Genomic DNA, 526,263 nt, shown 5'->3' on the forward strand with positions numbered 1-526,263 from the left:
CTACCTGTCCCAGAATGCCGGCTGAAACTGGAACGCTCCGGCTCCCAAAGCTAAATTCACAGAAAGCAGCTGGGGGGTTTTTCTAATAAGAAGCAGAAACGCGCACCTGCCACTTAATGTGTGAATGATCTTTAAAATACCAGCTTGTTTCCACCAGTTCAAAGCAACAATGGCTTTAGAATACAGTCATTTAAACCCATTTGCATCCTCTTCCCCGTTGTCCATCGCAGCCGTAGAGAGGCACTTTTAGGAATGATGCATTCCCGGCACTATGTTCACGTTTCAGTTTAAAGCTGCCGGCGGTAGCTCATTTCCATTCTTTTGACTGTACAAGATCATCTCTGATGCACTGTTCGTTTGGCACATTAATAATAGCGGAGACCCAGACGTGCTACAGCACTTGTACCCGCACTGTGGTACTCCAGCGACTCCCTGTCAGGTGTGAGTTTGTTTTTCCAATACTTACGCAGCGACAGAAGTGCTATCGCCTTTACGGAGGTGGGGAACCGAAGCACATGGATGCGCAAACACCCCCGCATCCACTTAATAAGTAACTTCGAAATCAGCACGTCACGGAATCACATGGGGTTGGAAGGGACCTCTGGAGATCATCTAGTCCAAACCCCCTGCCAGAGCAGGTCCACCCAGAGCAGGTTGCACAGGAACGTGTCCAGGGGGGTTTGGAATATCTCCAGAGATGGAGACTCCACCACCTCTCTGGGCAGCCTGTTCCCCTCGCAGGAGTCAAGCGAAGCATTCGGATGAGTATTTATTTGAAGAAATCAGAGTAGAACGGCTACACTTTCAGCCCAGAAGCATAAAACTGCTTTGAGCAGATGGGAAGGGGATCTCCAGAGCCACATGCCGGCACTTGTAAAGCTCTGTAGGCGAACGGAAGAATATCTCACTTTAGAATAATGCTTCAAGGGAGATGGGACAAGAGGAGACACAGCCACAGCTAGGGAATCGTCAACTGGGCCATTTGAAATCTTTAAAAACACAGTTAGTGATTTGGTTGGAAAATGCTTTGCAATGACTTCATCTGCTCTCAAAATGAGACTGTTTATTGATCCTGGTGTATGGGTTGGTTTTTGGGAAGGGTGGGTAAAGTAGGGATCTTGTTGGCACGTTTAAGATGAATAAGACACTTTTTTACTTTAGTTTTTTTTCCCTTTAGAAGTCTTAAAGCACATGACTGGTGGTCGTGCTCTGCTGGTGTCACAACCTTAGCAGAGGTAGGTGTTATTGTGCTTTCTCTTAAAGCCTTTGACTTTATTCTGCTGTTGCTGCTCTTATGCCTGGGGAAAACTTCCCCCTTGAGCCTCAGCCATCGCTGGCCGTCAGAAATGTTGGGTCACCAGCCTTCATGTTGTTCCCAAGTTGTGATTTGTATAAGGGAGCTGCAGAGGCTGAGCAGGCTCTCACTTTGGGTCAGATTGCCTGATTTTGCTCGGTTCTGGCCTGGCGATGGGTGGCCGTCTCAGCCCTGCCCCAGAGCGACGCCGTTTCCACCGTTCAAGTTTCACGGTGCAATGAAGCAACTGATATCCGTATACAGCCGCTCTCGCCGAGGATGTGAAAGTGGAGAACCTTAATTATTTAATGTCATAAAGCGTTCCAGGGATGTAACGTGGCGGAACAAGGCCTTTTCTCGCGTGTGTTCAAATGGATGGAATATACAGGAGAGCGTAAGGGCTCTCCTAATTATCGACACCTCCGGATAATTCAGTTTGTGGGCAAATATACTATTTCCATACGCCACCCAGGCACCCGATATCAACGGCAATATCGTTCCAAATAGGATGTCGGCTTCAAAGAGCGGCTTGTTTCTATTTAGCAGCTGTCACGGGTAGAGTGGAGCAGCTGTATTAGCTGTCACCCGTCGGACGGGCAGCAAATTTGTTTTCTAAGAAGCACAGAGGTTTTGTCATGCTCTGTCAGGGAATCGTTCTGAACGTGAAATGTGGCATCTTGCATTTCACATTCGTGCTCAAGCAGCTTTCGGAAGAGAAGGCTCCCACGGCTGCCTGCTTGGCTCGTGGCAGCCTGGGAAGGAAGGAATTTTAGTCATGGGGGAGGATAGACTTTATAAAGGTTGTATGTATATGATATTTTTATAGAATCACAGAATGGTTAGAGTTGGAAGGGACCTTCAAGATCATCCAGTTCCAACCCCCCTGCCATGGGCAGGGACACCTCCCACCAGACCAGGTTGCTCAAAGCCCCATCCAGCCTGGCCTTAAACACTTCCAGGGATGGGGCAGCCACAACTTCCCTGGGCAACCTGTTCCAGTGCTTCACCACCCTCACAGGAAAGAATTTCTTCCTAATATCTAATCTAAATCTCCCCTCTTCCAATTTAAAACCATTACCCCTTGTCCTGTCACTACACTTCCTGACAAAGAGTCCCTCTCCGGCTCTCCTGTAGCTCCCTTCAGATATTGGAAGGCTGCTATGAGGTCTCGCCGGAGCCTTCTCTTCTCCAGGCTGAACAACCCCAGCTGTCACAGCCTGTCTTCATAGGGGAGGTGCTCCATCCCTCTGATCATCTTCGTGGCCCTCCGCTGGACCCGTTCCAACAGGTCCATGTCCTTCCTGTGTTGAGGACTCCAAAGCTGGACACAGGATTCCAGGTGGGGTCTCACGAGCGCAGAGTAGAGGGGCAGAATCACTTCCCACGACCTGCTGGCCACACTTCTCTTGATGCAGCCCAGGATGCGGTTGGCTTTCTGGGCTGCCAGTGGGCACTGCCGGCTCATGTTGAGCTTCTCATCCACATATAATGTATATAAAGTATATAATATATATATGGCACTTAATAACTGCAGGTTGCTGTCATGTACAGAAAATAGACAGTTGAAACAGTGAAAAGGCTGTAGCCTAATTTAAAATTCTAACATTAAGACAGAAGCGGTAACTACAGTGAGCGCTGTCACGACCACAGATAATATATAATGATGCACTCGTACACGGGCTTTGGCTCTTGTCAGACCCTGAGGAAATCCAATCTGTTACAGCCGTTCCAGAGACTTCTGTGCCAGTGCACAGAAATTCGCTTTATCTTTAGCGCTGATGGTTGATATTTAGCGCTCTTGGGGCACGACGAATATCACAGGTGCGGCAAATATTTTACATATTTTCTTATTGAGCTAATGCAGCCCAACCTCTGTGTTCTGCCGTGACCCAGCAGCACGGGCGGTACAGTCAAGGATAGTGCGTCGCTCCTTATTTTCTGGGTTACCATAAAATGATCTATTCTGCCCTGCAATCTACCGCCAGACAATCTGGGACAACGAGGCACATCACATCATTTTGATATTTTGAGAAACGGGGACAAAAGAATTAGAACATTCTTGTGGGCTGCCTTAAAAATTTCTTCATGACAGCGAGTAAAAATTTTTGCAGTAGGGAAAGATTCCTGACCTTTTCAACTGCAATTCTTTTTTTTTTTTTTTTTTTTCCAAAGAAAAAAAGGCACTTTATTGAAATCTTTCACAGTAAATGCAGCTGTTTACAAAATAAATTGAAAAAAGGTATTCTGAGCCTTCTGGCAATAAAGCCCTATGATTGCATTGCCCTCACCAGTATAATTGACTGCCAAGGCAATGTCAATGAAATTTAGATAAGATTTTAAATCGTATATAGTGATAACAGGAATTTAGTGTCTGTTTTAATTGTAAGACACATCCCAGCTTTCTAACGCAAATTTAACAATAAAACTTGAAATTGCTGTTGGTGGATCTAACACATTTGTAAAACTTTATGAACAGGTACAATTTGGCTTGAGTTGATAAATGACGTGATGTGCATCAAATTCTGAATTAAAGAACCAAACAATACCCTTTGGGAATTATTTTTTCCTGCTGCTTTTGGATTTAATCTGCTTTTCTGTTATTAACTTTTACCAAATGTACAACTTTAAGCTGCATGAAAAAAATTACTCAATGCAGACCTAAGTTGTCTTTAAAGTACCATTTAAAAATAAGCTATTGCTTAAAAATATCCAGAAAACTGGATTCCAAGAAGTGAAAACACATGAAGACAACAATTGTACTGTAATGACTTCAGGAGAGTAGATCGAGCATCCCCTGCCTGGGAAAGATCATGGAACAGTGTCCCTAAATTCAGGCTTATACTGGGGTGCGGGTTCAAATGGTGTTTACCCTGTTGACACGCAGAATCACAGAATGGTTCAGGTTGGAAGGGACCTTAAATATCATTGAGTTCCACCCCCCTGCTCTGGGCAGGGACACCTCCCACTAAACCATGTTGCTCAAAGCCCCATCCAGCCTGGTCTTGAACCCCTCCAGGGATGTAAATGATTGTTTCGTGCTGTCTAGTTGATGAAGACGAGTCCCACATGGAAATCAAAACCCTCCTTTGTTTGTTCCTAGACTGTAGTATGAGTTTGTTGGTCAATTTATTATATAAACCTCAGTAAGTGGACGCTGCCTACTGTGAAATGTGGAGAATTCTGTGTTGATGATGAAGGAAAATGCTGAGACAGAGATTATAAGTAAGATGAGGCTTTATTATAACTGGAAGTTAAGTAACCTCCGTGATGGAGGAGGAATGTGTGTCCTGTTTTTACCAGGCGAGTAACACTGACTCTAGAAACCACAGCTGGTGTGAACCAGACTCTTCCAGACCCTTAAAGGACCTGTCACCTGTACAAAATGTGTGCCATGGCAAATAAAAATTCAATTATACTGCATTTTCCTTTTTTACCATGAACAATTGCACCCTTCTTCCCCGGGATTGTGTGCAAAGACTCCACAGAAAAGCTTAACTCATCTGCCTTTCACTGTGGGGTTAAGATAATAACGAGCTACTTTACTGCTGCCTTATTATTTGAGACCCAGCACGAACCATCCCCATAAATTCTCTCAATTAAAGCTGTATCTTCCACTTGGGATCAAATAGGTTTTTAAGACATTACCAACATAATTTATAAAAATTATGTATAACTAAGGAAAATTTTCAAGAAAGCAAGATTAAAGTGGCTAAAATGAGCCGTGGAATGTTCTTAATTGTCTGAACATTGTCATATTTTCCTTGTGCAAGTACAGCAGAGAATAAACTGAAAATTATTCTGAAAATCCAAAATGAGTATTTCTGTATCTCTTCAGATATACCAGTAGCATGATTTAATGTCAACTGCAAGTTGTCTTTAAAATCTGATTTTAGACAGACCCTTAAAGGAGCGCAAGCAAGAAACTTCACTGGCTTTAACGGAGCAATATGTGGTTGATTTAGCTCCCTGCTGATGCAGAGAGATTTGCTTGGATGCAAATTCAAGCAGGGAAATGGTATGGAAGTTGAATAGCGAGAAGGCAATGAGTGCAGCATGGCATTAAATACCCTGAGAGTGTGTCACAGTGGGCTCAGCAGAGTTTCTTCACGGTGTAAGAGACTCTTGGATTTTGCAAATGGAGCCAGACTTAACAGTATGTACGTGCTCAGCGGTACCTTGTTCTCTGCTCCGCAGGCGTGCATCACACTTCACAGAACATTGGAGAAGACAACAATCTTAAAATAGCAGAGAAAAGCAAAGATGCGAGTGGTGAGAAGGAACTCCACTTTGTTCTCGTGCTCCTTGGAAAGTTCTGGGCCCACACGGGTGAACACCATGTGCCATCTGGGTGAACTGGGTGCCTCTTCTTGACTAATATTTGTGAGTAAAGTTGGCTACAGATTTCCATTCTTCACCACCTCCATTGCAGATTTCAACTGGACATTTCAAGGGTAAGTCAATCACTTAAAATCCTTAGGCAATGATGAATATATATATATATATTTTTTTTTTAATGGCTAAATTAGTTTTATCTTCTAGATCCCTGGAATAAGTTAAAACACATTTTCAAGCTGTTCACAACTATCTGCAATGGGTAACAACACAAAAAAAAGGATAAAGAAAAGAGTGAAAAAACACAATCAAACCAAAAATAGAATGTTTCTAGTCTGAAACTCAGAAAATTAAAGTAGATACTTATTTTCTTAGGTTAGCTAAGCAATCGAGCAAAACCACGCACTTTCAAAGAATATAATTTCTCCCTGGTGAATTTTCTTGCTCTTTCAATTTGCAGAACTGCTTTGAAGTAGATGCTCTCCTTTTTTTCAAGATGAAGATTATTCGTGTCATGACTAGCCATGAATATTCAAAATTTGAGCTATTATTTGAATGCATTTGGCCAGATACATTGTATGTAATTCCTGCTTCTTTATTGGAGAAAAACAGAGAAATTCTTTGTTCAAATATTTGCGTCGACACATTTTCCATTTGTTTTTAAACAATATTCACACATTTGAATTTTAAATGATTTTTTTTTAAGAACATGGGTTTATGAAAAGTTGATTGCTCAGATTTTTCTACAAAACACACTCAATGACGTGCCTGTGGCCAGCCTGCCTTCATTTGAAAACAAGTAAGAATACTCGTGACAGATTTTTCTATACTTTATGCCTAACTTTTCTGCGATGTATTGTTTTATGCACACACAGCTGTGAACCATTCGACTGTAAAAGCTGCTCAGCAAAATGGTTGTGCTGGTGTCTCGGTCCCGTTGCTTCTCAAGGCAGCTCATTACAGTCCTTACTGGTAATGGCATGACTGTTATTATTAAATATTCAGGAAATTGTTACTGAATCACTGCTTTTCAACTGTGATCATGACAGAGTTTGACACCCAGTTAGAAATAATATTCCCTTGAAGGATTATTGTGTGTTGAACTTAGAGAGCAGGTTTGTAAATCACACAAATATGGTTCATCAGTTTGCAGTATCTCCTTTGCCTTTTAAGCCCATAATTCATAGAATCATTTAGGTTGGAAAAGACCTTTAAGATCATCAAGTCCAACCGTTAACCTAACACTAAACCATGTCCCTCAGCGTCACGTTTACACGTCTTTTAAATACCTCCAGGGATGATGACTCAGCCACTTCCCTGGGCAGCCTGTTCCAGTGCTCGACAGCCCTGTTGGTGAAGAAATTCATAGCACCATGCAAGAAGGCAGCTGATGCACGCCTAGGAGAAAGGCAAAAAAAGAAGTTAAGAAGGTCAGTGCTCCTCGGACAATCTGGCAGAGAATTTCTGTCCACTTTAGGACTTGCAAGGTAAGGAAAACCCTAAAAAATGAAGCTCAGGCTCCATGTGTCCATGTATGTGTGTCTAGTGGTGGCTTTGCAGAGGTGGAGGCTGCTCTTCAGTCATATATTATAGACATGTGGTGAGAAGAAGCGGCTGTAAGTCGCTGTAAGGCCTTTCTGCTATTCCCTAAAATCCCTGTGATTTTGATAAGTTGACTTCTCTCTGCATTTCCTGACATTGGCAGAAAAGAATCATAGAATGGTTTGGGTTGGAAGGGACCTTAAAGATCATTGAGTTCCAACCCCCCTGCCACGGATGGGGACACCTCCCACCAGACCAGGTTGCTCAAAGCCCCATCCAACCCTGGCCTTGAACCCCTCCAGGGAAGGTTCATCCACAGCTTCTCTGGGCAACCTGGGCTAGTGTCTCACCACCCTCAGAGTAAAGAATTTCCTCCTGATATCTAATCCAAATCTTCTATCTTTCTGTTTAAAACCGTCCCTCCTCATCCTGTGGCTCCCCTCCCTCATCAAGAGTCCCTCCCCAGCTTTCCTGGAGCCCCTTTAGGGACTGGAAGGGGCTCGAAGGTCTCCCCGGAGCCTTCTCTTCTCCAGGCTGAACCCCCCCAACTCTCTCAGCCTGTCCTCACAGCAGAGGGGCTCCAGCCCTTGCAGCATCATTGTGGCCTCCTCTGGACTTGTTCCAACAGGTCCATGTCCTTCCCGTGCTGAGAAACTTGTAGATCAGCATAATTTGCTGGTGACGGCGCATATGTCTGCTTCCTGCATTCGTACCAACGAGTGCTGGGAAAATCAAGTCCCATTTTCCTTGTCCCATCAGCAAATAATAAGGCACCCCAGTATTATGCAGACAGAATCACCTCAGAGCACCAGAAATTTAGATGAAGAGTTCACAGCAGAGGGCAATTTATAAAATGGACACGGTTTTTGGTACTGTAGGTTGCTCTGTGTTGTGCTGATCCACCCGTGTCTCCTGGATCCCTGGAGAGCGGGGTCAGGGTGGTGTCCAGCTGCTGTGGCTGGGGTTTGTCCAGTCCTGTGCTCACCACACACCAGGGAGAGCCAGACATGGGGCTCGTGGTCTTCTGTGCGCTCAGTGAAGTGGTCTCTACAGCTCTCCCTTTGGCTCTCTTGCTACAACAGGTCTAGCAGGGGGCTGAGGCACCCCAAAATTTAATTGAACCATTGGAGTTGCAGAGGAAAAAAATACAGAATATGACTATAAGTAGCACATGATCACTGGTGACTGAAGGGCAGAGAGGACAGGAAAGTCGTTAAAAGCTGAATAAGACCAAGCACACTGACACGGCTTGGGCAATTTCCTACAAGTTAAGTAAAAGACATTGATTTCAAGCAGCTCAATGTAAAATGATCCCATGACCAAGTCAGGACCGTTTTCTTCCTTAGCTGGGTTTTCTTAGTGCATTCCCAAAGGGAAGGAACCCAGTCTGCTGATCCATTGTCAGTTCTACTCTAGCAAATACGTATAACGGAATGATTTTTTTTCGGAGAGCGATAAAAACTGCATGAGATTGCAAGGAGTTTATGTATGTTTTATAGCAAGAGCAACCATTAGAGTAAAACTACATTGTTTTCCTCTTTCCTGCTCCCTTTCTGCTTTCAGACCACATTCCCTGTGAAGTCAAGCAGGAGGTTCTTTAGTTTTGGCAAATGTCTCAGTGAAAAAAAATTAGCAGTACAACTGTGTGCAGTACAACTATGTATTTATGCAGGGGCATCAAGCAGATCGTAAATGTTAGAAATCAAACAGTATTGCCAAGCAGGAGGTTATGTATGTTAATGTCATATCCCCTAATCAAGCAGGAAAGTCAGGGTACGATATTTTGGATGTAATTCACAAAAGTCAAAGGCTGGAGTTTCCCAGGTCTAACTCCACAGGCTGTGTTCCACCTCTGGTTCACTCCATCTTATTTCCAGGAGAATGGGATTTTCAGCAATGTAGAATTATGTTCTGAAAATGCTCCGTGACAAGCCCGTAGGTGGTATAAAATGCTGTGCATGAAGTTATGCTCCGTTACATGTCACTGCCATTGTGTGTGAGTGGTAGGAAAGCAAAAAGTTTCATTCCCTGTGAATGTGTTGGTTGTGTTTGTGTGTGTATGGTTTTGTTTTTTATTAGAAACATTGCTAGGGAGAATGGACATGGTTTTTTTAAAGGAATAGTAAAATGATTTTGTACTGGGCACTGGTGAGGCCCCACCTCGAGTGCTGTGCCCAGTTTTGGGCCCCTCACCACAAAAAAGACATTGAGGGGCTGGAGCGTGTCCAGAGAAGGGCAATGAAGCTGGTGAAGGGTCTGGAGCACAAGTCTTGTGAGGAGAGGCTGAGGGAGCTGGGGGTGTTCAGCCTGGAGAAAAGGAGGCTGAGGGGAGACCTTCTCGCTCTCTACAACTCCCTGAAAGGAGGGTGTAGCCAGGGGGGGTCGGTCTCTTCTCCCAAGGAACAGGCGATGGGACAAGAGGAAATGGCCTCAAGTTGCTCCAGGGGAGGTTCAGATTGGGTATTAGGAAAAATTTCTTCACTGAAAGGGTTCTGAAGCCTTGGAATGGGCTGCCCAGGGAAGTGGTTGAGGCACCATCCCTGGAGGTATTGAAAAGACGTCTTGACATAGTGCTTAGAGACATGGTTTAGTGATGGTTTTATTATCAGAGTTAGGTTGATGGTTGGACTAGATGATCTTAAAGGTCCCTTCCAACCTAGACAATTCTATCATTCTCTGATTTGCCAGATGTTGGGGCCTGACTGTCCTCTGTGCATGTTTTTTCTCTAAGTAGATGTTGGACTGAAATGGATCTCTCCGATTACAAAACTGAGTATGTTGCTACTAAGGGTGGACACATTTTGAGAGCAGGTAATTTTCCAGTTCCTAGTACTTCTGGAAGGCTTCTGGTGCCTAGAAATCTTCTTGCCACTGACAACGTTCTGTTTCCTGAAGCACAGATTGACTCCTGTCCTCCCTGAAGTTAGGGTCAACTTACTGGCTTTGAAATTAATAGGAAAAGCTAACAGGTTTGAATTTGGGAAGAGCTGGAAGTGGAGGAACGTGCAATTGTGTAAAAGATGTACTAGTTAAGAACAAGCTGCCTTCTGACTCTGAAAAAAGAAAAAAAATTGGGATTTTTGGTAAGACAGACAAACAAAAACCCGCAAAGAATTGGCTGCACCATCGACTCAAAGGATTTATGTTATGTAAATCAATTCCCATGGGAGGCTATAAATGTGACGGTGCTCTAAATTAGCTGAGGATGGTGACGTCCTCTAAATTAGGTGAGGATCAGTTTGTCCTCAGACAGCCTTCTGGCTGCAGGAATGTATTTCCTATGGTTGCAGTAATCTGGTCCGGAAAATTAAAAACTAAACGAAACTTGAGGCCTTTCCTTGTCCCTGAAACAATCATTTACCTTGTCTTTAACATTCTAGTAGTTACAATTCAGTTTAAATACTAATTAGCATTTAAGTACTAATTAATATTAGCGTTTTCCATCAAAGATTTAAAATGAAAAATCTAAAAATATCACAATGGAAAAATGTTTTTATGAAGGGAAGGGTAATTTTGTGTGAAATGAAGAATACAACTTCCACTACTTTTAAGTAAGGAAAAGTGATCTTTTTCCGCTCAGAAATCCCGTTTTCACCACAGTCTAGTTAGAAAAATGCACACTGAAAAAAAGTCTTAATGTGCTTATTATAATTTTACTTCTGAAAATACTTTAAAAGCAAGATCCCAGTCCAGTTGGTTATTTTTGGCACAGCTTAGATTTCTTCTCTGTTGAGTAAAGCATTTAAAGACGTGTTTATCTTCAAGAATTTGTTTAAATGCAGTGGTTATTAGGTATATGCAGAAATGCTTTGCTGAATAGGGGTAGATTGCTGCAGCAGGCTCTACACCAACAAAGCAGCAAGCGGATAAAGGGATGCTTTGGGTAAACTGTGCTACATTTTTGAAAAGCTGAGATCCCCACCGCAGTGAGCACCATGCATCCATCTTAATCATGGGAGCTAAAATTATAATCCCCATTTTTCTTATCTGGAAATTATAGTGCAGGTGGAGGCAGTGATTTGCTCGTGGTTTATATGGTAAGTGGGATGTGATTTTTTTTTTTTTTTTTTTTCAGACCACAGCCAAATGCAGAAAAGCAGAGCTTTTCAGTAACAACATCAATTCCATTCTCACAAGGGGAATATTTTCTTTTTGATTTGAGATTTCCATCGGACATGAATGAGCGCTGTGTATGGGTCTTGAGGAAAGAGCACGAACCAAGACAGCCTGGTTCTGCAAAGTGGCTACTCCGTAACGAAACTTCCTCTATGTCTGAGTTGATGGGCAAAACCATTAGTCAGCCCTCCCACTGACTTCAGGGATGAACCCGGCCCGTTATTCCGAAGTGTTACCAACCGGACATGTTCATACTTGACTGTTCTACGGCTGAAATGGGCCGGGGAGCACGATTATACGGAATGTGTGCACAGAGGCCCATGACAGAGACCAGCGTGGCTGATGATGACCGACTGAGGGTGAAAATGAAAGTGTCTTGCTGTGTAATGGGCTGTTCTAACCGAGATCTTGTCCAAAATACATGTCAAAAAGGACAAATTCTTCAAATTAGCTTTCCAAAGCCATGTTTTGTTTTGATTTTTGTTGTTGTTGTTAAACTTCAGCTGAGATGTAGAATGAATAATTTTCTATAATCAATGAGTAATCCTGAGAAGGCAGGGAAATTCTGTAGGAACGTGTTCCAAAAACATTTCTGGCTTTCACATTTCTGTAATATTAAACTGAAGAGTTGCAAAGGGAAAGTCCTAAAACATAAGGTTTTTCTGCAAGTCAGTGCTGAATGCTACAAAAAAACTCCGACTTTGCAGTTTGCAGTGGCTGATCGTGATCATCATCTTCTGTGACAAATCTGAGGAAAAAAAAGAAATCCATAAAATAACAGCATGCCCATTTTTCTTAGAGTAATTCAAGGAGCTGGATGATACTTGGAATATGTGTAGTACTGAATTTGTGTTCTGATGTTTTGGTAATTTCAGGTTCATCTTACATTGGCCAATTCATAGATGGAAAATACTTTTTTTTTCTCTTTCTTTTTTCCCGTCAATAACTTACCACTCTTCAAAACATTCTCTCCTTTTATGGGCATTTTCTGGTAGCTCTAATAGAGTCCAGGACTCCAAGAACTGCCCATAATTCATTCTTATCAAGCAATAACGAAGTGGATACAGGAAACGTGGTCACTGACAGCCTGCCTTGTTATCTTCTATCTGTTCCAAGGAACAGACCCTCTTCAAGGCACACCATCTACTAAAATGGGTTGTGAGCCATGATTGCAAAGTTCTTTGCATTTTTCTGTTATTTATTATGTAAGCTTTATGACCATCGGCAAGATTGTTACAACATCCTGGATTATGCTGGAAGAGTACATACCCAAGAAACATCCAAGTATATCCAAATATCCAAATGTCATTGAAAAAGTTTTGAGAAAGTTAGGACTAAACAGCTGTTTATTGAGGTGGGTTTTTTTTTTTGGATAAAGTTATGATAGTAGTAAATCCCTCTTTGGAACTGTAAAGTAAACATTCAGAGGTGAGTTGATTTATAGAGCTGCATTAATTCACTATATTATGGACTAAAAGCTATAGCAGTCCCCATCGTAACCTTAGTTTTAGCATCGTCTGTCCTTCCAGCCTCCTCTAAGACTCTTTTTTCCCCTGAAAGCAAGTACTTAATGGCAGCATTTTGCATACCATAATTTATCTTAGTAAAATTTCATTTTCATTTATAACTGTATGAGTTTATAACTTGGGGTTAGATTTTAATTTTTGAAGAGATGAACAATAATATCATTTTACTGGAATCTGGCAAAACTTTCATGGCCTTCGCAGAAACCAATATACTATCAAATGCCTGTGTGTATGGAAATATAAGACTGCCTGAACTGATCTCCTGCTGGGCTGTGTTTCAGAGAACAGCTCTGACTTGGAAATATGGAGAGGGGAAGAGAAAAGAGCTGTAGGAGCTGAGAAATCTAGCAGAAAATAATCCGTTCCCTGTTTTGGAAATGTTACTGTTAACAAGTCCTACGGAAACTATGACTTCTTTCAGGCTTCTGCCTTCTTTTCACCAAAAATCCAGCTCTTTCTGTACGCAGTGAATGGATTTAAGACCTAGTGTTGCATTCAAAACTGTTCCAGTGAATCATTATACTCAAAAACACTAGAACTTTGTGCTTGCTCCAAGGATTCATTCACATATAACATACTGCAGAACAAATGGCAGCCAAAGGTGTCCTAGAAAGAGCCTTGAGAGGACGCCTCAGTAAATCATAGAAACATTCAGGTTGGAAAAGACCCTTGGGATCATTGAGTCCAACCATCAACCCTACTCTACAAAGTTCTCCCCTACACCGTGTCCCCCAACACCACATCTAAGCGACTCTTAAACTCATCCAAGGATGGTGACTCAACCACCTCCCTGGGCAGCCTGTTCCAGTGTCTGACCACTCTCACTGTGAAGAATTGTTTCCTAATGTCCAGTCTAAACCTACCCTTTTGCAGCTTGAAGCCATTCCTTCTTGTTCTAAATATTGTAATAAGTTTGTAAAATGTATTTGGTTATTGCTTTACAGTACATGGACTTTTACCTTGAGGTGAAAAAGAGAAATATTCTATATAAAAAACTAAACAAACCCATTTGGTCCATGAAGGAGTCACTGAATTTGAATCACAGAATCACAGAACGATATGGGGTTGGAAGAGACCCCTGGACATCATCTAGGCGGGTTTTGAATGTCTCCAGAGATGGAGACTCCACCACCTCTCTGGTCAGCCTCTTCCAGGGCTCTGCCACCCTCAAAGTAACGAAGTTCCTCCTCATGTTTAGGTGGAACTTCTTATGTTCAAGTTTGTGCCCATTTCCTCTTGTCCTGTCCCTGGGCACCACTGAAAAAAGACTGGCCCCATCCTCCTGACACCCACCCTTTCAGTATTTATAGGCGTTGATCAGATCCCCCCTCAGTCTTCTCTTCTCCAGACTATAAAGACCCAAGTCCCTCAGCCTTTCCTCATCAGAGAGATGCTCCAGGCCCCTCATCATCTTTGTAGCCCTCTGCTGTACCCTCTCCAGCAGTTCCCTGTCCTTCTTGAACTGCGGAGCCCGGAACCGGTCCCAGTGCTCCAGATGGGGCCTCACCAGGGCAGAGCAGAGGGGGAGGATGACCTCCCTCCACCTGCTGGTCACACTCTTCCTGATGCACCCCAGATACTTTGTGAATTTGATACAAATCCGCTCTACAGCCGGTTGCAGCATCAAACTTTTGCCTGCTATGACCGACACCTTCAGCTTCTGTTAAACTTCGCACATTCACGGACAGATGCTGGAGCCGGTGATGTCTGGGTTTCTGTTTTGTGGCTCTGAAACCCATCTGATATCACCAGAAGGAGCAGGAGCAACACACAGTACAGGGCCTGAAAATCTGTATTTGAACTTTGCTTGTTCCAGGCAGAACTCGCTTGTAAATAATAAATAAAATAATTCATTCCACTTCGGTATTTCTACTGTGGAATCTATAGAAATCATTGACAAAGTCGGTCCTACAAGTATTTCAGAAGATTTCTCATTTAAACCATTTGGGATGGTCCTAGGAGCCTAAGCGTTACAGAAAAAAAAAAGTTATTAGCAGTTTCTTGGTTTGACTTCTTGAACTCCTAAATCTTTCAGTTTCTCACTGTCTACGATTGAGGCTTTGTTTTTCTACCGCGTTGTCTCAGGTGTTTTCCTGGAAACGGGAATCAAGTTGAAATTGCGTGGCCGTTGCACACACTCCTGGAGTTTTGCAATGTAGACCTTCTGACACCTCCGTATTATCTGCCAGCATTTATACACCTGTTTGTTACGTACCAGTAACTGTATTTGCAGGAAATAGGTAAAATGCCAGTGAAATAGTAATATTTTTTTTTCAGTTGGTTTATACGCAGAGATTTATTTCAACACCAAGTGATTTTTCTCTTTCTTTTCACATTACCTTGGGAAACAAGTTATTGTGTGTTCAGTGTCTTAAACCGTTGCTGGAGTCAAGAGCTGGAAGAGGTTGTCAGGGTGTCTCCAGGAGATGGTTAGTGACATTTTGAAGCTGGCACATGTGGGAGCTCAATTTCAGAGGGCAGTGAGCTCTCTGAACAGCTGCAACTTTGCTCTTCTTAACTGCCTTTTATTTGCTTGAATAACTGTACTTTCTATGAAACTAAGTAAAGCAGTGGTGAAGGAAATTAGATGTAATGACTATAAAAATAAGTGAAGGAGAAAGAGGACATACATGACTTTAGCGTAACTTATCTTTGACACGCTGATCTGTTATTTTTCACTGATGTAAAGGTTAAATCCATTAACTGGTGGTCTTCCAGTGAGGACAGAGAGCTGACAAGGCATTAAGGGCTCGGGCCAGCAAAACCACAAAGTACTTGATCTTTGAATGTATGACTTTTATTGTCAGCAGCAAAAATGACTTGACTTTCATATGTTCCCTCTATGTGTGAGGAAATGAACATAAATTAATAGCTACAGTAATTTCCTCTGGGTAAATCTATCTAAATGATCTTAAATATTAGCATGCTGAAAGGCTAATGGCTTGACTATCTGACATGATGAACATCTACAGCTGTTTGTGAAGCTAAAGGGAGGTCTTGGTGCTCACTGTCTTTGAAAATCAGGTCACAACACCAACGATGTCTTTATACAGAGAATCCCCTTGATTTCGGTAAAATTTACATAACCTTGCAGCAGTGTAACAGCCGGAGGTACCAATACTATACCTGAGTTTCTAAAAATTACAAGGCTTGGAAATCATTGCCTTGTTTGCCTTCCAAGAGATGTTAGACTACAGGTGGAGTGGTTTTAGCCCCAACTGTTGAATGCATCAGTGTCTTGCATTTATTCTGAAGGGTGAAACAGTCTGTAGACCTGAAGAGTAAATTTTAGGAAATGAACAGCCCATTTGGGTTTTGCAATTCATGTGTCTGAACTCCCCTTGCTGGAATTATCGCTCAGTGATAACCAAACTAAAATGTTCATTTCAAAGTGATTATGATTTTTCTGTGTCACAAGGTATTTGTAAATCTGTTACACAGGATGGCTATATTTTTATTTTGTATTCATTGTATTTTTTGTCTGAGAGGAAAATGATTTCTTGTCAATATTATCTTGTTATTGGATAGTCTTACCAGAATATGCATTTAAGGGAAATAATTTTTTAAAGACTGGATTTGCCTACAGTGTGTTTGTCCATTAGGACTCGGTGCTCGTGTGTTGTAATGGTCCAGACCTGACTCAAAATACAGCTCTCGCCTATTTTCACAGCGTCTCGTACGTTAACTGTACCAATGAGTCATTCGAGATACAGTCAGATAATCAAAGTGACCAAGTTAGCAAATTTTAGGATGCTGCTGCCCAGTAATGGTTATGTACATGCATCCAGTCTTTCCGAACAAGAAATAAAATAGATTAGCCAAAAAGATCCAACTAACTTACTTTAATACACGACTATTTAAATTTGAGTTTACCTGCCCTCTCAGCTGAGATGTGTAGCCACGTGCAAATTCCTCCACCTTTGCAATGAGAAGTAAAACGGCTTCATTTGAATTGCTAACTCTTGTACTCGGCAGACAGCACCTCTTGCTCAGCAACTTGCGACCATCTACTGTGGTCTGTGATGTCGATTCAAAGGAAGGAGTGATTGTGCCAAGCCAGCAAAGCAACAACAGAAAAAAAAAAAAAAAAAAAGAGGAAAAAAAATATGTGCGTTTTCTCTCCTTTCTGTTTGCCCTGGGTCTCTGTAATATGGCCACCACCAGGCAGTATTCATATATATTTCAGTTTTAAAAACTGCTTTACAGTTTGCAAGAGACCGAGAAGCAATAAAATCTAAGCTTACCTAACACCTGGTAGCATTAACTACAGTTCGGAAACTTCAGACTAATGTAAGAGGGAACATAATTTGGATTTAGCAAGAAGCAGGATTCATGAATTCTCCATCCACTGTGACTAACTTGGGAAAAGTTCCTTCATCTCTATTTTTACCTTAACGGACCCAAATGGAAAATGAATTTTCACGGGAACGCATTGAAGGTATTTATGAACTTCAAAAATTCTATGTAAATAAAAACAAGTAGTCGGCGATTGGTAGACATTTAAATGTTAACTGTAAAGAAAATAATTTATCCACTTTTCTTTATAAAAGCTGGCTTAGTTCTCCTGGAGATGCTGGATAGTGGATTCTGAATAGAACCTACATAATAAAAGACTGCTTTCCCAGCGAGCATCCTTTCCCCTTCCTGAGCAACCACCTCATTTGCTTGAGACAATCTGAACAGAGTGTACTTTTAGCTTGACGGCAGAAAGCCTTCCTGGTTTCGATGAACTCTGTCTTTTAACATACACTCCCATTTTTAAAGACATGGGGTCTATGTAGTCCCTGGTTTGAAGGATTAAACTCTGTAAAAAATCTGGTTGTGTAACTCTCAAGCATGCACCAGCCTCAGTAAATGGATATTTTTGGCTCTAAATAGTTAAATGTGGCCTATTCCTGCTCCTGAGGAATAAGTTTTGAGACAGAAAATCGTAACGTGAAAAATGTTAGTAAATACTCCTATTGGCATGAAAAGGAGAACATCTGCTAAAGTCACGAGTGGTTTGTTGCCTGCGGTAGCAGCAGGACAGCCTACAGCTGATTAGCTATGGCTTGATAAGAGAATGGGCGTGCAGTGGATAGAAATGTTTGTCATTTGAAGTTGCTTGAAATCACTCTAAGAGCATTATAAAAAATGACACTTCACCTTTCTTTTAAATTCTTTCCTTGGTATCTTCAGAAACTGCTGTAATGACTGCTTAGCTATTAGTACAGCTCCAAACTGGAATATATGAAACATTCCGATTTGATCTTGCCTTCACTGAACTATTTAAGTAAGAATTTCTCCATTCCTACCCAGAAATGCACATAAGCACATGCAAAACACCGAGCGCATCTTCCAGAATCAAGTTTAAATGTGTATTTACGGTTACAGGTCTGGTCTTGAGCTGTGATGCCAGTCTGAACTTTGGACCACAAGCTCCAAACAGTTCTTGCCTGTTTTTTTCCTAAACTCACTCAGTGCATGGATATCTCTGATTTAAAACAGATCTGGCAATTCGTACACCTTTGAATCTCAAATATCGTACAGTCAGGTTCGGTGTAAGAGTGAGGTAATTATGGATGCCATCACAAGTAACATTGGATGTCTGTTATGTTAATTCTTAAAGATAGACGTGCTAATGCGTGGAAATAGGAATAACCTCCAGTATGTGTTTTGCTGTTTTTCTGGGTTCCCTGCAGTCTAATCTGGAGGAGCAGTTTTGCCTGCGAGAGCTACTGTGATAAATTGACCATTGACTTAAGGAAGAAATTTTTTACGCTGAGGGTGGTGAAACGCTGGCCCAGGTTGCCCAGGGAGGTGGTAGATGCCCCATCCCTGGAAACATTCAAGGTCAGGTTGGATGGGGCTCTGAGCAACCTCATCTAGTTGAAGATGTCCCTGCTTATTGCAGAGGGGTTGGACTAGGTGACCTCCAAAGGTTCCTTCCAACTCAAACCATTCTATGATTCTGTGACTTCAATTGTTGTTCCTGTGAGGTCGGTATGAAAGATTTCTCTCCTCTCTGAAAAGAAACCAAGTTTGGGCAATCATAATGTCTCTATATATATGTTTAGTAAATACTCATAGAGCAGTTTAAGCATTTGGCTGCTGATACAGCATATTGTTTTAAGGTGACATATGTTATGGTCCCAAATGGGTCGTTCCCTTTCACCGCCTGTCTGAACATTTCTCGATGGGGAAAGGAGAGGACCTTCTGTTGCTACGGGGTGACGTGACGAGCGTCACATCATGCGGGCTGGGATGATGACTCAAACCACAGCTGGAGGACCTTTCCTGGCTTTGCTGAAATCGCGTGGGGAGAGGATCTACCTGGATCTATCTAGCTGGAGGACGGGAGCTTTCCCAGCCTGAAGCCACTTTCCCTCTGCCTCAGGATGCCTTAACAGGCCATGAAGATTCAATTGTCTGATAGTCTACAAATGAGCCTATCAAAGGTAACTTTATACTGTCTAAATAGTAAGAAGAAAGTTTGTTATCCCTACCTCATGCAGTTTTGCAGGTGAATAAGGGCAGACTTTTTTATTTTGATGCTGTAATTTATATTTTGTGTAAGATGCTTCCTTTGGGCATAGTTCTTGAGAGAGTTGAACGCTAAATGCTTCTGAGAGGAACACTTTAATTTTTTAAAATTATACTTTTTTTTTAGAGAGAGAGAAAAATCTATGTGAATAGCAGTTGAACAAGGTAATTAACACTTGCATTTCCATAGTATTTGTGGGTAACACACAGCTCTGAATCTTCTGAGGTTGTCTGCACTTACCAAAAATTGTGGTAAATTGCCTACTTTTCTGATTATTTCTGAAAGTGTATGGATGCCTTCTGATTTTCAGTTTTATCGCTACCTAAATTAGATAAAGAACAACAGTAAGTCTTACCTTATCTGTACTACATTTGATAGTGGATAATGGATCTGTTGTCCAAAAAGCCAAACAGGACTGGAAGACAGATGCGGGACGGGACACTGATCCATCCAGTCTGTAAGAAAAGGGCCGTTACTACCGAGTAATGTGCTCTGGGCAATCCTGCTTTAGCAGGGGGGTTGGACTAGATGATCTCTAGAGGTCCCTTCCAACTCTGACAATTCCGTGATTCCGTGTTACCGTACAACATACTGGACAAAATAGTGTGTCTTCGTTTCTTTATTCTACACTAAGATCTGGTGGCTCCAACTTAAAATAATGTAAAAGTAGCCAGAATCCAGAAATAGATGGCAATTACAGAAAGCATGGAGAGACTTCATGCAAGAAAAAAAAGTTGAGAGACTTGAATGACATAGTTTGAAAAATAGATGTGTGTACAAAATAACAAATTCTATAAAGCAGCATAGTTGGTCACGAGAGTTGGGGAACGTTCAGCGAAAGCCAGAGGTACCGTATTTAAATTCCAGTTTTTCTTTGTTGTGTTCTATATTATTATTTCCATTTATTTCAATCCATTCAGACAGCAAATCTGATTGATTAAAGGCTTTCAGTGAACGAGGGCTCAATAGGAAGCAGAGGCGCACACATACAATGTCTGCTCAAACCCAACAATAAAAATGGGGAGGTTCTTTATATAAAAATGACATTTGAGGCTGGAAGAAGCTGTGGGGATGTGGAGGGACGGCTGTGCGGTGGTGCAGCCGCCCTGGACTAAATCACAGCCTTCTTTCAGGGCTTCAGAGCAAATTAAGCAAGATGTCTTGATGCTCTCATATTAGGAACTGAAATCTGTAAAATTCTTGGGCCGGTTTACGCCCATCGTGAAGCTAAATCTATTTGTGCTGCTTGTTGTCTCTGGTAAATGTATGCCAGCGGAGCAATATAACCAACCAACGTGATAACCGTAGAGGTACCGGTGGAAGACGGGATCTGGAAGGTCATGATTATGTATAATACTCATGACAGGCCGAGTACAGCCAAGTTCTTAAAATAAACTATTGTGTAACTGTGTCATTATGCATGTAACCTAAGGAGGAAATGAATTAACCATTGAAATCAGAACATGTATATTACAAATCACCAATATATCGGAAGAAAAAAGAAAGACACTCCAACTTGCAAAACAGGAAAATTAGACAATGTATTGTTTAATGTTATAATAATTTTTGCTTGTATACTACTTTATAGAAGAATTATTTTCTCCAGCATGAACAAGGTAAGGAGAGGGAAGTTAGGGAAGAATTTTTTTCTCTTTTTTTTTAATACCAAGAAACTTGCAACAGATAACTCCATGGTAATTTACCTATAATGGAAAAGGAACAGATTTATTTCCTTATCAGTCATTAATTAAAAAAGTATTTTATCTTGGAGTGCAAGGAACCTAATAAAAATTGACACAAAGCATTTATATTTAAATGGCCTATTATTTTAAAGGGCACAATAATCTTACATCAGGAGATATTTATGTATTTTACACCTCTTCCAGATCTGTGTCTAACTGGTGCTTTTAATGACTTTTATTATTCTTGAAGAAGGTGAAGAACTGTTGGAGAAATCTATTCACAGTCACAAGAAAAAAAAATCTGCATTAATTTAACTTTATATTGGGTAAGCTTAGAGAAACCACTTCTGAACAGAAGGAGAAAAATAGTTACAGAAGAAGTATGGAAGCAAAGTAGAAAAATGAGATAAAGATGTTAAAACATCACAACCAAAAGGAGCTCAGGAAGTCTAACTCTAAGAGTACTGAACAGAGCATGGAAAAGGACTGGGAATTCGGTGGTGAAGATCTTATGGGCAGGACCATTTAAGAGACAGAGGGGTTTGAGATCTTATCTGTAAGCAAATAAATTCTTCAAAATGATTTAAAAGATTTAAGTTGGCCGTAAAAGTGTTTTTTATCGGTTTAGTGAATGTGCAAACAAAATCTAATTTATATGACTTGATCTTTTTGGAAACTTATAAAAATGCTAAGGAATTTGTAGGGTTTTTTTAACAAAATACTTCACTTTTTACCTCTTGTACCAGAAATCCGAGTTTGGAGTCTGCCACATCATTGCTTGAGTCCAATGTTGATTTCTGTAATTCAACTACATACAGGTTCTGTTTGTATTAGTAATTAGTATTAGTAATGAAAGTATTAGTTCTCCAGTCTAATATAATTCCCTATGGTTCAATAGTGAATGGAAAAAGCTGAGCAGCTGCAGGTGACCTGTCTCGGACAGTGCCTGGGATCAGAAGAACCCCTTCTGTAATGGTCAGGAGTCACCTTTTGCTGGCTCAAGGAACAGAAGCGCAGTGGCCCAAAGTGCTGCTGCAGCTTTATGGGCTTCCAGAATTTTTATGGACAACCATAAAAGGTTATAGACTGAGTTAGGAAATTAATAACCAAACACACTCATGAAAGACAGTTCCTCGAAGCTGCAAAGTTGTGTAATTTCATAGAGATTTGCTCTCCCTGTACATCCTTTCATAACAGGAACAGACAAGATTTCCTAATTTCACATCCCAACTTACCAGGTTTTTCAGGCAACTGGTTAGAGTTGGGAGTAGCTTCTTCGTCCCAGTTTTCTTAGCTCTTACTCAGCTGAAGCTCCTGAAGGTCGTTGTAATTTTTTCATAAAGGAAGAAACTTAAAGATGTAGAAAGTGAAAATATATTTAATTATAGATAAAGCTTTGGCAGGACTTAACTCATCAAGGTAAAGTTTTAGACATCACAGTTAAAAAATTGGGGGATACAAATTTGTGCTTTCCCGTGTTCTCCAACAGTATTTGTAAAATCCTTGAAGGATGCCAAATTTCTCTTGCACCTTAGGCTTGACAGAGAAATAGATACGATTCAGTTTGATCGTACTTCGAGGCTTTTCATTTGAAATTTGATGAAGATAGTATGTGTTAATTAGATGCCAGTAAAAATATGGATGCGGAATGATGCACTTCATGCAGAGCAACTGTCAGCCATTGCCACTGACATAACTCATTTTCATCTGCACTTTTTGTACGCTGGCCATTGGATTCAATATTGAGCTTTGAATTAAAGCGTAAAAAGGAATGAAATAGTTTTCACCGGGTTGTTTTTTTTTTTCCTGTTGTTGTTCACTGTTTGCAAGTTTTTAATTGTAAAAGATGCTGTAGATGGAGTTTTTCTTCTTAGCACTGCTGTCCTATTTTCTCCATGATATCCCCCGGGGATCTAACATGAGTTTAAGTAAGTCCATTTTTTCTCGACTGACAGAACAAATGTTCAGATGCTTTAAAATTTAAAGAGCAAAATGTAGGGGTGGGTAAATCAGTTTAGAAGAGGTAGGAAATTCCACATTCAAATCAAATAGGCTTCTTTTTGTTTGTTTGCTTGCTTGCTTCTGGGTTGTTTTTGTTTGCTTTTAATTTCCTATAACGATGTTACATATTGAAAGCTCGGCATTTCCAACATCCTTCACTATATCTAAAAGGAAAGACCTCCAGGACTTGGAACCAGTAGGGAGAATTATGTGTGAACTTCGCCAGTGAATGCACCTACGTGCATAAGACCTTTTGCATGAAAATTATTTTCATGGCACGCAGTTTAATGTGCATGAATATTTATGAGGGAACATAGTTGCTCCGTGTATATTAAAGAATATTCTCCTTTTCAAGGACATTTCTTGTTTAAAAAGAGCCATTTGAGAGCTACCATGGTAAAAAGTTTTGTAAGTATACAAAGCAGTTCAGAAAGTCCAAAAGTGAGTCGCTAAAGATATTTACATGTATATTCTGTTCTATTTACTTTGAAATGGCTTACATAGAAAAAATAGAGCAAGAGTTGTTGTTTAGTTAAAGTTCAGCGTGGCATTATGCCTTAAGGGTTGATTCCTTCAAGTGGTTTAAAATCCATATTCTTGCATGGACTAACTTGAAATTTGCACTAAGCAGCATTACAGATTCAAAATTGGTGGTGCTTGGGTTTGGGGACAAAAAGAGCCAAAGATACAGCCTTTTTAGAAAGATATTTTACCAAGTACTGGTCCCAGTTTTGGTGAACCCATTAAGGACTCAAACGATGGTTCTCAGGTCTCCAACTCCGTTCAGTGGCTTGGCAGTGACCCTACTTGGAAATGAGTGTTTACCAAAGTGAGCTTAAACAAACAAAGCTGGAGATTGAGCCCGTGCCATGACAAACTGCGGTGCATTTGGGGTTACTTGTCGAGCCGTACCTGTGCCTCGGATGCGGGTGTGTGATGTCTGGGAAGATGTGGAGAGACAGCAGCAGCACATGCACATTTGGAGTGTGTGAGATCAGCAAGTCCCACGCATTTCCCTGTATCTCCATCCAGGATTTCCCCTCGGCTTGAGATTTGCGGTACCTGGGCCCATGCCAAGCTTGAATCTCATAGAATCTTAGAACATTCTGGGTTGGAAGGGACCTTGGAGATCATCGGGTTCCAAGCCCCCTGCCCTGGGCAGGGACACCTCCCACTAGACCAGGTTGCTCAAAAGCCCCATCCAGCCTGGCCTTGAACCCCTCCAGGAATGGGGCAGCCACAGCTTCTCTGGGCAACCTGGGCCAGGGTCTCAGCACCCTCACAGCAAAGAATTTCTTTCAGAGATCTCATCTAAATCTCGCCTCTTTCAGTTTAAAACCGTTCCTCTCATCCTCTGGCTCCACTCCCTGATCAAGAGTGTGTCCACCTCCTCCCCCCCACCCCCCCCCCAGCTTTCCTGGAGCCCCTTTAGGGACTGGAAGGGGCTCTAAGGTCTCTTAGAGCCTTCTCTTCTCCAGGATGAACATCCCAACTCTCTCAGGCTGTCCTCACAGCAGAGGAAGCAGCATCTCCGTGGCCTCCTCTGGCCCATCTCCAACAGGTCCGTGTCCTTCTGATGTTGGTGGTCCCAGAGTGGAGAAGGGCAGAATCCCCTCCCTCGCCCTCCTGGGGACGCAGCCCAGGATGCAGGTGGCTTTCTGTGCTGCCAGCATACGTTGCCGGCTCACGTTGAGCTTCTCCTCAACCAACACCCCCCCAAGTCCTTCTCATGGGTCGAGCCTGACACCTTCCGTTCCTCCAGGAAATCAATGTGTCAATAGAAGTTTCTTAACTTCTCGCCTGGGCTGCGATATTCCCCCCCCCCTCCAGCCGCAGAGTTGGCGGCGGTGCGGGGCCTCTCGGCGGCCGCCCGTCCCTCTCCCCCGCGGCTCCGAGGAGGACGCTCTGCTGGATGCACCGACCGCGCTGACAGGACCCGTCCCCGCATCCCCCCGGGCTCAGCCGCGGAGGAGAGGGCGGGAGGGAGATTAAAAAATAAAGAGGAAAAACTCAAGAAAATTCGAGCGTGCGGGGACGGGCGCTGGCTGAGGCGGCTGAGCTGCCGGACAGCCCTCCGGGCCGGCGGGACTGACCCAGCCAACCGCCGGGAATCCAGGTATCCCGTAGCGGCCGCCGCCGCGCAGGTTACGCGCCCGGCAGCGGAGAGGCGGGCAGGGGGCAGCGCCGGGGCGGCGGCCCCTCGTCCAGGGCAGCCGGTAAGCGAGGCGGCGGCGGACACCGACGGCGGAGCGGGGAGGGGGGGGAGCCGGCCCGGGCAGCGAGGCGGGCACTGCCTGTCTGAGGGCGGGGGGCGGCTCCTCGGCCCGGCCCCCCCACCTCCCCTCCGCCCCGGGAAACGCGGCCCCGCCGAGCCCGGGCGGCGGCGGAGGCAGCCAGGCGTGAGGGGAGCGCGGCCCCCGCCGCCCCCTCACAGCTTCCCGCCTCGTTCCCCTCACGGCTTCCCGCCCCGTCCCGCGACAGGTAGGCACGGCCCGGGGATGGCGTGGGGGTGTGTGTGTGTGTGTGTGTGTGTGTGTGTGGGGGGGGGTGTTCGCTGAGGCGGGTCTCGCCCCGCGGGGGTATCGCCCCGCCGGTCCGAGGGACCGTCTCTGCCCCGTCTGGGGGGGGGTGTCGGTGGCGGCCCCCCCCCCCCCCCCCGCCTTGCACTGAGGGGGGCTTCAGTAAGGGAAAGCGGTGAAGCGGAGCTGCCCGCAGGCGGGGTCTCCATCAGCCCCCTCGGCTTTGGCGGCGGAGTTCGGCTCGCCCGGCGTAGTCCGACGGGCGGGGATGGCGGCGGGCACGGGCGGGAGGTGCCCTCGCTGCCGGCTGGGGAGGGGAGCGGTGAAGCGGGACGTTCTGGGGGGCTGTGGAAGGTGGGGGTGAGAGGGGTGCGTGGCTGTGAGGAGGGGGCGAAGGGGAGGGTGCGGCGACGGGCCGGTCCCCGGGTGGACCCGGCTCTCAGGCAGTGGGGGGGCTGGGAGGCGGTGGCGGGTACCAGCGCATCCTGACTTCACCCACGGAGTCATTGTCTGCTTTGGGTTGGAAGGGACATTAAAGGGACGTTAAAGCTCACCTAGTTCCAACCCCCTGCCATGGGCAGGGACACCTCCCACTAGACCAGGTTGCTCCTAGCCCCATCCAGCCTGGCCTTGAACACCTCCAGGGATGGGGCAGGAGAAGGAGAGCAGGAAGGGCAGAATTAACCAAATGAGTAGGGAACGGTAAATCCTGGCTGGAGGCAGAGTGACCTTCCCTCGCGTTGTTCGCGTGACTGTGAGTGACAGGATGAGGTGGGAAAGGGGAAAGGGGTCGGAGTATGAACAGCGGGAAAGCGATTCCTGAGGGTTTCACGGAGAAGTAAAAACAGTGGGAAATTCAGTTAGCTGCTTAGTCTGAAACACCTGTGTCAGTTCTCCTCTTTAAAACAGGAGAAGTCACAAAACCTCCCCACAAGTAGCTGAACACACCACTGAATTTACTATTCACCTGAAAGTTTCTACATCCTTTCCTTTACAGATCTTCCTTTTCTGCTTTCCTGCAATCTTGGCTCTGTTTAACTCCTCTTAGAATAACCTGCCTTGTTGAAGGGAGCCTCTGTCAGGGGAAAAAAAAAAAAGGTCCTCAAAAACAAATGCTATCTTTGTTTAAAGCTATTTGTGGATCAAGGTTGTGACTTAACTGTGAAATAGCATGGCTCTTCTTTGCTTATATTAAAAACACAATAACACATTAAAATAATCAAAGTCTTGGGAGGTAACTAGGCTGAAATGCAATTCAGCAGTGTGAGACTTTAATGTAGGTTTTACAGTACCTCATCTCTCCTGTGAATAAATATATAATTAGTTGTAGGGCTTTTTTCAGCTTTTACTTCTGTATTTCATTTGAAGAAGTACTTCAGGGTAGAGATTATAATTGATAACACTTCTAATTTTTCCCACTTTCTTCCTGAGGTCTGCAGCTATGTCGTTAGGTGTTTATGTTTGTTATGGTATGCTGTGTTGTTTTATTGGTACATAATGTTATTTTAAAACCTGTTGGGTGATGGTGAGTGGATTAAATTTCCCGTGGACCTGTCTGAATTAGACTTATGATTGCCTTAATTGCCCATGATTGTGAAGAATGAGGATCAATAAACAACGCCATCCTTCTAGTCTCATGTTCCTCTTATAATACATTTATATCACCTAGCACAGCGTGGCCTTAATCTGCTTGTCATTGTGGAACAAATAATAGAGAATAACACACAGCACTGTCATACCCGAGGGAGTACATGGACGAAGCAGCGGTGGCTGTTGCCTGGTCCGCCTGGAGCAGGGTCTTTGGGCTCAGTAAATCCCTGATGGACACCCCACCTCCCATCTGCAGAGGGAAACTGAGAGCACTTCCACATCCACCAGCTTAGATGCAATAGGAGACAGCAAGAAAATGGGTTAAAGTATGGATCCACCCTTTCCAGGTTTCTTTTCTCTTTAAAAGTTGCAGCTACAGTTAGTGAGCTGGAGTACCTGCTATTGAATTTTTGGATCTGTTGCTGGGTTCCACCATGAGAGTTTTCAGGCTTGGGTATGGACATGAGTGGAAGCTATCAGGTTCTCGGCACCTCTGAAATGCAGTGAGGATTTAAACAGACACCTATATGCATTTCACTGAAGTCCCAGCTGACCTCCTGCCTATCGTAGGACATTAACTTTGCCCATATCTTCTATATTAAAAATCCGAGGACTCTAGTTAGGCCAAATATGTCAATCCCCCAGAAATCAAATGACAGCACAAACCGCAAACAGAGTGTAAGGAAGCAGAGATGCCCTCAGTGCTCAGTTCCTTGCAGGTTAGCTGGATCCCAGCTGGGAGAAGCATTCCCAGTCTTCTAGGAGGGGACAAAACAGCCTCAAGAGGCCCTTGCTGAATAGAGGCAACACTTTTCAAAGTCCCAAATTTGATGGCCTGTATGATCTTACATATATTAGGTATCAGCACCACCCAAGCATTTGCAATGATTTCCTGCAGCACTCCCAAACAGCTTTGGCATTTCTTCTCTTAGCACAGTTGGCCTGGTGGTTTAGAAGAATTAAGTTGAAAAAAGTAGCAACTGAATTTAGGTAGCCAGGCTTGAAGGCTGGCTGAATGCAGCATTATTCCTGTACACCTTTTCCAGGTGTTTTGCCGTAAACTAGGATTAAAAGCCCACAAAGATACGTCTGAGAGTCAGGGTCATCTAACAAATTCTTTGCATTGATTCTGACTAGCTCTTTTGATAGCCCCTGTTTTATCCCACAGCACTCATGCTTTCTGCTGCTGTTAGGTCCAGAAAAAATAATTTTTAATTTCTTCAGGTTGATTTTCCCTTGCCTCTATCCCAGCTTTTCCCACGCTTGTGCTTCCCTGTCTTTCAGCTGAGGTTATTCAAGCTTTCTGTTTTCCTTTAGCTTACAAATTTCTCACACGCTATAACCCCTGGGTTACTCCTTAGCTCCCCCCGCGCAGAAATAGCCCTGGCTCTTTCTCACTGCGGGCTGCTCACAGCTGGCAGCCACAGCCGTTTCCGAAAGGTTTGCCTCTCGGAAATAGGACTTCTCCGCCTTGTACTGTGTTCCTTTGAGTGCGTGGCAGCCCTTTAGGCTTTAGCCCTTTAGGATGTGCCACAGGTAAGGTGTTTGTAAGGTATCTGGGATGTGAGGAAGGTGGAGAGGCTGGGAGCTGCGGTGTTCCTTCTCCAGATCAGCCAAGAGTGGTCCAAAGAAGAGAAAGTGAATTATGCAAGAGACTCCAATACCTTGGATTAAATTTCTTTCTTAAGTTTCATTGGCAGACTTCAGTTTCGCTGCTCCTGAGGTCAGACTATTATGTTGGGGAGTTTGACGAGCGCTCGCCGTGTAACAGAACTGCGAGTTTCTAGAGAAGCCCCTCAGAGCCCCAGTGTGACGTAGGTCTTCCCATCAAACTAGTTTTTCCATTAATTAAAAAAGCGCGCACCCTAGATAGTGTGAACTCTCTGATAAGGATAGTAAAGTTATTTATCTTCAGCCGTTTAATACTTTTTTTTTTTTTGACCTTTGCTTATTTCTTCCGTGTTAGTTACTCACGTCTCTTGCATATCTGAAATGTCTTTGCTGAAACCTACAGGAGGATCATTGCTCTATTTTCTAACTTCTCAATCTTGTCCTAATCAAAAATGTAAATACATGCATAATGATTTGCATGCCATTAACTTCAGAAAAACACTGTCATGCTAAAATCAATGTTTTTTGGAATCTAATTTTCCTGCCTGCCTGAGAAGTAGCACCTGGAATTCACAAACCAAGAATTCTGAAAATGAAAACTGCTTTCAGCACTGCTGTTTACTTTCTGCGTTTTTCAGTTCAGCCAGGGAAGAACAATAATTTAAAAATGTGATGATTGTGATTTTTCTAACCAGTTTATCTCTTCAGTCTTCATACTTCAATAAAAAGCTTCACTGCTTTTTTGTTTAAAAATGAACAAACTGAGTATGGTATATACTTAAACTCAGCTTGCCAGCACTGATGTCGTTGCGATCATTTATGAGCACAGCATCTAACACATTCCGGAAATTTCAGGGAAAGTACCTATACCTGTGGACAGGAACTTTCAGATTTTGAGGAATACAGGGAAACCAGGAGAAAATAATGTCATTGGAGCTGGGGTAGCAGCGTGGCTGACCCTGGATTTCAGTTTCCTGAGCACAGAGCTCTGTGTATGAACTGAAAGATGAGGCTGTGAGTCTCTGTATGGAGCAATCAGTAGACAAGGATGCGACACAGGCTCTTTGCCAGCCGTTTACACAAGTGCTTTTGCTTGATGTCAGAGATGCTGAGAATAAAAATTCTTGGGTTCTTGCTCGGTTGTGGAGATGATTGTCACTGACATCTCGGAGATGCTGAGTACGTATATTAGACACACTTGTTCTATCTTTAAGAATAAGCAGATGAGATTTAATTCATGTTAAAAACCTAGGGTCTGAAATGAGCCCTTGATATGCATCGTTTGCCCAGAATTCAGGTCTTGTTTTAATAGGCTGCCTTCAAGTCAGTGAGCCTGTAAGCCAGCACAGGGTTACTCTGGATCAGATGCCATAGCATATAAGGGCTATCCCTATCTGAATGCACTCATGGTCGTTGAAAATGGGATTATCAGCACTACTGCAAATACTGTGTGCTGCTGGAGCACATCATGCTGTAGGTTAGAAATGCACATTCTGGACCCCTTAGGAGCAAACAGAAAGTGCCACTGTTATTGATGATTCAATATAGCAACCTTAACATGTCTTTTCTTTCAGGAAGAAGGGGAAAACAGTGTACAACATTTCTGTTGATACAAATAAAGACCTACTTCTACATGGTGAGATAAAACGTAAGGCAAACTGTGGATCAGGTTTAAGTTCAAATTATATTTGAAAAAGCATTTTGATTTTCTTTGCTATGACACATTCAGCATATGGCTCTGTCTGATGTCAGAGATATGGTAGCTGTATTTCAAGCTCAACAACATTGTTTGTACATTTCTAGTACATTTCTGTCTTAGGAGTAACCAGTATATGATATCTCACTTTAAAAAACCTCAAACAACCCCTTTCTTCTCTTTTTTTTTTTTTTTTTTAGAAACCAACTAGGCTACTGTGTCTTTTTGATGGAAAGCAGCAGAGGAGAGCAGTGCCGTAATGTTCATTCTTGAGCAGTTGTTTTTCCTGGGAGTAGGGGTCTGTTGTAGCATATGGGGAAATGTGCATTGTGCTCAGCAATGCCAGGATCTTGATAGCTATGCATGGTTGAGCAATAGGATGCTTAATGAGGGGATGCCGAACGAGGCAATAAGTGTTGTGCCAACACCTTCTTAGAGGCACCAGAGACCATGCCTTTACAATTAAATAAAATAGGCCAGTGGCTGTTCTCCATCCCAGAGGCTAAATGGCACGGCACAGCTCTCTCCCACACACCTGAGCTTGCTTCCTTTCCAAAACGGAGTGGCAGGGACCAGGGGATGGATCCTGGGGTTTCTCAGTGCCTGGGTTGTGCCCGGGTTGTGCCTGTGCACTCACTCTCTGGGATCCCAGGATGAGCAGGCAAAAACCATGCTAACCAGAGCGCAGGCAATTAAGCAGCATAAACAACCTCTGGCCTGTTTTGTTTAGTAAAGCCGTAGCTGTAATGTTCAGGACCTATGGCATCATTCTTCTGAAATTGTTATTGCACGTTCATGTAGAAGAGGTTGTCGGATATAATTGATTTAAACCACTTCATTCATACGTTTGGATTCTAAATGCTTCTGATTTTGGTTTTGGTAACACCGTTATACTTAGCCATGTACGCCAGTTCATCATTGCCATTTCAGATTCATAGTGCATGCATGCTTTTTGTTTAATTAAACTTTACTGACAAAATATCAGCAGAGTGAGTACTTGACAAAATTTGAGAATTGTAATGAGGATGCAGTAGTTATGGAAATACAGTACTGGGAATAACACCCTTTCAATTACAAACAGAGGATATTTACTCTGTCTGAGTAAATTTTGAAAGTGAACCTTAGAAAACAGTTAGTTAAATGGTATTTTTGCATTGAAGACTCAGACTGTGAAGCTATGAAACCAACGGTTTAAGCTTTAAATCTAAAGTTTAATCACCAGAGTATAACAGAGAATAAGTTCAACACTCCTTATTCTGATTATCAAGGTACTCCTCCTTTAATTTGTGTTAACACTGCAGTATAAATATTTTAAATCATCCAACCATTCCAGCGTTATGACTGGGGATGTGAGAAGGGGCTGTGTATCTTGAATAGTTGGTGACTTTTGCAGATCATCCTTTCACATTGCCAACTCTCAGGTAACTCTCTGTTTCTGGGTCATTTACGATAACCGATGGTCACTGATGGACCAGCAGGAACGAAACCCAACTAGGGAAAAAAGGGTAGGTGAGAAGAAGGAACAAAGACGACAGATATTAAAGAAGGAGAGAAGTAGAGATGGGAGAGAAATGACCAAGAGTGAAGCCTGTCACAGTTAAGGTGTTGTATTATGTTAGTCATAACCAGGGAGAAAGTGTTTGCTGACCTTAATGTGGGATGTATGAGTTAAAATAATCTGTGGAAAAGGCAACAAGAGAAGTGTTAGGACAAGTCCTTAAAATGCCACATATTTAATCCAGCTGGTAAAAGAACCTCTGTTGCTGGTGAAAACTAATGTCTCTGTTTCTGACCCTATAAAAAAATGTAAAATTCTTCCCCAAATTTAGCTTTACTTCTTACACACCCTTTGGCTTTCTGCATTTCTAATTGAACTGGTGTTCAGTTTCTTCATTAGCTGTAAAAGTTGCCGTCAGTCAATTTTGCAGCTGAAGGTCCATGATGTTGACTTAGGTGTAAAAGACTCAGTTACTCGCCTCTTCTTGGGATACATTCTGAGTGTCTCCTCTCAGTATATTTTTAATAAGAAATCTGAACCAGTCATCTTGGTGTCACTTAAGGTGTCACTGACAGTGACACATACACTGGCTCCAATCTAATTTTTACCAAAATGTAGGCTATAATTTAACCGGGCATATAATTAAAGAATTCGAGATGAGACTTTTCTGGGTACAAAAAGATGCTTTTGTAATCAGAAGAGCCTGTGCTCAGATTCCCATCAAGCTATTTTGAAAGGAGGGCTGGTGGCAGAAACTGTGATGTGCAGTGAGCTGTTAGGGAATTACGTTGACGTTCCTCGTGTGTATATTTTGAAAGCAGCTTTTCCAGTTGAAAGAGTGGTGGGAATAGGGTGTGTCACTGGAAACCAGTTGCATTTTGGTTAAAATTGTTATGTATTAGCGTTTTCTCTTTTCCCCGCTATTTTCAAATGTTTCCCTGACCGCTGTAACGGATGGAGATTTTTTTTCAGTTAATCATAAAGAGTGCAGTGAGTTCCCTCACCATATAATGCCCCTTAAGAAGTTATGGAACTGGAGGGATTCCCACCTGAGTCCTGCCCCACTGCCCTGCAGCAGACCGGGGGGAGGAATCGGATGCCAGCTGCTACTGTTTGCCTCCCTTCCAGAGAAGGACTTTCAAAAGACCTGATCTGATGAAAAATGGCGTAATAAAACTTGTGCCACTTGCCAGCCTTTGGGTTACTCCCAGGACATATCCTTACAGCTATGATGTTAGCAGGAAGAGTAGATTTGAAACTGGCAGGTAACTGACCTGTGGAAATCTTCCAGTAGCTCTTTTAGACCAGCTGCTTTCCTGTTAGGTTCCCCTTAGAGCATGCCATCACTGGAGCAAGCTCAGTAATTTGGCCCATTAATTTAGCCTAGCGTGTATATGTATCTGTAGCCATTATTTCTGAAAATAGGTTTTTAAGTAGACTATAAATGATTGTAGTGATATGAAACGTTATATCTCTCTTACATGATATCTATCCAACTAGACAGTATTCTCGTAGGACGTGACTTTGGTGTAGTATATTGTTATTAGTTTTGTTATTATACCTTACTTTAATAAGACTGCAGAATGATCCTACCATCAGTGCAGTGGACTGTACAATTTCTGTCTTCTCCAGGAAATATTAAGATAGACTTTTCTGAAGCATATTATAGCCTTAAAAACATAAGCAAGAAGATTATAACCTTTCCTACTACTGATAGTCACATATCCTTTGTTACCCATTGTGTCTTCCTAGGAATAATAAAAAGACATGTGACTGCTGGCCAGGGTTTTTTTTTTTTTTAACTTTATCCTTGGTTGTTTTATGTATTTTGCAGTAACAATGTCTTGTATTAACTCCCAGAAGCTGAAAATGTGGGAGCAACAAAAGCTGATATATACCTAAAGACCTTAATTCAGCTCAGTCATTACCCCTCTCCTATCATGTACTGATTAGACCTGAAAAAGTTTGAGGAGTTTAGAATTAAATGGCGATGTTTTTTGGTAGTCAAGGCTTGTCTAGCTGTCTACTGCAGGCAATTACAGTTTATAAGCATGTAATTCATATTAGGATCAGCAAGATGTGTCAGCTGTGGGTTGCTGAGAGGAAGGATCTAGATGAGGACTCAAGCAAAAAGACTCAAGCAAAGAAGCAGGGCAAGGCAAGAAGCAGGAACCAAGGTAAAATTGTGGCCTGCACTGAATGGCTTAAAGGGCTTTACTGCTTTAAAAAATATTTAATTGTTTGGTTTCACATAACTTTAGTGGCTTCAGTGGTGAATAGAGAATGGTCCTTCCGGAGAACCCTTCTTTCTGTGTGGCACAGTGATCTCTGCCAGGGCAAGTTTCTCTCTCCTGCCTGAGCTTGCAGGGCTGGCAAACCTGGCTCCTGTATCCCATAAAAGTCTGCATTTGTGCCACTGGGACTCTGTGGCTTGAGAGGGGAGGATCTGAGGAGCTTCCAGGTGGAAGGCTGGCTGCTCCGCTTGCTATCGTCTTCTCTCTAGAATGGACCTGAAACCTTCTTGGGAAGTCAAGAGCCCCCAGAAATTTAATGCTTTTCCCATTTCTCACTTTCAGCCCTGTTATATCCACTTTGATCTGTCCGCTCCCCGTCGGAAAGCACAATCCCAGCAGGACGGAGAAGTGGTCTGCACGCTCGCCCTTGTGGGCACCAGCCGCTGGACGAACGAGTCCGCTCTCGGACACGAGGTAAGGTCATACAGGGGGAAGAGGTTTCTCATGTGAGGGCAGAGCAATCCCAAGGTCAGCACTAAATATCCCTCCCGGCCTTGCACCCCACAGAAGTTGTTCTGCACTTGTGGATGCTGTTTTTTCTCTGTTTCCTTTCCCTTGGCTGTAAGTCTGAGATTCTGCCTGTGCTGTCCTCTGTGTGGTTACAGCCATGTGAGGGATGAGAGCTGGTGACAGAGAGGCAGCCGTCCCTCTGTCCCTCTCCTCCCACAATCTGACCTTAATTTCAAGGTTTCCCACGACTCCCACTGCTGCTGGTAGTCACTGCATACCATCTTTACAGTTGGTGCTCTGATGTCTGCCAGCTTACCAGCCTGGAGCTGAGGTGTTATCTGTGCTTTGTAAATACTGCCAGCACCACCTGCAAAACTGAACTGAACTTACCATTTTTTTCCATCTGATGAAAAAGCATTACAGAAGAAAGGCTTTTTTTTTTTTTTTTTTTTTTAAAAATGCTCCTGCTGCTTGAACCAGAAAAGTGTGAGTTGCCTCGCCATCAGCATAGTGTTTACCCAATAGCGAAGATTACCCCTAAACAAATATTTGAAAATGTTATCATGGAAGAACTGAGCTTTTGACAAATTCTGCTTTTTACTCTGCCCTTTGCACTTTTACAGTCAGGTTTGAAAAGTAACATTTTTTTATCGCTATGAACACTGCCTAGCTTTTCAGTCATCTGCAAAATGAATGTGCAGAATAAAGCAATGTGAAATTTTTAGATTTGAAAACCCATGAGAAACATTTAAGGAACAAAAGTGTTTATTTTACATCCTTTGAGATGCTCAGCTGGTGTCAGCATCTCTGCTGAAGTCAGTTATTTATGCCGCCCCAGAGCCGACTTCAAAATCGCAAGCGTTAATGCAAAGAGCGGGCACTGTGAAACAGCCTTTAAATGCCACATGGAAGAAAATATATCAAGGTCTCTAAAAGAGTCATACTAAAAAAACCAAAGGTCCAATGCAGTATTTTGCTTTTTTACGCTTCTCCTTTCTCCTGTTCCCCTACTGATATTCCAGTAATACCATATTCTTCATTTTTTGCTCCCGGGAAGAGTGATACCTCCCACACAGCTGGTGTCAGTGCAATGGGTAATATCCCATGGAGTTGGATCATAGCGTGTCACTGTTTTTATGGTTTCCAGTGGATTATATTTGGAACCCCAAATGTCTATAAACACCAGTGTTCTTGTGTCTGATGGCTTTTCTGCCTTCCCTTCTATTGAGGACATGATCTTAATTTTTAATGAGTTCCTGAAATAAAAACCTTCTGTGTGTTTTGAAGGCAGAAGAAATAAAGAAGAGCCCTTTTTGAAGTTCAACTGGAAACTTAAACATTTCCTTGGTATTTTGTCTCCTGTGGGAATCCACCTATTTGGTACGACTTTCTTTTCTGTCAACAAAGCTGGACTAAAACTTTGAGGATTACTGTGAAGCCTTTCTCACACGAGACTTCAGATGGACAAAGAAGGTGTAAAACTCCATGAAATTAAACTCGTCAAACTACTTTTTGCTTCCCTTTTTGCAAAGCTCCCTTACTTGTCAAACCAGATGGGACAAAAATACAATGATAGTGACGTTGAATGTAGCAGTTTAACAATGTTCCCCGTTCTCGATAATACACTTTTAGCAGAGAATGCACCCCGACATTTTTTGTACTGTTTTATTCACGCTCACTGTTTTTATTCAGTGATAGGTTATTGCGTAGTGAAAAATGACACATGTAGTAGTTTATTCAATATATTCGTATTTATTGATTCATAAGATTCTATACTTTTTAACCTAAACTGAAAATAATATTATGCTGAGATCCTCAGGTGCCAACATGTCCTTACTACAAGTGTAAAATGGTCCTATGAAATATAGTCTAATTAATGGCCTTTCATAATTTATGTTGCATATCAGTGTTATCATTAACCTAAGCCTTGCTCCAAAATGTTGTTGCAAAATATTTTGTTCTTATCTTTTTCCCCTCTTAGCCCTCTCACCACTTGGCTACAGCTGTTCTTTTTAAAAAATGAAATTACTGTTCAGTATTTCAGCTTCTCTCCAGTTCTGTCAACTCTCGCTTTGAAAACTACTTTTTAATCTCTCTTTTAATTTCTTCTTTAATTTTTTTTAACTGCTTGAACTAGATGGTAGCTTTATCTTTCCAGTTTGGAAATTTGTGATTTTTTTTCTTTCTTTATTTTTTTTTTAAACAGTTTATTCTATTGTAATCTCTCAGTAATTAACTGTGATTTTGAAAAGTTTGTAGAGTGAGAAGCATCACTCACACAAACTTTTAAACATGTCATCTCTGAAAGGCATCTATTCAGCTGGTGACCAGAAGAGTGAACAAGGTAACTTGGTTTCTAGACCTTTCTTTATATGCCAGTTGGTTAAGAGATAAGGACTTCAGAGTTCCATGTAAGTGTTACACCTTTCCTGATAATAAAGAAATTCTGCGATTGTAGAATTGGATTCAGGGATGCAAAACAACAAGAAAATAAAGCTCAGTATTGAAAATGAACAAAAATGAATTTAATTCCTGCTTTAGACTAGCTTTCCACTGGGTTTGTGGAATCACATCAGTGGGAGAACTTGAGTCCCCTTGGGCACTTCTGGCTGATGTGCAAGTTCCTGATCTCCTAGACTTCTTACATTTCAGTGTGCTCAGTGCCTGTGCTTCACCCATGCATTAATTTTAGCAGTTTCTCACAAACTGTATACAAATGTTGTATTGATAGTTGCAAATATATACAAAAATGTTTGTGCTCCAGTAGCACCTAGAGGTGTTAAACAGGTGGCATTTTGTCTGGCTGCATACCATAGAGAACATTGGTTATGCCTTGAAAACTGTCTGGATTAATGTAATGTAAAAAAAAGCAAACCCAAACCCCAACAATATTGCTGGAGAAAGTAATCAGTCCATGCAATCCCGCTGTTAAAAAATTTGGGCATAATTTTATCAGTTCAAACTGTGCTAATGTTTCAAAATGAATTAATAAATTCATATGAAATACGTGAATACTGTCATGCATTTAGAAAAAGTCATGTAACCATTGAAGTGAGTTTATTAGGTAACCATAAATATTGGCTGCAATTGGCTACAGGAAATTTTTGCTTCATGGTTATCTATCTTGTATACTTGATATTCCTGCGCTGTGAAAGTCTGAGAGGCCAGTACAGTGGATGTCCCACCTTGTACTCTATCCGTGTCTGTAGGGGTGGTTTGGTTAATGCTTATTTTAGTTTCAAACTTCTTAGGGAGCTTGTGAAGTCTCTGTCACTGAACACTTGTAAGAACAAATAAGAGATACCTGCTGGAATATACCTACGTCTGTTTTATCTTTCTTGGGGGCAGAGAACACACTTAACACCTCGATGCCTGCTTGGCCCTAATTTGTCTGGTATTTGATCTGCCTGGCGTGGTCAACTAAAAGCTTGCTGGAAAATGGTTTATGAAGCTGAAGAAGTGTAATTGAATTTATTTTTCCTGAAGAAATTTATTCAGTGAATATGTTACACAGTTTTTTCTGCTGATGATAATCAGTTAATTGTTTCTCAAAAATTTCTTCATTAATTCACCTGTGTGTTTGAGGAAGACCAAAATCAGTTGTTCATTAGGGTAAAGCATTTTAATAAAAGAACATGTAGCCCTGGCATCCTTTCCGGAGTCAGGATGTGTACCCAGTATGGACTGGTTACAAAGGGAGAAATGGTGGTCTGGAACAGAGGGGTGTAAATTCCTGCTCTAGTTTCTGGATGTGGATGATTTAATTAATGGACTGGCTAATAGTGGGGACATGCCTTTAATTCAGGCTTTCTTAAAAAGGACAGAATGTGGCAAATTCCTGGCAGCCTTGCTGAATTATAATGCTTTCAGAAGATTCACTACACTAGTTAAGAAATACTCTAGGTGCACCGGTCAGTTGTTTGGTGGGATGAATGCCACCAGGATGTCTGCATTCCCTGGCTGGAGCTGCTTGGAGGTAAATGGAGATACTGTTGGTATTGTCAGTTCTGGCAATATATAAAACTAGCTGGAATGCTTGAAATTACATTTCCATGTACTTCCACTACAAAGGTTGTCGTGATTTTTCAGGTCATGGTGAACCATGTTGCCCTGAGGACCGTTCAGTGAGTTCTCCCAAATAATGTCATTAATGTGGTTTGTGTTTTGTAAAATGCTCTGGTTTCTGTAAGGAGAAAGGAGTGTGGTGCCCTAAGAACAATTGTTTTTAACGTCTTGAAAAGACTGAGAATAAATGTGTTTCAAAACCAGTGAAAGTAAAATCATGTGTAAGCAGCTGACATTTATGTGCATTGGGAACCTTTTTATTTTTAACTATAGCATCCCAAGCTGCAGTAATGACAATGATCCCCAAATCAGGCATAAGTAAGGTACAGGGTTTTTGTGTAGTACATTTAAACTCGAGATCAGAAAAGTATGCAGAAGAAGAGCTTCTGCTGACTTTTAGTTCTACTAAAGTAAATGTTATTTTAGTTCTACTGGCATACTCCTGAAAAGAAGCTGCAAAGAAAGTTAAGTTGCTTCAATAGGATTTTATTATGGCAAAAGAAATGTGTAAGTTAGATTTTAGTTTATCATACCCGAGCATTCACATCCACTTCATCCCTTGCCAGGAAAAAACCTTTACCCGCTCTGTGTTTTGTTTTATTATTTGCTGGATTGCATTCCAGAGTTGCTGAGGAGATTGCTGCTGTAAATGTCATTGCTGGCCATGCGATAAAGGAAGCGTAACCTACCAAAGTCTTTGGTAAAAGTCTTCTCCCTATTTCAACAGAAATTTAACAGGCTGTTCAAAGTAGAAGCTGTAAAAACCTTCAGGCCAGGCGAGTGTGGGAAAGCGAAAGACAGGGCAGCTATCGCTCGGGGCTGGGTGTGGGTGGAAGGAGCAGGACTGGTTCCCTTGCGGAACAGTCCTAGAGCTAGAGGAGCCAAAGAGCAGTGAAGCTGAAAGTCAAACATTATCATCCTTTCAACTTTCTGGGCTTATTCTGACTTAACACCGTGCAAGGAAAAAGGGTAGTGTGTAGCTATAGGATACTTGCATTAGACCCAGTTATAGGGGTGGTCGCAAACGCTTGCTGTCCTTTAATAAACAACAGTTCAAATATGTTGTAGCTGCATTCTTTGTTTTAAGGTTGAACGTAAGTGATCAGTGTTGTAATAGGGGATTAGGTTATATAGGTTTGAGATGATACGGAAAATAATATACTCAAGGTTTGACAGAAGTATAGACAAAACCTTGAAAGTCTCATCTGAATCATGGAATTACAACATTCACATACAATTGTGTGGTCCTTCACCAGCAAAAGGCCTCACAGGGTTGTCTATAACGTTGTTTAAAGCAGTTTATATAGTGAGGTCAATATGAGTAAAAGTAATTTTTTTAAAAAAAGTCTATTGGATGAGTATCTGATGCTTAGGGAAAGACTTTAAGAATAGGGCAAATACACTGCAGCATCTCATTCTGGCCTCTGAGCATTTGTTTCAGGGGGTTTATTTAAAGGTCAGTCTTGTAGTTACTCGGTGAACGCAAGCTGGTAGGTGATTTGTTTTCTCAGGGTCTCAGATGTCTGCATGTCACCTGTGCCATGGAGGGATGGATTGCATACTGATACCTGCTGTATGATGATATACAAGTTCTAATTTTAAAGAATGCTTTTTTTAATGTTCAGTTGTCTATATTGTGTTAGGCATGAACACCGAAGTCCTGAGAAGAGGACCGAGGGCATCATTTTTCTGCTATGTAAGAACTTAGTGTGACATAATTCTTTAATACTATCTATCTCTGCATCTCATAAAGGATGTAGCAGAGTTGGATGAGATACAAAGGGAGAATAAAGAATCTGTGACTTCAGTTTGGAGAGGAGAAGGCTGAGTCAGAAAGAGCTGAGGTTTTCAAAATCACGAAAGTGGTGGATTAAGTGTGTGTGGAACAGTTCGTTGAATTCTGCAACGAGAGCTAAAAATGGAGATTCCTAGTTGAAATTGTTAGATTGGTTTAAACCAGATAAAGTACATTTTTGCACAGTGGATATTGTCCTGTGTAGGCTTTGTAGCATGTGACTACCGAGACGAAGCTTCTAATAAGGATCTAAAAAGACCTCAGCCTTGCAGTTGTCTGGTGTGGTGAGGAAACCCGGTCAATGCTGGCAACAAAGCATTGCCGGCATGGTTGTTGTTGGAAGACACTTTATCTGGGGAGAAGAGAATCTGATTATTTTTTTTCCTTCTCTCTCTATGACACAATATTTCGATGGATACAGGTTTTCAAAGCATTAAGGAGCTCCACAAGTAGACCTTAGAGTGTGATGCGGAAACTCAGTAACCTCTTATTTGAAAATGTTACGTCTCAGGTGGGACTTTTACTGATAATGTGTTTTAATGTTGTGTGTTGTATTCAAAATATCGTTTGCAAATTGAACGATAGATAATAAACATAAATATCCAATTTGCTAATTATGATGCTAATAGGTCATTAACAACTGATTCTGTTGGCACTTAGTGATGATACTTAATTCGGGTTCCTTACTATTGTGTTTGCATTTATTGGTACTAACGAGGCATGTGAGATACTCATGTGATTTGTCCTCTGAAGATTTATCTGAAAAGTACTGCCTTAAACATAGTCCTTATTGTTGGTACGGCCAATTGGGCAGCTGGGCTTGTTAATGTGGTACCAAACCAGATTTTGACTAGATAACATCGGATAGGTTGGATTCATGGTTTTGCCATAATGCTCATGGTATCTTTCCCAGCTGAAGCTACGGCCCATTAATCTCACCAAGGCAGTGATGCGGTATCTTGTGAGCCCTCGATGAGTTTTACTCCAGGAATGTGTTCAGTTGAGCTTTGAACAAATGCTGAGCTTTGGTGACTGATGGCATCCTGTGGCAGTGAGTTCCTCAGCTTCACAGTGTGTTTTGACCTTGTGAGATTCACTTGCTGTTTGTTACTCCTTTTATTAGAGGAGGCACTAAGTACTCTGCTTTCTCCAGGCACTCATAGTGGTACATATCTTTCAGTAAACTTTCCCCAGGCTTAAAAAGTTGTAATAAATTTTTTTTCTTATGTGAATGCTAGCTGTTTTATGTATTTATTTTCTTGGCCAACTTTCTGTATCTTTTCTAGTTCTACCCTAGCCCTTTCAAGCTTGGGAGGAAGCAGAGGAAGACAGGGAAAGCATTGAATATGTGAAATGCAGGGCCAGGATGTGAATTTCACGTATTCATAATGTCATTTAAGTTCTTTTGTTTTGTTCTTTATTTCTTTCCTAATATTCTAGTTAATTTTGTGAATGCAGGACGTAAACCCAGCATTTGCAAAACACTGTCTTGAGTGGCAGTAATTAGCTCGATTTCCATTGCTGAATGTGTAGAGCTGTTTTTGCCCATGTCACTTCATATTTATCAACTTCATATTCGATCTGCCATTTTCGTACCCGGTCATCACTTTCTCCTGCTGCTCCCTGCAGCCAGCTTCTTTCCTCCCTTCAGGGTTCTCCTAGACCTTGTTGAACGTTAACCTGGAAACACCCAGAGAGTGACTTAAGTTTTGCTATTTGATGTAGCTCCGTGGGCAGCTAGTGATTCCTTCCCTGGAGGAAACAGGACCCAGAGCTGTTCTTTGGAGGAAGAGCTCTCTTGGGAATCCCGCAGGACAGGTCAGAGAGGTCAAGCTGCTCAGATCTTACACTGTGAATTCTTGCCAATAGTGGCTTTTACAGCTATTTTGTGCTCCCTGCTTTTATTTATTTCTTCCTTCCAGTGGAAAGAATATACATCTTTCAGCAAATGAGTATTTTCGCCCTTCACACACACAAGAAGGGCACAAATGTGCTCTTCAGAGGTCCTGGTAATTTTTTTCTTTCTTTTTAAGTCTGTGGTGCGCCTTGGAATTGTAGCTGAGGTCAGGGTGACACCGTGCAGCGTTAGCTTTGTGTAATTCCTGACAGATGTACACCTTTTATTTTCAGGGGGAGGAAAGGAAGGGTTTTTATGTCTGAGATGGCATTTGCATCAAAATGCTCTGTTTCTCAGAGTAAAGATCACTCAAACAGAGCTTAAAAGTACCCTGTGTATATGAATATTTGAATTCACTTAACAGGCTGCATGGCCTTATACTGCTTTGGGGCATATTAACATTTATTTTTTCTGCATGGAGGGTCAGTTCTCCATATAGCAAGCTATATATTTGTAGAGCTGGCTTAGGGATCTGTAGTAGCTGAGTGTCTTTTTATAGATATATATGACTTTTCCAATACCTTATATTTTGGGGATAAATTTTCTTAGTATTATATTATTTCATAGCATTTATAGGGTAAACAAACAAATTTGTGGATAACAAAACTAGGTCACATGGACAAGATTAATTAACCTGTATATAGGCAGATAAAACCAGTGAAGGGAACAAGCTGTGAACAGAAGAAACATATCACAAATAGCAGCATGACCCAGATTTGAAAGTTAGGGAAAAATCTATGTGCTTTCTTTAATTGTGTTTAAGCTTTCTATATTTTAGATGAATCCAAGTTTGTAAAAATTGAAGACCCTAAATTGCAGTCATACTGTGAGTAGGGATACAGTTCGGAATAAATCCCCTGTGGAAATAATAGCTGATGTTCTGTGCAGTAGATCTTTACTGGAAAATCCAAACAAGTAAACAAATTGATGCCTGGTGTAACTCCGTTTACTGCAATATGTTACATGAGCAAGGATTTTATTTCCGTGGCTCAGATGCATTGTTGGTATTAATGAATGAAGTTACACTAATGTGCTAAATATCTCTGTGATGATTCAAAGAATCACGGAATGGTCGGGGCTTGAAGGGACCTTTAGAAATCATCTAGTCCAACCCCCCTACCAAAGCAGGGGCACCCAGAGCAGGCTGGACAGGAATGCATCCAGGTGGGTTTGGAATATCTCCAGAGGAGACTCCACCACCTCTCTGGGCAGCCTATTCCAGTGCTCTGGCACCCTCAAAGTAAAGAAGTTCCTCCTCATGTTTAGGTGGAACTTCTTATGTTCTAGTTTGTGCCTGTTGCCCCTTGTCCTGTCACCAGGCACCAGTGAGAAGAATCTGGCCTCATCCTCTTGACACCCACCCTTTAGATATTGATAAGAATCAAGGAGATCCCCTCTCAGTCTTCTCTTCTCCAGGCTGAACAGGTTTCTCAGCCTTTCCTCAGGAACAATATTTTTTACTTATCCACAGCACCCAAGTCAGCAGACCTTAAATTCAATACTTTGATAATAAATGGGCCAAGTCATCATACGTGGTATACACCGCCCAGGCACGTAACCAGGAAAAAGTCAGGGAATGTTCGTGGGGATATGGATGGCACTAATGGCATGGAGGAGGTGCAGCTGGGCAGCGGGGAGATGCAACTGGGCTGGTGCAACAGCCTTGCTGCAGAGATTAAAACCAGTCCATCACTGATACACCAGTCCAGAGCTCAGGTCTTGGCATTGGTAATGGTATGCAAACAGGTAACACCATCCCTGAGATGTTAATGAGGAGGAGTTGGCATGACGCAGCTGTGTCTCACGTGTGCTCGACGGGAGGCAGCGAGTCAAGTGTCCTTTTTATAAAACATCAGAAGCTGCCTTCTTAGGGGTCTGTTTTCCTGGTGTAATTCTTTTGTTGTGAAAAATTCAGTGTATTTTCAGCAAAAGTAAATAAGCGTTGCATAATTTGCTTGATTGGCATGGGTTTTATTTGTCTAACTTGAGATCTCCACTGAGATTTGTGTACATCTGTCAATTTTATTCTTCTGTCTCCCATCCCTTTATCAGAGAAGATGTCTTTGCCTGGGAACAGTGACTTCCCTGAGGACGCTGGGTTGTTAATGAGACTCAAACTTGATACCTGTTTGTTTTGAACTGAGATTGTGATCTTTATGCGTGGCTTGTGTGTGGCTATCCAAAATGGGCAAAGACTTAGGAATTGGCAAGTTGTGGAAAGCTTTTGTATTCTTCCATTTGTTGTGCTTCCAGTTTCATTGAACCTTGTGTGTTTGCTGCCTGTATTCATCGGGGAAGGAAGAGAATCCTATCCTGGAGTAAAACTATTCATTTAAAAGGCAATGTTATTGTCGGTACAGGTGCCTAAGATCTGCTTCTGCTCTAAATACCTGCTGTGTTAAAGCAAATAAGCACGTGTTGTAATAGAAATGAGTCTAATCTTGGTGAATATTCTCCGACGCATATGGAGATAATCCCATTTAGGCAGCTGAAAAAATTCATGGGAATGTTTTGTCACTCGCCATATCTACTTATGCTGGCAAGTCCCATTCATGGTAAGCTGTGCTCGTAGCATGTTATGAGGCTCGTGTTTTCTTGTGTTTTTATTTCCTCATCTGGTTGCCTTCCAGCTCACCACATTTCACAAGTAAATCCAAGGCTGGATTAGGAAGATCCATCCCAGATCCTGTTGAATCAAGTTACTGCATTTGGGGAAGCGAAGTCTCTCCGGAGCCTGCCCGAAATCTGCCACAAGGAAAGGCTCCCATGCTGCTTATCTAAAGGGCATCTTTCCCTCTATGACGTTAATGGAACCAAAAAATGTGTCCCTGGAGAAGTGGGTTAAGCTGAGCACCTTGTATTTTCTCTGATTTTCAGTTTTTCTTGTTTATTTGGTTTATAATTTTCTCAACGAAGAGGCCGTGCACCATTAGATTAATTAGGTCTGATGAATTTTCTTGAGATCATGCGGCAGGAACTCTTAACCTTTGTAGCTTGTTATACACACGGTGATTTACCTGCTAAACCTGAACAAAATTTTAAATTAGCGCAAATGTTTTCTTTATTATTGACATGGTTGTCATAGTATTTATAGTAAGAACAGTTTAATCTTCCATGACAGGTTGATCAAATTATTTGAAATATATTGCTGCATTTTATCTTGTATTTCTATTTCCTTTAAATACTGCTGGCGTGATTGAAGCGAGTTTATTTCTTCTGATGATGGCAAATGTTCTTCTTAACCAAATTTTTAATGCAACATCCTCCAAATACTAACAATCCTGTCCTCTTACACCACCCTAAATGTGTTGCCAGTAAACTGAACCGAATGGGAATGGGTTGACCTGTGTGTTCACACCACTGGGGTTGCAGGCATGACCTGGCAATCGAATAATTTACTTCTGAGGAGGTTGGCTCTCCCTGCACAGCTCAGCCACAACTCCGGTTTCTCCACCTTTCATTACTCCATCTTTCATCTCTCTATACTTACCATAGCTTAGCCAGGAAGGTTAATAAATTCCTATCTTTCACTAAATTTCTTGTCTTTAAAAGAACGATAAAGAAACAGAGGCTGCAGCTGCCCTCAGTGATCTGTGATTTATAACTGGGGTGAATAATCTCCCTCCTGTTGTCAAAACAGTAAATAGTGTTTCCACAACGCAGCAATGATTGTTTAGATGGTACATGTAAATAAAATGGAGCCATCTGGACTGCTGAAAGCATGGCAAATATAGTACTCTGCTCGTTTGAGTAGATTAAGGCTATTTCTTCCTTTTAGGTAATCACAATCTGTGGATTTCATTCACTTCTTGAAAATATATTCTTTTTTCTTTTTGGTCAACAGCTGGTAACATTTACAAGCCTTTGAATGTGCTGAAGTCTAAACACCAAGCAGCCTGTTTTTATTTGGTAGATACGATGGATAGGCTTAGACTCCAAATCCAGTTACAGGTATAGGTAGAAAATGGGTAAGAGTCTTTCTGTGAATCCAAGTTTCAAAGTTGCCCACCTTCTCATAGAACAAAAGAGTAGAAATTTTGCAGTGCAAAATTTAGGATTGACTTCATTGAGTTGGACAGATCTGATGAGTTACATGAAAAATTACATCCAAGGTGAGCACCTTCTGGCTCTTCAAAAAGCTTTTATTATTTATTAGTTATCATGGATTTTGCAGTATTCGGGAAATGAAATAATTATGAGCCATGAACTGAGGATGACACATTTTTCTTTCATCACTGATTGCTTATAATTTGCAGTAATACTTATTACTTTAATTATATTGCCATTTTATGTTTAGGTAAGCATAGAAAGGAGGTATTTTTCTTTCTGTAACTGCACATTTTTTTTTTAACCTACTATGAACAGGCAACAAAAATGCAGGATCTGATTCTAGTCTTTGTTTTTTTATCATAAACTCAGAATTTAAGCTCTTTGGAATTATATTATTCTTTATACATTGTGGCTTTCCCAGTAACATGAGTTTCCATAAGCTTATGCTTTGGAATGAAAATGTTTCATTTTAGAAATACTGAACATAGGCATTGAACAGGTTTCACATAGACTATTAGCAAGATGTCCAGCTATTTTGGGGGGATGGAAAAGGATTGCTGGCAGTCTACATTTTATTCTTGAGCTTGACTTTAATGCTCAGTCTGAGTATTGTGTATCCTGCAGTCGTTTTAGTGGCTACGGACTGTCCTTTAATGAAGTGCCCAGTGAAAAAAAATCCTTCTTGTGGTCTCTTCCTGTTTGCATTTTCCTTACGTGATGATGCGCTCAGAGATTTCAAGAAACCTTTTGGCTCCTTTTGGCTTCCAAATGCAAGCGGTCGTAATCTTCTGGCCAGTGGTGCTCCGCTTGTGTGGCCACAGAGCAAAGACAAAGTGTGTCACTAAGTTTCAGCAAGGGATTTGCATATACTCTTAACTTCACCCCCGCGCTGTTCCTTCTGCATTTTGCATGGCCAAGGTGTTAAGAGATCTGCAGTTTGCACACAGGTCAAAACTACTAAGTGAGGTCTAACAACTATTTAATTTGCTAAGCATTTTGGAAACGGGTTTAATAAGGGCCGGTGAAGTCAAGTCAGCTGTAACACAGGTCCAAGTGCGGTCATGAATGTTGCGCAAAACTCCAGGAAAAGTGAAAATAGCCCTTGTTTAGTCCTCTGCTGTTGCACGGTCCAGGCAGAGTCTGTCGTGGAAATGGTCTGGGTCTGCTGAACTAGGCAGTGAGATGACCCTGAGCACAGCTCAGATGGGTGGGACAACGTCCTGCTCCTGACTTTGCACCTTGTCTTCCCTCCTCCTCCACGTCCAGGGAATTGGAAAAAGCTGACTAGTGCCTGAGTAGGAAGGGGTGGCTGAGGGGGTCTCTTCTGTACCTCTGCTTTGCACTTATGTGGAACATCTCTGGTTTTGTGCTAACGTCTCATTTTAGCATATTCTGTTGCCCAAATTCTTGATGCTGCCTTTTTCCTGTGTCTGTTAAGTGTCTTTGAAGAGGCAACATGGGGCACTGTGGAGGTTCTCTGTTCTTTAGTGTATGTGAAATTAGCAGTATATATTTATACTGTCTGTATTTGGACAGGAATTAAATTTTATTTTTTGCTGTTAGCATGAACTTGCTGCCATAAGTACTGAATAATCTGAAGCTGCAAAGCATCTGGCGTTTCGGAAGACCATTCTCTGCTACCACATAATATACAAGCATTTAAGCCATTATGTTTAGGCTGCTGAGGAAAAAAGATTAGAGTAGTCGAGCATAGCAAAAAACCAAGAGAGTCACAAATATGCGAATTCATTTCAGTAAGGGTTCAAGCAGCTGTAGACTTCATATTTAGTTCTAAAAAGGTCCATATGGAGTTCTTTCTCTTCTGAATTTTAAATATATGCCCAAATATGGTCTCTCCTGATGAATACAATGACTATTCTTCCACTTCCTCTAACTGTTTTCCTGATTCTGTTCACATTTCAACCTTGTGAACAGACTTTCTTTGTTTGCTCTGGCTTTATGGAATGGCAGAATGAGATGATAGCAGTCTCTCAAAATCACAGCTAGCTCTTCCCATGCTAAACTCATTTTTTGGCTTGTTGCTGAGATGGAATCAAATCAGGTTTGCTTATTAAGTCTCTCTAAAGCAGCATTCGGATCCATCGTGTACGTATGGACCAGAGACACGAGCCTTGGTCCTAGTTCTTACCTCCGTATTTGAGCTCTCAATTTAACGTGGGGAAAAAAATGCAGAATTCAGTGTGCGTGTTTGGGGTCTATTAGTATTAAAGACATCTGGGAGTCTCTGAGTATTCCTAAACAAATGGACTGCCTGGAGCCTTACAGTGCAAAGTGCCTTCAGCTCGCTATAAATTATATGAGTGTACTGTTAAAGCAGCAGTTAGTACTTTCATGTAGCGTAACTGAACTGTTTTAGCAATTTTTTTACTAATCTGGGTCGTGTATTCTATAGGCATGTGAACCCTTCTGGTATTCATGTTCTGTAGACATCACATAGAAATTATCTTTGATTTCAGAAGCTGCTAATAATGTGAGCTTATGTGCAAATAATAGGGTCTTCAAGGTTGATGACGTGTTTTTGTGTATATGAAAATATAGGAAACACTTAGGATGCTGTGATAACATTAAGATTTCAACGGCTGTTTGTGTTCAGAAAAGTTAGGCATAAATTAATTAAATGTGTTGTTTTAAATTGTATTAATTAAAACATGCTAATCCTTTAGTTCCATAGTCCCAAATGCTTAATTTTTGAGTGTTTCAGTATATCCATTCTCTGTGCCATCCTCATAAATTTCCAGAGATGGGTATTTCTCTGTGGCTGCGCAGACATCTGTGCAGATAAGCTGGCTGCTCAACTGGGAGCCAGTTCAGAACAGAAACTGGGGTCACGCTGGCGTTGAAATAGCGTAAAGAAGTTACGCAGAAATATTCACTCGAGTTTGCCAATATGGTTGTATGATTTTTTGTTGGCTTGTGTCTGGGTGAGGTAGAATAAATGCATGTTTGTCTGCCGAGGAGCTTATAGACATGCTTTATCTATGCAGTTTAATTTACTTGAGCTTTGCTCTTATTAGTTAATAACTTTAACTTTCCTAGGTGTGCACCTAAGCATAGAGAAATGCCCACCTTCGTGTGTGGAAGGTTCATTAAAGGTACATATTACCATGAAAAACCAGGAATGAGAAAATTTCGACATTTTCATTCCACTCGTTACAACTCGTAAAATTATCGGAACGTTTCTAATTTTGAAACTTGCCGAATCCAGGGGAAGATTCGACCCGTGTCCCTTTTGGGAACGTTGATTGTGCGGCCGGCCGGTTTGGCGAAGGCTTTCCTGCAGCGGTGGCAGCAGCTGCAGCGCCCCGTGTCCCGGCGAATGCGCCGGGGGGAAAGGAGCAGCGCCGAGGAGAGAGGACTATAAATACTGCATGGCCGTGGCTCCACCGCTCCCTGAACCCACTTACTATTGCTACATTGCACACTGCAAAAATGTCACATCTCTTCACTGTACAGCACTGAATCACGTGGAAATAACTAACTGTACTGTTCGTCTCTGTTTTGGCTTAGAGTCACGGTTTGGCGTTTTTTAGGTTGATTTGATAAAGAAAATAGCTTTATTTTCTAGTCAATTTTCTCCCCTCCTTATCCCTCTCCTCCTACTTTCCAATGGTTTTTAAATTGATTGCTCAACTTCAGCTAAAATTTTTAAAGGAACCAAAATCTCTGAAGGTTTTATGTCATAGAATCATAGAATTGTCTAGGTTGGAAGGGACCTTTAAGATCATCTAGTCCAACCATCAACCTAACTCTGACAAAAACAAGAAACCACATCTCTAGACCGTGCCACTAAACCATGTCCTTACAAACGTGTTAAAAATTGTAATTAGGTATAGGACAGACCCATGCTCGAGCTCCCACGGAGGGAAAGGCACGTTATCCTGTTTGGTGTGTCACCTGAAGGATGAGACATGCACGTCCATGCTCCCTTGCCCAGCCACACATGAAAGCAACGTCAGGAAGGGAAACCTGTTGCGGTAGGAAGTACTAGGGATGTGCAAATACCTTGGGATTTCACGGCACAGAGATTTATTTAGGGATTCATCGGAGGCTCTGAAGTGAAGAGGAGCTTCTGCTCTACTGATCCTGTGCTTGAAGAGAGGAAAAAAAAAAAGGGATCGGGGGGGGACTTAGTAATTTTTGTCTGCATGTGGGTGTTAAGAGAATCCTTTTGCAGGAACAGAAGAGAGTCCAGTTGCTCACTTTTCCAATGATGGTGTCTTTTCTCCACTGTGTTACGTCACCCAGCCTCATTAAGTCAGTATTAGCACCATTTAATTTGTTTTCTATGAATTAGCGATATACAAATACTCTCATTTAAAGAGCTTTTTCTAGCTCTTGGCAAACCACTGGTTTTCACGTTGATTTTCTTATCCTTAGGGTTAGCTCTGGAGAGTATGGTGAAAAATAAGTTAACATCCAAAATACAGAATGGAGTCCTACCGCTGGGTAATTTTTGGGGATAAAAGAATTTGGCCTCCAAATAACAAACTGCTGGCATTCTCCTCTTCCACAATGCAGTGCAAAAATTCCCTGCAATGAATTTCTGTAGCCTTTGTTTTTGTGGGGTATTTAGTAGCTGAATGCTTAACATTCGTGTTGCTTTTGTTAGTTGTGTTGTTTACCAACAAAGTTCCCAAATATTTGCTTAAGGTTCAGGCGATTGCTGCTGATAGACCTTTAGTAAATCTTAGCAGTATCTATCCAAAACTGAACAAGTTATAAATCTTTCCTGAAACCAACAAAGCTTGGTTTTGGAATATGTTGAGCAGATGTGTCAGTATCTGAGAGCAATTTTGGAAAGTTTCACCTCTGATGGGTATTTCCAGTCCCAGGTAATTCTTCCTCTGCTGTCTCTGGATCCGTTTAGGAACCGAAAGCTGGTGGATGTAAAAGAGGTGGTTCAAAAGTGGAAGTGGTTTATCCTGTCTCTCAGAGATTAAGAAACCTGTTAGGTTAGTAGTTGATTTTGTTTTGCTTTTAATCTGCTGACTTCTTTCCTTGTGTGGATTCTGGATTTTGCCTTGTGGGAAACAGCTGATGATCTTTCCTTACCTACAGGGACACTCAGTGGAGCGATAGGACAAGGGGTAACGGTTTTAAAGTGAAAGAGGGGAGATTTAGATTAGATCTCAGGAAGAAGTTCTTTCCTGTGAGGGTGGTGAGACCCTGGCCCAGGTTGCCCAGAGAAGCTGTGGCTGCCCCATCCCTGGAGGTGTTCAAGGCCAGGCTGGATGGGGCTTTGAGCAACCTGGTCTGGTGGGAGGTGTCCCTGCCCAGGGCAGGGGGTTGGAACTGGATGATCTTTCAGGTTCCTTCCAACCCAAACCATTCTATGTTTCTACCTTTCCTATGACATTCACAACTGTGGAGATCACGTTTATATCTCCTGCTCTAAAAATGCAAAACCTATTAGGTTTGATTTCAAATGCAGCTTACTCCTATGTGGTACAAAATACAGTAGTTCACTGTGGGAAATGTCCTTAAATAGCTTTTTGTTGATGTTGTTGTTGTAAGATAGTTGAGCAGAATTATGTAGGTGCTGGAGACAGGTTTATGAGTATTGTCTTCCTACTCAAAACTTTTTGGATAGGTTTATTTTTAGTAAAATATGTCAAACTATTTAAAATAAAGAATGAGTTTATATACGTTGAAAACATATTAAAATATTTGAGTATATGTGTACATATAAGCATTAACTATTACTCGAATGTGCACAGCAGGAAGGGTCTAATAAAGCATAGAATAAAGAGGGGTGAATTTGAGGTGAATTCAGTTTTTATTTATATTGGAGTAAATGGTGCGGTGCCAATGATGTTCACAGAATTATCCTTGAGTAATTCCAGTTTTACTTATGGTCATGTTCTGTATCTTTTCCGGAGCTGCATGACTGGTTTACACTTCTCTTGTGTCTAATAAAGAGTGCCTGTTTAGACTTTTTAATGTGGTTAGAAGTAACAGATGTAACATAATCTAGTATTACTTTTTGATGGAGCACTGTACACCAGAAAGTAAACAAAGTTTGTCAAACTTGCTTTCTCAATGGAAATCTCTGGGTTTTCCCTTCCATTTATACCTGTAAAAGGAAGAAATACATGATAGGCAAAACTTTCTCCAACATGAGCTTCAACCTGTCCACGAAGGCAATAAAATTTGAGCCTACTCATACAAGCTTCCGAGTTTATCAGTGAGCTACAGGCCAGCCCTTACTGTGCGAGAGCTGGACTGTGATGCTCAGCACACGTCTGCCGATTTGGGGAATCTCTTTGGAGCGTTGGAAACAGCAGACCCTAATTTCCGCATCTCAGGTGGACTTGGGGAAAAAACCAAGCATCTTGCTGCTGAGACGGGGGTTGTTCAGCAAATGCACATGCCCAGGATGCTCGTTGCTTCGACAAGGCTAAAATCGAGGAAGATGTTTGTGGGAAACAATAGAGCAGCATCTTTCACCTTCTGTCAGATCTGGCCTGAAATTATGTCTTCCTTGATAACCAAAAGAGCCTGTTTTATTTCCTCAGTACTGACTTCATGCTGCCAGAAGCACTCTGAAGTGAGTTAAGTTACATCAGGTTCTGCCCTCGCAAAGCTATGCACAATATTTATGTTACAGCATGAGGAATATGTTGGAAATTTGTAATGTGATAAAATTCCTCTCTTTCTTAGCAGCTAACATATCAAAATCCCCTTCATGCCATGAACATTTCTGCTTTATAGATTTTAAATAGGGTGGCCATTAGGTCACTGAATTTCTTTCTCCACATGTCAGTCTTCAGTCTGTAAAATGTAAATTTACATTTACGTAAATGTAAATACATTTACGACTTTATGTATTTTTTACAGGAATCTGAGATGAGAGGGCGCTAGATTTTGATGATTATCTTGACACCGTTGCTCTCACCTGTGTCTTGACAGGTAAGCGTGCCAAACTAATTTTGTAGAGAAATCATTTAAATTACTCGTGGGCAACCTACAGTTACAGCCCAGGACTTCTACTGTGTGTCTTGCTGGATTCTGCTGAGGTGTATTTCAATAAGCAGGTGGTCAAAAATTCTTGAAAAACCTGCTTGATCCCCAAAAAGGAAAATATTCCTCATCCTGCTTTACCGTGTTGGGTGGATTACAAAGAATGATCTCAGAGGAGAGGAATTTCCAGCTTAACTGTAGCTTGTAGCGAAGACTGTTGGCTGATCTTGTTAACTTTTATCCTCATGCGTAACAGCTCGCTTCCTCCTCCTGCCCAATATACTTTAAATATGAACTAGCAGATAGACTAATGTTACAATATTTCTTGTATTAGACATGTTAAAAACCCTATTTTTTTTCTCTGGGACCAGTTCATTGATGAGTTCACTGTAAACCTGCAACTGATGTCAGATTTGGATAAAGAATTCTTGGAATTTTTTGTTCTGTAATGCCCTTGTCCTACAATGAGGTGAGAACTGCTGCACCAGTGAGTCAGTGTAGAGCCTCTTGTGATACAGAACGAACATGTTCCTTGTATCTTTTTTTATTTTTACTGTATCTGAGTGCTGCATTTTCAGTGTTTTTTATTCAAAAGGGCTTCTAATATCTACATTTTTTTATTTTGTTTTATTTTTAATCATACCTTTCCTATATTTTTTTAAAAACACAATTTAAAAAGTTTTGGTAGTACTCTGGAGATGACTTAAAACTTCTTATGCAACACAATTTCTTAAACTAGAATTATTTTAATGGCTTTCAATGCAATCATTACAAAAGAAGTTGAAACTTTAAATTCAAAAATCAGAAAGCTAGAACAAAAAGAACAGTGATTTCAAATTTGTTTTCCTTTGGTAAAGCATGATACTTCTGTATGATCTGAAAACTAAAAAACTCATTTTCTCTGTGATAAGAGAAACTGAAGGTGCCTTTTTTTGTCTTGGCTGCTGCAGGTGTCTATGTTAATGCACATCATTAACACAGATCAAAGATAAGATGCTGAATCCTAATGGTATCTTTGGATGAGCACTGGAAGGAGAGTGAAAATAGAAAAACTATGTACAGTCTGTGAAAGGGATTGCTGTAAAGTGTGTGGTGACACGAAGTAGTATAATTTGGAGCAGTAGTCTTAGAAATTGAAATAGGAGACAAAGATTTAAAAAAGATGTGTACCTGAAAGGCCATTACAACAACAAATTTCTAGCTTATCAGGCATTTACCAATTGACTGTTTCCCTCTGTGGCAGTGTCACTGTTAAAGATAAATACTGATGCCAATCAGAAGAGAAAGGCAATGGTACAGAAACAGATGTGCAAATTTGGATTTTAAGTATTGTATTTGACACTGCATTGAGTTGATGTGGATAATTATGTTTTGTTCGCTGAAATGTGTGAGTGAGTTTGCAGTTGGGGTTAGGAGCTTTTTAAGAGTCAAGCTGGCCTTTAGCCTACGGCATGGCCAAAGTCATCCATCAGAGCCCACGTTGTCACTCCTGATATGGATATATGTATTTGAGTTGGATACAGAAGTGAGAAAGTGTGAAAGGAAGTATGTGAAATAATTCTAAGAACAGGAAAATAAACTTAAATTGCTCAATTTTTACATTATTTGCTCAGCGCTACCGAACCGTTTGCGGGAAACAGAAAGACCTCATCAGTGTACGGCTGAACTACCTCTCAAATAAGTCTGAAGCATAAGGGACAACAGTTACTCAGAGCTAGCTTTGATGATGTATAAACATTGAAATATAGTTTGAAATATCAATGTGGTTGTATAAGGCCTTTGCTTACCTTTTCAGTCTTGGTAGTTGTTTTGTTGGTTTTTTTTTAATGTCGTTCTTTCTCATTTACATTCCTAGCGGTCCCAGTCACTGCAGATGTGAAGATCAGACATTCATGACTGAGCACGCTGTGCTGTTTCATAGCGAGCGCCAGCAGTGACAGTGATGTTTGATACAGGCTGTAAACACTCCTCTGCGCTTTACGTGTTTGGAGTAGTTAGTGAAATGGAACTTTCAGCCCCATTCTGTGGTTTTCTTAAAAATATTATTATAGGTCTTTAAAAATATTATTATAGGTCTTCATTGCACATATGGTTTTGAGTCTTTGGGTTAGGGTTTTTTTAATTTTGTTTTGCTTTTTCATACCTAAATATATCCAACAGCCTTTATTACAATACAGAAAATACTATAGTTATGTATATATATGTTTTTCTTTTTAATATAGCAAAACATTATTTTATATGTAGCCTTTCTGTCTTGCTATGATCTAATGAGCCTTCCTCAGACTAGAAGATGGGGGATCCAGCCCTGCACCCTGGGTGCCTGCCTGGAGCTGGGCAACCCAGTCAGCAGCCTGGGTGCTGCTGGAAGAGGAAATGGTCCATGGACCATCCCACCTTGCCCAGTCCTCCTGCCAAGGCTGTGGTGGTGCAGCTGAGGTGCCCAGTGTGCCTCGTGTTCTTGCATGGCAAGAAAAGGCAAGCCAGAATGGTAGGAAATGGAGCTCTCAGGGATATTGGTAGCTGCAGGTTTGTGGTGGGAGAGAGCAGCCCCCGGTGACTTATCTGTTGGGTGGAAGGTTAGGAGACAACCCGAAATCTTGTACAAAAACCTGGGGAGCAGCGGGTGTCTCTCTGTCACCTGAGGAAGAGACAGAAGTTGTCAAAATTATGAAGTAAAAATGAAGGCTTATAAGAAGATTAAACTCTGAAATGCTTCAAGTACTGTGAAAGGGGCAGAAATGGTCACTCAGCTTTTGAGGTGAGGCAGCTAGTGATGGCAAGTGTGGAAAAAAGACCAAAAAAGCCCCCCAAAAAACAACAATAAAAAAAAATGCAAAAAGCCCAGAAAACAACAAAAAAAAACCCCTAAGAACCAACTGTGAGGCAGACTAAATAAAAGCTGTGGGAGAACGTGAAGCAGACTTAAAACCTAATGGCAAATCTCTTTTTAATGCTTCTTTTCTTTAAAAGTGTGAATTGAACAAAATCTATTGCTAGTTTTATATGGAAGCTGAAAAGGAGGGCTTTTCTTGCTCTGTCTCTGCCTCCTTCGTTCCTGCAAACAGCAAAGCTGAGAGTTGGGTTCAGTAAATCTCATTAATGGGTATGTCCTGAAAGATTTGGTTCACATGATGGGCTTAATTATTTCCTTCCCTGCACAGTGGCAGTACAGGGTAAGCAGAGCTGCTGAGATGTTGCTCCTCTCTTATAATGAGGTGCAGGGATAGCTAGCTCCGACAGCATCCACAACAGCGTTCGGAAATGAGCTTTGCATAGAAATTGTTCAGGTTAGTAATACACGTGGAAGTATTTGAGCAGCGAAATAGAAAGAAGTTAAGCAAGGCGAAGGGTGCATCTCGTAGGGTCACTCCACCCCCCAGTTTTATAGAAAACTAGGAGTCCTTTCAAGCATGGTGTCGCTGCTCGTCATTTCTAGAGGAGCACAGTCCCATGTGGGTGGCCACCACAGAGGTTTCTGACTCAAATCCTCTATCAGGAGCTGCTCGATACCTCTGGAGAATTTAGTAAGAACTTTTACTAAATACTTTCTAATGGCAGAAACTGATAGTCGTATGTCTGGAGTTCAAGAGATGCAGTTTTTTATTAGGAATATTTTATATCATGATTCAATCAAGATTTTCTTTTTTTAAAGTGCTTTTATATTCAGTTTGCGTATCCTGATTAGACTGTGATAATTTCCATGGCTGGAATCTCCAAAGTATGCTGTCATAAAATTATAAATGGTAATGAATTCACTTAATCAGGCCTTGCAGGAGTACAATCAACATGAAATCTAGTCAATTAGAAATAAATCCGTTTAAAGTGTTTCTGGGTCTCCAACAACCTCATTCTTGGTCTTATATTACCTGTTACTGAATTAGAGATCTACATCAACAGGTAGAAATTACATTTTGTGAAGAAATCACTGTAAATGATATAAACAAATCCAGAACTTTTGGTGATGCTGAACTTCACCTGAATCTCTGTTGCAAACTATAGATTGGACTGTTCATAAACCTATTAAGTTTAGTCAATGATAATTTAAACTGTGATGTCCCCTTGAAAAGCACAAGAAAAGACTATGTTATTGATGGTAGGTTTAACAGCCTGCATTCATTTCTGTGGCTGAAAAAACTTTATACGTGCGAGTATATTTAGCGGTGTGTAAATACGTGAGATCACATTGATTGCAAAACGGTTGTTTCCTTATATGCTAACTTTTCAAGAAGTTTTGGGGTTACAGAACTAAGCTATAGTTATAGGTTAATCTTTTGAGTTTATCTTAACCCTTACAGTTCTATTTAAAGAGAAAAGACAGATACGAGTGGTGCATTTTTCTGTTGGCCTGGGTAAGCCCAAGCTGACCCTACACCCAGCGTGTGTGCCAGTTCTGTCTGAACTTAGGCCTGGCCTTGCCTTTATTCGTAGGGTCAAGTGTTTGTAAGTGACTTGGTCATGGCTTTGTTACATGCATCAGTACGAGGGCAAAATGACCTTTTCTCTGTCTCTGACCTGGAGGAGGCAATGGAGCGTGCTTTCTTCAATTTGTGGGTGGCACCAAACTGGGGGCACAGGGCTACCATCCCTTGGGACCAAGGCAGGCTGGAGAAATGGGCTGACGGGAGCTGTATGAAGTTCAGCAAGGACAAATACCAAGTCCTGGGGCTGAGAAGGCCTGGTGGGGAAGCTCCTCGGAGGAGAGGGACTGAGGTGTTCAGGCAGGCAGGGAGCTGGGCATGGGCCAGCAGCGTGCCTGGCAGCACCTACGGCAACCTGGGCTGTCCTGCAAGCTGCACAGCCACCGGCTCGAGGAAAGTGATTATGCCACTTGACTTGGCACTTGGTAGACTAAATCTTGAGTACCATGTCCAGTTTTGGACCCCTCCAATACAGGAAAGACATTGACACACTGAAGCAGGTTCTATGGAGGGACACCAAGAAGGTGGAGGATGGAGAACATGTCCTGCAAGGAGAGGCTGAGGGACAGAAGCTTGTTCAGCCTGGAGAAGAGATGGCATCAGGGAGCATCAGCTATCCTGGACCTGCAAGAGGATACTGAGACGACAGAGCCAAACTCTGTGCAGCCTGTTTCAAGAGGAAATGGACACAAACTTGAACATAAGAAGTTCCATCTAAACGTGAGGAGGAACTTCTTCACTTTGAGGGTGACAGAGCCCTGGAACAGACTGCCCAGAGAGGTGGTGGAGTCTCCATCTCTGGAGACATTCCAAACCCACCTGGACATGTTCCTGTGCAACCTGCTCTGGGTGGACCTGCTTTGGCAGGGGGGTTGGATTAGATGATCTCCAGAGGTCCCTTCCAACCCCATATCATTCTGTGATTCTGTGCATGGCAGAAGGATGACAGGTAACAGTCATAAGTTCAAACAAGAGAAGCTCAGACTGGGTACGAGGAAAATCTTTTTCCCCATGAGGACAGTTGGGCAGAGGTTGCTCAGAGAGGTTGTGTAGCCTCTGCCCTTGGAGGTTTTCAAGACAGATCTGGATAAAGGCATGAGCAGCCCAAGCAGATCTCATCGCTGGAGCTTCTCGGAGCAGGAGGTTGAATTGAAGACCTCCAGAGACTCTTCTGATTCAAATGGCTTGAGAATTCTCTGACTCTGAGGCACAACAAAGAATCCACATTGTTGTGTTCACGGAAGCTAATATTTATCTTGATTCTGGATTGAGAGAAGGATCCTTCAGAAAAACAGTAAACCAGTGCTGTTGGTGCTCTGAACGCTGTCTCTAAAATAAAAGTACTGTAAGCAGTTATCCCAGGGTGATTTAGCATGCTATTTATTTTTAATATTAAATTCCAAACGACAGCTGGCATTTAAGTAATGAAAGCTTGAAGAATTTGTTGTGAATCTTTCTGTATTTTTAAACATTAGTATTCTTTATATTTTTTGTTTCCCTGCTTCTGTGTAATAGTCATAAACATGTATCTCATTCTGTTTTCTTCTTGCCTAAGAAGTGATCTTTTATTTCTCGAGCTGTTTACTTAAGGTTATAATTAAGTGTTAGTAGTCAGTGAGGAAAACTGGTTCTTTTCATCAGTTTTATTCTGTCTTGATTGCCTGAATTTTGGCTAGATATAATTTGGTAAAAATGAGTTTCTTATCTTTACAATGAGTTGAATCAAAACCTCAAAGGTCAAGAGAATAATTTATTTCTCAGTTCTTCTCCAGAATCACTGTGCTGCCTGGGTCATCTTGGCAGATCACTTAACCTTTTTGAGCCTGCAGATATTTTTCCCCGGTCTGCCCTCACCATCATTGTTCACGTACACAATCCTAACGAACATCCTTAATTGTGCCATGAGCACAGCCTTGCTTCCAGAGGCTGGAGTGTAAGTTAAAGCCCAAGATAGGCTTTCTTCGGGTTGGAAAATAATCAGGCAAGATGCAGATAAGATCAGCAGAGTTTCTTTTTCAAAATTCCCTCTGGAAAAAAATCAGGTAAGTTTTTCTGCAATTGGGATGAGAGAAGCCCAGAGACCATCTGTCGCTGGGAAAGAGGGATATTTGCTGCAGACAGACACAGATGGGTGTAGAGATAGCGAGGACACAGCACGTGGCTTTGCTTACACTGGAGTTTGGCTAAACCAAGGGCTAGTCACCTGCCCTAGTTCTTCTATAATGTGTGCATCCTTTCTGGGTCACCATTTGGTTGTTGCTTCCCTCCTGATTAAGAAAAGAAATTAAGTCTATAAAGGCCAGGTGGTTCCTTCTGCCTTTCTTCCCTCCTCTCTACACAAGTTGGTTTGGTGGTCTTCTCCCAGGGCTTCTTCCTGCTCAGTAATTAAGTTAGCAACGGAACTAGATGTTTGTTTGTCTTATATATTGGCTTGTGTATTGCCAATATAGTTACCGATGCTGGTGAAAAATAATGGTCAAAAATAATGGTCAAAATAATGGTTGTGTTTGTACAACTGCTTCTGATCTGAGATTTCTGGACCCTTATATTAGTAATTCAAGTGAAACCTGACTATAAATGAAGCTGAGCAATGATCCTGGTCTCTGCATGTGACAGCTTGCAAACTGCTCTAGTTAAGCAGATCTTTATAGAGAAAAAAAAATTCTATTTCGTGGAGAATTTCGGTATTTCAAAACTTGATTTCTTTGGGCTTTGGAACAGAACTCCCATATTTCGGTGTCCTCCCTAGAGCACTGCGCAGGAGTGGTGCATCCTGGAAATCTCCAACTGCAGAACATTATGGTGTGGGACTGCCCCAAATGTGCAGACCTGGAGAGTCTGAGATCTGTGTCCCCAAATCCCACCTTGCAGGGTGCTGGAGGCATTGGGTACCCAGTTCCTCCACAGACTTCAAGGGTGTTTCCTGCTGAGTTAAAATAAAACTGAATTTTTGAAACTAAACATGAAAAAAACCCCAACGCACACCGAGAAAGGGTAATTGAATTTCTTTCAACCAGCTCTCCGACAAAGATAACTCATGGTTTTATAAGAAAAATAGAGCATATATTCGAAGGTTTGCTTTTTTAACTGATATATTATTTATTTGATTAGAGTAATGCAAAGAATAAGGCTATTTTTGGCAACACAGCAAATAAGTTAGAATAAATAACATAGCTCCCATCAGGATTGCATCTGAAGAAACTTCAGGTTGAATTTTATAGCACACTCTAAATGCTAACCCATATGTAAGGAGGAGAGGGAATCTGCTTCATCTACCGCCAGGACCTGATCTGATCTATGTAACAGGACAACAACAGTGCTTATTTGTTAACATTTAATTATATTTGTATTTGAATTATCACAAAAATGTTTTCCTTATGGATAAAGAAGAAAAAGGTTGATAAGCATAAAATGCAAGTTAACAAGCAACTAAGCTCTTTGTCCACCAGGGAGATGAACCCGAGGTAAATATGTTCCAACAAGCTTTGAATTTTTTTTCAAATACCTTCTGTAAATCTTTTTAAATTCTCTTATGTCCTTTCCCTTCCAGCGTATTATAATCTTTTTGATATTTACGTAGTCGAGTGCAAGCAGAGGCTGGAAACAGAAAGGCTAGAAGATAAGATTGCTTGCTCTACACACTTCTGGTTTGTAAGGAAAATTTCTAGGGAAACATAAATGAGCATTATCCTTCTTTTATAAAGAGATAATGACTTTTTAAAGTTGAAGTGGTGTGATACTTCCACATGACTCAGAAAACAATTCATAGCTACTTACTCACATTTTATTGTTCTCATTTTGGATAATTGAAGGGGATTTTTATGTTTTAATTCTTTTTTTTCATTGCTGAAGTTTGCAACTTTGAAATTGGCAGCTCCTATATGCAGGTATGCTTCATGACAGTAAATATTTATAAGTTGTACTTTGCGCTGGGGACAGAGTCAGTGTAACAGCTGAATCCATAGGATGTTTTCCTGCTTTGATAACTATAGCTGTCATATTACGAAGGAATGCCTTATTGGATCCAGAACTGGGCAAACTTGTCAATGTTTCATGTTGCTTTTCGTAACTTACCCTGGCTGTTGTTTTGCTCATGAATATAACTTGCAGGGGTCAAGTCTTGTTGGGGCTATTCCTAAAGTAATTCTGTTACTCAGAATCACAGAATCACGTGGGGTTTGAAGGGACCTCTGGAGATCATCTAGTCCAACTCCCCTGCCAGAGCAGGGTCACCCAGAGCAGGTTGCACAGGAACGTGTCCAGGTGGGTTTGGAATGTCTCCAGAAACTCCACCACCTCTCTGGGCAACCTGTTCCAGGGCTCTGTCACCCTCAAAGTGAAGAAGTTCCTCCTCATGTTTAGATGGAACTTCTTATGTTCAAGTTTGTGCCCATTCCCTCTTGTCCTGTTGACTGCAGTGAGATTACATACAAGATTGATTCCCTGTGCAAGATATGAAATTGCTTTAAAAGGATCTCAGAAGGTTGCTCTATATATTTTTGCTCCTAGCAGGATCACCAATATAAAGATTATATGACAGATCAACCCTACTTGCTTGGAAAGGGGTATTTACTTGAATTTATGAGCCTAAGGAGACACATCTCAGATTTGGGATGCTGGTGAACTTTGGTATCTGGGATAATAACGCTTGGTGCATTTTCTTTAAAAGTTTTGTTGTTTTTCATCATATTTGAATTAGTTACTGAGTTGCTACTTATTTAGCTTCTTCTGCTTAGTATCTTTTTAAAGTGTTTGAGAATTTGAGATTAATATATCCTGAACAGATGATTTTTCAAACGGAAAGTTGTTTTTACAAGGAAGTGCATGCGACTGCTGGGGGATCCAGTCTCTTATTTAATACTTCAAAGCGCATTATGATTTTGTCCCAGGTAAACCGTAGGATCCATTGCAGGCAATATTTAAAGAATGACTTATGAGTACTGTTGTTTATTAATATACTGGAAAGTGGAGGTTCTACTAAATGTACAAAATTAGAGGCCATATTAAAAGCAACTATAGAGGCAAACAGAGCCTAAAAGGTACCTGCCTGGGGCTGGCGGGACTGGCCGTAATTCCTTGTCTGGAAGAATGACCTTTAAATAAAGATCAGAGAGAATTGCACTGGAAACCTCGCAGGTGCATAAAAGAAGGCATTTAAGATATTATATTGCCAGTGGGAGTTGGCCTTTACTGTAAACTTCACTGTGGTTAACATTTATAAATATTTGCCATGTTTCCCCTAGTAATATGTTTGAAATTTTATTTTTTTTAATTTTTTTTTAAGATTTGTAACCATTTTAACCAACCTGACTGTGCCGCTCTGTTCTACACCTTTACACCTTGTTCCTCTTCTAGCATGTTGTTTTCTCATGTCAAACTCCTACTTCAAATGCTTTTCTGTTTTCTCATGTTGAGCTTGCGCTTCAAAATGTTTTAAAGCTTTTTCTGCATCTGCTTCTCTGCCTGTCTTCTGGCCTTGCTTGTTCAGTACAATGAATTGCTTGTCTCCTGTCTTCTTTGTATCTATCCTTCCCCAAAATCTCTCTTCGCATCCATCTGATTGAACTTCGTCCTTTCTGCAAAGATACTGTGACCGGCTGAATAGTTTGCAAGGAAAAGAAATACTGAGTAGAACAGACAGAGGACAAAGGAGAATTTTAGCATCCAAAGCTGCTTGGAAACCGAAGAAGAAACTTTCAGAAAACCACCCTGCATTTGCAGGAATAGGTGGCATGTGTAGATTTTGTATGTGCACGGGAGTGCTAATGGTGAAGTACATCTGTTTTAAAAAAAAAAAAATAAAAAAAAAATTACATTCTTACCGTCTGATCTTAAGACCCACTTTAATCATATGATGTTGGTATTTAAGACTCTAAATACCAGAAGTTAATGGGGCTTAGCCTCTTCTTGGCAAGTCTGTGCTGTGCAAATATATATGAACAAGGGATAAAAAGCTGCCTCAGAAATAAGGAGCACGTTTAACAATTACTTCACTCAATATTCTTCATTTTTTTCCCTTAAAAAAAAATATGGGGAAAACAGTATCACTCATGCATTTTTGCAAAACAGTTTGTCACCTGTGCAGATCAGCCAGCAAAGAAATCAAGGACAGCATAAATCTGCCCTTAAACTGGGCAGTAAGAGGAATCTGCTGGTGGTGCCAGGGAGAACAAATGGATATGACCATTGATTTTTCAATACTGATTTCAAATCAGTGTTTAAGATTTGAAGTAAGAGATGCCACGCTGAGAAACAACAGCTACAGAGAAAAGTGAAGGAGGAATTTACTCGGCATTCTGGTACGTTAGTACTTATGCCTCAGCACACATCCTCTAAAATATTTATTTGGGCGTTTCAGTTATTTAACAGAGAGATCAAAAATGCATTACCAGACAGTGTCACCAAAGTGAATGTAAGTGAAGGACTGGTGTGTGGGGAATAAAACCATAATTATGGAGGTTGTGAACAGCAAAATATTGTATGATTAAATTTGTTTAGGTAATTACCATGGAGGGGGATTTTTTAGGATAATGTGCAAGTGATTTGATTTTCTAGCATTTTCTTCCACAGAATGCAAGTGCTTTAGAGAAGACTCAAGAATCAGTTGCTCCATTTTACAGAGGGAGATCAAGGGAACTGCAGGAGAACAGATTAACTTTCTTAGAGTCTACATACATGTCAATGTTCTTTACTTTTCAGTCTCCAAACCTATATCTATACTTCTAAATAAAATCGGGCCAGGAGGTGTTCCCTGGCCCTGAAGTGGCATGAAATGGACTTTGCTGACCCTTGGATATCTTCTGAGCCTCAAGAAAGTAATTTTTTGTGACTTAGCCTTTCTAAGTCGGTGTCTGCAATAGCTCGTGGGCTGCGTTGCAGGGAGTCATTTCAGCAGGATGAAAGCCTGCAGAGATGGGAGAGCACCGAGCCTGGTAGCACCTCATCATGGGCATTTTCTGGCACTGACCAAGGGACCACGCTTGGGGACATTCCAAGGGAACAGTGCTTCCTTTTGTTGCCTGACCACTCTTTTTCCTAGCAGAATGAAAATAGCATTGGAGTCTGTGCTGGCCCTTTTGCAGAAGTCCCCCAGGACTGGAGCCCGACTGGTGCATCTTCATGTGGTGTCCCATCAAGGCCAAAGCTGCCTCCTCGTCTGATGGGTCTGGGAGAATGGGGAGCTCCAAGTGCCTCGTCTCCCCTGAGATTTTGTTATGGGCTGGGTTAGCACATCCTTGTGCACATTCTGTTGTAATTCTTGTAGATGTATTCTTTTAGGTTTTGCATTTACCTGGATGAATTTTGTATCAGTGCGTTTCAGTAAGATGTCCTGTTCGGAGTTACAGTATTTGGTTCCTAATAATCAAGGGATTTTTAACGGAGTTAATCAGATGCCCGTATTTATGTAGATTTCTTTCCTGTCACTTAGGCAGTGATGTCTCAGATCCACTTTGCGCTGGCAAGCATTAATGCTGCCTTTGGAAAAAAAAGTGGTTCTGCCCTTTTCATGCCCTGGCTGTTTGCTTCTGGCCCTCTGCCATCTTCCTCCTGCTGCTTATGCAAATGTTTGCATAGTGATCCAGTTCAGAGACGTGATGGATGCTGAAACTAACCTCCCAAACCAAAAAAAGTTGCTTTTTAACCTGGATCAATGCTTTGTTCTGCTTCACTGTTGGTGCTAGTGCAGAGATTAAAGCGGTCTGGGGGGCAAGAGTGGAGTGGGCTGGGGGGCGAGGGAGGGCGGCATCTCTTTTTCAGGTTATTGCCAGCTTTAAAGTAAGAGTGCGTCGTGGAAATTGAACCCATCAAATTGCACGTTGCCCATCGGAGTTGGTCTTCAATTCAGATTTTCTTCTGCGCAACCTTTTCTGCAGAACGCTGGATGGGTGTGAAACACATGGCGCCTTGGGATTGTACCCCCCATCTTCAGTCCTGTCTGAAATGCATTTTTGTTTTCATATTATTATAATTAGAAAAGGCAATGCTTGATCTTCTCCAGCATTTTAATTTCATAACTTGGCGAGCTGGTTCTTGAGCTGATATATATAATCCTGAATAAAGCCGCAGAATCCAAGTGTTAGGAGCTCTAGCAGTTTTCACACAGATGGAAATCCCTTTCCTGAATAGTTTTTTTTTTTCCGAGTTAATTATTAAATACCTCTTTCTAGCAGTTGCTGTTATTCTAACAGGAAACTTTTCTCACAGTCTGGCTAATGGCATTACTCAACCCGTAACAATGCCGCCTCTGTAGCTGGGATATTCCCACAGGTACATTTTTAATTCGTCTGACAATAGCAGTCTAGAGGGCTTCTCCCTGCAGGCAACAGGGCTGTTATTGTGCAAATGAATGTTTATATAAAAATAGATTGTTCTTATCATGATTAGGAGCCAGCGACCCTTGAATTTGAAACCTTGCTCTGAGATCTGGCTGCCTTGGCCTTGGCCAAGGCATTTGATGTGTCTTCTCCAGCTGTATTTTAGAGAGAGGAGAATTAATTAACTGTCGTGATTAGTCTGAAGCGGCCACTCGTGTGACACACGGTAACAAGATCAGAAATGTAGTGACTGTTGGGTTTGCTCCAGGCAAACTGGACAAACACACCTGCGCTCCCCGTATTTGCTGGTGCCTGTGCAGGATACAAGAGGGAGAGGACTCTATATGGAACAGATCTTTTAAAACAGGTTTTTGTGTGTGTAGGGTGGAGGTATCATTATGTTCTGTATTTACCAATATGAAAGTAGATAGGAGGGTTTGTTACGTTGCAGAATCAACAAAATTGATCATGGTAATAATTTCGTTGAAGATTTTAAAACATGATTTTTATAGCAGGCAAGTGCATTGTGTATCTCATAATACATCTATACTTCATGAAGATACATTGGCCAATGTCTGTCCATATCAATGATATTTTAAACCCTTTAGTAAATATCAAGTTTATAATATTTAAGATAGTTAAAAATAAATTTAAACTTATATATTTAATAAATTCTTTTTGTATGATGCTTAACCACCATAAGGCTCCAAAACCTGGATCGGTCTGTTGTTGCTCTCGCTGTTTTCCCCTGCTGTGCCAGTTCGCACTCACTGGAGCACACCATTCAGAGAGCAAGCTCTGGGAGCTGAATGGGAGTGAATGGGAGTTGAATTTCTTGCCTTTTGATAATCGGTGCATTGTGATAATTCTGGGCTTTTTAATGTGCTTTTAGTCTTTTCTTCTTTCCTTTTTTTTTTTTTTTTTTTTTTTTTAGCAAAGAAAAAGGCAGTTAGATGGTCACGCTACTTGCTATTTATTCATAGGCTGTTTTCAACTCCCCTTGATGGTGGGGTGGTAACAAATAGCAGGATAAGAAGTTCCTGCAGATTTTGTGAAAGTTGCTGGCTGGATAGAGAAAAAATAATATCTAAAAATAGCACCTGTAAGGGGAAGGCAGCAAACTGAGCTGCATTTATTTCATCTGGCATGTTGGCCTGAGAAGCGTAACCCAGTAATAGCCATAGGGGCAGAGTAAACAGCCCGGTGCTTCCGCAGAGCTAGAGGGCGAGGTGCTGAGGGAAAAGTACAATAATAAGGGTAAGCATATAGCCATCCTTCTATTCTTTCATATTCCAGCTGTCCTATCGTCTTCCTGGGTCAGAAATGGTGTTTTAGAAGCTGGTGCTGGCTTTGTTCAGCCAGTGGTAAGGGGATGGGCAGGGGCCAGGGAAGGAGAGCGCTCAGGGCTGGAACACACAGGGACTTCAGGCTACGGGAGTTGAAAATGCAGAGAGAGGACACGAGGTGGAGCAAAGACTGTCTGGTGGTAGTTTCGATTGTGAGTTTACTTCCAATATTTGGCCCCTTGCCACAAAAAAGACATTGAGGGGCTGGAGGGGGTCCAGAGAAGGGCAACGGAGCTGGTGAGGGGTCTGGAGAATAAGTCTGATGAGGAGAGGCTGAGGGAGCTGGGGGTGTTCAGCCTGGAGAAAAGGAGGCTGAGGGGAGACCTTCTTGCTCTCTACAACTCCCTGAAAGGATGTTGGACGACAGGACAAGAGGAAATGGCCTCAAGTTGTGCCAGGGGAGGTTCAGATTGGATATTAGGAAAAATTTTTACACTGGGAGGGTTATTAAGCCTTGGAATGGGCTGCCCAGGGAAGTGGTTGAGGCACCATCCCTGGAGGGATTCAAAAGACGGGTTGAAATAGAGCTTAGAGACATGGTTTAGTGATGGTTTTTATCAGAGTTAGGTTGGTGGTTGGACTGGATAATCTTAAAGGTCCCTTCCAACCTAGACAATTCTATGATTCCAAGGTCTTTGGAAATCTGTTTTCATTTGTTTGTTTCACTTTTATACCAAAAGCAGCCACTGGTGTATGACATTGCTCTAAAATATAATCAGCTTAACAATAGGAAGCCAAGACCTGTTGTGTTTTTAAGAAAATGAAAGAAGGCATCCCAGACAATCATATCGGCAAAACTGAATCTATATTTTAGGTATACAACATCCTTTTGAACCAATGAATTGCCGACCGGGAATTAGGGACCTGGAATACTATGTTTTCTTCTGCTGTACAAGCCTAGGTAAGCCAGGCAACCTGCCTTACTTTTCCTGAGATAATAGTTTTGGTTTTGGAAAAGTCTTTGGAATATCACTGGGACAAAACTGAACCAGTTCCTAAAAGATAATAACTTCCTTGCAGGAGCTATGTTAGTGAGCATCTCTGGTTGCCCAGAGAAGCTGTGGCTGCCCCATCCCTGGAGATGTTCAAGGTCAGGCTGGATGGGGCTTTTGAGCAACATGGTCTGGTGGGAGGTGTCCCTGCCCACGGCAGGGGGGTTGGAACTCGATGATCTTTAAGGTCCCTTCCAACCCAAACCATTCTGTGATTCTATGGTTAACAAATGGTGGTATCTTCCATTTCCACACAACTTGAGCGCCAAACAACGAAATGGCTCAATGGTGTCTGTAGCTTTAGGGAGACACGTGTGACCTCTGCTCCCTGGCAGGATCTGCCCTACACTGGGACCTCTACTGATCTAGTTTCCCAATGGTTGGAATGTAATGTTTAAAAAAGGCATTTAAATGTTCTGCTTCTCTGTAGCGCTGGTGGGGCATCGGTTCCTTTCTTTGTGCCAGTGTAGATAGTCTTTCATTATCCTTTCCATGGTTACTTGTGCATCTTTATTTTAATTCTGTATTCCACAAAATTAGGTGACTTGTGCCTTGTTGATGCGTCTCCAAGGGGTTCTATGTCCCACTATTTATTAAATTTAAGTGCTTGATACATGGGAGTTGGTTCTTCAGCTAGTAATTTCCCTTTGCTATTCCGTAATGAGATATTTCTGGGTAATTTTTGCATGAAAATCCACTTGCCAAAACTGCGGGAAGTGGTTTTTTTTTCGTAATTCAACTCTTTATTTGTATGTTGTATAATTGCAGTTTACTGCTCTCTGACAGAGGAGTTGAATCCATCCCCCTGGAATATATTGCGCTCTCAAATGGCTTTAGGGAGACACAAACCATGTGATGAGCTTAATGTCCTTTTCCTAGCCCTTACTGGCCTACAACTCTTAACGCTTTTAAATACTGTGTATCGACCTACTGTATTTTGGCTTGGTGTGATTTAGCATTGGTAGATAAATAAGGAAGCCATTGAAATGTTTATGCTTTTTATTGACTTTAAGGTGCTTTGGAGAGCAGCATTAATCTACAGTTCAGTGAAGCAGTAAGAAAATGAAATACTCCCTCAAGAGTTTCCTTTTGTAAATAGAGCCGTGCATTAAGCTGCTGTGAACTGGCATGCTTTCAGGGTTTTGAATGCACTGTTTTTGTCTTCATTAGTAATTATAGCTGAGGGTAATAGCACTGGAATTGTCCTTCATCAGAAATAACAATAAGACTTGATGATGTTGGGTGTGTGAAGTGCTTTGGAAACGCTCGCCCTTGACCTCAAGCTTTAGGCCTGTCCCACCACTGCCCGTCCTCTGGTGCAAGTGCTGCCTCCGACATATGGTCACCTTAAAATGCTAAATTAGAGCGGTAGCCTTGTATGGCTCCTTTGTAATCATTGCGGTATAAATGACTGGACGCCGAAGAGGAATGACTAATCTGGCTGTGATATTTAGTTGGCTCAAACAAAATCATGAAACACAGTGGTAAAAAATGTTCTCTTAGTCCCTGCTGTTGATTGACTGTATTTACTTTGGGGGATCTGACTGTGAGACCATTATAAAACCCATATGTTTGGATATATCCGTACAGTCACCTGGTATATGAGTGGCCTTGGAAAAGTGAGTTCATCCTTCTGTGTTTTACTTTTACTTTATTGTCTTTTTTTAATATTGGCTGATGGTGGATTTGGTTGTTTTGTTTTGTTTTTTTTCCTTTTAACCGAGATTTTTTTTTTTTAATCAAAAAGCAGAGATGTTGTCTTGGGAGGTTTCTTATGGAAAATAAGAAAAATAACATTTAAGTTTTTCTGGCCTCTGAATACTGAAGAAGTATATGGTTACCAAGCACTGCAAAGTTTATGGTGGTATTTTCAATTTTTTCATGTACATGTATTTCCTCATTTTTCAATAGAATAATAATTATCATTTCCTGGAGAAACTTTTAGTTTATGGGACAAAAAAAAGCCTTTTGCTGCTGTAGTTGGAAAACCCCAGAAGGAAAATGTTCTGCTGTTCTTACTGTGAAACCTCTGAATGCAAATATCCTTAATTTGGAATAAGCATTACTCTTGTTTTAGCCAAATCTATACCACAGACGAAAAATGTTTCTAAAATCTGTATTTGAGTATGTATAACAGACAGATTTTGATAGTGTTGATATTAAAGGATGCTGTGTGAGCCACAAACCACAAAGCAGCATCTGCATCTGTCTGGCTCCCTGAAGTATTTCGTTTTTTTTGTTGATTCCACTCTTTGAAAACACTGTTTTTTATTTAAGCGTTACGTGTACAGTTTCTCGATGTGCAGGATGATATTACTTCAGCATTCATTTTTCCTGAAATATCTTTTTGTGCTGGGGGAAGTAGCCTTCAAAGCTAGATCTAGTTCCAAGTAAAGTTTACAGGAGGGCAATTTAGCAGTGAACCTGGTAATTATGCTGGGTTTTTCCGGATCCTTTGGGAGGCTGGGTGTGCCGGGAGAGAAAGGTCATCTTCCCTTTTATTACTCTTCCTTCTCCTGTCCTTCTTCTTCTCCTGTAGTAAATTGGTAGCCAGATTTATTTCCATTACGCTCTGCCTACCCACATAAATTACAGGAGGAAATAAAAGCAGGATAAAACATATAACTTCGTTGTTAAGTGCATGTTACTTCCAAGACAACAAAACTTGTAGCTGATTCATTTTTAAGACTTTAACTATAACTTACATTTTTCTCTTTCTGCTTTATTTTGGCAGGATAAAAATCTTGAACATGCCTCGTAGCCCAACATCAAGCGAAGATGAAATGGCACAAAGCTTCTCCGACTATTCGGTTGAATCTGAATCAGACAGCTCCAAAGAAGAAACTATTTATGACACAATTAGAGCAACTGCCGAAAAGCCAAGCAGCAGAATGGAAGACAGTCAGAGCAACACATTAGTGATTCGAATTATAATACCTGATTTGCAGCAAACGGTAAGGGATATTGCATTACAATTAAAACCCACAAAATTAAATTATTAGCTTTGCTGGCTTCAATCTGCAGCACATCTATTTTATTACAATTTTTAAACAAATTACAGGCAAAATTTATGTCCTGTTTTCTTTCAATGTCTAAATTTTTTCCCCAGTGGTATGTCTGACTGATTGCCTTAACTAAAGGCACTGTCCTATCTGAGAGAGCGGATTTGAGGAATATTGAGGAAAGCTGTGATCATAAAGCAAAATACTTGTCTGATTTGCATTCAGAGGTGTTTCAGCAGAAAAAAGAGAATTGGGCATCTAAAATTTCATCAGAAGATGAGGGTTGAGCCCCAAAATCATGTTATCTTTATGAAAGACACATAGATATATAACGTCATTGTCCTCTTTTTTTAGTTTCTCTCTTCATGAGATAGTTCGTGATTGATGCTAGACTGGAGTCTAGCAGGAGGTCATAAAATTCTCTCTCTCTTTACCATCTTAGTTGCCTTTCTCTGTCATCCTCCCACAAAGAGATACCCTTGTTAGATAACTGGTGGCTTTTAGAGCATAAAGATGAGGAAAGAGAAGCACAAATAAATCTTTCTTTCCTCCGTTGCTGCTATGCCTTTACTCTACACGTGGTGTTTCTCTGACTTCCACCCAGAGAAATCAACACTCTTGGTTTGGAGGAAGAATAAAGCATGGCATCCACAGTTTTTACAGTAACATGAAATTCCTATTTTATTCTTTCCCACCTCCTCACCGCTTGTACTGGAAACATCTCACAGAGAATAAAACAAACCCTTCCTGAGTTTCCTGGAGGAGTCATTTGCAGACTGACTTGTGGCCCTATGGCTATATCTCACATCAAAAGTCTATAGGATGAAATTAGAGACTTTTCAACAAAAGGTTTAATCTCTCACATCTTACAGAAAGAATTGAACAGAGTTCATTTGTTAAAAAATATCTGATTAATTGAGTAAATGTGGAAAAAATGTTTTTTAATAAAAAAAAAACCCTATCTTGGCTATTCTTTAAAGTATTTGAAATCTACAGTCCAAATTCCTCACTCTTTCTCACAAGGAACTACTAAGTTGTGTTTCTTTTATGGTTGAATGTGTAACATTAAGTATCTGGAACGTTTCGAGCATAAAGTTGGAAAAGTTTGTTGTTGTAACTTCGTAAGTAAAAGAATCATTTTCCTCCACAAGTGCTGCGATAGGAATAACAATCTCATCCCCAAGAAGGTCTTGGGAGTTACTTACTGATTCTCTCTAGAACCATAACCTGTCCAAGTTTGTGATTAGTTATCTAAATTACCCTGGGCCTCCTTGAATGCTGTGGTCGGGTTTTTCAATTGATGGTAGACATCAGACTTTTTTCATTTCAAAGATGGTTATAAAAACACATTCTTTTTATGGATGTGTGCTACATACATCACTCTGTGCTGACATTTAAGATCTACATCATAGTGTGCTGCCATTGAAGATCTATCTCAGATGAAATTATTCCTTTCTTTTTAATTAAGTTCATTTTTAGAATGATAGAGATGGCCTGTCCACAGGCTGACAGGGAAGAGCTGTTTTGACAGTGTGGCCTCAGGTGTGGTTGGAGAGCTCTTTTTTTAAAGTCCAATCTACACAGTGCTCAGAGAAGTCTGTGTTGGAGTTGGGAGCATTATCTCTTAAATTCTTGCACTTAAAAAAATCTTTTAGACGAGGATTTCTGCAGAAATGACAGTACCGTTAGTTTATAGGGTGTGAGATATACCTGTGTGAAGAGGAAGTGGTGTGGGACCCGAACTGGAGAGGAAGGGGCAGAGCAGGACTGAGGATGCTGTGAGCCACACGTGGGATTTTTATTAAATCCTGGCTGAAGCAGTCATCACCTTGGGTCTTTAATTTCAGTATTGATTGAAATACTGAAATGAGCTGTTGTACGTCTAAAATTTTAAAGGATTTTGCCTGTAGCGAAGTCCCCTGTCAAGACAAGCTCTGACTGGCCACAGTTAGGATTTTATTGATGATCCTACCAGTTTGCTATATCCTTGACTGTGTTCAGTGCTCAATGAATAGATCCAGTAAAGTGGAAAGACTACCTTTGCTTGCTAGGTTTACTCTGCTGTTAAAAACGGAGAGATATTAGCCTCCTGAAGCCCTTTTATTTCATTACTCTATATTTTAGACCAATAATAAGATATTTATTGACACTATTGAAACAATTGTGGGTTTTTTATATTCATTTTGTGCAGGAAATGAAATAAACCAAAAAGTATTTTTGGTTTTGTGTTTCATTTGTTCATTTTTATTGCTTTGCCTTTTGCATTTTTTTTCCCTTTCCAATAAACTCGTAATGAAAAGTAGCTCAATTGTTTTAACCAGTTCTATAGCAGATGATCTATTTCTGATTTAATTTATCAGCCCACAAGCTCTAGTACAGGAAAGTGAAATCTGGATGCAGGTTTGCAAACAGGAGGACTGGTAGCTTAAATGTAGTGTAGCAAAGGTTGGAGAAGATCACATTTCATGAGCTGTGTTACAGCTACAAGCCAAATCCAACATACGCCCCATTTGCTCTATAATTAGAATTAATTAAACATAAGAGGTGTTTAAAATTAGTCTGTTTAATCAAAGGAGCATGAAATGACATCATTTAGTTATATGTTTTTAATCTTTATTGCTTTTTAGAAAGTCTGATCAAGCATATATTTGTTTAAAAGAAGGCAAGTTTAGGGTTTTAGATAAAACTCAGCCCACCAGGAAGCTTTAAACTCCTTGCTAAAACTCACTAGGAATAAAACTTTGCTCACCTGCAGTGACTGTGGTGTAAATGGCCTTTATTTCATTGCACGTATGACATAAGCATCAGTCATCTTAAGTAGGATGTACTGCTGTAGAAAACTTTATTACCTGTTGCAGGAAATCTGTCTTGTTGCCCTTTTATTCTCATTTGAGGATGTAAAGATAATGTAAACCTTAACGAGTTCATAGAAGCTCTTATGAAGACTTACTTTTCAGTTCTTACAGAAATTCTTTTTTTCTCTCCTTTTCAGTTCAGATGATAATCATAGAATGGTTTGAGTTGGAAGGGACCTGAAAGCTCATCCAGTCCCACCCCCTACCATGCGAAGGGACACCTCCCACCAGACCAGGTTGCTCAAAGCCTCGTCCAGCCTGGCCTTGAACCCCTCCAGGGATGGGGCATCCACAGCTTCTCTGGGCAACCTGGGCCAGGCTCTCACCACCCTCACAGCAAAGAAGTTCTTTCTGAGATCTCATCTCAATCTCGCCTCTTCCAGTTTAAAACCGTTCCTCTCATCCTATGGCTCCCCTCTGTGATCAAGGGTCCATCCCCATCTCTCCTGTAACCCCTTTAGGGACTGAAAGGGGCTCTAAGGTCTCCCTGGAGCCTTCTCTTCTCCAGGCTGAACACCCCCAACTCTCTCAGCCTGTCCTCACAGCAGAGGGGCTCCAGCCCTCCCAGCATCTCCGTGGCCTCCTCTGGCCCCAATGTATTTAAACAATACTTTGTAGAAATAGTAATTTCTTATTGCTTTTGTGCATCATCTGTATTCAAGCAAGTGTCATCCTTAGCACAGGAGGGTGGACAATATTTAAATGAGTGACTGAAAGATTTAAATAAGCTCAGTAAAATTACTGAAGGAATGGAGAGCAGAGAAAACCCTCTGTATTCACAAACATGTCTGCATAGGAGAGTGGGTAGAAAAGCTGTATTATCCGGCATTTAATTTCCTGATTTAATGAGCCAGGATGCTCAGCTTTAATAGATCCTTTATGGAGGCAGGACACAGGTGGGATCTCTTTTGACCAGATGCTTATTTGCAGTGCATCCAGCCCAGAGGGCTCTGGCTCCACGACGACCTCTATTACTTGCTGTTGAGATGGAAGTGGCAGTAACTGACTGGTGCCTCCTCTCTTTGCAATGGTGGTGTGGGGTTTCTTGGTAGTTTAGGCAATATTCAATCGTGTTTGCCCTGAACGTGAGGGTGCTTCATCCCCAGGGCAGCAAAGGTCAGTGTCACGTTGTCAGTGGCACTGGTTGGTGACAGATCTGCAGCTTTCCTCCTTGGTAAGTGAAGTTGGCAGCCAACAGCCCCCAGCAGTTTGATGCCCAAGGTGACTCCCTACCTTGCGCCTAAAGGCACCCGTGTCTGTACATGGTGTTGAGTGTCTTTTGGACATGGAAGACTGGGTGATGCCTGGCATATCTGACCTCTCCCTGGACCTTTTTGATTTGAAAGTCTTCTTGTATCCGTTTCCTTTATCAGCCCATGGAGGAACATGTCACAAGCGATTCTGCCGATGACTGGAAGGAGTCTGGTTCTTCTCCAGTAGCTGTTGTCAAGAAAATCTCCTTTATGTGATATTTTGACAGTGATGTCCAATGTTTTGTGCTTAGAATTGCTCTTTTTCCCAGACTTCAAGAACAGATCTGTCAGCCAGATTTAAGGAGTGTTTAAGGAATTCCTTGTTTTAAGGAATGTTTTCATTATTTTATTATCAACGCATGGTGGTTGTTCCGTTCTTTTATTTTATTGTATACTTATGCACTCCTTCTGGGTTATGTTTAAAATCAAAATGCTCAGATTCATATGATTTTACTAAATTCTGATGCTGGGATGGGGTTGGGTCTGCTGAAAACTTCTTTGAATTGCTTTCTGCCCATCTGTTTTGCTGCTCTGCTTCAGTAATGAGCATTTGCTGACTCCCTGCTCCGCTGGTTTTTTCAATGTATTGGACTTTGCATGCAAAATGTTGTTTAGTAAGTGGCAGTTTGGTAAAACAACAGCTGAAGTTGTAGCTACTGTCCCAGCCCGTGGCAGGGGGGTTGGAACAAGACGATCTTTCAGCTCGCTTCCAACCCAAACCATTCTATGATTCTACTTTCTGTTTTCCGCTTTTGTATTGCTTTTTATACTTTTCTATCCTTTTTTTTTTACTTTTTCTAGTATTCATGGGCCTTTAGGGTTCAGAATCTTTTCTTTTAGTGCTTTTCTTTCTTAGATAAAACACTTGTTTGTGCAAATTTTATCTTACAAAGGCAGGAACCCAGTTGTCACAACTGCAGCTCGAGTCACATTTTTTGCTTAAGTTGCCTCCATTTTTACTTCTTTTCAGTCTATACCACCATCCGCTGCCTCAGATTTATTCCAGGTTTTCCTTTGCAACTTCTCACAAATATTCTTCTGTATCCCATTTTGTGACTGATTGTTCGTTGCTGCTTTCTGTTTATAGTTGGTCTTCCTTCTTTCTGTCTTCGGTTTGACAATGGAAACATTGTGGGTACTGCTGTTCTTATGCCCTTGATCTGGGCAGGGGATCTCACTTGCCAACTGATGACGGTGTGGCCAGACTGGTTTTTTTTGACCTTTCATCTCATGAATTCTGTGTTTTGTGAATGCACTTTGATGAAAGAAAGTGGTGCCTCCCAAGAATTAAGGTGAACACCGAGCACAAATCGGAATGAGCTTGCAACTTGCTCCATTTTTTTCATGGTACCCGACTCTCATTTGCATTTTCTGCTTTATGGTTGTCACGTCTTTAATATCGACGTCTCCAATTGAAAGGAATAACTTGTATTTTGATATTCTGACAGTCACATTTTGGAGGCAGCCGTACAAACCGTTTGTCATGGTTCCTCTGTCGCAGCACAGTTCTGTGTGATTGACAACTTTGTGAGTCTGATGAAAAAGAGGTGTTGGTTGATAGACTTTGAGCAGATAAATGTTATTCCTCAGAGGTTCTGTATCATGAACATTATCCCATTGAATTAATCTCCCCTTTAGCTGGAACGGGTGAGCTATATTTTCCCCTTGCTTCCAGTTAGTGATTTGCTCTCACCAGTGTGCAGGAGCACACAAGATTACAATTGACCATATCTCTCATGATCCAAATAGCTTTAATATCAAAATCACGGGTCTCACATTTCAGCAACCAATGTTGACGTGCTATCTTGCTGCTAAACGTGGATTTTGAGTGGCCTAGTGTGGTTTTGACAGTGTTTTTGAGCCACTCGGGCTTTCTATTTTGGTTCTGGTGCAATTTTTATAGCTGGCCTTCAAGACAAACTATGACATTTTATCTGGTCTTGGGATGCAACAAAAAGGGTGGAAAGAATAGATCCCACATTGGTCAATGCAAAATATCTTTATGTTTCTGTATTTCTTGCTACTAAACTATCCACGGGGGTTTTTTGGTGGTGTGGGGTTTTTTTGTTTTTTTTTTTTTTTAATAAGTCATTGAAGATTAGAAAAAGTTGTCCAGCTTTTTTAACTCAACTACTGTCTCATTTCCTCGTGGTCACCACACTGTGTATGTCTAATGAATTCTTACTTCTTTGCTAACTAAAGCAATCTGTGTGTAGATTCTCCTGTGATTCATCTGACATTTTCTCAGGGTAGAAAGCATAGGTGACAACACATCTACACGACAGAGATGATGACTGTGGTGGTCTCTGTCCTGGGAGGGCTGTCAGAGGGACAGAGAAGTGGCCCAGGGGCCAGCTGATCTCAAATACACCCTGTGCAGCATTTGAGTGGTCCTTCTTATCCTCTTGTTCAGCAGCCGCCTCTGAGAGCGCGGTAACAGCCCCCATCTCTATCCTGCCTGGCTCCATGGGAAGCATAAATAATCACTTTTCTCACTACTTTCACTTATCTGAGTCTAAGAAATTTTGGTAGGAAACAGTTGTTCGATTATTGGCTTGCTTTTTACATCATTGATCTTAATTCATTATAAATTACTAATGGGATCAACATTTATTAAAATAAGTGCATTTTTGTCTCTTGTGAATCACTAGAAAAGCTAGGGCTGTGAATAAATTAGGTTTTGAAATTACTAGTTGCAAAGTGTTTCTCTATTTATTCTGCCATTGAGGACTCTGTAAAATGTTGTAGCTGATGTGGTAGAAATATAAGGGTACAGTTATTGGATAACTCATTTGAAAACAAGCCTTTGAGCTACTGCACAAAAGGAATTCCTCACTGCCATTTCAGCCCAGTGAAGGTGATTCAACCGTTACGTCCTGTCCTCATGCATTATATGAATGTACCAATGGCAGACCTGTGGAAAGCAAACTATTTCAGAAGATAAATAGTGTGCGTTACTGATGCAATGTGTATAAACATGGTAGAAAGATTTATTTTCCATTGAAATACATTCTGAAGAAATTTGAAATTATTTATAATTTTGCCAATTTAGCAAACCTTTGAGAATTAAAGTACACAGTGTTATCTGTAATATTTGCATGCAATCAAGAACAGACAGAACAGAAGAATAGATTGAACAAAACTGAACATTTTGAATTCTCGAGGTGCATTAAAAAAAAACAGATTTAGTTAAACTGTGATCAGAAATTAGTGCTTTGTATTGTAAAAATCAAAGCAGTGTCATATAAGTCCAAAAATAATTTATTTATCCTAACATTTTCACGTAAGAAAGACTTTGCTGGAAAAAAATACATGTAATTTCAAAATTATCATTGCTTCTTCGCATTTTAGTAGCATTTCTTATAAGCTTTCAGGGTGTGTGGATAATGACAAGTCACAGCAGAGCGATACAGCATGAAGTTCAGCTCATAACATACATTGTAGCTGACAATTTTTAGAGTTGCTGAAAACAGCTGATGTTTGAATCTGAACTTTGTACTGAAGTTTGAATCCGTGTAGGAGTCACGGGGCAAGTGAGGTTCAGAGCTGAAGGAACACAGGGATTTAAAACAGGTTGCCCTTGCTGCTAAGTCAGTACCTTAACTACCGGGAATGAAAATACTGTTTATAATATTCTTTCTGTCTCCTCTTCTCCTTCCCTTCACCATTTAAAAACCCCCAACTTTTCACAAAGCACCTTGAAATATAAAATATGTAAGGGGAACAAAACCCACTTCCTAGCCAACTCCTTCTGAGAAAATCTAATATCTCGTTTGATTACATTTTTATATTTAAGGCTGCAAAGGATTGAAGCTATCTTTTATTTCCGAGGCCAAAGCATCACCTGAGCATGTTGCAATGAAAATTTTATCCCTCTTCCCTTACATACCCTGAAATGTCTTAACATCAGGACTTGAGCCATAGCTGAAAAAGTGGAGATTAAGCAGGAACCGATGAAAGACAAATCAAGTGGTAATTTTTTAATAATTCATGCCCAGGCACGGTGGAGCTGGACAAAGCCCAATGTTCACGAGCCTGCCTTGCTTCCTTGGGCAAACCCCCGTGAGATGCTATCACGACAACTTCAGTGGCACTGCTAGTCAGCAACGATGACTAGAGAACGTCTTAGTATCAGTGTCTATTGATAGTCCTCATATCTGGGGATTAATTCACAGAAACAGAGACAAAATCCTCAACTTCAGTGTGTTGTGATAGTCAAAACCAACTTCTCATCTCTGCTCTGATAAAGTGAATATATACAGAGGACTGGTTGACTGTAGCATGTGCTCAGTTGAAAACAGTTGGAAATTGAAAGTCCTTCATGTCCTGGTTGTACTTTTTATTGTTGAAAATATTTACCACGTAATATTGGAATAGTCAAGAAGACACTTTGAACATAGAAAATATTGTGACTTTCAATAGGATAAGAGGTAATGGTTTTAAACTGGAAGAGGGGAAATTAAGATTAGATATTAAGAAGAAATTCTTTCCTGTGAGGGTGGAGAGGCACTGGAACAGGTTGCCCAGAGAAGCTGTGGATGCCACATCCCTGGAGGTGTTCAAGGCCAGGCTGGATGGGGCTTGGAGGAACCTGGTCTAGCAGGAGGTGTCCCTGCCCAGGGCCGGGGGTTGGGACTGGGTGATCTGTAAGGTCCCTTCCAACCCAAACCATTCTATGATTCTGCCTTTGAATTTGCTCTTCAAAATTCAGAATTAAAATATTCATATGAATTTGTTATTTGATTTGTGTATATGGGATCAGAGATTACTTTCAGATGTACGCAGAGCTTCCCTGGATAAATATGTTTAGTTCTAAAAGACAAACTCCAGCCATTTTCTTATGGATGGCCTCAGGACTTTAAAAAGATGCCAACAGGTACTGCAGAGGTGAGCGCTGCAAAAGCAGCTGTGGGTAAAGTTAAAGGAAACACTTCACTCTTATAAGATATATATATATATAAGACATCAGTCTTATTTTTATTTGCTCTTCTGTTCTCTTATCTCTTTGTACAATTAGAATATGAAGGCTAACAGAGGTCTGCAGAAAAGGCCTGAACATTATTACTGACATTATTACTGTAGCTAGAATTACAGCTACATTCATGGAAACGCACTGATAAAAACCATATCCATTAACAATTGTTTTGGCCTGTGTGCAATCCCTGCATCCTGTTTCGAATCATGAGGGGATGGGGACATCTTCTGAGTGGGCAACGGAGGGACCTCTGTGCTGTAGCTCTGCCGTGGCACCTTGGTACGAGCCCTTCAGATGGCCCAGTGTGGGGTGAATCAGCAGCACCGAAAATTCATAATGAGCATCGGAGGCAACAAATTGGTTTCTGGGTATTGCCATTCTGCTGGTAGTTTGTAACCAATGACTGCAATGTAAGCTGCAGTTGCAAAATTCCTAAATTTCTAAATTCCTAAATTTCTTAAATTTCTAAATTCCAGCATGGTAGGAAGCAGAAAACTGGAAAGGATTTTCGAAGTTTTCAAGTCTTCTCCTGTTTCACGTCGTCTAGTTCCTCCCATAAACTTATCCTAAGATAAATGTAGCTTAAAATGTAGTAGAATTCTTGCCTGAATACTGTTTTTTTTTTTTGTGAAATTTTTGCGGTTCAGGCTGATTGTCAGAACAGCCGAGAGTCAAGGGGATGGTCGAACATCTTGTAACATCCCTTTCACTTGGCTTTTCAAACAGGTTTGCCATGAAGGTGTCCTCTCTCTGAAGAAGTATATCATCTCTCATGTTTGTGGAAGGACTTGAGATGTCCTGGTTTTTCGCAGCACTTGTGCATTAGTTATTACAAAGGAACACGTTGTCTGAAATGTAATTCTGCTGATGTATGTTTTGTCATGGAATTTGTTGGTTTATTGTGTATGCGTGTATATGTTTAGAACATTTGTAAATTTTAGAGTGCAAGATACTATTTAAATGTTTCTTTTCATTAATTATATTTTTAAACAATTTCTCTCTGCAGAAATGCATTAGATTTAACCCAGAAGCTTCAGTGTGGGTTGCAAAGCAACGGATTTTGTGCACTTTGAATCAGAGTTTGAAAGATGTCCTGAATTACGGACTGTTCCAGCCTGCAAGCAATGGTAGAGATGGGAAGTTTCTGGACGAGGAACGACTTCTTAAGGAATACCCACAGCCAGTGAATAAAGGAGTTCCTTCACTTGAGGTATTTTTAGATCTAATATCTGAAATATTTGTATCCTGATAGAACTTACACAGAAAGCTGTATTTGAGGTTTCTACGTGCACTTGAATTGCATTTGGGAAATGGTCGTCAGCAAGTTGGAACTTGAACACTTGCTCCCAGAAGAGCTGGCATTCCCTTGCTTGGTGGAGCTGTTCTATGTGTTATCCCTGAAAGAATCATTCTCTCTGGGAAATTTGATTTTGGAGTTTTCCTCTGCTGAGGCCACAGGAGATGTATCTTATTCTGTGATTTATTAAAGAAATCTAAGGTTCTAGATTAAGCTGTTGGATCTCTAATTAGTTTTGCAGTAGTAGGGTAGCACTTGCTGAATAACCAGCCTCCCAGAGAGGGTCGGTCTTTCTCAGTGAAGCCATTTGTTTTTATTTTGCCCCATCTAGTTCTCTCTGTGCCCTCCTTCAGGGTACACAGATTTCCCCTGCTGTCTCCTGGGAAAGGAGTAAGGGAAGAGAGGGTGTGTATGTGTGAAGCAGTCACGCGTAGAGACTGGAATTTCCCCCCTCTCCATTGCTCATGCAGAGGCTGATAAACTGGGCAGAGCTATTATGGCACTGGGCGAACATGGACCAGAGCCAGATCACACTGAAACACAGTATAGCAAGAAACTGGGGCATGAAACTAGTTTTTAATTAATTTTGATATTGCTTCTATGGTGGCAAATCAGCCATTAATAATCTACAGTTAATAGACGTACTCCTCTATACCACAAAGCCAAGAAAGAAGAACCAGGGTCCAGAGAAGGTTTCAAGTCCTAACTTTTCTAGCAGTTTATTTCAGAGATTCAATCACTGATCTCCATATTATAGCCATAGGCGAAATAAATAACCACTTTATTTTTTTTTTTTCTGTCATGTTGTTTCATGAGTTTTCACTGTTTGCAAAATTCTTCTCACTGTGGCTAAAGGATTGCAATTCGGGGGTTAAAAGGGAGCTTGTGAAAAGCCGGTATTAAAGCCTCGTTCAATACAGTCTCCTTGTCCAACAGACATGCTGCATTCTTTGAATTCTGCGTAGTACAATTAGATAATAGTAAGTTATAACTATGTAAACCTCGTGATTTTTGCCATAGTTCTTGCTACTCTGGCCATAGGGTAAAATCTGAGTGAGTTTCAGCCAAAAAAAGAGGCGATCCTCTGAACCTCATTCACAGGACCAGTCCTGCTAAACATCAGGAGAACTATTCCCACGTGTAAGTTTTGCCTATCTTGATTAAGGGATTTATCAGGAATCCTTTTTTTTTTAAGAAAAAAAAAAAAAACCCCACCACATTCAGAAATGCTAAGCTGATATTTTGAAATATGTATTTTTTTTATTTCATGTGCCTTCCCAGGTCGTCTTTCTGCCTGAGACTATAAATGAAAGTGCAGAGATATCCTTAGGGAAAAGCTCTTTTCACTGTAATTCTTGCTTGTTTCAGATTCCAGGGGCCGATCTCACTTCCCATACACCTCTCCTGATTTCACTATACTTATACGAGATATGACTTTTGCTTACATGAACTGTAAAAATATGTTAAGCTAAGTGCTGGTTATTGGTGAATATTCAAAATGAAACATTAATCTTTTTTTTTTTTTATATAATTTTGCCTAAATCTACATCTTTGTCGATGATACTTTCTGGTAAGGTCAGGAAATGACATTACAAGCTTTTAAGCAAAATAGGACATTAAAAATTTATTCTTTCTTTCTTCCCACAGTTTCGATACAAGAAAAGAGTGTACAAACAGTTCAGTCTTGATGAAAAGCAGCTGGCCAAGCTTCACACAAAGGTAGGCCCAATTTACTGGACAAGTCAACAGTTGCTGACACAGCAAAATAATGTGTCTGAGAACCTGGAAATAAGTAGGAATCCATCACCACCTGGGCCCAGTGCTGAACAACAAACAGTGTGTGCTTCCAGCACCAACACAGATGTGGGAATTGTGAGCTGGGAATTTCGCTCATAGAAAAATTCCCATTTTTGACTCTTCCATATGTATCCAAGTAATTTTTAACAAACCTTACTTTGTAAATGTGATGTGCTTCCAGCGTGCTGCAAAAATGGCGAGTCTTTGGACTCATTTGCCGGTCAGAGTAATAACAACAATCACCATACACCATCCTAATTTCTTATTGAATGAAGCTTTCACTCATTTTTTCCTTAAAATTTTAAAAACCAGAATCTTCTTACTGCGTTTGACTTTTGAACATTATAAGCTGTAGGGTTTATGCTCTCAGTATAAAGTCAAGTTCTCCAGGAATGTGAATTAGCTACTGTTCAGTGATGTCAATGGTTATTGACATCAATTGACAGAATATTTCACTTTTAGTCAAAATTTTCCTTTTAAAATTAGAGGATGATTCATTTGTCACTCTTTGTTTCAGGCTAATTTGAGAAAATTTATGGATCACGTCCACCATCTCTCAGTGGAAAAAATCACAAAGATGTTGGACCGAGGACTGGACCCAAACTATCATGACCTAGAAACTGGAGGTCAGAACAATAAAACTGGCAGCATAAAGTAGTACCTTGGGTTTGTTCAACATAAATTGATTAACGGGTTGAATCTCACACATTCATTCTGTTGCCTTCCTAATTCCAGGCTAATGGAATCTGTATGGCTTTGCTGTCCAAATGAGAAAATTGATAATTTTCTTTGAGCAGTATTTTTGACTTAACATTTTTAAAGCGAATGTTCTTTATTTTATGAATTTGCTCGTCTTTTTTCAAGTTCATGCTCTTCTCTTCTTTAGAAACACCCCTAACTTTGGCAGTTCAGCTTGACAATACAGTAGAAGTGATAAAAGCTCTGAAAAATGGAGGAGCACATTTAGACTTCAGAGCCAAAGATGGGATGACAGCTCTGCACAAAGCAGCCAGAGCCAAGAACCAAGTAACCCTCAAGGTAAATGCTTTCAGTAGCAAATTATACATTATTTTATTAAAAAAATATGTATAAAGGAGAATGTTTTCAGTTAATTAGTGTTTTGTCCTCAGTGGATCCCTAAGTATGTGCTTGTTCTAGTGCTTTCTTGTGGCTTTCAGATCTTAGGATTTGCTTTCAAGAAAGGGCCTTTTAATTTCTGATTTTTTTGGTAGGAAGAAAAAGTGGTGAAATGTAACCTTATTCATTGATATATTGGGAGAGAGCTGTCTGAGGAAATAGGAATAGCGTTATTGTTGCTTATCTCTTTGAAAGCAAATGCCAGTGACAAGGATCACGCATTGTATCTTAACACAGTCTCTTCTGTTTTCTTTTGTATTTTAACAGGTATTCTTAATTCACCTCGGTGTCCTAGATTAAATCTCATGTTTATGGCTTCTCCTTATTCCCTTTTGACAGATATTCAAATTGCATGACATTTTTGATAAAGCCTCGTGTAACTGAAGAGGTGAATGTGTTGCAAAGGCGACGCGGCATTTTCAGAACTGAGATTTCTGAACTTAATGAGAGGATGGAAATTGGACATTGCCACTCATCCTTTCCTTGCCATCCCCACAGATTCCTTCAGATCCTAATTCTTCCAAGGTCATTCCTTGCTTAACTTACTCTGCTGCAGCCTATTCTATCCCCTTAGTGAGCAAAAAATATGTTATGGCAAATGTCAACCTTGTGAATACTTTTTCGGCTAGAAAAGTCCCTTTATAGTTTGAATTCCCTCCAAAATATATTTTTTCACAGTTTGTGATTGCTTTCAGACCCTTTTAGAGCTCGGAGCATCTCCTAACTACAAAGACAGCTGTGGCCTGACACCGCTGTACCACACGGCTATTGTGGGAGGGGATCCTTACTGCTGTGAGCTGTTGCTGCACGAACACGCTACGGTCAGTTGCAAGGATGAAAATGGATGGCAAGAAATTCATCAGGTAGGAGAGTTTGCTTTTTGTGTGGGGTTGAAGCTGCGTGAGGAAATGTGCCGTGTGCGTTCTATGGTTAAACGCCGTTTGGATACGTTTGGTCCCTGCGCATACAAGTATGGAATTACTTCCTTTTTCTATTTGCTTATTGCTTTGCATCCTGCTGTGGTGAATTAGAAGTGGAAACCGTTCCTGTGGAGTTCTGTAACTTTGAAATCCTGTGGTTGCTGTGGATCTTGCTGCAGAAATCGCACTAGTCGTATTTATGTAATGGACTCTTGGAAGTTTAGCATCCTATTAGTGGTGCTTCAGTAAAAAAACGTAACTCTATTTTTGTTAGATGCCAATTTTAGTATCCCTGGTAATGCTTCTTGTGTGTTTGTCAGAGGTACTTTCTCCTTTCTATCTGGTGAACTTTACAGGAAGATTTGGATGCAGGATCCCGGTGCTGGAATCCTTCAGTATGTTGCACTAAAGGATGTTAAACTCTTACAAACTCACAGTTTGAGTCAGTTTTCATTCCCTGCCTGTGTGGAAACTGGAATGCTAATGATTTTTCTTTTGCTGTTTGTTGTTTCTTTTGCTGGGGTTTCCTTTCCTCTCTTCCATACTCAGGGTGTGGATAAAGGGTGGTAGATTTCTCTATAAAGAAAAATTATTTTTAAAACCCAATCTTACGAGGTTCATGGTGCTGGCACACCTTGGTCAGCTTCACCATAGCTGTTGGAAAAGGAGACCTCCTTCCTCACCAAAGACCTAAATCTTATCTCTTAAAAAGACCTATGATGTTTGATAAGGCATTTTCTGAAAAAAACCCTCACATTTCTTTGAACTCTTTTGTCTTGTCTTCTCCAGAAACATCTGAATGTTGTGTAAGTTGTGTAAGAATGCTTTATTCATTTCTCTTTGCGTAGTGATAAACTCAGTAATTTACAGTTTAAAGATTCCAGCAGTCCTAATGTCATTACAGCTATTTTATGCCTTTCCTCTGTATGGATGAGTTTGAGTAATGATAAAAAATGGAACTGATGTAGTATGATCAGATGAATAATCAACCTTACAGGCCTGCAGAGGTAATCTAGGCTCACTTTCTTTTCTGTGCACTAATCTTTTTAGTACGCAACTTCCTTTCTTCTTTTCTGTGAAAGAGATGGGAGATTGCTTTGGTACCCAGATTTGGGCAGAGATCTGAGCTTTTTGCCTGTGTAAGTGTGTTCAGATCGAGGTTATTTGGATCCATCCCTAGTAGGGGAAAAAAAAAAAGGATTTATTTACTACCATAATTTCTGAGGATGTGGAGGAAATGGATTGTATAGATCAAAGTATTACCCCATCTGGACTCCCTGAAAATATAGAGAAAAATTCCCTATTTTGAAAACCCAGCCTCATACACATAAGGCTCTTATTTCTCATAATGAAACAGAGCTTCCCAAACCCATTGTAATGCTTGTAATCCTAAATAAATCAATGTTTACATCTGGATTACGGGCAGTCTGTTTTCAGTAATCAATAATATGAGCATTCCTCAGTGAATTAAGAAAGATGATGATATAATACAATTCCATCTGCTGTCATCTGTGTGAAGAAGGCGAAGTTAACTTGCATGGCAAGGAAATAATAGGTGGCAAGTGTATTTTTCCCTTTACTGACGCAGTCTTTAGCTGTAGAAGTTAAGGCTCTGGGTTGCCCCTATAGAAAGGAGAAGAGGGAAGGTGGCGGTTCATGCTGTGCTAAGATATTAATAAAAAGGATATCACCTGAAGATACATGTCTTTCTCCATTGACTGTACTGGGGAGGCTTGATGAGTGTTTTGGAGAGCTCAGCTACCACACACACCCCTCTAAGGAGGTGAAATCCCCTGCGTCGGTTGTTTTCCAGTGTCTCCCCGTAAGCTGAGTAAGCGTTATGGTCAGACTGGCAAAGAGGAGACAAATCCTGCTCTAGCAAATGGAAGCGAAGTGGAGAAAAGGCCTGATTTTAGTCCAGTTTATTGTAGTAAGAACAGAAAGTTGGAATTACTTCTTGTATTTTGGGAGTTACTGTAATAATTACATCTGCATATTTGTACCTAGATGTTGAGTGGCTTTTAGAGACTAGACAGAATTGGGAATTTATAGCTAATTTTGTATTTGCTCTAATCTCCCCCACAGTCAGAAACACAGTTACAGTTTGGTACTGATTTTCCCTTTGCTTGTTGTTGGATGCTTGCTTTCTGCTGCCTGCTGTTAAAATCTTCCTGTTCCACTAACAGCTAGAACATTGTCCCGGTTATTTTGGGAAATAATTTGTAAATGAATAAACTATTTAATAAACACTGTTTTTTCCCTTTCTGTGCGTTGAAGATGGAAAACAGAGGAAGAAAAGATGTACTGGTTTGGATACTAAGCTGGAATTTGGGATGTGTCACAGATATAATTTATGTATTGAGTAAAACACTTAATTTTTCTAATCCAAATTGCAACATGTGTAGTTTTGTAAGTCCCAGGGAAGTCAGTAGTAATTAGGTACCTAAGATAGAGTGAATGGCTCTGTATCCCTGTATCTCTCAGCTTAAATTCCATATTATTATGCAGGAATGATACTGATCTGAGATGATAGGAAGGTAAAAACATTACAAATTGGGAGATGCTAAACTGGTGCGCTATAGAGAAGGCAGCAGTCAAGTAAATGAGACTGATGAATGGAAATACTGTGATTTATCTCAAACTTATTTGCTAATCAGGAAAGTTTCAAATTTCACTGGAGTCTCATTCGGAGAGGCTCATTTCCAAGTATTCAGGGTCTAAAATTACATTTGTGTGACTGATAACACAACTCTTGAAGATTTTTCCCTCTTTTGGATCAGTACCCTTTGCATTCTGTGCGTCTACTTGACATCACAGAATCCAGAAGATTATTACTTGAATTGTGGTAAGATTTCCCCAGACTGTTTTCACACCCTTAAAAGCAAGCTTTAGACATCTGATCATCTTCAGTGCCATCTAGTGGGCAACTTCGCGAAGATTAGCAGGACAAAAAAACCCCTGTCTTCTGTTTAGTCGGCTTGTCACGTTTGACACTCAGGAATATTAGGTGGATAAAATGTGCCAAACTTTGTATTTTCTCGATCCCTTAAACTTTCATTCCTCAAATAAGCAGATGCTTAACTTACGCACAGAGTTGCCGCACCTGAAGCGCACACATTGGCGCCGGGTGCACATCTGGGTGTTAGTCCTCCCATTCAGTCCAGGGGTGGCTCTAAAAATAAGGCCCTAAGTAAAATAGCATCTTCTCTGCTAAAAATCTTTACCTGGAATGCTTACCTAGATTGTATAATAACCAAAATACAAATTCATCTCTTTACAGGCTTGCCGGTATGGGCACGTCCAACATCTGGAGCATCTTCTCTTCTACGGGGCCGATATGTGCGCACAGAACGCCTCGGGGAACACAGCGCTGCACATCTGCGCCCTGTACAACCAGGTGAGGTGACACGCTCTGCCTCTGCTGGCAGCATCACACCCTCCTCCTGCAGTGACAGCAAGGTCCTGGGCAGGAGCTGGGGAGTGCCTGGGGTCCCCTCCGCGTGAGGAAGTGGGAGAGATGTCTTGCTTTGGGGGACGATGGGTCCAGGGAGTCCAGTCCCCTGGGGACTGGAAACCAGTGCTGTAAGAGAATGCCTTGTAACCAGGAAAAAAAGGCAGAATTGAGGTACAAATGCTAAATTTTTCATGTCCATCCACAGAAACAGAGGTTTGTTGAGTTTTCTGTTGAAGAAGTTTACTGGTTTGCTGTTAGGTTTTCCTGAGATGCAGTTTTCTCACTTTTAATAAATGCATTTTGGGATAAATTTCCCATTATTATTGATCCATACAGGCAAGTTACACTGAAGAAGAACACAGCTCATTATTTTTCATTTGTTTTATGCAATGAAGTGTTACAGCTTTTAAACAGTGGCCTTAGAAACTAGAAAGAACATAATTAAAAACTGTATTGTTAGTATTTAATTCACTGATTACAAATAGGGCTGCTCATTGTAGGTAGCAAGAGTATACATATTAATTAGAAAATAAAACACCATGTTCTACCAGCTTATTTTTTTTGTATCATATCTAAATATTTGTTTCTTATTCAGAATTTATTGCTGTTTTGCTAGTATTTAAATTAGAATTAAATAAGAAATACTTGGAAAACACTGTGGAAATGTATCTTTAGATTATACAGAAGATACTGGATTCTCTGCTGTTTATGACTCGTGTAGTCATTTACAAATAACAGAACCATTTGCTTGATAGCATTTTATCCTCTCTCTGCATGGATGGGATGGGGAGCAAATGAGTTTTACAACTATGTTAAAACACAGCACGCGTGATGTTACGTTGAATTAGGAAAACACAAGTCATGAGATGTGACTGTAACTAGTGAAACATCTGTTAAAGCATCTGCTTCTTAATTAATTACCATCTTAGCGTTTTTCAAAAGTCTTGTCAAGACAGATTTCTCAATTAGGTCTAAAATACCTTCAACCTCTCAACAAACACAATTTTGGGAATAATTTGACATTTTTCAAGACTTTGGACTTGATTTGCGTGTCATAATTGATAGAAATTCATCTAGAGTCTAGCCATACAAATCTTCCCCGTTAATGCTGATTATTTGAAGTACACAGCGTCTCAGTGGGAGAGGTACCTCTATGGACTGCTGCTTTCCTACCATCTACTGATCGTCTTCAACGGGCTCTCAAGTACCTACAACAACTAGTTTAGGGTTAGTTCCTCTGCTCAGCTCGGGTCACTTCTGTGACTATAGGCACACGAAGCTTTTGCAAGCTGGCACATGTTAAAATTCCTAGAAAATTTTGCAGAGAAATGAAATTCACCTTCATCGCAACAAAAATTTTGCATCTAGGCTTAATGTGTAACTTCTAATAAGCACTTCTGTGGGAAAAAATATTTAAGAATATTCACTTTAACCTCATTTACTTCACTTTTCCCGAGTGAGAATTTTGAAGCCCGGACCGTAACACACATATAACATTAAAAATGCAAACTCATCTCTGATTTATAGTAACCATTTTATTGCAGTGTTTTCATGACTATAGTTGTTTACAAGAATATATACCTTTAGCAAAGGTTATGCCATATGATGCTGAAATTAGAATAATCCTCTAGAACGACCGTATTTTTCGTGTCGAAATGTGGTTTTTCTCCTGACCTCAGTGGAAAAAATTATTCTGAAGAGACTTAGAGACTCTAATTGAAATTGCATCTACAAACTCGCACATATTTTCATGGTCATTGATCTTGGCTTTGTGAACGGAAGTTTAACACCTTGCGACTACGCTCTCATGCTTCTGTTTTCCTTCATCAGGTATATTTGAAAATAAAAAGTTTTTCTCATGGTGCTGTGAAGAGAAACCTGCTGTTAAAAACCACTATGCTGACTTTTTACAGTGTCCTTTTTATTGAAAGTTGTTGTTAGGGAATGTGGAAGAAAGGGTGTTGGCCTTTTGTGGATGGAGAGGATGGGAAGGACAGCAGCATCCTTTTTACCTCTTGATTCCTGTAGATGGAGTCATTACCCGTTGGATTTTTCCCTTCCAGCCTTCCCTAAGGGATTTTCTTGGGATGCTTTCTTGAAGTTGGTAATTCTGTTTTCCTGAGTGTCAGCTAAATGCTGATCTGAATAAATTCTTCTTTTTAAAAGATATTTTTTGGCCTTCCAGTAAATTAATAAAATCTGGACAGATCTTATCCTTCTGTATTTTGCAAATAGTAATGCTGGGATGAAGTTTGCTTTCTTTCAGTCAGTGGATTGGATTCTACATGAAAACTGTTTAGTGTTAAATCAAGTAATTAACTCTCAGACAGAAAATTGTATTTAATCTGCTGACAAGCCCACACTTCTCTGTGAAATGGTTTTTAATCTTACGAAGTCTATAAAGCTGCTGCATATTCAGTTTACGTATGATATAATGAATGAGCAATACTAAGATCTCGATATCAGGAGTTACTAGCTTGTCAGGGCGAAAATACGTGCAGACAGGAGTTAGCGCATTCATAAGCAGCACCTTCACAGTGGAATTTCCACTAAAATGTGGAATTTCCATTGAATCAAGAGAGGAAAAGTAATCAAAGTAATTTCTGGTGGTAATTTTTTTGCTTATTCTCCCTAGTTTATTACCCTTATTACTGGAAGAATGGGGAGGAGACAAAAGGGAGAGAAGATGAAGCTAAGACTGCTTCTTATTTGGTTTAAAAGAATAAAAATACCCAAATGTAGTACTTCATCCAGAACAAGTTTCCTTGAAAATTCTCATGTTGAAGTACTCTGGCCTCTTTTGTCAAAACTTTCCGTATCAAAACCATTTAAAAAATAAATCACTTTAATCGTAAACAAAGCACTGCATGTTTTTTGTTACACTGTAGACTTAGTTAAATTTGCAAATCATGTCGAGTTTGAAAATGTATAATTCTTTTGCTTTTGAAGTGTTGAATTATTACTCAGATATATTTAGGACAACCTTGTGATGGAGGAGGCTTATTGGGATCAAGAATCTGGTGGGAGAAATTAGAAACCACAATGACAAAAATTACTTTCAGTCATAATTTCTGCGCATTCACTTATGACTCAGAATCTAGTAAATAAGCTTCATTTCTGCCACTCAAATAGCTAAATTATATGATTGTTTTCTCTGGCTGAAAATTTACTGTTAAAAGTGAAAGGTAGCACATTGAAATACCTCATTAGGTAGAACTCCGTAACGCAACATGACAAGAAATCCGGAAAGCACAACAAAATTAATAGAAATATTTATGAATAGGAAACGTAAAACCATTTAGAAACGTGAACTGGTTTGCGTAAGGTCCAAAGATGAACATTAAAGATGACAGGTAGGAAATACAGCCTATAAATGGATCATCAAAAAGTCTAGTATTCTGAGAACCGTGCCAGAACCCCAGAGGATTTCTAGCAGGTTACGATCAGTCGTATTTTACAGCGGCGCAGAGTGGCAACTTCAGCAATACACTGTATTGGTCAAAAAAAAATTGTTTTTAAAGGATTTCGCTTGCAGATTTCCTCAGTTCAGAGGACCTGAAGCCATGCTTTTCTCTTGTTGGAAGGTCTGTATTGGGCTTGTGCTGTAACTGTCAGTATTTTTAGGGGAAAAAAGATAAGGTGAGACTGGTCAGTGCAGTGTGTAGAGCCAGACTAAATAATTTCACATATATTAAAAAACCCCGCCATACATTAAATGTTAAAAATTGAAGATAGGTTGAAAAAAGCCAAAATAAGTGCATGCAAGTGGTAAAACTGCTTTATTTATTTTTTAGCAGTAGAGGAGGATATCCTTCATCCCAGGTGCTGTTTACTGTGCTGTGAACAGTTCCATTTTCCCTACAAAACAGGCAAAAACTGTATGAAAGTCAAATTTCATTTTGAACCAACACATTTTCTGTGCATATTTTCATGTGTGAAATTTCCACTTTTAAAAAAAAAATAAATAGAGTGTTTATCTCTCACATTCCCCTACATCTTTTTACACTTCCATATTGTTTCCACGCACTGCAAAAGCACCTAAAGCTTTGCCGTAGTTAAAGCGCTATTTTAATAGCTTAATTTCTCAGACTATTTATTTACTTTGTTTGCTTCTTATCTAAGGAAAGTTATACCAAGCAGCAACACATCTCATAGCCGCAATTTAGTAACTAAAGACCCTTATTAACAAGTTTACTCTCGTACTGTTTTCAGGAGAGCTGTGCGAGGGTGCTGCTGTTCCGGGGAGCCAACAAGGAGATCAAGAATTACAACAGCCAGTCTCCGTTTCAGGTAAAAAAAGAAATACCCCTTCCCCAAGCCCTCCAGAAATATATTTTTAAGAAAATCTCACATGAACTTGGTTTTGTGGAGAAGTTAGAAGAACTATAATTTTGGAAATTATAATTTGTGGCTTTTGTGCAATGCAATAATCATGGAACCATAGAGTGGTTTGGGTTGGAAGGGACCTTAACGATCATCGAGTTCCAACTCCCTGCCATGGGCAAGGACACCTCCCACTAGACCAGGTTGCTAAAAGCCCCATCCAGCCTGGCCTTGAACACCTCCAATAAGTGAGGATGTCCTGGAACAATTAGAGATGAGAGAAAAACACACTCACTCTTAGCTGTTCTGGTGATGCTGTCGATGAATTTGAGAATTCTGTGAGCTGTTGATGACACAACATGAAATGATTGGTGTCCTGTGGTTGGATGTGCCTTGCTCTGTGATGGTCTCCAGTCCCATGTAAGAGAGATCCAAGGAGTGACTGGGCAGGTAAGCTTCATTTGGCCCCTGTTGACTTGACCAGAAAGAAATTCTTCCTCTCCTGGGTGTGAGGCTGAAGAGCTGGGCCAAGTTTCAGGGCTGGGGTTGATTTAATGTCAGAGGTAAAAGTTGAAGCGGTCATCTCTGTATCCAAAAGAAGATGAAGTCTTTCTTTGGATTAGTCAAAACTGACTAGATGGGGTTTTTTCACCATTTTCTTATATTAAAGTACTTTCAGAAAGCTTAATTAAAAATCCAAATGGAAGGAAATTGTTTGTCTGAAGGGTTGTCAGGTATGCCTGACAACCTTAAGCCCTTCTTTCTGAAGAAGTCTTAATTAGCTGAGATTTCAGAGAAACATTCATAATGCAAACTGACATGTGAGAAATAGGGATGAAAGCTGTAATGTTTTAAGAAAAAGGAGCAGAAAGAATTTTTTTAAGCTACAGAAAATGATGCTTCTGGAAAAATGATGGCACAGTACCGTTAAAGGGGACTGTGCGGTTGTGAAATGGTAGGGGGCTCTTTCCCGAAACCAAGTAGTCTTTCAGCCACAAGAAATCCTGATTTACCTTTGCTTGTTGTATCTTTCCCATCACATCCTTGACCCACTTTGGATAATGCTGGTGTAGAACTCAAGGAAGACTGCCTTTTCTCTCATGTTTTGAAATAGTTGGAATATTAACTATGTTGTCTCATGTTGGCTCCCCAAAGTTTACGTGTAGACAACGCCTCTGAGTTTCAGGTTGTTTAAAAAAGTACTCTGCCAAATATCTCTATATCAGTTTAATCATCTCCATATTTTGAAGGTTTTCTGGATGTAAGTTTTGTATCTCAAGAGCTTAAGTGTTCTGCCTGCAAATCCCAGCAAGATCATTGTTTACATTTGGGACCATTTTCCCAAAATTGGGGAAATGGTGCATTAATAATTTAATTTTAGGTGATATTTTTGGGCTCTTAATTTAAATTTATGCTAAGCACAAATTCACGAAGTAATAGGTAATACTTATTTTGTACCTTAGAATTATGGAGTGATTAAAAAATGGGATATGAGAAAACCCTAAATATTGGAGGAATCGGTTTCAGTGTCATCTCTTTACTTTGAGAGATGAGATTATATTGTTCCTTTATGTCTTTGAGATTCACTTTTCTTTTTGTTTTAAGATTTTATGTGGGGTGGGTAAATGGCAAGCAGAAGAGTTTCCATTTGTCTTCCTCTTGGTGCTGAGTGCTGCAACATTCCTGTTCTTCCTCTTAGAACAGAAAAAGGCAGGGGGAAAAGCCAGAAAATAAAATCTTTGTAAGAGCTGATGCTGGTAGCTGTAAGGCTTCAAGAAGTGAAGGATGAGTAGCCAAAATTATATAAAATGAAGTGAGCACAGGAGACAGAAGAAATAATTTCACAAGAAGAATATAGCTCTGGAAGTGCACTTACTGACCCAGGAACTGTCCCTGGTTTTATGGAATAAAATCCTATTTTTTATTGTTTATTATATGTTAATCACAGAATCACAGGATGATATGGGGTCGGAAGGGACCTCTGGAGATCATCAGTCCAACCCCCTGCCAAAGCAGGTCCACCCGGAGGAGGCTGCACAGGAACGTGTCCAGGCGGGTTTTGAATGTCTCCAGAGAAGGAGACTCCACCACCTCCCTGGGCAGCCTCTTCCAGGGCTCTGCTACCCTCAAAGTAACGAAGTTCCTCCTCATGTTTAGGTGGAACTTCTTATGTTCCAGTTTGTGCCCATTTCCTCTTGTCCTGTCCCTGGGCACCACTGAAAAAAGACTGGCCCCATCCTCCTGACACCCACCCTTTAAGTATTTATAGGCGTTGATCAGATCCCCCCTCAGTCTTCTCTTCTCCAGACTAAAAAGACCCAAGTCCCTCAGCCTCTCCTCGTAAGAGAGATGTTCTAGTCCCCTCATCATCTTTGTAGCCTTCTGCTGTACCCTCTCCAGCAGTTCCCTTTCCTTGAACTGGGGAGCCCAGAACTGGTCCCAGTGCTCCAGCCGTGGTCTCACCAGGGCAGAGTAGAGGGGGAGGATGACCTCCCTTGACCTGCTGGTCACAGTCTTCCTGATGTACCCTGGGATGCTTGGGCTTTTGACTGGTCACTCTCCCTCCAGTATGGACAGAAGGACTGGCAATAATGTTGACTTTATTTTGTCCTTTCTAGAGCTACATATTCAAAAAAAGGAAACGACTTTCCGTCTTTTTACGCTATGGGGTGTTGCTTTTAAGTGTAGGGAATGTAGGAAAAGTTCTAGTTTTTCTGAATGCAGCAAGCAGAGAAAACCCTGACGCCAGCACTGCAATAAAGCAGTATTAGAATTAATTCTTTGCCATCTGTCTGTTGCTGACCCAGTCGATCAGACACCACAAGTGGAGCTGTTATAAAATTATGCAGAATCCCCTTGAGTTAATAGGATTTTGCATACTAAAAATGTTTACTCATGTAATCAGTAGCAAGGAACATCGAAGCATCTCATATGTACATAATGAGAACGGTTGTAGCTGCAGCATCTATTCCTTTGAGTAACCTCCATTATGTTCTTTTCTCAGAAATCTAAAAGGATGATTCTTTTGAATTGCTGCTTAGAAAAATTAATGATATGAAAACTGCGCTATTCTGTAAAACAGAAGTTTCCAGACATGGAGAAATTGGTGTGCTGCTTTCAAGGCCTGCCAAAGCTTTATTTATTTTGATGAAAATGAGCAGCAGAGTTTGTATCTAGCATTAGTGTCCCATGAATGCAGTGTAATTTTACAACCAAAAAAACCCAGATGTGCACGTGTTCTCTTCTTACCAAATCACGGTGCTTATTAAAACAAGCCTGGGTTAACCGGATCATATGGAAGGAAAACGAATCTGGGCTGAGCTCTGTGCCACTTAATTCAGGTATCCCACACCGTGTACACATCTCTGCCTGGGATCTGGCTGTCCTTATGGCCTTTTCAGTGGAGTTAGCGTTGGAATGGCGTGGTCAGGTGTCGAGGCCATGAAAAAGCTTGTCTGTATTTCCCAATTAAGCACCTAAGCTTTTATTAGCTACCTTTTGAAGAGACGTGTTTCATCCTGACTGATTACTGGGGTCCATTAAGTCAGTAATCACTGCTGAGAACAGCTGATGTCACCCACAGCCGAAAGTCTGTCTGTGACCGTCAGCCTTGATAGATGGTGCTGCTGATGGGGTGCACTCTGTAGTAACAGAATAGGGGTCAGCGGACATTTCTCTGTGTGTTTTTTGTGGGGTCCTTTCTTCCTGCTAATAAGTATTAACACTTGTATGGATGTGGGGTGAATCTTCTCTCTCTGTCCTCCTTTCGTGTATGTTCCAAGACAATCGGGGCAATTCGTGCATCACCGTCCTCGATATAAGTGTGGGAATTCTGTGTCCTGTGCGTTTCGGTTAAAGGCTGATGGACAATTAGAGTTAAGATGAAACCTGTGCCACATCATTGTATTATATTGCCACTTCTATTTATTAATCACTTATCCATCCTGTCTTGGCTGGGTAATCCAAGTATCTTACACGCTAATTATTCTGTGCTAACAGATGGAAAAAAAAACCACATTGGAGTTACAGAGCTGGAAGTGCCACCTAATAATACACCGTTATATACGTTGTACTTGGCCATTTTTCTTTTGCAATAACTATAATCGAAGCAGGTCCGTGCTTTCATTCGTAGCACTGAACTTGGATGTGCCCTCAACCATGTCAGCTGTAAGTACTGCTGATGCCTCCACAGCCCATCGCACCTTATGACAGAGACTGCTGAAACGTGACGTGTGACACCAACATACAGTACGTGGATTTACAGCTCTCATAAACTGGCTTATGAAATGCTGAACTGTAACTTCTGTTCCAGCTATAGGTTAAAGTTTCCGGTGGCTTTATGGGTTTCTTTGACATTACCATTTTTATTTCATTAGTAAAACCTCCCAAAATACCCTTTCAGAAAAGCCATGGTGTCCTATCAACGTCCATAGCTACTTAGTTTTCCATACATTTTATGTGCTCCTAGATCAATGTAAAATAATTTCTTACCTATCTGGAAAATATTAATCCAGTAACTCAGAAATATCAGAGTTTTGCAGTGTTCACAAGTGTAAGAATCTGAAGCCTACTACTGTTGAAATTCTCTTGTGTTAAGTTAAAATGAACATACACCTCATTTATCATGTTTTTCCTTTTTCTTTTAGTGAGCAGAAGCTCTATATGAATAATTCATATGTTTTCATATGGGCTACAAAGCACTTTCAGGCTTAAAGCTAATAGAGCGAATAATTAGTCAGTGTTTTTGAAGCGTGTGTGTTCTAATGTACAGAAGTATTCTGAGGTGGCATTTAGTGACATCTTTTAATGGCAGAGTTGTACCTGAGAATGATTTCTCTTGGATGTACCTTATTATTGACCATTGCTGTCCCAAATCAGCACGGGTTATGAATGTGCTTATGTGACGTAGATGGCGGGAGGAGCAGCAACCTCCACTGCAGGTAGAATTGTTCCTTTCAATGTGTTGGCTGTACATCCATTTGCAATTGCTCATACTTTTGCCAGATTTGAATCATTCGAAATGAAATTTTCCGTGCCTGGTATCTCAGGCGGCATTGTTCGGAAAAACAAAATGATTCAGCTGTTTCGGAGTACGGGTGAGGGAAAACATGTGTTGTTTTGCTCATACTGAAAAACTATGTTGACCCACCTCTCCTTGTCCCATCTCCCCTGTTGTGTTGTGTTATGCTGCTTTGTTTTGTTTTGTTTTCTTTAATTGCCGTACAGGCTGTCGGTGATCCCCGTGTTAATAACGTGGCAGTGTAAACCAGTTTGCAGTCTGGCTCAAATACAGGGGCTCCGAAACCAGGCTGCGTGTTTGGAAGCTAAACTGGCTGGGGGAAATAGAGACAGGCGCAGTTGGGGATGGGTAAGTAAATGTGGAGCCTGGAGATGGGTGAGAAAATACAAAACTGGCCGAGACTCGAAAGAGTAGAGTGAATGGAGCAAGACCAAGATTGATAAGGGTGTTGGGGAAAAGAGAAATTCAGTTTAAAGGGAAATTTGAACTGACTGTATAAAGAGGGAGTCTTGCTTGGGCAGTGATGCTGAAGCCTCAGACTGGAATGAGCTGGGAGACCAGGGAGGAGGGGGCTGTCACAAGGTGGAAGGGCCTGCAATGTGCCCAGCCCCACTAATAGTCTGTAAAAAATTAATCTCTTTTATTATCCAGCATATCACTGTAATGGCTTTGCAAACCCCAATTTTGCTTTAGTTTATTATAATTTTGAATTTCGTATTTTTGATGAGATCTACATGCAAAGAACAAGAAGTTTTTCTCAGGTATTTTTTTGTCTCTGCCGTTGTTGAAAGGGTGAAACTCTGAGCGAGCTAATTTTAAAACAGAAAATCTCTGTCCGGTGCCTCAAAAAGGCATCTTTACAAATGTAAAGTACTGTTTTCTCTCTTGACATTGAAATATGTAACTGTTGTGTTAATGGAGGGTATGAATTACACAAGGACTTTGTCTTTGCCAGGTATTTATTTTCATCCCAATTCCTTTCCTGAAGCACCTGTGTGAAGAATGCCTCATTGAATATTGCGTATTACTCTTTGTGTGTGTAGCTCTTTTCTCATTACGCATTCTGCCTTTAGTCAGACTTTCAGCTTTTCCCAGCTTTTGTCCTGATTTGAGTCAAATAATGGAATTTATTCATACTTGCTTTGGTTGTTTTATATGTTTTTTATGTTAGATCAGTGCTTGTGTTGATCAGTTCCTTTGTGTTTTGCAGTACAGAAATAATAGGTAAAGGACAATCTGTCACCGAAGAGCGTACAGTCTAATTTGCACTTACTCATTATTTGTGATATTTAGCTATTGATAGGAAAAGATTTAAGGTTTTAATCGTGTAAAAACCACCAAAGTACTAGAATAAGTATAATAAAAAATTCTATGGAATGGCTTTTTAAGACTGAGACATAGAGGTATTAGTAAGAGTTGCATTTAGCATTTTTAAATCTACACAAGTGAACAAACCACAACAAAGTATGGATTTTTCCTTTAAAAATAAAAAAGTGTGTTAGTATGTATATATGTAGACATACTCGATGATATTTCTTAAAAAGACATAATTAAAATTAAAAAAAGAGAAAAAGGAGAGGTCTCATGGTGATATATCCAAATGTAAACAATGATTAGTTATGAGATGTTTTCTCATCACTTACCTTGAAGTGCTATTTATGCAGAGGAACACACGTTCTCATTTGAGAAAAAGGCTTTTTGGGAATTTTACACATTGCCTTGGGCATATTTATGCCTTTGTGGTGCTGATACGTTACCTGTTAGGGTATTGGGGGAAATGTTGCCAAATGAAAACATTCCTGAGAACAGTAGAGATATGAGATGTTCCAATAATCCTTCCAACAGGAAAGTGCTTGGTGGCAGGTTAGAGGTGACCTCAAGTGTCAGCACATTTCCTCCTACTGTCAGTTTTGAAGTATTGACAAACTGTTGGGGCAGATGCTTCTCCTCACGGGCACGTGAAGCACAATTACCAAAGGTCAATATTTGGTTCGTTATACAGCTGATGACAAGCAGATAACAAAGCAGCATGTAATACTCTTGCTGAAGACATGAGACAGCAAAGATGCTTCTGCATCAACTACTTCTGAAGATATTGCAGCAACTTTTGAAAATTCAGACCTCAGCCTAAGGAGTTTGCACCAATACTCTTACCTGGCATGATAAAGGCTGGATATAGTAAGAGATACAGGAGCAGAAAAATACGTATGGATACCTCATGAAGTTCAACCAAACTAAGTGCAAGGTCCTGCACCTGGGTCACGGCAATCCCAGGCACAAATACAGTTTGCACGGAGAATGGATGAAGAGCAGCCCTGAGGAGAAGGGCTTGGGGATGTTGGTGGATGAGAAGCTTAACATGAGCCGGCGTTGCCCACTGGCAGCCCAGAAAGCCAACCGCATCCTAAGCTGCATCAAAAGAAGTGTGGCCAGCAGAGCAAGGGAGGTGATTCTGCCCCTCTACTCTGCTCTCACGAGACCCTACCTGGAGTACTGCATTGAGCTTTGGAGTCCTCAGCACAGAAAGGACATGGACCTGTTGGAACGAGTCCAGCGGAGGGCCATGAAGATGATCAGAGGGATGGAGCACCTCTCCTATGAAGACAGGCTGAGAGAGCTGGGGTTGTTCATCCTGGAGAAGAGAAGGCTCCGGGGAGACCTCATAGCAGCCTTCTAGTACCTGAAGGGGCCTGCAGGAGAGATGGGGAGGGACTCTTGATCAAGGAGTGTAGCAATAGGATCAGGGGTAATGGTTTTAAAGTGAAAGAGGGGAGATTGAGATGAGATATTCGGAAGAAATTCTTTCCTGTGAGGGTGGTGAGACCCTGGCCCAGGTTGCCCAGAGAAGCTGTGGCTGCCCCATCCCTGGAGGGGTTCCAGGCCATGCTGGATGGGGCTTTGAGCAACCTGGTCTGGTGGGAGGTGTCCCTGCCCAGGGCAGGGGGGTTGGAACTCAATGATCTTGAAGGTCCCTTCCAACCCAGACCATTCTGTGATGATTCTATGATACAGAAGGGGATTAAAATCCATTTATCTTCACCCAGAGATGGTTTGCATAGTGCTGGCTGATCACTCCTAACCTTTGTCTTAACCTCTGTCACTTCTCAGAAAAGCAGATCATTGGAAGTAATATATTAAAATATAAAGAAATTAAATGATATTACCTTTTATTGAGAAAAGCAAAATATTGCCGCACTTGGAGATGCTAAAAATACTGCACAATTTGTCTTTTTTTAAAAAAAAACACCAAAAAGCTGTTGTTGCTGCACAGTTGTTACGTGACTATAAACTTCTGGGGCAGTGTCCATTGGATCATCCTTTGGATCACTCTCTGTGTAAATGATCCGAGACCCCTTTTTCTTCCCCTTTGTGCTGTCTCTCCCCGCTCAGGCAGAGGTGCCCAGCTGAAATGCCTCAGGTGTTCTCACAGGCAGCAGGATTTCCCTGGGAAAAACAGTCTCTGAGGTCGCAAGGAGCCAATCTGTTTGTTTTTCCACCAAATGGGTAAACTTCCAAAAGCTCAGAAGGGACTGAAATAGGGTTATAAAAGGGAACAAATTAAGCAAACTAAATTGTAAGGGTCACTTCCAGTTCTTGCCTCAAAGTAAGAAAGGCTCGTGTGTGATTCAGACGCGGTTAGTTGTCATGGATGAAGTTGCAAGAAGCAATGGAGATTTGCATAATCTTAATTTAATTATAATATTTTGATAGCAAGATTGAATATTGCTCTGGTGATTGTATTTATACTGTTATCCTAGAAGAGAAGGCAGCAAGGGTAAGTTCTTTAATAGCCTGATCATAAGTGAGCAGTCACACGTAGCGTGTCTTGTCCTTGGAAAAAGGTCAGCTCTGACAACTGTGTGTGTTTTTTACTGTAGCTATAAAGAGCACTGTAAATCTTGTCATTGCAAAGGCTTTATTTCATTCTTGTGTCTATCAGAAGAAGTTTTTGTATTTTTATTGGTTTAGGACAAATTTGGGGTGAATAAATGTTTTATCTCTAAGACATCAAAAACCCGCATTAGTCTTATGACTGGAGCTATAGGAACAAGATTAATATAAAATGTCCATTTAATTGTATTGTTGCCGAGGTTTTACATGTATTGAAATGGAAATGATAGGCACCATATAAACATCTAGAGAGTGACAGATAGCCAGTATTTTTTTTTTTTCCATGTTCTTGCAGAAAAGTGTAATTTATCAGACTCTGCTCCAGATTTAACTGTGGGAGAGATGAGAGATGTTGTTCTTTTAGGAATTCTTGATTCCTGTACCTGTATGTGTGGTATAAGAATGTTAAACCTTATGAGAAATGTGTTTCACAAACCATAGATAAGCATGCTTGTGGTTATCTCCTACATTTAGATTTTTCTTATTGTTAAACCGTGCTATTTTGAGATACTAGTGCCATTCAGTTTCTCTATAAAATGTAATACCTCATTACATTTTGTCTCCTGCTATTGTGTGTATGTAATCGCGTTAGTGATGCTGATTGAATCAGTCAATACTAATGAACCAGAAATACCAGAGAAACTGAAAACCACCTTTTGTGCTGAGGCTACTTCTGCCATGATGACCAGGATGCCCAAAGGTGTCCTTTTGTCCCATGTTCTTCTGTCTGTTTATGTCCAAACAGCTTGTCACAACTTCAGACTAGATGGAAGGAAGACTTCAGACTAGAAGGAAGACAGTTTTTTTTATGCTGAGGGTGGTGAGACACTGGCCCAGGTTGCCCAGAGAGGTGGTAGATGCCCCAACCCTGGAAACATTCAAGGTCAGGTTGGACAGGGCTCTGAGCAACCTGGTCTAGCTGAAGATGTCTGTGCTTATGGCAGGGGGGTTGGACTAGATGGCCTTTAAAGGTCCCTTCCGACCCAAACCATTGTATGATTCTATGAACTTACACTTGTGTTTCTGGGCAATGACGGTATTTTGTATCCATGCCGTGCTGAGCACAGCCCATCAGTGGGACTCGTGGGCACTTCAGGCCTGAAAGTACAGATTAATTGTCATAGTGAGGATGGACAGCGATGGGGTGGCTTCAGCTCTTGCTTTTGCCTGACTATACAGGTTATTCAGTGTTAATTTCTGGCAATATCTGAGTGAGTTCTTGTTGCTTATAAAAATGGAGGTTCTGTGCCTCTAGGACAGACTTAGCATCTTCTTGCATTGCTATTTGGAGAGAACATTCGTGACAAGCAGTTGGCATACGCTGCCGTCCCGTGTCCGTCTTCATCAGAGTCTGTTATTGGCACTGACTTTTACTAGACTGCCGTTTCCAAAGGTTTTATTATAGTTAACCCCCAGAATTTGGAACGAATCCACCAAATGTATTAGGTGAAATAATCATAGTATTTTATGAACCCGATGCATTTTATCCTGAGGGCTTTCCAAAAGCATTTTCAGCCATTTGGGTTAGCAGTTGAAGCAACACTGTATTATTAAGTGTTTGCAGAACTGAATCCCACGAACAGTTTTTACTGTGAAATAGTGGGTAGTATTTGCTGCCTGCTGTGAGTAGGAAGACATTTTTCTGAAAGTGTTTGGGGAAGAAGCTGCTAATATAGCACATTTTGGCTTTTCCATGAGGTAGGACTGCCTTCAGAGGTGAAGGTTTTTACCCTACAGCAGCACAGACCTATACACGCTTTGGCTGAATTTTCTGTGTAACCTGACGTTGAGCGCAATTCCAGGGAAAGCAAAATCTAGCAAACAGCACACTTTCTCAGGCTCTTTTTTTCTAAAAGAGTTCTGCTGAAGAAGATTGCATTTCATGGCTTTTTGATTTAGCATATTATTGGGGGGGGGGGAAGAAAATGAAGTCAATTTTATTACTGGCTGTGTCTTATCTGATTCATCTGATGCTGCAACCTGGCTTTATCTGCTTTTGGTAAATACTCCTTTGCAATCGCTGCTCGCCCATGTGGCAGTAACGAGGATTATGCAATAACTGGCTTTTGATGGCTCTTTCCAGCTTGAGCTGGATTTTCCCCTGGAATGAGTCTGTAATTGTAAATGTGCGTATATCGCACTGTTTGCTTTTTCTTTTCCATATTAATTATTAAAACCCAAGCGTAGAAAATCCGTGTCTTCCTTGAGAATGACCTGCTGGGTGGCATTTTAGCAGAGGAGCAGAAAGATGCAATTTCTTTTCTCTACTTTTAAAATGGAAATAAACGTTACATTTCCCAATACATGCAGTGACCATGGAGGAGGCTTAATACAAAGTAGGGTAACCTAAATATCTTAGTTATTTCTCATCTAAAGGAACAGGAGGAGATAAAAGAATGCTGTGAAGCAGGGAAGTTGTGCCTGGGATGAATTTGCCTGCGTGTTCCTTTTTTTGCTTCCTGACATGTTTCGTGGTAACTTTAATCGACTTCCCCGCGTATTGAGTTCAACACTTCCTGGCAAGCTGGCTCTTGCATAACGAGGGATCCTTTTGTCATAGGAGTTCAGTTTGCATTTCAAAGCCAAGAGAGTGAGATGATTTAGAAGTGATTTGCTCGCGTGTCGCGAGGAAAGGACTTACTTTTTTTTTTTTTTTTTTTTTTATCTTGGTGTCCATGCAGGCTTAGTTTTAATCTGAAGGTATTCAGTCGTGGCTTACTCATGAGTAAGAGTAGTTAAGTTTTAAGGACGCAGTTGTGTATGTTCATGTGAAATAAAATACAGGTTCTGCTTTTTAAATCACAGTAAGGTTACTGGAAAACGAAGAAGGCTGCCTACGGGCCGTTGAGGTGTTGGTCCAGTATGGAGTCCCGCTAAGACAGCGCTGCAGGACACAAAGAAAACAAAAGGAGGTCATTCGGTGCGATAGCCTTCTCTTCATTTTGGCTCGAATTCACCAGGCTAGTCAGCTCTGGCCCCGTTCCATGGCTACTGACTGTATTTCAGAAGACCCACAGGGACTGTAAAATCTCTTTGCAAGCAAAACCAGCATTTTAGCGATGAAAACGTGCCAGCACCGTTATGCTTGCACTGTACATTTTTGACTGTACTCAGCTAAATACATGTCGTGTATTTGGATGCATGTCGTTGTATATTTGCTTGTTTTTAAAATATTAGTTGCTCAAAAATATTTAGGGTAAAATCCTAGCTCCTAGGTAAAATTCTGTTTGATTTCACCGGGGGGTGGAAGTGTGTTCCTTGCACTTCACTTAAGGTTGTTTCACAGCCATCCTACCAAATCTTTCTATATAATATAGTCTACTGAATATGGTTATTTTTAATTAACATTTCCTGATTTTTAGTACTGTGCTATTCTTTTAAGTTATACAAAATTGCAAACTACGTTCCAACAAATAACTTTCATTATGCAAAGTCTTTAGCTACTAATAGACAATTTGCTGTAGCTGGAAACAAGATGCTCTTTCTTCTGAGTGACAACTTTGTAAGAGTTTCAGGAGGCAAAAACGGTGCTTGGGAGGCTACGGTTGTAATGTTTTTTCCGTTCTCTGAGCAGAATATGGTTCATGGTTGCATTCCCTACAGTAGCCACTGCTGCAGGAGTCTCGTTGTTGTTGACCCCTTGGGACATTGACCTTGTCCCACCAATCGTAGTGCACGTTCCATCAGGTTTATACTCCAAAGGTGTGAAAAAAATGCTTAGATCTTAGTGCTGTATCTGGCAATACTTGAAGTTTAAAAACCTTGTCTTTAGTTAAGCATTAAAAAATAGCCAGAGCACCAGTGTGAGGTGGTCCTCACCAGGGAAGCCATCGAGATGCTTGGAGGGTTTTCATAAGGGACGGCAGAGCCGAGCTGCCTACGGCTGCGCTCGGGAAAGCACGAATACTTTGACCTTAATACTAAGGTGAAGCGATCGTGGCAAGCCTTTGTTGGAACAGTGCTAAAATGATCAAGGGAATGATGAAGAGCCTCAAAGAAATATTGGCCCTTTCCCATAATTTATATTTTCAGATGCTAAAACTAGTTGTTGAGCAAATGTAAGGTATCTATTTTAAGATGCTGCATGTCAATATCTGACTACAGATGGCTCCATGAATCATAGTTGGGAGAAGGAAAATGTTAGACACTAAGATATTGTTGCTAAGAGATTTTTGTACACAGTATGCTAACATGTGCTGGCAAATTTGGGAACAGTAGCAGCAGCATGCTTTTGGAGAAAAAAATTTCAGTGGTGAAGAAACTGTCTTCAAAGGACTATTTAAAGGATAGTAACATTATTGTCCTTTGTTGTATCAAGAACCGACGAAGATGAAATTGTCTTTCAAGCAGATAACACACAGAAAACATCCGAAAGGTAAAGCTAATCCTGGTATCCGATGAAATAGAAAGCGGAGATTAGAAAGAAGAAGAAAAAAAATATATATACCTTGGGGTTTAAATTAAGCAAGTTTCAAGAAGATTAAAGGTGATGGTTGCTGATATTTTGCCATCTACTGGACATCAGATATATTAATATAAAAAGTTAGTTCATTTCAAAATGCATAATATTAAGCTTGTATTACATTTTATAATTAAAGTTGTTAAGAACTATTTTTTTGTCCAGCAAAGAAGCATGTGTGAAAATGCTGACTACGATTTTTTACTTATATTCTTTCATAATGTTACTATAGAGCAATTCAGTAAAATTGCCAGCATTTTATTGTCCTGGTAAAGAACAGGGATTATTTCTGCACTTAATATAAATTTTTACTGACTATCATTTAAAGAAAAAAAAAAGAAATTTTACTGCTTTTCTTTATGTATATCTTATTAATCTTATTTCAGTGATTTTGCTGAAACATGAAAATATTATACCTGAAACGAAGCTTCAAATTGATAAAATTAATTTTATAAATTAATTAATTAATTTTATAAATTAATTTTATCAAACAAAACCTTTCAGTTCTGATAGATTTTCAACAAAAGCATTATTATCTTATTATATATGTACAAAATATTACACAATTATAAACTTCTCAAAATAGCAATTTGCTTCTGACATTTCTAATTGGATATATTACATCTCAACTTCAAAACTGATTACTTTTTACAAAACTGATTACTTTTTAATAAAGTTTTGGAGTGTAAATGTAAATGCGTGTCTCCATAATGTAAACATATGTATCTTCTTGAGACATGTCATCCATATTATATGTATTCAGGAGTGCTGTTAGAGTGAATTAGTGATATTAATAGTAGATTAATCAAGCATTTGGTTTTATTTTATAATTAGGTGAACTAAGAAGCTTCCGCTAGTTTTATTTTAGAATGTTGTAGCCTAAAAGTGAAAAATCAACTGTAATCAATACAGCTACAAAATGTGGGATGATACTTTGCCCTTTGATTTTGGCAAGTAAAATACAGAATTCATGATTATTCAGCATTTCTATTTTTAGTTATTTAGTTATTGTAACTGTATAGAATTTTCCAACTGGTTCAGAAGAGCACCCATTTTGTTGTATTTATTGAATTCTTAGTGTCTTCTCTAATTGAAAATCTCTTCAGTTTATGTTATGATTTAAGATCAGAACAATACTTGTCAAATTGTCACCTTCTGCTAAGGTATTAGAAAAGAATGTGTTTCCAAAGGAAATTGAGTTCTAGACAGGTTCTTGTATTTATTGAATAAATAAACATACCCTCATGTAGAAGCTCTCTAAAATTGTGTGAGAAACCAATAGTGTTTGATCAGTACATTTTTCTCCCACACCTATCGAAAAGAAATTTGGAACACAGATTGCTTCTTGCTTTTCCAAACCGAACTCCATCTGCACCACTGAAGAGAGCTCTAAATTCTACATGCTGCTCATATATGAGAGCAGTGAATACGTATCGATTTTTTTTTTTTTTTAATTTTTTTTTTTTTTGAGTCTGCAGAGTGTGCTGCGTGCTTTGGTGTCGCTATTTATCAGGGATGGAACTCCATGGTGCTGTGTCCTGCGCGGACATGCACAAGCGTATGTGAGAGCAGGGTCTTTGCAATTAACAACCTGATTTTAACTTTCTAATCTCGTGGTGGGTGACTGCTGCGTACTTGATGGTACACAGTGACAGACTTCAGGGTGACTTTAGACTCCAGATAGCTTTTACCTCTTGGTTTTATTAGGGAGAGCTTTTCTTTCGAGAGGACATGAGAGAAATACTTTGAACTACGTTGCCTTTTCATTGCCCCACATTAAGCTCCATTGGATTTTCATATCAAAAGAAAACCTTCTGTCTCCAAAGGTTCTGATTATAATGGAATGGTTTAGAGATTGCCTTGCTGGTGGATTCTCACCTCTTTCTTGATACTGCAGTTATTGGGTGAATTGTTGGTATGATTTTTCTCTGGAAACTTTTTAAAAAGGATTACATTTATTATATTTTTAATATTAAGAAAACACATCCTAATTATGACACGTGGAAGAGCTTTTCAGGCGGTGTGTTCATTAAGGAAGTGATCCCAACCATTCTTCCTAAACCCACTGGTGTTAATTTCTCACGAGTCTCTGCTGATCGTGAACCCTATTGAGTCGCGGCTGTGACTGCTTGAGTGGTGTTTCTTCATTGTTATAATAATATGGTCCTTAGTGGTACAATAAATAATCTAGGATTTTATGAGTCTGTGACTTAAGTGGAAGGAAATTTCTGGAGAGTCTTACGGTTCCAGTCTCATTCGTGGGGTTGTATCACCTCTTCCTTCCAGTTCCACCTGGAGATGGGAGGACGTAGGGTAGATGTGTCGGAGCATCCTCTGTGTCCATCTGTGTTTCCGCTGCTTGGCTGAGACCGAGCAAAGTCGAGACTGAACTCTCTCTCACTTCGTCCTGGGATATCTGTCTCCTTTAATGTATAGTGCCATACCTGGACTCTTTGCCATTTCAAGCCTGCTTGAAAGACCCTCATTTAGCGAGTGCTGCTGGGTAGCAGAGGCGATGGAAGGGTGAAACGACAGCCCTGGAGGAAAGGATAATGAAAGGCACTTTCATCAGGAAAGTGAAATTGTCTGGAAGAGAAGAGGGAGAAAAAGCAGGCGGGGGGTGCTGGCTGTTTTACCATGAACTGGTTATTGTGAATTGCAGCTACAGCTGGGCAGCCCAAACAGCTTCCTCCGCTCTCCATTTTTAGGGAGAACATTTTAAAGCTTTATGTCTCGCCTGGTCTAAAATTTAAGCAGAAGGGAGTGCAGCAGCCTTAACTGAGAGTGAAACGTAAATGAGCTGAGAGATGCTCTCCTCACTCCCAGGTAGAAAGTTTGTCTAAGTTCATTGGCTGGATTTCAGAGGGGACAACTTCAATTTCTGTCTTTTTTTATATTGTTTCTTACTGTGTGGAGCACTTTGTTCCGAAGAGCGATAATGTAATACTGGGTTTGGTGCTCGCCTTTCAGGGACTGACCTATAAAGCTCTAAAATGGTGTTTGCTAACAGGCTGGGAAGATCCTGCTCTAATTTGATAGAGACTCCACCTGTGATACATTTCAAGAGCAGAAAAAAAAATCAATTGTGGAAGGTTAGTGACAGGTAAAGTTTATATATAATTTCCGGTTTCCCGAAAGGAACAAAACACTGCATTAATCACAATTCAAAAAAAAAAAAAAAGAATTACTTTAATTTAAGTAACTGATATATTGACAACTGCATTTATGAGGCTGAAAAGAGACGTTAGTGAGTCAGTGCTGCTACTTATATCTGGTCCAGAGTCTGAAAACATTATGAAACTCTGTCGCACTGGAACCTGTAACTGGACATCTGTCGGGTTTCACTGTTTGCACAAACTAGTCTTATTTGCCGTTATTTAAAGTAAATTTCTTTGGGGAACAAGACTCAGGGAAGCAGAACTAACCAGATGCGTCAAATATTTAATTTCTGAATTGATTTCCAAAAGCCAACCTCAAATCTGCCTGTATCCGGAGGGAACGTTTCTGACTGTAAATATCAGAAAACCAGAGGATGAGAGTAACGCTGTGCCAGGAGAAAGAAATACCCTTCTAAAGGTGCCTCACCGGTGAGGAGGGCTTCATTCCTCGCCCGGTGCCCTGTGCTGGGCTCGTGGTCATGGGGTACCCCCCTCTCCTGCCTGTTCCCCCCCGCTCTCTGCATCACGGCTACTTCATTCATTCAAGTTTCTACTTCGCTGAGCGGTCCCTTAGTTACCAGCCATAGCAACCGGCCAAGTGTCAATTAACCTCCTTCGTTAAAGGGATGGCAGAGCAGCTGGCACGGCCTGGCCTGGCAGGGAGGAACCCGCTGTCACCAGCTGCATCCTTTGAAGGAAACATCTGTCTGTGAGAGAGTCCCTGAGACGCCGGGGTGACTCTTAACAAGCTTTTTCTACCACGGCGGAGCAAATACCCATATAAACACACAGCTTCTGGTCACCCTCTGCATGACGTACCCTGACAGTGACAACCAGCTCGTGTCACCGCTCCCCTGCCTTGCCCGGAGTCGCTGGCCCCGTGGCTCGGTGCTCCGCTGCCCTCTGCGTGTGTCTCAGCTCTCACCCCTTTCAGTGACTCCATTAACTTTTTGTTACGATGACATTATGAAGACAGAGTATCGTGGAAGTAGAGGTGATACCTCCAGTCTAGCGGCATGGTTTACCCTACTTTCTTTTTATTTTATATGAATTTACCTCCTACTGAGATATGTCATCCTCCTTAGCTTTACTTTCTGCTCCCTTCCCTGTTCTAAGCTTATGTACTTATTCAGGTCAGTAATGTATGTTATCAAATGTAATTTGAAAATAATTAATTTCCGTTGTTAACACCCTTAGTGGGGTCAGGTAAACTTGGAGGCATGGGAGCCTGTAAATGAGTCACTTTGGTTACTATCATTCTTGTAAAATTGCCTCTAATGAGGATTTAAAAAGCTCAGGAGAGTTTCTGTTCTCTGTAGATGCTATGGCAGCGATCCCAACCCAATGGCAGTGCCGCAGATAAAGCTCCTGGTTTGGGGCTGAAAACTCTACTTGAACTATTTAGTCATGCTTTTCAGCTGGACTTGGATTGACACCATGCTGTGACGCCGCAGGTGCAGTCTTTCTGATCCTGGAGCTGATGCAAAGTAAATAATCCCTTTAAAAATAGAGGAAAAAAAGCAGGTTTGTCGACGAGTGATTATTTTTTTTTTTTTTTAAATTTTTATATTTTTAGACAACGCATGAACAGGTTTTATCAGGTTTACAGAGTAACATGACTAAGGGCATATAGATTTTTGATGTAAGATAAGCATCTTGTCTATGGCAAAAGGACGCAATGAAAGGACATTTGCTTCAGGACTGAAAGAACCTGAATTATATAGTAAGACTGCTGAATTTGCAGTTTTTAAAAAAGCTGCAGGTTTTGAAGCTTCAGCACAACGGAGCCTGTAGATGGGCTCTGGTTGTAAAGTGCTACCTCCAGCCTTTCATGGTAATATTTCATGTCTGTCAACACGCATGTGATGCATTATGATGACTGGAATCCAGATCCTACTAGAACTGGAGAAAACCTTTCCCTGTGCTTCTGCTGGCTGTGCTGCTTTTTCCCTGCCAAGAAGAGATGGATGTCTTGTGATCCAAAAAAAATCCCCAGACACCCTTCCTTCCTGCCATAACCTCTCAATTGGAAATCTAGCACTTGACTGCAGAACATCCTGAAAAGCAAAATATGGCTATTTAAAAACATGTAAATGAAGAAGTGCATTTTCTGTGAAGATACTACATTAGTGTTTTGTTTTTTTTTTTTCTAAAGTACAAAGAAATTTAGTACAATTATAGAACTTCAGGAAGGTTCTGATTTAGTTTTCATCTTAATTGAGGAAAGATTTGACACCTCCTTAATTTGGCTCAAGCCCTGGGTCTTGTGAAGACCGTTCACGCTTATGGCTTCATTTGAACACACTGTAACTTCGGTTCAAGATAAATCTTGACGGAAAAGGGGCTGTGGTTGCTGTGCTTTGTAGTTTGCAACTGCAAAAATTGAATGAGTGTAATTCTGTATCTTTCAGATTTGTCTCTGACTTCACTCTCTCCCACACTCTTTACCCATCAAATTCAAGTGAAGTGCATTGATGTAATGCCAAGAAATATTTGTACTTTTAAACTTTTTCTTGCTTTCTTTAGCTCTTAACATCCTCCATTTTTGCTGTTAGGATTTTACATACCGTTTTTAGCGAACTGAAGCAAATTAAATTGAGGGAAATGATACCTTGAGCTCGCTGAGTTTCAGCGCTTGATTCAGAGGCAAGCACAGGAACAATTCTCTGTCAAGCTGTCTCTTAGCTATCTGGCAGTATCCTTTTTCAAGTAATAAAATGTGTTTATCACTTGAACAGCATGTTTATACTTGAGTTTTACAATCTCCTCTGTATCAAAAATTCTTTCATTTGAGTAACATGGCTGCTGTCTAGCAAGCTGCCTGTCACCGCTGAATTCCCCGGTTGAATTTTACATGCTAATTAGGGGAAATGTTGAAGAGAGATATTGTTTCTTGCTTATATTGTAGAGAAAACCCCCGATCTACACAGGAATGTTGCTTTCATGAACATGAACCAAGCCAGGCTGCAGAATGGGAAGGTAAAGAGGCAGCATTTGTACAATTCTGCTCATTTCACAGGGTCGTTTGCCAGGGAGAATCGTGAGCTGCACTTCAGAAGCCGTACAGACGAGGCTGGGGGCCAGATTCTGATACCTTACCCATGCTGAAAAGAAGTTTATTTCAGGAGTAGTTCCTGGAGTAAAGGTCTTCTTCCTAATGGTTCTAATAGTAATTTTCAGTGGGATGATTGCCTCTGTTGGCGGTGAGGTGGAGTGCACCAACCTACCTCTGTCTCTGGTCTGCCCGATCTTTGCAGATATTATGGCCTGCAGAAGTCTTATGACATATCTGAGAAGAAACACTCTTTATTTTTTCAACTGTGGTCTAAAAGCAGAAGTGGGATCAAGTTCAACCAGTGTTACTGATCCATAGTAATGCATTTTGCTCCCAAGAAATCCATCAGCATTTGATGTAACACAACTGAGAAGTGCCCAAAGCAAAGCGTTTCCTTACTGTTAATATTGTAATGAGAAAATAATTACATGATTATCACTAGTAAGTATCATAGAATCATAGAATCGTCTAGGTTGGAAGAGACCCTTGGGATCATCGAGTCCAACCATCTACCCTACACTACAAAGTTCTCCCCTACACCATATCCCCCAACACCACATCTAAACGTCTCTTAAACACATCCAGGGATGGTGACTCAACCACCTCCCTGGGCAGCCTGTTCCAATGCCCGACCACTCTTTCTGTGAAAAATTCTTTCCTGATGTTCAGTCTAAACCTACCCTGCTGGAGCTTGAAGCCATTCCCTCTTGTTCTGTCATTAGTTACCTGTGCGAAGAGACCAGCACCAACCTCTCTACAGTGTCCTTTCAAGTAGTTGTAGAGAGTGATGAGGTCTCCCCTCAGCCTCCTCTTCCTCATACTAAACAGTCCCAGCTCCTTCAACCGCCCTTCATATGATTTGTTTTCCAGGCCCTTCCCCAGCTTCGTTGCCCTCCTCTGCACTCGCTCCAGCACCTCCATATCTCTGGTATTGAGGTGCCCAAAACTGGACACAATACTCGAGATGTGGCCTCACCAGTGCTGAGTACAGGGGCACAATCACCTCCCGACTTCTGCTGGTCACGCTATTTCTAATACAAGCCACGATGCCGTTGGCTTTCTTGGCCACCTGGGCACACTGCCGGCTCATGTTCAGCCGCTTGTCAGTTAGAACCCCTATGGTCATATTATATATGAGTTAATTATTTAAGGGACAAAAATGATTATACCGTACGTGCCTTGCTCATGGCTGCCTACCGAGGATTATTTTAAAACACAAGTGTACACGTATTGAGTGTAACTGCCAGGTGTTATACAAACGTGGAATAGAATGTCTGCCATGACATAGATACAATTGAAATGAAAAGAAAACGTAATTACTGTATTTAGCCTTTATGTTGGTTAAAAAATATTAATGAAACAAGAAACAATTTGCTAAGGAAAAAAAAAGAAAGAACCTGAAAAGCATTAAAAAAAAAATAATGGGGGAAACCCTGCATTCAGGGAATTAACACGATAAATGGCGTGATCAGTTGTTTGTTTCAAACTTTGCTTGGTAAGCTAAAAAAGTTATTCTGATACGTATCATACTTAAAATATAGTAATTTCTTTAAAGTCTTGCTTTTACTTTACTAGCCAGTAGACTTTGCAACCTAAACTAAATCAGTCTGTCTCTCTTCAGACCAACTGTTGCTTGCTTTGAACAAAAAGATAAACCAGAGATCACTTCGCTGTATTTGAAATAACTTGTTTAAATCTGCGTCCTTCCCCGAGGGTTTCCAGGGCTGCCCGCAGAAGGGACTAATGAGTAATGGCTCAAAGCATAAGGACTGATACAATGGGAGTCTCAGGTGTAAAGAAAGGCCTTAAATGAAGTCACCAGGAGGGGAGAAGAGAGTGTGAGAATCTGAATTACAACAATCCCCTCTAGTTTTCTTCAGGAGTGTTGCAGTGAGTTCTTTTTTCTAAGGCAGCGCCTAACCCGTCCCTGCAGGAAATAGCCTTCCTAGTACTGCCTTTCAATGAGATGTCTCCCGGTGGTGCGGTGGGATCTGCGGTGTGTCCACTCTGAGCCCGACATGAGATGCACTAATGGCAGAAAATATCATGTAAATAATCGATGCGGAATGAAAAGTGCAGAAAATATGTGTAATTATTTTATTTTTAGGTGAAATGGATGTAATGGTCATGACTCGTGATTTAAGCCTGCTATGGGTCTACTATAAATAGCAAATTTGGAAACTTAAATATATATTAGTCAAGATTTTCTGCCTGTAGTTTGTTGCTTGTGTGTAAAGTCTTAGTTTTTGAGGATTTCCATATTAGTTTGTTTTGCTTGGTAGTAAATAAAATTGTCCATTCAATTTCCTGTGACGAGTGCAGAAATAAGGTGTTCTGCTTGTTACATGAAGAGATATTACTCACATTAACTGTACTTCACACACCTCCCTAAGGCCATTTCAGCACTTGAGTCTTCCTTTGCATTATTCTTCATCCCTGAGATCTGTGGAGTGCTACAAACCAGGAGAAAATATTTCTTGGTCATCAGCTCAGAAATTTCCCTGAGTTTTCAATCATTTCTCATGACTGCCAGTAGCCCAATATCCAGGGGAGCCCTTAAGTAAGATTTTTTAAAAAAATTTTTATTTTTTTTTGGCCTGCACTCTGTGTTATTCGGAAGCTTCTATGGGAAAGGTGAGCCCAGGTTATCCCTTTTACCTACACCAGGAAAGTCGCAGTGCCGTTAGGGGAACGGTATGTGTCATAATAAGCTGCCAAATGGAACCAGAAAAGGTAATTGTTGAATATTCAGGGGGAAAACAGTAGAAGAAGAAGAAGAAAAAGGCAGGAGACAGCAATGGCAGAACCAAATCACTTCCCTCATATCCTGTGGAGGTGTTTATCCTTTTAAGTGTGTTTAGATGAGAATTTGGAATAGATAGTTACATGTCTATGTTTGACAACCAGGAAATAAATGAAAAAGGAAATTATTATTTTAGAACTATTTTTATTAGAATGCTTTAAATTCTATACATATGCATAAGCTTTTCCAGTTCTTCTTTTTTTAGTCTTTTTTGGTGTCTCAGCAGTACCTGAATACTTGTAGTTCTTGGTATTTCTTCCTTGGTTATTCCACTTATGTTGCCTCGTAGCCCCTGTTTTCATTATTCAGGTAAGTCGCGAGGCAGGAGCAATTAAAGGGAAATAATATCTTCAGTGCGTCTCTCCGAGCCAGCTCCCGTGGCGTTCTCCACACACCAGTATAGCTCCCAGGGCCGTGGGGATGGTGTGTTTAATGTTCACTGCTGGTTTTGACTGCGGGAACATGAAAAGCCTCAGCTCTTCTAGGAGTCTCCCGAGACATCCACGATCCCAACGTTCCTGGGAAATGGGGAACTGGGGGCCAGGCGGAGCTGCTTACAACTAGATTGAGATATCATTTCTTAACATTCTTTCAGAAATGTATTGCAGAATAGAAGTAATAAACAGTTACTCCACTTTGTGAAATGGTAATATATCTGTGTGATGTTTGTCAGTAATGTAACATGCATATTTTCCTACTTAATAAGTGATGGCAATATACTAATTGTAACTTTTTTACAATCCCTTAGGTGGCCATAATAGCAGGAAATTTTGAGCTCGCTGAATATATCAAGAATCACAGGGAAGCTGATATTGGTAAGCAAAATATTTACAGACGCTGGAAATAAGTTATTAATGTTTAAACCAGGGCTTTGCAAAGACGTTAAATCTGATTCCATGTGAGGTGTGACTACAGGCTGATGACAGTATTGGTTTAGGAAGATTTTAAAAGGAACTTTTCTATAAAAAATGAAGATGGGGAAAAAGCTGAAATATTTTCAAAATAAGCTCTGAAAATGAAAATTCCATACGTACTGCAAAAGAGTGATGGATGCTTTCTAAGTATAAATTAGACAGTTTCTAGCAGGGTAAATACATATCCACATACCTGGAAGAGCCAAATTGGCTCTTGCAGGCTGTTTTGTCATCAGCGTAAAGCAGCTCTCAAGTAGGAATAATTGGTCAGAAGAAGAAGAAGATAAAGAAAGATGCTTCTCTGCAATTACATTAATATGTGACAGGAACTGTCTATCTATAAAACCATTTCATCTCACCGAGGCCGGGGTGCGGTGCTAACGACAGGCGTCAAGGGCCTTTGACAAAAAACCTTAAGGCTTTTCAAAGATCTTTTGACATAGAGAGTTTTGCCTTTAAAATAAAACCCAGTTTGATAAAAGTGATTTCTAATACAGTTTAATTAAAATGAATTTAAATGCTTTAATTCTAGTTAATTAAAGTTCCACAGGAGCATCCTAAAGCTGAACGCAAAAAGGCATTCCTTTTGAAGCAGGAGGGTCTGAGTCGCCTGCAGTGATTTAACTCAGTGATGCAAATCTGTGACTTGATAGGATTTCATTTCTGTGGGAAACTTGGCCAGCTCACGTGAAATTTAGGGCTGTGAAAGAGTTGCTCTGGATTAAGGATCCTTTCCATTTCCCTTCTTGGTTGCATGTGATCTGCGGGGATATAGTTAAAAATTCTGCGCGGTAATGTGAATTCTGGTAGCACTGTGATACTTTCAACTCTTTGCAATGCGCATCGAGAAAACTGAGAGCTTTTTTTTTTTTGCATAGAAGCCATAACTTCTACATAAAAGTTCATAGTGAGTTTGGAAGGTTTTTACTTGACATCATAGTGGGATAGCTCTTTCCCATCTAAGAAGTCTTCATCCTTCTGTATCTATAAACAATATGATGTATAAAATGCACTAAAAATGATCCAATTATTCCTAATAGGGTGAACATCTTATTGTTGTTTGTATTTTCGTATGGCTGATGGTTTTATACCTTCATGAAGATGTTGAAATGAAAAGAAATGGCTGTTTAGATTCATACGTTGCCTTTATTTCTTCCATGTTAGTTCTTGATATTTTGGCTTGTGTGTAGAGTCAGTGCAGAACAAGCATTGCACATAGACAATACACAGTATTACGTTTTATGTTTCTCTACATGGATTTTTTCCTCTTAAAAATAGTTACGTACGATAAAAGAAAATAAAACTAGTAAAGGAATGACTTGCTAGTATTAATTACGCATACACTTACAGTATGAGTAACTAAAATAAAAGTGACAGTACGCTTAAAACCAGTAGCCTCTACACTGGTTTGTATGAAACCACATTGATGTTAGTGCCGTCATTTTTTGGACTGACCAGTTCTGCACCACTTTTCCTTTCCCCCGACCAGTGGAGGTTCCGAGTTGTGTCAATGTGTGGGAGAAATTGGAATGTTGTTGTGAAGTAGATGGCTGAGACCCGGTCCAGGAAACAAGTGATAGCCACGTGGCTGAGATTTTAGGCAAAACTTATTATTACCGTGTAAAAACTTTCTGTAGGATTTGGTGATTTCTAGAAAAATACTTAGAAAATATCTTCTCTGGGAAGATTCTCAAAATTTTCCTGATGCCTTCCCTTTTACACTGAAAAAATAGAAATATTGATTGTTCCATGGTTCACCCGCATTTTTTTGCAAGATGGTTGCGGATTACGCATAGCTATTGCAATTAGTAATTTGTCTTACAGAATAAACATTACGTTATGTTGTTCCATCCCAGCTAATTTAATTTAGCCGGACATTTGTCCCTTAATATTTATTTCTTAAAAAAACAAAAATAACAAAAAACAAACCAACAAAAAAGTGAAGTCATCAAAACGTCTATTTCTGGATTGTCTCCCAGCTTAAAAAAATAATAAATAAATCAAAGGACAATATCCTGAGCAGAAAACCTGAGAGCTAGTGTGATGATGAATGTGCAGAATAATGTCAGCGCTTAAACTTCAACAAGTTGGCTTTTATTTATCTTACTTGTCTGGTTATCCGCTATATTCATGTAGTTTTGGATGTATTCCAACATACATCATTGGAGTAATGTACCTTCTCGAAGCCCAGAGGCAAGAGAGTGGGAAGGAATAGCAAAGAACGTGAGAAGTATCCTCATGAAGAGAAGGACAGATCATACTATGAAGTCTCTTGAGAAACATTTCATCTTTCATCCCTCAGAAAGTGCATTTTTGGTTAGATATTGAATTTTGATAGTGATTCAGTTCATTAAACCTTGTTGTTATTATTTTAGGTGCATTTAATAATTGTAATTTATATTTTGCAACTATTTTATACTAATTTAATAATTAATTCTTTGGAATATGTGCCGTTTCAGGTGGTCTCTTGCTCATCATCTACCAGCTTAGAGATATTTAATCATTTAATAGTAAGCTTTTCAATGATATTCGTGATTATTCGCAGTAGCATTCATTGGAAGGAGAGGCTGGTGGTGCATTGGGGGAAAACTCCGCATTGCTCTTGATTCTTGGAAAAAACTCCACGTTACTCTTGGAAGATTTCTGACCTTATCTTTTAACTTTTAGTGATCTTCATACGCAGTATCTTTAGCTATAGATACTTTCAAATGCAAGCCTAATATACTCCTAAGTAATAGAAGTGGCAATACTTAATTCTTGGGTGTTTGGTTGTTTTTTGTTTGTTTTTTTTTTTTCCCCAAAGAATCTATCTACTTTCCTGGGTATGTTGTCTTAAGGATGGGAAAATTTTAATTGGTGGCAGTGATTGGAGGCTGGACCTTACTTAGTGTTTCAAGAGCATTTTTTTTTTTTTATCTGGTGACAGAAACGAGTTTCTACATTATCCAAACTGAAGTATCTGAAATATAAAAAATAATATTTACTTGAATTCTCTAATCTTACATAGTGAGGAACTACACTATCCCTGTCCATCTGGTTTGACATGTGCTAATTAACATTATTCTTAGATAATTTTGTTGTCCCAAACTATTGCGGTAGGAAGTGGCTTGTACTTTCAATGCAGAAGGTATTATGTGGGTGTCTTCCAGTTTGTCAGTAGTCACAAAGCTGTTTCAAGGAGTGTTGCCAAAACTGCAATTATAAGGATGTAAGAGCAGTAATGTAATGCTTATGATTCATGGTCCTGTGCCGTGCCTTGTGCTGAATGAGCTGCCTGGGGAGTAAAGGGATGTGGCTGCAGCGGGTCGGCAGCACAAGCACTAGATCTGGTCCACAAGAGCTCCACATAAATAAATATATGTGCTTAAGTTCTGAATATATCACTTATTACCTATTACACCTTTGTCTACCATTTATATTTCATTGGCATTGAGAGCAGAAGACCATTTTAAGCCGTACAGGAATTCGGAGTTGTTCAGTTTAGAAGAGGCTGAACCGCATGCCTTAAAGGGAGTCCTTTTTTTTTTCCTTTTCTTTTGATTTTAATTTAATTTTATTTCCTTGGCCTGGGTCTGTGCCAGGTTGTAATGCTGAGACTGTCCCTCCTGTTGAAGATGATGGAGAAGCAGCCCAGGTGGAAAATCCTCTATCAGTAGAAAATCCTAATTTACAACAGAACTACTAAATCTTTGTTCTGCAGATCAAATCCCACCGAGATTGTTCTTCCTTTTTCTTTTTATTTAATTATAAAGCACTTCTATTAGACAAATGTGTTGAAATGCTGAAAAACTAGGCATATATAAAATAAGCTTCTTTGCAATAATCATAAGACTTCACACTGTTCTGTAAAAAGAAGAAAACATAAAAATCTCTGGTTTAGAGACAAAAAAAGTGAAAATAATGACCCGTGTTACTGGAGTAATGTGACATCAGGCGGTAAGAGAGGGATGTTTGTTGAACGTGTGTAGTGTCTGGTTCTCTCACTCAGATCTTGCCAGATAAAAGCATCTACTTAGGGCCAATGTGAGCATACACGTTTAGTCAGAGAGATGAAATCTGTCTGCTTCCCTTTTATAGAAGCAAAATGACTTGACGTTTGTATCCATAACACAAGATGTAGGTGCCGTTGGCAACCTGCTTAATCAGAGGAGGCTCTACCTGGTCATCTGAAAAAAATAGTGAGGAGATTTTGCTTGCAAGGTGTCACAACTACGTAAAGTTGTGCTGTAGAGGTCATTCATTTGGCTAAGGTGAGCATGGTTGAAGATGGATAAGGTCGTTTCGGGTTTTAAAACTCTCAGGAGGGGTCAGAGCTGGTAGATGGATCCTGAGATAGCTCTGAGCAGCAGCACTTTGGTTGAAGAGCATGTACCACAATGGTCCTACCACCTACCTCCACATTGTTTCTTCAGTCTGGAGAAAGCCAGATTTCTCTCATGTCCTCATTCTGGATGGGTGCAGCTCACTGTGTCTTGGGTAATTTCGCAGAGGAGGCTCATGATGAAACAAGGGGTGATCTGTGGAAGGGGGAGACCTGGAATCCAAACCCGCTGACTCTTCCCATGAGCCTGATCTACAGCACGTAAACGTTCAGGCAAAGTTGCACTTCAGGCAGTTCTGTTCCTTTTTGGCTGTAAGCCCTTGTGTCTCCCAGCAAACTGGAGTTTCCTAGAACCCGCTTCCGCCTAGCCACGATATCAGCATAAAAATCTGTTAGTTATTCCGTCCTGTTAAAAAATCTGACCTTTTCCTCTGAATGTTCAAAACTGTGTGGGTTCTCTCACACATGCTCTCCCTTCTTCTGTCGGCAAGTGGCTTCTTCCTTACCTTGGGGCATTTCCCACCATCGATTGCCGATTAATCTTTCCATCTCAGGTGGTACATTAGGTGACCGGTTTGTTGAAACCGTGGCATGAAAAGTATTTAGCACGGATAATGATTTTTTTTTGACCCGGTGCTGCCATTTTCGGAAATAAACTGAGAAAAAAAAAAACACCTTTCAAATAATTCCTGTGGCTTAGTACAGTAAAAGACACCTTGCTGTCACCGACGGAGAAATTTCACATTAGTCTTATTTCAGCCAGGGATGATGCAGTTTTGTAAGACCAAATCAAACATAAGAGATAAAGGATTCAGAGGAGAGGAAAAAAGGGATATCAGTAAAGGATTAAAAAAAAGATCCAGATTTCATTGTATTTATTTCTTTTATGAGATTCTAAACGTCAGGGAATCCCTTTTGTTTCCTTGACAGATGTTTGAAAGGTGAATGAATATCATCATTTTAAAAGTAATCCTATTTGAAACAAATTAAAATAATATTTTTCATAAAGCAAGAAAATCTATTACCATAAGGTACTTAGGAACTTGTTTTACAAGCAGTATGAAATACTTAGTGTAGCTTCTCGGCTTATTTCAATTCGCCATGCCCCCAAATTAGTGGTTTTTTGAGGAATAATAACAACATCAAAGCGGCTTATTTTAATTATCACTTATTTTGAAAGTCTTTGGAACCCAGAAGTAACTTGCAGCTCAGTGACTATGGTTCATCTTCTTTTCTGCTTTGAGGAAGACATTACACCTACTCCTGCTACAGCACAGCACTTACGCATCGTTGAAAAAAAATAATAATAACATCCCTTTTTAAACTTACTTCCTTTTTTTTTAAACTAGCTATAACACATTTATAATTTGTTTAACTTTATGCATTTATTTATTGCAAACTAAGAGAAAGTAATGGATTAAAAGATGTGATGAATAGAAAAGTTAATCCCTGATTGTTTTCATCCAGCCTGCAGCTGTCTGGGAGTAAATGAGCACAGCAGATTTAGGCAGCATTTGCTATAGAGAATTTACTATGGCTTCTATAGGATAGAGATACAAAGCCCAATCATATATGTAAGAATATTGAAGCTTTCATTAGATATAGATATGCAGATATTAAGCATGTTGCAAGCTGATAATCCTTTGACTTGGATAACCTATTTTTAAATCTCTCTTTTTGCCTTGGCTCTTTGTGATGAGATGAATTTTCAGATGGATTAAATGACATGGGTTGTTCTTCTTCAAGTGAACAAGGTTTGTTTTATATTGTACATCTTGTCCTTCAGCAGCTCTGAAGCTAGAAGCGATAGGATTCTTTTGTTTTATTTTTGTTTGCTTTTTCCTTTTGAAAAAAGAAACACATTGAGCTGGTGTGCGAGTTTTTGGTAGTTGATTAGCAGACTAACTAATACTTGGATACTGTTGCTAGGCTTCAAGTCAGAGTTCCTGTATTCCTCTATAATTATGCAGAGATATGTGTATGTGATGGTTTGTCTGTGCTTTCACACGGATTTTTTTATTTTTTTTTTAAATATTGCAAGTCTGCTAATATGTGGGCTTATCCTTTAAGATATACGTATTCCACACCGGGCAATTGCTTTTAAATAAAACATTTTTCAAGTATGAGTAAAAGTATTGATTTTTATTGAAATTGGGACTGTAAACATCTTAGGAAACATGCATTTTATTGTAGAATAAGCAGAACGGGTCTTTTAAAAGGAAAGGATATTAGTTGGTTTGTGGTAAAATTGCTTTTCTAACCCGTTTTCTTTAATTAGATCAGAGTGATTGAGGTCAGCGTTCTTGGTTTTTCAGCTGCAAGTGTTTGTATGAAGTGCTAGCCAGCCCAATGAATATTCTGTTTGTTTACTTATTTATTTTGATTTTTGGGAGCCATTTGGTAATTTTGATTTTTTTCAGAAATCAAATGCCTGCAGAATACTTCTCAAGTTGGGAGAAAAATCAGATTTAGAGAGATAAATGCAGAAACAAGAAAAGGCAGTAAATCAAAAGACTTTAAAATCTACAAAACTGTCAGCAGCATGCGATGACTTGTTCTATTTTTATCGCGTGTTACTTAATAGAAGCAAAAGGGACACAAGCCTGTGTTATAGCCCTGTGTGTTTGTCGTTTGAATCTGAAGAACATGAACCTGTTTCATATGCCAGCAGGCGTCTTAACGTGGAAAAGGATGATACTAGTGTGATCGGGATGGCAAAGACACCGAGATCTTCATTGCCCACGTTTTAAAAGCATATTGTTTGGTAGATTGTCATAATCCTATGTTCCCTTCTGTGGTTTCTTTCAAATATCTCTGCTAAATTAATAATTATTTCTCATGTCTGTAGAAAAAAACCCTTTACATTAATGACATGGGTTACAACCAAATGAATATTGATTGACATGAGGTGAATTTGTTGCTGTTATTTATCTGGTTTCCTCCGAAGGGTTGCAAGGAATAGAATGTCATATGCTCAGCCTTGCTATGTGGTGGCAAATGAATTGGAAAACTGGGAATTGTGATCTGCTAATGTAATTACATACCCAAACGTAGGACAGAGCGTGAAAAACTTACAGGAGGTTTTTCTTTTTCCCTTTGATCACAAGTAATTTTTTTTCTGTGCGTGTGTTAGTGCAAAATTGTTCAGTAGCTACTTTTCTTTCAGAGTTCAAACTTGATTTTCAGAAGTTGGTTATTCCTGTTGGCCTTTGAACTTCGGTCTATTCTGTGCGTATAACGTGCAACTGCCTGCAAAGCAGCGCAAATTGTGTAGCGCGTGGTCGCTGCCTGGGATTTCTTAGGCTTGCTCTAGATTTTGAGCAGGAAAGTAAGGAGAGAACCGATGACATACGTAACTGCTGGTACAAGTACAGGAGATTTCCGAATGATTTGGCCTGGTTTTGTAAACCAGTCTGTAGCGTGTCCTTGCCACCTGCCAGGTAGGCAACGATTGCCACAGCTACTCCTGTTAGAGTTTATTTTACAGACTGAACAAGGAGAACCTTGTAATTGAGCCAAAAATAAGCTACTGGAGGAATCCTAGGGCATCCTCAGTGCCCTTGAGCTAGTTTTGGTCTTGGGCAAGAACTCTGTGGTCTGAGCAGTGGGTGCAGGTCATGCAGGACTTGCTGGCTTAGCCCCTAGAGATGTTTGGGAGAGTCACAGCGGCTGGGTGGAAAGGAAGGGGGAGAATTGGTAGGTGTTTGTGTCTTGTCTTCATGTTCAGACCCAACCGGTTGGAAGTGTTTCCAGGGCCCCCAGCTCCCTCTTCCCCCAAGTCCGGCTTCTGGCCAGTCCACTAGCTTCTCATCAGGAGAAAAGCTTCTTGCCTTCTCTGCTCTGTCCAGGCTGGGACCATTATATCCAGCAACTGGGAATTGTGCCTTTTTTTTGGGTAATGTTCCTATCATCAATGTGCTGTTTCATCAAGGAATAGTGTCAAGTTACCTTTCCCAGGTCCTTATAGCATATGCACGCCATAAGGCATGGTGCTTTCACAGATACTGGCTTTTCTTGCTTTCGCTTTTTTAATAGCTTTCACTGGCTTGACACCACTGAGGTGGTGTACAGGGGAGTAAAATCCTGTACGGAATTAGTGCAAGTCACTGAATTAAAAAAAGCAATAAAGCTGTAAAGCATAATCAGTAGGAAAAATGAGCATACCAGGGATAGTTGCCGTGACTGGGGACAAAAATGGAGTGTATTTTTCTATATCAAACAGGTTATAAAATGAAGATTAATTTCTTGCTGTGCAAAAAATAAACTAGTTAAGTGGATTGTACTATCCTCAAAACTTCTGGTGAAATACGTAAAAGGATAACGCCATCGAGCTAAAGAGGCAGATCAAGGGTCCTGTTATGAGCAGACAGCAATGCCAGTACCCCAGAACTCTCAACTGCTGAAATGTTGAACTAATATTTCAGCCAAACTGGAACTTGTGATAATGATTTTCAGTTACTCCCTGTGCATGAAATTTGCAGTGTTGTTCCAACTGGTGGTCGGATCCTTCTAACACCCATAGCTGCCCTTGGAGCCACTGGAAATGGTCAGCAGATGATCCATCCCTCGAGACTCTGCTTCCTGATTGAGTCTTCCAGACGCGGTGCCTGATCCTGCACCAGGGTGTCTTTAGGGGGGGGCAAGGGCAGGTACTGGAATAAGATATGGGTTGAATATTGTCCTGTTGGACAACAGGATGACCATGAGCCAGCAATGTGCCCTTGTGGCCAAGAAGCCAATGGCATCCTGGGGGGCACCAGGAAGAGCATGGCCAGCAGGTGGAGGGAGGTCATCCTCCCCCTCTGCTCTGCCCTGGTGAGGCCACAGCTGGAGCACTGGGACCAGTTCTGGGCTCCCCAGTTCAAGAAGGACAGGGAACTGCTGGAGAGGGTACAGCAGAGGGCTACAAAGACGATCAGGTGACTAGAACATCTCTCTGATGAGGAGAGGCTGAGGGACTTGGGTCTTTTTAGTCTGGAGAAGAGAAGGCTGAGGGGGGATCTGATCAACACCTATAAATACTTAAAAGGTGGGTGTCAGGAGGATGGGGGCAGTCTTCTTTCAGTGGTGCCCAGGGACAGGACAAGGGGCACCAGGCACAAACTGGACCATAAGAAGTTCCACCTAAACATGAGGAGGGACTTCTTTACTGTGAGGGTGGCTCAGCCCTGGAAGAGGCTGCCCAGGGAGGTGGTGGAGTCTCCGTCTCTGGAGACATTCAAACCCTGCCTGGACACGTTCCTGTGGGACCTGCTCTGGGTGGACCTGCTTTGGCAGGGGGTTGGACTAGATGATCTCCAGAGGTCCCTTCCGACCCCATAGCATTCTGTGATTCTGTGAATTAGGCTGGGAGGATGTAAAAAGAAAGTAGTACTTTTCTGTTTACTTGTGCCTTGAAATTTGTTCTGTGATCTCCGATACAATTTTATAGATCATAGATCAGGAAGCTGGTAGAGGTTTATGTGATCATGTGTCTGACCCTCTCCATAGTCCAGATTGCAGAATTTATATTAACTAGTTCCTGCTTGAACTGGATTATAACTAGAAAAAGCATTTTGTCTTGTTAAAGACCTGCAATAATGTAAATGGGATTTCAAAAATTGTATCCTAGTCTTGTGATCTGATGGTTTTGGATCCACTCATTAGTTGCTCTGGAGTTGATTACCACTTTGTTAACGGATATGTCTCGTTTTGAGTGTCAGCTTGTCTGGTTGCAGCAACTGGACCCCGAGCGGAGCTGAGTCTTCTCAGCTGTCCTCCATCTGTGCCCCCATTGCTCTTCTAAAGCCGCTCCTTCCGTAGAGACAAAGAGCTGATCTCAGCTATTAGAGGAAGAACACTGAGGAGGAGATGTAAAACTTGAATGGAGGTCAAAATTGAATATAAGAAACTACCATGGACTTTGTGGGTTTTATTTCTATTTCTGTTTGATGAGTACTCTCTTAAGCGCCTTTCAGCTAACTTTTTTCAGGGTCCACTGAAATCTGTATCCCTAGACTTTCTATAATTGTCTTTTTCTTTTAAGAGGGAAGTATGTGATCAGTGCATTTCAATCATGAGATATATATATATATAGGTCTCTCTGTAACAAACCAGGAGGGTTTGGATGGCGATATTAGGATATTAGAGGGCCCACTCTTAGTATCAGGCAGGGAGCCTTCAGTGCAGGTGTAAGATATGAGGCAGCCCAACAAGGGATAGCACAGAGGAAAAATTGTTAGAAGTGTCTCCCAGAGAGTTCTAGTATTTCTGAAAAGTTAATGTGTTTTCTTTAACTCATTTTTCAACATAAGCCTCAAGAGCTCTCTAAGATTGTGTCAAACGCTGTGCGGGATTTCAAACAGCGGAACAGTGAAGCCGGGTCAAAAATAGAGGTAGGACAAATGGAGAAACAGATGTGTGCAGAATCCCACGGCTTTCTATTCCTCCCATTTACAATGGTGAGAACAGAGGAAAAAGAGATGAAAGAACATGAAATAAATGCTGGAGTTAAAAAATAAAATAAAATATGGCAACATAGAGGTTGATAAGAATAGTCAGGAATGCTTCCTGAAGAAAATTCCTCTGCTTCCTAAAGTAAATACAGAAATGGACTGAAAAAAAAAAAAAAAGAGGGGAAGAGGGAAAAAATAGAAAAAAAAGAAACTTTGAGTGTAATGTAGGTCCTTATGTTCAGCACTTCATCACAAGCCTTTTTATGCACCCAATAATTTCCTTTATATAATTAGGCTACAGATAGACTAAAACGTTTAGACTAATGGCACAAGGGTGGCTTTGTAGCTTCTGAGAATGTGGATCTTTATGTGCTGGTGTGTATCTTAATTGTTGTGATACTGAAAATAATTAGGTGCAGTACAACTCCCCTTTGGGGAAAAGAACATCTTCCATGGACTAATTGAATTTGGATGAGGATAGACTTCCTAATAGAGAAGCAACTTGGTTACATTGCCAATCATATGAAACAAGTATTTGTATAAATAAAGAACTTTTCTATGAATATAAACTAAGTATTTGTGTGAGCTTAGTGATTGCAAGGGTAATATTTTTCTTTTAGATCTGTTCAAGTAACCTTTTTAAGTTGGGCTTTTCAGTAATAGCTAATACCCTCCATTTTGAACGGATTTATTACACATCAGTGACTCCCTTACTTGGAACTCCTCTTTCTATTATGCTAAATTTATATTTACATGCTTTTTAACAGCTAAATGTACTGGTTTTCTTCCAAACTAGATTATTTATCAAAATGAAGTTGATGTTATGTTTTCCATTCAATATACAATGGTTTGGCAATTTACTTTAAGAACTGAGGCTTCACTGTAGAAATTTGTTTTGAATATCTTGTGAACAATCTGATTTTCCTAACAAGGTATTAATGTCAGAATTTTAGTGAAAATTGATCTTGTAATGTGCAGTCTCTTTCAAAGGAAATAGTATCCTCGTAGAAGATCATTTGTTGTCAAATTATAGATGAGGCTTGATAAAGGGATAGGCTTTGAAGCTGCTGCTTTGTAACGAGTGTAATATTTCACACTGTATTTCACACTGTTCACAATATTTCACGCTGTTGCTGTTACTCCATTTATATCTCAATCTCCCGGGCTGTGTCGGAGTTGACAGTCTTTGCCTTGGAGTTCAGGGTCAGCCGGATCTTTTGGCAGTCAAGGTTTTGTCACGCTGTGGAAGATGTCTTCAGAGTAAATACTTTCCGAGTATTTAAACCAGACCTCCTTAGGATCTTGGACAGAGTCCCCAGGAGGTCCAAGGCCGTTGAAACTTGGACCTTTTCTGTCATTCCCTCTTTATTTTAATGAGCTGGTGTTTGGAGATGTTTATTTTTTATTTTTTGTTTTCCTCTCTCATTTCATTGCCAGATGTCCAGTTCATTGACAAAAATTGTTTTAGACGATTTTTCTGTATTTTGCAGTTCTAAGGGCAGCTGAATCAGAAGGATGCCTTGTTTACTGGTTTGCATGCTTCTCTCCAGTCACAAGTGGCAGTTCTTAGGGGTCAATATGTTGTTTGTTAGAGAAACTGGTTTTTAAGCGTAGCAGAGAAAGAATTACTTTGGAGTTACCTGGCTTTGTGTGTTTTCAGGAATAGCTGAAAGTGTAAATTACTTCTAAACATAGTAATGTCAGACAGAATTTATGGATGGCACGTGTTCTTAAGGGGTGACAATTTTAATTCCTTCAATTACAAGTTAACTAATTAGACAAAGTTTTATTTACTAGCCTATCTAAACCTATTTTTTGTATTTGGCTGTAACTATAGCCGTAAATACAAATAAATCAGGAGGCTGTGGAATGAGGTCACTGTTTTGCGCCTCCTTCTCTGGAGCATCTCTCTCTGCTCATTCCCGGGCACAGGAACCAGCCTGGGCCGTGCACTCTGGTCTCCTCCAGTCTGCCCAGTGCAGTGGAGTTCCCGTGCCCTGCGTAGCCTGGGAATCCTACTGGAGCGCAACAAGGTCGTTTGCTCAGTGAATCTCCATTCTGTTTTGATTTTTTATTTATTTTTTTTTTCTTATCCTTTCCATGTGTGTCTTGATAATCTCGTATGCAGGTTTTGAAGTCAAAAGACTATTTTCTACTCCATTTTCTATGTAATGTTGCTGAAATAATTGTCTGGGATTTTTCATAAAAGGCAGAATTATGATGCCATCTTGATTCAGACGGGGTTGCAGAGTAAATATTATCCAGCAGAGTGGCTGTAGCAGGGTGAAATCCGTGCTGAATGAAAACAACAAAAGATTTATTGAATTGAAGAGGCAGGAAGATTTACAGCATTAAGATTGTATTATTTGTAGATGTGTAGGAGTACCTCTGGTTTTCTGTTAATTATATGTTTCTACTAACTCCACTAGACTAGGACCTCAGTACCCTAATAAAGATTCCATCTTAAAACTATCATTCTAGCTATTTGGCTTTCAGAAATAAGGACATTCTGAAAATAAAATGCTCAGATTTTATTCCTCCTCCTAAAGTATTCTCTTATGAAAAAACCCCACACATTACTTGATAAATTTCCATTCTCTATTTATATCTTTTGTATTATAGCTTTTTCTACTTGGGAAACTGCCTCTTACATCTCGTTGGAACATCTGAGATACCGAAATGTAACACAAATTCTGTGGTGTGTTTTCAGTTTTAAATGTGCCTTGTCAAATCTATAATTTAACATAAATCATTTATCCTGAAGAAATTAGTTGTTGCTCCTGAAAAAAGCCTTCCAAGTGCCGGCTGTCAGCTTACTGCTTTGTCCTTTGAGTCTCTCTTTCCTTTTTTTTTTTTTTGGATCTAACACCCAGCCACTAGTACTTGTAGCATCACTGGGACTGCAGGCACCAAGGTGCGCGTGTATCTTGACCCCAGGGATGTTAGCAGACTAAAATTAACGTTTTTCTGTGCGTTACTTGTCCTTTTCCTGCATGTCCCACCTGTGTGAGGGGTCGAGCAGAGCTGAGAGTCCCCGCAGCCCCCTCCCGCAGAGACGTGGTGGATCTCCTGCTGTAGAACCTGATCCTGTCTCTCTGCCTTTGCCTTCAAAAGGAAACCCCGTCCCTCCCGCCTGTCCACGTAGCACTTCTCCAGGTGTCTGGGGTCACACCTCGCAAGAAATCAAAAGGGGCCGTGAGTCCACGGGAATTTTTGTGTTAGTTCAAATTTATCTTTACCCTTCTTTTGAGGGCTAAGCTTTTATTTTTGGGTCAAAGCATGGCTTATCTTGCCGGCTTCATTAACACTCTTGAGAATGCCAGGTGCTAAAGAGCTCTATTTTTGCTGTGCAGATCAAGTGTGTCTGGTTTCTTGTGGCCTATTTTTACATATTTCTTCATTCTATGACTAGGAAAAGCTGTGAAGGGAACAAAGAGGTTGCGAATAGCCAGAGAAAACTGCTATGATGTTATTACAGGAAAATAAAGGGGAGGATATATCCGTGAGATTCCATTTATGAGAGGGCATCGAATTAAAATTGTAGGCAGGAAATGATGCATGTAAAAACAAATAAAATAGAAAGTGGAATGCTTCATTTTGTTAGCTATATTTCATGAATCAATGGACTATTTCCAGATAATTTTATGAAAAATGCTTTTAGGTTTTTGAATAAAGGATTCTCAAGTATGAGTGGCTTAGAAGTTTTCTCCTTTATTCACAGGTATTCCAGTTTATTCTTATTTATCATTCAGTACTAAGCAGTTATCTGCAGAAAGCGAGGGGATGCTGAGGTACGTGGTGACTCTTTCTCCGCAGAGGAGGAGGCATACGATCTACAGGGATGTGTGCTTAAATCCAGTGGTCCCCTGTCTTAAAGGCAGACAACTGGTGGGGCTGTAGGGAGCTTGGAGGGAGGAAAGGAGATGCTCTGTTCCTGTGTGGGGAAGCCACCAGCCAACACAGGGACTATGGACCTGACCCAGCCGCAAAGGGTAAGGACTGGGATCTTACTCTGCGGTAGTTGATGTACGGTTGAGATTCATGGGATGGAAACCCAGCAAAATAGCAGAGAACCACATACAGTGACTTGCAGCGTAGCAGAAAAGCAAGAAAACGTTCTTAAGACTAAGCTAACCAAACCGATTCAGTCCTCCCCTTAGATCCTTTGGGCTTTTGGACACTCTTCTTGTCCCCTGAACTCTCTCTGGTTGATCCATATGCAGTGCTGTGGTTGAGTACCAGGAACCCAGTGCCTAAGACGGAGCGCTCTGTGCATCTTAGGGTTGTGTTTGCTTTTTTCAACTGCACCGTGACTCCAGGTGTATCTTAGTCTTTTGAAGGCACTCCCAGAAGTTTCTGCACATGCTCAGAGGCAGCAACAGGAGACCAGAAACTGAAAGGCAAAGAGTTGAGCTTTGGGTTGAACCATGTTTAACATCAGAAAGTCTCCAAGCAAGGAGGTTGTTCATGTAGCTTCGTGCTGTACTAACGTACTGATACAGCATCAGTCTGGCGTGAGGAATGGCTGGAATGAGCTCGTTTGTTTGCCCCAGCACTACCCAAGCCCCTCACTAAGTCTGGGGTGTTGATAGTGGTCCCTGCACGGGGTGATGCTCTGGTTGCTATGGTGACAGCGCTTTCTTTTGAACACTGTGGCAGAGCATCCTGCGGGCTGGGAATGACCACCGCGCCTGCTGTAGGTACCCAGGAATTACTGTGCCTCTGTACTTCCCTCTTTAGTTGGTGTTTCTGTTTTCCACCCATGGCTACATCTAAATAACCAGTTGCAGTTTATTTTGTGCCAGCTGATGAGGGAAATAGTTCAATGGATGGGGGAAGTTTTTCTGGTGTCTAAACTCTGTTATGCAAGTGACAAATCGTTTTCTGCATTAAAGAAGTGTAAATCTGGGTAAAATCCACATAAATTATTACAGATTTAGGCTAGTGCCTTATCCTAGGGTGTGTTCGGGTTTCCTCTTGGAGAAGAAAAAAAGACAAAATCTATTAAGTCTATTTCTGGCAGCTGGTGGACTGTGTCCTATGCAATCTGAAGAATATCTATGCAGATTAAAAAAATCTGCTTCTTCTAAGTGGAAAAAATGGAGTAAGTTGGGAGTAAAGAGTTGTTTAAAACCATAGATTCCCCATTTAGTTATATTTAGTATTTGGTAACAGCATGTTCTTGACATACGAAGATGAAACTGTAATGTACTGCTGATATCCAAATGTTTGTACTGATCCAGTGCTATATGCAAATTTAAATCTAAAATTATTTGATTAATATTGAGTCCGTGTACCATAGCAGTTATGCTGGTTTCTGAACCAGTAAGTTACAATGACATAAGCTTTGTATTGAACTTTTATAGATTACACCAGCATATGGTTTAGATGCTTTGCTACCACCCCTAACACAACAGGCTCTAATTTTAGAATGTCCTTTACTGGTTACAGCTAAATTTTTTTTGTCATATACTACTACTTTTTTTTTTTTTTTTTTTTTTTTTTGAGAAAAGTAAAGGGTTTTTTTGTTTGCAGTGTTTGAATAACCGTGCTCAAGTCCATTAAGCTTTGTGGAAACTAAAAAGAAATAGGATAACAATGAGTCATTAAAATACACGTTGTGGAGGATTAAATTCTCTGTTCTGGTTGAATGGCTTCCAGGCAGTAAGGAAAAGTCAGCCAAGTATCATATCATGTTAAAGAAGTCTCACAATTTTGGCAAGTTTTTTCTGTTGTTGTGGTTTTGGTTTTTTTTTTTTTTTTCTTGGTAAATACTCCTAAAATATTACTTTGGGAAAACCAAAGTCATCTCTGCTACATGAGAGATGCCTGTAAGGGACTGGGTAAGCAGGGCATGGTGATACTGGGTGGCGCTGGTGTAGTATCATCATTTGACTGTCAGTGAACATCGGTGGTGAGATAAGGTGTGTTTCTTAGCTCATATGTGAGTCCTTGTCTGTCAGGGTCAGCATTTTACTAAGCTGTTACAGTGAGCAGAGCTGTTTAAGGAGGCAGAATATTCAAGTCCAGAATTCGTTTGATGGGCTGTCAGGCTAGAACACAGAGAGACTCATTAGAGATCGTTATCATATAAATAGCAGCCTATGACTTAACTTCCTAACACAAGAAATGGGTTTTAGTCATGACAACTCACATGTATACTCTGAACATTTTTGTTTCATTATATTAATGTTTTGTTTCATTATATTAATGTTTTGTTTCATTTATATTAATCTCATAAAAGCTACAGGGTGTCCATTTCAAATAGCTTTCAGATTTCTGTGTTAAAACACATTTTATTGGTTGCTTATTTCTGATGTGGCAAGATGTGAATAGATGTGTTTAAAACATTAAAATCCAGATCAGTAGTTAAACTTTTTTTATCATTAGATAAAGAATATTATTTTAAAGGCTGAATTTTAATTGCATAAAACTGAACACGCGCGCGTGCACACACACAGAGAGACATGTATAAAATAAAGCCATTTGGACCTACCTTTTATTTTTTTTCCCTGCAGACGTAGAGAAATCAGTGCAATTAGCATTGACTCAAAAGAATCTTGAAATCAAAATCATATCTCTGTGTTTAGTGATACTTAAGATTCCATCTTTTAACACATACAGATTTGGGATAAGGCCAGTATAGTTTATATGTGAAGAGAGATGCCAATTCTGAAGTATTTGGCAAAATATTTGGGTACATATTTTGTCTCCTTTTTCTAGAGTGCTACTGCTTTGTGTCTCGGAGCAACAATAGAAGCATAGGAGATCTCAATTATTCTACCTAAAAGAATAATCTGTTTAATTAAGGATCTTGAGTATGTGTGTATAATGTGCTAGCGATATAAAATAACTTACTGTAAAGGATTTTTTTTAAATTTAAGGGTTATTTTAGGCAAAGAAATGCCTCCAAACAGTCTGTGGAAAATTTAATATAGCTTTATAGTGAAAGAATTGTGTTTGAAGTACCGAGGATCCTGAGAATTGGAGGTTAATGTTATTTGGGGATGCTTTTGGTCTTGGTCTTCCGAGGGAAAAGTATAGTGCACTCTGTGGAAATCTTCAAGGAGGCACCGTGAAAGTAGAGTTTTGGTCAGGATTTATACAAACGTTAAAGAAATCTTCATAATTTCCATAAAGTGAGAGCCGAACCCTGATCTCTCTGACTCGGGGTCCTGTTTCCCTTGGCCGAGTGGTGTGTTTTCACTCCACAGTCGCTGCAGTGCAGTCCAGTTGTCTCACTCAGATGTTTCTCCAGCAGATCTAAAAGAGTAAACTTAACTGAAAATCCGTGAAGGGAAATACAATTGAACTAGAGGAAAATGAGCCGCTAGTGTACTGTTCCCAACCATTTAAAAAATGTGTTAATATCCTAAGTTACTAGCCAAATTCTTACTGAAACAATATTTCATCTTGAATTCTAGGTGGGGGTGGTTATTAGTCTGATTTTTCTCATTGTACCTGGAATATCTGACATTTAGGATTTTTTGTTTTATTTGTCTCAGGCTTTCTGACAGTCAAATATATATCTGAAAGGACTGCAAAAATATATGACCTTAATGGAATTTGTTTGCCACCTAGAGTGAGGCATATTTGATTTTCTTATTCATTATTTTACGCTTTCTAATTTTACGGTTATGACAAGAATGTTTTCTGTTGTAATTTGTCATTCTGTAATTTCATGAGATTGGGGCTAGGGTTGCCAACAGAATTTTTGAGTTCAACCAATTGTTGAAATAAATAACTAGTTAATTAAATCGAACTTTTTTTTTTTCCTTGAAAATGTCTTGTCTGAAAAATAAACATCAATTTCTATTGAATTGAAAATTATTTTGCTGTGTACAGTCTGGGGGAGGAAAACTGTGCTGCTTAAATACAAACAGTATCGTGAGTGTCCTTAAAACCAGAAGGGTTAAAGCTATTAAATTCTGATAAAGAATGTTAATGCATGGAGTTTACACCCGCCTGAGTAGGCATCGATGATAATAAATTCAGACATATGGAAATACTTCATCAGATAAGGTTTATGCAGATTTCACGGAATATTTGTCCGAGATAATTTGTATAAACTTGCAAAAATTATACATTCCTCTGCTCTTCCCATTAGCTTGCAAATAGTGGTGTGTAAATTCTTAACGGCTAACTGGGCTTTTAGTTTCTTGCTGTGATTTAAAAATTAATTTATTGTTTCTGATCTTAATTTTTACTGTTACATACTCCTAAAGGTAATAAAATAATTGTTATAAATCATGGTGTAAGGTAATTCCCATTGAATTTTGCTATTGAAGTGAAGATGGTGACGGCAATAACTTCTTCCCTCATCGGAAAAAATTTTTACATAACTTTAAGTTTGTTTTTCTACTTGACTGTTGTGTGTCTGAAGTTTCATAGTCAGATAGAGAATGGATATAATTGAGAATTAATACAATTGTAGTCAGTGCTACAGTAAACACAGGCTTTGAATAACAAGTGCCCGCAGCCGCCGGGATCGGGGCCGGAATGATCTGGGAGGCTCTTACCGGAGCCTCCAGCCTTGCGGTGTGGAGGAGCGTCGGGAGTTCAGAGCAGGTTGTGAATGAGCCTCCTTCTTAACTGCTTTCCCTTGATTTGCATTTGATTCTGAGCTGCTTAACCACTGGTAGATTATTTCAATTTTCCTGGTGAATAATGCATGAGGGTATATAAGTGGATGTTCCTTGGCTGAGTGGGCCGCAGATGAGAAGTGTCAGCTCCTTTGCAGCATTAATGTGCATTTTTTTTCTCAGGTTAAAGCTGTAGAGAACCTAGAGATGCTTTTTTTGGATAACTCCTACAAATGCCAAAATATTGGCAATGTTTGCTTGTTCTCTTCTTTCCCGTTTGAATACCTGTTATTACAATGAAAAAGTCAGTTGCCAGTTTTCCATTATGAGTTTCTTTTCCTTGGGACTCCCCTTCAGGATGTCGATGTTACATTGTTGTACCTGCTGCTGAAGCTTCCTGAAAACTGTCAGAAACAGGGATTTTTTTTTAATTTTTTTTTTTGTTTCCCTGCCACTAAGGTTAATTTGTTTTACCAAATGAGAACACTAACTCCTTCTTGCACCTCCTTCTTACTCTTTGGTAGATAATTGGAGTATCCTTTCCTGCCCGAGGCAGATACATGCAATCCTGGTGTATAATATCTGCAGCGTTTCATATTGGTGGTTCTAAACACTTTGAATTCTGTAATAATTGAAGCAACACTTAAACCCGCTCATGATCCACTGAGTTGGAAAACCTCTTCAAATTTTCCCCTTATTAATGTAGAGGGACATTTGAATGCCTTGATGTACACTTGTTTCAGTCCCCGGGGTAGGCAGATCTTTCCTCCTTTTTCAGCTTATTAGAAAAATATCCTTTTAGATTCCAGAATGCTAGAAAATTAAAGCACAACCGTTGCTCTTGTTCGCTTGTGGTTTGGCTTATAATTACATTAATATCAAAACTCTGAAACTTGTTTTCTAAACAAAAATATTCAATTAAAATGGTCAAATGTGAAAACTTCCAGGGATGTATCTGACATATCAAATGCTTTGGAAAATTATGTTTGATATAAGAGTCCTGTGGGGGTGTGGTTAGAAAGAACTTCCTAAAATATGGAATCATGCTGCTGAAAAAAACAGTCTTATAAAAATACAGCTCTTCCAAACTCCCCAAGTGTAACAATATCCCTTGAATTTACAGACATCCGGCTGTGAACTGTAGATAAGGATATTGTCAAATAAGCACATTGTAAAATAATGCTTTTAAACTAAACTTAGCCTGACATTTCATGAGATAAAAGATTGAAATTGTGTGAAATTAGAGAACTATAGTAAATAAGACACAAATTTGTTCAAATGTTTAAAAAGCAGATAGAGGTTAATAGCTATGGTAACAGAATTCCATAAATATTCAAAAACCATCCTGTGAATATTTTGTGGACTTTTTATAGTATTTGATCCAGAGATAACGAAAATTGTGGAGAAAATATTTGGCACGTTCTTAGAAGGGTTAGTTTTTTACTACAAATAGCTTGTACAATATGAATTCTCAAAATATAACCAAAAAAATAATAGAGAGGAAAAAGAGAAAAAATATTTTGAGAAGACAGTATTTCAGTTTGAAATAATTACAAAGTATTATGAAAGCTATTTTCCAGAAAGCTAAGTCATCTTTTTGTGACGGTGATTCTGCAATTCCAACGCAACCGGGGCAGGGAGGGGGTTGTTGTTGGTGTCTTGTCCAACGCTACAGCAAGTGGTGCCTGACGTCCCCATGTGTCATTCCAAACGCTGCCGATAAAGCGGTCTGTCTCGTTGTTCCAGGTGTATCGCTAAGACATTCCCCTCTTCCAAACCCTCTGTCACCTTCCTCTGCCATCCTTAATCACGCTCAACATTCCTCATCGCCTTCCATTACCTTCCATTACCTCATTTCCATTTCCTCCTTTCATGTGCAAAGCGGCAGGAACAGCAGAGTAGGAGAAAGTGAGAGAAAGTAGAGTTTGCTTCCTCATCTCCTCTAAATGTTTATTTTGCTCGCTTTTCCATTTTCAAATCATGCCATCAGCAGAGCTTCGTTTACGTAACCACCTGCTTTCAAATTTTCCCCTTAAAATCAAATTCTGACACCTAACTTCTTTTTGATGTTGCCTTCGTTCCTTGCCCTTCTTAAAGGATCCTGCTTCCCATATCCAAGTAGAAGCCCCTGGAATGTGTTGCTGGCAGGTAAGGGTTAAACCACGGTCATCTTTCTTTTTTGGGGGAAATAGTAGAAAGGTCTGATTTTGGTTCTCTTATTCCTGGTTAAGGAAAAGCAATGAAACACAGAGGTATTTTAGGAATATTTCCATAAGGAAAGGCTTCACAGACCCATATTCTGTTGTCTTGAGCCCGTTTAAGTTGGTGACAGATAAAGAGGGTCTCAATTAGTGACTTTGGGCTCCAAATGATTCTGAACTCCACACGTGGGCCTCAGAACATTGAAAAGATGGATGGAATAGAGAAAGGGTTTTTAGTGTAAGATGCTATTCACTGTGACTAATAGTCTCTCCTTAATATGTTTCGTATATGAAATCATACATCTAAATTAGCGATTAAGTCCTGTATTATCCCAGTCAAACAGAATGCTAGGGATCTCTATCTTCTTGGGATGTTTGAGAGTAACACTCTCATTGTAAGAGTGGTATTAGTGTAAGGAGTACTGGGTATTTCTATAGTCAAGGAAAAATAATGCAGTCCTGCACCTCATGACGTTTCAGCAAGGATTGTAGATACAGCGAGTCTGTTCTACGTGGTCCCACCTGCTTTTTCCTGGGAAAGCCACTAAATATGCAGCAGAAAAAGATACCTTTGGTTAGAAAACTTCTGCACAAAAAAAAATAAATAAATGTTTTATGGTATGGACCAAATTAGCAACTTAAAAATGTAAGCTGTCAGAACAACAGATCGAAGGAGAGACTAAGATGCATTAAGATTTTAATTTTTTAACCGTATAGCTACAGATTAAGATGTTCATTGCAGTAAATGGGGTAGTCCCCCATGAATAGTTCTCAGTGTACTTGTCTTCCATCCACTAGAAAGTGTCATCCAGTTCATTTTGATGCCCAGTTTTTTGTGAAAACCTTAAAACACATTGATTTTAATATTTTTCATGCATAATAAATAGGATACTAATTATGTATAAATAATTCTATGAATACAGATAGTAGGTTTTTTACAGGTTCTTTTAAGAGAATGATTATTGCTTAATGTATACTGATCCGTTACTTTGTGTTAGTATATTGGTATTTTAGTGTGGTTTACAATTCAGTTATTAATAGGAAGACTCCAAATTTCATCGAACAATATAGGTTGGAAATTTTTTAAGTATTAAGAAATTAGCTGCTTAGTTTTTATTCAAAGCCAACAGAATTTGGGCATAGAGGTCCTTTCAAAAATCCTAACTTTGGAGTTTAATTGAGACAGTGGCCTGGATGCTGCCCTGAGATTTTAAAGGCGTCTACATGAGCCATGCGGAATTCCAGGGACTCTGCAAAGCAGGAGAATGGTTGTAGAATATACCAGCTCAGATTTACCATACTTCTTCCTGTAAAATGTGATGTGTACAGACGCCTGGGTACACACATATCCGTTTTTTACGGTGCAGTGAATGACAGAAACCATTTTAGAGTAATTAAGTTCTCTCAAAACTTGAAATAAAATGCTTCAAATACTTTAACAAAAGAACAACAAATCTTAGATTTTTCAGTGTCCTTTATTGTTATTTTAGGTGTATTTGCTTGTACTCTTCCATCGCTTTAACTGCTCTTTATCTCTTTTGTGGATCTGAGTTTCAGAAAGGAGTGTGACTAATGGTTTGATGCTGGATCAAAGGAAGTATTTTCAGAACTTAAATACATGTTGGAGCAACAAAAGCCACATTCACAGTTTGCTAAAAACCAAATAAACTTCTTTTCAAATCAGTAGGGATGAATTAACCAATACTTTTTCCATCATGAGCCTAAGATGTAATTCAGATGGCTTGTTTTCTTAAATGCTTGCACAGTAATTTTGGGAGGAATAAATCGCAGGGGATGGCCTTTGTGTTATAGTAGAATTTGCCTCTCTTATTGCGGAGAAAGTTGGAAGATGTCAGTTAAACTCCTGGTGAGAGACATTCAGTTGGAATAAATTGTTGTTAGTGTTATGTCTCAAAGGCAAAAAAAAAACAAAAACCACAAAGCACCTCACTGTGTAGTTACGCATTGCTATAAGAAATGGTTGGGCTGTGGATTCTGTTAGATTGGCATTTACAGAGACGGAGAGTGCTTGGTAACTCCAATATTGACAGGGTGGCAGCTTTTAAGTTTGCCTACATAGCATTGACCCTTCCAATAACACCTTTTTGGTTTTGGAGGAGAGTTCAATTATCAGTGAAGTCAACATTTTTAGGAAAATGTTTTGGTTTAGTGAACCTCTGAAATATTGCGCAGTGGCTGCTCTACTCTTTGTCCAATGTAGGATGTTGTTACCTGTGCCCGGAGACTTGATGGTGACTCCCCGGTCTCCTCCCCTCAGAGTTCCCCTTTTTTCTTTCTTCTCCATCCGGGTGTCTTCTCAAGTGCATTTGATATTAATTCAGCCCAAGTGGTGGTGTTCTGTGCTCTAGTAGGAATGTTTTAAGCCTTTCCTCCAAGCCCTAGCTAAAATACAGGAAGTTTTCAATGCAGCTCCATTAGGTTTTGGTTTTCTTGGTTTAAAGCTATAACATAGTGGCTTTGGAGATTTTTTTTAAATTTTTATTCAAACTGTATTATAACTTGGATTACAGGTTGTCAAAATCAAATTGTGCTGCATTTCCTACCATGGTTACAGCCTTTGTAACGAAATGTATAGATGTACCGTGTTCTGTTTTTATTAGAAATTATCTTGAGGACTACTTAGTTTTATGACATTTTCTGTTCTTGTCAGAATCTGCCATGACAATTGCTTAACAAGGAATTAAAATCTCATGGGTTCCTAATTCTGCTTCATCTTTACCTGATAAAATGTTCGTAAGCACACAGTATGGGGCATCGTCTTGGAGCTATAAGAAAGGCACCGAGAGCTGATCTAATTCTTAAAACTATAAAGGTGCAACCGAAGGGGAATTTATATAAAGTATTTTTGGAATTTATGCGAAGTATTGAAAACTAAAATGCCCACGTGGGTTACAAAACTGAGAAACAAAACTACTAGCCCTGCTTTTATTAATTTTTATCGGCTTTGAGCAGATCCAGACTTGACTCGACTCGAGGGTGGTGGAACACTGGAACAGGTTGCCCAGGGAGGTGGTTGAGGCCCCTTCCCTTGAGATATTCAAGGTGAAGCTCGACGAGGCCCTGGGCAACCTGGTCTAGTTGGGGGTGTCCCTGCTGACTGCGGGGAGGTCAGACTAGATGACCTTTGGAGGTCCCTTCTGGCCTGGACCAATCTGTGAATCTATGAATCTATGACTTAACTGATGGTTTAGCCATTCCCAAATCCCAGGAAGCTCTTCCATCGGTCCTCCCTGTTTCAGGAGGCAGAGCGAGAGCGGAAGCGTGACTGGAGTGTCCCCATCACCCAGGCATCCCTGACCGATGGAAGGAGAAGCCCCGTTGGGGAGCTGTGGTTTAATTAGCGCAGCTTTGAGTCAGCCCCAAAACGCAGGGAGCACAAAACTCGCCTTAAGTCGAGTTCTTTTCAGCGCTCATGTGACAAAACCCTTAATAAATTAAAGATGAAAGATGAGCCTTTCAGAAGCTGATGAAGGCAGGGTTTCATAACTAAGTGTTTGAGCAACTTGAGCCACTAAGGCTGCATAGTCACAAATCCTGTTCAGTTACTGGAAGCGAGTGACAACTTTCCAGTAACGGCTTCAAAGCTGTTCCCTGCCTTCTGTATTTTCAGAGGCTTCTCACTATCTATAGGGAAGGTTACACCGGGACACATCTTTTGATATCAGATGACATTATGCAGCGCAGCCATCACATTGCATCATCATTGAAATAAACGCTGCTCACATCGCGTCTTTTCCTTACATTAAAGCTTAATGACACAAAATTGGAGTTGTACAATGAGGACAAATGGATCCCTACTAGTCTTCTTTCTGGATTCGGTCTCCAAAGCTGAGGCAAATAGAGAGGAAAACATTTCATCTTTGCTGAAATCAGCAATCCTAATGAACAGTGATGAAAATTCAAAGCTTCACCCTTTGCGACCTCCTTGATGTTTTATTTTTCAAAATTCAGCTGGAGAAATTGGAACTGCTAAAGATCTGGTGTAGTACAACAGCTACTTGAATCTTATTTTTCCAGTTTACTATCTTCCCACAGCATTTTGTGGGGGTGTTTGCATCCTGTTTAGCCTTCCAGAAGGGAAGACCTTACAGCAGCCTTCCAGTGTCTGAAGGGGGCCTACAGGAGAGCCAGAGAAGGACTCTTTGTCAGGAAGTGTGGCGATAGGATGAGGGGTAGTGGTTTTAAATTGGAAGAGGGGAGATTTAGATTAGATACTAGAAAGAAATTCTTTACTGTGAGGGTGGTGAGACACTGGCAGAGGTTGTCTGAAGAAGCTGTGGATGCCCCATCCCTGGAGGGGTTCAAGGCCAGGCTGGATGGGGCTTTGAGCAACCTGGTCTGGTGGGAGGTGTCCCTGCCCAGGGCAGGGGGGTTGGAACTCGATGATCTTTAAGGTCCCTTCCAACTCTAACCGTTCTATGATTCTGTGATTCCATATCTCAAGCATTTCCAGTTTCCCCCTGGGAGAGTTTTGCACATTCCAGTGCCCCTCATTGTCAAAATTTAAATCACTAATATTTTGACATCATGAAAAGACATGATAGGATTGCCAAATTAAAAAAAAAAAAAAAAAAAAAAATCAGAATTCTTCTTTCGGGATAGTCCTTTTATGCTTGGATGGAGACAACATTCAGGTCGGCACCGAAGCTCTCCCGTGATTACAGTAAGTCACAGCGGAGTACAAAGTCTGCTTCTATGCCTTTTCTTTTTTTTTTTTTTTTTTTTGCCATTATTTTGGTGGCAAACTGCTACTGTGTGCTTCTCTCTTCACATTTGCTTCTGTGTAATGCCTGTAGGGAACTCAGCAGTGACTTGCACAGTAAAACAGCATCAGTAAATTATTTAAAATAGGTATAGCCACTTTAGTGTGATTTAATAATTAAAAACCCTTTTTAAGAAAAAGGCAGCTCCACAGAGACCTTTGGTAAAGTACTGAGAACTCTCGTTTGAGGACTGGTGGCTCTGGCCAGAAGCCCTGAAGTTTTTTGGATTACCATGGGATTGTCAGCTCTGACAGTTACAGGAAGATCCTCTCAAGCCGCTTATAGTCCCCCGTGTCTTATTTACTTTCTTATCACTTGGCAAAGTCAGACCTAAATTATTATTGCACATTCAGATCATTAAAACATTAAGTCTCTCTTCTTTCCATTGCTCTCCTTAAAATAATTGTTTAATTATGTAAATGATTCTAATAACTTGAATCCGTTACTTCAACTAAGCAATACTGTATTAATACTTTATTAACAAATCCAGCCTTTTTATATAAAATGTGAAATACTCTCTCTCTTTCTGTGCACGTGCACACGTATATGTAGTTAGAATAGCCCCTGGCTAGCATTTTATTTCCCACATAAAGAGCTATAAATCTCTGTGAAGCCCAGTCTAAATTGTGATGTTAGCTTTAGATTGCAAACAGCTTCATTTGGGAAACCACGCAGAGAAAGGTATTGCCTAAGGATGTAAAAATATTTTATTTCCCTGAGAAAACCAAGTGGTTGCTATGGGACAGAAAATGATCTAATGATGGCTTTTCACAGACACACGCTACTGGACAGAATTAGAATATTCAAATTGCAGTGGGCAAAGATGCTGAGTTTTCTAGGATATATTTTTGAAAGATTTTTCTTAGTGTAGATCTAGATACTTTCAAGAAAAATAAAGAAGCCGGTATTTTTCCGTGGGGTACAATTTAATTGTTTTTTGTTTCTAGTCCTCCTAGAATACCGTGCAAATGAAACGTATTTGTTTAGTCAAACTAGCTTTTAAGTACCTCTGAAGAAAAGTGCAGTCCTTTTGAGTGCTGAATGATGATTTCTTAAGGTATTGCCTAGTGCAAATAATGATAATTTTTTTTTGTGTGTGTAGCCATATAATTAAAAATCGAAGCAATAATATGAAAGTTATTCTAAAAATGTAATAGTAATTCTCCTAAATGGTATTTTTAAATGAGGGAAACATTTAAATACTGGTGGTTGAAATGCTACTACACCAGGTCTAAAAGCGCCCTCAGCATCATCCTTTAATGAAACAAAATTATGGAGTTGAATGCAGTGGGGCTATCTGGGGGTTGTTTGGCCGTTCGAAACTCATTAGGATCCATCGCAAACTTTCTAATTAACTCTCTGACCCCACCCTGCATGTGTAAAAGCTGTGCTTCTGTCTCTTCTCATTCTCTTTCCCCCTGAGAATTCCTATGAGACAGCAGTTTTTAACAGCCCCTGATCTTCCCCGGCTGGAGGGGCTGCAGGTAAAACTAATTAACTACAATCAAATGTGACATGGGGCATAAAACTGCTAGATCTTTACAGGTAGTTGATGCCTAATGGTGCAGAAAGGGACATTTTAGGATGTTGTTTTGAACTGGTCGTAAGCTTAGAATCATAGAATTGTCTAGGTTGGAAGGGACCTTTAAGATCATCTAGTCCAACCGTCAACCTAACTCTGATAAAACAAAACAAAACAAAAAAAGCCAAAACCCAAACAAACAAACAAAACCCCATCACTAAACCATGTCTCTAAGCTCTATGTCAACCCGTCTTTTGAATACCTGCAGGGATGGTGCCTCGACCACTTTCCTGGGCAGCCCATTCCAGTGCTTAATAAAATTTTTCCTACTGTCCAATCTGAACCTCCCCTGGTGCAACTTGAGGCCATTTCCTCTTGTCCTGTTGCCTGTGACTTGGGAGAAGAGACCCACCCCCACCTCTCTACACCCTCCTTTCAGGGAGTTGTAGAGAGCGAAGTCTCCCCTCAGCCTCCTTTTCTCCAGGCTGAACACCCCCAGCTCCCTCAGCCACCCCGTTGAAGTCTATCTTTCAGAATTCAATTAAATGGACCTAGAAAAGATGCTTAGTGGGAAATCCACCATCCTTTAGCAGCGTTTGCCACAACCTTTCACTCTCCGGAGCAGGGACAACCTGGCAAACCCAGAAATCGTGTAGAGTCTTCTCAGGTGGATCTGCATGGAGTGCTTTGAGTAGGGGATGGCTTGTTAGCTCTAGCAGAATGCTCGCCTTGCCAGACCCTCCTGACCCTTCAAAAATCACACCTGAACTGTCTTCCCTTTTGCTTTTTGCTCTGGGCATTTGCCGCAGAAATGCCCGAGTCCACCAGAGCTTGCTGGATTTTGCTCTGCGCTTGCTGCACTCAAGTGCTTATATTACTTACATGAATTACTTAGCACTTGTACTCTTGTTAAAAAATGATTTTAATGTTCTTCCTTGCTTATTATGAACACTAATTTTTAATGTCTGTAGATTAGTAATAAGTAGGCGCCTTCCTAATGCTTGGGAAAAATTGGTCTGTTCTTGAATGAAACAAATATATTTGCTTTCATGCCTTTCATAACTTTATTCCCCTAACAAGCTTGAGGACCTTAGAGGTCTTGGCTCTCCAAAGAAATTTGTGCTGTGGTCATGCTTGAGATTCCCGCTAGCTGTGGGGGGCTTGCTCGAATGCGTGCAAAAATCGCTGCTTTAGATCATCCTGCTTTTGGCATGAATAGCGAAGAGGATGATCTTGCAATATGATTGGCGTTCTTGTGTCTTCCCAAATTCCCTGGGTGTTTCTAGCAGGTAGTATCAAGCTAGGTAAGTCTTACTTGTGCTTTTTAAAACCTTTTTCTGAATGTGTCGTATTTTGAGACGTTATTAAAATCAACAGACCATTAGGAGAGACAATTTGTCGTTGAGAGAGGCCGTGATTTGTGTCCTTAATGTGTGCTTGTACCTCTGTTTAGTCAGAAATATTTGGGATTATTGCCATGAATATTTAATTTCTGCCTTGTTTTGATTTCCTATCTCCTTTTCCATATTTTTTCCATGTTCTTTAAAACTATTCCCTGAATTTTGTCTCGTAGTAATCCTTAGATTCCTGTTTAATAACTTCGGCCATCTTTCCCAGTCTCCTTACTCCATTCATTTCAGGCATTTCTGGAGCTGCCATGTTGTTTGCTGCCAGCCAGTCTCCTGAACTACCCATTCTTATACTACCTTTGTGTGCTGCTACGTGCTTATGGTTTCTATTCATCACTGCTAATCCGGTCTCTAGACCTTTTTTTTTCTCTTGTCTTTTTTCTTTATGTGTTTGCATGTCTTTTCTTTGCAGCGCTCCCTGTTAGTGAAGACGTGTTTCTTACCTGGCATTAACAGTTGCGTGTTGGGGGGTTTTCTGTCACTGACTCTAGGCACCACCCGCACTAGGTAGGTATTGAAAATGCAGAATATTGATAAATGTAAAGTAGTAATGGTGTCAAAACCGAGAAAGTTATCATCAGCCACAGAACTTTAGTTAGGTGATAGCTGCTTCCCCCTCTGCCCCTTTTTCTTCTAAAGGAGAGTGACAGAATAGATAAGAAAGACCAATTGAATTTATGGACAAAGGTTTTCCCAGCCATAATGGAGCATAGCAACAATAGTCCTGACAGTCCAGCCCTTTAAGGAGCACAGCTGAAGGTTAAAATCAGTCGGTAAGGCTTAATTAGTGAGGTTCTAAAATAAAATCCACTTTGAGACAGAGTAAGGTGGTGATAAGGAGAGAACCAGCATTTTGTTTATGATGTTATTTACCACTAGCAAAGGCTCTCCTTTCCTTTCAGTTAATGATTAGAGATTCACGTATAGTCTTTTCTAAAACAGCCTCTCAAACGTTAATTGCTAGGCGGCGTGATTACATAAGCTGAAAAAAGTAAAAGAAAACCCTACCCATTCTTTCAGATAATGGAGCAGTGGAGCACTATTTAAAAAATGAGTTTCCTAGTTAATATTTTGAACCTCGTCTATTGAAATATTGGCAAAGTTTGAATAATGAAATGGAAGGCTTACTCGGCTGTTCTTCTGTCGGAGTTGGACTCTGGAGAGTGAGATTCACAGCGATTTCTGTCTACGGTTGTGAAATTTTTTGCTTTTGCTCCGCAGATTATTCCACTCGATGGGTCAAAGAAGCAAATTGGTTTCCTCCATTTGTTTTGCTACATCCAGTTTGCACTAGAATACAGGGCAACTGTAGGGGCAGGGATGAGCTGTGCTGCTCCGTGCAGCTTTCGGATGGAAATGTGACTTTGGGATCGTGGCAGGCTGTGGAGAGGTACCTGCCTTCCAGCTCACTGACTGTTCTCAACCAGGGCTGCACCCCGTTTGCTCTCCCCAGTTACGTGCTCAGAAAAATCCATGAACTATATTCAAAGGAATGGTTGGGGGAGAGGAGAAATCCTTTCGACTACCTTCTGTGCTTTTATACCGCTTTTCTTATTATCCCACATAGGTCCGTTTCTATTGCTCTGTTATCACAGAATCACAGAATCTTCATGGTTGGAAGGGACCTTTGAGATCATCGAGTCCAACCACAAAAAACAAAAGCAAAAACAAAACAAAAACACCACCATACGCTACACCCACCCACAAACAGACAGAAACCAACAATCTCGGGCACTAGAGCATGCCCTGAAGTGCCACGTCTACATGTTTCTTAAATACCTCCAGGGATGGCGACTCCACCGCCTCCCTGGGCAGGCTGTTCCAGTGCCTGACCACCCTCTCAGGAAAGTCATTCTTCCCAATATCTAATCTAATCCTCCCCTGCCCCAACTTCAGACCATTTCCTCTGGTCCTGTCATTATTCACTTGGGAGAAGAGGCCAACACCCACCTCTCTACACCCTCCTTTCAGGTAGTTGTAGAGGGCAATGAGGTCTCCCCTCAGCCTCCTCTTCTCCAAACTAAACATGCCCAGTTCCCTCAGCCTCTCCTCATATGACTTGTTCTCCAGACCCCTCACCAGCTTGGTGGCTCTCCTCTGGACACGCTCCAGCAGCTCAATGTCCTTCCTGTAGTGAGGGGCCCAGAAGTGGACACAGCACTCGAGGTGAGGCCTCACCAGTGCCCAGTACAGAGGTACGATGACTTCCCTGCTCCTGCTGGCCATGGTATTCCTGATACAGGCCAGGATGCTGTTGGCCTTCTTGGCCACCTGGGCACACTGCTGGCTCATGTTAAGCCGGCTGTCCACCAACACCCCTAGGTCCTTTTCTGCTGGGCAGCTTTCCAGCCACTCTTCCCCCAGCCTGTAGCATTGCCTGGGGTTGTTGTGACCGAAATGCAGGACCTGGCGCTTGGCCTTATTAAACCTTATCTCATTGGCCTTGGCCCATTGATCCAACCTGTCCAGATCCCTCTGTAGAGCAAGAACCTCTGTGTTCCGTTATACCCCTCTATCGTGCATCATTCAAATGTTCTTTTACTTCTTGCCTGAAATTCTGGTCCCATTACAGTCCATAGCAAAAGATACACCATCTTTACTGGGACTAGGATTTCTGTTTATTCGTTACTTAACAACCTGTAGAATAAGAGCTGCATCTCTTCCAAGTTAAGCCAATGTCAAAACTCTGTGACTCTGTGAATGGAGCTTGCTCAGAGCATTTACTTCTTGTAGTCTTTCCTACATAAATTTAAATCACTAATTAGTCACTCTTGCATCTTCATGATTTGCTGTATTGCTTTTGGCTGCTATATGCTTTGATAAATCTTTATGTTAAACTGGCGCCTGGTATTCAGCAACTGAGTAAGATTTGAGAAGAGGCTGTAGGAATTGCACTTTACTCCTTGGTGTGATGTGCAGCATCCGAACGTACGCTGCTTTCTTGTTTATATACCACACGACATACACTTCCCTGAGTCATTGAGTACCGTGATTCCTAAGCATCTTAAAGCAGTAATCCATTTTCATTTTCTCCATTGAAAATCTCTTTCAGATTATATCCGCCAGATTCACTGGGAATCACTGGAATTTCGCTGTATTTTCTTTTCATCTTCCAGTCCTTCCACTTCCATTTATACTTTATTTCTTGACCTCAGATGTGTCTTGTGAGTCCCATTTATTTCTTCTCCTTCTTTTCTGCTGATAATTCCTTTGATGTTCCTTGCAGCTTCCCAGCATAAAGGAAAGCATGGTCCTAGCCAGGGGGACTTAGGGTGAGTCATTTCTAAATTTCTTACCAAGTTCTAAACCAGGAAAAAGATATTAAGACTTTATGGAAAATTTATTCTTGAAGTGATTTTATTAATTTTTTTCCCAACTTCATAAATTTCCATTCATTCTTGCTCTGTTTCACCACCCTTCCACCAGTCATGGGCCAGCTGAGGGAATGGTCTCAGGCATTCCTGGCCTTCACTGGGAGCACAGTATGGAGTTTGCAAATAATCTTTGGCTGTGTTTCTGTCCCCCGTTGCGATGGAGGTGTCCTGGGGACTGCGGTCACCTGTATGTTGTCTGGAAGCAGTGGTTCCTCAGAAGCCAAAGCTGCTGTGGGCTGCTTGCAGGATCGCTGCACCACAAGTTCCTGGCGAAACTGTGTCCGGTGTCCATTGGTAGAGCCGAGGGCTGGATCTTTCCTTCATTTTATGTCTCAATTACAAATAATAATAAACAAAAAAATATTGCAGGTAATTTGAATTCACTTCTTAACTGAAGCTTCCTAGTGTGATATCTGAAATACATATTTTATGTTACCCTGTTTTAACTCTTCTTACTTGTTTCTTTTGATACATACTCGATTTTCCATGCAGTTTTATTTGCTTATAAAGATATATTGTTTATTACTTAAAATTCTCATACTTGAAATTGTGCCCTTGAATATGTGAGTACAATCATCATAACTTAGTTTAGATGTGCTTCTGTAGGTGTTGACAGGCTAGATCCGAGGTGGTTAGTGACAAATGATGCTTCCTCTAACGAAAGTGCTGGTGGACACATACAGTAGTTACACGTGTGTACAAGTAATTCCCACATGAGAATGATTTCTCTCCTAAACACAGTCTGCAATTATTCTGAAACATCAAGAATCTGCACCTGAAATGCCATGACAGTAAAGAATGTATGCAATTTGCTTATTTATACGATTACTCTCCTTTCTCTGATCCCACTCTTTTTTAGAAATGGGCATTGCCATTTTCTGCTAGCTTTATTTGCATCACTTCTTGTCCGGAAGAAAACAGAGTTATTTTGAAACTTGAACACGGAAGTCAAATTTTATTGTAGTACTCATGATGTCCGGGGGTGTGACTGCCAAATAATATCCAGAACACTTCTATTTTCATAGTAATGTCTTGGGTGTCAGCCATGCATTTTCCGCTGAATTAATGAATATCGTGTAGCTGTATCTACCACTGCTGCCAGAAACATAAGACTAAATGATATTTCTGAAATAGTATGTACATAAGATTACTTTTTGATAATGGGTTTTAAGCCTGTGCCTTCTTTATTCTTTAATTGATCTTATTTACCTGCTCTTCATTACTAACCTGTGTAAACAAGACAGAAAATCTAAACTCAGGTGTCATTGTACCGTCTCAAAACTTAATCTGCAGCAACATCAAGGAACAGGTTAAGTTCGGTGGAAAAAAAAAAGTCTTCCCTCAGCATCTTCAAACATTTTACAATGCAAGTGATAATGTCTTGAACCAGAAGTAGGCATGGTATTGCTAATATTACTTTAATAATCAACCTCAAAACCTCTTCGGTGAGCAAGCCTTCCTTTCTCAATGGGATTAACCACTGAGAACATTACAAATGCTGCAAACACCTACATATTTGTACAAAGATAACCCCCTGTTAGAGCGGATACATTCTTTTTTTATCCTTTCTTATTTATACCAGCATGATTCATTAACAGTTATTTTTGAGATGAAGAAATGTAGGGTACTAATATAATTTAAAATGCTGTTATTTCAATGAATAAGTCAGCAATGTTTTAGTTTCTTTTTAACGCCAAATGTCTAAATGGAACTAAGGATAGTGAGACAATTATCAGCTTAAATTATTGGGTTTTATCTTTTAAAGATCCTGCATGATAACATGGCTTTAGATAGAGCTTGCTCTCCTCTATTTAGAAGAGAAGATATTTTGAGGGTTGAATGGTTGCGTTACGTATCTACTATCTGTAGCATAAAAGACGCCTGGAAATTTGCAGTGGGAGACTCTACTTGGGTAACCCAAACGTGCATCGTCTCAGAAGTGTAAGTGTAACTTCCTTGGTGCTCACAGTGCCAGGTCGGCTTTGGAAGCGAGATGGTGAGAACAAGAGCAAATGAGGAATTCTTGAAGATTGCTTAGACTAGATCAGAGGGGGGGAAAAAAGGTGTGCAGAGGATAACGTGGGGGTGCCATAATGATGGTTCTCACTTAACTCCACGTTTGAGAGTTACGTCATACAATAATGGATACGTCCACAATAATGGAAATGCTTTTTGCTTTCCAGATTGTTATAATAGTCTATGGGATGTAGAGGTCTTACTGGCTTCTTCTACACCCAAGACCCCCAATGGGGGTTCTTTTCTTAAGTTCTCCTCTGACTAATTGCAGATTCATGGGCTTCAGGGAGGCTGCAGAGTCAACAACGTAGTTCTCCTGGCACTTAGTTTGTGGTTTTGTTGATAATACCTCTGCCAGAATAAAAATGGTCTCCTTTTGCTGCTCTACTGTCAAATAAGAATGATAGCGGTAATGCACATTTTTGTCAATAAATACATCATGAAGTAGCCTACACCTGTGGGAAGCCAACCAGTCGAGTGAAAAGCTTTCACAGTTCTGTAGTTCCTTTGCTGACGGTTGAAGCCCAGCTATGTCTCCTCAGCAAAAGGTATTCTTTTCTCAGTGAAAATACTACCCTCAAAGTGCAATAAGGTATTAAGAAGATACAGTAGCGTCATATTAACTGCTTGATTGTTCCCTCCTCTCTTCACAATTAAACTTCAGCGAATGAGGATTGGGTGGGTTTTTTTCTACTGTTGTTTGAAATTTCTGTGATGTGACCTCCTATAGAACTTCATCTTCTTGATGAGCTACCTTGTATACTGTTGTCTTGCCTCCCCAACCATTCTATCCCTATCCACGTGCTTTTGTTGCTAATTTTAGGTAACTTTGATATGATGTGGTATCTTCTAGGAGTTCTCTCTCTCTTACGTGCCATGTATTTCCTGTTGGGTTTGTGTGGCAGGCAGATAGATTATCCTTAGAGAACTGGTGATGGAGGCAGTGAAAGGCAACTGTAGTCATGAGAAGAAGGGAAAACGAGGTTGAAAAATGGCAGTGAAGGACACCAAGGTTTAAGAGTTGAAGAAAAGGGAGAAACTGGAGCTAAAAGAAGATATTGTGGATTTGTTTCTTTGCTGTTTTGTTATAATTCCTGCCTTGGGCTAACTCACAGTCATGCATGAACTTTAACATCATGGCTTTGGTTTCTTCTGCCACTTGCCCTGCAGTAAATCAGGAGTAACTATGTTTGAGAAAAGCTTGAGCCGAGGCTGGGCTCTCAAGCTGGCCTTGGTAGGAGGTGGATACTTCTCCATCCTCAAGCACCTTGTCTTATCGTCTAGACTTCGGCACAGGTACCGTAACATGTTGTCAGAGCAGAGGGGATGCGTTTCATATCTGATGTGCTGGGGGAATAGTGCCAACTGACACCTGAAATAGTACAAATAAATTTACCCAACACCCCTTACCCTCCTGTAATTACATTTGTCTATCTAAATTGTACTAATGTGCATAATGCACATGGCTCTGGCCCAACATTTGACCACTTTGACTAAGTATATATTTTTTAACTTATATGAGAGACCAGTCTTTTTTTTTTTTCCCCCATTGAGAGCAATATACACTTTTCAGTTATGAAAATGGTGTTATTCTAAATAAAACTGACATGATCCACCAACACTTTTGGAAGCACAGATGCTTTGTCCCACTATTTACTAAAGAGGTTCACACTTAGATTAAAGCAGTGAAATCAAATCACTGAATAAAGCCTGGAACAACATAATGATTTAAGGAATTCGTTGAGAGCTTTTGGTAGGAGGAAAGTTACACAAAGGCAAAATTAGATTGTTTTCTGTACAACACCAGAACACAGAAACAGCATGCAATCCAATATTGGTACATTTGTTTTTCTAAGGATCTCGTGTAGTTGCATTTGTCTTTGTTCTCCTCTGCAACATCAGACTACAACCCACAAATTTGTCTGCTGCATCCAAGGCTCATCAGCGTCAGACATTAAAAGAAGAATCAGGCATCCTTCTTTGCAGGAGCTACCAGCCATGAAATTCTCCTCTCTCTCAATGACAATCCTTTTTGTATTTTATTTATTTTTTTATCATAAGCTATGTGGGTTGGGATACGCACAGCCCCCTGATGTTAAATGATATTTTTCCCGACTCGATGTATACATAATGCAAAGAACGAAATTAATTTGTTGTGTAATTCAATGCTTCTGAGTGGTGCTGCATCAGGACTAGATTTCCCAGTGTATTATTAGTGGAGAAAATTGCACCACCCTTTCACCAGCTTGTTTAAAGAGCACAAGAATTTGTAGTGGGATATAATTATATTTGATTTGTATTTTCTGTCTTATTGTTGGAGGCAAAAGAATGCAGCTTCAGGGGTTCACACTTGAATGCTTTTGGTTCAAGGTGATAGTCTGAGCTAAATAGATCTTTCTGTCCGGATACTGTACAAGTTGTTAATCTCTTGCTTCAATGACACGTCTAAGTAGCTGGTTACTGATCGTGTGAAGATGAACAATTCTGGATGAGTTCTAATCGTTGATGAAAACCAACCTTGAAATCAGCCCAGTCCATATTGAAAGAAATGCCATCAAAATGTGATCAAATCAACTAAAACAAGTAGTTTCATGTCAGGTTTTTTTTTGGTAGTTTGTATTATTCAGAGTAAAATTGGGTGTTTCTTTCGACCCAAACATGCATAATAGAAATGAGGGGCTGTGGATGCTCTGGGAGCATAAAACCTTGAGAAACCCTGGTCGGAGCTGGCCTTCCCCTTCCCCAGCTCTGGCCGAGGGACAGTACTCTTCAGAAACAGAACTACATAAAATACAGATTTTTATTTGGATAAGTTGCTTTTTCTTTTGAGCAGTGTACCTGTTAGAATGAAAGCGAGCCGTACATATTTTATTCAAATAGGCTGCTTTCTTCCACATTGCTGATAGATTTCAGTCGTGTTTTAAAATTCTCCTTCAGCTATTGTAGCTTTCTCTCATCGCATTTGCTTTTCCCTCTCTTCAAGCTGCTACTTGCCAGACGTTTCCCTCATTACCGGCCATTGTTTCCTCCCCACTTCCAGCCTTTCACACGAAACGGGAGGGTTTCATTTCCCCACCTTTTAACCTTCCATTGTTCCCCTTCTCTCCGCACCCCGACCCAGATTCCTCGCACAATTGCAGGCTGCAAAGCAGCCTCTCGTCCTTGGGGACGGAGGTTTTATTTCGGCTCCCAGGTAAATTCTGAGCTGTGTATCTGTATCACTGCAGTCAGAGCTTCAGGTGTTTGTGGGTTTTGCCACATTGAGCCTGGTAATTTATTTTTCTTTTAAAAAGGGAAGCCCCATGATATTCAAGCTCTTTTGAATCATAATTTCTAAACCTATTAGCTTCCAAACTATCAAAGAGATCGCAGACATTTGTTCCGACATGGAACAAGTTCTAAGCAATACTTAGCAATTTTAAAATGTGATCTAAATGGAAGAGTCTCTGTATCTTCTTGATGTTGTGTAAGCATCTGAAAGTAAAGCCTTAAGGTGAACATGTCTCCCTTCTGCAGAAGCGTGCAGCTCTTTGGGTGTTATTCTTGCTTTACTACTGGAATATTAGTGAAGGCTTATTTATAATCATGTAAGTATGGTAAGAAAGAGGAATTGATTTTCATTTCCCATGGTTTCAAGCTCATTTATGTGTGGCAACTGTATATTCATCAACTTTTAAATTCCTTTGAAATGTACCCACAAAGCCATACAACTCACATTGTTATTAGTGAATTAAAAAATTCTTAGTTATTAAAAAACTTCTAATAACAGGAATCGAGTAAAGTGTTTTCTGCCGAATTGGAGAGCCCAGCAGCGGCCAGTTCTCTCCACGACACAAAGAATTGCCTCTAATTAAGCCTTCCAGCTCCTTGCTGTTGTTTTTTAAGCAAGTTGTGTGAATGTGCTAGGTTCCTCCTGAGAGCGGAGTGAGACTGGCCCTTGTCAAAGTGAGCACAGGTTGGGGACAGTAGCAGAAATGCCAGGTGACGGAAGGGATGTCTGGCACGTGGCTATGGAGCTTGCATGGCTATTTCTTGTTTTTCTTTCTCCTTCTAATTGATAACTCCTGCCATCTGTTCCTGAGCTGTCCTTTCCCACACACAGTCTCCTGCCACCATCCTACCCTTCAAATTTGTGCCTTGAAGGCCAAGTTTCACAGAATCACAGAATTTTCATGGTTGGAAGGGACCTTTGAGATCATCGAGTCCAACCATACACGCACCAAAAAAGACCACAACCCAACAATCTCGGGCACTAGAGCATGCCCTGAAGTGCCACATCTACACGTTTCTTAAATACCTCCAGGGATGGTGACTCCACCGCCTCCCTGGACAGGCTGTTCCAGTGCCTGACCACCCTCTCAGTAAAGCAATTCTTTTTAAATTCTTAATTAGCAAGTAATTTAAGTAGTAAAGTAATTCTTTCCTCTAACAGGAACTGACTGATACCAGTAGCAACTGGGTGGTACCAAGATGCCAACAGTGATGTGGCACGGGAGATGCTAAGTCCAGGCCAGCTGAGGCTTGGCTCTTTGAGCATCATTTGAGTGGGCTCAGATGCTTCTCTCTCAGTGCTGCTTTAACTGCAGCTTCCTAAGCAAACTCCCCAGATTTTTGTAAAAAAAAAATAAGAAAAAAACCCAATTTTGCTTTATAAAATAGGTTTGTTTTTCCCCTGAGGTGGCTTCCTTCTGAATCTGTCACCACCGCCTGTGTTCCTGACCACCTCCTGGCTTTGTGGAATAAGTAAGAAATCTAGAAGGACTGCATCAACCTAGGGTTGGGATTTTTTTTTCCTCTCAGGAGTCTTTTTCTACTTTACAGTCTATATTTGAATCTCTCTTTTCTTGTCTAACTCTCCATTTGGTGGCTGAGCATACGGGAAGCCTATTTTATAGTGGAGAGAAATGCATTTATCCATTTTTATATATATATATACACATTATACAAGAACTGTATTTTTAACAAAACCCTAGATGCGTATACAAGTTAAAGAGATTTTTCTGGCAAGAACTCCAAAATGGACAAAATCAAAAAAGAATAAAACATGACAATTCTAACTGTGTCCTACCATTACGTGAGAAGGTGGGAAGATTAAGTAAGAGCGTAGATTTGGTCAAACAGATAATTTTTTTGCTTTTCTAAAGGCATTTAAGTGCCTAAAAATAGATCCTCAAGAGTATGTAGCTCACTGATTTCCACAGATTTCTAATGGGATCTATGGACTGAAATACCTATAAAAATTTGGGAACCTAATGTTACAAATGCACAAAAAAGTGCTGATCAAAATTAACTTAAAAGGCCATTCTTTGATCTCTGTTTAAGGTGGCCTTTTCTTCTCAGAGACATCCTCGTGCAGAGCTCACAGACATTTTCCTGAGAACCCGCAGAAGAAGTAGGGAAATCAGGGCTTACCTGTATTTGGAAGCTTCTTCCTGATTTTTAGATTATGGATGCTGATGGCTTGTGGGTTGTATTATCATCGTGTGATAGCATAGTCAAATTATTAGGTTTTTGTCCTGACCAAATAATACCAAAACTACCCTCATGAGGCAGAAAATCTTTCAGGAAAAGGTGGAAGCTGCTGGAGTGTCTTCTTTTTGAACTTCCCAATACCACAGATTTTAGGACTTCAGTTAAAATAAGCAAATTCTAATAAGCTGTTAGTGAAAATTAGAAAAAAATCCAAAACTGCAGCTGAAAATAGTTCACTGACTTCCTTGATTGTCATATTTTCCAAATGTACAATAGTGTTTATTGCAGTAGGCTCTGCCATGTAGGAAGAAATTATATTTCCTGTGTTGGGGAAAAGACAGACAGTTAAATGGAATAAAATGATTGCTCATCAGGTGATATATCTGATGGTGTAGTTCAGAGAGAGTTCCCACAATTTCCATGAAACTCAATAATTTCAAGTGACTTTAATATTTTTTTCATGTTTTTATAACACTGATTAGAAACCTCTAGATGATGAAATGCTACGGCTCCAGCAAGAATCTAATAAAAATACCCCCTGGGATCGGTTTTGATTGACTACAGTTGCCTGTCTGTTTTTATTTTACTGTATATGAACAGACATGAATGAGCACAATAGAGTTAACCCTTTCCTCCCCTCGCTGCTGTGATTAGCTGCTTGGGCTATCCGTTCTTTGAAACACCGACAGTAAAGGAGAGGGTGGGATTCGACTCCCAGTGTCACCTCCTCAGTAAGACACCCGGGACGTTCTGCTTAGAGAAACACGAGCAACGCTGAGATCCCATCCCTTCGGAAGGTGGTGAATGCCTGTAGCCTGTATGTAATTTTTTTATGACTGGTGTTCTGGTCGTTAAAGCAGAGAGCTGAGCACCGGGGGGGCAGTGATTTTCTCCTTTTCCTGGGGGCGCGACAGGTAATTCTTCTCTTGAAGTGTACAGGGATCAATCTACGCTCGGTGTCACCAATAAAGTATATTGCCCTACACTGTGTACAATTAAGCTGCGTTCCATAGGGAACCTGTGCCCTCGGGCAATGCCCGGAGCTAAGGAAATTTCAGGAACTACCATCATAAAACTCACTTCTGCCCATCTCCATTTGGCTCCTGAAACAGGAGCACCACCAGACACTCAGTTTTCATGCAAAGTTCACGAGCCTTCAGATACTTTTGGCTAAGTTTAGTTAGAAAGCACTATGGAAATGTAAAATATTATTAATAATTATAATTCCTTTGTCATTTGTAGCTCCAAATATAATCAGGGGGATGGAATGAAGATATTAGGAAAAGTCACGCACAGAAGCTTATAATTCAGATTAGTGGCACGGTTGTTCTGGCGTAGCAATTCCTGTTCTGGAAATGATACTGATTCTTCTGGGGAGCTAATTAATGCACATATTTATAAGTTGGCAAATAACAGTTCAAAGTTATTCTTTAGAAAGCTTTGCATCTTTTGAAAGTTAAGGAGAAAATTCTTCCTGTCAAATAAAGACGTTTAGTGATGCACGTTTGGTAAGATTTCCACCTGCTAAGAATAGTTGCTTTTAGAAATAAATTGAACCAAAGTGTAAAATTATATTAATTTAGAGAAATGTTCCTCTCTTAATAAATTAATAGCTATGCAAACACTGGAATGTTAAATTAAGTTTGAACTATTAAATTTTTTTATGCTTACTTATTCTTTTCAGCGTTAAGTTAAATGAGTTCATTATTTATAACAGAGGTTAAATCTATTTAACTCCTTTATTTTCTGTCTTTCTTGAGGCGGTTTTCTCAGTGAGAAAAAGACCTAATTTTCAAAATAGATGCATTAGCTATCAGCAGAGATGTCTGAAATGGAATAAATATTTATTAACTGTTACAGAGTTTATACTGTTTGAAGGCAACTTTTTAATGTAGGTTACTCTTTTCTTTGCAATCTTTATGTCTTACATTTAACTAGTTATGCTGAATTTTTTTTGTGATTTTTAGCACCTCCCCCCTTCTTCCTATCTCCCCCTTTCAGTTATCTGCTCTTCCTCCAGCAGTGGGTTTGCACTGGCTGCCACAGTTATCTATAGAATATTTTTTTTTTGCAGAATTAGTATTTTAAAAACAGCAATCACTTCTTTTCTGGCATCTGCACTGAATTTAGTGAAACGGCTCGCTTAAATATTCGTATTTTTACTCTGTGCAAAAAGAAATTGTGTTTCATTTCAGTGCAGTGGAAGGGGGAGTGGAAAATAATAAATGTGCTTGTATCTCATCTGTTCCAGAGCAGAATATAGGCCATGGGAAGATACTCTATTTAGTGGCACTTTTGTCTCCCTTCTTAAGGTAGTCATTGTGTGAGGCGTGGTGTGATTCCTACTTTTTCCCCAAATTGGCTCTTTGGGGCATTGTGGAAAGCAAAAAGCAGATAAAGAGCACAAGGCAAATAAAGAGCAAAAGGCAAATAAAGAGCAAAAGGCAAATAAAGAGTAAAAAAGCAGATAGATAACAAAAAGAAGATAACGGCCAAAAGCAGATAGGTGGCAAAAAGCAAATAGACAGGGAGAAGCCTCTGGAGTCAGCTGTGCAAGTTTAGAAGCTGCCGGCACTTGTGCAGCATCTCTCGTCTCCGTGGAGGTTCTCCCTTCCCCAGCTGCCGAGCGCCGCCGCGAAGCCCCTTTTCACCCCTCGCCGGCCCCTGCCCTTGGCAAAGATGGGCATTTTTGGCTCCCGGCGGGAGCTCCGGCCGCCTGCACCTCCCTCAAACCCCCACAACCGCCGCGCCGGGATGGGCTGCGAGGCTGTGGCGGTGTTCACATGACTAATGCTGTGAAAGATAGCAAGATTTTTTTATTTTTTTTTTTCCTTCCTTCTTCCTTTTTTTTTTTTTTTTTTTTTTTTTTTTTGAGCAGCTCCAGTCTATGCACAGTTGGCTCCCAGCTGACAGACAGAATGTGGGGTGGGCTTTGTCACCAGAACGCTGGGTACTGCATGCCCAGCTATGCTCGCAATTACACAGTGCCCAGAAACCTGCTGCTTATGTCAGGGTGCAGGCAGCCCGAACACATAGAAATTGGGTAGCTTTCTTTTTATTTTTATTGTTTTGTTATTATTTTGGGGGTTTTTTTTGGTTTCTTTTTTACCTCTTTCTTCCCAGCAAAGGTTATATAATGAGGGGATTGCTGCTAAAGTAAAAAGGGAAAATGAAGTCTTTGTTAAATGCCTTCACAAAGAAAGAAGGTAAGCAATGAAAGCAGAACACTTTGATGTTTCAGACCGGTGTTTTCTTGTGTACATTTAATATGATGGGCTTAGTGACTCTATAATTAATCAATTCCTGCAATTTCTCTTTCAAAATTATTTTGTGTTAGACAGTCCAATTAGGCAACTGATTATTAAGGCTGGATGTGACTTTATTCATTTTCGGTTTTTCTCTGGAGAGTCAAGTAGTTATAAAAATGTTTTTGTTCCCTAAGAAATGCATTTGGAGCCACGTAAGGAATTTCCTAGGTGGATTTTGTCAGTGAATGATGCTGAATTGCCCCTTCAGATGTATGAAACGCCAGGAATAGAATTCTGAGAGCTGGAGGAAGGATTAAACGGTACTTTTAGGTATGCTTTTAGGGATGATTATTTTAAACTTCAGGGGCATGAAATTAGTTCAGACATTTTCATGTCATTTTTATATCAAGTGTTTTTCCCAAACAAGTTTTGCAACAGTTATACTTACAGTTCTGAACGTGGTGAAATATTAGGGGGAAAAAACAGTGTCCAACAGGGGTTAGAGCACGAACATTTGCATTTCATCATTTTGTGTTGTAGTTGTGTTTTTTTTTATTGTGAAAATAATATAAATAATGGCTATAAGAAGCAGCTAAAAAAATATCCACCCACTTACAGTTTGCAGATTGCTGGGGAAAAGAAACAGTTGGGTGGAATATTAATCACTTTAGGCACGGAAATGCTTATTTTTAACTCTTTCTATAAAAGATTTGTGTTAGACAGACGTCAATTGGTGTAATTAGTTGCCCCCTGTCCTGTTTATTTTCTGTAGTAAGGGCTAATTTTGCTTGTAGTTCTCTCCTTAAGAATAGAACGTTAATAGCAAAGCAAAAGCTAACTCCTAAATGGTCATGCAAAATCCTTCTAAGGTGTGCAAGGGAAAAAGAATTCATTTAATCCGGTACCCGAAGAGTGTGCATAAATGCACAACATACCCTGTTTTTCAGTAGAGATGAATGCTCCAGTTTTGTGCTTTCTAAAATCTGTCGGTATAAAGGTGCTCAGCCGTTCTCCGTCTGTCCCGTTGCCGTGCCCGAGCACTGTGCCCCTCCTGCTCCTTCCCACTCCCAGCACGTACCCACCAACTTCCCAAAACTTACAGTAAACACCCCCAAAATATTGGCAATATTTAGTTTTATCAGTCTGTGGCGGGGAGGCTCGGCGATCTCCTTGGAGTCTTACCTGGTTAAATTTGTGAAAAATTAAAATTGAAGGGTCAGATCCAATTTTTACTGAAGTCCAGGACAGAGTTTGGTGACCCAAAGGGGACAGGAGTAGACCTTCAGGTGGCAAACCTCTCTGTGCAAAACCTTCCCAATACTGGGTTTTGTGTGCTTTCTCCTTCACTGAAATTATTCCGGTAGCTGCTCTGTTTTATTGTACCTGGGAAGGCTCCCTAGCTTCAGTGAAATAATTTCTAGAGCTGTACCCCAAATGCCAAAAATAGGGGAACGGTGGGTCTATGTCACATCCATCAATCTAGAGCATCTGTATATGTCCAGTTTGGAAATAAGTGCTGTGAGTTCTCTTTAAGTTAGTACTAACCGGGGCTTTCACCGTGACATTTAAACACCAAGGCACCTCCAGTGACATACTCTGCTGCTTTGGAACCTTAAAAAAATACGAAATATGAAAAACTTGAAATATTCTGATAATTAGAGTTTCTGCCAGTTTCTGGCATAAATATTGGACTTCTATGCTTTATCCCCTTTAACAACTTTAAAGATTACTTCCCTTATCTCAGCCTTGTCTCAAATGAAATATCCTGGGAATGAATTTAAAGCCCTTTCTCTCTCTGCACAGTGTTCTCTGATTTGGTTCTTCTGATGTTGTTGAGCTGTTTACCAGAGAAAGTTTCAGCTCATTAGAAATACGAAGGATGTTATTTTAAAATATTCAGAATCACAGTTAATCAGAAACCGATTCTGGTGAAAATTATATAAACCATTCTTTCACTTGCAGTTCCATCTTTATTTGATGTTATAAATATGCTTTCAGTTTTGCTCGGAAACCTTAAATTTTGCTGTGTTCTCTCAATTAAAGGCTGTATTACAAGGCAGGACAGATTGATGCCTATGTGTATTCATATTTATGTGAATTTCATTACTTGCACAGTATGACAGACATTCTTACTCTGGTTTTTGTGTGGTTTTGAAGGGTATTGAATGCGTAGACGTTTCTGGCACGTTATAAATGGCACTCACTGGCACTTTAGACATGTAGGATAATATTTTGTGGGGCTTCTTTCCCAACTGAAATATGATTTTTTGGCAAATGACAACAGCTCAATGAAGTCCTCAGAATAATGCCTGGCTGCCTTTTGTTGGTTATACTACTGCGACTTTTCAGATGTAAATACGTGCACTTTGGGTCAAATCCTGTGACCCCCTGAGTTCCACTGAAATCCAGTTGCGTGAACGGCGACTGAGTTTTCAGGAGTTTTCAGGGTCAGATCCTTTATTACCTTATGATATAGGTAGGAAATGCCATTGCATCTGGGTGCCTTTTATTAGGAAATTTGCCTTTTAAGTTGCACGTGGAACGAACTCACCTTCTAGAGTGAGAAAAGCAAAATGTAGTGCCTGCTTGTACAAATCCTCCTATGACTGCGGCGCTTCACCGGTAACACTGATGAAGGGACGGGCCCTCTGGTTTGTATTAGGTTTTTATTGCCCTTGCTTTTGTTTTCCGTTATGACTATTTCATTAACTGGTATATCGCAGCCCTTGGATACAGTGGTGTTCTCTTTGGGACACAGCACGTGACGGAGTGAGTGTATTACCCTCGGGTAGTATGTTCTATATACAATAGTAATAGACGCGGTAGAGACGCCTAGATTAGAAAGAGGGGAATACCTGGGGATTACAGCAATGTAATAGAGTTCTGCCAGGAGAAAAATCTTTGTCCTCGATTTTTAACCTGGAAGATGGGGATAAGGTGACTGTTAACGCTACAGATTTCAGGTTGGGCCTGAACTTGAGATGGAACAAAATTCTCCCAGTTTGGGTGCCAAAGGGAGAAGGAAGTTACAAGTTCGCGTATCAAAAATTCTCTAGTCAGCCCTGTTCCGTGGCCTTCTGGTCAAAAAGGACAACATAGCATGAATATGAACTTTTTGAGACTCAAACTTGGCAATAATGAGGTGTTTCCCATTTCCTAGACCCTAGGTCAAACTCTTCAGCAGACTCATGCCACTGGTGTTGCCTAACTATTTATTAAAGCCAGTAAACAGGTTAACGTTGCCCAGTTGTTTTCAGTTTTAATGATGTTTTAAAGATAATGAATTCCATTAGCTATGCAGGCAAGGTAGAGTTTATGCTTCTGCAGAAGAAACAATGCCATATGTTGCTAAATCTTTTTACGGGGTGGTAAATGCATACAAATGGTGAAATCATCTGAGATTACCCTGGATGTCTTTCTTTACCCAGTGCCCTTTAGAGAGGCTCCCACCTATTCGAACAGAAGGCGGAGACCCCCGAGCACCTTAGCAGCACCTCGGATCTTGCTTCGTTCCAACAGCGACAACAATCTCAACATCAACAACCTCCCCGAGTGGTCAGCCTCCTCCTCTGCTTCTTCACACCGCAGCCTTTCACCTCATCTACTTCAACAGATGCAGAATAATCCTAATGGAACTGTAAAAACTGTGGGGAGTTACACTCCGTCCTCCCGGAGCCGGTCGCCGTCCCTAAACAGGCTGGGAGAGGATGCCAAGCGGCAGCAGCACAGGCACATCAGGTGAATTTTTTGCCTATTTGCACAGCATAAGATATCCCTAACGTCATCGTGCCGGGCTGCCGTGTTCTTTTATGTTATATAAATAACATAACAAGTTGCCCAGAGAAGCTGTGGCTGCCCCATCACTGGAGGGGTTCAAGGCCAGGTTGGAGGGGGCTTGGAGCAACATGGTCTAGTGGGAGGTGTCCCTGCCCATGACAGGGGAGTTGGAACTCAATGATCTTGAAGGTCCCTTCCAATTCAAACCATTCTACGATTCTATGCCTGTTCGCACTCTATAAAATAGAGCAGCAGCCAGGCAGACTTTAAAGTTCAGCAAAGCTCAGCAGTGACTTATCACTGAGTTCGCACCTCCACATCAAGGTGCTAGTCCTCAAGATCTTTTAATAGTTGAAATAACGATTATATTTAACAGCAAAGTAAAATGTTTCTGAGATACATGGTACCTTCCTGAAACTCTTGGTCATGCCTGAAACCTACATTGGAGCTGCTCATGGGTGATGAAGCAGAGATTGTTCAGGTTCTGCCTTCTGTAGATTTGTGCTGAACCAAAGATAAAATAGAGGGAATAACTTGGGGGAATGAGTGGGGCTGTGTAGGAGGCTGGCTGAGAGCAAAAGGGGCTTCTTGAGATAGTGGTGATAGATGTCATGGGCTTCTTCCATGGTTATCCTTGCTGCAGGGTTGTGCATTCCCTATGATTGCTGCTGTCTCTTTCCTCTTGTATTACAAATGTGATTTAGCAGGCACTCCACTCTCTGCAAATATCCTGCAGCTATGTCCCCTGGAGAGCAAATCCTGGCTAATTAGAGTGATGTAGGTATTGTGAGTAATATGATAAAGCAGAGGATTGTGCCTAAGTTTTGATCACAAATGGGGGCTTCAGCTTTGTGAAGCCACTGTCCTGTGAAGAGGCAATTCCAGCTTCACGTTGAGGAGGACTCAGGAGCTTCATCTGCCAAGTGTGCAAGTGATGGAGCAACACCAGGACGAGGGGTTGGAACTCAGGGCTCCAAAAATGCGGAGAGGCAGAGCCGAGTACCGATGGAGAGAATTAGAGCTTAAATGTTTTGACCAAACACATCTAATTGAATGGTCATTTAAAATATCAGGCTTTGTCCTGTTTCCTAGTATCGAAAGACACCCACTGCTTGGAGTAGGAAAGGGCATGAGTATTAGGAAGTGCAGCTGTTGGTGTCTCTTCGTCGTTTGTAGATGTAATGGATCTTTACTTGAGTTGTCAAGTCAGTAAAACAAAATGTCGTGTAGTCGAGGCTGTCACCTGCTACCTTGCACGTTCTTCTTCTCTCCTTGGCTGCAGGCACCTGAAGTGACGAGCACTATTTGTGATAGAAACAATACTGTGAGGAGTGGAAATACCGTGCACTGTAAAAAAAAAAAAAAAAAAGGAAGTCTGAAATATAAGAATGGCTGGAAGGAACAGGACACGAATTTCTTGTGCTGGTGGTTTCATGCAGTAGAGCAAACTCATCTTACCTGCCTGTATGTTACAATAATGGCAAAAACTCATTTGGTTGTAATTTGGGTGACACTTCCTCACAGAGACCCATATCAGCTTAACACCAGGTTGTCTGTATAAAGGCTTCACTCGGATGAGGAGGTGGCCACAAGGTGCTTCTCCGAGATGGAGTGTCCTCCTCTGCCACTGGGTATTGCTGCTGCCACCAGAGTGGGAGGCTTTACCTTAGAGTCAACTATTGCAGCTGGAAAGCGTAAAAAGTGCCTTTTCATCGATATTCCCGGGATAACGCACTTCCAGATTCTTGAAGTATAAACAATCCTTTGAGGTGGGGGGAACAATTAAAAATTTTTTTGAATAGCAAACGTTTATTTGCTTTGGCTTTATCCAGCCACTTTCCTCTTCCCTTTCTGAAAGCACATCAGTTTGAAAATAGCACAAAGGATAGTGGAAACCAATTTAATGCCTGAAATATTGTGGGAATAACATTTTGGTCTTTCCCTTAGTGCATCAGTGTCACAGCTACTTAAGCTGCTACCCAGCTGCAGAGCTTCATACGTACCATCAAGGGTTCTTTCAGAGATGTCTAGACGTACATACAAATACTCAGAAGAGAGCTGGAGGCTCTCTACATTTAAAGACAACTAAAAGGATTTTAAATACAATTTTTTCGTGCAAGTAATGCCTTTTCTTGCCCCAGGCCCCTTTTGAAGTCATGAATGGTGCTTTACATGACACTTTCCTCACAGATTTTGTTTAACTGCATGACCACCTACTTACTGTCAGCTGAATGTGGGAATTGTTGCTGTCGCTGCTTATTATTTGCAAATAATACATTCACCACGAAGCTGTTGCTCCCCTTAAATGAAAAATTCCGTGTTGACATAGCGGTTCTGGAGCAGAAGCAGCCAAAAGGGGTAGGTTAATGGAGAAAGGTTGGAGCATGACAAAGGATTAATGAGGTTTGTGGGGTTTGTGTTGTGGAAAGCGATGCTGGAAGGGGTTCCTGTGATCTCTACAGCCTGTGTGGCTCAGGTGTTTTATCTTCACCCGAGGCTGCTGCTTTTCATACCAAACTGGTTTTGGTGGGGGACAGGAGGGCCAGTGGAACTGGCAGCCTTCTTGTGGAATTTGTCCCGTGGTGATTAGTGAAAGAAGGTGCCAGCACAACCTCAGCGAGGGCAGAGCCATCAAGGATGGCCACCACCTTCTGGGCAAGCATCTCCACACGTCTTCTGAAATATCCCCATCCTCCTCCTGCTCCTTCATGGCATGGGGCTTGCTTGGCTGGGAGCCCAAGCTGGGGACAAGGCGGCAGAGGAAAGATCTTTAGGAAGTCATCTGTCCCATGTTGCAGCCCTGGTTTCCATTAGTAGACCCATCTCAGGAGGAACGATGCATTGAGTGCGAATGTTCAATATGCCATTTCCTCCTCCTCTTCCAGTAAGAGAGAAAATGAATGAATCTTCTGTGGTGGGAGTTAAAGAAAATGCTGGGACACAGCGTGGTGAATAGCTGCTGCCAGACTAGGCAGAAAATACAGCTTGATCCAAGTGGAAATCAGATGTGTAGCGACAGTTTATAGAGCTGCATTTTTTTTATGGTGATGACTGTTTCTTCGCTTATAAGAAAAAAGGAATGGAGCAAAAGAACTGAAACCCGAGCATCATCTTTTCCTGTCTTCCTTTAAGCAGCTGTGAGAGCTGGCTGAGGTTTCCGATGCAAACTCCATCACAGACGTGCAACCAGAGCTCGCTTTTAAACTCTTTAAGTGTGGCTTATCTTTATTAGCACCCGTCCACGGTAACAGAAGAACCGAACAACGAGGTGAAAGGGAGATGTGATCTCAAATGGTGAAACTGCAGGAAAATGGGAGGGTTCCTGATACAGACAACTATTTCTTTACCTATATCAAGAGCCTTATTGACTCCAATTTGGTAGGAGATTGGTTAAAAAAAGGGTGAAGAAACAGAAAACTCCAGCCCTTGTGTTTGATTTTGCTTATAGCAGTTTGAGATCTTTTCTTTCTCCTTAAAAGAAAGAAAGTGGAGTGTTGCAATGCTAGACCACCATTAAATCATTCTTCTTCCCTTGGTACTCTTATCTTTTTCCTATATGAATATTCTTCTTTTTCATGAATATTTTCTGATTCTAGACTTTCTGTTTAAGACCTCAAGTTTTTATGGTTTGTTTTCAAAGTTGAATAATAGCGGATTGCAAGTTTCTTACGGTATCTCCTATAGGTTTTCCACCATCTTTAGTATTTGCCTCTTTTGACAGCTCACTCATTTTTCTGGAGGTTTAGTAGTGATCTTATGCATCGTTCACTGGCTTTCCGTAATTTCTTCATTGTACACCATGAGTAGATCGTGTGTTGTTTGATGACCGGTGACTTACCTGGGCGTACCACTCTGAAGTCTTTGGGAGAGCTACTGATTGCCATCAGCAAGAAATAATCTTTTGGAGAATATGTTAGCTGTAAGAACCATGCTTTGTGCAGATCTAAGATTTAGCTCTAGGCCTTGGAGTGATGTAGTAACTTGGATTATTCAGTCCATTCAGTTAATAATTCAGTTATCTTGATTGTTCAGTTAACATTGCGATATTACAAAGATATCCATGCCCAACCATAATATTAAATGCTGATGTTTTAAAACCATTCTGACAAATTGTGATGCTTGTAATGTATGATTTGCATCTAAATTTTAAACTTCAGGGTCTGTGAATGTGCAAGTTTAATTTGCAGAAAACCCCAAAACTTTAATGTTAGGTGTTTTCTAGGTCATCTTGGTCAGATGAATATTGATCATGTTTCCTATTGAAAGATTTCAACCATTAAAAGCATGTGTTTAGGATGAAAACTGTGTATTTTTTCTGCAGGGTTAGATGTCTTACTGGAATACGTTACGTTATTCACTGCTTAATTTAATGTGATGGTAAATTATGAACTTTGCCCATTTTACATAACCAGTTAATGTTTTTTAATTTTGATTTCCAGTGCCGTTTACAATCCTAGTGCCAACAAGGATACTCTGTCTGCCTTGGATTATCAGGGTCCAAAACGCAAGCTTTACAGTGCTGTACCTGGAAGACTTTTTATTGTCGTAAAGCCATATCAACCTCAAGGAGAAGGGGAAATACATCTACACAAAGGAGATAGAGTCAAAGGTGAGTATGTAATTAATTCTGAATAAAAATTTTCTTCTGCTAAATGGAAACTTTATTTTAAAATTCTATTTTAGGGGAAAATAAATCTGTTCAGTAGAAGTGCTTTTATGGATTGATTTATTTACTGGGTATTTTGCTCCTGGTTCTATTTTGTAATATTCAGCTACCATTTTAACTGTTAAGTGACTTCAAAGTACTACTACAATTCAGAAATATGTGCAGTAATAGCAGCATTGCCTTTTACACAGAGCACGTAATTTGCTTCTGTAGTCATTATAGAAAGACAACTCCAGGGCTTTAAAAGGTTGTAAACATGTCAGCTCTCTAAGCAGCTCAGGAAGGAAACAGGGATAAGGCCAAGTCTGTGTCAAGCCCGTTCCTCAAGGCACAATTTATTGGTTAAGTAGAAAAAGTCCCCTCGTGAGACAGGATAAGTCGGTAGATAGAACCTACTGTGAATATTTTGGGGAGGAAGTGTGGTGGTGCATGTATAATTTCTGTCCACTGATGCACTTCCCAACTAAGAATATGTTAAAATCAAGGCCAAACTTTATATTACATATTTTGAAGACCGTAAGTACACCCAGGTACGGCTGAGAAAGTGGGCAATGTGGTTCACAGGATGGACCTTCCTAAGGGTGCCTTGTTATGCAGTTTCAGCCGGGGTTTTGCACATCCAGGTAAAACTGGTCATGGAATAAAAAGACTTTCTGCTGAGTCCGTACAAATCAAATACCAGTTACGGAAATCAAATAAAAGGGAATAAATTCAGTGTCCTAAATAAAAGTGTTAAGCACCTGAAAATTTCCTTGGAACTGAAACTACTTATCTTACAAAGGAAAACTTCAAATATCTCCTCCCTTGAGCCTGTAAACAGGAGTTGGAAAAAAATGTGGAGCCATTAGACGGTGGTTTTGTATTTTTATTTTTGGATGTGGCCGATTCTGAAGCGTTTGTGGGTTTAATAATTTTTGTTAAGCCTTCAGAAGGTGTAGAACCGAAATCTGAAGAATGCTACACTTAAAACATATGCAAGATTCATTTTAAGTGCAAGGGTGAAGTTTAAACTTAGGAGAGCTGATGATGTCTGTAGGGCTGAAAAGATAATTTTGCAGTCTGGGAGATTGTGCCCTGATCAGGTAGGGAGCAATGATGATGATCTAAAGAAAGCAGTGCACAAAAACTTTTGGAAGAGCCCATATAAACACTTCATAAAACATTATGGTCGACTGTTGGCTGAACATGAGCCAGCAGTGTGCCCAGGGGGCCAAGAAGGCCAACAGCATCCTGGCCTGGATCAGGAACAGCGTGGTGAGTAGGACTCGGGAGGTGATCGTCCCCCTTTACTGGGCACTGGTGAGCCCCCACCTTGAGTGTTGTGTCCAGTTTTGGGCCCCTTCCCACAAAAAGAGACATTGAGGGGCTGGAGCGGGTCCAGAGAAGGGCAACGAAGCTGGTGAGGGGTCTGGAGAACAAGTCTTATGAGAGATGCTGAGGGAGCTGGGGGTGTTCAGCCTGGAGAAAAGGAGGCTGAGGGGAGACCTTCTCGCTCTCTACAACTCCCTGAAAGGAGGGTGTAGCCAGGGGGGGGTTGGTCTCTTGTCCCAAGGAACAGGTGATGGGACAAGAGGAAATGGCCTCAAGTTGCTCCAGGGGAAGTTCAGATTGGATATTAGGAAAAATTTTTACACTGACAAGGTTCTTAAGCCTTGGAATGGGCTGCCCAGGGAAGTGGTTTTGAGGCACCATCCCTGGAGGTATTCAAAATACCGGTTGAAATAGCACTTAGAGACATGGTTTAGTGATGGTTTTTATCAGAGTTAGGTTGATGGTTGGACTGGATGATCTGAAAGATCCCTTCCAACCTAGACAATTCTATGATTCTATGATTCTAAAAATTGCAGTTAATGGATGTTATCTAGGCTAGAGTAAAATTAATAGAAGGCAAGCAAAGCTCTGAGGTTGTAGAATTTCTTTGGAATGCCAGATATCAAATAAAATTCAAGTCATGAAAAGCAGAAGTCACCTTGAAATTCAAACAAAACTGACAGAGCTTTGCATTGTTTGGGAACCAGCTTTACAAGCACCCAGTATATGAGAATAAATGCAAGAGAATTAATGCATAATGGCACTTCATAAAAGCCTTCCAGTCTCAAAAGAAATGGGTACAATCTAGAGAGAGGTAAAGCTACGTTGTGAGTAACTATGATGCAAAAATGTAAAGCAAATAAAAAGCAAACATGATGTTTTCATACCGTTACAAAAGAATACTGGTTCTTGGGTTAAAATGTGAAATCCTGGGGTCTTCTGTATAGATTATGGAGCTCTCACTGGAAGGGTGGAGAAACAAAACAGTTGAGAAAGATGCTTCTTGGTCAATTACAAGAAAATGAAAAAAATGTTGCTTATAGTGGGAAAAAAAAGTTTAAAAAAGCAAGACCTAAGCTTGCATATTAATCTTTGTGTATGAATCTCAGAAAATTTAACAACACCAGGAGGAATTGCTGGTACCCACAAAGGATGAAATTTTGGGGGTCATGAGTGGTACTAAGTAACTTTCTACACCGAGAGTGTTTATGGAGGTTTGGGAGGTGCCAATAGCTAAATAATGAGTATGGTTGAGTACTGTCGTCTGTTCTTTGGGGAACCTTGTATCCCTACGCAATTGCGTTCAATTGACTTGTTGGATTTAAAGATGTAGCGATATTTTTGTTTACGTAGAGGATGTAAGATCAACATAGATTCTTGTCACCAGAATTAAATAATAAAGACTCCGGGCAGTTCTGGAGAAAAACCAGGCAGCAAATGTGTGCGTTCCCAGGTGGAAGAGGAAACAGTGCAACAGGTTGCTTGGGATGCTGAGTTTCCTAGGGGCATTGGCTATTTGGCTGCTTGTTTACATTAGAATTTGGAGGATTATATGCAAAAATATCCCAAGAAGAAGAGATTTAAATTTCAATGAAGAGTTTAATATTTAAAAAAAATTAGTTGAAGAGCCCTTGGTTCTAACTCATAATGACAGTAACTGGAAAACAATGCAAGAAGAAATTAGTCCACTTTTCAGATCTTCTTACAATAGAATCATCTAAACTTGAGACCGAGGATTTTTGTGGGTGACATTAACCAACGATTGTCAAAATGCTGAAATAGAAAATGAGATTGTGTTTAGTCTGTGAGTTTCGCATCTTTATTTATGGGGGAAAACTATGTTTACTGAAACTAATTATAAATTAATTATTACTGTTAGGAAAAGGGGGACATACCCATCCGACATCAAATCTTCCCTGCAGGGATTATTTTTTCAGCTTCAAGTACAGGATGTGCACATTGAATTAAAATCTGGCAGAGGTCTAGCATTTGCAGGCACACTTGTTTTAGAGCATTTTATAGAACTCTGATGCGGTAAAGTCGAGCGAGATTTTTATACGTCAGTCTGCTTTTAGAGAAAGTTTGAAAAAAGAAGAAGTGTTCATAGGGATTGTCAGTGTTACTACTTAAGATGAAATCTTGTGGGGCGTAATTTAAGGCTGTTTGCACGGCAGGGCTGGAACATTGCTAATCAAAGGACAAACTTCCAGAACGAGATCAAATCCTATTTTGTGTTACCATGTCAATGGTTCCTCAGTTGTCACAAAAAATATGTCAAAATGAACAAAACAAGGTCATGTAGAGAACGGAGAGTCCAGGTAAAAAGACGATGATGCTTTAAAAAGGTCTCAGTTGTGTAACAGTGTCGAGGAAGCCATTCAAACTTATATGTGACAAAATTCCGGGTTCAATTAAATTGGGATTCATGTCCCTGTTCCAGTCAAATTGTAATTATTTATAGAGGATAAAAAAAATCACTCCAACGTGAGAGATTGATAGGCTCCCTCTCCATCATCCAAACACACAGGCAGTAGAGCTCTCCTAATCCTCAGTACTTCTTGTGTGCTGTGTGAGTGCCAGGACCACTGGCTATAAGGAGGTCCTGACTTTTTCTGAGCAGAAATTCCACTTGGTACCGGATATATTTTCTGTCTTTTAGAGACTTGCTTAGTGAGACCATGATCCAGTCGGCACTGAGGTTTTGATTTTCTGGGGGTACACATGCCTTTTTAGTGTTTAGTAGTGACTCACTTTGTGCAGTGCTTGGAGGAAATAAACCAACATTAATTCCCAGTGGAATTCTATTTTTCTTCACTTTGGAAACACCTTAGCCTCACATTAAAAAAATGAAAAAGCTTTATCCTAGCCCCTTTCCTCTGCCTACTTGGTAGCTGCACTGTTCTGTGTAAAACACAGATGCTAAAGTACTGGCTTCTTGGATTGTTTTGGGGGATTCAAACGTGTCTTGGCATTTGCTGTGGGATTCTGACCCGTGTTCAGTCTGACCCTGGGGAGATGCTCATCACATGTACATCCCATGAGACTAATCACAGTGAAGATGTAGCAAGGCATTTATTACAGGGATAAAAACCCAGAACAACATATTAGAGAAGGGGATTAGCTGGGAAATGTTTTTATGGATTTTCTTTTTTAACGTGGTAGAATTAGAAGGGTCACGGAGAGGGGTGAATTCCTAAATTCTTGATGAAAAGTGCTTTCATCAGATGAAGACGAGGCAAGTTGGATTTTTTTCTAAGCCCGCTAGAAGTGCATGAGTGACAATAGTTCACAGTACATGATACAAGGAAACTGCTGAGCGAAAGCTGTGAATGGGCAGGGTCCAAAGAAAATGTAAACTAAACAAAATGGTCTTGTATTAATAGGATATTACGTAGCCTGTACAAAAATACCTGCTTTATTTTTAGTTGTTAGTCATTCATCCTGACATCACTTGTGTGTCTGCCACTCATGCGAGAAGGGCCATGGCTCTTGTAAAAATAAATCTGATACCTTTATTTGTACGAGCACAACCCCAGTCTTACTGAAAACATAAATGAAAAAGAGCTAGCTTCATTCCTCATGGAAAGATTTTTAATAGATTCTGTTTCTTTCTTCATTTTATATCTAAAAGTCCATAGCAGTAAATCTGCCACAATTCACACACACACATATATATAACATAAAGTATCTGTAAAATGTATTTTAATCAGCCTTTGCTTTGCTAAATTTAATTCTTAAACTGGAAATCAAATGGCCTCTTTTATTACCAGACTCGGATGTGTGAAGTGATGCTTCAAAGTTCTTTGTGAGCAAAGAATTAGCACTTTTCTGTGTCAGGAAGCTAAAGCAATACAGAAGCACCTCTGCATCCCCGAGGAGGTTGCCCGGGATTCAGGTCTGTACTAGCACACCTTGCTGGAGCGGTAACAGGTGCGAGTTCCGGGTACGAATCAACGCGGTGCAGACAATCTCCGGTCACTTAGAAAGAAAACAGCCACAATTGTTTTCGGAATCTGTGTTATATTCAAACATACCTGGAATGCATATGAATTATCTGTCCCTCACTGACCTAGAAAGAAAAAAATGCATGTGGTTGCCTGATTCAAATACTTAGAAGACTTTTGAAGTCTCACCCTGCTCACAGTTTTGTTTTTCTTGTCTTTCTATGGGTTTTATTACAGCGTTTCCATTTGCCATATGATTTCTAGTTATTTTGTCCAATTTTCAGGTCCCAGATCATAGTATACTTGGCAATGGGTGGCTTCCAACTGTAAATTTTTACTTTCCTTGCTTATTTTTATTGCTTGTCCTGATGTTACTATCTCCTCTCTTTCACCTGGAAGGCAAACAGAATACAGGGCTAGTTCTGAGAATGAAGTTTCATACAATCACAGAATGATTTGAATTGGAAGGGACCTTAAAGATCATTGAGTTTCAACCCCTCTGCCATGGGCAGGGACACCTCCCACTAGACCATGTTGCTCAAAGCCCCATCCAGCCTGGCCTTGAACCCCTCCAGGGATGAGGCAACCACAGCTTCTCTGGGCAACCTGGGCCAGTGTCTCACCACCCTCACAGTCAAGAATTTCTTCCTGGTATCTGATCCTTTTTCAGTTTAAAACTGTTCCCCCTTGTCCTATGGCTCCCCTCCCTGATCAAGAGTCCCTCCCCAGCTTTCCTGGAGCCCCTTGAGGGACTGGAAGGGGCTCTAAGGTCTCCCTGGAGCCTTCTCTTCTCCAGGCTGAACCCCCCCAACTCTCTCAGCCTGTCCTCACAGCAGAGGGGCTCCAGTGCTTGGAGTATCTCCATGGCCTCCTCTGGCCCCGCTCCAAGAGGTCCATGTCCTTCTGATGTTGGTGGCCCCAGAGCTGGAGGCAGCACTGGGGGGTGTCTCCCAAAAGTGAGGCAGAGGGGCAGAATCCTCTCCCTCGCCCTGCTGGCCACGCTTCTTTTCATGCCGCCCAGGATGTGAGCACACGTTGCCCTCTTACTGTGATTAAAAAAATTTTCTAATTCCTAGCATCTAGAAAAATGGGGAGTTATTTCAGTATCTCAAATATGGTCCAACAGACTTCTTCATGAATCTTCTGAAATGCCTCCTGTGCAGGCACAGTCTGCACAGCTGAGAAGAGTTTACCACAACCGAGGTCTGTTCTCAGCTCCATTCTCTGGGGTCAGAGAATCGGTAGTAATTCAGTAGCAGTGATTCAAGCATCTGTTGTAGGCAGAAAGTCAGTAGCTCTCAGGATTAGAAATATTGACCCTTGCAACACTACTTTTATTTCAGCCTGATCTCAGCCAGTAGGGCAATCCCAGTATATTGCTAACATTTTCGTTTCTTGTGAAATCTACTTGTAAGTCATTTTGAAAAAGAAAGATTATTAAACCCCTGCTGTGCTTGAAGATATTGCCAACAGACAGTGCTTGTGGGCAGAAGGAAAGTTGTTCTCCTGGGCTTTTGCACTTGTTAGATTAGTAAATAAAATACTGGAAAGGGAAGCGCCTCAGAAATGCTGTTTTGTTTCTTCAAGAGCATTTTGTACCTTGTGTGAATAAGTATGGCAGCAAAATTTAACCTGAGAGGTTTGCTTAAGCATTGTTTTGCTACTCTTTTGTATGAAGGAGGAAATGAATGTGAAATGGAGTATTAGCTTCCCCAGATTCATCGGTCTGTTTTGCTTCCTTACTGTCTCCTGACTCGATTGGTTTGATTTAAACTCCTAACATAAATAATTATGACTCAGCGTAGATAATAACCTAACTAATTTCTTGACGTTGCTTGTATCTGAAGAGCAGGAGTGAGTTGGGCTTCAAACTGATATATCAAAGTGTTGTAACAAAGACACGGGCTTGCTCCCGCTCGCTTTGCTGTCAAGGCTGCGAGAAAGTGATTAGGGCATAAAACCATCCACAAAACCCCATCATCTTAGCTCTTGACTACTTAAAGCCAGCCTTCCTTCTGGAGTCAGTGACTGGCCTGAAATATTCAGGAGACAGGGAGTAGGAGAAGACCGAGAGGAGCTATGAAGGGCATCGTCCGACACACGTAGCACAGGTTCCACATCTGGTTTGGGACCTCTTCTCAGGTTAACACTCTCTCCTCCGCGTTCTCTTGACCTCTAGTTTGGGCAGTGCTGTGGAGAAGGGCAGACTTGACTCTGTCCACACCTTCCTCAACACAGATGGGGATCAACATTACAAACATTGGTTTTTCCAATGCTGGATTTGAATTTCTGTCCAAAATTCAAATCAGCGCAGAAGATTTGTTTCTTGTGTTGTTTTTCTCTCTCCTTCACTTTCCCCAAACTATTCAAGAGACAGCCAAATAATGGGAAAAATATGATCTTTATAGAAGGTTGTTGGCAAAGATAAAAAAGGAATTACAAAAAAATATAGGGCCAAATCTTGAACAGGACAGCTCACTCAGTTTTATTTCAGTTGAGCCCTATTTCCTTAGATTTAGAGGATTATGTGCAGATTATTGTATTTGCAGATTTTGACATAGTGAGTGGTTGCTCTGTTAATAGTCACTGTCATCTTCTCATCTCAGGCTCTTTTTCCTGAACGTTGCTTGTTTGCACTGTTTCTTTCTTGAGAAAGTAGAGGTGATCGAAGATAAATAACAGTTTTTTATCATGGTATAGCCCGACATCGATTGTAGCCACAGTGGTTGGGTGGTTTGGGTGCTGTGACATGCACCCAAAACCTGAAGCTAAGGTTCCTTAGTCTTACCATCTGCTTGCAGATGTTGTGATGGGATACAACCAGGACATGTACAGTAAGCACAGTTAGACTATTAGGAGAAATCAGATGATTAAATACTGAATTACAGACAAGTAAGGTAGTTTTTCAGGTTAACCAGCAGTCATTTGATAAACTCCTTGAAGCCACAATTGGATCACACTTTCGTTTTGGAGGCAAAACTGGAAGTTAAAAGAAGTTTAAGAAATTAGCAATATTTTCTGTCCATGTTATTTCCCTAATCTGGTTTCTCCGTGAGGTTCCACAGCCCAAGATGGGAGAGAACTGCTGAATTTGCTTCTCCACTACAAGAAATGTCTGTGGAGCTGCAGTCAAATCCAACTGCTCAGGTCAATTATACAAAATCATTAGCTGCAGACACAAGAGCCTCTCCTTCCAGATTGTACGTGGCCAGCACAAGAACATTTTCTACGTGGCAGCTGGGGCACAGTCACTTGTTTGCACGCTGGAGGCCTTAAAGTGGTTGTCATCAGGGCGATAGGCAATGATTTCCTCTCCAGTCCTGTTGCGCTGGTCTCGAGTCATGTCCGTCTCTCTTGATTAAGTATTTGAAAGCCAGAAACATTCTGCCCATAAGGCAGAACAGACACATCCTGTTCATCGTTAACCACATTAATCACAGGAGGGATGTCTATCAGGAGCAAGTAGGGGTAGATAAAGAAATAGAGTAAAATTTAAACTAAACCCGGGTTTTGAGAAAAATATCTCTCTTTAAGAGAGAGGAAGATTAAGTTGTGGCTTGTGTTTACCTTCCTTTACGTTGTGTGTAGAGTCTGAGTCAAGTTGTACTTCAGATGCAGAGATCTGTCACTGCCCAGTACTTGTCTCTTAACGTTGTTTTCGATTTTACTGGTTGTATGCAAAAAAAAGATCAAACATTGAATTTTTGTTTCCGTTGGTACGTATACTTAGGAAATAAGTTACCATTACAACTGAGGGTTAGGAACATACATTTTCAAGTTGTTAGCATTTTAGAGGCTGTTTTCTGCAAAATTGGTTTTATCAATGCATAGAATATCTGTCATTCGGAAGCTTTTCTTCCAGAAGGCAAATAATTCTGAAAGTTTACATCAGACAACAGATATTTCCACAGGAGAAAAGCCCAGGTTATAATCCTAAGTGTTTCTGAGAGAAAGAAGTTAGGTCTCTACCCACTGGAAATTTAAAATCTATTTTAAAAAAGCAAATCCAGAAGATTGTTACATGAAGACAAAACCCCAGAGTTCAGATTTGCACTGAACCTTGCTCAGCTAAAATTCAGGTGAAATCCCTTTGTATTTCATTGGGTAAATGGCATTTGTTATTAATAATAGAACAACGGAGTCAAGGTAAATACTATATTCATGCTGCAGCTTGAATGGAAGGGACACTGTTGCCCTCCCTTTCAGGTTAAGAATGAAATGCTGAAATTTTCTGCTGTGTGGTCTAGAGAGCTTTCAGGTGACTTGATTCCACATCTCACTAACAGCACTGAGATCTTCAGCCGCTCTTGATTAGCAGATAGAACTTTTACTTTTAGCTCTGTTAGTTCTTGCATCAGCATAGGGTAGTTCGGCTGCTAGATTTTTCAATGGATTTTCAACTTTACTTTGTACTTTATTGCCATTCAGTTAAATTTTCTTTTTTTTTTTTTTTTCTGGTTGTAAAAATGTTCTTCTTTTTCCAGAAGATGATCTGTCATCCCAATCCATATAATTATTTTTTTTCCCAAGAAAGAAGTTTATGCAAGCACCAAAAATTGATTATAGATATTAGAAAGACATTTGAGATATATCCTGTAGCAGCTATAAAGACAAAGGCCCGAATTTGGCTTTAAATGGCATTGATATTTTTGCAAATAAGGCTACCTAGAATAATTCACTCTTTGAAACGTGAACATCACAAGGAATTTAGAAATAGTATGCACCATCATTTGGTGGAAAAATATACTCTATTTCTTGATTGGGACATAATGAAAGAAGCTGTAATGTGGAAGAGTAGAACTTCTTTGTTGTTTTGATTAAAGATTTTTTGATAGTATATTGAGTAATTGAGCTGTTTGTGATGAATATGTTACATTAATATTAGTTACAATATATACATTTTCAATAAGCTTGCAGAAGTTGCAAGAGGCAGAACATCCTATGCTCGATTGGCACTATATATAATTTTGTTGTGTTTTTCTCTGGAATTTGGCAAAGCAAATTCTGTCTAATACTAAGTATAATACTTTAAAGACATTAAAATACAAGATCTAGATTGGCACCTGCTGATATGTGTTTTCTGTTATTCAGTTGTTTGGTATTTGTCCAATTTTGATTTGCAGTTTTGTTCATATAATTGAACATAATTCTTGTTTTAAACTATGCTTTTGTTGTGGAAAAGACTTAACCAGGATCCATGATGTTACTGGAACCTTAATTTTACTCTTATAACATCAGATTCTTTTTGTAATTCCTGTTGTGTGTAAAGAGACTCTGACCTGCTCTTGCCATAGCAACCACATCTTTTGTTTTTACTAAAAGCAAAAGGGAAAAAATGCTTGAAATGATAAAGCTTAATTATTAATTTTGGGAGAGTTGTCCTTTGATTTACCATTGTTATGTCCTTCAGAAGGGAAAATGTTGACTAGAAAATCTCTTGCTGGTACCAAATTATCTATTACAACGTGTCTCTTAAGCACTGTTGTGAGAGGTAAAAGACAGAAATTAAGGCCTCATTCTAAAAAAGCATCCATGGGTGCAAAAGATAAATTGTGTTTTTTGATTTATCCTTTAAGTTCCCAGTTACGCACATTGGAACACATGAAGTGTTACCAGCTTTTATAGATATGTAGATTATTATGGCTTTGGCTCCTGCTGCAGAATTTCTTATTCATATCACCACCTGAGATATATTAAAAAGATTATTTCAAGTTTTTTGGTAGTGCAGAACCATTTAGATCTCAGCTTCTACGTTTTGAATATCAGGTCATATGTGCTTATCCACCATCTCGACAACAATTTGTCTCTGTCTCTGCACGTCAGCCCTACCCCCAGCTACCCCGCCTTTGCCTCTTGTGTCATCTTCATTCCTCTTGCAGTTCCATCAGGCTTTCCCTTCATAGAATCATAGAATGGTTTGGATTGGAAGGGACCTTAAAGATCACCCAGTTCCAACCCCCTGCCATGGGCAGGGACACCTCCCTCTAGACCAAGTTGCTCAAAGCCCCATCCAGCCTGGCCTTGAACCCCTCCAGGGATGGGGCAGCCACAGCTTCTCTGGGCAACCTGGGCCGGTGTCTCACCACCCTTCCTTTCTTGGCACCCATGATGATGGTTTTCCTTGACAGTAATGCCAAAGGTACTGTCGTTTTCTTTGTAGATGTAATCTCTAGACAGGCTTGAACCAGAATTATGAAGGCTGTCTGGATTCTCTTTTCCATATTTGTTATGTCTTCAGGCAGGACTATGTGTATTTTTGCTTTACTTTTGCTATTAGTAAATTTTAATATTTAATAATTCATGTACTAATGATCTAAAGTGGGACTGGCTTTACTCCATAGTAACCACTTTTTGCCTTGTGCTCACAGGTAGACTTACAAAGTGAATTTCTTCTCCCATCTTGATTTGGATGTCTTATCAGCTGCTACTGCCATAAACACATGAAATTACTCTAAGGGTGTGAAATACCCAACTTCCTTCTCACAGTGCAAATGCATTTTTGGAGATGGAAATATCCATGTAATTTGTAGCATCAAAATAGCAGACCTGACAGATTAATAAAATACCGAATTAGGGAAGTCTTTCTCAGTCTCTAAGTAGTTTTTGTTCTCCCTGGCTTGCCAGTTTGTGGAGTGGAATCAGGACTGAGGTTCAGGGCTGAAAGCTCTCCTGAGAAAAACAAATTACTTGCAACAGGAATCTTTCACTGTCTCACATTTTGACATTTTTTTCGGCTGGAGTCCTGCGATCATTTTTATAACTTGGAGTTAAATCAATTTACAGTAGGATCCTACAATAATTATAATATCTATATATGTTATTAATTAAGTTTTCTTACTTCCTTATCTTATACATAAGAAATGCACTCTACTCTTATGTGAACAGAGGTTTCATTGTTAAAAATATATTGGAAGCTGATGAATACCCAATGTATATTGGATGAATGAATAGGCTTCTGTTTTACATAATACTGAATTAGCAGATTGACTTTGTGTGTTAATGTGCACACATTTTAAACATTTTCAAGAACAACTGGAATTTATCATATTTTTTATTAGTTATGCCCCAAATTTATATTTATTACCATTTTTGGTTATGTATTAGTTCTTTTATCAATGCAATTAAAGCATAGATCTGATATTTTTCCTTTTTGCTTGCATTTAAATGTAGGCATGAAATATTTTCTGCTTTTGTTGACAATATCAATAGGTGTTAGGTAACTAAAAGAAAACGCATGTTTAAGTGTCACTGTAGAGTTGTTGGTGTCTTCCAAGGTCAGTGTCCTCCCCCATTATCCCAACTCTCAGAAAGGTGCTTGATGAATTGGGCATTTGGGACCCATCCAGGTGTAGGATTTTGCCTTAATGGATTTGTTCCCTGGGTATTACTATGTATTTCTTACTGACAGAGATGTGTAAAGATGCAGTTCATGAAACCTGTCTCCCTGAATTTACCACATTAAAAGACTTAAAATTGACACAATTAAAAACATTTTTCTGTCAAATCTCTATGTTAATAGATATCCGTGTTCCATAAGTTCCAAGATATCCAAGTTCCATAACTACAAATAGCTTAGGATTGCATTAATGAAAAACTAGGTAAACATTTGATTTTGAATGCAGTTTTACAGATCCTGGTGTGTCAAACCAGGCTTCTTACCACCTCTTTAGAATTACCAAGATTATTTTTTTCTGGCCTACCATTGATTTGGTTTTCATCTTACTCTATAGAGGGCAAATCATGTTCCAATTCAATGCCACTGAGCCACAGCAGTTCCACAGACACAGAATTCAGTTGCAGTCAGGCTCCGGGACTACGATTTTAAAGCCTGATAAGGGATGTTTTAACAGTGCAAAGAGTGCGTATGTTGGAGATCATCAAAGTAGCTCTGAGCAAGTTCATATCTGAAATACCCTGCAGAGATACTATCCTAGGGCTTGAAAACTGTATGCATACATTAGGAGAGAGATGTGCTTTGGGCTAATTAGCCTTGATTTTCAGCAGGGCCAGTTCTCCTGGTTGGCTGAGCTCACACTCAGCTAACGGAGCTGCGTTCCTTCGACCTCCACGGGCTGATGTTTGGTCGCTCAGGGACCTCTCTTCCCAACCTCGTGTTTTGTACAGATGTGCTCTGAGGACCTGTGTTGTGTGACCGAGCTACATTCCCAATCGACCTATTTAGAAGACCTAACCGTGTTTTTGTTAATCTATAATATCACCATTGTTCCAGTATTAAAAATATACTATATTTTTAATAGTACATTCATGTTCTTTTAATGTATATTAAACATACAGTGATTTGTAGGAACTTCTATAAAATTAATTTGAACATAATACTTAGCAAGTATTTAGGATCCTTTCATTATTGTAATTAATCTCCACTTGATTACTAGTAAAAACATACGCTGTTGTTCTGCAGTCTTTTGTCACAATCCTTGTTGAGTCCTAAGATTAATAACAAGATAATTAGAACTACAGGATAAAGCTTTTTCTCCTATTGGTAAACCGTTCTCCTCCCTATTGTTGTTATCTTCTACCGAGAAAAATCACTGAAATGTTTCAGAAGCATCTACATTGTGCATCGCACCTATGGGATATTCAAGTGTTTGCTGTGTACTCAAACCATTAAATCTTATTACTCGACCTACATTACAAATCTCTGGAGCTACCCGCTAAATAAAATAGCGTGTTTCCTTAGGAAGCAGAAAACATAGAAGATATCAAAATATGTATTATTAAAGCACAATTTCAATGTGGGTTCAGTTTTACAATGGATTCAGCGCTTCAGCTTAATTTGAACAGACAAGACAAATTTTTTTGGGTCTTAGTATGACCACGCATTTATACATGATAAAAGCAGCCATGAGAAAACTGAAAATGGAAAGAATTATGTAAGGAAAACTTATGACAATATTTTTGGGAAGAGCTTCCAAAGACTGATTGGGGAGGGTCGCATTTAAAGGTTACCCTGTGCCCATTTTGGGGGTTCCAGCATTTGAGTTATTGTACAATGTTTGCTTTTCCCAGTGTGGTATTCAATTATTACTGAACGTGTTACGTAACGAAGCTTGGCATTTCCATGAGAAGAGAAAAAAGTCTAATGCTTCCTATGTCTCTCTGTATTTAGTTTTAAGCATTGGTGAAGGTGGATTCTGGGAAGGCAGCACCCGGGGACATATTGGATGGTTTCCAGCAGAATGCGTTGAAGAAGTTCAGTGCAAACCAAATGAAAGCAAACCAGGTAATCACATCGAGTTCCTGTCGGCTCCTAACAATGACAAATGCCGTGTGTCTGTCCGAGCAGACGGTAACGCGTTATAGAGCAGGGCCTTTGTGCAATACTAGAAACTGGAGAATTAAGTAAAGCTGAGCTGCGGCATTAAAAAAATAAAGATGGGTTTATTGATCAGCTTTTACTGGATGCTGTCCAAGCGAACGGTCCTTCTCACGAGGGACTGTACCGTGAAGTGCTGCGAAAGCTTTTACCCAGAACTGTATGCAGACATTTTGTAAAGCATTATGCTGTGGTTTATTTTCTTACGGTAAGGGAAAGTGGCTAATCAGTCAATTAAATAATGGAAGAAAAACTGATTGGTCATCTCCCAATCAGAGGTAGTCATACAATGTATTTAGATCTTGTTCGTAGCAATAAAGTTCCCTCTGTTGACCTTGTACTAAATTTTAGAGGAGGCATCCATTAGTGGGATGTCCCATATACATCCTTCCTGATGACAAAGGAAATAGAATCCTCCTTTATCATACACTTGTAAGTAAGTAAAACATGAGTGACTTTAAGCAAGGAGTCTTCACAGTTCTGGTATAATAAAAGAAAAAGAAATGTACGTTGAAGCATGTTATTTTAAGCATTACCTACCATCTCATAATTTCTCTGCTTTTAAGAATTAAGATATGAGGACATCCTCTCTAATTAAAAGCTCATTATAAATGAGCGCTGAGAATATAATTAATGCTCTCCAGGAGTGCATGCAGTTTTAAATTAACTATTGATGTGGTTTGGATCTCTGATGTATTGATTAAGAACTTTTGGCATTGCACAAACACTACACTAAAATTTATGCATTGTATCATTCAGTCACAAACATTATTCTTTTATGTATGTCATTATAAACTGCATGGGAATACTTTGCTTTTTTTATATATACCCACTGTATAAACATGATAGAATGGAATAGAACGCACTGGACAAGATAATAGTGCCAGAGTAGTAAGGATTTAGAATTACTTATAATATTTAATAAGTATTTTAATTTTGTTGGTTATAATGGAAGCTGTGGTAAGATGGAATAGAATTTAGGGGATGAGCAGAAGGGGAGGCAAAAGATTAGCTTTTGTAATATGAAAACTTTAAAAGAATAAGGGAATGAGGCATCGGGGACACTGCTCTAGATAACTAAACACTGTGTGAAAAGGTTATACCTCCTTTTCTATTTCCCTTTGGAGAGAGAAAAAGAGAAGGAGGCAAAACCAGATCTAATATTTGGAGAGAATGGATTTAGGCTCTGAGAACAGAGGGAGAATAGTCGTGTGGTGCTTCAGAGGGCTTATGAACAAATCAGAATTTAAAAGAGGAGGAGTATTAAACCAGAGGAAGATTGAGGAGCAGTGCGGTTCTCAAATACTAGATGTACAAAGGGGACAACAAGTTGCAATTCCAGTGGGATTTCATTTGTGGGGAAGCATTATGGAAGAGGAATGAATGCAGTGAGTGTGCAGCATGAGCTGGTGAAGAGCCACGCGTGAACTGCTCTGAATAAAACCTTGTGGGCACTTGATTGAAAGACTTCAGAAAGATGTAGTCTATATAAGTCATCACAAACACCTTTCTGGAGCCTGTCATGGCAACTCTGCATTAAATTTGAATTGTGCATTTGTCTCCAAATCTGAAGAAAATTCTGGGGAGGGGCATTAAGCGAAGGTCTAAAATATGAAAGGAATTTTGCATCTCCTTCGGGGGTTCTGAAGAAAAGGCAACCAAACCTGTTTGTCACAAATCCTTAAAGATCTTTTCAAGTGATACTGTAGGAAGCAAATTCAGTAAATGACATGATTGCTTTTCTATATGACAAGATTGTTTTCGCGCAAAAATTTCTTTGATCATTCTAAGGAAAATGAAAATTAAGAAAAAAATTGTTACAGGAATAGAAAAAGAATTACGAAAGCTGGAAATGTTAAAAGAATATAAACAGAAACATCTTACAATGTTTCTGACATGAAATTATGAAAACTTATGTTATGTGTCTGGCAAAACACCAGAGCATTTACTGTAATTTTGCCTATTACATGCTATTGTCTTTCCAATTGTTTTCCTATTTGCTTATAGCATAGTGTGATTAATAACGGTGACATAGCTAAAGACTTTAAATATACCATTCTTCTACTCTAAAATAGATGAAAATATAATTAAATAAGCACAAAATGGACACGTTTTCTATACCTTTGAACTTGTGCCCTCATGCGTTTTGCTGGGCTGTCCTGAAGAATGTCCTGCCCCCAGAAGGCACAAAGGAGGTACAAATGCTTCTCTGTGGAACGCGATGGAGCTGTGAGGATGAAATACATGAAATCCACAGGATGTGCCATATTATTATAGAAATATGGTATGGACTGAAAGCAGCCGAGCACTGATTTGCTCGATGCATTTAGCTTCGTTCTCTTTGCATAGGAAACAAGGGGAATGAAAGAGGAGAGCTTTATAAGCAGAAATCAGGCAGTACTCCCTCCGAGTACGAATGCAAAAGCAATTTAGAGAAATGTGTTAAGCACGGTGAAATGATTAGAAATTAAATTAGGCCTGCTGGGATCACTGAAAGAGCATCAGCTGAGAAACATCACAAACTTGTGTGGATTGCAAGAATTTGCATCGTGGACTTTGCAAAGCAGCAGAACTTCTCATGGTAATGATTTGGAAATTAGATCATCTTAACATAGAATCATAGAATGGTTAGAGTTGGAAGGGACCTTAAAGATCATCCAGTTCCAACCCCCCTGCCATGGGCAGGGACACCTCCGCTAGAGCAGGTTGCTCAAAGCCCCATCCAGCCTGGCCTTGAACACTTCTACGTGTAGGACATGAATCTCAAACTCAGCCTTTTTCAGAGCAGCACCGCAGTAACGGTTCTTTCCTATAAATGAGATTTAGGAACACTTCTTCAAACAGCTTCCCTTTGCTATTAAGTTTGAATAATTGTGTTTAATAGTAGCTTGTCATTTGCATCCCATGATTGAAAGAAAGAGGAATAGTTCTTGGAAAAACCAAACCGCAATTAAACACTACATGCCCAGTAAAACTGGCGGGCAGGTGTTTCGTGTCATGCTGATGCATGATCTGACTTCTAAGAGAAGTTCAATTTCCGGGGAACTTCATTGCCATCCCGACTGTTCTCTGGAATGGGCAGTTCAGAACAGCACTTGGTTCCTGGGATCTCTTCAAAGATATCACGCTAGCTTGGCAACTTCTGTTTTCCAAAAAAAAATCACGTTGACTGGCATTAATTCTATATCTCTTCTTTAATCCTTCAATAATTGAGACTTGTAGGAATTATTCCATTATTTTGCTAGGATTGATGCCAGGCTTACAGGCTTTTAATTATCCAGGTTGTCTCATTTGCCCTTTAATTGCACTGGCACAGGACCTGCTGCCTTTTCGCTCTTAAGAAGTTTCCTTGACATTTCGAGATCTAATGAAAAAAGAGCAACCACAAAGAAAATCATTATCAGTGGTTCTGCTAAGTTCTTTTCCCTGCTTTTAAAAAATTCTTAGACACAAAAATCATCATCATTTTAAAAACGATCTCATTTTAAAAATTGTCACCTTTAGTAGCCAGTTTTTAACATTCTCCGGAATCATTCTTAGCATGAAAGTATTTCTTCAGGTGAGACTGATACAACATCTTGGTTTTTGCCTGTACAAACACAGAATACGAATGTTACATATTTCTTCTTTCCGCATCGACAGTTTTCCTGTGTTATTCAGTAATGAACCAATTCCATTCTTAAATGTCTTTATATTCCTAAGTATGTGAAAGTATACTATGGTTTTTTCGCTAACACGTTCTGGGTAGATCGAAGAAAGTTCTGTGCAGGAGAAGCTTGATTCATATAAAATCCAAGTTAACTGAAATCTGTGCAAATGTGAGGCGCTACCTTGGGTTAAGAGAGATCTTTACTGATTTACTGATTTGGTGCTGCCGAGAATCACAAGTCATCTTGGATCTCTGGCAGCAGCACTGAGAACACACTATGTGACAAAGCTTTGTTTAATTTTTCTACCTATTAAAAAAAAGTAAGACTTTTCATTTTACCGGTTTGTTCTCCCTTTAAAGTTCATTATCCTTCTTAAAATAGTAAGAATTCCAACCTAATGCCTTCCAATGGGAAATGAAGTACAGATGAATCTGTCGTCTATAAAATCAGCGGCCTCACCAATTGAACATAGAGTTTTCTTTCTCCTGCTTAAGTTTAGATATTTCCATTTGCTTTTCTTCCATCACAGGGTGTTACTCCAACTTGAGAGATTTACTACAAAAATGCTTTCTATTAGACTTGTGATTTTATACTCTACACCCTTCAGAATTCAGATATATAGATTTTCTGATTGCTCATAACTGAGGTGAACTATTAATTTCGTTTTCAAGCTAGAAGTTATCTTTAACTACGTTCTGTCTTTAGCATTTATTATTCCTTCCTCCCTAAAGTACCTGAAGAACGCTTTAGATTTTACAAATGATGCTGAAATGAAGGCAGACTCAGTAATTCTTGCTGTCTTTCAACTCTTGTCCTCCCCAGTGCAGCTTTCCTTGAGTTCCATGCTCATCTTTAATATCATCTTCGGGATAATTTTAATTAGTAACATCCTTCATGCATTTTTCTATCCTGTGGCCTTGGGGTACGCCTTATTAGTCGTTGTAGTTGCCATACGAGTCCTGGGAGTTTATTTCAGACTAGATCTAATCCGGGCAAGTGGCTTGAATGACCATTAGCAGTTGTTCAAGAGCTCATTTTTCCATGAAAGAATCCGGTTTGAGGTCTGCTCAGTCCTGTGGGCTGCAGCAGAGTAGGCAGCACTTGCAGAGCACATTCCTGGCCCAGACTGAAATGCTAATGTAGATGCGCCCATGCTGACCTCTAGTGTCACTGGTGCTCTGAGCAGACGCTACCCAGCAGCTAAACCCAGATTTCTCTTTCAAAATACCTGCACTTAAACATTCGCTATAGCTTACTCCTGGGTTTCCAGGAATTTGAAAATGCAATGACAGATTATCCAGTATAGTATAGTTCCCTTGCCCTTTTCTTTTTACCTATGAAATCATTCGCAGAAAGATAAGCAGAAATTGCAGCATCCCTTATCCAGCATTCCCTCTAGATTTCAGAAGTTACCAAATAAATCAAAGTTGTGTTAATAAAATGAATACTTTGCTACACAGGCTGCTATTTCTGAAGTACAGAATTTTCTTTATTCCACATCCTTAGTTTTTAACACCTTACGCATTCAATAAAAACAGATTTGTTCGTCATTTCCACCATCCCCTTTTATAATTAAAGGGGACCGAGTGTATCCTCAGCAAGTTTGCTGATGATACCAAACTGGGAGGGGTGGCTGACACCCCGGAGGGCCGTGCTGCCATCCAGCGAGACCTGGACAGGCTGGAGAGCTGGGCAAGGAAGAACCTCATGAGGTTCAACAGGGAAAAGTGTAGGGCCCTGCACCTGGGGAAGAAGAATGTTAGGCACCAATACAGGTTAGGTGTGGACCTGCTGGAGTCAAGTTTTGAAGAGAAAGATCTGGGGGTCTGGTAGACAGCAAAATGACAATGAGCAAGCAGTGTGCTCTTGTGGCCAGGAAGGCCAATGGAATCCTGGGATGCATAGGGAAGAGTGTGGCCAGTAGGTCAAGGGAAGTCATTCTCCCCCTCTACTCTGCACTGGTGAGGCCACAACTGGAATACTGCATCCAGTTCTGGGCTCCCCAATTCAAGAGGGATAGGGAACTGCTGGAAAGAGTCCAGCGAAGGGCAACGAGGATGATTCAAGGATTGGAGCATCTCCCTTACGAAGAAAGGCTGAGAGAGCTGGGACTCTTTAGCCTGGAGAAGAGAAGGCTGAGGGGAGACCTTATCAATGCTTATAAGTATCTGAAGGGTGGGTTGAAGGAGGAGGGAGCCAGACTCTTTTCAGTGGTTGCCAGTGAGAGGACGAGGGGCAACGGGCACAAGCTGGAACATAGGAGGTTCCACTCAAATATGAGAAGAAACTTCTTTACGGTGAGGGTGCCAGAGCCCTGGAACAGGCTGCCCAGGGAGGGTGTGGAGTCCCCTTCTCTGGAGATTTTCAAGACCCTCCTGGATGCAGTCCTGAGTAACATGCTCTGACATGCTCTGGGCAATCCTGCTTCGGCAGGGGAGTTGGACTAGATGATCTTTATGGTCCCTTCCAACTCTAAAAAATTCAGTGAAATTCAGTGAAATTAGTAGAATTTCTAGCAGAATTTCTTGGCACATACTGTATCTGAAAGTTTTCTTCCCCTTTGCCACAATAAGGTTGTTTTCTCCTTGCTGCCTTTCGGAACACTCACCAGCACTTTTTGTCCACTGAAATATATCTGGGTGCTGTTTGGAATGATAATAGTTGGCATAAGTGGAAGTTGTGCCAGGGACAGGCTAACAGTGGAACAGGAAGGATGGTTACACACCAGAGCGCAGGTTGCAGCCTTGACTGTGTCCTGTATAGACACACGTAGGCTGCCTGAAGTTCTAATAACTGAATTTCGCCAGCTTATGCTCTTATGTACCTTATAATTAATTTCAAACATATCATGTTTAACCTTTCCTGAGAAGGATGGCTGCTAGAAAATTAATTTTTTTCATTCTTTTTTCTGCCTTTTTAAGCCTCTCAGGGTGGTGATGTGGTAGGTGTTTCACAAAGCAGTGTCATTACTGGGTGTACTCCATGAGGAAGATGAACTAAAGCAAACCACCACAGAAATTTGGTCTCTGTGTGTGTGTGCACCCCATTGCGTCCCGGTGCGAAACAGAGATGTAATGTCCTGAGCCTGGAGGCCCCCATCTCCAAATCACCAAGCTCAGAAGACATGGTGGAGCTCACGTTCACATATATGGATTTTTTCCTGAATAGAAAAGGAAAAAAAGTACACCCATCTCCACCCGACATCCAAGCAGGGCACAGCCTACACGTGCGCCCAAGAACTGCGATGGGGGAATTGCTGTGGAACAGCCTGTGCCTCAGGCAGCTCCACTGGGCTTGGAACACTTGGATACAACCATCACCCTTCTTCCGCCTCGAAGTTCAGGGTCACCTGGTTTTGGCGCTCAGGGGCTACATTTACTTCCATAGATGAATGGTTTAAGACGTGTTTAAAGTCTCTGATGAGGCTGTGCTCAGTTTGCATCCAGGTATTAGTTCCTGAGCTCGTGTAAAACTGAAATTTGTGGGTTTGTAGCTCTGGTCCTTCTAGAAGAAGGACAGGAGTTTTGGTTTACCCAATTTGCTGTTTAGACATAATAGATAGACAGAACATAATCAGCTGTAAAAGCACTCCCTAATCGCATATAATTATGCATGTAAAGGTCAGCACTGGAAGAGAAAAACAGAAAACAAAAAATCTTTTCAGCCAGCCTCTTTCCTTAATTACCCACCTTTTATAAATGATCCAAATGAAGAAAATAGTTTTTAAACAACTTTTTCCTGTTTTGTTAGGATCAGTTCTTGGTAGTTATTTAGCTGGAAAGAGAACTGTAAGAATAGATGGAAACATTTTAGAGATTATCAGAGCTCTGAAAAATTCTGTAAACTAAATAACTTTTTGAAAAACCCTGGAAGGAAGAGGATTTCGACGAGACAGAAGAGGCTGCAAATAAGAGATGTTATCTGACCATAGCAGCACCTCGAGGTTTTTGATAATAAGTTTTGATAAGTGCTCCTTCCACGGGATTTCACCTTGAATAGAAGGTACCCATGTATCTGTGACAAACTTATCGTGCAACTTCAGCTGTTTGGTGTGAACAGCAGCAGTTAGGGACAAAAACTTACTGCAGGATGGCCTCCCATGTGAGTAGGCTTCTCATTGTAAAAAGTGGAAGGATGCGGATACAAATTCATTCAGCCATTGAAAGTGGATAGAAAGCTCAAGAGATTAATATTATATCTTTGTAATCCCAAACAGGGTCCTAAGTGGGGGACATGCGGCCAAACAGATTTGTGTGTTGAAGTTTATCCATCCCTGTTTGAGGAACGTTGTCCAGTGGTGAAACCCTGGTACCCAGAGCTCAAACTGACAGGTCAAACAATGTTCAGTAAGTCCCCCTGCCTTGAAGGATACTGTCCAAAGCTCTGACCTTGGAAATACTCTTTTCTGCCTTGCTTATATGTTTTGCAGAACAAACCACACGGCTCACATGATTCTGGAGAGTTTCATCTTTAGATAAGTGATTTTCTGCCACAAAATATATTTATCATGTACAAATTTGTAAATAGAAAAAAATGTGAATAGATGACAAAACTCAGCACAGTGATCATCTGCAAAGACACTGTGTTCTGTTTCGTGCCTTAGAAAGATCAGGAATGTGCTGTGTACCATATTTTTGCATAAACTGAATTCCCTTCCATCAAACAGTGGGAAAAATACTTCGTACGGAAACAAAAAAGTCAATGAAAAGAGTTAGATCTGAGGTGCTGGCAAGGCAGTCCACAAAACCCAGCTGACACAGGAGCTCGGAGCAGTAATACGCAACTGATTCTGACAATTCTCCGTAGCTCAGGATGTAAATCAACTCCACTTTTTGTCTTAAGTCATGGAAATTTAAAGAATGAACCTCAGCAAAATTCTCCACTTTAGCTTTGCTGAGCAAAGCGTTTGTGTTCTCAGCGATGATAAACAGCAGTTTGGGAAAAGACTTGTCAATGAATCAGTGCTCAATAATCATGCTAATTCAGAAGCAGAGGTAACTGGAGAGCTGGTCTGGTCTCCAGGCTGGCTCTAGGATGGAGTCACACGCTTCCTCCCCAGCCTGGGAGTGTGTGTTCTGTCTCAGCAAGGCTGCCTTGGAAGACCTTGCATTCTTTCAGCCTCGGGCTTCTGTCCAAGATGCAATAGAAGTTTCTTGCTATAATAGTAGTATTTGTCAGAAATGCTTTGGAAGACTGAGTCTATCAACTAGTGTGGCAGGTCGGCTTCTCTCTCTCAAATTACAGTGGTGTTCCTTTGCTAATGATACCAGTTTGATTTCAAGAAAGAGTAAAATAAAGTATTCCATGATAATATTTTCATAATTTATCCAGTTTTTGAGAGCAGCAGAAAGCAAAACCGTGAAAAAGTAATTCAAAAGAAAGAAAATACAAGCCTAGGTCTCGAGCTTCCAAAGGATGTAAGCCTGTCTGCATCCTTATCTCTGAATAAGTAATTTTTAATTCATAATATTTTACTGTCTGGGCTCCTTAGCTGACACGCACTTCATCCCTTTCACTCTGATTTTCATGCTTGCTAAGAGCCACTTAGGAATAACTCTAATCAGATGAAAAGGAGCAACACAATTCTCTAAAGCACTGAAATAGACTAAAAATAAATTGCACAGCAATATAAAATTAAACTTACGCATTAGGAAACTCGACATTTCCAATGCATCGGGGATTGCTGATGTGTGAAATCGGACATGTAAGTGTCGATTTTTTCATTTTCTAATTCTTTCTCAAAGAAATGTTTATCAAACCATAGAGGATAAAAAAGTGCAAACTCCTCAGAGTGTCTCAAAAAATGGAGTTACCATTATGGTGTCTTCCTTTTACTTCCAGTGATGCTGTCATGTTTTCTCTTCAAAATCACAGTCCATCTAACGTTAAAAAGCAACTTTTAAAGCCTGAGAGAATATTTAGATACCAAAAATGTCTAATGTTACAAATTACTTTCGAAGTGGGAAAAAGATAAAGGTATAAAGTGATTGATTTATGAAGTGATACAGCTTTCTGAGGAGTTTAAGCCCAATTGTTGGTTTAAAACTGGGTACTTGAGCCTGTGGCAGAATTTGAGCTGACGTTTTGTGAAACATGCTAACAATCTAGAAATAATACTTAGTGGTTTTGGTTCCTAGTTGTTCTTGTGGAAACTACACACATAACGTTTTTTCAACCCATCAATGTCTGGCATCAACTTATTTGAGTTTTAACCAATTTGGCATATCTCAATGATTGCTAGTAGGCAAAAATCCTTTGCTTTTGCCTTCTGGAATTTTGGAGCATTTCAAATTTCATAAAGAATATATATTTTGATATTAACATCTCTTGCCTGTACTAATAGTTCTTCTTTTTCTTGATTAGAGGTACTTCTTAATATCTTATAATCCTATGATCGAATATACTTGATCTTTCATCTTTCTATAAATAACTTAAATTATACTAGCAATAGGCTTTAGCTTTTATTTTTATTTTGCATCTTTTTTTTCCTAAAATTCTGTTTAATCAGTATTCTCTGATGCACCTGCACTAATATTATTTATATCAGAATACAACTTCTGTTAAAATCATTCTGGGTATACATCAGGATTAAATAAAGTGCCCAATTTCATTTAACTCATTTCATTTAGCAGAACCTAATGCTTTTTAAATCCATTTACTTAAAATGGCTGACATAAAGCAAGGCAAGTCTTAGATCTAGGCATATTCTGAAAGTGTTGATAAGTCATCATTTTCTTCTGTATTCTCCTGTACTAAATGACACATTTGGGTTTTTCCTCCTCTTATTTTTAATGGTTCAGATAAAAGGCTTGACAACAGAGGCTGAAAACTCTTTGAAACACTCCCCATTTATTTGAGATCAAATTCATATTAATTTAAGGAAGATGATAGAGCAGCTACTTATAGTAATGGCAATGCTGGAGGTGATCAGGAAAATGATACCTGAATAGCAGCAGCTGTTAGATCATCCGTAGGCTGTCCTTAAATTATGTCGCTGCTTTTTGCTTCCATACCTGCCCGCAACAAAAGAGAATGGAAAGGGGCTTTTTCCAGCTGCTAAGAGATCCACCAGTGCCTGATGGGGAGAAAATGGCTCGATAATATGCTGCCTGATGACAGTAACTGATCATAGTAAAAGCAGCGTGAAAACAAGCGTGTTATTTTGATTCATTAAAAAAACCCAATTGGTTATTGTGTTATATACCACTTGCGGATTTTATTCTGAAATGCAAACTATGTAAGTGGAATCCCTCCCTTGCTCGATACCTCTGCTCGTTTGATTATCAGATTGGTATCAAAGGGAAACTCTGGGGTCTCACCTTCCTTGTGAACTGTTAACCCAGACGAGTGAGATAAGTGTTCTAAAGTGTAATTTCTTCAAATGAAGATCATTTTCTCTCTGACTTTTCATCTTGGGCTCAAATCATCTCTAGGTAAGAAGCCCCAGGTCTGACCAGTATCTTAGGTGGCCTTCAATATCATAGAATCACAGAATGGTTTTGGGTTGGAAGGGGCCATAAAGATCGTCTAGTTCCATGCCCTGCCGCAGACGGGGACACATCCCACTAGACCAGGTTGCTCAAAGCCCCCTCCAACCTGGCCTTGAACCCCTCCAGGGATGGGGCACCCACAGCTTCTCTGGGCAGCCTGGGCCAGGGTCTCATCACCCTCACAGACAAGAACTTCTTCCTAGTATCTAACCTAAATCTCCCATCTTTCAATTTAAAATCATTACCTCTCATCCTATGGCTCCCCTCCCTGATCAAGAGTCCCTCCCCAGCTTTCCTGGAGCCCCTTGAGGGACTGGAAGGGGCTCTAAGGTCTCCCTGGAGCCTTCTCTTCTCCAGGCTGAACCTCCCCAACTCTCTCAGCCTGTCCTCACAGTAGAGGGGCTCCAGTGCTTGGAGCATCTCCATGGCCTCCTCTGGCCCCGCTCCAAGAGGTCCATGTCCTTCTGATGTTGGTGGCCCCAGAGCTGGAGGCAGCACTGGGGGGTGTCTCCCGAGAGTGAGGCAGAGGGGCAGAATCCTCTCCCTCGCCCTGCTGGCCACGCTGCTGGGGATGCAGCCCAGGATGCGGGGGGCTTTCTGGGCTGTGAGTGCATGTTGCCAGCTCATACTGAGCTTCTCATCAACCAACACCCCCAAGTCTTCCTCCTCAGGGCTGTTCTCAATCTGCTATGGTCACAGAGCGTGCAGAGAGTTTTTCTTTTAGGGGCCTCACAGGCTCTCCTTCCCCCCCATTCCTGTTGCTTTCCATCTCCAGATGCTTGTTCTTGGAGATCTGCCACTGTCCGTTTTGTGCCTGCAGGGCAGAGGCAGAAGGGACTCGTCAGCCTGGTTGTAGCAGATTTTCTGGGGTGGTGGATTGAAAGGTTATGCCTCCAGCATCAGGCTTTGAACCTCGCTGTGCCGGCGCCATGCTTACTCAGACTGTCAATATCCCGGAGTGCGTCTGTTTAGCTCAGTGAAAGAACATCAATATCGATAGTCTTAATTTTCAGGTCGGGAATAGGTTATTTGTCTTCAAGTAAAATAGACAAACCTGAGTAAATGTTTCCAGTTCTGAACTCACAAAATGTATTGAATTTTAACTGGTAATGGAGCTTGGGTGCATTATTTATAAAAGCATGTTTGTGTTTGGAAGCATGTTTGGAAATTTGTTTCTATTCCTGATTTGAAGTGAAAGACGTCCAGTGACTTTCTAAACCCTCAATTCAGGCTACAGTTCACAATTATAAAAAATGGCCGCAAAAGTCAGGATAATTTTTGGATTATTTACAAGCAAAAAGGGCTTTGGTATATTACTTTGGGCTTTCTCTTAGCCAAAAGTTCAACTATAGTTTACAAAAATCACAGGAAGCTATAGAACCTTTACTTCCTGCTTATAGATATGTTATACACGTATCAAGCACTAGTTTAATGTTATCCAGAGAGACATTTAAAATAGTTACGTATTTTGGCTGCTTTCCTAGAAATAATAAAAGGCATTATATTTAATTCCCCATAGACCGTATTAGTAATTTAAGGAAATTAAATATAATGTAGCCTTGTCTCATTTATCTAAAAATTCCTTACGTTTAAAAAAATTACAGTTTGTGGAGTAAAGGTTAACAAGAAACATCCAGAAGCTGTAACGTTACCTTTTGGCTGAAGAGTTAAAATGTTGGATTATAAGTGTTAAGAAAAGGACTTGTGCTGTGTTGGACACATCTGTGTGCAGTGACACACTGCAGAAGATGGGAAACTGAGGTTAGGTAATGAGTAGAAGTCTTTGCAACCACGTTATAATGAAAGATTGAGGGTGTTGGTGTTTCAGTATGTGCTGGAGATGTTCGTGCGTGCTCTGAAAGCTACGCATGGTCAAAACAAAAACGGGTTGGCAAAAACAATCCTGTCGGATACCGGCAACATCGATAACAGACAGGGCTGGAAGAAATCTTGGCAGTGGAAAGGAAGAAGATGTGTTGGAAAACGATGTGTGCCATGAGTCTGTCTTTGCCAAAGTGTGTCTGCAGGAGGGAAAGGGAAGGAAGTTTTGTGCTTTTAGCACATCTGCACTTTGGAAGTTGTTGGTTGGAAAGTACCTAAGCACAAGAGTAACCCAACACGCCTGTAAAGTTTTCAATTAAATTGAAGTTAGTGCAGACATGCTTACAGATGCTTCTACCTGGCTACGTAAAAGACAGACATCACTTTAACAGTTACTAAGTGAACTAAAAATTTTCTAGTAATATCTCTGTCTTGTACAATGTTGTCTGCATGATCACATCCCTTTTTGGGTGCAAATTTTGTGCAACAGTGTTTTCTTTGTCAATTAATATTTTTTTCTGCTTTTTTTTATTCCTCTCCCTATTTCTGCTCTGCAGTTGTACTGGCACAAAGCTTTGTGTGGCTGCACTTTGGACTGAAAGTGGAAAAAAATACAGTGCTTTAAAAAAAAAAAGTTGTTAGTTTTTAAGGCTGTTCTGTACGCAGACTCATTTGGAAAAATGATCGATGATTAATGGAAAGGCCAGGGGTCCCATCAGTTGATACTGCATAGAACTGCAGCCTGAGTCAGCTGTCCCGTAACACGGCAATTATCGAAGAGCAGGAGCTTGCAAGCACCCTCTACTTTGCGGTAATAAGCTGGTGGCGACTATAAGGCACTTAAAAACAATTAATCCTTTCCATGATGCTTTTGTAGGATAGGTGCAGTTTGCCTGATTGAAGCTGCAGTGGGGAAAGATTCCTATCACCTAACTAGGTAAATAACTATGGCATTAACACTGCCACCTGAGCTATACGGGAATGTCCAAGGCGCTTTCACAAAAATCACAAATCTATCTTGCTTTTATCATCCAAAGACAGGCTACGGTTACATGCAGTGAACAAAAGACTATGGGAAGAAACAATACCAGGATTTATTTATTTTTAAGAACGAGAGAATGTTTAAAATGTAATAGAAAGAATGGTGATTTTTGCTAAGTGCTTGCCCCAGAAAACAGAAGGGCAAGTTGTAGAGAAGTGCACTGATTAGTGCTGCGGGAGCAAAAGCTTAGATAAAATCAGAGCAAGGCAAAATTGGAATAGAAATGTAATCCTTCAAATGTTTCTGTTTACTGGTAAGAACTGGTATGATCCTAGATGTAGGCTGTTAGCTGCTGATAAAGAACTGCTCACGGACAGAAGGAAAACCTGGCTAAAAAGTGAAGCAGTGAGTTTCGAGATAGGCACTCGCTTGGCTGGAAAAGGGGCTTGCAGTGTTGCTGTAGCTCTTTGGTGATAACATCTCAATATCTAGTCTAATTTTAAACACTTAGAACTATCTCCAGATGTTTCTGTTCAACAGTATAGGGCTGTGAAGTAAAGATTATTTATACTTTTTTTTAAATGAGAGAGGCTTCTGTAGCTCTGGGGCAGTTGTGGGCCTTCCTCCCTCTTTTCCTACGGTCACCACACAGCTCTGCTTCCTTCAGTTTCTTCTCCTGGGCTTTGCTCTTCCCTTGTGAAAAGAGCAGAGCACTGAGACCCTTTCTTTGCTCCCATCCTCTTAACTGGCTCACGAGTGGCACTTAACCTCTGACACGACACACCTAAGCTTTATAATTACCCATTTTGAAATAGTTACCAAACACCCAGACCTCATCATTACAAGTAAGAGGACACAAAAAATCATGTATTCTTTCTATTTTTTTTCCTATTCTTATTTGTCTACTCAAATAAGAAAATAAAGTGAAAAAAAATCTTCTACCCACAGCTAAGTTACTGGGAGGAGTTTTGCCAGGAGATACTGTATTTCAAGTGAGCACTGCAAGGCAATTTCAAGGAAATTGAAATTCCTTATTGCTAATTGGTTAGGAACACAGGTAAATCAGGTGAACTTTTGTTTGTTCTCTCATTCTTGCTTCATCTTTAGAAAACAAGTTTTAAGGCCACAGTTTGTTTTCCTATGAACATTTAAAGCCTTTATGTTATTCTTCATTATTTGGTTTCATTCTTTCATCATAAGTGAATGCAATTTTCATGGTGTGTGCTGCTGATGTGGTGAGGTATTACCTGTTTTCTGGGCAGCAGATGAACTGATGGAAGAGGAAGATTTTTAGTTTCTTGTAAATGTCTTGTTTAATGGGGACAATGGTAGAGTCCATAAGAAAACAGGGAGACGGAAATGATCATCAGAAGGGTCATGCATTCTTGCTCTGCAATTAAAAGTAGGTAATCCCCAGTTTTTGTCTTCTCTAATTTATGCCTATGAGGTAGTCTAACAGAGTGGGAAAAAGCTATTCCTGTTCAGCAGCCACTTAGTGTTCATTTTCCCTCTGCATCATCTCTCCCCTCCTGAGGATGCCTTCTCTGCTGCAGCATGGGAGATGCTATTCTTAGGAATGGATGTCCTCAGGTCCCCACTCCCCCAAAACATATTGCAATATTGCTAAAAAGGACAGACGCTTAGTAGTACATGTAGACAGAGTCCCAGACCTTGACACAAGGGCTTAATGACTCTCAGTAGCTCGGGGTGGGAAGTGTTTATAAGACTGATAAGTAGGGAAAAACATACACCTGGGATGCAAAATAGCTGACATGGTTGCAAGTGCTGTTAGTTCTATATATTTCGGTGCACCACTACCTCTGGCTTCCCTTCTGTTTTGTGTGTGTGTTTAACTGCATGTTCAGAAGTGGCACTAACCCATAAAATAGATATATATTGTTTTTATGTTAGGTGGTATGTAAAACTGTGTAAATTGCTCCTAAAATATTGACTGAGGCATCTAAAGTTTAAGTAACCTTGAAACTGAGTTTGTGCTTAGTCATGTTTCTATTTGTATGGGAAGAGAACTGTTTAATGTTACTGAATTCCTTTTCCTCATTAAAGAGGAGTTGAGTTTGTTAGCATATATCTAATATTATATACACCATAGTTGCTGGATTTTGGGATTCAGTGAGATTTCACCATGCAGATAGAGTTGGAAGATTGAAGTGTATTATAAATACTCTTCTTCAAAAGTAAGTCTTTAGAATTTCTTGAAATCCTAAACTTACTTCGTAGGATGTTGCAACTTGTGCGTCACATTTGAAAGTAAGTTTGTTGGAAGTGCTTAAGTTAGTGGGTTTTAAAGCATCAGCCAAACATTTAGGAAAGTTCTTGCAAAGCAGTTTTGATTAATTAGGTAAGAAATTTATCATGTATGGGTTTTTTTTTAAACCACACTGAACTTGTCTGTTTTCTATAAAATGGAGGCCTACCGTAGGTATGTCTCATGCACATTTTGAACACGTCACAAACTGCTACTTTGCGATATAAATTTAATTTAGTTTCTGGTCCCAGATGACTGGGAAATGGACATTGGCAGTAATCTTGAAGTCTTGCATACCTGCATTCTTAACTCATAACAGTACACAGGTTTATGGCTGCCATGCCAGTTTTATCACATCTAAGTAGCTACTTTTTGGGTATTGCTTGAAAATTAATAGACTTATGAAAAATAATCTTAAAAATAAATTTAAAGAAAATAACTTATTAAATAGTGATTCCAGTGTGAGAATCTTCCTGCTGGTTTGGTCTGATTTATTACTGATTCTTTTAAAAGTATCCTTCTTCTAGATTGAATAACAAATAAGGCAACATGTAAAAGTTACCATCAGATTCACTTAGAATCAAAACGTCTTAAGAATTTTCCTTTAAAAACAGTATCTAGTTGCTTAGGTTGTAGTATATGACAATAATATTGAAGAAATAGTTAGAATATCATTAAGCACAAATACTTCGGGATTCTCCCAGTGTTTTTCTGTATATCTGTGAATTTGATACATTTCAAGTTGTAATGTTATTTATCAGTGACAAACCTGAAAAAGTACCCAAATTTTAAAGGTACACGTAGACATATTTCCTTATATTTTTACTCTTTGATTCATGGTACCTTTTTATTCTAAAAAGCCATGTTTCAGTTCTGGCTTTTCTAGTTGTTTTGCTGAAGCTTTGTGAGAACACAAAAGCTGAACGGGGGAAAGTATAGTTTTTCTTAGTCTGCTGCTGCTTTTTAGCCGTTGTGTTTTTTTATACAGGAAATATTCACATTTCCAGAATGCGTGGTGTAGATTTTTATTTTTTAAAAAAATATGATCTGTTAATTGCCTTTGCGCTCAAAACTGATGTTTCAAAAGGAAAAAAAGTTCCAGTCACACTTGAGATTGTAGGCCTTCATGCTTCTTTTAACGGTAATCGCCCTAAATGTTATGCCAATGCGAGAAAGCACACGTGTTTTTTCTGAGGAAGCATCGTACCATATTTTCTCACTTGGAATTGGACTCTAGTACTTGGTAAATAAACTGGAAAGCTGAAGGGTGATAAAAAGGTTGGCAGGTCCCTTGACATGGCGTGAGGGCCTGTGATGGCGTCCTGGGGAGAAGGGGAAGGCACGTGAGGGAGGAGGCTGCTGCTCTGGCCTCCCTCTTCCCAGGCAGGGTGTCTGGAAGGATAGTTGGATGAAAATGGCTTGAGGAACGTGTGGGCTGAGGATCGCTTCTGCCCTGGGAAGCAGAATGGGGGAAGTGGAGGTGGACCCGGAGGCCACAGCAATGGCGTGGCGTGGGTGGGATGTGTGAGGGGTTGGTGGTCTGGTGGCGAGGCACCTCTCCACCGGCCACATCTGAAAGAAAGGAAGCTTTTGAAAACTATGTGGGGAGGAAGTAGGGAAGTAAGGGAAGAAATGTGCTCTCGTCTTGGTTTTGGCAGCGGCTGAGGCTATTTGTACAGAGCTAAAAGCGTGAGTGAAGCCTGGATGGGGAGGTGAGGAGGAAGGGACTTCCTGAGTCAGTGCTCAGAGTCAATTCGCGTTACCCTGGAGTCCTCTGCCATTGTTGTCCAATGCACGCAGTAAACGGCTGGGACTAACACCTTTCTAGGCTGAGTCCTCTCCTGCCAGTGGCTCTGTATCCAGGTTTCCCTCTTTCTGTGCCACCATCATGTGGCTTTGGAGCGGGCAACGGAGGAAACTTGCATTCCCTGAAATTCCAGTCAGTTCTGCGTATTCAAGGTAAGAATATGCAAGGGGAACAGGGGAGCTGCACACAAAAAGCTGATTTCTGGTAATCAGAGTCTTTCCTGATAATTCTGGGGGGGCTGCTCTGAGGGACTCTGCCAGCAATACTCGTTTGGTTCACACATTTACGCCAGCTTTGCACAATGCACAAGATATATTAAAACCGGTGCAAGATTAACCACCAGCTCAGTGAACTGTGTTTTTCATACAGTCAGAGCAACTAGGCTGACAAGTAATTTTTATGGAGAGCTACATACAGATTTTTTTACCTTTTTGTGCTACCGCTACTTGCTTTAATTCAGTGAAATGGATTTCCCATACATGAGGCAGACTATTTGAACTCCAGTTTAAAACTGACTAGTGAGTTAGTGTCTCAGAATCCTGTGTTCAATAGGCTACTACCGCCCATTTTTTGGCCAGGATTGTGGTGGAATAGAAAGAAAATAGTTGCTAGCAGTATCACAGGTAGTCTCTTGTACACAGGGAAGAGGATCTGGGCTTTCTAATAAGATTTATCCCTGACAAGGATTTTCCCTTAATCCTCATGTGTCAGATAGCTCAAACAGATTACTTGGATACTGAAATGGGTAGGGCTTAAAATACCATTTATTTCTGATTGCTGGAATCTTGTTCTGGGAAGCATTTGGGAGGACAGTGATTGTTTTGTTTTTTAAACTGGAACTTTCAGATTAACTCTGGAAACTCTAGTGCAGGCTCTCAGGCTCTGGATAATGCAACTTGTCACTAAGTGGCAGATTTATGGTTTGACTTTCAGCTACCATTTCAAAGCACATAATGTATGACCTAGTGCTCATTAACATACCTCCTTCATGGGTTTTTCAACATATCAGAAACAAGAACATATTTTCAATTGTTATTATATGTGTTTGATGAGCATGCAAGTCAAGGCTTCTTGAAGTTCAAATCTTGTTTTACACAAATCAGCTAACTTCATTAGTATATTAAAATCTGAAGCATCTGTTTAGGAACTTATTTCTCAGTAAATCTGACATCTTTATCTGGAATATCAATATTCAAAAGCCTTCCTACATTCTTAACTTGCTGATTGCATCTTTTCCTTACAGAAAATCAATTACTCTTACCTACAGTTGCAGAATTTTAAAAAGATACAATCAAAGCTTGAACTTCATTCTCCAGTTTAACTTCTGGATGCTGTGTGTGTACGTCTCTTCTGTGTCCCTTGTTTCAATTCCCTTTGGGCTTCAGATAAGGTCACCAATGTGCTGCCTTATTCCAAAAAGGTGGGCACAAGGAGATGCTTCTTTCTCTGAGACCTCTCCTATCGACCCTTACAACTGTTCTCCAGAGAGCACTGCAGCTGTTGTTTGTGTTTGCTTTGCTCTATTGATTGGGTTACAAAGCAGTAAACCCACAATATTGTGAATTTCTATGAATGGAGGGATAGTAGCAAAATGAATGAATACAGAAACGTTTGGTACTACTTTTTTTTTTTTTTTTTTTTTTTTCCTGGTGGTTTATAACGTATCTAGGCGAAGAAAGGTAAATCCCTTTTGTGTGAGGGATTTATCATAATCCTCTACCTGGTAATGAAAAAGGATGGTAACAACACTATTCCTTAAGCCTATCTGGTATTATAGTTTGGTCTGTACATGTTCTGGTGGATCTATCTAGCTGTAATGCAGAGCATTTAATGGTAGTTATTAATTATAAATTGGCATAGCTTGCAGTTTTCCACCTGATATTGTACAAAAACCTTTTCTTATATTTCCTAATAGGCAATTTAATCAAGAGTGTGAGGGCTTTTAAAGAGTTTGTCTTTGCTATCAAACCATATATAGAACATGACCTTACTCAAGTTTTCTAATGAGACATCCCGAGTGAGGTTAGCTTTTCCTGTCATCAGCTGAATGTGACTTGATTCTACATTTACTGCTTACAGAGTTTGTGATTAGCATCGTACCAGCCCAGCCTGTATTCTGAGTGCTGCTGAAGGGAATGGCAACCTTTGCTTGTCTCTGCTCCTGTTACCTGCCATCCAAAGATTACTTTTGTTTCAAGTAATGGCAAAATTAATCTGAAAAAGAGTATTGTAAGAATTAGCTTGTTAATCACAAGCTAAATCTGTTATCCAAAATCAGTAGAAAAACAATAGCAAAAATTAGGAATATTTTTGAAATAGGAAACATCTAGGAATATTATCCAGATGAAGCTATTCTGTTTTTCTGAACTTCTTATTTACCAGCATGCTGCATAATTTTGTATATTACACTTTATGATATTATTCTGAGTATTAGCCACGCAGCAGGACATATTCCTAATCTTCCTAAAGGAGGGAAGTAAACATTAGCAAGGGAAGTGTCAAACTGCTGAAATATTACAGTCTTCAGTACCATGTCACAAAATATGCCTTTATCAGACAATAAGTGGCTGAGATGCTAATATGTTTCTTTCAGCTTAGTTTGTGAGACTCAGTCATGTTCTGGGAGAGCAAAACATTTTATAATATTTATTTCATGGTGGGAGGGCTTATTGAAAAGTCTTGCCTTTGGGATCTCTGTAAAATACGGTTTGTGTTCAACTGTGTTGCAAGTTTCGGTGCAGGCAAGACGTTGTATCATCTTTCATAATGTGCTGTGTAAGATATATTTTCACAACACAAAATAGCTTCAATAAAGTGCTATATTTTATTTTTTTTAACTGATATGGAAGTTATCTCGATCTTTCTTCTTAAGGAAGAAAAGAGAAGCTGGGTAGCAAGGGAAAAAAAGATGTTTCCTCTCTAGAAAGTGCTGGAAAACCATAAATACCTCAGTGTTTAGCTGTTCGTAGGCGCATATGGAGACAATTATCCTAAAAATGTTCTGTAAGACAGAAGCCACCTTCTGGATGGAGTAGTTGAAGCACGGAGGAAGTGACAAACTTGCCGAGGGATATTAGATGTCCTTGAATAAAAATACTCTGGTTAAGAACTTTTCTGTTTCTCATACACACACTCACACACAAAATAGAGTAACAAAATGAACATGCAGATCATAGTTAATGTGTAATATGTTATTTTAACAGTTGAAGTGAGATGCATTATTGATACCAATTCTTGTGTTCAGTAGATGGTCACTAGATGGCATTCTTTGGGTACAGAATTTAAGGGGAAAATAATCTGTAATGTTTAATTTGTGGACTCTCAGCCACATTTCAGTCCGTTGTTATTTCTGCCCGAATATATAAACTTATGAAAAGGACACGTTAGGGCAGTAGGAGAGAGGGGAGAAGGAAGCATTTCACTGTATTTTGTTATTTCAGAGGCTGCGCTTTCTAAGCAATGTTGTTTATCTTGAACTGTAATAATATTGTGTAAACATTTTTGAATGCTTTTCTAGTTAGTATATATGGAAATATGTTTTTAGGTTATGGATTAATGCAGAGCTATGAATCTGTTATGTGCTTTGCTTGCACTCCTTAGAGATGATAATCAATCACTATGAAATCTTCCAGATAAGATCACATCTTCAAAGCACTTCAAATTGGAAGCAACTGATCAACAACACGAGCCATCTTTGTGGAGTAGGGCTGGAGGAAAGCTCTGGTAATCAGAGGATGAGTGCAGATACTTACTCATACTGTCTCTTGTAGGGTTGGGACAAGGTGTGTGTGTGTGTAATAGTATGATAACCTGCCTCTCAGAAGCTGATCAGAAGTTTTATTTAGATCTGAGGACTGTTTCTTGATAAAACCTCTGGCAAAACTCTTACAGTACTGCAGAACGTATGGAATAATTAAAAGGGTATTGCTCTAGTAAAAGCTGTAAGTACTAACTGGCTACGTGGCAGTTGCCTTACCTCAGTCGGTGCCATATTTTAGGATGAATAAAAGCATCATCATTGATTTCTTAGCTGTGTTTCAGATCTGACTCATCTATTTTGTTCTAATTCAAAATGAGAGCTGAAGTATCTCAAGTGGCTATAAACACTCTGCTGCGAGTGCCGTTGAGTAACAGGCGTTTATTGCAGACAGCGCTCTCTGGACTTGTTTGCCTGTTGGTTTTATTGCCTCCGTGGCCCAGAGGAAAGGGCTTGCTCAGGCAGAACACTCTGGTTTTCATGCTGTCTGCGCTACCTGAATTTTTCAGTATAACTGGTGATTTTTTGCGTATCCACCTTGTTTCAGGTATAAGATTATTAATTTGCTGGCTTTCTCTGTGCCGGTCTCCAACATGCCTACATCACAACCTAGGAACATTATAGTTTTGAACCAGTTACTAGCAAGAATTTCCAGTTTAATACCAAACCAACTGCAGCAGCAAAGAAAAATGCTATTTAAAACTCTAAACCTTACGGATTTAGACATCTTTTTGTGTCTTTACATCTAAATAAGAAAAAGTAAAAGCTGTTATCAGAATTCTCATTATTTGAAGGTAACGTTAATCACTTTCCTAGTAAAGTATAAAGGTGAGGGTGAATCAGTAGGTGGCAGTCCTCTTAAGCCAAAGAAGAAACAGTGTGAGCATAAAGGACTGGGATTTGAATGGAGTAAACTGTTTATTAAATATTTCTATGTAATCTAAAGTCAGTAGAGCTCGCATCCTTTACTTAGAATCCCTCTAGCTATTGACGGTTTCTTTTTTTCTCTCTTGAGCTGTAAAATCGTGATAATAACTCTCTAAATGTATTTGAGAAGCTATGCTATACAAAATGGGAAAAAAAAGCTTCGATGAGTTTCCATATTTTTCTTCCTACTTGGTCAATATTTGAGCTTAATTCCTGGGTACTATTTTATATCCTTCTCTGAAGACAAATACTTCCCAGATGTAATTGTAAGAGTTCTAATCCATCAGTGCTTGGCATTCTTCTGACCAAGCAGTATATTTCCTGCAGCTCTTCCCATATCTGTGGTTTATTGCTTCATCTGGCCCAAAGGCACTTGTGCCTTACTGGTTTCCAGTAGCAGCTGCCTTTCCTGGGTCTTACTGTCTGTCTCTTGCTCTCGTTTACTCTCCTCTCCCATCTACTCTCTTCAGATCTTTATGATTTTCTCGCAGACTTATTCTCCAAAAAACTTGTCTGTGTAGCTATAGCTTGTATTTTGTTTTCTTTTCTTGCTTCACACACAAAGAGGAGGCTCTGTCATTCACACATTACCCCGTGTTTTCATCCAAATTTTTATAGGATAATACTTAGAACATCAATCAGTGTTCCTCTCTCCCAAGTAAATGGCCTGCTGCTAAACACCATCTCCTCTTGCACACTTTCCTGGTGGATAAATCCTTTGTAAATCCTCAGCTCAGTAGCAGAAATGAACGCTTCTACCTGTTTTGCTTCCAGCCTGTGGCAAAGGTGGTCTGCCATTTGTGTCGGGTTTGTATCAATAATGCCGTAGTATCTATCAAACAAATTGTTTTCTACAGACTGGTTCTTATCATCAACAGTGTGAGGGACCTCTCTGATTCAGTCCTTTTGGTTGCTAAGGGAGAGAATAGATAAATTTTAAAAATCTTACCTACGTGATAGGTTTGTGTCCCCAGCAGTATTCAAACTGCTTGAAAACTAATAACACAAAAATGCACTCATTTTAAAAAAAAAAAAAAAAAAAAAAAAAAAGAAGCCAAAGCCTTACTGGAATAAACCAGTGTGTGTTCTAAACATGTTAAATATAATTCATGTTGCCTTCATCCCACTGTGTGCTTGCTTCACTCCCAGTCCCTTTCAAGTAGGCTACAATCACTCCTCCTCTGCGTGAAAGGAGTGCACTCATAAAATAGATAGCTTATAATAAAGCCAAAGGAGTAACTTATTTTCATGTAATGCAGAAGATGTGGGTGTTAGAGGCAAAAAGCTCTGATAACTCACTTAAGCCGCTTAAGCGGTGTTGGTGGAGACATGGGAAGGTCAGGGATGAGCAGGTCGAAGGGAGGTTTTGATAATGATTGGGAAAGTTTGGCAGTGAACCTGTCTTGTCTTTCTCCTGCGTGTTTAGCCAGATGTAGTGTGTGGGGAAAAAATCTGGCAAAAATTCAAATATTTGCCTGGAGGTCACTGAAAAAGATACTAAAGGATCACTGGGTGGTGTCTGAGGGAGATGTTAAAGGGAGACCATGTGGATGGTGTAAAAGTGAAAATTCACATAAACTTTGGGTTCTTGATCCACTGCCTGCGTGTTGCTGCAGTTCTCAATAGTTTATGTGTGAGGGGGATTGTTTGTTTTCACCCAGATATAGATGGCACAAGGGTGATAAATCATGGAAGAGAAAACTGTTGTGTCCTGTGAAGCACTCTGGAGTAAGTGAACAAGGAGTTATTAAGCAGGATCCTTCCTAATCCTCCATAGATTGCTATACCTTTTATTTGTGAGGGGTTTTAAATATGAGCAATACAGCATAATTATGAGCCTTTCTCTTGGGAGCAGGGAAGCAGGGAAAAAACTGAACTGTAAACCAGAAATGTTTTCTTGCCAAGATTTGGATAGATTTGGAGTGACTGTTGCCTGATTATCAGGCTACAGCTCTTGTATTGCTGGTTCTGCACCAGTGGGGTCTGAATTCCTGCAGGCATCGTCTTCTGGAAGGAAAAGTCTTTTTTCTTTTTCCTTTTTTAATAATTTAAGTAAGTTCTGATTTTTCTAACTCTGTGAGTAGAATCTACAGTTTCCTGTTTCCTTCAGCTGCAAGCAGGCACCTAAGGAAGGAATACTTGGTTTCTCATTTGAAAAATACCGTAACTATTGTGATATTACAACTTAAAAATGATTAAGGTATACAGGAAATAGTTAGGGAAGGCAAAATGTATATATTAGGGAATATTTAGCCAAGTTCCTTAAACTTGTGATAGATATCCATGTATATTCATTTTACCTGAGAAAGTTATACAAAAGGCCCTCTTCAAGTGGGTCTCTTCTGCCTTTTAAACCATCATATAGGATCAGAGGTTGGTTGTGTGTGGCAAAGATACCATCTGTAGTTGTCTAACATAAATAGTCACATGCTAATTTTATAGTATTGTCCACCAGTAATAAATATGGTTTTTAAAAATATAATAACATTTCATCACTTTACATAATTTACTGGAAATATAGTTTGTGAATTAGAAATAATTAAATGAAATGAGAGCCGTTGATGGTTCTTTAATCTTTTTATATGCAACATAAATGCCAAAGTAAAATATGCAATACCAGTAGCTACTTAATGATCATGCAAGATATTATGCAGTGGGAAAATAACTCAGCAAATGAATAACTGGTACAGAAAATTTTAAAAAAACATGTAAGAAAGCGACATGAGTTTTTACTGTGTGAAACTATAAAATAGATTGGAGTGTGATATAATCTTATCACTACTGTGCTCAGCTGAGCAGAAATAACACAAAGTCGCCTACTATTATCTTGATGAAATGTCTTTGAAATCTTTGGTGATCGAAGGCATAATTTTGGGCTTCCCAGTGTCCATAGCCTTGGTTTTGATAAGTGAAAAAATCAGATTCTGGTGTTCTTCGTCCCTAGCTGCTGTTACAAATCTCATAGCTGAATATAAATCTTTAGACAAAAATTCCATTTCCAAATAGTTGTGTGTATATGACAGTAAATGAAGATTTGAGCACGTATTCAGACCATGTGAGAAAACTATGCTTATTATCTTAATAATCACACCTCAAATGTATGAAGAGCATAAATAGGAAACTTTTATACAAGGGTAAATCCTCAGAGGGAAATAAAGGCAATTTTTTCCACCTATGACATTGAAGTTTAGGTTTTAGCAATGGCAGGAGGAATTTGCATTGCTTCCTGGATTCCTGCTCAGAAATTATTCTCATTTCTGAGTTGATTTACTGTTACTTATCTATAGCAAAACACCAAAATAAACCCCAAACCCTGAATACTACTATACACAGTAAAATGAAAAAAATCTTATCTAATTGTCCTTGTTCCTCCTATAGAATATTTTCAGCACTAAGATGTATATGAAGTCTTTTTGGAGGGAGAGAAGATACTGTCTGATAGTTCTCAGTAGCCTCAACAAGCCTAGAAAACAACAGGAGGCCATTGGTCTGGGAAAATCCTGAATCCCGGCCTTCCTAACTGTCAGTTGAAAAAGCAGCCCAGATATAAAGAAAATCCTTCTCTCACACCATATAAGCTATAGCTGTGGGAAGGGGAAGACTTTTTTTTTCCCCAGCAGAAACTCAGATTTAATAATACGCATCCATGAATTTTTGCAAGTAATTAGAAACTGTCCTGAAATCACCATTGCTAATGTGCAAATTGGCTAAGAAAATCTCCCCCTTTATTTTTCTTAAAATTATTTATCTTTTTAACATAAATTCCTGTTCCACCAGTAAATGAAGCACAATCTAGTTTTGCTGTGATACCAGAACAGCCCACAGTACTCGAGATGTGGCATGTTATATGTGGAGGTGAAATTACATCCTTTGTCTTATTTTCTGTAGAGGGTAGTTGAGCTGACCAGTTTGTGGAGATGGTTTTATAAAGCTTAAAGTCAAATGGGCTGTGGTTGATGCCCCTGAAGTTGCATGTGAGTATTTCTACCTGCTTGGTTTATTGATTTATTTCCTTTTTTTTGGCAGTGTGCCCAGGTGGCCAAGAAAGCCAACGGCACCCTGGCTTGTATTAGAAATAGCGTGACCAGCAGAAGTCGGGAGATGATTGTGCCCCTGTACTCAGCACTGGTGAGGCCACACCTCGAGTATTGTGTCCAGTTTTGGGCACCTCAATCCAAGAGAGATATGGAGGTGCTGGAGCGAGTGCAGAGGAGGGCAACGAAGCTGGGGAAGGGCCTGGAAAACAAATCCTATGAAGAGCGGTTGAAGGAGCTGGGACTGTTTAGTATGAGGAAGAGGAGGCTGAGGGGAGACCTCATCACTCTCTACAACTACTTGAAAGGATACTGTAGAGAGGTTGGTGCTGGTCTCTTCGCACAGGTAATTAATGACAGAACGAGAGGGAATGGCTTCAAGCTCCAGCAGGGTAGGTTTAGACTGAACATCAGGAAAGAATTTTTCACAGAAAGAGTGGTCGGGCATTGGAACAGGCTGCCCAGGGAGGTGGTTGAGTCACCATCCCTGGATGTGTTTAAGAGACGTTTAGATGTGGTGTTGGGGGATATGATATAGGGAAGAACTTTGTAGTGTAGGGTAGATGGTTGGACTCGATGATCCCAAGGGTCTCTTCCAAACTGGATGATTCTATGATTCGGGGTTTGAGAGAGTATTGGATACTCCTGGAATAAAGTAGTTGAGGGGAAGTTGTGTGGCTGCACCTCAGTAATGCCAGCTAAGACCATGATGTGAGCTTTGCAATGTGTTGATATTTATAAGAAAAATGTCTGTATTAATATGGTTTGCATTGAATACCTGCATATAGTCTATTTTGTGACTATATTACAATATTCTGCGTCTGTGAAGACAGTTCCTCAAACTGTCAGGTGTGTAAATACATGGGAAAAACTTTGTCCTACTACGTCACCTCCAAATTCCAGGATATTCCAAATATCCATAGTAAATGCACGTTTAAATTGTACCTGATTTATAAAATCTAGAGGCTCTGAGGATCTTTCTCCTCTCTATAATTTCTGCTTTCCACAAAGCTGATGCGACCTTTTCTTTCCTTCTGCAAATTTCTACTCTTCTGAATTTTGGGGTAAAGAAGTCCATTTCATGACATTTCATGAGATCTCTAATTACGTATTCAGGAAACTACTCGTTCCTTTTTTGGCTAAGCAATGACCATCCTGCTTCACTTTATCTCACAGCAAAATCTATGATGGCTTCTCTTACTTCAGGAATAAAACAGATGGACTTCAATACAACATCGGGGGGGGGGGGGGAAATCTGATCTCTGAAGCTTATTTAGTAAAGTAAACACTACTAACATGAAATGATAGATTACTGGCTTTACTAAGAATATCCCTGGATTGCAAGCAGGTTGTTGCAGTTGCTACCTATTTCGAGTGTTTTGTTTCTACAGACAGGATTAGAAATAGTTACATGTAACTAGCATTTCAGTTTTATGACATTTCATTGATAAAAAGCTTTGAAAAATAAGTGTTATTACTACTTTAGTTCTGGGAGGAACACCCTGCTGATCAGTCCTGAAAACACCTCAGTGGAGCTGGGCTGGTGCTGTCAACATTTAACATCTCTCAATTGATTTTTGTGATTGCGAGTCAAGGTGAATAAGGAATTCAGGTTTAAAAAAAATTTAAAAATCACTGTGAATCTGTGGTACCTTCCACAAGAATCCTAGAGAGGCCTGAGCATTTGTGGGAATACATGGGGTTTTTTTAATAATCTGAGTTACTAATCAGATCATTTTCTGATAACAAAATGCACTTAAAGCTGACAGAACTACATGAAACTATAAATACAATACTGTGAATAGCAAGTCTGCCTTTAGCCACCTTATCCCTGTTACCCATTTCTAGATGAGATTTTTTTCTTTCAAACAATATTATATTAAAATTTTGACATCATAATCTTATTGAGGTGACAAGTTGTCAACTTCAGGTTGTGTGATGGGGAAGAAGACTATTTAAAAGCAGTTATATGTCCTTTCTCTCCCAAAATGATTGTGATGTTATATGTATGCCAATAACTTGTAGTGCTCTAGCAGTCCTGTAAAGAGTAATTAGACAGTGAGGTATTAAAGCAGAATTGTTTAACCAGTTAGATAATTTTGAGTGTCAAAAGAACTCTTCAAGCTGTGCAAATCATGAGCTCAGGTAGGTGATTATTTCTTGTGCTGTCTGTGTGCAGGATTATGGTAAATAGAACGAAATGGGATTTTTTTAGGATATATTTGGAGGATTAGATTTGCATGTTCTCTTTGAGGATTAAGTTTGAGTATGCTGAGATACAATTTATATGTGAGAAAGAGATAAAGAGAGAGGGAGCACGGTGAGAAGGAGGGAGTGTGATTACTGGGTACAGAGAGATGGCTAATCCAGGTTGGCTTAATATACTTACTCAATTACATTTTTAGAAAGGAATAAACCTACTCATTCCATACCTCAATTAAGTGCACCCCATGTTACAAAACAAAAATTCACTAATTCAAAATCTCTTCCACTTCTCCAAGACTTCCCCCCCCCCCCCCCCCCCAGTTGACTTTTAGATGTCACAAAGTCATAGAATCATAGAATGGTTTGGGTTGGAAGGGACCTTTAAAAGCCATCTAGTCCAGCCCCCGTGCAATGAGCAGGAAGGTCTTCAACTAGACCAGGTCTACAATGTAAGTTTGTATTAGGTTAAAGCTACATTTCAGTAATTGTTGCAAGTTTTTGGTTTGGGGAGGTTCATTACATCAAGGCTTTTAGATTATTTTTCTTTAAGATGAGGGAAGGAAAAAGCATTCCGATTCTAGAGAAGCTCATCAATCCTGATGGGTTGACAGGCTGCAGAATTACCTCTCTGTTGTTTTCCTCCTCATTTTGTTGGGGAGAAACTCTTCTAGTCTCAAATGCTTTGTGGAACAGAACAGTTAATCTTCTTGTGCCTCCAGCTGCCAGCTCAGCACACTGGTTTGTCCCTTTTGTTTTGGGCGCCGGTAAAGGAGAGCTGAGGGACCCACAACTCTTTCCCTATGATCCAGGGCCAATTCTAGTTCCATCTTTTCTCTTTCTGGGGTGAAGCTGACTAGCACTTCTCTTTCACTGGGGCTCAGGACCACAGAATCACAGGATGATATGGGGTTGGAAGGGACCTCTGGAGATCATCTAGTCCAACCCCCTGCCAAAGCAGGTCCACCCAGAGCAGGTCCCACAGGAACGTGTCCCGGCGGGTTTTGAATTTCTCCAGCGAAGGAGACTCCAGCACCTCCCTGGGCAGCCTCTTCCAGGGCTCTGCCACCCTCAAAGTGAAGAAGTTCCTCCTCATGTTTAGGTGGAACTTCTTCTATTCAAGTTTGTGCCTGTTCCCTCTTGTCCTGTCCCTGGGCACCACTGAAAAAAGACTGGCCCCATCCTCCTGACACCCACCCTTTAAGTATTTATAGGTGTTGATCTGCTCCCCCCTCAGTCTTCTCTTCTCCAGACTAAAAAGACCCAAGTCCCTCAGCCTTTCCTCATAAGAGAGATGTTCTAGTCCCCTCATCATCTTTGTAGTCCTCTGCTGTACCCTCTCCAGCAGTTGCCTGTCCTTCTTGAACTGGGGAGCCCAGAACTGGTCCCAGTGCTCCAGATGGGGCCTCACCAGGGCAGAGTAGAGACCAGACCACCAAACTTTAACACTTTTGGGCAGACAGTATTCTGAAACCTACAATTGGTCAGGTTTTTTTTCTTTCTTCTTCTTTATATCTGCAATGATAAGACATATGTCTAAAAGCTGAAACTTCACTGAGATTGTTAGTCCCCTTTGGATACTGATTAAATTTAGCAGGGATTATTGTTACCATTTTTATAGAACAAGGGTTATGCCTAAAGGTGTGCTGTTGCTGGACAAAGTGAATGGTGCTCTCTACTTAAGTATGATTAATCCATAAAAGAGTCGTTAGTACCTGCTGACTGTGTGTAATGCAGCTGAATTCCTGCTTTCTGCTCTCTCTACCCCTTCTTCTGTCAGTCAGCCTCCTGCATTTTTGTTTTCCACGTGAGTAATATACCCGGAGTATTTGATTTCTCCAGTTGGAACATTTTACAAATCTCATAACTAAAAATCTCATAAGTAGCAAGATGCAACATAATTAGTTTTTTCTTATTAGTTTATGGGCATTAAGCATGATACGTAATGGAGTTTCAGGAATATATCAGTCTTAAGAGAATTCATTTCCATATCACTACTTGCTTCCAAGAATTAGTCATTTAGACTTACAGAAAACATCTGGAAATCATAACAAATTTTTTGCCATTCCTGCTTTTTTAGCCTTATGGTTATCTTAGAAATTATGTTTTGATGTTTCCGGAAAAGTGAGCAAACATACATTTTTACCTTATAAACGTAAAGCTCAGATGTGTTTTCAGGTGAACTCTTTAGAACAGGTTTATTGCCTTTCCTTCGTCTTTCGCTGGAGCCTTTGGTGTGCTCTTTGCACTCCCTGGGCATCAGTTACCCAAATTGCAATGGTAGTCTGAGGAGAAATACCCTGAAGATTTAGATAGTCGTAGTGACTTTATGAATGTCTATCTACAGTAATAAACTGGTCTTTTACTGTTCACAGTGATCATTTCAGTGACAATTTTCACTTAAATTTGGACAATTTCATCTGAATGGCATTATTTGTGTATCATCATATGCTCTTTGCTTTAATCTTCACTGAAGTGAGACTGGATTTTGATCAATAACTGGACAAGTCACTATTCAATTTAATCAGTGTACAATTTAAAGCCATGTAATTTTCTAGCGATCTTTTTATGGCATTGTATTTCCTAAGGGTTTCAAAGTGTACTTTTAAGATTTTTAAGATTCTATCATAGCAGGAGTCTAAAATCTTAACTGTAAAAAGCATTTTACTGTCACTTAAAATAAATTCTAAATGTTAGAAAATGAAACTTGAAAGTGTTTGGCTTGAGGTGTAGATAAAAGATTGTCAGATTTGAGAAAGAAGACCTACTTCTGCTTTTTTGAAGAGTTCAGCAGATGAAGAAAAAGGCGTTTAAGTGCAAGTGTTAGAACTAACAAACTGAAAGCTGACATAAAGGGTAAGATAACATTCAGTCTGATTTGTAGAATGATCTTTTAGTGTTCCATACATACACCCTGCCTTCCTCCCCTCCCCCCTCCCCCCCCCCCCCAAAAAAAAAAGTGAAATTGGACAATGAAAACTTTATTTCTTTCTCTGATAGTCTGTTAAGCTAATATACCAAGTACATAGGTGAATCATGTTCTGTTCTACTTGGATTAGAAATGCTATATACAGGTATTTTCATGTTGTAATTTTAAGTGGGTTTGCATAGAAAGGAACCTCAAGGTTGGCATTTCAGTTCAGAAAGCAAAGGTCAACTTTTCTGCAGAAAACTTTGTATTATAATACAATATATGGGATTAATAGTGAAATTTTCATAAGATTTACTATTCAGAGTCAAAATCAAATTCTTTGTTTCCATTTTTGCCTGGTACTTTCAGACATTCTATAAGATGCAGTTTTCTATACTTTGCTGGGATTTCCCAAGCTGCTTCTCCATGGTTGGGTAGATACCACCTTGTTAGGTTTTGCAAGTTAATTTTTATTGCAAAATGAAATTTCCTAATCCTGCCAGTCATGTTAAAAAAAAAAAGTCTAAACTGAAGGTGTTTATCTTAATGATATAAAAACAAACAATTATTTCTTCTGAAAGACATTTTCCATTCTACTCATTTCACAGTACTTTTGTGGGTCCTGTAGCTTTCTGAGTGGTTCAGCTGGTCCTGGCCTTAGGCTTTTTTTACCCCCTGATTTTTTGATATAGTCAATCAGAACTTGAGAAAACGGTCATTAGAATCATAAAATTGGATCTTTCCAAAGCTGCCCAGTGTTTCTTCTTATCAGTTGTACTACAGTAGTTCATTCTTCAAGAGTGAGGGAAGAGGTAAAATAACTGGGTAGTAAGAAAAAGTTCAAATAGTCTGAAGTAACGCTCTGTCTTTATGGCAAAACATTTATTCAAATGCAACAGCACCATCCCTGTTCCACATCGTTTGAAATCTTCCTGTGTGGCAAGAGGTAGGAACAGGCAAAGTGGCCAGAGGACAAGAAAGCTTGGTGGCATGTGTCCTAAACTGCTTCTGTGCCTGCTCCATGGACCAGGTGGGCAGTGTGTGACAGAGCTGAAGCTTCAGCAGGGGGTTTCTGGAGATCTGTATGTGCCATCACACAAGTTGGAACATAGGAGGTTCCACTCAAATATGAGAAAAAACTTCTTCACTGCGAGGGTGCCAGAGCCCTGGAACAGGCTGCCCAGGGAGGTTGTGGAGTCCTCTTCTTTGGAGATTTTCAAGCCCCGCCTGGATGCAGTCCTGAGTAACATGCTCTGACATGCTCTGGGCAATCCTGCTTCAGCAGGGGAGTTGGACTAGATGATCTCTATGGTCCCTTCCAACTCTAAAAAATTCAGTGAGTGCTATAAGCACTTGTGTACAGAATGGGTGCCCGTACTGCTATATAATATATATATGCTATATACACAAAGTTAATACGGATGCTAAATTGCAATCAGCTTTGTAATTAGAGACCCACCTATGCCTGACGTGTGTTGTGGTTAGAAAGAGTGGTTCAGTAACACATTAATCAGACGTTATACTTGCACCTTTTTTTTTTTTTCTTTTTTTAAAGATCATTAGCCCTTTAATGGAGATCAAAGTATTCGCTTTTCTATTGTTCATTGAAGTGACTAAAGTGAAGTATCTTTGACCAGTAATGGAAAGACAAGTTTTCATGTACAATGGATTTTCATGGCAAAACAAATGTGTGTTATTAACTATATTTGTGTTTTGCAACTGGTATGGTCTGACTTCATTGTGTGCTTGTTACGTGAGAGGTATTTTTAATGCTTTTTCTTTTTTTTCCCCTCTCACAGGCAGTGAAAGAGTGGGTTTAAAAAAACAACAGAGAAGCAGTTTTGTTTTTAGAACACTACAACAATATATAGAAGTGATAGCTGTGCCACATTTCTAATAGCTGGGTTGAATCATATTCTTTTCCTCTAATGGCATGCGTAATTGCTCTAGGTTTTCAGGCGTCCTTCACTCGCACTTATTTAGATTAGTGACTGATGCATTTCCATGGAAACCTGCAGCAGGGGAAAAAAAAATCTCTTGGTACAGTGTGGAACTGAAAGGATGTGGGCTTGGAGTCTCAGCCTATAACTTGTGTAAAATAAGACTTCTTGTTTGTGGTCAGCTTGGTTTGGGATTTTTGGTGTTGCTGTTCTCTAAGAAGTAAGAATTCCTTCCAGCAGCATTTTGTATAAAAAATTTAGAAGACTTGTCAAATCCTACACTTGTTGAGAAGCTTCAACTTTTTGTTATGTAGTTAAAATAACACATTTTGAAATTAAATATCTGGGATGTTTTTCTTCCTGAGGATGCAGAAGCACACAAAACTCAAGTAAGCTGGTTAGAAACTATGGCTGAAAAGTCAAGATCCAAGAAGAGAGTTCAGTTTGGAGGTATTGTGTACAGCTTTAATGAAGAATGGCTGCGTTTTGAAGTGGTGTTGGGGGGGAAACGGGAAGGTTTTATACAGACTAGTGACCTCAGTCGGTAAAATATGGGTACTTTTAAAAACTTTGCACAGTGCTATATTGCTTTTCCAATATCTGCTACATTCTTCATATGCGCTGCCTAACATATAATATCTTTTTATTAATTTTATTGCTAGTGCTTCCTTAGGAAAACTTTATTCTTGGCATTCCCAGCAATTTATTCTGATTTGCAGGAGTGCTTAAAGTTGCAACAGATCATAGATTATCAAATGTGGTTTTTTAGAAGTAATTGCTCTTATCTGGCTTCACAATACTGAAAGGACAAGTACCTTCTATACTTTTTAAGAAGCAGAAATCTTTTCAGATTTTGCTGCTTTCAAACTGCAGTCATCCTAACTGTTTTGAATAAAGACTCTCGAGCTGTAGCCTTTCAAATCAATGGTCAAATTATAATTTTAGTTGTGGTAGTTGTTCACTTTTTGAAAATTAATTAGCCTGTGGCCTGACTGTGAAACTTGGGTTACTTAACAGCTACCAATATGAAGTATTACTAACCATATTTATATATGATTTTTACATTTTACATAATGTCTATTTGTATTATTTTAATATTTACATATAGCTGTATCTATGTAATCTGATAAAGCATCACAAGTTCAGTTGATAAAGTTTTGTACTCCAGTTTCCTTAAAACTGGTGTAGTGTTCCTAAGCAATTTTGCTGCTGTGATAGCATTGTATTTTAGACACCCTCAGTGGCAAAGAAGGAGCTCTTTGTACGGGGAACCGTACACATCTGCAGCTCCTTGTTCCACCCTCATCTTCCCCTCCCCGGTCCTGTGTAAACTCTGGTACAACATTGCTTAGCAACATTCTGCTCTGCTAATCTGAGCTATTTGTTCGCCCTGACTGAAGTAATAATATTAAATTATAAGTTATTCTGAGGTCCTTACAGTAGAAGTCACAGAAGTCTGTTGGGTTTTGGTAATGCTATTATTTTATCCGCACTGAAATTCAGACTGTAAAGCTCAAGCGCACAATCAAAGTAGAGGAAGAAAAAGATACTGAGTGAAGACTTAAACTTTTGGCTTTTGCTTGATTTGTATTTAGCGTTACCTTGTTCTTAGAAATCATCTCCATTTTATAATCTTTTAAATAGCTGTCACACTATTCTTACATGATGTTGGGGGACTAACTTTGGCAAGTTTAGGAAGAAGGGTAAGGAAAAAGTACGATCTAGTGCAGGGAAGAGTGAAAAGAGTTATTTTTTGAGACATTCTTACAAATGTCTGAAATATTCCAAGAGGACGGAGCACTCCAGCTCGTTGACTTCAGTGCCCCTTGGTAAAGAAGAGGGAAATCAGTATGTTCTGCAGAGGGCAAATGAGTTCTCCATCTGGCTGAACTAGCAGAAAGTATTAAAACTGCTCTCCCAGCATCCCTGTTGGCCTCCCAGGGCATTCGGCAGCCTGTTTGATGGCAGGAGGAGGAGAACTAAGTGTAGTTTGACTTGATAACTAACTTGACTAGATAACTAACTGCAAACCTGGCAAAAAGATGTTTGAAGTCGCTGTGTACGTCAGGGAGTGTTATGGTGAAAAAGATGGGGATGTTCGTTGAACTTCTTGTGTCTCTCCCATGCACAGCAGATGACGGCTTCTAATGTATTCAAAATTTTATCTATTATTGAAATGAGAGGATTTGACAGATCATTGATCCTGAATATAGCTGGCGAAGATTTAGACTTGAACGAGGCTTCTGTAAGGGAGGAAATTGAGGGGAAACATTTGTATCACCATTGATGATAAAAGCCCATAATAGCTCTTGTTGAAACTTGCTGTACATGAAAATTAATGATTTTTGAAATCGAATAGAAGAATGGCTTTTCGGGGCCTGTTTTTTCTAACTCGGCCCAAAATAGTTCTCCATCTGTTCTTTCCACCTTAGGGTGCAGAATGACCTTCTTCAAAGCAGTTGGTTATTTTTGTGTGATTGTAAACATGTCTCAGGTAGGAATAATCTGTGTTACGCAGATAGACCAGAGCTCCTGCCACACAAGCAAATGCAGAGTTCCTTCACAAACTCCTAATTGAATTTCCCTGAATTTAAGGCTAAGTCACTGAAAATTGTTATCTGCTACTCTGCAATAACATTGAAATGAATATTTCTATTCGATTGCTATTCAGGTTCTTGTGGCAGATTTATAACCACGTGAAAATGATTGATTAAAATGGTTTCTGTTTTGTCATTTCTCATCAGAAAATAAATACCAAAGGTGGCACTCTAATAACTAGAACTGACCCAAATTAGAAGGCTATTCGGATGTTTTTGTTGTTTCTCTTGTTGCTCTGTGACATTTGACGTTACCTGCAATAAGGAACGTGGCACTTACTGTCACTTCTTGAGGGTTTGCAGGAAACTTTCCATGGAGACGCATCTGGCACCATCCCAATAGTTGACTGGACTGATCCAGTCTCGTGTGGCTTTGTGTTTAAAGCTGCAGAACTTCATCTCTTTAGCAGAAGTAAACAAATTCTGCTAGCAGCTTAGAGAGTAGTGGTAACTGTAAGAAAAATAGTATTTAATTTATGAATGAGATAGGTGCCAGATTTTCAGATTTTAAAATATGACCTGGATTTCCTTTCTTTTTTTTTTTTTTTAGGTTTTTCTTTTTAAGTATTTTCTTCCTTGGGTTTTTAGGTTGGGTGTGGAGCTAAAGCAGGCTTCTTCCTTGTGGGGCACGGTGATTTGCTTTTTGTTTGCCTTGTTAGTTTTTTTTAAGGCTGTAAGTAGTAGTTTATCTAAACTGAACATTGTATTAGCGTACCAGCAATGAATCCTGCAAAGCCTCAACTTTGCTCCCACCTGTAAGCATGTTGTCAGGTTGTCTCTGCTTGCAGGGTGGTGATTTGGGACTTTAAATTGTCCTTGCTGCTTGCAGACATGTATTCTTGACTTAAAATGAATGCCAGCTACCGAAATACTGAAAGTTAGTGTTTGCATAAAGTTGAGCGTGCGCAGGAGCAGTGCAAGTTGGGGACTGCAAAATTAGAGCCTACTGAGTGTGAAAAATAAAATCCAACTATTAAGCAAACTGTTAAGCCAAGTTTCTGACTCCTGCCCTTTGTTACGGGCCATCATTTTGGATTATGCTGCTGTTATCAGTGAGAACCCTGCAGTCATTCACCAGAATGTTTGCAGGAAAGAAGGAGAATATGAAATAAGGTGTTATGATTACAAACATTTGTATCACAAATCAGTTCCAAAGAGCTAGAACATCACACCACCTGAGCTTTGTAGTTGAACAAACCATCCTGACCTCCAGGATAGGTAATACTTGCAATAGATGATATTGCCAGCAGGGAACACATCAAGATTTTCTGTTCTGCCTAAAATGGAAAAACAAGATGCCTTTATTTACGTGCTCAAGAGCAATTTGGAATTGACAGTGACAACTGTTTTTATAAAGTATAGGTTACATATTGCCAGTCTGCAATGAAGGGTTAAGCAAAGTGCATTGAAGTTGCTTTATGTCGGACCCGATTTTGCAAAAACAGTGTGTTTCAGCAATGATTGAAACGTGCAAATGGACCAACTCCATGCTCGGTTGCTGGAATATCTGAGGTCTGGTACCAGCCCAGGTCAACATCCATCTCTTTACCAGCAACAAAGTCTGTGAAGCCTAATGAGTCTTGAGGGGAAAAAAAAATACCTCCTCTCCCAACTGATTTCTTCTGATGACACCACCCAGAGCAGCATCTGCAGATGGTTGATGAACTTTTCTGCTGCAGATAGGTTGTAAATGAGGGGCAGGGGGAACGAAGGCCTGCAGAAGCCCAACAGTGCTCATAGGGAAAGATCAAGTGATCCATGTTTTGTTTTAATGCACACGTAGCTTTGCTTCTTCATAAGATGCAAATAAAAGCAGATGAGGTTATGTTTCCAGTCAGATTTAAACTTTAGCAACAGAATTGTATACAGAGCTGGTGAAGTTGTTAAAAGAATACTGATTTCCCCCTATTCAGCTCTGTGAGCCTTATTCAGCGTTAGAGAATAAGAAGCAAATGTTTCAACAACCGCTTGCTGCTTTTTTCAGGTATAAATGAGTTTTTTGATAAATTAAAGGGAAAACTAATGACATGGGAAACCAATGTTCTTCCAGAACTGCCTCTCCAGTAGATCTAACCTGTATATTTCAGTTATTAAGGTTTCTATTGCAAACAAACTTGCTGATTCACTACATTGATCAGCCATTTCAGCATCCTTTGTGAGTAAGCTAATTCACTGTATTCCAGCTAATCTTTCTCTAAGGATGCAGAAGGGAATCGACATCAGTCTGTCCTTCTCTTGTAAAAATAGGAGTTAGTAAGAAGAAAAAAAAAAAAGGTAAGGCAGGGAGACATCCAAGGATTTGCTATTCCAGTCAAGGAGTCGTCCTTGAGACATTTTTCTGCCTGTTCTCAGATCTGAAAAACTTCAAAAACTGCATAAGATTTGCTATTTCTTAGCTTCAACTGAAAGAGAAATTGGCTCAGAGCACCACACCAACAGAACATTGGGTTTTAAAAAAGTCATCTACAAGCTTAAAAAGAAGAAAAATGAATTACGAATTAAAGGTTTTCATTAGTTTACAATTTATAATGCCTTCATCATGTATTTCTTTTTTCTGGATCCTCATAGTTTATCCCTTCTAAGAAAGCAACAATTTTATTACTTCTGATTTGCAAAGAAATGAGAAAGAGAATTGTAGTTTCTTCTGAATTCTTGGGTGGTACTTACCTGCAGATTTCAGTTTCATTAGTTTTAATACCCCTTTAACAGAAGCAGGCTGTACTTGGATATATTACTGCAAGTCTTACGATTTCCTTCTTCATTCCAGCTTCATAATTATCCATACTAATGTTCAGGAGGGAGGGAAATCCTGAAAGATTTTAAAGACAGCACATAGGAGGAACTAATTCTCTGATCCCTTCAATGCAACAACTTTTGTTCTTAAAAAGCAAGGATCCTCTGATAAAATAGGGACAAATTCAATTTATATTTCTTGATCACATTTTCACATTTCTAGTACAGATGTTTAGAATCCAAGTTGCTACTCTGCTTGATTTGGAGGAGGATCCCTGAAAAGATCCTTTCTATGGCTCCAATGGCTGCTCAAAGAAAGAAATATGAAATACTACGTTAAACAATTGTATCATAGGCCTGAAAATGATTTATTTTGCTTATTCTCACTTATCAAAATTTTAACGTGCCATATTTCATAAGAAATCCCAGTTTTGATGAATCCCCATTTTCTAAGGAGGAAGGGGAATAGGGAAAATAAGGATTTTACTGAGGAGCTTATTGAAACTTCACAGTGTGTGGTATGAAGAAGATTTTGGGGTTTTTTTCTTCTAATTTAATTCTTTTCTGGAGCAAAGTTCATAGTGTGTCTGTTATGAAGAAGGTCGCTTGTTACTCGAAAGCCAACTGCATGCTAACTAGTAATGAGTTAAATCAGTAAAAATATGAAAGTTATGCTTTCAACACCCAGAAAGGAAGGAATAGGGTGACTCTTCAGTGAAAAATGCTTCTGGTTTCTAAATGTGTCATTTATTTCCATAAAACATTGTTTCACACATACTTGATATTACATTATCATCTAAATTAAAGCTTTAGTTATGCTGTGGTTTGGTAGTAACACTGTTCGGTCAATTTGTAGTCTATGGCCTTTGTGTGAAAGAAGTGGGTACTTAAGTTACATCTGTCTTTAATCTGGTCACATAAAATAGCACTTTTTTGACAAGTACATAATATAGAATTGGTTATCCCACAGCAGCATGGACCTGTGATGCAATGATGTGCTTATTTTATTTAATAGATGGGGAAAAACAGTGACTAAATAAGTTTTAGGATAAGAACATCCTCTTGAAGTTAGTTTTTGGAGATGTGGTTTTTCTACCTGCTACCTCTTTTTGCTTGTGGCTTCCTCTACAATAGCCATAATTTGGCATCGTTTAGTATGGCAAATATTTTGAATATGCATGTACTTGGGATAGAAAAATAAATGCTGCTCTTAGTGATGTTTTCAATGCATATACTTTTTCGCCACTTCTTTTTTATAGGGTCAAAATTTCCTGTGATACTGTTGGATCAATTTTAGGAAAAGGTCATAAAAAAGGTGCACTCTCTTGTTGCCAAATAAGTATATGGATAATGACTAGCACAAGTCCACTTGAATCGTGAACTTCTATTGACTTCATGTCATGTAACACAGAATTCTAGCCTACTTTTCTCAGCTTTGAGTAACTTTTGGTCTAATCCTTAACACAAAGAGTTGTGAAAGCATTTTTTTTTCCCCAAGAAGGAGAACACGGTGCAGAGTGAAAGCCTCCTCCCACTGTTGGGTGTTGCTTGCCATCAGACGCAGGCAGAGTACTGTACCCGAACCTCCTTTAGCAACAAATGTCTGTAACTATCTATTGAATTAGAGAAACTTCCCTCAGAGATGTCGGTGGGAAAGGGGGAAGAAAGAAAAGCTTCATGTTTTGGGATGGTGCTAAATTGTTGAATTTACTGTGCCTGACCGAAGAGCAAAGGGAAGGACTCTGGCTCTGACTTTTGAATTGTTATTATTTTTTCCGTTATGTTTGGGTTGAAAAAGCATTTCTTAGTGTGCAGACTTACTTCTTCTTGCTGGAAACTAGCTTAGAACAGACTGAAACCCATTTCTTCTGGTAGCATAACAAGTGCAGTAAGTAGGTTGGAGCAGCAGTGTAACCTGACTTTACCAGTCAGTGATATTGGGGGGGGTTATCGGCTGCTCTGTTTTTTCTCTCCAATATCACACATAAATTAGGCTGTTACACTTTCATTTCCTTTGTTCATCCTATGGACGCGTCGATCACTCGAAACCCTTCCCAGAGTGCTGGCAAGCAGTCTGACAACATACCCACTGCCAGAGCAACCCCTCGCAGTTTCCTAGGAAACACAGCCGCCGAAATACCCTGCGAAGAGCAGGAGGAAGAATAAAAGCAATGAAGACAGTTGCTTTGGGATTTTTCCCCCTCTAGTTCTTTACTCTTCCAAACAATATCAAATATGTAAGCACTCTACTACAAATAATAGTGTCAGCATGGTAATCGAGTTGTCTGTTGCAACATGCCTGCAATAGTGATGTGCTAATCACTGAAGAAACGGGAGCAAAAATGGATTTCTCTGTCTTTGTGGGTTAGAGTCCAAATTTTATTTCTTGCTTTTCATGTCAGTGATTTTTCAGGTTTTGATAATGTCTGCAGGCGCTGTTGGAGTCCTGTGGTCAGTTCTGAGGCTGACACAGCGAAGCTACAGGGGAGTCATATCCATATTTCTCGGTCGAGGAGAGCCATCCCTCCTCCTAAGGTGGAAGGAGAAAAGGAGAAAATGTTTTTCACCTGCGTCTTTTCAATGTTGACCTTTCTTCAAACCTTTTAAAGTACATTCTGGAATGGCAGAGTTTGAGTCTGTTGCTTACTCAAGTGTCTGCAACAATAAATGATTCTTATAAAGAAAAACATAGGGCTTTATTGTTTGTATTGCCGCTATTGCACAGTGCAAATAGCTTATTTCTACTGCAACTCCATTGGCTTCAGTGGACAAAGGTCCAGGAAAAAACCTGCCACGTTATTTTGTTCCTTGCAGACTCTTTTATGGCTCTCATCATACTAGGACTCGAATTGCTCCTAGATAGCACATTAATTGATGTGAATAAAATCTCTTAGGTTGTTTTAGGGCTTTTTTTCGGTGTTTTCTTTATAGTAGGAAGCGGGGTGACAGTTATGGTGACATTGTGTTGTTACGGAAAATAGTTTCAATAGCTGTAGAGGGAGCCTTCGTTTTCACATAAATGGTTTTTACCCTGTGATGGGCTGTGCATATAATGCAATATGCAACTTTGAGAGCTGAGGTTTTGGCTATCACCTTTATCCTGATGCTTCATGCCCAGGTACATCCTATTGCTGTAACCTAGAGATGGGTGAAGGCCTGTGTAGAGAAATTCTTCTAACCCACTATAGATACCGGGAAAAAATACAGTGGAGTAACTCTAGTGAAATGTGGGCTTCTCAGAAATCTAGAAATTTCAAATGATAGACCAATGTTCCCTTTTTCTGTTAATGTGAAGGAAACTATGATTTTTGCAGACACTGGTATTTTGTTCTGCCTCCTGGAATAACTTCTGAACTGATCCAATTTGATGCAATGACTTTTTGTCTGTGGCGACAGATGTTCTTCTCAGTAATAATGCAGTAATATATACACTGCTAAGTAATGTTTTTCTAGACCTTCTTGTCTGTATCTTCTTGCTAGTCTTTATAATCCGTCTGCAACCAAGCTTAAAAAGAAATCCTCAAAGGATTCTGCAGGTAAAGACTCCATAAATGGTGATGGGGTTATTAGTCTTAGGTGGTCCTAACTTACTCCAAAGCACTCTGATTAAAAGTGCTGGTCTTAAGGAAACCTGGGGACATAAGAATGGGTAAAAATCCAGTGAAACCTGGAACTAACCCCTCGGTGCTATTTTACCTCTCATGGTGCTCCTATGCTACATACGGCTTGAATTCAGGAAAACATTTGTTAAACAATTGCCTACAGGTTCTTTGTATTTTTTAAATTAGAGAAGGGAACCTTTAAGTGGGGCTTTTTTCTTCTTCTTCTTCTTCTTTTTTTTCCTTTCTTTTTTTTTTTTTTTCAGTATCCAGTCAATACGATGGCAGATTCCTGATCCTTCTCCCCCCTTTTGGGTGCCTGTACTTATGCTGCGTAATAGGACAGGCTGGAATCTGAGTCAGAGGTTAGGGAAAGAGGGTAATTAAAGAATTTCCACAGCAACCTGGGAAACATACCACTTAGGCTTGAGTTCAGGGATTTGTAAGGCTAATGGTTTCCCAAATAATCGCTGTGAATACGACTGCACACAAAGAAGTGGGGGGAAGTAGAGGGGCGGGAGAGACAGGGAGCAGATACAAGCTGCAGCTGAAGAATGCTGGCTTTGCAATACTAAGTAGCTGAACAAAGCTGCTGTCTTACTGTGCCTTTCCGTTCCTCCCACCCACTTTGTATTCGTTAATAGCACTGAAATATCATGCTATAGAAAACAGTTTCTGCAGAGGAAACATCTGGCTCCTTAAGGCTCAAGCAGTGGCTTTAAGATTTCCAAAATATTCTTCGTTGTACTTTGTTCTTTTAATTATTTCTAAGAGAATTCTGAAAACAGGCCAGTGGTAAACTCTTAAGTGGAATCCAGGTTTATGTTTTTCGGTGTTTCTTCTGATTATGGCTCTTGATATTAATCTGATTTTTAGGATGGTGTGAAAAAGAATGTTGCTCGGTGGGGAATGGACTGCAATTCATGCAGGTCACTCTATTCCACATCACAGCAGGGCATCAGATTTGGAAGCTAAACTTGTAAACTTAGCAACAGAGGCATGACCCGTAAAATTCACTGAACCCCCTTACAGCACATTAAGAGGTACAGTCATCCAGTGAGCAACTTCAAAGCCAAATCTCTTTGAGCAGCTGTCATGTAGCCTTGGGTACCATTGCTGCTCACTGCACTTACAGCTCTTATTCCGTGAAATTCCAAAAAAAGAGCATGTTGTCCTCCAGCCCTGCAGCTGACGTGCTGGCTGGCTGAGCTTTGGTTGGGTCTAGGTGGGTGCTAGGTGAGGCCTGGAGCAAGCAATGTCCTTTTTGGGTGTTCCAGAAAGGCAGGGGGTAAGGGCAGTAGGAGCTGGAACCTGGGGTAAAGGTAGGGCCTCTTTGGCAGAAAATATAGGTTGTAGGTGAAGGACAGAGGACAAAATAAGCCAATGCAAAACTATCAAGTAGAATTCATATTGTAATAGAGATTTTCTCCCTCTTTGGCCATTCTGTAGGAAGGGGGCTGGCTAGTCTCCACAAAATCTATATAAATGTATATATTTCTGGTTTTTCTTAGTACTGATTTTCTTGTATCTTGAAATTGGTGCACCGCTACGAAGAAATAACGTGCTTACTCTTTTATCCCACTGCAATCTGCATGTATATTTTCAGCCACGATCCCTCTGTATTACAGATGTAGTTGTATTTATGTCTCCAGCTGGGGGCACGATCCAGTTCCGGGTCAGCTGTACTGGTTAAAGCAAGGACAGATGCATTTTGTCAACCCTTCTTCCCAAAGTCTGCCTCCCAGTGAGTTCTTCTGCAACGCTCTCCTTGGCCATGTTTAAAGCCTGTCATCCTGCGCTGGTGTATTCATTCCCTCTGCAGACAAGCACTCGGTCATCTGACAGCATTACCTCTCACAGTCATTTTTAATATCTTTAATGGTTGTGACATGGAGATGGTGTACCTTGAGGGCGACGTCTTGCTTGGAGAACTAATAAAATGTGTTTGGATGGAGTCAGGCTGTCCTTCGGTGAAAAATTCCTCAGCCATGCAGATGAGAATTTCATGGTCACAAGCTAAAGCAGAAACTTTTCAATTTGATTTTTGATACCTGTTAGCCTAACTTAACGTGATTGCATTTGAGGACCAAGCTGTACTTCGGCAAGACTTTTTGCTGTTTCAAAACCTACAATTTCTGCATAAGTATCTTCCTTTGAGTGAAGAAGCCACATAAGAAGGAGCTGCACTAAAGATACTCATCTGAGGACAAATAAGAATACACTAAAATATTATTGTCGTAAAGGCTGAGCGAGACTCGGAAAATTGATACATTTGAACAACAATTACTGTAATACATAAAGCTACCAAAGAAGGATCTTGCTCTCTTTTTTGTTAAAGTATTACTTTATTTGAATGCCTCTTTGGAAGTAAGCTTGTGTGTGTTTTCCTGTCATTCTGAAGAAGAATGTGACACGGAATTACCTACCTCCTCTACAATCCTTTTGTCCTTCCCAGAAGTGTAATTTTTAGATATATGTATACACACATATAGTGATAGCCTTTCAGTGAACACCTTTTCGATCATGCTCTTTGCTGTGCAAACTGAAGCAACCAAATACAGGAGTAGCTTCTGCATCTTTCCCACATGGTTGATTTGTTGGTGCCCCTGTAGGTACCCGCTGAAAGCAGTAAATGAGAGCACATCTTTCCAGTCCTAGAGGAAGAGAGACGTCTTTCATTCTACAGATACAGTTCTAAACTAAAGACTTCACCCGTTATACCCATACTAAACCAGTGTTAATGTTGGTGAATTGTAGAAATACTTGTGAAAATGAAGTTCATAGTCCTGTAGGTTGATTTAATGCTGCAACCACTAGATATGAGAGCTGCTTCAGTGGGATGGATGGCGTTTTCTTAAGAAGAAGCATAAATATCAAATTTTAATGTATTGAGGTTTTAAATGCCTTTTTTAGTAGATGTATTGTTGCATCCTATTCCTTTGTTCTTCATGTTTCCTGAATATGGGGTTTATTTCTGTTTTGTGTCACCCCATATCTCTCAGTTGTTTAGATTGTTTGCTTTTGCTATAGAATGGTAGTACGGGTTTCATAGCACTATTTCCTGTGCGATTTGATTGATGGCAATTAATGTGGGCGGCTACTTTCCCCCTATCTCATTCTCCATATGCCTAATAAAATTATAAAAATAGCTCTAGTTTTGTGCACACGCGTGTGTGTTTGTGTTTAAACAAAGAATAGTTTTGCGTTCTTTTGGCTATTTTTCCAACTTTTCTGAAATGTGTTGCTGGTTTTAATTCTTTCTTTCTTCCTGTGTTTTGCCTCTTAGTCCAAGCTGTAAAAGAACCAAAGATTAGACTTGAAAGGTTTTGCCACTAAGAATGTGGGTGGAACTTTAAAACTTGTGAATGATATGATACATGATCTACAACAAGTTCTCCTTATTCACTTGATGTGTGTGATATGATAAAAGAATATCTCAACTCCAAAGTCAACATTTTTTTTCAAAGCACCTTGAAACCATGTTAATTCATTGTGAGGGAACATAAAGAAACACTTTTTTTACTGTGAGGGCGACTGAGCACTGGCATGGGTTGCCCAGGGAGGTTGTGGGGTCTCCCTCCTTAGAGATACTCAAAAGCTGGTTGGACATGGTCCAGAGCAACTGGCTCTAGATCGCCCTGCTTGAACAGGGGGTTTGGTCAAGATGACCCCCAGCGGTCCCTTCCAACCTCAACCATTCTGTGATTCTATGATAAGTACTGTAAATTTTCTTTTCTCGATATATAGCAGAAAATCCGCTTTGAAATTGCAAATTAAAGCAGCACTTGATTAAGAAATGCAGGAGTACTATTAAAAGTTCTCTTTTCTTTGTGCAGAAACACGAACAGATAGAACAAAGAAACTCTTTAGACACTACACAGTTGGATCCTATGACAGCTTTGATGCTGCAAGGTAAGATTTTTTCTTTTTGGTCGCAATCTGTTTACAAAACCTTTCTGGCTTTTATTTAATTGTTACTTTTTGTTTAGACTTTTGAGGGAAAGAGGGAAGCAGATTACTAAACAGAGCTTCTCAAGATATCATTCTACATCTAAACTGTTTTTTACCACCACTTCTTTCATGTGGGATGGGTCTACAAAAATAGTGAATAATGAAGTAATGAGTGTCACTCTCTTGTGTTCCTGAGTGGTGAAAGAGATCAGCATTTCACAAAAGCAGTATGTTCCAGCTGCTTCTACAGTCAAGGACCACTTAAGTTGTTGGATACTTCACAAGATCAGACCTTCTATATCTGTTCACAGAATCATACTCACGTACAAGAAAACCAAAATAAAATTCTGTGTTTTGTTGTTCTGAATGGTATCTTAGATCCTAAGCAGAAATTAGGTGGATAAAAAGGAGGAATATAGACATTAGAAATTATATTATTTATTTGCAGTTTCTGCTGAATAGTCATGATTTTTAAGCAGGTTCTTCACCTACATGCAAAGCTGGACATACAGCCAGCTTCTGGGAGAAAGAATAATTTAAAAATGCGGAACCTCCATTAGCTGTTGGTGTCTTGAGAAAATTGTGATGGCATACAGGAATCATTATCATTTTCTCCTGACTGTTTAATCACAGCTTGGGGTTTTTTTAGTTTTGAAGAAAACCGCCTTTTTGTAGGAGAATTCTGAAGCATGCGAAGTAACGATGGCAGAATTTTATATAGCACACTAATTTTTAAAAAGGAAAGAAAATATGGTTAATGTTGCTTTTATTATGTGATCTTTATCCTTGTTCTGAGGGTCATGTGTAGTTTCTATGCCAGTTAAACACTTTGGGGAGGGAGGATGGAGTTGAAGTGACCTGAGGTAGTTTGGATACCCAAGATGTCCTGTGTTTGTGACGGTTGGTGTGCAGAGCTCTGAAAGGCAGGGGCCCTGCTGGTTGTCTGCTCCATACAACTTCTAAATATTTGAAAAATATGTAAATCTGCAGTCCCTTGAGTTGTGATTTGAAAGAGTGTTGCAATGTTGGATGAAAAGAGAAGGTTTGGTGACACGGTGGGGGGTAGCACAGGCTTGTGGGTTGGATCCAATCATCTTGTCTTGGAGGCTCTGATGTTCCTGTTGCTGGATAGGGTGTGCCGTTGGGCATCAGCTCTTACTGCTCGGACTTAAGAACAGAGAAACCCCATTTTAACATCTTCTGTATTCCCCTGCCATGATAAGCCAAGTTACCAAAGCTCTTCACTGTTGGACAACGATGTGATTGACTGGGTAGTCTAATAACGATAATGTTGTCAAGAGGAGCTGTTAGTCTGTACCATGAAACACATAACTGTTCTGCAGAGCCAGGTGACTGGTTACTAGTTACATTTCCAGTAAGCAGAGTTGGCTTTTCACAACATTCTTTGAGTGATCGTTATTCTAGAAAATTCATAGCCTGGTCTCTGCATTTCGATGTTAATGGATAGGATTGTTTCTGTCAGACTCAAAGCTGTGGCCACAACATATTGCCTCAGAGATACCGAATGGTTCCCACTTGGAAACCTACTCCTACTTTCTAACAAAAAGATTTTTTCATTTGAAAATGTCGCTACTATCATTTTTTTTTGTGGAGACGAGAGAGCTGTTGATTCTAAAGCATTTGGATTTTTTTTTTTTTGTCCTTTTCCCGAGAAAATTCAGGTCTATTATTAGGAGGGAGCAATACTATCTGCCTTTCTGAAATAGACAATACCCCATAGTTTAGAGTGGTTATTTTGAAAGCAGGAGGTCAAAAGTCATGTTCAGACCAAGGGCTTGAACTTCCTCTCAGTGGTGCTTGAGTAGATCTTTGAACCAGTGGGCTGTTGGGGTTAAATGAATGCTTTTGGGAAGCATGGAAGTCATGGAAAGTCATGGAAACTGTGTGAGATGTTGGGGCGGGGGGGGAAGGGGAAGGTTATTGGTTTATTTTTATATTATTTTTATTATCGTCTTAAGGCGTTGGGCTTGTGCAGAGCAACAGCAAAGCTCTCAAATAATTTACATTGCTTGATTCAGGACCACAGCTGGGCAGGAGAGTTTATCAGATAAAATGGTAGCTTTTGTACAGCTTTATTGAGAAATTAGGTATGAAGTATGTCTGCGGTTGTTGCTGATTCTGGCATTGATATCTATTAATTGTCTGAGCAGTAAGAGAGAAAGCAACGGAGTTCTGGCAGCTTCTGAGTAAAGCAAAGTTTTGAAGAAAACTCAGAGAATCTGAAATCCAGTGGAGCCATTTTGTAGAGTAATAGCGGAAATTGAGAGGGAAAGGCAGGAGAGGGTAGAATTGATGGGAAATTCAAAACAATACAGTAGAAAGATAGACTTTCTTAACATACTTAAGTACAGAAAAGTACAGTTATTTTAGAAATTTTGTAAAATAACACTAGGAAAACTAAAAAAATGTTTTAGTATCCAAGTTGCAAAACCTAATTAGTTGCTGGAAAAGAAAAAGCTTGTTTCTCTGAGACGCATATAATAACTTACTATAATGCAGTATTTGCAGAGAACATACACCGTGATGAGAGGTAAACTTTTTCATCCTTTACAAACATGACATCTAGTGAAACGCTGTTCTGATACTTTTTTTCCTAAACAAAATAAGAGTTTGAGGACTTGCTGTCCTAAAACTGCAATAGCACACAAAGTTGCATTTCAGATACTTGACTGAGGCTGCAAATCAGCTTTTTGTACATCTAAATGGTAATTTTACTGGTGCTTACGTGTTGCTGCTAAAGAAAAAGAATTTGCATTTAAGAATCTGACTGGAGATTAGTATGGCTCATTAGGATGCACCGATTTAATTCCTAGGAGGGGCTTCTTCAGGGAGGGGAATTGTTAGAAGAGGCAAAGAAGATGGCAAACTAACAGCAGTTCTCAGTATTTCCAAATTTGTACTGCTTTGATTGCTTTCTCTGTTGCCATTTCCTGTCAAAGTAAGAGAAGAATATAGTAAAACAGATTTAACTGCTTGCAGCAAAGTTTTAATAAACATTTGTTAGAAGGCAATTGTGCCTGTGTGTTAGAAGAGCTTTGAAACCAAAGTATTCACAGTTCCTTTCTGGAGATGATGTGGGGGAGTGAGGGGAAGTGTCTGCTCCCTTCTCTTTTTCCTTCCCCCTCCCAAAGGGCAAAAATTGCTGAGTAGAAACACTCTGTTCAGAAATCTATATTAATGGGCTTATTCACATGCAGGAAAATACATTGTACATGGCATTTTTCATCTTTAGGAAAATGTGCAGCTTGAGTAATGGAGGTTCATTAAATCCTATTTCAGCTTTGCATAAGAGATCAGTTATCCATACATTAGTACTTCAGAAAAATGGGGAGTATGCTTACTAGTATGTAGAAAGGCAGTGAGACTTGCTTGCCAGTTCAAATAGTCATTAAATATCATACAAATATAATATCTGAAACTCCCAGGTCTAATGTATTATCTGCTTTAAATGCTGACAGGATGCATTAATTCTGTTATGCATAAAATGATGCTGTCTCTTGCAGCTGTCTTGTTCAGCTACTGCTGACATTCCTTTACCTGGATTCTTTTACTATTTTATTAAAACCTTTTATGAACTAATTACTTTCAATCACATTCCTTTAATCCTATGCAGATAGACATATGTTGAAGGGAAGGGCTTTGTTGCAATGGCATACACGAGAGAGGGTGGCGTTTCTACGCTAGCAGGAGCTCTTACTGGACAAACAGGAGGCTGTGGATATTTGTCCCAGTCTGCAGCTCTGGAGGCTGAGGTGGCAAGTGGGATGGGCAAAGTTTCCTTCCGCCTCCCCAGATGGAGCGAGCAGGCGGCACCCAGGGTGTCAGAGCCCAGGAAGTGCATGGCCTGAGGCTGGACTTGCTCGACATGCCTTAGAGCCACAGAGAGGAGCAGAAAGCAGGCATGGAAAAATCATGGAATCATAGAATAGAATCATAGAATAGTTTGGGTTGGAAGGGACTTTTAAAGGTCCTCTAGTCCAACCCCCCTGCAATGAGCAGGGACATCTTCAACTACATCAGGTTGCTCAAAGCCCTGTCCAACCTGACCTCGGATGTTTCCAGGGATGGGGCATCTACCACCTCTCTGGGAAACTTGGGCCAGTGTTTCACCACCCTCATTGTATAAAATTTCTTCCTTATATCTCACCTGAATCTACCTTCTTTTGGTTTAAAACCATTGCCCCTTGTTCTAAAGTCCAGATATACCAATGAAGTTTCTACCTGCTTTTTAACTAAAGTGAGGGAATTGATCAATTATCTCAAGATAGGACAATGAATTGTTCAGTCAGGAAAATCAGAGAGAAGACAGAATTAAGTTATCAAATTAAAATGTGTTAAATTAATTAGTTGTTTAGCTTCAAATGTAAAATGTTAGCACCTTTTTAAATGTGATGTGACTAGTGATAAAGTGGTACCTTAATTTTCACACTCTGGAGACATAAATAAACGAGCAATTTTGGTACTTTGTAAAGATTATAATCTTGATTTGGTGGAAAACATGATCCCGTTGCCTCCAAGGATTTGGAAACTTCAGAAGACAAGAGCGGAAACTTTTACTGCTGCATTAATTGCATCATCTCCCACCCACCCCCAGCAGAATAGTGAAACAGCAAAAGTCAGCAGCATAATTGAATGCCAACTTCAATGCAGTTATGAAGTATGTGATGGAAATGTAAGGTTTCCTGCCTCTTCTCTGCCTTCCCTTTCTTCACAGTACAAATGACTTTCACATCTTTTGGGTTTTTTTTCCCAAACCAGTTTAACTGGTTCTACTCACCTCATGGGAGAAGTTTTCTTGGTGCCTTTTCTTGACACCCTATGGCTACAGCAGTATTAAGGAGAGGATGTAATAATAAATATAATAAATATATATAAATAAATATACAAATATAGAGGTTGTAATAATAAATAGGCGTGTTGTCACAATGTTAATGATGGGACCAAATTCATTTGCCTTCTGCTTTTAGTTCTGTCTTTCTGGATGAAGAAAAAGAGGAAAATTGCATAGTGTAGTCTGGGAGATATGTGTGAGAAAGCTTAATTAAAAGCTTAGTTCATTAACCCTAATGTCCCTACTTGGAGTCAGGTGGCAGCATCCATGTCTCATGAGGGTAGAAGCTGACAGAAGCAACTCCTCAAAAGCCAATTTACATACAAACACGTAACAAAAACGAGAGATTCTTCTCAGCTGTGTATCCCAGCAATTCTCCGATGATGTTGTCATCCGTGCTGTCGGATAGAGCCATATAAGCTTTAATCCCTGACAGCTCAGAGACACTCTTTGGCACAGCTGAAGCCGTCTGCCCCTGGAATTCAGCATGCTCTCTAGTGCCTTTTAGTTTTTAACCCGCAGAATCTACCTGTCGAATACCTCAGTCTTTGCCCCAAAGTCATGATGTAAATGCTGCTCTCTTAATAGTTTAAGCAGTAGGTGTGTTACACAGTAATTACACTTTTTTAGGGGAAGCTCTCAATTTGATGCAGAAATACTTCTATCTATTTTGATATCTGGTTTCATGTGGGTATTTTGCACAAATTGATTTTCTTCCTTCTGCAAAAAATGCAGTTATTCATCACTTAAAACAGATATAATAGATATTTAAAATGGGTGGAAGCCTTTTGAAGAATTCTGGTCATTCCAAGTGATGAGGAATGTAACACTGGACAGGGAGCTAAGGGACCTTTCCCCGGTTCTGGCTCGGCACTGGTCCCGGTCCCATATCACGATGATCTGGGTGTACGTACTTGCTGACCGCTGCTGCTTCTGTGCAGCCATCAGCAGCAATCAAATTCTGGCAAATGGCTCATTAGACAAATTAAAGGAGTGTATAAGAGCTGTTGTTATTTTTTTATATCCACATTTTAGTGTTGGTTCTCCCTAGGCTTGAAGAACAGCAAGGGCGACACCGAGAGAAGTGAGAATAGGTCATTCTGCATTGACATAATTGACTTTTTTCCTTCTTGTGTTGGATGGCCCCAGTTCCACTGCACTAATGTTTTCTGTGATGTTTGTACTGGTCAGTTGATCTCGTGCAGGAGCTGGAGTAAGGATATTAAAATGGATACCAGTCATTCGTAAAAATAAATTCATTATTTCTGTTACTTTATTCCGGGATTGATACATTGATAAGAAGTTGAAAGTGATTTTACAATTCTTAGCTGCAGGCATAGGTTTTAAACGTAATTCTTGGTTTCCTTTTCTTTGGTGGAAACAAGTAAAAACTATTGTATTTTAACATTTTTACATATATATGTAGCTCAAGTTTTGTCAAGGAGATAGTAGCAAAAATATCTGAGTATGCTCATAGTTGTAATGTAGATATAATGTAATGTATATAAAACAGATACACAGATATAACCACATGATACAGTGATGTCGTTACATCTGAGCGCTTGTTGAGGTTTTAATTATTTAAGATCTCCACATATGTGATACTCTTGGTTCTTTTAGGCATAGAGAACAATCAGCACCAACCAAATTATGGAAAACAGAGTATGTAAACTATTTTGTATGTGTGTATTGTTACTTTATTTCTAAAGATATTTTGTTGGGCTTGCCTGAGGCCTGTTCTGAATGAATTCGTGTTCTGTGAGTTTAACAGTCTGATAGCGCTGAACTGCTCTTAATGTGTGAGGCAGAAAGACAAAGGTAGCTCGTTTTTAATACCTCAAGCCTCATTAACTTGAAGAATATAATTGAATACAATTTGGGAAATTATATATATGTTTAAGCAATAATTCAGGCATTGTAGATTTTGTGGAACAGGTGGAGATGTAAAATGTGGAGTTTTTCATTTACAGTTATTTAATTTCTAGTGAAAATGATCTTACTTGCTAATAAACAACTTCATGCTTTGCCTCCCCTGCTGTTGTGTGCTACCATGATGGAGCTTTTCATGTTGGTGACTACAGAAAATATTTGAAGCAATTGCTAAACTAGGAGGTTAAAAGGGGGTGTGTGTATGTATTTGAACTTTTCATTGAAATCTGTAGTATAATCGCATCAAGATGCAATATTAAAGTCTAATACAATTACAGGAAGATGCAAAAGTATATGGTGAGTGGTAAGAGTTTCCATGAACTTGTAAGTGCATTTTTAAAGTTGTTTACTGCCTTAATAGTGAAGTTTGTTTAAAGCACTTCAGTCAGATCCTGCTTTTAGCAACTAATGGTTTTGTAGCTAATGATTACAATTTTAGATGTTTGCCCACATTTTTAGCGGTAAAGTATTTGCAAAGAAAGACCAACAGTTTCCAAGACCAAAGTTGAAAAAAATATGTATATCCCTTCTCAAACTTAAAATGAACATGCTCTTTCTCAGAAACTTTAAGGATCCACCTCTAGTGCTAGTGAAAACTTGTAACTATGGGTACAGAACATCCTGATTGCAAGGGCTGTGATTTGGTGGAGGTGCCATTTCCTGCATAGTAACTGATACTCTCAAGCTCAACAGGATTTGCTCTGTAACTCCTCCGACCAGATGCTGGAGGGCAGGATGGATTTAAATGTCAGAACTGAAAGCAGCAGCCTGTGTCCTGTGCATGGGGAGGAATAAAGTTTTCTAAATTAGAATAGAGAAAAGTTAAGAGAAAAAAAAAAAAAAGGGGCAGGAAAACCCAATGGAAATAAATGACAGAAAGTGAGGATAGCAAGAAAAGATTGTGAGGGTGTGATAGCAGGTTAGTTAGAAACAGGAGCCACACAATTAGATGCAAAGATAGAGCAAAGGAAAACAGGAGTTTAAAATGTTTGTTTTCCGGGGGAAAATAGAACTATTAAGTTTCTAACAATCAGTGTTTTATATCCCTGTCTCCCTGCCTCCACTGCGATGACTTAGCTTCCTCTATGTTACCTTTCATTCCCTGCCCCACTGCACCTTTGGCCGCCTTCCTCTCACCTAATCACCAGATGAGCAAAACCCAACATATGGTGCCGCTGATGTTAAGTGATGCATTTTTAAGTTTTGGCAAGCCAAAAGGAACAAATAACTGTGGAGCTCGCACTGCGGGCTTTCCTCCAGTGGGAACAATGATTTAAACCACTTTTTTTTTTTTTTCCTTTTTCCAGCCAGATTTTCACATATATTTATTGCATTTGTGGAATTTGATCTACAAGGCAAATTCTAAGGGTGACTGACAGGCAACAGATGTCTTTTTTTCCTCTTAAAAAAAGTAACTATTGAGAAGTCAGAAAGGGGTTGACTTTCGTGTTCCAAGTGGTCGCTAGTCACTTCCATTGTGCAAAACCTAAGGTTGATGGGAGGAGAATGTCTTGTTTTGTCTTGGGACAAATAGATGTGCTGGAATTGTATTTCTTTATCAGTTGAGTGGGGTCAAACTGTAAAAAGAGGGATCTGCTAAAGAGCAAGCAGTAGCTGGTGTCAGGGTGTTCACTTGGAATAAAGAAGATCTGGGCTTGAGTCCCATGTGCGTTAGACAGATTCGACTTAAACTGGTGTATTGTATTGCTGGTGAATGCCAAGAACCTGGAGCATAGACTGATTCTCTATCCAAGTCTTTTGAACCTATAATTCTATGACTGAGCCAAGAGGCAGATGCTCGCCCCAGCCTCGGAGGTTGTGGCATGTGGGTGGGGATGGTAGGTTTGCATGATTGGCAGATATGCCAATTGAGTCGCTGGGGATATTGCTGGGGGGGCCTGCTCTCTCCCACATAAAATTTCATCCCATATTCTAAACGAAAAATGTCTAACAAGGGCTTAATTTTGACTAAAATATTTCAACAAAAGATTCGCTTTAATGGATAAATATTTCACTAAACCTAATTTCATGACAAAATTCCGACCAGAAGAATAGGTAATGTCAAGTTAAATATGTGCACTAGGAGATGGTCGTAACTGCATATATAGAAAAAAGACTCTTACCCATGTGTCTTCTAATTTCTTTTTTAAATTAAAAAAAAGTATGTTGGGCACAGATAACGGGTCTCAGAATTAAGAGTTTAATGCGACAGTTGAGAACTCTGGCTGATATTGAGTAGATCGTGTGGTCCTTTAAACTGGCATTTCCAAAGACTGATCGTGTAACACTGTCAGACTTGTTAGAACAGTTGTAGCTGTAGCAGAGGTGGTTTATACCTCTACTGTAAACACTTCAGATATCATAAATTCTGAAGAGCACTTAAAATTAAACTCCATGCATCTTAAGTTAGTCACTCAATCGAGCTGAAATGATAAACCAAAATTTTTACCCTGTCTCCAGTGCTTACAAAATAAAAGCTTCTTATTTCCAGAAATTACGCAGCAATGCCACCAGTGAGCTCTACCTGACCATTAAAGGGGGCAATAAGGAGAGATTCCATTTCAACATTCCCTTAATTAGGAAAAGTAACGGCCGATTTAAATAAAGCGGAGTTCTCTCTCTTCGTCACCTGGTATCTGTAAAGTCAGTGATTTTTCACTGCTACCAAAGTTGTGGGCTAAACTGGCCACACTTTGACAAAACTGCTGAAAATGATGGTGCTGTTAGACAGGAAAGCCGTTAAGATGGACATTTCTCAACATGTTTTGTACATAAGTAAAGAAAAATTGGAGTAGGCTTAAAATAACTCAAGGGCTTAGTGTAATTAAAGAAACAGAGAGGGGAGAATATATTTCAGAAAAAAGGTAGAGGTGCCACCTCCTTTTTGACAACAAGATTGTAAAACAACGTGGTGATTAGTCAGGATTTTTAAATCTTGATATATATATATTTATATACTTTTATATCCTGATATATTTTAATACATGCATATTAAACTGTAGCTGAAGCCACCTCCATTTCTTTTCAGTAAAATCCTAGAAAAATTTAAGTTTTTCACTCTATACTGTGTTTTTATAGCTCTTGCGGGAGAAAAAAGTGGGGGAAATGCTGTCAGAAACTTTCCTCTTTGTTAATACCTCACTTGTTTTGAGACAGAACTTGAAACTTATTTGTATAATGCCTTATACTAAAGTGTCATAAAATTTTGCAGGAATTTTAACACTGATAATTAAAGCAGTGTACACTTCTGTACAATGTAGAATTTTAAGTGAAATACGTCCATAAAACTGAAATGAACAATCAGGTTTATTCAGACTTCATGTGGTTAGAAATGAAGAGCTGTATTTAGTTCCCAAGGAATACGCAGGACAGGAGGATGATAATTTCTCCTGCTCGTCATAGCAAACAGGGTGTGATGGAAACCCTGAGGGACCCCTTAAAACTAATTTGAAACTCATGGTTATCACCAGTTGTGAAATCACCAGTCTCTTTCCCCTGTTTCATAATTTATTTATGTTTAGCCGTTAGTATGTTTAGACTGAATGACTGCGGGAGCAAATCAAGTTGCGATACTGAAATGCATAGTGAGTTTAGTAATTGTTATAAAGACCTGCAATGTCAGTCTGCTACCTTAAAGGGCTTGTAACACATTTTAGAAGCGTTAATAAAACACTTTTTTTCTTGGTTTTTTTTTTAACTGCAAGTATGACTAAAGTGTGTTATAGGAAGCCCAGTCAAGAGATGCTGAGGAAGGTGGATCTAGTCCCCCGTGTTACCACGGGATGTGCAGGTGCCAAAGCATGACGACATAACTGTAGAAGAAGAGAATACAGTGAACCATGGGTTGGTTTTCTTCAGTAAGGAAGGGAGCAAGTAGCACATCTTGGGTGGGGGCAGATGGAATGCTTTGGGGAAGCACCAAATGTACTTGTCCATCTCTTATACCCTTCTCTGCCTTTTTTTTTTTTTTTGGCCTGTGGCAGAGGCAGGATCTTGGGCTCCAAGGACCGACACGTGTCCAACCCAACACAGTTGTGCAAGCGTTTCAGTGGCACTCTCTAAAAAGGGAAGAAAAAATTCCAAGTCCTATCTGATGTACACCAGCTCTGAGATAAGCATAGAGATTGATTAGCAAGCTTTCTGAACTAGTTCAGATGCTGCATCAGCTGAAGAAAATCTTTATTGTTATATATGGTTATGTTTCTGTACACTCATACCGTTATATTCTACTCAATAGAAGTTACCATTATCTTCTACCCTCAGACTTCTTTAATTTGAGGGTGGCAGAGCCCTGGAAGAGGCTGCCCAGAGAGGTGGTGGAGTCTCCTTCTCTGGAGACATTCAAACCCTGTCTGGACACATTCCTGTGCAACCTGCTCTGGGTGGACCTGTTCTGGGAGGGGGTTTGGATTAGATGATCTCCAGAGGTCCCTTCCAACCCCATATCATTCTGTGATCTTACATCTGGATTTACTTCCCTGTTTCTACCTTTGTTTTTTGTCCTATTTCCTAACCTTGAACACGTTCTTATTACTGTGGTTGTCTGTGATAATACTGACCACCTTTAGTAAAAAAATTTGGAAAATTATTGTTTAAATAAACCTATATAGAAAATCAGTGGTGTTATTAGTAGCTATTATTATTATTCCTTTTGTGTAAATACTTTATATGTTAAGTTGCTTAGGGAAAAAAAATCCTATTTCTATGTGGTTTGGTGGCAATAGCAGGGCCTGGAACTGCAGCTGGTTTGGGGTAGAAAAATACAAACCTAAAAAGTAAGGTGGATAAATGTTCGAGTTCCATAAACATATGTATGTGTTTGTACAGTCTGTTTGTTCAAGGCTCATAGTATGAGCAATGAATATTAATATTTTTGTAGTGCAGGCTTCGATTGCTCAAATGCTTGATAATTACAACTGAAAATTGCTACTGAGTATCAGGTGTAAGTGGCGTGTGCTGTAGCCCGAAATACCAATGTGATTGATGGAACATCAGCATGAAATGGTTTGAAGGACTCTGCGTGATAAGACTCTCATGTTCTATACTAGAAGGACACCTGCCTGAATGTTCCGTGTTTACTTTCTACTTTGTCCTGTGTGGTACTTGAATTGACTATCTATTTTTAAATACAAATAAAATTAACGAAGATAGAGGAATGAAGGTTTTCTTTTTTTAAGCTCCCCTTGCCACTTTCCTCACCCCACCATGCTTTTTTGTTTTCTCCTTACCACTGCAGATGCGAGAGAATAAGAACGTTTCTCTTAAAAAAAAAAAAAAAAAAAGAGTATATATACTTATTGTATTGTGGATATATATTCACATGTGGATAGCCATATATCCATATATGGGGTTACATATGTATCCTCTCTCTCTACATATATATAGGATCATGACCTTACTGCTGACTTTTTTTTCCGTCATATCCTATCTTGAGATTTCTGTATAACATAAAATCAGGCTTTTACTGGATGATTTTTATTTCCAGGAAGTTGTTTGACTTCCTGTTTTGCTATATCGATACTTTAGTGCTTGCAGTTTCAGCAACTTAAGGTGAAAACAGGGAAAACCCCAAAAGTAGTAATACCCAAATCAATTTATTTGGCTATTACTTTAGATTACCTACTCCCTTCTCCTACACCAAAGAATATGATATTAAGTGTAATTAAAGGCTGGATAAAAGAAGGTGGACTGATATACACACGTAGGGAGAGGACGTTTCTCCTTGGTTCTACATAAAGAAATTGTGTAACTTGTTTGCCCTTGTGTCATAAAATCTGATGTTTAAAACCTGTATTTCTTTGTAACGTTTTATAACATAAGTTCATTAAAGTATATAGCACTGTTACTTTCTTTGACATAAGTTGCTTCTTTATAATCATGGTTAATCCTTTGGGCAAGTCTGTCAGTCACAGGGCTGGAAAAAGTAGTACAATCTTCCTGACTTCCTGATTCTTATCAAATCGCTTCATGACTGATTTTTATTTATTTATTTTTCAACTTAGTGAAGAACTGTTCATTTTTTTACCAAGAGTTTCAAGTATGCTAAATCCAATAGAGGCGACTTGATTATTTGTTTAAAAGTGTGAATGAAACACCTGTTTAAGCGGAAGGAGATACATGCCCTGTCAAGTTTTAATTTCCTCACAATGCAATGCAGACCTGGGCAATATAGGAGTTGGGGGATATCTAAATGTCCTTTATGGCATGTTATAGTTTGGCATATACCTCTTTCATCAACAAGTCAATGTCAATGGAAAATATGCAGCCTTGTTTTTCTCATGATCATAGAATCACAGAATCACAGAATATTTTTGGTTGGATGGGACCTTTGAGATCAAGTCTAACCAACAAACAAACAAAAAAAAAAATCCCAGAACACCAAACACCAAAACCAAACCAAAACAAAAGCCCACAACCACACACCACACCACTCACAAACAGACAGAAACCAACAATCTCGGGCACTAGAGCATGCCCTGAAGTGCCACGTCTACACGTTTCTTAAATACCTCCAGGGATGGAGACTCCACCACCTCCCTGGGCAGGCTGTTCCAGTGCCTGACCACTCTCTCAGGAAAGTAATTCTTCCCAATATCTAATCTAATCCTCCCCTGCCGCAACTTCACACCATTTCCTCTGGTCCTGCCATTATTCACTTGGGAGAAGAGGCCAACACCCACCTCTCTACACCCTCCTTTCAGGGAGTTGTAGAGGGCAATGAGGTCTCCCCTCAGCCTCCTCTTCTCCAAACTGAACATGCCCAGACATCATAGATGTCTGTGTGATGTTTACTGAACGCTGTAGAAACAACACTGATACAGGAGATCTGAAAGATAAATATATGGATATAGGAAGTATATAGGAGTATTGCTGAAGCATCTGCTCTTCTTTTCCCTTTCCTTTACTTGGCCTGAACGTAGCCAGCTGAGGAAGACATGGCTATGCCATCTTAGCCATTCAGCCATGGAGGAAACGTAAACTTGGCTGAGGAGAAATTAGAATATGTCCTTTCTATTGCAATTTGAAGTTATTTGCCACAAATAATAAACCCAGAGAGAAGAATAGCGCAAGGGTGGTGGTCTTGGTCTTTTCTCCTTTTTTTCTTTCTTGTTTTTTCTTCCAACCAGCTGTTGGAATTGCTAGTAAAGATACTGTCACTGGATGCTGCAATCTTCTTGAGAGTACCTGTGAAGCTGGAATCCATAAGTACTGCTAAGCATTTTATTCCATGCTCCATGTCCATATGCAACCCCGACTTTCTAATTGTTTTTTGGTGAAACAGCAAAATGACTTGGAGTCACTGTCATTGTGAACGCCTGATGAAATAATGCTTATTCTCCAGTGTAACTGTTTTGAAGATACTAAAGAATATTTTGAGAACTGCATTAGCTTTTATGGATGAGCGGCTTTGTTACCTTCACATATAACCTCTAATTCATCTAATTCAGTCTTAACAGTAAATGTTGTACTGGAGGATTCTGGATCATGATAATGAAAACATTATTTTGGGAAATAGTTCAACTTCAGCCTAACTCCACTTTATGTACAGGAGCTCCATGGAAGAAGGTGTAGGCCTGTGCCCCAGCACCCAATCTAAAGAAATGAGAAACAATTACATCTGTGAGTTCCTGAAAACGATTCTTGTGGGTTTTTAGGGTAAGGAGAAGAAAGGGCAAAGTCAAACGCTGCAAAGAAAGAAAACAATGTTTTTACTTAGACACCCCATTGGAAGAATCTCTTGGCCTCAGATGCTGAAGAGCAGAAAAGACGACCCTGCATTTTCAGTTGTTCTGTGTGATTCTTTTCATCCCTTCTCTGTTGTATTTTAATTACTGTACAATCATTATACTCCTTGGACTTCTATCTCCAGCTACCTAACAAAGAGTTTATCAACTTAAAGTTAACTGTTCTCCAGTGCTTATCAGCCATCTATTTGAACATGTTTTCTTACTGCCATCCTCCCAAACATGTCTTGCTATAAACTTCCAGATAAACATATGCTCTAAAGGAAAAATCATTTAGACTTGCCTTATATGACTGAAATTATATTGGTAGAATTGATCCGTTGTACAGAGTAAGCGCTGTGCATGTGGTTTTAACACAAGGCAGGAAAAATACGTAATTGTATTTTTACTGAATATTTCCTGTAAGAGTATATTGTGCTTACAGAAAGCATTGTTAGACAGTGGGAATAAGCAGTTGAGAAAAGCAAAATGCAGAAAATAAACACACATTCTGAAAAATGGTAGAAACGTGTTTCACCAAAATAGGTGGAAATTGTTATTGGTTATTTAAGATGTTATCGTAAGAAACTATGAAAAGATTCTATCAAAGGCAGTAGCACTAGGTTGTGAATTATTCGTTAGGATAATAACCTGTTATTGCTCAAAGCTGTATCATATATTTACCAAACAAGCACATTCTTAAGACAAATTGTGTTGCAGTGCAGTGAAAGGCATCATCATGTGAGGGAATCTCTGCAAGTGACAGCAACATTACAGAGAGGTTACTGAGTTTGAAGATACGGTTGACTACATCTTGCTGTTTCCGTCGGGGTGCAAGCGCGTTGGGTAGGGGCCCATCTGTGTATTTTCCGATTTGCTGTGCAAAGAACCACGCTCACGGGTGTAGCTGATACCTCTTGAACAAGTGATTGCTGTTCCACGTGTTACACAAGAGCTGGGAAGGCTCTTCTGTAAGACCTACAGCTGGATGATCAGTGCCTGGGGAACTTGAGCAATCACATACAGAGTCTTCATTAATCTTGAAGGCCTTAATTACAAGGATTAGCCAATTTTCCTGGAGTCATTACAGTAGATGACTATAAATAGTTAGGTTGACCCCTTCCAGCAATGACAGCATTTTTTTTTCCACTGGAAGTCTGTTACATCTTGCAGTAAGATTGGCTGTAGACATCGCTTCCATTTCATATGGTATCAGGACAGGTAACTTCCTAAAAAGGGGAAATATTCAGACAGAACATTCTTTATGTGCTTTTAACAGGGATTGAATGTTGAAACATGCTGTAAATAGGTCCTCTTGAATAGATTTACAGAATGCCCTTCTATGGGCTCAAACATAACCACCATGAACTGACTATCTTAGCCTGAACGGAATTAGTGAGACAGCCTTCCGAAATTGTATATAAATTTCTGGAATAGTTTAGATATTGTTTTATTGCATCTGGCAAAGTGTAAAAAAGGCATTTCCTTTATTGTTGTACTGTGATTTGATCCTTCTAACGTAGCTACCTGTGGATTCAGTAGATCCTTCAAAAAGATTGAATTGCAAGAGTACTAAGGAGAGAATATAAAAAAGGTCTGATGAAGAGATTTGGAATTATTTGGCCAACCAAAAGAAGTGAACTTGGAGAGAATAACTTCTCACTCAAGGACAGAGCGAGCCATCTGACTGAAGGGTTTGTGGGCTAAGAAAGTTACTCATTTGGTTGTAACCGGTTGTTTGAATCTCATGTGTGATCTGATAGATAACTTTTCTGCCTTGGGAGGCTGTAGTCCAGCTTGTTAAACCCAAAAAGTTCAGTCCTAGATTCTGTTTCTAGGTGATGCACAATTGGAGAGAATCAGGAAAATAATTCCTATTTGAATTCGGGTTTTCTGTGCCTTAGGGAGAGATTGACGATATACCAAATAGCCATTTTTGTTTCCAGGTAATGATGATCATTTCCAGGGGTGCTCTCTGTGCTGTTTTTCAGACTGAAATCGGCAACCATACATGCAATACAAATTTGCCCAAACATATTCTATGGTCCTGATAGTTTCCATCTCTGTGATTCAGTATTTTAACTTTTGGAGTAAGTCATGCCGTAAGTTGGCGTAGTTATTCTAGTTGGGAAGCTCAGTTTCATGGGTTTGCCTCCATCAGGAACCTGTGCTTCAACCTTTATTTTCTTCATGGAGATCTTTACGAAGAACTTGACATTTTCTACTTCCTCCCTTAAGTATTGTCTTAATGGGCTGTTAGAAAAGTAGAAATCCTTGCTGTTTTGAACAGTCTACACAGATGTTTGTTGTTATGTTAAATGTGACAGTGCTGAATTCAGATCTCAGGTGTCTGTCTGACCATGGGTAAATCTCTTTATTTCCCTTCCTCCATTGGTAAGTCTGTAAAATTCTGGAAATTCTAACAGTTCTGCACAATTCTCGAGCCTTAAAGTGTTAGGGAAGCTACATGAATGGATGAACAAGTATGTTTCCTAATCTTCAGTGTTTGGATAAAGCAAAAGGGAATATAGATGGACTTTTTTGGGAGCCTGAAGCTTTTGTATTTAAGATTGTGCTTCGTTCACAAGTATTCTGCACTTGATAGGATGTATTTTGCATTTAACTTTGTATGCAATGAATCTTGGACTTATACAGCCCAAAGTCAAAGTAATGTGTGCCCTATTTAAGTAATGAGCTATTGATTTTGAAATTACTCATTTTATTACCATAATATGGAACTAGTAATATTCTGAAAACTTGTCTCTGCAATGGACGCTGTTTAATTTCAGTTTAAGATGGGACAGAAATGGAGTTTAAGGGTTTTACCTATTGAAATTTGGTGTATCACAGCTAGCAGGGACTCTTCAGCCTCATGTAGAGCATCTGTGAAGAAACTCGTCTTCCTCTTGCTTGAGCTCAGACCTCCGAACAGGCTTGTAATGTTATGTCACCTTTATTTGTCACTGGTAGCTGTACCCTATACGCATTCTGTTGCTAAGTATTTACAACACCTTCAGGATCAAAGAAATGCTGTCAAGGAGGCTCATTGTGAGAAATTTTGACCTACTTTTCCGTTTGGCACCACTTTGCCTGCCGGGACCAGGTAGACTGTGAGCAGACCTTCAGTGTGTCTTCAGTGAAGAGGTCCAGTCTGACACTGAAATAATAAAACCCCTCATGGCAAAGCAAACAAAAATCAATACTGGAAAGAGCCAAAGCTTAAACTTCTTTGTCCGCCCTCTGTCCCCTTCTCTGAGGGACACAAAGTGAGTTTCCTGGGAGAAAGGGTGTGGAAGTTGCAAGTTCAGTTCATTTCAGTTCATTTGTGTCTCCACATTCTTTTCCATCCTTTTCCTCCTGCTAGTTCTTAGCTCTGCAGCTCTGGGGTGCGTGTAGAGAATCAATTTGCTCTTTGTGATTGCTTTAAACAACTTTAAACTGCTCATGCCATAAGATTATTGCGGGTCCCCTTCTCCTAGCACCTAAATGAGAAAAAATGGCTACACATCTGATTTTAAACCTACATTTTCGCTTTACACGCTGTGATGGAGTTTTCCTTATGTAGTACATGACTGAAACAGTACATTAGTAAGCTGTATTTGTCAAGTAATAGAGGTCAGTTTGTATATTTTGTTACCAAAAATTCATGTTGCCCCTTCCCTTCCCTTCCCTTCCCTTCCCTTCCCTTCCCTTCCCTTCCCTTCCCTTCCCTTCCCTTCCCTTCCCTTCCCTTCCCTTCCCTTCCCTTCCCTTCCCTTCCCTTCCCTTCCCTTCCCTTCCCTTCCCTTCCCTTCCCTTCCCTTCCCTTCCCTTCCCTTCCCTTCCCTTCCCTTCCCTTCCCTTCCCTTCCCTTCCCTTCCCTTCCCTTCCCTTCCCTTCCCTTCCCTTCCCTTCCCTTCCCTTCCCTTCCCTTCCCTTCCCTTCCCTTCCCTTCCCTTCCCTTCCCTTCCCTCCCTCCCCTCCCCTCCCCTCCCCTCCCCTCCCCCTGTTGCATGTAAAATACAAAACTTCGTAAAATTTTGGCATTTTGGAATTCCCACTTTCTGTGTCTGAATTGAAGTGTAAAACTGGGTAGTTTATGCAATAAATGTGCCGAATATGAAAAGAAAATCATAGGTGGCTTTCATACTTTTAATCTGAACAGTCATAGACCTCTACATTAGGATGAGGAGAGCATAACTTGAAAATTCCTGTTCATGTCATTAGCTGACTGTAAAAGGACCCTGGATGCCTTTTTTTTAGGTGTAGAGGCGTAACCTTCATCAGGTGAATTGATCCCAGGTTTTCTGAGCACTTCTTTTCGAACTTCTAGCTTTTTAAGGAATGACATTGTGAATTTGTCTGGTTTTGTCAACAGAAATGAAAGAATCAGGGCAAGGTTTGATGAGGAACAAGATGAATAGGCTTCTGAATTCTTTATATTAATGGCTTGAGATGAGAGTGGGATTTGAGCAGGGGAGAGGAGGGTTGTTCTTTGGACCAAGAACTTTCTATGATGCGGTTCTGAAAAGTAGCCTTCTAACCTCTATTAAGCTGTTGTTGATTGTTTACAAGGAAAGCTAAGGGTTTTATTAATTTGACCGTGTATTAAGAAAAAGGGACAATCTTACCGTTGACTCTTCAGTGGATAAGTCTGGAGCCCCACCTTGAAAATGTGAGTGGTGAAATAAAGAAAATAAACCAGTACATTTGTAGATTCAGTTTCTGTAACATTAGGACATTGCTGGAGGGCTTCAGCCCCACAGTACGGGCTTTGAGCGTTGCCTATTCCATCCCACCCCCATATTCCTGAACAGGAGTGTGTTTGGCTTTCTCAAGAAATAGGCATTTTGTTATTATATGCTTTCTGTAGCAGGGGTGTTAATTGTAAGAAAAGGTAATGTCTGAATTATTTAGTAAATAATAATAAGTTGAGAGACAGTATTCAACAGTTGTTGATACTTACGGAGATCATCTGTTGCTCAGAAGGTCACCATTGTGGTAGTTTGAATTCATGTGTTATTCCATTTAGTGGTGTTTAAATACTTTGTAGTTTGGGAGGCATAATTACATCAGCACTTCAGCAGTACCATGAAGTTGCGTCCCCCAGTTAGAGTTGGAAAGTCACCAAAAGGATGGTGTGTGATACATGAAAGATGTGGAGTTTGGAGGCTGTCCATTGGTGTCCTGATGTCATCATCCTTGTCTTTGTTCAGAGCTTGAAATAAAAAGGTCACAGCAATTTTTTTCTTTAATTAGTTTCCTCCTCCCCTTCTGGATTATTAATGGCACTGAGGCAGATCCGGTCTCTTATTGTATTGAATGCTTTAGTGACTACACTCTGTACAAGACCAGTGACAACAATAGTTGGCTAGTAAAAAATTAAGAAAAGAAAAGAAAAGAAAACTTGCTCATACTTCTTTCCATCTTAAAGAGTAGGTATTTTAAAGCCAACCTAGCAGTGTGTTTTGCAGTGCTTACGATTCATGAATACTTAACCCCTGACACTGTCTTTATTCAGAAGAATGTCTTGCAACTTGTGCTGTGTAATGGTTTTATACCTAAAAGAGCATTCAAAATATTTTTTTTTTCTTTTTTTTTCTACTTTGAGCTTATTTTTAGTAACCTAATGTTTCGTTAAAGACACTAAACAACTTAAGGCTTTTACAGATTGTTCCCTTTGTATGAAAATTCCTATTTTAATGTGGATTTTATGCATTTTCTTCATGTACCGACTACTTTTTTCTTAGCCAATGACAGTAAGATTCCTGAGGCTACTTTCTCTTTAAGGACATACTGCTTACATAAATAGACCTTTACAGCATCTCCTTGTTTTATAATATTAATTGTTTATCAAAAGACGGGCGATATTCCTTAGAAATGTGTTTTCCTGATTGTGCATGCCTTGTTACTATTTCAATTATGCAGATTCTTGATGCTGTGGAAATTTGTGCTTGATGACGCCAAGGCAGCTGCACGTTGTTAGCATTGTAGGCTGTCAGATGATCATGTGGGATTCTTGCAGCATGCAACATTCAATAGGATTGAAAAAGGGCTTTTGATGCAAGGCATAGCTTTCAGAATATATTTGTGCCTTTTAGTTAGCTAATAGAAAATCATAATCTCTTATCTTTAAATTTAAAATGCTGCCTCATTTTTCTTCTGGTTGGTTTCATTTTGGCTTCACTAGAAGATGCATCTGGTACATCCACGATTGAGGAGTTTATTAATGATACTGTTGTTCAGTTCACTTACTTTTTTTCCTTTTAGAGTCCTAGCTAGCCCACAGATTACATGATCACATGTTCATTCAGTCATTCATATAGAACACAAACCACCATGCATGATTTCTTCTTCTTTCTTTTTCCTCTCTGCCTTTTTTATTCCCTTTAAGTTGCTTTGTCATGTTCTCTTTTATCATTAAGCTTAGTCTTTGTCTTCCCCTCGCTGCTATTTGTTCTATATTTTCCCATGCTTGGTTACTGCAATATTATTTGATTAACGGGCTGTGATGATGATGAACCTGCACACTGGAGGAGCAGCTACTACAGTGGTGATGAAGGGATGTAATAATGGTCGCTATCCTCGGAATTCTCTCTACAGTGACTGCATAATAGAAGAAAAGGCAGTGGTCCTGCAGAAAAAAGACAATGAAGGATTTGGATTTGTGCTCAGAGGGGCAAAAGGTACGTGCTTCTGTGTGTGTGTGTGTGTGATATGCAGTGGCATGAAGAAATTTATACATCTCGGAATATAAGCAGGAATTATTCTTGGTGCACTTGGTTGCTAGACAACAGGATTCTCTGTATGCTATACTACTCAGCCGGATTTTAGTGGCTTCTCTCTGAAGCAGTTTGCATTTTTACATAGGAGAAGCACTGTATAATCGTTTTGGGGGGAGAAAGTTTTGTCTGTATTTTTATTGTGGTGGTACATGTAACGTTTTGTCATTAATCTGTTTTGTTATGCAGTTTACCTAACTATGGGAAACCTGCTTTCCTTATAAAACCTGCTTCTTTATTTCAAATGTCAGTCTATTTAAATAGGTCTACGAATAGGAATAGACAAGAGAGTGATGTTTTGTTTAAAATAGGTGTGGATCTTCTGCAAGGTGACATTGGTGCAGTTTTAGTATGAAAATATGATCTTTTTTTATATATCAGAAGCTGCACGTATGTTGCATGGCCTGTAGTGTGCTCATTTTAAAAGCTGCTCATATGTTAAGCTGCATGTTACTTTTCTGCAGACTAAAATCTATAATAATGGCATTCCTAAGAGTTAAAAAAAGCATTCTATTTAATGCTTTCCTTTTTAACTTTCAGTCCAGTTTGCTCCCTTTGTATTTAAAAAAAAATATATGATGGTATGTCCCATCTCTTGCTCCCCCTCATTTTACATGGGTTCTCCCTTGCCTTGCTTGAGCATGAAAATTATTCCATTTCTTCATTCTTGGGACATCATTTTTGCTCTCCCTCTTCCCCCACCCCTAAACCAGTGTCACCATAGATTTTCACGGTCGTAAAAGCTTTTCTAATTTTAGCTAAATAAAAAATGTTGGAGTTCTACTCGGAAAGCCAATAGCGCTACCTTTTAGTTAACCCGTTGCCAGGAGTTGTCTGTGCATCGAGCAGAGGTTGTCCCCTCTGTGTAAGCCCAACGATTGTCCCCAGATTTTCTCTGTAGCAGCGAGGGCACCTCAGGTGAAAGACCCAAGGACTTTTCTGCTTGTATGTGTACGTGACAGGGAGAGAGAGAGGGGGCTGTTACACGGCCTGCTGTGCCTTATTTCCTAAAAAGTGATTTCTGCTCTTATTGTCTTTGTAATATACCTCCAAATCTAGGAGAAAAAATTCAGTTTGATCTTTTTCATCCTTTCCCACCCACCCCTTCCCCCCAGCTCGGCCGGATGCTCTCTTCTGGCTGCAATACTTAATTGGTTGTCCAGTAAGTGGACGTTGGTTGAGTTACAAGCATTTTGCTAGGCATACAAAAAGGTTACTCGAACTAATACTGAATATCCTGGAATACTCAGAATCCAGCTCTTGCCTCATACAGCTTGATTTGGTTTGTGTCAGTAAAGCAGCATGTCTTTTTCTCTCTGAATGGAAGACCTGTGGATTGCCGTTGCAGAGAGATTGCACCCTGGTCCCAGCATCTTGATCTCCTCTGAGGCAGAGTCCTCTGACTTTTAGCACCCACCATTTTTTAACCATCAATTTGAATGGCCAATAATAGGCCTTTAGTCAAGTGGTATTTGCAAGCACTTCATAACTTTCTTTTTTTTTAATGTGGTATTTATTTTTAAAGCTGACACACCAATTGAAGAATTCACCCCAACTCCAGCCTTTCCTGCTTTGCAGTACTTGGAATCTGTGGACGAAGGGGGAGTAGCATGGCAAGCTGGCCTGAGAACTGGAGACTTTTTGATCGAGGTAGGAGATCCTGACATTTGATTCTCAGCTGGGGAAAGAGCAATGTTCCCTTTGTGGAATTTACTTTGGAAAAAAGTGTGTGATGCTTCTGACTGGCAGGTTCAGTGGACAAACACCAATAGTGTACTTCACTTTATCTATTTTAAAATCTCATGCATCATTTAGGGAAGCAGTTTAAAAGAACAATGTTCAGGTTGGCTGGGAATTTTCTGTTTGTTCTTTTTGTTGGTTGGGAATACACGATCAGAGACATTTGGGAGTTTTTATTCTTCTTTGCATTATTGAATTGAAATTTAGATTAATTTCAATATTCATTGTAGGCTATCAATTCTGTGGTCTTCTAAATATTTTTACACACTCACCAAAATTAATGACTTTTTATGCAACTATTTCTGCAATCATAAATGTCAGTGGTCTAGTGCTGCTTAAAAAACATGGAGAATAAAGCAAATTACTTTGGCTTGAAATGGAATATTTCCAACAGTGCACTGTAAATAGTCATACAAAAATAAGCAATGGATGTTATTGCAATATAAATTACTTTATAAAAAGGCTATATTTAAATACTCTCTTCATTCATACCAAAAATGTCTTCACGTTCTATATTTTGGAGGACTTTTGGTTGGTAATTTAGGTTTTATTGAAATAGTTGGTACTCATTTTTAGCGGTACTGGGCAGTTTGCAACCAAACCATGATTTGGGATTTTCTTTCTCTTCCCCTCCATAATCTTTTCTTGACCAACAAAGCGATGCTCTGATTCTCTGAAACTATGTATTTGAAAGTAGGTCTTTCAGGATGGATTGACCAAGGCTTGTCTGTAAGATCTATTGATTTGATTTTGTTTTTTCTTCTTCAGGCACATACGTGTTTTGTTAAAGTATTTACTGGTGCTACATTTGTTTCTGCAGAGCTGGCCTTTGCATTCAGGAGAGGATATAATATGCAGCTTTTATTTGTTGTGTGCATTGAACTCCCATGGTGATTGCATTTAAAGAGTTGCACCGCTTCTTCGCGTTGTAACAATGAAAGAACAGGCTTTGTAGACTTTTAAAGTAAATGTGCATTTTTATCTGTGCCTTCAAAGTATATTTTTCTTACTGTTTGTTTACTTAAGAATAAGCATTTAGCAAACTATTAAGCAATAACTCACAAATTGTACTGATACGTCCTCTGTGCAAGGACGCTTTGAAAATTACGATTATTGGTGGTAGGTGTTTTGTTTTTTTTTTTTTAGAACAAGGCTTCGTTTTTAGAAGTTGTTTTTCTTGTTAGGCTTTTAATCTATAGGAAGTATGAATAGTCTGTACTGGCTGATTCCACTGGTAGATTTGATGGTGAATAATGTGTAGTTTAATGGAAAGGATTACAGAATAACCATGCATATGGATTTTTTTTAAGATCTCTGAAGGGAGGCAAGAAGTCTGGGATAACTGATACTGCAGAAAGCTTCACTGGTTTTCTGGCAAATGAAAGAAGAATTATAATTGATTGTCCAGACAATTTACTCCTAGCCTTAGCTTAGAGGAGCAGTTAAGCATGCACATGCACTGCTGAATCGGGACATTAATCCCTACTCTACACAGGCCAGCATATTTGTAATTAATTCTGAAAGAAGCAGTTGTTACATGCAAATCAAATCCTTTTCTGTGTGATTCATGTTCATCGGGGTTATTCTATTCTGAATTCTGCAACTTAATTAAGAGGATATGTTAATCCTGAGAAATCACAACTTTGCTGTTGTTGAAGATTTTTATGTTGGAGAAAGGCAGGGTGTTTTTTTTCCTTTTTTTTTTGAACTTCATGTGCAGTGCTCAGTACTCTCTAGCTATAGAAAGCCATCTTTGAAGATACTTACACTGATGCAAAAGATACTACTGTTGAAATGGAAATGACTGATCCACCTGCACTTCTAGGAATGCCAAGCTATTTTATTTCTTGTGTTGAACCGAGCAGAGGTAAATGTGCTGTACATTGCAGTGAGTGGTTACCATAACTGGCGTGGTTAGTCTGTCTTATTGTTAAATGATTTCTCCCATGACTCTAAAGTTTATGCTGCTGTGTGTAAGTGCCACCTCAACCATTTATAAGTAATATAATGCATTTATCATAAATGTCACATGAATAATAAAAGAGTTAATGGGCAACTAGGATCCTAATTAGTCCCATTTATAACACTCGCAGCAAGTGTCAGGCTTCAGGGAAGTGAGAGTCCAGTTTGGCAGAGGGCAAAATGCAAGGGAGAGGAGATGTTTCCCTCTCGTTTGAGGAGGTTCGGTGGCTTGGGGTCATGGAGGTAAGAGGAACCTTTTCCCTTGTTCCTCATTATGGAAAGACAGGTTTGGCTGGAAGATAGATCCTTTTTTTTGAAGCATGAGAGAGTAGGGAAGAGGAGGCATCATTTCTTCATGTGCAATTGTGGTCTCTGGATCTTCTGAAGGGGTAGAAATTCACCAGCAGCTACTGAGCATATGAAAGTAGTTCAACGTTGAAGATGATGGGTGTTGGGCAGGACAAGTAAAAGAACTATACAAAAAAAGAAGGTAAACAGGATAGATATTAGCTGGAACCAGGGCTGGCACAGTTTCATTTGACTGAGTTTTCATCAAGTTTGCTGTTTATCTGAAAAGCCACGTGATACTGATTTGTCCAACCTGGACAGTTAATTTTAACATGAGACTTCAGAGATTAACATCAGACTTGCCTGGAGGAATAGTGCTCACTGACTCTTCATTGAAATTTCTGACAATAAATGTTTTTTTCTCCGTGCTTCAAGCCCATATTATTATTTTTTTTTTGTGATAAAAATTGTAATGTGCATAGTGGCTTTTCTGTATAGAGCACAAATAAAATATACTGGAAAAGCGCATGAGTAGTTTTCGAGCTGAAACAGTTAGCTGGAGACAGCTGTCATTATATGTGGATTTTCATAAGCAATTCCACAGTTGCTGATTCATTTGATTTTTCTTAGCTTTGATAAACAGTCAGAAATGGAGTGTGGTTCTGACTGGTTGTTATAACTGAGAGAGATTGTATACCTTGCCCTATTTGCTGTTTTTCACTTTTTTTAGTTGATGTTTTCTTGAATCTTGGTATCTGCCCAATTAAAAAGACAGATAAAAGCAAAGCGACATATTAGCACAAGTGCTATCAAACCTAAATAATCACAGTTTTCATTAGAAGGGGATTTAAAAAACTACAACCATTGTTAATGTATACACCAATTCTAAAGCCATTGTAGGTCCTCATCAGAGCAACTGAATTTTGATAATACACCTGTTCAAGTTTGGAAATGCTCGATCAGAAAAACTCAAACCATAAGCGGATTTAATTTGTTACTTGAAATAATTGTGAGAAAGAAATGTATCAGCTCTGTCTCTAAACCTCTTATTTATGAATAATCTTTGTTTAGTGTTGTAACCAAACTAACTATAAATGGAGGAACTATTGAATACTACCTTTCAGAGCTGCCTTAAAACGTGACTTACAGAATTCTTCAAGTTGAGGTTGTGTTTTCTTTTGAGATTTGTTTTGATGACGTATAGAAGTGTAACCATCCTTGAATAAAGAGATCCATTAAAGAAATAAATAGATCCATTGATCTAATAAATGATCCATTTAATAGATCTCTTGAAATAAAGAGATCCATTAAAGTGGAATTTTTAAATTCAGGATAGTTTTTTGGGGGTTTCTTAGTATAGTAGGATTTAGACTATCTTACTAAATTAAAACCCAGTGGATTACTAAGTATTTGTTATTGCTGTACCCATGAGCGTGCAGCTGTTTTGCAGGTGTTGCATGATGTGATGTGTGAGGATTTTTCATCTGCCACAGAGCATATCTCACATCAAACAATAAGGTTGTAATATCAATACTTAGAACGTGAAACTCGTTCTGCAATACTTTACCAGAATAATGCGTTTGTTCTCTAAATGAGGCATCGCAGTTTGCATTATTGTGCCATAAAATCACTTATTTTTCCAGATAAATTGAAATGTTATTGTCTTCAGAATAGGATGGCTGCTTATTTACATACCAGTTAAAATGTAAACTAGATAAACCCAGTGTATTACCCATGGAAAAAAAAAAAAGAAGAAAAAGGAAAAAAAAAAAAAAAGACAAAATTCAAGGTTTGATTTGAGGATCAAAACCTGAGACGGTAATAGAAGAAATCTCATCATTTTGCTGCAGAAGAGTTCAGTTGGTACATGTGCTAAAACATGCAAAATGGTCTGTAGTATAACTGCTTGTATTTCTTTATCAAGGGCTTGTAGAATTTATTAGTACAGACTTTTTTTTAACTAGTAATAGGTGGAAAATAGACATAATTTTATTACAGACAGCATTATTTTATCATTCTATGAGATAAAGATATCTTTCCTCTGACTGTATGTAGGAAGTAACCATAAGCATTTAGGGATATGTTTAAAATATAAGGAATAATTTTTTTACAAAAAGACACACGTGGCTGACTTTAGATTCTTATTTAGTAATAGGTTAGATTTTTGTTTTATTCCAGTAAACACTGGAACTTTGTAGGAACTTCAAAACTGATCTGGAAAGCAAGCTTTTAACTTTATTGTTGTAAGTTAGACTATAGTCATTACGAATACTTTTGACAAGCACAGCAATTCTATATCACATTGCTGTGCTTGCTGTATCTTACATTTCTATCCAATGGCTGCATGAGTTAGTGGGTTTACAAAGGTATCTGTTAATGATTTAAATCCTTTCTGCAACAGAGAAACCTTCCCATCCTTAGGTAACCTTTATTAATTGCCCTGTGGCTGAGTTTTCTCTTATTACCGGTGTGAACCTCACTGGCTTCTGTCACCAGATATAAATCTAAATATTTATTTTTTTTTCTTCAGGCAGCTACACGGGGATCTTTTCTCTTTTTCTCTCAGAGGCTTTGTTAGTGTCTTTGTAATAACACGGATCATGACATTGCTATTTTTTGCAGTCGTTTTCTGAAAGTTTGTTCATATTCTCCCAAAAGTGTGGACGCCAGCTCGATGCAGTATTTAGTACGAGCCTCCCTAAAACTGTGTGTGGGAGGAAGAAATTAAAAACAATATTCTTCCATTTTTTGTATGCTGTCTTTACCTCTCACACATAGGGCTTTTTGGTGGGCCAGAACAGTAAGGTCCACCCTAGTTCACTGCCTCCCGTTGGGGTTTTTTAGTTGCCAACTTGGCTGCTCCTTGGGCCCATGGAGCGACCTCCCCTTTTGCACGCCGAGCAGGGGAACAGCCAGGCTCGTTGTGGCACATTCCGAGCACTGTGGTCCTACACAGCATCTAGCTCAGGTTTTGTTTCAACTTTACAAACAATGTTCTTCCATCTTGTTAATGATGAGAGATTTACCAAAACTGTGACAATACTGCAGTGTTTCAGCACACACACACACACACACACACATATATATATATATATGTCATACATACTGGAAGTTTGTGTGTGTGTAGATGGTTATTGTAAGGGGAGCAGGGCTCTCACTAACCTGCAAGTCTGAGATCTTGCACATCTAGACAGGGCACTGGTATTTTTAAATCTGTATATTTAATTGATACATAGTTTGATTCAACCAGCTATAAGAGGAAAAAAAGGTAATTTCTTTTTACCAGTTAGCCATAGTCCTCTTGGTGACATCTGAATATGATGTCTATTAAGCACAAGCGTACCCCTGACACTTCTTAAAATGAAAGTTGTCAAGAGTCCAAAGGAAAATTTCTTCCTGTTTTGATTTTGAAATTCTTCTGCATAAGTGTAACTACAGATTTATTGGAGAGGTGGGGTCTTGGAAAAAGAGCAGCTCTGGTACAAGTGTTGAACAGGCTGGTTTATCTGTGCAGTCTCTGACCACGTGGATTAATTTTTCACTTGGTGGAAAAGTATTTTGCTTTCTTTCCACTTAAACTCACTGAGGGTTTTAGTTTCAGGGTTTTTTTCTTAATTTATGCTTTTAGTGGGTGATAGCAGCTGAATGAAATTATTGTGCCTTCAAAGTGCTTTGGATCTGCACAAAAGCACTGTGGAAAAATGACAACTATTTTGGATTGTTCTTTTTATCTGTTTAAATGCAGCCTGTAACCTGTAGGCAGTGACGGTATTCCAAATGTGCTCAGTGTGATCATAAAAAAGATGGACCAATCTTGTTTAATTCTAAAAATACATTAATAAGACCGTTACCTTTTCGGTATAGGTGGAAATGGGCAGACAAAAAAGAATTTGGTTCTTACAGGAGCTCTGTTATTCACGCCTAAGCAAATAATATGCTTTAAAATAAGACTGAAAAGTAGACAAGGTATGAAATCACTTTGCTGTTGTCAGACACACAAAACCAGGCTCTGAGCAAAACTGGGAAGCCTTTTCCTTTAGCCTTGGTTCTACATGGGGTTTACACTGGTCTTGTAATCTCAGGGGGCAACGGAAAATGGTGGTATTTCTCTGATTTCCCAGAAATGTAACGAGTACCAATTTGATACTGAGAACTGACTTTTATGCTCGTTTGAGAGGAGGATTTGGAAGGAATTTTGTTGATAATGGCAGCAACTAGCTCTGTGTCCAGTCAGTTCTCCATTGTCAGTTTTAAGGCATTTTGACCTAGATGCTGGAGTATTTTTAAGAGAAATCTGCTAACATTTCTATTCTGAGGGATCCTGCCGAAGCTCGTGGGACTCTGTAGAGCGTGGAGCTGTCCATGGGGAGCTTTTTGACTTCTTGTGAATATGAAAACTAATATTTCCCTGACTTCCTACTACAAAATCCTCTAAAAATAGCAAATGTGTTTAAAGATAAGCTGCTTATTATAAATAGCCAGTTCTTGGCCACCTAGAAGCCATCCAGTGGCATCCAGCCATCTTGGCCATCCAGTGTTTCACATAAAGCACAGCTATGGGCAGTCTTGGCTTTTGCAGATGTCTGTCTGTCCTCCACTCAAATAATACAGCTCTTAGGTGTTGAGGTTAGATATTAAGACTAATAACACTGTATAAATAAATGCCCTTTTTAAGGTATAGTTTGGAGATTTCCAGAAGACATTATATTAAAATTAATTTCTCTGAAGCCCGTTGGCTTTTTTTAGTCTCTTGATACTATGGAAACCTGGTTGCCGGAATGGAGCTATATGAAAAACAGTACTTGTGCCTGGTATTTTAGGGGAGAAAATACAGTTTCTTTTAACTGCGGGATGTTGCTACAAACCTGCAAAACTAGAGGTGAAGGAAAACAGACGAGTTGTTTTACATAGTGGAGAATTAACTGACAAATTCCTGTTGTTGAGTGCTGCAGTAGAACTAATCTAATACCTAGAATTTTTCTTTTTCTTTTTTTTTTTCTTCCTTTTTTTGGGGAGGTGTAAGCATCTTACAAGCAGGAGAAATACTATAATGTGGAGTTGCATGTGTGTATGTGGGTTTTTTCATTTATTTATTGCTGGTTTTCTTTTTCTTCTTCTGAGACAAGAAATCAATTTGTGTGATGCTGAAATGCTAAGTTCACCTGCTGGTTGTGTTTCATGAACTACAAGTCTGTGCAGAGGTTAAAAGGAAGTTGTTTGACATCTGATAATCACATGCTTCATGAGCAGTAACCCTACCCTCTCTTCCTACTCATTCCATCTCCCCACCCAAAATTTCTAGTTTTCTGAAGAAATAGCTTCATTCACGGTAAGAATCTATGCAAATTCATCTTTGCTATCACCTCTGAATCTGAAAAAGCAAATGAAAACTCTAGAACCTGACGTGTATTCAATTAATTTAGTTTTCTTAGTAGGTTTTCCTGAAAATCATAGTCTTTTAACCTGTTCTGTGGAATGGGGTTTTTAAACTGGTTTAGCTATTCCAGAGGGGTTAGATAAATCACTGCATGTTGGTGTTCAGAACAGGCTCCCCACTGCTTTTGTGTGGGTGCCAGTAACTGCAGAAACACTCTTGATTTAGGGAAAATCTGAACTTTTGAATCTGATCTAGCAGAAGCTCTGAATTCATTTAATTATTATTTCTTTTACATTCAATTTCTAGTAAGCATCCTCTATAGAAAAGTGACCGTGGGTTCAGATTTAATCTATTAATTACTTAAAAAAAAACAGGAGAAGGCTTCCTTCCCTATTCCTTTTCTCATCCTGCTGTGACTGTAGGTATAAGAAAAAAAATCAAAACTTCTAACTTACCTCAGTCCAATTTGGGTCCTTACACAATATTAGGGCATGTACGGACAGTATAGGGAGCTGTCTTCTATAATAGAAAGTAGAAATGATCAAAACCAGGACACACAGGGCAACATAGTTTGATTAAATGATTTAGTGAAGAGCTTGCTGGTTTTAATAGATGGGAGCGTTCGGTTTTGGATACATGCTAAGCTTGATCACAGCAAAGGGATGGTCATCCCTCTCAGAGAGCTGCTGTGCCCCTCTGAAGTTATCGTACCACTGCGCAGGAGACCAGTGAGAGAGAAGGTGGTGACAGAAGGTGGCTTTCCTTGTTGTGTTCCGCTACATTCAAAGCATTTCCTACAGCTTGCAACTGTGGAACTCAGCAAATTTATCTAATAAGGAAATTGAAATATACTTTAAAGCAATCAGATTAGAAATAACATTTCATATCCTGTTGTAAGACTGATACGAATCTTTTCAGAGACTCTCGTATGTGACAATAGAGAATAATAATCCTTTATCTCTACTACTTCATTTGAATTCTCTGGCCCAGGTTGCCCAGAGAAGCTGTGGATGCCCCATCCCTGGAGGTGTTCAAGGCCAGGCTGGATGGGGCTTTGAGCAACCTGCTCTAGTGGGAGGTGTCCCTGCCCATGGCAGGGGGGTTGGAACTCAATGATCTTTAAGGTCCCTTCCAACTCTAACCATTCTATGACTCTATGAATGATTCTATGATAAATACCCGTGATTTACTAGTTTAATAGTTGCCAAAGAACTGGCATTAAAGATGGCAAAAAAAGCCTTTTTATAAAGACTTGGCTTGGACTTGCACTGATGTCATATAACAAAATGTTGTAACCTTAAATATATTTGATACCAGCCTAAAATAGGTGAGGATACATGTGAAGCTCCTGCTTTGTACTCCCAAAAGCAAGTATACGAGGCAGATACCGAAGTCCTGCATTAACTATGTTGTATTTTCTTTTAAAGAAATATAAACTGCAGAATCATAGAATCCGTTTTTAAAAAAATCACAATATAAATCTCTCTAGTATTTTTATTACAACTGCTTCTTTTAGAATTGTTCTTCTAAGAGGCTTCGAAGGACTGTTATTGCTTTTAATGGGATCAACCTGTGGCTTGGCTTCTCAGCACTAGATAGATGGGTGTGAGGCAGTAGCTGTTGTTGACAGACTTGTAAGTAACATTTATTGTAAGCATTTTCTTCAAGTTTCTTACTAGTTTTTTATATCTAAATATGCTTTCTTGACTGTGCCTATTGAGAAGCTGGCTTTTACCAGTAGCGGACAGATTGGGAATTGAATTTGAGATGTGTTTTGTCTGTGAGTAGTAGGTATTTGGTTCCCATAATTCCCTGTGCTTTTTTTTTTTTTTTTAGAATCTGTTTGAGATATTTTACTACAAATCAAGTCTACACCTAACAAATAGCTTGTTCTTCAGAGCTGGAGATAATGTAGGCACCTCTTGTCCAAGAATCAAAAACTGAGATTATTTATCCCCAAGTCTCATTTTTCTGCAATTTTTTGTCCACAAACCACGAACTATTCAGATGCCCCTAATCTAGCTACGTTAAGTCTTTTAATTTAGGCACTGACTGGGTGTTTTTTTCCTTCTTCAAGAGAGATTGAAATGAAAGCTAAATTCCTTTCATATAGATTAGGATGTATTAATGTTAATGTTGACCGTCACTGGAATAGAAAGGCTGTTTAGGCAGATTTTTCCATCTCTGAAGGGGTTACGTAGTTGGTGAGTTCTTGTGTTGAGCAGTAGAAAACAGGAAGGGTTTGGAACATTAAGAATATGAACTGCTACAACATGTTACTCTGCTGTAGAAATCATCAAGAATACCTTTTGGAAACAGGAATATTGTCAGCTTTCTAACATTACAGAGGAATTTTTAATAAGGGAAATCCCTCCTTCGTTTGGATAGTAACCTATAACTAATTGCTGGATTACTATTTAAGCATCAGCTTGCCTCTCTGTTCATTAAAAAATATTTGATATTTTAAGTAGTTTTATATACTCTGTTTTGCTGCTTTTATTGTACAAGTGAATGTTATCAATCCAATTTAATTTTTTTAGTATTTTTTTCTAAAGACCTTTTGATGTAGTGTGGTGTAAAAGTTGTTTAATTTTTAATTTTTTTCATGATGAACTTACAGGTAAAAATGCTGCTGCTAGGTAATTATCCACCCAGAGAGTTTTCAACACAGTTACTCATAATAAACACCAGATCAGTGACACGATGGCAGTTTTTGGTAAATGCGTGATCTCATTCTAATTATTGACTTTCAAATTGGCACGATTGTGCAAATCCACCTTTTAGGAAATCATGTTTATTTACAGGAGAGAAGTATATAAAACTAGATGAAGGAAGATAGTAGAATGAAGGTGAACCCATGGCAGGGTTCCACTTCTGTGCCACAGTCAGCAGAGCGAAATTGGAGGGTGGGTTTTGCTAAAGGTTATATGCTTGTGTTTAAACTGTTGTAGAAGCCAGCTGATGTACAAGAGGTGAAGGAAAATTGTGCTAGCATTCAACCAGCATGATGCCTATTCACATGTAGCTCTGATGTGGAAAATTGTGATTGGAAAAGAGGGGTAGTGAACTTTTATTCTTAGCAGTCACTTCCTAAGTTAATATAGTCTTCCTTAGGAAAGGTGTGTAACTACAGCTGAACTACCCTGGGTAACTGAGATTTAGGTTGTTTAAACATTTGCTAATACAGGGTAAGGTTTGGGGGTTAATTTTCTTTTCCAATTACTTTTTTCACTAAAATCCAGAGCAGATGCATCTCAGCTAGTTTGTTCCATTGCTGTATTGCTTAGATTACTGTTTAAGGTCCATGGATTTAAGGCCTGGGAAAAGAATACAGCCAGAATGTTCTTTCCAAAATGAGGACTATAGTTTGGATCTTGCACACTTCTCCAATACCTGAGGTGGGACTATTTTTTCACACTTTTGGCAAGTACTGGGTTTTTAAACAGCCATGTTCAGTTGCCATGAGTCACTTTCTGGTCATTTCCAGTGTTACCAGCTTTTAGACTTCTAATTCTTGCATTTTTGTACTTCCATTTCACGATTTTTTCATTATTTTTAAATCCCCAGATTTTTTCTGTTATTACCTTGGAAAAATAATACTAATTTAAAAATAAAACTTCTAATTTTCATCTTTAAACATTTTTGTTTTAAATCTGTGAAGTAAGGAAAAATACATAGCTTTCTGGTTCTCAACTTTCTATTGAAACCTCATGATCGTCTCTTGTTAAATCTTGGTTTTGTTGGGCTCTGGCAACGGGAAGTAATATATATAGTACTTAACCTAATGCCAAACTGGGTTCGTGTTTGGAGTTGGCACTGAGAAAAGGCTCAGTATTCTATTAAGTATGCTTTATTTTTTTTCAGACTTGTTGAGTCTGTTAGTATTATTGGCTAATTTCTCATATTGGCTGGCTTGACAGTTCTCTGGCCTTTCTGTCCTCAAAAGTTCTTCTCGGAAAACTACCAATGATGTGTTGTGTTTTGCTTTGGTTGGTTGTTTTTTTTCCTTCTGATATTTAAAATTCATCATTTTCATTTTCTATAGATTGGGAACAGTTTTTGCCCCCTTCTGATTTTGATTTCCAGTCTGTAGGGTTCTGAACAGAGAAACACTGCCTTCAATAAAATATGCCATGTTTGCACAGCAACTTCTTTTATGGTTCTGTAATAATATCTTTGGATGAAGTGTCTCTTTTGACTTATTATTTTAATTAGTTTTGATTCACTTTGGTTATTGTTCTCTCCTGTGCATACAGAGAACTGTCTCGCAACAAAGTTTACTCCAAAACCTGCCCCATTACAATTATAGACATTTAAAAAATGACATATCAGCTCCTCCTGATGCTCCTCGTTGCAAGCAGGGTGAGATGTTTTGAAGGTTTATCTTGTCTCAGACATGCTGTTGGGAAGCGTCGTCCCACCGGGCTCTCCTGCAGCGCCTGCTGCAAACTGCATCGTGGAGGAGCTGACTTCAAACCCCAACTTCCTCTGTAGCTACAGGAAGGTTCCTGCCTGTCTGGGCTTTCATATCCTAAATATAAAATAGGTTATTTAGTCTGCACGACCTGCTGAGTTGAGTGCATGAGGAATTTGCATACATCAGCAGGGGGGACTAAAACTTAAGCTGGGCTCAATAAACCTATTACCAAAGGATCCTCCCAGACTCTGCAAGCCCTATCTGTTTCTAGCACAAGAAAGGTTTGATTTTATTTGATGCTTTTGGTATATACAATCTGTATTTATGAGGTTTTGTAGGATCCAGTGATGTCTTACTGCACTCTCCTCATCTTCGGTAAGTTAAACTTTTGACTATTGTACTCTGATTTTGAGCAAGATCCACTGAGTAGTGGATGAGCTGCTATCAGAAAGGCAGAGAGACCAAAAATAGGTAAAATGGCATCCCAGCATACTACTTTTTTTTTGTTAGTCGTCTTGCTAAAGAGAAAAAAACCCCTATAAACGTAATCCCCAAAGTTGAAAGAACTGGAGAGAAAACAAGAAAGTTGTGAAAAGGTGATTACAATATATTTTTTCCATCAGCGTACTAAGATGGTTTGATCCAATAGTTTAACAGGCTGTGATATAATTTGAGATGTAGAATAAAGCTCCAAGGTACCAATCTGAGGATCAACGTTGTATTTTCAAATTACCAGTTTAACTGAATGGCTCCGTTGGGTTTTTAGGATATTAGGAGTGGGTGAAGGAAGAAGGGTATACATAGATCTAGAATTGCAGAAACTAGTTTAAAATGTAGCATTTACTAAACCTACTATGTCATGTAGAAAACACATACCAACTTCTTTCAAGAAAAGAGAAACACCAAAGAAAGGCTACTTGGGACTTCACTTTAAGAAGTTTTCAGTAGGTGAAATTTTTTGAACCAGCCTGCATTGCTAAGAGTTATCCAAGTCAAAATAAAACAGGTTTGCTTCAAAGGATAAAACTATGGCTTCATAGACAATATTTCTTTCTTAAGGACTCCAAACACCAGCTGGGCTTTAGGCAAGGCCTTATTGCCCCAGGTTAGGGACAGAAGTGCTTAGAGACATTTCAGGCAAGCTCATAAGTTGGGCTGGATAAATCCGGTCCATGTGTTTCTGCATAAATACTAGTAGGATGGCAATGGCAGTACACATTTTGAAATATTAAACATTTGAAAATTGTCAGATTTATGGCTGTATATCAAGGCACTGAATCACTCAAGGATCTATCAACTGTAAAATATGTAAGTAAGGCTTGTAACATTTTGTTATGTGTGGAAAACAGCATAAATCCCTCATTTCCTAATATCTGGGAATTCTGACCAATCTTTAAAAAAAAAAAAACAACCTAAATTCCTCATTTTTGAAGGATTTCTTAAAAAGGTAAAACTGTTGATTGTATTTGTAGAACCCATACTCTGCTTTTATCCTCGCATGTCTTGTCATCTTAATGTTAATGCCAACTGTACCATCTGATTCTTCTATCGGTTGCTATAGATAACCCTATAGTTCAAGCAGAGATATCCAAATCGGTGCAACTTAGCTCATCGTTGAAATTAGGCTTCAGAATCCAAGAGTATTCTGAGAGCTGATACTGAGAAATGAGGGTCCAACTGTGCAGTCCTACTACCTGTGGGAAGTGCTGTCACGTTTCTCAGGTGCTTGGGGTTCCGAGGGACACACGCTTCAGAGACATCTCGTGTCTCTTGGCATTACTAATGCCACTGGTGGCATGAGCTGGATGTAGCTGCTTCAGCTGCCATATGTACCCATCTCTTCAGGCTGTTCGTGTTACATGGCAGTTTTGGCAGTCTGCCGGGATTTTTCTGAGTAATGCGAGTGGTGGGGAATAATAATATTAACCCCTTTGTATCTAAGCCATCCGTGAGTAGGATTTTGTGGAGCAGAGGGCGCTTTGTAACCTCCCCTGGTCACCCTTTCTCCTCCTCTGCGCCCTTCAAAATGTACATATCGTAGAATCATAGAATATCTTAAGTTGGACGGGACCCATAAAGGTCATCGATTCCAACTCCCCGCTCCTCGCAGGACTACCTAAAACTAAACCATATCATTAAGAGCATCGTCCAGACGCTCTTTGAACTCTGACAGCCTTGGTGCTGTGACCACTTCCCTGGGGAGCCTGTTCCAGTGCCCAACCACCCCCTCCGTGAAGACATATGTGTTAGTAGCCTATTGAGGCTATTTAGGCTACCCACCTATTTAGAGAGGTGGATATGGATAAACTTTCTAAGGTGATAGTGTAAAAAAGGAAGAGGATATGACTCTCCTACATTTTTCCCAGCCATTTGAAAAGATAATGTGTGATTCTTTGTTTTCCTTGTTCTACTTCACTGCCAAGGTCAAATATGAATGGCAACCACAGTGGTTAGTGCTGACAGCCCCTCTCCATCCCTGTCTCTCTTCTAGAAGTGAAAGATTTGCAGTAGCAATATAATACAGCACTGCAGGCTTTTTCTTGGGTAAACCTTCCAAATTTCTCCATGGAGTGATTTCCAGATCATCAGAGGATACTAATCCTATACTGAGAGCTGGTGGCTGGGGATAGTTGAGTTATGGTGACAATATTAAAATATTGACAGCACACCTCTGCCTTAAGGATAAGACAACTGTATTTTGATAAAAGGAGGACAGAGAATAAACCGTTGGTTTCTAATGCAGGGAAATGAACACAGAAAAAATCCTTATAGGCTTGAATTTCTGGAAGAACGCAAGCACATTTGTTTTACTAACACTAATGAGTTCTATCATGTTATGAAAGTCTTCATCAAAGATTATTTGAGAGCTCTACATGGGCCCAGATGACATTGCCAAATATCCTTTGCTGCTTTTCTCTGCTCAGCCTTCCTCCTCTGATGCTTTTCTTCCTCACTCTTTTACTGGAAGATGTGAATTTTATGCTGAACTGCTGTTACCCGTACTCAGTGTGGAAAAGTGAGGTACGTGCCGTTGACACGCTACAACCTCGCGTAGCGTGTTGTGTACCAGCCCAGTAGACCTGCAGGTCCTCAGACTTGTTTGTGAGCTTCCCTGGGCTTCCTGCCTAGCAGCAAACAATACCATTTAACTAGCTCTCGAGTCGCCACTAATTGAAGCAGCATAATTATCAAATACTTGGACTCATTCCACATCTGAAATAAAACAGCTGTGTTGTAATGTTATGATCAAATTCTTTCACTGTTATATGACCTAATAAATTAACGGTTGGGAATCATGCATTTGTGACTCACAGTCTGTCACTAAAATATACTAATTTCATCAATGGTCTTTTGGATAAATTTCTCTGAATGGGTGCTGGTTTACTTAGGCTAAAAAGAAGCGCAGCTGTTTCATGCCACCGGTTCTAAGAGGACTGAGTTAGTGGTCTTTGGTCTACAGAAGAGTAATGAAGAAACTAGAAAATAATGAAATATTTCCATAGAGAGTTGGCTTCACAGGGGACCAACTGCCTCATCAATTTAGTGAGAGACGTAGGCCAGCTCCTGAGAGCTCTCAAAATTGTCCTGGGTTGCTGCTCAAGGAGCTGTCTGGATACACTTTATGTAGATTGATTGCTCTGGAGAAAGCGTTAATACAACATCTTGCAGACTAACCCTTGCTACAACAAGCTTAAGGGTGAAAAATTAAACAATTCCATTCTCGCTAAGCAAAAGATTAATATCTTGTTTGCAAAATTATAATTAGTTTAAACTACAAGCAATAGAACATTCTTCTGAATTCAACTAAACATGGCTTCTCTTCAGCTCTTCAAGTAGTTTCGTTTGCTTGGGAACTGGAAATTTAGTATCCTTTTATATAGCTTGGCCTGCCTCAGACACCTTTCAAAAGCAAAGTTATTTGCCCTCTTTTTCCTTTCCTGTATTTTATCTAGCAGGAATGCAGCCACCGAAAAAGGCAGCAGAGTTAAATGGCTTCTAAACAATGTCATTTAGAATTAGGAAGTCTCATTTCAAAATTGGAAATATGAACAAAGAAGAGAGAAAATAATTTCAGTCCTGCAGAGTTAAAACTATAGTACAGCTTGCCAAAATAGATCTTGAGGAAGAACTAGCTAAAGGCATAAAATCTCATGATAGCTTTTTTTTTTTTTTTTCCCTTTCAAATCTAGCAGAAACAGGAAGGTCTGCCAGAGGTCAGCAGACCTGGAAGATGCTGGACCTGTAAAAGGGAGCACTGCTGAAAGAGAATGCCATAGATTAAAAACTCCGTGAATTCTTAGTGGTAGTGTTAACTATGGAGGAACTTGGGATACCGCAGCTTCCTCAGGTCACTGAAAATAAAGATCAATGGTGCAATTTTGAATTTTCCTTCAGTCAGTTGTGGTCTGGCCTGTAGGTCCTTTACCGTACCTGTGTCTTGAGGTGCGGGCTCCCGCTTTCCCCCTCAGGTTTGTGCTGCCATCCCCAAGCAATAATTTGCAAGTCTACCTGAAAAAATGAAAGAAATAAAAACTGTAGGGTCAGCAACCACCTTAACCATCAAGAACCACCCAGAAAGCCTCTTGGCTGCAGGCACTGCCACAGGAATAATAGTTTGCTGTTAGATCGATTTAAGCATAAGCCTACCCTGAGGAGCAATGTCTGGTTTCATAGACACCATGGAAAGGTTTCGTAACTGACTGACAAAATGAACATTAACAAATCATCAAGACAAGGTGTTATTCTGAGGGTAACTCCGATATGGAATTTCTGAACAGAAGTTGTATCTGTTGCTCTGCCTCGATAGCAGAGCAATGGAACATAACGAATACAGCACTGCTCTTAGAGTTGTAGAAATGACCCTGACAACTGAACTAGGAAGCTTGTTTCCTCTGCTGGAGGGATGGTACTAATGTCACAAAGATTAGAATCACTGGAAATGTAATTTAAAAAAAAAAAAAAAAAAAAAAAAAGCCTCCAGAAGTCCAAATAGCATTTATAAAGGGAAATCATGTGTTTTGAAGGGGTCGGTGGTTATATGGCTAACTACCTTGATTCTTTCAGCTTCGATTTGGATATTCAGAAAGACATGCTTAAAAGCCAGGCTATTGTGTAGTAAGAGAAAATGACCTCTAACATAAAAGGTAAGAAATAAAGGGTAGAAATAAATGAACAGTTTTCAAAATAGAGGGGAAAGGAGAGAAGTTTTAGAGGGCTTTAACTGCAACTCCTACTGGAAGAGATTTATAAACTCTCTGTGGTTTGGTCTCATCATGTCTCTGTATTCTTTCTCTATGAGGGAAATTAAGCAGTTCATATTAATTATCTCACCAAATGCATCTTGCCTTTGCAGGAAAAAATGACTCTGTGTTTCAACAAAACCTCCTAGAAAGTTGCATGGGTACCTTTACAGCATTTATCAGTAGGTCTGCTTTCCTGCTTTATGTCTTCCAGACGGACAATGCAGAGTCTAGTCCTCACGTGTAGGTGGAAGCTCCAGTATCACTTCATACTGGGGGTGAAGACAGTAATTTTAGTAGGGCTGGTTTACAGATGGGCTTCACTGGGTAATATTCAGTTGCCTAAATGCAGGTGTCTAGCACTGGTTTAGATGCCCCAGGGTATCCTGGTAAGCTCCTGTCTTTTACTCCAGGCTTTAGGTATCCTGGAGGTCCTATGTCGTATCTACCAGTCATGGTCTGATCTCTGTGATAACCATGGGTAACTAAAATAGCATTAGGTATTACCTATTTTGAGTACGTAAAAGGGGTACCTGGGGAGGAATAACCCCAGGCACCAGTATGTGCTGGGGGCTGACCAGCTGAAAAGCAGCTTTGCAGAAAAGGACTTGGGTGTCCTGGTGGACACCAAGTTGAACATGAGCCAGCAATGTGTCCTTGCAGCAGAGAAGGCAAACATTAGCCTGGGCTGCATTAGGCAAAGTGTTACCAGCAGGTCAAGGGAGTCCCCATCCTTGAGGATGTTCAAAAGGTGACTGTAGGTGGCCTTGCTTGAGCAGGAGGATGGACCAGATACCTCCAGAGGTCCCTTCCAGCCTCAGCCTTTCTGTGATTCTAAGGCAACTGAACTGTGAACTGTGGATGTGAAATTTGAATGACCAGCCACCTAAGATTCAGCTATTTTCAAACTTCTTGTACACAAATGGCTGGTCACTTTTAATTTTATTTCTGTTTTCTGTTCTTTAAATGTATTTATGGCTATGTTTCATGGTTGACCAAGGATGCCAGCTATTAGGGGACAGGAGGAGTGACAGTAAATTAAATTCTTCATGTTTTACATCAGGCAGCTCCGACACATGGTATAGATTCATATTCATAAGAGACAGGAAAAATTATTTTTGTATCCCAATATTGAGCAAGAACAAAATACAGCTACTAATTTGTAAAATATGTCTTTTATTTATTGAGCAAAGGTATTAAATATTTCTTTTGCCCTCTATAATGACAAGTTCCACATTTTTTTTGCATAACCACTAGAAAAATACTGTGGACAAAATTCAACATACTGAGAAATAATCAGTGCAGTTTCAAGATGTGTGAAAACATTTTACTTTCATATTAAATACGGATCAAAAAATGCATCAGTCAGGACAGGAAGCTTTCTCAATCGTTCCTTCCTAAATACCTATATCTCTTCATCTGCAAGAGTGAGGAAAGCGAGCCCTGAGCAGTCAGTAAGTACGAGGTCTCATCTTGACAGAGCCTAACGAGTCTGTGCCTGTAGGACTGTTTCACAGCGCCAGCGGAGTTGTAACGCAGCAACTGTCTCCAAGCAACTGTGCGACCGCCCGGGCGGTACAATCGGGCTGGAGGAACCCCGGGCAGCTCTGCTGGTACCCACCCCGGCCACCCAGCCCTCGGGTCATAGCTCCTGCTGGAAAAAGGCAGGCTCCGACTGCCTTCCAGATGGCCCCTTGCAGCAAGAGGCAGCTATTCCTGCAGGTGGAAAATCGGATTGGGTCATCAGTTGCCCACGTCAGTCTTTTTGCCGAAATAACTCGAACGTATTAATCAATTCAGCTCTCTCGTCTGTACCAGCAGCACTTGTCAAAACGTTATTTTTGCGGCTAACTGAATCTAAACAAGCTCTCAAAACCAAAACAATGCCTTTGCAGGCTCAGCTCAAAATAGCCATCCGGGTAGATTTAATCTGATTACCTACAATCAATATACATCATAGAAAGAAAATCTATATTTTTGGTATAATTTCTCCCCAGCTGCTTTTTCTAAATGCAAAACTAGCAATATATGTATGAAACTTCTTTTAAACGGTAATAATGTACGTTTGTTGTCCCTGTCCTTCTGATAAAAGTCATCGCTTTGTTATTTGTTGTATTGTGTTTCATTTAGGACCACTCCAACCATTGTATAAGGTGCAGGAATGCAGCAGTGTCCGCCTTTACCCTAGCTCAATTCCAACATAACATTTTGAATCCTTTATGGAAGGGAATTGTAACCTTCTGAAATAATTTGATACAAAAGCTACTAACTAAAACTAAAGGTGGTTTTTCCTTTTTCTGGTATAATTTGTATAATCATTCATGTGATTGTTGATTTGGGGGCTTATAATTTTGCAGAAGCGCTTTGAGACAAAACACTGGTGGTGGTTTAGAAGATAAAAAGCTTCATCCTTTACTTAGGGGGTTAAAGAGATGGAAAGAGGGAAAAGGACATGAAAGAACTATTCCCAGAATGGGAGCAAGCACAAGGTTATTTCAATAGTACAATTTTCTTATCAGCGCTGATTTCAAATGTTTTGCCAAAACTGTTCCAGCAGTAGCACTGGTGTGTTCCTGCTTGTATGGAATGGTCCTGAACCCCAAAATGGGATCAGAAACCTGTCTACCTTCTGTTCCCTACCAGTATAGCCGGTACTGAACTTCAGGAACCAGCACTTCAGTTTCTTCTTGGTTCTCTTGAGCGGTAGGTTAAGAAAATGTCAGGCTAGATCTGCTTTTTCTTTGTTAGTTTGCTGGCTATTTCCTTTCCCCTCACCTGAATTGACAGGCTGGTGGGTGACGCTGGGAAATACACTGCAATATATATATGCCTCCCAATTTATTCCCTATTCTCTCTTCTTCTGAAATTCTAGTAAGTCCACAGTGAATGAGTTCCGTTAATGAACATACATTAATAGCGGATAACTGTAAGCCCATTTTATACATACGTTCTGTATTGTTCTGACATTCATTAATGCTGTTCAATCCAGAGGTCTTTACTGATCGTAATAGATGAATCCAAAAAACCCACTGAAACGTTTTTATATCACAAATTAAATGCCTTCTCCAGCTGTAATTATTTAAAAGAAAGTAAGAGCTTCTAGGTAAGAGAATGTGGCATATTATGCTGCAGGAACACATCAGTGTGCTGACAGTCCTTCATGCATACTAGCTTCTGTGATTAGTCTCTTTTCAGCCCATAATTATTATTATTATTCAGTAAAAATTAAGTGGTATCTGAGCTTGAAGTTTAGACAATGGATTTACACTTCTTAAACAAGAACAGACGTAAGGGCAGTGGCCTGACTCTGCTGTCCTTGAGAGGATGAGGAGTTTGGGATTCGGTAGGTGCTGCAGGATAGGCTGGGTGGAAGTAAATGAGCTGTGGAGGTGCACATTGTGTTCATGATGTTCTGCTTCAGTTGGAGCAGAAACTTCAGTGTAGGGATAGGAAATGACTGCACACGGGATCACAGAATCATAGAATGGTTTGATGGGACCTTTAAAGATCGTCTAGTCCAGCCCCCATGCCATGGGCAGGGACACCTTCCGCTCGACCAGGTTGCTCAAAGCCCCATCCAACCTGACCTTGAACACCTCCAATGGTGGGGCATCCACAACATCTCTGGGCAACCCGTTCCAGTGTCTCACCACCCTCAGAGTGAAAAATTTCTTCCAGATATCTAATCTAAATCTCCCCTCTTCCAGTTTGAAGCCATTACCCCTTGTCCTGCCAGTGCTGTGGGGTCATCCGAATCTGCTAGGGCTAGGCTTTCTCCCAAACTCTTTCTGGCCTGCAATATCTATAGGTTTCATTGCTGAACACTGTTAACATATCTTTTGGTTCATTTTTGTTGGTAATGTAAATGGCGCACAGTCAGCATTTGGCACACACTCAGTACGTTACAGCTATCCATGTTCTCAAGATGGTACCGTCAGAAGTTCTTTTTTGTTCTTTTTACTTCTTTACAGCAGTTGTGAAGTAGCTGAATAAAGCCAGTTCCGAGTCTACTATCTACAAGATACCTACCTTGCGCAGGCTGCACTTTGATTGCAGTTCTTGGAAAGGTGTTATCCGAGTTGGAAATGTTTCCGTGAACTTGATGATATGGGTAATTTGTTTCTGCCCATAGGACTTCAGGATGTTGTTACCCTATGTTAGCCTTTGAAGGACGGATTGATTGCTTGAGATATATATATATGTGTGTAAAAATATATATATAAATATATATATGTACGTTGCTATCTGCTTGACAGAGAGCTGCATCCCACCCATTCCATGATTAGATCTCCATCCTGAGAATATGAGAGATATATATATGTATTCTTTTCCTGTGAATATAGATTAAGCTGCTGGTTTTCTCCTTTTCTTCTCCTGCAATATTATTCCGTGTTTTCAGGGCAAAAGAGGTGGTTCATTTTCATTAGCTCAAGGTAGCAGCAGGAGAGAGAAAGCTGCCGGCTCCTGAGAAAGGTTGGGGACACCTTGGGCCTCAGGCTTTCTGCACGGTTGCTGAGGGATGGGGAGAGCTTGGTGGGACACCCTGGGCTGGGGACCGGCACTGCAGGCAGCAGCGAGGCAGCTCAAGCATGTTCTTCTCCTTCTGCTTCCCGCGGGGAGAAATGGAAAACAGGCTGGCAATCCGTATCTCCCTGGCCCACTCCTTTCCTTCTTCTCCACCTCCTGCTCCACCCCCGCGATAGGACTTTTAATAAATCTGTCAGCAAATAAATGAAATGTCCTAGAAGTGAAAATGGCTTTGCATTTCGGACTAGACCTCTAAACTGAAGGCGGAGGGGGGAATGGAAGCACCACCTCTGTGTCACTCGTGGACCTGAAGATGACTCTGGGGTTTGTGTTCTCCTTTCTGCGAGATCCATAGGGAAGAGCAAGAAAAAAAAAACCCAGCTGCAATCCAACTCTTAAACCTTTCCGGTGATCCTGGGTTTGTCCTTCATTCTGCCTACATGTGTTTTGAATAGTTTTAATTATCTCCTGTATTGAAAGTATTTATTATATTCCCTCAATTACTATGCAATTGTAGGTTCTCAGCGTTCACTACCAATTTCATAGTAAACATTAATTTTTCCATACAGGCCTCTTATTTTAGTGGTATTTGATGTAGTCAAATTCTGATTATTTTACTGTTCCATTAACTGATTTTCTATTTATCAACATAAAGTTCTCTGCTCTTTAGAGACAGGATTTTTGCTTTCAAGGTATTTCTTGGATGTCTCCTCCTTTTATCATTTATGAAATTAAATTTTACCCTTTAAAAAAAAAAAACCAAACAAGCTTGTTACTTAAAAAGAAGGCTTATCTGATGGCACCAGACACCTGTAATTATTTCCATGTATTTTTTCACAAAACAGATCTAGTTTAATGCCGTGTCCAGCTTCCTGCTATAATCTACATTCTCCTGATGTGTTTCATACAGACCATAATGGATAGATATCTTTTATTGGAAGAGTTCCAGTTTTGCAATTAGTTAAAAATGTGAAATGCAGAGAGAACTCTTATAACTCAGGTCATGTTAACTATGAAGATATTATTTCTCACTGGGGGCATTTAAAGTAATGTTTTATGAGAAATACTGCTTTGTCTGGGTAAAAAAGTTGTGTATAAAAATGAGTAAACTTACTATATAAGCACCATCCTAATTTATTAATGATAACTGCGAGACACCTCTTGACTTCCGTTGAGTGACAAGGGTGCTTTATCAGATGTATAAATAAATGCTCAAATCACATTTTATCCAGATTTTTAAAGCTCAGTAATGTATTTATTTTCTTCCATTGATAAAAGCCCACCCAGTGGTAATTCTTTCAATGTAAAATTTCACGCTGCTCCTTAGGAGTATATTGCATAGAAAAGCTTTGAGGAAAAGTAGCCTCACTCTGTACTCTAGTCCCAGGCAGTAACGGGCTCCAACCCCAGTGAAGAAAGTAGTTTTCCGGAGTCATCCCTGCTGGTTTGTTTGTGGGGAAAAGATGGGTCAAATTGACATGAATGATAAATCACTCTGTCATTCCATCCGTAGTTTCTGGTCTACACTGAATGGATGGAAGTGTTAACTATTGCAGAAATAGATCAGAAAAATCATCCCACAGTTTTCTCCTCTGTGCATGGGATGAGTATGGACCACAATAAAACTGAAATAGTTGGTTTTGTAACTACATCCCATATTTCAGTAAATCAAGACAACCTACTGAATAGTCCTCAAAACCCTCAAAATAGTCCTCAAAAACAAATGTTTCCAAGCCTTGAAATACAGATTTGCCTTCACCTGTTGTTCTATTTTGACTTAAGACTTTATTTGTTCTGTTTGTCAAGTGTGGTTTTTTTTTTGTCAGAGAGCATTTGTTTTCTGGCTTTAGTAGAGTTCATTGGTGATATTGTGTGTGTAGTGTTTGCCTTGTTATTGTTTCTCATGGATATTAGTGACTAGAAATAATCTGGAACCATTTGCGTTGTGGCATTTGGTTTGACTGCTCTAATTACCCTCTTTTTCCCAGTTTTCTGCATTAGGCTTTTAAGCTACAGGTTCTGTTTTAACATTAGAAACTCAAAAAAATGAAGTTCTCCCGTTAATTCAATTAAGCCTCCTCGCTGTACAAAATTTAATGAAGTAACTCATTTTGAGTTTACTTGCGTGTGCACACTTAGTCCGCTTGTGCCTTTTCAGAAAAAAAAAAAAAGGCTCAGATTAGATACATCTTTTATTTATTTATGAGTTTTCTCTTGTATGGTTTCCCATGTAAAAGACATTGGAGAAGGAAAAAAGATGATGCAGTTCACTGCATACTTAGCTTGGCAAAGTTGCCGATATTATTACAATATTATTATTACCGAGTTCTGAGATTTGTTTGGGTTTGTTGGTTTTGCCCTGTGGCAGTTCTAGGGTTTGGCATAAAAGAATGTGTATCTCTATTTGTACATGTGGTCATCAAGGACTTGGTAGTTGAATAAGCATTTTTTAGATGAACCGTACGAACAGTGCTAACAGCACGCATTGTGGTAATGACTTTCTGTATTTAGCCTCTGTTTTACCTTGTGTACAACCTCTCATGAAATAAAATAGAAGCTGCATTTTTGTACATGCATATCTGAGGAGGCAAAATTCGTAAAAGTTTAATGTTGCTTATATATTTTAAAAGTTTTACTTTATCAAAATACATCAAGATATTTTTAATTTCTCAGTGAACAGCAGTTGAAGTGGAAACCGCTAAAAATAAGGTCACAGGAGTCCCATAGCCATCAAAGAGTTTAGAAGAGGATTACAGAGTACTGAGTGTGATACCTTTGACCAAAACGTAATTGCAGCCTGAAGTGAAAGATGAACTACTCTAAGGTATATGAAAAATGGTGATAGCCAAACATAGCTAAGGAAATCAATTCGAAGTCCTTATGAGCTTTTATGTATAAGATTTATACATAAGTCCTTATAAGCTCTAAAATAAGTTTGTAGTTAGTGAACAAGTGGGTTTTATTCCTAGTTTTATATGTGCGCTGTGTTACTTAGTATCTAGTATCTCAGTTTTAAGAAAATTTACCTCCCACTCTTGTACCATCTCTGGGAATGTTGCACCTTTGGCTTTGCGTTTCAGCTTGGTGTTATATAAACATGGCAGGAACAATGTTGTTTGTCTTCTCCCTTCCACCTCCCCACCGCCACCACCCCAAAATACCATCAGCTGTGACTTGGTGGGGGTGCCCAAGACCTTGCCATACATCTTTTCTAGAAGTCCCTAATAACCACAGTGCTTGGTCATGTTGACTGTTAAGAGATTGAAGATACCGTGTTTTGTAAGAAGCTTCTTCCATAATTTGAATGTCTCATTGTGCGAAGCAGTTAGGTATTATTGTGTATCAAATTGTGTGCAGAGTTTGTGTTTGCATTAGCTATACCTGATATATGAGATTTGTTTTTTCCATGCTGATAAGCAGTTTTACTTTTATTTTCTTCCCCCAAACTGAATGCAGTCCAGGAGCTGGTTGATACACGCTTTATTCCTAAGCCTTCTCCATGCTCCTTTGCCTCTACTTCTCTTGCTTGTTCAATCAACATCCATGATAGTTGCATGAAGTAAACTTAGATAAATATCATTTGGATTGACTTCGACTTTCTTTTGGGTCTGCTAATCTGATCAAATGACTGTATTTTTAAATATCCAGAGGTTTAATTTCATTCTCCTGATCGGTAATGCAAATAATCATTTTAGTTATATCATATTACTGAGTATTTTAGTCAAAAGGACTCCATGTGATTATCACATTATGTATAGTTATTAGTGAGATGAAGAAAAATAGCTGAGTTTAACAAAAGTCTGATTCGACTGAATTTTCTCCTCATTGGTATCAAATAATTTTTGTTAGATTTGAAAATGCATGACAAGAAAAACCTTTAAAGAGAGATGGATTTGGGGAAGATGAGATGAATCAGCTAGAAGGCTCAAACAATGACCTTTTGCCTCTTAGGTAAAAGGTAATTGTTGGGAATAGTGTAAGAGATTATTTTTAATTTGTGACCAATACATACAGCTGCAATGGACTGCAATTATTTCAAATTCTACATAACTTGGGGTTTTTTTTCTAATAAATACGTTGCAGAGGATTACACACCTGCAATTTTCAGCTTCTGATTGTGCTGGGTTAATTTCCCTGTTTAAAGACACAATGCAAGCTCCAGCCTCCTTGTTATACTAACTGATTTTTTGAAATAGCAAAAAAGTATTTTGTACAGCTTATCCCTGTTCGATTTGGCCTATGACTCCTGTATTAAGCTTTTTTTATCGAGCAGATGTGCCTGTTTAAAAGGCATATCTAAACTCATCTACCAATGGATCTCAGGTTTTGAAATAACTGCTTCCTTCCTTTCTTAATGCCAGCAAGGTGAGCAAATAATCTACTTTCTGAGTTGCCAATACCAAATGGAAACTGCTACATCCAGGTATCACGTTCCACCTTCAAACACTCACGTACTTCTGGGAATGTATACGATGGCCAAGCTTTGCAGTCAGGGACATAACCCATTCCTGACCTTCATCTGGGTCAACAAACCAGTATTCTGCTTGGGTTGCCTGAGGAATTTGATTTTCTGTGAGAAACTAGAGTGCTGAAGTGTGCCATTATATTTTCTTTCCAAAACACACCTCCGTCTTGCCCAGTAGGTTTTTTATTTGGTTGTAAGGATCCCTTGTCTGCTCTGTTTTAATGCATTTTGTGTTGAGATTCACTGGGACGGAGGCAGGGAGCAAAAGGGGCTGTCTTCAGAATGTGACTCAAGTCATATTCTGAATTGGATTAAAGTGAAAATCTTGCTTTTCTTGAATACCCTCTGGCTTGTTTCTGTGCTAAGAGCTAATGCTTACACATCCACTCAAGCCCCATAAGTGGAAGTACCTCTGCTTGGCGAAGTGCGGGGTGTTAGGCACACTCTCCTCTGGAGCCCTTTCCTGCTATCCAGAGTAACTCCTCCTTCAGTGTGCTGGAGCAAGATGTCACTTTGAGGTGTCTTCTTTTTCCTGGGTGTTAAAATACGTATGTGATGGGTTTTCCTGGGAGTGCTAAGAGGAAAAACCTAAAAATGTGTAAGGGAGACATTATGGCAGCTTTCCAGTATCTGAATGGGGCCTACAAGAAAGCTGGAGAGGGACTTCTACAAGGGCATGTAGTGACAGGATGAGGAGTAATTGCTTCAAACTGGAAGAGGGGGGATTTAGATTAGATATCTGGAAGAAATTTTTCACTCTGAGGGTGGTGAGACACTGAAACGGGTTGCCCAGAGAAGTTGTGGATGCACCACCATTGGAGGTGTTCAAGGCCAGGCTGGATGAAGCTTTGAGCAACCTGGTCTGGTGGGAGGTGTCCCTGCCCATGGCAGGGGGGTGGAACTGGATGGTCTTCTAGGTCCCTTCCAAGCCAAACCATTCTGTGATTCTCACACTAGAGATCCAAATCTCAGGAGAGATCCGGGGTCCGTGTCCTTGTCCTTGGAGGGGTGTAGCGGAGTTGGAGTGTTTCCCTCATGGCTGTTCCCCAGTCCCCGTGCTTGAGGTCAGTGATGTTTGCCAGTAGGTTGTCCAGTGTTTACTGTCCTTCACAGGACAGGACTAATTACAGATGTAATTAGTTTTTGGTGATTCTTGATTTTTTTTGTTGTAATTTTTGCCTAACTGTAGTTGCAACCCAGATGCTCTGGCTGTTTTCCAGATGAGCTTACTGATAAGACTTGAAATGCAATAATGCAAAAATTCTCTCTTTACTTCTCTCTGTCATCGTTCAACAAGACAGTTCTTTTTGGTCATTAAATCTGCTGAATTGATGGTTATCTATTTAAATCTGTTGCCAAAGTAATTAACCCTGGAATGTAATTCCGTCACCAAATCAGATCAGTTTTTTTCCTGGAATTATTTTTCAAAGACAGTAATTCCTGCCAGTATAGACCAGGGTCTTTAAGAGAACTCCAAAAGAAAGTTCAGAGGTGTGCCAATTTCCTTATTTCAGGCTCAGCGGAGGAAGCAATTCAGTCTCTTTACCCAGTAAAGATGTCTCCAGGCAATTGTGGTAATAGACTGTGTGACAACAAATGTGCGGTGTGTTCTTGTTTGATAGAGATTTGAGGTGGTCCCACCCCAGTTCAGCAAGGGACTGATCCAGTATTGCTTAAAAGAAAAAATAAATATGGAGTAGTAAATACAGATAAATTTGGTTTTTTTTCTGCAGAAAGCTGGTAGCTCAGCTCTGAAGTCAAAACAGCGTTGGGCTGGCACAGTGCGACAGGCAAAAGAGAGGGTGGGAAGGAGATGCAGGAAGTCAGTGGGGCCAGGATATCTTCAGACAGCTATTGTTGGGCCTTGTTTAGGTTTTTCTCTGGTTATGTAGATTAAAATATCATTTTTACAGAATTGTGGCACAGTCGGGGATTTCTGAGTAAGGAAACTACCTGCTGTTTGTTTCTACTGTGTTCCCAGGAAATACAGCTTAACTCATTATTTTTGTAAATAAGCAAGATCATAGCAAATAATTGTTCCAAATAGCGCAGCTGACGAATCACTGATACCTTAACATAAATATCCTTCAAAGGCCCTGAAGACTGGCCAACCACTGTAGCTGAAGGACAGTGCTTAGGCAGTCCACGGCACTAATGGGAACAGGTCGTGAGACTTCAAGACAGCGTTGATGGCCTCAGTAGGCACAAGTGTTTCTGTAGTCCTGAACTGAAGGTAGTTCACACCTGGAAGGTTATAAGAATTTGAACACTAGGGCTATGGTTTTTTTGTAGTTAAAAGTCCCCAAACCGCAAACCTTTCTGTTTCCCTAGCATATAAATGCGGAGTGCTGCTCACTAATTGGAAGAATTCCTTCTAAATTCATTATTTTCTCTTTCTCTAATTAATATTTTTAAATCATAGCTATCGAATAATGCATTACAATCCACAGTAGTGTTCAGACCCTTCCATTTTTATGCAACTTAATAAAAAAATGTTGGTCTTCTGTGGTTTTTTTCTCTTCTCAGAAGATAATACTTTTACGCAGGAGCAAGATGACATTCCAAAGTGACTTTTATGGCTTATATTGCAAATGCAGCAAAACTGCTGAAGTTGTAATGTTTTTAATCATGTGTGCCTTTGGAAGGACACCGACGCTGTATCAGTGTCCTCCAAAAGAGGAGAAAAGGGGGAAATAGCATACAATTGCTTAGTTACCCTTTTGCTGCTCTTTTTGCTCTTGCTTGGCAAAAGAATTTTAACTCTCACCGTATATGGCTTGAGACCGCTTAAAGAATAAGTAGCTGAAATGTCAGCTCTTGCTGACATTTGCACTTACAAGAAGTCTCATGCATCCGTCCGGTGTTGATCTTGCTTATAGCACCTGAGAAAAGTAAAATCTTCAGGTTCAGTTCAGGTTCTCAAACTAGTCCTGAGTTCTCTTTCTGGCTTTAATACTGCAAAGGGTTTGATCCTCATTGAACTTTAATTGTTGATATTCTCAAAAGGCTTTAGTAAAAGATTTGGACTCCAGAGATTTTCTTTCTTTTTTCTGGACATTCTTTGTCCAAGGATGCAAAAAATAAACATCTCAGGGGTCATCATTGTACAGGTCGCACAGGTTGGGACCTTGTTAGCAGTAGCACAGGTTGAAGTGGACGGGTGGTGGGACAGTGGTGAGGAGATGCACTGGCTCTGGAATCTGAAAACAACGTGGGTGTCAAGGCTAATACTCTGCAGGCTACAGTTTTATGGTTGTGGTTGTTGTTTAAATCCACTTATCCACATCATACAAGGCCTCAGATCACTGTAGAGGCCAGAATTACAGACTTGGAAGGAGTGAAAGGGGACAGGTCCACGGGTGGGTCTAAAGACCTCATTTAAATGCACTAAGGTACTCCAGACTCAGAGCGGTGGGAGAGCTCACAACTGGAAGACCTACGAACGTGTGCTGATTCTTGGGTTCTTCTACGTAAAATACTGTGTGAGTGAGTGACTGGACACTGTTTGAAAGAGAAGGCTCGGTGGGATAGACTGGTGGCTTGGCTCCTCATGGTGATTCCTATAAATCATGCTAACTCATGTTTAGCTCAGATAGACCACAATCTACAGAGAGACATTGACTTACTTTCAGGTTTTCAAACATTTCATTTTTCTAACCCCAAATTGGAATACTTGGTTATTTTTGCAGATGTTTTTACTTAGTCTATTAATTTATGTAACATGACAGCTGGTTAGATCTGTGATTGTTAAATTAAGCTTTTTAGGTCAATTTCAGAGGGATAGCGATGGCTTTCCAAAATATGGAATTCATCAGTATGACATTGACTCAAACCTAACCAGAGGATTTCAGCATTTTATGTGGCTGCAATTGTTATTCCATACAAAAATCTACAAAACTAACACTTCATTCTTTCCTATGCTTACGCTTCTTATTCGCCTGATTTATTAACCCTGACTGTGTAACATCTTTATGATTATGAATCTACAGGGCATAAGCATATAAAAATAAAGTTGTTGAAAAAATACAAAGGCTACCCTTTACTGCATACAAATATTAAGAATGTAACTAAGTAGGTGGTTAAGAAAATCTCATCTTGTTTCTATAAATTTTACCGTGAGCTGCCATCTATGCTTTGAACGAGATTTATTCTTAAAGATCTTGACTTCTATCAAATGACTTTTACTGGCCTAAAAACACATTATTTAACTTGGGGATTTAATGTGATTTTCTCTATCCACATCCACAAAGCATAAAGAACAACTTCCCACATTTAGTGTGAATCAAGTTCTTTTACTGGGTATTGACATTGACCTTACGCTAACCTACTGAGAAATGGAAAGAAGTAGAAATGAAAGGTGTCACCCTTAGAAAATTACAAATGTAAAAGCAGCTTTAACTTGTGATTTTCATAGCTGTTAGCCCCTGATTTTGTCATTATTTCAGATTGTCTTTATTTAAGGAATAACAGCCCTTCAAAATGTGTCACATTTAAAACCCGGGTGACAAAAGAGTTTCTATTTCCAGAAAAAAATTGTATGTTTTTTAGGTTTCTCTGCACCAAAAAATAATCATATAATGTTGAATCTTGTATGTCACATACTGTGATTTGGGGGTAGCTCATTTGTTTTCACTGGCTTGTTTGGCAGGAGAAGGGAAACTCTTCTGAATTCTATTTTTAACATTAGAATGGTATTGTAATTCTTGCATTTAATTCACTACCTGGTGGGAAGAACATTGAATTTTTTCCCCATCATTGTAGTGTACAAGCTTTTAAATGCATTTCTTCTGTGCTTTCCTGCCTAGAGATGTTTTATAAAATTTAGATGGGTTTATAGATAGATAAATAGATTGATTGATTTGGGTGTGTACATTTATTTATATAGATGCACTCATATGTACATATATGTATACATATATATCAGACAAAGCAACAAATTTTATAGACAATGGAATTTGCAGATTTTATATTCTTTTAGCATTGTAGGAAGGCGTTTTCGTTTTAGATTATGGTATGACAGCATCCCTATCTTCAGGATGTCAAGTTATCAAGAGAGAATGTACATGTTTTTTGAGACAGCTGGTAGAATCTAATAATGTTTGAGGACTAAAAATCTGAGTCTATTTAACTGTCTTCTCAGTTTATTTCCATTACCATTTACAGAATGTAAATGGCTTTTAGACATTCTGATATTGATGCTAATTTGTGCTCATGTTACTATTTTACAGTTAAAAAGGTGATTATTATGGTTTTCTCTCTCTAGTTTTACCTGTGACTGAGACTATTCTAAACAGAAATGTCATTGAATGCTTTATTTTTTTCAGTGCTTTATGGAGATCATGGTGTTTAAAAGCACGGCCTCAGCTGCATTCCTAAACTAACCATATGCCCATTGAAGAGTTGCATATGTTTAGCAAGTGTAGTTGACTTGATTCTTAAGCAAGTCTTAACACCAAATTAGAGTAGAGATTTAAACGTATTAGATGTGAGGAGGTACAGATATCGACTAAAATTGTTGACAGTAACTAGCCGGGGACGAAAAGACCCGACCCTGTGTACCTGCCTATTAAATTTTGCTGGAGATTTGAATGTGCAGCTCAACAAAGTGGGAAGACGCTTAGAATATTACCAGTTTGGAGGAGTAGGAAGTTACCTACTGGAGGTGGTTATAGACTGCACATATTTTAGCTATAGCAACAGAGACTTTTCTTCCTTTAACTCCTACTTCTAGTATTTTCTAAATAAATGTCCATGCAGCAGCTGTGAACCTTTATTAAATAACTGAACATAATGGCTGTGGACATGTATAGGAGACAACTTCTGTTTGCCATGTATCTTTAGCAGATGTGCTGAAAGGGAGAGGTGTCTTTAAAGCTGGTTGGCTTTATTACTGCTATATCTGACCTGAAACTTGCTGGAATTGCATAGGATGGATGATGGGACTCATTTCTTAACAGCCCTGTGCTCTTGTGTTTGAAGAACAGATTGGTCACAGATCTTTATTCTTTCTCATCCACTTCTTTAACCTCCGGTGGATTCTCCGAAGTTGTCCTGCTGTTGGTGTGGTCACATTCCCAGTCCAAACTAGTGCAGGCCAGCAGTAGAGGAATAGGACTTTATTGTTGGTAGAAAGTTGAAACGGCCCACTACATTTTAACACTAATTTTATAACTATTGTGTTTCCTACTAAGAGCTACTGGAGCAAAACCACTTTTCTAAAAAGCTAAACTTTTCTCTAGTTTTATGTAATTGCATAACAGAATTCTGAAAAAGAGATTGTGCTGTGGGTTTATTTGCAATGTGTTATTTGCAGGGAAGGTTTTACATTCCGCTGATGCAGAAGGTATTTTGGATGTGGAGGTATTAGAATGTTTATTTTGTCATTCCTTATAAAAAACTTGTTTTCCAAATGGAATGTGGAAAGGCCTTAATTTAAATTAGTAAATACAAAAGCCTCTATCTTGAACGTGAAAAAATAACTCTTATCAGCAGCATCTATCTACTCTTACCTCATCTGCCCTGTGGGGTGATCATCTTGGTACCTGTTTTATATTCTGACTTAAAGGTATCTCAACAAACTAGATTTATATTTCGTGTAATATATCCTATGCAGGTCTAGGATGCACTGTAGAAGCTATAAAATTATTTGGGTTTGGGGAAGTTTTATGTTACTCATGACTTAGAAACATCTCTTTTAATAGGCAGGAAGACCAGCCTTTACTTTTTAAGGAAACAAATTTAAGACAGAGCAGTATTGATCAGGAAAGACTGCAAAATATTCATGGTATGTATGTCTCTGAGTGTCTAGGTGTTATAAACATAATGCAATGCATAAAAAATGTAATTTAGTATAAATTTTGTTATAAAGGGGCTACCCCATTGGCATCTTTAGATTTCATGCATCACCTTATATAGCAGCAACAAGGAATGTCAGGATATTGGTCTCTAGTTGGTGTTTGGGGCATTGTTCATTTAATTGCTATATTAAAGTTGTGGAGGTTTGTTTCATTAAAGCTTTTGAGTCTCATATTTTTCTGCAATGAAAGGAAAGAGAAAATTCTGTATTAGGATCTGAATTTGGCAGCCTTTACTTTCAGAAGCCAGAGGCAGGTTTGAATTTTACTGTTAGATTTTTTTTTATTTGGTTTAAATGTCTCCTGAGGCAGGTGTGGTCTGCGTTCCAGAGGTTTTGTCTTGTCTAATATTTTGCCAAGTATCTGGAAAAAACAACATGTGTCTGCGTCCTAGAGTGAGATACTTGATTCTGCAAAAAGGGAAGGCATCTGTGACAAGTTTACTTTACCACTATGGGAAAGAAATCAGGCTTTCTCTTTCTTTGGAGTATGGCTACAGGGCTGCAGGTGGGGTTTGTAGTGGCTTCATTGGTAGAAAACAGATGAGCATGGAGCCAACAGAGGTACAAAACATCTCTAATGCAGGTTCCTCATCTAGGAAAAAGAATCAAATGTTCCCTCGTGTGTCAAGTACTTCAGATTTCCCAAAGCTGAAGTTGACACCAAAACACTTCCTTCTGATACGCATTTCTTGGAACCTGACCGTTAGTCGTCGGTGGTTCTGCTCAGCTGCCTAATTTCATGTGACTTCTCTGTACTGTGATATCCTTGATTTTGAAGTTAAGAGTTCTCTTTCTCCTTTTACCAGGCACTCTGGCTTTCAATCATTTCGTAGGAACAGAAGGGCTTTTCTCGGGAACTGAATCCATGAGTCCAAATACATTAGTACCCTGATACAAAAGTGAAACAAAAATTTAAACTGATGTTTCCAGAATGATTTTTTGGTAGGAAAATACTTTACAGACATTGAGTTAAATCCTGTGGATGACACTTAATGTCGGTCTACATTTTAACCTTTTTTCTTGAGCCTTTCATCAGGAATTTAGTATTATTCTGCTTTTCTTGCAAATTATACCTGCCAGATTTGCCGTTTTATAGGAAATAGAGAGGTAGGAAAAGTGGATGAATGCACTTCTGTTAATGGACTCTGCCATTTCTGGACAGCAGTGGGAAAGGCTGTATTGGATTGCATTTTTTGCTTTAGTACAGCAACTACTATAGTAGGTTTTTTTTAAAAAAAAAGTTAAGAACTTGCTTTTGGAAAAAATAGCTTTCACAAGTGGTTGAGGTTTGGATTGGTCGTGTGAGAACCCCAGATTCTGCTTCCCTCCATCCAAGACGTTTGTAAAATCTTTGCTGTTTCATTTGCTTGAGGTCGAAGCCTTGTTTGTCAGTGAGCCAGAAACGCTGGCACTGATAGTTGGATGAGCATCAAATTTGAATGGAAAACTCCTGATGCCAGTGGGGAGGTTGTTGCCGTTATGGTGTGAAAGGTGTTTGTCACAAAATAAATCCAGTAATTTTCTCCTCTGTACTACAGCATTCCCGTGATACTTTCATGTTAGCTTGACGGGAAAAATTCTGCCCCTGGGTTGACGTTGATACAGTGGTAAAATCGGTGGTGCTGCTGCAGCTTCGCTGACGGCAAAGAGCTTTTCTTTCCTTACCTGTGTTTATTCTCTTTGCTCAAAGAGCTGCTGCTCTGATGCCAGCAGAAAAGCTCCTCTTGTCAGCATTTCCTATCTATCTACTAAGAGGACTCTGCTGACACAGCACTGGTGCTATAAACCCTGTAATACAGTGCACGCAAAATTACAGAATCACAGAAACACAGAATCACAGAATGCTATGGGGTTGGAAGGGACCTCTGGAGATCATCTAATCCAACCCCCCTGCCAAAGCAGGTCCACCCAGAGCAGGTTGCCCAGGAGCGTGTCCAGGCAGGGTTTGAATGTCTCCAGAGACGGAGACTCCACCACCTCTCTGGGCAGCCTGTTCCAGTGCTCTGCCACCCTCAAAGTGAAGAAGTTCCTCCTCGTGTTTAGGTGGAACTTCTTATATTCAAGTTTGTGCCTGTTCCCTCTTGTCCTGTCACTGGGCACCACTGAAAAAAGACTGGCCCCATCCTCCTGACACCCACCCTTTAAGTATTTATAAGCATTGATCAGATCCCCCCTCAGTCTTCTCTTCTCCAGACTAAAAAGACCCAAGTCCCTCAGCCTTTCCTCGTAAGAGAGATGCTCCAGGCCCCTAAATTAAACTGAAAATTAGAGAATAGCGAAAGAAGTTTTAGGGGAAGTACAGCCCAACAGTAAATAAGTTGTAGATTCAAGTCTGCTTCGTATTGCTGTTCCTGTAGGTTTTAATAGGGGCTCATTTTTCTACCTCTGCAAAAAGAAGTAAAAGAGCGTGAGGTAGAGCATACAGGCCGGAAAGCCTTCTCTGAACTTGTAATGATTTTGTGTGGAAAGGAGGAGGGAAGGAAAAGCTTAAAAGTGTAAGAATCAAATGGGAAATCCAAAGATATCATATGAAGCCGTCTGTATTTTCATACCACCGAGGGTATAATGAAATGAGTGAAAGAACTATCTCGAACCCTGCTCATGTCTGGTCAATGTTCACAGACCTGTTTAAAATAAGGAAATGGCTTATATTGGAATTACTGATCTCTACGAACCTGTAAAGTTCTACGGTGATTTATTGGTCATTTGGTACTTCTCGGTATATTTTTAGAAGGCCAAGTGGCAGTAGAGATTACTTACTTCAAGATCTAAGATGAAAGGAAAACAGGCATTTCACTATAAAAGCTGAATTGCCAGTCCCAGTGGATGGCAAAAGGCATGATTTATACTGAATTGAACTCAGTGTGTATTCTGGTTCTTTTCTGCTCAGGTGACATAATCAAGGGTATTTTGAATGCACTTCAGATGTGATCTGACTCATTAGAGTGTGTTTCAGATCACGCTACTTCTTACAAAGGGTATTTGCTTTTGTATGAAATACTTATGCATCATTCTACACAAAGGTTTTTTAGTAATATATAAAGCAAAGTATTGAGTATTTGGCTATATTAACATCTTCCAGTTTAACTAGCAGAAGGCTTGCTAATTTAGATATTTTAATGAGTGAATCACAACCTTTGTATAATAGCACCAAAATTATAATTGTCATTTTATTCTATCCACTGATGTATTTTTAGTACAAAAAAATAATTTTAGGGTGGGGAGAAGCTGTTTGCACACTTCTGTACAAAACAGCAAAAAAACCCCTAAATTCTTAGTAGGCTTTGTTAAATACTTGGTATACTGTTAAGTATGAATGAGTTTGCGGGATCTGGAGATCAACTATATAGATTTTATATTACCTTTTCATCAGAGATTTTACAGCTGTCCTTTCAGTTATCAATTTTAGGTATTCAACATAGTTTCATGTAATAGCCAGTTTGTAAACTAGTGGAATTGGCCTTAATGAATGTGTAGGCCAGATGTATGATATCCTTCTGCTGTATTTCTTCAGATATATTTAATGTTCTACTTGTCATTTGAACTTGCACATTGCTGATTGGTGAGGTTTAAAATACTTTGGATGTAGATCCCAGACTGAGAGTGGTTTTTTTATTCAGAGAACATTTCTCCCTCTATCACACAGGAAAATGTTCTGTTATTTCCCAACCAAACCATCATCCTTTTTAGTCTTCTGAGTCTTAAAAGTGCCACCAGAAAAATTGCTGTGCTCGTAGATAGGTACAGTAAAGCTTCACTATGACTAGCATGTATTCAACTGAAAGGTATTTTTATAATTCTCTTTTATTTAGAACAAATGGCATAAGAAAAAAATATTTGTCACAGTCATCTTACAACTGAACACCAGCAAAACAAAGTAGGAGCACCCAGAGGTTAGCAAATATTTTAGGAAGTGACTTTTACTTTGCACAGTCAGGGTTTTTTCGCTAGCTTGAGCTGCATTATGTGCCATGGCATCTCAGAGATTTTTCCAAAGAGTTGTTTGTCTAATTTGTGTTGTACAAATATAGAAAAAGCTTGATTGTCTGGAAACATCAGGGGCTTTTTCTGAAGGATGCTTGCTGCTTAATTGGTTTCCTTCTATTCCAATGCATAATTATTTCCTCACAAGCCAATAGGTTTTGATGTCTCAGTTACTTTAATTGTGAAGTACCACAGGCTCTGTATAAATAAAATATCCAAAGGCAATCTGTAAATACACCTCTACCCTTCGACATCTGCACGAGATCTAGGTGTCTTGGAATTCTCAGGCAAAATGTTGTTAGAAATCCTGGTCTTAGCAAAACAGTCTGGTTTATGATATAATGATTCTGTGAATCAAAAAATATTATGTTGTTGCACCAAAAACCTGCGCAATACTGAGAAACACAACTAAGATTTTTTTGTGTTGGTTTTTTTTTTTTTTTAATGGGCAGACAAGTATTTCAATCGCTCTGTTTAGAGCAATAAAGATGATAATTCTTCCTGTGGAGACACATGTCTAGTAGGGACATTGGACTTCAAGGAAAATATGGATCATGTAAAGAAAGCCCAGAGGAGACCAAGAACAAAATCAACCTGCTGTTATTTATTTTTTATTAAGGTGGAAGTTACAGTCTGCTGATGGCATTATCTAGAGTTTCCCCCTATCGAAGGCACTCTGGCTACAAGCCTGAAACACCTACGTTTCCAGTCAGAGCAGAGCAGCCAGTCTTTCAGGGACTGACTTCTTGGAGAATGGCTGGGGAGGAAGTCAAACAGACTAGAGAAATGTTTTTTATCTGCATTCCAGCCCTCAGATTAGTCTGTTTTAACACAGGAGCTTTTTTTAATATTCTAATATCTGTTGAGAAAGGCAGATACTGAAGAGTGCCAACTTTTTGAAAAGTTTTCACGTTTTTTATTTTATGAAGAAAATTATTTGTTGATTGAAAGATACTTAAGGTATTAGAGCATTCTGCTAGCATAAATAGTAGAATCTTTATTACTAGTGATGGGTGAGATAAACCGCCATATATCATTTACGTAGGATTGATCCCATTGCAACAGGAGGCAGATTGCAAGAGCTCTCTAGGTTTCTTCCGGGCATTTTTCTGCTTCTCTTACCAAAAATTCTCTGTAACTCATCACATCGTGCATTTTCCTTTGCTCGGAAGATTGCTAGAAATTTATTTATTTATTTATTTATTTTTCAAATTTTTTTTTTTTTTTTTACCATGTGGTAGGAGGCTGGATGATTATAGGGCATATGCGTTCTGGAAGGTCAGTTTAATTAGTTTCTGAAGTTATGTCCCCTTTGTAGCCAGTTTCTTTATTTCTGATGCTAGGTGAAAAGAGATTCTGTCCTTATTGCCCATCAAAGAATACCAGCAGTCCACAGGGCATTGCTTTAACAGCCTGGTATGTAAATTGAAGCAGGAAATGATAAGATTTTTATTAGCAAGTGGTTTTTTCTGGAAAAAAACTCAGACTTCTGACATCTGCTAGAGCAAAAAAAGTGGAGAGGGGCTCATGTACTGTGACTTGTTCCACCATTTCTGGAAGAAAAGTTTGCAAACCCTCATGAATTTTGTATTTTAGTATACTAATGAGTTAGAGTTTTATGGGAGTGAAAATGACTGTGTGTTTGCTGAGTAGGGAAGGACCCTGCAGAGGAAGATGCCTGATGGGAGCCTTCACATACTTGTTTCCCTGCCTGGTTTGGGGAGCAGAGGGTTTGTTTGTTTGTTTGTTTAATGTGGGGCTCATTTCTGCATAAACCTGAAAAAATTAATTGTTGAAAAACTGCCCAAAGTAGTCTAAGAATGTGTGCACTGGATCCTGCAATTAAATATAGCCAGTAGTGAGATCCAGATGCAGTATCTGTCTCTGAATCCTTTATGATCCTTGTCTGTTACTTAATATGAAATCTTAGTTAAGGTCCCGTTTGTCCCTATCACTTCTTTAAAGAATTGCTTTGTCATCTCTGAGAGCTTAACCATTTCTAATGACCAAACTCACTCAATTTTTATGTTCATGAAGTGATTTTTTTTTTATTACAGGACATATTATTATAGGAAATACACCGTGCTTGGGTCTCATCATAGGTATTCATAAATTGAATATTAAGGCTGAAGATTTTGTGAGAGTGATGGTTAAAAAATGAGAGAGTTATTATTAGCCTAGCAGGTTAATTTAGCTATATGAGTTATCTGACCAGAGGATTCACAGTTTCCTCCTATGCAGGTTGTACATCTCATATTAGGGATGATTTTTCCATCATCTATATTTACATCCATTCATCAGTAAGAGACAGGAGGTAAGAATTCCACTGGGCAGGAACAGTTTGTGACATGGTACCAAACACGTGTGTGAGGTATGAGAGAGTGTGACATTCCTCCTCTTCAAGTACACTCTTCTAACAGCCCGGAATTTGTAATTTAGCAGAAGAAATTGCTGTCCAGTGTGATTTTTGCTTCCTATAGTTACCTTAGTAAAATCAAAGGATGAGAAAGGAGGGGCTACAAATTTAAACTACATCCCATTTGCTTGGAGATGGAGTTAGATGAGAGGGAGGAAAAGGGGAGAAGTAAACCCTTAAGTTCATATTTTAAGTTATGTCTTCTTGCCACTCCTACATGGGTTTCTATGGAAACAGAAGCAGAAACTGGGCCATCGGCAGCCAAGAATCCATTTACACTTTAAATTTACTGCTTGAGCAGCCATGCAGTTTTCTTGTCCAAATTAAATCATGATGGAGTAACACATGCTAAGTAAATTTGGGATAAGATGAAAACACCAAATATTAAATATCCTTCCATGGATATACCAAAAAAAACCCCACCTTTTTTCTGAAAGACCTTAAAATGACAAGTTAGATCGTATTTTAAAAAGAAGGTACTTACATGTGATTTTACAAATACACATTGAAAGTATATTAAATGATGCTGTTATATTCTTCAGGTAATTATGTTATCTACTTTAATTGGGAATGTGGCTAACTCTCTTTGGCACCTTAGCTGTTTCTGTGCTTTGGATGCAGAAAAGAAACAAGTTGCACTTTCCTTACTGCTTATCTCCTAACAAATTTCGTGGAGAAATTCTCATGCACTAACACAGCTCGTGGATGTTGTATAATCACTACTGACTATTTATGTCTTATTAGAAGATAAGATTGCTTATACTGCTTATGATAAAATATGGTCAGATACTTGCCACTATTAGAAACTTCACTAAAGTTACTAAGCATTTGCTGAAACTGTGTAATTGTTTGAGTTGATGATTTCTGTTTTAGTTGGTTATCCCCCTTTTGTTAAATTTTCTTTTTTTGAATTCTGGTGAGCTTTGATTAGAAAAAATGATAGTACTCTTACGCCTTTGAGTAAGAAGTTTTCTTTGGAAACATATCCCAAATTATGTGCTGTATTTGGTTCTGTTTGTCAGTTCTTTAATTGCACTTGTTTCCTCAGTTGACCTTTCAAAATCTGGTGGAAATCTCAGGCTTATTTTCTCCAGTGCTAATAGAGCTGAGCTGTGGGTACAGCTGGTTAGAAGGCTGTGAGCAAGGGAGCGGTCTCGACTGAGCGATGAGTTTGTAAACAGCTACGGAAGAGAGGAGGGAACTCGAGTGATAACCTGGGAACCGCATGTGTGTGGAGGGAAGAAGTTACAGGAAGGAGAGAGGACAAACTGGGGAAAGGAAAAAAGAAGAATGGATAAATAGAAAATGGGATGGATCGTGAGGGGTAGAGGAGGTGAAATGCCTGACCAACAAAGAAAAAGGAAATGGGGTTGAGTGTATAAGGCAAGTGGGACTAGGGATGGACTGGGAAGACTGGGACTGGCAGAAGATGGAGGCTAAGCCTGTGCTAAAAAGTTTGAGGACTGGAGAATCGGCAAGGAATATGGTGCTGGGATAGGAAACTGTCCTGGGATAAAGATAGATAAAAGGCCTCTTCAGAGCCTGAAATTGCAGATAAGAGAAGTATTTAGTCTATGTTCGTGAACTCTCTTAGCCTATTGCCATATTTTCCCTGGGTGCTGGACCAAGCAAGAGCTGGAGCCCCATGGCTGGTCCCTCAGCCCCGTGGCAGGCGTCTGCACATCAACACTGTGGATTACCTGCGTGGGCCTCAACGCTATGACAAATTCAAGAATTTGTTTTGTCTTTGGGAACCTTGCTTTCATTCATACTTAAATTATTTTTTTCAAGCACGTGGTGGCTTTGGGTATTGCTGACACCAGCTGAATACGTCAGTCATGAAGGTAGCAAGCACTGGCAGTCAGAGAAACAGTTTTGACAGACCGTGAGATGTGCAAAGAAAGTGTTCCCTCCATTTTCTCCTTTCTCCTGGTCAGGGATAAATGCTTGTGTGAAGACTGCGTGGCACAGAGAAATTCCTCTGTGTAGGAATTCAGAAGCTGCTGCTGCATGTGTTTGGGAGTGGTACATGGTGCCTATTTTTTCCCAAGAGATGACACTGGTTGACATCAGTTGGTAGTTTGTGTTTTCTTGTGGGATGTTTCCTGAGTGAGGCCTCCCAGACTTCTTACAACTATGAAGAATAGGGTCTGGTCCCTGCACCTAATTAAGAAACTGAGGTGATTAATGCAGTAGGTTTTAAAAAGCTAAGCATCAAGTAATAGTGAATAGGGTAGCAAACAGGGGAGTTTAAGTGAAATTTGTAAAGGAACTAGTACACTTTGGGTTTTGTTATCCCTGTACTTAGAAGGAAAATGTGAAAAGTAATGCAGAAAATGCCAAAATATGCAAGCGATAGAGAAACAGTGCAAGCTGTGGAGTCTTCATCATTCCTGAGTCATTCCCAGTGGAAGTTATTTATGTGTGACATGGCGACTAATGTCACTATTGGATGAGAAGATCCATGGACCAGAGGTGTGACTGAAGGTAATGGTTGTATTGGGTTTATGTGGTAATATTTTGGTAGCAGGGGGCTAGAGAGGGTTGCAGGGGTGGCCTCTGTGAGAAGAGATCAGGGACTGCCCCTGTTTCAGAGGAAATTCCAGTCAGCTCCGAAATGGACCCACTGCCGATAAAAGCTGAGCCTGTCAGCGATGCTGGCGGTGCCTCTGGTCAAAAGGGTGGTGTGAGTGAGGAGTGAGAAAAAATGTGAGAGAAACAGTCCTGTAGACACCCAGGTCAGAGAAGAAGGAAGGGGAGCAGATGGTTCAGGTGCCACACTTAGGATTCCCCTGCAGCCCATGGAGAAGACTATGGAGAAGCAGGTTGTCCCTCTGCAGCCCATGGAGGACCACGCCGGAGCAGATACCCACACTGCAGCCCGTGGAGGACCACGCCGGAGCAGATACCCACATTGCAGCCCGTGAAGGACCCTATGCTGGAGCAAGTGGATATGCCCTTGAAGGAAGCTGCAGCCCACAAGGACCTGTCAGGAGCTGCGGCCTGTGGAGAGGAGACTCCATGCCATACAGGAGCGGGTCTTTTGGCAGCCTGTGGTGGACCCAGGCTGGAGCAGTTTTTCCTGAAGGACTGTAGGCCGTGGAGAGGAATAGTTCTGCTGTTACAAAAAACGAGAGGGAAAAGCCAGAAGAATCTGCTGTGTGGAAGGAAAGACAGACCAATCTACAGATATCAGAAAAAAGGAAATCATTAAATGTGTCCAGTGTCAGAGTCACAGTAAGTTAGAAATGTTTTGAGAGATGAAATGTGAGGATGACTTTACAGCCTGTTATAGCCGCCTGAAATACGCCACCTACAAGAGATCTTTGTCAGTGGGGGTTCATGAAAAGAGCAGATAGATGTGTTAGGAGCAAATCTAGATAACAATGTTGACAGCGAAAGGCAGCAATACAAACTTGTGTTTGAGGAATAGAGAAGAGGCAATTTATTGTTATTACTGCTGGAACAAACCGTACAGCCAGAGTCTTGCTGAAACAGATATGCCAGGGTATGAAAAATGCTCTAAGTCATTGTGGCTTAGGTGTTCTTCAGTGGGATTCCTCTAGAGAAATAATTCAGAATCATGAAATGTTTTTGAAGGTAGTCTTAAGGGAATGATATTGCCAGGAGAGACTTGGCATGTTTGAGTACCCTGATCTAGGGAAAAGTGTCCCTGCCCATGGCAGGGGGGTTGGAACTTGATGGTCTTTAAGGTCCCTTCCAACTCTAAACATTCTATGATTCTATGTTTGATTTTCTTAAGGTATAGATGGCGGCTTTTTTTGGGGGACTGAATATCACCTAGACAGCTGCAGAACTATTAGGCATCGAGACTAAACACGCAAAGCACAATTAGAAGGTTATCAAAGAAGGCTGGAAGAAGCTTGCAAGTGTACAGAGACACTGAAATCAGATGCATGAGAATGCAGCAAAACAAAACTTTTGGGAGCATCATGAAAAGGATGTAGCAGTAAATATTTATTTTGATAGATAGCCAATATATTTAGATAGAGGAAAGTGCAATGTTTTCTATACATTCTGTTTGTAATGGAGGAATTGGGACACCTGATATGGAGCACCAAACCGAGCATTGTAGAAATAAAGGTGAATGGTCACAATGGGCAGGAAAACATGGAGTGGAGAAGAACAGAAAGGTAGAACCTCCTTAAGAAAGAGGGAAATAAGCCCTGAGTGAGGCTACAGTTTAAATTACCCAATTTTTTCCTCTAAAAAAAAGAAATGCGGATGATATTGATGGTTGAAATGATTTAAACTGCTTTCACTAAGAGGAAAGGAACTGAAGTAAAATAGTGTTGATGTGACCATTACTGACCTCTGCATATGTCAAAATATATATGGATGTCAAATATATGTGGATTTCTGTAAGATTAGGGAGGAAATAAAAATCCAAGGGAAATTAGTGATTATAGGAGACTTCTAAATCCCAAATTTAATGGAGTTTGTGTGCTGAGTGAGAGTCTCAGGGAAAGGCTGCTCCAATACAGCAGTTTTGAATTTGAGTGAGCTGCACCAGTTTATGTCATATTGCAAAGCAGAGACAAGCACACTTTTTTTAAAAAAAAAAAAACAAACACAAATTATTCTAATACAGTTATATTCTGGGATTTTAGAAAGACAAGCTTTCAAAAATTAAGAAAAAGAAATAGTACAGTTAACTGGTCTGGAGAGCTTTGAACACAAAGGAGACAGGCTTGTGTCAAAAGCTTGTAGAAAAGACTGCAGCTTTACTTGCCTGAGTAAGCTTTTTAGGGAGGATACAAAAGGAAGTAGAGAATTTACAAAGATTTGAAAAGGGATTGAAAAGTAAGGAAAAATAAAAATAAAAAGAACGCCAAACAGTCAGGAACGGCTATGATTTGCATTTTGTAAAGCATATTTAAACAAATTTTAAAAATTGTTCATTCTTATTTAGGACACATAAAGCGTGTTCACACCTCTCTCAACATGTAGTATTTACCTCTTCTTTAGGTCTGGAAACAAAAGAGAGTGCTTTGCGTCCGCTTTCAGTAAGGTTCATGTTGTGCATGTGGGTGATTAGGTACCTACTGAAAATGAGCCTGACGAGCAACTACAGAGCTGGTAAACAGTATTTATGTTGCTCGGATTTCTCAGGAGTCCAAGGATAGTCCAGCATGAAACATGAACAGCGAACGTAACATCTGTATTCAAGATAAAATGTGAGACAACTCTAGGCCAACAGATTTTCTGATGGCCAATTCTGTATGAAGTTTTAAACCAGAATTTTAAAAAGAATAGGTAGGTACCTGAAAGAAAATGGGAAGTGGTATAAATGGCAGTGTATTTTTTTTCAAGCTGGTTTATGAAGACTAATGAGGGAGAGATTAGGTGGTTTCTTAAACAAGATTAATGCAGGAGACTCAGTCTGCTTGGATTTAAACCAAACGTTATTTTAGCATTCCATAGGAAATTATTACTGAAGCTGGAAAAAGTTGGATAGGAAGATGGATAAGGAGTCAACTACAAGAAGCTGTGAAGAAAATACAATTATCAGGATGGACAAAGATTATTATTGCTTTTGTACCATGATTAGAAAATATTCTTAGATGTTTGCTCATTAAATTTTGGCTTGTGAAATTGAGAGGGCTTGTTCGGACAGAGGAAAACTCATCATGCAGGGCAGGTACAAAGAAATTGTATCCACCACTGATATGAGAGGATATGAAAAAGTAAGAGGGCAACGGTCGAAGTTGTGCACCAGAGCTAAGAACTGTAAACTGGGGGCGATGAGGAGGAATGAGAGGCAGAGATACTGGTCTGCGAAGGATGACTGCAGCTGCTGCAGCACAGAAAGGTAAATGCAGTTCTGAGCAGCGCCGAGTGAGAGACGTTCAGCAGCAATTTCATATAATAACAGCTCAGCATCTGCCCTGCCCAATGCCCTCTTCTTCTCAGTCTGAATTCTGTGAAAAGGCGTATGAGTTGCCTTGGTGTTTCCTATAAAAGAACTATTTTGAATTTCTTTCTGTAACACATACTTTCAATTCAAGCAACACTAATACCATAAGTTTTCAGAATAGTAATGCACTCACAAAAGAGCTTTTAAGTCCATCCTGATGACAGCAGGGGCCTCCACACGGTCTAGAACTCAGTAATAGACATATTTTGCTTTTGTTATCATCTATTTACCTATCAGCAATAAAAGTAGGGATGAGGGGTAACAGTTTTAAACTAAAAAATGGGAGATGTAGATTATTAGATTTTTATATTATTTAGGTTTAGATATTAGGAAGAAATTCTTTACTGTGAGGGTAATGAGACCCTGGAACAGGTTGCCCAGAGAAGCTGTGGCTGCCCCATCCCTGGAGGTGTTCCAGGCCAGGTTGGACAGGGCTTTGAGCAACCTGGTCTGGTGGGAGGTGTCCCTGCCCAGGGCAGAGGGTTTGGACTAGATGATCTCTAAGGTCCCTTCCAATAACCATTCTATGGTTCTGTGTCTTTTGAGTGTGTTTCCTTTCCATTTAGGAGGAAGTTCAGTTGTCGTGTAATGTAAAATGTGAACAGAAGAACCTCTGCAATAAAGCACAGGGCTCTTGTTGTCAGTGTTGAACGTCCTCTGTTCCCATAGATTAAATTTTCTGTGGTATTAGTCTTCCCATTTATTTTCTCCTGCAAGATGCGTTTTGAAATTTCACTAAGCTCAAACTCTGACTAAGAAGACTCGTCTACTATGGTGGTTTGTCTTTTTGCTACTCAGCCTCTTTTCCATTCCCATTGTGGAAGTGTGGGACATTACACTTTCTTTCAAGGCACTAAAAGGCATGACTCACTCCTCCTCCTTTGTCTGTTCCTTAACCAGGTTCTACTTCATGGCTTTACCTCGTGCTTTAACAGTCTTTTGCACGGAGCTTGTCAAAAGGGCTTTGGAAAGCTGAGTAAACTGTCAGGGAGTTTCAGCTGTCTACATTTCATTCTCCTCTCATGCTCCAGAATTAGAGTAGACACGTGCCAGGGTTTTTCTTTGCAGCTTTCCTTTCCTAGTATGCGGTGGGTTTATAGGTTTATCTTTAATTCTTTTAATCAGTTTTCCTGTCACAGGTGAACTGGACTGTATGCTTAAGGTTGCCACATAAGGCCAACAGCATCCTGGCTTATATGAGAAATAGCATGGCCAGCAGGACTAGGGCAGTGATCGTCCCCCTGTACTGGGCACTGGTGAGGCTCCACCTTGAGTGCTGTGTCCAGTTTTGGGCACCTCACTACAAGAAAGACATTGAGGTGCTGGAGTGGGTCCAGAGAAGGGCAATGAAGCTGGTGAGGGGTCAGAGGAGTCTTATGAGGAGAGGCTGAGGGAGCTGGGGGTGTTCAGCCTGGAGACAAGGAGGCTGAGGGGAGACCTTCTCGCTCTCTACAACTCCCTGAAAGGAGGGTGTAGCCAGGGGGAGGTTAGTCTCTTCTCCCAAGTAACAAGCAATAGGACAAGAGGAAACAGCCTCAAGTTGCACCAGGGGAGGTTTAGAATGAGTATTAGGAAAAATGCCTTCACTGAAAGGGTTATCAAATATTGGTACAGGTTGCCCAGGGAAGTGGTGGAATCACCATCCCTGGAGGTATTTAAAAGACGTGTAGATCTAAGTGCTGAGGGACGTAGTTTAGTGATGGGCTTGGCAGTGCTATGTTGACTGTTGGACTCGATGATCTTCAAGGTCTCTTCCAACCAAAACTATTCTATGATTCTATGAAATACTTCAAGTTAGAAACACCATTGGCTTCCTCCTTCTGGAGTGGTGCTAGATTTTAATAGGTGCATATCTTTATTAGTCATTCTTGCACATTTCAAAAGATATGTAAATACTATCACAGTACAGTTAACTTTTTGCTCTCCTAGCTAGAATGTTCTACACTGTATATATTAAAAATGAGGAAATACAGATCACTAAAATTTGTTCCTTGAGTTCAAGGCAACTTTTGATACTCATCTTGGCATCTCAACAGAAAAAAACCACAAAAACAAAACAAAATAAAAAACCCCCAACCCTGGTTTTAGATTTATATCTGGTTTAGGTTTTTTGTAAGCAGAAATAAAATAAACACAATATGAACATGAGATACAGGAACACATTAATTTGATTCCGTCTGCTAAATAATTTTTGTGAATTTAATTGTACCCTGGTTCTTCTAAACACGTTAAGACATATGTTCATAAACTAATTGAATATAGCTTCTAGTCTTGGCAGTAGTCCAATACACTGTTCAATCAGCAACAGTATTCTTAAGAATTATTTCAGTTGTTGTATGTTAAATGCTCTCTTCACCATTTTCAGTTTTGAAAATCCTGTGACAAAATGAAATATAGGCTTATAAAAAGCTCGCTAAATATCCCAAATTAAATTCAAGTTGCCAATAAGCTTTCTGATTAGAATGTTATTATTTTGCCATTTGTGTGTTTTGGCTGTAAATTTAATATTGAGGCTCCTTTCAGATGTTTTTGTTGGGTTGCTGTATGTGGCTGCTGGAGCCTTAAAGAAATTCGCCCTTGCATTTCTAATTTAAAAATATTTGAATGTCATAAGATTTCTTATTTGTGAAATTACAGAGCTGGTTATTGAGATGTGTTCAAAATGTCCTTCTAAACCCAGATCTTCTTCTTGTTATGAATGTTGATAAATTTTACCAGATCAATGCATCAGGATATCTCTATAAAAGATAAAAGACTTTTTTATTTATTTTTTTTTCTTTTTACTGGCCACCTCCTTACTGCTTCAAGTGATCTGCTGAATTTTGTGGGAGTTCACTCTTCTACGACCCGTGCAGTCTGTTAAGATTGACAGCAGTCGGAATAGCCTGTAGTAAAACAGAAAGGTGGCATATATTTGCATATAGAGTGGGAATTTTAAAGATTTCTGATATTTCCCAGCAGGTTAATTACAGAACCTTTTCTTCCTCTGCAATTAGTGAGCACGTAGGATCAAGAGCAGACATTGAGCCCAAAGTAGCCTGTATTCTTACTAACAGTGTGTCAAAAAATCTAAATAATCTATCATAAAACTGTCTTATGCAGATGCAAGTGTATTATTGAAAGGGAAGAAATAGAAGTAATTGCTTCCTGGTTTTGAGAGGCGATGCACATTTGGATGTCAAGGCACATGTTCTGCCTTGTGCAGTGAAGTTGCAGCAATCTTTATACAGTCAATGTCGTTGCCTGCTCCGAGTCGTAAGTGGTAGAAGTGCAGCTGGGTACTTCACATATCTCAAAATTAAAAATCATGTAAATCGCCTTTGAATTTTTACCTGTGTACTGAGTAGGTCTCAGCCCAGTATTAAATCAGCTTGAATAAATATATAAACAAGTGTTATTAAATTTTGTTGGTATTTAAAGGCCCGGAGTTGCTTATAGTGCTTGGTCACTTAAACACGTTGGTGAAGACACAGAAATGTCATATGTAATATTTATCTGCTTGAATACTTATGGACTGGGTTATTTTTGGAATAGTTTTAAATAATTCATCAGGTATAGCTTTTGACCAAAGTAATGCTGATGAGTTACATTTTGAGTTAATAACCTTTCTTGCACAGAATCCCAATGCATGTTAAGAAATTTCCTTCTGAATGCAGGAAAAATGCCTTAAAGGATGTGACAGCCCTGACAAGGCTCACTATAACCCGTCCCTCTGTCTTTTTCACCTGTAGTTAATAGATACAGAATTAAACCTACTTCTGCTAGTAACTCATCTAATCACCTTAGAGGAAGAGTAGAGCAAATGTTACTAATTACCCGATGACAGTTTCTAGCCCAAAAGGTAAGAAAGAATTACAGAATAATTTCAAACTTTGTTGCTGGGGTGTGTGTGTGTCGAGAAAGTATCCAGATGTACTCTCTTACCCCAAGGAAGGATGGAACTAAACCTAATGATATAGGAAACACTGGGCATGAAATTGAACTGAAAGCCCTGAAGAATGATTTGAAGATCAGGCTCTTTAGTACGTTGATGTGTTAACATACTGGAAAGAATACAGCAGAACTTCAAAGTAGCATTTCTGAGGGAAAAGGGAGGAAGGAAGAGGGTAAAATACTAATAATTCTCCTTATTTGAAAGTTAAAAGGATGCTGAAACAGCAACTGCACTGTTCATTGCATGCTGTTAAATGACAAATAATCTCTTCTATGCCCCATTTTTCCCTTAATAACTAACTTTTCCTTTCTCTTCCTGTTAGATCTGTGTATGTAATTAACTTATGTGAGTAGAAGCAAAAGTATATGCTATTTGCTACAGGTAAAATATTGAATGCAGAGTCCCCTTTTTAACATAGTTTCAGGTTTCTGGAAATTTGTGCTAATTTTTATTTTTTCTGAAGTCTGAGCAAGAGGAAGATACAGGAGGAGGAGAAGTAAGCACACAGTTATCCTCAGCACTTTAGAATATGCCTTAAAAATATCCTCTGTTGACATTATTGTGCCTCTCTGATGTATTGGCAAAGCCTCCATCAGCTGAGATGGTCAGACTGGATTGCAGTAGGGGACTGCGAACAGACCAGCCTGGGTAGTCATCAAATCTCAGAAAAAAAAAAAACTTTAAGGTGTATAAGTGCCGTATCTGTGATGAGGTTGCAGAGGGAAGGCTGAGAATGGAGCGTTTCATTTGTTGTTGCTATGGGTTTAAGTCTGGCAATTGTGGGAAAACTCGTTGCTGCTGTTTTTGATATTCTGCCTCAAAACAGGTAGTTTTTAAACCCGATCATTTCAGGGATGCATTTTAAAGATGGGTTTTGCAGACAGTTGTATCAACAGCACAGCCAGGCGGTGGTGTTAACAGGATGAAGATAGCATGAGCGCTGTCTGTGTACAGATGCGGTTCCTGAGTGCTTTGAGCCAAGATGATTTCCAAATTAAAAGAAAATTGTAGAATTTTAGCTAAAACACACCCGCGTGCTGTTTCTGGAATCAACAGCAGCTGCAATCTCTTTATGCAACGTTTCACTGCGTCTGTCCTGTCCTAATACTGCTGTACATGTTGATTCATTTGCTCGATAATAATAATAACAAAAATTAATGTCCGTTTGGAGAGGTATATGCATATTCTTCATTCCTATCTGGAGAAATGTGACCTTTCTCTACCACATTGATAGCACCTATTTCTCTTGTCACATTCTGTCCTGCATCTGTCGTTCATTTCAGTGGCCAGCCCAGCCCAAACCACGACACGTTCTATGTTAACTTTCTACTGTTATGATTTAGAAATGCTTTAAGCTAATTTTTCACAGGTTGAAAAACTGTGGCAGTTGTGTAACAGTAGTGTTAAACCCAGAGATGGATGGATGTAGTTTTATTAAATATGGGCTAAAACCTATCTGACTCTGAAAGGTAGATGACAGCGAGCTTGTATTTCTCTATTTGTTACTTTTTAAACTTTAACATGTTTTCTCAATGTGGTCTAATTATTCTGAAACAACAGAGCATTGAGAATACGACAGGTCTCCTTTGGAAGTTGTGACGCTGCCAAGCTAGAATGGAAGTCCCAGGCTCAGACTCCGTGCCTTTGCTTTCAGAGCAGTGTCTCTTACCTAATAATCCATGAGGCAAAGTTTGCTGACGATACATATTTTGACTTACCTAGTGCCTTGAGCTTGTTGATTTTGAACCATGATGCTTTTAATAGATTTGTAGATTAATATGTATCTATAATAAAAAAGAAGTACAGTCATGTGATTATTTTTTCCCCCAGGTTGTCTAGATACATGAGAATTAGATAAATAGAAAAAGAGACCATTATTACTATGTCATGGCTACTGTGCTACACATAACCTATTTATGTTTGCTTCACATTTAAAGAAAAGTAGTTTTTAAAATCTTGTTCAGATGTAGAATGTTTATTAAGCATCTAAAGATTTCTGCATTGAATGTGCATTAATAAGTCATAAGAATTAATAATTTACAATAGAATACAGATAAAACATGATTTGGCTTCTACTCAGCTGCATATTTCAGCACTTTTGTGTTGTATAACATCCATCTTTACCCAGAAAATTTAACATAATTCATCAGCACAGGCAAAATAGAAATGAAAGAAGCTGCAAGACAAATCCAGGATCTACACACAGATTGGCTCTGTCGGTCTTTGCTCCTTATACTTTGTGGTTCCTATTGAATAGCAAAGAGTTAAAGGGGAAAGGTCACTGGGAAAAAATATGAAACTTACTTGATTTTCAGGAGATGAAGACATGACTTCTCTAGAAAACATTTTTTAATAAATAATACTGTTAGTTACAAGTGTACAGAGTGCGTAATTGCCTGCGTAAATGTTCTGTGCCAGGAAGTTAATGGAATTAAGTGCATAAGTGGATTTTGAAGTGAACTAGATTTAATTCATGACCATTAATATTAGAAAATTTAACTGTGCTAAAATGGCAACCTGAAAATCTAATCCTTTAAAGCATAAATTCAATCTTGAAGAAACCAGTTAATGGAAGGTCTACATAGATAGGGCCAAGTGCTTAATCTACAAATATGCTATTTTTGGCCACTATTCTGCAGGTACCTTTTGAATTTCTGGCTTCAAAACACTACTTAAATCCCTTTTCCTTGCTAAGAATAGAGCATCTTAAATTTTCTTTCTCAGTCACGTGTAATCAGGAAGCGTCACAATGTATGTTTTGCTTTAGAGTCACTGAGCCAAGCTTTCCATCTGTAAGTTATAGCCTGAAGTCTCCAAAGGGCCAAGAGCAAGAGTGCCTCCCAACACTTTATCTCACTGCAGGTATTTTCCATTTTCCAGCATGGACTAGGCTTCTCTGATGTGGGTGTCTCTCAGTTAGGAGCACCTTTCACAAGCAGCTGTAGCTGGTCAAAATAGCAGATAGTTGTGTTGAGTCTTGGAGGTGTGGGAGTAGGGCTTCTCCAGGTCCTGGGTGCTCCGCCTCCTCTCCCTGGTACTTCCATCTGCCCCATCACCTCTCTGGGTTTGCAGGCTGGGAAGGATGGTGTATACCTGGAAGGTGTATGAGGCATCCTTCTGTCAACTCACTGCCTGGATGTGACTTGATTTCTTCAGTTATTTCTGAGAAAAACCCTTCATACTTTGAATGTGTTCTATAATTGCACATCCACATTTTAACCACCCATCTAACCATGTATTAGAACAGCAAGAAAAAGGTCTCTCTCACAGGATCACTTGTTTTCTCCCCACCTAAAACTACTCCACCTAAAACTAAAATTACTTAAATTGAAGATTGAGTTTTGATGAGCAATTCTTGAGCATTTTGGTTGAGAAAGTTAACATCATTCAGTTATTCACCATGCAACAGACCATGGTCTACTTAAGTTTGAACAGAAAAATTCAGTAGCCATTCCCCCCTTCCTTCCATCCCCCCAACCAATCTGAATGAATGTGGATTTTATCACCTTGTTTTGGAGAGATGTTTCTTTAATTTGGTGACTCCCCTTTTAAATTGTGGGTCAAATAGCTGACTAAGCATTCTTTGGTCTTCAGAATTTCCAGCTCAGAAGTGTTTACTTTTTGAGAAGAGTGGGTTTTGAAAGTAATAATAATAAATTAATTAACACTTCAGCTATTTGATAAAAATATTTTTTCAAACTGATTTCAAATATGTACTGATAGGTCCCAGTTGTTTGTTTTACCAGCAACATCACATCTTTGCCTATGGGAGAGATTGAGATAAAAAGTTGTGTTTCTGGGTGATGGCATAATCTGGCAGATTACAGAATATTGTGTATTTGTATCCTGGCATTTGGTTTAAAAATTCCATGTCAACAAATTGTGTCTCAGAGATTCCAAAAAGTCTAACCAAATCTTCATCTAGTTAGTACTTCCAGCAAGTAATGTTTTTACTGCCTTATCTCCTGTGGGGAAAATGCTCATTAAAACTCCATTTAATTTGGTGTTAACGATGTCATTAGCTCCTCCACATGTTTCATGAGAGTCCTCCCCCACATCTGCATTCTTTTTCCCAGTTTTCCTCCATTCACTTGCTTCCCCAGTTTGTCTGTCCCCGAAGTCTCTCCTGTTGCGTTAATAAATGCCAGGCAAGAGGACGTAGCGTATTTTGCAGATTCAGGAGAAGCGGTAAATTGTGTGCATTGAAAAGCGTTTTCTTTGTGAATGTTTTGTTGTATTTGTCACGTGTCTGTCTTTAGAGAAAGCAACCTTGCGTTACAGGACTGCATTTGGTTAACAAATCAGGTGTCAGCCGGCAGGGATTGTTAAATTCCAACTTTAATGTCTCTTTGCAGAAAGTATCTTGCTTTGCCTCTTATCTAAATTTTGACTGGTCTCTAAAGCCTTAGATTCTTCATGCAAAAAGAGAATCTGCTTTTTATTGTCTCTAAAGATCCTATTGAGTATTTTTTCAATCTATATGCTTTCACTACTGTGTTTTGCTTTTACTTAAGCATCTAGGTTGGAATTGACTTCGTTTAGATCAAATTTTAGTTGAATTTTATATTATAGAGACTCAAGGAAACTGAATAACTAAAATGCAATATGAAGGGTGAAATAGGTATTTATTCTCCTTATGCTTGTTTTAAAAGTGTCCAGCCAGACTTTGCTGGTAAGTGGAAAATATTTTATCATAATCTTACCACGAAGTGGATGTTCCATTTGTTTGTTTTCACATCAATTTAAAAGCACGGCTAATATGGTTTGTAAACATTGAAGTGATTTTATTAACTAACTGCATTGCTTGTTTTTGTGTCGATGAGGAGGGGGTGTTGATGAGGGTGTTTAATAAACACTTTTCTTGTTGTAGAAGATCTTGTTTTCACACCTAGTACTATAACGTGGTGGCTGCTGTTAGTAGAAAGAGTTCTAGGAAAGGGTGGTCGCTGCTTTCCTCTGGCAGCCCTATGTTGGAGTGCACAGGTCTGATTTGCTTGAGTAGCTGCTAATTATAGAGGCTTTGGCGACCAGTGTCAGGAAGCTGGGAGTGTTGGTCCTCACCAGCCTGTGTACTTACACAGTCTTTCTTCCTTACAAGTGCTGTTTTTCCACTGAAAAACCTCGCTCCTTCAAGCATCAGATAACCTTCAGTTGCTCTTCAAATTACGAATTAACTGTGGCGTTTTCTTCAGCAAGGTATAAATTTTCTATTTCCATCGATGTCCTACTTCACTGGAGAAAAGGTTTAGAATAGACAGTATAATCTGCTCCCTACAACGAGGAAGGGTGGAAAGATTCATAAATGCGAGGTTGGCTTGATTCCTGCTGATAGGACACGGCTTAAAATTGAACCTTGTTTGCCAGCACGCTTGGATTGTGGAGTTGACTCCTCTTCTGAAGAGAAACGGTTGTCAAAGAAATTTAAAATAAATTGATTGGTCACTTTTAGATCTATTTTTTTTATTATTATTTTTAGACTGGCTTTCTAAGGGACAAATTTTGCAGTCTCCATGTCTGCCTGTTCAGCCATTTATCACTACCCAACCTCCTCCCCATTTTTTAACGCATTGGTTAATTTCATGCAAATTTGACAGAGCCAGAAGTCATTAGATCGAATCATTAGTCATACGATCTAGTCATTAGATTCAAGTCATTAGTCATAAGACCATAGTTTCTACAAATTTAATAAAAACTGGTGGTTTAATTTGATGGTAGAGATTGAAAGTAGTCCGTTTAGTTTGGGGGGAAGAGAGGCAGAGCCCCAGCTTGGCAGGGACCTCTTGGCATCCTTGTGGGCATCTCTCTTGGGGCTGACGTGGAGTATGGGCAAAGGAGAGAGTGATTCCTCCTCCCATATTACAGTGGTAGAAGAGCTTTAGTGGACAGGTACATGAAACCATTGAGATTCAGTTTGTTAAAAAAAAAAAAAAAAAAAAAAAAAAATTATTGAACATTGCTTCCTGGGACAGTCAAAATCCTTATTTTTCCTAATCTTCTTATTGGTAAGAAGAATACTCTGTCAGGTTTTCCAAATCCCTTTTGATAGTCATCTTCAGTGTTTCATAATTAGTGTTCCTAATAGGTTTCTCAGAGAATAAATAAGACAAACTAACCAAGAAGTCCTTAAAAGATTTCAGCAGCAGCAAGTGGTCTTTGACTAAAATTTTCTTTCCAAGTGAGTTTGGTGGATTTTATTTCTTCCCCCAGCAAAAAGTGATAGTCAAGTGATCACAGTTATTAAAAGAAAGCAAAATAAGACAGTATTGTCAAATAAAAATTTGACAACTTGGGTCAAATTTTGGTTTTCCCAATACAGTCTAACCAGATGTTTCTAGTTGGATCTAACAGTGAGGCTCATCACTGGCCTGATTATCTTTTCATGCCCCCTTCCATGGCCAACAGCTTTTGCTGGATCTGACTATAGATACTGTGATAATCTGGGCAGTTTATTTTTGCATTCCTGTGGCATGATAATCTGTGATAAACCACGATGAGTGTATAAATTTAGGTAGCTGAGGTACCAACCTAGCAAAAGAGAAAAGGAGTTTCTGATGGTTCGAACTTCATTGTGTGTTGGCACACACACAAAGAGTATTTTGGATCATTAAAGTTTCACTGATTTTCACTGCTTCAGAAGCACCATGTGCTCATGTATGTAAATACTACCCCTTTTTTGGTGTGCACCTTTCTTTAAAGCCACTGTTTGTTTTTTTTCCCAGAAGGACAGATAATACAATCAGTGATGCCTTTAAAGAAGTTGTCATCCAAATTTCTTTTTGCTTCTTCCTTCGTTCTTTTAGTGAATGTATCCTAATTGCGTACAGTTGATAACAAGCACAGAGGAAATTTTTGCTGAAATTCAGTTACTTATTTAAATTTTTTTCATTCCTGTCAGTGAGTGTGTGTTAATAAGTGACAAGACAAACTGCCTTTCTCCTTACCCAGCTGAGCTTGCTTCATCACTTTTAATGGTTCTTTACCTAATTAAATCCATGTATCCTTGGCTAATACCTGTCACGGAAAATGTAAAGGTGGGATCTTGGCTTCACTGGAGTCAGGATGTGATAGGTGAAGTGAATTCACACGCTCATTAATTTTTCTATTTAATACATTAGATTTTTTGCTTGTTCTCGGGTACTTATATAGTCATATTTAGATAATCAAAGTAAATTAACAGCTTGTTTATAATACACTGACCCCTTTAGGCTCTTAGTTTGTCAGAAACCCATAGAGTTATTAGCAGAAAATGAAAGCATGAGGTTCCATGGAAGGAACTGAGATTGCTCTTGGCCGTGTCTTTCAGAGACTTCAGGGAGTCTGATTTGTTATTCATTTCGTGTAATTAATGCTGATGTGCTCCTCCAAGTTCCTAAAACAAATTGTGATGAAAAGTTCACACGTGAAGAGTTTTAATATGCTCCAGTTACTTATATTGATAGGAGGAAAATGAACTTGGAATTTCTTTCTTCTGCCAGTTCAGCTTTTAGAAGCCGTTTTTCCTTTGGCCAAGCCATCCAGCTCGCTGGGCCACCAAGCTAGTGGCCACTGTGTGCACAGGAAAAGAGGAGTATTCCGCCGGCTCTTCATTCATGGAATTGCCATGAAGTTTATGAAGTAATTGTGTGCTTTTCCTCTCTGGCAAAGAATTACGCTTACAATAACAGAGGATTTTTTTATTTATAATTTTATTTTTCTAATTATACTATACGTGAAAAAAGGATGTTCTTAATGCCCTCAAAAGGGTAGTGTCAGACTGACTCTCTAATAATGGATTTAGTCTGTTACAAATACAGCATTGAGGGGGAAGGAATACTGCCATCAGTAAGGGAACAGGGTAGGGAGAAATTAAGGACCAAATTCTGTGAAGCAGCACTTTGTCCCCAAAACTCTGGGGACACTCTCTGGGGCACCTTGCTGTGGGCACAGCCCATCCTTAAATTGCTCTACTGCACATCGGCTGCAGCTCCAGCCTTTGCCCAAAACACTAAATCAACCTCCTTCTCTGGAGGTTATTGTGCTACAAGGCTCTTTCTGGAGTATGAGGTGGAAAAGATTTGTTTTAGGCTACCAGCTGTGTTAAACAATGAAATAAATGCAACTGATTTAATGAGCTGCTGATGTATATCATATAGTAACAATGTCAGACATACATCCTGGTTTTAGCACAAAAATAAGCACAAAATAAGACTTCAAAAAATGTAAAATGCCTTCTGGAAGACAATAATTAATTATATAATGCGAAAAAAGTTTATAAATTGTATAGAACGTGTGCTTTGGGACCAAAGTTATACCACTTTCAGTGCTGAGCTTGCATATCTGTTAAAGAAAGGTGGATCCACTTAACCTGGGGTTAAGCTTTGGCAATAAGATGTGAGAAAGCGTAATATTTGCAGTTTCTGTGAGCTTGGAATGCAAAAAGGAATAGAAAACTACAGTTCTCTTATTTTAAATCTTTTAGAGATCTGGAAGGATGCATCATGGTTTGTGTCAGTTACAGCTGATAAATGATCTAGGAGAATGACTTGGCTTTTTCTGTAAACAGCAAAAAGAAAGCTCATATTGATTTTTTTTTTTTTCTTCCTGAGACAAAAGTAACCCTTTGAAATTGTTGTGAATTTCAGTGGATTCCAGTGAATTTTCAGATTAAATATTAATTTCATGAGAGGAGTTTGAATTAATCAGGCTGTGCTATTTATAGCATGATATGTTTTCCTTGTAGGCATGGCCAAATAATGAGACGATCAAAGGTGGTTTGTTTATACTGAAATTCAATTTTAAGCTTGCATTATTTCTTAAATGAACAGTGATAATAGAAATGCTGGTTTTGGTTTGTGGCCCTGCTTGGAGCTCTTGACTAAGGTAGCCACAGGGGATTTTATCTTTTAGTGAAGGTGAGCCATTTGATACATCATGTGGTCCCGAGCTTAAAAGAAATCCTAGTGCCAGCATGAAAGCCAGACAACATATTTAGTGGCAGATGACATGTTGGTGTTTGAGAGGGATCAGAGTAACGATTTAAATCTTTCCATTGAAAGGGAAAAAAGAAAAAAAAAAAAAGCTGAAATCGAGCAAAAGCTAGATTGATTTTTCTGGTGGTTGAAGTTTTCCATCTACTGCATGGGATTTTTCTAACGGGAAGAGAGAGATTTCACTACTGCAAGAGCCAAACAGACTGTACAACAAGAACAGCAGGGGTTTTTTTTACATATAGATATATATATAACCGTACAGCTAATCATCAGGTGTATAGTCAGCTTGGTTGTAGATTCAACAGATGCAAGCGAAGTAGCTGACACATATCTGAAATTTCATAAATGCAGTGTACTGTGTGGAAGACTAAGACATGATTCACTGCTACCTTACATTTTTATGGGGAAATGAAGGGTGTTAAGACTGTTTCTTTGATCGCATTAAAAGATTTGTGGCTTAATAGGTGCAGAAATGAAGATCCCAACCTGTTTGTCCAAGTAATTAAAGGGACAGTGGAAACGAGTGTTGATACTCAAGGGATGAAATCAATTATTCATATTCACTTATCAGAACCTCAAAGCAGGAATGATTGCCATTTTCATAAGTGGATATGATTGAGACAACAGGGATAAATTGTTAACTGCCTGTGTGGGCTGCAGAATGATGTAGTTTGTATAATGATTGTCATAGAGATGTAAGGCTGAGGTGGAGAAATAGAAAGCAGCAAAAGAGATGAAACAGAACATAAAATATTTTCTTGCTCTTGATCAACATTCAGTTGTTCATCTTTGCAATAGCTGTAAATGAACAGGTTTATTATTGTAATCTGGTTTTGCATTAGTTTTTGGAGAAAATTGTGAAGAGACTAAGTGAAATTGCAGCACTACGCAAAGTTGTCAGAATTATCAAAAGTTGCTAGAATCATGAAATTGTTACGTGGATAATTGTTTTTCCAAGTGGTGAGCGCTTAGGTTTGAGGGCTCACAGTTCATACTCGGAGAAGGCTGGTTGAGATGTACAATAGGAAGAAGAAAAAGAAACCAGTATTCAAACCAGTAGTGTGTAGTGAGCATTTAGCTCTCCCTTTGAATACCTGCATTATTCAATAGCTTTTACAAGGGACAGATAATTTGCCCGCACTGTTTGAGGGCATTTCAGAAACCACTCTATTCGCATACCCCGTGCTCTTTATACAGCCGGATGTAAAAGATTAACTTGAACTTGAACTTCCAACCTTGATTTGCAATGCTGACCTTATATACTTATTAAAAAATTCAAACATATGTCAATTAAGTCATCTCCATGGTGTTTAAGATGTCATCACTTAACCCCACTCTTTAGGCATTAAACCATTAACAGGAGCACGCAAAAATAGAAACCTGTTTGGTACTAATTTTTCTTTGATTCTTGACATATTTTTAAAAGTCTAATGCCAGTGTCTTAGTATGGGTGCTAGCTGGTTAGATTTAATATACCTGAAATATATTTTGAGCCTGTAAACAGGAGGTGCACTCTAATGAGTTTAATCACAATCATTAACTGCCTCTCCAAAGTTATTTCTAATTGAGCCACTGATAATGGTAGATGCTTGGTTGGCTCCTCTGATTTTGTTCATACAAAAGTCCTGCAAGAGATGAGTGATCCTTGGATCCTTGGATATGCCTATTCCGCAGTCAGAGCAGTAATTGAAATATGATGTAGAGATACTTGTGTTGGGAAAAAATGAGGGAAGCTGTGTTCTGGATGCAGTCTCGCCGTGGCATCCTGGGGAAATTTCTCTTCCTGGAGGTCCGTGCCGTTGCAGGTGTTGCCTCTCGCTTCTGCATCTAGACATCCTAATTAAGATATTAGCAATCAAGCTTGTTTGGAAATCATAAAATGATAGCAAATCTGTGGAACGGCATCAAGATTTAAAAATTACAGCCGTGGAGAGCGTCGTAGAATAGAAACAGATCATGCAGTGATTAGTGTCCTCCTAGACGCGTTGTTGAGGGAGTTGTTTCAGGAGCTCTAGAGCTCTTCTCCCCACTCTCAGACACAGACCATGAGGGGAAAAACCCTGCTCCCGGACGGGTTTGCTGCTCTCATCTGATCCTTAGGCAAAGGCTGATTTGGCCCCCAAGACCTACGCAGAAACAAGTGGCCTCAGGGTTTATTTTAAGTGGATTATGCATTTTTGTAAAAATCTTTGTGGCTAAATAAATAGACTACAGCATTAATTTTAATTAATAAATAATGGAGGTGGAGGAGTATTTTTACTGAATACTTCTAGAAAGGAAAGTTTATTTTCTGGTAGTGATGGGAACCATAAGGCCCAGTGTTCCCCATTGGTGAGAAAATCTCTCTGGCTGGGACAAATAGTGGGGCTTTTTCCATTTCTATAGCAGATGAATTCACAGCTTCTTTTTTATAGACCTTTTTTAAGACTTGTATCTCTGATTTTTTTAGCAATATGAAAATTATTTTACTACAAATAATTAAGTAAACCTATTCTGAAATTTATGTTGTGTTTAAAAATTTGCCTTTTCTGAGGTGAAAATTAATTCTAAAAAAAGAGACCACATGCAGTTGCCATCTTTTGCCATGAGAAAGTGATTGCTGCCACTTACTTCCTTAAATTATATTTAAAGTGATCTTCAGACGGTTTAGTGATTTCAAGGGTAGTAAAGATAATGAAATTTATTTGAACGGTTTCATGATTACAGCAAATGATTTTAAATGCTTACTGATGTTCCAACGTGCTGCCTGTAACAGTTTTGTAGCTAATTTTTAAGAACTCACCGTGATTTGCTCCTAACGATGGAACAATTCTGAATAGGAGCAAGCCATGGAGATAAGGAGCTTTGAGAACAAGAGGGAAACGTTTAACCTGTCGGTGCTGTTGCTAGAGAGCAGCACAGTGTGGTGCGAGGATCTGTTGCCGTCTCTAAAGTTCATTGCTTCGCAGGAAATGAGACCAGGATGTTTTTCATTTGTTCCAAACATCAGCTGGGTTTTTAAGCGTTTGACAGAGTCTGGTAGATTACAGGACCTTCAGTTATCAGACATAGAAATGTCAACACGAAATAAAAAACTTCAATTCCTATTTTACATTGATCATGATACCAGCAACAGGAATATTAATTACTTTTTCTATAGAGGTAATTTGGAAAGGAAAATAAGACCTCAAGTATATTATTGCACTGTCTTTGGCGTGGTGCTTTCCGGCTCAAGTGGGCAAGAGGACTCCATAAAAAGGTACTTATATTCGTTTGTGGTTTCTTCAAACACAAACTAAGCAGAATTTAAATATATTAAAGACTTCATAGGTATAGGTAGTCATAGGGATGGTTAAAATTCCGCATACCTAGATGGAAACATTACTGATGAAAACTGGTTTTGCGCATTAGGCCTTTTCTTAATAAACTGATCTCTGTGTAAATGAATCTCAGCTAACAGACTGCAGTGATCAGATACAATAACGTGATATGCAGTAGCTCTGGGAAATAAAAAATACAATGATCTGTGGCACTTTGCATGGAGTATTAAATTTAGACAATAGAGAGGGCTGATCTGAAAGGAGAAACTCGCCTTCGGATCCTGTGTCTTCATATATATATAAGCAAATTTTAAATATAAATTCTCCTAAAACTATACTGGGAAGATTATGAATAGCAGAATCATTAAATTTAGGAGACAACATTACAGTTTTTAAAATTGATTGCCCATCTCAAAAAATAAAGTGGCTTTGATCATTCTGTCTGGATTTGCCTTTTTAGAGACGAGGAAGGGAAAAGGTTGTTGTTGAAACCAACCTGAAGTAGCTGGACTGAGGGAAAAGATGTACGTGGGGGGATCCAGGGATTAGTAGCACAGGCTGATGTCATAACCCCTGTTTCCCAAATTTGCCTATAGTGTTACCAATAGAAATTTATGGCATAGTACTTTATATCCAAGATGTTTTCCTTTAAAAGAGATACACATGGTTAATTGTAAGGTCCGGCATCAGAGAGCTGGTTAATTCTGAAGAAAAAATTCCATGTCGCTTACTTTTTATACTAGCACCATCTCTCTGTTCTGTCCAACGTCATAATCTTAATTGTTGTTGTCTACAAATATGTTCCTAACCATACTAGCATAGAGAATAAGGATGCAGGATAGCAGTAGGCTGGAATTCCTCATCCTTAAATGTATCTGAATTGGATAAAACTAAATTCTGCTAATGCTATGAGTGACTTAGTGCCTTCTGGAGTGCATTCTATAGAGTAGTGCTAAGTTCCTGCAAAAATATTACTTTATCATTACTTTGCGGCTCAGTGGTATTTTAACTCAACGTATATCTTGGCAAAAATCTAATTTATTCCATTTAATAAATGAATGCGTTTTGAAATGCGTTCCATACACCAGAGTTTGATAAACTAATACTGTACCTCTCTTTACTTCACATTTACTTTTTTTGCTTGGATTCTAAAGATAATTTCTTGTGATAAATTTCATAATTAATTTCATAATATTTGTGAAAAAAATCAATATAAACAAAGAAAGAGATTCTTACTGCTTGACTCCCCTCCGTTTCAGTGTATTTTTATTATGCCAGTGTTCTCAGCTGGTGTTTTTTCTTTCCTTTATTACCATCTCTAAAATAATTTGTATTCTGCAGTTACAGAATAGTATTTATCTTTGTCATTTGGATTGAATCCTCTCTTGGGAAGATGAAATAAGCTTCCTACTGCAAATTGATATGTCTTCTACCCATTTTCTTAAAGCAATTCTGTATGTCCTCAATATTTTTGTCCTGGTAACTCTGTTCTTTCACGTGTGTTTCACATTCCGCCAAAATTCTTTTTTCACCTCCAAATGTTCTGAAGCTTTTTTTCCTTTATCTTGACTTTCACAAGCTTAAAAACTTATTTTGCTTTCTTATTTTCTTGCCCTTGACTGGTATCCAGAATTAATAGTTCTTGCTTTACCTTATTTTCGGAAGTTATCTATTTCTTTGTCTTCCATCTCCATAATAAATGCCTCCAAAATAATTTTTGACCCTTCAGGGTCTGCACACACCTGAAATGCTGTGTCACTTTAAAGGTTTCCTAGATCTCTCTGTACATTTTCTGCTTTATTCTTTAAGCAACCTTCAGGTTTTATCAGCCCTTTTTGTATTTGTCTCTAGTGAGCATCTCTATTTGCACATGCTGTCTCTTCTGCTGCCCTTTCCCTTGTTCTGAACGACCTCTGTTTTTTCTCTCAAATCTGCTACTTTCAGCATTTCTTTATAAAAAGTGTGTTGACAGCATAACTGCAACAAAGTCAAATGGGACTCCTCCTTGGTTTGTTTTATTATCTCAGAAGCCTTTTTATAGTACTTCTTGGATAATGGCCATTTTTTCAAGTATGTGTTATCAAACGAACCTACTCGGATACATGAGGAGTAATTTCAGAACCTATGCATAGGTGTGCAGAGGTTTATCCCATTAACTACTTACGAATTGGAAAGGAAGAGTAGATGTCTATCTTTGTGGGCATGGGTCATAGCTTCCCTAGAAATGGTGAGAATCATTGCGGTTTAGGGAATTAGCTGCTGGATATGGCTGCTTTGGCCTGTCTGGCATTAAAGGTCTTCCTGGAAAATGATAAATGGTGAGGAGTTATTGGTGTCATTTCCTTCTGATCCAGATTCCAGCCATTCCAAAGGAAACCTCAGCATGTTGTAACGAAGATAAGTCCTTGTATTTTCCTGTCTGTTTTGCTGCTTGATATGTTTGCTGTAACTTAAAGTCAAAAAGAATTCTGCAGAGGGTTATTTTGCTGGTACCAGTAACTAATAACTAGTTGCTTAAGACTTCATTCATCCAGTTAGCATTAGTTTTCAGTATTAGTTTTGACTTTTGCCTGACTGCCAACAGGATTGACAAAAGAATAATTAACAAATATTGCTGCCACCATCTTGGAATGCTAATATGTATTATATATACATATGACTTCCATATTTACATCATATATGAAATGGGAAAGTTAGGTTTTTTTTGAAGGGAGGTATAGTATAAAGATACGGAAGAAATTTTGAGCGAGCAAAGCATATGTTTTCTGCCTAAGGAAGAGAGGGTGTAGAATTAAAATGCATACTCAAAGTACACCAGCTGGATTATTTCCTCTGCTGAAGTACAATCAGTCTGCAGGATACCATGCTGAAAGTGAACGCCATGCTCTTCGTAGGGGACAAACTGTGGTCATAGTGTTTCAACTACTGACCCACAAAAAAATCTTGCATTATTCATTGTTTTTCCGTATATCTACATCAGCAAGATCAAAAAGTCATTGTTTTTTGTTTTTTGACTAAGTTTTTTGTTAGATCATTTTTACCTACTATTGGCTATTTTTTTGCCTTCATTCATTAATTTAAGATTAATTAAAGAAAGAGCATGAACAAATTTTAGCTCACAAGGGATTGATCATCTTCTAATGACAATATTGCTGACTTAGTAGCCAAATGCCATGTCATTTTTGCCATGGTAATTGAGGGTCAGGATATTAAATGTCTTACTCTGATTTCAATTCTGTAGTCAGCTAACCATTAAAACACACTAGAAACAATAAAGAAATAAGCACCACTATTCTAAGATTACTGTCCTTCTGCCACATTTTTGCATTTTCAGTTCCTATTGTACTTTCATTTCAAAAAGGCCAATATAGGGGTCATGAAGGAAAGTGCCATTGCAGCCCTCTGGAGCTGGAATAAATAGAACTTGGCAAATTATTTCAGTTCTTTGAAATGAAATCAATATCTTTGTGAGTTTTCTTTAAAAAGGAGTCATAATTTCAGGTGTGTATGCTGAAATTATTGTGTAGTCAGTAAACTTAAAATTCACATTTTGGTACTTGTACAGGAGGGCTCCTTTAGGGCAAATCCTGCTGTTACTTGCATTTCTGTCAATTTATTCAACAGAATATCTCTCGCTTTATTTATTATCCTGGGAAACTTCCAATTTTTGATTCCATCCCCAGAGGAGTTTCAGAAATGCAACTGTGTTAGTTTAGGCCGAGTTGCTGGCTGGGGTTAAACCACAATTCTCTCGTTATCTGTCTTCTCTCTCTCTCTCCTTCCCTCCCTCATTTTGGAGAAAGCAAATCTTCAGAGTTTGGTCATTTTGAGATAATTCTTTTGGAAAGAGACATACACAAATACACACACATATATGACAGTATGTTTGTATTATTTCCAATACTTAACAGTATCAACATCTACCTTTGAAACAGATGCTTCCTTTATTTCAATAATAAAAATAGTAATCAACTTACTGTTTTGCATATTGAACTTACTGCTGAACTGAACTAGGTAGCAGACTTTTTCAGCTCATATTTGCAAAGGTATGTGCCTATAATTAGCCGTTTAGGTAGATTAACTTTCGCCCCAGCAAAAAAGTTCTCACCTCCACATTTTATGGATTTCCTGGACTTTCTTGTGCCTTTTGAAAAACCAAAGCTATTGTGGGCCAAGGCACATTTTTTATGATGTTGGTCTTTGGTATCCATCTCAAAATTCTTGTGCCTGGTAAATGGAGAATTACCTGTGAAGCAGATTAAGTAATATTCTGAAAGAAGATGAAACAAAGCTGGAAATTATTCCAGTTACTCTAAGTAATACCAAAGGGACTTCAGTCCGTCTTCTTTTAATCTACTGTAGATGACACCTTCGCTTTCTCATGGTGAAAGTTTAGACGGCCACATGGACGTTACCTGCCTTGCTGTAGCTGTTGTTATTCATTTCTTATTAAGGAGCGGTTTAATAGAAGCAAACATGCTATCTAGTGGGGAAAAAATACCGATCTGCAATACTATTTAAGAAATAGGGTAAAAAATAAATAAATGTTATTTTATAATTTGTAGACTTGCTTCAGCGGTTCTATATGTGATAGTGCAGCAGTTGATCCCAAAGAGATTCCAGCATCTCCACCCACACACCCTTCCTTACAGCAATAGCATTTGCTCAGCCGCACTTGAACAGTGACATATTTTCTTATTCATATTTCCTCTTAACATGATAGCAGTCAAAATCAGATGAGTCTCTTACACTTTTAGAGACTCTGTATTTCTATACAATTGCTTATGTTAATGCACAGGAACTGCTGTACTTTTATTCATTACTCTAATTGGATTAACAGATTTCAGTTTCGATTAAGGCTTAATGATATGAATATGCTGGGTAAGCTTTGTCCCTAAAACCTTTTCATTACTGCTGTAGGCAGAGATTGCTGTACTTCTGCTCTCCTGATTCCTTTCCTGTATTAAGAACTAACTTGGTTTTTATCCCCACAATGTACAGGAAGGCCAAATGAGATATGTCTTAAGGGCCAGATTTTCAAAAATACACAGATTCTTGAAATTCAAAATCAATACTACTTTTGATATGCCCTCTAACCACTTCCCCCTCAAAGTCTGGGGAACTGAAAACCCTCTAAGAAATAACTTCAAAGAATTTTCAACATATTGCAGAAAATTACTAGGTTTTTTTCAAGCAAAAGTGGGGGCTACACGTAGAAGAGAAGTCAGATTACGAGGGTCCAGAAACACAGGTGAAATGACATAGGCAGAGGGAAAGTAGGGATGACATTATCGCCTAGTTATTCATTAAGTTATCTTGATGCTTCAGATGAAAGGACTATCATCATTTACATTATTAGGGCAGAGAGGATCACAAATTAAAATTAGGTCAGAAATAGCTAAAGGTTGCGATAAGATGATTACATGTGACACAGAATAAGAAGTACAAGCAAAGTCTGTGGATAGGAAATGCTGTGGCTCCAGAAGGATGTATTAGCTATCTCAGCAGTGTCATATACCAGTACTGGCCCAGTCCTTTGCTGGGTGCAGCTGCGGAAGAAGATGTTGCCATCCTCTTTAATTTGGACTGTGAGATCTCTCCTTTTGTCACTAGACCAGTATAATCAGTTTTGCAGTTGTCTTTGAATTCTCTTCAGACTCAGGGAACTCGATTCTGTACAAACATATAGTTACCTATTTGCTGCAGGGGTTTCTTCATCCTTTCTGGTAGTATTTAAAGTGTGTGTGGTTTTCCCGAGTGTGGACCACCAGGATTTGATGGTACTGCAGAGTGTCATGCCCTACTTTGTCAGCTATCAGGTAAGTCAAGGGGGTGTATTCATAGCCCCTTGTCATGTCTCTGGAATTAGCAGCTGAACTATATCTGCTGCAGCAGATCATGCTGCTGGCAGCTGGTCTGGTGTACTTACAGATACATATATGCATTTCTATGTGTATGTACATATATACGTATAAACACATAGGTGAGATTCCATTAAGATTATGTTATAGATAGTTGAGGCACTAAAGCAATGAAGGTACAGCAACGCATAAGATAGTTCACAGAATCGTAGAATGGTTTGGGTTGGAAGATCATCTAGTTCTACCCCCCTGCCCTGGGCAGGGACACCTCCCACCAGACGAGGTTGCTCAAAGCGCCGTCCGGGTTCAAGCCTGGCCTTGAACCATTCCAGGGACGGGGCATCCACAGCTTCTCTGGGCAACCTGGGCCAGTATCTCACCACCCTCAGAGTGAAAAATTTCCTCCTGAGATCTCATCTAAATCTTTCCTCTTTAAGTTTGAAGCCGTTACCCCTTGTCCTATCACTACATGCCCTTGTAAAAAGTCCCTCTCCAGCTTTCTTGTAAGCCCCCCTCAGATACTGGAAACTTCTATGAGGTCTCCCTGGAGCCTTCTCTTCTCCAGGCTGAACACCCCCAGGATGCCCAAGTACGTCTTAGGACTGCGCCTGGTGCACACTGCCTCCTTCGTTATCACGGCTTCTCTGAAGCCAGTTCCAGTATTAGCACCCAAATAATAATATACATGCAACAGTACATTGAAAGCTGAGAGATGCCACTTCTGGAGTGAGTGTTCTCTCACATATTTTTCATCTTTCAGAGCCACAGACTAACAAAATTCCAAATAGATAGTTCAGCAGCTAGGATTTTTATTATTTTTTCGTGGATGGCATATATTCTGTTAGTTCTTTAGCTACAAAGGCTTCTAGTGTGGATAGTAATTACCTAGATGCTGCAGAGATGGATGTTAAAAATTGATTGTAGATGATCTGTGCCTTCCTCAAAGGCCAGAGTAAAATGCCAGAGCCTTTTATTATTGGGTCAGTGATAAGGAAAAAAAAACCTTAAAGGAATTTAGGAATGTTTTAGTGATGGAAGCTGCCTTCTTCAGTTTATCAGTTCTAGAGACTGGAGAAAAAGGGGTGTATTTGAGGAAACTTCTAGTAAAAAAATCAGCGCCAAGAAGGGAAAATATATGAATTTCTACTGCTTGTTCTCAGGGAAACACAGGTTTTTACTATTCCTTTCCATGTTATTCATTTGACTTTCACCTGTTCTTACAGGGAAGAGCTGGAAAAGAGGTCAAGTAGCACCACTGAAGTCTTAAATGACAATAGAAGGAGGCATAAATCTGCATTACAAATTTTACTCTCTTTTTCTGCTGCCTACCAATCAAATTTTTATGGATGTTCCAAAGAATTTGTATTTTAGCATGTTTTTTCATAAGTGCAACACTCAGTTAATTTGCATGAGAGGCTATAGGTTCTTCTGTGCTTCATGTGATGATGTACATCAGTGGAAGCTCTTAGCTTTATGGGCTCTGCTTTTATGGCAAGTAGAGATATATTTTTACCTGTTGTTACTGGATGATGCTGCATTAAAGAAAGTCAGAGATTCCCAGAGGAGAGCTTAACACAATTGCAAAACATTTTTGTATCTCTGGCAACTTCTCTCTTTTAGCCTGTGCAATAGTTGTCTTTAGTTAATGTTGTGATATCACGAAGAAAGGTATTTATTATTTGGGTTACTATGCAGCCTCAATAGCCATGCTGACTTTCCTTTTCTCCTTATCAATGTCTCTCCATCACACCTTCCTGTTCTCTAACTTTTCTATTTTCCTCCTTCCATTCTTGTCTCAGTGCTTCCCCTGTCTTTTCCCCATTTCGGGATCTTCTCCACAGTATTGTCTCTGTCTTTCCTCGACTTTCTACTCCAGAAGTGCTGCTGCTTCCTTCTAGATTTTTCAGATCTTGACTGGCTACTCTGTTGGATGACTTGCATCGTGATCTTCTCAAGCCCCACCTTCATACTTGTAGGATTTGAGCACACTTCCTGAAGCTGGTTTCTCCAGGATCCCATTCATCTCTCATTTCAAAATGTTCTTATTTTTGTTACTATATTGTGACATTTGCATAATTCTCCTTTTTCCCATTTTGCTGTGAATTGAGCGAACCGTATTCTACATCAGCAGAAGTTCGTAAGATTGTATATGCAGCCTTAATCTGACCCAATATATAAGGAGTGAGTGAATCAATTTTACTCATTACAGTAACCTGAAATATAGAACCTATATATTTCCATTTGCTAGTTTCGCATAAACGCATAAATTGTGCTTCAGTTTGTTGTGATAGAAATAAAACAATTAGGAACCTTCCTGAGTGCCCCATTATGTTTCGTTAGTTGAACTGTGCTCTGCCTACCAAAGATAGGGAAAGGGATTGTATACACACTAAATATCTGAGAATTTTGTTCATATTAGCTATTTTTCTCTTGTTACTGCAGTTAGGAAGGGCCATATTTTATTATTTCACTTTCTTCTGGAGCTTTGTGATTTGTTTTTAGTTAATCTAAACCAAACCCATTTGAGTTAACATTCTAAAACGTATCGTTACCGTCCTGTGATTGATGCTGCTGTCATTCCTCGTGTCTTGGCAGTAGGATGGTGAAGCAGACAGCGGCAGAGCAAAAGAATAAAGCAAAGGAAGTAAAGATGAGAGACACTGATGGGTTATTTTGGGTGTTAGAATGTTATGATGATTTTCCTCCGAAAATGTTAGCGGGCCGCGTATTTGCTCCTTTAAAGGTTAAGGATCATTGCAACTAATGTTATAACTAATACAATCTGCAGTTCTCAGCAAAACTAAAACTACGAAGTTGTGTCTGATGTCACAAAAGAGAAGCTGTATTTAAAATGTAATTTGTGTACTGATAATTACTTCAATTGAATTAGACAATTCTTGAGTGTTTCACCCAAAGGAAGTAATTCAGAGCTGCTGCTGACTCCTAATGTTTATTAGAGTCTCTGCACACACAGCTTAAATTAACTCCCTTTCCCCCTACTTTTTCTGCCTCTTACTTCTCCCTTCCTATTTCACAAAGGTCTGAGTTTCACGAATCCTCAAAAATTGGGGTTTGGGGCATTAATAAATCTATTAAGCATCCATCTGGGATATTCTGTGTGAAGCATATGGTGTGCTGGGAGAGACATTTGGGAAGGCAGAGGCAGGAAGACAATCTCTACTCCCTTCTGCCATGCAGGTGTCTTCCTGCCAGTAGACCCAAAGACCTCCCGAACGGTAGACCTGTTAGTGGTCTACTGGAATAGAGCCGTTCTGATCTTCATCTTTCATTCCCCTTCCATTGCAAGAATGTTTCTAACAGCCTATTAACTTAGTTCATTGACTTAGCTCATTAGCTTGCGAGAATATTTCAAATTAGTATTTAATATGAATACTCAGGGCAGCTGTCTTCCTTCTTGGATGCTGATGGGGAGGAGATTCTGGAAGTTTATATTAGACACTGTTGCTGGGTCCTTTTATTTAGTAAGGAAAATCTCCTTTCAGTCTTATTTTAATCTATGGAACTATTTTCCTTTTTCTTTGTGAGGAAAAATATGCCAAGTCATCTTTTCTAATTCACTGAGTGGATGTCTGTTTTGGAAGAAACTTCTATAAAACAGTATGTTAGAACCAAGGAAAAAGAATTAGAGAACCATGCTTAATCTTAAAGTTTCTGTGAAACAAAAGAAAGAGAGCTGTAAAGCTACAAATCAAGCTTTGCAGGTATATGGAATGCACAACTCTTCCGCTGCTGAAAGGTGTGTGCTGTCTCCCTTCTTCCATTACATGATCAGAAATCTGAGATTTACTACATCTGCGTGGACAAGGCACGTTGCATGAAAATAATATGCCTGATACTTCCTTGATTGTGGTTGTTGCTTGTGTAACAGTGACTGTGGGTGGAAAGTATCCCAAGTTTTCATATATATATATATATATATATATATATATATACACACACAACTATATATATGGGGGGGTGGGGTGTGTTTTTGTTAAAGGCTAGGAAGAAACTGCTCTTGCTGCTAGGACAATTCATTTTCTAGTCTCAATACCCCTCTTTGCCAGAAATAATTTAGAAGTGCACAAGAAACAAGATTAAATTATTTTGGTGTCTCTCATAAAACCCAAATGGCATATGCTCATTATATGATAGGGCTACGAGAGCCATGAAAGAATCTGTTGTTGCTTTGCTTTTCCAAGTTTGGCTACATAATTTCCTCTGTCCAGATCTTTTAATTAAAAGCTAAATGGGGTTTTTAAATCTTAGAGGAAGCCATTGACAATGTTTTTCTAATAACAGCCAGTCTTGGTTGTCAGTTTTGAAGGACAAAATTCAGAGACCTGACAGCAATCCTATTTGAGGCTTGTAATGAAAGATCAGTTGTGTTGAACCTGCAGGGAATTTTCCTGTTTTTTTATAAAATGCTTTTCCCCCTTGAACAATTATAAAATGTTTTTTAAAAATATTATCGTTTTGATATGTTTAAATAAAACCACTGTGATGCAGAGGTGGGTTCTAACTAGGATAAGTCCTCACTGTACACAAGGCTGTTCAAACCCGGAAAGTGATTGATTTTTGATCAGATAATGGAAAGGCTTACCTTGAGGATAAGCTCCGATACATGGAGTCCGTTGTTTAGCTGTTGTGTTAACTGCTAAGAGGAAGGAACAGGAGGTGATTGTTGTTATGGAGAGGATGGAGAGCTTGACAGCGTCTGAAAACTTTTTAAATCCAGAGAAACATAAATCCAGTACAGGTGTCTGACGCACATTGAAGCAGGAAGAACTTGTCTGTTGGGATAAGCATGAATAGTTTTTCATGGTCCAGTTGTAACTCAGGGAAGTTTTCCTTTCATTTTTATTGAGCTTCGCTGTGCTGTGACAGGCTTTATCCGTAGATAACGTTACCTGTGCAGGATTCTGCACTCTACATAGATCTCATATTTTGAATTTGCTGTATGAAAACCATTGGAGATGGTTATTCTTACTCAATGACACATGAAAGACATTTAATGGTTTAATAATTTTCTCAAAGTGTCAAAATATAATTTGTGTGTTTATTATGGGATGCGTATGTTGAAAATACCCTCTCTTTGTATAGAACAGTTCACAGACTTGATTTATGTTTTAGGAATAGGTATTATTCCTGTTTTCCAGGCTAGTGTTGCAGTCGGAAATGCACCTTCCTTTTGGTGTCACTATCATGCAGGATTAATGGGTGTATAAGTGTTCCTGTGATAGCACATTTCTAAAATCGCTTTACCCCACTGTGTAGTATGAATTATCAGTTTTGATATCAACATGAAAACAAAGGTAAAATCAGCTGGGGTAAAATTCAGCCCTGAGTGTACTGTGGTCCATACTACTGTTTTAGTAATAGAATAGTTCCAAGCAGGGGAGGCTCTGTAAAGATGGAGAAGCTATTATTAGCAAGACTGCCTCTAAAAAGGTGTTTATTTTAGTCTTGCATGACTCATCCTTATTCTTACATAAAAGACAAGACAAAGTGCAGTTCACTGACTTTGGCCACTGATCACAATACTGGCAAAACCTCAAAGTACGTGTTTTTTCTTTGTTTGCCTTTTTAATCTGTGTCTTGCTACAGACAATGGGAAAGGAAATAAGTAACCACAGTTTATTGTTTCTGTGACTAAGTATTATCTAGGAAGCACTTAACAAATACAGCATCTACAGTGAAAAGAGTTCTGAAACTCTGTAATGCTCAGTGAGGTTTCTGTCGTTTGCTGCTTTTTAGTAGCTGTCATGGTACTGTATTAAATCATAGCTTTCGGCCACGTTACATCTCCTACAACCTTCCAGATGGGCTACGGTTCTGTCAAACAAAATTCTTCATCTCTTCTTGATAAATTCGGTGATAACCCTGGGGTGAGACAAAAAAAAAAAAAGAAATAAACCAAGCTATACGTAGTTAAGCGAGGGTGTTCTTTATTAACCTGAGGGCCAGCGTTGGGAATGCTGGAGAAGGAGGCAGCTCGGAGATGCTTCAGCGATGAGCAGCCCAAGACTCTAAGTGAGAGGTCTCCCATGTAGCCTTGTGAACACACGGTTCTCATTTTAAAATGCATGAAGAGGAAAATAAAGTCAAAGTAGTGCAATTGTTTCAAGCCAAAACGATTGTAACTCTTCCAGTGAAAACAAAAAGCAAAAACAGGAGCAAAGAAGATAATTGATAGGCCCTCAATCCCAGTTGGTAATTATGATTTCCCAATGGAAAGATTTAATAGGACTTTGCTGATGTTTCAGTTGGAGCTGTGTTCAATGCAGTATTCAAGACTTCAAACAAAATTAAAACTTATACAACTATGTTTCCTTCCACAGAAGGCAAAGCAAGAAGTGAAAACATAAAATAGATGACTTTCCCCGTGCTGGTTTGAAAAGTGAAAGATTGCATCCTCTCTTCCAGATGGAGGAAACTAACCTTCATTTTTTATCACAACCTGCAGTCCATCCTTCCTTTCTATTTTTGGCTTTTAAAAATTTTCCATTTCACCCTCTTGTTTGGGAATATATCTTTCTGGCTGATGACAACAGACTCTGTCCTACTTATCAGTTATGCTTTGTTAGCTGGTCCCTTAACTCCTCAATGAGAAACTTTGTCTGTGAGTGGAGGGCAAAGTTTGATCCTAATTCTTACTTCACTCCTGTTTCCCTGATTGTTTAGATCATGTTACTGAAGCGAGTGGGGTAAAGGAGGAGGAAAATGTTTTGTATTTGCAATATTTCTGCCTGGTAAGTAGTTTCTAGAATTTGTGAAGTCCTTCAGCGCAGTGCAGAGGACTGTGCCATCCTCAACGGTAATAGACTTCAATGGCACCAGATTAAGGCTTTAATGAAATATTCTTAGAGGTCAGAATTCAAGCAGACTCCCTTGAGTTTGTTGTCAAACAATATATTTCCCATGCACAGCAGGAGTCACATTACCAAAACAGGGTGAAGTTTTAGTTGATTGATTTAGTAGTTGATTTACTAACTAATATCATTACAATTATACTGTCATGATGGAAAACTTTAACTTATAAATAATCAGAAAAAGTTAGCCTAAATTTAGGCCTCCTTCAGGTTCTGAAAGAGAGAAGTTTCACTTGCTCAGCAGCAAACCCCAAGATCCTCCCTATTTTGGAGGTATTATCGGTTTAATCTTTGTGCAGATAAGTAACGATACAGTTCTAATCTTGGCTTTCTAAAGTTTCAACACATTTGCTTTATTTTGTATGCAACGAGACATGTATTTTTCTCTATCCTAAGGTAAGTGGTCTGAGTTTATGGGAAGGAACCCAACTTCGTGAAAGATGTCCATGCCCATGGCAGGGGGTTGGACTAGGTCATCTCTAAAGGTCCCTCCCAATCCAAACCATCCTATGACGCTGTGATTCTATGGTAAGAATTATTTATTTTGGAGCGATGTTGGAAACATATTAGGAGGTAAATTGAGAATCTGATGCTTTGAAGAGGCTACATCATGTTTTCTAAGGTCTTTGATCTGTAAACAAAGTGACCAAATGTCTGTTTTCAGAGTTCTTGCATCCACACAACTTTCCACATACGGAAGTTCTGCCTATTCCATAGGCACAGGACAACTTTTCAGAGAGTTTTTGCTATGTTCTCACATATTCTTAATTTCTGAGTAATACTCTGTGATACGCTCTCTTCTTTTCTCTTTGAAAATAAAGGTAGCCAGGAAAGTATTTATTCAAGATCTTTCTCTTATGAACACAGTACCTCAGCTTGTGAAGTCATCTCAGCAGTCTCTTTCTCCTTACAGTGACCTCTTAACTTGAAAGTCTTCTTTAAGAATGGTTGGAAGTCCCTGGCCTTTACAGTGGTTTGTTGTTGTTGTTGCAGTAAAGAAATACTCCGTAATCCAAGTGTGACTTCTTAAAAATTGTTTGATAATGCCTGCATGGGAAGCTGACTGTATGTGCCATTCACCTGATACAGTCACAGCACTTAGTAAAAAGAAAAAAAAAAAACAAACTAAAAAAGAACACTAAATAATGAGCAATATAAGAAGCAAATAGCCTTAGTCTTTTACAAAGAAATTTATCATTTACCAAGGACATATATCTAAAACGTTGTAACAGTCTAAAGAATACTGAGAAAACAGAAAAATACTATACTAAGATGAAGTAGATACCATGTACGTAAAATGACACTATAATGGCTCATCTGTATTACAGTTTATTTTAGCAAAAAAAAATATATTCATTGCTTATATACTGGAAAACAGCTAAGTATTCATGTGGTAGCTAAATTAAAGCCTGGTTTGGGATGTCTGTTTCCAGATTTACATCTTACTTAAAGTCTCTCTTAACTCCAAAATGCAGATTGCATGGGGGAAAAAAAGTAATTTTAGCCCATTAATGACTAGGAAACTACATGTCTAATGATAACTTTGACTTCGTTTCTGAAAATGTGAGCGTACTGGGAAAGAGTGAGAGCTGATTTTGGTAGCTTTGTCTCTTTCTGAGCAGTTTGAGATGCGCAGAGTAGCGAGGAGCCAGTGTCTAGGCTCTTTAGACTATTGGTAATATAAATATTTTTCTTGAAAGCCAAGGAAAAATCTGGTCACAAAATGACAGGCTTAACCCTTCTTCCTCTTGCTGCAAAATCAGAATTCTGAGCAAGTAAGAGGTGAAATCTTTACAGTTGTGTAATCACATTAACCTCTATCTTTCAGCTGCTGAGGGACAACTACTGAATGTCTTAGCTAATTAATCCCTTCTGTTCTGAGAATATTGTAGTCATTAGTGTATAAAATCGTATCAATTTTGATTAAATCCTGGAAACTACACTTAAAACCAATGTCCGTATGGCATCCCTGACCGTTGTCCCTGTATATTCAATGTTAGCAGTGCGGGTGCAGACATTAACACCATGCACGGCCTGTGGTAGAAAGAGCCTTGAGCTGGCATTGAACGTACTAGCTCCGAAAAGAGAAGTGACAAAAACGTGATGATGCGGTGCTAATTAGCCCGAGGGCAGCACCATGCTGCTGTGACTGCCTTTCTTCCAGGATTGGAGCTCGTGTCCCTGCATGGTGGCACGCTGCATCATGGAGATGTGCCAGGTCACTGAGTGCTGGCTCAGGTGCTTCTGATGCAGGATTCTCTCCCAGACCTTGGGAATCGGTTTCTCTCTGTGTCCTAGACATGTCCCCGGAATAAATTGTAATGAGGTAAGGGATGAAGTGCCCTTCAGAATCTAAAGGTCAAAAGGAGAGGAAGAGGGACATTCAGTGTGGATAGAATGGTATGTGAGAAGGATGCACAGGAGCATTACCATGTTAAACAGGGTTCCCAAAGAGACGGCTGTCAAGCCCATAGGGATAGCACAGAAATTCAGGAAACCCTATATGTTTGCCCTGACTTTGACAAACAATCCCAGTGAATTTTACAACTTAGTTTTTTCAGGTATGGATAAAGTCAATTTCTGAATTAAATAATGAGATTCAGTCTTTCCAGGAGCATAAAATTTCCAACTCGTTCCTTCTGAGGAGGAACACTGGGAGAGAACTGACATGTAAACATGAGCAAACTTGCTTTAAAGCTTTCTGTTGAGATGATACTAAAATTGGAGTCAATATGTTGTTGAGAAGACTGAACTATTTTCCCATCCATGGTCCTTTTGTGTTATTTTTATGTACCCTTCCCTGTTATACCAAGATTAGCCATTTGATGGAGTAAGTAAAGGTTGTATCAGATTATAGCTGCTCTTCCCCACTTAGAAAACATTAAGGATTAATTAATGGCATATTTTGGCTGATTTATTTATTTTTAAATCGCTGCCTCTACACCACAGCTTTTAGTGTTCTCCTGCCTATTAGTAGAGTTATTTTTAGTAGATCTATACAGTGTCACACAGAATCACAGAATCTTCATGGTTGGAAGGGACCTTTGAGATCATCGAGTCCAACCACAAGTGTGTCAAATGCACACCTACATTTTTCTCCATTTCTCTGGACAAAAATGTGCTTCTTCAGTAAGAAATGTATTCTTAGTGATAAGCGTATATCATATATGTGTGTGAAAGAAACCATATATCATTAACAATTTATCACTTAACTATTTTAGACAGCATATATTTAGAAAGTCTACAAATATTTTTAATTTTGTAAGATCTCAGGAGCCTTGGGTATGGACTAGGAGTTCCTTGCATTCTGCAGGAAGATGCTGTGAAGACTCAGAAACATCCAATAATGCAACCCAGTGGCAGAAGACATTCTGCCTCGGACTGGGGCAATTCCATCAGTGCTGCTTGTGCAGGATTCGGGGTACACATTAGTAGGAGTGAGTAGAACTCATTAAGGTTGCTTTTTAAAGCAAGTTTCCTAGAACTCAAGCTTTCATGGACAGCCTTTGGGATCTAAATGACATTTTTCTTGCCTGTCTTCCTTGTAGTCTAAAAAAACCACCTGGAAATCAATAAAAAGAGTATTAGGATACAGTGAAATTGGCTCTCCACCATTGCCAGCCTGCCTTGTCAATGTCAGTAACGGGGCCAAAACTGATTTAGGTCAAGGTATTTGGAGAGAAATCAGTTGAGATGCTACTGCAATTTGGACAATTAAGCAAAGAGCTAAGAGGCTGGGATTAAAAAAAAAAAAAAAAGAGATGGCATTCAAAGAGAATCAGTTACTGCCTTGAAGTCATCTAAAATGTATACATTACACTTGTGAATGTACCTCTTTCTCACAGTTCTGTCTCCATATGAGTGTATCCCACTGCAAAGCCATGTGAGCAACATGTCACTAAAGAAATTGTTATTGCTAGCTGTGAAATGAAACCAGTAACTGCTGGTGGGATTACCTGATGCACGTTTGGCAAAGTGCAAAGTTCTTTTTCCCAGATATCTCTCTTGCATGTAAAACTCGCATACACCAGTAAATTAAAGTATTAAAAGTTTTCTGGCGTGGGTGGCCGCTGGCATAGAACAATGCACTGTCGTACAATTATAATCAGCCTCCAAAGCAAGGCAGCTGCATCCATCGTGTCTCCTGGAAATGGTCCTCGGCCCATGCTGATTCCCAGATCCTTCAGCAGGTTCGGGGTGAGTGCCATGGCAGGTGCTGGCCAAGCAGGGTTTAGTAGCCCAGAAGGGAGCCCACCGCTCAGGAAGGCAGCTGGGTCGCAGCGCGTGACGGGCCATCTGTATTGCTGTCAGGAGCGAGCATTTGACCGGCCCTTCACTGATGGTGGTGGTTGAGGATTAAGCTTTGGCACATCAAGTGTTCACAGGAGTCATCCCAACATCTTGGGAAGTTATATCTCCTTTGCAGGTTGCTAAGTACTTCAGGAATTTGAGCTCCTAAGTCTCACTGAAGGCATCCATCTCAATTTGAGAGCTCACCGAGGCACAGCTTCTGACAGTTATAACTTTGGGGAAAATATTGGCTGTTTCCACAGCGTCTTTAAGTTTTAAACCTTTGCATAAGAATTTGGTTGGTATTTAAATTCCATTTTACACCACTTAGTTACAAAGCAATTTAACTTAAATTATAAGGGATTTGCATAATATTTGATGTTTAAATCCAAGCTTCTCTTCCTTGCTTCTGGAAGCACCTGGCATTTCTGCCCTTCAGTGTATGGCACCATCATCCTTTCTGTCCTTCCTTTGTTGTACGTACTTCCTAAGTTCCTTTCCTGATCTTTCCTTGCTTACTTTAGTTTTAATTCAAATTCCAAAAGATTTAATGTAGAATCAAGCTTACTGGGGTTTTGCTACCAGTGAATGTTTGGGATTTGAGGCTTTTTTAACTTAATGCACAAAAAATAAAAGCAGGATAACCAGTCTGCAAAATTACTGTTGTTACGAACAAGGCTGCTGTTTTTCTAATTGAAAAACCTGTTACGTTATCTTCACTTCTGCTTCGTTTGTCTCCCTCTCCTCAGTGTCTGTGGTCTGTTTTGTGTTTATTTCAATAACATGCTTCTAATGAGTTGCTGCATTTTTGTATGGTCGTACAGCGATTCGGCATGTTCCTAAAATGTCAGTGCGTAACAGCACTGATTCATCCAGTACAGTGCACAGCTGACTTCTGTGTGTGAAGCAGGCAATTTGGTTGCTAACTTTAGGCGTTGAGAGCAAGAGGAGGGCAGCTTAGGCTTCCTTTTGGCCGCGGGGAGGAAAGAAGTGTTTCCAAAGAAGTGTTTCCAGCTTGTTTTGATACAGAAATTTGACTGTGGAGTAAATGTTTCCAAAGGACAGGCTGCAGCATCTCCTTGCCACTGCAGGCACCCACGGACTTGGAGCAATGCGTACGGCAAAACATTGCTCAACTGGTTTTGCCTTTTGCTGGCGAGGATGTTGCCTCCGGACGAGCGTTCTGTGTAGGCAAGGTGGAGCCGCTTTAAAGGCCAGAAAATTTCCTCGTGCTCTGTGAGTCATCAGATCAGACAAAAATAGATATTTTTTTTTTTACTTCTAACTATTTACAAATAAAATCAAACTTAATGAAAGGTTTGTTGGTGATTCTTATTCACTATGACAAAATGCTCCGAGGAGTCTGCTGTTATACTTCTATGATGCTTGTTCACTAACCAAAATAAATCACTGCTTCTTAACAGAGAAGCTTTTTGCACTTCTGCTCTTGCTTGAGATGGTAAAGAGTCATTCTCTGCAGATAGTAAGTAAATCAGAACGTTGCGTCTTTCAAGGGGTAACGAAAAGACTCATTATAAATTAATGACGTTGCCCTTATAAACAAGTTTGTTTTCTTTAAAAAGAACTGCAAAAGTTGCCTTTTGTTGCTTTAGAGTTTTTGTTGAGTTGATGTTGTGTAACACTATGTATTACACTATGGTTAGTGTCTATTTTGCATTATAATTACGGATATACATTCTGATTCTTTTACAAAGTAGGATGAGTGGGATTTTTTTATTGTCCCCGTGGATGCTTCTGGTGAATTCTAAGATTCCTCAGCAAAAGTAGATACTAGAGGATTGTCCATTATTGTTTTTTATAACGTGTTGTGCTTCCTAATCAAACCTGTTAGTAGAGCTTTTCACCTCCATTGACTGGGCCGTAGTGGTCGATGGTTGGTTGGGTGTGTTCCAGTGGATTAATTATTTTCTCCATTTCAAGGCTGTTGAGCTGAAGCACAGGCTTTAGGGTCACAAGGTGAGTCTCAGGCTGAATTGGGATTGTAGTGCAATTCTGATGAGGTATTAAAGGAGGAATAACTTTGGAACAAATTAATGGAATTCTATCTAGTCTTCTTAAACAAGGAACCAAAATTATCAAGACTAGATTGAATGTAAATAATCAGGAAGCAGAACAAACTGCATCTGCCATGCAAGTACTACATTCTACGCAAGCAAATTTGGGTACTTGACTTTTACACCACATGGTTAGAGTTCCAGGAGCCATTAGTCTGAGGTGGAGGACCATCTCTTTCTGCAAACAAGCTGCGACAACTGGAGTGGATTTTTAATTTTTTTTTTTTGCCTTAATAATTCTGATTTATACTTTGCTTATAGGTAGTTTAAAATTTATTTGTAATTTAGTTTGATTAGTCAGTTCAAACTAAACGTTTCCACGTTTGTAACTACAGGATGCTATGACTCTATGATTGGTAGCTCTTTTGGGTTCTCTTTTCAATTTCAGAAGTCTTGCATAAAACATGCACATTCTTTTGGCCATTAATAGAAAACTGCAGTATGGTTAGCGCAATTAGTAATTTTCCAAATTAGGGTGGGACACTCCTTACATCACCAAGTTCATGACTTAGCAGACTGATGCGTATTTCTTACCTCTAATCTAACACGGAAAACATTTTTATATGAGTTTGGTTATTCTGTATGTGCTTAAGCATTTCTTAAGCCCAGATTTCAGTCTTCATTGAGTCTTGTGACTCAATGTGTCAAAGTGAGCGTCTCACTTTAAAGACATAAATGTTTTACTACGTTTTCTTCTAGGTTTGTATAACAAATGCCATCACATACTCCCGAACCTGACTATTCTGTGAGTTTTAACAACATGATACGTGGCCTCAAAAAAAACCCCCTTATAAGCAATTGCAAGTTTAAGGCAGTGTAGTTAAAACTAACATGACTTTAAGAAAGAATTATCTCTATGTGCTGTAAGATTAGGCTTTCCTACATAAAGAGCAACACATGAGTAATACATTTTTTTTATTGTTCTAGTGCAGATGCATTTTCTGGAAAGTGACTACATGTGGGAGGAAGAAATATAGATTATCTGTATTTGATGACAACACAGTATGATTGACAGTATTCTGTCAATATATCGGTGTAATCTTTGTAAAGGTTTTAACTGAAAATCATTGACATGTACAGAACCGGTCAATTTATATTTCATGCATAATGTTTAATTCCAAATTGTGTTGCCTGACTAATGTGTGCTTACCTAATGAAAAAGAACACTGGGCTGCATTTTAATACTCATAAAGAGATCTATATTTTGATACGCATTTTAGAATTCTCTGCCTAATGGCCTTTAATGTTTTAAAAATAGAAAGGCTCAGCCTGCTATCTTCTACCTATTGTAAATACTTATCAAGTGGTTCATTCAGAATTCAAATGAAGATCTATTGTCTTCTCAGTGCTTGCATAATACCGCTGTACTCCTCATTTTAAAAAAGGATATATTTTTAGGGTTGAACATAGCCTCATGTTTTTCTAAAGTGTTAAGTTGGGAATTGTTTAATTGGGGTCTGAAGTATTTAATCGCTTCCCAGGTGAGAGCGTGGAAGATGAGTGCTCTTCCCAGGGCGTAATTGCACGAGCGCTGGTGGCAGTAAGGATGGCTTTGGCTTCCTCTGCTCTTCGGTCCTGTCCCCACGCAGCCGCTCAGCTTCACTGGTGAAGCTCTTTGGGAAGCTGCTCAGTGAGCTTAGCTCCAGGAACAGGCCTGGCTTGGAAACGCAGTCTGTCCCAAATGGAAGAGCTGAGGGATGCTACAGAGGGACATGCTGGCACGGTCCTGCCACAAGGATGCTTCTCCACGACGTGGCCACTGTTTGCCCACTGCGCTGCCCATTTCTGGCCCAGCAGTCAGATCACAATGATAATTTATGAAACGAGGCAGTGATAACCATGATACTTAAATGACCCGTATTAAAATTATCCTCCTTTTTTTCCCCCTCTGGAGCCAGCTGATCAGAAGGGCCTCACAAAGCGTTAGTGACTCTGCTGAGAGAATGGCAAACTAGTGTGGGGATGGGTGGTCAGTAGAGGAGAGCAGAGGGACGGGAGTCTCTTAAACTTGCTTTTCCACAGCAGAACCACTGCTTGAATGTGCTGCTTGGGTTGCATTTATTTTCTTTACGTGAAAAAACCCAGTTTCCTCAGAACGAACCCCAGCAGAGGTGGATGACTATGGATATGTCAGAGAAATTAGATGAGAGCAGCTCTGGTTGCAATGGTTAAGTGGTTTTAGGTTTTCATGCATGCTTTCATCTGTGAAGGGCAGATATGCTAGAGATGTTTCATTAGTATATGGGTGACCTCTAATTTGCTATTTTTGGTACCTTATTTTTGGTGCTGGCTGTGTACCATGATTTATAGGCTAGAATAGCATCTGAGAACAAATTAAATGCAAGAGGCATGTTCATGAAATGAATGTTAAGATACTCTCTGTTGCACTTCAAACTTCATTTTAATTTTACTGAATTTTAAATTAGAACATATTGTTTTAAAGCATTGGAATCTGGAAAAAAAAAAAAAAAAAAAAAAAACAAAAACCACAATTAGTTAAGAGTTTATCTTCACAAGAGCAAACATACCAGAAAGTAGGTGAACTATCAGGTACTAATGGAATTCAGATTTACAAAATAAGTACACGCTGAAAAGACAAAAGGAGTAGCAAACAAATACAATGCCAACCAAACTAGGGCAAGGGGTGAGGTGAATGCCAAATCCAGAACTCTGTGATTAAATTAGGCCACCCCCCTCCTAAGGCTTATTGTGAACAAGCCAGATAACGTATTTGGCTCTGGCATGCTCCTAAGTTATCAGGACAGGGGGAGGCAAGAGGAGAAAGATTTGGTAGAGAAAGGAGATGAAATCTTAAACTGTGCCCAGGCTCTCTCTCTAGGGACCTCTAAAGCCAGTTCCCAGGTGCAAATCTCCTGTCCAATAACTACTCTGAGCATGCAGAAAGTGAGAATGGGTCACAGACCGCTCAGACAACCGCTGCACATCCTTTGTTCGTCTTTTGACATTCCCAGACCACTAAATATTCAGAGAATATGTCACGTTCTTTAAAACAGGTTAAAATTGGATATTAGGAAGAAATTCTTCATTGTGAGGGTGGTGAGACACTGGCCGAGGTTGCCCAGAGAAGCTGTGGCTGCCCCATCCCTGGAGGTGTCCGAGACCAGGTTGGCTGGGCCTTTGAGCAACCTGGTGTGGTGGGAGGTGTCCCTGCCTATGGCAAGGGGAGTTGGAACTGGATGATCTTCCAACCTAAAGCATTCTATGATTCTATGAAAATACCAAGTGTAGGTCACAACCTCATACTGCCTTGTATCAATACATACCAGTGAGGTGTAATACTATTCTGAAGATTCCTCAGACATGGAAACCTTTTCAGGTGTGTGTATGAGAGAGCAAAGCAGATGTGCACAATTCACTTGATTTTTTCCTAAGAGAAGTCATGACATGAAAAACTGCCACCTCTTGCACCTGAAAGCCATTGGACAAATTCATCCTAAGTGTAATTTAATTGATTGCAGTACACTGCAGTTCAATCAACTGCAATAAAGTTAATTGAACCTCTCCTAAGAAATGTGACTTAAACCACATGATTCAAAATAGTAACAGGTTCTGATTAATGGAGACAATTATTTTTAATAGGAATGGGTCCAAGTAATTGAGTGATGTTTAAATGTTCCGTATAAGATAGTCTCATGAGGACGGTAGTTTCTTCCTTTCAGCAGCTTTCAGATTAGATACAGGTAGGCAAAATGCAAAATTTTTGATTATAATGCTACTTTAACATGGTTCCACCTTTGAAACCATGGCACGGGCAAGAGATAAACAGCAACCTTTAACTCTGCTGCTTTCCCTACAGTCTGTGCTTTCAGCTTTGACCCCAGACTGAACCATTGAGTTCTGTACAGAAACAATGCTGTTGTTTGTGTTACTTGGCAATGTTTTTAATGAGACAAAATATGATGTTATTGAGAAACCATTCTGAAATATTATTCCACTGCTTATTTTTTCTAGTAAGGCTGCATTATTGTTGAACATCTTTAATTGAAGTAAGCTGGGGATAAGGGAAGTTCCATTAAAATACCCAGTTGTGTTTTCTTGTTATGCTGTGTTTGTGTGCATATAAATGTATGTGGTCACTTGAGCAAAATTCACAACTTGCCCCTTGTGGGAAAAGGTGAGGGCTTTGACAGTTTTTAACCAAGGTTAGGATCAAATATTTCGTTGCTGAACTTAAAGTCCCAAACATTTTCCACTGGCCATGTGTGAGTAACTCTCAGATACTCAAAAATGTCTATGCTCCAGGTCAACAACGGTGAGGAAGGGGATAGCGCAGGCATTCCCCACTTGCATCTAGTAGGTTATTAGAAGAAAATAAGAAGTTGTGCGTTTCTCTCAAGTGAGGTCAGGCACTGACATGGGTGCAGTGTAGGTTAGGTGAAACACAGCTGAGCGCGTGACCATCTTTATAAGTTAGTTTGACTGAAGTTAGACACATTTTAAAAAAAAAAAAAAGAAAAAGAAAACCCCCAAAAAACCAAGTGGACCGCTGTTGTGCTTCATTCGGATTTTAGACTCTTTGTCATAATAGGTTATTAAAATGCTTGTTTAGCCGAGACAGGACGTTACGCCCACCTGATCTGTTAGTAGAACTCATGGAGAGTAGGGGGAAAATAGCTATTTGGGCTGTTGGCAATTTGGCACAGGAAAAAAGGATTAATATAAACTAGTGACACTTAGGATGGAAATTAGGGGGGGGAAAAGGTAATTTTCAGAGGTTCTGGGCCTAACTGGAATAACAGAGAGAAGAAATCTAAGAATTTCCAAGATGGAGCTTGGCTAAATGTAAAGAAACAAATTATGTGATGCAGTTGCCATGACAACAAAGGAGTCTGGAGTTTATGATCTGAGATGCCTCTTCATTCCATCAGAAATAGATGTTCCTAAGTGCAGCTGAAGATTTGCAGTACTGGTGCTACTCAAGGGGATGAAGAGATGGAGGCTGAAGCCTTCCTCAAGAGCGTGGCTCAGAGATCTCGAGGCAGGGACCAGATTCATTCTGCAGGTCAGGAGACATCATTCTTTGAAGGCAAAGTCTGGTGCCTGGCTGGAGCAGCTCTGCAGTTCCTGGGGCTCACCAGGGACACTGTGCTTCAGCCTGTCCTGCTGCCCTTGGTGAGAACAAGCACCAGGCAGAACACCTTCCCTTGCCTTGGGAGCTGCAAGAGAAAAGGCACAATATTCCCCCACTGCAAAGAGGGGGGAGTGTGGTCATGGGATAAAGTATAAAACCTCAAGACATCGTATCTCCACAGGGAGGTTTCCTTTAGATATCTTACATCTTCTTTCTTTACCCTAATATTTGAGCATGTGCAAAGAAATTTGTACTGTGGCAATCCTGCTTTTCCTTCAATTCATGTTTTTTTTCTGAAAGGCTGAAAAGTATTTTTCTGAAATACTTCCTTATGATATTTCTTCCTTTGAAGAAACCCCATAGAATCAAAGAATTGTTGAGGTGGAATTCACCTCTGGTGATCACCTAGTCCAGTTCCCTGCTCACTGGCTTCGTGTTCTTTACAGCCTCCCATGCACTGAGGCCACCAGTCCAGGCAAATCTATAAGCAAGTAGATTACTATTAAAAATTTACTAACAGAAGATTTCAGCTGGAGTTTCCACATGCTTATATCCCTCGTTCTGTGAAGTTTTGGTTTTATTTTATTTTTCAGTAGTGCCTTTTGGGTCAACAGAGTGCATGAAGTCTCTGAAGCATCTTTTAAACTAAATTAGATTAAATGGGATACGGTCAAATACTGATAACTATTAGAGATGTTTGTGTCGGACATCAAAATGTAAACTAACTTTCTATTTGTATTAGTAAGTTTTCAAAATTTTCCAGAGACTGTTCAAGGCCCGTTTCAGGACCTACTCAAATAAATGAGTAGTTGAGGCCCAGCGGACTGAAGCCATCTGTTTTGTCTGTTTAAGCTTCTATAGTACGATGTGAATAACTGGATTTACAGGTACAAATTCATAAATTAATTTCCATTATGGGAGTCATTTATATGTTATATTATTACTTTCTATTTTAGTCTAAGACACAGATTAAACTCATGTGCCAGCTTTTTGAGACAATGAATCTTATTGTTTGTGGTTAAATGCATTTTATAAGTACATAAAATATCACATTAATCCAAAACTTCTTTTGGATTTGGACCTTTTTGACTTGTCTCCTCATTTGGATCTCCAAACTCATATCAGCAAACATTCAGTCCTTTCCTGGAATACTCAGGGAAAAGTGTGCTGCCAATGAAATTTGTTAAAATTTGCTTTGCACAGAAGCCTTTCTAGATGGACTTATCTACCTTTGTGCTCTTCATGAGTCTGTGGGTGATGCTGGATTACAACAGAAGGCAAGCACTGGTGAAAGTATTCAGTATTTAGAATGAATTTAGGGGGTTTAACATAAAGCAAATATTAAGATTTTTGACACTACATATACTTGTGGAGTGCAAGTTCTGGATGTGGTCTAAGTTTGTGCTGAATACTGCTCCAGCCCATCACGAAGAGTTGAAGGCCAGCAGAACCGTAGCCACCACAACCAGTTGCTGGCTTTCAGTGAATGTTGGAGTCTTGCGGCTGAGCCGAGGGTTAACTGCGGATAGAAAGAGGGAATGAACAACTTCCCAAAGATTGTCTGGGTCACTGTGTCTTTCCTTGTCTCACGTTTTAGTCTACAGATTGAGAATATGTCACAGATTCATACCAGTCTGTGACATGCTTAGACAGTGTTTCATGCACAACTGGGTAGTTACTGAAAATGCAAAAGTATCACTTGAGCCTACAAAGTTCCTTGTGTGCTAGTTATTTTGCTGGTACAAATTGTAATTGGGTTAACGTGTGTGAAGTATTTACAAAAAAATGGTGGATTTAAAAAGTGTGTAGGCTGGGGTTTGTAAGTGTGTGTAACAGGTTTGGGGGGGTTGTTGTTCTCTCAAGTAGTTCAGTGGATGGGACGAGCTGCTGAGAAGCTTGTTTTGACAGAACGTGCATTTACAACTAATAAATAAATTCACTACAAGGTGAATTTATTCACCATTGCAGCAATGGTCATTCTGAGCAAAATGATTGTGTTTTTGTCTTCCTAATCACTGTTGAAAAGGATTGACTACATTTTCCATTGAGAGAATGTTTAGATAGGATGGAAGGATTAGGATGATGCATTTAAGAAATTAAGATTTAATTTTTTTTTATTAATAGAACAAACTCTGCAACGGTCTGTTTCTCTGGTAGTGTTTTTTCTTTTGCACCTTCCTACGGGAAGGCTGCTCTGGTGAATATGTTCCAGCTCATGCATCTGCTATCCTACAATGTGCAGGTTATTTTATTTTATTTTATTTTTATTTATTTTTTTTATTTTTATTTTTATTTTGTTTTAATTTTTCAACCCATTGCATAGTTATACATTTCAGAAAAAAAATGCTTTTATGCAGGCTGTTCCAATATCCAAAAAATCTACCCCAACATCTCCAGGACACTCATTAACACACTCTTCCAAAAACTCCATATTTTTGAAGAACAGCATTTCTTCTTTCCTGTCCTAAATAGGCCCATTTAAGTAAACTAAATGCATGTATTTACACAGTGAAGAGTCTGTTTGCCATCAAATCTTGCCTGGGGGTGCAGTGTGGGAAAAGAATGGGGACCCACCCAATTGTCGCTTCTGTGGGGAGTAAGTACTGCAAAGAATAATACACTAATTTTCTTTAAGATATGGAAGTACATGTTTATTTGGGGGATGGAAGGGTAAGTTTAATCTTCAGGAAATAAATGTCAAGGTAATTCCATCTCTAACCTTGCTTCTAAAGTAAATACCAGCTGCCCTGTAGGCAGTGTAGTGATCATTTAGTGCTGTGTGAATGTAATTATACACGAAACACCCAATTTACAATTTTCTGTGCCTCTCAGCAGCGTCTGTGTGGCTACACTGACTTGTGTCTTGCTTAGTCCTTTCTCTTACTGCATCATATTTAAGATCTGGTAAATACTGCTCCTGCCTTCCTCCTGGTGTCATGCCTTCTGTTACGGGGCCTTCCTTTCCAGCTGGAGTCCTTCTCTTGAAATCGCGCCTGGAATGACATTACTGCTTTCCATTTGTATTCACTGGAAAAAAATTTCTACCCTATCCTATCCTTTTCTAAACTTCTTCCATTTCATAAGTTGTTGTCATTCTCAGTCCTGTGTGCTTGTCTCTGATGTCATCAGGATTATAAGGTTGCCTGAACAGGAGCATCTTTTTCTTTGTAAAGTTCAGGGAAATTCATTGGTGTCATGGGTATTCATAGATCAGGAAAAAAAAATTGATTACCTGATTGATATTTTGCTCTTGGAGACCACATCATTATTTATTCTTGGTAAAGTTTCATGATTTTTATTGGATTTTATGGGGTTTAGGTATTGCTCAGTAAGATATAGTGGTGGACCTGGACATTGTAGTGAGATCTATGATGGTTAGTTGTCTTTGTCACTGGTTTACTCCATACTCTTGAATCATCTCTTGAGAGAACAGTGATGTTGGAGAGAGAACTCTTCATCGTTGGTGTTCAAAGCTCTTTGTGCAAGAGGAACATCGTTGTTGATCACGGACTGTGGTTTGGAGCTTTAAGCAGGTGTGAGTCCTGGCTGTGAAGGACATTGAATGCAAGCCCCAAAGCACTGAATGTTCTCCAAGAGGTTGTTGGAGGGAGCAGGGACGTGTCAGCTGTGGTCACAGTGGTGGGGAGTCGAGAGGAGACACAGTGCACTGGTTTTTATCTTGGAGAACTGAACGTTTTCATGCTCAACAGGTCCATCCATATCTCCTCTAAATACTGAGCAAGGCACGAGCATTGCTTTGGTTGCATTTCTTTGGTGTTAGTTCTAGCTGCAAGGGAACCAGCAATGGTGCAGCCGCTGGGGGCGAGGGCTGGGTGGCACCAACCCTCGTCTGCTGTCCTTGTCTCTGGTCAGTGCCGTTTGAGCCATTTCACAAGGGGTTCACACGGGGTTGTGTTACATGAGAAATGGTGGTATAAGCCATGTGGCTGTGACTTCAAAACATTGAAATACAATGCATTGCAAGTGACTAGCAAATTATTTTATCTGGAAAAATTGTCTGCTATGAATTTTTCTCATTTCTGTTTCCGGGTTCCTCTTAAATCATAATTTTCCTGCCTTGTAACATTGTACTTCTCTAAAACAACCTGTGTACATTGATTATACAGGGTGGAAAAAGGACTGAGACCTGTAGTTGAAAAATCTTGATATTCACAAGTCTTCTTCCTCCTAAACACTTCAAGAACATTTCATACGTACCCAAAAAGTGAGTTCAGCTTGAGGTAGCTCAGGCCTCCAGATTAGGCTATTTTTTAAAGTCTATGAAATCATATTTCTCAAATCGTCTCAAAGTGACTTCCATCCCGCTGTCCAGTTTTCACCAAATCATAACAAAGAGTGAATGTCAATAATATAAAGTTCTGAAACTTTTCCTGAGAGTCAGGAATGGGTAGAGGAGAGTTACTGAAATTGTTGGCTGTCCCAACAGACAGTTTTCCTTGCATTTGCCTTCTTGGATGACCACCTGCCATTGACGTAGCATGGAACCAGCTGGTGCACATATTTCTATTATCTATTTTCACCTATTTATGAAGAACATGCGAAAGAAAGTTCTGTGCAGGAAAGTTTTGGGGAAGAGTCAAAAGAATAAAAGAACTTAAGGTTTTGCAGTGAAAAAATCACATAAAATGTGCTGAAAGACTGGGTTTAAGAAGACAAAGACACAAATTTGTGCCTGCAAAGCAGCTTTGCTAGTTTGACTGTTTACAGAACTTTCCACTAAAAGCAAAAATATTTTTTTAATGTTTCAAAGAATATGATCACATTCAATACCAAGTACACGCGTGATTATTAAATGAATTGGCACGGGTGAAATAGCTATCTATTTTACTGATTATGAAAATTTACCTTCTTCAGGTTGTTTGCAAAGCCTGGATGAGATGCAGTAGTCATCTCCCCGCTGCCAAAGCTTGAAGTGGAAGCAGAGACACATTCTCATCAAATTATTCACACCTGAAAAAGTTTTGCTGAATAATACCAGGCTAAAACTACCAAACAAACCTGCTAGAACTGGTGTCTTATTGTTTAATGACCCTTTCCATAGCCTTATGTATAGGCTTATACATAAAATATTGAAGAAGGTTAAAAGAAATAGAGAATCTGTCACTGAAATCCTAGTTCCTTATAAGCTATTGACAATTCCAATGTTATTGCTTTGTAATCATGCTACAGTTTTCCCCACTGAGTTGTTAAAGATGAGGCACTGCTCTGCTGATTTCATCATTCTTTCGTTATCAAATATTTCTGTAAACTCTTTGAGTTAAATAATCTTCGGATCTCCTATCAATATTTCTATTTTTGCAATATAAATCTTTTTGGTACCAGCTTTTGTAACTGTGCCTTTTAAACAAAGCTGCTATAAACAGTCATTTACAGGTTCTGTTTCTGAGACAGCTTTAAAAAATGTGTCGTATATATTTGCTCTTGCTCTAAATGTTAAATATCATTGCACATAACGATGCGAACAGATGGTGTGCTGCATAAGCTGTTTATCATTTTACACATTTATCACTTTACACTAGTGAAGTGTACATGTGTTTGATTAATATTAACTTTTGATTTATTTGGAGGTCTCTATTTTTTGCCAGCATTAAGGGATTATATCCATACTGGCTTCCAACCTTAAAGTGAAATTCCAGTAAAGATAGAGTAGCTGCGGTCTGTAGCCCTTAATTGCATGAACTTTTTCACTGTGGAAGAGAATTACCTGGTTGCGGTTTTAATACTGGAAGGAATTCAGAAGTAAATGGATAACTCCATTTGCTAAAATGTTTTAGACGGGTTAAATTTAGATGCCATTGGTCCAGCTAAATAAATACCATATCTTGAAATTAAATGCCAGATGCTAAGAAGGTGTAAAATAAAACAGCAACAGTCCCATTCAAATCGATACGCTTTTATATCCTCCACCTACAGAATGAGAGAAACTTCATTTTTCCCTGCTCAACAGGTCTGGATGTTCAGCATGTGTTACACCTACGTCACTGTATATGAAACTAAAAAAGCGTCTCAAAAATCATCTTGGGCTTACAGACATAGCGCACGGGCCATACTTTGAGACTTTTGACTGCAGCATTGTGTTAAAACTGTCGTTTACCAAGATGTTATTTCATCATAATGCATTTTGTCTCCGCTAAAGTCTGAAAAAAGGCAAGATTTTCCTTTGGTACCGTGGATAAAAAAACAAGTTGGAGTGGGTCTGGTTGTGCTTGTTGTTCTGCTAAACGCCAATAATATTTAATGAGAGATTTTGCTCTGAACTGTAAATTCTTTAGAGTGTGAGAGGCCCAGCCTGTCAGAATAAATACAGGAGGCTAAAAACACTTACTTTGAAAATGACTGTTCATTTTGGAAGGCACTGAGTGATCTCAATGAAATATAACGGAGTCAGTTGAATTTTGGATAGAGATCAACTTCCCAGCATGTCTTCTGGCAGCATCTCCTCTTCCATCAGTCCCTTCCTCAATATCTTTTATGTTCGAACAGCACATGCAGCACTTATAAACCACTATCATTCAGATTTCAGATAACTTTCAGTGACTTCTTATAGATTGAATGAATAAATGAATTGCTTTTATCAATGCTTATTTATAGCTTTTATGCCTATGCTTTCTTCTGTGTCTATTAATATTATGGGAAGGCATATACAGCAAAAATGATGACGTAGCACTAGGAAATACCCAGAGAGTATAGGTTTTAAAGTTTAATATTGCAGTGCAGTTTAAAGCTTAATTGGCACGACCATAAATAGCTGGTCAGGGCTTCATGATGAGTTAACTACTCGTTTTTTTCCAGGAAGACTCTTTTGGACTATTATGGCACTGTTGCCTTTGCTTCCAGGACATTAGATCCTTCCAGAAACTTGCAGAAGGAAAATGCTGGGAAATGAGGAGAGTGCATAGAATAAAACAATGTCTCTTGAATATGAGAGTTTACTTCGGGAGTGAAATTCTTTGTTCCTGGATGATCTGAAAAGAAAAGCTTTTTAATGTCTCATTGGTTACGTTAGCATAAAGTGCAGATAAACATTTGTGGTTAATACAGTCATGAAAAATGACTGTCATTTAAGAAAATGTTAGTGTATGAAATGCAGAATTGTGGCACACTAATTGTTGAAAATAAAATATGTAAAGGGAAAGGTTTGCTTGAACTCATTAACTTTTGTGGTTTGTTTTTTTTTTAAATGGTAATTATAAGGAAATTAGTTGCATATTTCATGAAGAGCTAGCTTTGTTTTTCTGTTACCACGTCAGCTATACGCTGTTTCTTAAATATGTACTTTTATTAAAGGACATTAATTAGAAGCTCTATATCTTCCTGTTCTTTCCACCTTCTGTTTTTTAAATTGAAAAATGAGATGTTTTCTGCATTTTGATCTAAATGACTATTTTCTTTCTTTGCAGGTTAATAATGAGAATGTAGTGAAAGTTGGCCACAGGCAGGTGGTGAACATGATTCGACAAGGGGGCAATCACCTAGTTCTTAAGGTTGTCACAGTAACCAGGAATCTTGATCCAGATGACACAGCTAGAAAGAAAGGTATATTTTTCTCTTTTGCTAATGGAGTCCTTTTGGTCTTGCTCCACAGAAAAATGAGTGTGGATGTGAAATTACTGGTTTATAAATTCTACTGTATAGATTGACTTTCAAAATTTGAAATATACCCTTCTCATTTAATTTTGAGTAATGTGATTCTGTTGACTTATGCATTGATATATAACAAAAAGGGTAATATTCTCTTGTCATGCTTGCCATGAAATTTCATCTTCATGGATCTTTATATATTTATATGTTTGAAGATCTTGTGGTTAAGTTTCTTGCAGTAGTGAGAGAGAAAAACCACAAAGAACAGATTATCTTTTATTAATTAATTCCAAACATACTTGAGATGAGGTCAGTTTGACTTCTCTTGAAATCATTGAGAACTTACAATTTGGCAAAACTAAGTATTTTAGAAAGGACCTCTGTAAGAATAAGAAAAGCAAGCAATATGTTTAGATTGAAGTTCTGGTAGGAAAAAAAAGTACATTTTAGTGGGAAAATTCCTGTAGATGAATTAAAAGTTGAGGTGTTGTTCCAGCCAGGGAAAATCCTTCCTCCTCCTGTAAGTAGAAAACATATAGAGCTGCTTTTTCTGCCACTTGGCTGCTAACAAGAGAGCAGCTACTCCAGGAGAGGTTGGTACAGCATCATGTGCCACAAAGACTTTGGCAAAGAATTGTCTGGGTACAAACTGGACAGGGTTTTTTTCAGCCTAGGGTTTTTTTTATTTTATATTCGTTTTAATGGAGATTATGGGTTAACCTGTATCATAAGATTGTACAGCTCCCTTAAGAATGTCAATATGTTTCCCACCCACCCAAAAAACCACCACCAAAACTTCACCAAATAAAAAAGACCAGGAAAAAAAAAGGATTTTGCACTCTTTCATTCACCTTAGATACCCCCGAGTTTGCTCAGGTAACAGCTACTCTGGGAAGTCATTAAAGCCTCATAATTTCTATTCAACAGAAAAGATTGCTGCTGCTAACTGGTGTTTGATACAGAATAATCATATTTTTGAAAATTCCTGTTCTTCCCACCAGTTTCTTGAATTGTCACTCACAGCCACCTGGCTCTTCAGCTCAAGAGTGGGCCAGGAGCTGGAATCCAGGGGCTACCTCTTTGTCCAGGAGTAAAACTTTCTGTCTACACTGGAAATGCTCTTCGCATACACTGCTTGTAAAAAAAAAAAAAAAAAAAGGACCTTTGGGAGGAAAAAAAGCTATATTAAAGTAAACCTTGTCCAAACATGGTCCTGCATGATAACATTACTATTCACACATTTTAAACAAACCTTTCACCTCTGCCTTTTGGGATGTGTCACGTTGGCCTTAAATAAAAGTGCTGTCGCATACAACCCAAAGGGAAGTTGCTTCTGGAAAAACAAACCCAGTTCTTTGTCATCTTTCTAGAGCCATCTATTGATAACGCGTCATTTGCCAAAAACATGCACTTTTGAATCTTGTCCCTTTTTGATGTAAGCTGGTGGTGTTTCTTGTTACCTGGCAATTGCCGTTGTACCTTAGGAATTGTGTGGAAGGATTTCTCTTGCCATCAAGAGAGGCAAGACGAGGTGAGACCTCAAGAGAGGTGCTCCTTCACCGTGAGGCCAGTGTCAGGTTCCCAGCCTCATTTAACGATCCAGGATTTTGTGCAGTTTCCCTCACAGATTTGTTGTCACTTCTGGTGTTGGGCAAGGGCAGACCTCAGAGTTAATCTGTTTGGTACTTCTGCAGCCTCAGAGCTGGCACCGAACCTGAGCTATAGTTTTGCTTTCTCATGACACATGGTTACTCAAACTTCTGTGAGAAGGTGATGGAGCTTAACAGGGAAAGCATGATGCTGACATAGTGGATATAGGTGGTATGGGAAGAATGTTGTCTACTGGAGAACAACTTTTCACAATGGCATGTAGCGATAGGACAAGGAGTAACATCTTCAAACTGGAAAAGGGTAGATTTAGATGATATATCAGGAAGAAATTTTTTACTCTGAGTGTGGTGAGACCCTGGCCCAGGTTGCCCAGAGAAGCTGTGGCTGCCCCATCCCTGAAGGGGTTCAAGGCCAGGCTGGATGGGGCTTTAAGCAACCTGGTCTGGTGGGAGGTGTCCCTGCCCATGGCAGGAGGATTGGAACTCGATGATCTTTAGGATCTCTTCCAACCCAAACCATTCTACAAGTCTATACTTCTTTCCTCCATCATTTTTTCTCGCCCTCAAATTGCTTTGCCACCTTTTGTCAAAATGGTGTAGCCCGATGTATAATATTGACCAAAACGCTTAGGAATCTTTAATTTTTCCTCGTGTCACAGAGCCATTTTTGTTTACTGGAAATTCCTACCAACTGACCTACTGACTTTCCTACCAACATTGGCATAATCTTTTCTGATGTTATGCTCCTTTCTGACCACCAGAAACGTTGGTTGTTAGGCTACTAAAACACCTGCTGCATTTCAGTTTCTGTGGTAGATGGTTGCCTTGATATTTTCAGATCTTATTTATTCAGAGGATCACCTGTTTTCCCTAGTCTCACCATAACTGTTAAGATAAATTTAAATCTTCTCTCTTGTATTTCTCAGATTTAAGTTTCTTCAAAGCTGAAATTAATCTGGCAGAGACTGGCTGGTCTGCAGGAGATTTTTAGCTATGTGCATTTCATAGAAGAGGGACACAACTGCTGTGAGGCACTTTCTCTAGAAAGTCTTTTTCCTAGTGAAAAATAGAAGTGCTATTTAGCTTTATTATGTTATTTAGTTATTTAGCTTTAAATAAGTTATTTAGCTTTAAATGTTTCTATGTATCCTGTTACATAAAAGCTCACTGATGTATCAAGCAACCTACGCTAAAAGTAGAAACAGTATAGAAATTCGGTATATGAAAAGCATCTCAGGGTTTTTTCCTCCGCATGTATGTATTTATTACTACCTTACTTAATGTAGCATATTCTTTTAAATAAATATTAAATTGTGTATGTGAATATAGTGGTTTAGAGATGTGTATTTACTTACACTGTGTATCCTTCTGTTTAATGCAAAGCCCCACCACCTCCTAAGCGAGCTCCAACCACTGCACTGACCTTGCGGTCTAAGTCAATGACCTCAGAGCTTGAAGAGCTGGGTAAGAAAGTGTTTTTTGACAAGCATGCTGACATAATAGAGATGTTAAAAATATATATATATGTGTATATACGTTAAATTGACTAAGAGGATCTGCACTGTGTACAGTATATAGAACAGCAAAGGTTTTAAGAATGCTGCATCTTTGGAGAGTTCAAATATGCATGATTTGCATGAATAATTTTTGTTTAAACTTGTGCCTTTACTGCTACGCAAGAGAATGTTGATACATTTTATGCATCATCGAAGTGTGGCACATCTACTAAAAAGTAATGCCGTATCGTATTTTGTTAGCTTTGCTTTCTAAATTTTCAGTTCATCTAATATTGTTTTATTTTAAATTTCTGTGGCCTCTCACTAGTGGATAAAGGTAAGCTGCCAGAAGCTGTTGTTAAAAAGCTGACAGTGTTAAAGCAGCTTCAACTTCAACTTGTTTTCGTTAGACTCTGATCTGAAAAAGTGCATATTATGATATCACTTTGACTTCTGTGCATGATATCAATTTAACTCTTCTCACTATTGGTAATAAAGTATTGAGCATTGTCTTTTATTTGCTAATTTTAAGAAATGTGATTGTAGATTCCTTTGATCATCCACATTCCAGATATGCATAATTCTTTGGGAATTTTGATGTGTTTTCTAGAGGTGAGGAAGGTAATAGTTCTTTTCTTCCTCGTTTTAATCTGTTAGGTCATTAAAAAGTAGCATTTCGGCAGCTAGACTAATAAATATGGTATGGATGGACCATATATACTAAGAGAAAAGCCCAGTGCATAGTGTATATGGCTATTATACTAGAAGAGTGTGTAGAGCAAGTGATAATTGTGTAGAAAAACAAACCACGTCCGTCATTGCAGACTAGTGGAGTCTATCATATAATAAAACCATTTTGCCATGTAATCCTACATTGATTTAAATACTTAATTTTATAATAATTTTTTTTTTCTGGCAATGACTCATGTGAGTGCCAACTGGAAGGAATCAAAGCCTTGTGGCCACTTTTTTTTCCCTGGCAGTCAATGTTTTCTGGGACAGATGGACTCCATCCATCCTTTAGGGAGCCAAGTCGTGTAGCTTCAGTGGGAGTTCTTACCAGCAAAGGGGTGCTGAAGTGGTTACTGTCTTCTTTATGGTATAACAACCAAATGAAGACCCAAATGAAACAATCTAATCATATAGCTCTAACAGATCTCAGAAAATTTGACATTTCTGCCAGGAAGTTTAGGAGCCTGACTAAAGGTTTCAACAGTTTGTGAATGCTCCATAATTTCTCTTCCAGGATTAAAATGTAAAATATTATTTCTGGAGCCACTTTTTGGGCTTGGGTGTTTTGATTTGTTTTCCTTTCATGGAGTGCTAAGAGACCGTAAAACTTGGCTGGTTTATCAACAAACATTTCTAAGGGGACAGAAATTCTTAGGCACATTTTCCCCCCTTCTGCAATTCAAACTGAGGGTATTCTTCTATTTCTCTTACTTTTCAGTCTTACATAGTACTGTTCTTAAAACAGAGAGAAGCAGAACTCTTTTCCGAGGGAAAATAGCTTATTAAAAATAAAGTTACTTCTGCAGTGAAGACCATCATGTTTTAGGCTTCTCACCCCCCCGATTCAGGTCATAGTACTTGATCTGCTGTTTGTTCTCATCGGCTGGCAGAAACTACTGCAGCTCTTGTGACTAGCAGTCACGGGACATACTTGGAATCTTTAAGGATGTTTCCCATCCGTATCTTTATCCAGATGGGGCAAATATTACAGTGCCAAGACTATGTTATTCTGAGGAATAGTCCAGAAGTGTATGTCCCATAATAAAGCTGTAGGAATACCAGAGCATGGCAGAAATTTGTCTTCTTCATAGACAAGACTGTAAATACCAGTTCCGTGATACTCTGAACATTTGCCACCCTATCAAACAATACGACTACTGTTATAAATAACATCTGTGGTCTACCTATATTAATATTTGTCCTGTAAAAGGGCTATTACCAGAAGGAACAAGAATTCTTAAATTGTACAACAACCAAACCAGCTTTCAAAAAGAAAATATTTTCACTATCATCAGTTAAAAGTTGTCTTCTGACATAAACCACAGATTGTATGTGTGTATTTATATATAATTTATATATCTTTATATGTATACGTGTATATATTGGACATCTGTATGAATTATGAGAACACCCACATTTTTATATCCATTAAACTATCTAATGAATAAGTACTTGTTTCATAACGTTTACGTGCAAAATAGGAAGTATATATATACGAATACTGTGGATGTTCTCATCAATATATATGTGTAATCTTTTTTCTGAACTGAAGAAGCTCATGGTCTCAATACTGTCTCGTGGCAAAGAATTCCACAGGCTAATTATGTGCTGTGTACAAATGTATTTCCTTTTTATTGGTTTTAAATGTGATGCCTTTAATTTTATTGAATGTGCCTTGTTATGTAATAGAAGAAAAAGATAAATAGAAATTCCCCATTGGTTTTCCCTGAGGGTATATATTTTTGTAATTTCTCCCAGCTAAGCTAAACAACACCATTTTTTAAAAAAAAATTATGCATCTTGCAGCCTTTACAGTCACTTCCTTTGTCTGGCTCTGAATTCTGCTTATGGTTTTATTGACGTGTTTTTAGCTTCTCTGTTCTCCATAACATTGAGCAGACCATCTCAGTTGTTCTCTTTCAAATAAGTTAATCCAAAATATGGCAGATAATATGTGCTAATGATTCCTTTCCACTTCAGTCTGCAAAGATTTGAAAATGCCCTGTTATCATAGTTTGAAAGCCCTGGTATCAATAAGTTGCCCCAATTACTGTTTTTAAAAAATAATTTAGAAAAAAAAAATTGTACGTGTATCCCTAATTATCTGCAGGGGAGCAATTTCTTAGAGTTAAGTTATAAACCCTGATAAACTGTGCTTTTGCCAAGCTGTTTATCTGCTGTGGTTTGATAGATACCTGCATAGTAGAGGCAAGAAGGGAGTGACTTAACTTCTTAGATGGAAGAAAAATGTTTGTGCTCAAAATGACAGAGAAGGATTTAGCATATAAAAATTACCTTCAGAATTGATTCACAGTTCATTCCCTTTCTATTTCCAAGCTTCAGTACGGAAGAAGAAGGGTAAGGGGAAGCATTTTGTCTCTTGTTTAACCTGTTTCTCACCTTTCCATAGTGAAGGATAATAACATAATGTAAATGTTGGCATATGGTCCAGTTTATTTTATGGTGTCAAATGTACATTAATTATTGTATATGTTTTTTAGTTATTTAGTTAATAAATTGCAAACACACTAAGAACTCAAACAGAAGACTACATTTGAAAATATTCCCCACATTTCTTCCTTTTGTCTCCTTTCCTTCATCTTGCCTTTTTTTCCTTCTTTGTATCCAACTCTTTTCCGACCCCTTCCATACCATCTCCTCACAGTTACTGTGCTCACTGGCAGCCCCAGAGAACAAGTGGCCAGTAACATATCCTCAGTGTAGTCCTACGTTAGTGATTTCGCTTGTCTCTTTAATGGCCAAATGTTACTCCCATAACCACACCGTCTCTGTCTCAGGAAATAGGGATCTTGCACACAACACTCGAACTTGTGACCTGGAGAAATGCTGCTCTGCACAATTTTAAGCTTTCAATATCACATCTTCCACGCTGTCCCGTATGCATGAAGTGCCCTCCCTGAACTGATTCATAAGGCCACCGCCTTCTCCTTGAAATCTCTCCTAAAGACCCACTTCCCCTATGATCCCTGTGAAGGAACCGTCTCAGTAACGATGGTTAGGCAGAGGGGCAGGTAGAGAAATAGTGGTGCTCTTTTAATAGTTTTTATAAATGTAACTGTATATCTATGTATACAAAATTTGTTTGTGTTCAGCTGTATTTTTCCATACCCCTGTATGTCATTTTGCTTTTTTAGATTGTAAGCTCTCCTGAGCAGGGCTTGTGTCATTTTTACACGTTCTCATGGCGTCTGGCCCAAGGAAGAGTCTCCAACCTCCCTGAGCCCCTGGGTGATAGCTGGTAAAGGAGTCTACGTCCTGCTTTTCCACAAAGTTCAGTGTCACGGAAAGGAAAGCTAGGCTGTAGGCAGTGCCTTCTCTCCACAGGGAAGCTTTTGCTTTGTAACGTTAAACAGGACAAAATCGGGTTATTTTCCACTCTCTATTCTTCTGCTCTTTCCTGACCTCCTTTCAGGTTCCAGCTAGCGATATTTTCTATTCTCCATTCAGAGAATATGACAGAATAAACCCCATTGCTACTGGTATTTTTCTGAAAAATATGTTTTGGCAGCATATAAAAAAAAAATCAGTCTTTACATTGTTATTGTAGAATCCTATGTCAGCCAAAAATTCAGTTTTCTGGGCCATAGGTGAGGGAGGCATTAAGATGAAAATAATGGCTTTTGTGGTTCCGTTTGACTGGTTTTGTTGGTTGTCTTTTGAGAGGGATTCTGGTTCATTGGGAGGTTAGGAGAAGGGAAGGACATAGGCTGTGGGTTTTATATTCAGGATGGAAGGTAGACCATTTGTGTCTAAAGGGATAAGTAATCAAATCCGTAGGTTCACAGCAGTACGTCATGGACAGTGTTACAAATTACTAAAAATGTAAATTGTACTTCATCTGTGCCACTGACTTTCTGCTTACAGTAGTTGCCTGACTCAGAGAGAGAGCATCCAACTTCAAAATGTATGTTTGGAGGGAATGTGTTGTCAGTAGTAAAACTACTTTCTGGATTTTGTGGGGTATTGGGGAGGGGGAAGAGGCCTTCTTTTTTCTTTTGTGACTTGTAGGATTTTCGGAATTGTTGAATGATTAAGTTCTGGCAGCACATAAACTAACAGTTGTAGCAGGAATTTTTTGGAGGCGGTACTTAAAATGTAATTCTAGGTAATGTGTAGTTAGCCCATTAATACTGAAGGATAACCAAAATATTCATGCGGCAAATTAAAGTGAAGATTTGAAAATACTCCAAAAATAAAACATTAAAAGAAAATATATTTTGGGCGTAATTTTCATCGTCACTACAGAAAATAGGTATCATTAGACTTTAAAAATTAATATTTAAAATAATAAATTTAACTCTTCATAAAAAGTTAATGGGGCTCATGAAAAGCTTGGGTTTAAAGGATTTTTCCTTCAGTTTTTGTTTCGACTTGTTTGTCGATAACTTCTTGTGGATGGAGAATTTTAAAGTGATATGATACTTAAGGAACGCATACATAAACTAAGATCTGTAGATGTCTAGATACATAATTTAAAAATGTCGTGCTCCTAAGCTTTTATTACTGCCAGGAATTGGGTTTGATTTAGTGAATAATTTGGGATTTTCTGTGAAAGCTAAAGTGGACAGTGTTTAATTTTAAAAACCTAATATAAAAATCCTCTAAGAGAAAATACAGATATAAGAATACGGCAGGCTAAATTGTCAGAGTGAAATGGGAATGACAAAATAAATAGTTCTTCTGCATTAATAAATATTACTTTGACAGTGCCACACGAGTGTCAGTTGTGGGCGAGGGGGAGTGGTTGGTTTGTTCTTAGATTTGATATAGCAATCAATATCAAATAATCCCTTGCTGTGTGTTGATACTCATCTTTGGGTTTTGATGCGGGCAAAATACCAAATACAAATGTAGGATTTTCCTCCTTTGAAGATTTAGCTGCTAGTACCACCTCTCAAATACAGAATTAGTCTGATATCATCAACACAGAATATTGTTACCTGGCATCTAGTCTTAGTGGCATTTGAATAGAAAAATATCAGTTGATGGCATTCAAAAGAAATATTATTAGCTCTGTCTGCAATAAGCATTCACACTTCATCCCATTCCTGTTGTCCATTGTTTCAAAGGTGGCACATTCTAATGGCATCTGAAACAATGAAATTGCAGAGCAAATATATATACATGAATGCCAAACAGCGGATTAGCTTACAGTGTTCTGTTATGTTTGAAGAAACCGCTCACAAAGACGTCCGGGTTCAAAAATCATTTTTTTATTTCACTGTGGTGGAGTTGATGATGGAGATTTGTCTGCAGGAAACAATGGAAATACCATCAAAGCAACTTTTACAGCATTCACGACGTCGAATCCTTTGATAGTTTCCAGCATCCGCAGTGCTTCTATGTAGGAAGAAGGTTTTCTGATCTTCACCAGACACTGTATTTTAGAAGATGAGAGCAAAAGGCATCAGGCTTAATGAAGAATTCTTGAAGGGTATCCTTGTAAGTAATTGATTTGCATTACGTATTTGAAATTCTAATGAGCTAGCAATATAATAATAAGATAAAGCATGTCATCAGGTTGTCATTTTTCACGAGCACAAAGCAGTGACTCTGGGTGGAATTTGTGAAGGATATGTGTGAAAAAAATATGGGCCCTATCTTTTTGTTGATGTAGCAAGGTTATAGGTTTTGTGATTTGTAGTCTAACGTGGGGACTCCACAGCAGTGTAAGAAGGTATAGAGTTAGGATCATGCTTATGACATATGTGCTTTTAAAACACTTTGTAAGAGAAAAGTATTGAAAGTTGGCATGTTTCAAGGAGAACAATGCTATGTTTTCCACTGAAAAAAAAACTTGGCACCCAGCTGGCAATGTGCTGATTGGCAACTTTTGACACAGAATCTTAAATTAACGGGTAACTCTCAAACCAAGGTTTATGTTGCTTGAGGCGGGCAGCTTTAACTGAAATATTGAAAACACTGGGAATCCCGAGCAGAGGTCAGTTGAGTCTCTGTGTGGGCGTTCTCCTCATTGACACTAGCATTATTTTGGATTTATCAGCTTATTCTCGAGTATGTAGCGCCCTTTCGTGATACTTGTTTTTTCTTTACTACAGGACAGTAATTGAAAAGGTTTTCAAAACCTTTCCGCATCAGCCAAACAAGACAATGGTATAAAAGAAGTTGGAAAAGGAATTGTAAGTGTTAAAGAAAATGTGGGGTTTGTAGCATTTTGAAGCAGATGAATTAAATACGTTGGCATATGTGAGCGTCACTTGCTATACTCAGATATTACTAATTGAATATCTAACCACATACTCAAAATCATGAGTGCTTGAGGAACAGTAAAAATTGCATGTGTTTCCCAACATGGTACAGTTAGGGCAGTGGAAAACTTTTTCAGCACTTTTAATGTGTTCTCTCTCTTTTTCAGGAGCCAGGGAGATGAAGGACTTACCTCCCTCATCTCAAAACTCCCTTTGCTGCTATTTCTCTTTTTTTTTTCCTTCAAATGTTCATATACCCATGTTAATTAATTTCTAATATAATTAAAAATAAATGTTTTTAGATAATTCATCATAGTTTGTTTGGTTTTTCCCCTTGGTGTGGAAGCGTGAGAGTAAGTGTAAGAACAGAGAAGGCCGCAAGTGTCATAGGTTCTCCACCTTTCTTTTTGGTTTCTTTCGGTTGATTGTCTTTCTTTTGTGACTAGGCCAAATTTTCAAATGCTGTCTCTTAAACAGAACATCAAATTGCCACTTAAATTCCACCTGGCTTGCAGGGTAGGAGTGGGTATTGACTATATTCTCTGCTTTGTTTTTGTTCTTAAACAGAAACCACTGTTAGACAATGACCATTCCTCTTTCAAGGTAGGCTGAATTGTAAGGCTTCAGGATTGCAGGTGCATTTTAAATGCCTGTATAATTATTTCGTTAATTGAGCATACTGTTAAAGAGCTGGTACTTGAAAATTGTATCCATAGGAAGAATTTGAACCTATCCGTTTTCTGCCTTCCATAAGATTACTTTTGATGGTGTGATTATAATATGTAAATGTGACTTATGTACTAATGTGAAGAAATTTTCAGCCCTAGAAACACTAATAAGACTTTCTTTCAAGAAAGTTTTGATAGTTCTTTATTGTGAATACATACAAATCATTTTCATATATATCATGTAACGGTATTTATAGATACTCAATGTTAAATGATTAATTTTAGTCACTAAGCAGTTTTTATGTTTTGCTGATTTATTTTACGTAATTTTCCCTTTTTTGGATTTTAGTGTACTCTGTAGAGTTTACAGTATCCCAGAGAACATACAAGTATTTTTACTCAATTTTCATAGAAGGAAAGTGTTTCAAATGGCTTATGTTTTTGACTGTATTGCAAAGCACTTTTGTTATTTCCTCTTTATGCTAACTGCTAAAGTAATATTCTCTGCCTGTTGTTTGCAGTGTGGTAAATATGTGGTTTTGGCATTGTGATTTAAGCACAATCCTGCAAATTGTTCATTTAGGGGGTGGAGCTGGAAGAAGTTAATTCCAGATTCAAATGTGCTCATGGTAGCAGATTTATGAGGATTAGCCTAATCATTCCTTTTCTGTATATTTTTTCACTCTACATTTACATGACATAACTGTAGGCTGAACTTCTTCTTTCTTTCCTCTAAATATGATCATAAACAACAAATTTGGATTTAAAACTTAGCCTTTAATATTCTTGCTCTGAAACAATGTTTTTGCTAAGGTTAGTCTTTAAATTATTAGCAGTTTGTCAAAGGCCTCGCTATGCTTTACCTACTTTTGGTCTTTGACAAATTTTTCTACATCTATTCCTATTTGAACAGCTAAAAGGAAAGACGTTAGTTTTCAGTGGGCATAGCTGATGTAACGGAGATCCGTTTTTAACCATCTGCAGATGGGAGTCACCTGGCTTTCCCTAGAGGCACTAGAGATCTATTCATCGAGTACAATTGCTTCTATGACAAGCAACATTATCATATGAACCTCTGAAGTCTGACGAGGCTTTCTTTTGAAATCAGTAGGTTCTCATCCTTCTGCTACCACCCCATTGGTATCGGAAAGCTCTTTAAAAATTTTGTTCATCTGCTCCTTTGAAAGCATTGATTCCCATACCTACTGTTTGCCCAAATTGTCCTTTACAGTCTTCTCCCCACCCGTATTCACCCTGAAGCATTTATCAAGTTACTTCCCAGCTATTCTTTTACAAACTAAGCAGGGCAAAGTCTTTTGCATATATATATATACACACATAGGGGAAGTGACAGAAATCTAAAAGGAATACAGTGTAAATAAGTGCACCTACTTGCTTCAGATGCTTAGTTTTTTTCAGACATGCAAACTTATACGCATAATCGCTCCTGGTCTTTATGCTAAAAACAAGCTACTTACAGTTAAAAATAAAATAAATTTAATCCATAAGATAAAAGCGACACCACAACCGTATTTTTATGTAGTTTAAACAGATCCCTATGCATTTTTGATAAGCACACGTGAAGACTACCCCTTTAGTTTTAGTACTGCTTACGGAACTGATTTTTGCAGATTATTCACAAGGAAACAAATCTTACCTGCTAATGAAAGAAATTAAACTAAACTTGCAAACTCGTATTTAGGGAAGGCGATGGAACAAAATATGTGCATATACAGTACCTGACATTAAGGGCTATGTGCCTAGACCTGTTGACACCAAGGAAGACTGAATGTCCTGTGGTCCCATCACTTTTCAAAAGGAAAAAAACATGTGCCAAATATTTGACTGTGGTTGACTGCAGATGCTAGAAAAGGTGGGTGAAATACAGCATATAGGTGCAATTGGCATTGTATGAAGTTTTGCATAACTGATTGCGCCTGGTACAGTTTCTGTCTGTATCTATCTTAGGTATTTACAAGGCATCTATCACCTTGGTACCTAAGCAGTTTGAAAAATGCACCCACCCCAGGAGGCATGATGCAGATACAGGCAGAGGCCCAGGTCCAGAGCAGCAGAGGCAGGTCCCAGGAAGCTCCCCAACTGTGTTACCGCTGTTGTTGAGCTCCTGGCCCACTTGTTGTGGCCAAGGAACATCTCCACCTACCTGTCAGCAGGAAGACGGTACCCCACCCCTCACGTCCAGCTCCACTGGTGGGGAATCTGAAAAGGAAAGATAATGGAAAAGGCAACGATCCAGTAGCAGAGGTGAAACAGAAATGGTGGGATTTCAAAAGGAGGGATTCTTAAAGAGCAGCACATCTCAGGGGAGGGATCAACTGCCAGTCCAAGTGGCAGGTAAGGCACAACACAGGCATAAATCTCAAATGTTCTTCAGTGAACAAAAGTTAAAAGAAATACCTCTGATGTCTCTAAAGTTTGTCTATATCCAAAGCCCTGCTCTGTTCTTGGCCTCTGTCTCAGTGCTTTATCCCTACAGCTGAATCGACTGTTCAGTTCTCTGTATCTCAACCCAATAATTGCTACAATCCTAAATATGTCTAATAACAAACTGAAAGGACTCTCGCGGGTAATGAATGTTGTGGTGCAAAGAGACAGCACGGTATAGCGGTGCTCCAAAATGATGGACATATTCATGAACCTAAAAGCTGGAATAATCCTGGCTTCTAATCATCATGTTCAGAACAGGATGGGGCAAACCACAGGTCACCCCTGCAGGCACAAAAGATGGAGCAGTTCTCCTGTGGCCACCAGGAGCAATTGCTGATCTACCACATCAGACCAAGCTCTGTGTCAGCACAGTGCAAACCAGCAGCCAGCTACGGGCTTCGCTGCAGAAACAGAGGACCTGTCTAACAGAAAAAAGAAAGGAAGATAGCCAGGACTTTGATGAAGGTTCACCAGTTACTAGTACATGGACCACTTTAATAACAGATCTCATTTTTTCTTTAAACATACCACAGAGAGTGAGGTAAAACAGAAAACAGTCTTCAGAAACCCGTGAGACCCATGTGGCTGTTGGAAATAGCTGCATAGTACTCACGAGGATCCAACGCTTAAGTTAAAGTGCAGTGGGTCACTGGCTTCCAGATGATACTTCCTTTAGCCCACATGCATGCTCCTTTCCGATTCCCTTACTTGGTTATTTAAGGATCAAAATGGGAGTCGTGCCCTGTCAGAGCAAGGTTAGGAACATGAAGCAAGTCACAGCTTTGGAGACTGCCAGTTTTTTTGGCTAGGATCACTAGGTATAAATATAAAGCCATCTATAAAAGACATAAGTGACCTATTTTGCCTGTAAGTCATGTGTATCACTGTGAGCAAAATGCTGCACGTAGGAATGGTGTGTAAGCTGGAAACAACTAGAAAGATCAGAGAATCTGATCTCTTCCCTTTGTTTCACACCTAAAGAAGCTACCTGTGCTTCTTTAGCTATACTTAAAGCTTGATTTTGAGAGAGAGAGGTTTTTTTAAAGCCAATTGACTGCCAACTAAAATCAACCGTATTGCTATATAGTTTGGTCCATAGCCAATTCTGACTTGACCATCTTAATGCCCTCTCTCTCTTTTTTTTTTTTTTTTTTTTTTTTTTTGGAAAGTCACCCTTTGCCAAGGAAATGAGGTAAAGGCAGTCAGTTGAGGTAGCTCTTTCAGCCAGCTTCTTTAACCCTACTGTGGGCAGCTGTTCAAAGCAGTCAGCCCCTTCTCTGGCTGATAAGGACAGTTTCTGGCCAAACCAAGTTTCCCAGTGCCCCTACTGTAACCGGCACACCTTTTCCACCGTGCCAACCCCGCTGCTAGTGCGACCATCTTGCCAAGATCCGGTCTGAATTTAGGGCGACCTTTGGTCATCAAGGAATGGATTTATTGGGCAGAGACTGACACGTTCATCGAGGTGGTGTCAGCCGTTGACCTTCAGGCAGTTTTCCCACCATTGCTCTATAGTGACCGAAAGCTTGTGTGAGGCCATGCCTGTAACGCACCCTCCGTTTCCCCATGCCCCACGTCAACACTTCACAAAGCTTCCAGAAACCGGAGTTACTAGAGCTGTTGGAACACTTTGTTACGCATAATAACAGTTATGATTATTCCTCCTTTTCATTGCTAGTCCAGTTAACGAACCTATCCTAAAACCTGTGAATGTATTCATTATTCATAAGTATTCGCCAATAGTTTCCACAATTAACTTTTTCTGCCCATGGGTTTTCACAGACGGTTTGCTCGTACCCTTTGTCATTTGTGCTATTGGTCACCTGTGCCAGATGCTGTTCTTTCAGCTCTGAGAGGCTGGAAATAACAATTAGGAGGATAGCGAGTGGCAAATTTTCATAGAGAATTAGGAACTTCATAAAATTTTATTATGCTTTTTTAGAGAAACTTTTCTTCTTAAGCCTCTGGCAAATGTGTAAACATGCACAAATAACAAAAGTGTTATGATCCCCCTGAATCTGAACAAATGAAACTCAGTGATACTACTTACAGAAATACTCATAAATTAATGTGGGGTTTGGAGGTTTTTTGTTTTGTTTTGCTTCAGTTTTTGACTTTTAATTTGGGTTGGTTCTATTACTTACCAATTGCTAAGTGGGCTCTGGTGAGAACATTTGTCAGGAAAATGGAGTTTTCAAATACGGGGAATTTTCTGCTGACATGTCAAAAGAAATACAGAGACATTTTGCATGACCAGTGGCTCTACCAGAATGAATATATATGATCCCTTATCTTTCTCCGATTCCATAGAATTTAACTGAAATGTGTGTTTGCTATGTGTGGTAAAAATAGGTCCCCTGTTTTTTTGTTCTTTTTTTCATGTGTACTCAAATAGGAAAATGCTGAGAAATAATTTCATGGTCCTGCATTATAGTTGTTAAGAGAGATTTGTTAATGAAAGATTGCAGCTCTGGCTGTATTAGGCAAAGGGGGAGAAGAATTGCCAAGGACGAAGCAGTTATTACAGTTAGGTTGATATACAGTCCCTTTCAAATCTCCATGGAGTGGAAGAGCCAATGATTGCATGACAGTTTGTCCCTAAAATTCATTTTCATAAGGAGCTCATGCCTTTTTACAAGTACAATCTCATCCTCACTTTCCATAAAACATGCAACTGGACAGTGCAGCCAGACACAGAGAGAATGTGAATACTTTGAATGTGAATACTTTGAAGTAGTGAATATGCTAAATGCACAAATATTATCCATTATTTTAGCATTTTTTTTAAAAAATCATAATTATATTAAGCCACACAGAATCCCTTTTAGAGCAGTATAAGATTGGAGGCACTTGGGTGCAGAAATAATGAGTGCCGCATTAGGGTAGACAGGGAATGATATATAGGAAGAAGGATCCTCGGGTCTGTTGGAGCTTTCGTTTAAAACCATATAGAATTAAAATAAAACAAAAAATCAAACAGAAAAAGCCCTGATTCATAAACAGAACCAGAAGTATCATTTAACATGACCTCAGCAACACCTCCCAGATGTAAGCTTTACAGCTTCAGTCTGAGGTTTGGAGAGCAGCATATCAAGTATTTCAAAGAGCAGAAATGAATCCTTAAAGAATAATATTTTTCAAGACGGGGATGCCAGAGCGTAGGCGTGATGCTGCTCTGGCATTCGGACCCCTGTAGCGTGAGCAGCATGGCCAACTCGCCACGGTCACCCACCGTCATCCAGGTCACAGTCTTGCCAACAGCAGCTCTTCTCTCTCAGATCCCTTCCCTGAGCATGAGGGATGCAGGCTCTTCGGGCTACCCTGCTCCAACTTGTTAGCCCGACCGCCCCAGATTGATTTCTGATGACCAAATTGTCCCCCCAAAAAACCCAAAGCGGACTTTTTTTTTTTTTTTTTTTTTTTTTTTTTTTTTTTTTATTGGAAGCATGGAAAGGGTGAGAGTTACGGCCAATGACTTGTGTAATCAAGAACGGTGCTGGGCAGATCGTGCTCTACCATGAGCCAGCGATCGCTGTGGGTGCAAAAAGCTTAGCCATTTCTAGCCTTTGGGAGTGCGTTTTATGTAGGGGAGGATTTAGAGTAAGCACATGCCTGATTTCCTCCTCGTTAACATCTGTAACGATGCCTCTTTGCACACTAAGCTGCCACAGGGAATGCACTTGCACCCAGATTTCCACCCTGTGCCCTCAGGCAAGGGAAGAGGTAGCCAGGGGAGGGCAAAACTTAAGTTTATTTTCGGAAGGCGATGAGATCCTGGCGAGCAATGCCCTCGGATAGCGGTACCTACCGTTTGGAGAAAAGAACAAGCAAATCTGGCCAATGTTGGGGAGGGCATTGCTCGCAGGATAAATGCTGTGGACGGCCACCATCGCGCCGCAGCAGTGATTTGGGAGAGAGCGCACTGGGGGCGGGAGGGTGACGTGAGACGTCGGACAAAAGCGAAGATAGCCAGCAGTGCTTCAGAACAACAAAGGGCTGCCCTCAGCCAGTGGTGGAGCACATCTGGCACCCCAGGAAGCTCAATTGGACACTTGGCCCTGAGCTCGTCCCAGGGATTTCTGACTGACACCACTGCAGTGCATAGGTGAGCTTTTTGCTAGGTTCACTGACATTTCCTGTCACAGTCACGATGAGGTGAATTGGTAGCTCCTGCCTTGGGATGCAGCATGGCTGTGTGTGTTCTGGGTACAGGACAGTGTGCATTTATACCAAAAAGCGGTTAATAACGTCAACTGCCACCTGCCCAATGCAGTCACTAAACTTTAGTCCGCCCTTCCGTTTGCCCAAACACATACACTCTGGCTTCCCAACTGGCTTCTTTCTATGTGTTGTCCAATGCATGTAGATACCTCCATCTGCCTGGCCTCAGATACAGTGGTTGTTGCTCCTCTATTTGATTGCCAGATGTCACTGGGGAACAAGATGGGGAGGTTCCTGGATCCTCGGGGCAAGCCAGCCGTCACCGAGGGAGCTCGCCGTCCACGCCGGCCGAAGAACAGGAATCTTCGGTGCCTGCCTCTGACGAAGACTCACCGGCCAGGACCACAGAGAGCTGGCAGTGGCCGTTGTCCTCGTCTGAAACGCACAGCAACGTTGGGGAGGATTTTGAGGGATTTCAAACGCCAGCGCGGACTCCGGAGTGTACCATGGACATACAGTCTCCCGGGGATCAGTCACTCAGTAGGACTCCTCAGTTTGAAAGTGACTCTCCTGAGGAGGAGGGAAATGATGAAATGAATGAAGAGCACCGCGGTGTTGAGCCTGTCCCTAGGGATCGGGGTTGGAGAGGGCAGCCCCAGCTAACAGAGGGAGAGAAGCTGTTGATGGAAACCAACAGTAGGATTGTGCAGCTGCTGGAAAATATCAAGAGGGAGCATGCACAGTCCATGGGCCTCATGTCGCAGTCCATGGGCCGTATGGAGCTGCAGCTGGGCATTGTGGCTACCTCCACAAGAGCCATCCATAACTACCTGTCAGAGATTTTAGCTTTCCTCAAGCAGCCAAGGACGCAGGTCCTTGAAACACGCATCTCCCAAAGAGCCACCCCTCATGTCGAGTTAACCTGTGCCTCGACATGGACTGGTGAGGACGCAGTGGCATCCTCCACTGTGTGCTTACCAGGGGCCGAAGGGACGAGCGACTCTCGAGAACCACCGCAGGCCACGCTGCCTTGTCGCAGTGGCCGGCTGCAGAGAGCCATAACCGAGAGGGCCTCGTTGCCCATGCCTCCACGCCAGGCAAAAGGGGGAGGGAAGAAAAAATAACCACACCATAGGATTTTTAGGGTTTTTTTTAATGTGCCTGTCCTTTTAATTCTTAGCCATAAGGCCATCAGTGGCAGAATTCAACCATTTCCTACATTGGCTAACATTGTATTCTGGCTGACTAGATTAGTCTAACATTTTGTAGTTTATATTTGCACTGTTAACGATGTGTGCTGCTGGTATTTGAAGAACATTTGCCTCTGTTCTTTCACTTTAACTTCATACGAGCATTTTTTTACTCTGTGCCAGGCATTCATTGCTTTTCTTACAAATACAAGTCATTTCTTGAGGCAGCTGTTTTTTGAGTTTTCTTTCTCCATTATCCCATCCCCCTCTGAGCAAGCGTTCTGGACTCGGTGGTAAGTATACAGGTCTTGGCAATACTCGCCTCCAAAACTGTGTTCGATCAGTCTTTGCCTGGTGTTTCTGGCATGCCAGCCTGAGGTGTTGGGGTTAGCCTGTACCGGATCATGATCATTCTTATCCTCTGTGGGTCTGATCAGCTCAGTTTCTAAGACCCTCGGTGGAGCTAATCCACATGTCTTGGCTATGTCGTACAATAAGTAATGTTGCCAGGATCATACCTCATATTTCTCTTTGGGGGCCTGTGTAGTGACGTGCCACCAGATCTATCTAGGCACCTGACTCTCATTTTCAAAGTTCCTTTTATGATGGATCTGGTGGTTTGATGGGCAGCATTATAATTTTTCCTCTGAGAGAGTCTGGGGATTTGAAAGAGGAGTGACTAAGCAATGTGTTCTACGGGGATAAGAGCCATCTCCTGCAACAAATCTATTAGGAGAAGACTGTCCCCTGTAATTATCACAGATATTAATTATTTAAGAAAAAGACAAAAAAAGCAACTTGCCTAGCAGCCAGACCTCTTGAGAATGTAAAAGTCATGACATTGCTGTTGGGTACTATGCTACTACGTCTGTGATTAAGAGCTTTTCATCAGAGACGACCTACCTGTTGATAAAATGCAACTACTTTCTGTGCCTTTAGGCCATCTAATTTCCTGAGGGCTGGCACCCTGAGCAGAGCAGGGGTGCGATTGGTAACCCACAGGGCAGATGGAAACGCACTTGGCAATAAATTATTTTATATCTGTTGGTGCTGCCTCTCTCGGGGGAATTTAATATAGTGGCACTCAAATTGCTATATGCATGCAGAGGCATCAGACTGGCTTATACATGTGGTATCCCTGACAGTTCTCCGAAAGGATGCTGTTACCAGGAGCCCCTTGAGCGGTGGGAACTAATTATCACAGGTGTAGCATGGCTCCTGTGTTTGACTCTCAAGATACCGTTGTAACTTCTCATAAAGGTTCAGAAGAGTTTATATGGCAAAGCAGTGATGAGTTCCTCCTCTGGCAAATACTAGAGAGTAATTGTAGGCCTAAAAATCCTCTTCTGTGACTACAAGTGAGCTGCGCTCTCTGTCCAGCGAGCCATAGGCTCTTCTTCCCTGTCTTTCTGCGAGACTGAAGTTATTCAAAATAAAGCAGATAGTATTTTGGTACTCTACCAGTCAGCCACAAATTGCTCCCTTATACGTGTGTGTGCGTGCGTGCTTGTGGCTGTACTTTGCTAAATGACCGGTTTAACGACGAAATGCAGCTGGCATGGCCAACCTCCGGTGGAGGCTTTTTTCCCACTACAGAGTATTTCTTCCCTTCCACCTACCTCCAGCTGTGTTCCTTTTAAGAATACCATTGGAGGCGTGCTTCTTTGGCCACACTGTCAACACCCCTCACACCGGGTGCAAATTTTCTGCGCCCGTTCTGTGGCTTTTTTATATCTCTTTTGCTAAAACTGTTGGTAAAGGTATCCTCAGAGAATTTCCAACACAAGCTTGTAAGATTCCCCTCTCGTTGGTACGAGAAATGCATGCTGCAGAGTATTTGAGCTCGCAAGGAGGTTGGGAGAGAAGCCGATTAGTAAGCCTGACAAATTATTCCAGTGTGCGCGGCCTTTTGAACATGTGTTTCTGGTGCATTCATGGTTTGCACACTGGTACTGTGGATATGAACAGCCTAGTGAAAGGCGAAGGCGAGCGAAAGTTTGTCCCAATATGCTTACGTCTTGCTTCTTTGGGATGAGTTTGAATGAAGCTAACTACAGTTCAGCCAGTTAATTTTCTTGGCCTGATTAGCACGTTGGACAATACAGTGAGAATGTTTTGATCTTACATAGTGCTTTCACTTCAAAAGTGTGGTGCAGTTGCGGCCAGACGCTAAGATTTTGACGTGTTCTGCAGGACCCGCCATGTAGCTGCTGCCATTTAGAATAAATCTGGTTCCACATGCTGGCTGCTGCTGCAGCTTCATGTGGGGTTTTTTGGTTTTGTTTTTTTTTTGTCGTAGTTTTAAAATGAATACCTCCACCTTTGCTTTCTGATCCGAGGCAGTAGAGCAAAAAGAAGAAGCTGCACAGATGTAGCAGTGCGGCCGTTGGAAATACAACGCGAGGAACCCCTAAAGAGTTCCTTGCAAAGCAGCTTAAGCTTTAACCCTCTCCGCTCTCCCATTTCTCCGTGCTTTAGCTAGACTCAGCAAGGCACAAAGCACCGCTTGAATGGGAGCAGCTCTAGGGTGAGAAGGACCGAGAACCCGTCTACAGCCAAGAAACCTGCAATAAACTTACACAAAACAGATTTTTGTTTTTTTTTTTTTTCTACATGGAAATAGTAGGTGGTATTAAGAGTTGGTACCAACTGATATTTTGGTCAGATCCAAAATGAGGATCTGACTCGTAGCATTGTCTAGCCAAATCAGTGCAGTTGGAGGGTAATGTATGTTTCATCCCCAAACAAATATTTTCATGCTTTTCAAGTGTCTGTCATAGCCTCATCGCTCTTTCCCTGTAGCTTTTTGTTGTCTGAATGGGTATATGGTTACATGTGTCTGTTAAAAATAAAGGGGATCAGTTCTTACGTGGTATATTTATATTTCTTATTTACAGATTTTGAGTACCTAGTGCTTCAGTTTCCAAAGCTTCCTTCTTTCTGTATCCCAAAGACCAGTTGTTTGGCTTCTGGGATGATAAAAAGGGTGGGAGAGACTTAACAGGAAATCTCTGCCCAGTTGAAGCTCTTGGTGCTAGATCCCCTGAGTACGATCCTAGCCATATTTTTGCTGTATAGGTCAAATGTTCGTGGTTACACCATTGCTTTCTGATGCCTTTTGCTGAGCAGAAGTGCAGCTATTTTTCTTTCAGAAGTTCACCGTTTGTATTACAAAGTCTTATGAAATGTGACTTGAAGTTTGTTTTATTTTTGAATACATGTGATGTTTTGAAGAATTTTTTTTTCCTTTTCTCCTTCCACTGGATGATTTAAAACGCACAAAAATAAAGCAGACCAATGAAAAGAATTGAATGCTAACTTCAATTGAAAAGAAACAGCAACACCACTCTTGTGAGACAGTTTTCAGCAGTGTTCAGCTTACTGGTCCTGCTCAACCTTTCCTTTCCTGCCTGCTCCCTGACCCTCTGTGACACTGAAATATCCACTTCTAGGACAACCTTCTTCCTAACCAGAAGGCTAAAAGTTCTTCCCTCTCTTCTTCTCCCATTTAAAATGTCATCCTTGCATCAACCAGATCTACTGTTTAGAGGGATCAAAAGCTCTTTTCCTCCTGCCTTATTCCTACCCATATCCATATCCAGGGCCCTGAGTGCGCTGCTCTCCAGTGAGAGGTAAAACTTAAATCCCTAAATCTGGTACTTGGCATAGTAATACCATCTCTAGACCACCAAAAACCTGGGGGTTTTAAGTCTGTAGTATCCTAATGAAGTAGCTCTCCTTGTTTGCTGAAGCAAATAATCGTTTGGGAGATGGATCTAATTGCTGAAAAGTGACATTACTCTGATTCATGTTGTGGAAGCCTAGGAGCCAGGCTCAGGTATTTCACTCACGTAAATACCACAGGCTACAGAACTAATCCTTGCTTTGGTGAAACTTCAAAGGAAAAGACAGTAAATTAACATGATAGAGGGCAGTCCGTGCTTTCTCAGGAGAGCAAATGCAACGGAAGGCGTAGTAAGGAAACCTGTCAGTAGGATTCAAGTTTGGATTCTAGTACAGGTTCAAAAATCATCCTGTTCTGCTGACTTAGGCTGGTCGTTTAATTTCTCCATGCCTTAGTTTCATAGCAGTAGAAGTGGCAATAAAGGAGCTGTCAGGTTATAATTAGTTGATTATATGGTACTTTGAGGTCTTCAGTCTGAGGGAGTAACGTTATATATTAAATACTCATGAACCTTGTTTGTGACCAAAGTTGGAGACGGGGCTAAAACTAACACTCTAAACTTCGGAAGATCTCGATTAAAGTTTTCCCAAGATTTTATGATCACATCGTATGGTAGATCAGAATCCCAAATCCAAATGTTGAAGTTCTTGTTCAGATTTGGACTTTGCCTATTTGGTCTGTTTCTGACCACAACTAAATACATTCCCAGACTGTGCAGTTATTAAAATATAAAATACATATAAAAGTTTCATTTAAACAAACAATGCAGTTACTAATGCTAATCCAATAATCCAAGAGTGTGAATAAATTAGGATGTGATTACTTAAGGAGAATAGGCATAAAAGAGCACTTCTGGAGTACTTGTTATTGTCCAAAATATCACTGAAATTCTGATGACTAAGTACAGTCTGCTTATCTCTATTTGAAACAGTGCTGTACAGATTCATTATTTCTAAAGGTCTTCTTTCCATTTCTATATAGATATTCTCCCTTCACATTTTGAAGGTTTGAAGAAGAGGATTGTTTTTCGAGTCACACTAAGTAAACATTAAATGCATGCAGGCTTAAAACTAAAGCATGCATGTTATGTAGCAGCAATAAAAAGTGCTCGGCTTGCACGACTTATGATGCTCAAGCGTTGCCTTGTTAAAAATGCCAAAAAAACCTTTTTCTTTGCATTTTTTTGAAAAGTAAATCTCTTCCTTTAACCTTGCAATACTTACATTTTCAGTTTTTGGACAAATGATATTTATTTTACTGAATACTTTTATATTACAGATAAGGTGGATGAAATAGTACCAGTTTCCAAGCCATCAAGAATTGCAGACAATGCAACTGTGGACTCAAGAGTGGCAACTATTAAACAGCGGCCTTCTAGTAGATGTTTTCCCTCAGCTACAGATATGAATGTGAGTGGTAGCTATGAAGTTCTGCTTTCACTTCTGAAACTAATTGGAGGGGGGTCTTTTGGCAGCGGGAAGGGCTTACAGCAGAAAGCATTGCTTTATATAACTCATTTTGCTTTTATATCTTATTAAGGCATGGCCTGCTCTGTATTTCTGCCTACCCCTAGAAACCTTTTCTCGTTATATCCTTATATTTATTCTGAGAGCATCCCATCAATATCATAGCTGCCTTAGTGTTACTCAAACAGATGTGAACTTGTTCTGCCTGTTATCTGAGCTGCTGAGACGCCAGTAGGCTCTGAACTCTAAGGGACAACACTAAACCCAAGCTCGAAAACTTCGCTGAAAGTCAAGGTGTGCCCGTTCAGTTTCGGCACCGGAGTTAGTGCAGCCACGCAATTTCCACTAATGTGAAGGTTTCTCCTACTGCAGGTTTCCTATTATTCCTAATGGCCTATATAATATCTCAATTAAATAATACATGATGATTTTTAAGGGAAGAATTGACATTAAAACTATAGCACATATTAAAAATTTAAACTCCAGAACTCTGAAATTGTATTGCTCAATTGCACAATTTGCTTGTACAGAACTTCACATGTGAAAAAAAAAATAATTGGTTTTATTGCATTTTAGATGTATTTTTCCATTACCCACCCCTCCAAAAGAGCATCAGTCCTGATACAGAAAGCGCTTTGCTGTTCTCAGCAGCTTGGGATGGAAGGAAATTAAGGCTATTCTAAGAGGCAGAAAACAAATAGCTTTGTAATGACCTACAAGAGGGAGGGACAGTTGAGTGCGCTGGGATTCAGGTGGCGTCCCTCCGGCCCTAGCTGAGATGCTCACTGCCAACGTGACCTTGTGCAAGACACCTTGAGTCTGTGCGAGAGCAGGTCTGTGCTTCAGAAGCCAAGAGAGCATATGGCTCGGTGCAGAGGGAGCGCTGATACCTGGGCAGTGTGTGGTTTGGGGAAATGAATGAAACAAAATGCTTCGTTTTTCTCCCAGCACACAAAATGTGCTGGAAATTTAACATGTTGCCTTGTAAATTATTTCAACTAACTCCACTTACAGCTGTTGTCATTTTAATAACGTACAAATAAAGCCCAGTCATCCCTTTCTTTTCAGAATAGCAAATTCATTATTTTCCATAAGAATTCTAAGTAAAAATTATAGTGGATTAGCAGATATGACAGAAGAGTTATTTACGTGTGAGAGAAAGACTTGCATGCTTTAATGCTTGTGGGGTTTTTTGTTTGCTTTTTTTGTAGTCCATGTATGAGAGACAGGGTATTGCTGTGATGACGCCCACTGTACCAGGGAGTCCTCAAGGTCCTTTTCTGGGTATACCTCGGGGTACAATGAGAAGACAAAAATCTATAGGTAAAATGCTTCTCATGTATAGTTTGCTTGTGCATTAATCGCATACTTTTAGTAACTTTGCTTCTTTCTTAAAGCATATTTCTCCCACATCTTTACCTCAGTGAATGGCTGTTTAATTTTTATACAAAGTTCATGAGAAAAGAAGTTTGTATGTAAGATGATGTAATTTCCACATTCTGCTTTGATGGCAGTAGGCAAGTATTACAGAATTATAATTTAATTCCTGTCTTTTGGAATGTTCCCTCTTAACAAGGAAAGGCAGTAAGAAGTTTAAAAAAAAAAAAAAGAGATGAGTACAAGCCCTTTGCAGTTCATTACCTTGGGTAAAATGTTATTCCTTTTTCCTTTGTTATTGAGGCAAAAGCATTGTAAAGCTGTGTAGTTTACGACGAAATCCCTATCGATCAAATGGAATAAAACTCACTTCTTTTTCATTCCAAGTGATGATAGTAGATGATTTTACAACAGAGAAAAAAAGAGCAGACCAAATTTGGGCTTGCTTTGTTCATGGTAGTGATCTTAGTAGTTATATTTATCAATTTAGAAATACATTATGCTGATGTAAAATTAGCATCCAAATTATCCCAATATCATCCGGTTTATTTATGTTAAAAGCCGTATTTGTAATAATATAATGTCATCTTTTGAAATGAAACGTTCTGATTTTTTTCCCCCAATAGGATCTTGACAGTTCCTTTGCTAAGTTTCAAATGCATCTTAAAAATTCATTAGGTTTCTAAGTTGGCATTATTATGTGCATTTATAGAGTGCTAGAGCAAGGCGTAAGCTACTCTGCTGCACAGAATGTCTTCCCTGTTCAATAATTTTCAAAGGAAATGTGCTTCTCTACAGCTACCTTGATGATACATAAAACCAAAACATTTGCCTACACATTAGTGATCAGTTTAATTAAAATTCTGTAGCGTCCTTTTTAATTCTGGCATCTGGGTCTCTGGAAGTTCAACGGGAAAGAATGCTTATGGTAGGAATCAACCGAAAGACCTCTTTCAGAATTTTGCATATGCCCCATGTCACGTGAAATGCACCCCGGCATTTTAGGTTGGACACAGAAACAGTACAGTTTGAGGGATCCCAGTGGGAGACAGTGTTTTACATATACTTTCTGATTTTTAGGAATAACAGAGGAAGAACGGCAGTTTTTGGCTCCTCCTATGCTGAAGTTTACCAGAAGTCTTTCAATGCCTGACACCTCTGAAGATATCCCACCACCACCACAGTCCTTACCTCCTTCACCACCGCCACCTTCTCCTTCTCTGTACAACTCTCCCAAATCCCCAACATCACGGAGCTATGGAACTATTAAGCCTCCGTTTAATCAGAATTCAGGTTCAAAAATTTCTTTGGTTAGGCCTGAGAATGTGGGAACAATGATAAGGGACAAAGGGATCTATTTCAGACGAGAACTGGACCGATACTCTCTGGATTCTGAAGACCTGTACAGTCGGAGTGCCGCATCTCAGGCAAATTTCAGGAACAAGAGGGGTGGGATGCCAGAAAACCCCTATTCTGAGGTTGGGAAGATTGCAAGCAAAGCAGTTTACGTGCCAGCCAAACCAGCGAGACGGAAGGGGATGCTGGTGAAACAATCCAACGTAGAAGACAGCCCGGAAAAGACTTGCTCTATTCCAATCCCGACAATTATTGTGAAAGAGCCATCCACCAGCAGCAGTGGGAAAAGCAGCCAAGGGAGCAGCATGGAAATCGATCCTCAGTCTTCAGAGCAACCTGGGCAACTCCGACCTGACGACAGCTTAGGTGTCAGCAGTCCGTTTGCAGCAGCCATTGCCGGAGCAGTGAGGGACAGGGAAAAGAGGCTGGAAGCAAGGCGTAATTCTCCAGCCTTCCTTTCCACCGACCTAGGAGATGAGGATGTTGGGCTAACACCACCAACACCACGTACGAGGCAATCTAAATTTACCGATGAAGCAATGTTTAGTAGTGAAGATGGTTTTAGACAGCTTATGTCGCCGTCTCCGATTCCCGCACCTAGAGAGCCTGAAAACCTTTTTAATAGCAGTGAACCCAGCAATCAAAGTGATTCAAGGACATTAAACGCTTCGTCCAAAACGAAAGGTACTGAAAACAGTACAGTGGCAGCTAAGTCCACGAACGCATCCAGCTCAGATAATTACGTTCACCCAGTCACAGGAAAGCTATTAGATCCAAACTCACCGCTAGCCCTCGCTCTCTCTGCCAGGGACAGAGCCATGAAAGAGCAAACACAGCAGCTTCCAGGCAAAGGAGATGCTGTTAAAGCTGACCTTAATAAACCACTTTACATCGATACAAAGCTGAGATCCAATATTGAAACGACTTTTCCTGTTACTGCTACTGTCACTAGGCAAAACACTCGTGGCCCATTGAGACGGCAGGAGACGGAGAACAAGTATGAAGCGGATGCCGGGAAAGAAAAGAAAGCTGAGGAGAAGAAAAACATGTTGATAAACATCGTGGATACTTCGCAGCAGAAGTCAGCTGGCTTGTTGATGGTCCACACCGTGGACACAGCCAAGTCAGATGATACGCCCGAAGATGAAGAGGAAAAGCAAGCTGAAATGGAACCGAACCCCGAAAACTCCCCGCCGGAGAGGCCAGAGGAGAGCGAGGAGGCGGAAAGTGAGCTGAACGTGCCTGCTGCGTCTGAGCCACCGGCATCTCCCTGCAAAACCATCGTAGCAGCGGGCTCTGTCGACGACCCTGTCATCTTGCCGTTCCGCATCCCTCCACCACCCTTAGCGTCAGTTGATATCGATGAAGAGTTTATGTTTACTGAGCCACTACCACCCCCCTTAGAGTTCGCCAACAGCTTTGATATCCCCGATGACCGTGCAGCTCCCGGTTCGGCTCTAACAGACTTAATTAAGCAGAGAAAAAATGGCACGCCTTCACCCGCGCCATTTGCCCCCAGCCAGTCAACAAATTCCTTAGACAGTAAAAAGCAAGTGGGTCTTTCAAACTGTTTGCCTGCCTCCTTCCTGCCGCCCCCTGACAGCTTTGATAACGTCACTGACTCTGGGATTGAGGAGGTAGACAGTCGAAGTAGTAGTGACCATCACTTAGAGACAACCAGCACTATCTCAACGGTGTCCAGCATCTCTACCTTATCCTCGGAAGGGGGTGAGAACGTGGATACTTGTACAGTCTATGCAGATGGGCAAACATTTCTGGTGGACAAACCCCCAGTACCTCCTAAGCCAAAAATGAAGCCCATAATCAACAAAAGCAATGCACTTTACAAGGACGCGCTGATTGAAGAAACTGTAGACAGCTTTGTTATTCCTCCTCCCGCGCCGCCCCCACCTCCGATCAGTGCACAGCCCAACATGGCTAAAGTTGTCCCCCAAAGGACATCTAAGCTATGGGGTGATGTGACGGAGGTGAAAAGCCCAATTCTCTCAGGCCCAAAGGCTAATGTTATTAGTGAATTGAACTCAATACTCCAGCAAATGAACAGAGAGAAATCCTCAAAGCCAGGGGAAGGATTGGAGTCACCTACGGGAACAAAAACTGCAAGTCTCAGTACAAGGTAAATGTAATTAACCAAATAATTTTCTAGCAAAGGCTTGATTTGTTTCCATCCCTTTACTAACTTCCCCGTAAATCACCTAGATTAAAGAAGAACATACTCTATCATACATGTTTGCTTAATGAATAGTCTATGACAAATAATTTTATAGAGGGGAAGAATTTCCAGCATTGTCAGCGTTTTTGTAGTCTGCACCGTAGGATAGGAGCTTTCTCAGTCTTCTCCAGCTTCAAAGGCAGTTTCCATAAACCTCTCGGTTGTTTTGATGTGAGTTACTTAGATTTATTCTCAAGTAGTACTTTTCTCTTTAAAAAAAGAAAAATTCTTTCAAATGTGGTGATAATTTATTTTTTCTTCAGTCCTGTAACTTATTTTGGCTTCAAACAGGTAAAAAAAGTGTTGTTTCCTAGGCTTAATTCACATTCACTGTGTGAGGTCATTTGATTCATGCTGACACCTCCGCGGATCCGCTTTATCATCAAGTATAAAGCCATCTTAGAAAAATCACTCCTTGAAATCACTTTGCACTATTCTTGTTATTGCTAAGAAGTTAATTTAGCATCTCTGCCTCTTAATATTATGGGATTTAAGTTCTTACTTTCTGTTGTACACACTTGCTAGTGAGTAGTCTCTGCTGTTTGCAGGTTGAAGGACGTGGCTCATTTCTCCCCAAAGCAGTGCAATGTGTTTACGTAGATGTGATTTTGCAAAAGGTACTTAAGTGATAAAGTAACTTACAGTAGCCAGACGCCGTTAGGTAAAAGTACAGGTAATTCTGTAGTCACATTTGTGTGGAGTATAGATAGCATATAATGAAATTCACACTGACCAAAAAAAGGGTGATTTTGTTAGTTTGTTGAGAGCCTGAGGTACTTCTTTTTGTGGTGTGGAATGGTTTGGCCTTAACACAGCAGATAAATGTACCTTTTACTGAAGGATTGCATATTGTTTGGCCCAGGCTGCTCCATAGAAATGCATTTTTTGCAGAGATGCAGTGCTGACTTTGTTTTTTTAAAAAAGATACCATCTAAGTAAATTTTGTTGGAATTGTTCTGCTGGATAATAACTAACTCGGCCTTTGAAAAGCTACCGTTCTTTGCATGCATAAAGATAATTCGGTTTTAGGGGAAGGGTGGCTCTGTTAATTGCAAGTGATTGCTCATTCAGAAAACGGTGTGATCAAAAGGCTCGGAGTCGGGTAGTTGTATTATTTCCTGCAAGATGGAAGTCAAACTGGTGACAGGGATGTATGGAGGCTCTCCAATTTTTAGAATGAAGTACTGAAAGAAAACCACTGAAATTCTGGAATTCCTGTCGGTGGCACTTGACTCAGCGGAGCAGAAATTGAATTGTCGGTACAGGAGAAGCCTTAATACACCAAAAAAATTGCAGTGAAAACTGTACGAGGAAAGCAATATATACTGGCTGCCTGATGAAGACAGTCTGTAAACACAGTTAGCACAGCAACCCAACACTATATATCTGAGAATAGCTCAGGCAAGCATAAAATCAATGCTTGTGCACTAAGCTAGAATTTACATGTCTTGCCTTGCAGATGACTCTGACAGTTTCATTTAATAGTATTTTTCTTATATCTTCAAGAATACTATTTTTGCTAGAGCTTGATCTTCTGTCTTGTTAAGCCGTATGAACTTGTTGCCTCTAGCTTCATATGTATAATATTATTTATCATCTTTTATATTTAAACTGATGGTGATTTCCAGGTTACAGTAGAGATCTTTATCATCCCTATTTTATTAGTAAATAACTGAGGCTAGCAACTACAGTGTATTGTAAATATGTCAAAGTACTCCATTTCTGAGAGGAAAATGAAAAGTAGAAGCAAATAGAGATACCTCTTTTTGTGAAAAGACATTTAAACAGGTATAAAGGCTGGAAAAAATTTTGAAAAAAATTACTATATCACTTCATTGTAGAAAAGCAAACTATCATGTGATCAAGAGTAATGCCATGTATGTTACATTTTACCGAAAGGTCTGACTTGGACAGTGTTAGAAGTTACACTGCTTTTCAGTCCTTTAGCTTTTTTAATTCTTAGAACTCAGCTTTGGAAAATTACATAGTCTTCATTATGGAATTCAAAGACTCAATTTGGAAACAAAACCACACAGAGCATTATTTCAAGGTGGCTGAAATCCTACTTCTTTCCTGAAAAGTAAACCCAAACGGCCGTGTTTGCGAACTAGAGAGAGGATCTTGGGATATAAAAATACTGAAAGACTTACGAGATAATAAATAAGAAAAGTTGACAGTGGCACAGAGCAGCAAAAGAAAATGACCCTCCACAGAATTCCCAGTGGGAATGGAAGGTTAAGAGGGCTGTATTTTGTTTCCTTCTGTTTCCCAAACTGATGTGATTACCTTATTTTTTAATCAAGCGCCAGAAAATTAGGTGAATTGAAGATACTAAAAATGATCAGGAAAGGTTGATCGGGATTCCTTTTTGAAGCTAAGTAAGAAATCAGAGAGAGCAGAAGAGATCCAACTACGCGCAGATATTTAAAGTATGTTTTAAAAGGTGCTACAGGCAACTCCTTTTCGTCTTAGCGAGAGTGAGGCAGAGGGATGTAAATGGAGTTGTTCACTTGTCACAAGTCCTGCTTGGAAACCAGCGGTGGGTGGTTTGTTGGGTGGTGTCTGCCTGTGCCCGCTTCCCGACTGCCCCTGGGGCAAGGCTGGCACCTTCCCCGCTCTCGGAGCTCAACCACGTTCCGGGGATGGATGAGAGAGGATTGATTTCTGAGCTTGATAAAGAGTGGGAAAGAGGGAGCAAGAGGCCAACAGCAAAATGCTCCCATTTCTTTTCCCTGTGCTGTGTAGGTTTATGCCCTGAACTGGCTGCATTAAATTTCAGTTCTGTTCTCAGAGGTGCCTGCATAAAAGCGATGGGTCGATGGTAAATGCTTCCCAGACAAAGGTGCTTTTTTTTACTACTTTTACTTCTGCCTTATCTTTTAAAAAGTTAAATTAATGACAGCCTTTCTAGCCCAATCGCACGACTGACGCGATTTTTCACAAAGCTGTCAAATATTATGATCAAGGAATACCGTCTTGCCAAAATTCCAAGTATTAAAGCTAATATTTAAATTTTAAAACTAACAATCTTAGAATTTCTTGCTTTTTTTTCTAATACTATAAAGCCTCGGACAACCGATTGTAGAGCTCGTAGCCCTTCTCTGTGAGGTAGCATTAGAAAGGGAGCAAGGAATTTTAGCTCACGAAAAGCAGGGATTCTGCTAAATTAAAGACCAGCTCGTTAGCTCTGCTGAAGGGAAGGTGATAAAAAATGAGTACGCCTGTTCATATCCTTCAGCCAAAGAGAAGTATTGGGAAGTGTTATAAATAGGAACATTGTTCACAGGCTCGCTTGGGTTATGTTCACATAACAGCAGCCTGAGGAAATTAAAAATATATATACTTGTTCATTGGGACATACATGAAGTTATAGCCCAGATACCAGTCAGAAATATCGCTAGGAGTTACTTTTGCACGGCCTGTAGACGTACAATGGCAGTTGCCCCGTTAGGGTAGCATAGAGGTGAATTAAACTGCAGATAGTCGGGAAATGGCTTGTGACAGAAATCCATAAAAATACTTTCTTTCCATGTTTTTGATAAATGAGGATTAGGAAGAGATTGTTCTATAGTATTGAGCAGCGTTTCTCTCTCAATTATTACATTAGAAAACGACCCTAGTCTTGCTTTTTTTCTCTGCACATTGGCTTAGCAGTAATTTTACACGGTGTATTTATAGTTTTCCGTGGTTCTTATGGAGACACCGAGTTTCAAAATTTTTAAATAGAGCATGGAAACGTTTGACTGGAAACCATCTGCTCCTCAGTGGCAGTGACCAGCCGTGGGATAGGAAAAAGGAGACTGGTAGGGGAAGGAAAAAGAGGAGGAAGCGAAAGGATGCGCTTGCTTACTTTGTACTGATAAAAGCATAATTAAAGGGTTTGATCAGACGGTCCTAGACCAGAGCTAAACCCACTCCCAGTTTTCGTCATCATTTACTTTATGAATTTTTGGAGATCAGTCCTGGTGACAGAGGTAGTCTGGCCACAACATCCACCCATCCCTTCCTCCATTTTTGCCCATCCTCCCTTACAGAAAAGGTTGAAGGTGTTTGGATACGGGGCTCCCTTTGACCCAAATACCCTGAAGCCCCAGTGATGGGGCTCATCGCCATTCCCATTTCTGACTTTGGATATGCACAGGCACAGAGATGGGGAACGCCCACGGGTGGCTTGGCGGGTGATGCTCCGCTCTCGGCGAGCAGGGTGGGGGGGGTCAGGATGGGTAACGGCAGTATCCACCACGCTGCTATAAATACAGCGCTGCTATAAACTCACTCGAGAGGCTACTGACTTTTTATATGGAGCCGATAAAAGAAATAGGGAGAAGACTAATGGAGGGGTTTTTATCAGGTTAAGGGAGGAGTGCTGGCTCTGTCTGTGAACCCGGCAGTCGCTTAGCAACATAATGATCAAGCGCGAGCCTGCGAGATCAACTGAATAATGTCAGCGTGATTAACGCAGAATAGACCCAGTGGCTGCGAAGGAGAAAAAACACAGCCCCCAGTGAAAACAGCATCCTTCCACCACGACGCCAGCGTGCTAAGGAATAATGAACAGCAACCGCTGCTGCTCTCTCCCGTCACCCCACCAAAATGATGAATAGCTTTGCCAAAGGGAGAAACAATTTCGATTTCAAACGGTGCTTATGTTTCTCCGGCTGGGTTTGCACAACGTTCCCCCCACTCCCCGTGGCCTCTGGGGCAGGCTGGGCGGCACTCCTGGTAGTGGGAAACACTCGTTACAAACGTGGGAGTTACGGAGGATGCTTAACCATGCAGGATCGAGTCCTCTAGGAAAAAAATAACCTGTACTGTGTTGGCATAGCAAGTTTTAAAAGTGAAACTGCCTATGGCCAGGGATTTTGTCCGTCTCTGAGTATTTTTTTATGACTAGCTGGAAAAGTTCCTATTTTTTCACCAGCAGGTAAGGCAGAACTGAACTTGCTGGTTCAGTAGTGAGTCCTGCACAGGGACTGAGCCTACATTTGGTTTACTGTAAAGTGTGTCTGGATTTCTCAGGTGGTGAAATATGTGTCTTGTGGGATAATTCTCAAGCCTTGATTTTTCCGTTTACTGCTCTCCGATTCATTTCATTTCGTTAACCGTTTGTCAGCTGATTTCACAGGATTGCTTGCTTTGTCAGTAATTTCTGCAGTGTTTCAGTCATTCCATTTTGTCATTTTTATTTGCTCTCATGACTGCTGTTGTCAGAAGAGGGTCTCATGCTGAAGTGCCATGAAGTAAGTGACAACCATAAAGCATAGAATATTCTATGTTGTACATTCTGCTTCTTGTTTAATGCTCACTCATTGTTATTGCATTTTAGTGATTTTGGTGTTGACTTTGTTACAAAATGCAATGTGGATTAGCTCATCCTAATCCAGAAATGGTAGCCATTCGAAAACCAGAAACAGGACATCATCTCAAGCTGAACTAAAAGCCGCTTTCGTCAGAGAAGCATTCAGCAAGTGTTTTTATAGCATGAGCGTGTACGACCAGACTCGTGAACTGTGCACCTAAATAAGGGGCTTGATTTTTTGAATATGCCCAAATTCTGCTGGCTTTTTGGGGGGTGTTTTGGGGTGGGTGGAGGGGTTGGGAGGGATAATCAGTGCATTTTTACATACCTATGTGAGGTTCACAGTAAAGACGAACTAGCCCCTTGAAATATTCAAGATCTGCTGCGGTCATCACTGTCAAGTATTTCGTCCTTGGAAGCTGCGGGATTTCCCCCTTTCTCCGTCCAGCTTCCTTTGACCTTTTTCCCCGCAGCTCTCCAAGGAGAGAAGGCTGAGGCCGAGCTCTGGTCCTCCTCCCCTCCTCAGCACCGTGCTCTTGCTGCCGCTGTCCTGACATTTGTGCCACTCGCATGGAAACTGTTGTTCTTGAGCAGACTCCCACAGGCTTTAACGATTATTCTTCACTCCAGCTGAACAGTGTTGCTTGCAACAGACACTAACCATTTCTCGATTCTTCTCACTAAAATAAGCTCTGTACCCTGCCAGTCATCACATCAGCCCTTCTTCTTCATCTTCCCCCAAAACAGACAATTATTGTCTTACTTTCCTACCATACAATTTTCCTCTGACAATCCAAAAATAAGGTAAAAATATTATAAGAGATGAAGGCAAAGGTTTTGGTTTGTGTGTTCTCAAAAAAAAATCCGTAAAAAGTTAATTTCTCGCAGTACCTCCCTATAGGGACTCATTTCACTCATTGTTTCTCTTGGTTGTTAAGATTTTTTTTTTTTTCTCTGACACAATGGAAGAGCTTGGTCAGAAAGAGCCAGTCTTTAAGTAAGTCGCAGGCTAAACCAGCTCCCATGAGAGCATAATGGTTTTTTGGGGTTTTCACATGGGAGGCTCCTAGGAGCTGTTGCAGCGTGACATCTTTCACTGATTCGCTTCTGATATTGAGTTAACAGTAAATTTGGATCCTGCAAATCTAATTTAAAATCTAAAAGAATTTCTTGCCTTCAAGCTGTGTTGATGGCTTTTATACTTGGAGGCTGCATCATTGTGACATAGAGATTATATATTGTGATTTTAATCTCAGGCAACATAATGGACATTGCAATCGCTGCAGTCTTACAGCAGCAAATGTTTATAAATTACTACCATATGCTGATTCTAATAGAGCAAATTTTATTTAAAATAATTATCAGACTTTTCACCTTTTTCAAATGAAATTTGGGTTTAGGCAGGTTTAATATGGATTTAATATGTTTAGCATAACAGATGATCAAATAAGGCATAAGAAATTGCTCTTATTAAAAATCTGGAAAACCCACAACACAACAAAAACATGCCTGTTCTCCAGCTGGAATGCGCTTGCTCCTTATTGACCAGGATACCAATCATCCATAAAATGCAAGACAGCTGATTGTTTCAAGGCTGTATCTGCATCTCAGATTGTATTGGAGATGTCATAAATTATAATTTAGGATGCATAAGTGTTACACAAATATGCATGTTTTTTTTTCCTTGGATTACTATTACGGTAGAGCAGTCTCTGTAACATGCTGGAGTTGATACGGCAGGGGAAAGAAGGGAAAAAGAAAGGGGAAAGAATGAATTTTGGAATTAAAGATGTCAAACTGACATCACCTGTGGGTTTCAGCCGACTTGGATGACCTTCGCAAGGGCCGTGGAGCTGAGAGCGGAGCCGGCTGAAGCATGGCCACTGGGAACCGAGCACAGACTCGGTCTTGCGGGTTGCCCACTAATTTTTGCAGGCAGCAGTGACCTCAAGTTGCCGTGGTTAATCCTTGTCCTAAGCAGGGCCGCTGGTGCAGGAGTGGGGACACGTGCTGTCACACAGCTGGCTGTGTTCCCAAGCGTGTAGCAGGACTGATGACTGATGGCTGTCTTGAAGAAAGCGTGTAGGATTAAGTCTCTTAATGGTGGCAAAGTGCTCTGAGCTTTCTCATAAAAGGGTTAATATTTATAAAACCTTAGTGCTGATGTGGCTTTAAACTGAGCTGGCACTGAAACCTCATTAATCAGCTAAAATAAAAAATTTTCTTAGCACTGTTCCAGTATCTATTTTAATAGGCAGTAATCCTGAACCTATGGCTTGAAAAAAGGAAGATGCCCACAGATCTTTTAATATTGCCTGTAGCCACACGAAGCCGTTACGATGATCCAGGCTGACAGAAAGCAAAGCACAACATTGCCTGTATTGCTTTGGTGACTCAGTGTGACTGCCCCTGGCTCCGAGAAGGTTAGGTAACACGAGGCTAAGAAAGACTTAAAATAAGAGTACACAGTTTACTTTTGGGGCTTTTATTTTAGTGCCTTAATATCCTTCCTTTAAAGGAAGAGTGACAATGATTTCCTGAACAAGGATGGACAGGGAGTCTCTGAAAGGACCAATACAGAGAAGAAGCAGCAAAGGTGAGGTACGAAGCAGGGGGTGTACCCTGAGCCTGGAGTGGTCAGTCCTGTAACTGAAATGACCTTTCAGCATCTCACATAATAGAAGATAAATTTTCATCATCCATTTAATATCGCCACAATGGGTGTGAATACAAAAGCATAATTTCTCGTATTTGCAGGACAGGAAAGTTAAGTAAAAGGGTAATTGCAGGTAAAGAGACAGGGGGAAATTCCCACATTTATACAAAACTCATCCTGCTCTTCTCGCAATCGCTGGGGCAGCATTATCCCAACCTTTTTCAAAGCAGGTTTTTTGTTGATTTAAAATTATATCATGCTTTATTAAAGTGTGTGAGACTCCTAATGTTGAGTTAAAGTAGGCAGAAATAACTTGCTCCCCTTGGTTAGTAGAATTTAATAGTTTCTTGCCATAGACTTTTTATTTGCAAGAATGCTTAGCTCCAGTCCTGGAAGACAATGAGAACCATTAAACTCCAAACAAATCACAGGAAACACTCGAAACCTTGCCAAGTGTTTCCTTTCTTTGTTAGATTACAAAGACGTAAGTGCTAAAAGTATTGTTCCTACTGTGTGTTAAGTGAAGTACCGCTCTTTCAACGCTCAAAAAGATCCCCCTGTTCCCATTGAAATATATGGAACAATTTGTGGGGAATCAGTGGGATTGCTCATGCGAATAACATGTACGTTCTCCAAAACGTTATTCTTAGTGCTTTTCTAATAACACGGTGTTGGAGCTCTGTTTCAATGAGACTCGCTGTGATACCAGCGTGCTCTGAATCTGGGTGTAGCCGTGCTGTAGGTTACCTGATGTCTGGTACTTCATGGGGCGGGGGAGCAGGTTAGGGTAGATGACGAGGAAATGCCGGTACCACCATCTTTTTATTTAAAATTTTAACCACTCTTCTAGTCAGGATGTGGGTGACCAAAGTCAAGTGACGGTACATCCTCCTTCCCAGCAGCCACGGTACCCAAGGGGGCTACAGGAAAGCTGGGGAGGGACTCTTGATCAGGGAGTGGAGCAACAGGATGAGGGGGAGCAGTTTTAAACTGAAAGAGGGGAGATACAGATTAGATCTCAGGAAGAAATTCTTTCCTGTGAAGGTGGTGAGAGCCTGGCCCAGGTTGCCCAGGGAAGCTGTGGATGCCCCATCCCTGGAGGTGTTCAAGGCCAGGCTGGATGGGGCTTTGAGCAACCTGGTCTGGTGGGAGGTGTCCCTGCCCAGGGCAGGGGGGCTGGAACTCAATGATCTTTAAAGTCCCTTCCAACTCTTAACTGTTTTATGAGTCTATTATCCTACTCTGCAGGGAGGAGCAAAGCTGTCATGATTACCTAGGGCAAAGGATCAGGAGAGGGCCTCTCATTTTTAAAGCTGATCTACTGGTGAAGGACATACCTCGGAGACAAGAGATGTCGGGTTTGACCCCTGCTGCATGGATCATTTTTGGTATTTCATTTGGTGGCAATTAACACAATCTTTAGGCAGTGACTTGGGAAGAGACTGCAGTTTCTTCCGTAACGCTACTTTAAATATGGGGGCTTCAGAACCATGCTCTTTCTTTGGCTGTATAAGGTCTTTCCTGCGCAGTGGTGAATCTGCAGTATTAATGAAAGCATTTTTATCTGCCATCGTGCACCCAAGTCATCTTCAGTTCTGCCCAGGCACGACGGGTCAGTCCTGGGGGCAATCTGGCACTTGGATACAGAGGGCTTCGGTCAGGGTCTGGGTTAGAAATCTCACTACGGCATCCTCCAGATCTTCCTCTGGAGTCCATAGCATTGCTTCAAGGATAAACAAATCCTTCCTTTGGTCTGGAAGTGCCTGAAATTTGTTGTCTGAAGGTTTTCCTAGTTGGCAGGATATTATAAAAAAGTGAAAACTCTGGAGCTTCAGGCACCCAAGGGTTGAGTGGAAGATCCTAAAGTGCACACGCTGACTGGCAGACTTTTCTCATGAGAAGTAAGGGCCGTGGAGTTCAGCATTTTATGATATGAGCAGACCTGAACCTGGCTCTTCTGCTTCTAAATTTGTTCTATAGCCAGTAGACAAAAGCAGACTCGTCTGCTCCTTCACCCACCCTGTCAGCCTCGGCATCGGAGCTCGCCTCCCGGCAGGTTTCATGCCTGCTTAGTTCATGATCTGAAATTTCCTTTAGGCAAGAGATAGGTGCAGGTGACTTATCGCAACCACGTCACCTTTGGGCACGCACAGTAACAAGAATTGTGTCTCCTTAAGGTTTGTACTGAAACCGCCGAAGTATAATTTCTGTGCAGAAGGAAATGGACACAGAAGGCCTTTTATGAACCTTAGAAGGACTGTTTCATTTTTAAAGCAGGAGAATTCCAGCTAAACAGAGAGGGAAATAGGAGGAGCTTGTGGAGCATGTTCTGTGGATGGATGAGAATACAAAAATGCCCTAAAATTCACTGAGTAAATGCACAAAAATCCAAAATCCAAGTTAATAATATGCTTCTGATACTTTCCATAGCTGCTATTATTAGCTATGTTATCTAAACTTCTAAGTGTGTAAAATTGGTAGGTTAAAACTGAAGTGAAGGATCCCACCCCTCTGTACAACGAAAGGAAGATTTGCACTTCATGGGGAACACAAAGTGCCCATGTCCTTAATCCACTCGGTGTCTCTCATTTAACCGGGAATTAAAAAGGATTTTAATTAAAATCAAAAAGGAAGAATGTGCTCTGGAAGGTGTTTTTTTGAACTGCTCATAAGCAAAGGTTTTGTTTTTAACTATGGCTTACCATTGATGATTGTTTGATGGGAAAGATGGAATGATACCGTCTTGGTACTTTTACCTGATATTGCTCATTTAAAAATGATAATATTCAAGCATTCCAAAACTGTATTTTTCACATGTTGGTTTGGAGAACCTTTCAGCTGGTGGCTGATATGTCTAACTTTCCATGTCTGTTTACAATTTCAGGAGCACGGAAGTCATGAGTACTGTCTCAGGTACACGAAGTACAACAATCACTTTTACTGTCCGACCTGGAACCAGCCAGCCGATCACACTGCAGAGCAGGTCCCCAGACTATGACAGTAGGACCTCAGGAGCAAGACATGCTCCAAGCCCTGTGGTTTCACCAACAGAGGTTAATAAAGACATCATGCCTGCTCCTCTGACTGCTTCTGCTTCAGCTTCATCTCCTTCTCCAACTTTGTCCGATGTATTTAGCCTACCCAGCCAGCCCCCTTCTGGGGACTTATTTGGCTTGACCACAGGGCGCAGCAGGTCTCCTTCTCCCTCCATATTACAACAGCCAATCTCAAATAAGCCTTTTACAACTAAGCCTGTCCACCTGTGGACTAAACCAGATGTGGCAGATTGGTTGGAAAGTCTAAACTTAGGTGAACATAAAGAAACATTTATGGACAATGAAATAGATGGCACTCATTTACCAAATCTACAAAAGGAAGATCTGATAGACCTTGGAGTGACTAGAGTTGGGCACAGAATGAACATAGAAAGAGCTTTGAAACAGCTGCTGGACAGATAAGAATAGCTATTTTGCCTCACAAACTTCTGTTGATAACTAGAGATGGGCTGGTACTGAAATACCCCAAATGCCTTGGCCGTCTGCGAGTGCCAGCAAAATTGGGGGGGGAGGGGGAAAACAGCTTAATTCCTGGTACTCAGGTAATGCAGACTGTATGCTACATGCCCAAACAGAAATCTAAATACGTTCCATGAGTGGGGCCATTTTATTTCAAAGTTGCGGGGAGATAATGAGAGAGAGAGAGAAAATTGTTAACTTCAAAAATATTATCTCTTGATAATGCCCTTCTGCTGGAACTATTACGTACCACTTTCCTCTCCATTTCAAATTGCAAGGGTTTCATGTTTTTATTGAAAAGCACTCTGTTCTCTTCTTGACATTCAGTCTCCGAGCAGGCTTCCTTCCCCAGCCCTTAGTTTGTTTTAAGAGGAGAGATTGCTTCGTTACCGTCCAAACCCCGTTTTTGTTGGTAGCAGAGGCACAACATTAAGACAGGTCCGGGAGTTCATAATACTGTTTTTCACTAGTTCAGCGCTCTGATTTGTTGGCAGTGAAGCTGGTTGTTCTGCTGGAATGAGTTCAAAAGTAACCTTGCTCTGTTTTACCTGGTGTTTCTTTATTTCTGCAGTTATACTTAGCACTCTTCCAAGGTGGCAGAACAAGTTCACTACATGCTCCATTGACTTGACCTGTAAGACGATGCAGACGTTGCATAAAAAACCGAGGAGGAATGCACACTTAGAGGTACAACAAAATGAAGCTAGTTTGAACCTGAGACCCCCCAGTTTTCAACCAGCTAAACTACTGCTAAGTCACGATACGAACTCTGCGAGCCAGTAAAAATGTGGGGTTATGTACAGAGGCAGCTTTTGGACTTTGCAGTCGGATACTCAAATATGCTGAACCCCGAGAGATGCTGTTGAATTCAGTGAGGGGTAAGTGCTTAGCTATTTTGAACATCAGGCCAAGAAAGGAGGAAAAGATAGATGAATGTTTCCATTGAAGCCAGCGGGAAGGTTGCCGGTATTTTAAGGGAGAGAGGGAATTCAGCCCATTAGCAGAAATGGAAATGTTTCAGCTTGTTAAAAAAAAGAAAAAATAACAGGAAAGAGGTAATGCTGAGATGGATGGAGGTATGTAGTGTCTCAGATCCATGTGTTCCAAGGGCCAGGAGAACTGGGTCGGTTTCTGGTTTCTCGTTTTATTGCTGTTAAGACATATTGGCTTCTTGACAAGGAGAGCAGGCTGGGCACGGCGGGGGGAGCTGGACGCTGCCCGTCGCCCTCTGGTGATCTCTTTGCGGGGCCATTAGCGAGGTGGCGGGAGAGGTTCCTGCACCCTGCTAGAAACCAGGTGGCCGCAGACGGGGTGGTGGGGCAAGAGAGCTCAGGAGCTTTCCAGGAGACTTCAGTCAGCAGGAGGAAACACACAGATTTGGTTCATCTGACTTCTTTTCCCCCCCCTTTTTTTTTTCTTTTATTTTTTAAAGTTAACAAGTCTCTCTCTGCATGTTTGAACTCCCCTTGTAATTAACACCTCTTAATATCTGTGAGTTTTTTTAGGTCTTTATTGACATAATATTCAAGATGTTCAAGGTGGGTAGATTGTGTGTGAATGGCTAGACTGCCTACCTACCATGCTTTCAGGTTCCCTTACATTTCGCAAGGTACCTGAACTTTCTTTCCTTGATATGGTCCTTGATATGGTCCAGCCTATCTCTAATTTTTTTATTGTGATTATTTTTGCTCACAAACAAGTGTCTAATTAGGTCTGCAACAGCCCTAGTATGAGTACATAAAGTTTAGCATTTTAAATATCTTTCTTTACTGCAAGTTTAAATAGTTGTACAGATAGTTTATAAGCACAATATTTTAAGAAAATAAGTGGCTGGTCTACTGGGCAGCCTTTGTGCCACTTCAGTGCTAGAAAGTTAAAAACAAACAAACAAAAAAAAAACACAAAAAAAAAAACATAAAAAAAACTTTTGTGGTTTACTACTATTTCTGTGGAATAATTATAAAGTCTTGACCTTTTTAAAATCAACCTCATTTGGATGCATCTGAACCAGCAGAGCTGTGTTATATTTTCTATCTTTGCTAGAACTTCTACAAAGGAGGATGAATATTTCTTCAAAAGTGGTTATAGTTACCAACGCATTGGATACTCATAAAAAGCAACCTATTTAGCCTCCTGCCCCCTTTACGGAACAACAAACCTTTTGACTTAACATCTGTTACTACGCTATATTTGTATTTGAAAGTTCCGAGTAACCTTGTAATAAAAAAATCAAGTACTAAGGCGTTTTACTTTCAAGAGTACTGAATTTTTCCATAGGCGGTGTAGAAAATGGCAGTTTCATTCAGATAGTCGATACAGGCAACTTGAGGCCATCAAATACTTTAAGAAGTGTAAAAAATGGTAATTTAGCCATCGTTGTCTTCCATTTGGTGATACGACAGAATTCAGTAAATAAACCACCAATGCCATGCTCTTTTTTTTATTTCTTTGGGTACAGTTGATATTACCTCTATAATAATGTGCCAGAACATACATTAGAAAATACGGTAGTAAAAAAAAATGTAGAAGTTGTCTTTTAAGCTGCTTTTTAATCACAACCTTCTTGTTGAATTTCCGTTGAAGAAGCGCTGACATACACGGTAAATTCCGGTTGACGATTATCCCTTTCTTACACAGGTGCGTTTCTTGCTCGTGTACCGAAAGAATAGGTACAATACGATAAGTAGAAAAAGAGGTTTAGCACATTAAAGAGCTAACGAAATAGTTTATTTTTTACATTGTGTCTTACAACGTAAAGGTAAGGAGACCTGAGAGGACCTACTTTTCACCAATAAAACGCACCTCTGCCGAGATGGATTGGTCTCTAGCTCTGTGGGATGGTTTTGCTACAGAAAGCAATAGTAACAGATAACGACGTTGCCTCCGAGTATTTTCATCAGTCTGGAAATGTTGGGGGGAGGAGAGAAGACCCATTTATTTCATGCTACTCTGATAGTGAAAAACAAGTTGTTTAGAGATCTATGAAATACGTTATGATATTCTGGGTTTTAGGATCAACTTTTGTTTATATACTGTAATTTAAATAAATTGCATTTACATGCCTAGTTTCTGTAATATTTGTGTATACAATACCAAAATCTTACAAGATGTAAATTGTGTATAACTGCACAGACTCCTTTCCCTAGGTGTCTGAGAACATTTTAAGTTTAATTCATATATTATAAAATGACTAGATGTGACTGTTGATTTACAGAATTTACATATCACAAAAGTTAATTATTTGTGGTACTTAAGTTAATAAAAATAGTGATTTTTTTTTTTTTTCCTCTGTTCTTAAAAAGCATTACCCAGTTGATCTGGCGATGATTATGTGTATGAGCCACAAATATTGATAATTTTTCCATTACATTTTTTTCTTTTCTTTTCTAGATATTAATATGTTTCTCGCTATAGTTTGTGTAACAACTTGTGTTCACGTTATCTATGTTGCTGTAATTTTTGTGCTTTAATTCCTCTTATTTCGACTGATTAAAAAAATCAAGCTCCTGTAACTTGCACTTTTCCCCAATCCTTAATACTCTTGTATGGCAACCAAAATTACTGTAAGAAATAAATATAATATTGCACTAAGGTTGTGGTTCTGATTGCAAACAGAGAACACTGTCTGAATTTTTATTAAAAAAAAAGTTGCCAAAAACTTGCAATCTGATGTTATTGAAAGCGCATAAAATGCTTTAACAAAGTGTAGATAGAATTAATGCAAAACAATTCATTTATTGTTAGGAACAAAAAAAAAAATTCCTTTTTATTTCTTCACTTTTGGTTAAAGCATTCTTTATGCCGAACATGAGTTCGTTTACTGAATTTCAGCTTCCTGTTTGAAATTTGAAAAGTAAAAATTTTTCAGCAAGAGGTAGAAAAATACGTATCTATTTGCCTTAAGGTGGAGTTCAAATAATCGTGGAATATATTAATTTTTTTCTTGGCTGAGCGTGTGTGTGGGAATGCACGCTCGGAACTGGGTACTACTGGGTGCCTAAAGGCACTCGGTTGTGGATCTGTTCTAAAATTTAATAAGGCACTGAAAAGTTTTGGGGGGGCTGGAGGGGGCTGGAGTTTTCGTAGGGCAGAGAGGCTTTACAGAGGAGAAGAGGAACCAGTGCTCCTTATCAGACTTTGTGCATCTTGTGACTAAACCAATGTACCAGCAGGGTGTATCTGGACTGTGAATAAACAAAGCTTAAAATGAAAGAAAAAGAAAAAAAAAAACCACCACAACAATTCGCATCTTCTTCTGGCTTAATCTAAAAATTTGTTTTTCTATCTTTAAATGGTGATGCAATGAAGAATATTTTTTATTTTTATTTTCTAAGATATTGGAATAAATGCCTAGAACTGTTGCCATTTGGTTTCATATGTTCCTTAACTATTATTCTCTTCTCAGATGTCGTTCTAGTTCATCGTTTTTGTAGTTACCTCTTATTTCTCTCATATTTTTCCAACAGCAATTACTTGGCAGCTTTGTTTTGTGAAAAAAGATAGAAGAAAAAAACAGCCTTTTTTTTTTTTTGTCATTATTTCAGGTATTGTGGGCAATCCAGTGATAAACATCTGTGTATCTAAATAAAACGTCAGGGATTCACAGTGCAAAACAAAGGATGCTTTGCGATGGCCAGTGCTTTGTTGGGCAAAGGAATGAGCAGGTTTCATCATGGGTGTTGTAGCGATGTGTTGTGTTTTGTTTCGTTCTTGGTTTTCTGTATTTTTCTGCATTTCATGGTCTTTCATTCCTTTTGTCCAAAACCATGAAAAAAAAAACCACCCAAGTCGCTATGGTGGGCCATCCAGAAGAGCACGATTGTAACAATATTCCAGAAAGTGTGGTTTTAAAAAAAAAAAATATATATATGTACGTGCCTTATAATTTTCAACCTGGATCAACTACACTGTATTTAACATAAAGAGCTTTATCTTCAAGGTGTTATAGTACGTGACAGAAAAAGAGCTTTTAGCGCTGTTTTCTGAAGTGAGGAGTCCCCGTCACTGCACTAGGAAAAGCGAAATGATTTATGGCTTATTTCGAAACATTTTCGGCGTTACGAGGCTGATTTGAAGTCCTCGATTCAAATCAAGTAAAGGAGGGGGGTTGAAAACTGAAAAAAAGACTGTTATTTTGGGTTCAGTTTGCTACCATAAATACTTGCTTGGTTATTGGTGTAGTTGACACGTCCTGTATTTCACAGAGGAGGTAACAGTAATAAGTAAACCAAGTGGACTTAATGCTTTTAAGTCTGAAACAAACTGGTTCTATAACGCTGACATCTAGTGGAATTTGATGGACATAGTCTCAGAGCAATATAAGACCTTTTGAAATACTTATTTATTTTAAAGGATTGTCATTCTTTCTACAAGAAGTCATTTTAGCAAATTTTTTTATTATTGTAAGTTGGCCTGAATATTTGTCAGGAAAAAAAAAAAAAAAAAAAAAAAGGCTGACTGTATAATTATACAAATTATACACTGAATGAGAAATCTTTAAAGAACTGTGATGTGTTTTCGAGTTTATCCGTGGTTCTGTTTTATCAATTTCACGTTTTGAATGTTAGCATCTCCATATGATCCTTCATCTGCATCGAGCAAGGGTTTTTTAATGAGAATGTAGTTTTTGTCTGCAGTGCTGCAAATTTTGGACTGTTTTGAACAATCTCAAGCGTTGCCACCTGATGAAGAGCAGATATTTTGATGAAGAGCAGATATTTCAGCTCCAAACTGCAAAAAGAGCTCAAGGTAATTAGGTCAGGAATTAGTTCAGGATGGGTGCTGGGTTATTTCCCAGATGTACCTGCAGAACTGAAGTTTGGTTTCTCAAGTAAAATTTAAGGTTTTTTTTCCTCAGGATTAATAACGCGCGAAGGAATATGTGCACGTGTGTGTGTGTGAGTTCTTGTACGCTTTTAATGTAAAGGTTCTTGGACAGCATTAGAAATCAATGTACAAATAGGACACCAGTGTTGCATGTGCTTAAAAATGTACTGGAATAAATGTTGCGGTGTGTATCTTTTTGCTTTGAAAACCTGAAGAGAATACAATATACAGAAATCTCAAAAATGTAATTCATGTTTTAATGGGTTATTTTCCGCTGATATTTTTGCATTTTCTAATTGTCTCTAACATTCTAGCTTCCTTATATATACTTAATACTTATATATCTTTATATATACTTAATACTTATATATATATTTTATATATATATATTTATATATATATAAATATTAAACTTAAAAGCAATTTAAAGTGATTTAACTGCTGAAAAAAAAAGCCTTGGAATAGCTGAAACTGAGGTTTGGGGGAGAGGAGGTAACCTCTCTGCTGCCCCACCTTCTGAAACCTGTGATTCCTTTTCCTTAAGGATGTTCTTCTTCCAAACACATCCTGAGGGAAGCGGTGCCTCGTTACCACCATGTACAGAATTGACAGCTCCCTCCATGGGCGCTTCGTTGGCCATAAAGAACGTTGAGATACCAAACAGGGCGCTCCCCACCCAACCCACCCCCGTGAAAATGCCTAGGGAGGAGCGATTGTGACCGTGTCATTCGTTCGTGTGTCATTTTGCTTTGACCTGGCTGGTGCGTCTTGAGGGTTCACGTGAAGCTGCTCTCGGACCTCGTAGGGTGTGCGGTGGTGAAGTCAAGGCGAGAGCTCTGTCGTCAGAGGAGAACAGATAGACGGGTGGCTGAGACAGAACTCGAAGCCTCGTTTACTTATTAGTCCACACGCGGTGTTGAAAAATGAGCAAAAGTAACTTCTTTTATATCTGGACATAGTCAAATTTGAGCGCTGTGTCTAATTGTGCAAAAAATTACTATTGTACTAAGAACTTTATTTTTCACTTAGAGCCCCGCTGTATCCCCTCGTCTCCATTTGCTCTATCTGTTTCAGCAATTTTCTTTCTTTGCAAAGCAGTGGATGTTGGTTTTAATATTTGCAACACTCTCTAGGGTGATTTAATTCACCCGTAAGGCTTTATAGTGACCCAGCAACAGATTACACGCTGTGCATTTCACCTGAAGTGATTTGAAATCTCTAATAATGCAAATTTTCTGCGTTACAGAGAAGATCTGAAACAAGGGTAGGTGGCTTCCAGAAGCTACTTTGCAATTTTTAGAAAAGAAGTTTTCTTTCAGAGAAAGCAGATCATTTCCACCCCTTGCCTCTTAGTCTGCCATTCCTGCACGTGTCCTCACTCCACCGGGTGTTCTCCTGCTGCCTTGGCACTGGTGGGGAATCTTCAACCCTTTACTGAAAAGTCACTACTCCTAGACCTAATCCTGTGCGTGTTAACTCTTTGTGCCCCTGACAAGGCTGGTTTATTCGCAGGGAAGATCAGTAGAGCAGATTATACACTTGAAAGACCGGTGCAATGGAAACGGGGAAAATTCGCTTGTACAAAATGCAGCGAGTGGAAAAAATCTCGCCGTGAATCCATGGGACTAAGCTGTCGGAGGTGACGGAAAGGAAGAGAAAACTTTGTCTTCATCAGGACGTGCACAATACATAGCCCTGAAAAAAGGCAAGGCGTTTTTTTCCACAAGAAATAAGGACCTATTAATGCGAGTGGGCTGGCGGGTGTTCGCAGGAGGGTACAATGGGGATAGGTGTGGGAACCAGCTGCCAGCGAGATGCTGTGAGTGGGGGCTTACAGCAGGTTCTGAAATGACTCGCTCTATTTAACCGAGCAAATAGAAGGCTTAAATGAGATGTCTGCTTTTCCCACTCACTTGAGTGGGTGAACAGCCAGGAGAGGGATTTTTAACTAAAAGGAACATTGGTGCTAGAAGAACATGTTACCGATTGGCGATGAATAAAATCAGACTGGAGGAAAGTCCTAAAGGGGAGAAGAGCGGGGCTGGGGTGTTGTTTCCTCCAAGGGACAGCGTGGGAGTTCATGACCCCAGGGGCTGAAAGTTCATAAATTCAGGAGATGTCCCACTGTATTTCTCATGGCGTTTACCCCACGGCACCTTCTGTGCAAACTCTTCTGTTAAAGCCACAGACTGGGCTGGGAAGAAGAGGGTGGTGGGAGCCCAGCCTACCCAGGGGGCAAGTCCCCTTAGTTGGGACGATGGATGGAGGCTCTAAATCTATGCTTCCCCGCTGGACTGGGAAGGCTGACCTTCCTAAGGCAGGGTTGGACGGGGCTTTGAGCAACCTGGTCTAGAGGAAGGTGTCCCTGCCCAGGGCAGGGAGGTTGGAACTTGATCTTTAAAGTCCCTTCTGGCTCTAACCCTTCTATGGTTCTGTGCTTCTATGACTGAGGCATTTGAGCTTCACAATGAGGGGTGGCACCTTCCACATGAAGCCCTTATTTTGTAGGATTTCCAACCATTTGGCCTGGCCTGGCACGGGGTGGGGGTGCTGCAAAGGCTCACCGGACAAGCCCCGTTCCTCAGAGAGCAGGGTGGGACACGAGGGCTTGGCGACTCAGCTGTCATAGATTACGACACCTGCTACAATAGGTGATTATATATTTTACATTTAAAAATAATAGGTTAATACTGAAGCACTGGAGCAGAGAAACAAAACCTGGGATACGCATCTAAGAGATGCGAGACCTATCACTAGGCTGCAGCGGTAAAAAAATTCAGGGGAGAGGGGCCACGTATGGGCAACGGTTTGTTCAGGAGAGAGAACATCCCGCCACCTCTTGTTGGCATAAAAGTAGGTGTTTTAGGGATTAAATTCAAGGTTATGCAATTCAGGGACTCCGGGACCCTGATGCTGCTGTTAGTAAGTGCCCAACCGGTCATTCCTCACCTTCGGGTTTGGTTTGTTTTCATCAGTTGTTTTGTTCTTCTTTTTTTTTTTTTTTAAAAAAAAAAAAGAAAGAAATAAAACTAAAGACCATTGGATCGATGTTGACATCACTCACACCCTGTCCAGCTGGGTGTTTTTATGTGTATTACGCCACAGCTGACATCACATCGTAGATCTCTGTGAAAAAATAAAAGCCAAAAAAGTAAACACCAGGTTTTGAGTGACCTGAATTAGAAAGAAATTTCAATTCTTCTTGACAGATTTTGTTAGAGGGCTCTGTGGTCATGACATCATTCTCACAGGTCCCTTTGTGACAGGGTGACCCCACGTTACCGGGACGGACTGAGGGTGCACTAACATCCCCCATCCCTGGAGGGGTTCAGGGCCAGGCTGGATGGGGCTTGGAGCAACCTGCTCTAGTGGGAGGTGTCCCTGCCCAGGGCAGGGAGTTGGAACTCGATGATCTTTAAGGTCCCTTCCAACCCGAACCACTCTCTGGTTCTGACCCCGTCCCCCAGGGAAAGGAAGGGGACCCTCAGGAGGCTGTGCTTGCGCCTGAGCATTAGGGGGCATTGGCACAGTTGCCCCCAGGTAGACACGGCACCGTGATGCACGGGGGCTTCTTTCTCTATTACCTTAAAGAACCTGAGCAAACCAGGTCTCTTGACAAGATGTATTTCATGTTAGGTGAAAGTTACTGAAATTCCAAGTGATGGACATCATAAAATATCTGGTGAGGCCTGGTCCACCATAAGCCTGATCCACCACAAGTTCCTTTACCAGCATTCCTGCTAACGAGAACATAAATTAGGACACACAAGGCACCTGGGCACCATTCAGAGGCATTTCAACCTCCCCCCTCCCCCATTGATTGACTGTTTATTGCCCGGTCATGTGGTTTAGCCATGGGCCTTATAAAAGAGAAGGACCACGAGGTAGGATGGTTCTCACCTCTCCATCAGGAAGAGCTGGGGTCAGAGGTCTCGGGCTGGAAGTCTCAACCTTTCCTTGCGCTGTTTCAGGGTAAGGTTTTTTAATTTCAGCGTATTTTGCTTGCGTAGTTTTGTTTGTTTGTTTGCTTCTCTAAGCTGTCTGGTGCTGGGTCATTATCATTCTCCTTCACCTTAAAACAGAAGTTATCAGGGCAAAGACTGGGGTTGGGGGTTTTGTGTAGCTTGTATGCAAAGACAGAAAACTTGTAGCAATTTCCATAAAGCCTGAAAGCTCTATTTTTAGCAAAGCATATTGATTTTCTTAATTTTTTTTTTCCACCGTTAAATAACAAGAGGAAGGAGATTTTCTAACTGGAGGGTGGCCCATCAGATGGGGACAATCCTGCTTAATTAAGCACAATAACAAATCCTGTGAAGAATGGTTTTCAGAGATTTGAAAGGCAGCGACAATATTCAGAAACAAACAGAAACCGAGGTGTGATTGTGGGTGATTCACTGTCCCCTAAAGGGCAACGGAGTGAGCTGGTGAGAAGTCCAGCAGCGCTGCCATCCAACTGGTCTGCTCCCGCTTGTGTTCGCGAGCGTGCATTGCTCAAATCCTGACTTCAATTAGGATTTGTCTTCTTTACTTGCTACCTAAGCTAGTAGATAAGGCTCCAGCTTATATTTTTGGTGATCTCCATTTGGTAAGGGGTGGGTATTTGTACTGTCACATACACCTGACTATTAAAATCAGAGACAAATGTTAGAACAACAATATCTATGCAGCAGTGCTAATAAAGGGCAGGATTTAATCAACCTTTTCTAATATGTTCAGAGGCCTTCAACGTAAATAGCATTTTCTTTATAATATGGATACTTACAACTTCAATGCAAGAACGTTTGAATTTGGATCTCTTTGTAGTTTTCAGCTAGAAAAGCCAAAGGCCAAACCTAACATCTAAGGTTTACCGAAGGAAAAGGTTACTCAAGTGCAAATTAGCAGTAATGCAATTTTAAAAGCTGTAGACTCGGGTAGAATGAGCTCACTGGAGAATTTGTTTCCAGATTGCAATGGAAATAACACCCAATATTTAGTAGGGAAATGTTATTATAAACTTGGAATGCTACCAGACTGTATTTGAGTTCTTATATTGCTACATTAAGAAGGATTTTGATTGCCTTAATTCTTATCAGTGCTTTGTTGCCCACATGAAGGTTTCTTGCACTGTTGTGCAAACACGAGGGAGCCAGAGACCTAAGAGGCTTAGTTAATTAGGATTATTTTTTTTTCCTGGCTGGCATAAATAGATGAATTCAGGGTAAGATGATACATGCAGTAGTTTATATTTTACCAGAAATGGTAGCAGCACTCGGTGTGCCTGGGAAGAATAACCAAAGTTGAGTGTAAAGCTCCTAACGCTTATCAGGCCGGTGTCCAGGGCTGTTTGACACAAACACGTAGGTTTGACTAATAGTAACGTTAATAATAATGATGTTAGAAGTAGTACAAATGTAAACGAACATGTAATTATCTAGTACCATGTAGGTTAAATGAACATACGTTGCTGAGGAAAATTAGGAAGTGGGTGAGCTAGGGCATGGACCGGTGCGCTGGAGGAGAAGATGGCCAACAGACCCAAGAAACGTCACCTGGGGACAGAACTACTCTCTCCTGCTGTCCCTCAGCACGGCAGCAAGGGAACACCAGCTGGTTCTGCACATAAAAGTGCTTACCTTTGGTTTAGTAGGAGAGGGTAACTTGGCTTTTCTTGGTTTCTTCCATGAAGTATGAGAGCTCTGATGATGGCTGTTGAGAGGATGAACCTACCCATGAAAAGAAGAGCTGCTCCTTGGCTCTGGATCCAGCGGAGAGTGGCTCCCTTTCTTCCAAAGTTTCAGCAAATGTCGTATTCCTGTCCAAGATTTGACAAAACACCTAACGTGATTTTAAGAACGTCTTTGTACTTCTACCGACCTACCTGAAGTTTAGTTTGTATGTTTTGCTTTCAGAGAAAGGCCAATAATTATTGGTACTAGGCACTGTTAAGTACAGTTTCTCACAGGCACGTGCGCTGTAGGTTTTATTCCAGAAAACCCAGCCCTTGAATTTAAGATCTTTTACGTTAAATGCTAGACTGTGGACCTTCCTTACAAAATCAACATGACATCTCTTGCACTTGCAGCAACTACTCGTCACAGATGACTGTAGCTCTAAATACCATCCAAAACGAGATATCAACCTCAAGGGTTGGCCAAAAGCGCTTATGAAAAATCAAAACTATTTGAACAGTTGAGGGTAGAGTTGGCTCACCTGACTTTTCTCTCACAGTGGTATCATCCAGCAATGGGTTACCCATCCTAAAACAGGGACGTCTCTAGCTGTTACAGCACTACCCAGGGAGTTCTTATTAGCCCAGCTACCTGCCAGCATCTAAATCACACTCATATCATGGTTTATCTTGCCAAGGAAGGAGGCTACAGCACAGCCATGGCCGGGAGCACACAGAAAGGACGGCAGAGCTTCAGCACAGCACATCCTGGGCAAACGAAGCTCAAACATTAAACCCCTCTCACCATCGCTCTCCTTTAGCAAAAGTAGGAGATGTGAAACAGGAACTCCAGCTGCTGCAGGAGGACACCGACACGCGGAGGGAGGCACAGAGGACTCTGTTTATCAACTGGAGCTTTCTTCAGATCACAGTGTGACAAACAGGAGGACAACTGGCAAAAGAAATGCAGTTTAAAGCAGTCACCCAAACAGCTGTAATAGCATCTGCATTCACCAGGAGCATTTTCAAGGCAAAAATGCCCTGTGTGAGCAGATATAACTGAGCATCTGGAGAAGCCCAACTAGCTGAAGAAGGGAACAGGTCAAACAAGTTAGTAAATGCTGGCAGCCAAGGGAAGGCAGAGCAAACCATCTGTCCAGGGCTTGCAGGTTTGGAACACACTCACATGGGGGCCGGCAGCACCCACCAGCAGCAGCGGCCGGAGGAGGTGATCTCACGCTGGAGAAAGGGAGGAGGCACCAATGGCAGGGTGGCATCATGCACACCCTCTCTGGCAAAAACGTCACATCAAAGGACACCAGGCACACGGGACCCGGCAGCACCTATAATGAAAAGAAAAGCCTCAGAGTGACAAGTTTGCTGTAAGGCAAGTAAAATTGCTTTACACGCAATCTAGGTCCTACCTTAAGCTTTGTGCACAGGCCAAGAGCTACATTGCTTTCCAGGGGTGACCCTCTGAAGGCTGTTAACAGGAGGAACCGTTCTGTGAGTGCAGGAAACGCTGTGCCCGTTCTCTCATCCGGTAAGGAAGCTCTGGCACAGGCCATGAAACAGTCTATGGGATGGCACAGTAGCTCCAGTGGCACTGAATAAGCCAGCAGCTGTGGACTAATTTGTTCGTGCATAATTTATGCTGAACTTGAACACTCATCATTTACTCCATAGGGCTATAAAATTACTAAGGACTCCTTTTAGGCTACTGTCATCCCCTGAGCTTAAGATTTTGAGCATTAATGCACCAAAGAATTTAATTTTTAACTTCTTCCATGCAGAGGAATGACGCAGGCACAGGGTGGATGCTGGCATCGTACTTATTCCTGCCTCAGTGCCTCCAGCGCATTTGACTTCTTCCTGGCCCGGTCTCCAGTCATGGATGCCATTGACACACAATATTTCTTTATCCAGTTAAAAAGTTCTAATGATCCTTCAATGACAGCTTTACTAGGCTCAAAAGAATGAGGAAAATTGCTATTAATAAAAGCTATAAGGCTTTTTACCTGGTATTTTCACAGCTAGTCTGAGCAACAGCAGTATTATTGAGCCTCTTTGGCCTCAATGCCAAAACAGGCAAGAAAGTAAATTGCGTAATTTCCCTACAGCTTTTGTAGACATAGGCTTACAAACTTCTCAAAATAAAAATCAATTAGATCAGATTCTTAGTGACGCCCCAGCTCCTGAATTGGCGCTAGCCTGAAGTTTATCCTTCACTTAGGACTCCTTCTCTTGCAGTGGAGCTTCCCGTCTCCGTAATCCATTAACCTTGTTTAGCTTTGAGCTGTCAGTATCTCTGACATCTGGCATTTGTGCAGGATGCTGCACTGCCTCAGACAGCTGGAACCCAAAATCGGGCATTAAACTCCGATTTTGTGGCAAGCTGTACCAGAGCACCGCACACTTCTTTGTACGGTTCCCTTGCTGCCTGCAAGGCACTTCCCAGGCAGTCTTTCCAGATGCATTGCCCCTTTTCTGTCTGAGCTTCCCAGATTCTGGGACAAATGTGTCAAGGAAAGTTATTTTGCTCAATTCAAATCCCCTTTCTGGAAGGCATCCAAGGCAGCATTCCGTACTACTTAACGTCGCGCGGTCGAGATCGATTTTTCTTCTTTTCCTCTTTTCATGGACTAATACATCCGTTTCCCTTTCGCCAACTTCACTTTATGGCAGAGTCCGTAAATCACAGTAGGAGCAGCGCGCTCAACGTAAGGAGGATTTGAGGAAGCTGCATCAAATTTAGCACCAAAAAAATGAAGCGGCCCATCGTTAGCATCCTGTCGATGCTTAGATACGGACAAGCAGACAATAATATGCCTACAAATGCAGCCTGAATCTTGAAGGCTCCACATCCCGCTATGATGCAGAAAGCCTGCAGCGAGGTGAATACTAACTACAGGAGGTGGCAGCAGCTCTTGAACTTCATGCTACGAGGAATCGACTCGCTGGTTGTGTGTTAAACCCCTGTGGGCTGCGCTTTGAAAGCTCCAATTACGGGCTGGAGTCTCTCAGAAAAATCATAGGTGCCTCCAGTCTGCATTTGCAAAAGCTCTCATCTAAAAGTGGGTGCTTCAGATAAATATCCTCGGTAACTAGCGTTTGCTCTACTTGATTGAAAAGGGACTTAAAAATGAGAATATGCCGAGATGATTGTGATGATCGACCTTCCAGGTTGAGGAAAAAAAAACCTGCGAGGGCCTCACACACCACAGGCAATATGAAATGTTGCTGGTGTGCATTTCATCTGAGCCAAACCACCTCTTCAGAGCAACTTCCCTGGGCTTCACTTTGTAACTTCCCCCGCCTCCCGCTCCCCTTCCTTGGTTAAAAGTCAAAAGCCAGTTAGGTTGATTCTCGCTATTGAAAAATCTAGTCAAAATTAACAAGTTGGTAATGGCCCATTGCACATAAAAACCTACCAAAATACTCCACAGCTTCAAGGCTTTATATAAAATAAATTGGATGCGGGCGCATTCTTCACCATCCTCTAAAGCCTGCCATCTGTGCAGACTAAAAATAAAGCAGCAGCTTAAGGAGACGTTTGATAAAATGCATCCAAGAAATGCAATGGTAAAGCTCTGCCAGGTTCTTGAGATGACTTTGAGATGCTCACCCTCTGCTGCTTCATCACTCTCCTTCTTCAGCCGTCCTCTGCCCGACCCGCTCGGTGGGTCAGGTAACGCCGGTGTCGTAAGAGGGACGCTGGCTGCTGCCAGTGTTGGCCAAGAGCTCTTCCCCCATGAGAGCAAAGTTGCTGCCAAACTGGCAGGAAAGGCTGAGCTAATTCAGGCAATTTATTCAGTGAGTAAAAAGAAGGCAATTAGCTACCTACAATTAACATGAGAAGATCCTCAGGCACAAAGCGGGACTAACGTACACGTCAGGAAATAGCATTGGTTTGTAAGACATGAAACTCTCCCTCCGCTCTGTCGGCAGCCACTGGAGCCCTGCAGTCAGAGATCTTTTTTCAGTGGTGCCCAGTGACAGGACAAGAGGAAATGGGCAAAAACTTGAACATAATAAGAAGTTCCACCTAAACATGAGGAGGAACTTCTTCACTTTGAGGGTGGCAGAGCCCTGGAACAGGCTGCCCAGAGAGGTGTCTCCTTCTCTGGAGACATTCCAAACCTGCCTGGACACGTTCCTGTGCAACCTGCTCTGGGTGGACCTGCTCTGGCAGGGGGTTGGACTAGATGATTTCCAGAGGTCCCTTCCAACCCCATAGCATTCTGTGTTTCTGTGATCTAAGGCAGTTGCAGTTTCTGTCGCACCGTTTGGCCACGCAGGATGCTCAAGGGTATCTCATGTCTGCGAGAACTTCTCCACCTCCCACACAGCCGCTTTTCAAACTATGTCCTCCTCTCGTTATTGTCGCTAGCAATTATTATAGAAATAGACACATGAAATATTATAAAACGCTATGAAGTATTTATATAAAAAAACCACTTTATCGAGCATTCTTACTATGTGCTTAATTATAATTAATTTAGAAGAATGCCACTCAGAAGTGTAAAAATCCTCAGTTGATTAGACAGGGAGTGAAATCGGTGCCGCTGCTGCCTTCTGTCAGCTGCAGCCCCAGCGCCTGGGAGCTACACCGGGGTGTGCATTAAGCACAACAGGATGAATTCAAGGTGCCGGGGAAGCAAACAGCTCACCCAAAGTCAGCCAGTGGGATCGGCAAGACATCCATTAACAGAAATTAATGGGCTGCTCACATCATTCCCCACGAGGAGGCCTGTGCCAGCCCTTCTGATGGTAAATGCAGATAGTTTGGGGTGGTGCTTTCCAGGAGCGTCTCGATAACTTGAGCAATCGCTGCCGATGAGTAAGAGTGATCTTAAAACTTCAAGACTTGACTACGCCTATCCTCAGAGTAGCAACAGTGCAGTCATAACGCTGCTACCCGAATATACTGACAAGAGATTAAATCAATCTAATACAGAACATCTTGCCACGCTGTGATAGTGAGGTTAGTAGTTTAAATTTGGGGATGAAACTTGCTCTATCAGGTGAGGCAACCCATTAATAAGGTCCCAAGACTTAATACCCATTATATTGCTAAAAGCGTCACCTAACTTGTTCTCCCAGTAACTTAATTCCTCCTGATCTCACTCCCTGACATAGGAGATGGATGCAGGACTGCAGAATTTTCCCCGCGATGCTGTTTATGAAGATGAGCCACAGCCAGTTCCCACACAGTGCCATTTCTCCTTTCCCTTGAAGCTTTTTCCTCCCTGCCAGAAGCTCATCTCTTGCCCGGCAGGGAGTTGTGGCAACCTCCTCGGGGGCCCATTTCCCTTTTGGTGGCAGCAGCAGCCCCCGTCCACAGACTTTGCAGCCACAACCCACCTGCCTTCACCCAAAAACCATCAAAAATCCTCAGTGCAGCAGCCACCCTTCGCATGGCACCGTCCTACCTGCTCATGCTCCCCCTCGCCGCCCACACCAGCCCCTCAATCTGCCTTTAGTAGCACAAAGCTTTAATAACCCCCCCTGCCATGTACCCCCTCTCGGGAAGAAAGCCTACCTGAACATGCACGTTTTCTTCTCAAGCCGTGTGTTTTTAAGCGATCTGCTAAAGCAAAGGCTCTCGCTCGCTATTTTAGAACTCGTGGCAGTGAGCTCTGGAGCTTTGCATTTCCTGTTAACACAGCAGCATTAAAGAATAATTAGAAAAAGGGTGTTAGGATTTTTTTTTTTTTCTTGGCATTTCCAGCAGTGCATTGTCAAGTATCAGGTTCTCAGAAAATCTGAGGATTAGGAACTGTAAAATACAGGGTTAATCAGACAGCAAGGCAGAACACTCTTCTTTACAGGAGCAAAGCTTTGGGGAGCACCCCACCTAAGGAACGTGAGTGAGAGCAGAACAGCTTTAAAGCGATGTTAAATGTTTGACCGAGTGAGAGCAGAACAGCTTTAAAGCGATGTTAAATGTTTGACCGAGTGAGAGCAGAACAGCTTTAAAGCGATGTTAAATGTTTGACCGTAACCACTGGCCGTGTTTTCAAAAGCACTGTGTCCTCCGGCAGCCACCGGCGTCCTGCTCCCAAAAGCCAGGAGCAACTCTTCTCACCAAAACCACAGCTCATGGTACTTTTAGCAGAAGTAAGAGATATAAAACAAAAAAACCCAGACCCTGATGCTAAGATGTTTAAAAAAAAAAAAAAAAAAAAAGCATCTCTCCCTTAAGTTCACTCAAGGTCTAATTTTGATCTAAATATTTCCACATGGGAGTAGGAGAAAAGAGACAAAGCGAGTGGGTTTCTGGGGAAGGGAAGGACGTGGAAGGTGGCAGCAACCTGACTGTAGGGGCCCTTCGCTGAGCATCGTGCGGCAGCTTCTCCGTAGGAAGGACGATCCGTCAGATACAAGCTCATCCCAAACAAGCTTGAGACGAGATCAGGTCTTCGTAACAGCCTGACAAAGCAATTTAAAAATACAGAAATATTCCATGCAAATGGTTCAAAAAGTTTATTGAATATTTAATTTACAAAAAATCATATCCCTATGAGGTGTTCTATGCAAAATTGGATAAAATAAACTGCATATAAAACCCAACCCTAGTAATGGAAATACAACACAGAACTGAGACCATGGAAAGGAAAAAAAAATATATATATATAATCATGACACACATATGACATTCATTAAGGATTGTCCCAACCATCAAAGAATTGGTTCAATGTGATGCCTTCTTCCTAGATACATTATGCATTTTTACCATTTTGTACAGGTCTTCTCTATTCTGTTGGTCCAAATTTGCAGTTTATACAAATTCTTTGCATTCTTTCTTAGCTGCTACATCAGCTCTGCCATTCCCGCTTTGATCAGAAGGTGGAAACAGACAGTACGTACATTGAAACACGTGCACTAGCAGATGCAACTTGCTATCTTTGGTAGGGACCCTAAATCTGCAGTGAAGTCAGCTTTTTCTAGAACGACAAGAATTTCAGGTTTAGTTTTGGCAAAGAACAGGTTTAATTTTTGTTGTTTAGTAGAACGTTACTGGCAGTTTCTGTTGAACGTACAAAAAAAAAGTAGAGTTGTCTCTTGTATGCTTTAAAAAATGAGCTCATTTACATGGGCTTTAAATCTAAATCTAATTTACTTCTATTGACATTCCTTGACTCAAATACAGTTACATAAACGTGCACAGCAGGGCATTCCTTGCACGAACGAAGGATGGATCGCACACAGAACACAGCAGCGATCCCATCCTGCTGCTTTTCTCCCATTTAAAGCAATGAGACTATTCCTGCAGGAAGATGCACAGATTTGGATGCCAGTTTCCCTTCGGACAAGTAGGAATCTTGCTGAGTGACTCAACGCTTGTATAGTAACTTTTCCAAGTTTTCCTGGGAAAGAGGAGGGTGAAACAAAACCAAAAAGTAAAGAAAATTCAGGACAATCGGTGCCAGAGTGTTTGCAGCCCTCCTCTGGCATAACATGAACAGGAGGAGCAGGAAAAAGGGGAAAAAAAAAAAATAAAAAAAATCAATGCAAGAGCCAAGGAACTTGAAAAGAAGGAAAAAGTAACCAGACTGTTTCCTTCATAACGTTAATATTCCATAAATATTGGACAGTATTTGATTAACTGCCATTAGCTGCAACTTTCAAGCATTCTCTTTGCTTTTTCACACACTATCTGGAAAAAAAAAAAAGAAAACATTATGCACTTCCCCAGTCCTCCCCACTCCTGCGTAGTGGAAATGCAAATAACCTGCATAGCCATGATTTTCTTAGCTGAAAACATTTAGTGGAAGACTAACTAGACTTAAACACTAAGTAAATCCGCTCACTTATGAGTAAAACATGCAATATTACGACAGACAGCTAATTGTCCTCAAAAAAGCTTTTTATGACAATTGCTAATTTGGCAGAGAAGAAATGTTTCCAAATGCATGAAAATCATTTTAAGAGCCTTAGTGAAGAACATAGTAGTTACAATATATTAGCGATTTCTGTGGCATAAACATTTTAAAAAGCATCAGCAAAGTATTAAATATAAAAGCAATATGTATATACCCCTCCATCCTCAGAAAAGCATCACGATTTGTAGTGTATTAAGTCAGATTTATTGACTGGGGAATTAAGGCATAACCAGCAGACAATAGTCTTTATTGTCTCAGCTCCACGTAATTTGCGGGGAAGAGCCCGTATCGGCCTTTGCAGACACCCCTCCACCAGCCGTCGTCGATCATTTCTATGTTTGTGATGATGTCGTCTGGGTCAAAGGAAATCTCGTCGTCACCCGCTGGAAAGAGAGTTGAAGGGGCTTAGTGCTGACACGGGAGCAGCCCAGGCTACAATCCCACCTTCCAACCCACCCTCGCCGAAAGTAACACCGACCCCCATCCCCTGCCTCTCTCCCCAAGGGCACAGGGCAGTGACAATCCGTAAAGATGGTTCTTACCTACTGCATTTTGGGTGAGTTTCTAACTTAGAGCAACAATTGGCACCTAACCCCCTGAGAACCACTTTACTTCCTTGATCACTCCTCAGAATTAACCAGTCAAGATTTTAAACAACTATGAATGCCAAGGGTTTAACGAGAGCGTTAACACTTGGTTAAAATGGATTTTGAGAACTTCCACCATTTCCAGAAACAGTGGCTTGTAGTTTTCAAAAGTGTCTCAATGCTATTGCTAAATCACTAAATTCCTAATTCTTCGTATCTTCACTTCATGTATTACTACAAGAGACTACACGACGAAAGGCAAAGGAAAAATCCAGATTTAGGTGTGCAGAACAGAGTTTTCAAAGACAAGGTTAAAAACAAGAGCTTTGCTCACCAGCTTGATAATCATAAAGGGCTATGGCTGTAATTCCAAGTTCATTTTCATATTCATCGTAAGCATTTTCTTCTAAAGAGAGTGAGAAATAAAATTCAGAGCATGAAGCACACTACCTATCACCCCAAGTTCTTTTCTGTAGTGTTCCTCCTGTAATTCTACTGCTAACCCACAGAGGAAGCAGGGAACAAACGATGCAAGTTTTAGCAGTGCCTTCTGAAATGGATTTTCTCCCTAAATCACACACAACTAAAGCCTGAAAGGAAGCGTTGACAAGTAGGCACTTAATACAGTATAAAATAAAACTGATCAGCCTTATAACACTTTTGTAAAATGTGGCTGAAAACTGGGTCCACAGTCAGTGTGTAACAGAGTATTTAATACCTTGTTAAGGCTGCATGTTGGGACGGGAGAGAGGGGCCAGTTCAAAATTTAAAAAATGGGAACTGAAAAGTATTTCAGCTTCCTTAGTTTCAGATGTCCTTACTCCACTCCCTCACAGGCACAGGACACATCACATCAATTCCGAAGCCCAAGAACCACTGACAGAATTTTTTGCTGGGCAGGCCAGAACCAGCGCTGGCTCAACACGCATTTAATCTCCATCTCTGTACTTCCTTCTCCAGCTGAGCTGCACCACACAGTGTGGAAATGGTTACCCCTCTGTGTCTTTTTGAACTGACACTCTAGAGAGCACTGTAATTATTCCAACATCATCTCACAAAAGTTAAGTAATTTCAACCTTGCTCTAGCCATATCTTAATTTCTTAATTAAAGTTTGTTGGTGGAGAATTTAAAAAGTCTCATCAAACTAAGACTTTTGAAAACTAGGACAGTGCTATCAGCGGAACTATTCATTAAGTCGTTGCCCAAGGAAATAATCTTTATTTTAAAGGGCTTTATATCAGAAACAAACACTGTACCTGCTTGGTAATGGTCTCCTGCCCCCGCCACTTCATAGACAGTCTCTGGTTCATATTCTGCCTCTCGCTGACTCACTGCTTCTTGGTAGTCCGACTCTGCAGCTTTGTAGCCAGACTCTGGTTCACGCGCAGCTGAATATGTCGTGCTGGAACCCTTGTAGGCAGACTCTGCTTCGTAGGAAACTGCATCCTGCGGAAATACAAGGTTTTGTAAAAAGGTTCCTACGCTTAAGATCAAAAACCAGGTACTGAAAGCGATTCTAACAAACCTCATAGACTGGGCTCGAGGGTGCCTTCTGCTCAGTCGGCTGTGCGACAGGTGATGATGGTGGAGTCTGTTTCTTGGCTTTAGCTTGTTCCTTAATTGAAGAGAAAGAAAAACTTCAGTGTGGTTTGACCACTGATGTCATGACACTGAACAAGAAAAAACCCTCCAAGACGAAAGATAGTCACCAACTTCTGAAATAAAGGGATGTGAGCAGGGAGCAGAAACGGCTGGACTGTTAGACCTGCCTGAAGGTTTAGACTGGCTGTACAGTAAAGACTCAGAAATATACCAAAGCAGAAGAGAAAAAAAGTGAAGAAACAAAAACCCCACAGTATGTATGCATACATGTGTTTAAAAACAGGGTACCCAATGTTCTTTGGCACATTTTCATAGGAGCTGCAGGGTTTCTGTGTTCAATATATTCATTCTATTCATTAGCTGGCTGGGCCTTGTGTCCCATTTTAGCCTAAGTTTAGCGAACCTGAAGCCCGCACGTTCTAATTATACAACTGATATATTATCTTTGATGAGAAATGATCATGCAAGCTCTTGCAGGTCTGCAAAACACCTGCCAAAGGCAACAGACTGAATAGCTCAGACAAAACTAAGTCCTATATACTGCAATGAGGGATTCAAACGTTCAGAAGAGTTACACGTGGTAGAAATAAAAGCAGTATTGCTATTGTATTCTGTGACACAAAGAACGTGGATCTGAATCAAGTGTTCTGGCACTCAAGCTCTTCACGCTGTGCCATCCCACCTGTGAATCAGAGGGCAAATCCACACTCATCATTAGAAAGCCATTCATTAGAAAGCCAGGATACTGCAGCTCAAGAAATACTACATTGCTTGCACAACTTAAAAAAGACCAAACCCCAAAACCTAAAAAACCAACAGACTCTAAGGTACCTACTTCATTTTGCCTCTCTTTACCATAAGGAAAAAGAAAACCGTGGATCTAGGGCCGAACTTTCTTCTTAATTGTAAAAAGGAAGAGAGAATACATGTTACGGGAGACTGTGCACTCCAGGTGTTTATGCCCATCAAGCCCTAAGTCCCCAAAAGATCCTCAGGAGAAACTGTAGTCCAGAGAGAAACGATAGGACTCTGTCACCAAAAAAAAAATCCTTCCTTTTCTTTGTTTGTCACAGCTCTGAAAAAATACACCTAACAAAGAAAACAAAGTGTGTCTTGAGAACAGAGCCAGCTTTGAAGACAATTCAAAGCTCAGTGCTGTGCTTTCTGGAAAAAAAAAAAAAACTATCTTGGTGTGAACAGCCCTCCCTCACTTTTAACTCCTGTGCTACAGATAAAAAAGCACCAGCAAAGTGTTTACTAGAAGTCAAATCTAAGTTTGGGGACAAATTAAGTAGTACCAATCTATTAACTATGTCAAACACGGCAACAATTTGAATGATTTGTTCTAGGAAACGGGTCTCTGCAATCCAGACTGCAGTTTAGGATAGTCCCAGCAGAATTGCCATAAAAGATTTAAACTGCATGGTCCCCTCTCAGGCTGGGTTTTTTCCACATCAAAACACTCCATGTGAAAGAGCATCCTGCCTTGCTCTCTAAGGCAGCAGAGGGTACCTAAATCATGAGGCACCCATCAAACTCCCTGAGCACCATTTGACTATGTGACATATGTGAAAAGCAAAACAGAAAAAGGATTACCAGTAAACAGGGTTCTTGAAGGAATGCAGCCCATATGTACATTCCCATTGTGGGAGTACGTATGCCCACGTACGTACTTAAAGTGAGAGAACTTTCTGTCTGTGCAAGGAAGTTCACTTAAAGAAATAAAGTTGACTTAAGTCAAAGCCCATTCCCACCCTTTACAGTATCTGTGGATGGTCTGGATTTCATCCCTTGCCTTTTCACGCTCGGCTCATGAGCAAGGGGCAGCGTAGCTAGTGCCATTTCAACTTCCCCTTAACCTCGTCCTTCCTCCCTCAGTGTCTGCAGAATCACACAATTAACCATGGAGATGTTCAGTCTGGAAGAACATTAATCATCTGGTTACGGTGAAATTTAAATACCAGCTTTGGAAAAAAACTTCAGCTGTGTCCAGGCAACAGAATCTTTGATGAAGCAGAAGAAAAATCAAGCATAACGGCTTGAATTTAACCCACACTTATGGCAAAAATAACAGTAAAGAAAGAAAGTCACTTTTGAGAGAGAAAGGGGGGAAAAAAAAAAAAGACACAACAGTTCAATGACTCATAAGAACCTGTGCTACTACATTTAAAGCCTTCTGGAGAACTGTTTCCTCAGCAGGAGGAAACCTGAATGAAAAGCTGAAAGGGTAACAAATGCCTAAATTCACCGCCCTCCATCCACAGATCTTACTTATGAGCATACAATAACCCAAAATGAACAGCAAGGGAGCTAATGGAGAAGCTGAACTTCTCTCCTGACTCAGCCCAGACTACAAACCCATGCAACGGAAGGGAATACTAAGCAGAAACAGGCCACACTGGGAAAATGACAGCCAACAGGATGATGAGGGGTAACGGTTTTAAACTGAAAGAGGGGAAATTTAGATTAGATCTCAGGAAGAAATTCTTTCCTGTGAGAGTGATGAGACACTGGCCCAGGTTGCCCAGAGAAGCTGTGGATGCTCCATTCCTGCAGGTGTTCAAGGCCAGGCTGGATGGGGCTTTGAGCAACCTGGTCTGGTGGGAGGTGTCCCTGCCCAGGGCAGGGGGGTTGGAACTCGATGATCTTTAAGGTCCCTTCCAACCCAAACCATTCTGTGATTCTATGATGTCCTGCCCTACCCTAACCACAGTGGCTGGTGGCAGCAGTACCTGGAGAAACGCATGCACCAGTCCACTTGGCCAATCTGAGGGTGGTACCCAAGACCAAGCCTGGACACAAACCTTCTCTGAAAAAGAAGCATCAGTACTCTCTGTGTTAGCCGTGGAACCTTTCAAAAAATTCACAGAGCCACCAGAGCAGATTTCCCACTGCTCACTAAGGACTGCAAGACAGCTCATCTATCAGAGCTGAAGGACTGACACGTGTGAACTTCAGAGCTGTGTGTCCCCCCAACACTTATCACTTAGGGCAACTGCTGCTTTGAGAGAACAGAGGATCTCTCCCAAGCTATATTGGACTGTCATCACTCACAAGCAAAGCATGAAAGCTCTGTCCTCAAAATGGACAAGATCTCCAGAGCACTGGCACATAAGTGCTGTTTCTCTTGAAATTCAACTGCGGTGCAATGAAATCACATGGTATTTTAGAATATACTGATATCCCTACTTGTCAAGACAGAGTAACATAAAGGGCATGGCCCTGGAGACACAGTTGCCACCCTGGTGACACAGCTGCCACCACATGAAGTACCTCCTTGCATCTTGAGGAATATCAACCTGCTTCTAGCAAAGGTGCAGAGCAAAAACCATAAAAAGTACAGGAAAGATCAGTCTTAGGTATCAGTTGCCACATGCCCTAGCAAAGAGACACTTCCATGAAGTAGTTGCTTAAGAAGTGAAGCACTGAGTTAGGGATAAAATATCCTGGGATCCTGCAACAAAAGAACTCTTATCCTGTAAGAACTGCTAATTTCTCTGTGATAATGAGTCAAGTTTTTGACTTCAGAACATTTACTTTAAGACCCAAGCGTTCAAGGATGGACTGCACTGTTTACAGGGACTGGTCTTTTGTAGAATCCCCTAGAAACAACCAAATCAAAGTAAGGAAGTCCCTGGTTGAGGAGCGTTGTCTCACAAGTACCATCAGCATCTTGAGGATGACCTAAGAAGCTTCAGACAGGCTAACTGAGAAGTCCTAAAACCACCAGACACCTTGTCTGAGAACAAAGCAGAAGTAGTGATGATGGAATGGAGTTACTGCCAGATAAAAATACACACCTCAGAGAAAGAAATGAAAGAGCAGGATGAATGCCAAGAAAGTTCATTTTCCTTTGGGACTGATACTTCTCAGTGATTCTCAGCAGTAACTGGAAGTAAGGGCTGTCCGGAGTGATCTCATGGGCGCAGAATGGCCTTAGTAACAACGCAACACTTGATATACATCAACCTGTATCATGGTTCTTCCGTATTTGGTGAACTGTAAATGTATCTACTACACTAAATCCCGCAAAGATAACAACGCTGCTTCCTATAAGTCACAAGTCCTAACGCTATCCCGATCCAGTGTGCTGACAGAGGAAAACAAGTGCCAAGAAAAGGGAGATCTCTTGAAGGAGGAGCAAAGCTGCACTTTCGAGAGCAATGTACACCTCAAGGTTGTTTCCAAGTTGTCTCTAAAAAGAACATTCATTCCCCTTCGTCATTCCATGGAATGGACCCCAGAGCTGAGGGACTACAGCTCTTTGACTAGAGTTGCGGTGTCAGTGGTAAGGACAAGGACTGAGGAGGATGAGAAGCGAAAAATTGCTTTGTTATGGAAACAACCAGGTGCTGGACCTAGACACCGGCAATGCATAAGCTTAAACACACTGAAACATGCTGGGAACAGCGGACAGTAGTTCAGGAGCAGAGACAGCCTGTCAATAGCTAGAGGAGCTACATGGCTACCAGCTGAATGGCCACACCAGAAGGTGGTGACATGTGCTGATAGCATTTTGCTGTGACTCTGAATGAACAAGTGCTGAGGCATTTAACTTTTCTCATCTGAAGAGCTCCCAGAGCAACTCTACGGGCTGGATGCACATCAGTGTTACTGCTCCGAGGAGAGGGGAACAAAGGGACTCTCCTCAAGGCAAACGTTCAACTTTTCTCTGTGTGGCTCAGTGCTGGAGGCTGGTGCCAATGCTGAAAATGACACAGAGCAGTCCGAAGTGACTAACAGAGTGGCTCCCTGGAACAGACTTTCTGACCTTATCAAATAGAAAAGACTGAATTCTCAACTTCAGCTCTTGATCTCTTCTTCTTCTCCCAGCTGTAAGAGAGTGGCAGATGCTGTGTAAAAGGTGTAACATGTTTTTCTCAAGAACAGTAAAGAAACCCAAATAGTTGGGGGAAGGTATTAGAAGTCCACAAAGTACACAGGGATGAAGGGAAGCTTAGAAGAAATCACTGATACACAGAGATGAACTCCCATTCATCTTGTGAAACATGTATGCAGTGAACATATGCTCACACTGTGCATCTTGAAGCCATAAGGCAAAAGAGGTGATAAGCTGAAAGAAAAAAAAAAAAAAAGTGGAAATAACTTCAGATAGAGAGACTTGATTTACACTATAAAACTAGAATTTCCCAAAGTTCAAACAGAACTCCAAGGGAAGTTAGCGGTTTTCAGAAATGAAACTATACACAAGATACATGGGCCATGCAGTTTCAGCACAGCAAAACTACAGAGTTATTTCAGATGCAGCACTGGCCTGGGAACAGCAGAGTTGAGAAGCCAACCAAAGAACCGGGCAGGGGAACTGATTTGGGTTAACTAGATGTTTTATTTGTTAGGCTTCATCTTCCACTTCTGTGTGACTTACGCAGATGCTTTGCTGGCATAGGGATAAGGTGGCTCGAGAGTGCTGCCATTAGCAGCCACGCTGGTTTAGGCCAGCTGAGTGAATGTGAAGTAATGTGCAGTTTCACTGCAATATATTTTTCTCAGTTTAGGAAGATGGGAGCTAGGTTGCCATAAGCCTACCATGCATTTAGTTTTTCATATTTGTAAAACAAATTATTTACTCCAAGTCTAAATTTGGATGGAACAGGATGAACACCACACCCTGGCATCCTGTAGCAGCATCCCCCTAAGAGGAAGTATCTACCACATGTGAGAAACCAGTCATTGGGTCTGCCCCATTTGTCGTTAGGCAAAGGACCGAATGGATCTGAGAAACCATCTGACAGTCTGTCCTGGACTCCAGATGTCTCACAGAGGATGCTGAGACAAGTTCATATGCAAGAAGATTTATCAGTGGGGTCTGCAGCTGGCAGCATACATTGGCTCTAAGATGAAAGATACTTTTGGTGGAAAATAAAAACAAAAGAAGAGAAAGACAGAGAGAAGAGAGAAGGAAATAGGAAAACTCCCCCGTGGCCACCCAGCAAGAGCAGTGATGAGGGTCCCAAACAAGCATTCTCCTCTGGGAGGGTCTCTTCAGCATAGCAAGTGGCAATGACGAAGAGACCTGTGCATCTCCTTGAGTACTATGTACCCTTCATCAAGACCTGCTCCACCTCCTTACTGGCTTTTCCTGTTTGGGACACTATTAGCACTAGGTTGGAATGTGCTATTTCAGCATCGGCGTTGCATATAGGTTGGCTGTTAAGTTTCAGTGCGCATGTATGGCTAAGTAGCATTTATTCAGAATTTAAAAGACTCCTATCTTTTTGTGTCCTATGTTCAGTCTTCTCTAGTATAAACTAATATCTGTAAAACAAGAAGCAAAAGAAGGGGAAAGAGGAACTATTCTTACACCAGCATCGATTGTTTCCTGCTCCCTGCCATAAGATCAGTGTGAGGCCAAGAGATCAGAATAACAGCATGGGACCACAAGGGAAACTGCCACAGAGGCTCTGGGCAATCACTGCTTCAGCAGGAAAGGTTACACAGCCGCAGACAGCAGACCCTCAGGATTGCTGACAATAAGGCACCTCAGGCACTGTCTAACAAAGCAAACAAACATGACACAAAGGACAAGTTGCTACTAACGCACAAGTCCGTCCATCTCAGCAGCAGAGTTTCACCAAATATGCAAATTCTACAAAGCAGATAAGATGTCATTTCTGACTAAACATTTCCTGGAATTATTTTGCTTATGAATAACACAGAAATCACTTAAGCTTTTAGCCATGCCAATGCTACACTAATTTTCGTAATTCTCAAACTAAGATTCAATTAACATTTGGAATATTATTTCCCTCATGGGTGTGTGCTATACCAATGAGTGGCAACACCTCCATCTTCCACAATACTGATTCCAAAAAACCTGCATCACCAACTATTATCATGGTATTAAACTTCATGAATAATCACACATACAGGGCCTTTCGGGGACAACATTTCTCTCCCCTTGTGAGCTCCTCTGTGCCCAAGAGAGTCTGGAATCGCCAAAAGGCAGAAGTACAACACAAAAAGGTCAGGCTGCAAAGATCAGAGGTCAAGACTAGCATATATATTTTGGGATAGGCTAAATAAAAAAATTATATAGCATTAAGTGTTACCCTGTCACCCTGTCTGAGGTCTGGTATACATATGGTGCATGCTGAGAGATGGCTGGATTCACAAACAGGTTAAGAAACCTCAGGTACAAACACAGGCAAACGCACAAAGAGCTTTAAAGCCTGGCTGAAAAGAAGGAAAGTATCTTTTCTTACAAGATTCCCTTTTCTGCCAACATTGCACTGAAACAAGACTAGACACGCTGCTCAAATTACTGACCTCCAGTTTCCTTCGAGCCTCCTCCTGTTCTTGTTTCTCCCGAGCCATTCTTTGTGCTCTCTCAGCTTCGGCCTTCCTTCGGTCTTCCTGCTCTTTTTCCTTGGCTAGGTTTTCAAAGTTAGCTCGGATGCTGCTTGTTTTATTAGCAACTGTAACATTTAAAAAAAAAAATTGAAGGTTTTGTATAAAGGTAGGGTAGAATGAGTTTTTGGTACAAATTTCTGCTAGGATTGAACATGTTTCTGCTTTTCTGCTCTCTGAGCTCACAGCCCATTCAGGAAAGTCCTTCTATCCCTCTTTCTCCCTTCTCCGCTTCCAAGCCCAAACCTCTTGTGCACTACGTTTCTCTCTTACAAAAACCTCTGCAACACTTCTCCCTCCTCTCCTTCATGGTATAGTCTCCAACACTCTGCTCCCTATTCAGCCTATTCTCCATTCTGATGCTTTTTATTCTCCGTTCCTCAACTCTGATGACCCTCAAGGGAGAAAAAAAAAACAAACCAACAAATCAAAACAACCTCTAAAGGTAGGAGCGAGAGAGTAGCTGAGGTTGCTAGAGACCTGCAAATACAGCAGTTCCCTCCAGATGATTCTTACTCAGCGCTACTACATCACAGTAATATCCTGGGCTTTTGAACATTATCACCTCCAGAGAAAGGATCTGGGGCCAAGGCCTTACCAGCTTCTATTGGCTTTGTCTTCTGGTAAGTTGATGTTGGTTTCTCAATATCTTCAAAAGTTGCTGCATTCTATCAATAGAGAGAAAAAGAGTATACTTAAAGAACCACAAATACGTGAAGATATTCAGACAGCTTTAATCTGTGACATTTTATTGTGATATTGCCCCTATGGCTTTTTTTTTTCAGAACACTAAAACAAAATCAGGAAGAATCAAAATGTGACAAGTGGAATAATTCTTTCTGTTAAGTCAAACTATGTAAGAATTAATCTTCCAGGACAGTTTTAAACACAAGTAAATCCTATTAATTAAAAAAAAATGTAGTTTATGAACAGATCACTCATCAAAACTAAAAATGAGGCACTGTCCAAAACATTTATTGTGCAGATATTTCTGTTCTAATCCACACTATGCAGGATTTCTACCAAGGTAAAAGTATCCAGTTCCCTTATAGAAGCAGATACCGTTAAAATAGAGGGAGCATTTTGAGAACAGTATTCAAAAACTGGGATTATTTTTAAATGAATGGTCTTGAGTCCTGAAGCCACAAGTAAAAAAATCCTACAGACTTTCAAACTCCTCTACTTTCTCGCTTTTGAGTGTCCTACATAAAGCTGAGAGCAAACTTATTCAGTAGATAAATCTCAGTGAGGACTTTTTCATCTTCTTTTAAATTTAAAAATGGAGAGGTAAAAAGAAGGTATCAGCTGCCTTATCCTTCACTGTTACAGATACTAAACCAAATTCTCCTAAAGAGGAGGTCCCTCATAATCAAAGTTGGTAGGTATCAGACACCTATTTTAAGCAGTCCACTAAAAGGATATCTTCAAGATATAAGGCATTAGCCAGTTGCTAGAAGACATGACTGAAATTGTGGAATTAATGGATTTTCTCATTCTTTTGCATAAATTTTGCTATCCTTTCATTTCCATGCTTCAGTTTTCCCTCCTTAAATATAAATATACACACTACACATATGTACACACACGTGTGTATTAACACTACAGATCTAACCAGATTATTTTGTATCACTACAGAGTATTTAAATCATGGCTCTTTTAAGCAACTTACCTTATCCATCCGATCTTTCTGTACACCATACTTCCCACCAAATCCTTTCGAATAATCTAAAAGCAGGATAAAGAGGTCAGAGTAAGGAGTTTGTTGTCCCTCCCATCTTTCTGCCAAATGCAAAGAGCCATCTCAAATGCAAATAGCCATTTCAGCTGCATGCAGAGATACAGTGACAGCCGCCAAAGAAAATGCAACTTGTTTTTTGATGCAGAAAGGATACATAACTGCAAGAGCCTTCAGGTACACCAGCAGATGACAGATTGTGGGCCACATGCATTCTCTGAGTAAACATTAAGCTGAGGACTGATAAGGTATCAAGCAAGGAATAAGGGATGAGCCCTTCTAATGCATCACTTCTGTAACACAGCCTTTCACAGCACCAATTCTTAGCCCTCTGCAGTAATGGTATAACCTAAGCCATTTTGCTTTGCTCAAAGGAGCGATATCCAGTCTTCGGTGACCACAGAGGTGTTTTATTCTCTTTAACTTGGCAAATTCTATGAATGGCAGGAAAATATAACAAATTTCTTATCCCAGTGGACTTAGTCATGATACTCAACTGATGAACATTAAAGCAATTGGCAATAACTCCTGTTCTACATATGGAAAGGGGCAATTCCACCAGACAGCATGAGCCTGCAACAACTCACCACCACAGAAATGGGGTGGCCACATTATTCGGTAGCACCCCTGAGCTGCACATTCTTACTCTCACCTCATGCTGACTCCAGCACTTGTTACTCCAAAATCAGTTTAAACTCACTAGTGGCATTAACAAGAAAAACAACAAATAAACCCTAACAAGAGTAGCTTTCTGCTCTTTCTAGTGAGCTGTACTCAGAGCCAGCGCAATAGAAGCAGCAAGAATGTGTGGCTGGAAAAACACCTCTTTCTGGTGGCAGTGAGCTGTAGGAATGTCCCCTTAGACTCTGGAGATGGACAGGGTTTCCTATACGTCCCTGGAATACAATTACAATTACTCCTTCTCCTCTCAGCCCCCAAAACACTTGGGTCCCCTAAACCAGCTATTTTAGTGTTTGTACTAGGGATCTGCTAAGGCACATCTGACGCTCTAAAAGTTTGAATTTGTGTCACTGTAGCAAAGAAAAATATTGACTATCAGAATGAACAACCTCATTTTCTTCAGCTTTGTATGTATTTTCAGCCAGAATAAATATACTACACTTACATTTTCCTGATCCAGACTTCTCACTTTAAGATAACGGAAAACCAGGAATTCATGGTTTGTACCCCAACTATTTCACAATGAATAAAGAGAGCATTATAACAGTATTTGCTCACCCAAGAACCACAAACATTCCCTACTTCTTGTTTTAAAGACTACAATAGTTTTAAAATGATCTTGCCATAACCCGTTGCTTGTTAAAGGTTACATGCATGGTCCTTATCGGAATATTTTTCCACCAATTTATCTAGGCAAAACTTCACATTTAGACTCTAAAACTGGTAAGCACGACGTCATTAACATCATACTAATAATACTAGACATAGTAATGTCGTTATTATCACAGTGTATGTATAGCTATTAACTAAATGCATAATGTTTCAGAGCTGTCAACTAAACATTGGATATCTGTTTCCTGAATACAGGCTTGCTTTATGCAACATTTTAAGAATAAAATGGAAGAACATTGCTAGATCATGTAGAAATAGAAGCGCAAGAAAGTGTCCGCACATTACTAGCATTGATCTACTCAGACAACTATTTAAGACTGTGTGAGAAGTGGCTGCACTGTTAAGAAAGTAACAAGTGAAAACGGTGCCTTGTTGAGATTCATGCTTGGCTAGTTTCTCCTTGTAATCAAACCCCACAGCAGATGGGTCCTGCCTTTCTGTCTGTACACCAAATTTCCCTCCGAAACCACTCTTATAGTCTGAAAAAGCCACATGTAATAAATTAAAATGAAGGGAGGAAAATAAAGAAGTTTAGTCAGAGACACTCAAAGTAATTTTTGCAGTATTTCTCAATTACCAATAATTTTGGATGGTGGAAAAAAAAAAAAATCTCATTACATTTTTGTAAGAGTAAATTCAAAAGAAGTTTCCACTTGAGATTAATAAGAGGTCAACATGATTTATCAGACATAAGAACACCATTCTGAAGTCACAGAAAAAAAGCACTTCTCAACATTTTTCATACATACTGCATAATGCACTTGCATTTGATCAACATTACAAACACAAACACACACATAGTATATTCACCAAAACAAAACAACACACAAAAGGATAAGAGAGAATAAAATGAGCTTCCTTCATCAGTGTGGTTAACATTTGTACGCTACAGATCTGATTTTTAAAGAGGTGTTAAGATAGGGTCCACAGAGACTATCCTTCAGACATTCTTACACAGCATTGTTTAAAGGAAGAAGGAATATTCCTGCTGCCACACAACTTGAGGAAAAAAAGCTCAGCTAAGAGTTATGGCCATTCCCTACTACAGCCTTAGAACAGCCATTTTAATATATGATATAAAATAAGGGCAGAAAAAAAAGGACTGCAGGTAATCATCTCACAACAAATCTGCTGGAGCATCCAACAGCACAATAATCTGAGGATCACTTTTGATTAATTTAAAAAAAAAAATAATAATTTAATTAAATTCTTTAAGTTAAGAGTGGTGGCAGGCAGAGGGCTGGGGAGCAATCGGTAATGTGCAACTTTTCTTCTGGGTACCAGTATTTCATAGGAATAGGTACCTCACAAGCAATGAGAAAAGAGTATTAGATACTAAGACTTCCCTCGCACGAAAATCAGGGTATGCATAACAGAAACCAGAAAAAGGAGATTATCTGTGGAAGGTACAAAGGAATTGCTAATTTGTGGTTTGCACAACTCAACTGAAAAAGGAAAAAAGTAATCCAGGCTATGTGTAGACCCACAAAGGTTTTGCAGTGAGAACTTATCACGAAGTCTGAACTTGCAGCGACCCAAATGTGTTAAACCTGCTTTGCAGACACCAGTACAACCAGTACACAGCAACCGTTCAAACACAGAAAAAGGAGACTCATGTCAGCTACTGTAAGGTGGTGGCCAAAGATACCAGGGGAGGAGGGTTCACACAGGGAAAGGTCAAAATGAGGGAAGTCAGACAGAATGGCAGAGAATTGTGAATGGATATACCTTTCTGGGATTCGTGCAGCTGCACTTTCTCCTGGTGATCCCAGCCAAGTGCACATTTGTCTTGTCTGTCTGTCTGCACTCCAAACTTGCCTCCAAACCCCTTTACATAATCTGTATGCACGAAGTTTCAGAAAACATTATTGCAGTTTAGGACTGTAAGCAGTATTTAATAAAAAAAACCAGTAACATGTTATGGGATAAGCTGCCCTCTCAGTAATGGTACTCTCTTTCCCCCTGCTACACTACCTCAACAGAGGGAAGGACACCCATTCAGGAACTCTAGGATCACGATACAAGGAAGCACCAAGAATTCAGTAAAGATTACAGCATACAGACCCAATAATATTCTGAGATTCGAAGAATCTGATGCACTTTCCGCTTAAAACCACATAACATGCACAAACACGTGTGCCAGGCAGATATATAAATACTGAAGGATTTCATAGTGCCACTGAATACTATAGATCTGTGCAATTACACATTTATTTCAATAACTTCCATACGGACATGAGGTCCCTTGGAAATCAGATTGTGAAACTCAGGGACAGTTTACAATGCCTTCCTTTTCATTTAAGGGAAACAAAAATCTGCATACACAAAGGGCAAACAGACATTTACCAGCAAAAAAATCCCAAATGAATTATTTTTTTTCCCAGGTTTAAAAGGCTGATTGATTTGAACTAGTATTTTTAAGCAAGATAATAAAAACCTTTCTGTGATTCATGTTTTTCCGTTTTGCCTTGATATTCAAAGCCAACAGCACTTTTGTCCACTTTGTCCTTGTCAACACCGTATTTACCACCAAAGCCCTTGGAATAATCTAGAGATAAGAGTGAAGAGTTTTGTTTGTAAGCGTTCAATAACAAAATATCACCTTGAAAAATTGTGATAGTTAAACCTGCTAACATTACATTACGTATTAAAAGAAGCAATGACATCCCCACTTAAACTTGATTCCAGACACTGAAATCATGAATCCTTCAGAATACGTTCTCTCAGGATGGAAAATAAAATAGCATCGTATGTAGTTCAACTGCTGGGCAATATCAGCAATTCTGCCACTTGACTCCTTGATAAAATTCTGAAGACACTTATAGCAAAGTGAAGTTCAGAAACCATGTCAGCAACAGCCTGGATGCTTTTAAACAAACACCCCCTTCTCCTCCTTAGCATTTCTAGAATGCAAACATTTCTTTGAGATACACAGAAAACAGATGGCAAAAATGTCAAAATTTTCCAATAAAATGGTCGATTTTTGATCAGCTATGCCTGGAAACCCAAATAACAACACAATATTAACTCTAAACTCTACCAACTTTGATAAATGTTTTAATCTATAAACAGCTGATTCTTCTAGAAACGTTTCTCTGTTGTGGTTAAACTGCTTACAGTCTCAATACTGTAATCTACAGCTTTTCAAAAGAAGTTGCAAAAAACTTCCAGACAAACCCATGTGCCCTGCTCCCAAAGTAACAGCAGTTGGATCATCACTTAAGACCAGTCAGAACTCATGTTTTAGGTTTCTTTTTCAGGAGTCAAAGTTTTCAGCAGCATAACTGTTATTCAGTGCTACCTTTCAGCAGGCTAGGAGTGCAACAGATGTAAAAAAAGATAAGTACTTTACAACAGTGCCTATCATGAATGCCTCGGAGTACAAACCCACCAACACGTGTGTCTACTCACCCTTCTGTGACTCGTGTTTCTCGGTTTTACCCTGGTAATCAAACCCCACTGCACTCTTGTCCACTCTGTCAGCCTGTACTCCGTATTTTCCACCAAAACCACTTGAGTAGTCTGCATTCAGAGTAAAGCACAATAAAAATTAAATTAAGAAGCTTTTAATAGAAACATCATATCCTAGCAATCGAGCAGGAAAAAAAAAAGTTATTTCAGAACTGAAATATTACTCATTAGCACATAAAATCAAGTTTAATTTTAAACACAGAAATAAAATGGGCAACAGTCCTATAGTTCATGATGGTTCCTTTTAAATCTACTCCCCATTTCCAATAAGGTGCAATACAGCAAAGAATAATTCCCAATCTTTCTAAAATGTCCTTGAACCTCCCTTCTAAAAGAAAAGTAAGACTCACGATGACAAGCTATTTCCTTGTCTTAAAACCTCATCACCTCATGAAATTGCTTTGAAATTCATTTTTTCATCTTCCCTTCCACCAAAACCCGTCAGCATTCGATTCACTGAGAACACCACGGTGACGCCTCACTAAACAAGGTCTTTCACAAACAGTAGAAGAACAGAGATCTATTCTATTATTTATAAAAAACGTGTGTCTACAGAGGCAACCACGTCACCACTTTACCTTTTTGGGAGGCATGCTTCTCGGTTTTCCCCTGATATTCAAACCCAACAGCTGACTGGAAGAGAAATAAAAATGTATGTGCAACAAAGAGTGAGATATTAGTAGAAAAACCCCATGCACTTCAGTGGACCAACAGCACGGGAAGTTTCTGTGTCTTTCCATACTGCTCTGACCCTCTTGATTTGGAACATAAATACCTATTTAACTTACAGGTCATGTTCATTTACATGATAATTTAGTACATGTATTCATGGCAAGGGTTTTTGTCACCCCTTGCCAAAGCAAATTGTTTTAGCAACATACTGTAGTCTTGCCAGGTTCAGCAATTCAGTACAACAGGAATGCAGCATTTCCATGCCGAGGTTGTTAAACAGTCTTGGAACGGGATGCCAATTATCCTGCCAGTAGCTCATGTTGCAATACAGGACAAAACATCCCCAAATCCCTCCTCCTTTTGTAGCACTCACACTGATTTTATCTTCATCAAAGAACACAGCCTGGCTAAAAGGCACATTTTAAGATCGCTTTTCAGTTTTCTTTTCAACTTATTTCAATTTCCCATAAGGGCTGTTTTATGTTTTGCTTTGAACAGAAATTCATCTCCCAAACAGTCGGCATTAGCTTACTGCTAAACTTCGAATACAGCAGGAAGAGCTGACCACGCCAGCATTTTAAGGTATTGGAATTTTTCAGCTGAACGTACAAAATGATAAACTCAATTACTGCGAGTAGCTGCAGTACGAGATGAAACTGCTTACCTGGTCAACTCTATCGGTTTGTACTCCAAACTTGCCACCAAATCCTTTCACCGAATCCACTTGGGAGCAATGCTTGGAAAGCTTGGATTGATATTCATGTCCAACGGCTGACTAAAAGAGATTGGAAAGTTCAGAAACAGCCAGCAGTTCTATACAGTTCTGTATGTAAGAGAAAACACTGCGACCAAGTAACGTGAGGGTAAGTTTCGTTACAAACATGTTATCATTGACACTTTTCCTGTTGAAAATAACTTACCTGGAAATTGCTACTCACTTGAGTATCATTGACAAGACTGTCACCACATTACCAATAGCACCCCGGCCAGGGAAGTGCCAAGAAACGGTCTGACAGCAACGACTGTATTTTATGAAGACTGGTTTACAACTCTGGATTTTTACTTCAAAACCACAGGAATGAAAACAAGAAAGATACAGACGGAATCTTGATGGTGTTCACGCAGAATTTCAAATAGGGATTAGTTCCAGATAAAATACACAGCCTTGTATTTAGGCACATAGCTACAGTTCTCTTTTAGCTGATATTAGATTGCAACTAAATACAACTACAGCTAGGTTTTCTATCAGCATTCTTTTAGGGAGGCACCCTGATCTTCTGCATAAATCAAAATTAGGCATCTTCTCTCTATACTTTCTCCTCACTTGCAAAATGGCATCGCAAAATGAAGCGATGCATACACATCACGACAGAGCTCTCGGTGCTAAAAGGCATCCCGGCCCCACAGTATCCCATTTGAACCTGTCCCTGGAACTGGAGCTGAACACAGCAAGCCGAGGTGCAGTTACATCGCACTGTGACTGCCTTCAGGTAAGACACAAGAGTATGTAATTACATACCTGGAAGTATATGCAGATAGCGTTTGCTGGTGTTACATTTATCTAGTGCTAGGATACCCTTCTGGGTCCTGGAACTGATGCTATAGCCTATCACCTTGAGGGGTGCCATATAACGTAGCCCAAAAATGTTTTTTTCTTGTCCAGTGTCAAAACTGAGCTTGAGAGGCTGCACTCTGTGACACGCACCTTTCCTGACCCAACACCACCACCAGCCCTGTGCAGCACCACTGCTGCCAGCACCGCAGGTCCCAGCACCGTGCACGGGCCATCGGCGTCTGCAGCTGCAGCAGAGCCCCCTCCACGCAGCTGCCCCGAGCTCTGACCTTTGAGGAATGAGAAACTGCTTAACTCCTACCAGTATCGGACAGCTGGACCAAAGTGAATTAATTTGAGGACACAAGGTGTCCAGAAACTATAGGTAACTTGGGCTTTTATTTGTATTTGCCTTTTTTTACACAGGTTCTGGGGGGGAACATTCCCAGCACTTAGGAATTGCCAGGTAACAGAATAAGGATGTCAATAAGACACCTCCTTAACTTATAAGCAATATAAAAGCTCCTTTCTCTTCCTGAATTATTTGTTCTTTTTGCAGGTGTTCTGTAGTAGAGCAACTGTTAAACGTGACACAAAAGTCTCCCACCTCCCTTTCTTCTTCCCGTTACCCATTATATTTATTGAAGACATGAAGCTCTGAAAGCTCTAGGTTTTACGTGGTTTTACATGATCCCTCTTTTGTTACACCAACTGAGGTAGGTAAAGGTTTAAGCATGTTGTTTTCTTTATGTGGTACCAGAACTTTCTGCATTTCGTCAAATGCCAAGCATTACGACATACCCCTTTTTAAGAAAGACTTAGAAAAAGATTTTTCCTGGAAATCTGTATTTCAGAGTAAATTGCCCTCATAATTCCTCAGTACAATACTCTACTACATTTAAAATCGGTTATGGAGGTCTGGCACATAGAACGATGTAACTGTTCGTTTTAAGTCAGCATCAAGGTTTTGTCCAAAATGCAGCAAAAACCTGTACCATCGATAATACTGCAGTAACACTCATTTACTTCAGGCGAGTCACACCTTGATATAAACAGACCTGCACAGAGCCACAGCCACCTGCGAAGGAGAGATCTCAATGATACGGTTTTAAAACTATAGCTATAAGGAAGGAAGCTTTATTTAAAAAGTAAACTCTGAATTGCCTGCTGCCGCCAGCATCATTCAGACGGGCGTGACCATCGTGTTTTTTCTGATGATTAATTCTGGCCTGCAGGAAACAGTACTCGACTTTTGTTTCTTTCTTTTTTCCCCAGGGACACAGGTGAAGGATAAACTGCTGACATTAGAGAGCTATGCAGCTGCAGAACAGGCCTAATGGTGGGATCTGCTCAGCAATTCCTTTCCCAGATTCAAAGGATCTATTAGCCTACTTCAAAGGCCCATCAAGAATCATACAGCAATTTACTCTAGAATATGGGAATTCAGAAAAAAATTTAAGGCTGTCAAATTTCTAGAAACCCAGAAAGTAAATAAAGGAAGAAAATAAAATCATTCTTATCCAGGAAACAGTTTGGCTCTTATTTTAACAGAGTACATGAAAGAAACTAGCCAGCAGTTGATATGGCCTGTCTCATCATCACGTGGCTTAAGAATTATCACTACTTTTGTTAGTAGAGCATAACTTAAAACAGCCATCAAGTTCTTATGTAAAACACTACCATCTGACTGAAGTCTGATGATTTTTAAGATACTTGGATTACTTGTCACTGTTCACAGTTTACCACCGTTTAAGAGAGCTGCCCTCTAATTTTAAAGCATCAGCACACCCTTTCCTTCATTCTTTGGCAACCTCTATATGCACAGAAGAGCTGGAACAGCATAGAAATAAAAAAAAAATACTGGATTTATTCATGCATGAAGTACTTCCTTAATTTAGAAATATACTTTCAGAAACCTGAACCTTGACTCCAGGGGAATCCATGTGGGACGTAAGCAAGCAGACTTGCTCTAAAGACAGAGCAAGCATCAAACAAAAACATCTGGGGCCATTGCACAGCCCAGAACTCCTCATCATCATTCACAGATTCCTAATTCACCACCTGAAATACTTGTTCCTGATGCTTCAAGTGCTTTCGTTCAGTTCTTTCTGTCGGAGAATTTTGATTTAATTAGGAAGGGAGCATGATGGTCTGACAGATCTGGGTAATAGTGGTTACAACTGTAATAGCAGTTACACTGTAAGTGTCGTGCTTCTGCCCTCAAAATGAGCTTATGCCATGATCTGAGCTTCTACACCTCTAAACCTAGCAAAGTTGGAACAACTTTGCACCTTCAACAAGCTTAACTCGCACCTATAGTTGTGCTGGCCCCAGGCAAGGCAAGGTAAGGATTACAATATCGTCCCAGGGAAGCATTCACACTTACTTTATCCATGCGATCTTGTTCAACGCCAAATTTCCCTCCATAGCCATGGGAAGCTTTTGGTCCTGTTTCAAGTTCCTTCTCTTTGAGGTTCTGGTGTTCTTGGAATACGTTCTCTCTCAGCTGATGAATACTTTAAAGACAGATAATTAAGTAGTGAGTTTTACTATGAAAGTTTCAGAAGATAACTTCAAAAAGAAGCAAAATAAAAAGTAGGATGCTAAAAATATCATCTTAATTAAAAGTTTGACAACTTGCATTTTTTAAGCCCTTCCTATTTTTTCAGTGCACAAAGCACTTCATCTAGATTCTGAGAAACAGAATTTATTCCACTGCAAAACACTGTCTTAACATAAAATAAAATAACCAAGATGAAAGTGTTATTTTGCTATTCAAACAATCAATTACACAGAATTTATATGTGCCTGAAACATGTTTTCTTCTCACACCCTAATTTAAGTTCTTTCCAGTGCTTTTTATTTAGATGGCAACTTTTCAGAACAGGGATCATCTCTTATCAGACAGTCCCTATGGTAACAGGACTCTAATTCTAACTGAGCATTTTGGACACAACTGTAATGCAAAATAAGGATGCGAGGAGATTGCACCTCCTTTTCCCCAAGCGTTCCCTTGCAATGTGCAGGAATTGAACTTATGGTAGTTCAAGCGACATACAAGAAGGACAAACCGATCTGATAATGTGTACCTTAAAACACTTCCCACCTGAGTTTAAAGCTTCCTCAGGCATAATTCAGCCAGTAGGCGTCCCCACTGCACTCCAAATAGGGCAGAATAAAACTGAGCCCTGAAGTAAGCCACATAGTTCTGTCTCTCCATTTCCAACACTGATGACATTTATTCTTAGCTTTATTCCACGAAGGTTGATGCCCCAGAAACACATAAGCAAAACCAAAATGAACATCACAATCATAGCTTTCCTAAAACTACTTTAAAGTCAAGTCTTAGACACTTTTCAGAACAAGTCCAAGATTCAGAAGACGGATCATGTGTCTCACATAGCCCTTCGTGATGCATTTATTTGCTTTTCTGCCAGAGGGCTCAATTTTTTACTATGCCAGAATTTTTATGAGTTTGGTAGCAGTTTTCTAAACAAAGCCTAAGAATTAGGGGACCAAATGTATCCTTAAAGTACCAAACTGGAGCTGCTCAGATCACCCAACACAAATTTCTCCCCTGGCAGTACTGGCTCTTACACCAAAACAGAACAAAGAAACTTTCCAGACACAAAGAGGCAGGAAAAGTAACATTTCCAGTTATAAAGAAAGATTTAAGAGTCCCTGCACCATAGTTCTGATCTTAATTTCGGATCTGAGGATGCTGACATATTTGCAAGACCAGCAATCTGGCAAATAATGAATCTTCTAGGAGACTCTTATTTTAATTATGAAGATGCAAGTAACCGAGAACGTGAGTTGATTAAGTTGCCTGGGATTGTGACTATTAATAAATTTAAAGACAGCTGCTTTACTTGATGTGCTCTTGATGGCCGGATCCTTTCACAGTTTTAGCTCCCCAGCGCTGCTCTTTCTCACTCACATCATTCTGTAAAGGACACATAAAAAGAGTTAAAAACGTAAAGACATTACCAGTTATCTGCACTTTAGAGATCATAACAAAATCCTTTGGCAGTCAGCAAGATCCGAAGAGTTAGAAAAGAAGCTAATACCACTTTTACTTCTCTTCTGCTGGGAAGAGCCCTATGCTTCGTCCACTGCTGAAACTCACGGAGCACACATTCAGCCCCAAGAAGCTGATGCTTCTGGACACAAATCTCTTCCAAACAGACTTGCCTGCAGTACCCAGCCAAGACAAAGTAGTCTTGACAGTTAATCGCTCCCAGGCACAGAACCCTCATTCTCCATCCCTCCAGGAATACACTCCCACCAGTTTATGTTGCTGAGACACAGCCCCCGCCCCAAAAAATTACTCTTTATCATGTTACAGAACACAATTCTGCTGAACCAACAAAATTCAAAAGCCATACCACAAAATCAGGATCCGTCTCCCAGTCATCGGCTCCATCATCCTGATTGACAGAAATGGCGTGGCCTACAGTAGCCTTCCACATCTGCAACACCATAAGAAGCACTGTCACACTCCAGTTACCTCAACTCATGTTATATTATCTGTAAGCTGATGGAGACCCAATCCAAAATTGCCAATAAAGTATGTTATTTAACCACATGAACAGGAGCTGTATTTGCAGCGAAAGTAGATTCAATTGCTGGCTCTCAGGCTGTCTTCTCAAGCTGGTTTGAAAACCCTTTTTAGTTTTCCTATTGGCACTCCAAAAACGTTAGGAGCGATCACTGACATGATTTCAAAAAGAACAAGGAAGTCTTTCCTCACGCAAATTAATGTCTTTTTTTCAGTCACCACACTGAACGACTTCTCTTCAAACAGGTCTCCAAAATGACGTCTACTTCCAAAGACTATCACCAATTCTAGAACCCATGTGTATCTTTAAGGCATAGGAAAACTTGTTTTTTTCCCAGCCGTTACTGATGACGAGGATGATAGTGCTTATTAGGCAGCATAACCTACACATTTCCTCTGTTGTGTAAGGAGTTTCAGCATTATGAAAGAAATCCAAACAACTGTAAGAATTTGCATGCAATCTAGACATTAGTCCACCTGCTTCTCAGATAATCCCTTGTGAAATACATACACAAACTCAAGTGTCTTGTCTGACTTTCAGGAGAACCAGAGGGCGAGTGCTGGAGTACTGACAGCAGGAAGCAAAACTCATAAAAAGGCAAGCAATAACATCCAGAAACAACGTTCAACACTTTTGAACAGCTAATGATTTGGGGCATCTCATTTTCTGGAAACCTTATCCCCTGTGGAGTATCAAGTTGGACACTTTTAATTAACACTTTGGAACGTGACTAGTGAGCAGAATACCTGACCTGCCTGGTGTTAGTGGCTGTATTTTATACCCTTTATTCTAGGTAAATCAAAACAAATTAATTTTTAAAAGCAAAACAAAAACAACAACAAAAAAAGCCTTCTGTTCTCCCAGCTTTCTAAGGTACACAAGTCCGAGGAAGGATTTATTTCCTTCTTTGTTACTGCACTAGAGTTCAGTTCTTTAACATACCATCATTCTGTCCACTTACCTTTATTTTTTTAATTAGGAATAGATTGTAAGTATGATGATCATGGACTATTTAATTCACACAAGCATAATCCAGTGGGCAGAATAAAAACCCCATTTTAAATGAGTAACTAATAAACTAAAGGTAAAGTGCACAGAGGGAAAAAAAACACCGCTTGCTCTGCAGCCTGACAGAATGAGCTGACGAGCCAGTTTTATAGAGCATTTCAGAAATTTCAGGACTGGTAACGAGAACAAGAGCCGCTGAAAAACTGATTGTCAAACCCCAAAGTAGCAAATGACAGAGTGGCCTGGAAGGAGGGTGTAAGGCAGAGCAGATGACACCTTTACAAAGTAGCAGTACCTCTCCCTTTCTGCTTCTTCAAGTCTCCCATCTCCAAATTCCTACAGCAATTAAGGAACTTGCATTTATTAAATTACTTCATATCTAGAAAGCTTATAAGAGTACATATTGTTGGAAAGCAGAACCGAAACAGCTCAGTAAGGAAACACAACATGGGGTCCAAGGTCTAACTTTGTAACCAAACACAAAGCTATGGTCACTCCCAAGAGGGATGGCTTGTATCCCTGCCTCCGCACTCCCCCACGCTGGGCAACTCGTTCTGAAATGGAATTCAGGTGACAAGAACTGAAACGCGGGTTCATATGTGCGTGGTTGCTCTATATATTTCATGCAAAACCCAACTTTTTTCCCAAGTACTTGGTTCGAGCATTCACTTGACTGCTTTGTTTTGCTTTGTGCATTCAGCTGTGCTTGGGCATTTAAAAGAACAGCTAGATCCTAACTCTAGATTTCCTGCTTCCTCCTCAAACTCTCACGAACAGTAAGGAAGGAAGGAAGGATTTCACACAGACACGCTTACAAAATCCAGGATTCACCACGTTTCTTCCTAAATTACGCACATGAACGCCAACATTTTTCCACACCTCAAGCCTGCATTCTGCAAAGTGAGTGACAAAAGGGACCGAAGCAGCTTAGTAAGGAGGGATCTCAGGCAAGAGCTCCTATTCCTGGTGGGGAGCTACAGGAATCAGCCTGGTTTCCGCAGCAGCTTGCTATCCCAGCATATCTTCCAAAGCAGAACGTGGAGAAATATGATCTATTTATGAGTCACTGACTCACATGGTCAAATTTCTGAAGGAAAAAGAAAAGGCTACGGTTCAAACACAAACCCAGGCTATATATATGCTTTGAATTTACCCGGCCAGCTCTGCTCTTACGGGTCTGCTGTTATGACTAATCAGCGATCACAGCATCCTACCCAGCACCTTCAGCGGCGCCCTCGGGAACTCCCCTCTTCCCCAGGGCCTAGGACCAGCTCCTGGAAGGAACAAAGGGGGACGACAAGGCTTTAAACCCAGACACAGCACTGCAGGCAAAGGGAACCGAGGAGCAGCTCTAGGCCTACCCCAAGGCTCCATGAGGGCAGCGGGGACTCCTCCCGGCCTGGCTACCTGCTGGGGACCCGCTGGCCACCCTGGCAACTTGCCGTGTCCTTGGCAGCACCAGGGCACCAGAGGAAAAGGATTTTGCAGGGAGACCCTCTCTTCAGAGTCTGGTGAGAAATAACCTCAGGCCTCCTCCATAGGCCACAGTCACCCCGCTTTCCCCTCATCGCCACCACTGCCTTCTCCAAGCCCCCTGAGAGTCCTCAGCAGACGCTCTTCCTTCTTTTAAGTTACCTTTGAGCTACGGGCAGCTACAGAGAGTTTAAAAAAAATTTAAAAAAAAGAGATAGTCACGTAAGCCTGCCTCGGCCTATCCCCAGCAGAGACCCGGCTGCCCGGCGGGGAGCGCCCTCCCGGCCCCCTGAGGGAGCTCGGCGGGGAGAAGCCCTTCACCGCCCCGCCCGGGCCTGCGACGAGAGGCCGCTCCCCTCCAGCCCCAGCCCGGGGAACGCCCGGCCGGGCCCGCCACAGCTCTCCTCCTCCCCCGCGGGGCGCGCCCGCCGCCGCCCCGGCCCCACAAAGCCACCCAATGGCTCCGGCGAAGTGGGGGGGGGGGGGGGGGGGGGGGCGGTGGGGGTGTCACCCCGCTCCGCCGGCGGGCACAGCGGGCCGGGGAAGCCGCCGCGCCCCCTTCCCCGCTTACTCTGCCGCCCGCCTCCTCTCCTCCTCCTGCGGCCGCCGCTGGCCTGGCTCCCCGCCGGTGCTTCCCGGGCTGGCGGCGGCTGCTGCTGCTGCTGCAATTTCCGCTTCTCCCGAGGTCCCACTTCCTCTTCCCGCACGGCGGGGCGGCTCCAGGTGGGAAGAGGGAGGCACCGCCTCCCGCCCAGCCCGGCCACCCCCCCATCCCCGGCCCGGCCGCTCCAGGGGGAGGGAGACATCACAGGAGAGCACGGGGAGAAAAATATATACATCTTTTTCAACCTAGAGCGTCGCTGCTCCTTTCCCCATTCCTTAAAATCTAAGTTAGATGAAGAACCAGCACTACTACTTCAAAAAACGCACCGTCAGGGGTTGGAAGAGGGCTACAACAGAATATATAACTTTGAACATATCCTTTTTCTTTTTTTTTTTCTCCTAAACCTCAATACTCACTTTTGCACCGGCGCCGTTTTGGAAATGGGAACTACGTCGTCTCCAAGAGTTTCCGTCTCTTCATCAGTGGGAAAAGGATCCCATTTGGCCGAGCACAAGGTGTCTAAATCCAACAGACGCCGAAAGGAAAAACGACCGGGTTTTAAAATGCAGCCTGAACGCTTCAGGAGTTATTTGTTGGCCCCCTATTTGTTTATAGAAAAGAAACAGGCTGTTTATAGAAACAGACTCCAAGGAATGTCATTTCTAGCAAAAAACCCCATTGCAAAGAAGTACACAAACTCAAACTGTAATAAAGGGTAAGATTAAAAAAATACAGATGAGCAGTTTTCACAAGTTTTGTAGGGAGGAACATGATTTACTAATTCCCAGTCACCTCAAGCCAAACATAGTCAGCTCACAGTATAAACAGGCTTAATTATTTTATTTTTTTCCCCTGTATTAAACATAGGGTAATTTACCTTATAATCTGAATATAGCATAATTTAAAAATTGGGCTAAACTTACTCTTAAAAAGACGTCTGTGAGAGAGAAAGCAGGCTCGGAGACCCTTGATCCTTTTGGTGTTACTTCTGGTTCTGTTGCTGTGCCCTTTTGGAGAGTCTTCCTCTGTCCCTCCCTTCACAGGTAGGAATACCAACAACATTTATATACCACTTTTCATCCGTCCATCCATTCCTACATGCCATATAAAACCACAAGGTGTTGCTACCTAAATTAGACAATTCCCCCCACGCTTTTTTTTTTTCCCAAAAATTACTATTAACAAAGAATGAAATTAATAAAATTTGGAATAACTTGGGTTTAAGCAGTGCCCCAAAAACTACAACCCCGAAAACAGAATTATCAAGAAGTTATAAAAAACCCAGTTTCCTTTTAAAGGCAAAGTAACTCTTTAGTTTCAACAAAAATATCATATATTCTGCTTTGAATTACTTCACACGCCTGCTGCTGAGTGTTGGCATGACAAACCACCACCGTCCGTAAGAAAATGCAAAAGCGACTTCTCATCTTTTAATCAATCTTACATCAGCTTGAAAAGAGAAAGATCAAGTACATGATGGCATCTGTTTTGAGATTCCCTGCCCTCTAAACACGCAGAGATTACAAGTTTAAAATTCTCGCAGATAATTCTACCGTGTCCTTATCGCAGATAAAACGCATACTTTAATTTTTATAGCGCTCTCTCTCCAAATAAAGCCTTTAAGGACATTTGGCAATTTACAAAAAGTTATATTTAACAAAGCTTTAAATAAAGATCACTGTAACATAGCCCTGCCTTTTACGCATGCGTTTGCGTATTTGTCTTCCCGGGAGGGTTTTTCTGAGTTTCTCTGAGATACCTTTGCCACATAAATAAGCAGAAGGAAGTCACCACACAGTTTTGCCAGTTCGTGAAAGCTTTTTCTATTTCACTCATTTATTCTAGCTCTCATGTCAATTCCATCGTTCCATAACAGTTAAGGTTTACAACCTTAAAATAATAAACGTATTTTCTTTTCACATTTTACAAGTCTATTCCGCGTTGTTTTCACTTTTGAGAAGCAACAATACATGACTTTGAACACCTACTATCACATCAGTGACCGGAAAAGTCTATGCAATTTTATTTTTTTTTTTTCTAAACAGTGAAGTTTAGTTGAACAGTGAGTCAGGATCTCGTTCTGCAGTTCCATTTTAGCTTTTTTCTAGAAAGATAGATTCTCTGGAAATACAAAAGAGACTGCAAATGATCGGACAGCAACTCATGTAGACAAGCTCAGACAGAGATGCATTACTGAACAATGTTTAAAGCATCAATCACAATAGTTCTCCGTTCCATGCATTCCACATCCCGCTGTTGATCTAGAGGACGTGATGAAATAGGCTTCACTACTGCTTCGGTTATTCTGTAACATTATCCTTCTGTCTTCTCTTCTACACAAGAAATGGTTTACAATATATTGACGTAAACAGCCCTATTATGACCCATTTTTGTATCGGCTCCCTCGAGTCCTACGTTTCTCTCCAAATACCATTATGGTCATAATCTCATTTTATTAACAAAGCAAGTGTTGCTACTGTAATAGAACAGCACTTCAATCTTCATCACATGGACCACAATACACTGAAGTTGTGTGATAGTTTTCCTTATTCTTTTTAAAAGTAAATCATAGCTCTAACTACTAGTATAAGCAGGCAATAAAAGCAGTTTTCTTTGGAAAACTGGGGTTTTTTTTTACCAAAACCTGATTAACGCATGTGAACTTGGACAACTCCAAAGAAAACGTCACATCCAACAGAACATTTTTCTACTGGAGAAAAACTGTCATTTGAAACGAGATCTACAGGGCAGCAAACAATCATTAAGATGCTTTATTGACAATATCCACTCACCGCAAAAGTATCTGCCTGCATACAATTAAGAGCTTAGCTTTCCAATAGTGTTTTATTGGCAGTGGAAAATGCATCAGTACTTTATTGAAAGAAAGCAATAAATAATACTGTGATAAAAATAGTTCAAAAGTAGACTGTACATATTGTTACATAATCTGAAAATACACAAAAGATTATTAGAAAAACAGAACAGTAACAATGAATTTCAGTTTTACAAGCAAGTTAAAAGTGGAAAACAAAATAAGAAAAAAAGACATGCTATATATATTGTTGCATAATAAATAATGCACTATCTGAACAGATTCTTGCTGGCTTTTTAATATGCCATTTACAAGTGTTGGATACATTTTCTACTCACACAGTCCAAAATGGCTACAACCATCAAAATGAAAGTCCAGACAACTCCTTAGAACAAGTTTACAAAACACAAAAGATGACTTACATAAGAAAAAGTAAGGCCTTTATTAGAAGTCGCACTGCTTTAGTGTTCAGCCCATTGTACCTTCATCTTTCACTACTGGTTTGACACGAGCCTGCAGTGCTTCACGCTTGGTCCATTAAAACTAATTTCACCAGCATCTTTCCACAAGTGTTTTCAATCAAAAAGATCTAGGACAAAAAAAACCCTCTGTGGCCTGTGGATTACGACCAGGAATTATTGTGAAGTTTATCCTCCTCAGTTAAGGGAAAAAAAAAATAAAATAAAAAGTTCTTGGTTTATGGCTTGTTTTCAGTCACTGCGAAGATACGCTAATACAAATACAGCAGAGTGTTATGACCGAGTCAATCACTTCTAAAACGTGTTCCATAGTGTTAAGAGTTCTTCCCAGCTTTTAAAACAAGTTATATTTTAAATAAGACAAATTCCCACTACTTGACAAATCCTCTTTGTGGAAAGGTACAGTTCTGAAAAGAAGAACAAGGATGTACCATACCTCCTACAACAACTTCTGCTTACCTGAAAAAAAAGCTGGACTTGTTTTCAGATCTAAGCTAACGCTTCCAAAAGACAAAATATATACTGCTTGGTGTCATGATACTTTTACAAAGGTATTAAAATCCTTTTCACCTTCAGTTTCATTATTAAAAAACAATGATAATTACAGTAACTGCATAATTTACAAAAACCCTATATTACTTATAGGGACATATACATACAAGCATTACAGTACATTCAGTTGGAAAGACTAAAATTAGAATAAAAAAATCAGCAATGATTTGATTTGTAGACTGAATAGAAACAGAAAAAGTAAGTAACTATATAAATGAGAAGTCACATAAATATAAGAAACATTTAGATTCTAAAATATTTTCTCTATAGTACTCATGAATTTTTTTGCTAATTAAAAACTCTGTAATAAAATATCTCAAAGTGTCCATTTAACAAGTATTAACAGGTTAAGGGTTCCAAATGTTGAAAATGCTGCATATCACCGGTAGAAATAGTGTGGGTAAACTGTAAAAACAACAACAAAACAAACAGAAAACACACAAAAAGAAAAAAAAAATTAAAAAATCCATTAGCCATTTTTTTAAAACACTTCATTTTAAGTTTGTCATTTAAGTTTGTTCATTTAAGAGCTCAGTACGGTAGGAGTCATGCATTGAATTATTGCCATGCCACAATGTACACAATTTTATTGCCTTCTGTAATCTTTAGTTGCAAAGTAAAGCACAAAGTAAAATATTTCAGCTTCCTACATTATTATCCTAGATCATCTGACTACAGAAAATCCTGAAACTGGGGAGAATTTGGGGGCGGGGAAGCCTTAAAACTTCAATATCTTGAAACTGAAAAAGAAAATAAAAAAATTGTAAGCCCCTGGGATTATAAACCACCATGATCTGAGTTGCTATGTGCAAACTTTCCCCTTCGCAACATTTCATACGGAAGAAGTCTTTAGGAATAAACTTGTATATACAAAAAGCTTCTGAATTTAAAGAAAAGGCAGGCAATACATGAGTTGGTAGGGATCCTGCTGGTGAGAAGAAAGGAAAGAAGCTGTAAGCAGAAAAACCAGGCAATTTAGAGCCCATGGAAGATACCAGCTTGTCACAGAAGGATTCACTGGATTTATTTTTTTTAATCCAATATAGTAAAAAAAATTTAGTTTCCAGACTTGTTTGCAAAATAAGAGAAATACTGTTCCAGGAGAAAATACAGCAGAGGCTGCTGAAAGAAAAATCGCCCAAATCCTGGAGTAAGACAGGACTACAAATCTTTCATAAACCAGAACACATGCTTTTGTGTTAAACACCCCTGTGTTATCAAGCTGCCTTTTATTGTCAGCGCTGCTCACAGCTGCCCAAACTTAGGCTGCAGGTAGCTCAATCCAAGCAGACAGCCTAAGCAATCACAGTGGTATGAAGTATCCAAGAACTGGAAAACTATGCAATTACCCCTGTAACAATTCAATATTGAAGTATATTGGAGTGGGGTAACTTAGACCAAGCAAAGACTCTGAAAGAGCCATAATCTGAACTGCAGCGTCACACACTAAATTATTTTCTTTCCCCTATATGCTAATTTAGTTCCCTTCCCTCCTCCCCACTAGATGTTTTATCCAACCTTTGATTTCAACACTTTCTAAATAGCTATTTAGCATAGGTCCTTTTTGAGGCTGTTTAGATAAAATAAAAAACCTCAAAAGAATACAATTTTCAATATATTTAAATATTTAAACACTCATAGTCTTCACTGCAGGAAATGATCTCTGGATTTTCAATATAACAATCTACACTGAAAATTTGAAACAGTTTTGTAATTGTGTAAATTCACTGTATTAAAATACCTGATGTTTTATTTCAGAAATAGCTGCTTTACTCTTATACCTCTCAACTCTACTCACCAGGAGAAGGCTTTAACAGGAGTAGGTCCTTACTGTAGCAGAATCCAATCTTTGTGTTCCTGATACACTGCCTATTTCAAGAAGCATGGAAAGACATGCAGAACACAGCATGCATGTTAGTTTTCAAAAAAACCCCCTTTTTCTTACAGCAATGCGATTACAGCGACCGTACTCACCCAACACTAAGGTTACAAGTTAGAAAAGCAAAATTTATTTTACAGTTTAATATATTATCCACTTCTAGTTTCAGTGGCTAACAAAAAGAATTCGAAAAAAACCTGTATGCCAATAGCACACAGAAATTGGCAAAGGTAATTTTATAATTTATCTATCTTCTATTCTATATAGTTTATATATTTTTCTGTTTTTTTACATCGTAAAAAGAAAGGGGCTTTACGTGGTAAAGACTTCACTTATTTTAATTTACAGAATTTTTCACATGAATTCTGGAAAATATTTTGTGCTAGTGACAATATTTAAAATTTGAAACATTTTAGAGAGCAACATCAGATGGCAAAGGTTGTTTCTTTGAACTTTACTCCTAAATACAATTTTCAGAACCTGAGATGACTGACAGATTATACTGAAGTTCTCATCCTGTCTGTTCCAATAAATACATTTTCCATTTATTTTTACTTATGTTTTGTAAAACAATTTCAAGTAAAATTTTATTCTCATGGTAATAAAGAGACTGGTTTTAAACAGACAGGATACCTCATGTGACAGGTGATCAACTTCCACTCCAGGTGATCCCTTTTTTTGCGATTTGTTTGGGTTTTTTAAATACGTATCTGTGTGTGTGTGCACATGCGCACGTATACATATAGATCATCAAGTATACAGCAATGACTGTAGCAGTGATTTCAAGTATGATCAATACTTAAAATGACCACTGCAGGGGGTTAATGCACCTTTTACTCAAGTTTTAATAATCTCAAAACTATCTGAGGGAGCTTACTGCATTTTTGAATGCATTTTGCAGCATTTCAGCAGTAGGACTTACATTGGTCTAATTGCTGCCAATTAGAAATTATGCATCACATGATTAAAAGATTTCTACTAAAATATAATTTTATTTTCCTACTTTAACATAAATTTATTTCTAACTACAATTCTCATTTTGTTATTCCAATGCAGTAAAAAGAAACCCCAAATCTATTACAGCTTCCTAAAATTATAAAGCACCCTATGGTTAAACACAGTGTTACATATATATATACACAACCATGCACAAGGCAGATGCTTTTATGCAGCAAAAAGGGAATTTGAACTTAATTCCCCTGTAAACTCAAGCAAAAAAGCACATCATGCTTAAAATAATACAAAATCAATACCATCAATCTGCATCTTCTTTGGCTGCATAGAGGGTGAAGACATTGAGGTTGTAACTCTGAAATTTGCAGGAAGAGTCTCTGCTGATCCAGCAGCTAAACCTCTTATGTCCTTTGGTCTAAACTTCTTTCTCCATGAAGGTGCTCTCCTAAAGCTCTTATCATCATCCTGTTACATCGATAAACATCATTAGCGATTCAGAAAACATAGGACTGTTGCTGACATTAAAAGGATTACTGACAACCTTAAGGAAATGTCTCATCACCCAAAGAGTTAATTTTCAGAACCGGTTCAGGTACAACAGCAGCGGAGGTCTTTATTTGCAATAATTTGTGTTCATTTGCTAAAGCGTAGGCTCTTCAGCTCAGTAACTATGGAAATTCGTGTGCTCAGCACGTTTAGGAAAACGTTTCGTACTTTGAATGTTTGTGCTTCGTGATTTGCAGTAATTCCTAAGTGTCACATCACTCCTTCTTAGGGGGTGCGAGGAGGGGAGCGGATCAGAAAAGCTGCTTTTGGAATGCTGCCATGTAGAGTCTTAATTTAAACAATTGCTTTTAACGTTCAATTCTCTTACGGGAATGATGATACAGCTATTATGTCTTCTCATGCTCCACATTCCAGGAAGTGACAGTGAGGGAAAAAAAAGAGTAAGTGTAGTAAATACCAGATTGCCTTGCAGCCTTTTGCTTAAGCACCTTGGGTAAACTTCACTTAAATGCACTTTCTCCTTATTAATACATCTGCATCTTTGAAATAATATTCTGCTTCAGAAATATAATATTGCACTTAATAAATACAACAGCTTAAGTCCCACTTCCAAAAATGTCTTTTGCAGTGAAGGTGTTGTGTCAGTGCAAATAAACATATTGTGCATCTCCGTTTGCCAGCTTCACCTTTAGAAACAGTTCAATCACATGAACGCCATTTTACCTAAAATTTATCCTCTTCTAGAATTAGGAGATGGGTGTCTGCATTATTTGAGGAGAGCTTCAAGATCAACAAACTGCCCTGTGCTGGTAGAACAGAGAGCATCCAATTCCCTTAAAGCTCCTTCTCTTGCAGTTTGAAATCACTTAAGGAAAAATACTTTAGAAAATATCAAGCTGCTTTTTAATAATGTTATTAAAACTTTAGTAGAGATGCATCCTAAGAACAGAGCTGTCGGGATGTGCCACAAAAGGGCTGCAATGAGTCCATTAGGAGAAAGACGAACACAAACCCCATCAAGAACTGTCATAGGAGCCTCCTTCTTCAACACACTGGTGTATGCAGTTGAGGTCAGGACTTTCACGCTTCCCCTGTCCTCTTCCTCATACTAGCACAAACGCTTCTGAGATATCAGACTGGTTCCTGGCCTGGTTAACCACATTAGGGTTTCACCACCTTAATCTTAACCCAAACCGCTTCCGCTCAGATGAGTGACCACAAACTCCCACTAGCACCAAAGAAGAGGCAGCTAAGGGTTCAGAATCTTTCAGGGAAGTAACACCAAACAAAGTTTGGAGCAAACAAAGCTCCAAACTCTTCACCAAATTGCATCATAGAGCAATTAAAAAGGTTAAAGATGTAACACGCTCTCCTTTACGCTATGGGGTCACAGGGTCCACAAAATAGTCCCACCCCAGTTTAAGAGTTTAATACTCATTACATCTGAACGAAGTTTATACACTGTAAGGGCACAGACTGCCCAACAGAAGTTAGTTTGATGTGCAAATGTACCTGGTGGTCATCTATACTGGTATTAACACGTATTAACACACAAACTTTGTTTAAATACACTCCAAAGTATTTGAAATACTTCCTGTTACAACAAGCTATACAATGCCTTTATTATAGCTTGTTCATCTGCAACGCTGGTCGGTCACTAATTTTCCCACATTTAGATAGAAAAAGAAGGTTCAGCCCAAAGTGCTGCTGTTATAGAATCATAGAATGGTTAGAGTTGGAAGGGACCTTAATGATCATTGAGTTCTAACCCCCTGCCCTGGGCAGGGACACCTCCCACCAGACCAGGTTGCTCAAAGCCCCATCCAGCCTGGCCTTGAACCCCTCCAGGGATGGGGCATCGACAGCTTCTCTGGGCAACCTCTGCCAGTGTCTCACCACCCTCACAGTAAAGAATTTCTTTCTAGTATCTAATCTAAATCTCCCCTCTTTCAATTTAAAACCATTACCCCTCGTCTTACGCCTCCGATCCCTGATCAAGAGTCCCTCCCCATCTCTCCTGTAGCCCCTTCAGCTACTGGAAGGCCGTTATAAGGTCTCCCCGGAGCCTTCTCTTCTCTAGGCTGAACAACCCCAACTCTCTCAGCCTGTCTTCATAGGAAGATTAGGTATTAACCACACAAACTACAGAAAACAAACCAGCAGTTCATCTCAATACTTGCATATTCAAAGTCACATTACCTAAATACACAAAACCTGCCACATTCAGAAACTCTCAAGACTAAGAATTTCAAGTTCAGTTTTCTGTCCCTATTCTGTCAACTGCTTAAAGAGGTTCATGCTAAATTCTTTCACTGAACCGTTTGGATGAAGTTCACAGCTCAAGTAACTTACTTCGTCAAGTCTTCTGTCAGTGCCCATAGCAAGAAGGTTATTAAATTCCCTCTCCAGAACAGCACGAGCCTAAAATTTATAGTACGAGAAAAATTGAAATTAAAAATTAAATTTTACTAATTCTTAAAATGTAATATAACCCAAATTGTTTAATACTTTCTTATCAGATTAATAGACATACTTACTACGTGAAAAGCTATGATTTAAGTTGTAACTTATTAAAGACTTCAGTAAGACTTAACAGCTCCCCCTTCCCTTAGTGGTGATAGGAAAGTTCATGATTTCTGCCTCAAACTTAATTATTTCCAAATAAAAACTAGCAAACAACAAAAATGATGAGTTTTACACTCATGGTGTGAAAATGGGATATGAGGAAAATACTCAGTGTTTTTTGTTCAAGCAAATTTACCAACCAGAATTGTTGTTAACAATTAGAAAGCAGTAAGAAAAGCATAGTCCTATATTTTTCTCTTCCAGGATAAAATGATTAAGGACAACTTTCCATTTCTGAAGTTTCTAGAGCTGGGAATAGAAAGATATGCACCTACCCAAGGATAAAAAAAAACCACAGTAATTTCCATTTTTAACCTTCATAGAGAGGAAAAAAATCCTGTTGGTCATAAAATAACTATTTATTGCTTACCTGTGTGTTTTGAGTGGGTATTTGTAACAAGAGAGCTAATGCATTGTAATCAAATGATTCATCTAAGGCCACAAGTGCACCGTGAACTCCGCTCTCTATAAGGTTATTTGCGTATTCTTTAAGACCAATGGACACTACCCAATGGATCATTCTTTCATTGCTCCAGACAAGGACATCTACGGAGGAAAAAAAGTTGCCCGATTTGTAACAATACAATTTTTCTGAACAAGAAACCCACAGCCCTTTCTTGATCTGGATGCTCATGTCGGGATTGATTTTCACGTGTAACGCAATTCATCATAGATGCTGTTAATTAGTAGCCCTGAAGGAATTGGGTTATTTAGCACTTAGGTTGTGATCTAATCTGCCCCTACCTTTTTGGCATGCAACAAACTTCACGCTTAGACCCCAACACGTGCTGTTGGATCCTTTCCATACAGTAGTTTTCCTTGCACCCCGGAGGAATAGTCCTCGTACAGCCTCCTCTCTCTGCCTACAGAGGGGGGCTACAGTCACTTATCAGAAGTTCAGCTGGGCATTGAAGTTCAGAAGTGCAGATGGCAAAGATAGGATCTTTGATTCTACACAACCACTTAGGGGCTTGGACCTCACCCAAGACAGATTAAGTTTTTTGGGAAAAAAAAACTTACTACTCAAAAAAAAAAAAAATATCTTGTAACAGCTTCTCATGCACTTCCTACTGTATTTGAACAGAAAGCTTTATATATTGTTGTTTAGAGCTTTATCATCATAGAATCATAGAATGGTTAGAATTGGAAGGCACATTCCAACCATCATCGAGTTCCAAGCCCCCTACCCTGGGCAGGGACGCCTCCCACTAGACCAGGTTGCTCAAAGGCCCATCCAACCTGCCCTTGAACACCCCCAGGGATGGGGCCTTGATTATTATTTACATTATTATTAATAATATTATAAAATTAAAAAGTAATAAATAATAAAACATTAAATAATCTTATCTACCTTTAAGTTCTAAAGTTGTTCAATTTAGCAATGCAGACTTTCCTTCAGCTTGTGTATGCATACTACTACACTTTTCCACAATCAGAAATTCAAGGCGGAGAAAGTAAAATTATTTGAAGTTTGCCGGAAAGCATTACATACTGTAGCAGTTCATCGATCAATATATGCTCTTAGAACTTTTTCAAGGAAAACCATTATAAAGCAGCATTTATATATTCAGCTCAAACGTCAAAACAACAACTATGTTCTTACAAGTAGGTTTCTTTACACTATACAGGGATGTCTATGCCAATCGAACTGTTATAATGATCCACAGCATTCTTCCCAAACAATTCCCAAGAGGAATTAACGAGTTATATGTTTCAAGGAGCAATTCCCTATAGGCAATAGATGCAGCTGTACCATTTCAAAGGCTAAAAAAAGGCTTACAAGCCTCAACACAGGCTTGTTTCATACCGGTTAACTGCAACTCCTGGGAATGTTCTCAGGCACAATTAGTAGAATAACCACCAGAGGGTATCAACACTTTAAAAGGAAAGGGGAAGAGCAGGCACAGAGCCTTCCAAGAAAACTGTGTATAAGCTAACCCTAAAATTTTAGTCTAAGATGGCAGAAAAAACTTCTGATGTTAGGCAGGGGATAAAACTTCCATGAGAAGTCTTGGAAAATACTGTGAATTCCCACCCTGCTTTTTCTTCCTCCTTTTTTGTTTAATGATCACCATGAATCTGGAAGATATAAACACCTAAGTCACCTGGATATTTTTTCATAAAGTGCTGGGTAATAAATATTATCAGCCAGAAGCAACAATAAAATCATGTCGTTTTTATGTCAGAATGGGACAGGGGGAGGGAACCAAAATCCTAAGTCTTTTTCAAAACCTTCATCCTCCTAAAACATTTAGCTTTCTATCAAACTTCAGAGCAGTAAGACCTTCAAAAGTGCCTGCATCTGCAGCACATCTCTGCAAAAGTGAATGGTTTAATGATGTGTTTCATGGTTCGCTGTTCAGGGCATACATCCAAACACATCTCTAATTCCTCCCTCTAATGCCTTCTTTTTTTTTTTTTTTCAATAAATTTTTGAGGCAGATCAGTGAAAACACGTTTGAATCAGACTGAGGTCAAGACAATGCACTAACCCTTAATTTCATTCTGGCTTTCTTCTCTTTTTTTTTCAAGTTCTTTTCGATCATAATTCAGTCTTCGTAGGCACATAATTCCACACTGAAAACTGTTTCTGTTTAGGAAAAGAAAAAAAAAATTAGGAAAAAAATTGTTTAGAGATAATGAAAACATTTACTCTAGGTTAGATCTCCAAATTAAATCTGTTCACCTGTGAAAGCTGTCGACCATTTTAAGCTGCCCACGCAGATCTTTTTTAGTTAAATGATCCAGCATTCGAGCATCAACAAGACATTCCATGAAATAGCTGCGATACTGAGGGAGCCCCAGACTCGGGAGCCATTCATTGCCAATCCACTCATGGTTCATATCACCATACGCTAACGTCTGTTTGTAAAAGATTAAGGAATAAGCTTATTAAAATGAGAAATAAGAGAGAAAAGCCTTTTGAGACAACATACTTCAAAGAAAAAGTAAAATAATGCTTATTTAGTAGCCAGTGTTCAAAATACTGAATACTACATGTGTGTTTTCTGAAAAAGACATCCTCATGAAGAAAAGCAAGTTTAAATATTCAGATCAGCAAGTAAAAATGCCTTAATTTGTTTCATGTTGAAGAGTATGAAAAAATATGCAGAAGCTAATAAAAATAAAAAACGACTAATCTATACAGTCTTGATAGCAAGAGCCATGGAATCTCATTTTGTTATAATGTTGAAAATGCCGTCTCTCTTGAAAATTGAGGGGGGGTTGTCTTATTTTTCACATGACCATATAAATACAAGATGTAAAAAAAAAAAAAAAAAATGCAGGGTTTTTTTACTACAGTTGAATGTTTTCAGAAACTGATAAAAACCCACAACTGAAGAACAAGCAGTTCTAAATGCTGGCCCTTATCTTTAAAAAAAGAAAAGGAAAAAAAAAAAAAAAAGAGATTTCCTTATCTCACTGCATTTTTGACCTATAAATCATGAGGCATTTTTTGGGGAAAACTTCTAAAAAGTTTCTAACTATGCATCTAATCATTCCTTGAGCAAAAAACCCTAGCAGCTCCTTTTTTCAAAAGTCCAGGATAATAATTCATTTTTACTGTGCAATTAAAAGTCAAAAGCTTTATTTCTCCGCTAGAGGAAGCATCTTCTAGAAAGGAGCAAGGCCCCACAGAAATGCTTTTCTTCGAGCCATCACTAGGTAGCAGAGTGAAAGAGCACATTACTCCTGAAACAGGGAGGGCAAGCTACGATTGTTATTCACTGACAATCTGCAAATGAGTATCCCAGTTGTAGTTAATGGGACTTAAACAGGTTTAAGCTGGAGGGCAGCCAAGGGAGAAGAGACTATACCATCCAAAGATATGGGTCACGGGCAAATCCTGAGTTTTGTTTATATCCCTGTATAAAATACTCAACTATATCAGTGCCTGAAAATACAATTAGGATTTGTCACCACTTTAAGGGAAAACAATTAATCAAGGAGGATTACAGAATTAGTGCACAGAAATCTACTTAACTGTCTAGGCTCCTGTAGCACACCTGTGATGGTGCTGTGATGGCTGAGCAGGGACTTTCTGCACAAAGCAGATATTCCTCTTGGAGTTCTGGCTTCCCAGAGAACCAGCCCCCACCAAAACATTCCATGCTTTATGTCATGAAATCATTGTAAAATTTTATCTAGTACGTTCAATGCATAGAATACAGCAATGCTTATAAAGAAAGACTAACTACATTTTGATGATTCATAAGCTAGAGGATATTTCAGAAACAAAGATAACAAAGACTTCTGAATATTCTTTCCTCTAACAGCTCTATTATTAAAAATCCTTATGCATAGCTTTTTTTTGTGTGATGTACTATGTAACAACGTATTTTACAAATTTTCAATGAACCACCAAATCTTGGCAGTTCTAGAAAACATTAAGATATTTACATCACCTAAATATAAAAATGTATCTTCCAAGTATGTATTATACAGAAATAAACCTGTAGTTTCCCCCTCTCCCAATCCCCAAGCCACACCGAATCACTAAAAGAAACTGCTATATAGGAAACATGCTCTAATTATTGTGACAATTTACATATAGTCTATAATATTACATAAAGAGTCCAACCTGAGCCCAGCTTCCCTCCTCATCTTCCTGTTACGTGGTTAGAAAAGCAAAAGAACACATATGTATTAGTATTTAAGTTTAGTAAGGAGATCAAAGTTAAAGACGCACTGCAAGCCTCTAAGTCTAGTGCATATCAAAAATCTAGATAAAGCAAGCATCATGCAATGTGAAAGAGATATATAAGGCACTCATTTTCATATGAGAGGTTGCAAAACCCATCTACTGATTAAGTTTTCTGGAGAGAAGAAATTTCCACACAAATAATTCAATTTGTCTATTAGATAATCAAATCAGAGCTCCATTTTACAGATTAGAAAGAGGTTTGTTTACAATCTTATCAGTGTTGATTTTTCTCCCCCCTTCTGGAAAAAAAAACACCTATCAAGATGCAGGTTATAAGGTTAATAATTAGAAGAAGCAATGATCCAGAATTTTAATGCATTAATTTTAAGGAAAAAAAAAAAAAAAAAGAAAAAAAGACCAAAAGGCACTTGATTCAAATGTTCAAAAGGTGGGAAAAGCACTCTAAGGAACAGAAGTGGCAACACTATAAACTAACCGTTTGTTGTGTGGCTGTAAGATTTTCCATTTCTTCATGTGTTACCCAGACATTTCCCGTGGTCTAATATGACCCCACAATCCCATCCAGTGAAAGGAAAGCAGTAACAAAGAGGAGAGGTTGCAGAACATATAAGCAATCGGTACACGTAAGGAGCAGGCATGGGCAAAAGCAATGGTTTCTAAAGTCTTAAATATAGGTATATCTATGGAAAGTAATGGCAGGGAATAAAAACCTATTCCCATGGATCACTTTTCTTCACAGACATTAACAAAATTGAATGTGGTAAATAGCTTACACAGATGTAATTAATGGGCAAACACTTGACTTTGCTCTAATCTGAAAAACGCATTTGTAGTCTAGTACATAAACCCAGGAATCTCAGGAATAACTTTAAACTGCAGGGTAGACAGATTCAGGAGGGAATTCACACCAACTTTAAGCATCTAAATTTACTATAGTATAGAGAGACAGGTGGATTCCTAGTTTATGTAGTCTGAATCATTATTTGGAGTTAATGGCCTCATAAATCAATTATTAGAGCCTCCAATCATTTTACAAAATTCTGTATGCACATCTGTACTTCATCTGTATTATAAATTCTTCTGAGGCCAAAAGATGAGACCAATAACATGTCCTCTAAATATTTTGGACTACATACTTACACTGATATAAACTTTGTTTCCTTGGAGAAAGAAAATGTAGTTATTCCTTCATTTAGTTTTCATGAAAGGAATAATCATCCTATATTTAAATAATGTGCTCCTCTACAATATAACGTTTCCAGAAATTCTTATCCGAAGTTCAAATCCTTTCAGTTACATGTTTGCAGCTGAATTTTTGGAAATTCTAAGGGTTCTGAAAAGTGTTTAATGCTGGATCACTTTCCTTACCGTCCTTGAGGTGGGAGGGGCAGATGGACTTGTCAGTGACATGATTTCTTGAATGGCCAACCTCAGCTTCAGCCTGTGCAGAGGATTGCTAATTCCGATTTCACGCTGTATTTCTGTATCAGACAAGGCTGACATGATAGCACCACTTTTCACATTGGCTCGGCAAGCAGCCACGTACCAGGCTGGCATCCCAACCCACAGCTGGAACACCAAAAAAAAAAAAAAAAAAAAAAGAAGTAGTTAACAGGATCTGGAAAACATTCCTGGCTTCCAAAACCTTTAATTCTTTAGAAGGATGTACATTGAGGTGTTTGGTTTTTTTTATTTATTTTGGAGGGACCACTTACCTCCAGCCACACCACCACAGTAGGCCCATCCCACTGCGCAAAAGGCAAACCTTGTCTTCTGGCCTCCTCCAGCAACTCATGCCTACAATTACAGACATAGTTATTAACAACAGAGAAACTAGTTACTACCAGATGTTAAACTTTAAACACTGTTTATTTAAACACACATTTAAATACTATTTTCTTTCCAATAGTTAACTTTCTTCCTTTCTCAGCCTTATACGATACAGCCGCTAAGGCAGCCACAGCACACGTGCGAGGACTACAAGGAAGCTGACCTGGATAGGAAATTTCAGAGCAGGAAAGATACCGGATCTTGCCTTTTGGAAATGTGTCTGAAACTGTCACTGACACTCTAACCAACTCTGCCAACACAAAGTGGAAATGTCAGGCTTATTTGTCAGTCAGATTCTCAATTGCTGCAATTTTCTGTTCAGCAAATTAGGCTGAACCAAAGCAGTCGGTTTTTTCCTCAACGTGCAGATCTGAGACCTGCAGAAACGTCCGAGTACACCAGACAGCCCTGCCATCGCAACGGTACGTCCATCAGGCTGTCAAGGCTGGGAACTGGGGCAGTAACCCTTTAATTGGTGAATTTTAGCCTGCACCAGTGAGCCTGTCAGAATTTCAGGCCCAGCTTCCGACAACCGTTCTATTCAGAGCGCCACGCTTTGGCAATTATATTCTGAAAGGCTAGGGACCGAAACTCAGCTTTCATCCCCTACGATGACACCATTTCCTTTTTTATTCTGAAACAGAAGAGACTGAACTTTAATAGTGACAATTCAGCTTACAGAAACAATGGAAGCCCACAAGAGCCCTAAAAATAGCCGCCAAAAATGTTTGATAAACCAAGAGACAAAAACTAGTGTTGCAGGATTAAGCAAGCAATGTTGCTTGGATACATTTGTCTGAAAAAAAATGGATAAAGTTTGAAAAAAGCATGTTTAAGCTGCCTTTGAAAGCTAGTCGTATATGTTTACATCTCCACTCACTCTACTCAGAAGTTTAGAAAAAACAACCTCACCTAATTGGACAGTTTTTACTGTTTTATGCTTTTTATTCATGTCTGCAAGTGTAGAACTGAGATAAGCAGCAATACTACGCACTGAAGATCCTACGTTACATATTGATCATTTTCTCACAATTTAAAACAAATGAAGTCTCCCTGCCTTCAGAAATGTATCATTGAATATATCTAAGATGATAAATATTTAAAAGTTACAGATATTCAAAAACTACCACACAAGACATCTTGAAAAGGGCTTACTGACAGAGCGGTAGCTTTCTTTGCTACCTCTGCAGGGCGGATATGCACAAGGATCCTTGTGTTATATTGGCAGATAATTAAATATAAAAAATAATCAATGAAGTAATAAATACACTAGCAACTGTTTTATCAACGCTACTTCTCCACCTGCATGTCAGTAAATTCCTCTTGCTCTGCAAGAGCCTCCCAATACCTGATCCTAATTTAGGAATGAAAAAAAAAGGGAGGAAGGAAGGAACTGCCAGGTAATTGGTTACAAATAATCATTCTAATGTACCCATTTTAAGACCCAACAGTTAAGGCAGAAATACCGTTCAGCAGTTAGCAGCTCACTAGCTAGATTTCACTAACAAAGAAGAAATGACCACAAAAGCTAATACATATTTGTGAACTTCAAAAAAAATACATCTATTTCTAAACTCGGAATAAAGGATTAGCTATTATCCTGCTACCGTGGAACACACTACATCGATCCCACAAATCGCTGGCCCTGAACACATTCACTTTTGCTTCACTTTGTTGAGAAAAATAATTTAATAAGATGTTAAAGAACACTGCTTGCGAAGAACAGAATAAAATGCTTAATACTGTATTTGTCAGAAAGGAACACAATGGTTTTTCCAAGTAGTTTAACTTTCAAATTGGTGTCTTTCTCTTGCTTTTTGGCGGCTGTGGTAAGATGGGGGTGCAGTGAGGGAGGTTCACTAGTGATGAAAGAGCACAGACGTGCCCAAAGCAGCCTCAGGTTCGACCGGCATGACCCCAGGAGAGCACATTATCACTGCCTCTGCCCCAGCTGCTTGGGGTATCCTATGGAGTTCAAAGAATTGCAGTGTAATTTCTGGTAGTTTTATAAGTCTCCCGGGGTACTCCAGGTTAATCACGGAACAGCAAATAATTTGGAGATGAGCAGTACAGGGCATGTATGGAAAGCCTAAGGAGAGGTTACGATTCAAACTTTAAACTCATGGGAGAACTGTATGCAGAAAACAATTGTGTGGCTGGAGGGAAGGGCTATGTGATGGAGGGAAACGTGGAAATAGAAACAAACCAACCAAAAGTGTTTATGAGATAACTTTATGCACAAATTATCCAATGAGGAAACACATCCACAAAGTAGAAAACTAATAGCGGGATCTGTTTGTATGCAAGAAGAGACAGAAACTTGCTTGCATGGGAAATCATTACCCTGAACGCTCAAGACAGAGCACAGGCATAAAACATCTCACGGGAAGATTTCAAAGGCAGTTGCTGTTTTATCTGCAAATGATACATCAGTGGTTTTTTCCTATAGCAGGGAATTTCACTTTTCCAACAACTCCCTTCCAACCTCACCAAGAAACTCACTGCATTCCAGCAGGACACGATCAGATTATGTAAAGATCAAAACTGACAGGCCAGTTTAGTTTCCCAGGCCATCCAATCATACCATTTAAGAAGTGAGTGCAAAAATCCAGCCTCATATCTTTGTGAGGGAAAAAAAATAATATTAGTGTTGGCAGTGTTAACAGATGGTATAAAGCTGGCACCCTGAAGGACAAAAGCGTGTCAAAGGAGTAGCTGGCTACTGGAATAACTCTTAGGTGACAAACCCGAGGGATAGATGTCTAAGGACTTAATAAAAAGTTGGCTGAGTATCACTGGGAATGGGAGCCCAAATGTGCTGCTGCGAGAGGGGAACGCTTGTTGTTAGCCACAGTCAAAAGGCATCTAACGCCAGCTGTGGAGAACAAAGAAATTGTGGTCATACGGGATGAGAAATGATGTCAAAACTGCAGGTGCTTGATGTAGGAGCGAATGCACGAGGCCCTTTAAAGACCATTTAAAGTATTTGTATTTAGAATGGCTCTTGGCAAGCATATGCTGACCCAACAAGGAAAATAAAGCAGCCTGGAGCACAACATCACTTTGTCACTGGATTAAGACGGCATGGGAATGGGTAAATCCAGCACTTGCAGCCAAAGGGGAACGCTGTATTCCAGACTTCTTGGACGGAACTGAAGATAACGGATTTGGAAGAAGTTAAGAGAAGAAAAAATGCTGCAGGGAAGGTAGTGGAGAGAGTGATACTGATGGAAATGATGGAGTTGCAAGGTGTAAAAACAGGCAACAGTACCAAAACATGAGATGAAAATAAGACTAATTTCAGGCAGAGCATCAGTGGAAAGTTAATATCCGTATTATATACTGATTTCAGGTATGTAATAAAATTTTTGTGTATAACTTTTTTTTAAGGAGACATCTTAAATTTAGGGTTGCCTTCCTTTTTGATTCATACAGTATTAAGTTTGTTGTGTTGTACACAGAAAAGCACAAATGCAGTTGTGGCAAACACTGTTGATAGTACAGCTCACAAAGATGAACAGCATGAACAAAACACTAAAACCAACTTAAATTTAGTAAACGAACAGCGACGGTTTTACAGAAATACATCTACCTTGGAAATGAACTGCCACAAATACCCAATATTGCTAAACAACTCTCAAACCCCAAATTACAAAACTAATTCCATTTAAGTAGGGTTTAATATTTGCATTATAAAAATTCACACCATGCAAATTAAGACAAGACACTGAACTAGACAACACTGGATTTATTTCAGCAACACAAATTCTTTTGAATCTAGTATCTCCTCTCAGAATTAGACTGACTTCCTTGAAAAAAGTTAGAGCTTTTAATATATTGCTAAAAAAATCCAAACGAGATTTATCAGAATTTCACAACAAACCTAATAAAATAAATAGAAACTTACCCTGATTTTGCACTACCACATGAAATGGTAAACAAAAGGAAAATAAAACAATGAAAGAAAAATACAAATCTAGGATTAAACTGAACTCAAAAGCATACAAAACCAGACAAATAACGTATATCGTAATTTAATTCTGTAACTATAAATAGGTTTTTGTTAGTAAAGAGACTGAATACTGCCCTCGGTCTGTTTGTGTGCATGCATGCAGAAATCAGAAAGATAAGCAAGCAAATAGGGATTAGAGACAACTATAAATAGAAATAGCCGTCATTGTTCCAAGCACTCAGGTAACTGGAATTCTTTTTGCTGAACACACGATTTTATAAGCGAACAGTCGGCCTCGAGTATTTATTTTAACTCCACCCTCTTCCAATATCAAAGTGAAAAGCAATTCAGAGCAGCTTCACCGCTTTTTTTTTGATAACGAGCACCTGGAGAAGGCAGCAAGGGATCTTTGACACTCTGCGATAATATTGCTTCCTATGTTCAGGACACCCGTCAGGATTCTGAAACAGCTGGATTAAAGTATCTTGCTGGAATTTTTTAAATAGCAAGATTTGCTTCTTCTGGAAGTTCAATGTGCCCTGCTGCTGCTCTCAGCAGTAAGAGTAATAAAACTAAATATTATGATACCTATCTTCACCACTTGTTTCATACCCACTTTCACTGAAATATCTGAATCATAGACACCTTCCTGTGAATAAGCACATACTCATATTTAATTACTCGGCAAGGCAATTTCAAACTAAAAGGTCTCATTTGTCTAATGTAGACGCTTGCATTTTAAGCGATCAACAACACGCAGCCATGAGGCATACTTTTAAGCAATATCAGGAAATTTTTGAAAGGCAGAATGTTTACAAAGAAGTCATGATTTATCGGCAACTGCACTTCTTGCGGTTATTAAAGCAAGACAGTATCGATTGCTTTACCCTAGAATGAAATTTGTTGCTGGTATTAAGATCTATATTGTTCAAAGAACAGGACTAGCACTATTTCGATATGACCAGATTAAAATTATTTATTCAACCAAGATGTGGTATGACTTTAAAGCTCTGTAGAAAAGGGAAAATACCAGATCATAATAATGTACGGTTGCCTTCAGTGTAACAGTCTGAAGAAAAACAGCTGAGTGCTCTGTTATACAAACAAAACCACATTCCATTCTGACTTTTTAAACCAACACGCTGCTGGTTTTCATTAGCAGTCACCAGGCATTATTCTTATTTGTTAATAGAACTTAGGTACTGCAAGAAATCTCTCGCAAAGAGAAAATTAGCACACTTTCTTCTCAACATTCACTATTCTGTCTTCAGAAAGCAATTAAAAAAGCAAAACATATCTGATCTTGGTCAGCTTTTCTGACACAGAGTAAAGACAGCTGAGCAGAACAGAAACAACAAAAGCACAAGGTATATGGCTCAGCTTTGGGTGGAAAAATGCAAAGAATGCCTGATCCTACTCCTATAAATTTTAGCGTTTCCTGTATTACCTTATAAGCATCAAGTCAAGATTTCTACTAGTAGCAGTAGCTATTTTTCACCTAGACTAAAGCCTTTGCTTCATCTCTTCTAAGTCTTGGAACAAAAAAGCATGCAATATTCAAAAGGTAACCATTAAACTAAAATTTTTCTTGGACACACACTGAAAAGGTGCCTTAAAAAAAATGAAATAGTCAAATTTATTTAAAAAAAAAAAGAAGAAATCGGGGTATAGTGCAAGGAAAAATATTTCAGCTGTTAAAATGCATGACAAAATATCAAGACAAACTTAAAAAGAGAAGTGAAAAAATTAATGAACACAGCAGCACCATACTAGGCAAAAATACCTGAAAACAAAACAATACAAAAAAAGAGAAAACAGTACATTTTTAAACAAAGCAATACCTTAACAACAAAGGATTAAAAATATTCAATAACTTACTTTTTCTGCATTTTCCTGTTTTTTTCTGCCTGACCTCCAAGCTTGCTGAGACCTAATGCATCCTGAGAGGAACCATCTCCTTCTGCCATGCCAACTACAAAAAACCAAAACAAAACCCAATCTTTTTATCTTCTCAGCTTTGGCCAGTTATAACTCAAAAATCACTACTGCTTTCCTGAACAGAAGTATATAGTTCTTTGCAATATTACTGATCAGAAATGTACAAAACCAAACCTCCAAACTCATCTACGTCTCCATTTTCTAGTTGAATTAATACCCATCAAAACGATGTATAGAAATAGGAAAATCAGATTGGTGTGGACTGAAACAGATGCTGTCTAAAACCAGCTGGAATCACACCGGGAACATTTCAACCACCTGTAAAATGAATTCTCAGTGTTCCAATATCACTAACAGTTGGTGTCAACATCAAGGGTACTGCTTTTTGCAAAGAACTACAAGACAGAGAAGTAACAGTAGCATTTATTAAGCCAGCTGGGTTTGTTTCAAGGGAGTTCCCTTGGGTCCAAAATGAAGACATGGCTGTTGGTGTCAATACCAACAAAAGCCTCTCTTACTTCCAAGACAGTTGAAATTTTTGTTTCACAAAAGAAGCCATAACAGGTCAATAAGGTTCAGTAACTGGGCTACATGAGACTAAAGACAGCAATAACTGAATAGCTGAACTTGCATCCTACACTCGTAAAAGGACCTACCAGAAGAGTTAGTGACATTAATTCCAAAAAATGCCGTACATCATCATAATAATCAGTCCTAAATATGTACAAACTGATACATACATCCTAAAATTCAGTCTTTCACTCTCTCTCTTACCGTAAAAAAGAAAAAAAAAAAACCAAACCACAACAAAAAACAAAACCAACCTTGTCCTAATGATTCCTTGCTTGTTTGTCCAGGTCGTCCCTTTTCTTTCTTGCCAAACAAGCGGCCAATAGAGGATTTGATCCCCTTCTTTTTGGGGGCTTTATGAAGTGAATCTTGGCTACTATTACTGCTACTGGGGTTACTCGTTTGCCCATCTTGTGAGCCTGTTGAGCTTTACAAAAAAAGAAGGAATAAAGAAGCACATGTACAACAAATTCACTGGCTTAACTTAGTGAACGACAAGTTCAGGTTTCTGTGCAAGTTAAAAGCTCAGTAACTGGCTAATGACATCTAATTTCACCTTTTAATGAGTCATGAAAAGAAACATATCTCTAAAATACATGTCATTAAATAGAAAAAACAGTGGAAAAGACTAAATCATGCAAGAAAGGAAGGGATATAATATTTACATGCCATAGCATGGAACTACAAGTCAATTCTTACTTTTTTTAAGAAACAAGAATGAATGTGTGTAAAGTGCAGTTCAGAGAGAACAAAGTTGACAACACAAGTTCCTGACAAACTGAGGCAGATAATGGAAGTTTTAAATACTTGAATGGAATCCATCCCAGATACCCAGGCACTTTGAAAAAAACATCCGTCAATCAAAATGATGGTAATTTTGCAACTTACTTCTGAATGTATAGCTAAATTCCAGTCTATGAAAGAAGACTGGAATTGTATGTCTGGCATTTCCAAAGGAAACTTACTGCAGACCGTGAGTTCCAGGAGAATTCTTCACATAAAGCCATTTCTGACCATTAACAAAAACCTGTGTTCTTACTGTTTATGTAACATAATCACCCATTTATGCGTTCATGCTCTTTAGAGAAACACTTCAATATCTTGACTAAAATCCTGTATTGCCAGTTTTAGGGGTTTATTCTGATAATCTGAAATACGAGGTTATTGGTAGGTCTGGCTTATTCACAGCTACTTACTTTCGTATGTCCCTGATATCTTCATGGCTCACTGTGTGCAAAGCTCCTTTTTGGACTCTGTCCAAACGCAAAGATCGAGGTGAAGAAGGTGGCGACGTCTCACATTTTATTGTGGTTTTATCATCTCGTACCTCGTCTCTAGAAGCTGGAGACTAAAGGAAAATGAATGAAAAATTGAGGGGTTAGTTGGAAATGCCAAAATCTGAAAGCAGTATCAACACTACACAAAATACTGAAAGGAAAAAAAAAAAAAAAAAAAATCAGTTATTTCAGTGCTAAAGAATTCCTCTTGCCCTTACCATTCTCCACTTGCCTATTTTTTGACTCCTTTTTAAGTTTTCTGTTACCTTCAGTGACAAACTACTAAATTTCAGTCTTAGCTTGTGAAAAGAGCAAGTAGCGCACTCATCTTTTAGTTCTTAGCTCTATGAATGAATAAAGTAATGTCTTGAGCACCATGCAACTAATATACCTGACTTCAGTTTAAGCAAGTGCAAAGCCAGAAAACCAAAAAGTCCCATGAAAAGGTGGCATCTGGATTCTCACCGTTATGTGTTTAGACAATCATTAGCAAGATTATCAATTCTATTAAGTCAGTTTCTATGTACCTGGGGATATGGCTTATCTCAAAGTTTGAATAACAGAAATTAAGACTTTTTTGTGTGTACGCTAACAGATCTTTAAAATTAAATATTGTTTCATGAAGATTGCAAAGTAGTGGTTACAAACAGAAAGCAACACAACAGTCCCCCATACCAGCAAAAAAAAGCCAAACAAAAAAAACCCCACAAACCAAAACAAACCCACACTTAGGTTAAGATGATAAACCATTTTACATTTAATATCAAAGAGCATATAATCTTGCTTTATTTTAAGGCTACCCTGCAAATGCTTTCTTTTATGTTCCTGTTACCCAATGATGAGTTTGGGGACAGGGAAGGAGATGAAGGGGCACAGCAGTAAATAAACTAAAGATTTTTACCTTTCTACGGTGTTTCCTTAAATCACTAGGCTGATAGATGCATGCAAAGAAAAGAAATTTGGAAAAGCCATGTTTATTGTAAACTGTAGCACAGACTGCAACAACTACTACAGACAAAACATCAGGGAGAATATAAATAACAATTACAGCAATGGCACAGAGAAGGATACATAGTATGAAGTACTCTTCAAATCACAGATTACTTAAATGTATCCCTGAAGAGGGGATAAGGAACAAAAAAAAAAATAACCAAGACTTAGAGCTGGTTATCTACAGAAGTACCATAGATATTTCAATGTATTGGTACCACAGGCAAATTAGCACATAAAACGTGCATTATCTTCAGCAAGAAAAACAGTAAAGCACATGGGAGCATAAGGTGTTGCTTTTAAAAAAGTGAGAGGATTTCCTGGCATGCGACAAAGACTCGCCTTGAACTCTACAACCTCCACGGTAACCATAGCAGCTTCATACGTTCTCTGCACTAGTCCCTCCTCACACCTTAGTGATTCATGCAGCTGCTTCCTACACAGCATAAAAAGCACCCATACCTTAATAACTGCCACAGACAGAGTGCCAACAATAGCTGTTTTCTATACACTAACAGTGTTCTGTACTTTTTACTAAGTTTAAAGTGCTGGAATGTTTGTACAAGAGTATACTATAGTTTTATTTTCTCCTCTTTCTCACTTCCTAGGAGCTTCCTAGGCTCCCCACCTCTGCCGCTGCACCCTGAGTTACGCAAACAAGTTATCAATTTATTCAGACTGATGCTGACAAAAGCTTAATTGAGGTAATTTATTTAATAATTATCATTGTATCTATCTGGGGACAAATTATTTCCAAAGGTTTGGAAGGGATGTTTAAAGATCATCTAGTACCCCCCTTAAGTTCTTAGGCAAAGTGCAGCAGACTCATTTTAACCTTACTGGATCTTTCACCTATTAAATCTGATAATCCATAAAAATAAAAACGTTTACCATAGGGAATAAAAACTGCCCACAAGAACTTTTCAAGAGAGCTATCGGTTTCACAATTTATCGTGTTGATGCTTTTTAATTAATTTTAATCATGAGGGGTTTTCAGCTAACACTACTGCAGTTGGCATTAAGCTAATGTTGCCATTGTGCTCATAAACAAATGCAACTTTCTATTATAACATTGGAAAAACCCCACAAGAACTCATTCGATCTGATAGTTCATAAGCCGCCCCAAAAGTTTCTAGAAAGCTCTTGTGCTGCAATTCTAGAAGCATAGCTTCTTGCTTTCATGTTTTCACAAATCAGTTGCCAGGTACTAAAACGTCAGACAAATGCAACTGCAAACAATGGATCAAGTGCCTTTGAGTCACAATTCCTATGATTTAAAGTGAACCTAACTATTTTACTTTTGTTCAGTTACATTCAATTTTAACATAAAACATTCTTCTGATCTAGTCTTCATGAAAATAGCTACTTAAATTTGTGTATGTTTTTCTGTAAGAGAAGTACTTAGCTTAACTACTTATTACTGTGAAAAATTTGAATATAAAGCACTCCACATTTTGAAAGTTGTTAGTTTATGTAAAATAAGTGTGATTGACCATGGATATATGGCTACACCTAGTACAATGATTTACTTTTTTTTTTAATGCAAGAAAGGCAAAATTATTCCTTTTTTATGAAAAAAATAGACTTCTGGTATACATACACATTCATTTTAAGAAGCCAGCAGAAGAAGTTAGTTGTTTTTAAAAACTCCTGTATTCCAGTTAAGAGACCCAAATGAGTCAGGTCAGTCATTTACAATCCACCTGCTCTTAGAGCGATGGATGCGTTCCTTGGCTACTGATGGGTATAGTGTAGGCATCAATACAGGTGCAGTAATCCAAGACAATAAAGTATTTTAAATATGGTGTTGCATGTACAAGTAGGAAGTACCGTTTCCAAATGCACATGCAAATCTGGAGACAAGGGAATGTATTTAGAGCTGAATTAGAGAATGAGCTTTTCCTGGAGAGCACTGGCAAATAATTACTGATATCCAAGAGGCACCTTAGTGAAAGCTATTCCAGTTATAAGCAACTCTTAGGTTTGCTTAACATTTATGTAAAAACAAAAAAGTGGAAAACTTGTATCTTGTTTTTACAGATAGGCTTACATGCATAAAGCAGCTCCTAGAAGGATTAATTTTTCTAAGCAGTCATATGAGTGTGGATCCATCTTTCTGTACTCACTGAACTGCTAAACCCAAGCTACTATTTCATCAGCTACGAGGTCTAACAGTTACTTCTTTTACCTGCCAGTCTTAACAGGCTAAAACAAGGCACTAGCGCTCATAAAACAGCTGTGATACTTCCACTATCTTCAAGATTAATGCACTATATGCAAATCACTTTTTAGTGGAATAGTGGACTCTAAAAATAAAGTTTAAAGCAGAGGGAGAAACGGGTTGCTGTACCAGGGGTTTAAAAGAAAACATTATTTGTTCTGGGAAGAGGAGCCAGAAGGACCGTAACAACAGACAGAATACTTAGGCATGAGATGTTGACCAATTAATAGACTTGAGTTGTGAACGTTTTTCCTAATCATTATGACTGTATCTTACACTTTTTATAGAAGTTGAAAGGAAGCAGTAGAAAAACCTAGAGAAAGGAAAAATACAGCTGAGTAAGAAGGAGAGGAAGGGGAAATCAAACAACCCATTTCCTAGAGAAAAAGAACACTCTTCCAAAAAATTAAAGTTAATGGATACTTACCAGTGTCATGATACCGAGCCTGTCCACTTCCCGAGCTGGACTATGTGGGATCCGCCGTGGGGTGGAGCGGCCACTGCCAGGTGGGGAAGAACCAGCAAGAGAACCACTGGCATAGGGAGGAGGAATGGAGCTCATGGACCTGAATCGGCCATGAGCATCCAAATTTCCACTACCCACTCTGCTTTCAATCTCCTCTGCACGCTGCTCTGTGTTTTCCTTTTCTTCTTGTATAAGTCTAAAAGAAAAAGTTTCAAAGGAATATGACATTGAGGCTTATAGGAGAGACGGGGAGGGACTCTTTATAAAGAGAGTGGAGTGATAGGATGAGGGGGAAAGGTTTTAAACTGAAAAAGGGGAGATTTAGATGAGATATCAGGAAGAAATTCTTTCCTGTGAGGGTGGTGAGACACTGGAACAGGTTGCCCAGAGAAATTGTGGATGCCCCTTCCCTGGAAACATCAAAGCCAGGCTGGATGAGGCCTTGAGCAGTGTGGTCTAGTGGGAGGTGTCCCTGCCGGGGGGTTGGAACTTGATGGTCTTTAAGGTCCCTTCCAACCCAAACCGTTCTATGACTTAAACAAGTGACATATAAACAGAATGGCTGCCTTGGGCATTAGGAGGAGGCAGCGTAAAAGCCACACTGAAAAATCTTCTAATCCATTCTGAAAAAAAAGTGGTAAACGCACTGCTATTACCACCATGCAGGGGGTGCTGTCGAAATAGTAATGCACAATCCCTTCCATAAATGGGACTGAAGATAAAAATACCAGAAAATAGTACTTAGAGATAAGCAAACTAGTTACTTCTGTCAACTCCCTTCACCAGGAAACTGAATGGACAACCACCATTTTCTGAGTATCCACACAAAAAGGATTTCTAGTGTCACAGAAACTCACTTTTATCAAAACCTTAACGGCAGATAGACCATACCTAATCTCTTTGTTGATTGCATCCAACTGCTCTTGAAGCATCATGGCCAAAGTCTGAGCATCAGCCTGACCGCTTGGTGACAGCAGATCAACCGAACTGAATATAGTCTCCCTGTCATCCTCAACATCCGACACATCAACATCACTTTCAAATGCTTGTGCCACGTTCGCCAACACACTCGCCTGCTGGGCTCGCTCCCAGTCCTGCTCGTTCAGAGTTTGAACCTAAGAGAATTAATTAAAATAAAAATAAATAAAAATACAAACTCAAATGGGAAACACATGACATTTCTACTATTTTTCAAGATGTTTAAAGTAATTTTTAAAAAGCCCACTTACATGCTGAATGCATCCATCAAGACAGCAGTTTAGAGAAATGTAAAAAAAAAAAAGCTATAATGTAGAAAACTTTGCATCTTACAGTTAAGTGTAGTTTAAAAATGGACAGCCCCATTGAATAAATTAAAACATCACATATCTTGGCTATATGCACTCAAAATTACAGTAGAATTTTGCTATCAAATCCAACGAGAATTTTGGAAACTGCTTTGTGTAATGAGAACTTGTGTCATGAAAGGGACTTAAAATTGCTTGCAGAAGGGCAATTAGTGTACAGACATGAGAAGTAGGACTGTTTCAAGCTGTATTTTACAGGCTTATCACACTTAATACAAACGGGACTTCAAAATAATAATTTCGCAATTATTTGTTAACCATTAAAAAGACTAGTAGCTGTGCATTAGTTAGTAAAACAGGATATATATAGCAGTTTACTGTTATGTACTCCTATTCTAAAAACTCCTTGTGTGATTAGCCTCATCTGGTTTTTTTTGCCAAAGTTCTATTTTTTACTTTAGATTTTACTTTAAATGTCAGAGTTCTATTACCTTTGAAGGTTCATCTCTGAGAGCTGCCAAACGTCCTTTCTGGGGACGCCTCAACACTGATGAGGTGCCATAGGAGTCTGTGTGACTGTCAGCCACAGAGGAGGATGTCACAGGGTATCTGAAATCTGGTCGGCTGGAACACAAAGAAACATTTTATCCTCAGGAAGGGAGAGGGAAGGAGAAAACAAACCAAAAAACTCACCCAAATGATTCCTATTGACTCACCAGTGCCCATTTTCTTTAAGCAGTATAAAAAGTGCTTTATATGCTCTCAGCTATAAAGCTTTATAGCTATAATGCATTTTCAGTTATAATGGACAAAATTAAATATAGCAAAGTGACTTTAAAGAAATTAGACATCACTAAACTAGAATCAAGTGCTGGTACCTATGATGAAGTGATGTGGCTCTGAGTCTCACTTGGTCATTTTCAGCCCTTAATGCTTCAACATTTAATACAAGTTGATCCTGTAAAAATAAATAGATAAAATACATAACAATATGCTTTAAAAGAAAAACAGTGTCAAATTCTGACTTATAAATTAACATTTAGTTTTTTGACCTCATTTCTATGAATTTCAGAAATAACAGATTTTAAAACATACCCTTCAATGACATAAAATGTAAAAATTATTTTTGCTACACAGAGTCACCCTCACAAAAGGGCATCCAAGAATAATTGTTGCCTGTCTGCACCGTGACTCTAGGTAATGACAATACATTTTAAAAACATCTACTAAATAAAATTCACATATTATTAACATTTCTATAATTAAGTGATAATATTTAGTAAGAAACAAGATTTTTCAAGCCTTGTGCAGAAAAAGTTCTAAACGCATTCACTTTTAACTTGGACATTTTTACACACTCTAGAAACTGAGCATTTAACAACAGAGAAATCCAATGAATGAGAAAACAACAAAAAGACTAATGAAAAGTGGCTGATGATGAACATCTGTGCCTTGTGTGAAAACTGCAAAAATTCAAAGCACATTCTGCAAAATATTCTGAACGCGTTCTTTATTTCCTTACAGAAGCAGAGCCTCTACAGTTTGGCCTCTCTACTTACTAGAATGATTTGGGGAGATGCAGTACACCCGGGGTTTAATAAGCAATAATAAGTATTATTTCAGAACAGATAGCGTGACGTCAAAAATCAATTGCCACTGCTTAAGGGTGCAATGAAATGAAAGGGAACCACTATTCAAGAAGGGAACTTGTCAGCTCCAGGACAAGCAAAACACCAGGCAGCTGGTATTGCAAAGAAGCAGCTGAGTCTCGTAAATATTGCTCTCCCTGCCTCCCAATTCTGAAACTTTAAAAATTTGTCAGTTGAACAAGCACTTCAAAAAAAACCAAAAACACTTATGGGAAAACACCCAACACTAAAAAATATTTCTCTTTTCTTTTTTCTGTTCAAGGTCATACGTACATTGTGAACAATATGAAAAAACTATGTATCTTTTTATAAAAATTCTATGCAATCTTCAAACTTTGGCAAATTGCCAATACATCCAGCCACTACATATATTCAGAAGTGTGTTAAGTCTTTCAGTAAAAAGCTACGCATTACCTATAAAACCATCGTAAAACTGAGTCACACAGTACCATAAAATGAGCAGTAACAGCCCCCTACTTTTAAAGAGACCAGGTCATGTTAAGTTTTATGGGGGAATTCAAATCTGGCCCTGCTATGTAGCAACTCAGCAAATATTTTCCAATATAATATTTCAAAAAATGTGTTTTATACCTTTTCATGCTGAAGTTCCTCTATTTGTTTTTTGGAATTTTCAATTTCTCGAAGAAGTGAATTCTAAAATAAAACGTATCACAAATTAATACACTTATAAAAGTTTTCAACTCTTAAACCATAAACAAGATGAGTATCAAAAAATTCAGTCAACACTATACAGATGCATTTTAAGTTACAGATACTTTACTGCTTACATCATTTCACTTTGATTATAGTTGGAAGGTTTTTCCTTTCAGGTGTACAGCCCTCTAAATAAAGGATTTAGTAATAGCATAAGTTCCACAAAAATTTAATACCAATACCAGCCTTTTAAAGCTCTGTTTGACAAAACTAGTTAAAAAAAGGAATAATTAGGCAGCTAAAATAATTCAAAGTAATTCACTGAGCGGTTACCAAGGCATCACTTGCTGTTATCATTATGTTTTAATTTTATTTTCACTTGCCTGACCTACAAAATTACAAAACAGTAATTTCTTGGATGTACTGTACCTCTGGAACTGCAACACTCATTAATGAAGACCCGTAAGTCACTATCAGAGCTGTCCTCTTTACAGTTATACCATGACATTTAAACAACTCCAGTAAATATAAATACTTATGACTACCACTCAAAGCAGTTTCGAAACTCAGACTAAGAATCATCTGAGAATTAAGAACACATTTGAGCTATAACAATCAAAGAATTTCAACAATTGTATTTGACTGTAGTATGTGATACCAAGAAAAAAAAAAGATCAGAGATTCCTCCTTCTAATAGGAAACTTTTAACTGTGTCACCTTCTTTTCCTTTTCCACCATTGCCAAAAGCTTCTGCTAAACACATTTCCTTGAGGTATGTAATACCATTATTTGCATCTTAAACGTGTAATAAAGTTTCATACATGAACAAGTAAACCATTAAAGGAAAAAAGCCCAAGCAACCAAAAGAAAGTCTTAAAATTTTATGTGCATGTTTCTTCCCAACTTATAAAAGAATGAGCTGGAAGCCACAGCCAGAATACTTTTCTAGAAGTTGTAACTCACAGTGAAGGACAAATCTACATTTTCCTCATTATTCATGAACATAGCTAGGGTTTGAAGGGTAAAGGGTTAACCCTAAGACACATACACACCCTCCCAATATTCAAGTATTTTAAAAAAATAAGTGCAGTCAGCTGTTTCTCAGAAATGGAATTGTTAGAGCAACCTTGTTGATGTCATAACAAGGCCCATAACAAGAATTTCTGAAGCATTAGGAACAGTTTTATGTTGAAAATAGTGATGTTAACTAAAAACCACATGACAAAATTTGCAGCCTTAGACGCCAGCTGATAAGCACCTTTATCGTTAACTCAAAGGACGAGAATCAGTCGGACCTACATTTGTTGTGCACTACCCAATTCCCCTCAGCTTCAAAAGCACAAAAGCAGGGAAAAGAACAAACTAAATCTTTGTAAGGATCTGATGGGAACATGGTCCTGGAATTCTGGAAGGACAGTGTCAGATACCTGACTGATGGTTTACGGATGAGAACTGAGTTGACACGTATGCAAGAGAAAGCAAACATTTATTAAAAGTCTGAAGACGACATTATATATTGCAGCTGAAGTATTTTATTGTGATGACTCTAAAACAAAAGCCACTCAGCTTTTCTTGAAGCGATTCCCCAGATGGTCGTTTCACCCTCCGGTAACAGAAACAAAGTATTTTTTTCATCCAAGACAAAGCAATTCAAAGTCAGCATCAAGCAAAGTGCTACTTCAGAAGACACTGCTTTGTTCGATGGGAATAAGGGAATCTAACATAAAGGCACACATGGAAGAAAAGTCCCTAAGGACCTACATCCAAAAGCAGAAGGGAAAGAAAGAGTAAAGTATGTCACAAGTTAGAAGATTAATCGAATACAGGGGAAAGCTCCAAGATGTGCATCAACAACACAGAGAACAGCTCGTTCACATTCACAGAACCTGCCTCAAAATGATCTACCTGGGGAGAAAATGCAAGATTGATTCAACTTGCCAAGAATCCCACAATGATTCAGGGGAACCGGTGCAGACAAAAGCAGTAGGAAATAAAAGAATCCGAGCTGAAAAAAGCAGCCAAATTTCTAGTCCTAATTCTTTAGCCTTCCTGTATTAAACTGGTTGAGCCTATTTATGCAATCCACACCAGTCAACTAGGAAAGGATAAAGCTTCTTAAAAGATGCCTTCTCAACACTGTAGAACAATGCCCAGGGGAAACCTCAAAAATAAAAAGAATTTTAAGAACCTATTTTCCAAATCCTCACTAGAAAACAGCCTTAACAAAAACTACTTATTAATAAAAGGATTTAGTATTTATTTACTGAAATTGCAGATATATCGAAAAATACACAAATCACTACAGAATGTTGAACATCTTATTAATGCATCTGCTGGAATGTGACTCGTTACCTTATCTTCCAAGGCAGCCATCCTTTCCTTGAGATGAAGCTGGAGCCTTTCATTAGATTCAGACAGAAGCTTGTCAACGGTTTCTGACAAACGTTTATTATGCTCTTCATTCATCTTCTCTCTCTGCCTAGCCTAAGATACATAAAAGCTACTGAAATAACTTAAAATTTACAGCATCTATAACAATTTCCAGGTTGTAAAAACAGTAAGCTTTCTTTAATCCAAATGCATTTTCTTTAATAGAAGTATTTTTCTAAAGGAATAAGGAATACTGCATGTACCTCCACGGCTCTTTAAGGGAGTACAGGGGATACTTCAATAATTGCTCCAAGATCAGAAGCTTGAAAATTTGAGCTTACACTTCAAGAAAAAGCAGATTTCAGAGCCAATTCCATTATTTATAACCTAGGAACCAATTTTTCCATAGTCATTTAGTTCAGCAAGTTTTTGATCTGTTTCCTCGTTAGGAAGTATAACTAGCAATTAGGTGTTTCCAAACTTTCATTGGAGACTTTCAGCTTTTTCGTGAGATTGAAGGTTAGCCATAGTACAGTGGCTCAAATGTCCCAACTAACAGCCAGCCTAAACTCTGGCTTTATTTTAAAGATAAGAAATAAAACCAGCTTTGCTGAATGGTAGGCAGCCATGAAGGGAATGAGATTCTTTCTTCCAGCTTTGTATCTTTGCCAATAATATATACGGTACCCTTTGTAGTTCTTGATTCTTTTCTTCTAGCTGTGCTTCCATCTGTCTCAGTCGTTCCTCTATATTGCCATGTCTTTCCTCAGCCTGTCAAATGGAAAAGAAAATTAGAATTTGGTAGGGTTTTTTTTAAAAAAAGGTTTTAAGAGCATAGAAACACTGAAGCACGATAATATATCTAACATGCTTTGCGCAACTGCCGTTTATGGTAATACACAATGCAGAACAGATGCCTTTCTGTCACTAAAAGAACCTAGTAAGAGTTCATATGGTAAGTAACAAAATGATGAAGCCTCTCACCCTTAAGTACCATGAATCAACTACTATTTGCAAGTGAGCTTGCAACAGCAGCGGTTCATTCATATGCCCAAGAATTAAAAAAATAATAATAATAAAAAAATAAAAACTAAGTGCATTTTCAGCTTTTCCTCACTAGCCTGGACAATATGACCCTTTGTTAGTAATCATGACAAAGCAGAAAGCAGCAAGCAGAAACAAGGACTAAGATACAAATTCTACCTTCCTAAGCTTGGTGGTAAGTTCCAATACTTTAGCATCTTTAGCAGCAGAGCTCCCAGGAGACAAAAGGTCAGACTACAGAGCCAGTTAGGGACAGGAAAGATAACAGGGAAAGAAATGAAACTAAGGCTTTAAAAGAAAAACACACACACACACGAAAAGGCTCATTTGTTGTTACTACATATAATTCTTCAGGCTTCATTATTCCATTTGCAGCCTTCCAAAAATCTTAATATTAACGAGTACCATTACTTCTCTCTCCCCACATTCCTCATTTAGTTAACAGTGGAAGAAATTTGGGTTTCCCCTCCAGAAACAGTTCTTGTTTTTAAAGACTTTATGCCTACTATTGAATGAACTTTAATAAAAAGCAACAAAGTAATAATTCAGAGAGACATTTCCATAACATAACAGAGCTAACAGAAAACCTGCTCGAGTTCCAAAGAGCAGAAATTTAAAAAAAAAAAAAAAAAAAACACCAAAGTAAATCAGAGTATGTTCGTAGAGATGAACAGAAAACAAGGAGAAACAGTTTCTGAACTAGCTGGACAAAAACCAGAAACACAATATAACAAACCCAACACTTTAAGACCAGATTTCATGTAGCGGGACACCAACGGAGAAGATAGAGTCTTGAGGACACCGTCCAATTGACTCACCTTGGAAAGTGCTGCAACTCTCTGTGCCAGCTCAGCTTCCACCTCCGGCAAAGTTTCGGCTTTTCTCAAAGTCTGCTGCAGCTTTTGCTCAGCAAGCTCCAGTCGTTCTTGCAATTGCCTATTCTTATCTTCACTCTACACAGGATTATGATCAGCAAATATTAAGTGTTAAAACGGTAATCAATTTTCAAAGAGGAAGGTAAGGATACAGATTGCTGCCTTTACTAGACCTATGGAGAACAAACTGCCCAAAAGTGGTTTCATAACCAAAGATATGGCATCCTCCCCTTCATTACATGACAGAACTTTTTTCTCTACAAATTTTTTCCTGCAGAAAATTTTGTGTATTTGGAATGCAACTATTTTCCCAAATAGACATAGCTACGGTACGGGAAGCAGCATAGAACAAGCTGTGAATTTGCAGTGTCAAGGCTGTGCGTTGAGTTACATCAAGGAAAAAATTCCTTCATATTTTGAATAACACTATGCGTATTACCACAAAATTTATTTCTATTTAAAGTGTGCACAGTTTCTTTTAAAAATTACATTAAAAGGGACTTCTCTTGTTGACTAAGAGTTGCCTGGCTTCCTCTAGTTAGAAAGCGAATGGCTAAACAACCATTTCTGGTTTTAAGTTGAACAAGCACATGTCAAATTTCCTCCTGCAACGTTACTTCTCTTATAGGCTATAATATAATTGCTACAAACTACACAAATTTTAAAACTGTTTTGGCTTAGAATGAGTAATTCTCACACATGAAACTAAAGATGCTTGGATATACATATAGCAACTTAAAAATCGTCAGTTAATAGGGAGAACATCCCGACTACACCAGGATCAAGTGCACTAAAAAGCTCAAACCCACTTCCTCTCTCCTGTAAACTGTCTCATCTTCATTCCCAGGGTAAAAATCTGTACAATGCACTCCTCCAGTTACTGAAAAACAATCCCTAGCAATAGCATATTGCAGATTATATTTATCTTCCTAAAAGCAAAAGCTTTAGTACAGTATTAACTTTAATTATGTCCATCAGTTTTATGCTGAGCAAAATGTACTTTATCTTATTTCAAATTACAACCTGTCGATGCATGGAGTCTTTAGTGGCAATTTCATTTTCAAGTTTATCATTGAGGTCATGCACAGATGTAGCTTCACGTTGTGCAGCGAGGTAGCGTTTCTCAAGAGTTGTAATTCTCTCTTCCATGTCTTCCTTTTGGGCCATAGTCTACACAAGAAACAAGATTTAGCGATCAAATTGGGGGGAAAACACTCACAAACCAAAAAAAATAACTTAAAAAACCCTTAATATACTCCATGTTATTTCTCTCTGCAAAAAAATGAAGAAGAAAGAATAGTCCCACTTAGGCTTATAAGTTCAATTAGCTTTTTTATTTTATTTTTAAAACCAGTGAATGCTTAAGACGACTGGTCTTTATTATATTACACCACTGACCTGCTACTTACCTTTTCACCATTGTGCTCTACGTCACCTATCAAACCAAAGACATTCAAAAGCAGAGGGGCCCAACTGAGCACCAATGACACTGAAATTTATAAAGCAATTGCATTTGTGACTACCCAAACTTTGACAGTTTATTCCTCACCTCTCGTACGTCTCTCTGTAACTTTGTGTTCATTTCTTCAGATTTTATTAAGTCTTTTCTAGCTGTGTCAAGATCTTCTTCCAGCTCCGTTACTCTGCTAGACAAAGCAGTAAGACGTTCTTTCATCTGTGTCTGCTCCTTGTTTTGCTTATCTATGATGTCTTGGAGTTCAATCACTTTAGCAAGGTTTTCATCGTGGCATAAAGAACCATCAGAGGATCGCTATTAAACAGGGGGGAAAAAAAAAATTATTTGCATATTACCCAGAAATTTGAAAAACAAACTGCTACTTATCTGTAAACAACCCTCCCCCAAGATAATTTTATTATTGGATAGACTGCAAAAATTGAAATTGTAGTAACTGAGACTTTTTAATTAAAGCATGACTCAAAATCTTTCACTATAGCTTAAAATTAAAATATTATATTTAATGATTAAAAATCAGACATCAGCTTAAAAAAAGCATATAGCTGTACCTTCCCATTTGTAGTTGGGGTATTTTCTTGTTCATGATTTATATCCAGCATCCCATCTGGAAGTGTTTTCTTCTGATTATTTTGCTCTTTCAGAATCATTAACTAAAAGAAAAGAAAAGTTTACATACATCTGTTTCAAGTCAATTCCTTTCTCACTAATAATATAAGGAACAGCTGCAAAAGCAAAGGAGCAAAACAATTACTGATTCTACTGCAAGGTATGTATTAATAAAATATGGCACAGGCACTCCAGAAGTTATGCCACTGGAACCCAAAAAACCTTATTTTAAAGCCACAGGAACTCTTTTTGTTGTTTTGTTGGGGTTTTCTGTTGGCTTGGGGGTAAGGGGATTGGGGTTTGTGGTTTTTTTCAAAGTGAATAAGTTAAAAATTATAGTTATCCCATTTGGCAAAAACAATCAAAAACAAGAAGAGAAAGTGAATACTAAATAACTGAATAAATTACTGTGTTCAAATATTGACTAACACATCCACAATGTACACACATAAGATTTCTTTTAAGAAAAGACACCTACCTCTTTATGTGTAGTACCTAGTTCTTCTTCCAATAAGCTACATCTTTCAAGTGCTACTCGTAACCTCTCCCTTACCTGAAAGAGTTAATTTCATTCAAATTAAAAAGAAATCAATTTCACTTATTGCCATGCTGCCATCCCCTTTCAGGTAGCAAATGACACAGTTTCCATGACGCTTATAAGACCTGCTTAATCTTAAGTACTAATTACAACATATGCTACAAAAACCGTATCCAGAATTTGCCTATCCTGTTGTAAGGCACAGAGTGTGTATTCTTCTGCTTGGTCACAACAAGGAAGAAGAGACAGGATTCCATGTAAACTCATTTGCCAAGGCTTTACACACGTGGGTCACAGAAGTTAAGCAAACGATGAGCTGGCAGCAAAATTCACAGCAAACTTCATCGCTTGCATATCCTGTTGCCAACATCAGGCACAACTAAAGGGCGGGGTGCCTTTAATTCAGCTTTATTTAATATCACAGCGTAAGCAGATTCCTCTCCTCCTGTTCTCTCTCTCTAGGCCATTTCTCGTATTACATAATCAAAAATCCTGATGTTGTACAGGTAAGCAAATGTATGCATTCCTACAACAAACGTATTGTTCCTAAACTACACTTAGTTTACGTTAGCACAGTTAATGAAGTACATATCACTTCAGGAGGGCAGTTACTAATGCAGTTCTAGGAAAGCCACTATCTTAATGCAGAGAAAAAGTTCTGAGGACCTGAGTTCTACAACTTTGGTACCAACAACTGCACGATCCGTACAAAAAAGTGGGCACAGGATGAGAAGATGTTTGCTACCATCTTTCCTTACCTTTTCGTCAAGGGCTTTATGGTGTTCAAATAAAGATTTTAGTGCTTTGAGAACTTCTACTTCACTAGAAACTCCTGCTGGAGACTGAGCCTGTCGCTTCACAACGGTCATTCTGAGAGATCGCTCGTGCCTGGAGACAAGACACTCCAAATGTTCCAGTAACAGCTAAAACAAAAAAAAAAAAAAAGGGGAACAACATTTATTCCTGTTCTGCATAGCTGCAGAAAACTTTGCCTCCTAAAGCATTGAGTTTCGAGTTCTAAACTTCAAATCCAAGACTTCATGCACACGACTGTTGCATGAAGTGTAAGAATCTGTTTTTATTATTTCCCTCGTTAGAAGTGCTATCAGAGGTAATGCATTTCCTACTTCTCTCGTTCTTTCTAGCTCTTACATGAGGTTTCTACATGTTTTTTCAGTTCTGCCACCAATCTGAGGAACTGCACGCTTGTCAGAAGGATACACATAGGAAATGCTCTAAATGGGAGAGCAACTCTTCTGCTGGCAGCAGCGTGAGCTGCTGGAACAGATCCCTACAGTTTGGCTGCTCTATTCCGCTGATCTCGGGTGTTGTGTGATTACAAAACTTTAACGAGCAGCAAGCTGAGTGACAGACAGCAGTGCCGTCCTACAAGCTTTTCCTGATTCTGCACAGCAGTATTTGGAGCTGCACAGAACCTTCCAAACTTTCTTAATCGGCACACATTTGCGCTCGCAGAGCGATCCATGTGCAAATATCAGGGGAAAAAACACTTCTAGCTTTTCAAATTCAACAGTCATTGTTTTTCTCCATGTAGCTGGATGCTTTAACAATGGTAATCTTGGAGAAGACAAGGAACTAACCCTCGTATTATTTCTTTCTGCTTTCAGTTCAGCGATTTCTTCTTCCCTTTCAAGCAGCTGCTCCCTGCATACATTTAGCTCTTTCGTAAGCGCTGCAAATTCCTGAAATAAACCAGACAGAAATATAAGCACATCAAATATCGGGATACAGCGAGAGTAGATTCATATGAACATTTGACAAGATTTCTCGAAGCATTCATTTCAGATGTCTAAAGCCATTACAATACACAGTGGTATTAGTCATGCTAAGCAGGCCTAAGTTCAAACACTTAAAACCGTTACGCTGTCAAATGTAAAGATAAAAGATACTTGACCAGTACTTTTGAGAACTTGTTTGTCTCTCAAGGCAGTTATGTGAACTGGGGTATCTCTGGTAAGCAAAGGGGAAAACCTATTTGTAATGGATTTTGTTATTGTTTCCAAAAGTTGTTTGGTTTTTTTTAAATGACCAACAAGGGAGACATCAAAAAACAGAGCGCTAGGCAAAACCCAGCAAAACACGACAAATTTCAAGTCAGTATTTAATTGTGAGAGACAATCACCTGGCATCTACCAAAATACACAGGTTACTCCATAGTAATGGAGCATCCTTGAAGCTTCACCACTGGAGGACTCAGATCTCTATGGATATTTATCTACTTAAGCTACACACAGGGATTTAATTTATACCTACTTTCAAACCTCACAGAACAGAACTGAAACAGCCCTTTCCCCACAGTCCTGCTAGAAATCTCTGAGGATTACAGTCAGAATTTTCTAGAAGCTGACCCTTTGGGCTCAAAACCCTCAAAAGGCTTCCCCCTTCAAATTCAATAAAGCTTTCACCAAACAAAACTGAACCAAAGTGAAATAGTACATAGAGTGAAAAGTCACCCAGGGAACAGGAATTAAGCTCATTCACAGCAGTTACTGCATGTTTATTAGCCAAATTTACAGAATATATTTCTAAATGTTTGCGTTTCTGTCAAGAAGACACAATTGCACTGAGTATCTGAAAGAGCCACAACATCCTAAACTATTTCCACTCTATTAAAAATATTCAACACGATAGAAAGTTTACATGCCTTTTAACTCAGTGAGCATACTCTGCATAGAATAAAAGACACAACTATACACATTTACAAGCAAATACTGAGCCTAACCTTATCTACCTACTTACTCTGGCAAACATTAGAAACCACATTAGAAAATAAGCATGAAAGTCCACGCTTTAGAAGAGAGCTATGGAGAAAACAGGAGGAAAAAAAAACCTCGAGTCATCAATGCAAGTTAGGATGCAAAAATGAATACACATCCGTCACTCCAATGGCCAGTTAACACTTCAGAAGCACTTGTATAAGAAAACATTGAAATGCCAGTAAATAAATAAGTCTTCTCTATTGTCTAAAATAAGGAAAACACTCTAATAAACAGGAATCATGTCTAATAAACAGTAGATTAGTACAGCTGAACTGGCGATGATCAAGACAAGATGAACGAGATGAAAAGCCAACTAAGAATAACATGCTGTGGAAACACACACTGTGCCCACAAACACTGCTTCTCTAAATTTTCCAAACTCTGCAAGATAAACTGTTTAAGAGACAGTAGCTGCATATCAAGTAAAAGCTTTAAGATGAAGCTGTTTTGCAGTAAAATTCAAAGTGACAGAAAACACATCCATAAAAAGAACACACCAACTAATTACACTAGCACATCTGCAAATTCTAACAGCTAAAATAAGCAGACACAGGCAAAAGAGACTGTCTGCAAATTCCAAGATTAATTTGGTAAACTTCATTCTAAAACATACATGTGACTGAAAAGACAAAACACACTGCGCAACATGTACCTACAGCGATCTCCTTTGCATTTACTAATGTATTAGGCTTTTAAAGGTTGCTATGAAAAAGACAGTAATATCACCATTACAGATGCAGAATCCATCTCCCTAATCCCTCTTCCTAAATAAAAACCTGCTCACTGGAAAAAAAATTCACTATAGTCCTCCTAGTTAATCAGCAAATGACTGCAAAAAAGCCTTAATTTCTTTTCCCTAATTGCTAAAAAAATATTTGATTTCTTTAACATACTAATAACTAAGCTCTTATAAATATTTCACTGCAGTATTTCACTTGCATCCTTAAAAAAACCCAAACAAACAAAACCAAGGCCTGTTATTTTCAAGTAAAAATCCCTGGAAATACACTTATTAAAACAACCTGGTCTGTAAATATAGCTACTGGAGCTTTTAAATAAACAAAATTACAAAAGGTTCCTGAGTGCAAGGTAAACCAAGAAAGGAAAAACCTACTTCAAGCTTTACAGGAGCTGATGGAAAAATTGATTCTATTCTGAGCATTCCCTGCAGAACGCTCCTTCGTGTCCGAACTATTCCTGTACCTTCTACATCCCACCCATGGGAGCTTCCAAGACTCGCAGGCAATTGAGGGCAGACATCACTTTGCTCCAATGCAAGCTTAGGGAAATTAAAATATGGTTCCAAAGTTGCAGTTCTTCAAGTACCACTGAAACGACTAAAAGTACTAATAGATTCAAAGTCTATTAGTAAAATAGGGGTTGAAACTAGATGATCTTTAAGGTCCCTTCCAACCCAAACCATTCTATGATTCTATGAAAGCATTTGCAAGAGAGCTTAATATGAAGTTATTTTCTTTGTAGGGTTTTTTTTTCCCTTTTAAAAAAAAAAATCATTAAAAAAAAACCTTAAAATGCCAACATCAAAATTTACAAGCATCAATATTACACAATTCTCTAAAGGACATCGGACTGACATGGAACATTCTATATTTTTTCCAGTTTCTACCTCAACTCTTGAGAACAAGATAAAGCGATGAAGACTGTTTCATTTTTCAGTGATGCTGTTTCATCATCCTTTCTCAATGTAAAATCACTGTATAGTATTAATATGCATTTTCTTATCTCAGGCATATATAAGCTTCATCTTCTGAAAAATAACTGTACATTTGAAAGGAAGTCTATTCACTCTTCAAATTATTATAGTACATACACTCCTGTTCCATTGCCTACTTCTGTGCAAATATAAATTGTAGCACAAATATATCGTAATTATGACACGAACCATCAGACGGTCAGATGACCCAAAAAAGAACAATGAGCACAGGAATTTAGATTGCTGCTGCATAAACAGACCGACACATATTCCTGCCATTGCATAATACCTCCATTGCTGTTTGTTTTGACAAAATATAGTTGCTTTGAGTCCCATAAGCGGCCTAATAGAGAACACTTGAATGTCCTTAGTTTCAGCTGACACTGCCAAAAGACATGTCCTTTCTAGTTTTAACCTTCAACGGTAGAAAATTTCTTATTTCCTCAAGCAGTTCAAAAAGAGAGAAATTATTTGCAACTTTATCATCTCAAAAAAGTTTGAGTTGCCTCATAATTTCTTCCTTGGCATCAGATGAACGTACAGAAAGAATTAAAGGAAAAAAAAAATCCTGAAAAACTTTTCTACTTATCCAAAAAGCTGTATTACTTATTCTGTAGTTAAGGAGAAGACTGGAACATGAGAATGAAGTTCTGCTCTAGTTCTGGTTGCCATCAAAATAATAAATACCCTGCTCTGAGGACTGACAAGAACGGGACTCAAAATAAGCACTTTAGAGCTCTTACAAGAATCAGTCGGAGAGTGCCGAATATATTAGGTAAATATCCCCTGTTGATTAGAACATACTGAAAAACACCCATTCTCAGTGCTGAGCTGAAATATTTACTGGTGAAAGCAACTTTCTGAACCAACTGAATCATTCCAAATATGACTCTTGCTGCCAGAAATAAAGACTCTCAACAAAAAGCTAAAATAGAGAAAGTAAGTTTGTTGTTGTTCAGCAATACATTTTCTGGGGGTATTTTTGTCCACAAACTCCACGATTTTTTAAAGTAATAGTGTTTCTTCTATATCAACCTTCAGAACTGACCTTCAACCTTCAGTGTTTTACAGGTCACAACATAAACATTCTTCCAAAAGCCGGACCAACTAGTGTCCAGCTGTCAGGCCTGGCCAATTCTGATGTCCAAGTTGATGGCCACTTGGTTACTCGCAAGATCTCGGTCCAGGAACATTACAGCTTTCAGGGAACAGGTTCCCTTCATGTTTATTACAAGCATAATTTATAGGTTGTCCAGATAGTACATCACAAACCAAGAAATGCTACATGACAGGAAAGACAGTGTTTAACTTAAGGGGGGAAAAAAAAACTTGAAAGAAACAGAGGTAATCCCTGAAAGTCTATTAACATCAGCTGTGCATTAGGGATGCTCTACAAAGAACTGCAAAAGTTTGCCTGGAATTTGCTCAAGTAAAAGAAATTTATTCCACAATAAAATGCAACATCACTCTTGAGCACGTAAGGAATGATGGATTACAGGCAACAACATGACCAGAAAGCTGACTTAAAGTGTTAAATTATATAAAAAAAGAAACATATTTTAAATTCATCACAGAAAATATTATTAAATTAGTATTAAAGTAGTATCTTCTGGCAATACAAGGATGAAGATGCAACTGTTACACCTTTAGGAACATCTCTACCAGAAGTATATGAGCAGAATTTATCTGTTTAATCTCCAAGTAATATTTTGTTTTACTGATAACATTCTGTTCTGTAGCCTGTGTGTCAAACAACCCACTCAAAAATCCAAGAAGCTGAAGAGAGGATGAGAAGAACAAGTGGGGAAAGTGCAGGCCATCAGGGATGAGAAACCAGTGGAATCTAAGATAAGTTTCCATCATGTTATTTACACTACATATAAATCACAGTTACTCCAAACAATGCATGCGTGAAAAGGCCAAATAAACAGTCTTAAACAAAACAATCAAAGAAAAGCTAAATATCTAAGCTTAACAGGGTATATCACAGCCACTTCATTTTAAACCTAAGGGCTTTACGCAGCACACAGTGACCAACATCCCCAGTATATTTGGAAGTTTGTAGCAAGCAAATTTTTGTACCTATTATGTCACACCAGTTTTTTGTTTGTTTGTTTGTTTTTGGGTTTTTTTTGTTGTTGGTTTTTTTTTTTCCCTAAGCTAACAGTCAGATTTATGAAATAGTTCAAGGGTGTTAAAGAGTTAAAACTGAAAAGAATTGACATGTTTTAATCATTAAATCCAGCCTTCCAAGAAAACACAGTTCCACACACTTCAACAACAACAAATCCAGAAGAAACAAAATTGTGCTTTGCCTGTTCCGCATAATAAATCAGATTGCTTTCAACCTTCCCATATCTCTGGCATGTGCTAATGGGAAAGAGAAAAATAAGCTTTACTGTGTGTAAAGGAAAATATTTTGCTTTTCACCTACTGAAATTAACTTCCAGTGAGTATCAAGAAGCCTGGATTTTCTAACCGGCAAACATGAAACTTATTTCAAGCATTAAGAGAATCAGTTCTATGAAGTAAGTTCACCTTTTGTTCTTAAAAACCCCAACCACTTAAGAGGGAGTGTAAGAAAATACTTAAAGTAATATTAAAATATAGTTACGTCAAACGTTTGTGTTTCAGAGCACTTAAAAGGTTTCTCATGCTCAACGTCACCGTTTTTCCAACTACAGCTAACTACCCACCATCGTGAGAATACACTGTAGCTTGTAATGTAATTAATGTATCAACCTCCTTTCCTATTTCTCTTTAGGCGTAAGATGGTTTATAACTCCAAAGACCAAAACACAGGTGCAGACTTCTTTACCATTAAAAAAGTTCTCACATTCCAACTGGTGCTACTGAGATATTTTAAAACGTTTAATACTACCTTGAGACAATTCTCAGAAGTTTACATTTTCCTTAACTCAAAAAAAAACCCACCTTTTTTTTCCCCCTCTATAAAAAACTGTGACACTGCATGAAAACACGTGAATGTTGCTGCCAGCGGCTAATACTAAACCCGAGTAACTCTTTATCATTCTGGCCCTATTTTTTAGTACAGTATTCTCCAAGCTTACCTCTGGGATTGACCTATCTAGGCTTTGTCATTAACACTGCTCAATCCTAAACAGGCAATTAAGTTTTAAAGTGTTTACAGTTGCATAATGTTATTGCTCTGGAATGAAACTTGCTGTTTCCAGTCCACTTCGGAGCTCAAAGTAGAATCAACTGCCTGGTGTGTGACAAGGAATGAGCAAAAGAACTCTCAATTCACAGCCAGTAGGTACCAAACGTGTGTGCCCAAGAGCAAAATGGAAAAGCTTATGGCACGACCAAGTCTCCATGGTAATAAATGGGTTTCCAGTTACCATCCTGAGTGAGTTGCTTAAATTTATGTGGGGTGTTCACTGAGCCTGAACTACAAAGCACTAAATCCAGACTTCATTGCTAGGAGCTGTCAGGAAGCGCTGCATGTTGAAATGCAAGAAAACATAAAGGAAGAAGGGTGGTATTTCACAGCTTTGCAAGGGGAATGCAGGAGGAACAGGAAAAGGGAGGTAGAAACACATCAGTTCCACGTTCTCCCTCCCTGAATTAACACATTTTTAATAGACACGTCCTATTTGGTGGCGGGGGAGTAAAAGTACGAGAACCCAGCCATGGCTGGATCCAGCCTCTCACTCGTTGAAGGATCAGAGGTCTTCCTTTCACCACACTTATCAACTGTCACTTTATACACCCCACAGACAGTTTGGAAAGTGAGCCTGTAAACCCAAGTACACAGAGCAAAGCACAGGTGGAAGACGGGCCAACAGGAGCCACCGACACTCAAATCATTAACTACAGCCTGTACAAACCACCCAAACTAACAAAATCATTACTGCCTATACTCTTGCATTTAATTTTCTCTAAACCCAGCAAAACAGTGCTGTTCTGTATACAAGACTAGGGGGCAAAGCCTCATGCAAAAATGTATCTTTGTTCATCACCGGAGAGCCAACAATCACTGATTACATACTGTACTTTGCACTGCAAGGTACACATGCCGATCTCCGAGCACCTCCCAAGCTCCACCATTAATTAGACCTACATACAACACAGTGAATACAATAGTCATATATGCCACGAATGACAGCTACAAGACTGTTTTGCTGGTAACGTGCTGGGAGTCAAAACCGAGCCACAGCTGCATCCTACAACTTCTTTGTAGCTCTGTGAAATTAAGGAAAGAGAACATGAAGGTGTTTAAACAAGTCAGAAAACTTCATCCAGTTACTCCTCTTTAGGTCTAACTACCTGCAGTTTGGTAAGCATCTTCTTGTAGGGCAACTGACCTTCATTAAAATCACTGAAAGCTTAAGAATCCATAATTTCTCCAGTTAGTTTGTTAATCTTTTCATCAACCTTAACAAATCACTGCCAGCATCTGAGACTTGTTTAAAATACGGTAGATCACACAGGGTACATTTTCAGATAACCCAGAGCGGACACTACCCATTTTCACCACAGCCTTCCTAACATAGACTTTTAAACTACTTTTAAAGCTACAGATGTGTATCAAAGATTACATATCAATCCAGGGAACCAAATACACCAAAATACTTATTTTTTTCCCAAAGGCCTTCTCCAAATACTCAACCTGGGGGTCAAACCCTGCAGCTTAACAGCAGGCACAGAGGATTAAGAAGAAACGAACAAACCGAACACTAACCAGAAACGTTAGTTTCTCGTTTTAAGCTATTTTCTTGTCTTTGTAAAATACTTTTAAAACATTGTCCCTACTCAGGCAACATTGTGAATCTTCTGAGTAAGGAAGTCCAGAAGTAGAACCATTACAACAGCTGTAAGATAACAGCTGCCTAGCAGCAAGCGCAGGAAATACAGGAGCGTTCTTCAAGACTTCCATGAAATTGAACATTTATTCGTATGCAATGGTAGGAGAAAAATCTTCTCCCATCACATGGCTAGAATCTTTTCATTGTGGTGGTTATGTTCCACCTCAGCTGCTCTTGGATGTACATGAATACATCCCCTGAAAGGGCAGATACGGCACAAAAAGTATGCAAAACCATACCAAGCTTGTTGAACTTGGAAAATGTACAAGATCAGCTAAAACACATATCGGGAAAACTTTAGTCACCATTGAAAAACAGGCTTTTCAACCTGGGACACGTCTGCCTACTTCATGTAGAACTGTCACTGTTGAGACTGGTCAATAACAGAATAATCCTTTCCAACACTGTACCGTCCAAGTACCAACATTCCAGAATAGTTTACCTTAACACAGAAATAAGTTTACAAAACTTGGGGGGTGTTAGAAAATCAAATGTCTCTCAGTTATACTCCAAATTGGTGAATTCTGTTTCACAATATAAATTACCACATTCCTGCACCCCTAGCCCAGTCTATTCTCACTACTTACTAATACAGTAAGTAGCAGCACAACTTCTTAGTTGTAGCTTTAGGCATCTCCATTTTTGGAGTCCATGTCAGTGAAGAAACCTACCCACACCCATACCCACTATGGCAAAAGGAGAATACAGATGTACTTAATTAAAGAGGAAGAATCTTGCATTACCAGTTTGACAAGGTATGGGACAAAACCAGTCTCCATCTTTAATATGACACTATAGAGATTTCATTGAAGTTTTTCCTCTCCACGTGAAGTTGGTCAGGATTTCCTGGGATCCCATGCAGGATTTCACAGCATACAATGTCCCTCAAAAATGCCAAACCGTAAAACTGCAAGATACGCTGAGAAAATTTAACAGTTCAGTATTTTTCCTGGAACCCCCACATTATGAAGGATAAATAGCTACTACAAAAGCCATAGCAAGATATTCCGAGTTTTAAACAGAGTTGAACTGTCAGTTTCCTTGGTTAAAAAAAAGAAATAAATGTATTTTTCTGTGTATCAACTCTAAACATACTGCACACACAAGAAACAGAACAACTCTGGCTCAGTCGACATCTAATATTGAATTCCTATGACTTTTATGAATTAAAAATTATCAAATCCTAAATACTGCGTTCCAGTCTGTTTTAAAAAAAAATAAAAATTAATCTTCACATGACTAACACTTCACTATTTTTTTTTTAGAGATAGACCCAGGACAAGATCCATCATGCATGATTATTTCAGCGACAAGATACTTGTGCTTGCAGAAAGTGTAAGCAGCAGCTGAGGCCCGGCCCTGCCCTATTCTAATCATTCATCTTGGCCTCCAGTTGTCAGGTTTAGTTCTGTGGCCAGTAGTTGTAAAGTGCTTTTTTCACACTATGTTAAAAGGGAGTGTTTGGGAATATCTGAATAAGGCTGGCCAAGCCACCCTCATTAAACAAGCAGCAACATGTACTTCCCCCTCAGTGCTCTCCTATTATGTATATATATATATTTATTTTTTTTTGCCAAGTGATGAACACTTCAGTCTTATAATTTCAAACTTGTTTAAGCAAGTAATACTCAATGAGGACAGATACGTGCCTTCAGCAGGAAATTCAACTCACAGGCTCTTTACATTTTATTTTTCTACTTCTTTGTACTCTATAACCCCAGTTTACATGCTAAGTGCATTTACTGCGCTAACTGAAGCTAAATATATCCAAATCTGCAATATTTGGAATAAAAACAACTGGACCATTCCGCGGAAAAGTTGCTCAATTTTTACAAATAAAGGCAACTTTAAAGCCCATGCAAAAAGAGTATAGTCTCAGGTCTTACAACAGCCAAGTCTGGTATTTAAACACAGAAAAACTTAACAACATAGATTAAGTGTCAAGGAGTTGTTTTATAAGGCGATTTTAAGCTTCTTTTAATGTTCCGAGTAGTTTTTTGTCTGCCACAAAAGATATCCATAATCGACAGTTGCGCTGAAGTGAAAGATGGATTGGTGGCGAACCTGGTTTGAGGAGAGGAAGAAGCTCCTATTCCACACTGGGCTACAAACAAGGGAAAGATGACGCAACTGGGAAACCCTGCAGCCTCCCACTCAGTGGAGAGCAGAGACATGCTTGGCCCATTTCTCCTCTAGTGCCTCCCAGGACTTAATATTTTATAACCATTGCACAAAATACAGAAGAGCATTACGCAGTCTCTAAAGACCGCAGTTCCTACAGGGGATCAGAGTTACACCAATACAAGTCTCAGCATAATTAAGATTATAGGAGGGGAAAAGGACAGCTTCTCTCCCGTATGGACATTTTAGCAAGAGCTAAAATCCTAAAAAGCTTGTTTCGTTTCCACTTTACACGAAGTAAAGCAATTCCAGATTTCTTAAAACAAAGGCTCAGCTTTTGGAAGATAATGTTGTTGAACCACACCCTCAAAAGACATTCTGAAAACTCAAGCTGGATGTTCTAAAAGGAATAAATTACTGGATGCACCTGCCTCGTGTTCTTCAACACAAAGCTAAAAGAGTGTTATGACCTTCCAAGCCTTTTCCCCATGAACTGCAAAAAGGTGATAATACTGCATGAAAAAACATATTACTCGGGAATAAAAATAAAATTTAAAGAAAATTCACAGTGGTACCCCTCAGGCATCCCTGAAATTATCTAACCCAAACTTTCAGTTATTCACCCAAATGCAATCCAGCAATAAAGAGAGCCTTGAAGAGATATTCTGAAGTGAGAAGTTTACCTGACATGCATAATCATGTAAAAACCCCAACCAGATTCACCCATACGTCCAAGACTGCTGCCCATACATGATCTGCTCTTCCAACCTTGGCCTCTCAGGTCACCCTTTACCCCCATAATTAGATTATCTGAAGAACTTCTAGTACTACAGGTAACTCTCTGAAAACAGAATCCCATTTAAGTCTTTAAATGGCCTTTGATTTGGGTCAAACGTTTCTTTTATTCCTGGTATTCCAAGTTAAGACATGGGCTACCTTTTGTGTTTCAAATTCTTGGTAGAAGCAAGAGATTCAAGCGTGAGATGTCAGTCAGGACTTCAAATACAATACACAACAGAACCTTAAAGAATATACAGTTACACAGAGTTCAGGTTCCCACTGGTAACAGTAAACCCACAGCTCTTACTCAAGCACAAACTACAGTGAAAAGCACAGCTAGTAACAGAATTTCAGTCCAGTACCAGTATTATTCATTCACCAAGCTTAACGGAGACCCATCAACCCGCCACATTACAGAGCACCATTTGAGCCAGCAGATACCCCATTTATGGATAGGAGTGCAAAGAAAAGGGGAGTTTTGACTATGACATTCCATTGGCAAAACTATTGCTAAATTATTTTTGTGACAGGCTCACATAAGAATTTGAGAATCCACAATTTAAACCGTGCGATTGAGGAAAACAAAAGTCCTTTTAGATGCATATAGCGTAATTCCCTTTTCCCTCAATTTTCTTTTTCAAAACAATTTTGATTTACACAGTGAGAAAACATTCATATCAAGCATTCTGTGAAGCACACAATAAAACAAACAAGCAATTCCATTTTCAGATATCTCTCTCCCTTTTCAGTGGCTTGTTTCATGATTGTGCTTGAAAATTCAGAAATAGCACTAGAACAGCTTAATAAAATTGGTTACTATTTACTGAGATAATCATGAATCTAGCATCATTTAAATAACAGGGATTTATAATCCTCTTTATTGAGTGAGACCTCTCCACATTAAAGAAAGTTTTAGCTCTTACACCAAGGATTTGGGCAGCCAAAATTTCTTTTCAAGCAATTCAAAATAAACACCATTTCTCACTACAGGAAACCGACAATATTGAGAAGACAGTTATTAATAAAGCTCACCAACTGCAAGGTAGTTTCTTTACATGAACATTCTTAGTTAGATCTTACAACTATACATCAAGCCAGTCTAAACTCTGTATAAGTCGACAGAAAAAAATCTTTATTTAAACTGCACATCTTAAGGTGGCTTTGTTTTGTGGTTTTGGGGGTTTTTTGGGTTTTTTTTGTTTTGGTTTGGTTTGTTGTTTTTTTTAACTACATAAATTATTCAGCTACTTATGCTTATGTAATTATACCCTTACACTGTGCACGGTATATTTGAGGTGGGGAAAAAAAAATATCTCACTTCTTTCAACAGTAAAAAGCTTATTAACCCATGGTCTACATTCTTTATTCATTTCTACCAGATAATCTACCCTGCAATTCTTTATAAAAGGCAAATAATGCATTTAAAAAAATTGTTTCCCTACACGTAATTTAAACTGAACAGAACCAAATCTGATATGTATTTATATGGGAGGTAGGATTTAAGAAAGCAAACACTGTGCTTCAGAATATTTCTAGACAACTAGATGTGAAACAGAATTAGACACCGAACTCTCCCATGTACTAGCAATAGCACAACACAGCATGGCTCAGAGCATACCCAAACAGAGACTAGTGTTCTACACAGGGGGAGGGGGGAGAAAAAAATCTGAAAAATTAAAAATAAACAAAAATCAAGGCTGCACATTTTCCTATCACAAGAAATAGAAAACACTTGTTTATTTTCCAAGTGGAAGCTCTTTTTTCTCCTCAACAAAACTAGAAGGATGTGCATATCGCATTTTTCAAGGTTTTTTCCGCGTGGCCGTTTAAACAAGTGATGGTCCTTGTTTAAGATCTGTCCTGACAATATCTGATTATGCCTCATACTGGTAACGTAAAGATCTTTTCATTAAGGAATCTTGGACCACTTCATAGAATCATAGAATGGTTTGGGTTGGAAGGGACCTTAAAGATCATCGAGTTCCAACCCCCCTGCCATGGGCAGGGATAGAAGTTCTAAAACAAAATATTCTTTCTAAACATTTATATTTCTGAAAACATAACCATAAAACAGATGAACTACAGGAAAAGATATGTTTACTCTTCTTATTCATATGTACCCAAAGTCGTAGTATATTTCAAATGCAACCAAAATTATACTCCCGTTAAGATTTTTCACTGCCATCTGCAAAAACCATATCCTGAGGAACATAAACATAGACATAAACATAAACAAATGAGCAAAGTTCAAGGCTTCCACTGTGGAATAGCAGAAGAGAAGATTAAGCAACAAAGCTTTTCTCCTTAAAAATGTTACAGCCCTGGCCACTGTAGGAACAGGCCCCAGAGCCTTGTCATGCGAACTAGAAGAAAAGGAGCCGATTTTCATTAGAGGTTATACGGAACCCAAGGTAAAGTCTGAAATAGATAAAGGTCATAGGCAAAAACCAAGTTAACCAACTATTCACATCAATTCACAGAGAACCTAAAGGAAAAACAACAAATCAAAATGAAACTGAGCACTGACTTTAACAAGTATTGTAATCACAGGACTCCTCCAATTCCGAATATACGAACTAGAAGAGTCATCTCCTCAAGCACCCTACAGACGTATTCAGCTCACCACATAATTATCTGGAGTTTACAAAATGCAGAAACAGTATTTCCAAACACTCCTGTGAAAAAGTCAAGTTGAATAAAAAACTCACTCCACTCAACAGCAAAATAATAATTCTTCTTTCAGCCTGGAGAATGTGAAAACATTTTTCCTGGCAAGAATTGCCACACATTTCCCTGTTTACACTTGGAGAATCCACAGGCAGGCTTACCAAAAAATATGCTTGGAAAGTTACGAACACCCAGATTACCTGACACATACAATGCAAATTTATCCCTTCTCGGTATTTGTAGCTTGAGATCCATATGCACAAGAGATTACGATAAGTATTTTCTAATATATGTCAACAGATACCAGTCAGCCTTCAGACTTAAAGTGACTTAAGCTGCCTAAACTGCTTAAAGTAGCTTACTTGAAGACCTCTATGATATTCCTTTATGGCAGGAAAACTGAAAAAAAAAAAAGCAATATTAAGTTAGTGTGAGTTATATTAATTGAGTTCCATGACGTAGGAACTTAGGTTCCTACGTAACGTTCGTAGGAGTTACGTTCCATGACATAACTTAGGAAGAGCAAAACCCAAAATTAATAATAGATAGTAATTTAGTAATAGATAGTAAGAGATTACTAAATGTTCTCTCCAAAAACTCAAGTTCTCTGACAACATCAACTCTGACAACCATAAGGGATCTACATATATCAAAACACAAACAAATGTGCACTCTTAATTCTAACTTCAAATCCTATAGTGAGTAAAACCAACATCCACCTCTCCTAAATAAATACCAGAGAGGAGAAACCAAAAGCCACAGGCCAGTGGATGTTAAAACATTAAGAACTTAGAAGGAAGAAGGGGGGAGGCTGCATTTTTAATTCATATTTATCTTTAAAAAAAAAAAAAAATACCCAAGAGGTTTTTTCTTTTTTTTTTTTCCCCTTAAGATGTAGATGGAAATTGCAACTATGTAGCCACACTGATTCTTTAAGTGTTGCTAACAAACTTCTTTCAAGTAGCTTTTAGTTATACTTTAAAAAGAACAGAGAAAAATAGAAGGGCTTGCAGACAAAGAATTCTCAGAATACCAAAATAAGCACTACCTGCTGTACCAGAGGCTACAGGCAAGTTAGCATAGATGAGCAAATATGTGAAGTTCACTTGGTTCTAAACACACCATAGATTTTTAAAACAGCTTGTTTCGATTATACTCTTTTCTCCCCAGCTTCTATACAGCCTGTTAGACAGACTGCAGGTTAGACTACAGCACACCAAACGCGAATAAACCCATTATCAGACATTTGTACACAGTAACAGAAGAGTAGCAAAAAATAATCACTAGCTCATCTTTCAGGGCTACATCCACTATTACAAACAAACAAGAAGCATTTCTGCATTGTCACCAAAACATCGTTCCTATAAATAAGCTAAGGAAAATAAAAACAATAGTTTCAGACGTCATAATCTCTTTTTATTAAAGGGATTGATGGGACACTCTAACAGCACTGAAGTTCATCCTCAAATACCAAGAAAACCTAAAACTCATTCTAAATTTAATCTAGCTGAAAGGTCTATTTATAATCAAGATAACTTAAATTAAAAGCACAGTATAAACAGCAAGCTGCTAACAATAGGCAAGCAGATGTCTGCTGGGTAGGGATGGGATGTTTCAATAAACAAACTCAACCAAATGTATTGAAATGAGACACTAAGTTAGAACAAATGGTGGAGACTTGGTCCTCAACATACACTACTATATTATTTAAGTGTAGCTCCTCTTTTTGCCTAATCATAGAGTGTACTTTCAGAGAACTTCATATTCTGAAGGTTTTGGACAAAAGTTGTCTGTTTCTATGCCTTGCAAAGAGAGAAGTGTTAGGGAAGTTGAGGTTTATTGATATAGTCAGTGAAGAATTCCGAACATTTAACTCCTATCTCCATCTGACTTAAGCCAGCGTAAAGACAAATCTATCCAGTAATTTACTAACAGCAAGAGCCAAGTAAGATTTAGCACCTGAAACTTAACATAGACAAAACTAAAATGATAGTTGTCAAAATGCCATGGAAAGAGTCGTGTTCATCTTTGCTGTCAGAACTGGATGAGAACCAGAGGACATGTCTGCTCTGACAGACACCTGCACATCTGAAATCCTTCTGGATCTTTATCATTTCTGGACACATGGCGCTCTGCTGAGATTAATGTCTTTTATTTAGACGCCAGTACCACATCTTGCCAGAGTAAGAAGTATAAGCTCTGTCACCTCAAGGCTGAAGAGTTGTGAATACTGGAAATGAAGCTGCACTTAAAACGCTACGGAAATCTCAGCTGCTGCAAAGCTTGGCAAGCCCGTTATTTAATGTACTTTCTGCAACTGTGTTCTTCAGACTATGTACAATTCAAAACCTCATTTCTACATCTATGACATCCTGTATTATTGAAAACTTGTTTGGAGGAAATCCAAGTGACACCGTTATTAAAATGGCAACTAGATCCTTAAGTTCATCATTATAAAACAATACAAGGGCAAGTCTTCCAACCAAGTGTTCAGATATTTCTTTTGTGCGAGACATCAAAGAGTATTTCTGAGACTGTCTAAGAAAGATCATTCTATAGGGACATACCTGAACTTAACTGAATACAAATATAAAAGATCACACACTATTTTTAACTGAAGTGTGCAGTAATGATAGAATATTTAACTATAAATAGAAAGCACCTAAAAACGGTCTGCCAGAGACTCACTTTAAATTAAGATATGATGGGCAACCTAGTAAAGCTGAAGCCAAACCAAAATTACAGGCAGCTTCTTTTTCCCACATTTAACTCCACATTGCAATAAAGTGCTCTTATTTACACAGACACACACACAGCCTCCGACAGAAAGTTCTCATCTGCCCCTATATATATGTTGCAGAATACAGAAATTATGAACAGTACCATCACAAATACAGAAAAAACTTATTTTACTTACCTTGCATAGAAATGAAAATAAAATATGATAAATTTAAGACCAGAAGAGTAAGAGTACAAGAGTAAGATGGATCTTAATGAGTGTTGCTGTATTACAGAAGCGTAATATTTCTACATCAGCTTATAAAATTCTTAAAAGACATATTAAAATTGTCATCCTGATAAAAGTTGCCGTGAATTCATCAACTGTGATTTTATTTCTGCTATGTACCAGAGTCTCTGCAAATTCAACTCCAGTCTTCTCCATCCAAACCAACCATCTTGTTGTCATTTAGAGACATTTCTACATTAAATTCTACCAGCAAAATGAACCCCAACCTGCAACACCTTCATAGCAAGAACTGGTAGTCACTTGGACCTCAGCTACCTTAAGTTCAAAACTTAACTTTTAAATGCAGTAGCGCCCTGTTTGTTTCACAGACTAACTTTGAAATTTTAAGCACACTAACCTTGGAATTTTGTAGAACACACTCTAGAAGACACATTAAGGGCATGGAAAATAACAGAGAGGAGTTATTCTTCTGACCGTAATTAAATCATAATTGAATGTGTTTACATTAGAAATAGCAGTTCTGTAAGCTCTCAAAGTACAAAGTTAATTTTCATTTTTTCTGTGAAAAATTCTAGGAAGAATAAATTTAAGCTCTTGCACAGCAATTTGATTTCATCAAGTTCATCTTCCAAGGTCAGAGTACAGTTTGACTAGGGTAATGTGTAATAGAAGGGAACTCCCAGAAAACAAAAAGCATTGCCAAGAATCCAGTTATTTTATCAAGACAATGTTGATGTATTTCATTTCCAGCTGTCCGTACAAGAAAAACTTGTCAGTTTTACTCTGTGTAGATGTAACAGATAAAGCACATACATATAAGATTAGAAAGCTCTTCTCTGTGAACTAGACATCCAGAACAAAAGACTTCATACTCTAAATAGCTGTTTCAGGTTTCTGTGAGCTAGAACTGATGCCTTTAAATTACTAACTGCCCAGCACACTACAAGTACACTACAAAAGTCTACTTCTCTGACACTCCAGAGAATGCACATCACTACTGCAGAATAAATTGCATTTACTTTTATAATCTACAAGATGTTCAAATACACAAGTACCAATTTGCCATTTTGTAATTATATACACACACCAGGGTAAGCCTCTTCCTTATACACAGAAACTCAGTGAAAGTAAGGAATGAAGTACAGGGATGCCATTAAATATTGAGTGTCTTCATACTAAAAGCAACAAAGTATTTTTGGTATAAAAGCAGTCAATCTGGCATTCCTTCTTTTATACAAGGAGTTTCCATCAGTCATCAGAACGGTCTAACTGGCTGATTCAGCTAAATATATGAAACAGGAAAAGCGTACAAACAATTCAATTCAGTACACCTTAAGATAAAGTACTCCAAAATCAGCCACAAAGACGTGTTACAAGCTACATGCCCCCTCTGAGGGACAAATAACACATTGGTTACATAGTGATTTAGTAATTCAAGCAATTATATTAGTATTTGTACAACTAGTTAAATTGATCTTCACATCTCTTTCAACTAAATTGAAAATAACTACTACGATAATAACTTTACGAAACGTACACTACTAAATCCCTTCTTTCCTGAAAAAAATATAACACAGTTGTCAGTAAATTTAAAGTTATCCTGCTTCAACCCCTCCTTGAAATCCACAGCTAAACAACGGGTCATTTCAGACTGTAGTTCAAAAGAATGCTCAGCTTGAAATAATTAACAAAAAAGTTTGAATAGTTTCAAATATTACAGTCACCACAAAGTTCTCCTAGATGCTTATTAGAATTTAAAAAAAAAAAAAAAACAAAAACAACCAAAAACAACCCACATCTTTTCACCTCCTCAGAAATTTACACCTATGAAGTAACTGAATCTTTACCAAAACAAAAACTTGCCAAATACATAAGTTATTTCTGATTGTAGCTAGAATAATAAAATATTTTTAACTTTTGAAAGCATCATCAATCATCACCTTCCGCAATCATTTGAGCTTAAGCACCACTGAGGACCAAAGTGGCATAGTTTTCACACCACGACAACAGCATTTTTCAACAGCAATCTACAAAACCTACACTGCTGTGTATTTATATAAAATTACAGTAAAATCTCTCCCTCAACCGAACCGTGAGACTTGCTTTCCTATAGATTTCACACGAAACCATACAATTATGACATTCTTGAAAATGGGATTTTTTTTTTTAACTGCATTAATCTTTTAGAAATGTTTAGAAAGTAATGTTTACATGTAAGTAGCTTGCTAGATTTAGGAAGGAAAGCTGAGAACTGAAAAGGGAAAAGAGGCACAGTACAGTTTAGAGCTTCGGGTGATTCTACTTATCCACAAATTCAAGTCTAACAGTTTACAGATGATATGATTGGTTAATGGCATCCATTAATGCAGCAGACCTGAAATAGCGGCTAAAGAGAAGCCACAAATATTACGACAAAAAAAACAAAGAATGATTTTTGCCTGCAGCACATGATTTAACACAGGGAGCAGCAAAGGTTGAAAATATCCCCTTTCTGATTTCCCTCATACCGTTGTAACTAGATTAACATGTAGTACTTTTTAGTTTCTACCCCTGAGTAATTGCCAGTACCAATTACCATACCAAGAGTCATACAATGATTATGTTATAATGAGAGCAGTGGCAACAGAAGGGTTTAAAACTACTGTTTTAAAGTGTATAAACAGGAACCACAATATTTAAGGATATGTAAACATTTGTAAAAATAGTAAGCATTCTTGGAATAATGTATGCAAGTATAACATCATCATGACATAGTTGGGACAACTACCGAACATGCTAGGAAGCGTTAAGGCTATCAACAGTTAAATGACATCTTAAAGCAGCCTCTGCTTTGCCTACAATCAAATGCTTTTCAAAGTGTTCAAAGTTCAGCTGTAGTCTTTTTAACTACAACGGATAAAAACCGAGCTCTGTAGACACCAGTCACCTTTCCTAACTACACACTACACTACTAACTACACTAACTTCCTTCCTACTACTGCCCTACCTAACACATTTAGCACTACAGGCTGTATACTGGTACACTCCAAAAGTCAATAATCAGTAACTCCTCAACAAAAAACAAATCCAAACTCTCCAAAAGGAACCATACGAGTTAAACACCCCACTCAAGACTCCTACACTGCCACGACAACTCAGGAGGCACTCACAAGGTAGCAGTCTTAAACTTCTTTCAAGTTTTTAAACCAAAGTCCGTAACGGTATCAGAATGGCCTGCAAGTAATTCTTAAGCACGTGAATGAATCAGGTGGTTAGAAACAACATTAAAAAAAAAAATACTAGTGACAGAAGAAAGTCCATCAAGTTCTATTAAACAAAAGGATGTAGATAAGACTTTACGCTCAAGCTAAGCCAAAGAAATGGCAGAAACGGGAAAAGCATACTGGAAGGAAAGGGCTGATGTTCCCTGCTCACCTTGCTTTAGTGTCTTTCTCAAAGTGAGCACGCATCAACAGATACTTTACGAAGGTCTAAGCAAGATTGATCTTCCCCTAACATAACCTGACTCTTCAGTGAAGTAAATATGCAAGAAGCCAACAGAAACCCACAAAGAATACAAAAATTGTCAAAAGGTACCTTCCTTTCAAAGTGTCCATACCTGTGGAAGTGCAGTATTGAGCTGTCTCTGCAAGGAATCTCTCTCATGACCAACTTCATGAAGCTTGCCCTGGGTCAACGCTAGCGTCTCCTGAGTTTCTCTTAGTGTTTCCAGAAGGCGATCCCTTTCTTCCAACATGGACACCATTAATTGCTCAAAATGGGAATCAGCATCTGACTGTAACGGGGAACCTGAACCATGGCCTCCATTTCCCCCAGAGGGAATCTCTGCCTCACTGATGGTTGGCATCACCTCACACATCATCTTGAAACAAAATAAGACAAAACAAAGACCATAAATTTAAGTCAAACAAATCTAAACAGGATAAGCAAAGGAACTTTGGATACTACCCATAAGAACTCAGCTTTCCCAATGATAGCATCAGCAAAGGTTGCCAACACCTTAGTGTTTGCCACTATTTCATTAAGACTGCGGGAGAAAAGGTATACGATCAATTTAATCAAGCCATCACTTCATAATGAGAATCTTGTGACTTCTTGCAAAACCAGATTTTTACAGCTACGTTTCAAACTGTGATCTCATTTTAATGGATTTATATTTTTGTTAAGAGTAAACTGCTGCTGAGATCTTTAAAAAACAAAGATAAAGCATGCAGCACGCCACCAAAAATTATACACTTAAACCAGTAAGTGATTACACTGCATATTTTGAGAATCATTATCTGCTGCTTCCAACGCTTGAAACATAGAAAGATAGTATCTAAAAGAGTCCTGTGAGCTTACGCTGGCTGTGTCTATGGTAAAAGTGATGCATGTAAATTAGTGGTAAATCCACAGTCCAATTCAGGAGACACACACGCAAAGGAAAATAAAAAGCAGAAAATTCATTATGAAGTGGTAGCAGCTGTCACTGTGGATAACAAAAGCAAAGGTAAGCAAAAATAATTCAAGGCAGTGTATGGATACAATTAACAATGCAAACGTAAATACTGTACTACCATTAAATTGGAAGGACTTTTAAGAGACCCTAACAGATCACAAGGGTCTAAGGCATCAGATTTTTTAAAAAGCATGGAAAAAAAAGAACTAATATAATTACTGCACACTCTCACTGAGCCTCTAAGACTTCTAAAGTTCTTCAGCCAGCCTCTCTCAACATCACAAACCTACAAGAACCTAAGGCAAATCAGAAAAAAATAGTTCTCTCAATCTCTCAGGTACCATAAAGTTTGTTCTCAACCTTAAATTTCTCACTCATATCTGAACATTTTAAAGGACAACTAAACTTATTCTGAGCCTTACAGTGGGACCTCTCAATCCCTTGAAAGATTTGGAACAGCCTGAAGTGATTTATGACATTTTCATGCATGAGTACCATAAGCCCTCTATTTTCACCACCACTACATTATTTACCTTGCTCAATAAAATAAAAAGGCTTGGAAAACAGGCCCCAGGTTTCCCGCAGTACCAGTTCTCTGTTTTTAGTAGTTTTTTGTTACCCCCAAAAACCTTTCGGATTGCAAAGCATCCATTCAGCTCTAGTCCAATGTCTATTTAATTGAAACACCCCGTGCACATGAAAACAAGTAAACCCGCTGAGAAAAGAGCGGATCCAGTAAAAAGCAGCAGCAGCTTCAGCTAACTAGCCAAGTCCCCAGAACAGAAGAATGTGAAAATAAACTGTCTCAGCTTCCCATCCCTCTATTACTGGCCCATAGGTCCTCCAACAGCTGGGATGAGGGAGTCATGTGCTAAGAAACAAAACAAAAAAAAGTGTAGTCCGATGCAGCGGTGCAACAAACTTCACTAGTTCATTGCTCGTAAATTCCACTCAGGTCACAATCGCATTATTAAAGAGAGCGTGGACAGCATGGGAAAACGGCAAAAGCTTTCTCGTAAAGGATTTGGAAAAGCCTCCCTTCTTTCCTCTTCTGTTAATTCCAACGGGAGGCTCCCCTTCCAGTTTCCTGGGTCTTAGTTCAAACATTTATAATCCCAAGAGCAAGGCGCTGGTGTCGCTTGGAAGGCGAGGAGAAGGGAAACCTGTTGTTTCCTCTGCGGTAAACCTCCACCCGCTCTCGCCCTGGCCGGATCCCACCGACGATACTCCGGAACCGGTGATATCCAGCCGAGAGGGGTGAAAGAAACCCGCCGAGAACGGAGGTAGCGCCCGAGAAGCAGAGGCGGGGGAGGAAGGCCCCGAAGAGAGCCAGGGGCACCGGCAGCTCGCCCGCCCGGGTCTCTCCGATCCTACTCCCCGCGGCAGGCCCCGGCAAACAAAGATGCTGGCGGAGGAGCTGGGGCTTTTCTGCTCACCCCCTTGCCCTCCCCCCGCCGCCCCTCACGGGGAGCGCCGGTCCGGGCCTCCCTCGCTCCCCGCCGGAGGCCCCAGCGGCGCCGGGAGCGCGGCCCCGCAGTCCGCACACAGCCGGCTGGGGCTTAGCGCTCCCCCGGAGGAGCGAGCCCAGCCGCAGAGGCCCCGGCGCCGTGAGGGCCCTCCCTACCGAGCGGCGGGGTAGGCTCCCCCGCGGCGGGAGGACTTGCGTCCCTCCGGGCCGGGCCCGGCTCGGCTCCGCCCGCCGCCGCCTCCACGTCCGTGGTGGCCGGCGATGGGCCGGCTGAGGCCGGGTTAGGTGCCGCTGCGTCCCGCGACGGCGGTGCCGCGGCCCGAGGGGGCGGCAAAGGCCCTGCGCGCTGGGGAGAGCCCCGATGGCCGCGCCGACCCCCGACCCGTCGCGCCAGCACCGACCGCCGCCGCCTCCCGCTTCTCCCGGCGCCCTCTGCGGCTCCTGCATAAATCAGTGCGGGGCCCAGAATGCACCGCGCGGGGAGGCTCGGGCGCTCCTTGAGGACCGCGGGTTCGAGACCCGCTTCCCCGCGAAGGCGCCGGTGCGAGCCCATTCTCTTCCCCGGCAAGCGATACTCTCGCCGCCCACGGGTTTCCGCCCGAAAGCAGAGCCCCGGGGCAAGAGGCGTGCTCGCTGAGGGCTGAGCAACAGGGCAGGACGGGAGTCATCAGCGCTGGCGGTGCCAGAGTCGACCCGGCAATCGCAGTCCTTCCCGGGGCCTGCGTGTCACGGCAGGGCCCTGCCGGGCGGGTCTGCCCGCTCCTGCACACAGGCATCGCCCGCTGGGCAGGAGCAGGGCCCTGTCCCAATCCCTGAGCCCGCTCCCGTCTCCTCAGCCCACCCTGTCGACCTGCTCCCCTGGCCACAGCCCACTGCTGGTGCCCTCCACCTCCACCCTTGGAGACTACATTCGAATGGCGGTAAGCCCTGTGTGCAAGCCTTAACGGCTAGCAGAGCTGTGAGGCGATGGGTTTAACCAATTAAACGGTGTAACTAATGGCTCTGCGGTGAGTAAAGAAGAGCCAACACCTGTGTGGGTCTGTGGGACACAGTGAACCGTTGAAGCGGTGTAAGGAGCTGTCTGCCGCCATAACTCATAGGCCTGCGTGCTGTCCGAAGGCTTGGCGTGGGCGACGAAGGCTTCTCCTGCTTTCCCCCTGTGAGGAAGCGGTGCCACCACGTCCTCAGCACAGCTCCAGCAAGAGCTGACTTCGCCGGCGTACTTTATTCTCCACTGGAAACTGGCTTTGGCTACACTGACAAAATAACTCCTTTTTTTCCCCCTGTGTAATCTGTTTCCAGAACAGCATGTAAACATTTTCCACTTGCTTTTACTCTGTTCCTGGATGAGCCTCTTTCTAAAGCATTTTCCATGCACCCGGGTAAGGTTGGAGTTTGTAGGCAAAGCTCAGAAAAAAAAAAAAAAAATCTCTCTTCCATTTGTGTTACCACTATGAATGGAGCATTTGCATTTTGGTCCCTATTCTTGCTTTTTCAGAGTGGAAAGCTCTGAAAAGCATCAGGGGACAGTTACGCAGAGGCAGGTCGTGCCAAAAAGCAGCAGTCCCTACACTGAAGGTTGTGCACTTTTGTGACTGGATTACATGACACTTAAGTTGTGAACACAATACATTATCACCTAGCACTGGATAGAAAGGATCGCTGATGAGTGACTCTTCCTTCCCCCAAATACAAAAATCTTTACAATTAAAAATTTGTTATATTGTGCTCTTTCCCTTTGGTATTTGAGCTTTAGGGTGAATTCAGATCACATTTTTAAGCTTTTCCTCTACAGCCATGAGGTCTAGATTATAATTGTTTTTCCTCTTGAAGTTTCTGACAGAATCACATGACTCTGGGAGCTGGAACTTTAAGGAAAAAGCTAAATATTATGAGGCATATTCAAATTACAAGTTCTGCCAAATACTGGTTAGCGCAGGCTTAATGCTGAGTAATACAACATTGAAGTGTAATTGCATAAACACTGAGATCTGACTTTCCAATATAGAAAGAGTAGCAAAAAAAAAAAAAACCCCAACAAAAATCAATTCTGCTCTTCCTGAGGAAACCTCCCAATGTTATGAATTAACCTGTGTCGTCAAATAGTCTCAGTATAGCTCTATGCTATTATTCATAAGCTTTGATATATTTAGAAAGTTCTATGCTTTGATTTTACTACTTAAAATGATCATGGGAGGGGAGGAAGGAAGGCATCATTCACCTGGCCCTCTCCTTCAACCTGCTACTGATGGTTTAACCCACACTGAGGGTTTCTTTCACATTATTCACATTAACGTAGAACTAGCAGCAGAGTCTGGGCCATGCTTATGAACCACAGCAAAGTATTTCTGGGGTCAAACAAAGGCAGTTACTTAATGCTTAAAAGTAGGTCCTGGAGATTACCTTGAACATAATCAGCTCTTTATTTCTAAGCATATTTCTACAGGTAAATGCTTCTATTTCATTGCCCCAAATTCTATCTTTACCTGCATCAACAAAATTGTTTCCCGTAATTCACATGCAATTCATCGACGACTGTATTCCTTATACACCACAGGTGCTGATTTTGTCTGATTCTTGGAAGAAAACAAAAATACCCTGCCAGCTTGACCCACTTCTTGAAAATTTAAGTAAAAATACTTAAACTCTTCATGTGCAAGTGAAAAACAAACCCAGTTTTCTAAGCATGATCACAAACACATAGGATGAAAATGTATCGGCAGAAGAGGAGAGATGGTATTTCCTTACCTCATACCAGGATTTCAAATAATTCTTTCCTTCCTCTACAATGCAATATTCAGCAGGATAGTATAAAAATATAAATAAGTCAAATTGACACCAGTCTAGTAAAGTGAGACTTTAAAAACTGAAAAGCATTTTTAAAAATTTAGTAAGTTTTTGGAAGATTCAGAGTTTTTTTCCTGCCACTAGTTGACAAGCAATGAACAGTTCCAGCAGAGCAGCAGAGATCTTCACTGCAGACCTTATAGGTTGTGTCTTGCCCCTTCCTAAGCTGAGCTCTGAATTTTTGTTCCCTGTGAGTATGTTTCTCAGGTGTGTCAGCTGTGGTGGTGAGGGCGATGGAGTCACGAGATACCTTTACTGATAGGACAGTGCTCATTATTTTGTCCTCATCCTTTGGGACTCAGAGTTCAAATGTGCTGAAACTATTTGACCTGGCTGTGCGTACCCAATGTTGCAAGTCGAGGGAGTCCTTCCAGGTCAGAATTCAGGTGGACAGTGCATGCCAGGAAAGGCAAAATCCTCACCTTTTATCTTGATTACTTTTGCTCTACCACTTCTGTGGACTTCAATCTAAGAAGCTGTCAAGGTGTCATCTTCAAAATAACATGTTCAAGCAAAAGCAAAACAAGGCTGAAAAATAAAGTGGAATTTACAGCTGCATGAAAAAACGCAATTTCACTTCAACTCATCACACATAAAAAATGAAAACTAATAATGTTGGTAGAAAGCATCTGGCCTGATTTCATTTGCATTTAACATAGGAGTCAAATGGAGACTTTGTGAATGTAAAGGCAGAATGTTAAACACCGTAATAGGTGCAGACTTGATAATCTCTATCAAATCGGACACTGCAAATACATCCAGTCAGATTAACTGATCCTGAGCCAGGTTACGTAGAAAAAATTAATAAGTGAACCTCAGTATTCACCTAGATCCTAGAAGATGTCATTGTCTTTTCTCTCTGTTTGGGATGAGTTGGAATGTGGTTGTTTTTCTTTTGAAATTAAGTTTTGTTTTGTCCTTAAATGGTTAAAATCAAAAATAAACAGTCATACCAGCTATAATCATGCTTCATTATGGAAGCAAAGAACCTGCCACACAATTCTGAAATGGAGAATAAATATGAATGAACTCCACATATTAATCTTCACTTCAACCAGTTTGTTAACAAGGCACAGACACTCTCACATTCAGCTTTCCCAGCTCCTCACACCTGCGGTTCAACTTCCCACCTAAGAGGCTTTAACTGTAGACCGTCCTCAGCCTCAAGGAGTTGTCACCTTTATCTTTGTCACCTTCAAATCATGTATCGCTCCGTACACAAGTTTCAGAGGAGAGATGGAAATGTCAGTGGTTAGGCACTTTTTTAAGAAATGGGTTTCAGCCTCAGGTGGGAACAGCGTTCCCATGGCATATAAATGTCTGCTATATAAAAGGGAGGCACTGTCTCCTTATGTATAAAGACCTGGGTATTTATTCATGCCCAAAAGGATGGCTTAGTCCAGGAGAGAACTTGAATCCAGAATATCCTAGTTAAGGAATATGCCTCCCACATGTCATACTGCAAATACCTTCGTTAGGCACCTTGCTTTGTGAATGTTACGCTCAAAGCCCAGACTGTGGATACAGCAGAATTTCTGAGGCGCCTCAAAAATATCTGAAAGGCCTGATTTTGAAGCTGTATTGCTCTCCCCGTGTGCAGTCCACCCTAGCCCAGAGCAGATCAACAGAGGGTCAGCACTTCAAATACCACAAACATGACTGAATAATCAGGTCTTTGCATAATGCTCTGCGTTGCACATAATACACATGAAATAATAAAGTCAGGAGAACTCCCAGGTATTTACTGCAAAATACCCAAATATTTCTCAGCGTTCCCATTAACTTTGTAGTACAAGGAAAACAGTTTCCTTTTTTCTTCCTCCTGGGCATGTAACCCAGGATATACCATCTGACATCACGAGCACTTAGCAGCTCAGGTCTTTTTAACTAAATAAGTATGATACCTCTTTTGTAAGTTCAGCAAGAGGTCTGGCTCCCTGGCCATGTCATTTAGTGAGACGTAACACTTACAGACATCTCCAGAAAGAGCCATACTCTAAATCAGCTGACAGCAAAGTAATCAGTTCAGAGACCCAGGTTAAATACCCCTTTGCAGCTCAAAAGCACATGATGAAATTCAAACAAAAGCTGGTAAAAACAGGGAGGAGGGGGAAAAAAAAAATACTTTCCTTTCCTGTCACATGATAAATTAGATCCTAATGTTTATCCAAGCTCAGCAAAACAGCAACCTCTTCCTGCCAGCAAGTTTTGCAGGGCGAGGTGTTGGTGTCAGTCTTTGCCGAGCTGGGGGCTCTGAGGACAAACACCTGCTGGCACCCGCTCCCCGCGAGGAAGAGCTTCTCACCAGAAGGTGAAGGAGCAAAGCGCTCCTCTGTTCGCTTCACAGCAGCGTGAGCTTGCATCCGCTGCTTTCTCTGCCCACAGAGTGCTTCATGGTTCATTTGTACTGAAATTTCCTTTGTGAGCCTCAAAGCCACCCTACGCTCGCACAAAACCTCTGCTGAAAATAGTCCAAGTTTGCCTACGCTTTTTTAATTTTTTTTTTTCCCCCCTCTGAATCGTGCCAACGGTACCTTATTTACTCCTGGTCCTTTATAGATGACTTAATGACTTACCGGCAAAATGCATTTTGAACACATTTCAGGCATTTCATACCAAAATGAATAGATGAAAGAACAGGATTTTTGCCAAGAGCGCTGATTATTCTTTTGTCAGTAGATAGACGTGACCTGGACTATTCTGTTACCGTAACAAATGTCTCCAGAGGTAGCTAGACAGAAGAGACGCTTTGCCTGAGGGAGAAGGAACAAGAGGGGAAGAGGCTGGAAGGTGGCCTATAAAGAAGAGGACGGAGGTAATTAATGGTTATGCCCATGTATAAAGATAAGTGCACTAGTAAATGTGTCAGCCCTTCGGCAACAGAAGCCATGACTTCTAGAAACCATGCCTTGACACAGTTCTTCTTTACATCAACATTTTATTTATATCATATGGGTCTGCAGGGATCTATGTCGGATTTAGGCAGATGTAAATCAAATCAGAATTGACTGCTCCGAAATTTCAGAGGGCTTTGAGTTGGACGTACTGCATCTGATAGGAAGAAAAGTCTCCACAAAACACTCAGGAAACCGAAGACATGAAGAAAGCTCTTAAGAGACCAGATGAACTTCCATGATTTATTTTAATGGGAATCATAGCTATGTCAATACCATAAATATTTTTCAAATTTAGCTGCTATTCCTGCAACCAAAACCACATAAGCCCACTCAAGTACAAACCCACTGAACTCGAAAAGGTTTTCAGCTTAGTTTCAGCTTCAGTTGTGCAATTTGCAGTTCCGAATTGTTGCAGCTGTTGTCTTTTTTGTATGGATTTACAGCAGCAGAAATCCCCTTGAGCAAAAAAGAATTTCTAAAGCAAAGTATCATTTATTTCAATCTTGAATGAAATGTACCTCTAATATCTAATGCAAACAAAGTGAATGTACTGATTTCAGCACAACTTCAAATAGCTTTTTTTGAACTATAATGAAAGATACCTACCTAAAACTGCATTCAGATATAAATTCAGGGCAATAGGATTGCACACTATTTAGCTATGTGGGGTTTTTTTTAAGGAATCCTTTCAGGAAAGGCCAGATTCATGTGACATAGTTGTGAATAATATTGGAAAAAGAAACTCTCTGGAGTGAAGAATTCAGAGCCAGCTGTTGATAATGTAGCTCCTGACTAACTAGAACAGGTTTGGATACATTCCACCTGACTGACCACCTACATCATGAACCCATTTACCCTTGGTTGGCTCTGTAATCAGTGGAGCAAGAGAGCCACTCCATGGGAGTGATTCAGATCTTTTGGTGTGGTCCATGAATCACCCGCTCAAGATGCTTGTCTCTTCTCATTGACTACAGAGGCAGCCTAGGGCAGCCGGAGTCCTGCCGTGGGAGCTGCAGTTAGATGTCTAAACCAGCGTGAGATGAATCTGGGCTGGGATGCTGGATACGTGCGAGAAACAGCACAGCTTGTTTGTAGGAAAGCAAGTAAAATGAACGTGGATGTCCATAGAAATAAGCAGTCCTGTTACTGGCTTTGTTGCTTTGGATTTAGAAGCCCAAGGTTTCTCTTTTTAATTTTAACTGGTCTGGAAATTAATTACTGTATTTGCAAGACTGGAGCCTAGAGCTTCAGAACCAAGGCAATCTATCAGGATATCTAGAAAAATCAATTACCTAGAAGAAAGAATTATGTTATTTTTATTCCAAAACACCTTGTATATGCATGCACTGATCCCAGAGTGAGCTCAGTAGATATCGAGCCTTTCACGTGTTTATTTCGCAAGATGCCAAGAGAGAACAGGAGCTGGTTTCTAAACAGATCATTTAAAAATTGAAGCTTCAGGTTTTAGAATGTTTTGAGACCTGTTAAGAGAAAAAAAAATACAAGAGATTGTATTACTTTAGTAAGACATGCAATCCGCTTTATAAATAGCCTGACTAGAGTAAAAAGGATTTGCATGTGAAGTAACACTTCTGTTCCTGTAAATTGGCATTTGAAGGGAAAAAAAGTTTATTTTCACTTTGTTTGCTATGCAAAGGCCCCTACTGTTTCAAGTGGCTTTGCAGTAGGCACTAAGCAAATCAGACCATGATTTCTATGTACTCAGGATCCTCTATTATTAGACATTCATATTACAGTGAAGTAATAAAAGCATTTAAAAATAAAGAGAACTCATATAGCACTTAAGCCTATTTTTAATCCTTAACTGACTAGATTTCAAGTGATAACATACCTTTCATTACATGCACATTGCCTGCATGAAGTTGTATGCAGCAATCGCTATCTTCATTATTCAGATGCATGCTGCACTGAAATATTAACCTGTGTATGCGAAGATAATAATTTTGTTAAGGTATCAATCCCAGATCGTTATGGATGTAAACAAGGCAAAATGATTTTTCTGTGCAACCGGCTTCAGCTTATAGGCAAATGAAACTGTAAGCAATGCTTTCAGTGAATCATTAGTTTATGTACACGAGTTAAAGGTTTATTTTCACCATTTGAAAACTCCCCGCTGTCTTCACAGTATTCACTAAAAATACTAATTTCCTAAAATGAATTGGCTGAAACTGTGCCTAAAAAACAACACAGCCTCCAAATGAAGTCATAAAAAAAACTGCAACAAATTCTAAAAACTATGGAACTTGGAATGGCAGCAATGGATTTTACCAAAAAACCACCCCCAGTTTCAAGGTGATCCTAAGGTTCAGATGAAATTATCTGCCAATAGATACGCTGTATTAAACTGCTATCAAAGAAAATTCAGTTCCCAATATTATTTTCCTGTTCCGATTCTGCCTAGGCAACCAAGTAATTTAAAACTAAATTTCACCTTCGGCATTTTGAGAAGAAGGTTATTAGGTCAGGATCTGACATGGAAAATAAGTATAGGTATAAGCCATTTAATAGTAAACATGCAGCTCAGACCACCTACGAGTAGCCTTAAGCAGCAGAGTGACATTTAAAAGCAATCAGAGTCAGAAGAGAACCTTCAGGGAAAACAGACAATGCTCTAGAAAAAAGCAGCTCTACTTTTGCCAGAGGAAAAAACCAAGACCTTTGGGAACCGCTCAAGTCAACTTGAAACAAGTATTAAGAAAAAACAATGGAAATATAATAAGTGGAGCTTCTCCTCTTTTGCAAAGTAATCATAGGGTCTTTTTAAGTAAATTCTTCCCCTGCTTGCTTCTCTGTTGGTCTGTCCTTACCCACAGTGGTATAGCTGCACCATAAAGTCTACACTACTTTGATGTTCAACTAACACATACGTGAAAGGTAGCACATGCTTGTCAACCTATAAGCCAAGAGAGCTACAAGTGGTCTCCTCCTAAGCTTTTAAAGAAATGCCACGACTTTGAGCAAAATTCCCTGCAAATCCATAAACCCAGAGCGTGCAGCACGCAACCTGGGCGAGAGGTGCAGCAGGGAGGAGAACCGGCAGTGCCTGATGGAGAAGGCAGGATGCCAGCAGCATCCTCTAACGTCAACAGGACAGGTCGCTGCCTCTGCACCACCCTGCTTGCACGGGTTATCCCCACCGCTGGGTTCACATGTAATTTTAGTGCTGCTAAGACACCTGGAGTACCTGTAGTACTGGATCCAGCTCTGGAGTCCTCAGCATAGGAAGGACATGGACCTGTTGGAGCAGGTCCAGAGGAGGCAACCAAGATGCTCCGAGGGCTGGAGCCCCTCTGCTGTGAGCACAGGCTGAGAGAGTTGGGGGTGCTCAGCCTGGAGAAGAGAAGGCTCCGGGGAGACCTTAGAGCCCCTTCCAGTCCCTAAAGGGTGATACAGGAGAGATGGGGAGGGACTCTTGATCAGGGAGGGGAGCCATAGGATGAGGGGGAATGGTTTTAAACTGAAAGAGGGGAGATTTAGATTAGGTATTAGGAAGAAATACTTTCCTGCGAGGGTAGTGAGACCCTGGCCCAGGTTGCCCAGGGAAGCTGTGGCTGCCCCATCCCTGGAGGGGTTCAAGGCCAGGCTGGATGGCGCCTTGAGCAACCTGGTCTGGTGGGAGGTGTTCCCACCCATGGCAGGATGTTGGAACTGGATGATCTTTAAGGTCCCTTCCAACGCAAACCATTCCATGATTCTAGGAAGATATCCTGGCATATAATTGCTCAATTATACAACTGAAGTGGCCAATTTCTGCCTCCCCTCCTAGGAAAAGGTATCTGTTGTTAAGAACAGAGCAAGACATATGCGGCTTTAGAAAGCTACTACTGAGCAGTACTTACATTGGAAACAAGCTAATGCTCCCATAAGTAATTATATTAACCTCCTGTTTGATATTAGCATAACATGGCTTTCTGTCTGTCCCAAAGATACAAGTGCCAAGTCCCAGATGAGGCTTGGCTTTGTGCATAGTGGTACCTATGCTACAGTGGTGTGTAAGGAAGCTCACGGCAGAGCGGTGTCCCGTGGAGATGGCAGTGGTGATAGCAGGGGTAACAGTGAAAAATGGACTCCTGCCCCACAAATGGACATTTATGAGCAGAAGCACCACCACAGCTCATATCGCCAGCTCGACCTGGAGTCAGACTTCATATGAAGCAGGTTGTGCTTCTTGACCTATCCCTGTGGGTCGCTCCACAGAGTTCAGGTGTCTTACAGGAGGGCATTTTACCTTCATCTGGGGTCTGATCCAGCGTGTCCTCAGCTGACACTAAGGACTTCACATGTAGTCTTTTGACTCATCTTAGCTACCAACAAAAGATTTGTCCTTATGTTGTGCCAAATAGTATCTTAGTCACTTGAATTTTCTTTTTGCCTTTTTTTCTTTGCCTGAATGCCTTGTTCCTTTGTATGGAGGTATTTGACAGAGCTTTTGTCAAATTACAATTAATTACTGCTGGCAGTTATTACATGAAAAGCCATTTACAATCTAGCTGCTGAAAGTAAGATTAAACGGCATGTAGCTTTCAAGAGAAAAAAAACCCCACAACTAAAACCAAGAGAAAAGGGTATGAAAGGTAGTCCTCTCCCTGCTCTTGGTTAAGAAATCATTATTTCTAGGAAGGTGGACAAAAGCTAAAAAAGCCTTGTTGCTGCCTTAAGTTAATCCTTAAACAAAGTGAGAATAACAAAAAAACATTTAGGAAATGGCTAGAAGCCACGTGTAAGATATAAAGGGGAATAACTCATAACTGAAAAACCAGCAGACTTGACATTGTTCATCTGTGCCACAACAAGGAGGGCAAGTGATTTATTTCAAAGGTAAATTCCTTGTTCTCCTGAACACAGTTCATATTAAAGACCCTTTGACCGTACCATCTGTTTGCATTGTAATTCACATTTAAAAGAGTCAACAGAAATATTGACTCATGAACAGGTTCTGGCTTAGGCCGGTAAGTTAAGCTGCTACAATACATTTTAGCTTTTGCGCAAAGAGCTAGAGGAATATTGGTCACTTTTTCCTTTCACGTTACATACAATCAATCAGTCAGTACTCCAAATACAGGTCAAATCCTCCCCAAATCCAAATAAACTTCTAACTTCCCTTTGTCCCTTAAACAATTTTAAATGCTGATGCCTAAAACTTCCAGGAATCATTAACATGTGCAATATTAAGTCTACCCAAAGTGAGATTAATTTGGCAGTTTCACTCTAGTGAACTGTTGCCCTCGCCACAAAAGCCATCGAGGAACTTGGCACTAACTCGTTCTTTGTAGTTTCTACCTGTGAAGCCAAAGACTGAAACGACAGGGACTCACCTATCTTCTGCCGTAATCATTTAAGGGCACCATGAAAGTGCATGCAGAACAAGGGGGAAGGAGTCTCCCATTTGCCTTGGCCAGGTAGATCATTTCTAAACTGCACCGTGTCTCTTAAATCATCTCTTTGGTGCTACAGCTGCTGCCTGAAAGAGCAGAAGTAATAGGGCAGTCTTGTATTGACCCAAAATATTAGATTCAAGGAAAACATTGAAAATTATAGTAACAAATGACCTATCTAACGTATATTAGGAATTAAGCCAACTCTTGCATTTAAATCTGCAAGATAAATACAATGGCTTAAAAATCACTTTTGCTCCGCCTCTTGAAGATGCAGCAGCTGGCCCTGAACTCGTACTTAATATTCATCGTTGGCCCAGAAATACATCACAGCTGTTTCTAGCAAAACTAAGGCTGCTCCTGGAGATTGTCATAGGGATATACTCCTTTACAGTGATAGACATAAGTTCGAGAAGCAGGATTGAGAAATAGCCCTGTCAGGAAAGTCTTGTTTTCCAAATTATATCAAATAACTTTACTTAAGGATGTGCGTATGTATGTGTATGTATACGCAGGCTATATACACATAGAGACAGATATGTGTATATACACACATACATAAGCGTATCAGGATTTGGGAGGTATGTCATTCTCATGTCCAACACTTTCTTTTGTCTCCCATAATAAACTATACAGTTTCACCAAAATAATCTAGCACAAGTTTGATTCCAACACATATTTAAGCAATGTACAAACAGTAATGTTCCTTGCATAAGTATTTACCTGCTACATATCCATGGATATTCAGCTAAAAGGGGAATATTCGGTATGAGTGATACAACGAAAAGTTCCACAGAACCAGGCTTTTGCTGTGAACAGAATCATCAAATTTTATACCAGCCAAAACCTACAGTGACAATTTAAAGTTTTGGTTAGCAAATCCAGCGATGTTTTCTTTATCGTGCATTCCATGGAAAGGTCAGGATGGCCAGTAGGAGCAATGGGGAAGGTTCTTGACTCCCAATTTTAAGTGCTCAGAGAGACAGCATCTCCAACCTGTCTCAGTTTGTGGCCAGAATACTGCAGAAAAGCCTTCGTATGTGGACACCGGTTAGTTCTCAGCAAGGTTTAAGACTGCACAAAAGGAAGGGTTTTTCAGCTCCTAGGGTTCGGTTTGGTTGCGTGATTAGAGGGTTTTTTTGTCTGCCTTTAATAATGCCACCTTTGTAGTACCAGGATACGTGACCGAAAGAAGCTGGCAGTGTGCTTCAGCCGGCAGCTCCTCATTACTTCTCTCTGCATGGAAAAAACAGGAAGCAGCCACTGCTGCCGTAACATTTGACATGATAACGTTTCAAAAACAGGATATTCCCTGACCTGCTTACAGGTACTGTGGCAATTCCATCCGTGCCCATTTTTCCCTGGCTGAGGTTGTCATATCCTATTTGAATACATTAAAAACCACGGGAACAGGCTGTCTGAATAACCAGGGATGATTCAAGAAATGTCAAAGTCCTCTTCAAACCACCAAGAAAACAAGTGTTTTCCCTCCCTCAGGCTTGTGTTATAATTATTCAACATTTAGTGATGTGGGGGGGGATGAGTTTGCAGGAGGGAGATAAGGGATGAAAGTAACCTTTTAAAGAAGAAAATGGGGCAAGCCTATGGGGCACTTCAGGTACTGTTTAAGTAAGAGAAACCGTGATCTCATTTCTCCATAATTCTTTCTCTAGTTCCTCTGAATTAGCTTGCGGGAGCTTCTCAGACCTCACAAAACAAATTGAGCTCCCCACAGCTCAGTCCTGAGCATCAGACTGTGCTGGTGAGGCCTCTTCTGGCAGAAGAGATGGCACAACCCTACTTGAGTCACCGATTATTAAAAGTCACCCTTAAAAAATTCAGTTCAACCTAAATGCAAGTATCTCTAATAATTACTACTCTACAAAGCAGCAAGAATACCAACCGAGGGAATGCACAACCAGTGGCATTACATTATGTGCGAACAGATGGAGGATTTTCCAAGGTATTGATTGATATTAAAATTGGTTTTAAGTACTCGAGCTGCTTTTGCAATGGTATCTGCTTTGAGACTGTTGGTCTAAACACTTCTGCAAACCTTAATTCACAGAAGTCAAGAGAGGCGAAATCTGTCTTTGCCTTTCAGGCTGCAAAATGATCTGGTCCTTACTCAGTAGCTTATCTGGTAGAAATGATTCCTGGAGAATCCGGAATTTCTAGGGCTTGAGGATTTCTCACTCTGACGAGGACTCACATGTCCAGGAGAAGAAAGGAGGAGATATTCCTAGGGAGAAAATAGTGATTGGAGTATCCTATACCATTCTCCAGCTGCGTTTAGTTACCCACGGAGGCTGTAGGGAGCAGGAGCATCAGTTGTGTTTGCCGAGGAGCTCAAAGGCTGTTTGGGATCTTGGCTCAGCACCGACGTGGTTTGGACGCCTTCCTTCCCCAGCATTTTATTTGTGTACTGGATGGATGCAGGATGGAGAACGAGGGTCTTATCCAGAGAGTTACCATCCAACATCCAGAATCTGTGCGTGCCTCTTGCTCACATTAAGGTACTTACTCATGTTACTGTTTTATTTTGTTCATCTAACATGGAACTAAGGGGTTTAAATTCCTATTCACACATTTGGTCTCGCGAATACAGTGAAGTGAATCAGGGCTGGAGTTCCAGGTAAATATGAAGTTCCAGGAAACGAAAAGGAAAAAAGTACTGTACGGACTGAAGGGCCTTACAAATACAGTCATCCAAGATCTACCATAACATTTAAAATCCCTTAATATTTCCAGACCAGATGTGGAATTTGACATTTCGATTTAAAAAACCATATGTACTGTATGGAGATTTAAAGTTCTTTAGCATCAAAGTGCTATTTTTTTGTAAAAAGTAAAATACCTTTTACAGAAAATTGCATGAGCAGGTCCCCAGTGAGTAACTTGTTTAGGTGGTATATAACAGAGCTGCGAGTAGCCGTTAGCTAGAAATGTACACTCTGTTGGCTTTAGCTCTAATTAGATTTAATCCATCTGCATATATATTAGCTACTTCATGCACAAACATGCAGTTAGACACACAAGTTTGAATTTTACTGTTCAAGCTGGATACAGAAATGGAAGCGCCGTCTGCTAAACTGGTGGGTAGAAAAATGTTGAAATTAAATTTCTTAATTTCTGGCCCTGCACTCTCTTTCTCTCCCCTTTTTGGGGAACAAAAGGAGATTCAGTCAAGAAATTTCATTTGACATTCCTGCACTCGGAGCTTGGATTTTTGACATGGTCACTGACCGGAGACTTCAGCGAATCTCACAATTAGTAACAGCTTCCAAACATTATTCAGCTGGCTGGGATGGCCAGAAGGTAGCGTGCTGCAGCCGCATGCTCCATGCGGCGGTTGCCATGGGAATAATGGCTTTGGGGGTAATTCAGGCTATCCAGGGTTTCCCACGTTCGGGACTTTGCAGCCGGGAAGCTGTGACTAAATTCTGCTCACAATGAGCACAGCATAAAGAAAAAAAAATATAGGATTTGGATCAGAGAACCCATGGGCCCAGACCTGCCAGGTGCTGCACCCTTGTAATTCACATTTTCTCTGCAATTTATTTTTTTTTTTTTTCAAAATTTGGCAATATGCGTTGAAGTGACAGGAAGCAGCTCGCAGGGAGACCGCTGGTGGGGAAAAGAAGTTGAGCATTTAGCTCAATTATTCACATATTTAGTTCTTTTTTATTTAACACATGGGAACCTATTTCTTAAAAAAAATGTTCTTCTAAAAACAAATAGTACAAATTCTGAAATAGAATGGTAAAAAGAAGAGCTAATTTTGAGTAGAACTCTAAAGTGAAAAGCCTGTAAATACTCAAAACCTCAAGACATTAATGACAAGGAAAGTTTTGTGGCTTAATTTTTAAACCAAACCTTTCTCACAGTTTATATGTTCACTGGACATAAAATCTGGTACCAGGTTTGAACACAAAAATCTCTTAACTTTTGTACAGAAACGCAGTCTTCAGACATCCCTTTGGACAAACCTTTGCCACAGGTAGCGTGTACGCTTGCAGAATAGCTGTTAAAACCCCTTTTAAAAGTTAGACTACAATAAGTAGTTCTCACTTACTATATTCTGAAAATTATTTTCTGAAGTTAATAGTCCCACTGGGATCAATAGGAATAACGGAATTAAGAAGTGGAAAAGAAAACAACATTATAAAAATTGTCACCATTTTAATTGCAAGATTATTGCTTTATGTAAAAGTTCTATAAAACCAGACTCACCTGTAATTAAAACGCCAACCACAGAAAATCCCAGTTGGATGTTTTTTACATCTCTGATGACAACGGTCCAATTTTATCTCTGTGAAGCTTCACAGAGCACAAGAGCCTGGTCTGAGGGCTTGAACACTGTGAAATAAATCAAAATGCCAGTTTGATAACTTTTTGAAACATTAGACATAAAAAGTTGACATGAAGCTGTTTTCCTTAGCAAAGGTATTTACTACATTGTATTGGAAACGCAATCCTCAAAACCTCTTTTATAGATGTTATTTTTTATCTACCTATCTCTTCAGAGTCTTAGAGAATACATACAAAAACCTTAATGTAGCTACAATAGCCGGTTACTTTGAAAGCTGTCCTAAGTGCTGTGACCTGCCAGAAACACAGAATTACCCTGTTTTTTGAGATGCTAAACCCCAAGCTGAAAGAAAGGAAAGCTATGTTACCATCCACAAAAACAACTGTACACACGGCACGTTCGGAAGACGATGGCAAAGCTTTCACCAATTCTGATCAAATAAACGGAATTACTGAATTTAAACTCAATCAGTATTATCAACTTTAGATATTTTAATAATGTATGTTACACCAAATTTTACAAGAACAAATCTATGTTATTTTTAGTCTGCTTTAAGAAATGCATGTGTAACGTTCTCAAGAATTGAAACGGTAGCAGAAATAGCTCTGCAGATGAAACTTATGCCTATTTAATTATTAAGAGTGCCTCTAAGATTATTCCATGCAGATTCCCACGCAGAAGCCTGCATTAATCTGTGCTTTCCCAGCAGCTGACTAAAGCTGTGCTTCGTTTTCTCTAAACCTACCATTCCCAGAACCCATTGCCACACACCCTTTGAACGTTAAGCAATCCTCAGCGACGAACATTTTTACGAAGACAAAGATAGATCCTCCCAAAGTTCTCGAACAATTACTTGAAACTCCTTCCCCTACCCCTCATCTCACCCCCACGATTCCTATTTTTATACAGTTGAAACCGTGAACTAGTTTCTGTAATTCTACCAGTGCATCCTTGCAATAAAAACATTGGCAGAAGAAAGAAGTAATAAATCAAAAAGGAAAAACAACTTAAAAAACAAAACAAAACAAAACAAAACACGTTTTCCACGCTGGAACACATTTTAAGGACATACGTGATCCATGCAGGGTACGGAAAGAATAGCACAATCCACCATAATTGTGAAAGAGTGATTAAAAATGAAATGAAATTAAAAAACACTCTGTCAAAAAGCTTGAATTAAGAACATGCTGAGTGCCAGAGAGAGCTCGGAGATACAGCGTGGATTACTAAGCTTTTTGCGTTAGACAATTAAATGAAACAATTAGATTTCATAAAGTGGACAATTACGTAGGGACTGAAACAAAGGCTGGAGGAAATACAGCTGTGTTTGGGGAGTGAAGAAAAAAGGAAAGCAAAGCATTACATTTGAAATATTCATGGCAACCGACTGCATAAAGGAATTTTAATTAAAAATCTAGAAAATTCCTTTTAACTCAGTAATGAAAACAATGTAATTTTAAAAAACCCCACCCTACTTAATATGCAAGATATAATTGATAACTTCTAAAATCATAGGAAATGGCAGCAAGTACTGAAAGGGACCATGAAGCGACACGGAAAAAAAATCCTCCGAAACTGAGAATTCTCTCAGTAAACTGAGATGACACTTCTGACTCTCAGCATGTTTTGATGTGTTGTTTTCTCAAGGCTGTAAGGAAACAAGACTCAAGAGACCAAAAGGAAAAGGCTTTACTAATTCCTCACAGGCAGGTACTCTTGCAGAGTATCCTAGAGAATTTGATTAAATGGGTAATTAAGTTACTTGTCTTATGCATTTAAAGCTTTAAGTGCGCACTAACACTTCAATGCCGGTATATGCTTCACAGAATGCCAAAGCCTCTATCAATTTAACTCCTGAACACATCTTCTAAAAAGCCTGAACAGGTGTAGAATAAGCTATAAGCTGTGTTTTTAATTAATTATAAACCAAATACAACATCCTTACCACAGCGTGACTGGCAGAGAAAACAATTGTAAGGCACTTACTCACAGAAGGCCTCCATCCCATGCACGCGCTGCCACTCAAATTTTAGGATCCTGAGGGCTCGCAGAGATTTCTTTCCTCTCGCACTTCCCTAAATGACAGCCTTCAAATGCTATTCCTGCCAGGGAAACTACAGCCTTTTTAGCACTTCTGAGAAATTCAATAACAAAGCTTTTTGCCTTTTGGTTTTTTTTTTTAATGTTCCAAGAAGGACATTGGTAACATAATGCCCATTTAGCGCCACTCCTTGCTTTAAAACTACCCCTAACATTTACCTGCACCCAGTGACGGACCATCATAGACAGCAATCCCGTAGCACAAAAAACCAGTTCCATGTCTTTTGTTTTTAAGGAAGTATTTTTTAATGAAGTGTGCACAAAATTATACAATATAAAACTTGAATTCAATTTATGAAAATATATTTGAGCCCAAAATACTTAATTTGAAAATAAAACTGGATCACATCACATTTCCTTTACAAATTGCCCTTTTCCCTTACCCCTCCTCCCAATAAAAAGTTTTTGTTCCCTTTGTTCCATTTTGTTCCACTTAATTTTGTTCTCATTCACATAATCAACTTTTTAATCTCTAATAAAAACAGTTTTAAATTGGCCCCGAGGTACTGAACAGATTGATGCAGTCTAGGTCATTGCCTTCATACGCAGTAAAACATCCACTATCTACGAATCCTTAAAGAAACGAGGTTTTTATCTTCTGAGGCAGAATATTTCTTGTAGCTGATGAGCGCTTGGCTACAACTAACAAGTAACTCCTACTGATTCTTAAAATATCCTGGTTATATCCAGTAGGCAGCGTATGACTTTTCATATTCCAGATATATGTCTCTTATGTGAACCAGAAGACTTATTACCAGTGGATAAGAAAAACATGTTACTGGACAGATTGAACTTGGCCCTGTCGCAGAGCTGGTTCGCCACAAACATAACTCATCTTGCTAACTTCACTTCTACTCCCCTCTACTCACAAAGATTGCTTAGAGACATGAAGGGAAGGAGTCTGAAGGGATTATTTTCTTTAAATACTGTAGAATGAAGAGCGTATCTATTAAACAAACCCCTCCGAAACATTTGAGCAGTCGTTTAGCTGAAGCACAGCACTGTATCTCCTATTGGAAGCCTGGAATTGACAATCCATACTGAGAGGTATTGGAGCAAGTACTTAGAGAACTGCACCTGCCCAAAAGGCTGAGAAATGGAAACTTCTGTATTACCCATTGTTCCTTTGCTTGGATATAATCCCTGATATTTAGTATACTGTGATTAGAAAAATACTTGTGAGAGTCATTTAAGGAAAACCTTAATAAAAAGGTAAGTCCACTTTACAGCAGTTTTCCATTAACTCCAATCAACTAATCAAAAGTGTTATCTTCTAAACTAGGAGCACCAACTGCAACAAAAAATCAAAAATTATCTATGTCCCAAGATTTATGCAGAGTAGTGGTATATTTTATGCTGACTCCCGGCCTTCACAGTAATGGCACCATGTAATAACAACCTGAAAGGAGCTAAAAGTCACACAGGTACAGTAGCAAAAAAGAAGCCTCTCCTCTTCAAGTAGTTGGAAGGATTTATGTAGTTAGAAGGATGTTTGCAGTAACAAACAGTCCTATTCATTCAAGCAACACTGATTTTGGAGAACTTTTCCCCCTTGCATGGGGGACAGTCCCCAGAGGCCTCTACAGCCCTGCATGTCTTGAAGCTTGTGCAATTTTTGCAGTCTTAGGTTAAGCGTGAAGGCCATTTTTTAAGTCTGTTCCAAATTAAAACTGAATCTAGTCTTGTTCATAAATCTTCTTTCCCCTGCAAGTTGCTTACGGCCACTTTAAAAAAAAATATGTAAAGGAACAGGAATGAACTAAAAAATCTGCAGAGGACTTGGAAGAGCTACTGGATCTGGAGTGACCTTTGAAGAGAACAAACTGTGGCAAAAGACAACTGATCTTCGCTGAGTATCACTAAAGGAAAGTCAGTACTATATTTTTGCTCTCAGTAGCTTTTCACACCCCTCCACTAAAAAGAAACCGATTTGTTTTCTTGGGTTTTTGTTACAGTACAGACTTTTTTTTACCCAAGAGCACAGAAAACTGCAGCTTATGTATGAGGTGAGCTGCAACTTCCAGCAGACATGACCAGACTCTCTCATATAGGTTATGAAAGGATTCCTAGTAAAGAATCTTAAAGCATTCACAGCGGTAAAAAGAGGCTGCTGTAAACATCCGAGACACGTAATTTCAAGAGAACATTTCCTTCAGGATGATGAAGGCACTTTGATACAGACATTTGACTTCAACTGGTTAATTTTCAACCTAGGCACATTTTCTGCCAATAAAAAGCCACCACCATAGTTACTAGCCCTCTTACACTGCAGTCTTAGGGCCTGAGGTTACAGTTGTCTTAGTATCCTTTTACAGAGAGCAAGTGTATTTCACAAATTACAGAATATAAATATATTATCTTATGCTACTCAAGAACACCCTCAGTATACAGCTAACAGGTCTACTCCTTCTGCCCTTCACACTATTGTTATAATAGGCCACTAAAAAAAAAAAAAAAATCTCCCCCCCATGAAATTTTAAATTACAGTTGCCTCAGAAGCGTCCCATGGATGTATTTCCAGAGAAGATACATCTGAAAAGTCCTTGCAGAAAAGCAAATCTTGTTTTCAGGTGGGTGGTAGAACAAAAGTGTGAGAATTTCTACAAAATTGAGTTTAGGTCTTCTACGTTGAAATCTCTTAAAGGAAGCATCAAACTACAAAGCATTACCAGAACAGAATGTGGGTTTATGTTTTTTTGGTCAGAGTTAGGTTGATGGTTGGACTAGACGATCTTGAAGGTCCCTTCCAACCTAGATGATTCTATGATTCATCTGACCAGAAATCAACCTATTAATGCACATAAATTAATAGCCGAATAAGTAACAGAACCAATTATAATGATTTTGGTAGGAATAGAGGCACAGATGAGTAGAAGACACTTTTAATTTTGTCATTCGTATCTGTGGGAGAGGGAAGTGTTTTCTATAGATTTCACCTGGTTTCAGTGTTCAGTTGCAAGAGTTTCTGTTCAACATTGTCTGCCACCAAATTCATCTTACAGTCCCGAAGAGCTTTTATTAAGTCAGTCACCTTCGCATCTCTTCCCTTCCATTTCTGCCACTCTCGGAGTGACTGATGCAACTGTTCACGCAAGTTATATGGATTGGCTGCCACTATTCTTTCCAGTTTCACTTCTGAAATATCAAGTTTCCGCATCAGCATTTTCCAGTCTTTCCCGACATTATCACATATGACTTCAATAGCTGCCTTCTGAAGACCTGAAACAGCAGAAGTAGATGACATTAGTGATAGATTTGCTAAGAAATACAAGAAAATTTTTAAGTTAGGGTGGTGGGTGTTTTTTTTTTTTTTAGCAAAATGCTACCACTCTTCCTGCATCGCAAATACTGAAAGTCACACCATGTTCTGAAAAGCCGTCGGACATTGTCAGAATCCCAAGTACAAAGCAGGATTTCCAAGTGACCGTTCGATTAAAAAAAAAAAGGGAAGAAATTAGAAATTTCCACCCTGGAAAGCTGTTTGCAGTATATACTGCCCTCATGGTATGCTTCCAGGGTGCGACACACTTCCCTGGCAGCAGTCCGTAGCAGAAACACCCTCAGCAGTGGGCACTGCTACAGCAGGCATCTGAGGGCAGCCGTGCTCTGTTTGCCCTCAGCATACCCAGATGCCTACAGATTTACTGGGGTTCCTTAGGGAGGGGAGGAAATTAAAAAAATAATGCACCTACGTTTTTCATGTGCATCTGGTTGATCATCAGGAGCACTAACTTCCCCTTCCTCTTCGAACTGCTTCAGCTGTGAGACCAAGTCTTCCCTTTTAATGTTCTTAAGCAGTTTTTCAAGAAACAATACATTGTCGCTTGCAATTAGCTGCTGCTCGATGAGGATGGCGAAGAGATCCCTACCGCTCTGCACAGACTCCAGCTTCCTTTTCGAAATTTCCCCCCGGCAGAGAAACTTCAGGGAAGCGAGCTCAGCGTCCGACAAGAAGGAGGAGAAAGAGTTCAGCAGAGCCAAGAACGGATCCATGGTGCCGAGGCCTACACCGCAAACCACCACCAGGCCCCGGGGCGGGAAGGCAGGCGGTGTCCCGTCCCCGCCCTCCGCGGGCGGACTGCGTTTCTGTTTTCACAGATGTGACTTCCCGGGAGGCCGGAGGGCGCGGGAAGACCCGACTCCACCCGACCCGACCCTAGCCTAGCCTAGCCGGCTCCAGCCCCGGCCCCGGCCCCGGCGCCGCCGCGATGGCGGGGCGCTGCCCCTGACCCTCCTCCGCCCGCGCGCCGGCGGCGGCCTTGCCCGGAAGTCACGTGACGGCGTGAACGTTCCTCTCTCCCCCCTCCCTCTCCAAGATGGCGGCTGCCGGGAGGGTGGTGTTACGGACGCCCGCTGTCCTCACCGCCGAGGTTTTAGGTCCCCTGCAGTGCTCAAAAGCCCCTCGGAGGCGAACGGGTTTGTTTAATGGTTCTCAATACAAAGGGTGTATTGGAGCCGAGCTCGGCGCAATTTCCTGCTGCAGGAGGAGCAGGACCTGGTCTCGGCCCCTCAGCCTTGGCTGAGCCCTAAGTTGAGGGAACTGTAATTTCCCCGTTTAATACAGAATTATTGGCCTTCTTGTGAGGCACCTAAACCTACATGGGTTAGGTTTTGGGATATTTTTTCTTTTTTTTTTGCAAAAGCGACAAGTACAAGGATGAAAAGACTTGCTTGACAAAGAGGAAGAAAGGCCACATCAGAGCCGCGCTCCCAGAGAGATGCTGCTGTTCATTCCGTGTCCCTCCCTGGCAGCTGCCTGGGAAGGTGGTTGCTACCCTCCCTCCCCGGCCTGAGACCCCCCTGTGCCTGTCCCTGGAAACACGGGGGCTTGCAGCCTGGGCCTGGTACCTCACAAAGATAACTGTGGCTTGAAGTAACTCCTGACCTTTCAAAGGGAAGATGTAGGGCAAATGTTATGTCCTTTTAATTTGAAGGCAATTTTTATACGAGGTGAAAGGTTGTGAACTTTTCAAAAATGGGACAGTTCAAGTTCATGCCATCATTTGTCGGTCCTCAAAGTTCAGAAAAACATGTAATGGTTTTTCTTCATGGAATGTGTAGTTAGTTCAGGGTTTTCCTTCTTCCTTTTGTGAGCACTGGCCTGTTGATTCACCTGACTACCCCATTCCCAGTCCAGCCTTTAATTTATTGTTGTTGCAACACGCAAAATAGACCTGCAGTCCTTGTCAAAATTATTGCCATCTCGGTTACATGAGCTTAAGCTTTACCATTTTCCACATCTCCTTCTCCAGTCTCTCATTCTGGTGTGAGGAACAACTCCTACTCTCAAAACACTTCTAAAGCTCCCACAGGCACAAGCCCTCCTTAGATAGAACCACTAGGTTTTCAGCGTCCTGTTTCAGCCTGTTAGACAGAGCTAGCCTTACACGTGATCAAGACAGCCAATGTGTAGAACTGGCTACAGGCACAAAGCCCATCTGCGCATCCACAACGGTGGGCACAATGATACAAGAAAATTCGTATTTTATGCTGAATGCAAGATTTGCTTCCCATATAATTCTCCCAGATTATGTGAACATTGGGCAGCCTCGTCTCCTCCAAGTAAGCATTCCCTTAACATCATTCCCTTTGCTACAGCATGGCAATATTTTCTTTGATTTTAACCAGACAATCCCAAAATTCGCAATAAATTTGTGACTTCCATCATCCTCCTTTTTTTCCCTCCCTTATGTTCCTCATCCAGGAAAGATGACAGGGCATCTAATCATGCAAACTTTAAAGACCAGCTAATGTACGTGTTACTCCCAGACGAAATAGAAAAAAAAACAAAAAAAAAAAAAAAACCCAAAAAAAAACCATGTAAAAGAATGATTTTTGTGTAATCCTTAAATGCTGCAAATTGGAGGGAATTAACCTGTTGCAGGGTCTCACAGTAAAGTGAATAGTGAGAGGAATTGTCACTAAGAACGCGAGTTGGGATGGGATGTGCCTGTGTTGAGGGATGCAATTTCTTTCTGCAGCCCTGAATATGCTTTAAACTTTATATGCTTTAAACTGAAGGAAAGAAGATTAATAAAAAGGGTAATGTGATGCCAAGGAGAAATAGATTTGCAGCGTGTGGATTAATTGAGAAAGCAAATGTAAGCCCTAGTAACAATACAAGAAGTATAAAATCCAGTTAAATAAAATCCTTTTGCCAAGGCGGATGACTCTACAAAACAGGAGGAACCAAATCACATGGAGCATAGCTTGTGCCCGGTGATGGCACTTAGCCGAATTCAGAGGCAAGTCCATGTGAAGGAAATCTAAATCAATGTAATTTATACCTTTATTCTCTATCCCTTGACATGCAATTAAAAGCAACATCAACTGAGATCTTCATAGTTTCACAAGAAGTTAGTGGCCAGATTCAGCACCGATGTACAAGGAGGCATGAAAGTAATTCCGTACATCGGTGTAATTCTAAGGGAGTCTAAATTAGTAACAAACGTGGAACTGAAAGATACAAACCATCATTTAATTAAGATATAAATCATCACTTAAATGCTTTTAAACTTCCTCCCAATGCCTGGCATAGTGATTTAGTAGTCCCTTTTATTATGTCTGAATCTGACCCGTTAGCTCTACTTTGACACATTCACAGGTGGAAATACCCGAGCAACGTGCTTTCCTCCGGTTATTTCCTTTGAAAGCAGTTCACGGGGATTTAGCAAAGAAAGCATTTGCCAAGGTCAACAGATCATAACCGCCCCACATCAGAATAAAAATTAATGGAAGTGATTTATTAGCCAGCTCAGATTTCAGTGGAAGTTTCCCAGAAATTAAAGTGCTGTGAATGATCCAGTTCCTAACCAAATCACTCAGAGGCTTCTCGAGGCAAACCCATTCCTTGCAAAATACTGCAGAGGGAGCTCGAAGCCTGAGAGTGTTTCAAACTGAGCCTTTTGACTTCATGGTTTTCACTGTAGTGGCAGGGCAAAGAGCAAAAAAAAGATTAATTTCTGCCGAGGCTTCAGTGAGGTGTCTGTCACCGGGACATTCAGGCAACAAACACCCGTTTAGAGACTGCGGACACCAAACGGTGAAGCACGTGGCTGCCCTTTGTGGGGTCTTTGCACCGTCCCATTGCATGAAGAAATTTGGGGTGGCTGAAAGGTTGCTTGGGAGGGTTTATGACCTAAAAAAAAAGCAACGTAGTAATCTATGTGTCCTGAATAGTAAATGTTTTGGTAAAGCGTGTGGGGTTGTACTGAACCACAGATGACTGAGATGAGTTTGCATGGGAACTTTGGAAGATGCTTTGTGTTTTCCAGCCAAGGCAACATACATTTCTGGCTGGCCCTTCTTCTTTGCTCTAGCCTCCTACTCTGATCTGCTGTGGGGCTGTCTGACAGTTTCTGCAGGTGCTGCAGCGCCTCTGATGTAACCTGATTTGCTGTTAGTGCTCATTAGCAAGTATGGGAATTGCTGAATCCACCTTTGATGATTGTTTCCACTATCACTGTCAAGCAACTTCCTCTTCAAATGGCTTTCTGTAAATATTAATCGCTTGCCTTCTCTTTTCCGCCAGCCCCTCTTCTCTAACGAGGGGTGTGCTTGCAGCCTGCTGTTGGCACACCAGAACTAGTTTTAATCTAGCAATTTCAGATGCTGGTTGCAACATCGCTACTTCAGCCCAGTACGTGGCATGCTCAAATCAGAGATGGTAACGCAGGCGTTCAAAGAAATCTCTCTCCTTTCTGAGGCCCACAGCGAGGGCTGCACACACCGGTAGAGTTTCCAGTGTTAATAAATATAATTTCCTTTTTTTTTTTGCTTCTGTTATGAGCTACAATACCTGCTGCTTTGTATTTACTTTGCTTACCTTTGATACATTTAAAGCTCAAATCACCGCTATTAGTTCAGTGCTTCTGCGTGAGGGTAAAGCTCTGCTCCTGGGTTTGTAAGGTGCGAAGGATGTGGTTCTGCAGGATCTCCTGTCCGGTTTCACAGAGCAGAGAGAGGTGAAAGACTCAATGGATCAGGACTATGACTTGACAGACTTGGAGGTGTAGTTGCTGTGTGGGATGAAGAGATAGTCAATAGGTGTCTTCAGAGGCAGAAACTGGAATCAAGTCAAGGAGCACTTGCTGCTTTACTGCTGTTTCTTTACGAGCTGCTGAATGGTGCTTATTAGATTGGCTGGGCTGATTGTCAAGGGAGAGGTAGGATTGTCAAAGTTTGGCTTTTTTAGTAAGTGGAAGGAAAAGGGAATATTCATAAAGCGGAGGTGGTGTCAGAATTCAAGCCATTCCATTGTGATAAGAGAAATCTATACGCTGATGCACACCGGTTTTAAAAAAATGCGACTCCCTCCCTGCTAGCTGAATTGGGCAGTAACAGGTTTTTTTGTTTGCTTGCTTGCTTTTTTACTCCCATGGTGAGTAAACTGATTTCCATAAAATTTCTTCATATACTTTCTCAATGCCTCTTGTCCATTGTTTGCAAAATCCTAAAATGCAAGTTTTCAGCAAAGAAAACACAGTTTCTGCATTTTCTTTTGTGAATGAATTGATCTGTCCATGTTTCTTTTGTCAGATATTACCTCTCTGTTGCTATAACGTCTAGCGCAGAAAGAAGTGCTCTAGTAAAGAAACTATTTGTGAAGAGACTTAGGATCCAAGGAGAAAACCGTCCGTGACAAAAAGGCCTATAAGAAGTGGCAAATTGTGTGTTGAAAGAGAGAAAATTAGAAGCAGAGTGTGGGAAAAGTAAATAAGTATTGAAAAGAAAGTGAACTCCGGCATGAATAGGTTGTATACAGATAAAAGATCTGGCCAAGTAACAACAACAAGCAATAAGTTGTTAAAAGATGCTTGAACTTAATATTGAAACAGAGGAAGTGTTGATATAATTCTGTTGATATAGTTCTGTTGTGTTATTGTTGGCAGAAGAAGTTAGTTTAACTTTAGGGGAAGGGTAGATTGTAGACTCTTGTTTATTTTCTCCAGCTAAAAACCTCTGACTTGACTTTTTACCTATTTTTGTAGGGAATTTTCATCATACCATGTAAGTATGAAATCATCCAGACAAACATTTCACATGTCAAAAAAGCTGTGTGTATATATTAGACCAGCACATTTCATTCCTCTAAACCATATTTATTACTCAAGCTCCGCAACATCGATTTTGCACTTGGAAAAGGAGAGAAACGGAAAATGAGGTTGTCTGCACAGGAATGTCATTGTGAAATAAGCTAGGGAGGAAATAAAAAACCTCCCCAAATAGCAGTGAATGATCATTAGATTTCTTTTTGGGCCCTTTCTATTTCTGTTCTACTCAGTCCCTGCTGGAACTAGACTAAGCTGACCTGTAGAGCATTGGAAGTGTCCGCTCTCTGAAGGTTGCCTTAGAATCGCCATGTGAGGCAGTTATTCTGAGCGTTTTCCTCCTGAGGATAAATCTAAGGCAAAATATGATACAGAGATGCCAAATCTCACGTTAACTTATGCCAAGGTATGTCCACATGCCTGTCTTCCACAGCGCCTCACAGAAATACCGGCGGGGGTCTATAGGCAAAATATCTCCCTACGGGTGGTGAAAAGCCACTGGACTTCAGCAATTTGTGAGTCCAACACTTGCTCCAACCCAGTGAGTCTCAAACCCATACTGGGACCGTGCCCCATTGCCCAGTGTTGGGCTCTGTGGCTGGTGGAGAACAAAGCGAACGAAGTTAAGATACGAACTGGAAGTTGCTATTCATCTAGGGAAACAGTCCAGCGGTTCTGATTGCCAGACTTGAAAGCTACTACTGATTAATTTCTGAAGAGTCTATAAATTTGTTCTTTATTTTCCTGAGCTGCTGTATTGCCAGTTCCCAAGCCCAATAAAAACATGAAAAGGTAAATACTTACCACATCAAGATTTATTTTCTTGGATAGAAAATAAATGGAGGTGTTTTTCTTTGGTCTCCTTCTTTGCATTAAAAAATACAATATTCTGAGCAGCTATAAAAAATGTTAGGATAACTGAAAACTAATTATTTTGCAGAAAATGGATCAATTTTTGCACTAGTTTGCACCGCTTGGAAGTATTTCTTACAAATATGCGAATAGTCCTATACCACAGGACCTCATCCTCCCATCTAAGGAAAGGGGTTTTTTCCCCTTTATTTACTGAGTACAGCAGCACTCAGTTGCCTGATACACAGCATTGCGGTTGAAAAAAACTTACACCCTCCAACTTCAATGACGGTTGAAAAAGCAGCGCAGGGATTTTTTTGTGTGTGTGTGTGAATATTCCAGCTCTAATCTTTTCTGCTTTAAGAGCCCCTGCTTTGGACCTGGTCATCGTCACGAAAGCGGTGTGAAAAAGGTAACCTTTTTCCCAGCCGTGTCTCTGCCTGCAGAATGGCCTCTTGGCCTCTAAATGTCTCCCGGAGCTACTAAATTTTCACTTTAATAAATATAAATGAAGGAGCCTGGCCACACTTGCTTGATTTCTGAGTTAAACTCAGGTAGTGTGAGCTCACTACAGTGACTGGGATACATTTCCTAAAAACCAGTATTACCTTAGATACCTGTGGCTGGCAGTAGAATTACCCATTGGAGGAAAGATTGGTGGATTTTTTTTGTTCTTCCCTTCAGGAATGTGCCAATACAGTGTTTTCCATCTGAGTCATTATCTCACCGTCATTGAAGTTGGAAGGTGTAAGTTTTTTTCAAATCCGATTAGAGAGGGAGCGCCTTGTCTGCTCGAACACAGTGCAGTTATTATCCGCAGCGCTCATTTCCTTTTAAAACGTGAATAGTTTTATGCAACCATTAAGTGACACAGGATATGACTAGGTTAGTTACTCATAGGGATTTAGATATAATAAATAAGAAAACAAATCTGGTTTTGTCATCCCCCTCCCTTGATTGTTGAGGGGGAGGGGGAAGGAAGTATTATTTTCTGCTCTCTAACGAAACGTTTTAATTTGAACATTTAACTCTGACTACAGTGTTGTAGTCAGAACCAGATACAAAGTAGTCTTAAGCCACAATTTGGAGTTCATTTTCATACACAAACATGATGGAAACTTGTTGCATCAGGGGTGAAAAGTCTGTGAAGGAGCGTGAGTCACTGAGATAAGAACGGATTAATATAATACGATCTATAGCATTTATACATTTTCCTTACAGTCTGTATGCTTAAGAAGGAAGGAAGTTACACACACCACAGCTTTGTCTGCCTACCCTCAAAAAATTCGCTTTTCTTTTTTCTTGCAAAGCTCTTGTTCAGAGACACAACCAATATTGACTTGCAATGTAAGATCAGACCCAAGCTCACCCTCTCCCGTCTCTCAGATTAATATAAAGATACAGCTTTGCTGTTATTCACTGATTTCGGAGTGAGGCTTTTTCAAGCAGAAGTAGCCTGTGTTACATCTTTGCCAAGTACCTGAACCTGGAAGCGATTAACTGTCATTTCTTATCCACGAGAAGCCCCAGAGATGATTACCAGCTTAGCTCTACAGCTCTCTCTGGTCAGAGCTAAAAGATAAGCATCATAAAGATGCAGAGAAATTTGGTTTCAGGTGTAAAAATTCAAAAAGACAAAAGTGAAGAGGTTTAGCAGAATTTCAGAACTGACTCTCGGTTTGACTTCTTTTGCTCTTTGATGCCGGGAAGAAGATGTAGCTGAAATCACATTAATTTACTCTCAGGACTTTCACTGTTCCTTCCCTGCTCCCAACTCCCTCCCACAGTCCCTGAGCAGAGTAAAATACCTAAATAACTCTAGGAGTGCGGCCCAGAATCCACCAGATTGAGAAGCCATTTCGTTATGCACCACCGTCTCGTGCTGACCTGAGAGGTCGTGCCGTAAAGGCTGGCCTGCTGAGATTTATTACCTTCCCATTTGACGGTTAATTACTTGTAACTACCTACCTTCTTTACCTACAGACGTATTTTGAAGATTAATACTTTGAGAAATGTGAGCTGCTTATCTAATTAATTACATGCTCCTGCCAGGACAGAGGGGAATTCCACGCTGGTGAGCACCGTGCTGCGATGACACAACGCTGTGGTCTGGGAGGCAGCAGCGGTGGCTCAGCCACTTACGGGCACGTCGCCTCTGGGGCTTGAGAAACTCACCTGCGACAGAACCAAGGGGCTTCTACCACCTGGGGCCTGACTTCAATGTTGGAAGCTGTGTGAGAGTTTATAAATCACTCTGATCGTTAAAAATAAGTGTGTCCCTAGAGGAACTGTTTATTTTTGATCACCGAGGATCATGGCATTATCTGCAGTCAGTGGAAAAGGCAGAGTCAGCAAGCCCTCACTGATACTTGGAGAGGTCTTCTCTTTCTTACTCTGTTTTTATCCATATCCTTCCAAAGGACCAAAGCCATCTGGCTTTCACCCGAACGCAAGACCAACAATATTGCATCGCCCGGCAGGATGAGACTGCCATCGCTACAAAAACACGGGCAAAGGCTGCCTGATAACCTGCCTACAAGATGGGGCCACCTGAGGAAGCGAGTGTTTCTCTCTCCAGATAAATAACAACTGTGGCTGATCTGCCAGCTAACTTGGACCTGAGAACATCAACCAAAACCCTCTTCTTCCTCCCTTCCCTATCTGCACCTTTTCCCTAGCCTCCCTCTCTTATATTTCAACTAGAGAAGGCGGCCACTCTTTTTTAATTTAGAAGTCAAAGTGGGGGATAACCTTTTCTTCTGCTCCAAGATTGCTTAGCTACCTGCATTTAACTCTTCCTCTGTAAAGTTAGGCCGTTAAGTTTGCTCAGCTAAATGCTTTTATTCTTTTTCTCATGAGCATGGATACATTTCCCATTTTGGCATGAATTTTCTCATGCAGGTGATAGTAAGCAAGATGAAAGCTGTGACCTCAAAACCTTCAAACTTTTGTAACTAAGTTCACATCACGCCTTTGATTTTCTGAGCCCTACTGGTTTCATTTTCTGAGCCCTACTGGTTTGATTTTCTGAACTCTTACTGCTCACACAACTCATCTGCATCAACGTATTTTGCCTTCAGCTGATGCTCTGAGTTATAAAAGTACCGTACAGTAAGCATCACCAATTTTTATTCTAAGTGGAAGCAATCATTCAATAAGCAATGCTTAGTCTCATGCAAAGTGCGCTGCAGCCAAAGGGAGTCAAAGGAAATGTTTTCTTTGGCTTCAGATGGCCTCGAATCAGGCAGCATGCATGGTATTAAAAATTAAGGAAAGAGCTTAAAATTAAAAAGAAGCCACATTAATAGTTAGGTTCTTCTTCAGAAAGGCCTGTTGGGCTAAAAAAAGATGGAAGTTAAAAAAAGAACTTTAGTTTTTCTCTGCTGTACTAAAAATGGTATATTGTGTTTGGTCACGGAATAAATAGTACTCAAATGCGAAAAGAATTGAACCAGAGTTTGAATGGAATCCATATAAATTTTAAGACATGGATTCTTCAAGGTCAAAAGGAAAAGGAGTTGATTACTCTGAAAACTTCATAGGAAAATATAAATGGACTCAAGTGAGCTACGAAACTTCAGGAGAGTTCATACTCCTGAGGTAACGATGAAAAGTAAATTTTTTTTATTATTGCTTATTGGAAATCACAACAGCCAAAAAGATCATTAACAGCTCAGGACCAGAGAGCACGGATGGTGTAAAAATAGAAATGTATCTGTGCCTTGACTTGAGACTTATTCACCCTTAAGCTATTTAAGACTGCAAAATATTTGTAAGACAGTATCTTAGAAACACAATGACATGGAAATCGAGAAAATTCAGACTCGTACTGTCGACACAATAGGGTGGGTACAATTTCCTCCTCCTCAGACCCACCAACGGAAGTTGTGTCTCTGCCACAAACTTTGGGTAGAAAGAATCAGTGTATTTTAGCAATGGTTCAAATATGGGCCACGCAGCCACTGCCAGTGTAATCTCTCCTACTATTGTCTGCATTTGCTCTTGGATTAAGTAAAGTAAAAAGCATAATAATTTTCCTTTTAATACATTGATACATTGGGGTTTGGCTTTTTTTTTTTTTTTTAAATCTTTGATCAAAGCAGGGCTGGGAAATGGGGTTTTGTACTTAAAATTTTGTGGCAGGAGCACACCAAGAACAGGTTAAATGCACGTCGTGGAGATCCTCTCAAATCAATACAGAATTCAGCTGTATTTGTACAAATATAAGTATTGCTATTTTTTGTCAAACTTGGCCCATACAGCAGCTGTGAGACACATCGAGGTGTATTCAGTTATTTCTTGGTCGCTTCCAGATCCCTGCTTCTCTGTGTTAACTTGGGGTCTTTTTCCCCCTCTTCCAGTGAATCCTTATTAGCATAATCCTGCCTCAAATTTGCTACTGGCAAAACCAAAATTTGTTTCTACTTGCATCAACAAATATGAAAAAAACCTTTCATGAAAAGTACCACAAGTGCAGTGCAAATCTCCTTCTGGAAGGCATTATCTTATATCTAATAGACTCGTATCTACTATTTTGTCTTTAAGAACTGACAAAACCAAACCAGTTACCAACTAGGCAGTGATTTACCTGCTTCTGGTTTTCATATCCATTACCTTGGAACTGAATTCTCACCTTCTGACTAAATTTCATCAGTTAGAGCATTGAATTTTTTCTGGCTGGAAAGGGAGAATTGGTATAAAGCCTCACGTTTTGCCTTCTCACAGAACACCTAAATGGGAGCAGGATTACAAACTGGAAATAGCAGGTCAGGTTCTGAGCCCAGCTTGGCTTGGACAGGTCCCAGAAGGCAATAAAAATGCGATCTACACAGTGTAGCCTTTCTGCTGCCTGAGCTACTCCCCTTCAGAGCTACGTTCAGCAAGACACAGCTGAAGGAATCCCTGAGTTTCACTCCTTTAGTTTTACCATTCCATTTTTTTCTTAATTTTTCAATTTAAATGAACACACCAAAT

At 39.8% G+C, this 526,263-nt stretch overlaps 4 protein-coding genes across 8 annotated transcripts; 1 reads left to right on the top strand and 3 right to left on the bottom strand.

Annotated features, from left to right (window-relative positions):
* Positions 1-71,283: 71,283 nt before the first annotated feature.
* Positions 71,284-386,443, top strand: SHANK2 (SH3 and multiple ankyrin repeat domains 2). 2 transcript variants are annotated; one of them, XM_074148901.1, is made up of 23 exons: positions 71,284-71,487; positions 81,625-81,828; positions 83,563-83,634; positions 84,230-84,338; positions 84,599-84,750; positions 85,545-85,712; positions 89,050-89,166; positions 93,436-93,513; positions 116,681-116,747; positions 163,638-163,947; positions 168,426-168,595; positions 183,035-183,148; positions 229,794-229,869; positions 250,996-251,078; positions 252,700-252,824; positions 346,198-346,333; positions 349,372-349,452; positions 349,813-349,821; positions 352,554-352,574; positions 369,877-370,007; positions 371,276-371,408; positions 372,522-374,934; positions 385,870-386,443. In XM_074148901.1, exons 1-23 carry the CDS (start codon positions 71,284-71,286, stop codon positions 386,441-386,443), a joined length of 5,547 nt encoding a protein of 1,848 aa, XP_074005002.1. The 2 variants fall into 2 exon arrangements, with proteins under 2 accessions (XP_074005002.1, XP_074005003.1); XM_074148902.1 differs by lacking the exons at positions 71,284-71,487; positions 81,625-81,828; positions 83,563-83,634; ... (4 more) ...; positions 93,436-93,513; positions 116,681-116,747 and adding an exon at positions 160,131-160,167.
* An 18,000-nt stretch (positions 386,444-404,443) lies between these two features.
* On the bottom strand, positions 404,444-431,941 carry CTTN (cortactin). 4 transcript variants are annotated; one of them, XM_074150044.1, is made up of 17 exons: positions 431,821-431,941; positions 428,595-428,678; positions 428,079-428,152; positions 426,593-426,722; positions 423,319-423,429; positions 422,561-422,615; positions 421,923-422,033; positions 420,949-421,059; positions 420,240-420,350; positions 418,880-418,990; positions 417,093-417,148; positions 416,022-416,091; positions 415,343-415,491; positions 407,979-408,068; positions 407,710-407,899; positions 406,787-406,858; positions 404,444-406,248 (listed from the first exon to the last, which is right to left on the bottom strand). In XM_074150044.1, the coding sequence occupies exons 2-17, from the start codon at positions 428,676-428,678 to the stop codon at positions 406,112-406,114; spliced, it is 1,662 nt and encodes a 553-aa protein (XP_074006145.1). In that variant the 5' UTR covers positions 431,821-431,941; the 3' UTR covers positions 404,444-406,111. The 4 variants fall into 4 exon arrangements, with proteins under 4 accessions (XP_074006145.1, XP_074006146.1, XP_074006148.1 ...); XM_074150045.1 differs by lacking the exon at positions 418,880-418,990 and having other exon boundaries at positions 404,450-406,248; positions 431,821-431,923; XM_074150047.1 differs by lacking the exon at positions 431,821-431,941 and having other exon boundaries at positions 404,450-406,248; positions 428,595-428,693.
* A 5,565-nt stretch (positions 431,942-437,506) lies between these two features.
* PPFIA1 (PTPRF interacting protein alpha 1) lies at positions 437,507-493,297 on the bottom strand. Its single transcript, XM_074148814.1, has 31 exons — positions 492,901-493,297; positions 491,528-491,791; positions 471,672-471,773; positions 470,829-470,993; positions 470,011-470,085; positions 469,475-469,576; positions 468,999-469,220; positions 468,473-468,619; positions 467,393-467,527; positions 466,218-466,301; positions 465,513-465,644; positions 463,098-463,160; positions 461,736-461,815; positions 461,349-461,481; positions 460,801-460,803; positions 460,463-460,686; positions 459,533-459,767; positions 456,796-456,825; positions 455,814-455,965; positions 454,872-455,044; positions 453,988-454,081; positions 448,043-448,124; positions 447,696-447,896; positions 446,803-446,865; positions 446,244-446,270; positions 444,348-444,523; positions 444,154-444,251; positions 442,032-442,207; positions 441,389-441,457; positions 438,829-438,994; positions 437,507-437,565 (listed from the first exon to the last, which is right to left on the bottom strand). The coding sequence occupies exons 2-31, from the start codon at positions 491,789-491,791 to the stop codon at positions 437,507-437,509; spliced, it is 3,732 nt and encodes a 1,243-aa protein (XP_074004915.1). The 5' UTR covers positions 492,901-493,297.
* An 18,322-nt stretch (positions 493,298-511,619) lies between these two features.
* Positions 511,620-515,628, bottom strand: FADD (Fas associated via death domain). The gene is made up of 2 exons (XM_074149764.1): positions 515,080-515,628; positions 511,620-514,606 (listed from the first exon to the last, which is right to left on the bottom strand). Exons 1-2 carry the CDS (start codon positions 515,378-515,380, stop codon positions 514,320-514,322), a joined length of 588 nt encoding a protein of 195 aa, XP_074005865.1. The 5' UTR covers positions 515,381-515,628; the 3' UTR covers positions 511,620-514,319.
* Between the last annotated feature and the right edge of the window lie 10,635 nt (positions 515,629-526,263).

The sequence above is a fragment of the Numenius arquata genome, chromosome 6 (assembly GCF_964106895.1).
Source record: "Numenius arquata chromosome 6, bNumArq3.hap1.1, whole genome shotgun sequence".
NCBI classification, from domain to species: Eukaryota; Metazoa; Chordata; class Aves; order Charadriiformes; family Scolopacidae; genus Numenius; species Numenius arquata.

What these genes read in the sequence shown, in the direction of transcription:
- SHANK2 (XM_074148901.1), top strand. Translation starts at nt 71,284, where the DNA reads ATGCCTCGTAGCCCAACATCAAGCGAAGATGAAATGGCACAAAGCTTC. An exon ending in CTGGAGACTTTTTGATCGAG is followed by an intron (nt 252,825 to 346,197) that starts GTAGGAGATCCT and finishes CTTTCTTTGCAG; the next exon opens with GTTAATAATGAGAATGTAGT. An exon ending in TTCAGTACGGAAGAAGAAGG is followed by an intron (nt 352,575 to 369,876) that starts GTAAGGGGAAGC and finishes TTTATATTACAG; the next exon opens with ATAAGGTGGATGAAATAGTA.
- CTTN (XM_074150047.1), bottom strand. Translation starts at nt 428,690, where the DNA reads ATGGTGTTGCAGATGTGGAAGGCTACTGTAGGCCACGCCATTTCTGTC. An exon ending in AGACGGATCCTGATTTTGTG is followed by an intron (nt 428,153 to 428,594) that starts GTATGGCTTTTG and finishes TGTCCTTTACAG; the next exon opens with AATGATGTGAGTGAGAAAGA. An exon ending in AGAAAGATCGGATGGATAAG is followed by an intron (nt 416,092 to 417,092) that starts GTAAGTTGCTTA and finishes CTCTATTGATAG; the next exon opens with AATGCAGCAACTTTTGAAGA.
- PPFIA1 (XM_074148814.1), bottom strand. Translation starts at nt 491,791, where the DNA reads ATGATGTGTGAGGTGATGCCAACCATCAGTGAGGCAGAGATTCCCTCT. An exon ending in GCCACATCACTTCATCATAG is followed by an intron (nt 461,482 to 461,735) that starts GTACCAGCACTT and finishes TTTGTGTTCCAG; the next exon opens with CCGACCAGATTTCAGATACC. An exon ending in TTACAGCCACACAACAAACG is followed by an intron (nt 446,271 to 446,802) that starts GTTAGTTTATAG and finishes ACCACGTAACAG; the next exon opens with GAAGATGAGGAGGGAAGCTG.
- FADD (XM_074149764.1), bottom strand. Translation starts at nt 515,380, where the DNA reads ATGGATCCGTTCTTGGCTCTGCTGAACTCTTTCTCCTCCTTCTTGTCG. An exon ending in ACCAGATGCACATGAAAAAC is followed by an intron (nt 514,607 to 515,079) that starts GTAGGTGCATTA and finishes CTGCTGTTTCAG; the next exon opens with GTCTTCAGAAGGCAGCTATT.